The sequence below is a fragment of the Anas platyrhynchos genome, chromosome 25 (genome assembly GCF_047663525.1).
Source record: "Anas platyrhynchos isolate ZD024472 breed Pekin duck chromosome 25, IASCAAS_PekinDuck_T2T, whole genome shotgun sequence".
In the NCBI taxonomy this organism is placed as follows: domain Eukaryota; kingdom Metazoa; phylum Chordata; class Aves; order Anseriformes; family Anatidae; genus Anas; species Anas platyrhynchos.
In genome coordinates, this window is record NC_092611.1 from 2,933,156 (window position 1) to 3,501,467 (window position 568,312).

A 568,312-nucleotide genomic window follows, 5' to 3' on the forward strand; every position below is an offset into this window, starting at 1 on the left:
GGAGTGAGACCCCCAGGTGGCTGCTGCCAGGAAGGAGCAAAGAACGGCCCCAAAGCAGCGCTGGCTTTCTTGGGGCACTGGGACTGCACCCATGAGGAGCCTGGCCTTGCTGGGGGGGCAGACCTCACTGCATGCCCATGGCAGGCTCTGGGGATGCCAAAGGGTCTCTGCTGCCCCCAGGGCACACTCCTGCCCCATGCCCTGGAACCCGGGACTGGGCTGAGACTTGCAGTAGGAGATCTCCAAGCCTGATTCCTGGAGGGACCTCAGAAGGACACCGCAGGTGGGTTGTCTCCAGCCATGTCTCCTGGATGGACCTCAGGCCGGCGCTGCAGCTAGCTTCTTCCTGGTCACGTCTGCAGCTTCGTCATCTGGATGAGCCTCAGAGCGACGTGGGGAGCTCGTCTCCACTCCTGCTCCAAACCTTTGTTCCTGGGTGGACCTCAAACCTGGGCAGGTGGCTTGTTCCTGCTCCTGGTTTCAGCCCCATCCCTGCCTCATCATTCAGCCTCATTCCTCGGACTGACATTGCAGGTAGCTCATCTCCAACCCTGTCTCTAACCCCATGTCCTGGTTGGACCCCAGAACTGTGTTGTAGATACCTTGGCCCCAGCTCTGTCTTCAGCCTGGTCTCTCAGATAGACCTCAAGCCAACCATGTAGGTTGCTCATCTCCACCCCTATCTCCTTGACAGACCTCAGACTGATGTTGAAGGTATCTCCTCTCCATCTCCACCTCCTGAAGGACCTCAAATCAATGTTGCAGGTTGCTCTTCTCCACCCCTAGCTCCTGAAGAACTTCAGCCCAATGTTGGAGCCCATCTCCACGTCCTACAAGTTCCCCAGCCACCCCCCAGCCCCAGCCACCATCTCACCTTGCCCGCGGCGCCCGTCCCCGGCTCCAGGCGCCCCGTGAAGGGCTGTGCCGCAGGAGGGGCTGGAGACAGGCGGAGGGGAAGGAGCGCCTTCCAAATTGACAACATATGGCCGTGCCTTATCCCAGGGCCCAGTAAATAGGTCTTTCATGCTGGGCCGGTTGCCATAGGAGCAAACACGCAGGAAATATCCCAGATAACTCGAATAGTGGCGAAAACATATGTTTTGGATAAAACCCGGCAGAAAATCGCCCCATTTAACCCCTCCAAGGCGTTTTACCCACTCAGCTTTAACCCCTTCCCCCCCCTGCAGTGCATGTACAGGGTGGAGAAACTGAGGCAGACCCTGGGTTGCACTAGGATGGGCATTTTGATTGCAAAACCAAGCTGCAGCTGCTGGTTCCAAGGGGTGGTTTCACTGCCTCCTCCTCCTCCTCCTTCTCCTCCTCCCTGCAGCCGCATCGCCCCTTATCAAGACGGATGCTTCCATGCGAGGCTCTGTGCTCGCTCCGCATGCACTGCACTTTGATTTGCCAAGGAATTTGCTCTGCTTTTGCTTTTTTTTTTTTTTTTTTTTCCTTTTCAAGCCTCAGCCAAACCTTTTCTTATCACATCTGGTGAGCAGAGCAACCTCTCCAAGTGCTGCAAAGGCGAGAAAGGGAGGCTGAGCCCCATCACCCGCCAGGGAGATGTGGCCAGAGAGAACGGGCCCTGTGCCCTTTTTGCCACTTCACAAAACAAATTCCATCACACATCTCCCTGCTGCTGGCAGCCCTCACCTGCTGGCTGGGCTTTGCACCAACCTGCCTTGCAAAAAGGCATTTTTGGGGTGCTGGCAGGAGGATTGAGCGGGGGGATAAATGGCTGGAAAGCAATGGTGCAGCTGGCGCTGGTTCCTATGGCCCCAGTGCTCTGCTTGGTCTCGGGAAGGGGAAAGCTGAGGCACAGTGTGGGGGCAAGGCTGAAAAGCTGCTGACGGTGTCTCTGGGTTCTGCAAAGTGCTGTGAATGTGCCTGCATGCCTCAAACACCCCTGGATGATGCAAAGATTCCTGTGCACTGCAAACACCTCCATGCACTGCAAGCATCCCCACAGGTTGCAAGCACCAGGGTGAGCCACAAATATCCCCATGCACCACCAACATCCCTGTCTGCACGAATGTCCCCAGCATGCTGCAAATATCCTCCAGTACTGCAAGTATCTCCACGTGTTGCAAGCATCCCTGCATGGTGCAAACAACCTTGCAGGCTGTACACATTGCTGCACATTGCAAACATCTCTGTGCAGTGCAAACAGGCTGCAAACATCCCCGTGCACTGCAGACATCAAACAAAATAGGCTGTGGGGCAGTGGCCCAGTGAGCGGTAGCTGCACGCCTTCGCCTTGCTGCAGTCCACCCGACCTGGGATTTCTCCTGGTGCTGTCGTGTAAATACTGCTGACGGGAGGAATGTAAGAGCACGGAGAAGAAATCCCCTTCCCTGGCCAGAGCATTGCCCCACTGCTTCCTCCCTCACAGAAATCCCTCCAAAAATTCCTTATCCCCTCTCATTTGCCTCTGCATTTCTTTCCCACCTTTATTTCAGGACATCCCTGTATGCAGCTGCTCTGCAGATGCAATCCCAACCTCATTTTCCCTCTTCAGCTGGAGCTTTCTTTTTTTTTTTCCTTTTTCTTTCTTTCTTTCTTTCTTTTTTTTTTCTAAACGTTCAGTGCATCTCCCGCTGCCTCCTTCCCCCTCCCCAGCTCTATTATGGGTTTGTGAGGTTTAGCAAAATAAACACAGCCTAACCATAACCCTCCTAATGTGCTAAATCACTGGAAAAGCCAAAACAGCTTTGCAGGGTGGCTGAGGGCTCGCGGCAAGGCAGCGGCAAGCCCCAAGCTGCTCAGCTCTCCAAGCAGAGCACGGCAGATGCAATTATTTTAGTGGCTTTGTGCCCCTTCTGCTCTGCTGCCCTGTGCACCACAGCCCCAGGATGCTGTTGGGCTGTGGGTCCTTGGCTGCGGGTCCCCTCAGTAGGGGGGGACCAAAGGTATTTTTGAGCCCCACAGCCTGGTAAAACCAGCAAGAAAATGCTAGATTGAGGAGGGAGCAAAGGAAAGAGAGAAAACCCTGCAGGGCAATGGGGAAAAAAAAAAAAAAAAACATTTTCCCTGCCAAATCTTTGGCCTTGCTTTCCTCCCCATCCCCAGAAAATGCGCAGGCAGAGCATCCCAGCGGGGACCAAACACCCCTTGAAAGCCACTTCAAGCTTGAGCCCCGCCCCCCGGGGGGGCATTTTGCCTGTTTCTGTGCTGATTTTGTGCAATTTGTTGCTGTTTTGCCCCCAGTCTCAGCTTTCGTCATGATGCATTCGGGTACTGGCCAGGGGTTGCAAAGTGGCCGCAAGCACTGGATGTTTTCTGGGGGGGTGTTTCAGGCTGCTTTGGGGTGAGAGCACTTTCTCCCCACCCTGCCCAAGAATGTTTCTGCTGATATTAAACCAGACCTGGAGGCACTTCGAGCGAGTCGACTTCCTCGCCAAAAAATGACCTCAGCCTGCGTGTTTGGGAGGTTTTCACCTATTTCAAGTGTTTTCTCTTTCCTCCTTCTCCTGCCCCTGGATGTGGGGGTACCACAGCAGTGCTGACTCCCCCTGACACTGGGGGATTGCAGCTTTTATCCCACAAAACCCTCTCGGCTGCTTGCAGAAGATTGCAACCAGCAAAACTTGGAGGTTTGTGCAGGAGGCTCCTGAGCTGCTTTCCCCACACGGGCTCCCCTGCATTTTTGCTTTTATTAACATGGCTGGGGCTGTGTTGTAGAGCAGGACGCGATGCTGGGTGCTTTTTGACACCTGCAATGGTTTTGCAAGTGTGAAACCATAGCCTGAGCCTCAGTCCAATCCCTCGGGCACCTCTGTGGTGGGGAGCGCTGAAGAGAAAGCAAGGAGCGAGTGCTTTAAAAAGGAAAATGCTGGATTTGGGTGTTTTTGGGTGGAATTGCTTCATCTTTATTTTCACCTAGCTTAATACATGTATCTGCTGCCAAGGGGAGAGCAGCCTGTCTCCCCTGGGAGATGTTGCAGCTTTTTAGAGCCAGTGGTCCCCGAGACACACAGCTGGTGGGGGCAGCTCAGAAAATAGAAGCACGTCTGCAGGAAGCAAACCTGTTGGATTTCCAGTCCCCAAAAGGCTGATGTTAACAGGAAAATTCCAAATTTATCCCTAAAAACAGGAGAGGAACTACTTCTGGCATTCCCACCTGCCCAAACCTGTGCATCCTCATCTGCAGCTGCCTCCCACACCTCTGCCCTGCACCCCTCAGCTTGCACCCCCACGGAGCAATCTGCTCCACGCATCCTATTCTTGCATCCTGGATCTGCACCCTACACCCTACATTTGCACCTCTCACCCTGCATCCCATGTCTGCACCCTGTAAATATATCCCACATCAGGAGGCTGCACCCTGCCTCCTGAACTCACACCCCTCATCTTCATCCTGCATCCAAAATCCTACATCCGCACCCTGCATCCCATGTCCTGTGTCTGCCTCCCTGCCCTGCACCTGCTCCCATATCTACATCTCGTACCCAGCACCCCGCATCCTGCACCCCAAAATCCCGCATCCACCTCCTGCCCCCTGCCCTGTCTGGCCGCGCAGGGCAGCTCCCGTGGCCCCATCCCAGCCCTCGAGCAGGCGTGCAGCGGGAGTGCCGCGTTCCCAACCCAGCACGAGCGGGGTGTGGAGGTTTCCCTGTCCGCAGGGGCTCCGTCCCCCCCCCGTGAATCACGGCCCCGTCACATCTGGCAGACAGATGTGGCCGCACTGGCCAGGCTCTGCTGCCCAGATGGGGGACGAGCGGTGAAATCCCTGTACGGGCCAGGCACGTGGCCTGAAAGCAGTGATGTTTCCTTGGGAATTTACATCTGCCTTGCGAGGTCCCCATGCATGGCTGGGTCTGTGCTCTGGTGCTCTGGGGACAGAGCATCCCTGTCCTGCATCTACGTGCACATCTGAATCCTAAATCTTGCTTCTGCATCCCCTGTCCTAAGTCCTGCACCTGGCATCCTGCATCTGCATTCTGTTTTCCACTCCTGCATCCTGTGTCCTACACCCTGCTTCTGCACCCTAAATCCTGCTTCTGCATCCCATGTTCTGTGCCTTGTACATCCTCCATCCGCATCCTATTTCCCATGTCACCTGTCCTGCATCCCCTATCTGCATCCCAAATTCTGCTTCTGCATCCCATGACCTACATCTGTATCCTGAATTCCATGTCTCACACCTGCACCCTTAATCCTACATCCCATCTCCTCCAACCCGCATCTGCACCCAAAATCCGAATTCTGCAGGGTCCCCTATCCTATGTCCTGCACCTGCATCGTAAATCCTCCATGCTACATTCTAAATTCTGTATCTGCATGTAAACCTGACTTTCCACATCCTCTGTCCTGTCCGCATCCTAAATCCTGTATCCTGAACCCTCCATCCCACATCCGCATCCTAAATCCCACTTCTGCATTCCCCATCATGTATTCTGTTTCCACGTCCTGGATCCCACATCTGTGATCCTGTGCCCACAACCTAAATCCTGCATTCACATTCTAAATCCTACGTCCTGCATCTGGATCCTAAATCCTGCATCCTGAAGTCTCCATCTTGAATCTTCCAATGTCACCCTAAACCCCACCTCTGCATCCCCTAACCTGCATCTTGTAATATACCTCTAGGATCTTGCATCTCCCTTTTAAATCCTCCATCCCACGTCCTGCATCTACATCCTAAATCCTGCATCATCCATCCCACATCCTGTGTCCTGCATCTGCAACCTAAATCCTCCATCCTGTCCTAAATCCCGCATCTACATCCCAAATCCTGCAGCCTCCATCCCCCAGCCAGGACCCCGCAGGGAGGTCAGAGCAGCCCCGCCGCGGGATGCGCTGTGGCCGCCGTCTGCTTTACAGGCACTCGGGGCTCCTGACAGCAAAGTAAACTGTGGCAGCCGGCGCTTACCCAGCCCAAACAAGCAGCACTTCAGCCTGTTTAACATTTCCTTCCCCAGAATTAGTGGGGAGGTGCTGAACCGCAGCGAAGGGCCGCGGGAAAACCCCACCTTCCCACTTATCGCACGGAAAAGGTGCCTTCATCCAGCGTCTTTGTGCAAAATGAGGGACAGGAAAAAGCCAAGAAGGGACGGGCACGCGGCGCGTGCGCTGCCTCGGGGGCTGCGGTTGGGGTCTGCACCCCGGTGCGGGCTCCTGCGGGGAGAGGCGCTGGGGTGCCATGAATTTGTGATGAGCGGCCGCGGGAGCTGCCCCCGCTGAGCTGCGCCGCCCGCGCTGGCGCTAATGTTGGTTTAAGGCATTTTGCACGCTCCGGTGCCTCTCTGAGAGCGCCTTGTCCCCGGCCCCTCGCTCCCGAGCAAGCCACCGCCGCCGGCCCCGCACAATGGACGCTTTCAGGGGGCTTCTGGCACGGGGCAACCCGCCTGGCGCACCACCCTTGCCATGGCAGCCCCCAGGGTTTTGGGTTCGCAAATGGGGCGCTCGCCCCCTGCATCGCCCACCGCAATGCCCAGCGCGTGGGGCTCAAAGCCGTGGGATGCCCCCAAAACCATGCCAGTGCTGAGGAGCAGGGCGGGAGGATGGCACGAGGGGAACAGCACGGGGCTGGGCCCAAGGAGCAGGGCTCGCAGTGCCCTGGGCTGCACGAGGGTGACCCCGGTGAGGATGCCGCGGGTGGAGGCACCTGCCCGCAGCCCCCGCAGGGCTTCCTCGCCGCGCTTTGGCCGTGCTTCCCTTCCCGTGGCCTACTGGAGAAAGCAGAGGGATAACAGCAGGAAAATGAAGCCAAACACCCCAGGAGCGAGGGGACAATCGGCACCGAAAATAACCCTGGTGAGATGGAGGGAGCTGTGCACCGGGCAGGAGCAAGGTGGAGCGCGAGCCCTGCGCGCCCTCAGCCCCGCAGCCCCATGAGCCCCGCAGGTGAGAGGCGCCCTGTGACCCCCGAAACGACCTGTTTATAGCCAAATCAGCGGCATGTAATGGGTGAAAAATGCATGGGGGGGGGAGAAGGAAGAAGCCTAAACATTTTTCGCCCCCCCTCCCCCAAAAAAAAGAAGCCAAACTTCTTCCTTCAAAGGGGACAAACTTCCCACTTGTGCAATGAGTTGTGTCTGTCCCAGCCCCCCAAAAACCTTATTCCCAGGGCGCTCCCAAAGCTTCTTCCCCCCCCCCCCCCAAATACAAACCCCTGCCAAGCCCTCCAGGGAGCCCGGGGGGAGTGAACCAGAAAACCCTGTATTCAGCCTAATTATCCCCCCCGGCTGCAATCTGTGATCTCTGGGACAATTAAAAGTGCTTAATCCCAGCTGAAAAGCAAACAAGGTCGGAGGCGGCGTCTTCCTGCTTCCCCCTCGCCCGCTGCCGGGGTCTCGCTCCCGGCTGCAATATAAATATGCAATTAAAAATCCCCAAAAGTCCTCGCTAATTGCTCTGCCAAAGGGGGGGTTCCCACCGAAATAAATAAAAAGGTCTGGGGCCAGGACAGGGGGTACTAAAAAATAAGGGGGGGGGGGTTGAAATAAGTGAAGAGAGCTTTTTCCACCCCAGTAACTGAAGCCAAGGCAGCTGCTGGGTTTTGGGGATAAATTGTGGTGTGTGGAGACATCTTGGGATGCTTTTTTGGGGGAGGATGCTCTTTTTTTTTTTTTTTTTTTTTTTTTTTTTTTGAGTTCCCCAGGGGTTAATCTCCAGTCTTTCTCTCGCTCCAGCGCTAAGGACCCCTGGCAGCTCTCAGCTCGTTAACCCCGCTGAAAAGCAATTAGTGAGGCTGGAAAACAGGGCAGCTGCTGCCCTGAGAAAAGGTGGTGTTGGGGGGGGGGGGGGGGGGGAGGTGTCAGCCCTGAGCCCCCAGCCCCAAGATTTTTGGGGGTCCATTAACGGGCTGCTTTAGGGCGACTCAGCTCTGTGAAGATCCCTGAGCAGGCGTGCTGGCTGAGCACCGCTGCGCCGTCAGTAGGTTTCAGAGTGAACGAGCCTGTGCTCCGCCAGGAAGCCACTCGGTGCCAGATGAGGAGGGTGGGTGTACACAGACATCTTGAGCGCATTAATCGCTGATTTAAAGCAAAGCCCTGCGTCACAGGATGCTGAAAAAATGCTGATGGGGCAATGCTGTGAGCAGCTCGAGCCAGCCTGAGCACACATCCCCACCCCCGGCATTTTTTGGGGTGATTTTCAGCCAGATCGGTGCCTGGATGAGGAGAGCACATGGAGAGGGACCTGCAGGCCCCATGAGACCTTAGCCTGCAAGGGAAGGGCTTTTTCTGGAGGGTAGAAGACATGCAAAAGCAGCTTTTCTTACTACAGGGAAACATCTCCTTCCTCTACCTCCCTGCTGTTTGCGTGGGGCGGAGATTCCTCCAAACCATCCCCAAAAGGCAATGTTGCACCCCAACCACCCCCAAAAAGATGGAATATACTGCACCAAGAGCCAAGCTTGCAGAGTGGCGGTGCAAAACAGCCCCCGACCCCAGAGAGGATTTTGGCTGCAACTCTCAGGGACAGGGGTAACAAGTGATCCCATTGTTGGTTTTTATTGAACCCATTTCCCTGCACTCTGCCAGAGCCAGGGACCTGCATGGATTAAATGCGGGGCTGTACAGACAAGCCCCACCTTGCAATTTAGGGACTCCCCAGCACCCCATGCTAGTTGTGGCTGGGCAGGACCCATCGCAGCCACACGGATCCAGACCCCTTGGCAGGGTCTGGCTCCCCCTTGCACTCACCCAGCCAAGAGGAGCCGTTCTGGGTGCCCACCGCCTCGCAGCCCAAACGCAAAAGCACTGCGATTTTGGCCAATCTTTCCTAAATCCTTTCCAAGGAGCGCAGCCGCTCGCAGCCAGAGGAGTTGCTGTTTCATCCCCAGGCTTTATTGAACCTTTAAAAGCTGCGGCCGGCACAGAGCTGTGCTGTGTCCTGCGGGCACCGTCCCCAAGATGCTCGCAGCATGGGCCCTGGCGTGTGGGTGCTGGGGGGCCCTGCAGAAGCCCCCTGGGGCAAGGAGGAGGAGGAGGAGGAGAAGGAGGCAGATGGGGCTCAGGTCACAGGCGCCCACACTTTCTGGGTGCTGACAATGTCGCTGAGCTTGCCTTTGATTTTCAGGAAATGCCGCTTGAACTCCAGCCCGTCGCCCTGCACAGGGAGAGAGAGTGGCTCGGTGCCTTGCACCCACTGTGCACCACACTGCACCCCCCCGTGCACCACCTTGCACCCACCTTGCACTCTCTGTGCACCTCCTTGCACTGCTTTGCACTTCCCTTGCAACCTGCCACGCGCCCGCTGTGCACCCACCTCGCACCCACCACCAGCACCCACCTTGGAGAGGCGGAAATCCACCAGGATCTTGCTCTCCATTTCCACCAGGTTCACCTTGAAGATGAGCTTGTTGTTCCTCCTGTCCGTGGTGGAGATGGTGACCTGCAGGCGACAGTGAAGGGGGAGCCATCGGGGGGGGGGCTGGCAAAGGCCCCCGTCCCTCCATGGCCCCATCCCCACCTGGTTGGTGCAGCTCCTCTTCCAGCCGTAGCCCATCTTCTCGCAGACCTCCTTCAGGCTGCGGTAGGAGCCATCGGCGTCCAGCTTGGTGAAGAAGCGCGTCATCCTCTTCACCAACCGCTGCCACGGGCTCTGTGGGCACAGCACATCCCGGTGTTATGGGGGCTGCCAGGCAGCACCCCCAGCACCGCCGGGCTGCGTCCCGATGGGAACGCCACCAAGCTGCACTCCTGCGCTCACGGCTCCCCACTTCCACCCGCCCCAAACCCCGGCCTTGCTGCCTGGCTGCAAGCTGGTGCACCCCCCTCCCCGCATCCCCAAAAGTGCACAAACGCAGCAAAGTTGCATCTTTATATGGGAAATATTGGCAAGCTGCACCCCCTCATGGCAAACACGGCGAGTTGCAGCCTGGTACAGTAAATAGCACAAAGTGCAATCCTGAATACTGCTACGTTGCAGCCCGAATACTTTAAAGAATGCAAACCTGCACCCCCAGTGTTGAAAATTTGCTCCACAGTACTATAAATCCTGCAACGTCACATCCCAATTATTACAAATGCAGCAAACTGATATATAAATATGCTGCAAAGCTGTACCTCCCAGTACTACAACGCTGCATCCTGGCTATATAAATGTTGAAAAGCGACAGCCCCAGTATTGCAAAGCAGAATCTGATACTGTAAATACTGCAAAGGTGCACCCTGAGATAATAAACATGGAAAAGCTGCACCCCCAGAATTGCAAAGCAGCACCTTAGTACCAAATGCTGCAAAGCTGCACACCATATACTGCAAAGTTGCATCCCAATACCATAAACACTTCAAAGCTGCTCCTCAAAATACTGCAAAGGTGCATCCTGAAATGATAAATATTGCAAAGCAGCATCCCCAGTGCTGCAAAGTTGCACCTTAGTACTATAAATCCTGCAAAGCTGTATCCCAAAGATTGCAAACTTGCATCCCGATATTGTAAATACTGTGAAGACGTGTCCCAACAGCAGCACCTGCGAGGAGCCCGGGGTGCCGAGGAGCTGGCTGTTGACCAGCATGTGCTCGGGGCAGGCAGGCTGTGAGAAGCTGATGCCCTGCACAAGCTTGTCGATGCTGCCCGTCCCGCTGTCCCAGAGCGCCACGCCGGTGCCAGGCTCAGGCTGCGATGTGGAGTAGCTTGCCTTGTCCTCGCTGAAACACAAGCAGAGACGGCACGTTAGTGCCTGTAACTATCACAAACAGTGACGCCAAGATCGCAAAGGGGACAACACTCGACTATGGGAACGGCACCAATAGGTGCAATTTATACTGTAGGATTTTGCAGGACTGTCTCTGATTGTGCATGCACAAGCAGGGTAAGTAGGGGTTCACGCACGCACCAGGCTGGTTTCCTCCACAACACCTCCTGCTTAACAGAGTTACAAGGCACGCAAGAAAAGCTCCTGCTCGCACAAGGGTGCACGCGTTGCAAGGAGGTGACGTGTGGCAGCTCCACATGCATTTGCAAGCTCGCTCACCCGAGCACGCCCTTCACTGGTGAGAAGTCCATGTCGGAGCGGACGTGCTTGGAGAAGGCGCCAGGCGAGTCGGTGACACCGCCCGAGGACACGCGAGCACGCTTGACACCTGCCAGAGGAGAAATCCAATCACGTGTCCCGATTTGGGGTGGAAAGCACGTTTTCCCCATGCCCCTTACCCTTCTTCAGGGGCTTGCAGTACCACCGGTCCTTCTTGATGTCGGGGATGGTGATCCTTGCCGTTGGGCTCTCCGTCAGGATCTTGTGCAGCAAAGCTGAGGGAAATGGGGCAGAAATAGCAAAATGCTGCGTGGCACCGGGTGCTGGGCCCCGCTGCCTGCCGGCTGCCTACCTAAGGGTGCCGAGTCGATCTTCCTCCAGGGCGGGAGGTAGGTCTTCCTCTCCTTCCAGTCGCTGTACTCCTGGCAGCTGTCGCTGGGCTGATCCCAGGGCAGCTCTGCCGGCAGGGCAGACCCCGCTGCGTTAGGGCAGCATGGCCCTGGCCGGTGCGGGGCAGAATCCAAAGGGGAGAAGCGAGGGAAGGCCACGGCCAAGTGGGATTTGCAAAAAGGGCTTTTGCAAGGGAGCATTGATAAACGCTGTATTTCCAGGGTGTTTTTAAAAGGGCGTGATATGCAGAAGCGCACAGCGCGCAAAGAAAGGTGTTCCAGTGTGCAAAAGCCCGGTGGTGTGCAAAAGCCTGGTACAGCACCAGATAGGACACCACAGTGATCAGCTGCACAAGGCATCGCTGCTCTGCTCCACGCAGCGGGTGCTGCTGAGCAGCTTTTGCTTCTCACAAGAGTTTGGGGTGAGTGCACGGCCACCCATCAGCCAGGGATGGCTGCAGGTGCACCAAAAAGCCGAGAATTGCCCCATGCAGACGGCAGCGCTGGGCGGCAGCACTGGCATCGAGCAGTTCCCAGCTCTCCTCTGTGGCCACCTCTCTCCAGGCGCTTCGTCCCCTTCCCCTCTGCATTTCCTCCACCTTGTACGCCCCGCCACCTGCATCCCCACGCACATCTCCTGGTTCACCCTAAGCATCTCACGGATGCCCCTGTGCATTCCATGCCCCCCCTGACACGTCTCACACATCCCCCTCCTGCATCTCACACGTCCCTCAGTGCACTCCGTACGTCCCCTCTATGCACTGCGCACCCCTCCACGCGTCCCGTCCCCCCCCATGCATTTCGTTTGCCTCCATCTGCACTTCCCACGTCCCCACTGCCTCCCACCACTCCCTGCGCCCTCTGTGGGTCTCACGTGCCCACCTCCGGCCAGCATCGCTGTCAGCACCACGCCGCACGCCCACACGTCCACAGGCTCGGCCCTGAACTCGGGGCGACGCAGCAGCTCGGGGGCCACGTAGGGCAGGGTGCCGCACATCTTGTTCAGCAGCCGCTCGCGGCCGTTATGCTTGAAGACGGTGGCCAGGCCAAAATCGGAGATTTTCAGGTTGTCTGGGCAAAAAGAAAAAAATGGTTAAAGGCGGACAATCGGGGGGCACCAGGCTGCCCCTGGCACGCACCTCGATCGTCCAGGAGCAGGTTCTCTGGCTTCAGGTCCCGGTGGGTGATGCCCATGCTGTGCAGGTAGACCTGGGGAAGGGGAGCAGGGTCAGACGAGGCGGGGATGTCGCTGCTGCCACCGCCACCGCCACACTCACCACGCCGGCGATCAGCTGCTGGAAGAAGCGCTGCGCCTCCGGCTCTGGCATCCCAATATCTGGCTCTGCAGGAAAGCAACACCATGGGGACTGGAACCGCAATTCCCAGCTGCGCAAGGGACAGGTTTTTTAACACAAGGCTTTAAAAACATGCAGATGTGTTTCGGAGCACACAGCGTACCGATGCGGTCGAAGAGCTCGCCGCCACTGCAGTACTCGAGGAAGAGATACTGCGTGGCACCCTCCCGCCGGTGCCCGTAGAACTTGACAACGTTCTCGTGGTTGAGCATCTTGTTGATGCAGATCTCCTTCTTGATGTTCTCCGGGCAGTCAGCCGCCCGCTTCATGTCCACAATTTTGACAGCCACGGCTTCCTCCGTGCGGCGATTCACCGCCAGCTGCACCCTGAGGGGGGGAGTCAGGGGTGGGCGCACAGCAGCGTGCAGGGGGTACAAGGAGAGTGCACAATGGGTGTGCAGGGGGGGTGTGCAACGCAGCGGGCAGGTAACAGGCAATGCGCGCACAAGCAGCCAAGCAACAGGCACACGGTGAACGTGCAAAGGGCACGCAGCGATCTTGCAACGGGCAAGCAGTGGGCACACAGCGGGCATGCAGGAGGTGCGCAGGGGGCACGCAGCAGCCCTGCAGCAGGCCGGGGGCACGGAGGGCGAGCAGGGGGTGTGCGGGGGCCCCGCCGCGGTGTGCCACAACCCCCCCCCCAGCCCGGCCCGGCCGCACTCACTCCCCGTAGGCGCCTTCGCCCAGCGTCTGCACCAGGTCCCAGTCCTCCACGAACGGCACCGGCCCCGCCATGGGCCCCGGCCCGGCCCCGCCGCGCGCCCCGTTCCCGCCGGCGCCCCCGGCCCCGCCCCGCTCTGCGCGCGCAGCGCCCAAGCCCCGCCCCCGGCCCCGCCCCCTCCCCAATTTTCCCGCGAAATGCCCGGGGAACGGCAAAACCCCGCGACCCCCCCGGCCCCGCCCTCTGAACGGGAGCAGTGGGAAAAAAAAAAAAAAAAGGCAAAGACAACGTTTGGGTCGTTTTTCTGTAATTCCCCTTTAATCAGCCCTGGCGAAGCCGTTCCTCCTGATTCGGTGAGTATAAAAATCCCAGCCGGGCACGCGGGGCAGCGCCGGCCTGGCTCCTCCTGCGCGTATGAACGGTATAAAAAGAAACAAAAAAAAAAAGACAACCCCCAAAAAAACAGAAAATCAAAAGTATTTCTGCTTCACAGGCAAAGGCTGGGTCAGTGCGGTGGTTGGCTCGGGCAGCGGCGGCTCTACGTCCTGGACAAGCCGCGGTTATCCAAATCCTTCACCTGCAAGAAAGGAAAGGCTCAGCTGTGGGTGTGCTGGGGTGGAATTCCGCCTTGCCCCAAACCCGGGCTCGTTCCACCTCCATACTTTGTATATTCGGACCAGCCAGTGCTCTGTGGTGTACGCCTCCTCCAGCACGTCCAGCTCAAAGTCCTTGTTCCCGATCTCAGCGTTCCTCACCCGGTCGTAGCCCGGCGGCCGCTCTGCAAGGGACAAGAGGCAGAACTGTCCCACCACGTCCCTCAGGCCTTTGGGGCACGGCGGTGGCACCGGGAACTTACTGGCCTCGGTGTAGACCTGCCCAAAGCGGTAGTAGCACATCTTGTACATCAGGCAGTTGAGTAGCACCGGGGAGCCCTCTCGGTCAACCCGGAACTCCCCCGTGGGGGTGTAGTAGTCGTGCTCCTTGATGTGTCTGCCCGTGTCCGTGCTGCCGCCGATGCGCACCATCCACAGGAACTTGTTGATGTCTGCAAGGCAATGGGGGTGGGGGGGGACACCACATTGGGGGGTCAGAAGCCAACAAGGCACTGGGGAGGGGGAGGGCGCTGCGGGACCTTACCGTCGGAGGAGTACCCAGTGAGGCCACCAAATATCACCAGCACATAGCTGACATCCAGCTCCCTCATGATCTCGTAGGCTTTCTCCTCCGTCGATGCCATTGCCTGAAGAGGACACAGTGGCTGTCGCGCCATGTGGAGCCCGTGGGGCAGCGGGCACACCCAGGGCAAGCACCTACCTGACCAACGCGGGAGATGTGCGTGTTGTTCCAGGTGTTGTTGTCCACCAGGATGGTTCGGTTGGCCATGGCAGTGATCTGGTAGCCGTAGTCCCACCAGGACATCACCTTGGCGTCCTGCACCCAAACACCACGCGTGCCATCAGTGCCTCAGCAGGTGCTGCCACCCACCGAGGCTGACGCGTGGTTACCTCTGGCGTGTTGTGGCGCAGCCAGTAATAAGCCTCTCTGAAGTCGTCAAAGATGATCCTGCTGCCATCCCCGCCACGGGCAGACAGCACGATGGACGGCGAAGAATACGCCTCGCTGGTCACCCAGGTCGAGTGGAAGGTGTAGGTGATGAGGAAGAAAGCCATGACCAGGATCATGCCGCTGGCAACCTTGTAGAGCAAATTGGCATCAGCACCCCAGGAAAGAGGCCATCAGCCTCTGGTACTCATCCCCACCAGGATCAGTGGCCACTTTCCTCTTCCCCACAGTTCTCCCCGTCACGAGCTGGCCCAACACTCACTTCATTTTTGATGGGGTAAGTGGAGTCTTGCTGCTTTTTGCTCTTCTTGTCTGGTCGGCTGATGTCCAAGTTCTTCATGTATGTGGACAGCACCTGAGAAACCCCAATGCCGGAAAGGATGCACATCACTGGGGCCAGCACCAGCATCAGACGCACCTACGGGCAACAGCAGGACAGTCAACACCTGTCGGAGAGGAAAGCTGGGCAGAAAGCAGAGTAACGGGGAAATTACATGCAGTCCCTCATCCTGCACCTCAAATTCAGCAGTAACTGCAGCCCCGAGAGAAACCCATGGGTGATTTTTTTTAGAGGACACAGACTGGAGGACACGAACTTCTGCAAGGGAGGTTTTCTGAAGTCCTCAAAGTCAGCCAACATGCAGAAATGACCTAAATTTAACAGCCGTGGGCAATCTTTAGGATTATTATGTGGAGCCAGGAATTAACAGATGCCTCCACACACAGAAATCAACTTATATTAAGGACTTGGCAAGAGTGATAAAGGGCTCATAATCAGCCGTTTGTCTTCAGTCCTGCCTGGACACCTGGAGAATTTGTTTGGTTTTGCAAGTCAGCTATGGGAGACCAGGAAAAGCATTCATCCACTCCTCCCAAGAGCCAGTCGCAGACCGCAGTGCTCAAAAGGACACGCATTAATGCCCAAAACAATAAGTTTTGCAACGTCACGTTCTCTCACTGCACAGAGGAGTACATAAACCAGCTTTAGGGAAGGGAGAAAAGCCTCATGAAAGTTTCAGCTGGCTCATGGAGGAACAGACATTACCAACAAATTCAAAAAAAAAAAAAGCCAACTCCATTAAGACCATCTCATCATCCTGCTCTTGCCCTGGTCACACCCGTGACAGCAGGTACTGACAGTCCGCAGGCAGCAGCCCTCACCATTACAGCAGAGAAGTACATGCTGGTCACACCGTACATGATGATAAAAATGCGGGCATCTGAGAGGTTACTGAAGCAGTAATAGAGACCAACTGCAAAGAGAACAGAGAAATAGGTAAGATTCGCCTCAGCAATCTGCTGCCTGAAACAAAACCCAGCTGGCAGAGGCAGGCAGCACACCATGACCTGCTTCTGCTCCACACGGCTTTGTACAGCAATTTAATAAACCTGGGGTATGCCTGAGGGTCCGACCACGGCAGCACTGGGCTCACCTGGGAACATGAAAACGAGGAGTTGTAGGTCAAAGTAATAGGAGGACCAAGTGGTGGGCTGGTGCTCCGAGACAGAGGCGATGATGGGAATGTTGTTCTTTGCATAGGAAGGATCCAGCAGGGAGTAGAAACGTCCCGTCCACGGAGAGATTTTCCCTAGCAAAGAGGACAAAGTCACGATCGATCCCAGCGCAGCACAGCCAGCAATGCCCATACATTCCCTCCTAAGGGAAGCATGTGCAGAGCTGAATGAGCAATTCTCATTTAACACCTCTGTTAAAAAACTGTTCCTCTGTCAAAACTCTTCTTTTAAAAAGGAAATAAAGTGCAATTTTATCCTGAAAAGACTTCTCCCTCATCCAACCAACACCTTGTAGCATCCATTACTACAGATCAGCATTCAGCTTCTGAAGCATCAACTCAGCATCCCCAGTGAGGTCTGAGTCACGGCAGGTCTCTCTGCATCTCGCACTACCCAACGCCCAGATCTTACGGCTGTATTCTAAATAATTTCTTGCTAATGAACAAACTGGGGCAAGTCCCATCTTCCACATTAGAGAAGAGCTTGCAGGCACTGAAACCACAGTGCAAACAAACAATGCAAAATCATGACCAACAGATTGCACACTCATAAAAGAATCAAAAGGAGGCAAAGCCAGCAGTGAAATGTGTTCATCATCGCCACGAGCCGGGCCTTGCCGGGGATCTCAGGCTACCTGTCAGCATCAGCACAGCCCCGATGGTGAGGAGGACAAAGCCAACCAGGGAGATGACGCTCCTGAAGAGGATTTCAAACTGCTGCGGGTTCAGCTTGCTGCGAAGGTAGTCTACAAAGGCATGGATCTGACACAAGCCGAAGACGCCAAGGGCAGCCATGTGCTCCGAGGAGAGGACAGGCTGCAGGCAGGGGAGAGCACAATCAGATACTACGCAGAATGACAGCTGAGTTGCACCCGATACCAGCTTTCTTTTTTTTTTTCTTTTAATACTTAAACAAATCACTTCTCAGCAAAATCACTGCTTACGTCATAGGAAGCCACCCCCTTCCCATAGACAGTGAACGGCACATCTGGTGCAAGTCACTTTCTTATGTCAGCTTTAATTCCCACATAGGAATTCACAAGAAAAAATAACTGAAAGCCTAACCTCATGCTTGTGACCTCTCCTCATGTTTAATTTTTTAAGCCCCAAAAAACTGGATTCTACGTGCCAGGTTGGTAAAGGTGAACAACAGGCAGTACTTTAAACTGGTTTTCTTGAAAATGGAGACGACTGTTCAGAAAGAGCACGCATTTTTCCTGCTGTATTAAGATGCATGCTGGCGTGAGCAGTCCCTGCACTGAAATGGAAACTTTATCATGAACGACAGCCAGTGCCAGGAAGGTTATTAGCAGCTTATCACTTTGAAAGTCATCCAGCCTTACAACCTGCCTTAAGTCAACAATAGCAGTACAGCCATGTTCTCACTCTGAAGAAAGGCTGCGTTTCAAAGGCAGGGAGGCACCACCAAAAGCTGGTCACTGCCGATGTTGCTTTTTGTTACAACAAACCCGTGTAACAGCACCTAGACTTAGAAAGTCTGTCTTACCCACTTACAAACTCCATGACAAAGGCAAGAAGAGAAACCAGATGCCAATTCACAGTTGTTCTGCTACAACCCAACAGAACTACAACCATCCTTGTATCTCCAAATCCTTCTGTTCCCCACCTGAAAGCCAACAAAGGAGATCTGCATAGAGAGGATCGTTCCCAAGCAGTAGACAGTGCAGTAGGCTACGTATATCCTGTGGGAGAAGCGTCCGGTCAGCATCAGCACAAGAACGTGCAAGGGGATCAGGTTAATCAGAAAGACGTAGCCACCCCATGAGGAGACCTGGCAAGAGAAACAAAGAAAAAGCAAGTTCCAGGGCTGAACACACTGCATGGCAGGGCTCAAACAGAGCATGTTTGATTTTCCTGGGGTCACACGCAGGACTTTCACTCGGCAGTAACCCTGAGATCCACTCTCCCCAAGGAGGACACTGCTAACAGTCACGGCTGTCAGAAGCCCAGATTTTTCAATGCTATTAATAAAACCTTGCACAAAAAATGCTGTGGTATTCAGTTTTGGTGAGTGAAGTTAACGAAGACAGCGTTCGTTTCATTTTCACACTAAGTCCCATACAGAGGTTTAGTTCCCTGAATGCGCAGACACAAGAACTGCATGCTGCATACTTTCAGTCCCCATACCAAGAGCAGTCCCCCTAGAGTCAGAAATACCTCGGTGCCATGAAAAGGAACACTCACCATGTAGAAATAGGCAAGAGCACACATCGCTGCCCAATAGATAGAGCCAGTTTTGACAGCTTTGATCCACATGTAGTAAGTTAGCAGCATACAGAATATGGCGATACCTGGGTGGAAAGACGTGGCAAGGTCAAAGCAAGCTTACATCTGCCTTGAAATGTCATTTAATCGTCATTTAATCCCTGGGGCACACCAGAACACTCAATCACATTAAAAAAAATAAATAAATCTTTTTGCTGTTTCACCAGAAGGTGGAACAGCACCTTGCACAAAGAGCCAAGGAAAATGGTTTCAGTGTCTGGTTTCTAGATTGAAACACAGTGACATTTGTGTCTTAATCTAGGTAACAGCTTACGTGGCCTCTTCCATCTATAGCAGCTAGCCTGCCTGAACACACTGACTCCTTACGTGGTCCCTAATAGCTCAGCTAGTGGAGAGGGACCGGGATTTTCCTCTGCCCTAGGTGGCAGCAACAAGATTGCTGCCTCTGCCAGTCCCAAAATCATTGCCGGAACACAGACAAAAGCCTGGGGGAGCTGCTGAACAGCTCTAATGCTAAGCAGTTTGTGGAGGTGGCAAAACTCTTTTTGACTTGCAAACAAGGATATTTGGGGAACTGGGCGTGGAAACACTCTCCCTCCTCTCAACCAGAACAGCCACCCATCTCAGAGCAGTGCAGTTTGGTTAGCACATCACAGGTCTGGCACGGTTCCTTGTCACATGCTGCAGCACCTCTACCAGCAGCTCCCAGCACAGAACAGCCATTAAAGGTTTCCCTGCTCTGGTTGCCACAACCTCACCTTCATTATCGTAGGATCCAGCCACGGATCGAGAGATGTATCCAGGCACAACTGCGATCATGGCAGCAGCAAGGAGTCCTGCGCCGGCATCCTGGGAAACACACAGAGGGTAGAAAAGCCATCAGCCTTTAAGGTTCTGGTTATTTACACACAGACATGCCTCGAAGAAATGAAAGTTCAAAATAGATCTTCCATTTTCCAGGAGCTGTCAGCTCTGAGCAACAGTCTTCTCTACAACAGCTAGCAAAAAGGCACGCAGCATACCCAGATCTTCCCCATACCTTGAGTTCTTTGGTGAGGTGGTAAGTCACTATGGTGGTGAAGGAGGAGAAGAGGGGTGCCAGGAACACACAGACATTCCGGATGTCGATGGTGATGTGGAAGAAGTGCAGCACGTGGTAGATGGCCGCCGATGTGATCATCAGGCCTGTGGGACAGACACGACACCGTCAGCAGAGCTCTTCTGGCTGGCTGGCAGCACCAGGGGCTGTTCGGTTGCCATTCGAGCAGGGCCAACAGAAGTTGTGAAGGGACAGAGCAGAAAGGAGCTGCTGCCTGGTGCACCTTGACGAAGGGCAACCCCAAACTGCCCTCCTCTCCCAGCTGGTGCTCTGAATTAAACCCAGATGCGTTTAAGTGGAGCATGACACCGCCCAACTGCTTCTGAACCATGGAAGCTCTGCCTCGCTGCGACCAGAATTGCATTTTGCTGCTAGCGGGTGAGCGGAGCAGTCTGATGTGCTGCTCCCTGCACAGAGCAGCTCCAGGCACCGCTCTGCTCCACATACTCTAAACGCCGCTCCCAAATGCGCACCCTGACAACTTTGCATTGCACGAGGTATGTTTTAGCAGAAGCCTGCTGGCTTACCTGGATAAATGGTTCCACCAATAATCCTGCCCAAGGGGTACCATGCTCGGTCATCAAACCAGTTGTGGAATTTATAGAAGCCCTCCTCTGCCAGGAATCGCGTCGTGCGGTAGTTAAAATACCTGTAACAGCAAGAAGCACTGAGCACCTCCGCACCCAGACACCGGTGTGCTGACTGCCCACGGCGCCACACGTTAAAATCTCAGTTCTTAAGGAGCATTCAGGAAGCGGGGCAGCTTTGTGCCACACTGCACACCCAGCAGTTAGCGGGTTGTAAGAGAAACTCCTGATCAATTAATGTGGAGAGGAAACCGCTGTGCCTGCCGTTGGTGGTGAATGCTGCCCATGCACCTGGTGTTTCTGCAGCAAGCCACGTGTTTGGGCAGCATTCTCTGAAGTCTATGGGTAAGAGAGCGCTCTGAGGGCTGGCCACGCATTCTCTGGGCAGATGGAAGCCTCTTTGCCTCCAGGCAACTGCACTTTGCCACACGCCTTTGTTTTAGTCACACCGAGACACCATCAGAAAGAGCAGGGCCACAGGGGATCCTCCACCCATCAGTGTGGGCACAATAATTTTACTCCATTTCCCCTCTGCTGCAGGGTATCACCTTTGGTCCTAGCAAGTTTAAGAGTCATTTTGCAAAGGTCCCTGGCTTTTGATTTAATCAGCAACAACCCTGGGACAGCAATGCAGGTGGTACTAGGAGCCCTCCCTCCAGGTTCAGGTAGAGAACATCCCCAGCCCGGCATTAAAGCAGTGTTGGGCGATCACCCTGACTTAGATCCAGGCTCCAGAAAGAGTGCTGGGACCTGAGAAGTGAATTTGGGGACAGGAAAACTAAAACGTTTGTACTGAACAAATCCTCCATCCCCAAAGGGGAGCAAACTGACACCAGCAAGCAGCACTCAACATCCACGTGCTCTGTAAGAGAAAAACCCAGCAGGCCCCGTGGAACGAGAGAGAAGACACTTACGGGTCAAACTCATGGATGACACTTTCAAAGCGTAAGACAGAAAAAAGCCTTGTGGAAAAAGCTGCAAACACAAAAAAAAAGACAGAATGAATCTTCAGCATTTGCGGGGCCGGAGTTATGTTAGGTTTATCCACTTTGTCACTGGATGAAAATTGTTTCTGTCTTAAACTGGTCATTGGAAGGACGCGGTTTTCAAAGAACAGATACTAAAAGAATCACAACTTTCACTGAAGTCATGCTTTAAAGACAGACGGGAGCTTGATGACCTATGAAAGAACAGAAGGAGGAACGGAGGAACGGGGCAGTTCCACCCCAGAGTCCCAGCAGCCACCCCCTGTGCCCGGGTGCAGACTCACACAGCACCGCTGCCATCGACAGGATGAGGAGCTTCAGCAGAGTGTCCTGCTTCTCGTAGGAGAGCCGGAGAAACCCCAACTTGGTCATTGTCACATCAAAGGCAGAGAGAGGACGCGCGAACACCTGGACAAGAGCAAGGGAGGCGATTAAAGCCGAGCCAGCCTGCGGCCCCAGCACAACTCCAGGAGTTTCACAAAACCAGGCCCTGAACCAGCTCCTGCTGCGGGCGGCCAGCTCCCTGCAACCACACCGGGAAGTTGCACTGAGCCGCGTCCCCTGCCCCGATTCCTGCCCCGATTCCTGCCCTTGCACCCTGCACCCTCCCCAGAGCCATGTCCCCTGCAGCCCCCTGCCCTTCGTGCCCCCCTCCTGCCCCCTCAGCCCCAGCACAGCCGCTCCTCACCTGCCCCGACCCCCCTCCGAGGCCGGTTTCTCTTCTCCGGGCCCGGGCCGGGGCCTCCCCGTGTGCTCAGGCCGCGCTCCTTCACCTGCGGGCAGCGCAGCCCCGGGGTCAGCCCCCAGCAGCGCCCGGCCCGCCCCGGCTGAGCCGCACAGACCCCCCCGGGCACCCCGCGGCGCTTCCTGCTCGCTCTTTTCCCGTTTTTTTCCCGTTTTTTCCCGTTTTTGCTGCTCTTTCTCGCGGCTCCCGCTGGGGCCCTGCCCTCCCTGGGGGGGTCCCCGCGGCACCGGGCGCTGGGCACCGCGGAAGCGAAACCGCGGCGCGGCCCCAGGCCCCCGGCCGGGCTGTGCGGGGCGGGGGGGCCGCTCCCGGTACCGAGCCGGGAGCCCCCAGCCCCGGATCCACCCCCCGGCCCCCCCCGGTCCCCCCGCCCCCACCCGCGGCCCTCACCCTGGCGCCGCGCTGGGCCCCGCCGCCCCGGCCATCCGCCCCGCGCAGCCCTCCCCCGCCCGCGCCCCCCCCACCCCGCCGCCCCGCCATTGGCTCGCCCGGACGTCACTCAAGCAGCGCCGCCGCTTATTGGCCGGGAGGCGGGGCGCGCGGTGGAGGGCGAAGGGCGAGCCGCGGCCGGGGCGTTCCCATTGGCGGAGCGCGGGGCCGGCGGGGGCGGGAGAGCGCGAGCAGTGACGTGTCCGTCCCGGCTCGGGGAGCGCTAGGGCGGGGCGCGCCGGGTCACGTGGCCGGATGCGGAAGAGGGCGCCACGTGGGGGACGCCACGTGGGGGAGGCGTGGGGCGGGCGGGGCAGGGCCCGGTGGCACAGAGCTGGGGGGGGGGGGGGGCAGCACAGGGGGACAGGCACTGCCCCTGCCCTGCTGGTCACACCGCTTCTGACACAAGCCAGGATGCCGTTGGCCTTCTTGGCCACCTGAGCACACTGCTGGCTCATATTCAGCCGACTGTCCACCATCACTCCCAGGTCCTTCTCTGCCTGGCAGCTCTCCAACCATTCCTCTCCCAGCCTGTAGCTCTTCTTGGGGTTATTGCGCCCCAGGTGCAGGACCCGGCACTTGGCCTTGTTGAACTTCATACAGTTGGCCTCAGCCCATCGGTGCAGCCTATCCAGATCCTCCTGCAGAGCCTTCCTACCCTCGAGCAGATCGACACACGCACCTAAAACTTACTGAGGGTGCACTCAATGCCCTCGTCCAGATCATTGATGAAGATGTTGAAGAGGACCGGCCCCAGCACCGAGCCCTGGGAAATGCCACTAGTGACCGGCCTCCAACTGGACGTGACTCCATTCACCACAACTCTTTGGGCCCAGCTATCCAGCCAGTTTCTAACCCAACAAAGCCAAGAGCAGCCATTTTCTTGAAGAGAATGCTGTGGGAAATGGTGTCTAATGTCAGATTTCCCCTGAATTCACCCCAAAAACAGCCCCCAGAGCCCGCCCACAGCAGCCACCAGCCCCGCTGTGAACAAGTTGCTGCCCAGCCGGATTCCTCAAGTGACCCAGGGGAACGCAAACACTGGGGTTTGCAAATCGTCCATCAAGAGGAAGGGAGAGATGGCACTGGGAGAACACACACACAACTGCCCAGGGAAGGCAGTGACGCTAGAACACAAGCACAGGGAGCCCAGCTTTTCCAAACTCACAAAGGTGTTAAAAATCCAGACTTTTCCCACATTTCCCATCTGCATGCTCATGGGGGAACACTGTACCACCACGTGGGCAGGGCTTTGGGCAGCAGGGGACGTGCAGGCACCGCGGCAGGCTGCATCCTGCCACCCCTGGGGGCCTTCCTAGCAGCCGAGGTGAAGCCCGTGCCCTGTCACCCCACCGGCTGCGGCTCAGTGCCCCAGAGCAGGCTTGTGTTTGGCAGGAGATGGCTGGGGGGTCAGCAGCCGGTCCGCGGAGGCGCTGCTCAGGGTGGACTGAAGGTAAACGGTCTTGTGGAAGAGCCTGTTGCTGAGGAAAACCACCAGGGAGAAGAGACGGAGCTGGAAGTGGCTGAAAGGGAACGGAGCCGGTGAGCTTCCCGCCTGCCGACAGCCTGGGCTCTCCCTGATGCTACCCCCGCACTGAGAAGCCCCCTCCAGCCCTCGCACTGCTTGGGGCAGTGGCTGCCCAGCCTTCCCCTGGGGATAAGGGGAATTGACCCAGCTTTTAAGTGGGTACAGGAAGCCCAGCACTGCCATTCCTTCACGCTTCCACCCACCCACCAAGCATGGGTAGTCTCTGTTCTCCCTGCGCTGTTCCCTATTTACCATCCATTTGTCCTGGATCTAACACCAACACAGAGCTTCCCCAGGCCACTACTTACTAGGTTTTGCCAGGGGTCTTTGCTTCATTGGCGCTGATGATGAACAGAGGGAAAAGAATGGAAAAGAGGCAGCCACTGGAAGAAAAGAGAAAAGGCACCTCGGTTGCTTGTGGCCTCTGTGAGGACGTCTCTGGTGCTGTGGGTGAGGGTGAGGTTCTCTGATGCAGGAAAGGAGGCAAGAAGTGTATGGGCTCTGGGTTGGGAGCAGGCAGCTCCGCAACAGCAAACCGCCCTCCTAAAGACTCACCTGATGATGTAGGACGACTGCATCGCAGTGAGGAAAGCCAGTGGTAAGCCAAATCCAAAGTAATAGGGCCAGTTTCTCTCGATGTTGGATAACCGTTGGTGCATTTCAATTCCTGGTGAGAACAAAATCCCACAGAAATCAACCCACAGAGTTATCATGGTGGGACAAGTTCTTCGTTACACTTCAGCCCTTGTAAAAAAAATGAAGGAAAATGAAAAGAACGGCAAGCATTTCTTTTCAGTCTACTTCAAAGAACATGGAAATACTTATAACTGTTATCCAAAAGAGAAAATTGGCAGAGAGAAAACAAACCACGCAGTAGCAGCACGACAGAGAGCAGCAATAACCAGCAACAGTGCCTCCTCGCAGCTGGTGTGGGACTGCAAAGCAGCTTGCTCACTCCTTTGCCACACACAGGGCTCCTGTGGCTGCACACATCCTGCTGGCAGCCCACCCGGATGCTACTTGAGCAGGGAAACGGCCGCCTAGCAGCAAACATTTCAGCCCCGCCGGCCTTGCAGGCGGTGCCGAGAGCAGGGGCAGCACTCACCTTTGTTAAACCAGCGGTACTCAAAGCAGTAGAGAGAATATAGCAGCGACATGTGCAGGAGGCTGATCAGCTGGCCGATGATATCGATGGGGAAGAGGCTCACTATCATCCCCTGAGAAAGAAAAGGGCAGGTGAGCGAGGGGTGCTCAGGACCTCGGGGTGAGCAGTGTGCCTGCCACTGCCCCAGAGCACGGTGCGGGGTGGCCCAGGCAGGCGTTGGGTTGTTTTCTGGTTCGTTACTCTGGTCTCACCTGGATGAGGAACAGCGCCTGCAACAAGAGGTTAAACAACATGTCAGCAATGATTTTACTGACACTGGGAAAGGGATGAGGCTTTCTGCCAGAAACTTCAAAAGCTAGATCTGCAATGTCCTGCAAAAGAGAGAAGGGGACTTCAGTGAAAAGCAGTTAGGATGACAGACGATGCCGGTGAGCTGCAGTTGCCCAACTGAGAACACCCCCAGAGTCCCTTTTCAGGATGGGATTTCAGATTTTCTAAGATCCTTATGGCCAAACCAGGAATTTGCCCCCCTTCTGCACAGAGATGCCAAGATGGCAGATGCTCCACACAACTGGCTCATGCCATTTCTGGGCCTGACGTGCAATGTTTTATCTGCAGCCAAAACGCCATCAACATACCACCAGCAAAAGGGGCTGCAGGGTGCCCTGGGGATTTACTCCTGACTGATCAAGCTTTAACGAGGACGTTCCCATCATTCGCATGACACGCGGTCAATGTTCCCGTCACCTACCTGAAACCAGATGGCATTGACAACCTTACTGAGCACAAACAGGGGAAGGACCCAGAGGGCGCTGAAAATGGAGGTGAGAATGAACTCTAGCCAAGACCAGACATCACCGTGTAAGGAAGGGTCGCCTTTGAGAGATAGACAGGGAGAAAAGCACATTAGGAACCTCCTCATTTCAGATCACAAACCCAACAGGTCCATGTTAAAGTTTCCTGGCACAGCCATCTCTGCCATTGTGAAATACTCCTGACTGTAGCACTCAAGGAAAGGAAAAAAAAACAAAAAACATTTCTTCCTCCACCCACTTGCTTTTTATTTATTTGCAAAAATATTCTGCAACTACTGACAACTGTTGGGTACTGAGTGACAAAACCAACAGGCTAGATCCTAACACAAGAAGGGTTCAAAGACTGTCGTCAGCCCTTCCAGTCTGTTAGCAGAATTACCCATCTGTCTGATTTTCTATGGAACAATTAAGCACAGCCTTGCTTAGCACAGCCTGTGTGTGGTTTTCAAGCCTCATCCGTACATTTTTGCAGCTGATGACAGAAGAAAAATTTCCTTGTTGTTTCAAGAAAACCAAAGTGTCCAAGTCCCCTCAAGAAGGGTCCTTCCTAGAACCCATCCCACAAGTTGGCCCTGGTAAAACTTCAGGTTTCACCAAGATGTGAAACAGAACAGGGGAAGGCAAACGGAGGGCTGGGCCCAACCTTGAAACAAGCTGTGCTCTCACATCCTGCTGAACGAGGAGCGCGCCATCAGTAGGGTGCCCAGGAGGGAGAGAAACAATGCAAGGAGACAAGCGCAAGGAGCAGCTTACAGAACAAAGCCTCAGCAGTTTGGGATGAGTGCTGGGACTCCCACAGACTGCTGAGCACCCCTTAATGGACAAACTGGAAAAGGCACTTACCAATGATCTGTGCTGTGACTGACTGAAGTACGGGTATAAATACTCGGTAGAACAAGAAGAGACTAAGCTATGGGGAGAAAGAAACAACAAGAGTTCTTGGTGAGCCTTCGCACTTTCATTCTTGTGCTCTTTTCTGCCACCTGGTGCAGTGAAACCCCAAAACTTCCAGCTACACCCGTGGCAGAAATGCACCTAAAGGTACTACAGCCCCTTCCTGATGCCACCATGACTCCAAAGCCACACGGTCTGCCTAGCAGACAGCTTCCTGCTTGGCACCTAAATAGCTCAGCCTCAAATGAAAGCTTTATGTCCACATATCACGACAGCAAAGGCTGTAACTACTGATCTGAAGGCAGACCCTCTGCCTGCTCCACCTACGCCTTTATACAGGCAGTTATCCATTGGTACACAAGAATCTGTTTAAATACAGCCAAAATCTGTGATTGAGCACTTTCCTTTTAACATTTCCACAATGACTCCTCATACCCTGCCACAGTCTAATGGAAAAAGCAGCTGGTGATTTAGTAGGTTGCAAAATGTCTGCTCCATTAAGAATTTCCCTCTTGAAACATACTAACAGTCAGGGTAAGGCCAGAGCTGAGGAAATGACTGGAGATAACAATATTCAATTTGGTAAAGCAATATCCCAGGCTGCCACAGAGGAGGAGCTGAATGTTCAGGAGAAAAGCAGCCTCAAAGACCTGGAAAAGCAGGGTTTAATACGCAGGTTTCCCGAAAGAGTCCACCAATTCAGCCCTATACTGTGCCACTTTAAATACAGCATGGGGACCAGAGAGCATAACGGCTCCTCTTGGTTCAGCTTCTCCTACAGCCTTCCAGCTGCAGGGCACCACTGAAAGCTTACAAGCACTGGAGCAGAGCACTGGTTTCCACAGCATCTGAACACAGAAAATAGTAAAAATACCTACTTACCCAGAACACACCTCCGTTCCAGGCACAACACTGAAATATCCGGCTCACAATCCGGGGTTCACTGGAGAGCAATAGGATAGAGAGAAGCGAGAGACACACTTAGCTCCCGGGATCCGGACAAATGGCAACTGCTTCAGCCCCATATTTTGGGCACTGACGTAGCAGACACCTGAAAAAATTCCTCAGGTACGCAACTCAATGCCAGCAGCACACCTGATTTTATCTGAACGCTGGAATTCTGCAAGAAATCCCAGCGCAGACTTGCAGCAGGTTTCAGCCAGTGTGTGAGCTGCAGTTCTACAGATTTGCACCAGGGAGACTTTCAACCTTTAAGAATTCCCCAAATTAAATAAAATTTCCTAATTAAATTAAATAAAAGTAAAGGAGCCATGCTTTTATTTGGGGTTTCTTTAACATATCCTTGGAGCATCAAGTTAGAGAAACAGAATTTTAAGCATTTATTAAAGATCTCGAGCTTTGCTCTCCTCAAACTCTTACAAGAAGTTCTTGGAAGAGGCCACCAGCTGAGGGTGGTTTGCGTTTCTCTCCCTGCATATGACATATGTATATGGATACGCAAGAGAGAGAGCAGCTCCGTAGGACCCTATAGCGGACTTTTCCCATCAGTTTCTGCTACCAAAGGAATATTGTTACAAAGAAAAACAGCAAAAGAGGACTGCCCTGTCCCCCTAAAATAAACATCAATCCTCAAGGGCAGCACGTATGCAAAACTGCGGTCATAGGAGGGGTAAGCTAATCAGACATAGGAGACTTCTCCATCATCTTTAGACAAGGTCAAACTACCACTGAGCTAGGCAAAACAAGTTGTAAATAAGTTTTGAAAGGCACGTTACCATCCAAAAGTAACTGCAACAAATGCCAGCCCAACTGTAATCAGGCCAATTGAGAAACATCTCAGTGCAGTTTGGGAGTCAGACACAAGAATAGATGCTGGTTTGCTCCCACACGGATATAATTCTGGCATTTCCAGCCTTAGTGGATGCAACTGTTCTACATGGCTGCAGAACACAGCAAAGCTGGGAAAATGTGATACTTCATCTGCCCTGAACGCGTTACGTGGTTGAGAGACGTGCTCTGAGCAGGCTGTCTGCTGCTTCTTCCCAACTCCAAGTACCACCAACAGCAGCCATCTCTGAAAGGCAGCATGAGTGGTCAGTGTTCAGGACAAAGAGGAGACTTAGAAATCCACGTTCTTTTGGCTTGTACAGCTTCACACTGCAGAGCACGTACCTGCTACTGCAAACTGCCTGCATCCTCTCAGTTCTCCAACAGCATAAGGAGTCATCTTATCTCACGGTAAGAGCTCCAAAGTATTGTTACACAGAGTAGAAAAAAGGGCATTTCACATCATGGTTTTCCCACTTATTGGTTTTGCACTCAGTACAATTGGGTTTATGAATGGTGTTTCTACTGCAAGCCATCTGCAGATGTCAGCAGTTCAGCTTTTGCTGATGCTCAGGTTTCAGGTCTTTAAAGGTTCTGACACTTTCATGGAGATCTTCACAAGTGCGGGCAAAAATAATGGCTTTATTTCTTAAACCCCACTTACCTCAACTTCCCTTTTAGCCAGACTACTGTGATATGATGGGTATTTTGGAGAAAAAAAGCAGAAGCCCTGTCAAATCACTACAACTTGCAGAGGTTTTGCAATTCAGTGGGCTCTTCAAAGCTCTGGGCAGTTGCTCTCTCTCCCTGCCCTCAGTAGCCGGTAGATGAGGAGGAAACAAGCAAATTATCTGATTTGTGTCATCACGCCCCATACTCACTTCTCTTGCTTCCTCTCTTCCATGTGAAACCTCCGCTGGGCAAGCGCACTGTTTGCTCTCCTTCGCCTCTGCTCTTCCCTTTTCTGCTGGATCCGGGCATCCAGCTTGGAGATGGTGCATATGCCCCAGATGGAGTCCTTGATTCCCTGGGGACACAAGGAAAGTACGTCAGGCTTGCCATGCCCCAGAGGGGGGAGGAGCAGGACACGGCTGACCCAGGCCATCTGAGACCTCCTGGTTACGGAAAGGGACATAAACGCACGCTGAACTCATGTGCACAGCACTGCACGTGTGGCTGCTGCTTTACCAGCTCCTCTGTTGGGGAAGGGCTGGCAGCCCAGTACAGAAAACTAACAAAGAGATCTCACAGGGAGGGGGCTCACAGCACAAGGAAGGAAGCGAAAACACTCCCAGGACAGCAGCGCTGTGACGCATCCAGATAAAGCAATCTGGAAACAAAGCTTTGCTTTCAAAGAAATGCTAGGCGTGCTGAGCAACAGCCAGAGAGATAAAAGATAAATGGATCAAACTCCAGCTCAATCCAGCTGTGTTTTATGCCAGCCACTCCTCACAGAAGACTCTGGGCTTTCACTCTTGAGAAGAACGAATAAAACCTCCTCCCAGCTCCTCCTCAGGGTGGAGGTGGATTTGTATCAACACTGCCCTTACTCAGCCCATACTCCCAATCGAGGCTGGGGAACCCTCAAGCAAGCAGGAAAGGGATCTGGGGGGAGAGATGAGGGAGCAGCCCCTCGCTTACATCGCTTGTTGCCCTCAGATGGGAGAAGGGCGAAGGCCAATTACACTCTCCGGTGAGAGGAGGTAGCCAGCACCAAGGCTCAGACCAGCAGCTCTGTCTGTTTTCCACAGCCTGGTGACCTAAATCACCACACGTGCCAGCAGCTTTAGGAGCAACACTGGAAAGCCTTTTTTTTTTTTTTTTTTTTTTTGTCTAAAGGTGTGATTTCTCATCAATCTCCTCTATTTATAACCCTGGCAAAAAACAGAGTCAGAGCTTTCACAGCCCATTTTTTTTTCTGTCTGGCACAATGCACTTCTTCCCCTGCCAGCATTTCTAAGGCCAATAAAATATAATTATAGAATACTTCGGAAGTGCAAAGTCCCTGTGGCCTGACTGTACGAGCTTGATGCTTGTTCCTTTACAAATAAAAGCATCTGTCTTTGTCTCAGAAACATTCTCACATCAGCCACATCCGTGTAAGGCTCTGGGGAGCATCTGAAAAGATTTCCAGTGCAACTTCTTTTTCTTTTAATGACAAATTTGCCACAGCTGGCAGGGTGACTGGTGCAACTTCTACATGTGGGTGACGTTTACTGCTGCAGCAATGGCTGAGCCCTGTGCACATCACTGGTGGCTTGAGGTCGAGCTGCCTGGAAGGACGGAGAGGGCTGGGAAGGAGACGAGTCAGCAGGACTCCCACCCCAACAGACACCGCGGGCACCTTTCACAGCCTTGCTGCCACACAGCAAGCAAAACTGTTAGTAGAGAAGTGCCCCAAAGTAAGTCTCTGCCTCACTCATCTGAAAGGCTCCTCTCGCAACCTGCTAGTGCTCCACAGGCAGCTATTTCCAGCCCCAGCAGGTATCATGGCCACCATCACCAAAATCTCACATCAAAACCAAGACCATAAGGACCTCAGGGGTCCAGGACAGTGTTACTGCCCAGGTGGCTCACACACCAGTTCAGTCTGTGGAGTCCTTGATGTAACAGCGGAGACCTTGAAGCCATGTACACGTCTGACAAACCGCAGAGCAAGCTGCTGCTCGTGCCCGACGAGGTAGGAATTAATTACACGGGTTGCTCTCCCCACTGCCTACAGATGGTGCGAAAGCATCACAAAATGACACGGGTTCTTCCGCTTCGCACTGTGGCCAGGGCACCACAAGCCTTCGCTCATTTAACTGATGAGTGTCTGAAAGCTGGGTCTATCTCAGCATCACGTCACGAGGGTTTGAAACCCGCACTTACACCTGGGAGAGACAGCAGCACGGGGTAGGAGCGCTCGGCTCATGCGAAGCCTTGCTGCCATTAAACAACCGTCCTGTTCATAGGGGCTACAAAGGTAACTGCTGCCTGAAGAAAATCTGTCCCAGGCTCAGCTTGCCCTTTGTAACAGGCACACAGTAGTGGGAAGTAATTATTCTAGGAAACACAGCTCAGGGAGCATGTATCCTACAGCCCCTGCACCACACCACTTCTACCTGTCCTCAGCGAGCAGAAAGCTCACCTCCAGCACCCCTCCTTACAAAATACTAACCTTGTACGTTTTTCCTTATGAAATCAAGAACTGACCTATCGACCTGCACATATCGGGTAATTTTGGGTAGGACCCACTTATGACAGGGAAAAAAGAACATCAGGAGAGCACACAGCACACCAGTGCTGGCAAACAACAGTGGTCAGCCGTACAGTGCTCACCTATGTTTGGCAATAACTCCCCAAGCCCACGCTGCACTTCTTTAGGATGCTGGCACTGTCCTAAAGCTGGCATGAAATTAATCCTTCCTGGGATGTGGGACAGAGAACCACTTCCAAGAAGCTGGGCAGCCAAAATGACATCAGTTGGTTTCTTCTGACAGCATTTTCCAGGGTATTGAAACGATTATTGAAGATGTCTTCAATTAAAATACATCTGGAGCCCCCTTTCTTTCAAATTCTGTAACGTCCCCTCCAGTGTACGGGAAGGAAGGCACTCCCTGCAGCAGACCCACCATCCCCACAGCAAACAAGAACAGTCCCTGTGACGCAGGACGCGGAACGCAAACTTACCCTGACCAGGTCATGAAGGAAGGTTTTCACACTATCTGCCATCTTGACTCCAGCATCACCTCTGGTTCCAAAACTATCAACTACAGGGAGAGGGGAAAAGCCGAACCCAAGCCTCTCTCATCATGGAGAGGTGGAAAACGGATGGAGTCTGTGGAGAGAGCAAACACAGGACTGTGGCAGGCACAAACAACACATCTCGGTTGACGCATCAGTCTGAGCACGGTAATTACAAGCCAAATCACACCCCAGCAATCCTCAACAGACAGAAGTATTTGGCCACACCAGCAGGACGTTTCACCCTCTTGCTGGCATGTCGCCTGCTGTTTTCTGATTGAGAAAGCACCTGAGTTAGAAAACACAGCCAAAGAGCCACATGCTATGGCCACCGCACAAGCGCCAGCAGGAGGAAACGATGGGAAGGTCGAAAATGCTTCCCCAAGCTGAATGTCTCCTTCCAAAGGCTGGACAGTCCCACGACAACCCCAGCAGCTCTGCTTTACACTTCTACAGAAAGATCTTCACAACAAGCCTAAGCTAGAGCGCGTGGCCAGGACAGGCATCCAGTGCTGGAGTGCTGTGCAACTGAATGAAGCAGGAAGAAAATTCCCAACTCACACTCTGCAGCCTCCTGAACCAGCTCTCCAGCAGATTAGCAGCAGCCTCATCACCACCATTTCACCTCCATCAGCTCCCCTCGGCGTGCTGCAGGGCTCCAAAACCTCGGGCACGACACCTGCCCGAGCAGCCCTGTGCATGCCCAACCCCAACACCAGCTCCTGAGCACCCAGCTCCAGCTCTCAGCAGCATCCTACCAGGCAAGGACCCTCAGGCACACAGCGCAGGGGGGATCTGCCCTGTTAGATTTGCAGCATCTCACGCTAACAACTCATCCTGCAGAGCCTGTGCTCCTAAGCACCAGCACCTGTCTCAGAACAACACGATGTGCTGTGGGGTGCTGGAAGGGAAAGCTGGCACAATGGGGCAGGGATGAAGCCCAGCAGGGAACAACGTCCTGCACAGGGAGCAAGGGCCCAGAGCCAGTGACAGGCACCTCTCGGTGTCAAACATCAGGGCCTGGCAGGAAGATCCAGCAGCAGAGCAGCTATGCTGCAGGTGGTTCGGGTTGTCAGCTCAGCCTGGAAAAAGCGATCTCAGCAGGAAGGTGTAGGCTGAGAGGACAGTCATGAAACACGCACGGCACTGCTGGCTGCTCGAGGAATCAGGTAGGTTCACCAGGACAAGGGGCACGAGGATGCTTTCTGCCCAGTGCCACGAGGCTGCTGATCCAGGAGCGACACCCCCGCAGATACACCTCTTTTCCCTTAAACACATCCCCTGTGCACGGCTCCTTTAGCGATTCTATTTGGTTATTTTTAAAAGCACCCAGGCGGGGTACCAAGGCAATACTTTCTGTGCCCGTACCCTTACCCAGGCTGTTACTACGGATGTCTCTTTGGCCAGGTACAACAGCACCCTGGCTAAACACAACCCAACAAGCCTGAATTTAACGCCTCCGCGCCCCCTCCTCCTCGGGGGCCAGGTAAGAAACTCAACGAGCACCCGATAGCGGAGGGCTGCTCCTGCACTGCCTCTGCCCGTGCCTTGCGCTCCCCCCACAGCAAGCCCCGATCCCACCACCGCAGAGCGCAGAGCCCCCCCCAGTCAGAGCCAGCAGGCCCCAGGCTCGGCCTCCCCCCGTGAGGCAGCTCTGCGGGCAGGCCGCGAGCCCCGCAGCCCGGCCCAGCTCCCCCCGGGAGGCAGCGGGGCCGTGCCGGGGGGGGGGGCCGGTGCCTCAGCGCCGACCCCGCAGGGCCCGAGGGCGCCTCAGGGCCCCCCCCCCGGGGCTCGCGGCCGCCTCAGGGCCCCCCCGCCCCGCACTCACCGCCGGGCCGGGCCGGGCCGCGCCGAGCGGCTGCAGGGCCCAGCTCGCGCCGCCCCGGCCGGGAGGGGAGGGGAGGGAGGGGAGGGGGAGGTGCGCATGCGCCGCGGAGGGAGGGAGGAGGGAGGGGGGCGGAACATGGCGCATGCGCAGTTGTCAACGCGGCTGCGGCGGGCAGAGGGGTGGGGGGGGTAATGGGGGGGAATGGGGTAATGGGGGGTAATAGGGGGTAACGGGGGGAATAGGGTAACGGTGTAACGGGGGATAATGGGGATAACAGGGTAATGAGGGATAACGGGGGGTAATGGGGGGGTAACGGGGTAACAGGGTAATGGGGGGTAATGGGGTAACGGGGGGTAATGGGGGGGAGAGGGGATAATGGGGTAATGGGGGGTAACGGGGGATAACAGGGGGAATAGGGTAACAAGGTAACGGGATAATGGGGATAACAGGGTAATTAGGGATAACGGGGGGTAATGGGGTAATGGGAGGTAATGGGGGGTAACGGGGTAACAGGGTAATGGGGGGTAATGGGGTAATGGGAGGTAATGGGGGGTAATGGGGGGAGAGGGGATAATGGGGGGTAACGGGGGAAATAGGGTAACAAGGTAACGGGATAATGGGGATAACGGGGTAATGAGGGATAACGGGGGGTAATGGGGTAATGGGGGATACTGGGGGGAGTAATGGGGCATAATGGGGGGAATAGGGTATAGAAGGTAACGGGATAATGGGGGTAATGGGGGACAAAGGGGTAATGGGGTAATGGGGGACAAAGGGGAATAATGGGGGAATGGGGGCAGTGAGTGATGGGGTAACAAGATAATGGAGGGCAACGGGGGCAATAGGGGAATGGGGGTAATGGGGGGTAATGGGGACAGGGGGGCAAGGGGGAAATGGGGTTAAAGAGTGAATGGGGCAAAGGGGGAATGGGATAATGGGGTAGGGGGGTAATGGGCAATGGGGTAACAGGATAATGGGAATAATGGGGGGCAAATAGGGAATGGGAAGCAACTGGGTAATGGGAATAATGGGGGGTAAAGGGGCATTGGGGCAACATGGGCAAAAGGGGGATGCGGGTAATGGGGTAACGGAGCAATGAGATAAGGAAGGGCAAATAGTAATGGGAATGGGGAAATAAGGGTTACTGGGGACAATGGGGGAAGGAGGTAATGGGGATAATGGGGGGTAATGTATGGGGAATGGGGTGATGGAGGGGAATGGGGTCAGTGAGGGGAATTGGGGGCGCTGGGGGTAATGGGGCAGTGGGAGGCAATGCGCAGGAGCGGGACCAGGCCCTGGGGGCGATGTGGGGCAGTGGGGGGTGACGGGGGCAGCGGGGTGAGGGGAGGACTGGGAGCACTGGGAGCACTGGGCTGTAACCGGGAGCAGCGGGGAGGCCTCAGCAAGGGGAACACGGGGGGGGGGGGGACGCACAGCCCCCATCACCCCACGCAGCCACAGCACCTTTCTTTCTCTTTATTTCCCCCGCGGCACCCCTTGTCGAGGCGGGGGGCTCCCGCCACCCCTTTTCTGGCGGGGGGAGCCCCCGGCTCAGACGATGGCCGCCTCGCGCAGGGGCTCCCCGTGCAGCAGGCGGCCGGGCGCCAGCCTGCCCACGTCCATGGTGCTGCAGCGGCCGTGCAGGAGCAGCTCGGCGGCAGCGCGGCCGGCGGCGGGGGCCTGCTGCAGCCCGTGCCCGCTGAACCCCCCCACCACAAAAACGTTCTGCAGCTGGGGGTGCCGGCCCAGCACCCCGTTCTGGTCGAAGGTGTTGTAGTCGTAGTAGCCGGCCCAGGAGCTCCTCACCTGTATGAGAAATGGGGTGTGAATAGGGCTGTGCCCCCCCCTCCTCTGTATTTTTTTTTTTGGGGGGGGGTTGAGGGGGAGCGCCCTACCTTCAGCGTCTGGAAGGGGGGCACGCGGTGTGCCAGCCGCGGCCAGACCTGCTCCTGGAAGAAGTCGTGGTCCACCTCCAGGTCCCCTGTGTCCGGCTCGTCCCCCTGCACGGGCGACACATCAGAAGGGTGTCCTCCCGCCCCCCAAAAAAACCCTACACTACCCGCATCCTGGGACGCACCTCGGGGGGGCTCATGCCCCCTAGGAAGTTGCCAGCGATGCCCTCGCGCCGAAAATAGGCCCCCGAGGTGTCGATGAGGAAGGGGCACTCCAGGCCCGGCCCGTCGGGGCAGTGCCACATGTAGACGTACCTGCGGGCACAGTGCCGCGTCCCCTCTCCGTTTCGGGGCTAAAAAGCGCCCAAATAGGGACAGCGGGGGGGAAAATTCCCATGTTTGGGGTCGGCACCGACCTCTTCCTGGGCTGGATGGGGAGGGGGGCTAGGGACCCCCCCGGCAGACTGGCGGTGGCCGTGGCCAGCAGCTCCCCGCTCCAGGCGCCGGCGGCAATGACGACGATGGCACAGGCGACGGGCTGCTGCTCGGGGCTGTCAGGCAGGCGCACCTGGGGACAGAGGGGACAATGGCAGGGGGGGGGACACGGGGGTAGCCCCCAAACTGGGGACGGCAGTGGCACAGGGGGGGGGCACGCTCACGTTGACGCATTTCACGCGGTCCCGTGCCATCAGCGGCATCTCGTCCTCGGTGGGCATGATGAATGCTGGAAACGTGGTTTTTTTGTTGTTTTTTTTTTTCGGGGGGGGGGAGAGAAGGACAGTGCGGGTGTCCCGGTGCCCGGCGGCAGTGGCAGCAGCGGTGACTGCGGTGTCACCGCGCCGGGGGCTCACATTTTGCCTCCCCGATGCAGCTGAGGACGCCCAGGGACATGGCTTTCCTCCGGAAGGCGGTGAGGAGGGACCAGGGGTCGAACCAGCCCTCGTTCTCCAGCCCTGTGGGGGGGGGACACACACGGACACGGACACACAGCGCGTGGCACCGCCATCCCCCAGCCCCCCCGGCCTGACACCCAGCGCGTCTCCCCCTCACCGTAGGACGCCACAGCCACGTCCTCCGTGTTGAGCCAAGGGAACTTGGCCTTCAGCTGGCTGGGGGACAGCAGGGCCACCTTGGCACCTTCCTCCCTGGGGACAACGGGCATCAGGGGCGTGGGGGGGGTGACAACACCACGCGAGGGGGGGCGGGAAGGGGGGGCCAGGCCTCACCTCTGCAGCTTCATGCCGGCCTCCAGGGTGGCGGCGCCTCGCTGGGAGGCCAGGAAGAGGTACCCCGAGGGCTGGAACTGGACGTCAACGGGGGGCTCGTTGGGCACCCAGAGGTAGTCCTGGGGGGGTGGGGATGGACACACAGCCTGGTGAGCGAGGTGTGGGGGTGAGACCCCCCTCCGCTGTGTTCCCCCCCCCAGACTCACATTGATGTTGCGGAGGAAGGCGGCGGAGAAGAGGGACAGGCGGATGTTTTCGGGCAGGGAGAACTGCTGCCGGATGCCCCCCACGGACAGCACGGTGGAGGCCCGGGAATACTGCTCGGGAGGGGGGGGGCATAGAGGGACAGGGGGATGAGAGGGGGTGGCCGTGCCCCCCTCCCCACCCCCCCCCCACCCTCCCAAGAGCTGGGGTCTCACCGTGGGGTCCCGCTCCACCACCAGCACCCGCATGCCGTGCTGCTGGTTCTCCAGCGCCTTCAGCCAGTAGGCGACCGCCCAGCCCACGACGCCCCCCCCCACCACCACCACGTCTGCCTGCTCCGGGGGGGGGCAGCTCTGGGGGCTCCATTGCGGCTCCCAGCCCCCCGACCCGGGCAGCTGCTCCCGCAGCGTCTGACCCAGGCGGGACAGCGCCGGCCCCAGCTCTGCGGGGAATTGGGGCCATGGGGGCGGAGCGCACGGCCCCCTCCCCCGCCCCCAAGGCCGTTTGGAGCCCTCCTGCCCCCCCCCAGCCCCCTCTGCACCCCCCGGGACCCCCCCACCCTCCCCAGCACCCGACCCCCTCCCCCTTGGGGCCCCCCCAGCACCCCACACGCAGGACCCCAAGACCCCCCCAGCCCCCTCCCTGCACCCCTGCACCACCCCACACCCCCTAGAGCCCCCCCGCACCCCGAGGCCCCCCCCCAATTTGGGTCCCCTTCACCCCGCCCCCATCCCCATCCGCATCCCCTGCGACCCCCACCGCCCCCCCAGCCCCCCACGACCCCGAATCCCCAGCACTCCCCCCCTCCCCCCCCTCACCGCGGAACACGTCGGAGCTCCGCGGGGCCGCGACCCGCAGGGGCCTCCCGGGGGCCGCCCCCCCGCGCCCCCCGGCCACGACCCCAGCGCCCGGGCCCCGCAGCGCCCGCAGCGCGCGCCTCCCGCGCAGCATGCCGACAGGCCACGCCCCCTGATACAAGGCAACGCCCCCTTCCATCAGGCCACGCCCACTACCGCCAGGTCACGCCCCCTTGTCGCCAGGCCACGCCCACTGCCACCGGGCTAGCCCTGCCAGCAGGCCCCGCCCCCTGCCGTCAGACCACGCCCCCTGCCTCTAGGCCACGCCCTCATCCCCGCAGCCAATCCCCGCCCGCCCCGTCTCGCCCCGCCCCCGGCTCTCCGCGCGCGCCCCCCGCCTCCCGCCCGGCAGCCAATAGGCGGCCCCGCCGGCTGGGCGGCGACTTCCGGCGGAAGTGCCCCCGCGCGAGGCAGTGCGACGTGTGCGCGCAGCCGGGCCCGGCGCGCCGCCGCCGCCATGCTGGACTTCTTCACCATCTTCAGCAAGGGCGGGCTCGTGCTCTGGTGCTTCCAGGGTGTCCGCGGGCCCGCTGCCGCCGCCACCGCCCCCGTCAACGCCCTCATCCGCTCCGTGCTGCTGCAGGTCCGGGGGGCGCCGGGCGGGGCCGGGGCAGGCCGCAGAACGGGGGGGGGGAGGGGTGAGGGCCCCGGGCCGCCTCGTCTACCCAGCACCTCCCCCCCCAGCTGTTCCGCCCCCCCATTTCCCCGCTGTTCCATCCCAGCCCCCCCCCCCGTGTCTGTGGGTGCCCCTGGTTCTGGGGGCGCTGAGCGGGGCCGTGTGTGCGGTGGGGAGGGGGGGGGAATCCTCTGCCCGGGGGGCTCCTCCTTGGGAGGGGGGGGGGGGTTCGGGGACACCCCCAGCAGGGTGGTGCTGGGCTCGCTGGGAGGGCGGCTCCGCCTGGCAGCACCCCAGGGGGGTGGGGAGCCCCCCACTAAGGGGGGGACATGTCAAGGGGGGGGACATGTCAAGGGGGGTACCTCCCGTGTGTCGTCAGGCACCTGAGTGGTTGATTTCCTCCCGCAGGAGCGCGGCGGCAACAACTCCTTCACCCATGAGGCCCTCACGCTCAAGTACAAGCTGGACAACCAGTTTGAGCTGGTGTTTGTGGTAAGTGGCCCCCACCATGCTGCAGCACTGTGCTGCGATGTGTTCCCCCACCTGTGGGGCTGAGGAACCCCTGGGAAGGGGCGTGCTCAGGCTTGGAGGAGAAAGGGGACGCTCAGGAGAGGTTCGGGGCTCGCTCAGGAGCTCCAGGAGGGCTGAAATGCCGGCTGGTGCCTTCCTGCGGGGCTGAGGCTTGCAGCTGCCTGCCCCAAACCTCCTGAATCCTTCGCTTGGTGAGGAAGCTCGGTCAGCCTGGCACAGGCAGCAGCTTGTGCTTCGGAGTCGAAGCTTTCCCTGGGATGTCACATCCCTGGTGTTCCTCCTGCTCTGCTGGTGGCACAGCGATGTGGAGGAGGTGGTGCCCGTTGGGATATGCTGCAGCTGGGCCAGGTGTTGGAGGGAGCGCCCTGGGATAAGGTGTGAGCCCTGCTGGGCACCCAGAGGGACTGGGAGGGCATGGGAATGGCCACACGTGGGGCACGGGCAGCTCACACCTCCCTGCTGGGATAGCAGAGCTTGTGCATGTGGGGCTGGAGAATAATTATCTGCAGCAAGCTGGTGCTTTTCATACACACCGCCGTGGTTTGGCTCCCTGGGTGGGGCTCTGAGGTTTTTGGGACGAGGGAGGCCTTTCCCTGAGGTTGCTGTTAGTGCCCTGCCTGAGGGATGTGTGCTCTGTGCTCTCTTGGTGTGCTGTAGGGTTTGGTTTGCTGTGTGAGGACCGTGGGTGCAACAAGACTGCCTCTTCAGCCACGCACCACTCTGGTCCCTATCAGTTTATTTTAGTGTCTGTGGTAGGATTAAGACTTATGCACTGCAGCTGGGATGGAAGCCCCACAGAGTGCTACATGCTAATAAAACTTCAGCACAGAACAGTCACCTGAGAAGTCTGCTGTGACTGCAGCTCCTTAAGGAAAGCCAAATATGTGCATTCGTTCTTGTGCCTTAGCAAACATTCTGACTTTTCCCCTTTAAGCGCTCTCTGCCTGATTTCAGTGAAGCCCCACAACTTTCCTTGTGTGCCTATGTTCAGCACAGGGCTTCCTGTTTTTTTGGTACAAGTCTCTGTTGCTGTGGAACATCCAGCCCATTTTTATTGGTGTCATGCTTTAATGTGAAGCTCTGTGTTGTGCCACTTTTGTTTCTTTGAGAACACGCTAAAAGCTTCAGAGGTTATATTAGAAAACGTAGCCTGAAGCTTGTAGCAGCTGGTTGCTGAAATGAAAGAACTTCCCATCGGGTTTTCTTGCAGAGTTTATGCGTGTGCCATTTGCACAGAGCGACATCTCTTCACTGTGCTTTTTTGCAGGTGGGCTTTCAAAAGATCCTGACTCTAACCTACGTCGACAAGTTGATAGATGACGTGCACAAGGAGTTCAGAGACAAATACCGTAATGAGTTTCAGCAGAAAGGCACCTTGGGCCTCCTAAATGGCACCTTTGATTTTAAAGATGACTTTTTGCGTCTCCTCCGGTAATGAATTTTCCTGCCACTGCAAAGCTTCCCCATGCAGCAGGGCCTGTGTCCTTGTGGCTTTCACTCCTTCCCCTGCTGGAAGTGTGGCAATTATTCCCCAGCTTTGTGGGTGATAGCCAGTGGTGGGCAGCTCCGTTCTGCTTCTGTGCTGCCAGCTGGCAGCAGGTGTAGCTGTAGTGGCAGCGTGGGTTAAAGCGCAGGTTCTGTGCTGATAACTGGCAGAGGCTGAGCTCTTTGATGTTGCCATCTAGAGTAGAGGTGGTCGTAGGGATGGGGGCACAGATATGAAATTCAGGCTGATGCGTGCTGTCCCGCAGGGAGGCGGAGGAGAGCAGTAAAGTCCGAGCTCCCACCGTAATGAAGACATTTGAGCAGTCTGTGAAGTCGCAGAAGACTGTCAAGTGTATGATAGAGACCCGAGGGGAGAAACCAAAGGAGAAAGTCAAGACCAAGAAGAATAAAGGTTCCAAAAAGGAGGGTGAGTCGATGGGAAAAGTTAAAGTGGCTGTGCAGCTGTGGGGTGTGAATATTCCAGAGCTATGAAATATGGGTCACGTGTGTCCCAGCCCGTGCTTTCCTAGTCCTGCATCACTGGAGCACTCTCAGGGGCGTTTGCTCACAGCCACGATGGGTTCATGAGGGGAAAGTCCTGCTTAACAAATATGATTTCTTGTTCTGACTGAGCCTGCTGGAGTTCAAGAGGCATTTGGGCAGTGCTACCAGACATAGGGTCTGGGTTTTGGGTGGTGCTGTGCGGACCCAGGAGCTGGACTTGGGTACCTTCCAACTCGGGATGTTCTTTGGTGCTGTGACTCCGTGTGCCCTGCTCTGCGGGCGTGGTGCAGCAGGAGCCTTCCGTGGATGTGGCCTTGCTGAACTGCCCCATCGTGAGAGCAGACAGCTTGGTGCCCTTCGGAAAGCAAAGTGAAACTGCCAGCAAGACTTTAATTGGGTGTGCCTCAGCTCTGTCCTTGTGAAGGGAAGCTGGGAGCACACTGAGGAGGACTGGTGGTATGAGATGCAGCCCTTCAGCTGGGACAGCGATAGGCAAAGGTTGTTCTGGTGTAACGGCGCTGTCCTGTAGCGTGTGTTCTGGCTCTTACATGGGGAGTGACGTGTGCGTGTCATACATACAAAGACGTTTTGGGAGAGCTGGTTCATCAGCTGCCCGTCTTGGGAGGATCATATCCAATGCCTTTGGGCCAAAGCAAGGTGCTCCCATTTCTTGAGGCTTCCAAAATATTAGAGGTGAGGCTGGAGCAGTACTCTCTTCTGGCAGAGGAAAGCTTTCTGTGGAGTTGCTGCAATGCTGGGTGGTGGTGGTGGTGTTACCAGTTCTGCAAGGCTGAGCTTGTGCTGGGCTCTGTCCTGCAGGAGTGGAAACTGTTACAGCATCCAATAAAGCAGCCCCGGGTGAGAAGCAGCCCTCGTCAGCTGGGGACAAGGAGGAACTGACCAAGGATGAAATACTGCAGAAGAACCGGGAAGAATTCTTCAAGAGACACATGAAAGCAGGGGAGAAGTCCAGGTGGGTAAAGACGGTACGGACAGGTCATGGGGAGTCTGCCTGTGCTTCAGACCAGCTCCTTGCTGGTTGTGTGTAAAAGAAGCTCTGTGCCATCCTTCAGCCGTCTGAGCCTCTCCTTCCTTTAGTGACCCTGAAAGTCATCCTGCTAATCATCAGACTGTGCTCAAAGTACAGTTTAGAGTTCAAAGTATAGACCTCGCGTTCAGGTCCAGATCTCTTTTTGGGGAGGCATTCCGACTGTGAGTAAAGGGCACATTGATGCCTGGTTTGGGTTAAAGCAGCCCACATCAAGCATGATACGGGACTAAAGTTCAAGTAAATAATCTGTGGAAGCCTGGCATCAGCCAGTTTTAGCTTTGGTTTCTGCCTTTTTGACACCTGGGCTTTGAATTTTCATGTTTTCTAAGGAGCTGTTTGCTCATTCTTCACAATACCAAACAAAATGTGTTTCTGGTCTTTGTTTTAGCAAGTCTCCAAAGCCTGATACTCAGAAGGAGAAGGGGAAGAAACCCAGAGTGTGGGATCTGGGGAACTCTAATGCCAAAGTACTCGATTACAGTGACTCCACTACCAATGGGAACTCAGAGGCCTGTCCTGTGGAGGAATTTGACCCTGATGTGGTAAGAAGTCAGGTCACGGTGTCTGCTTCAGTGCATTGTTCTTGAGTCAGCTGGGCATCACGAACCCAGCTTGGTCTCTACAGCTGGCTGAGAGCTAGAAAAGGGGATCGCGGTGCCCCGCCTTCTGCGTGTAAAGCAGCTGTCTAGAGAATGCTTCCTCCTGCTGTGACCGCTGCAAGCAGCACCAGTTTCTGCACACTGGGTCAGACAGCTGAGCCCTTCTGACGAGGAGCTGTGTGGACTTGCTTCTGCTGCTGACTGTAATTGGCGTTGCTCCTGGTCACAGTGAAGGCAAGCCAAGAGGACAAAGTTAAGCAGTTGCCGCTTCTCAGTACACTGCCTTCCCCTTGCAGGCCCTAGGGGATCGAAATCGGGAGCCCGGCCGCCTCTATGACCTTGAATATGAGAGTGATGAAGAAGCTGAAGAGGAGAAGGTTATTCAGAACACTTCAAAACCCAGGTAGGAAGCTCCTACAGCCCCTGATTGCTACACGCTTCTTGATTTCCCTCCCATAACTCATCTTCCAGTCCAACCAGTAACAGTGGAGCATTTGTCAGCTGCGTGACAGGCTCGTGTGCCTCCCTGCTGCTGGCAGTTGTATGCACTGTGCCATTCACACCTGGAGGTAACTACTGTGCTTCTCTGCAGCACAAAGAAGGGTGGCCTCGGAGGCATGTTTGGCATGCTGAAAGGCCTGGTGGGCTCCAAGAGCTTGACAAGAGAGGACATGGACCCAGTTCTGGAAAAGATGAAAGACCATTTGATCGGTAAGTGTGGGTCTGCTGCATGTGGGTTCGACTGGATGGATCAGGCAGGCCAAGCTGGTTCCCGAGTGCTGTGTTTAGGGCGGGCTCCAGAGGATTGGGTAGGGCCCACGGTTTGGGGAGTTGTTGCTCACAGGAAGTGTCGCAGGTTCCTGCCTTGCCTCTGGGGGAGTTGTCAACAGCAGAAGAGGACAGCAGTCTAATCTGGAGGGGGGTTGATCCTGCCACTCAGCCTTCCCTTGGTCCACCAAACTGCCGAGGCTTGGTGGGATGCTGATGTCCAAGCATGTGCCACCTGTTCAGCCCCAATAACCCCGATCTCTTCTCTCTCCCAAAGCAAAAAACGTGGCAGCTGAGATTGCAGTCCAGCTCTGTGAATCAGTGGCTAAGAAACTGGAAGGGAAGGTGATGGGAACATTCACCAGTAAGTGGCTGCACTGCACTCATCTCTTTTGGTGTCTGAGACTTGCTGGCCTAAAACTCCTGCTTCTCTAACCTGGTGCTACACAGAATTGGGTCGTCCCAGCAGCTGCTGCAGTTTCCTCTCAAATAAGTGCAGGAGATCCAAGCTGCGCAAATAGGCTGGACCCCAGCTATTTTGGAAAAAGAGGGAGGCCTGTGACTCCTGCCATCTTTGTTAAACCAAGCAACCATACATGATACTTTGGAAGCCCCCAGGTGTCCTCCTGGCCTCCTAATGCTTGTGGGTTGGGGCTCAGAGCTTCCCTGGACTGCTTTCCAGGTGTGACAGGTTCTCTTTATATCTCCTTTTTCCCAGCGGTGACCTCAACAGTGAAGCAGGCCCTACAGGAGGCTCTAGTGCAGATCCTGCAGCCCCAGCGCCGTGTGGATGTCCTCCGCGATGTCATGGATGCGCAGCGTCATCGCCGGCCCTACGTGGTCACTTTCTGTGGTGTCAACGGTGTCGGGAAGTCCACCAACCTGGCCAAGGTAGGGCACAGTCCTGCTGGCTCCCTGGGATGGGGTTGCTGAGATCAGGCCACAGCTGCTAACAAGGCTTTTCTGTTGCTGGCTGCAGATCTCGTTCTGGCTCATCGAGAATGGTTTCAGCGTCCTCATCGCCGCGTGTGACACCTTCCGTGCGGGAGCAGTGGAGCAGCTCCGCACGCACACCCGCCGCCTCAATGCCCTGCACCCCCCGGAGAGCCACGGCGGGCGGACCATGGTGCAGCTCTATGAGAAGGGCTATGGGAAGGACGCGGCAGGGATCGCCATGGAGGCCATCTCTTACGGTAGGAGGAAGCTGGGAGCAGGAGGGGCTGTCCTGGGGGCCCTGGGCTTCCTCCTGCTCATGCTGCCTCCCTGTCTTCCCAGCTCGGAACCAGGGCTTTGATGTGGTGCTGGTGGACACGGCGGGCCGCATGCAGGACAATGCCCCACTGATGACTGCTCTGGCAAAGCTGATTGCGGTCAATGCTCCCGACCTGGTCCTGTTTGTTGGGGAAGCTCTGGTGGGAAATGAGGCTGTGGATCAGCTGGTGAGTGCCGAGAGTTTTCCTGAAGGGTGGATGGGAGCAGAAGGTGTCTGTGTGCAGGTTTTGTTGGAGGAGTTGTGGACAGCGTCAGCATCACAAGTGTATTTCTTGGGTATGTTCTCTTCCTCAGGTCAAGTTTAACAAGGCACTGGCTGATCACTCCATGGCCCAGACACCCCGGCTCATTGATGGAATCGTGCTCACCAAGTTCGACACCATTGATGACAAGGTAAGGAGACCGCTTCGTGCCCCAGGCGGGATTTCCTTTTTAAGTGTAACCTTGTACAGAGCTGGTGTGAGCACCCGTTGGTGACGGGAGGAAAGAGAGATGCAGTCAACAAACGGTGTTTCTGTGCTGTCCTGGATGCAGTTCTCTGCGTGTAGATGCACTGCAATCATCTGAACAAAATTAAGCATACTGACTTCTGTGCCTCTGGAAAAATGGCTGCGAGGTGTCTCAGTTCATTAGCATTCCTGCAGCAGGTCATACAGAGTTGGGACTGTATTTATCTGGAAAATAGGAGGCTGTTTGATGTGGTTCCCTGAGGAGGCAGCACTGGAATAGCTGCAGCAAGCAGAGGGATCTGCAGGGAAGGGCACCACAAATCGGGCCTTCAGACCCCGGATTAAATGCCATGCAGAGTCACAGCACTAAAACCTTGTGGCAGGGTGAACCTGCTTGTGCAGCATTAGGACTGAAATCCAGAAAAGGAGAAACCCTGGCGGGAGGCGAGTTGTGCCTGTAGGTGGTACCGGTACCTGGCTCTGCGGTATGTGACACCCCCTGCCCTCCCAGCCTCCTGCCGATGCAGCAGACCCCAGAGTGCAAGGGGCCTGCGCCACAGGGAGCAGCCAGTTAGCCAAGAACAAAGCAGGCTCAACTGGCTCTGCATCTGCCTGTTTTCTAAATTCCAGAGATCCAGGCTCAGCAATTCTGATCTTTGTTGCATTCTTGGGTCCTCATTTTCCTTCCATGTCATTGTGTTGGATGAACTAGAAATAGTTCTCTGGAGTAGCAGGCTCTGTACAAGCAGGAGGAGTGGTGCTTTTTTTTCTTTTTTGGAAATCCAGCCTCAGTTGGCCCTGGCTAAAGATGCTTGTCCTTGGCAGGTTGGCGCTGCGATCTCCATGACCTACATCACAAGCAAGCCCATCGTTTTTGTTGGTACTGGACAAACCTACTGTGATCTGCGTAGCCTTAACGCCAAGGCTGTGGTCGCAGCACTCATGAAGGCCTAAAAACAACGATTGCACCAAATTGCTGTTTGCAGATGTCTCAGAAGAACATGCTTTACCCCGTGACCGACTATAGTCTTTCCAGTGTAGTGCAAAACAGAATGAAGGGATGCGGGCGCGAGAGCTGTGCTTCCCCTGCCTGCCTGTGAATCCTTCCACTGGCTGCGTGATTGTAAACTAGGGTGGTGGTGTTTCTGGTCGTTGTGCTTACTCCAGTTAGCTCCGTGCTCTCCTGCCATATTTATTGACTACAGTTTATTTTTGGATAAAAGCTGTCTTCTCCAGCTGGAGCACTTGTACCTGGTCAATGCCGGGGCTTCACCCAGTGACAGCCTTTCCTCGGATCCCTTCATTCTGTTTAAGTCACTCAGCCTCCCTTACAGAGGCTGAAACCAGAGCTTTGTATTGTTCGTGCTGTACAAGTGGCAATGCAAGGACCTGCTGTGCTTTGGGGGCTGTCCAATTGTTAGCAGCATCTGGGGGCTGTCTGGGGGGTTGTTGATGCTGTTTCCTGAGCCTGTGAGCTCTGCTTCTGATTTCTAGACCAGCTTAGGGATGATGCAGGCTTGTTTGTCAGGCTGGAGGCAGGCAAGCAGGCCCGCAGGCTGCAGAAAGGGATGGCTGCTGTGGAGTGACAGCGTTAGAACATCTGACCATTCACAGTGCTGGCTTGATTGTGGCAGCTCACCAAAGTTGATAAACCAAAAATTGCAACGGCCTGCCCCTGTGCTGGGCAAGCAAGGGGCTAGAGGGGGAATGTTAAATTGCCTTAAGGTCCCTATTTCTGTTGTCAGTGGGATTCTGCTGCAGGGCACCCAGGTGCTGCATGTTGTGGCAGGAGCTGGGGAGCTGTGGCAGCTTGGTCTGATCATCTGACTTGTTCTCCTACCAGCCAGAGGACGACGTGCCCCTGTGTGTCTTCTGCCTGCTGGCCTCAGTGTTATTTGCTGCCTCAAATATGCTAGCAAAAGGAAAAAAAATACTGGAAGACAAGGGTGGCTGCTTGCTGCTTCCCTGCGCCCTTTCTCCCCCTTTAGAGTGCCTCTTGATCCTGGTCTAAAGTGCTACACTGAATAATACAAAACTCTCTTACAATGTCATGTAGCTCCGTCTTGCAGATGTGCTATAGTGCAATAAATTGAATGCTGTCTGCTAAGAGACATAATTTATAAATAAACTTCAGAATTTGTTTTCTGTGTATATATAACTTGCCTTCAGCAAGGACAACTTTCTCCTCACGGGGGAGACAACTCCTGCCTCTGGCTTCAGCCTGCAGGAGTCCAAGTCCTGGGCAGGCTGTGTGAAAGGTCTGAGCACAAACAAAACACCAGCCCGCAGGGGGTAGCTGAACAGGTCTTTAATACAAGCTTCAACATACAAAATACTGTACAGTATAAAGAAAGGACTAGAAAACTAGAGCTTCAAGTAAAAAAAAAAAAAGCTCAAGTTTCATTTTAAAGTGAAAGTACAGAATACAAAAGCACTAAGTATGAAATTACAGGAGGCTGCAGTTGAGGTGGGGAGAAAACAGTCCCCAGGCAAACGCACCCTTGATTAAAAAAACACAATTACTACATTAAATCAGGCAACGGTGTGAGGGAACTGCCCAGCCCTCTGTCTTGTGCCTGATGTGTGGGTAGTTAGGGGCTGGTGGCTGGAAGATGTCGCGCTGTACGGAAAGGTGGAGCCCCTCCCTTGATGGACAGTAGCGTGTGGCCTGTGATGGAAGCAAGCTGAAGTGACGCTCTGGGCCTCGGCTATATAACCCCATGGGACTCGACAATAAACGCCATTTGCCATCCACCACATTGGTGTCTGTGAGCTGGGGAGGTTCTGCAGCACTGCTCCTGGGGCAAGGCCAATGCTCAAGTGCTGCATCCTGTGCAGAAACAAAAGGCTCTGTGAAACCTGTGTGAGGCACACTGGCCTCCCCTGGCACCTAGGGAGGCTCCAGCTGGGCAGAGTGGTGAGAAAGGGAGAGGGAAATGCTGTAGGGCAGGCGGGACCTCTCTGAAAGCTGTGCACTGGGACTGGCTCTGGGGGCGCCATGCAGGACGAGCTACCTGTGGCTGCTGCGCTGGGAGGGCAGGCAGCAGTGCCCAGCTCTGTACCCCAACACGCAGCTCCCGTGCAGGAGCTCGCCCTGCTGCAGACAGGGCTGCTCGCTCTGAGCCTGGGGAAAAATCTTACCTTTTATCTCATCATGGGCAGCGGCGGAGCCATTCAGCTGCTGTCCCTCCTTAAGCACACCTAAAATGGAGCAGAGTGTAAGTACCAGGTGGAGGGGTGACAGCATCAGGTGTTGAGCCCGTATTTCTCTGGGAAGGCAGAGGTGCTGAGAGCACTTCAGAAGTGATCGGTGCTAGGGATCTGAATGCAGCACTGAGTAGTTTTGCGTGACAGGCTCTCCTGGCTGGGTTTTACTTTCAGAACACACACCAGCAAGGCCCTGGCTAGCAAACTTCCTTTTTTTTTTTTCTGATTTTTATGATTAGTGAGATCTCATATGTTAAAGCATTAACTTGGTCTGCACAGCATGCAAGTCACCGAGACCACGCTGTAAGACTGGAACGTTCTTTCCTTTCACTAGAAAGGGAGTAAACATGAGCTACACCTCAAAAATTAAGTCTGGATGTGTTGGAAGCAGTAGAGGTGGTTTCACTGTATGAACGTAACAGTGATTGTGTGAAAGTAAGCCCCAAATCCAACTACAGTTGCAGACAATTTGGAAAAAAAAAATATCTTAATGAGTAATACAGCACAGAGAAAAGGGGTTACACTGCCTGCACTCCAGACAGCACAATGACAGTCAAGAACTGTGCTGCTGTGACAGGATGTCACCCAGCACTGTCTGCAGCCCCTGTACCTGTCCGACCCCGCATGGCGATCTCAGTCGTCAGCCTCTCGAAGTATTCTGGCAAGTCTGCGTATTCATCTCCGTAGGAAATCACTTTAATCCCTTTGTCCAGCATGTTCTCACGGAGCTTCTTGAACTCATCCACGTCTCCTCGCCGCACGAGCATAAAGTGCTCCAGGTCTGACTTGTGCTTCACAGCTTCTAAAAACAGGGCTTGAAACGTGGTGTCATCAACAGTCCAACCACAGCCCAAGAACAGGAATGACTTATTTTCATACAGCTTCTGAATCTCTTGCTTTAAACAAAAAAAAAAAAAAAAAAAAGAGAGCGATGTTCTTAGTAAACGCAAGTTGTATCTTCACAAGGTAAAACATAGAGTACTTGGCTTCTAATTTATGAGACTCTTCAGGAGTGTCACCATTCCCTCAGCCCACATGGAAATATGGCGAGGTGTTTTTGCAGATTAACTGGCTAGAGCAAGTTGCTCAGGAATTTGTCTCCTTTGTTCTATTTAAGAAAATCCAGGATTCTGATTACTCTGCGTGAAGCCTGTCTCTAACCTCGTGTTTTAAGCTCAGCTGAATCTTTGCCCAGTCTATACACAGGCTTGCGAGGGGCTGGAATGGGAAATGGAAGATTTGTATATACAGAGTTCTTAAAATATGTAACCTCAAGTCAGTGAACACATGTTCTGAGGAGCTGCAACAATCACGAGGTTTAGCGAGAGGCAGGTGATTGCTCTGGCAAACAAAAGTTGGGGCAGGCTGGAAATTGTTCTTTGCTTTTTGACCCAGTGAAGCTAAAGGAACAAGCAAAACGAGCTGGTCCATCTCTGCCAGTGTGCCGCGCACAGAGCCAGCGAGGTGCCTCACCATGACCTCCGTGTTGCGCAGCACGTTCTGGTACCCAGCCGGGTGCAGCACTATGCCGCTCGGGTTTGTGTACACGCCGTGGATATGCAGGACGCTGAGCTTCCTCTTCTCTTGTGCCCACTCCAGCACCTGCACAAAATGAACCGTGCCAGAAACGTTAGTGAGAGCAGACAGTTCAGCCGCCAACAAGTTGCTACGGGGATATTCTTTACTAAGGTCTTCTGCGTCTCCTGTTCTATGACTTGCCTCCTACCTCTTCAAGCGTTGAATTATGTGCTGTCAAAAAGACAATTTTGGAGAAGCTTCTCAACGAGGCAGCTTCTTTTTCATGTTACATCTTATCTCCTCAAGGGGTCCCGAGTACAATAGCCTCTACATCACAGCCTGCAGCGGCAGCCTGTTGCACTTGTTTGATTTAACACTTCAGCTGAATGGCTGATGCCACAGGAAGAGACCTAATCAATACACTGGACTCAACAGAAAAACGGGAAAAACTCTGAACATTATGTCAGCATGTTTCACGAGACCACAGCATTCATTTCTTGGCCCCTCTAGGCTCTGGGAAGATCTGAGAAAGCTCAGCAGCTGACCTTCATTCCAGAAAGCCACTTCCTAGGCTCTCAGTTTACTCCTACAGACTGCCGTTCATTTAAGCTTGCAATAATTAGAATGCTTATTTGTATCGCTGGAAGTACTTCCAGCCATGTAGATTAAGAGGTCACAGAGGAAACGTGAAGCACAGAAATGAGTCAGAATGGAAAGAGACGAAGTACTTCACAGCACCCACACGGTGCATGTGCAACAAACAAAGACACCGTGCTCTCCACGAAGAAAGCCCGCGGTGTGAAGATGAGGTGGGCAGGCGGGGGGGAGCGCGGGCTGTGCTGTGCCACGCTCTGATTTTCTGCCTGACTGCAGGCCTGGGGCTGCTGGTAAGGAGGGAGGTTTGTCCGAGGCGAGCAGCTACAAATGCGGCAGCACAAGCTGCAGCACAGGGAGTTGTCCCACACGGAGCCACTTGGCCATTTTGGGAAGAGCAGGGAGAGTAGGAGGGACAGGGGAGGATGAAAGCACCCAGGAGCTGTCTCACTTGCTTAGAGCCCTGAGAATGCTACCACAACAAGCACTCATCAGAAAATGACCAAAATAGACAGGCCGGCTTTGTTTCTCGCTCAGGGTTCCTGGGTCAGTCAGAACTGTCAGTCCGAGCCTTATGTGGAAGCAAGGCTTGCGATACTTCAGCAAGGCCAAGCCACAAGTTTCAAGGACAGAGATCAAAGAAGGGCTCAAAGGCTCCTCCTGAGCAATGGATGTCAGCCAATAAGCGCAGCACTTCAGAAACAAGCCAGCATCTTCATGCCTCTGCTCGCTGCCCCCAGCTGTCAGAGTCTCTATATGGAGTTCGTCTAACATCATGTAAATTCCCACGAACAGCACAATCCCCTTACACGGGCATAACAGCACGCCCCGCAGCTGTGCTGTCCTGTGCTGTCCCAGCTCAGTCCTGACATCAGAAAGAATCATCATCTTTTACCTTCTTTTCATCCGTCAGGTCAAGAGACTCCAGATGCTTCCCCTGGTGCACCGCATACAGTTCCAGCAGGTTATCAAAGTTTGTGGTTAACACGAGTGCCCCATTTTCCATTAAGTGAAGCACAGACTGAAGCAGCTGTTTGCCAGAATCTTCCATTTTGGATTCCAGGTCATCAAACACCTCGTATAAACAGTCTTTGAAAAATGTTGAGCGAACATTGCTTGTGCGCTGAGAAGCAGAGAGAGATTAAGATCAGAGCCTGGTTTCTTTTAGTGTTTCATGCCAAATGAATACACAAAAACTCCCCACGTTTCTTGAAGAACTCTGCAAAGCTAGAGGGCCTTGCAAGGCAAACACAGGGCACTTCTATCAGATTTTTTTCTTCAGGTTGAAAAGCAAGACCATGGGAATGTTTGAAAAGAGACATTCATCAGGGCACTGCTCCATCCAGACTCATCAACACAGCTCAGCTGTGGAGGTCAGAAATACAGGAGCGTCACTCTCCACAGCTGAACAGTGGGATTTCCTCTTGCCCTCTGGAGGCTCCCTGGCATGCTCATCATCAAATATCCAGAAGCTGGTAAGCACAGAGCCGGACAACGAGACTTAAGCAGGCACAGGAGGGCACATGGCTATTTAAGGGGACACACAGATGCCTCTGTGCTCCTGTTTGCTCCTGACAGTGCATCGGCCATGCAAATGCAGATCTGGCTCAGAGTCATCAGGCCCAAAACACCGTCCCAGGAACCCAGTGCAGTAACTGCCCTTGCTCAGTTCCTTGCACATACGGTACTTGCCAGAGGACTGATGGATTTCCAAAAGCCAATTCCTATGACAGGCGTAGGAAAATGAGACATTTATGTACCCTGCTCTAAAGCACACTCACCGGAGACAGCTTTTGGATGAGGTCATGGGCAACGTGAACCAAGTTCTTGTCCTCATGGAGACACTTCTGAAACCTTTTGCTCTCTTCATCTTCCAGAAGATCAAAGTCAATAGCAGCATCCAGGAGGGCCTGGATTAACCCCTTCCAAGACTTCAGTGCTGGGACTTGGGGAGCGACCGCTGCGCTAATTCCTGTCCCAATCACCAGAACAAGCTCCCGAGGCTTCTTGGTTTTTAGGCTTGGCAGCAGCTTCCTGCAAGAGGGGAAAGCAGCACAGCTGGCAGCATCATACAAAAAAGGATGTCCTGGGTCACAGCACATGCAGACCAAGAACAAGACTGCCTAAATTTTGCATCAACATATCCACTAGGGTTCTCCAATAAACAGAAGAGAGGCAACTCGGTGTCCCCTAAAGGCAGAGCCCAGCTCCACAGGTCGGTATCAGATGCTCACGGACGGCTACGCAGTGTGGAAGTGCGACCTTACAGGGAAGGCCAAGGCTGCACAGCTGAGTTACTTGAATTTTGCAGGACAGGAGGGCCACAAGTCTTGTGAATGACAGTAACTGGAAGCTAACAGAAAAGATGGAGACACTGGAAAAGATGCAGTGAGCAACAGAGAAAGTTACTCGTCGATGTAGGGGCACTTTTAACACACGGGGCAGTTTAAGGCCTCGTCCTGCATCAGGAAAGCACACATCAGAGCCCTGTGAGAGGAGTGAACACAGCCGTGACTGTGCCTGGACCAAACAGGTGTCCGACACCACAAAGCTTGCTCTGCCTTTAAGTGACAGGGGCCAAGGGGGGGCTGAAGACAGCAGCCCTCTTTAGAGCAGCACAAAAAAGAAGGAAGTGGGGGCTTCCTCCCAGTGCTCTGCCCTGGAAAGGCCCTTCCCACACCCCAACCCTCTTTGCTGAGAAGGCTGCTAAGCCTGGGTGTCGCAGTGCCAGAAATCCCTTGCCTGTTATGTTTTCAATGTCAGCAGGACACTCAAGGCCAATCTTTTACAAGGCCACATCATAACAAGAGTCTAATCAAAGAGCTGTCTGGCTATATGCTCCTTATCTGCTCCTCTTCCCCTCTTCCTTGTTCCTGGCTTTACACCTGCACTGTGCTTTTAAATTTGATGTTATCAAACTTTCCTGAAGTGGATATACTTCTCCCCATGCTGCTGTGCCTAAAGGCAGCCTGGCGGCAAGCTGCTTTTGTGAAGCAGCGAGGGACTGCAGCTTCCCAGAGAACCTCAGCCTTGAGCAAAGCAGCAGCCTGGGGAGGCAGCTGGCTTGGAAGGACTGCTTTTATCTGCAAACATGTGATCCTCTGCAAGAATGGGAAAGGAAACAGACACCACACAGATGGAGCTTTGCCTTTTCTCCTCTACTGCCTAAGAAAACAAATGAGTTAACCTTTTCTTCAGAAGGACTTCACTGTTAGCTGCTGCAAACCAGTTCTAGATTTAGTGGGTTTGTTTGGGGACTGCAAGTCTCACCTCCGAACAGTATTAGTGCTAATGAGCTACTATAGAAACACAACTAGAAACTTAGGTGCTGAAAGCCAAACAAATACCCAAGAAGAGACATTCTTTTCCTGCACTGACAAATAGACTCGTGATGTCCTGAGCAAGGACAAAAATCCACCCAGCCTCTCCTGCTCATTTCATTCGCTGGGTCAAACTGGAGACGAAGGCCAGAAGAGACAGAAAGCGTATTCCAGCCCTCCAGAACCAATAAATACATCAGGTGAGTGGAAGACAACTCCCTAGATGAATCAGCTTCTCCTTTGCAAGTGTCCACGCAGGTATGCAATGATGCAGGTCTTAATTCCAGAGCTAAGCCCATCACAGCAGCCACAGTAACAACCTTGGCTGGAGAGAAGTGGAGGTATGCGCAGAGTTAGTGCCATGCTGAAAATGAAGCAGACCCCACGCAGAGGACTGCAAGATGACCTACTTAACAGCACAGGCAGCCTCGAGAGGGGAATTATTTAGCCCTCACGTGCAGCAAAGTCAAAGTAATTTCAATAACTGCCAGTCCTCCTCGGAGCCACCATCCAGGCGGAGTGCAGAAGCACAACTGCCACAACAGGCCTGGTGCTAGGGGTGGGCAGCACCTGAGTGAGGGTTAACACCAAACAAAACCACAGAGACAGTGCAGTAAAAGCAAGCTTTCTCTGCAACCATGCATCCTGACTTAGGGGTTAAGAAAACCAGCAGCAAAGCAATTCTTTGGTACATGCTTGGCATTAAGGCCTTTGTTCCACACAGGACAGGAAAACACTTGTCAGAGGGCAGGGCTAGAGACAGCACACAGCTCTCGGATCAGCAACTGGAACGACTGCTAAAGCTTTGTGCCAAATGTCATTCTCTTTCAAGAATGATGCAAGATTACAGAAAAAGCTCTTATGAGAAGAAATTCACTGGAGTGTAGTTAAATTTACCTGGGCTTTTTTGCAGGTGGCATTCCATCTTCCAATAATGTGTCTTTACCCAGGCTCACCGTAGAAGCCATCCAGTTTCTATAGTAGACAAATCACCACAAGCAAAGTCACCACATGCATACAACACAACGTGGAACACAGCACAGGTTTTTGTTCGGCCAGCTTGGAACGGGCAGGTAAACACCTAGCTTTGTTATCTTTATGACACCACCTTTGGGCCAAGAATCGCACTTCCTTGGTTTTGCACTTTGCACGATGGCTCTCGTCCGCCTCCTTGGCTTCTTTTATGACCAGGTTTGGTGAGACCGCCTGCCTGATCTGTCCGCAGGGTGCCAGAGCCGTCTCACGGGCAGCGTGCCACCGCCCCTCGGAGCATGGAGGGGCGACACCTCTGGCACACTGCAGGGCCCTGCCATCACGGGTACAAAGGAGGCTGACCGTGTGCCACAGCCTTTGTTTCGCCTCGGCCATTCTCCTCTGTCTGATGGCCTGCACCCTGCAGCGGCACTGGCCCCCTTCCGAGATGCTGTGTGCTGGAGAACTCGCTGCTTCAGAACCAGCAGGAGGGAAGGAGCACAGGATTTGTGTTGGCTACAAAAGGCTACTGAGAGGACTTCATTCTCCAGCGATGAGGGAAGGATTATCCAGCCCACCGTACAGCTAGACGTGGTGGGATCTGACCTTAAAGCCGACAGAAAGGAAGTTACATCCCCAAGAACTCTTTCAATAGCCCATTACATAAAATACAAAGGGCCTGCCAGCAAATGTTCCTCTCCCACTTGCTTCTCCAAAATAAGTCTATTAAAATGGAAAGAAAACAGAGAGATCTATTCACCCTTATCTATTGTTCTTGCCAATTGCAATGACGAGTCCAACAACAATTCTGGTTTCTGTTAAGCCAACGGCAGGCTTTTGCCAAATGTAAACATACAAAAGCAACTGGCCTGCAGTGCCAGCCTTGTCCAGGTACTGCAGCCTCTCGCTGTCGTGCAGCCACAGTGAGAATCGAGCGTTTGTTCTACACATGAGGCACCTGCAGTCTCTTCACCAGCTCCAGGGGCAAAGCTGCAGCACTCAGACGTAATGCACAGGAAAACTCTACACAGGTATGAAACCTCAGCTAGGCTGTAAGCGTGAGCAGGAATCATTTAGGAGATTGTCCCACTCACCTCGATAACTCATCTTTCCACACTGGATAACGAGAACGGGACACGCCGACGCTCACAGGAGCGGTGCTGGCAGCGTGCTCGCTGGCCTCCCGTTTCTCACCCCTTCTGAAAACCTGCACCGCACGGGAATGCCTGGCAGAGGGGAGCTGGAGAGCCAGGCGTGCCACTCTGCCTCTGAAACTGCACACGCTGCCGGCCACCTCAATAATCACTTGTATTTTACTTTAAAGCTCAGATTTAAGATCAAACTTTTAAAAAGCACTTAGCAAGTGAGGAGTCAGGCTCCAGCCAGCTGGGCTTACACACCCTACTCTTGCGAGCTCCTCCACCACACACCCTTTTGAACATTGTACCCTGCGTTAAACCTGTGGCAGAGCCTGACTGCACTTTTACGCTGTTCCAGAACTCCGATCAGAGGCTGTCTCCTCCTGTTCACCCCATGTGCCCCCCAGACACTACCTCGTGCAGCCATCAGGCCCTGCAGGGAACTATTTCGGGGTGCAGCTGCCAGGAAAGCCCACGCTCTGAGCGGTGCTGCCTGGTGGGCAGGAGGAAGGAAGCGGGGACCACGCACACTGGCACTGCTCAGTCAGATGGTCAGACAGGCAGTGACATCAAGCTCACCCCGAGCGGAGGCAGCCAGGGCAGGACACAAAACATTTAAGGGAAAAAGCCCCATCAGGAGGGAAAGGTCTCTGTTTTGCTTAGGAGATTCTTCCGGAAGGACAGATTGCTCCACAAAGCCAGACCGGTTTTAATTAACGGTGTAAAGAAAGAGCAAACATTTCAGATGAGCTAGGGGCTAAAGCACAGACCTGGCATTAGCTTGAATGTTTAAGGAAGTTTGTACAAAGCAGCACACAGAGCTCCCAGCGCTGCCTGGGTTTGCCCTCACTTCTCTCCTAGGCAGGATACGTAACAGCCAAGGGTAAAATCCTCCCCAAAATACCAGTTCCTCAACTGCTTTGGTTTACAGATGTAATTTACCTTTATATTGGCCTTACACTGCAAATTATCTGTTCTCAGAGACTCCAAAACCAAGCCTATCTATAAATCCCTACCCGGGCTGCCCCATGTTTTGCTTACTCACAAACTGGCTAACCCCTTGCCCCAACACCGCTTTCGTTTTGCTCCTCTTACACATATGCAGTATTTGGAACAGCACAAGGCAGCTTAATTTTTAAGTGTTTTAAGCTTAATTTTTAAGCATTAAGGGCATTTTAAAAGTCATTTTGAACTTAGGAAAAAACATCCCTTAGAGTTACCAAGAATTAGCTTCCTAATATGAACTTCAATTTTCGTCTCGACTTACTGCAAATAACCAAAAAGAAAAACAAACAAACAAAAAAAACCCTGCAAATAATGTCTGGGCTTCTCCTATCTCCAAAGAAGTGCAGTTTGTTCAGAGCTTTAACAACAGTAAAGCTCTTCCTAGCTACAGATTATTTCTCTCAAGATCAAGTCTTGGAAATTCAGCCAGGAAATATAAATCTCTGGATTTGCAGCCTGGGAAAAGGTCTGCTCTCCAGGGGGACAGATCACGCAAGCACAAACACGTTCTGGCCAAAGTAACTAAAATTAAATAGCATTATCTTAGAGCACGGCACCACTGCTGTGTGGAAAATCCTGCACAGAGCACTTGGCAGTGACCGACTGTGCCGTGAGCGTCCCACGAAGAAGACAGAGACAGGATCTTGCAAGACATGAAGCACTCCTCCAGCTTCCTCCTTGAAATGTGCAGAGCTCTCCAGGTACTTAGACTACAGTAAGCTGGAGAGAGCACGAACACCGCCCTCGGCTCTCCCTCCCCCTCCACACCTAGGAAATTTGTTAATTTACCTTAAAGCCTCGGAGGTACAGCTAGCTCCTGCTGACTGTAAGAATGAGTCTGCTGATTCATCGCTAAAAGCAAAATAGCGGAACAGAAGGCAAGGAAAAACAGTTAAGGGAAAAAGAGAGACGGTATGTCACTTCCTACTTTTAATTTGGAAACAAAGGACCATAATGAACACTGAATTGATGCTCTATGCTCCCAAAACAGATTTTCCCAAGGAACTGTTATCTTCAAATGATACGCAAGTTGCCAGCACTGAACAAACTTTCTTCCACAGAAGAAGCTTTAACGACAACAATTCCATGCTTAATACAAAGACACATCCAAGGAGGCAGCTGTGAAACACATGAAACACAAAGACCTAGCTAAGCTAAAACCAAACGCCTAAGCAGAGGATATGCCAAATGAATGCTGACATTCACAGGGCATGTATTCACAAAAAGCCTGCGATAACTCTATCAAACAAGTAGATCGGGAGAGACTACGTTGCTCGATGTCACTGCTCAGTGTCCGGCCCCTGGGCACAGAGCCACCCTGGAAGATTTATGAGGCACTTTCTCTCCGCACGCATCACCTACAGGATGGGCTGTGGATGCCCTCTGTTTGGCTGCACGCTCAGCAGCCAGTACACAAGTCAGGCTACACTTGCACACTAGAGCACCTGAATATTTAAAGTTTAAGGAAATACAAAAATAAAAAATTGTGCTTCCAACTCGGTGAGGAGCTGTTCCGTGACAGACTCACGCTGGGTGGCATCCCCTCCGGGTGCTGCTGTACACAGCTTACAAGATACAAACACACAGAGCCCTGCTGACTGCTGATTAACGGTATTTTAACACCATGAGGTATAACCAATCACTTCCTATCAATTTCTAGAGATTGAAAGGGTGAGTTTGTGGCAGCGAAGGTGCAGGGTAAAGCAGGATCCCTCCAATGTTTTTGGCTGAGCTCAGCCACCAGCAGCACAAGCAGAAGCATGGAGCACATCTGGCTCCTTCGATGGGCATGCCCCACATGCCTGCCAGCCCTGCATCTGTCATGGGCTCAAAACTCCAGCACTGCAACATCCACGTATTAATCCAGTGGAAACGCTCAAAGTACAGAGCTCATTAGATAGCGAAGCAAGTACAAATTCTCTGCTCATCTATTATTTTTAGCTCCTTTGAGAGCCACCAGCGGGGGCCCAATTCAGAACTGATTTTTAAATTAAGCTGCTTTAAGATGTTGGGAATAAGGCAAATATTAATAGTTTAAAACTTGCCAAATTTCAGGTAGGAGAACCCAGAAGGAAGTCAACAAGCTGTCCTTGGCTGATTCCTGAGCACTGCCCTTCCACACAAGAGCTGCAGCTGCAGCAGGCTCACGAAACCCTTCCTTTCCTTCTGACACCCATGGCAGGGTCAGACTGCAGGTTTAAGGGGGACCTGCCAAGCAAACAGAACAAACCCTGCTCTGCTTGCACCGATGCACGAACGCAGCCCTCTACCTCCACTGACACCACGTCAAAGCGTGGTATCAGAGGCTGATCCCATAGGCTGCTGGGCTCCAGACAAAGGTGTTCAGACACAGGCTCCCCATCTTGTGGCTGTGCCCAAGGCCAGGCTGGATGGGGCTGGGGGCACCCTGGGCTGAGAGGAGGTGTCCCTGTTGCTGCCTGTGGGACGGGGTGGGACTGGGTGGGCTTTGAGCTCCCTCCTAACCGGGCAGGACCCACCTCGGGGCTGGGGCTCACCCTGCCGCAGAGCCCCCCGGCAGCCGCCTCACCTTCCCTCCTGCGTCGCCCCCTCCTCGCCGCCAGCCGCCTCTGCTACACCTGCGGGGAAAGGAAAGGGAGAAGTTCTTTTCAGCAGGTGGCCACCCTGCAGCGTTTTCAGGGGGAAACACTGGAAGAAAAACAAATAAAAAAACAAAACACGCTGGGGGGGGGGAGGCTCCCAGAGCAGGGCGGCTGAGGTGCGGCACCAGGATCCCCCTGGCCCCTCAGGTCTCCTCATGTTCCCTCAGTTTCCCCCCCAGCCCCCTCAGATCCCCTCAGATCTCCCTCCCAGCCCCTCAGGACCCCCTGAGGTCGCCTCAGATCCTCTCAGATCCCCCCCCAGCCCCTCAGGTTGCCCCCCCCGGCCCCTTAGGATCCTTCTGGTCCCCTCAGATCCACCCCCCCCATCCCCTCAGGACCCCCCCATCCCCTCAGATCCCTTCAGATCTCCCTCCCAGCCCCTCAGGACCCCCTCTGGTCCCCTCAGGACCCCCCCATCCCCTCAGGACCCCCTCGGTCCCCTCAGGACCCCCTGAGGTCGCCTCAGATCTTCTCAGATCCACCCCCCCATCCCCTCAGGACCCCCCCATCCCCTCAGATCCCCTCCCGTCCCCCCCCCGCCATGGCGGCCCCGGGCTTCCCTCAGCGCCCCCTCCCCATCCTCGCGCGCGCCCCCTGCCCCATCAAGAGACGCCCGGCCCGGCCCGGCCGCCGCCAAGCCCCGCGCAGGCGCCCCGAGGCCCCGCCCCCGGCGGGCTGTGGGTGGGAGAACGGAAAGCGATTGGCCCGCCCCCTTCGCCAGCCGCCACGCCATTGGCTCGTTGGGAAAGAGGGCGGGGCTTTGCTCCTGGAGGGAGGGGGGGAAGGGGGCGCGTGCGTGAGAATTAGCTTTGTTCTCACGAGACTTCGAGAAGCTATAAAAGGCGCGTGCGCATGCGCACGGCATTTGGGCTCTGGGCACGGTGGGGGGAGGTTCGCTCCTGTGCCTGCCCGCATGAGGGAGCTGGGACCGGGTGGGGCGGGGGGAAAAATCTGCGGGGAGGCCCCCGGGGCTCTCCCTGGAGGCCGTGCCGGGGGAGGGAGCTGAAAGGGGCCGGTCTGCAGGCTGGCACCTGCCGGTTCCTGGGGACCTCGCTCGGCCCCAGGGCAGCCCCGCGGGTGCCGGTGCTCGGGGCGTGCCGGTGCTCGGGGCGTGCCGGTGGGGCCGGCTCACGGCAGCCCGTGACTCACCGTGCCCCGGGGCAGGGCCTCCCCTCCCCGCGATGGGGTGGCAGCTGCCGTGAAACCACCGCTCCCGTGAAACCACCGCTCCCAAGTCACGTTCGATTGAACGCGTTTTTAGTATCGTTATTTTTAACGTTTTGCTGAAAAGCGCTGTTTGGAATACTGGAAAATATTTTTCAAGATACTTCTGAGCTGAATAGCCTCTGACTTGGGTTATTCCATTAATAAAGGAATGGAAAATTCTCATTTTGAACTCGTGGTGGTGGTGGTTGTTGTTGGTCATTTTTTGAGGAAGAAAAAAAAAAAAAGATAGTGATGGATAAAGTGCTGTTTTACAACCTCTTTTCCTCTTTGAGGAATCCCAGCAGGCACCGACTCGATGTCAGAAGCCTGATGAGCGTTCAGCAGGAGCAGGGCTGAGCGCAGCGCTGTTACCCCAAGCCGCGGTGTGAGGGGCAGGGGGGTGCCCACGCGGCCTCCTGGGGCTGGTGGATGTGTGGTGGGGAAGCCCTTGGGGACAGGGAGATATTTCCTACTGCTCGGGGCTGCCCCCTCACCCGGTGGGCGTTGTGCCTGCTGATTGCACGCTCTTGCAGAAAGAGTAACTGGGAGGGTATGGGGGGGCAACGGGGGCTGGCCCTGACCACCCCCCTGCTCACCCACTCCTGGGTTGCTTTGCAAGTAGAAAGGCAAAAAATCCCCCAAGCACGGCTCCTCACCCCCCCCTTCCAGGCTCCACCAGAAGATCCCTGCTGACAGGTGCCTGAATTTGAGGTAGGGGCTGAGTGGTTGCTGCTGAGGGGGTGCAGCAGCCCCAGGGGATGGGGTGTGCTCAGTGTCCCTCATCCTGCTCCAGGAGGAACGGCATCAGAGCTGCTGAGCTCCTGCAGGGCTGTTGTGGTGATGCTGAGGGTGAAACCAGCACACGCTCACCCCAGAGGTGCTGGTGGCAGCGTGTGGGGTCCAGGGTGAAGATGGGGGTTTCCCCCCCCCCCCCAACAATTCATGTTCCTTGAGGCAAACGATTACAAAACCTGATGTCAGGCAAGGAAAAATATGCCTGAGCTCACGTCTGTCTGGCCACGCCATTTTTTGGCACTTGGAGCCAGGGACAGGAGAAGGGGGACTGGGGAAACTGGGGTCCCGGGGGGACGCGCAGGGGGACGGAGGCTGGCTGCCAGCCCCGAGGCACCGTCCTCGCCTGTGACTGTGCTGGCAGGGATGGCCCCGTGGCGGATGTGGGAGGGAGGGAGGCCCCGGGGAGGGCTGGCCTCCTGGCCAAGGATCGCTGCCGACTTCCCCTGCCTCCGCTTCCGCACCTGAGCCACCGGCTGCTCCGCTCGGCAGCGGCGCCCCAGCCCCACAGCGGGCCCCGGAGGGACGGGGCAGCTCATCCACGCTGCCCGTGGGTGCCCCCGTGCCCCCCTCGGGGCGGAGGGGACCACGGAGGGGCGAGGAGGAAGCTGCAGGGATCGCCCAGCCTCGCTGTTGGCGGTGGATCCCATTAGGCTCCAGAGTGAACGTGCCCTACCTGACTGCTCCTTTCCCACCTAGGTGATCCTGCTGCCTGCCGCAGGCCATGCTGCCGGCCTGGGGCTGATGTATCCCCCTTCCCTGTGCCGGTGTCTGTCTGCTGCATCCCAGGTGGGTGTCCCCAGCTGCTGGCCCCGCTGAGCCATTTGCAGGCTGCTCTCTGAAGCTGTGCTCACCCTTATCTTGCTATTACTAAGCAGGGGCTTGCCTGGGGAGTGTGGTTTCCGTGGGCGAGGTGGTGCGTGCTGCACCACTGCTGCTGGGTCGCTCGTGGGACCGTGGGCTTTGCCGGTGCTCACCCAATGCTGTACTCCTTTTTTTGGGGTGAAAGGCTCTGGCGTGACTCAGGGTGCTTTATTTCGGAAGAGGTGATGCAAGCATGGAAAACTGCAGAGGGGAGGTGTTGAAACAAGCAGGAGCACGCTGGCTCCTCGTGCTTGTCCACCTCTTCTGGCTGCTGCTCGCGTGCACAGCAGCGTGCCCCTTGCCTGGGTCGCTGCGGGTGAGCCCCGGAGCCCTCCCCTGGTTTTCATCCTCACCTTGTGCCCAATGGGCACAGGGAGCCGCCACATTCTTTTTTTTTTTTTTGGGGGGGGGAAGCACCCATCAGGCACGAGGAGCTGGGCTGAGCATCACTGAGGGTGCACAGATGCAGACCGCAGAGAGCAGCGCTGCTGTTCGAGGGGCATGTGGGGGCTGATCCCCTCTTCTCCTGTCCCTACAGGATCCTTTCCCATCCTCAGACTCTGTCTGGCCCCACTCCGGGAATGAGGGTCTCTGCCACCCCTCAGCTCTTGGCATCGCGCACTGCAGGTGAGGGTCTTGCCCAAGGAGGGTCCCAAAATGCGGTGCTCAGGAGCAAAGCACTGGGAGGGCAGAACTGGGGGGGGGGCAGTCACGAGAGCTCAAAGGGACACTGCTTAAAGGCATGTCTGGGGGTAAGGTCCAAAGTGTTGCTCTGTGGGAAATTTGGGGTGAGCGTGGGGTCTGTCCCTGCGGGGGCTCAGTGCCCACAGGGAGCGGTGCTTCTGTTTTCTAGGAAGGCTCGGCTTGAAGCTGCAGCCTGGCCAGGTCACACAGCGCAGGCGCGGAAGCATTGGGCAACGCCAACGCGTTGCTACGGCACACGTCAGTGGCAGGTGGGGAGCCAAAAACTGGGGCTCCCCTGCTCCTCGTCCTGCAGCAAGGAGTTTGGGGTGATAAATCCAGCTGACTGGCAGCTGCCCCGGCAATGTGCCCTTCCCCAAGCCCCCTTTCCCCACCCGATCCCCCAGGTTGTGGTGAGGCACCCGTGTGCAGCCTGTGCTGAGCACAAGGGGAAGTGAGTCTGTTCCTCTGTTCCTTTCGCTAAAGTGTGTTTAGGGGAATTGGCTCCCTGGGGCGGGTGCTGTGGCTCCATTCCAGCACGAGAGCAGCCCTGCGTGCTTGGGGGATGAGCCCCCCAACGGCTGCACCATTGTGGGGTGCCACCAAGCTGAGCATCCCTGGGTGCATTGTGCTTTTTCCCCCTGCCCCGTTTCTGCCTGCAGGAGAGGTTTCATGCGGGAGATCGGCGGCTGAGCGGCACGCTGCCTGTTATGGCTGGTGAGTGTGGGTTTTGGTCACTTTGCTGGGACGGGGGGAGCTGGGGGAGAAGCAGCCCTGTCTGTGTCTGCTGGCCTGGCGGAGGCTTCGCTGCTCTGCCGTGGGTGAGGAGAAGTGGGGAAGAAGCCCCATGGCTCTCCGGCAAAACGTGGGGATGCCTGGAGCCCGGCAGTCGGGTGGCTGATCAATGTGAGAGCATCCAGACTTCAACAAGAGCCGAGTGCTTAGGGGCTCAAGGCAAAGGGCTGCTCGGGGGATGCAGCTTGGGGTTCAGGGTGGCTTTTTTGTGACAGGCTTGAGGTCTGGCACAGCTCTGAGATTTCCCCCCCAAGAACCTTCCCACTGTCCCCCTGCCTCCACAGGGTGGTTTAGGCGGCTCCTGCAGAAGCCCAGGCAGAGCTCCAGCTGCACGGGGAGCAGTCAGAATGCCAGCACCGGGTGTTCGGCTTCCTCATCACCCTCCTCCTCCTCTTCAGCCAGGAGCTCCAGCTCCTCCGCCGGCACTGCCATGCCTCGGGCTGGCCGCCCGGCAGCAGTGGACATCAGCAGCTCGGGCAGTGCCCGCTGGGCCAAGAGCTACGACGTGTGCATCTGCCACAGTGAGGTGGACCTGGAGTTTGTGGAGGAGCTGGTGTCCTACTTGGAGAGCCAGCCCCAGAGCTTCCGCTGCTTCCTCCAGCTGCGGGACGCCATGGCAGGCAGTGCCATCATGACGGAGCTGTGCGACGCCGTGCAGAACAGCCACTGCTGGGTGATGCTCATCACCCCCAGCTTTCTCCAGGACCCCTGGTGCAAGTACCAGATGCACCAGGCGCTGGCTGAGGCCCCGATGGCCAATGGGCGCACCATCCCCGTGCTGAAGGACATCGACAGGAAGGACTACCCCAGGGAGCTGCGAAATCTTTACTACATCTCCACGGTGCTCAAGGAGAACAGCTTCAGGCAGATCAGAGACACTGTCCTGCACTGTGAGTACCCCTTGTACCATGGGATGGGACGCTGCCCGTCTCCCCAAATACCCCTTAGATGTGGAGTGGGGAGGGAAAGGCCATAGGAAAGAGCTCGGTACTTGTGCCCCGTTCTTGTAGTTTGTTTCCATAGTTTATCAGAGATCGATCAGCATGCTAACAAGGCCTGTGCACTGCCTCCGCAGACCTGGAAGAGCTGTGCCGGAGCTCTGCAAGCGGGACAGAGCAGTGACACTGAGGACATGGGCACCTGGGTGAAGATGGAGGCATCTCTGTGGGCACTTCAGAGCCGTGGAAGTTACTGGGCACAGAACCGCAGGAGCTACTGAAGCCTGGAGATGAAGCAGTGCTGCTCAGGGCAGACCTGGGACCTGAAGACGGGGAAGCCCACGGGCCAGCAGCAGCACAGCGTCTACCACGTCCCCATGACACTGCCAGGCTGCTATTGTGCCTGTACCCTGCCCTGCTGCCCCGCCACGGGGCTTGGTCTCAGTGGGGATGGGGATGGGGACAGCGCATTTCTTGAGGTCACACAAACACTAAGCTCCCACCTAGGGTGGGTTCAGCACACGAGGGGTCCTCAGCATCCTCCAGCGTCGTCCACCAGGGACAAGGATGCTCGGGGAGGTTGGGCACTCCTGTACCCTGCATGAGCTGACATCACTGGAGTGTGTTTGCACTGGTTGATTCAGGATGCGTGTGGAGAAATGCAGTTTTATGTTTTAATCCGTCTGATGTGTTTTTTATTTGTTTGTGTTTTTTTTTTTCTTCTTATGGGGGTCTATAAGGGTGGGTGGGTGGTCATTGTCTGGGTTGGGTAGGGAGGCCCTGCTACCTCCTTACGCCCCGTGGCAGGGAGGGTGCTGTGGGTGCTGGTGGCTCCTGGTGAACACCGGTTGCAGGCACCTGCAGGTACGTGGGGGTCTGGGGCCACAGCTATGGGGCTGTGAGGCCACGGGAGTACAAGCTAGGGGCTGTAAGGCCTGAGGCCACAGGGCCCTGGGGGCCATGGGGCTATGAGGCCTGGAGCTACAGGGCTGGTGCTGTAGGACTGGGCTGATGGGGCCTGGAGGCACAGAGCTGTGGGACTGTGGGGCCATAAGGGTCTACGAGGCTGGAGATGTAGGGCCAGGCTATGGGGTCTGTATGTGCCCACAGCCCCGTGAAGCTGGAGCTATAGGACTGGGATATGGCTGTATATGTGCCCAAGGAGCTGTGAGGCTGAATATGTGGGGCAGGGGCTATGAGGCGTGGAGGTGTAGGGCTGGTCTATGGGTATATATGTGCCTGTGGCCCTGTGAGGCTGGATCTATAGGGCAGGGATATGGCTGTATATGGTCCCATGGCCCCATGAAGCTGGATCTATAGGGCGGGAGCTGTGAGGTCCGCAGGTGCGGGGCTGGCCGATGTCCCCCCCTCACGGCTCCTGTGCCGCCCCGGGGCTGTGCGGGGAGCCCGCCGGCCCGGCAGGGGGCGCAGTCCCCAGGCACGGCCGCTCCTCTCGGCGGCGGCCATGGCGGAGGGCCCGGAGCCGAAGCGGCGGCGGGCGGAGGCCGGGGACGGGGACGGGGTCGCGGCCGGGAATGGGGCCGAGGCTGAGGCCGGGGCCGGGGCTGGGGCGGGCGCGGAGCCGGGCCCCGGCGCCCCGTTCCCGCTGAGCTCCGTGCGGCTGCGGCGGCTGCTGCGGGACTCGGCGCGGGAGAAGGCGGCCTTCGTGCACGGCCAGGTAGCGGGGGGAGGTGGGGAGAGCCGGGGCGGCGGCGTGAAGCGGGCAGGAGGGGGGGGTCGGGGCCGGTATCGGGGGGCTGCTCGCCGCCAGGCGGCCCCTCGGGGCTGTGGGGAGCTCCCCGTGCCGGTTCCCGCCCGCTGCAGGTGACCGGCCCCTCGGGGGAGGACACAGACGCCGTGCTGATCCTGGAGAAGACGCCCTTCCAGGAGGAGAAGATCGAGGAGCTGCTGAGGAAGCACACCAAGCTGGAGCTGCAGATGGCCAACGACATCTACAGCACCTACCGCCTCTACCCTCCCCCCGAGCTGAGCGGTGAGTGCTGGGCCCCCGAGCGCTTCCCTCCTGGCCTGTGGGGGCCCGGGGCTTGCTCTCACACGGCTGGTGGCCTGCAGCCATCACCCTGCACCTTGCCGTAAGGTGGAGGCAGCCTCCTGTGTCTGAAAGCTGCCTGTTCTGTTTGAGGTGTTGGGTAATGTTAGCTGTCATCCCTCCCCGTAAGGGTTGCTTCGAAAATGTTCTCTGCAGAACACGTGTGTTGGCCTCTGCTCGTTCCGAGGCGTCATCTCCTGTGCTGTGTTTTCATTGCCCGGTGTTGCCTTGCAAGGACAGGCAGCTAACGTGATGGGAATGGGAATTTAAATGCTGGTAGCCCTCGGGGTCTGATGCGTGCAGGCAGACACCTGGTGTGTCTCTGCCTTTCGGGCTGCTCCCTGGTGATTTCACACATCCCTGCGTTACAAATTCCTGATTAACAGCCGAGTATGGTGAGGTCAGATGAGCAGGTTGAAGACATCCTGGGAAGATGTTGGCCTGTGAGATGGATTTTCATTGCCATCAAAAGTCTTCTGTGGCTGTGGCACCCTTCAGCTGCTGATGGAGGGGTGTGCTTTCTTGGCTGTCCTGTTGCTTAGATTTAATGCTTATGTTTGTTTTAATTCTGGAAGTGCAGTGATTAATTATGCATCAATGCTGCTGTAAATGTGATGATAACCAGATAGGTTTAATGTAGTCAAAATTAATCAAAGTGCTAGTTTAAAGTAAGAAGTTGTTGTGGTCCCAAATTTTCAGGACAATGCACATGTCTTCCTCCAAATGCTGCTATTTTAGTGCAGCTCCTATTGTGTTAGGAGGAAGCACTGTCTGGCTTTGGAAGCTCGTGTTCTTCTGCAGGTAACTTGAAGTTGGAAATTTTGGCCTTAACCTTCCAGCGGCAGGAAAACACGGCGATGCAGTGGCTGCTGAGAGTGCCCTGGGCCGTTGACAGGATTGTGGAGTGAAAGCTGGCAGCAGTTCCCACGAGGTGGCATTGCAACACCGAAATGCCGGGACCTCGCTCCAGCCTACAGAGAGCACTGGGTGCTCTTGGCGTGCTTGCACTGTCTTGTTACAGGGCTACACAACTCCACTGCTGCTCTGACAGCAGAAATGCTATTACAGCTTGATGTCAGGCCAGCAGCCGTGCATTCGGGTGCTTAACAGTGTGTCTGGGGAGAGTTAACCTTCAGCCACCCTGGTAAAAGTCACTTTCTTCCTGTGTCTGACTTAATGGATGTCTCCTCCTGATCAGTGCTTCTGCGCTGTGACCCTTTCCTGCGTAGCTTTGGTATCTACTTTTCGTGCCAAACCTGCTGCTGTGCTTGCATGTGACCGTGCCGCTGCTCTTCTGGCTGTGAGAAGGAATAAGCCCACGGCATTCTTTGGCAGAAGTTTGTCTTTCAAATCACCTTTAAAATTGCCTTTCCAAGGCAGGATTTGCAGAAGCATTACCAGGGGTGCGCCTGCTGTGGTTTGGAAGCAGCATGCCCCCGGACAACGCGGAGCATCCTTGCTTCCTGCTCCCCAGCTGGCCCCGCAGGGCTCTGCGCTGGACTGTTCGGTCTCCCCAGTTTCCTACGCCAGCACATCAGTACCAGAGAAAATACAAGCAGGGTGAATGATAAGTAGGACTGGGAGATGTCTCCCTTGGCAGTCTGAGGCCTGTGCGCTGACGTTCAAAAAGGCTTAGCTCTTCCTTTGAAGAAATTTGGTGCTGAAGGAGCTGAGGTCTTTGATTTACAACCAACCCTGCGGCAGCTCAAACTGCTCCAGGCTTCCCTGTGCCTGGCTCCACGTATCTCTGACCATCCAGGAGCAGTGTGGAGTTCCTGGCCTGAGGAATGGGCAGGTGCAGCTGTCTGGCTCCTGACCCTGTGGTGAGGCTGGCCCTTCCTTGCAGGGTGTCGTGATGCTGTGTTGAGTTGCTTTTGCAGGTATCTCGCTTGAGAAGCTCTCAGGCCGCTGCGCTGGCACCCCAGGACACTTAGCATTGGAGGAAACAGGTTTGGTATAAGAAGGAAATTGTCCTTCTGAGCTGAGTCATGGCCCAGGAAAGGAGTTGATGCAAGGAGTAAAGCTAATAAACCTTAAAATGAAGGATGAGGAATTTCCTCTAAGGCTGTGTGCAGTGCCAGGGCTTGTGAGAAATCCCTGGACATCATGTGGAGACCTAGCAAGACCTAGCTTGGGGTCTAACTTGGTCTCTTGGCTGTGGTGTTAGGGTTTTACCACCTGGCATTTGCAGGTATGCACTTCCCCATGGTCCGAATGCAGTACCTTGCAGAAAAGGTCAAACTTTGTCCTCACCCAGTTCCACTGAAAAGCCCTGGGTCGCTGTGTCATGCAGAACAGGAATTTGCCCCGGGGATTTTTCAGCTTCCATGTCGAGGGCAGCGAAGCCCCCAGACTGAACTCCTTCCTTTCCGAAGGTGAGGCGAAGCCCCCCTTACAGCAAACTGCCTGGGCCGAGCACCACAGAGCTGCAGGTGGCTGGTAAAGTCTGCACTCAGCTGGGACCTGGGCACAGATGGCGCAGAGCAGCCTGTGGAGGAGCTGTCTGTGTCTCAGTTAGCTGCCTCCAGGTCTCCCACTTTGTCAGAGCACATTTCTCAATATCGCCTTTATGGCTGAGAGATTCCGGGAGGTTCCACGTTCAGCTTGGGCTTCTTGATAGCCGAAAGTGGATATTTTCTTCACCCTTTTCCCGCCTTGTTGTTTAAGCTGTTTAGATGCTGTTTCGTCCAGGGACTAAAGCTAATGCCAGCTCTGCGTGATGAAAGCTTGTTTTGTCTTGCTAGTAAAAGAGCCTGCAAGGCTGGGCAAGTCTCTTTGTTTGCATGGCCCAGCTTTGTGGGGCAGGTATGGAAGAGGCAGTTTAAAAGATGCACATCACCTCGAGCAAGTGGCTTCCCTCTGCCCTGGGAATAAGAATTGTGGTGTGTGGCAGCCACGGCTTGCGGACGAGCTTTCTGGGGCTGAGAGCGTGCCAGAGGGGGTCCTGGCTGGGGGGGCATGTGGAGACAGCAGGAACAGGACCTCATCCTCAGCGTGCTCTGCTCATCAGGCTTACTGGCTGCTGGGGCAGACTCTTAGGGGGCAAAATGGGAAATTTTGAAATCTGAAAACCAGTTTGATCACAGTGATCAATGAGTTTGCTGGCAGGGGTGGTGGGATGCCCTCTAATCATATCTGGTCTAATAATGAAAAAGGAAGTGTTTCAACTTTGATTTAGGCTAGCCAGTGGGTGCTGAGGGCAGCGGTTTGGAGATCAGCTGTGTGGGTCTGTGGAGCAGAGCTGTAAACGCTTCCCTGTGTTTGCCAAACAGCGTAACATTGACTGATAGGGAGGGCGAGGGAAGAATATCCCTCTTGCTTAAGCTCTTGCCGTGCTTAAGTATCAGTGCGATTCTTTTCCTGCCCCTTGCTCCTGCCTAGATTTATCAGGCAGCTGATGTCTGAAGGCGTGAAATGCTGGCAGAGGAAACCGCAGCCTTGTGACCAGCCAGCGAGGGCAAGGGCTGCTTTCATAGCAGGGGAAATAGGGCTTTCAGAGCAGTGCCAAAGGATCGATTGCAAAAGCTAGATGGTTTAAGCAAGACGTTCCCTAACAGCATCCAGCTCCTGGTGATGTTTGCCCATCTGTTTGGGAAGCAGTGGCTGTGTTTTCCAGCGCGGCGCAGCCCCGTTTTGCCTGGCTGCTGGGGGATGTTGGGTTTGGAGGCACCAAAGCCGTGCTAGCGTGGTTCAAGGGCTTTTGTCAGCCCTGCGCTGGAAGGAGTCTCCGTTTGCCACACACGGCAGTGGCTGGCAGGTTGCAGCTCCCTGTCACTTGCCGTTTCACAAGCACAGCCTGTCCCTGTGCTGCAGACCGAAGCTCACCAGCTCATAGTCTAAAAATGAGCGTACTGGGAGACACTCCGGCTCCAGCTCTCCAACACAGGGTGGAGAAACTGCGGGAGAAAGGGAAGAGCGTGGAAGGCAGTGGGGAAACTATTCAGTCATGCAGGAAGTGATCCATATTCCTGCATTCCTGAGCCCAGAAAGTGTCTGGTTTCAGGCAGCAGGAGCTGGAGACACTTGCATGAGCTGCACCGGGAAGGTCTGCGTTTCCTGGAGCCTGCAGCTCTGTGTTTGTCTGCTCTGCCTGCCCACGGGGCTCGCCCAGCAGAGCAAGCTGCCCACCTGAGCTGTAAATAACAGTCCGGAGGCTGGAGCAGTGCTTGGGCCGGAGAGGGGTGTTAGATGGTTGCAGAAAGGATAGAGAAGGGAGGGCTGGTTTGGGAGGTGGTGGGAGGTGTTACTGTGCTTTACCCCAGTTTTCAGGAGGTGGTGATTTGGAAATTGTCTCTTTTACGCTGTGACTGCTGCAGCCAGAGCCCACCACGTCCTCCTCCGTCCGTGGATGAGAAGCAGAGGCCAGACAACCTTGGCAGGAGTCCCCAGCAGCACGCTTGGCTTGTCCTGGCATGTGCTGGCCCTGGAGACTGCGTGAGCTCTTGAAAGCCTTCTCTGGCTGTGTGCGCCTTTGTTTTGTTCTGTAATGGAAACCCCACCCGGCTGTGACGAAGCATGGTGGTACCTGATCAGGGGTAGGTTCAAGTAGGTGTTCACCTGGAGTACTGCACAGCGGTCATCATAGCCAAAAATAAAGGGTGGTGATGCAGAGGGGAAAGGGGGAGGTTGCACGTTGTTTAGTTGGGTCTGAGTTAAAAGGAGAAGCTGGGGACAGCGCAGGAAGATGTGTGCAACAAGAAAGATGTTGCGGAGGAAAAATCTGCAAGACTGCAAATGTAACTTTCCCTTCAGCTGCCTGTGCAGGGCACTTACCTTGTGTAGATCATAAACCAAAGCACCACTTCAGCTTCCTTTTAGCAAAGGGAAGAAAAAAATGCCCCCACCCAGAAACAGAATCAGGTTGTTCCTGCCCCTCGTGCTTCTCTCAACTCCTCAGCACACTTAAATTAATTTAAAACAGCCAAAAAATAAATTACAGTGGCCCATTTGAACACTGCCTCTGAGTTTTTTGAGTGAGATGAGAGAAACGTGCACAAATTATCTCAGTGTGTCTCCCTGACCTCTTCCTCACTGTTTTCACTGGTGTGAAATCTCAGGACAGCTTGAGCCAAGCAGTTGGCTTAGCTGGTTCACTTTGAAAGCACAGAGATCCTGGGGCAACATGTTTTGTCCTCTGCTTCTGGCAACAGCTCTGTTCAGTCCCTTTTATCTATTAAGTTTCCCAAATTGAGCCGGCTGGCTCTTTTTTTTTTTGTTGTTGTTGTTGTTGTTGTTTGTGTGCTGGGTTGTGTTTTGCTCTCCTTTCTGGCAGGGGAGGGGAGAAGTTGTTTGGTTCTAGTCAGTCTGAGCTCCATTTTCTCGTGGGCAAGGAGCCAAAGGCACAGAGTATTCCCTCAAACACCCCCTTTGTAGGGTGAGCTGCCCAAACAGCTGTTCTGTACCACTGGAGTACCTCTGGCATGTGTTCATTCAGGTTCCTGCAATTACACCTATATTTTTTTTTTTTTTAGGTACCTCCAGCTAATTGCCAGGCAGTCCTGACTTCCAGAGTAAGCCACAGACATTTTGTGGAGTCCTGGGGCTGGCGTTCAGGAACATGCTGGCTGACGTGGCTCAGATGCAAGCAGAGACACTCGCTGACCCTTTAGCAACCTAAAAACCACAAGATGTGTCCAGTGATTTTTTTTGCCTTCTGTTTCCCGGCTAGTTTGTGCCCATATGGCATCGTACGTGGTATTTTAATGCATGTGGAGCCTGTCAGGAGCAGGGCAGCTTTTAAAATGAAGCATGAGTGTGGTTGGTTGCCCGCAAATGGAAAGATTTAGCAGCGAGTGAGCACGGTCTCGCTGGCATCTGTAGCGTGGATGCTTTCTGTGGCTGAGCGGGGCTGCAGCGTTCGCATCCTGAATGCGAGTGCTTGGGCTCCTAATGAAAGTCAGGCTCTGAACATCTTTCAGGCAGCTTCTCTGGCCTTAGTCATTTATGTTAATTAGCAGTGTTGGGGCGTTTGAGGGTTGATGAGACCTCTAGAAGGGAAATAATCATTAATGAACCGCAATCTCTTCCCTCTCTTCAAAACATCTGCTGCCCGACCACAGCTGTGCGTTAAGGGTTTCTCTGATCTTGCATTATGTTTTAAAGTACATTAAGTGGCTGTCTCCACCAAGAGTGGCCTCCCCCAGCCTGGGAGGCAGCAGGGCCAGTTTCCTGCAGGATGCTGGGGAGATGCTCTGCAATCCCTGCCCAGCAGCTCTGCGGCTCTGTGACAGCGCAGGCGCACGTGTTGCATTTGTCACCAGCCCCAGCGTGGGTTGGTTTGCTGGACTTCCGTGCTCTTGCCTTGTTTTGGGATATAAAGCTAGATTGTGGACGCTTCAGCTGAAGGCCGATCTTGGCATTTTATCTCTTGCCTTTCTGTTTTTCCCCAGTGCTTTTTGGTTTTTTTTTGTCTTTTTTAAGTGAGGAGTGGAGGAGCTGCAGCCTTGTCTTCTGCAATTACATCATCCCACTAGAAGTGCTAATCGAGTCCTGGAAAACAACCTTGTTTGAACATGTGTATGGTGGGAATCAGACCAGACTGCCCTTGTGGTTTGCATTTTCATATTTCATGTTACCAGCATTTTCCTGTGGATTTCATTAAGCTGGGCTTGGCATGAAATGAAAAGGCAGAGTCTCCCAGCTTGTGCAGCGCTGACCTTAAAAAAACAGAAACCAGAAAACAAAAAAGATTCCACCCTGATCCTGGCTTCAAGAGCAAATAGATATTTATATTCAGTGTCTGGCTAACATATATACGTGTTTAAAGCTCGAGGCACAACTGGTTGGTGAGTGGCTTGGTGGGTGGTGCGCAGCCCGGGGTCTTTCTGACAGCAGCAAAAGGCGTCACAGAGCTTGGGCACAAGCTGGGGGCTGGGGCCTGTTTGCTATAAATAGCAGGACTCCTGCCCCTTGCTTCACGCAGATCTGATTGCTGCCCTGGTTTTGTTTCGAGTTGTGAGGTGTTTTTTGCCTTCCAGCATTAAATTCGATGCCAGCTTTCCGCTGGCTGGGAAGGTGGAGGCCCCCGTTGGTGCTGTGGCAGGCTCTGTCGCGCATCCAATCTCGGGCAAAGAGGGAAATTTTCCTGGTGTTCTGCTGCCAAGGTGAGAGCTGCTGGGTCAGGATGCAAGAGTGCACCTCGCTGTGTAATGGCATGGAAAGCACACCTCCAAGTTTTAATCTCGAGGCAAACAGAAATTGTTTTCCTTTTGTTGAACAGCTAAACGCTTTTTGCTGGTCGGCTGGTGCAGGGGAACACAGTGAATCATCCAGCCCTCTTCCCTGAGCTCATCTGGCCGCGTTAATCAGACATTGTTGGCTCCAGATGTGTCCCTCTGTCCTCGGCCTTCTGTCCTCGGGGCTGGGCACCCTTATGGCCAGGAGCTCTGGGAAAGGAGCGGTGCCAGCCCTTATCTTGTCCGCGTGCTCCCGGGAAGTCATCAGGGACTCCTTCCTCCGGAGAGACGCTGCGAGCCAAGGTCTGTGCTGAATGAATGCTGCCAGTCACTGTGCACAAGGAGGTTTTGTTCCCGCAAGTCGCGTTTGGCATAGGGCAAGGGCTAGCGAAGAGCCTTGCCTGCGGGGCAGAGGGGATGGCCGGGAAATCATACATACGGCTGCTCACGAGAAGTACAAAGCTGTCCCTAGCTCCGCAGCTGAAAGAAGCTTTCAGAGGAGATGAATGATCCTTTCCACGTTACATTTTGCATTATGAATGGAGGAAGCTTTCAGGACACGGGAGCAGCAGGCTGCTGTGAGGCTTGTAGCCTAAGCTGGATGCGGTGGAGCAGGACAGGGTGCTGGGGGCTGGCTGGGGTCAGGGTGTGATCACCTCTCACTGCAGAGGTGTCTGTTTCTCCTACTTCTCTCTTCCTGCATCCCTTCTACTGCCTGTTGTGCACACCAAGGGTCGTGCTGCTGTCCCAGCTGCTCTGCTGCTTGAATTCACGAGGGGCTGATGAGGCGCCTGTCCTGTTTTTTCTGCTTCAGAGCTTTTTGTTCCTTACCCAAATGGAAGAAACTCTGTCCTAATCTTGTTCTCTAGAAGCAGACAGCCATGGTGTGCTCTCAAACACAGCATGCATGTGCTCAGAAGGACCCTCCAAGCTGTGTCAAATAGAGTTTTGGCTCTTCAACTCCTGCAAAATGAGGCTGCATCATCTTGGAGCTGGCTGGGGAGCTGAGCTGCTTCAAGTCTGCCTGTTTGCAATCAGAAAGCAGCTCTAGCAGCCTCCCTCTGCGGGAATTTGGACAGCTGGAATGAAGCTACACACAAACTAAAGAACAAAGCTTTTGGAAAGGTAGGAGTGGGTCTGCTCTGGGGCTGTGAGGCCCCGCTCCCCGACATTGCTGGGGCCTGTCCCTGTCTCTGTTAGGGGCTGATGTGGAATTGACTGCTGGCACCTCAGCCTCGGTGTTTTGGATCGGCGCTGCAGCCCTGAGACAAATCCTGCTCGAGGCAGTTGCGGCGGGATGGAAGTAGGGGAACAAAGTGGGATTGGGGCTCTCCCAGGAGAGCAGCTCTCCAGTGCTTGAGTAGCTCAACCACCTTCCAGTCTGCTCATGGCTACACTGCCATCTCCCCAAGTCTTGCTTTCAGCTGCCGCTTCCAAGCACGCTGGTGTGTCCCCAGGCAGTTCAGGAGTCTAGGTGAGCTGCTCTGCTCTCCTGGTGGCCTGCTCGCTGCGCCAGAGCTTCCCAAAGACCTCAGGAGGCTCCTGGCTTCATCTGGAAAGCCCCTGCGTCCCATGGTGTGGGTCCTCTCCTCCGCCAACACTTCTGGTTGCGTCCAGTTCCCTCTCCTCATTTTACAGCTGACTGCAATGTGCAGGGTGGGCTGGAAGCAGGTTTCTCTGGCGGCTGCTGAGCTGAGGCAGCGCAGGGAGGTGTGCTGGCGTTACGTGGGCTGCATCCAGAGCAGGCTCAGCTCCATCTTCCTGCAGCCTTGGCTCCCCTGTCCCTGCCTGCCAGCCCCGCTGGTGGCTTTCCCGAGGCGGTCCCTGGGGACGGCGGCTGTCCTGGTGTTCCCAAGCCTGGCAGCTCCTCGTGCCAGCCCCTGGCGGAGCCCTGCTGTGTGCAGCTCACGTGGTGTCTGCTTTGGTGGCTGGAGAAAGTTGCAGAGTGCTTGCCTGATAATATCCGATTAGATTCAGATTTAAGAATGAGGAAAATGCCCTGGGTAGTGTTGTTTTGCGCTGTTTCTGTCCTAGTTGACTGCACACAAACTCTTCCCTGGGAGCCCCAGATCTGTGCTGATGCTGCTGATACGTCTGAAAAGTGAGCGTGGGAAAAACCTTTCCTCACAGAGTACCCTTCCACCTGAACTGGAAATACAGGCTCTGGCTGTGCTGTCAGCTTCTGCTCCTCGTCTGCAGCTGTAGCAGCCTCCTCTCCTTTAGAGCAGAAGGAGCCCTGCAGGTTCAAGTACTTGTCTGCCTTCTGTGTCAGCTCCCCCCCTGCTATTTTAATGGTATCTTTCTGAAATGTGTTAGTGTGGCATTTATTAGAGGGGGAAAAAGAAAGGATTTATCAGGAACTAAAGGGAGTAACTTGGCTTTCATCTGTGATTATAACTCAGTAAAAATGTTTATTTCTAGAGATAAAAACCACAGTGGTGTACCCTGCCACAGAGAAACACCTTCAGAAGTATCTCCGCCAAGAAGTGCACCTCATCCGTGAAAGCTGGGAGGATTACAAGAACATAACGCTGCCCTTCATCCAGTCCCAGAGCTTCAGCATCCAGGTAGGGGCACTGCTGTTTCCGCAGGTTCCTGTGGCTCTGCATCCCTCTGCAGAGATGGAGGAGTCTGAAGGAAGAGGTGTTTCAGGCAGTGGTGTGTCAAACACCATTTGACAACTTTGACAAGCTGGGTTGCAGCTGTGCTGGTACTGGAATGGGTTTGGATGGTGGGAATTGGGGGCAGGAGAAAAAAAGCTCAGTTCTCAACCTATTTTATTCTTTTTTTTTTTTTTAGCAGTCTTGATTTTGATATTCTTGTCTGCAGCCTGATGGCTGCTTCCTGTCACCACAGCTGCCAGAGGCTGTGCCTGCAGGAGCACCAGCAGCTGCTCAAGGCCTCGTGCACTGCAGTTACAGCATGCTGCAGTCTCCAAATCCTCTGGCCAAACCAGAGCTGAAAATGTGCCTTGAAGTCAACAGACTCTGCAAAGCTTGACATTTGCAGGAGCCTTAGGGACAGGGGCAGGGCTCTGGCTGCCTTTGGTTTCCCTCTTTAACATACTGGGCTGCCAAATATCTCCTCAGAAGCCCATACAATCATAGAATGGTTTGGGTTGGAAGGGACCTTAAAGATCACCTAGTTCCAACCCCCCTGCCATGTGCAGGGACACCTACACCAGCCCAGGTTGCTCAAAGCCTCATCCAGCCTGGCCTTGAGCACTTCCAGGGATGGAGCATCCACAACTTCTCTGGGCAACCTGTTACAATACCTAACCTCTCTCTGAGTAAAGAATTTCCTAGAATTGTAGAATCATTAAGGTTGGAAAAGGCCTCCAAGATCACCTTCCTGTTCCTGCTGGCTGCACTGATCCTGACACAAACCAGGAGGCCGTTGGCCTTCTTGGCCACCTGGGCACACTGCTGGCTCATGTTCAGGCGAGCATCAATCATCACCCCCAGATCCTTTTCCTTTGCACAGCTTTCGAGTTACTCTGCCCCATCCTGTAGCACTGCATGGGGTTGTTGTGGCCAAAGTGCAGGACCGGGCACTTGGCCATGTTGAACCTCATCCCTTGGCCTCTGCCCATCGACCCATCCTGTCCAGGTCCCTCTGCAGGGCCTTCCTACCTTCCAGCAGGTTGACACTTCCCCCCAGCTTGGTGTCATCTGCAGAGTTACTGAGGGTGCCCTCAATTCCCTCATCCCTCATTCCCTCAATTGAGGGAATTCCCTCAATTCCCTCATCAATAAAGATATTAACGAGGATGGGCCCCAACACCCACCCCTGGGGAACACCCCTGGGGACCAGACACCAGCTGGATTTCACTCTGTTCACCACCACTCTCTGGGCCTGGCCATCCAGCCAGTTTTTAACCCAGCAGAAGAGTGTACCATTCATAGCCATGGGCTGCCAGCTGCTCCAGGGGGACACTGTGGGAGACTGTGTCAGAGGCCTTGCTGAAGTCTGGGTTGGCTACATCCACAGCCTTTCCCTCATCCCCCAGGAGGGTCACAGGTCATAGGAGATGAGGTTGGTCAGGCAGGATTTGCCTTTCATGAACCTGTGCTGACTGGGCGTGGGGGGTTTATTCTGCTCCACATCCCAGACTTCCAGATGAGGCTGAGTACCCCGAGGATAACTGGACTGACTATTAAAGATAAATGTGAAGAAGGCATTAAGATCCTCAGCCTTTTCCTTATCCTCAGTAGTCACATTCCCCACCACGTCCAGTAAAGGATGGAGATTCTCCTTGGTCCTCCTCTTACCGTTAATATATTTCTAAAAACATTTTTTGCCGTCTTTTACCACAGTGGCCGTGTTGAGCTCATGCTGGGCTATAGCCTTTCTGATTTTTTCCCTGCATATGCCAGCAGCTTGCTTGTCCCCTTGCTTGCCCCTTCTTCCACCAGGCATAAACTCTCTTTTTCTCCAGACACGCAGCAAAAGTCCCCCGTTCGGCCACACCAGTCTTCTTCCCCACCAGGTCATCTTATGGCACATGGGGTCAGCCTGCTCCTGCACCTTGAAGACTTTCTTCCTGAGGAGCATCCAGCTTTCCTGGTCCCCTCTGCCTTTCAGGCAGACTCCGAAGGGACCCTCCCTGCCAGCATCCTGAACAGTTCAGCCTGCCCTCTGGAAGTCCGAGGCAGCGGTTTTTACCAACATGGATCAGCAGTGCTCTGCCCCCATCTCCCTTTTGGTTGCACCTCCTGTGGATTGTCAGCTCCCCAGTACTTCACCCTCTTCTGGCTGGGGGCCTGTTGAGCAGACGTGGCCAGCTGCAGATGATTTGAGATGTCTGAGCTGTGAGGCTGCCTGTCCCATTGAAAACACCCGCTTAACTATCATACTTTCTTGAGGCAGTCTGACCTTTTGGGTAATCTCAGCAATGCTAAACCAGACTCTTTCCCCTAGGCTCCTCCAGTATAGCTCTCCTTCTGTTCTGTGGCATTTCTGCACCATTACAGAAAAACGTTTCCCTTGGAGGTGTATCCGGAGTGTGTTTCTCAGGGTTTCTGTAGGCTTTCTGTGTTGGGATGTTCCTTCTACAAGGATGGTTCCCTGGGTGTTGGTGCTATTTGCTGGGCCTTTCATGTGTCTCTTGGGTGTTGTGGAAATGCAAAGACTGGTTTCCTGCATCACAACTTGCTTGTAGTGCTTTGCATACAGATATGCCTTTCAGTTCTCTGGTCCATATTCCATGGGGAGAAGCTGAATTTCAGTCTGCTTCTCACCCCAGGCAGTGGAAATGGACTTGTTTCTTCTTTTATCTCCTTCTTGACCACTCCTCCCCCTACCTCATCTTTTGTCTTTAGAAGGAACACAAGTCTGTAGGGACCAATTCATGCCAGCCTGTGCAGCCTGTAATGCTAGGCTTACTGAGTAATTGATTACTGCTTTTTCAGTGCATTAAAATAAACTGATTGCTTATGTATCTAATCTGTGCAGCCACTGCCATGAAAGAGAAACCAGGAAGCAACATGAACAGCTTTTAAAGCCAGACAGTGGCCTCTGCGTCCTCTCCCCTGTGATGCTGCCTCTGCAACTCACTGATGAGGGAAGCGTGTGCCCTCTCCAGCTGACTGCAGGTGAGGGTCTGCTGAGGCCATCCATTAAAAATGAACTCCTTTATCTCAAACAAAAGCCAAACACCAGGTCTTGGGTATCCTCTCCTTACACCTTTGTTCTGCTCTCCTGAACAGCAGCAGAACAGTTAACGGGGTTTGCTGTTGTGATGTCTGTTCCCTAATCACTTGCAGATGAACATGAATCTTACTTTCTGCATCTAGTGCCAGGAGGCACCTTGCAAGCTGCAGTGTGCACTCAATTGCTCCTCACCGCTCACTTTTTTTCGCTCCATTGTTCAGGTTTCTTGCAGCAGTCAGACTGCAACACCAGTGATGTACAGGAGGCATTTATTAGCTGGAGAAACAGCAGAGTCCATTGGCACCCTATAGCAACATGCACAAATGTTTTCTCCATGCCTTTGCTCTGCAGGCAGTGAAGTTCCCTGCCGCAGCAGCAGCCTTTAGAAGTTGCTTGAGCTCTCTCTCTGCCCATTCCACCGGGTGCTTGTGAGCTGGTTTCTGTTTTAGGTAGGTGCATGGAAACATGTTCCTGGTTACCACTGGGAGCAGCTGCCTTAGCTGCGCTGAGAGATCTCGGTCAGCATGGTGTGACCGTCAGTCCTTGACCTCTGTCATTTGGTAGTGCAGTTTCTTGTCTTTAAGTGGTTTTGGAAAGAGGCAGAGGAAATATCAAGGGTAACAGAAGTACTGGAGGACTACAGAGGAGGCTCTGTTTTCTGCCTGGAGAACACAAAGCGTGGATACTTTCAGCATAATAGTTTTATTGTGGTCCCAGCTTCTGGACATGTGTTGTCCTCCCCAGGCTTGTGCTGGAAACAGCAAGAGCAGCCAGCTGATCCCTGCTGGTCACATGAGGAAGCACTGGTGTAAAATTCAGCTCATCTGATCAGTGAGCTTATTAAGGTACTGATAGCTTGGCACTTCTCAAAAGAGGAGGTGTAAAAAAGTAAATGGCAAACTTTCATTTCCTGCAGAGCTTCCTGCCCTGCTTTTCTCCTAGGGTCACAAAGCACAGCGATCTTGTGACACGCTTTCCAAAATCTCTTTGAGGATCTGAATTTCTCTAGGATATTACTGCTAGGGAGAAAAGACCAGAAATTTAAGCAGGAAAAAAAGGATCAAGGGAGGAGAGGTTCGTTTGTCCCTAAGGAGATGTATTCAGGTCAGTTCACCATGATCCTAAGTTTTGATTAGATTAATTAAACTCCTGACAGTTCCCAAAAGGGCTGTCTTTTATCTTGAGCATCTGGCGTGCACAACTGCCACTGACCCAGCTCGCTTGGTGTGTCTGCAGGACTGGCAACAGCTCCATTCTTCTGTACCCACCTGGGGTAACAGAAATGTTCTGTACCTAAGCTTGATGGGAAGATGAGCGTGGTGATGATGAGTATTGTGTCTGGTTTAGATGTCTGTCCATATCCTAAACACTCCCTAACACTAAAACAACTGGGGGTGCTCTTTCTACAACCTAGTTGTCTCAGGATTTCTTTCTTCAGAGACTGACTGGGGGAGGAACAATTGGTGTTTCAAACTAATTTCAGCTTTCAAAGCCTAGCCATTTTCTACCATCTTGCCCTATCATCTAGAAACCTGGTTAACGTTGGGAGCCTTCAATAAAACCCCAAGGCTGTTAGCAATTAGAGGAAACCAAGTGGCAGTTCTCTCTGTAAAACTTTTCATTTGGCAGGTGATGTTTAGAGCAGGTGGGCAGCTTGTTAGCAGGAAAAGAAATCTTGTAGATATAAAGATGCTTTCTGCAGATTTTACTTTGCCATTTATTCCTGTCCTCTTCCATTTCATAGGAGAAACTTGTCTCTGGATGGTGCTTTGCTCTGAAGGTCCTGCTGCAGGGGGGAAATATTTCTCTGTGGGGTCTGAGGTCCCACGTCCTTCTGTTCTCCTTCCCAGCAGCCCAACTGGAGCTGCTGAGGAATGTAGGGGGATAACCAGAGCAAGGATTACAAGCAACCTGGAGGTTGAAGCTTTAAACATAGAGAAAGAAGAGCAGCAAGCTGTTTTCTAATCAGTCAGGAAACCAAGAGACATGCATTGCCCAAGAAAACACAGGCCTTTCGTATTCACCCAGAGAGTGCTAGCTGCCAGCAGCAGGAGCTGTATCCAACCTCAGGCTTGCAAGCAATGCGCTGCTTCCTTTCCGAATGGAAAAATCAGCTGAGTTTCCTTTCCAGAGCTAGTTGTAAAGGTTTCAGCATAGCGTGGGAGGTAAAAGGTGTAAACAGGCCCAGAGCTGCATTCAGAGCCGTGAGAGACGTCTGCTGAGCCCCAGACGAGTTGACTTCAGCCTCTGTCGATCTTGCTAGGGCCTGGCGTGCTCCAGGAGTGCCATTGCTCATGCTGGTGAGGAGGCTGCTCTGTCTGGGTGCTCGTGCCTGTTTGCTGACAGATGGGGAGCGCGGAAGAGGAGAGCTGCTGCCCCTCAGGGGTTTTTGTGCTTGCAGTGGTCCGCAGCTGTCTCCCCAAACGGAGAAGCAAAAGTGTGGGCACTTGTCCCAGCGGTAAGGGAGAGACCTAGGCTCTGGGGTCTGCGCTGGGCTCTGCTCTCAGTTTGCTGGGGTTAAACCAGCCAGGTTGGAGCCCTTGGCTGCGTATTTCCTTCTGGGTGCTGAGTCAGGCTGCGCCCCGCTGCCCTGAGGTAAGGTTTCTTCGCCTTCATTGCTGGAAGGAGGAAGCTCGTGCTGCCTGAGCTTGCTCAATGCCCGCGCAAGCAGTGAGTCTGGCTTCCTTTTCAGAAGTCTGTTCTTGTTACAGACAACCCATTAATCAAAGGTGCGAATGACAAGCAAGACCATCAGACAGTAATTTGGCAAAACTTGCAGGAAGAGCTCATGAAGGTGGCGTTGCAGAAGTTCGTGTGGCAGGAAGGGCGGCAGCACAATGTGCTGGCTGGAGAGCTTAGCACTTAGCCAGCTGAGTCAGCCTGCGTGGCTGGAGTCAGGCTCACTTAAAACCATTTAAAACCATTTTTGGTTATAGAAGAAAATGGGCTGTCTGAGTAGTAGACAGTAAGTTCTGTGTGTGAGCGTTCCCATTTAATAAGAATTTGTTTAGTGCTAGAGCTTGGGGTCGGAGCCTGAGTGTTGGGCACCTCAGACTGAGGACCCGATCTGGGACCTTGCGCACACTCAGACTCTGGCCAAGCAGCCAGATCTGGCTGGAGGATACTGGACTCGATCCTGTCAGGAAGAATTGTCTCCAAATCCTCTTGCAGGCAAATGTAACGATTTTTATACTGGACTAAACCATCCCTGTTCAATACCTCATCTCCAGCTGTGGCCAATTCTTAATGCTTGAGAGGTAAACAAAAATCCCTGAATAATTTAGCTAGCCAGCAGTGCAGTGCCATGCAGTGGGGTCAGGGAGGTATCTTTTAACTGAAGTGCTCATAATTGCCTGGAGTTTGTTGGAGTTTTTTATGGATAATTAACTACAAATGTTGTTGGCCAGGAATTTATTTGGTCTTAAAATCAAGTTGTTGATTTTTTTTTTTTTTTATATTCTACTTGCAGTAAATACAAAGTAATCCATGAGCTTGGGTTAAATGTACCTGAGTTTACTTTATCTGCTGGTTTATAAATCACATTTCTCTTTCAGTGGGTATATAATATCCTGGAGAAGAAAGCTGAGGCTGATCGAATCATCCATGAAAACCAAGATCCCTCCAACGGCTTTGTTCTAGTTCCAGATTTTAAGTGGAATCAAAACCAGGTTTGTTAGCTACTCTTTTTGAGGGGATGTTGCTTGTTTAGAGGTAATACAGAGGAAGTGTCCCCTTTTGTATTACTAATAGCACGTTAATGAAAGTTTTAGTAGGGGAATGTATCCTTCCTGTTCACACTGTCATTAACCAGTGATGCTGCCAGTGATTCAGGGCCTTTTATCACATGTGGGCACTGCACAACACAGACTGTCCTCACTCTTGCTCAGTGATTTATTTATTAGCTTCACTTTCTCTTTCCTGTATTGGCCTGAGTATTGTCATGATGTGTTTGAACCTAAGTCCAGATGCCTGTTTGTTCCTGATGAATTTGTTTGTTTGGGTTTTTGTAAGCCTAAATGTTAGGCATAAATCAGTCAGATGTGTTGTTGTCCTTCGGTTGTTCCAATTAACTCTCCTGCACATGATATCAAACAGATGGTTGTTAGCTTATGAGCAGCTGCTTAACCCCTCGCTGGAGTGGTCACTTGTTGAGATTCAGAGGTTTTAGCCCAGGCTATAATCCTAAATTGAGAGGCTCATTATTTCCTTTGCCTCTGGCTCAGTTCCTGCGGTACCTCCGTGGCCTGTAGACATCAAGGCCCACAGCGTGCCTGCGGAGATGAAATACCCAAAGCTCAAAGAAGCAAGGCTCCAAGCCTGCACCCGTTGACTCGCTGGAGTCAAAAAGTCCTTCATGTTTCTAATCCTCAAAACATTTCTGCAGGTGGCAGCGAGGGAGATTTACCATTTGATGAAAACTTAGAAATGGGAACTAAAAATAGTCCTGCTTGTGAGCTGTTACCACAGTGCAATTCCGTGTTTCTGTGCTGAGCCAGGGGGAGGTCGGGAGGCAGGGGAATTGATTTCTGTCTGGTGCTAAATTACTTGGGGGAATGACCAGGTGAGGACACGTAAGTTACTGCAGGGTAGTCCATATACAGGGTGAATTCCCCACACATCAGCTATTCCAGAAATCCCTTGCCAAGTTCCTGCAAGTAATTGAGCCTGCATTTCCACTTGTTCCCCCAGAGGTGCGACCTTCAGTGTGCGAAGCGGGCGACACGCTGCAGGCTTGCAGCCTTGCTCGTGCCGTTCAGTGTCTTTACTTGCAGGATGGTGCAATACATAGTGATCCCAAAAAGTTAATTGGCAGCAATGTGCTGTCCTTTTCCTTGCTCTGAGCAAAGTCTTAGTGTAAATTCTCACTCACTGGAACCAAACTGAGTGGTTCGGATCAGCACTGGAGGCAGATGGGCTGGAAGATGTACTTCAGTTTTCTCTAGAGACCTGCTGTATCCAGGTTTCAGAGCTGGTACGGTTAGGGAGCACTTAGATGGTAGGATTTGTCTTCAGGGGAGGTTTATCCATGCTGCTGTGGCTTTTTTGTGTGTGTTTTTTTTTTTTTAATGTGTGTGTGTGAGCCGAACAGGATTTTCTTGATTTCTTCCCCACAGCTGCCCTTGCCGTTTGCCCTTGCTGCCTCTGGAGCAGCACAGCAGCTGGCCCTGGGGCAGAGCCTGCCCTCGAGCCCTGGCTCCTCCAGGCTCCGGGGAAGGACTGGGGAGGTGTCGGGGAGTTCAGTGCCTTACACGTGGGTACTTTCTTCTAGGTGATGGGAGTTGTTGATAGCTGGATGCTTTCTGTGTTTTAAAAAAACCAGAGGTGTGGACTCCTGGATGATTTTTGTGATTCTTTACCCTGAGACAAGGGCTTGGACTTTATTTTCTACATCTGTGGCCTTCAGGATTTATAGCCCCTTGAGCTGAATGTCTCTTTCCCAGGCAGATGAGAGAGCGTCCCAGCAAGGGGTGTTGACTTCTGTCTCTGAGCCAAGATATTTCTTCTTGGCTGCGGGCAGCGCCAAGCCACGGCTGAACCTGGTAGCCTCAGGGTTTGCTGTGAGCACTGGTTCCCTCCATCCTCCCGTTGGATCCTACCAAACAAGCAGGGCTTAATGTCAGTGCTCACAGGCGTGCTCAACATCCCACGCCTGGAAAATGCAAACGGACCAGTGAACTGCTGAGCTTGCTGCTAGCCGTGTACAAATGATTTTAATTTGAGAAAAATGTTTCTGCAGCAGGGGAGTTCCTTAAGGAGGAGAAGCTGCGGAGTAAGGGAAGTCTTATTTGTGAGCTCTTCGTACAGGCTTTTGTGTGCAGCTTGGCCTTTTGTGCTGAGCAGGGTATGTGCATGTCTCCTGTTTGTCATCAGGAGGACTGGGACTGTTTTTCCTGCCTTGCAGGAAGTTGGATGTGTGCTCAGCAGAGAGGGTACGTCTTTTAATTTAGTCATTGGCATAAATAAATTGTATTCTGACAGACACTGAATGTGTTTGGGTCCAATGTGTCTCAAGTCCTAATGTATTAGATTAAATGTGGGACCTGTCAGAACAGATCTCATCCCTGCAGCTGCTCTTCAAAGCCCTCAGATGTTCAGATTTCGACTCATCTCATCAGCACGCTCTGCCGGCAGCGGCTCACAGCCGTAGGCTACTAAATTAAATTAGGGAAGCGAGATGGGGCTCCCAGCAGGACTCTCCGAACCTCCCCAGAGCACGGGCTTAGAATTCTGTTTGACAGTGTCGCCTTGTGCTCTGCCTGCAAATCCTGCAAATTCACCTGTAGTTATTTCAGGCTGATGGATGGGAGGAAGGTTTCCTGTTTGTGTTTTGAAGTCTTCCCGCTTGCTGCTGACCTCCTGCAGGCTGGAATGGCTGCTGCTAGTCAACCTGACAGTCCTTGGTAGCACTTTGAGTTTTCTTGGATCTTTTTTTTGCCGCTTTGGAGCACAGGATTTGCCCTTGCCGATGCCTGCGAGTGCGGGTTCAGCCCCACCTGCAGGACCAGCCTTGCCTGGCGGGGTCCAGCAAGTGCTCCAAGCTGGAGCGTCCCTTCCTGCCCGGTTCCTGCCCACAGCAGTGGGCTGCAGGACAGGCTTGCTCGGCTGCCTTGACCTCCTCGTCCTTGGAGCCTTTCGGTGCCTCTGTCTACCATCAAGCTGCAGGCTAGCGGGCGGCTGGCCAGGATCAGCTGGCCATGCTTAGCATGGGTAAGCTGACACCTAAAAAAGACTGCAACAGCGGTTTGACAGCTTGGCCTGTGCAGAGGAATCAAGTTCTTGTTAAACATGCGGCTGGAAGGCCAGTTTTAGATCCCTCTAGCTTTTTTCCTCTTCTCAAACCCGCAGGAGCCCTGAGGCGTTGCCTGAAATGGTGCTGTGCATGACATCATTGAGGGCCTTTTTAGCAACAGGCTTATTTGTTTCAAACAGTAACATACAGATGTTGTTCTAAGGAGAGGGGATGTTTGCTTTTCTCCTGCGAGCCAGCTCTGGTTTGAAGAAGACAAACTTGATACACCATCTTTCTTGGAGCTGTGCACAGGGCTGCTTTGAGAATCAAATCAAACCATGAGAATTGCTTTGTTGGCTGGAGGCAAATAAAAGCTTTGTATTTCAAGAGTCCCAAGACAGGGTTCTGCAAGCATCTTTTGGCATAAACATCTGTTTCTGAATAGCCAGATGGGTTTCTTATAACCCTGAAAAGATCTGCTGGGTCTTGGATATCTAAACCCTTTGCTTTCGTGTTTATATCGTTAGAAAACCTCTAAGTAAACTGAAGGAGACAGGGATTAAATGCTGCAGAGAGGGGTTGTTTATCAGGAGGATTCGGTTTCGGAAATAGAGGCAGTTGAAGATGTAGCCTCGGGCAACTGCTTGCCAGAACACAGCGTAGCACAGAGAGCACAGGTAGATTCAGGTGTGGGTGACGTGCAACTGCGGGTATTGCTACAGATCATCTCTGTTAATGGTGTGTGAGCCTCTGTCGTGTCCTTCTGGCTGCCTCTGCCTCTCTGCACAGTCAGATCCCTATAAAAGGGACTTCATCTCCGTGTTTATTATCCCCTGTGCAGCAATGCCACACAATGATCTGACTGAGCATTTGATTTTTATTTATTTTTGACATACAGTGATCCACGACCCTGTGTTCTGTTAAACGTTTAATTCGGTAAGTGCTTCCGGAGGTGCCAAAGGTCTGGCTGAGAGCTGCTGAGCGGCCGTATTTCACTGCAGCGGGGCTGTCAGGTGGATGATTAGATCCTGAAAACGGTTATTTATAGAACGGGAGCGACTGGAAAGTGGCCCGCTGTTTGTGCAGTGGAAATATAGGAAGCTTTTCATTCGGAAAAATCTACAGTCGCAGTTGTGGCCGATGGAATGCGGTGTAAATCCTCGCCGGGGCACGGAGATAAGCCACCCGCCTGCTCTGCAGAAAGGCTGCGCTCAGCTCCGTGCCTCGGGCGGCTGCAGCCCTGCACAGACCTGGTGCCTCTCCTGCCCTGTGCAGGGGTCTTCAGGCTTGCTGCGTACTGGGAAAAGTGCTTCTGAAACGCTTGAGGAGATGTGAGAAGCGGGTTATTTCTGTGGAAGGTGGCAGTGCTTGTGAAGGCTGAAACATGGGGAAACAAGGGGTAGAGGAGGCTCGGGGACTGTTTTCATCTTGGAGCAGTGAAATAAAACCCAGTGACTACAAGCGCTGTTTACAGTAGAAAAAGTTTGCTTTATCTGCCTTTAAAAGTGAGAATAAATTTGTGATCATATGTTTATTGTCTGGGAGAAAGCTCTTGTCTTCTGTTTGTTACTGTTCCAACAGCTGAAAAAAAACAATTTGTCCAGAAAGGGTTATTAAAAACACACGGGGTTTGTAGGTGAACGCATCTCACACAGGGGTTCTCAGCTGGGATTCCACCCAGCTTAGACAATGGTTAAATAAGACAGCAGGTAGTGAGCACACGTGTGTGTCTGTGTTGTGACACAGCGTAGAAAGCTCATGTTGGTGTGTCGGGGCCAACGTGCTCAAGTCTCCGCTGCTCGTTCTGTTGTCAGCCTCATCAGCATCCTGTGTCTGTTTGTCCGCAGCTGTACGACCTCTACTTGATAGCCCTCGTTCAGCGCCGGGATGTAAAGTCTCTTCGGGACCTCACAGCGGAGCACCTGCCTCTGCTGAAGAACATCCTGCAGGAAGGCAAGGTGAGCGCAAGGGCAGCAGACGCCTGGGCTGCTGCGCTGCTCTGGTCCCTGCCTGAATTCCCCAGCAGTTGGGGTGGCTGCGAGCCCAGCTCTGGCAAAGAACCACCTGCTGTGTGCAGACCAGCAGCTGAGAAATGCTAGCGTTTCCCTCCCAAGGTCCTTCACGTTATTGTGCTGCAGTGCAAGCCCTGTGCCTACCAGGGGCCATCCGTTAATAGTTGACAGTGACTTTCCTTGCAGCTGCTGCCCTGTGCGGCGTTGCCACGTGCAGCAGCAGTGGGGAGCAGAGGGGTGCCTGGGGGTGCTGCTGCTGTGCCGTGCTGGGTGGCCCCCCAAGGTGGGGACACGCTGTGCTGCAGTGGCAGGCTGATGGGTCTCCCTGGGCAGTGCTGAGGGGGGAATGGAGCACTAATGAAAAGAGGGCGCTTTAAATCCTGCCTCGCGCTCTGACTTCTGTGCCCTTGAGGCCAGATACATTACAGGCGTCCTGGGCTGCTCCAGGCACTGACCAGGGCTCGGTGCCTAGCAAAGCAGCAAGTCTCCGTAGGGCCATGGGAAGCATTTTCTGGTTTCCTTTCCTCCTTGATTTAGCCCCTCTCATGGGAGATGGTGGGGGGGAGGTGTGAATGCCTCCCTTGCCTCTTTCCCTTCCTGAGACCAGAGCAGAGCCTGCCCTGTGGGCAGTGTGCTCTCTGTTTGCCTTACAAGGGTCTGTTGCTGTGGGAAACCCCTCCCAGCAATGCCCTGCCGAGCCTGGCCATGCTGCCCTCCCTGCATCTCTTTCTGGAGACCCTGGTGGCTTTTCTTTCCTCCTGCAGCCACCAGATGTCTGTTTGTACGTCACCGCGTGGTGCTGAGTCCTGATGTTGGGGCTGAGGCTCTCCTCCATAGCTTGAGAGCAGTGCTATCTGCATACTGCTGCCTCCAGCCTCATGCTGTTATGTCTCTGGGCTTGCGTGCTGGTGTGGCGTGTTCCAGGAGAAGGAAACATCTTTCTGGAAGGGGCTGGAGAGGTGGTGGACTTGTCTGGGAGACCGCCCGTCCCTTTGGAGCAAAGCCTTGCTCTTCTTTGAGAAGAAAACACCCTCTTCCTTTTGGCAGCCAGGCTGGGAACAAAGTCTGACCACTGCCTGCCTTGGAACTGGGACTGCTTACCACGGGCAGCGAGCACCTCACCTCTCTCCCCCGTCAGGGGTGCAGCACACGTCAAGAGCTGAGCTTATCCTCCTGTGCTAGCAGCCTCCTGTCTGACCTCGACCATTTTCTCTGGCTGGTGACTTTTCCAGCCCAACACCGGGGCATGCTCGGTAATGGGCCGTATAGATCGGTGTGTGATAGTTCCTCTTCCCTTCACTGCATTCATTTTTGGAAATTCATTCAATTTGGAAACTAATTACACTGGGGAAAACAGAGATCAATTAAGAGATTAGTCAGGGGATTGCAGTGTGCTGAGCAGCAAACCAAGCCGGTGTGTTGGAGTTTGCTGTTGCTGTTTATAGCTTTAATTACACTGGCTGGTAACGGGATCCTGTAACTTGCTGAGCGAGCTGAAGAGATAAGGGAGGAATGGAAAACAGCGAGAGCGGAGAGCACGTCCTGGTACGGAGAAGTGGGGCAGCCGGAGGATGAGGGCTCTGCCCTTCCAAATTTCCCCATCTCTCTTGCTGTGAGGATGGAGGAAGCAGAAATTGCTCCTTTTTGTCTTTCCTTTGCCTAACAGGAGACTCAGGCCCCCCTGCTCCTGGCTGTCAGACAGCAGGGCGTGTGAGCGGGGCTCCCCTCTTGGTGGGGTGTTTATTTAACAGCTTCCTTTGATGTTTTCACTGCCTGAAGCTTCTCCACCCATTTCAATCCTTCTGCAAACTCATTGCCAGCCAGAGTTAGGCTGGTCACTCTCTGCCTTTCTCTCCTTATTTATGGTACCTGGGGGCTCTCCTTTCCATCCGTCTGGGGTCTTTATTCCCACCTGCTCCCCATCACCCCTGCCTCTGCTGCACGTTACCCTTCCTGACCCGTTTTTCTCCTCAGGAAGCCATAGTAAAGCGCTTTGGTGTGCCTGGATCCCAGCTGCGAATCTACCTGCATTACCAGCCCTCCTACTACCACCTGCACGTGCATTTCACTGCTCTGGGCTATGATGCCCCGGGCACCTCTGTGGAGAGAGCCCATCTCCTGGCAGACGTGATCGACAACCTGGTGCTGGACTCATCCTACTACCAGAAACGGGCCCTGACCTTCGCCCTGCGGGCTGATGAACCTCTGCTTAAGAAGTTCCAGGAGGCAGGAAGAGTGTGAGCTGGCAGAGCCAGTGTGGGGTTGCTTTTATATCTTTCTATCTTAATAAATGTGTTGTGTCTGTTTTTTTTAAAGGGTTTTGTTGCTTTCTTTTTATACTTGGGTTTTGTACAAATTGGGGCCGACAGCCCATTGCTATGGAAACTGTTCCTTCTGCTCAAGTCAATTAAAACCTTGATTGAGTAACCCCGTTGGTGTGGTGTTTTTACCAGACACGTAGCAGTGGTCTGCGCTCCTCCGGGGCTGCGGGAGGGAGTGGAAGCATTTGGGCAGGAGGGTCTGCACACATCCATCTTCTCCACCCAGAAGCCTGGCCAGCAAATGTGGGGCTGGTGAAAAAACCAAAGATGGTTCCAAGGAAGGCCACTGTCCTTGGAAGGCTTCACTTCTCTCCCATGGGCTCACCCCTGGGAACAGGATTTCAGCTTTCCTGGGGCTGGAAGGGCTTTACTGCTCCAAGTGAATGACTAAATCGAGTCCTCGCCCCTGCCGGCCAGATGCCATGGGCTCCGTGGAAGGCAAAAGTGACTTGTCTGATCCCTGGCCTCCGAGCCATCACTTCTAAGCTGCTAATTAATCATACGTACAGCTTAAATGAGCTCACTTGAAAGGGCAGCCCCTCCCTGACACAGGCTGCTCAAGGGTTCGCTCAGATTCCTCAGCACGCTCAATTAAAAAATACTGCTACTCCTGTTCCTCCTCCCACCAGGGTGGTGAATCCCTCCTGTGGCCACGGGGTCCAGGGAAGGAGCCTCCAGAGCCGGCCATGTGGCCGAACAGAGAACCGGGCTGGTGTCCAAGCTGTGGTGTTCCCAGGGGGCTGCATCTCCCCGGGAAGTGCTCTGGGAGGAGCTCCTGCAGGTGAGGAACGTGGGGTGCGAGCTGCTTGTCCTGCCCGCCCAGCCACCAGCTCCTCAGCATCTTCCAGGCACAAACCTCGGACAGCCTCACGAGTTCTTGCTGCCCGAGAGGGCTCTGGTTTCTGGTCCGTGGCTAACTCGGGAGGTAATTACAGGAATTGTGTTGCTGTCTATCCTGGTTATTTACTCCTTGCAGCACACCACGGAGGTCTCGGGTTTGTTGTTGTTATTATTTTTCTCACCCCTTACCTCTGGGGGGAAAAATAGATGCAATTTGTTGTTTCCAGGGCTGCTCTGTGTGCCACACAGCACTGCCTTGCAATGGGGTGGTCCAGAGCCTGATTGCAAGTAGCATCACAAGAGATGCCCACGGCTTTGTTCTCATCTGATTAATAAAAATTCAGGTCAGGCAGTTCCCTGGTACCTTTTAGCAGCAGGGAGAAGCACAGCATCTGAATGCAGCCGGCTCTTGTCGGATTTGCTTATTTCTCTGCAAAAATGCGGCATGTGGCAAGAAAGCTGGAGTGACCTCTGAGTGGGGTTTCCTTCGTGTTACTCACAGACCCACCCATCTCCTGCAGCCTGGGCAAAGCAGAGCATGTCTCTGCTTGGGCCAGAGTTGATTTAGGAACCAAAGAGCTGCCACAGCAGCACATCTGGAGGTGGTTGTCGTGGTTGACTGTCCCCTAGTTCTTTGCATCCCTGCGTTTCAAGTTGTTGAGGAAAAGGGATGGTTTTTCCCCATGTGTTCCGGACACCAGAGCAGTTTCTGTTCCAAGGTTGGGCAGCTCTCAGTACCTGTGGGTCAAGGAACCCCGCAGGCCAGCGCAGGCACGGAGATGGTTAAACAACAGATGGGATGAGTCCGGCATCCAGGAAGCATCCCTGGGGTCCTGTTCTGCAGGTATTAAAAAAAGCTGCCTTGAAAATAGACTTGGAGGACTGCACCAGGCGACGGAGAAGCACATCTTCCACAGACCATCTGCCTGCTCCCGCTGGGGATGGAGGTGGCGGCGAGAAGCGGTGCCTGGTGCTCTGCTGGGCAGGAGCTCAGGGCAGAGCTCGCTCTGCGCCCCGCAGCCGAGCCGGGACGGTGGCGACGGGCGCCCGCGTTCCTCCTGCTGCCGCCCCCAGCTGCAGGGCCGCGAGGGGCAGGGGGCACGGGGACAGAGCTGGATTGTGCTGGGCATGAATCGCCCCATTCTTGTGCGTCTCGAGCAGATGCCGGGAGCCTGGTGGAGGGCATCTCCCTCCTGCTTTAATAGATCCGCGCTTGCTGGTGCGCCCGTCTCCCCAGATAGACTGCAGTCTCCTGCCTGCTTCCCAACCCCTCAGCTCCAAGCCGCCTCTAAGCCCACAGGCGTGCTGGGCCCAGAGCTGTGATTTCAGGGTCCAGGCTGGCACACCTGCACTTGCACGGCCTCAGCAGCGTGCACAGCCTCACACGTGCTTGGACTTTTTGGGGTGTTAAGGATGAGGTGGGGTTTTCCCCCCCTAGGGAGCAGCAAAGCTTTGGTTTGAGGGCACAAGGCACAGCTGCGTGGGATGGGGAGGTGTTGGTGGGGACGGGTGGGCAGCAGCTGCGGTGCCGGAGATGTCCCCCTACCATCCTCCAGCCCACACGTCTGCGGGGCAAGGAAAAGTCTGGTTATTCACAGCCTCAGCCTGGGCATTTTCTAAACCCTTTTAATGATGTGATTTCCTCTGGACCTTTGAACAGCTTTGAACTGGGCGATACGGAGCACATTACAAATTCACTTCTCCACCAGCCAGGATTTTATATTTTTTTGCCTTTCTCCTTTAAATCACTCAGCACTGATCATGCTGAATTAATCTAACTGGCAATTTATCCTTTCCGCTCTTTGTAAATTAAATATTAGGGCAGGGTGCAGTCATTAGCAATGACTAACTACCCAGCAAACACTTGTGGCATTCTGCTAACCCAGCAAATCCCTTTCCAAAAACGTGTATTTTCTAGTGGGAGAGCAGCATTGCGCGGTGCTCCCAAACGATGGTTCATGTTTTATTATGACAAGCTGGCTTTAAAACGCATCATCTGCTTGAGGCAATCGCTGCTCCCTCGGGTTGCTTTGGGTGGGTGCTGCTGCTAACACCCCGCTGCTCCCTGCCTCCTGTGGTGTCCGGGTGCGGATGCTTTGGCCAGACCTTGCTTTTGGCTGTCCCCAAGGGGCTCTCCATCAGGAGATGCAAGCGGGCAGCACGAGCAGAGCAGCCCCGCTGCCCTGCGGCATGCTCAGCGGTTGCCCCGAGGCCCCATGGATGTGGGTGGGGGAAAGATCCTCCTCCTTGCAGGGATACACCTTGGTCGTGCCAATGTCGTGCTACCAGACCAGAATATTCCAAGGAAAGGCATGAGATGATGGGACGAGAGCTCCAGATGAGCCCCTGAGGCCCTGTTGGACCGTGCTGGCAGTCCCCAGCACTGCATGGAGCCGTGCGTCCACTTGTGGCTTTCCCAGCACAGCTGTGCTTGTGCCACTCACGTCCCATTCCTGCTGGAAATATGAGGGCCCTTGTGACCCCATCCTTCACCTTCTGCCACTGTCTGGCCAAAACATCCGTGCTGGCTGCAAGGGACAAGGCAGCTTTTTCATCTCTAACATTTTGCAGCGACCTGGCTTCCCTTGGGGGCACATCATGCCGCTGTCATGCCCCTCGGCACAGGCAGGCTTGCCAGGAACCGGCGAGGGCTGGGAAGCGATGGAAAAAACCTGGAGCTCAGCATCAGCACAGCTTTTCTCCCAGCCTCAGAGAAGCCTCATGCAGGTCAAGATCTCAGCATGAGAGCACAGCAGCTGAATGGAACCACGTTGCCAGTGCCAAAATCAGAGGCTGTTGCTGTTTCTCCTCCCTGGACAAGGCAGTGCCTGCAGACAGAGGCCAGCACGCCGAGATGGACCCACAGCCACCAGCATCAGGGGGATGGAGCTGGGGACCAGCAGGCTCAAGACTATCCTGGGAAGCGAAGCTTTGCAGCCGTGATCCTCTTTTAATATTCTGTCTTGGGGGCATGGTAAAAATAGACATTTGGGATGCATTATTATTGCTGGAGTTTTATTGAACGCTGTTTATTGTTTTCAGATGCAATAAACCTAGCAGGGGAACCCAAGAGACTGATGGATCTAAATATTCTTCAAGCAAGTCCCAGCTCCCCTGCTGGGCTGCGGCCCCAATAATTACCCCCGGATCAGTTGCAAGCCGATGGTAATTAAGGCACAATTATGGATGGCTTGGCTGTTACCATTGGAAAAAGCCTCCCTGGGTGAATCCACCTTGTTGGATCAATTCTCACCATGAAGATAACCCCGTTGCCACATGTGCTGAGACACACAGCATGCGGGGAGTAAGTGGCTTAGGGCATAATGCACGTGTCCTACCAGAAGTTACCTGGGTGCTGCTGGGCTCAGTGGAAGCAAGCACTGCTGGTGATAATCAGCAGGGAATCAAGGCAGCCGTGGTGGCTGCAGCATTTGGCGGTCACATCTTCATGGTCTCTTAATTTATCCCCTTGCTCTTCCATTTTCCAAAATTGTATTTTTTTTTTCCCATTGGTGTTGGCTGTTTTCTGAGACAGCAGAGAAGGAGGTAAGGCTGCTCTTCAAATATTGATGCTGTTGCTCAGTTAGCCCTGGCAACATTAGTGCTGTCAGCTCAGCAGGTGAGCTTTTATCAGTGAGCGTGGTTGGCCCTAGACACATTGGTCTTCAGATGGAGACGTTGCCTCAAAGCTTTGGCCTCTTTCTGGACCTTGTGATAAAGAGGAATAAACTTTGCTGGGTTGCACCCTGCCTGCTGGCAGCCTGTGCTCCAGAGCCAACAGTCCGGGTTATTGTCCATTTGGAAATCAGCATTAATATTGCTGATTGTCTCAGGGATTACAGGCCTGGCAAAAACAGCCGGTGCTGAGCTCGGCGTGCTGCTGGGGACCCGGCAAGGCAGGGATGGACGGGACGGATCCCAGCGGGCGCAGTTTGCTGCTCATTGCGGGGCCTTCCCACAGGGGAACGAGTTTCTCTGCAGGATAACAAACGCTGCTGCTTCACCGGCGGCCCTTACACGTGTGATTTGGGGTGCGGGGGGTGACCAGGCTGGGTAGATCTGAGCATCCCACAGCCCCTTCGCTTCGCGTGCCAAACGCGTTTGGGCACCGCCGTAAATCCCGAGGGCGGGCAGCCCCGCCTGCTTAATTTTTGGGCTGCTGGGGGTGATGGGGTGGTGGTGGTGGTGGTGGGGTTGGGGGGGGGGGGATGAACACACCCTCCCCTTTTCAGGCCACCCCCAAAGCTCGTGGGGAGCCGCTCGGCGCCTCCAGGCGCGCACGGGGAGGGGACCGCGGGCAGCATCCCCGCACCGGCCTCTGCCGGCGGCCCCCCCCCCGCTTCCCCCCGCCTCTTCCCTCCCTCCGCCCCTCAGCCGAGACCAGCTCTGTGCGCAAGCGTGCCCGGGCCCCCCCCGCAGCCCAGCCCCGGCTTAACTCCGCTCCCCCCCCCCGCCCTGCCCGCTGCGGAGCCCGGCACCCCCCGGCCGCCCCATGGTGAGTCTGCAGCGGGGGGCTTGGGGTTGGAGGGGGGGACACACGCTGGGGCTGGGGGGGGGGCTGAGGTGTGGGGAGATCCCACCCGGTCCTACCGGCCCCCCCCTCCCCTTTTCTGTGTGAAAACACAGCGCTGAAGGCGCTGCGAAAGGCTGCGGCTGAGCTCTGCCCCATTGCGCCTGCTGTAGAGGTGAGGGGGGCCGGGGGGGCGGCTGGGGGGGCTTTGGGGTGCCGGGAGGGGGGGGGTTGCGATGCAGGAAGCCCCCACCGCTGCTGGGTGGGCGTGCGGGCAGCCGGCGATGCCAGCAGCAAAGCCCCAGCAGCCCCCTCAGTGCTGGAAGGCGAGAAGGCGGCTGCATTTGATTCGCTTTTAAATTTATTTTCGAAGTGTTTTCTCCTTATGGAAGTAGTGCCTGAGCGTGGCTTGGCGCCCAGGTGCGATGGAAGCCGGATCGCGTGCCCGATGCTGGCGGCAGGGAGAGCGAAGCGAAGCGATGCCTTGCGTTGTGCTCGCCATGCCCAGGGCAGCGGCCCCCGCCCCGGCCAAGCAGCGCCCCGCATGAAAAGCCCTGGGCCAGGCTCTGGATGGACATCCCGATGTGCTGCTTCCAAGGAAAACAAACAAACCAACCAACCAACCAGCCCTGGAAACCGCGAGATGTCTGTCTGACATCTCTCAGCGCTGGTTTCGGAGGGTACTTGCAGTAGTGATGCCAGGGCACTTTTGGCGCAGGTCCTTGGGGTTTCCGTGCGAGTGCACAGCCTGTGCCCTGCAGGTGAGGCAGCATTTGGGGGGCTCTGCTTCTCACCGCCCCCCGGCTGGGGTTTGGTGCTGCTCCAAAATGCTCCTGGCTGCCCCATGGAGGGGAGGACACAGCTGGCAGCCACCCAACACGCTGGGGATGGAGAGAGCTTGGTGCCGGCCCTGGGCTTTGCTCTGCCCATAATGCTAGCGCAGCAGCGTGGGCTGAATGTGATCTGTTTAGGCAGCTGAAGCCTTTTCCCACCCCTCAGCATCCTCCGTCCGTACAGCCTGGGATCTGCAGCTGGTGGCCGTGCTCCAGCAGTGCCTCCTGCCCAGTGACCCCAAAGTCACATCCCCATGCGCCCAGGGCTTGGATGCTGCGAAACCCCATCCTGCCCCATCGTGTGTGCCTGTTCTGCAGGGAGGGCTCGTTCCCGTCAGGACGTGGGGATGCTTGCTCCAAAAGCAGCAGAAAAACAACCAGTGGGACTTTTGGCCACCGAGCTTTCACCATCAGGTCTTTTGCTGCGTGAGCTGAAGCGGTTTCATTGTTCTCAGGAGCCTGGAGTGGAGAACAAAGGAAATCTTCCTCCGGGGGCTTTTGTTTGTGCTCCTTCGTAGGTTCCTTAGCTGGGATGTAATGCATCTGGCCCAGGAAGCCTCGTGGCGTTGCCTTGCTTTCGCTGCCCAGGTCGTGGAGCTGGCGAGGGGCTGATGCTCAGTGTGTGGCACCTGGCCCTCGGGCTGCTGGTGGCTCTGGTCCTCCCCTCATCATGGTAGATGGTGTGGGATGAGCTAATTAATGCCTGGTGGCGGAGCTTTAGGGAAAGCCCTGCTGAATTTACCTATCCTCTCAGATGGGTGGCTCTGCCAGGATCTCCCTCCTACAGCTCCCCAAGATAAAGAGGCTTTCAGCCGAGCAGACTGATTAAATCACAGACTGTCAGCCGCCTTCGCTGAGGCTTCACGTGGTGGCAAGTGGCTGTGCAGTGACACGGGATGCCCCATGCAAACCCCTGTCCAGATGCAAAACCGACGGATCTGATGGTTTAAGGACACGTCCAAGCTGTAACGAACTCCTGGCGTCATTACGAGCTGTAGCTTGGGAGCAGCGTGGCTTGCTGGACTCTTCCTAACCCTTGTGCTTAATTATCTACATCATTAGAGGCTGCTTTCTCCTCCAGCTCCGGGCAACAATTTAATAGCAACTGCTACAGCAATGTGCTGAATCCCACAAGGATAGAGGGTAATGGCTCTGTAAATGTAAATACGTGAGGAGGAACGCTGCTGGCACAGGCAGGGCTCTGTCAGTGTTAACATCGCCTGCAGGCTGCCACCGAGAGCTGTGCGCGGGGCAGGGACTGCCAGTGACTGCAGCATCCTTCCAGCCCTGCGTGCCTTCCGTCTGTCAAGGGAAAGCCCCTATTTAAGTCCTTTTACGACTTCGGAATGACCGTACTGATGTCATCAAGCCTGGATTTTTCCCGCTTGTGTCTTTCCTATGTTTACAACCCGCGTGTGCGGTGGTGGGAAGCCCGGCGGCTCCCATCGGGATGAGGAGCCCTTCCCATAGGAAGGGCTCCTCACGTCCCACACGTCCCTTTGGCACGTGTCCCCTGCCTGAGCCCAGTGATGCTCATTCACACGGTTCCACAGGGCCCGGCCCCGACGTTGCAGTGAGAAGAGGAAATGGTTTTACCGGTCACACCACTATCTGCAACTTCTCGTTCTCGTTTTCCTTTGAACTCAGCTCCCCACTTTACTCTTGCACTGCTTGGATGCTTTGCACAGTTTCTTTCCTTCGGCTGCAGCCCCCGGGGAAGCGTGTGTTTGTTGTGTGTTTTCTAGGAAAATCCTACGTCTTCTTGGAGGTGGGGGGGGAGGGCCAGTCCCTGCTAATCTCTTGTGTTTCCAGCTGCTGACCCCTTGCGTGTGACCGTGGATGGGGTTGGAAGTTTCCTCTGAGAAAGCAAGGGGCAGCTGGATGCGGCCGTGGCGGTGCTGCCGGGTGTGCTCGGTGCAGGAGCGAGCCCCTGGCTGCTCTCACTGACCTTACTTTGGACTCGCTGCCAGCTGGGGCTTTGCTGAGCAAAGCCAAGGGGCTCCGACCTGCTGTGGGTGAAGGAGGCGCAAGGAGGGAGGTGGAGCAGGGTGCAGGTGGGGTCAGCATCACTTCAGTGAGGTGCTTGGGGGTTTTCCAAATGCCCAAACCTTCGTTTGGGCATTCTCTTACATGCCACTTGCATGCCTCTTACACATCGTCTTCCATGCTGCTTCTTTCTGCAATGTGGGCGTGGGTGTCAGCACAGCTCCAGGCGTTGTGTTTATTTTATTTTTTACATTTTTTAAGGTGCAGATCTACATGCTAGCCATGTAGAAAGGCATGACTGAGGTGCCTTGGTTGGTTCATTGAGCATTGGCTGCTGCAGTGGGGCTGGGGCCCCTACTGAGGTGCGGGGACCTGTGCCGGGTCCTCTTGTACCCCGTGTCGGTCGATGCCCCGAAGTGGCCAGGGGATCTGGTGCTGCCCGGGGACGTGGGCTCGGAGGTCCAAGCACTGAGAGCAAGCTGGGGCCGGGGGAGCAGCCGGCAGGACTTCTGCAGGCAGTGCCATCGCCTTCGGCTATCCTAAGGGCTAGGAGCCGGCCACCTTGCAGGAATTGGGGCACCCTCGCTTCTGGTGCAGTCGTGGTTGTTTTAAGGGATGCCGAGCTGGGGGAGGACCCTCTGACACCATGCCTGCAAAGTTATATCAACAAATGTAGACTTCTTCCTTTTCTTTTCTTTCTTTTTTCTTGGCGGGCAAATCAGGGAGCACAGAACCACCCCAAATCACACCGCTGCGTCCAGGTAGGAGTGAGATGGGCGCCGGCTGCCTTTTGTAGTGGTTTGTTGCTGTTTGCAGGCTTAAAACTGCGCGAAGCCCTCTTGTTGCTGGCTCTCTGAAGGAGGCTTGAACCTGAGCTCACGCCGTTGGAATTCCCCGCTGTGCCGGGAGAGGCTCCTCGCCTCCAATCGCTTCCAGATGCCGTTTCCACTCCTTCAGCTGTTCCTCTTGCAAAATGTCTCCGGCCACCCCTCCCCAAGCTGCTGGTGGTGCTGGGGCCGGGCTCAGCGTCCCCGGTGTGCAGGGACACGTTGGCTGAGCCCAGCGCCAAGCTCCCTGCCCTTGGCTCATTGGGGTGCTGGGATGAGCCCCTCGGGCTGCGGAGCCCTGAGTCAGACCCTGCTCTGCGGCTTACGCCAGGGCTGGGGCTGTAAAGCTGCTTCCGAAATTTCTGTCTCCTGCTGGAAGTGAGTGCTGCTGAGGAGGGGGCTTTGCTCCGCTGGGAGGTGCGGGGTTGCCGCCGGCGTTGTGCTGGGTTTCACAGCCCCAGGACGATGCTGTCCCCTTCCCCGCGTGCCCACCGCCGCAGTGACACTCGATGGGCGGCGCGGTGCTGGCGGGGATGCAGCTGAGTGCAGGCGGAGGGAGAGAGCCAGGCACCCTCTGCTAAGTAAATGCACCGGGCATGTTCCCAAAGCACGGAAATGTGGGCAGGGGCTGTGATCCCAGGCTGGCCGAGCCCTCTCCCTGCCGGCCTGCCAGCTGGGCATAGTTTTAATTTCCTTTTAAAAACACGAGCTGGGCTGGAGGCCGGGGCTGGAGGAAGGCAGTGGTCTGCCTGCAGCCGAGGCGCCACGGCTGGGGCTGGCTGCGTCCCTGCTGGGGATTTGTCACCGCAGAGACGCCGGCACGGAGATGGGGACTGAGGTTCTGGTGGCACGCTGGGGCTGGGGGCAGCACCGTGGTGCCTGCCCCAGGGCATTTGTTGCGCTTTGGGGTACAAGGGGAGGGTGACCGGGGAGGATGAGCGTCTTCCCATCTTGCTGGGGGTGTTTGGGGCTCCCTGCCTCTCCTTCTTGCCGTCCTCAGCCCTGTTTCACCCCTGGCAGTTTTGGGGGAGGGAATGATAGTGAGGGAGAGGAACCAAGTCCACCCTGAGTTATTTTTATTTATTTATTTATTTTTGTGATGGCAAGCAGAGGGGGCACCGATTTGAGGTTTTGCTGGGGAACTGGAAGTTTTTGCAAAATGGAAAAATCCTCCTGGGGGTGGAACTGACCCCACAGCCCCTGCTTGTCCAGAAACCAGGCTGAGACCCCCTGCCCGCAGGGCGCACGTGCCAGCCGTGCCTCCAGCTCGCAGAGCTTCTCCAGCCCTGCAGCAGGGCAGGGAAATGCCAATGAATCATTGAGGATGCCTGATGTGGTTCCTCGTCCTGCTGCAAACTTGCATTTCTGGGATTTTGCTGATGGAAAACACGGCTCTTGGCCCTTTCCAGCTCTCTCCTGGATTTTCTTTGCTGCATGGTGCCCGAAAGCCTCGAGCCCTGTTTGTTTTGCTCTAAAACTGCAGGCGAGCCCTTTGCTTCTCGGAGGGCTGAAGCGCCACCAATTCCCCGTTTGCTTTGGGTTTTGTCCCACGGCACACTCTCCCGTTTCAAGAGCCAAGCTGAAGAGCCTGCAGTCCTGCCAGGGACAGTTAAGCTGCTAATAAAACAGTCTTTAATTGTGGTGATTGTAAGGAGATTATTTCCCTGGCCCGCGTTCAGCTCGGACAGTTGCTTTGTGTTGTCTCCCTTCCCTTGCAGCCAGGTTTTCCTCCCTGGGACATCGGGGCTGATTTTCCCTGGGGCATTCCTGTGCCGGGTTTATCTCTAGCTTTGGGGTGGCTGTGGTCCCTGGTTCCTCCATGGTGTTTGTGGCTTTTGGGGTGCTGGCTATCCGCAGCATCCGTGCTGACCGGTTTCTCCATCCTCTGCCCTGCCTGCACACCCTCCCCAGGCACGTGGAGCTGGTTGAGCAATGCCATTGTCACCCTCCCTCCCTGGGGCAAGCCCAGTGCGCCCTGAGCTGGGTTGGCCCTATTCTGCATCCCCTTGGGATGTTGTGACGCTGCTGGTCCAGGGTGTCCTCCATCTGCTCACCGAAAGGACCTGAGGGCCTCAGCATCCCTGTCCAGGAAGCACCTGAGGGTGCCAGTGGGGCTGCTTGTGTCCACCTGTGGCTTTTTGGAGGTGGCCAGGACCGTCCTGGCCACTTCCCTACCACTGGGTCACACCCAGGTGTATCAGAGGGCGTCCAGCTCCTCTCCACTTCCTTCCCTCTGTAGTGCAGGGGACATGGGGTCAGGCAACTCCCCATGCCAGGCTTGGGAAGCTGCAAGCTCAGATTTTGCACCTTCCATCCCTGAGCTGTGCCAGCGCCTCTTGATTTGTCCAGCCTGGGGTGTGCAGATGTGCGTGGAGCCACCCGCCCCCGGCGAGCACCAGGAGCTGGGCAGCTTCACACAGCGCAAAGACTGAGAGGGACTGGGGTGAGAGTGGTCGGGGGGACTGGGGGAGAACGGGAAGCAGGAAAAATGCCCTGAGAGAGGGGATGCGGGGGCATGTGACGCCACCATGGACTGTCAAAAAGTGGAGAAAGAGAGAGACGGAGAGCACGGGGGTCGGGTGGGCTGTGGGACGTGGAGGTGGTGCCAGAGCTCGGGAGAATGAAGGGAGGTGGGGGTTAAATGAAACGTTGCCTCCTCGCTGAATTAAGCTGGAGAACAAGGCGTCAGCACAGCCAGGAACTGCGCCAAGGGCTGGAAAGTCCTCGGGCCCATCCCTGTATGATAACCGCTGCGGCTTCCAAAAAAAAAAAAAGGAATGACAAAGAAAGGCCTGTCTCCATCCCCCGAACGTGTTGTGGCCTGGGCTGGTACCTGGGCTCTGGACCCCAGCCCATGTTCCCAGAGCAAGGCGCAGCTGCCGTGGAGCTGGGCTGCAGCTCTCCAGGCCTCATCGCTGTGTAATTAACAGTGTAGCTGCTTGATTCAATCTGCATTTACAAGTTAAATTGACAGATTATCTGTATTATGTAAATGCACATTTAAATCTTAATTATTTGCCTGGCTCTCCTCAATGCATTGGATGTCTGGAAATCAGCCGCTTTATGCTTGCTGGGTTGGGGATGTTCCTTGTGTGTAAGCACGGAGCTTTTCTAGGAAGCATCTGCGTAGAAAACAAAAATAGTCTTTTTTTTTTTTTTTTTTTTTTTTGATAGCAAAACTTAATTTTAACCCCGGTGCCATGCTCAGCTGCTGCTCTGAGAGGTGATTTTTGCCTGATGTGGGGCACTGCTGGCTGCTGGGGGATGTTACGCATTGCTAAACAGGACTGACTGCACCCTGACTGCAATTCCTTGTGCCTCTTCCTTCCCTGGCACTGCTTTTTTGGGATCCCCGGCTGTCATTACCCCTGCGGCCGGAAAGTGGCCAGATGCTATCCTTGTTAAATATCTGCTAAATGAATAATCTCCTGGCTATCTCATGCACCATCGTTGCTGTTGCCTCCATCGCGGGGCGATAGCGATCGGGATGACGTGACGGATGTGCCGGGCTTGGAAACGCTCCTGCCGTGCCAAGCAGAGGAGCGGTGTCTGGGTGAGGATGATCTCACCTGGATCGTGTTCCCCTCCCCGCGCGGCTCTTGCTCTCCCTGGGGAGGTAATTTTAAACGAGGGCAATGGCTCAGTGAAGGTCTCGCGCCGGAGCACGGACGGACAGACAGACTGAGTCGGTTCAGGTCTGGCCAATGTAAGGAGGAGACTCGCTGGTGCTCGGGCTCCTCTTCCTCAAGAGGTTGTTTTTTTGGGGGGGGGAAAGCAAAAACATTTGGAGTTTTTTTGGCAGGAGCTGTTGAGAAGGCAGCGTGAGCGCAAGGAAACGTGATCCTTCCTCCCTGCCCCTGGGAGACGGAGCCAAGCCTGGGGGCGGTGGGGGTGGCACCGGGGCTGGGTGCCCATGCAGCCCCCGGGGGGCCAGCACCACCGTGTGCCGTTTTCCTTCCAGCTTGGGAGCGCCATGGGGAAGAGCAGCTTCACAGGGCGTGCGCTTTATTGTTTTATTTTTGTTTTTGTTTTTTAAAGAAAGCTACTCGATTCGCAATGAAGAGGGAGCAGAGTTTCCAGGAGCAGCTTGTCCTGACGGAGCTGGGGAGGAACAAGCAGTCGATGAATTAAAGATGGGTGGAAAATGAACAAGGGAAAGTGCAACCATCAGCTGGACGGGTAGGAAAACACCGAGCCTGTTCAGGGCTAAACAAATCATTAAGTGTGTGTCTCCGGCCAGGGACAGTGAAGAAAGCTGGGGTTGGGTTTATTCTGTAGCATCACTGAGGGGTGCACTGAGCACTGCAGAGGGCAGAGATTGCTGATTTTAATCTTTAAAGCTGGGCTGTGCTGGGGAGGTTTTGGGGCAGTTGAGCTTTTGGCTCCCTGGGGAAGGCTTCTGCATGGTGGTGATGCCACGTCCTCCGGTGCTGGCGTTGGTGGGTTTTTAAAAGTTGTTGTGAAACTTGAAGGTGCAGGGAAGAGCAGATAATGCATTGAGAGCTGTGGTTTGAGTCAGTCAGAGAGGTTGTGGTGCTGCCTTGAGAAGGCAGGAGCTGGAAACCACCGGCCATATAAACCATCTGGAAAGGATTAAATACGTGTGGGGGGTAAGGATGAGCTGCCCCTCCACACCACCTTTGGAGGTTGTTGCCTGCACGCGGCATCGCTGGGAAGCACTCAGCACCCATGGGGAACAGGCACGTGGCACAGCCCCCTAGTGCGGAGCCCAGGGAGGAAGAGGAGCAAAGTTCAGCTCTTTTTTTTTTTTTTTTTAATATCCTTGCTGTTGTCCATGGGGATGCTCCTCCCTCCCCTGTGTGAGCTGTAAGAACGTTCATTTCCTGGCCAGGTTAGCTGTGATGCTGGGTCACAACGCCTGCGGCATCGTGCTGCTGGGGCCCCTTGTGGCACGGCACGCTGAGATGGTAGCCCTTGGCCGGGGAGGTGCCTGAACAGTGTGCTTTTGCCAGACCTCAGGCTGGGAACAACTAATTGCGCTGGTTAACGAGGGGGAGCCTTTGAGGAGAGGAGGATGCCAGGATGTTGATGCAGGGAGCCTCCTCTGGCCCTTTACACCTGGATTTCCATGTGGGAACCATCCCTGCTCCCTCCTGGGCTGCTCAGGAGGTGACACAAGGATATAGGACCTTGAGCAAGGCTGGAAAACGCCACGAAGTGGTGGTCCTGTGGGGAGAAACAATCGTCTGCAGCTTGCCAGGATCCACCAGTGATTGCTCCTGGCCCTTCTTGTTGAGCTGGAAATACCTGCTTTCGGCAGATCCTCCCGGAGCCCTGCTGCTCCTGAGCAGTTCTGGGAGGTTGATGAGCCTTAATGGGCTCCGATAGGAGCCTGCTTTGCTATGGGGTCTGCCGTCTGGACAGGACCCGCCAGGCCTGCTGCAGAGGAGGAGGCAGCCCCTTGGCCCCCCTTGCAGGTCCAAGCATCCCTGTCCTGGTGCCGTGCCACGCCGTTAAGTGCTTTAGCAGGAGCTCTCAGGGGGGAGTTTAGCCTCATTAACAAATCCTATAATTCATGGTTCTAAATAAAAAGGCTCTGGCTGCTCTGGTCCTGGCTCGCCTCCCTGCATTAGCTGCATTGCCCTGGGGCACTGGCTCAGCCTGCTGCTCTCCCTCTGGCCGGGACATCACCGTCTGGGTATCCCGTGCTGTTTCCCTGGGAAATGCAGGCGTGCCCACAAAGCTGGTAATCCCCCAAAACACAGGAAGCCAAATCTATGGCTGCTCAGGTGAATGCAGGGCTGGTTCAGCTGCTGGAAGGATGCTTGGGCAGGAGGGCTGCTTGTTAAACGGTTTGGCCACTTGCAGCGCGGCCCCAGGTGTGTCTGGTCTGGCTGTGGATTGTGGTGAGCTGTGCTTTATTTGCTCCCTGTGCAGAAATGCAGGGTTTGCAGCTGGCTGAGCCCCTGGCTTTTGCCAGCCCCCCCACCCCCTGGGGGCACCCCCAGGACATTTTCTGTCCCTTCTATCCATAGGAGAGTGCAGAAAAAGGCTCCTGCTCACCTGGAGGGGATAGCATCGTGGGGCACATCTCCTCTCCTCCCGTTTCACTCTGTCAGATGCTCTCGTAGGTGGGGAAAACCCCCTCAGAGGGGGCTGGGGAGGGAAGCTGCACGTCCTTGTGCTGGTCCAGCCTTGCTCCCAAGGGCATCTGTGGAAAGCCCAGACCTTGGATGCGCTGAGCACTGGGAGATAAGCACCGAACCCTGCTGATGGGAGAAGCTGGTGGTGATTTCCTTCCTTGCTTTAGTAAACACACTTTTGCTTTCCTCTAGCTGGGATCTAAAATTAGCTGAGAGTTGCGCAAGCGAGCAGCATGCGGTGCTGTGGGTGCTGTGCCGCCTCTCCCAGCCCGCGTGCCCCAGGGAAGGGTGGCAGCACCGGTGAGCAGCTGCAGGAAGCGGGAGATACAGGGCAGGAAGAGCAAAAAGGAGCGGGGAGAGGACGTGGTGCCCCCCTGGTTACCCCCACATGACCCATGGGTGCAGAAAACCCCACACTCGCTGCACCAGTGAGCAACAGCGGGGGCAATGTATGGGACGTGCTCCTGGCGTGATGTGTCACTTAACCCTGATGTTCGTGGCGTGTAGGAGCACAGATATGAGAGCAAGGAAGATGCTTTACAGAGTTCTGGGCACTGGGAGTTTTTCAGCCCCCGTAATCCCAGCACTCAGCATTTCCACTCCGAGCACGGGCTGGGGCATAGCGCGGTAGAAACCTTGGCTCCTTCGGCAGAGGGAAGACGTGGGACGGGCCCCACTCGCAAGCAGAGGGAAGAAAGGCCCTTTTGTTCGGTGCTGGTGAAATGGGATGTTTTGTCACCACTGGATTTTTTTTCTTTTTTCCTTTTTTTTTTTGTTGTTTTCTTTTTCCCCTCCAAAACTCAATTCTGCCAAAATCGCCTTGATTTTTGTGAAGTGTTTTGGTTTTGATGGAATGGCGTTTTCCAGTGGAAAACTCCGGCGTTGTGGCTTTGCCCCCTGGCACGGACAGCTTTCCTCTGCAACCTGGGCCAGCTTTGCCTTGCCCCGTGCGAGCAGCTGCAGTCTTGGCCCCCTCTGGGGCCACCCAAACCCCAGCCCATGCTCAGGAAAGCAAATCTGGCCCACATCCACCCCTAACCTAGAGCTGGGGGCAGCAATGGGCTCAGCCCACCCCTTGCTGCAGGATGCGGCTGGCTCCTTTTCCTGCTTCACCCCACCTGGCTCCTCATTAGCTGGGGTAATTAAGCTAGATGCAGAACAGCTGTCCCTGCCCTGCTGCAAGGAAAGCGGTTTCTCTTTCCAAAGCAGTGCAGCAGAAGGGGTTTTGTGCATGGAAACTTCTTGCTGGGGGTATTTTTTTCTTCCCCAAACTGTCTGTGGTGGTGAGATGCTGGTGTGGCGCCAACGAGGATGTGGAAATTAGAAAGTTTGGGAAAAGTGAAGCTGGCTGCAAAGCCACGGGGCTAGAGAGAGCTGGAGCAGGGCAGTGCGTGGGGAAGGCACCCGAGAATCCCAGGGGGCAGGCAGGGGCTGGAGTCCCCCCTTCTGCAGGAGGCATCACCAGGGACCTGCCAGGGTCTCTGTTGGCTTCCTAAAAGGCCGGGTGAGTCACCAGAGGGGATTTCAGCAGGAAGATTCAAGAGGGTAGGGGAAATCCAGCTGCCCCTTGGTGGGGGTTCCTTTGTAAAGCAGCCCAGAGCGTGGCCCCTGCCAGCGCTCGGGGACGTGGGTGGTTCTGTGGCCACGCTCTGCCACACACGGTGGCCTGCTGGGGCAGCTCGGAGCAGCCCTGGGTGGCTCCTGCACCCTTGTAGCTACAGAAGGGTGGGATGAACAGGACCCGATGCCTCTGGGTTGTCACTGGGATTTTTGGGGTGCATGCTCCTCTGAAGCCAAGCGCATCCTGAGCATCCTTTGCCCGCTGCCATTGCGCTGAGCCTCTCCCCGTTTTTCCTTTGCCAGGGGAAGAGAGGATGGACCCATAGACCCCCAGCCCTTGGAGACCCTGTCCCCTCTGCTCGCCTCGCAAGGACGGACCGTAAGTATCCACTGCCTCCTTCCTGCTCCGTGTGGTTCCCCCACAGCATCCCCGCACGGGGGGCACCCGATTCAGCCCCTCCTGCTGCAGGGGGGTGCCCATTGGGGTGGGCTGGGGCCGAGGGGCCGTGGAGCAAGGCTCTAGATGCAAATGGACGGGTGGGCTGCAAGTGCTGCCAGGAGGGTTATGGGGCACCCTCCGCTGCCATGAGCAGCTTGAGGGAAGGGAGAGTGTGTGGGGGATGCTCAAACTCCCCAGTGCGTGTGGTGGGGACACTCGCCCTCCAAGGGCACATCCCTCCTGCTTTCCGCAGCTCGATGCATCCCTTTTCCCTCCTTGTTGTGTTGCCACAGAGTGCGTTGGCTGGGAGCTGCCTTCACCTCGCTGGTGCTGTGGGGTCAGGATGAGGCAGAAGCCCTCCAGGCACCCTCTGCTATCCCCGTGTGGCTCCCTGTCTCCCCCAGCTGTCCCCAGCTGGCGGCTCACCAGTGAACATAGATGGGATGCTCACCCAAAGCATTCTATTTTTGTATAAAATAACAAAAGAGCAATGAAAGCCGACGATAAGACCTCCTTGCTGCACAAAGAACTGAGTTGCTGTGCTTGCCAGGCTCAGGTGTAATTGAACAAATCCGAAATGATCAGATGGGAGCTGCTGCTGTACTGCAGAGGCAGCTCTGTGTCCTGCGATGTGGAGGATGCTGGTGGCTGCAGGAGGGTCAGGGCATGGATTTGGGGTAGGGGGTACCCCAAAGGCTTGAGGTGCTGTGGTACTGCCGCTTGTTGCAACTGAGTTTGAGAGCTCCTGAGCTGAAATCTGTCTTAAAACAAGCAGCATGGAAGAGCGAGTGGGTGAAACTTGTGGGAGGAGCAGCCTGGGCTGCTTATTTTGGAGACCTGCAGCCATGTGAACACTCGTCCAACCCAAGCCTCTCCCCATGAGGCTATTTGCTCTTCTGGGAGAGGTCTCAGCGCTTTTTGTAGTAGTGTTGAAGAGACAATCTTACATTTTTTGACCCTGGATGTGCCATGGGCAGCCAGGGCAGCCCAGGGGTGACCTCTAGGTGCTGTTTGCCAGCTTCCAAATTGCTTTGGTCACAGGTAAATATTATGTTAACACTCACCTGCCTACAAGGGTTTTTTCGCTATCGTAAATCTTTGGTCAGTTTTTTGTATGGCTGAGATACCACGTGCTAAGGCTAAACACTGCTGTCCCCATTAGAAAGCTATTGAGATTGTCACAAAGAGCATTTAAAACGGTCTGGGGCTTTTAAAATGTGATGAGTGGTATCTGCCCCAGACTTGTGGGCTCGTGGTGGTGGGATCCCAAAAGGACCCCTGCGTTTCCTTCCCAGCTTGGAAAAAACCCGAAGGCCGCTGTGCTGCCAGTGTGTGATCGCAGCCTTTCGGCAGGGTTTTGCCAAGGTGTGCTCAGGATCCCACCAGCAGCTTTGACAAGCGAGCAGCCCCCGGGGTGCAGGGTGTTCCCGTGTGCCCCATCACCACCTCTGTATAATTTTCCTCCGTCCCTCCTAGGAGCTGAGGCTAAGGGGGTGGCTGTTGCTGTCCCAGCTGCGTTTTGGGGTGCTGGGGAGCTGACTGCAGCATGGAATCTCCCTATCCCTACTCCTCTGCCCGTGGCCAGGTTGGGGCAAGCAGTGCGAAACAGCCTAAAAAGCAAAATTGCCTGGAGGGGAGATGGCTTTTCTCAAACCTGTGGCTTCCTCCACCCGAGCATAGGGTGCAGAGGTCTCACCATGGCAAAATCCACCCTGCAGCTGGGTTATGTGGCTGGTTTGGTGCCATGCAGCTGTCCTGCACCTCTTTTTGGCAAACCAGCTTGTATTTCGTGCACATCCCCTCGTCCGTAGGAGGGATGGGCATCTCCTCCTGGGTGGGAGCTTCTTGGATGCAGAGCCAGGCGTCGTGGGGAAGCTGATGCAATGTGGGTTTAATTCAGCCTGGATTGAATCGGCAGCCAGCGGTGCTGGAGGTGCAGAGGAATTAGAAGAGCAACTCTTGAGCCGTTCCCTCTCTTGTTTCAAGCACCACAGGGGGAGAGGTCTTGGCAAGGAGGGTGCTGCCTGGATGCCAAATGCCCTGGCAAGCTGGAGAGCCAGGGGTGCCGCCTGTCGGGTGGCCCCGCCGGGATGGGAGGGCGCGGGGGGCTTCGGGGGTGGTGATGGAGAGGCTGGGACACGCAGAGGCAGTGTGCCCCCAGCCAGGCTGTGTGTGGGGGATCCGACATCTGACGGATTCCTCTGGTAATTGGGGCCGTAAATCCTGCCGAAAGCTGTTTGATTCCGTATCAGCACCTGAGTGCTCCCCTGCGCTGAAATGCACGCGCCTGCTGCTGCCAACACCTGGGGCTTGCGGGGTGGTTTCTCATTAGCTTGCCTCTCCTGGAGGTCCCTCAGCGCAGCTGAGGAGGGGGTGAAGAGCTGGGATCAAAGCCCCCCCACGTGGATTCCTCCCTCTGGGGAGGGTGCGGAGCTGTTCTGGGGCTCGTGGTGTTTCAGCGTGTGGGTGATGGATGGGGGAAGTGATGGTCCAGCTTGGGGCTAGGGGGGTTGTGCTGTCCTGTGCGTCTCCATCAGGTCTCTGTTGCTAAATGTGAGTCCCTGGGGGCTGCCAGCACATCCCTTCCTTGGTGTAATCCCCTCCAAATCCACCTCTGCTCCAGTTTCATAAAACCCCACGTGTTTCTGGGGTGACCTGCTGGGGATGCTCGTTCGTGTTTGGCAGCACAGGGAGGGGTATTTGGAGCAGGAGGTGCCCCTGCTCCCGCCGAGCCTGGGGCAGAGGGAAGTGTCCTCTCGCTGTGTCAGCCATCGTTTTCAGAATTTCTGGGTTACCATGGTAACACGAAGGTATGGTGTGTTTCTTGGGGTGGTCCTCGGCTGCTGGGTGGGATTGTGTGGTGCTGGGACAGGGTGAGGGCATCATACTCTCTCCAGTGCTTGAAATGTATTTTTATTTTTTTTATTTTTTTTCCAAAGATGGGCTGGGAACAGCGTGGCCAGTGCCTTCTGCCGCTTTGATATTTGCAAATTACAGAATTACAGAATTACAGAATTTCTAGGTTGGAAGAGACCTCAAGATCATCGAGTCCAACCTCTAAATCCAACACAGCAGAAAAACAGAACCCTGGAAAGCATCTGCTTTCCACCTCGCAGCTTGCTGTGATGCTGACCCCATAAATTAGATGCCTTGGGTGCATCCCAGCCCAGGCTCCAACAGCTGGGTGCCCCAAACGTGGCAGGGGAGCAGAAAATCGTGCCAGGCATCGCCCGGATGGGATGCATGGGGGCAACTGCTGCAGCCCTGAGCCCTCCTTGTTCTCTCGATGCTCTGAAATCATTAATGGTCTAATTGCGGTCCGGGCAGGCGAAACGGTGGGCAGTGAATCGCAGCGTGTTGTGACAGCAGCAAAAGCTGTTTTGTGCCCGGCTGCTGCAGCTTGAAGGGTGCAGAGGGAGCAGAGCCCCTTGGCTTTGTGTCCACAGGGGAGTTTGCGTGCAGCAGGGATCTGGCACTGTGCATCCAGCAGGTACAAGCCCCACGGGGCTTCCTGATCCTTGCAAACGTTTTGCGCTTCCCTTGTGCTCTCATCCGTTTGATCCACGCTGGTTGCTCTTTGTGCTGAGTTGGGGCAAGAAACCCTGCGTTGAGGTTTTAACCTGCGGCAAGGGCGATGCTCGCGTGGGGCTGGGGAAGGGGAGACCTGGCTGCGAACACAGGCGATGCATCTGGCAGCCGCAGCGCTTTCAAGTAATCCGAGGGCGATAACGTTCAGCCTGGGGGCGTTGTGGAAGTAAGATGTGCAGACATCAAAGAAAGGGGTTTTTCGGCTGTCTCTTTGAGGAGAAGCTCCAAATCTCACCCTGCCAGCCAGGGATGCGGCAGGGCCAGTGGGATGCTGGAGCTTCCAGCCATGGGATGGGGGAACTGGCTGGGTTCGCTCACACCTCCATGCTTTGGGGAGTTTGGGCGGCAGATCTGGCACTGCCAGGCTGGGGGAGGCTGAACTATTACCAGAGCCCCTCCTTTGTGGCCTTGGTGTGAGGGCAGCCTGGGTGTGCTCTGTTTTGCTCTGCATTCCCCAAACTGCTTCACTGAGCAGTGCTCGTTTTCCTCAGAACTATTTAGTTGTTTGTCTTAGATTAGCTTTACATAAGGCCCAGCTTGTGCTTACAAGCCTGAATAAAAGATCATAAAGCCTGGAAGGTGGTGGTGGTGGTGGGGGAGAAGTATTTTAAAGAAGCCACTATGTAAAAGCAAAGAGTGGGGGTGGGAGCTTGCTTTCCTGGTGTTGGAGCATCTCAGGCCGGTGGGAAGGAGAAGCCACTTGCTGCATAGCTCGATTGCCTGGGTTTGGTGCTGAGACAGAGCTCGGAAGCAGACGGAGTGTGTGTCTGTGATAAATTTGGGCCGTGATGCCCAGGCCTGGGCTATAGCATTGGTGCTGGGGCACCCGAGGGGCATCCTCAACCTCCAGCTGCACATTTTCCCTCTGGAATTTGGTGGCTGGTTTTTGCTTGGAAAAATAACCCCAAACAAAACTCTTGCAGGCTTTTTACTTTTCCTCTGATTTAAATCTGCTTATTTTTCGCAATCACGACGGGGGAAGTAGTGAAAGCTGGGGGTGCTTGGTGTCCCGATTGCTGCCCTGGGTCCCTGGGAGGCTGCAGCCCCCAGCAGGGTGCCGGCCCAGCTGGTATCTGCTTGGCCTCAGAGCCAGGGGATCCCTTTGCAGGGCACACGCAGGGACTTTGTCCCCGAGCAGAAGGCATATTTCAGGCTGGGACCTGCTGTCTCTTCCTCCCTGCTCGCTCTGGGCCTTTGGGATGCAGCCGTGTCCTTTTCCCTCTCCCTCCCTTCAGATTCCTCTTGCAAGGAGGGGTTTGCAGCCGTTGTGGGGTGGGATGGGTTTTCCAAGTGTGCGGGGGATGCTGGCACTGTGAGCTGGGGGCATCCTTGGCTTTCTCATCCCTCCTTTAATTTTTTTTTTTGGGGCTATTGACACCAGGTGTTACCCGACAGTTTGTTATCTGTGCTTTGTGAAGGAGATAAGATCCAGTGTGAGACAGGTAGTTTCCCAAAGTGCAACACCTTTTATTCTCATCCCTTATCACCAATATCAAATGTGCATGGTTTTCTGTGCTTTATATCCTGCCTTGTTGCTTGCAGCACCATTCCATTGTGCTCACTGCTCTTTCTTCTCCGGCGCTGCTGATAAGGAAGGTAAGAGCCTGGCACACCCCCGGCTCCTGCGGGGTCCGTCTTGGACCCTGCTGCCTCTCTTCCTTCCTTGATTTTGCTAGTGATGCCCCAAAAGCCCCAGCAAACACCAGTTTTGCTGTCACTGCTGCGCTGGGCGGGGGCCGGGTGATGGATGGCCACGCTGGCTCTTCCTGGGGCAGGGAGGCACGACGTGCCCCTGAGCGGCACTGGGTGCCCTCCCGTGTGACTAATCCCTGAAGCGCCTCCTCGTCCTCTTCCGAGAGGCAGCTGGGGACAGGCTGTGCTTGTTGCGGGGTGCCCGAGCTGAGCCGAGCTGCCGGGAGCCCATCTGCGTGTTGCGAGTAGAGAGGAGCCATCCCCGGGGAGCAATTTATTGGGGAGCGGGGCTTCCTCCGTGTCCCCTGCTTGGCAGGTGGTGCCCGAAGCTTCTCCCTCCTGGTAAGTTCATTCTACAGCCCCGCAGCCCTGGTGTTTGCATTGCAAAGTGGTGGCGCACCCGCTGTCTGGGAGGGGGGCTGGTCCCTCCTGCCTGCTGTCACACTTTGCATCCTTAGGGCACGAGTCTTTTACAAAGCCTCTGGGGTTTCTCCAACACTGGCTGTGATGCTGTGAGAGCCACTGGGATGTCCAGGGGCATTTGGGGAGGATGGCCAACACCTGCCAGCATCAGCAAGATGGAGATTTTGATGAAGTATGAGTTAATTAGGGGGCTGTGTTTGAGCAAGAGCCATCACTGAGCACCCAAGCTGGTGACTGGGGCTTGCTCCACTAGCAGGCACCCACCCCGTGGCAAGTGAGCATCACGCACCGCTGGGGAGGACCTTGTTAGTCACTTCAGTTAGCCACGGGAGGTGGCTAATTAGGGAAGCCTCCAGCTGAGATGCTCCCGCATGACCTGGGACTGGCTTTGACCACAGCCGTTTGCTGGCTTCTTCTAGGAGCAAGAGGGTTCGGAGGAAGAAAAATTCACCCTGTTTCCAGTGCTGGTGTGTGTGCTAAACTTACGGCCCCTCTGCTGTGGGGCTTCCCCAGGCTGGGATGCTTGAATCGAAGGCGTTGGAGGTTTCCCAAGTATGTGACGTGCTTTAATTTGGGGGCTGTTTTGCTGCTTCTGTGCTTTCCGCTTGGCTCAGCAGCGTCGGGCTGGTGCAGTGGTGGTGCTAGTTGAGTGCCCGAGCTCAAAATCCCCCCCACCCCCTTAAAATTCCCCCAAAGTCACGTGTTAGCAAAGGATGTGCTTAACCTCCCCCCAGGGTCATCACTATGGGCACTGAGGGTTAGAAACTGGGGCGGGCACGTTGTGGTTCTGTGATTTGAGCTGTAGGCACAAACTCACTTTTCCTCTTTAACTCATTTTTCTTTCTTAATCTCTGCGTTCATCTGTACGGTGGAGACTCCTCAGGAACCATTTTTTTAATCGCATTTATAAACTCCGGGTGAATCAGCTGTAGAAATGAAACCCTTGGTGGATGTGGGTCAGGGAAACCCGTATTTAAATGGGAATAAACCAGGGGGCAGCCGCCTGTGGGGAGGTGAGGATGGGTCCTGCTCCTCTTGGCTGGAGGTGGTAGCGCCTTGCAGCGTGGGATCCCCTGGGGCCACGGGGAGAGCCTTCCCCATGCTGTTTTCTGGGGAAAGGCCTGGTTTTGGCTGGCAGATCTGAGCTGATGCTTCTCTCCCTTCTTTCTCCAGGTGACCGGTGGCAGCCGCGATGAGAGCTCCGGCCCTCGGCTGATGCCTGCCCTGGCGATAAAGATGATCAACAAGTCCCGTGAGTTCCTGCTGCATCCCCCCCGCTGTGATGGGGTGCTCCCAGACCCCTCCTGTGCCCCCCTTCCCTCCTTCCCCAGCCTGCGTGTGGTGTCGAGCCCTTCTCCTTGGGGATCCCCAGCAGGGATGGAGTCAGGGGCCCCGGAGTTTGCACTTGAACCCAGGCCCATTGGGGGCAAGGTTGCTGTTGGTTGCAGCTCTCGCAGGGATTTTCTTCATTCGGGTGTAACGTGTGTCACCGGCACAGCCACAGGGGAGTGAGCACCTCAGGGTGGCCTCTGTGGTGATGCCTGCGTGGTTTGGGGACAGGCTCATGGGGCTTCACTGGGGGCTGCAGCCTCTCAGTCCAGCAGGGGTGCTGTTTGAGTGCTCCCTCCTCTTCCCCTGCAAACACAGCCCTGTCCCCATGCACACTTGGTTTTCTTTTCTCTCCCTCCTGCACCTGCCCTGCCACTGGCCCGCCAGAGCTCAGCACCCCTGCAGCACCTCTTGGCACTGCTCTGGGGCTGGGAGTGTGCACCTGTTTGTGTCAGGCTTTGCCCTTCTCTTGTTTGTCCTTTGCGTGCACCACGCCAGCATCCGCGTTGCTCCTCCGGGTGTCCCAGCCACCCTCGGGTCAGTGTTAGAAATATGGGGTGGAGTGCGGGTGTGGGCACCAGAAAGAACAACATGTTTGTGTCACTTTTGATGCAAATGGTGCCAGCCGGTATGAGGAAGAGAGGCGGTGAGCTCTCAGCCTGGCCCAACAAACCCTTGTGGTTTGGTCTCCTGGGCGCTGTGCCAGCAGGGCCCCCGCCGCTCCCTGGGGACGTGGCTGGGCATAGAGAGAGCGCAGCGTGGAGGGAGGCGTTTGCCAAGGTCAAACCACCTGGGTGATGGATCTGCCAGGACATCCTCAAAGCCTGGGGAGATGCCAACGCATCCTCAGGGCATGTTGGCCCTGGTCGTTTTGTCCCCCAGGGGCACGGAGCCGGCTGGCTCCAGAGTATGAATATTTGGGATTGCGGCACGCGAGGCCAGGAGCACCTTGTGCAGTGCCTGGCTGTGGCAGGGACTGCAGGCAGGCGCAGACACTGAAATGTTTCCTAATGCTGACATCCACTGGCCATGCTGAACATTTCTTTCAGGGGTGCTGGAAAGCCCACGTGCTCCATGCGTTCAAAGCTGGGCAGATTGTAGCTGCGCAAAAAATGTATTGAGGAGGAAAATCCCTTAGGAAGGGAAGAATGTCCTGCATATCCCAATTTTCCTTCTCGTTCACCCCTTTCCTTGCAGCCTTCCCTTGGTATTGCCACATCCTTCTTTCCCTGCTTCCCTCCCTGCTGGGGTGGCCCAGGGCCAGGCAGGGTCTTGCCCCCTTGCCTGTCTGCAGCAGCCTGACAAGATTTTCTGTTCCCCTCTCTCTTGGCACACAGGAGGGAAGATACTTGGAGTGCTGGCACTGTTTCTGGTGATGGTGTGGTACTCGATATACCGGGAAGACAGGTACATACAGCTGTGAGTGTATTTTTTAAAGTTTAAGGGCCTCCTGCCCTTTCCTTTGCTCTTGGGACCAGGAGCATCTTGGTCCCAGGCAGACCTGGAGCCCACCCCTTGCGGGGGACAGCTCCCCACATCTTGCCATGGAGACAACTGGGAGAGACCCGAGGTGGGGTGGCAGTGCCCTTGGCCCCTTCTGGAGGAGTGGGGCAGATGCCAGATCCCAAAGATGTTCAAACCCCTGTGGGTTGGACACTGCCAGCATACCGCCGGCAAGGACGTGGGGTGCGATGAGCCCCACGGATGGGGTCTGTAGCCAGTTCTGGTGTTTTCCGAGCTTCTGGAGATGGGTGACAAAGGGAACCCTTTTAACTGGCACTTCTTTTCACTACTTCCCTTGCAGCTTTTATTTCCCCATGCAAGAAAACAAGACGGTGTGCCCTGTTGGAGAGGTGGAGAGGAAAGCGGCACAGCTCATCGGGAAGTGAGTAACAGGGAGGGGGCCCGGGGGCTGCAGAGCTGGGCCCCCCATCTCTTGGTCTCACTGGCGCTTTGCTCCTTGGCAGCTACACGAGGGACCACCCGCTCTTCTTGCAGCTGAAGGACTACTTCTGGGTGAAGACGCCGTCACTCTATGAGCTGCCCTACGGCACGAAGGGCAGCGGTAAGAGCTGTGAGGCCACCTCAGTGCCCGGTGGGCTGGATGTCTGTCCGTCCGTCCTGCCTGCCTGTCTGTGGGCTTCAGCTGCATGACTTGCTTTGGGGTTGCATTCACATGCATATCTATCCTTAAAATCACCTCCAGGTTGATCTTTTTGGCTATTTTTTACTGTGAGCAAGCTCTGTCAGCTTGTGTTGAGACTTTAGGGTGTTTCTGCTTCCCCACGTGTGTGTTCCCTACAGAAGGAAGGGTACATATTTTATTGATCCCCGCTGAAGGATGGTCTGGGGGGCTGGGATTAATGCCCATATAGAGCCTGGCGGGTACGGGACAGGCACCAGGGCATTGAGGTGGCCATTGTCACCTTCCCCTTGCCATTGCTTTGCAGAAGATGTCCTCCTGCGCTTGCTGTCGGTCACCAGTTACTCGCTCCCCGAGAGCATCCAGAGGTAATGCTGGGGAAGGGTTGGGGTTTTTATGTCACTTTCCATGAGCGCTCCCCTTGAGGGAGCAAATTTGCATGCACCGTTGTGCAAAGGGTGAACTGTCCCCTTCTGGCTCTGCTTGCCTGGTGGCATCACCAGAGACCTGTCCAGCTCCGTGACATGGGGACCAGCAGGGACCTGGGGACCAGCTCAGTGACCTGGGGACCAGCAGGCATGCAGGGATGGTGAATGGAGCACGGGAAGCTTTGTAGTCTGTGCAGCACAGGGTCAAAAACCCCTGCAAGGGTTAAAAACCCCTCATGGAGCATATCTGGTTCAGAGGGTGCTTTTTGCTCACAGCCTGAAGTGCCGGAGGTGTGCGGTGGTGGGCAATGGGCACCGGCTCCGCAACAGCTCCATGGGGGAGACCATCAACACGTACGACGTTGTGATCAGGTACAGCCCTGGGCATCTGTGTGACGTTCACCCCTGCCCAGTGCCACCCACAGGTGCTGGACACGTGTCACTTGCTGCCCAATGTCCCCATGTCCCGTGTCATCTGTCCCCGTGCCCCAGGCTGAACAATGCCCCGGTCCACGGTTATGAGCAGGACGTGGGCTCCAAGACCACCATGCGCCTCTTCTACCCCGAGTCAGCCCACTTCAACCCCCGGACGGAGAACAACCCCGACACGCTGCTGGTCCTGGTGCCCTTCAAGCCCATGGACTTCCAGTGGATGGAGGCCATCCTCAACGACAAGAAGAGGGCAAGTGTGGTGGGGAACTGGGTCCACCATGCCCCCGACAGCACCAGGGCCCAGCTCTGCCTGGATCCCACCCACCGCAGGGGATTCAGCTCTTACTGGGAAGGCAATGGGCATCTCCATCCTCTTGCAGGTTCGAAAAGGGTTTTGGAAGCAGCCCCCACTGATCTGGGATGCCAACCCGGAGCAGGTGCGCATTCTCAACCCGTACTACATGGAAGTTACTGCTGCTAAGCTGCTCAACCTCCCCATGAAGCAACCGCGGAAGGTCAAGCAGGTGAGAGGGGTGGCCCTATCGAGCATCTTGAGTGGTGCCGAATGCAGGCTGCTTGGGTATGTGTGTGTGGGATCATTAACGGGCTCAAACCTGACAAAATGATGCTCTGTGGATGCTCCATCCCTGGAAGTGCTCAAGGCCATGCTGGATGGGGCTTTGGGCAACTTGGTCTGGTGGGTGGTGTCCCTGCCCATGGTGAGGGGCTGAACGAGAAGATTTCTAAGGTCCCTTCCAAGCCAAACCAGCCTGCGATTCTGTGCTGCACCCTGGGGGAGGATTGGGTTTTCCTAGAATCATAGACCAGTTTCTGGTTTTGGGGCTGTCCCCATGGCTTCTCCATCTCCCTCTAGAAACCAACCACGGGGCTGTTGGCTATCACCTTGGCTCTCCACTTCTGCGATCTCGTGCATATTGCGGGCTTTGGGTACCCCGACTCGGCCAACAAGAAGCAGACCATCCACTACTACGAGCAGATCACGCTGAAGTCCATGGCTGTAAGTGTCATCCCCCCCCTTTCCACTTCATGTCCGTGACCTCCCCCCCAGTTTTACAGCCCTGGGGAGCAGGAGGGTTCGGATGAAGGTGTGGGGTCAACTCAAAGCTGTCCTGCGCTGGGGGGGCCAACAAGGTGGGGGAGCTGGGAGGACAGGGCATGGCTCCCCTCTGGTCTCATCACTCTCCTGGTGTCCCCCAGGCTTCGGAGCACAACGTCTCGCACGAGGCCGTGGCCATCAAGCGGATGCTGGAGCTGGGCCTCGTCAAGAACCTCACCTACTTCTGATGGCGCTGGGGCTGCGCAGGGACACGTCCCCGTCTCCCCCACCTTGCAGCCCCCCAGCGGTGGCCCTGGAGGAGCTGGGGGGGGGGCAGAGCATCGTCACCACCACCCCTGGACGCTGGGAGCAGGGGGCAGGGGGCTGGGGCCGCGCTGGCTCGCGGGTCCCCGGGGGCGCAGGGAGCCCCTCAGCTCGTCCCCCAGCCAGGGAGGGGACGCACGTGGCACCACTGCCAATGACTTTTCTTACAGAAACACTGAAGATAACAAGGACCTGAGGGGGGCGGGATGTTGGGGGTGGGTGGGGGGTGGGGATGAGGGCACGGGACCTCCCTCCCAGCGGGACTGGGGGGCACACAGGAGCCCCTCTCTTTAATTCCCTCGTATTTGGACGAGGGCCCTGAGGAGGGGCTGATGTGGGGGTCCTAGGGGGGGAGGGTCCCCTATGTGCAGGAGCCTTTGGGGGCTGAGTTGCTGCCTCCTTCCTGCCCTGGGCACCCCAGTATTTAATTCCTTCCTCCCTTCCCCCTCCCATTTTTTTATTTTCTTTTTACATGTTGGCCCAGCCCCGTGCCTTAGCGCTGGCGCGGGGGCTCATCCCCGCAGCCCCCCACCCACGGTGCCTGGTGTCGGGGTCCAGGGTGGCCCGTGGTGGGGTGAGGGGACGGGACGGGACACGGAGGTGACTCGGGATGCATTAATTTAATTAATTTAAAAGATTATTTATCGTGGGGCCTCCCCAGGTGCACTTCTCCCAGTGGCCTTGGGTGGGGTGGGGGGGTCATTTGGCTCCAGGGGTGCCGGGATCAGTATTTGGGGGCTCCCCCCTCCTCTGGGGGTGCCTTTCCCCACCTTGCTTGCCGGGGTCCCCCTGTCCCTGGTGAGGCCGGGTCCTGCAAACCCCTGGTTGTGGGGGGGACACCCTGAGACCCATGGACCTGGGGGTGCTGGGGGGCTCCTCCTGGCTCCTAATAAAGGTCCTGGTGAGTCTGGGCTGGGTCTTCCTGTGCCAGGATGGGGATGGGGGCAATGGGGGGGGGGGGAGGTGTGTGAGTGGCACCCTGATTGTGTGCAGCCCTGCCGTGTGTCCCTGGGCCATGTCCTGGTGTCCCTGCGCTCATGTCCCCGTGTTCAGGTCCCTGTGTCCTGAAGTGTCACTGTGCCTGGGCTGCATCTGTGTCCTCATGTCCCCGAGTGCCCCCGCCCACGGCTCTTTGCCCACAGGCACCCCAGCTCCTTGCTCCAGGCTCTGTCCCCGTGTCCTCAAGTGTACCTGGGGGCTGTGTTCCTGGGCTCATGTCCCGGTGTGTGTGTCCCCAGGTGCCCCAGCACATGTCCCAGGCTCCCTGTCCCTCCCCGCCCTTACCTGCTGTGTCCCTGCTGTGGCTCCCCACGTCCTGGCTCCTGCAGGGATGGAGCTGTGGGGCCCTGCCAGCGGCTGCCCCTGTGCCTCAGTTTCCCCGTGTACCGAGCCCCCATGGTGGGGTCCTCACCCCTGCAGCCTCCCCACCCTGGGGACACCGCCGCACACCCCAAGCTCCCGGAGGAAGGAGGTGTCACAGCAGGAAGAAGGGCACGGGAAGCAGTAGCATCCTTGTCCTCGTCCCCTCCCGGCGCGGCCATCAGCCCAGGCGTGCCACGAGAAACACCTCTTGTATTGCCCGCGATACAGCGCGGCGAGGCCCTTCCCGGGGGTGCTTGGGGGGTCCCCGTCCCCGCTGGCGTGTGTCTCCCCATCCCACCCCCCATCCCACCACGACGGGACCCCCCCCGAAATGGACTCTATAATTATGGACACCAAACACCAAGAAGGAAGGAAAGGAGCCAGGGGCGAGCGGAGCGGGGAAGCGGAGGCGAGCGGATGGGTGGGTGCAGGGGGGGGGCGTTCGCTGGGACGGCGGTGGCCCCAAGCCCCCTCCCCCCCCACACCTTTTGGGGATGGCGCCGCATCCTCAGCAGGGTCGTGCTCAGTGTGCAGCGGTCCCGTTCCCCGCTGGCACAGCCCTGCTCGGGGGGCCAGGTCCTGGCTCTCCCACCACCGGCGTGACCGTCCCAGTGTGGAGAGCCCCCGGCCCGCGCCCCACGGGCATCCCCGGGGTTCAAACGTGTGTCTGCATCCGCCTCTGCAGGGGCCGGCTGGGGTCCGAATTTTGGGACGAGGACTGGGAATGGTGGGAGGAGGACGCGGAGGCTTTGCTGGCCTTGTCGAACTGCACGTAGCCGTCCTGCTTGCCGCTGCTGCTGATGCTGCTGTCGCACTGCGTGTCGAGGAAGGAGCTGCTGTCGCTCATGGAGCCGCGCTGGAACTCGCGCTCGCACAGCTCGATGGAGCTGCTGCCCATGCCCAGCACGAAGCGCTGGCTGTAGTCGTAGAGGCGGCTCTGCCCGCTCAGCGTGCTGTAGATGTTGGTGAAGGACATGCCCGTGGGCACCCGCTGCTTGCCAGCAGGGCGCAGGTCCGCCGGGCAGCCCGACAGCGAGATGGTGGGCGTTGAGTGGTGCTCCTTGAAGGTGTTCACGCTGTAGTAGCCGTTGGTGGGATCCTGCGGGGTGGTGGTGGTGTTGGTGGGGATTGGGGGCAGCCCAAACTCCCTCCAGCTCATTGGGGTGGGATAGGGATGCCCTCCACCACCCAACCTGGCTGCAGCATCTGAGCATCTCCCTGTGTGGCCAATTCCCCCTTCTTCTCCCCCCTACCCTGATCCTGGCACACACCTTGATTTATTTTTCTTGTCCCCAGAGGGTGCTGGGACCAGCAGATGGCACCGGGGGTACCACAGCATCCCTCCTGGCATGGGGACAGAGGTCACCACGGGAGCCAAGGGGTGGCATATGGCAAGGGAAGGGCTGATCGTGCCCCATGGCTGGCACAGGACCACGCCGGCACCCGAGGGACACAGGGGCACCTCCATCTGCAGGGCTGGGGACAGAGGGTGGCTCTGTCCTGGGGCCTGGCTCACCTTCAGGTTCTGGAACTCCTTCTCCTCCTCCTTGAGCACCTCGAGCTGCTTCAGCACCGAGTCCTGCTGGAACTCCCCCCGGTCCATCTAGGAAAGGAGGCAACTGGGCATGAGCACCCCCAGCCCTGCTCCTGGCGGTGACTCCAGGAAGGACTTGCCCAGGGCCACTCTAGCAGGGCATCATCACACCTCTGCACAGCTGATGCTCTGCTCACAAGTTGCTTTCTTCCCCTCTGGCCAGGACCAAAAAGGCTGAGCTGATGCAGAGGGTGAATTATTCACAGCTGTTGTGGCTGCGAATTGCTGACAGTGACACCCCTGTCCAAAACAACCCCCAGAATGTCTTTTTTATTTTTTTTCCTCCTCCTTTCTCATCCTTTCCTCCTAACCTGAATTTGGCTGCTAGACAACTTCTCAGTAAAAAAAATAAAATCCCAGATGGGTTTTGGCATGTCCTTAATGCCATAATTAATGTGAAATCCTTATTTTATTTTATTTTAAATTCTTGATTTTGGCTTCTCTCAAAATATTCGAGTCCTGGAGGCTTTACCCAGCCTTGCTGGGAGTGGTGCCGGCAGGGACCGGTCAGGAACTGACACCTTGGGGTTGATTTCTGTTCGCTGCTGCTCTGGATATGGATGCTGCCGCCCAGGCGCACCGGCCTCACCAGGGCAGCCCCCTCCTCCCCGCCTCATTATTTCTTCTTTTGAAGGCTAACCACAACTGGGGGCAAGGTGTGCGTTAATTAGAATACGACTTTAATTATCCGTACTTCAGAAAGGTGGGTCTGTGCAGACGCTGAATAATTATCGGCCAATTTCTCAGCTGCCTTTTATCTCTGCCTGCACGGATCGCGCAGCTCTGGCTCATAGAGGCGCCGAGCCCCGTCCCGCTTGCAGACCCAGGGCTGCACAGCCGGCCTGCCCGACTCCTCCGTGTGTGCCTGCTCTTTTTTTCCCTCTCTTTTCCCTTTTTAAAACGGTAAGTGGTTGTGGAAATTCACCCTGCAGCGCTTTCTGTTCATCTTCTGAAAGCCTTTGATATGGCTATTAAATGCAATAAATTAAAGTACCTGAGTTTTTCCAGGAAAAAAAAAAAAAAAAAAAAAAAAAAGAAAGCTTGTAAGAGCCATTGATTTAGTAGGATAAACACACGTGTCACCAAGCACGAAACTCAGGGCAGCTGAACCTGCAGCACGAGGGGCCCCTAAATCCCTGCAGGACGGCTGCAGGAGGCTGCACATGGCCGTACAGGCTGTGCCCAAAGGATTTCCAAGTCCCCGATGGAGAAACCCCTTCTCCTCTCGCATTTTGCTGGGGTTCGGTGGTGACTGGGGGCTGGAGCAGGGCAGGGCAGCACACCCGCCAAGGCAGGGTCCCACTGGTGCCTTGCAACACCAAAGTCGAGTGGTGGCATGGGTTTTCTGGGGGTCTTTTAAGGCATTTCATGGTGCCTCTTGCCATGGTGATTTGGGGCGCTCCTATTGCCCATTGGGGACCTGCCTGTGCCCAGGGCTGGGGGGGGCTGGGGGCTCCCCCGGGGGTGTGGTGCTGCAGTGAGCCCCTGCACCATCAGAGGGCACTGGGTTCCCGTGCAGCACGCGCAGCCGTTCATTTCTAATTCCCAAATTAAGCCATTCATTAACGTGACCTTTATTAAAGCCCGCGCCACGACTTAGCTCAGTGCAATCTCATGCTGTCAATTAGCGGGCAGCGGGGCGCTCGTTTGCGTTCCTTCCTCTCCTTTTGATCCCTGGGTAAACAGAGAGCTTGGGAGTCCCTGACCACGCTCAACCCCATCCCGGCATCCGATGGGCACCGGCCAGGCCCGTGCTGCTCCGGTTTGGCTGGGAAATCAGCCAGAGGGAGGCACGAGCCTTTCTCCATCCTCGGCTGGCAAAGCTCAAGCACGACCCTTTAACCCAGACCTGGGCAGGGGCAGGCAGCTCCTTCCCAGCTCGCCCAAAGTGAGTGGCTTTTGCTACATGTTTTTATTTTATTTTTTCCCCCGCTAAATGGCTTCCATATCTTCTCCATCCCTCTGAGCACAAAAGGGCATCTGCTGCGGAGTGGGCAGCGCTCGGAGTGCTGCGTGACTATCAAATGCCAGCCGAGCTGCTGTATATAAATAGCTTGTTAATGAGGAGGCTCCTCATTCAAACAGGTGGCTACATGTCAATATGCAGAGTGGGGACGAACGTTAACTCCATCAGCGCTATTAATAAGGATTATGAACGCACAGACAGCAGGGGAGGAGGAGGGTAGAGAAAAACGTTCAAAGCAGAGCAGGACATGGGGGCACCAGCTAGGTCCCCATTTCCCGGGGGCAGTGTGCCAGCTCCTAATGCCGCCTGGCAGCACCGGGTGGTGCCAGCTTTGGCATCCCAAGACCAGGGTGCTGCTCTTACTCTCTCCCCCTCCCCATGCCCAAGCCCCACTGCTCCCTCCTGACCCACATGGCTATGGGGTGCGATGCGTGGCATCCGTAATCATTTCGTGCCTCAGTTTCTCTTGCTGCAAAAGGCTCCCCACTGCAAAGCAACATACCAGGTTTGCTATGCTGTTTCCTACAGCCATCAAGGTGACTCCTCAAGGTCGTGCAAGACAGAGAAATGATTCTTAAATATTAAAATCCCAGGCTGCTCCCTTTGCTGGCAAGCCCGCCTTGCTCGCCAGGCTGGGTGTGCTCCAGCACCGCGCTGCCTAATCCTCCGCATGCTGAAGCACTCCCTCATTTAGCTCCGCAAAATGAAGCTGCTTTCATCTGGGATGGTGAATTCAACAGACCGGATATTAAATTCTTTGCTTTCATTACAGGAGACAATATGTTTTTAAAATGGGTCTCCCTGCGGAGTCCCCGGCAGGGTCCCAGCACAGAGGCAGGCGATGAACCCGTCCAGGCTGGCGAGAGCCCTGCCTGGGGGGCTGCCCCCCCCCTTGCTCTGGGTTTAATTATAATGTTTCCTGCTTGTCGGGTAATTGGATGACACTCAAATGTACTTTGAAACTTGCACAGGTCAAACCCTAACAGAGGTGAGGGACGCTGCTTATCAGATTCCTGATAATCCACGGGGTGCTTGAAACATTTCTTGGGAAGAAAGGCAGAAGCACGATGCCCTGGCAGCTGGGCTGCAGGTAGAAATGACTCTTGCCCTGAATTTCTGCTTTTTTTCTCTTTAACTTGGACCTGAGCTCACCTCCTGAGCCAAGGATGTGTGCAGTGGTGGCTGCAGGTGCGACCAAAGTGGGGCTTTGTCCCATGGAGCAGGAGGATGGGGACAAAAAGTGGAGTAAGAATGCCATCAGCCTGGTTTGTTGTTTTCACCATTCTACCCCAAAGTGATGCCAGGGCCCACCTGGCTGCACTGGACCCCGTTTGATTTGGGATGCTCTTGTGTGTTGGTCCCTTTGGGCTCATCGCTGTTAGGAGTATCCCTGGCAGCAGGGAAGTCTCATCCAGCACCTTCAGCCCCATTTCACAGGTGGGGAAACTGAGGCACAGACCCTAATCCACCAGAAGTAACAACCCCATCACCGAGCCGTGACAGCAGATGAGGATAAACCACATCCAAGCTGACGGTGCTTCGCTCCTCTGCTGTCCCTCACCACGGCCAGGCAGCGTCGGAGCCGAACTGGTGTGCTGCTGCCAGGAACCCTGGCATGTCAGGGCTGAACGGAACAAGAGACAAAGCTGTCATTGCAGAAGGCTTGCTTTTTTTTTTTTTTTTTTCTGGGATCACACGCTTTAACGGGAGCTCTTGCCTGCAGCTTCTGGTGGCTGTTTGCTTGCTGGCCTCTTTGGGCTGGCAGCCTTCCTCCGTCTAGAGGGGGGGCACTGTGCTGAGACAACGTGAACATATGCAAATCAGACAGCACGACGTGTCTCCTAAGGTGTTAATGAATTTACAGATGCATGAATAATTATTTGTGAAAAGCACAGAGCACCGTGGAGGTCACAGATGGCTGCAGAATAACAAATGCAATAATGATTTTCAGGAAAAACTAGGGGGAAAAAAAAAAAAAGAGTCGCTCTGCAGCCCAAAACACTTAAGCAGAGCAAAGCACTGTCCATGCCACGGCTGCACCTCCACTCCCGCAGGGCCTGGGACAGAGGGAAGGGGCTGATGTGGAGCTGCCTTTTGTTAACATCTGCATTAATGATCGCGCTGCTCCAGCGCCCAGTGTGTTAATGCAGTTCACAGTTGATATTAAATTGCAAGGTGTTAGGAACATTGTTGAGGGCAAGGAGATAATTTCAGGTTCCACCCTGGGCAGGAAATATCCCGGTGAGCTCAGGAGGTGCAAACGAAGGAGCAGCAGGGGCCACGGTGCTGGTGCAGGGAGGAGGGAGAGCAGGAGGGGATGGGGTGAACAAGCAGGGTGCTGCAGCGCGTTGCCAGAGGGGTCTCAGCACCCACTGCTCGTTAGTAGATGAGTTCTGCAACTTCATCTGCCGGTGACAAACACAGAGCCTGCTCAGGAAGCTGTGCAGCACCTGGGCCAAGGCAGCTCGCTGCCTGAGGAGGCTGCTCCCAGCAGCGAGCAGGGGGAGTGGGGTGAGCACCCGAGCAGGGAAGGGAATTTGGGGAGTGTTTGCTGGGGGTGCTCTTGCCAAGGGCAGATGAGGACAGGGAGGATCTGGTCCATGCAGTGGAGGGGCTATGATGTCTTCTCACCTCCGGGGATGTCCCAGTCAGTGCCAAACTCGCATGGAGACCCAGCATCAGGCTCAGAGACTTTAGGCCATCTCTTCCAGCCTGTTGGATGATGTTGCTCTGACAGGGTTATTTTCAGCTCATGTGTCTCCAGGAAAAGCTTGGCCATGAGAGTGGGGAAATCTCCTCCTCCCCCCAGTCCAGCAGCCAGGCACACTCACTGCTATGCTGTCATGTTGTACCTCACTGTGCTCGATTTTGCCTGCCTTGGTTGCGCTCAAATAGCTTGAATACAGCATGCTGCAACCAAATCACCTCTCAGAAATCTTTCTGATGAGCTAAAACACATGAGCTCTCTAAACCTCTCCCTGTAAGGCATTTTTTCCTGCTATCAAATCAATGTTGTCATTTTTTTCTGCACCATTTCCATCCTGCCAACATCCTTATTGAAACGTGCTCAGCGCCGTGCCGTGCTGCTCCGGTACCAACCTCATCAAGGGCACACGTGGCTGCAGAATCGCCGTCTGGCTCTGGTAAATGAGCCAAGCAAGCACTGCACCCTGCTCGCCCCCACAGTATCCTGCAGGCTCAGATCCTGTCCCTGGCCTCCCATCACCATCCTCATCCCCATTTACCGCTCGTCACTGGTAAGTGTCACTCATCTGTCTTCTCTGCTGAGGCTTCCAGCGTGTTGATGGAGCAGCAATTGGGCAAATTCGAGCAGCATTTGAGCATCTGAGCAGCATTTAGGCAAATCTCAGCCCTTCCTTTGGAAGCTCCCCGGCAGCGCTGTACAGATGGTGGCACAGGGTCCCACGCAGAGGAAACTCCATATTCCCCATCATCTCTGCAGCATGGTCCAAAACCAAAGCCCAGCCTGCTCTGCCCTTCTGCTGAGCAAAGCTGCTTGGCTGATCTAAAAAGAACCCCCCCACAAGTTTTCAGACCCCTTTCCTTCTTCCCTGCCTGGAAAGCAGAGATCCCACTTACAGAGGTCACCTCTGCCTTTGCTGGTCCCTCCTGGGCAAAGCCCCTCTGAGGATGAAGCTCCCAGCACTGAAACCTCTGTGCTTGGCTGGCAGGCTCCATCGCCTCCTGCATCCTCACTTGCTGTACACGTGCACTGCCCAGCAGGGTGTAGTGATGCTTTCAACTGCTGCCCCAAAATCCAGAGGGCGAAAACAACCCAGCAGCCTAGAAAGCAGCCCCTGCTTGCTTCAGCCCTTTCTCCCTCTCACATCTGCTCTTTTCTCCGACCTTTTACAGCTTCCTGGCTTTCTTTGGCTCGACTCACCTCATCATTTGTTCGGCTTGCATTTGTCACCTACAACACGACACCAGCAAGCAGCAGCGGCAGCAGGCTGGGCCTCAGATGTGGAGAAAAGAGGTGCTGGCAGTGAGAGGAGTAGCCCGTGCCCGTGGGGATGTGCCAGTCGTGGGCCGAAGCTGAACTCACCGTGGGGATGAATTTCCTGCTCATCAGCACCCTCCCCTTCCACAGCCCTCCCCAGCGGCAAATCCACTCCACGCTGGGCTGGCCACACACCGCCGGGTTAGCAGTCTGCAAACCACCGTCTGCACGTGCTGCTTTTGCACTTATTAATATCTCAAGCGTATCCAGGAGAGTGCCGTTCGTGCTGGCTAATTACTTTATTATTATCCCGTGTTCACCTACTGTGTGCCTGCTTGCAGTTTGCAGCACTTCCCCCCGCGCGAGGTGGCAAACTTGCTTTGCAATTAGCCCCATGGGCAGCTGGGCTGCTGCAATCAGCCTCAGCCCGTCCTTGCTCCTCATTAGCAAAGTTTCACTTGAGGAGCTTTTACTGCATGGTACCTCAAGAGGAAGGTTTTGGATGAGCACCTTTGCCCAGGGAGGGGATTATGGCACCGCACTGTGTGTGCCTGTGCTCGTTACCATCAAACCCGTTAATTGCTTACAGGGAAGGGAAGGAAACCCTTACCATCAGCTGCTTGATTGTGGGGTGCTCCTCCGTCTCCCTGCCTGAGGCTGGCTCCTTGTGCACAATCTCCACGCGGATATCGTTCTTGGCAGAGACCACACCTTTCAGATCTGGGCAGAGAGGGAGACGGAGAGGGAGAGCGGTTAATGAACGCAGCCGTGCTGAGCACCCTCAGGGACCGGTCTGAGCGCACCCCTAACCCCAGCTCAGTAAGTGCATCAAGACTGGGGAGAGCGATGCTGGGCTACCACAGGGTGCAGGCATGTGAAACCTTCCTCACCATGGAGCTCAGATTTCTAGTTTAACTCCCACGGGAGCTTGGTTAGTCTCTGCTGGACTGCATCAGGAGCCTGGGCTGCCCAAGCAGTCAGGGGATGTTTGTCCAGACTGATGGTCTACAGCTTGAGGAACACATGAAACACCACTCCCAAGGGACCCAACAGCTCTTCCCGTGCACTGGGAAGCCCCTGAGAAAAGTCTTGGGGAGCAGGCACCAAAGGGAAAGTCCAAGCAATTAACAAAGATGAAGCCAGGGCTCTGGGAGAGATGACAAAATCACCCCCGGCTGCTGCACCAAGCAGCCTGTTTCCATGCAGGGCAAGGGGAAGATAGAAATTGTATGGAGAGACTCTGTCTTCCCTGAAGGTGTCAGGCATGCTTTGAAGAAGTCATTTTAGAAAAATTAAACCAAAGACGGCGAGCAGCGGGAAAAGAAACGGCCGTGTGGATCTGAGATGAAATGCAGAGGTGGATGCAAACCCGTGCAGCAAGATGCCAACAGCTCGCGGCTCTGACGTGGGTGCTCAGGCTCCGTGTGCCACGCTGGGCTCCTGCTGCACCACCCCTTCTGGCCCCATGGGGCTTGGGGCTTTCGGATCCACGATGGCTTGGGGCTCCGTCCTTGGGCTCCATCTTCTCCCCTTGGCATCCCTCAGCCTCGGTGCCTGCAGCCCTGCTGCCACCCGCGGGCATCTCCAAGCTGCGTGGCTTTGCTGGCAGGTCTTTACTGCTCTTCGTTGTGGCTCGTTATTTCTTTCTTTATTTTGGCTGGGATGACATTCCTGGTACGGGAGCCTCCATATTTAATCACAAGGAAAAGCTAATTACTGTCTTACACGTCCTGCCCCAAGAGTGTTCCCCCTTAAATAACTCTGGGCTGTTATGCCACCGAAGATACAACAACAGATGTGCCATAAAGTCTTTTTTCCTTTCTTTTCCAGAAAACAAACGGCCTCCAGGCTCGGTCTGTCTGTGCTTGCTGCCGCTCTGCTCTCCCCAAAGCTGGGGTCGCCTCCCCTGTGCCAGGGGTGGTGCAGGAGGTGCCTTCCCCGAGTCACTGCTGGGTCACCTTGTCCCCTCCGTGGGGAGCCACAGGCTGCGGGCTTTGTTTGCAGGCTGCTGCTTTAAATGATGCCACCGCGCTCCCGTATTTGTCCTGGGAGACAAATCTGCAGTCATCCAGGTAGGAAATGAGTCCCTTGCCCTGCATCAAAGCGCTCTGCTGGGCCCATCAGTCCTCAGCTGGTCTCTGCGATACCTCTGCAGGTGTCACGTCGCTAAGTCCTCGCCTCCCCTTCTCAGCACGTGGCCAGACCTCCCCACGGGTACCGATCCCTTCAGTGCAAACACTCCGGCAGCATCTGCAAAAATTGCACACCCCGGCAGCCGAGTCCTGCCCTGCACGGTGAGGGGGGTGCAGGATGAGTTCCTCCAGGGCCAGCTGCTGCCCCTGGGGAGGTGGGAGCTGGGCAGCCCAGCACCCTCTGCTGCAGACCTCCCCAGGGGAGCTGCACTGGAACCATGGTGGAGGAAAGGGGCTTGGAGCGCTGCCACACCACCACGTCCCCGGTTCCCTCTTCCTCATGTTCATGCTCCCGTCGCCAGGGAGGAAAACGCCTTTTATTCCTGATTCTGCCTGGGAACCTCCCAGGGCTGCCTTCAAACAAGCTCGTGGAAGGACGAGCGCCGCTTTGTCCCCCAAAGCCCTTCCCTTCCTCTGCGTGCATCCAGCCTGTGAGTGACTGCTGCCTGAAACCGCCGGTGACGGCTCTGAAAGCTGGCATGTGCACCACATCTCTGATCTGTTGTCATGGCATTCACTTTATACCGTGTGTCCTGCAAAGAGCCCCGCACCATCTGGTTACAGCCAAAAAGGGGGATGTAACGAACCGCATGCTCTGAGCAAGGCAGGGTGTGCGTGTCTGCACCGCGGGGAGAGCACGGCCGATTGCAGCCAAGCACTGACGTGGTAACAGGGCTTGGCCTCCTCTTCCAGGCACTCGAATTGCCCATCATTGCTGAATGAGCTCAGCAAAATTGAATTGGCAAGGTCCTAGCATCACTCCTGCCCGTCAGCAACCCTTCCCAAAAAAGCAAGATTAATGATGGCCCTGGTTTTAATTTGTTACTACTTGCACAAGTTGCTAATGCAGTCTGCAAGAGTCCAAAACGTGGGGGATTGAACAGAGAGAGGCATCGTTACTGCTCTTAAAATTAAACACATCTGTGCTGTGGGAGGCCATGCATTTGTACCCAAACCCTGCTCTGCTTACCCCTCCTTCCCTCTGCCTGTGTCTCTAATGTCCCTTTAACTTGGACTCCCACTGCAGCTGGGCGTCAAATACCGAGTGTCCCATCACACTGCCTGTAATTCCCCACCCAGAAACACACGCTTTATGTCTGCAAATGCGCTTGAAATAGAAGCAGAACAAAGAGGGTGCAGCCTGAGGAGGTTTTTCAGCAGTGGCCTGGCACACCGGGGCGCAGGGAACTTCTCCCCCCCGGACAGCTGATGGCTCCGGGCTGCCCTGAGCAGGTCTGGCACCAGCCCTTTGCCTCTGATGGGTGGGCTTTGCATTCGCCCCACACTTACTTCGCTGAGAGCGGGCACAGCAGAAGGCGACGATGGTGGCCATCAGCACCAGGAATGCCACGCCGGCCCCCACGGCCACTCCGATGATCACCGCCATCGGCACCGACTCTGCAAGAGGAAGGAGAGCGCGGCTGAAGCTGTGCCGAAGGCAGCGGGGCGGCTCTCCCCCTCTGGCGAGCCCCCCCCCGGATATTGGCAAGTGGCTCAGTGGTGAACCTGGGGAGGGTTTTGGGTTCTTCCCCGCTCCCCCCGCAGCGCTTCATCCCTCATCCCTGCGTGGCACTGTCTGGGGAAAGAGACCGAGCCTGGCTCGCTCCCCCGGCCCCGACTTGCTGCTGCTGGCAATGGGATGGGGAGGCGAGACCCGGTGCTGCCACGCTCCCTGTGCCCAGGGAGCAAAGCTTGGAGCTCTGCCACTGCCGTGTGCTGCAGTTCGGACAGGCTCTGGCCTCTCTGTGCCTCAGTTTCCCCTATGTGGTGGGAGGAGGAGGGAGCCAGAAAAGCTAATTGCTTTCAGTAGCGCCACATGGCTCAGTGAATGAACAGCTATCTCTAAAGGGCTGCGGATGGAAAGTGCAAAAGAAGACAGCCTGTTAATATTATTAAGAAAGAGAAATGGCATCAGAGCCGGCTGGGAGAAAGGTTACAGAGCAGGGCTGGTGAAATACAGGGGGATGGAGACCAGGCACTGCGCCCGCCTGCCAGAGGTGACAGCTCAGCTCCACAGAGCGCTACTGGAAGGTGCTGGCCATAAAGCATCTGGGGATGGATTAACCCAAGCACCATCCGTCATGGCCTCTGCCTGCTTCACATCCCAGCCTCTTGCCTTTTTCCTCGGCTTAGCAAGTTTGGGAGGGAAGGAGGGAGAGAAGGCAGACCACGACGGGCGGGCAGGGCCCCCCATCCCACAGCCTGGGGGCAGGGGTCACTGCTCGCCGCCTCCTGCCTGTGGCAACTTCACAGCTGGGCTCCCAGCAGGGATTTCAGCTGCAGCCCAGCCAGCAAAGTGGATTTATTTGCACAGATCCAGGCTCGTGAGGTGTGCCGGGAGGGGAGGTATGAACTCACACTGATGGCAGGAGGGTCAGGTGCTCAGCCCACAAACTGTGCTCCCTCCCTGATCGGTGCCCCCAGGCGCTCTGCCTGCTCTCGGGGTGGCTGCCAGCACCAGCACCAGGTACCGCAGATTGCCTTCACCACCTGCCTCACTCAGAGACCTCCCCGAAAGCAGCAGATGCCTACAGGCCCCCTTTCCTGTTATTTCTAAACACCCCTTGGCCTCTTGTGAACCCGCTACTGCCCCAAAAGGAGGAACCCTTTCCATTGCAGCTGGGTGAGCCCCCAGGAGCCATTATCTACCTACTGGGGGGTTAAATTTGTGCCCTGAATCACACCCATGATGGCACATATGGTGTCTGGCAAAGCAAAGCCTTTCATCCATCCGCTGCCCTCGATCAGTGTGAGACCAGAGCATCCTCTCTGCTTTGGGGAGCTTTGGAGGCAGGAGAGGGGTCAGGAAGCACAGCGTGTCCTGCTCTGAGCTGCTACCTCTGATGGCAGCGAGCTGCTCCAGCCCACGATGGAGCATCCACATCTGAGCATGTTCTCGCCTCCAGCACAGGCTTCCTGCTTGCTTGGCCCCTCTGCCTTATGGAAGGATGGGGTGAATTTCGGGAATGGGGAGAGGTGGTCTGGCAAAGCAAAGCCCAGCGGCCTGATGGGTGACAGATGGGTGATAAGGAAAGCATTTCATACTGTCCTTTGGGGTGGAGCTGGTGCGGAGAAATGGGAAAAAAGAGGTCCTCTGGCCACCTGGAGGCACGGAGAGGACACCAGCCACCCTTCTGCTGAGACCACTGGGACTTTCTGGGCTGCAGGTAAGGTGTTCTCTCACTTTTTGACCACAGATTTCACCCAGGACCCGATCTCAGCACCCTGATGGCTCTGAGCCCTATCTTGAGAACTGCAGAGTGACAAAAAACCACGCTGCTTGAAGTGAGGCTTTTCTGCTCGCACTTGATCTAGAAAGAGCCTTTCATCTTCCCTGCAGAGCTAGTTTAAAGTGATGAAATTTGTGGTTTATACTGAGGCTTTTTGGTTTTTATCTCACTCATGAACTTTCTGCTGGGCCTGCCTATTTCTGGATTTGTCACTTGTCACCATGGCTGGACCAACAGTGACATGACTCCGGCAGCACTTGCTCTGTTCCCTGATCATCCTGCCCAGCCTGCTGACTGCTCACCACCACTGCACTGCAAGAGTTTCCCTGGGGCTCCTGAGTGCTCGGTGAACTCAGGCTCGAGCAGCAGAGCCCCAAGGCACTCATCCTCAAACCATCGTCCCACAAGACACCAGCTGACTCACGGCAAGAAGCCTTTGGGCCTTTCTTCTCCTGGTAGCCTGATGCCACCTGCCAGGTGGTGCTCCTGACAGAGGTGGTAACTTGCTCTTGCTGCAGGATTCTGGCAGATTTTTTATTTTTATTTTTATTTTTTTTTTTCGCCTTGGCTCTCCCAGGGAGATGTGGGGCAAAAGGGTGAGGGGGAAGGAGGTGAGCAGAGAGCTTACTGGCTCTCAGCTTCAGGGCACAGGATCTGCAATTCAGAGCTGAGCGAGCATGAGTAGTGATGGTGAATGATGCCACTTGAGGATGATGGAGAATCATGCAGGGGATGGGGTGGGGAAGGTGCCTGAGGCTCTGCTGGGCTGCAAAAAAATGTGACTGCAAAGGGCCAGAGACAGGGCTGGGACAGCAAACCAGAGCCCAGAGACAACAGCAGTGTGACCCTCCCGGCAAGCTGAGCAAAGCTGACATCTGCAGACAAGCCTGGAAACTTGCACTTCCCCCTCTGGCTTGCCCCATAAGAGCATGTGTGCAATCCCTTTAGGTGCAAAGCATGGCTGTGTAGCCTTATCCCCCTCTCGGCGGCTGGGGACTGGGGCACAGAGAGGCAGGGCGGCTCGCTGGGGAGCACGAAGCCGAGCGGAGACCGGAGCGCCCTGCTTGCCAGCCCCTGCCCGCACTGCTCTGCACCTTCCCTACACCCTGCCTGCCCTGCTGGGGGGAGGACGCGGGGTCCTCAGGCGTGGTAACGGCTGGGGACAATTCACATTCACCGTCAGCTCAGGATTTCCGTACCTGCTTGAATACCAGCTCCTGATTTCATTTCCGTACCTGTTTGAAAATAAAGCAAGTGTCCACAGCCGTGCACAGCCCAAGCGCCCATGCCAGCCTTGGGAGCGTTTCCTGCTCCCAGCGCAGGTCCCCCTGAAGGGGATGTCCTCTGCCACCCCACAGTGTCCCCTGCCTGGGGCAGGGACGTCCCCTCGCAGGAACACCCAGGTCTGGGGGCTCAGGCTCTGCCTGGGACCCCAGCTGGCGGCCGAGAGTTCCCGCCGGCTGGCAGCCGACCTGGAAAAACCACTGGCTCTGTTTGCATTGGAAGAAGCCCAAGGCTAATTTTAAGGGGTTCATTTAGCTCTGATTTAATCTGGACGGCAGCCTTGCCTATAAATCACAGCTTAATGAGAACAATCCACCTGCCTGCCCTGGCATTTAATAAAACAGAAGAGGACTGGAGTCCCTCCAGGAGCTAAGTGTTCCTCACCGTGGAGAGCCCCGAGCCTGGAAATCCCCTGGCCACCCCAGGAATCCCCCAAGGGCAGTGGGGTTCGGCAGGAGCAGCTGTTCCCATCTTCCTATGAATATAAATGATCCTGCAGGCTGCGGCAGGGGCATCACCTTGGGCTGTGGGGCAGGGAGCAAGGGGTGCAGGATTGGACCATGCTGTCCAGCTTCAGCAAGTGGGGCTACAGTGGGTGGCAGTGGCTTTGCAGGGCTTTTCCCACCTCCTGCCCCTCTGCCAGGAGCTGGTACCCTAAGGATGCAATCTGACACGGCTGGAGTGCTTTCTCCATCCTTCCTAGCTTCCTCTTTGACATCCCAAGGGCTTTTCAGAGCACATCCTGCCTCTCGTGGCATCTCCCAGCCCAGCCAGGTGCTAACCCCCAGCAGCCCCCCGGCAGTGATGCCCACCTTGCTCTTTGAGCCGGATGATCTCTGTGTCGGAGCCGAAGCTGTTCCAGGCAGTGCAGTTGTAAATGGTTTGGAAGTCGGCCCGGACGATGTTGCTGATGGTCAGCGTGGAGATGACGCCTTCGTCTGTGCTGACTGTCTCCACCGTGTAGCGCCCAGAGGTCCCAGACTCCAGGACGTTCTCCTTCCAGGACCAAGCCTGCCAAGCAAGAGCGGGGTCAGCCTGGGGCAGGTACTTTGCCCACCCGCCGGGCACCCTACGGCTTGGACAAGCCCCATGGGTCGCTGCGCAGAGGGTGCTACTCACAATCCGGTCTGGCGGAGGGGTGCTGCGGATGAAGCACTTGATCTGCCCTTTCTGGCCGTGCAGGGCGTGCTGTGTCTGTGTGCTGGAGATGATGGGTGGCCCTGCAAGAGAGGAGAGGAACACCGGCTTCACACACGGGCAGATGGAGATGCAGCGTGCTGGTGACAGCTGGAGGTGGCAGAAATGCCAAAGGGCAAAAGGGGACGGAGAGGGATGGAGGAGCAGCTCCCTCACCTCCCGTGATGCACTCAGGGCACAGCTCATGGCACAGAGGGGGCTTTGCTTTAAAGCACTGCTGTTGTTTTTTTTTTTTTGTTTGTTTGTTTGTTTGTTTGTTTTTTGGCAAAGTGCCCTAAAAGCAGTAGGGTGTCCCTATCTCTGCTGCATCCCTAGTGTTGGACCTGAGCACTCAGTGGAAATCTCCTTGGCAAACCCGGCTGCTTGCACCAGGAGCCAAGCAAGAGCCCAGCTCACATGGTAGTCCCCTCCTGTGAGTTTGTTAAGCAACAATTACACTAATTGCTCCCCAGGGGCTTAAGGAAGTGGTAGGGGAAGTGGTAGGAAGTGAAAATCACTACAATTACCCAAAAACCCCGACCTGCATTTTTTAATGCACTGCAGGTAGATGTGTGTTTTTACTCTGGGGTCCACAGATGGGTGTGATGCAAGGATGCTGAGAGCACAGGGGTGTGCTGGTGGGGCACGTCCCTGCTTGGTGGAAGAAGGTTAGGAGAAAAGAGGTGGGAGATGAGAGCGGGTTTGGAGGATATTACCCCGAGGGAGCAGCAGCAGAACGGCAATCCTAATTGCTCTTTATTAGCCTCCTTAATTACAGCAGATTTGCATTTCTATGAGTGGCTTTCTGCTGGCATCAAGGTGGGATGCAGGCAGGGAAAGCGAGGCGAGGTGGCGGGGCTGCCAGCTCTCCCCATGCCCCGGCTTGGCTGGTTGGATGCTGGTTCTGGGCTGTGGTCTCGTTTGTCAGCCTGTCCCTGGGGTTATCAGCAAACACCATCATCTCATCAAACCCGCCCAGACGCAGGTGTCTGGAGTGATGCTGGCCATGTGCAAACATGCTGCAAATGCTCTCAGGCTCTGTCTGAGCAATAATAAGTGGAAGAGCTGTGGCAGGAGCGGTGACAAGAGCCCACACAGGGAGGCCAGCGCAGTGCAGAATCAGGCAGAGCTTCGTCCCGAGCTCAGGTCTCTGTTCAGTCAGAGTGGGACAGCTCACAGTGCTTGTCCTCTCTCCCATCTATCGATCCTTTGTGGATTTGCAAAGCATTTCTCTCTTTTTTTTTTTTTTTTTGACCCTGTGGCTGATATTTTCTTCTAAGAAAGTCTCAGCACGTGGGGTAAAGTGGTGAGAAACAGATTTGTCCTGGGCATTCTCGACCGATCATCCTCCAAGTCACCAAGTTACGACTTTGCCCAATGACCAAAAATGTACTGAAGTGCTAAATTCAACTAATGCATCCAGTTGCTCATTGGCATTACCCCAGTGACACCTTTCTGCGCTCAAGTCTCACCCCCTAAACAATCCCCATGGCAATGCAGCCATATTCTTCTTCTTTTTTTTTTTTTTCTGTGATGCTATGAGGTAAGATACACAGGAAACCAGCTCTGTGTAGGGCACTTAACTAACCAGAGACCAGAAACACCACATTTCCTCTGCCCAGGGGAAAGCAGCACAATTACTGTCCCCAAAAGTCCCACGGTAGGCACACTGGCACAGAGACTGCCTTCACGCATCTTCAGCATGCTGCAGGTCCATGACTGCTGCTTGGGGATGGAGCTGGTGTAAAACACAATCTGGACACTCACTGCATGCTCTGCAAATCTGGAAGTGCTGTGCACGAGCAGCACACATGCCAGTGGCTCGGGAAATGGCTGCGGAGAGCAACTGCTAACAGCAGGGTGGGTCTAAAGCAGGCACTCAGGACTTGTTTTCCACTATTCAGATATAATGCTCATATCTGCATGTTATTGGGCACTTTTTTGCCCCTTTTTATCTGTAAAAAAAATTGTAAAATGTAAAAATTGTAAAAAACACAACATTTTGTTGCTGCTTTCTGCCCAAATGGGCTTCTCAAAGATGATCTTCTTGGCACGCGTTCTCCTTTATCCACCTCCGAAAACTTTAAAGGAGCTGGCCTGGGTCTCCGGAGAGTCTGCCTTACCCCTTGCTTTGCCAATATTATAACAAATCCCTTGGGGCTTTGGCTGCTTCTGCTGACACGCAGCAGGATCTCCCCATACACCAGGGGTGGCACAGGGTGCGTGGTGTAAGCATCCTGGTCCCTCACCTCGTGCTAGGTGATGCTGCTCGCCTACACTGATGGCTGATGAACCCACAGCCAGCAGTACCAAAAGCAGCGATAGGGTCTGTATGCCTAAATTAATAAAAAAGCTGTCTTCTTTCTATTTCAGTCATTGCATGTTACTTACAAATTCTGTGAGTGCACCAAGACTGGGTGACACTAGAGAAAAATGGCTTAATAATCATAAAAAGGATCATTTTCCCCAAGGAGAGTGGATTTTAAATGGCACAAATGCCAACGGCTCTGGGTTTTATTATTGCTTGAGGAGTTCAGAGTCAAAGGCTTATCATCATGATAATAGCAGATGACTAAAGACCATTTGTGAGATGAACATGCCCGGGAATAATAGCACAGAGCTGCAGCCTCGTTGCGTTCGAGGCCGGTGTTTGATTCTCCACCGGGCTCTGGCTCCCTGTGAAAGCTGCCAGTCCCTGGCTTGGCATGGAGCTGAGCTCAAGACAGCCCGCCGGCAAGGAAAGGCTTTAAACAATGTTGCTATGGATATAAATGACAGAGCTATTGGTTGCGGTTATTTTTAGCGTGCCGGTGCCAATTTATTTGCGCCATCCCGGAGGCTTGCACAAAGGAGAAGGCGGCTTGCTGGCTCAGGAGCATCACAGGATGGCTGCAACTTCTCCATCCTGCTCAAGGCCATGTGAACCAAGCCCTGCTGATGCTGAAAACGGCTTGATGGGAAGCGTGGTTTGGTCCTGCAAAGCCCTCATGGCCAGGAGAATGGAGCGGCTTTGGCTTGCGCAGGGCTGGAAATCAGGCTGCAGCCGATGTATTGCAGTGCCACAAGCTCCTTGCTGCCTTCTTGCCTCTGTTGCTCCAGCCCTGCCAAACACAGCCCATCTGCATAATCCTCCTGCCCACTAGTGAGGCTCTGAATCCTATCTGCATCCTTCCAGGCTCGTGGCCTTGTGCCCCGGTGCTGGGGGAAGGCAGCTCTGGGCTGCTGCAGCTGTTCTGGGAGTGGGTGCGGGTGCAGCCGGGCCAGGCTGGTGGGCTCAGGGCGAGTCGCTGGGTAGTGGGATCAAGCTGGGTGGGATGGAGCTCCTTCCATCGGTGTCCCTGTGCTTTGGGACAGACTGACCCGCCAGGCTGTGCCACCAGCCCAGACACTTCCAGGTCCCTAACCTGACCGTGATGAATCCCAGCCTATGGAGAGAGGCACCCGATGGTCTTGAGACAATTGTGTCACCCGCTGGATTTAAAATCACTTGAAAATAGGAGGCGTTCAACTTCCCCTCTCAAATTGCAGTGCAAAAGGCTTGCAGAAGAATTCATTAGCAGGATTAGATGTGCCGTGTTGTGAGATGCTCCATTAGATGCAATGTGCTGTGCTGACGGGGGCTGCAGATGCTCCAGCTGTGGCACTCAGCCCCAGGATGGGCACCACACCTGGGGACACAGCTCCAGGGCTCTGCTCCTTGCCTGAAGGGTCGGGAGCCCACAGCGGCCCTGAGACATGCGGCTGTCCCCTGGGGGTTGCAGCAGCCCCTGCCACCAGGAAGGGGTGCTCCCGAGGGGCTGCCCCACGCTGTGCACCATGAGCAGACCCCATCCCGCTGGGCGCCTCACTCCACGCTCACAGCAGGCAGCGACTAGTAGGTGCTGGGAAAGGAGCAGGTTCTTTGTTTGGGCTAATTTGTTGCTTTGTTTTCTGCAAGCTATTTTAATTGTAATTAAAACCCAGCAGCCGGCAGGGAAGGAGCATGCAGGCGTCGAGGAGCTGAGTGGAAGTCAAGGGAGTGGTTGGGTTTCAGCATCCCGCTGCGTTGCCCTTGGCTTCCCTCCCTAGCATTATCTGCATTCAGAACTAATGCTGTGCCACTTCCCTGCTTATTTTCCTCTCTTTGTGACAGTGAGCAGGGACTGAAGCCTGCCAGTTTGTCATGCAGGTGAGAGACGATGCAAAATTCCTCCTCTGTTTATACCATTTGCAGCCCGCCTAGCTCCATCCCTTCATGCAGGGCACATCCAGGCTGCAATTCATAACCGGCTGCTGCAGGGTCCTGGCCAGGGTGCCCTCAGCCTGCAGGGCTCTGGGGTGCTTCCCAATTCCCCAGCAGGGTGAGGGAAGGGCCTGCTCCTGGCACTGTGCCGGGGTAGCCCCATGCAGCCACAGGGGGTTCAAGGCACTGTTTGCTCCCTTGGGTGCTTCGAGCGAGTGATTATGCTGCCAGCCTCGGATCCAGGCTCAATTCCCAGCTCTCTAGCTGTACAACAGAGACAACAGCGCTCTCCGACCTTGCAAGGGTTTTGCAAGATAAATCTATTAAAGATTTAAAACGCCAGCTCCCAGCTACTCAATAACCCCCCGCTGATAATATGGAACCAAGTGGGTCTTAGCTAATCCCACAGGGCGGGAGCCTCTCTGATCCCACCCCTTGGGATTTGCTCCCGAAGAGACAACCCAAGGGGGTGATTCTAAATGCACTGCCACAAGCTGATGAGAACACCGGGAGGAATAGCAAGAGGGAAGCCAGAGGTACCGTTGACAGTGAGCGTCACCTCGCGTTCCCCTGCGCCGACCCGCGGTACCACGGCTCGGCACACGTACTTCCCGGCGTCTTCCTGGCGGACGGACTTGAGCGTCAGCTTGTTCTCATTGCTAAGGACCTGGAAGAGAGGAGGAGGCTGCTTTCAGGGTGAGCGATGGGAAGCTGAGCAGGAGATGTGGGTTACAAGCTCAAGGGCAGCTCAGGGAAAACAGGGATGAGGGTAAGTGCAGTTTTAAATGGCGTGGAAATAGCACTGCTGTTGACCAAGGAATAAGGAAACCACCAAGTCTGTGGGGAAATAAAAGTCCTGATCCATTCACCTGAATTCTTGCAAGCTCACTTTTGCAGGAAGTCCCACAAGAGCTCAAGACAAAAGAGAAAAGCTTTGGTGCTGTTTCCTGGGCAAGCTTTGGCACAGCTGCCTTGTAACCAGGAGCAGAAAAGCCTTCCAGAGAAGCGTGCTCCACACTCTCAGTTCCAAGTTTTCAGGGACCAAGCCTCGTTCAGGTGCAATTTCAACCCCAGAAGTGTGTGTGTGTGGGGGGGGGCAGCCTGGAGAGCTGGCAGCCGCCTGGATGGCCAGGAAATTTGGGCTGGGTTTGGTGAGCCCCAGCTGCATGGAGGAGACCGGCTGCAGCATGGTTATCAGCCACCCTGCCCTCCTGCCCTGGCCATGCAATCAGCATCGTGAAAATTCACAAAAAGCTTCGTGAAACCCTGGCAAGTGCTGAAGCAGAGGGATCTGGCTGAGGACATCAGCAGAATCCCTGTGCTGGTGGCATTTAAAAGATGTGGCTTTTGAGCAAGTGCTTCCAATTCCCATGCTGGAAATGCATGCCCCAGGGGCTAACTCCTCCTGTTTGCTCTCCTCTCCCAGGACTTTGCAGGCTTGCAGGCTGGGGCCAGCCCCTCACCTCCCCATCCTCCCAAAATGCTGCAAGGTGCTCATGGCCAAGGGCTGAGCTGGAGCTGCTCATCTTCAATGCGGGCAGAGCAGATGCAGCCTGCGAATGCAAATGTTCCTTGGGAAAGGGCTCTTCCTGTGCTCAGTGGGCGTGCAACAAGACAGCAAATAATCTCAGTGGCCCTGCAGCAAGGAGAAGGGGACCCACACCTGACAGCCAGAGCTGTGAGCCTGGGGGGGGTTACAAAGCAGCACCCCCTCCCCAGGGCTGATGGAAGCAGCTCTGCTGAAAAGCTCCAGCAGCTCTGCTGGGCTAAACCAGGTGGTCCTGAGCCCCGAGGCTTCAAGCCAGCATAGTTTGGCCACATGGAAGGGGAGAAGGCAGAGCTGCGTTATGATGGACAGGCCCTGGAGCACGGCTGGGGCTGGGCAGGGTCAGGATGCCCCTGTCCCCCTGTGCACGGCTCCTGCCACCACTCTGCAAGTTCCAGCAGCTTTGAGAAAATGAAATAGCAGCTTATGGTGTGAGAGCACTGCCTGCCTTCAAATAATGGTAACAACTGAGAGAAACAACAGCCACAGCCGAGGGATGGGAAACCACCCAGGGATTACGGACACAGTGGGATTCCTTAGCTAATTCAAGCTATCAGCTCTCCCAAGTCTGTGATTGCTTCCCAGGAGATATTTTTCTTGGAGGTCATGGTGGTTTGGGAAAAACGCCAGCAGTGAAGGCAGACGACTGCCTCATGCACGCGTGCAGCGTTGGCGATGCCCGCTCTGTGTGCCAGGAGCAGAGGCACAGAGGCACAGCCCGTGCACCTCACCTGGCACAGCCTCATTGCCTTCAGCACACATCTGCCTGGATGAAGCTGAGAGAAACTTTCAGACACAAGGCTGCGTGCCCCTCACAGGTGGGTTTCACTTCTCAGCCCTCCTTTAGCTTAACAGGCTCTGCTCAGCCCTCCTAATGGCAAAGGGGGGATCAGAGCCTCTCGCGCCTCCCTGAGCTGCAGTTAATATTTGCAAAGCTCCTTACACTTCTCAGGACAAAAAGGATGTGGAGAAGCCTTCCAGGCCAGACCCAAGTGAGCAGAGTTGAGCATGTTGGGATGGGATCTCCTGGTCTTGCCTCCTGAGCTCTGAGCAATGTCACGCTGGTCCTGCGTGGGTGAGTGATGCCCTCTGCTTAATCCCGTCTCAATCCAGCCTCTGCAAACCCACCCTGAGGGCGATGTCCCTAGGACTGGGTGGCAGTGATGGCACCCTGGCAGAGCTCTGGCTGCCCCTTTGCGCTTCCCACCCGGGTGCCCCACCAGCCTCGTGCCCCCAGCACCCTGGCAGCGACTCTCACCACGCCTGAGCCCCGCTTCATCCAGACGATGGTGAGGGAGGGGTTCCCCGTCCAGGCGCAGTTGAAGACGGCGTCCGAGCCCAGGTCAACGAGGAGGGACTGTGGTTCTGTCGCCATCCTGGGCCCGACTGTGCAGAGGAGACCAGCATTACCACTAGCGAGGGACTGTGCCACGCAGAAGCCCCCAAACCACAGAGGTCTCGGTGCCGCAAGAAGCAGGGGAAGGTCTCCACATACCCACGGCCCACAGCCACATAAAGCCCCCAAGTGCAGCGCACCCGAGACAGGAGCCTGCTGCAGTCCTGGCACGGCCAAGTGCCCGAGGAGCCCCCAGGGCTGTGGAAGGCAGGAGGAGAGCACGGCCCCACCAAAAGAGCCTTTACAAAGCCAGAGCTGCAACGGAGCCCAGCAAGTCCTGGTCATCCCGGGCTTTCTGGAGCTGCCCCAGGAAGCTCACGTCCCTTTCCCGTTTATTTTCAGCAGCTCTGCTGGCCCCGGGAAGGCAGCCTCAAGCTGGCAGACTACTTACAGTAGACGTCCACGGTCCTGCTGATGTTGGTGCTGCCCAGCGCATTGGTGACCTCGCAGGAGACGGGCTCAAAGAAGAAGGTGTGGTCTACGATGGTTTCATAGAAGTCACCGGACGCTTCTTTTATCACCTGGCCTTTCTTTGCCCACCTGTCAGACAAGAAAGAGCAAAGGGGGGTTGTGGTCTCGTGCTGCCTTCCACTTACATGTGAGTGATGATGGAGACCAGCACACAGCAGCCCATGGGGTGCCAAAGCTGCTCTAGACTGTAGGAGGGGTGTACCCACAGCCTCAACATCGTCCTCATCAAAGGACATGGGGATTACAACCACAGCTCCTGGAGAGGAGACACCAAAGTGGTGTGTACGTATATCCCTACTGGAAGCTTTCAAAAATCATCCAAAATCGCTATTTCCCTGTGAAAACCTGTTTCACTGAAAATCCACCTTATTCCTTAGGACTGTGGGCCATGAAGAGTTCAGTGACAGGAGGGGTGGGACAGGGACAGTCTCTGCTGATAGGGAACACGATGTCAGTGCCTTGCCAACCAGTGTTGCTGCTCTTCCCACACCAAAACCACAAAAAAACCTTTTCAGCTTCCCCCTGCTTTCACCTTCTTTCCCCTTTTCTTCTTCTTTATTTTTTTTTCTGTCAAAGAGAACTTTATCCCTTGAAGGCAGCTGAATTCACATCACCCTGGAAAGCCAAGCTGGCATTTGCAGCGCTGCAACTTGCAAATTGTCTTGGAGAACAAGCTGTCAACTCAGCACTTGAATTAAGCTGCTGTTTGCCAAACAATGAGCAAATGTGACCTAACGGGGCACCATCTGGCAACCTGCCACTGAGGCGCGGGTGGGGAAGGCAGGAGATGCTGTCAGGCAGCACCAAACTCCAGCCGCTCGTGGGAGGAAGGGAAAGCAAGCAGAGACACAGCCTGCGGAAAACATAACGAACCTCCCCCAACGACTGACAGGTAAGTTGGAGGGCGAGAGGATTTCCCCGAGGAATCTCTGATGCTCTTGTCTCAGGGCAGCTGTCCTCTGGTGGTGCTGGGTGACGTGGGTTGCTCGGGGAAGATGGGATGGGTTGGGGAAAGAGGCACAGACAGACTGTGCGGGGTGGGAGCCCAGCGCCAGCCCTTGGCATGCTCCAGCTGTGCTTCCAGAGCAAATTCCCTCTGCACCAGCCAGCGTGAACCTACTTGGAGCAGGAGAGCTGACCTGCAGCCATCACCCACCAGCTGACGACACAGGGTTTCAGGAGGGAGGCACCGGCGGCAGAGGTGTGGCTGATTTGTATGCACTTATCTGCTCTCTCTTTCCATTTGTTTTTGCACCTCTAACGGATGCTGACAGGCCACTGCAGCTTCCCTACCCTGCCTTCCTCCATGGATTCCCCCTTTATTAATGAATCAGGAGATGTTGCTTTGATTTCTGGGGCCTGTGCTTGATGCGGGAATCTCCCTGTATCAAAAAAAACCAACACAAAACAGCACAAGCGACACCTTCCAGGTGCTGCTCCAAAGGGCTGCACAGTCCACCACCTTCAGGTCATGCCATTCTCCTTCCAGAGGGACTGAAACCCAAGCCTCTGCAGTGGCCCAGGAAAACACACACGAAACGACCCTGCTTGATGCTTTATGTGTGTGTTTAAAACCCATCGCTTCTGCAAAACTGGCTTTCCCAAGCGCAGAGATGTGTCACAAACAGCAATTTTTCGTGCTTCAGCAGAGATCAAGGTTCTTGCACCGGTTTTCCAAGGCTTAGTACTGCTAAATCAATGTGGCTGAACAAGCGGTATGGATCTTTTATAATGTCAGATCGGTTTTTAATAACGATGGCTGATAACCCTCCTGTAAAGCTGCTCATGATGTGCTTGCAGACAGCCAGAAGGCAAGGTACTTCTGTTTTTAACAAGCCCATAACATGCCTTGCTCACCTATTAACCTCTCAGTAATTATTTATAAGCAGGATGTAAATAAAATGTACCCAAGAAGATGCAGAGGGTGTTCAGGTCCTGCCTGGAGCCAGCCACTCGGGGTTGCTGCACTGGCTTGCTGCCTTCTTCCCAGCACGCATCCCCCAAACGCACCCGGGGAATGCACAGGGGGGAACCCGGCTTCCCCCTGTCAGTTTTGTTCCTCTCGACCCCCTTGCACAGCTCATGGGCTTGCTAAGCCTTGAGGGCAGCGGTCCTCAGCTTTGATTTGGGGAAGGCAGCCTACAATTTCCACCTCTGCTACCTCTTCATCAAGCATGAGCAGTGCTGGTGAGCCTGGTTCAAAGCCTTGCAGGGGATTTTCTTGCTTGATCTTCACCTGCCATGAAACTTCTGGTTGCAGGTAGGTTGCTCCCTTTGTGGCCGTGCTGGGATGTTGCTTTGATGTCCAGCTTGGCTGAGCATTTCGGCCAGACCCTCGCCCACTCCCCTGGCCCCCTCCCCTGCTTCAGCTCTTCACAATCTCATCCCAACATCTCCCAGCCTTATTGCATCCAGACTGGTGCCCCCTGTCCCACCACCACTGGCAGCACAGCTTCCTCCATTTGCAGTGTTACCTCAAAGGCATTTACAGTTTGCCAAATGTGCCACCACGGCTCCGTTCCAGGCTATACAAATTTACCTCCTTTACTCTCCGCATATTATGTACCCACTAACTCAGCTGTCATTTCTGCTGCTACTTTTCCTCCACATTTAAATCCACGTTTCAGAGGGGTTATTACGGGCAGCAATAAAAACACAGTGGTTAAGGAATAAAGAAAAAAAAAAACACGCCCTACTGGGTCCTTTTAACATTTAAATATAAGGCGGGGGGACTTTCCTAAGGAGATGTTCTCCGGGGAAATTGTATTTTTCTTATTCCATTGATTGCTTCCCATCTAGGAGTGCAAGGAAGCAAATAGAAAAGCCAGTTTGGGACATGATAGCTCACAAACAATGCTGTGGCTTTGCTGTGGCTTCCATAGACCAACGTGCCTTTAGCAACCTCCCTGGTTTCTGAAGGAAACTGGCTGAAAGATGGGAGCCCAAGCTTCTTCCCAAGGGGCTTTTATCCAGCAGCTCCATCGATTCCCTGCCAGAAGCAAGGACTGTGTTTCTGCTGGGCTCACAGAACCTGTGATGAGCTAAATAAGAGCATTACATGCCCTGTGGCATGCCAGTATGTAGAGGAGCATCGCCAGCGAGCACTTCATCTGGCCGAGCTCGCTGTAGCAAAGAAATTCCTGTCTGCAGTGAAAGGACTTGTAATTCTTCAGTGAATGGCATGTGTGAACAAGCTGTTTAGGGGAATTTGTAGCCCTGTCATGTTGCAGCCCTCCCGAGTGAAACAATACTGGTTCAGTGCTGCCTGGATAAGTGAGGCTTTGCCGATGTGAACATGCAAGCCTGTCTTCTTGGTGTTTTACCTGCTGCCCTCCTCTGCCACTGAGACCTGGCCAGCTCCCTGACCCCTCTGGCCAGTGATGCTGCAGGGAAGTGAGCCCTGGCTGTGGCAGGATGGCATTTGCTCCTTCCAGAGTGCCGCCTCCATCAGCACTGTGCCGGCCGTCACATCAATTCCCCTGCTGCCAGTCTACAGCCGTCCACACCCATGCAGCAACACTTCCATCCCTCATCCTTCACATCCACCCTGGCAAGCAGCATCAGCAGCCTCCACCCTGTGAGCTGTCCCTCTCCAACATGCCACTTCCAGTCATAATCCAGCATGGACTCAACTCATCCTTGTGCAAGAAGATCTCCCCAAGCCCCAGCCAGCATCCAAGGTGACACCTTGGCCTTGCAGACAGCTGGGGGAGCAAGAGGTTGCAATGATGCAGCACAGAGCTGCAAGGAGAAGTCCTGGAGAGGCTGCAGGGCTCAAGCACACGCTTGTTACTGCAGGCTGTGAGCATCCTTGCAGGGAGGATTTGGCTTAACACTGCCCTCCAAGCACAGCCGCCAGCAGCACTCGCCCCTGGGCAGCTCTCCCTGCAGACGGGCTGCTCCCATCAGGTGAAGCCCAGGCAGGAGGACTGTTGTAATTTTTAACTAACAATGCAAAAACAAAACAAAACAAAACACCTGTTGCTTGCCATATAAATTGTGTTTACTAAGAGTGACTTAAAATAGATAAATATTTTCTTGGATGCATTTTAATTGCTTAATAAAAGTACTGAGAACACCCACAAATACCTTAAATAAATGCATGGCTCACGGAATGAATTAATTAACATTTCATTCCTGCGAATGGCTATTAATTGCTACAAATTGCTTGGAGAATGGGTTTTGTTGTTTGATTACCAGCAGTGCCGTCAATTGCTAGGCTGTAACTTGGCAGTCCCTGCTCATCCTCAGACAGGAGCTGTCCCCCTGGTTGATGGCTGCCCATGAGCATTGCCCTGCATCTTTCTGCAGCTCTCCAGAGCCCTGGAGGCCCCTGGGGAAGGACCTGTGATGGGGTGGTGGAGGTGGAGGCTTTTCCATGGGTGCATCTCCTGTGAGTGACAGCCTCGTGAGAAATGACTGAGTGAACAGCAGGGCTTGAGCAGCATCACGCTGCCCCCCCTCCCCAAATGACTGTGGCGTGATGCATCACACAAATTATTTCTTTATTAAGAGTAAATTTCCATAACGGTGATGTATGGGGTTATTCCCCTCCTCCTGCCTGCTCCCTTCCTAATGAAGACGTGTGGGACCGAGTCCCACTCAGCCGTGTACTGGCCGTGCTCTCCCTGTGCCGACGTGCGGGTCCATTTACCAGGCAGCAGACCAAGCCCTGGTGACAGGAAGAGGACGGGGGAGTCCTGGTGGCACTTGGAACAGCCCAGCATGGAGCCAAAGGTATGGCTGCTTGCACAAAACCCATCCTGCAACCCCTGGAGATCACCGTGCCAGTTATAGATGTAGATATATTATTCTACGGCACCAGGTTCCCTGCTATGCTTGGGTGAGCCCATTTTCTCCCAGGTGCAATTAGTAATTAACACCTCTGCTAAAGGGCTCCACAGGTCTCCTTCTGAGGTTTCACTAAGCAGCTGGCAGGCGCAGTTCCCCTTATTTCGGAGCTTGCTGCAGAAATGCTGCTGGAGTCATTAGCGGCAGCCCCGGGAATTCCTTGTCCTGGGTTCCATCCCCGAAGACTTCCCAGCTGGAGCTGCAAGCAGCGGCGTTGCTGCGCCCTGACGCTGAGCTGAGCTCGGTGCCAATGTTACTAATCTCCCTCTTCTTCAGAAACAAATAAACAGCGAGAAAAATTGCTGCCTTTACCCAAATTTCAGGAGTTCAGGATGTCAGGCTTCAATTCCAAACAAGGACATGTTTGGTGTCTGATTGCGCCTCCTACAATACAGGGGTTGCTGCTACCAGGGTCTGATTGTTTTTCAACACTCCAGGGTTTTGATGATAATAATAATACCTTGCTGTGCAGAAGAAACCTCTGTCTTGATTTCCTGTCTAATCTCAGCTTTGGTGTTCCCCCTCCTGCCCAGCTGGCGATAAGCCTGATTGCTCATCAGATGGCTTCAGTCTGTCTCCTCGTGGTCAGCGGGATCCCAGGGTGGGAAAAATCAGTGATCCTCCAAACGGGGCCCCTCCAAACCCCCCTACAGATGGGCACGTTGGGCTCAGCTCTGCAGAGAGCCCATGGTGCTGGTGGATGGGCTGAGCAGAGGCAGTCTCCAGAGGGCATCTTGGTACCAGACTGGAGATGGGCAGAAGCACCTCAGGACCCCAGGGCCCAGGGGCACAGGGGTGCAGAGGAACTGGGGCGAGGAGGGGGGAGGAACCTGTGTCACTGGAACAGCTCATACATGTTGCAACTCACTTTGGTGAGAAAACAGTCAAAATAGACACTTGCTTAGCCTGGCGATGAGGACAAATCATGGAGGGGAAGACATGGAAAGACATGTTGGGTAGACATGGAAAAATGACACCTGACATCGATGCCATCTTTATCCTCATGCTTAGCACAGAGTGAAGGTGCTCTGCTGTGAAGCTGTTCAAACCTCCATGGTCCTGTACCTGTTATTTTCCACCTCAAACCATCACCCATCATACCTTCACCCAGGCTCTCTTGCAATTCCTTGGGGGCTTGCAGGAGAAAACAGTGATAAATGGAGACAGAAAACCCCAACCCTTCATCAGTGTAAGAAATCTGCTGCTGGGGGCATCTCAGAGTCAGGGAAAGGACCATATTTCAGACTGATGAAGGTACTTAATCCACATGCTTTGGGGCAAATGTGACGATAGGGTGGGCAGGAATGGCCCCTGCTTTCTGGGCATAGGATACAAACACGGCCAGAGTACTGGTGGGTGGCTGGGGCTTTCCAAAGTGACCAAACCCTAAAGCTCCTCTGAAGGCTTTTCCCTGAGCTTTATTTTTTGGAGGTTTTCAAGGGCTTTGTGGTTTCATCTCTGTAGTGTGAGAGGGTTGCAGCAGCACACACCAGGTTTCACTCTTGCTGGCACTGAGAGAAAAAGGACCTCGGGACAGGTTTACATGAGGGCGAGCCCAGGAGGAGGGTGACCAGCCTCAGAGGTGTCCAGGAGCCAGGCAATGGCCCCCGACGGCACATGGTGTCTGCCAGCCCCTGTTGGCTCTCCAGCCCCAGCTCTGAGCAAAGTCGCTGAGCCCCCTAAAGCCCCACAGCAGCTGCTGTTGCCACTCCACTGATTGGGCTCATGTTAAATTTTGACATATCTTTAGGTTGGTGCAGGGCACAGCTCCTTGTCAGGTCCCCAGAGCCCTGCCAGAGCTGAACTGTGTCTAGATCCAATGGTGTGGGTTAAGATCACCAGCAGAGGTGAGTGTGCTAGGAGGTGTGCCCCAGGTGAGGATGGGGTCTCCTAATTACATGGGCATCTTCTTGCAGTGATTTCTGTGTAATCTGACATGGGCTCCCCCTGGCTGAACCCGGGGAGCTGGCAGCTCCTACGGAGGAATAATAAATGATATGCATTCCCTTTGTACTAATGCAAAAATATAGGCAACTTACAGGCAGAGAAGTAAAACAAAGTTGCAAATTTAACAAAATATCTGCTCATTTTTTCCACTATAAATTTTCCCTACTTTCCATCCATCCACCTCCAAACTTATTCCCAAGTCACTCTTCTCAATGCCTCTTGAGTCTCCTTAGAGCACCCTGGTACCAACACTGCTCACCTGAACCTTCCAAGTCATGAGAAAGTAATCCAATGTGGCAGCACACTGATAAAACAGACTGACCTGTAAGAGCTCCAGGATTACCTACTGACTTCTGTGTAAAGCTGCAAGAAACATTTCAAAGAGAAAAAAAAAAAAAAAAAAAAAAAAAAAAGAAACCTCAAAAAGCAAAAACCATTAAGTCCTTAATTACACACTCCAAAAGCAAAGCGGAGCTAAGCAGTAAGCGTTGCATGATGCTTTACAGACAAATGGCCTTATAATCCAGTGCCAACAGCTCGTGTTCTTCCTTTGCTTTCATATTTACCAACAGCTTCCAGAGAATTTGCAGAGGAATAGAAACCCAAGGATAACTCCAGGACCTGCAGTTAGCAGGGTTACTCCATGGCCTGACACTGGGTGAGATCAGAATCCCTTTCCAGTGGAATCCACTGGGTCTATTTTTGGGATGTCAGCATCCACTGGGGTTTCTCATCCTCAGCTCCAATCTTGGGCTGCATCTTGTATCCTGTCAGCTCATTTAAGCAGAAACAGCAGCCTCTAATGAGGCTGCTTGGGGAATTAGCCTAATGAATAACAACTGATGCCAAATGCAGTCACCAAAACACCTGCACCTTTAGCAAAGCCCCATCCCCATCCCTGGAAGGACCGGGATGCTTTCAGCACACCCTGCCTTGCCTGACCTGTGCCACGTTTCCTACCCCTTGCATGGAAGCAGAAAAACCTCAAACAGAGCTGAAGGCCTCTTAAATCAACATATTTTCCAGCTCGGAAGCTGTAAGAGGATTCATTATTTATATGGCAGAAACACAAAAGCTTAGCATATTTTAAGCTGTCTGAAATGACTTCAAGGCAACTCGTCCGCTCTCTCTTTTTTTTTTTTTTTTCCTCCTAACAAAGCACATTGAGATGTCTCCGAATTGAGCAGTGGGAGGAAACCCTTCAGAAAGGGAAAACGGAACGGAGGGATTGAGGGAGAGAAAGAAAAAAGCTGTGATCTAGCTGGGGATTGCCAAGGAATGCCCATCGGGGGTGTTCCCTGTGGGATGCTGGCATAACCCTTAGACAGACTCTGCCTGACACCACATGGAGATTATGGCAGGCAGGAAGGCATCCCTGGTACTTCATGCGTACAAGCACACGTGGCCATATCCTTCAGAGGCAGCAGGTGAGGAGGTGCTGAATGCTGGGTGTCCTTTTTTTTTTTTTTTTTCTCCCCATTTTTACATTTTCAGTTTAGTCACAGCATCTCTAATTTCCTTAGATCTGAAGCCACCTCGTGAGACTGGAAGGGAACGATATAGAAGAAAGATGAGGGGAAAAAAAATGCCAGTAATCTTGTAAAAGTCAGTTTTGAAAAATCAATTTTCTTGTGTGACAAGATTTGCTTAAGGCTTTTCGTTCTGTGAAATCAGCCCATCATCCTGCGGGAACACATGAAGGAAGTGGCAAGTGTGGTTTGGAATAACTCAGATTAAAGACTGCTAAATTAGGCTTGAGGAGCTCCCACCTCTCCTGCAAGGATGCGGCTGGCGCATCCAGCGATGCTCGCTTCCCAGTCATCTTCCCAGCAGCCTGTCTTGAAGGAGAGGAGACCAACGGGCCTGGGAGAACACAGCTCTGGGGTCATCCCCAACAATGTGGATGCTTAGAAGTGTTCACAGCTTGGCTTGCTAAAAAAACATATGGGCTTTGCTAATGCCCAGAGACCTGGGTGCAAAGCGTGCTGGAAATGAGATGCCTGGGACACCTCCTTGAGCAGGGCACCATCAGAAGTGACTGCCCTTTAAGCCTTGTGAGGCTCTTAGGGTTTCCTGGACCAACCAGCCCAGGACCCACTGGCCTGATCTTATCCATCGCTGTGCAGTGAAAGGCTACGGCCCTGCTCCTGCCACGTGCTCAGCCAGAGGAGCTTCTGCACATGCTGCTGAATGTCTCCTTTCAGCTGGAATGGACCAAACTGGTTTTTGTTTCTTTCCCCCTCCTTGATGTCATTCTCCCTCACTTCAGGAAAGCCATCGTGTTTCTCTGTCCTGTCCAGTTCTGCTGGTGGTCCTGGTTGGGATGGTCACAGCCATGGCTCACCCCACATCCCAAACCTCTCCACTCCAGCACAGCAAGCACCCAGACCACATCAGCAACACCCCTCTGCCAGCCCCCTCCATCACTGAGGCTCCATCCAACAGCAGTTTGGGCTGGCTGCTTCATCACTCATTTAATTTGGTTCCTTTAATCACCGCTGCATCAGGAAGTGATGCTCAGAAGTACAAAGCACTTTCTTTCCTCCCCCACCTCCCCCCCTTTTTTTTTTTGCTTTCCATCAGATTCTCCCTCCTCTATGCTCTCTCCTCATTAGTCTGAGCTGCCTCTGAGCGTCTCCCACACACTTGTTCCCATTACCCTGACAAGGCAGGGAAGGGGAAGACAAATCTCCCTGTCCCCACACCGTGTGAGCAGAGGGAAGCTCCACGATTCCCAGTGTCACCTGGAGTCACCACCACCACCGAGTCCCTGCAGCAGCCCAGCAGCGGAAAGATTTGTGCCTTTTATTTTACTTTATTTTTTTTTTTAAGCCTCTCTCTCCATGTCAGAGGGAGCTGGCAGATGGGGCTGACGCATCATGGAGGAGATCTGAAGAATTCATTTCCCGTTACTTTTTTATTTCCCCAGCTTTCATTTTCACTTCAGAGCAAAGGTCCAGTTGTCTGGGAGGAAGCTACAAAGACAAACCCGGGCAGGAAAACAGAGATAGCCAGGAAAAATGTTACTGTGCCGATAACTTGAGACCTCGGTGTGCTTTGCATTCATTTCAACTCCCACTTCAGCTGCATTTTCCTATGTCTATAAATTAGATTTACTCTGTCGCTGCTGTGAAATGCCTGAGGGCCCCTTCCCCACGCTGTCTTCTCCTCCCTCCCTTGCCATGTGTGGCTGCGGGAGGCAGCGGGAGAGGTGACAGCCCTGCCGAGGGACAGCGTGTGGCTTGCAGCATCCTGCGGGGGACCGCTGGTGGCTGTGCTCTTCGGAGGAGGAGGGAGCAGATGGGAGCATGGCAGCTGGGGGAAGGAAGGCTGCAAAAACGAGGGGCTTGGGGTGATAATCCTGTGTGCTGGTGTGAACGAGCAGTTTCCCCAAGCTGGTCTGAGAGAAGAGAGTCCTAGCATGCCACGAAATGGCTGCAAAGCCCGAGTGGCCCAAAAGGGCAGCTCTGGGATGCTTTCTGCCCCGATGGGTGCAGGGCAGCGAGCCCGTGCAGCTCACACCTTTCCTGCCACCACCGGCTGCTCTGCAGTGTGTTTTGAGCCCTTGGAAGCCCCTTTCAAGTATTAATAGAGATGTGACTGTCATTTGATATGAGCTTAATATTGCAGATCTCCCTTAACTGGGGGGGACAAAAACAGGTGCCAGTTATACAGTAGTCCCAGTAATAAGAAGCCCTGGGGAAGGCGGAGTATGGGGGGATTTCATGTTTGTGTTGGGCCCCTCATGGATGGTCAGTGGAAAGTAAGGAAACAGCAAGCACTCCAACTCCCAGGAGACATTTTTCAAAGCCACCTGAATCCACATTAAAATATAGTCAGGTCTTCCAGTGCCAGAACAGGGAGCACAGCCCCTCCTGCGGCTTGGCTGCAGGCAGCACCAGGCGTGCCCATTAACTGGGTTGTTTGCCATGTCTCCATCGGAAGCTGCCAATGAAATGCATCATCCCGAATCTTTGCATCAGTTTTCCATGATCCAATAATCCCTTCTGGCCTTCACAGCCTATGGATCTGCAAACACATTCTGCAGCAGCTAAATAGAAGAGGCAGCGACAACTTTGGTGTGATGGAGGAGCACTGAACTGAAATCTGCCTTCCCTTGGGCTTTCACCTGGGACCAGAGATGCTGCGCACACCCAGATGCCCAGCTGGCCATGTGAAGAATCACATGGACAAAGGATGGACAAAGGATGGAGAGCCAGCTGGAGTGAGATCTGTTCCTGGTGCCTGGGGTGATTTCTTCTTCTATTCACTGAGCCTAGCAGCAGAAAACCATTCCCAAGACTTTTCCTTAGGGTCTTTCTTTTCCTTAAGACCCTAATCCCCCATCCTTTGATAAGGCTCTCCCAGTCCTGATGTGCTCCTGGCTTTGCTCCTCAGCCACCCAGTGTCACCCAGCAGCATGTGCCCTCATGGACTGGCTCTCGGCTGTGCAGCCAAGCAATGCCAAGCCACAAACGAGCTGGTTCAAGCATCTCAGGCAACCTCCAGGCTGGGATGGTGCGATTTCCAGCAGGACAGGGGCTCCTGTTCTTGGAGAACTTGACTTCTCCATGGCAGCCTGGAGCACTTTGTGAATAGTCCTGGCAAGCTGCTCCTTCCCAGCAGGACCAAGGACTGAGGAGATAAGCCCCAAGCTGACAGGAGCAGCAGTGACCTGTGGAGGCTGAGCTTCTGCTCTGGGGTTGTTAAAACAAAATGTGGGAATGCAGACACAGTGTAAGACAGGCTGGCCAAAGTACAGCTTGTGTGTACATGTATCTTTGTCTTCTCCTCTTCTCAGAGCTCAACAATATCAGGTATAATTCTTCCGTATCTACCCGAACTCCAGCAGGCCTGCCCCTTTCTCCCCCAAGACCAGAAGCTAAAATGCTCACAGACCTGCAGGTAGGCACAATGCACAACACTCAGACCCCCAAGCGGTAACACGACAGACCTCCTTCCAAGCAGCCAGCTCCCTGTGCACCTCTCCAGCAGCAGGCAGTGGGGACTGGACTGCCCTGACCTCAGCAGAGCAGCCCTGCACGCCTGGCATTGGCACCCTCTGCAACAATTTCTGGCTGCAAAGCCTTCCCCCTGCTCCCTGCAGCTGCTGACTTCTCCCAAGGCAAAAAGTGAATGCCAGTGAGACCCGCAAAAATGGGGTGACTGCAAACATGCAGGCTATGGGGTGTCCCAAGCAGCTACAAACTGCTGCACAGCAAAATGCACGGCAAACATCTGAGCTCACGAGCAGGCTTGCCTGGGTTTGCAAGACTTGTTCTCATTCTTTAAATGAGCAATCAGAATTAAGACACTGTGTGTGTCCCTGCAGGAAGGGACCAGTCCAGATCTGCTGGAGGTGCTCAGACTCTTCATCCTTGCATTCTCTCCTGAGGCCTTGGTGGGAAATGCCCACCCAGCATCCCAGATAGAGCTGGAGGTGGGCTGCAGAAACTGGATGTTTTCCCTGCTTGCCCTTTTGCAAACGCAGCCAGCACGTCTTTTTGTTTTCCCTTGCGCAAGGCAGGACACCACCTCCCACCAGGTGTGTTGAAGCCCCACTGCCTTTAAAGAAAAGCTCTTAAGAAGCAGTTGAGTTCAGATTAATATTTGATGAGCGACAGCGTGCTGTTGGTTCAAAGATAAAGCAGTGTTTTCCAAACACGGAGGTCCTTTCTGCAGCGCGGAGCCCGCTGGGCGAGCAAACAAACATCGCTCCCTGCCCGCCCTCTTGTCACAAGCTGGGGCATGGGAAATGGAAACCCAGGCACTGGTGTTCACCAGGCTGCTGCTGCAGAAAGGTCTGTGCCCCTTTGGGTAGCTGGCACCTTTGGTTTCAGCCCAGCGTGTGCAGGTGGAGGTTGCTTGTACTGCACTGAATGTGGTCCTGGCTTCTGCTGGGGCGTGGGGAAGAGGAGCTGGTGGAGCATCCCTCGGGGGGCTCTTAAGTAAACGGCCCCTCCTGACTTCTGCTTCTGCTGCAGCATCACCTGGATCTTCTGCCATGCCCCATGCAATTATGGAGAGGCGTGTGCGTTTTTAAATGGCATATTTGATCTCTCTCTCTTTCTGCCCATGCTTGTCTGTCCGTCCCTCACCCCCATGCCTAGGTATTGCCCTGCAACCCAGCTCTGTAGCTGGTGCTGCAGGGTGGCTCGAAACGTCCCATCCCCCCCGTGACTGCAAAGATAACGTTATTTGCAAAGGTCTCTGCTAGCCTTGGGGATGAGAGCACTGTATCAATGCGCCAGAGTGAGGTATTTATTATTGCCCTGCCTGTAGCAGTTCCCCATCTCACTGCAAAAATAATCATCATCAGAGGAGCCCAAAAGGCTGAGGGACTCTGCCTCTTGCAATATTAAACTTTCCCATTTTCTTCTGCCACTTTAAAGATTCTCTTTCTTACTGCAAGTGATAAATAATAACAGCAAAAAAACACCCCACAGACACACAACAGACATCAAAAGCCAAGGGAAGATTGGCAAATAGAGAGATCTGAAGTGAGCAAAGAGGAGGCCTGGTTGTGAGTCGGTTCACGTCGCCCTGACTTCTGTTGCTTTCCATTAATTTCACCCGCCATCACAGGTGGCAGAACAACGGCGACAGCTAATTACTCTCTCTCGCCTTCCCTTTCTTGCCCGTTTGCTTGCAGCAAAAGAAAGTCAGTGAATTCCCTGATGGCCTTGGAGCTCGCTCCCCACAGGAGCAGATGGGGGCAGGTGCTGCCCAGGCTCCTCAGCCCTGCCACCATGCGGGTGCAGGATGCATAATCCCTGGGCCACAAAAAAACAACCTGAGGCTCAGCACGGCTTGTGCACCCATGCGATGCCTTGCCAGCCTTGCCCAGCTTGCTTTTGGTGACAGTGGCTGCGAGTGACAGCGCAGGTGACGCTGCGGGTGAAGGCACCTGCACCAAAACCCTCTGGGGGAAAGGATGCTCCTTGTCCAGGAGCTGCTGCTGTCCAAAGGCAGGGCTAAGAGGAGCTGAGGAGCCGTGCCTCTGGAAAGGAGAGTCCAGCCCTGCCTGCACAGAAGCACCCAACCCGCTGAGACGCCCACAGGTTTTATGGCAGAGGACTTCTGGCTTTTCCTCCTGTTGGACAATGCCATTGAGGCTAAATGGAAACGTTTCACGGAAACCTGTCAGTTTTGACAAAAGGGAATTAACCTGTCCCAGAACAGAATATTCTGTAACTTTCCACTGTGACTCTGGGAAAAGATCACTCATTTCTAAACAGGTTTTCCTTGTGTTAAAAAAAAAAAAAAAGCATGCGACGCATTCTATAACAGAAAGCACGAACAAAACCTGTGGACAGGGGGATGTGGCAGTGCCATTGCATGACAATGTCATGGGGTTGTGCAGATGCAGAGCAGGGGGACAGCTTGCTTGCGTATTCACAGCAGAGACAGCACCACAGAGCTGGCTGTGGGTTTACGTCCAGAAAAAGGGATTTATGGTGTTTAGACATTTTCCTTTGTGTTCAGAGCTGTTTACCGACAAACATATTGGGAGGTATTAAAAATAAATGTCGGCTGCCGACCATGATCTGATATTTCTGAGGCTGAAGGAAGCTGTAGGAAATATATCAGCATGTGTCTCTCCCTGGGGAGAAAAATACCACGCTTTCTGTTTCCAGTCTACTTTCTAATCTTTGTTTTTAAGGCAGTGTAAGTTCATCCTGGATCACGCTTTCCAGCCTTGCAGCTCCTGGTGCAGGCACAGTGGTCTTTCCTCTCTCTGTCCTCCCTGGGATGCCCTCACAGCTTCCTGCATCCCTGTGCCCACACGATGCTCCCTGAGGTGCACAACACCAGACTTTTACACCCAATGGTGCCGCTGAGGCTGCTTGCTTACTTGGGCCACCCTGTGTGCTTCAGAGACACGGCTTTGTTTAATTAAGGCATACTCTTGGCATTTACAGAGACCCTTTCTTGCTGCTTCAGCTCCAGACAACCTCTGTTCCTAAACTGAAGCTCAAAATCCTCCTCTCGCTTCCCAGCTGGGATATCCCACTCTGAGCTGCAGGGCTGAGATGTCTGCTGCCTTGACATAGCTACTGAAGAGCCAGCCCTGGGATCTTTGGGAAGCGAAATGAATCGCCCCGATCAATCAGAGCCATTAGATGGGAGGAAGCCCCGCCGCGTGCTGCTGAATCGTGTTTGCTTGTCACAGTGGTAGGGAAAAAGCCTTGTGTGATGTTAACATGTTAAGGGAACTTAAGAAATGAAAACCCCAAAGTGCTTGAATTTTTCATGCCTCTTTTTTTTTTTTTTTCTTTTTCCAAAAATAAAAAAAAAATCTCTTTCATGAGAAAACATAACTTGAAAAAAACATGCAATTTGCTTTGGTATAAAAGTCCACCACGAGAAGAATGACAAAGTGTTTTGCAGCAAGGCAGACGTCCCTGTGGCACCAGGGTCAGCACTGCCCAGGGAGGGTGAAAGGATGGGGCCGTGGGGTGGAAGGAAGGCACGGAGAAGGCTGAGGGCGGCATGAGCAGCTCCGGGGGGCTGCGACCCCTCTGTGCCCACGTGGGACACACGCCCAGCCTGCCACACTTATTTTCTTCTGAACTGTAAATATGGAAACGGGGCTATTTGTATCTTTGACATTAATTGACTTCTGAAATTAATAACTCTTCCGTGTAACTAGGAACGCAATTATGACTTTGTTGTGCTGATAGCAGATATCCAGCCGGAAGGAATCATTCCTACCAGCAAACTCGATTGTACTAATTAAGCTGTACAAGCCTAACAGGAGGTGGGTCGTGGTAACCTGTCCCCGGAGGTGCCTCCTCTGTTATTACAAACTGAGGCAGTTGCACAAACACCACCGACTGCCTGCATGTGTCTGCACCCAACTCTGGAGCCCGGAGGGGCTGTGGTGGGACCTGGTGTACTGCGAGATGTCTCCAGGAGTGCTCAGGCCTCCGAGGAGGGACAGCAGCCCCCCCGCTTCCCTCTCCAATGAGGCAGGTACTGGGACACCGCACACCGAGCCCCATGCTTACAGTCCTGCTCATCACGCCCTGTGCAACCTCGGTGGCTGCTGCTCGGGAGTGACCAGGTGCAGGCACAGAGCCTCTTCTGCCCCCACCTCCCATGAGTTCTCCTCCTCCTCTGCCCCCTTCTTGCCTCACCAGTGCCCGGCTGCTGCCCAGCCCCTGCAGCTCTGTGGTCCCCTTCTGAGCCCTGTGCCATGCTGCTGGGGCTGCATGTGGCTCCTTAAGGGTTACACAGCCATGGCACCAGAGTGGTATTGTTCAAACCATAAAAGAGCGTGCACAAAGAGAAGGAATTTTCCAATTTTCCCCATAAAAGACTTTTCACTCGGCACGTTTTGCTCATTATGTCCCCGAACAGATGGCTCCGCTAGCTCTGTGCCAGGCCTCCAAATCCAGCCCAAAGCACCCGTGCATCCCCGACCAAGGGCTTGCTGCATGCATCAACCTCACGTGGAGCACCCGGAGCCTCCTCACCTGTGAGCAGCAGCAAGGTGAGGACGGCTGGGGGGAGCTGGGCAGCGCTGGTGAGGCTGTGCTGTGTGCGGGGCTGGAGGGGGATGCACGGTGACAGTAAGAAGGGAGGATGCCTTACCTGTACTGCGTGACGGCCGGGTTGGCCTTGGCAGAGCAGTGGAACTTGACGGTGTTGTCCTCCAGGACTGGCTGAGGCTCCACAGACAGGTTCACCAAGGGGGGGTCTGCAAAGAGACAGCGACGAGGTCACACTGCCAGCCGAGGTGGGCACAGCAGCCCTGTGCTGCTGTGCTGCCCACGGCTCCTGAGCCTGGGAAGCAGAAGGCAGACGTGGGAGAGCATGGCAGAGGCTCTGAGGCTGCTTCGTGCTGTGATCGAATGCTCAGGGCTTTGTAAGGCTGGCTGCAGGCTGACGCTGTGCACAGAAAGCACAAGCCCTGGGTGCACAGCTGCAACATCTGGGTGCAGCCTGCAGGCCCCATGCTTGCCCCACAGGGGCTTGGACACTGCAGAGGCATGGGGAATAAAACCCTTTGGGCTAGAGAGCTGTCCTCCCACCAAGACAGCAGCCACAGCTGTTTTTTGGCTCCTCAGCAGCACCCGATCCCTCCTCCAACCCAGGATGCTCTCCCGCTCGCTGCAGCCCAGCGCCTTCCCTGCCGCCACGCCACGTGCACCGCTCGACGTAGCATCTCACTTCAGAGCCATTAGTGCAGGCTCTGATTCCCGTTTAAGGGAATAAACTCGCCTGCTTTGAAAAGTTCCCATTCAATATCTTGCTGCGTAATGACGATCTTTTGTCTACCCGCTAACTTGAAAGTGGCATTTCTGCTCTTTCATCAGCCTAATCATCTCTGCCAAGTCCTTATTGGTGTCACAGGCCTCGCGGTTCTCTTGGCTGCTGCTCTGCTTCTCTTCTACTTTTACATGATAAGCTTCTGTGTGCTTTAGCAGCAAACAAAATTTAGAAGAGAACGGATGAAAGCAAGTGAGAAGAGAAAAGGGTGCAGTGTTGTTCTGGATAATAAGAATATTCAGAGCGGTTTTAATTTTTCATGATGTCTCAGAGGAGGTGCTGGACATCCAGCTTTAGGTTTGAAGAATGAGACCTCATTTGAGGGAAGAAAAAAACTCCAGGTGGCATCTCGGAGCTCTCCTGTCTGCCAAGGCACCTGTTAAAGGCCACTGTTAGACACTGCAGTGCTAGAGGAACCACTCCAGCCTTGTCAAGAGGCTTTCCAGAAGGTGGAAATGGTGCTGAAGGACCAACCCCTTCAGGCTGTGTTGGGACTGTGAAGAGGAGCTGAGGGGCTCCCCTGTCCTTAAGGTATGAGTCCAATGCAGCAGATGCAAAAATGCATCCTAAACTATCTGCTACTTGCTGCCTCTCTCCTCTTCTTAAATATCTCAGCAACATCTCTCCCAGCTGGAGCATCCCTCCCATGCTGCAGCTTCACAGACACCTGTGCCCTGAGGCGAAAACAAAGGCAGTGAGGGGATGTTTTACTGGGAGCCAGGCCAAGCTGGGGTGGCACGATGATGGTCAGCGTGCTGCTTGGATGCTGTGAAGCCAAAGCTCTAACACAAGCCTGAGCAGTGCTGCTGTGTTAACCACATAAACACTCAGGTTGGAAAAGACCTCTAGGATCAAGCCCAGCCAGGGATGAAAGCTCCCCTGCCACTGCTCCCTCTGCCAGCATCCTCCCCCAAGCACAGGGACAGGGTCTTGCTGGGGAGATGGGGCTCTCTGGCACCAGCTCAGCACCTTTGCTTGAAGGCACAGGCTCTTTCTGGGCATCCAGAGGTGACAACAGCTTGACCGCCACCTCTCCTCTCTGTCCCCAACCCTTCTGATCCTGCCTGCAGCGCTGGGTACCACGCTGCAAAGTGCGGCCATCCCTCCTCTGCTGCGTCCCCACCTCTGTTGGCCCCGTGATATTTACACAGCCAGAGCCCTGCTTTGTCGCCAGCAGAGCCACCTGCCTTTTTGATGGGAAATTATGACGGGAAATTATAGGTATTTTCAATTTACCCTAATCTCATTTTAAAATGTGCAATTCAAATGACAATAAAGATGGGCGCAGTTGGGAATATAAATGAGCTTCACTAACATAACAGCCCAGAGATATATAGTGCGCTCCTAATTCATTTGCAGGCATCCTGACACTTCCCCATTGTTATACAACAACAGCTAATCACCTTCCTTTGTTAAGTATGAATCACACTTCTCTTTAGTAGCTTCCCCATTGTTTGATGGTTTAGTAGCTGTGCCTACGATTTACAGAGGAGCCTCTTTGTATTAAAATGAGCCCAGCTCCCTCCTTGCACTCAAAATAAAAAATGTAGATTAAAAAGAAAAAGAGCAAAGGAAATGAATTAAAGTCTTTGATCTTCCCTTTCGCAAATGGGATTGGGCTTCCGAACATTGCAGTAAGGCTGGTGAGCTTCCCCACGAGGCGGTCGGTGCTGCAAAGAGCGTGGGTTTGTGTGTGCGAGCGTGTTTGGGGGTATATTAGGGGAAAAAAAAAGACACAAATTGTAACTCATCAGGATGTAATTCCACGCGCTTACAATTATAATTCCTGCCTGGCTTCTTGTAATTAATTTGAGATGGAATCAGAGTTGGAGGAGAGCATGCATGCAAAGCGCTGGCTGGCGCAGGTACCGCGCATTGCCGTCAGCAAACCTCCTAACTCAGCACCTGCAAAATGAGGGCTGGCATCGCTGCCGGGCGGAAAAGCCTTTTTGGGGTGGGCTCCGGAAGCTGTGAATGAACAGGGATTAGGAGCTGAAAGCAGGCTCTGATGCCTCTTCAGATCTGGGTTTTCATGCTCCCCGATGAGAGGCATAAATAGGAACAAAACGCTGCAACGCTGCAAGGACCAGCACAGCACCTCCAGCGGAGCGAGGTGGCCTGCGGGTTGCTCGTCACCCTGGTCCCCAGACCTGCCACTTCTGTTCTCATACTGCCACCTCCTGCAAAAATATGGATGCGGTCAAATCCCTTCCTGCCATCAAACAAAGGTGTAAAAATGAGCAAATACACATGTGTGTGCAGAGGCTTGGAGCAAATGGCTTTGGATAAGCAACAGCCCTGCTCCTCCCCATCCCGGCACGCTGGATGTGAATTTCCATAGAGCCACTGGGCTCTGGCAATATAAATAGTTTATGGCATATCAAACTATTAAACATGATTTTAATCCCACTTGTGATGTTCGGCGCATAACTCACAGGAGGCTGACTTTGATGTGGCTGGTGGAACAGAAATCACATTGAACAGATGTTCCAGCTGGAGTCGCTTAGTGTTTCCATTACAGACTCCAGCTTTTTTTTTTTTTTCCTTGGTTTCTTTCCCCTTGCCTTTTTTTTTTTTTTTTTAAGGGGATAGTGTTTATGACTCAGCTATTTCACTGCTGCTGAGGCTAAGATTGGCAGGCAGGTCCTGTGCCCACATAAGACTGATGGGATCCAAACTCACGCTTTGCATCAGCTGAAGCAGGCTGTTCCTGCTGCCACGAGTGCAAGCACCTCATACACCTGCAGAGGACAAAAACCTTGCCTGGGTGCTTCTGCAGAGTACAGGCTGCTTAATCCATCGTGGCATTTTTCTATCCCTCCATCACCCATCCAGCCCTGGGAAACTGATATCCTCATTAGACCCCATTAAGAACAACATACTTTTAATAGCTGAATAGGATATTATTATTATTACTTTCACAGCATGGAGTATTTAATGGCTCGAAGTGGAAATTGGTGCTCTTTATTTGGTCTTCCTCTCTTCAGAGTAGATCCCATCAGGATCAAGGATGCAGCTCACGTCCCTTGCCCCGTACTGTACAGCACGGTGTAATGATGTCTCCGGCTTTGCGTTGTTTGTGAGAACGTGCGTACATCTCCAGCTATTGTAACTGTTTGCCGGCTGTGAAATAACCCATGCTATTATCTCATTTTATCTGGCTGGTTCTGTCAGGACATGCTATAGAGCGACCCAAGAGCCTGTTAATCTTCCGGCAGCAAAAGCTGGGAGTCTTAAATGGTGAATTTTCTGCTGTGCTTGAGTTTGTTCAGGCAGTTTTAATTGGACTCTGGAAAGCAGCTGGCATGCTAATATTGAACACCCTGCATTTGCAAATTGTTGGTAAATACAGCTGCAGGAATTGTGTGTGCAAATGAAGCCCGGCTGGAGAGAGGTCAGGATGTGCCTGAAAGCAACAGCTATTGCAGAGGAGGGGAGAGATCTGTGAAACGTGAATTTTTGAGGAAGGGAGGTTTTCCTTCATGGTTTTACAGAGAAGTGACATCGCTCCCCACACACCTCTCCCTGCTGGATGGTGACTGACACCAGCTGTATGTCACAGGAGGGAGGGCTTTCACAGAGCACTTTGGTGTGTCTAATGTGCTATCTAGATGAAGAACAAGACAAAAACTTAGCCCTGAACAACTTGCAAGCCTGGAAACATGTATTTGTCCAAGAAATGCTTGCCAGCCAGGCAGTGCATGGCTCAAAGAGATGGGCACAAGATGCAAAAGCTGGGAAGCAGCTGGGTGTTGTGTGCATCAGGTGCCCCAGGGAGCTCAGGGGAGATGAGCCCTCGTGCCTCTGCCCTCTCTGCACCAGGACACCCCAGCGATGGGGAATGCCCAGCTTGGCGGCCCTGGTGGAGGCAGCGGGGAGGCTGTGGTGACATGGGGCTGCGGTGACATGGGGCTGCAGTGGCTCAGGTACTCACGCTGGATGTCGATGGTGACCGAGGTCTCCTTCCCGCTGGGAATGGCTTTGTTGGTGGCGCGGCAGACGATGCTCTCCCCATTCTCAATGTCGGAGGGGGCGATGAAAAGGGTGCTCATGATGCTCTCTCTCTTGCCATCGCGGAGAAGTGTCTGTGAGGGGAGATAGGGAGATGGAAAAGGCAGCTTCCAACAGGAAAGTGGCCCCTTCCCCTGGTAAAGAGTCATGCACACAGCCAGGCCTTGCTGTTATGAGTTTGCCAGCCAAGCAGCAGTCTACAATCACAGCTCCTCTGGCTGGAATCTACCAAGAACCCTTAGGGGAATTGCACAGGCACATTTTGCTGTGCTTCCCTTGGAATTGGGCACTTAACTCACATCTGCTTCTCTCCAGCCCTGCTGTGCCTAGACCCAAGAGCTGCAGCTCCGGTGACATGCATGTCACCCCTGGCCTGGGAAAAAGGGAGCCAGGGGACAGATAAGGCAACCAGCTTCTCCAGCCTGCCATCACATGCAGCACCTACACCAGGCAGGTGCAGAAGCAGCCTGGGCTGATCAGGCTGCAGCTCCCAGCCACTTTGTGCAGGGATGTGTGAGTGGTGGCAGCCGCTGCCAGCAGCACAGGATGGATCCTGGGCAGCTTTGATCTGCTGGAGCAGGAGCCCTGCCTTATCCTCAGTGAAGTCCTAATCCTCATTTAAGTCCTTATAGACTGTGATCACGTCACCCTGTCACCTCGTCTGTGGTAAACCAGACTGACCAAGCCCTCTGAGCATCTCAAGATGCTGCACGGTTTTCAACCTTTTAATCACTCTCTGACCCCTCTCTGGTTTATCAGCATCCTCCAGGGACCAGAAATGCCAGAAACACAACTTCACCCAGCCATTGATAATAATGGCAAATGCCATGGACACACCCAGCCAATTCTGGGGATTTCCAAACAGTTTTTCTCTCTTAAGTCTGTATCCTCCAAGTTTTCTCTTCACCATGTAAGGCAAGTACTTTATTGAATTATAAATAGACACCAGTGAGACTGATGTTTTCATCATGTGGGCTCAGCTGGATGTAGCCCTCTTGCTATAGGCTTGCACATCCGTCAGGCAGTGGGCAAGGAGTAGTGCTGACAAATTGATACCATCAGCCCAGAAGCTGGACAGAAGCAGCACCAAGACCTATTAGAACGTGATCTTTGGGATCTGAGGGCCCCAACAGCTCTTAATTATCCTGACAAACCTCAACTGGGGCCTCTATCCCACCTACAGGTCTAGGAGTTGAATTTAAACTACGGCTCTAGCTCAAGCCATATTTTGGGGGTGCTGATATGGACTTCATCTCCTGGCTTGGCTACAGCCCTGCTTCATCTCTGTGGGCTTTCTGGTGACTGCTGCACTGTGGCTGACCCTATTACGGTCATAAAAACCCACCCTTCTTGTGCCTTTGGTGGTGAGGGCACTGCCTGCTTTGCTGTCACCCTGCCTGTCCTTTCCCTGCAGAACAACCCCACTTCTGCTGCTGAGGGTGCTGTGACCCCCAGGCTGAGCACTGCAGGTCCTGCCTGTGCAGAACTCACACCCACAGCACCCCAGAGCTCTGTTTAGCTGTCAAACCCTGCAGGATCCTACAATACCCCCTACAGCCATAGGGACCGTTTCCTGTCCTTTTCAAGACGGAGCAGGGTGAGGGTTTGGGGTTTTTAAGTCAGATCTGGCTAATCCTTGATGCCTGGCTGTGACTGCAGTGGGGCTGCATATTAATCAGCTGTTGGATTTGAAATTCAGAGAAACAAAGGAATTATCACTCAGTGCAAATGGTTTCAGGCAATCAGTAACCTGAGCAGTATGTCTTCTTGGTTGACTGGAATATCTGGATCAAATGAAGTCTGGGTTGGATTTTAATTTTATTAGAGAATAACAACAGAATAAAACTGAAGCCCAGTCTTAAAGGGAACTTCAAAAGGGAGAGGTTTCTTGTATGCCCCAAATCAAAACATCCCATTTCATAAATGGCTAAAACTGCCCATTAGCTTTTCTATGGGGTCTTTTTCTTTTTTAATGTGACAAGGTTGAAAAGGTCTCAGAAATGCTTGTGTGCTCAAGCTGGGATTTCTCGTGCATGCACGGGTGGATGTGGTGACGCTTGAGGCAATGAGCACTGATGCAGCCCACACTGGCTGACCACCTCCACGTGCCCTGCCCTACAGCTGCATTTTCCTGCTCATGGCAGGGAATTATTTGTGGAAGGTCCACCGGGAAATCTCCAGTGAGTCAGGAGAAACTTGGGTTCTACATCCCCAGATCAGCCACCACCACTTCTGCCCCTGGAGAAGGGGCCGACATCCTTGCAGAGCAGGGCTTGCCACTCAAACCACCCCGACAGCTGCTTTAGATGCCATGGAAGTGTCTGTGTGGCATGTGAGATAAGCTGCTGCCTGAAAGCTCAGCTCTAAAAGGCTTCCAAAAAAATATATATTTTGAAGAAAAACAAAGAGGAGACACCCTTCCTTCTCTGCTACCCACTGCTTGGGGGTCTGAAAGGGAAATGCTGGCTCCCCACAGCCAGGTCTGCACAGCCTGCAGTGCAGAGCAAGGCTTGGTGTGGATGGAATAAGTTACAAACAATCACATGTCAAAGGCCTGGATTTTAATTAATTTCACTTGAATTAAGAGAGGGCGAGGTCAGCTGTCTCTAGCTTTAATTAGCGCTGCCTCTTGCATAGTGCACAGGGTGATGGGGGCAATTCTGTTCATCCCCACCAGCTACGAGGGGGCAGCTCAGCTTCAGCTGAGGTGTCCGCGGGTGCTGTGGGGCAGCAGGGGGGAGGACAGGGATGCTTTGGCTCCTCTGCCCTTCCAAGCAAGCTGGGATAAGGCTTCCCAGTGGTAGCAGAGGGTGAGATGTTTATTAAAAAGATCTTCAGGAGCTCAAGAGGAATGCCTTTGACTCTGAACTTTGAAGTTGCTTGCATTACAAATGGCTGTAAACTGACCCATTTTGTGCCTTGAATTTTGTGCTTTAGAAATTTTCATTAGAAATGTCAAGTGTTACTGAATCTTTAGCACTTACTGAGCATCAGGCTTTGATAAACAGGAGAACATGTGGGTACCCATTCCGAGTACACTGCCGATTGCTCTTTGATGTTTTCCTTTATGACCCAATAAAGGCTTTCTATTTAAATTAAAAAATGCCAACAACCCTGACAATTTCTCATGGAAAACTGCAGTTAGAGGCAGGGACATATGTCACTGCAAAAAAACTTCTGCCTCAGAGCTTCTGCTGCAGCCAAGGGCAGTGCTGGCTCTGCTCCTTAAGCACTACGAGCACGACACCCAGGTGGGGTCCTGAGGGGAGATGCCAGGTAATTCAGAAGCTATGTGAGGGTACAGAAAGCCAGCCAAATTCCAAGCAGAGCTTATTTCAGTGACATCTTCCTGACTGTTGGAGGTTGCACGGGGTGATGTGGGGTGCGAGGCAGCTCTGGCACTGAAGGCACAGCCCCGGCTGTTTTGGGGCTGTGAGAAGGAGCCCAGGCCCTTCCCAAAGCAAGGAAGAGCACAGTGCACATCCCCACCCCGTCCTGCCTCACCTTGGAGTAGGTGGCTCCATTGATAACTTCTCCTTTCCGCATCCAGATGATGGAGGCAGCTGGCTTGGCGTTGTCTGCGTGGCAGGTCAGGTTGAGGGGGTCTCCTGCTCTCAGGCTGATGATGGGTCCCCCCATAATGATGGGGTCGTCTGGAGGAACTGCAAGGCAATGGCATGAAGGAGGCAAGGTCACTCGGTAGCATTAAACCTCCAGCACTGGACTGGGACCTCCCACACCTCCAGCGGGGTGTGATGGGGACAGGAGCAGCCCGCCACCCATCACATTGTGGGACGGCTTGCAGGTAAGGGCTCTGCCCCGGATTTGATCTACAGCAGCAGAAACTGGCTGATGTTTTAGGTCACGGAGGGATGGAGAGACCATTGAGCACTTCCTTGTCCAGCTTTCATCTTCCTTTTGCTTTCAGTCATCCTCTGTGCCACCCTCTGGCTGCGCAAAAGGTGAAATTCCTCTCATTTGGTCAGAGACTCCCTCTCACTGTTGCATGTCTTTCAAGCATCTCCCTCCACGAAAGCAGGTTTTGCCGGGGGTATTGAGGAGACATTTAATATCCCAACCTGCCTTTGAAACAGTCTCGGTCTGACAGCCTGTGTGAGGCTGCATCCTCATTACAGGACATGGCTTTACTGGCATTGCAGCCGTGGACATTCCTGCTTTGTGCCAGAGAGGGATGGAAATGGAGAAGCAAGAAATACTGAGCATGGTGATTTTTTGGTGTCTAGTCTGTGAAACCTGACATCTTTAAACACCACCAGCACGGTGGGAAATTGGGCTCTTGGGGGCTCACACAGCATTGGAAAACCAGCAGAAATGCAGAGGTGGAAAAGCATCCCCACTGCAGCCCTTTCTGTCCAAGCAGAGGAGCTCATGCTAGCCAAGGGTGGAGAAAAATTGCTGCTCCAGACCCAGCTCAGAGGAAGGTAAAGCACCTGCAAGAGCCTCCTGCCCTTTCCATCCTTGCAGAGGGGTTGCTGCTGGGTGAAAAATGCCCTTTTTCCACAAAAATGGGATGCCTGTCATGGGGCTGTGCTCTCCGAGCTGGCTGGCACTGGGCTGAGCTGCACAACGCCAAAGCCCTGAGATCCCCGAGCAGGGCTCTGCCGCTGTGCCTGAGCTGCTGCTATTAGCTGGCCAGGGAACAGTCTTCAAAACTCCTTGCTGGCTCCTCCAGCATGGGCCGAATTTGGGAGATGGAAGGGGATTATTTTCTCTGACAACTCAAAGGTGGCTGCCCGCGTCGGCACAAGATTTGCAGGCGAGGCAGATGTGCCGGTTGCACACAAGGCTGGTCACATACGCATCTGCCAAGCGCTTTGAGTAATGGGATTTTTCAGCTCAGTGGGTGGAACCCAAGAACTGGAGGAAAAAAAGCTTTTCTACATGGATCCAGAATGTACATTTTTCAGGCTACAAGAGTGAAAAATGTGAAAATCCATGTTTTGGGTTAGTCAAGATGCGTCAGCCCCTGGAATATGAGAATGTGGACAACTCTTCTTCATTCTGATGATGTTTAGCTGTTAAAGAAGCATTTTAACTTTAAAAAAACAGCTATTTGATTTAATTCATTTATATTGTTTTCAGAAAAAGAAATACATGTTTCTCAGTAGGTTTTTTTTCCCCTCACTGATGCTACTAATTGAATTTGACCTCAGCTTGTGAAATATTGGAAATTCATCTTGTGGAGCTGGGAAGAGGCCCAGCCCACAAGCCTTGCTCTGAAGAGCCTTTCAGAATTAAACGGAGGGACTTTCACGGGGGCTGTTTAATACTCCTGGCTGTTCCTACCATCTGGAGCCTGAAGTGTCCCTTTGCAGCCTCTGGCATCACAGTGCTCCCTCAAAGCAGTGCAGCTGCCTCTTAGCTGCCCAGTGAAACCTGGGGAGGGGGACAGGACAGGGGACAACCCCATGCAGGTATGTATGGGACCACCTGACTTCCCCATGCCAGAAAGCCTTTCCTAACCTGTGTTGCTCCTGTTTCACTCTATTGGATCAGCAGCAAGACCTGGGGAGCTGCTGAAGGAGATGAGAGGGAGAGAATAGGTCCTGATTATGTCTTCCCAAGCAAGTGGTTATCATCCCCCAGTTATTCATGTGGCCATGAATTATTGATTGTCTCCAGGCTCACTAACCAGGGGATCTGGCTGGGGAAGAGAGGGTCTGATGAATAGAAATCAGCAATATCTCTCAACAGCTCTAACTTCTGCAAAATGAAGGATGACGATGCCTTCCCCACTCAAACTCCAGCCTGGGAAAGGAGAAGGAAGAGAAGAATGGAAGATGAAAAGAGAGGAAGAAAGAAGGGGAAGCAAGAAGCCAGTAGCATAGAGCCATGATCCATTATTCATCCCCTGTGCTCCCAGGATTGGTTGTTATTATAAGGCACCACTACAGAATCCGGTCTCCTAATTTTTAATCACGTAGATGTAGAAGTGCTAGCCTTTCTGATTAACGCAGGGATATAAATAGGAAGGGTTGTTTGGGGTTGTGGGTTTTTCATTCCTGACAGCAAAGAAAAGGGAGTTAACCTTTACATGCCTGGAAAACTTAAAAAGGGAATAAAAGAAAAGGGCTGGGTGAGCAAAGCACAGGCTGTCATTGGTGGCTCAAGCCCATGAGACCTGAAACAAGCCAGAGAGGTGGATGAGGCATGGTGGATGAGCCCAGACTGGTCTCCAAAGGGACAACACACTGAGACCTCCTGGGGTGGGAGGAGACCCCAGCAGATCTCCTCCTCTTCACTGTGCACTCAGGGCTCGAGCTGGGGAGCTGTTCTTTGCCTGACCATGGACAAAGTTTTCTGGAAGCAACATGACAAGCTTCCCCTCCTCGAAACCATGGGTTTCTGTCAAAACATAGGGTTTGCTGAATATTCTGAAGCCCACAGGTAGGCATTCATCTGTTCTCCATAGCTGTGGGCTGCTTGGGTGTGTACAAACAGCTTGGGGTCTCCGCTCCTTACCCTTTGAAGTGCTTTGGGAGATGGGTGTTTTACAGCACATCAACGTAAAGAAATATGAATAAATGTGTGCTGCTCTTCGGCTGTGCACTCAGCAACTTCTTCAATTAGTTGGCTAGTTAGAGGCCTTCCTGCATACAGCCCTCCCCGGCAAGCTTTAATCGTATGATTAATCAATGAGACCATGCAGAATTATTCAGTGCTGAACTGATACCCTAGGCTAACACTGCAGCTTTGACTAAGAAATAACATAGATGTCTCTAAATACTCCTGGCCATCAGACAGCTGGACGGCATTGTGGCAAGCAAACAGAGCTCAATTATTAGCAATATTTATTGAGATAACAGGATCCTCCAGGCAGAAGTCTTCTTCTGCAAGCAGAGAAAGCAAAAAAAAAAAAGCCCTCTAGCTGCCAGCACCTCTTCCTAATTAACACTGGCTGCTTTTTTTGTTGTTGCTGGCACCTCCTTACTGCTGGGTTTGTGGATGCAAGAAGCCTCTTCTCCAGACAGTGTTAACATTCAACCCTGAATGCTCCCCGGTGGGGAACGGCCACCCAGCTGCCGGGATGGAGAGGCAGCTGCTGAACGGCCCCTGAGGACTGCTCTGAGCAATATATCAGAAGAAATGTTTGGCTGATGTGAGACGAGTGTCCCCCAAGGAGTGTGAACACCTCTCTCGGGTAAGAGATTGCTCATGTGTTGCTTATCTCCCCTAAGGGGGTTGCAGTATCCGACGCTCTGGGCTCATCTCCTGTGCTAGGCCAACAACAGTGGCCAGAAGATGCTCTTAGTAATCACAAACCACTGGGAGGTGGTTGCCAGCCCCAAAGCTGAGGGTCCAAGGACACAGTGGAGACCTAAAAGCACTCCCAGCCCCCTGCAGGGGTTTGCTCGCCCTCCATGCTGGGGGTGCCACCACCTTCCCGGGAGCCTGCCCACCTTTGGTGGCAGCTGGAGGGTTTGGGAGCTTTGCTCTGGCGCAGAAGCATTTGTGTATTCAGATGCTGCTTCACAGGCTTGTCAAAGAGGCATGTTTGCCTCTTGTAGACAAGTCAAGCTTATGAGGGCATCAGAATACACGTGCTCTGGGTGAGCATACTCAGGCACTGTCCTGATCTGCATACAGCTGCTTGCTGTGTGGAATATTTTGCAATACAAACCCCACAAAGAGTATTTTCCTTTGCAAATCCAACCTCTGCTCCTTGTTGGGGTGTTCTGAGACCAGGTTTGCTGGCTGGCGAGGAGCAGGATTTGGCCTCAGCCTCCCCTGGAAGGTGCTGTCTCTCTCCAAAACAGGGATGTAGCAAGGCTGCTGTGGCGACTCTGAAAATTGTCTTGGTGTTGATGATACATTCAGCAAACCAATGGGTTAATTAGCTGCTGTATCATTTCTGGTCTCTGTTTGGGACTGGCACGTCCAGGGCCTGCCTCCTCTTGGAGGATGATGCCTGTCCTCCAGAGCACCCGGGGCTGTTTTGCAGAGGCTGCTGGTGTTGCCCTGCAAGATGCTGGTAGGGTCGCAGAGGGGTTTGGCCACATTTGTGGATGTTGGGCTGAGGATGCAGAGAGAGGCTGGAGGGCTGCTCAGAGGAACAGAGTTGCTTTCCTACCAGGTGAGATCAGATGGGATCGGCTTGTTTCATTTGGCAAAGTGAAGGCTGGGAGAGACTACGCCTGGCTGCGGTGGATGAACTGTGGGAGGCTGGGAGAAAACAAGGGAATAAACAGGAAAATTTGGGCACTGGGAAAGAAAGATGGTTTCTTGCTTGATCAAATATCCAGAAGAGCTTCCCAAGAGGAGGAAAAGGGGCTAGAAAACTGCTTTTAGGATGGAGCTTGCTACAATGGATAAGAGAATCCCCTTATAGAGATTGTGTTTCTGGCAGTAGGTTTCCAGCAGACTGCCTGGGGTCTCACTGTATTATCAAGCCTGAAGAGTACAAATTGTGAAGACCTAAACCACTGCAGAGCAGCTTACAGCTACATGAATGTTCAGCTTTTCATTTATCAAGGCTTTACACATTTAGGATTCAGATTTCCAGCAGCTCTTCATGGCTAGGAAGGATATAAACAGCCTCTGAGGTTTTGTCCGATGCTTAAAGGCTGAGATTTTGCCGTGTCTGAGTGCTGCTGAGGGTTACATTTCTCAGGGCAGCACTGCCATGAGGCTTATGGCAAAACTGCAGGGCTTGGTGACCTGAGCTCTGGAGCAAACCTAATCCTGGACTGCAGCTGCATCCTCCCCTTAACCTTCATGATGTCTGTCTGCTCCACCTCTCCCCTTCCTAATGCACATAGGATTGCAATTCCTTTGCAGATGAGAAGCCTGGCAGGTGAGGAAAAAAAGGACACGACAGAGTAAGACTGCTCTGAGCCTGCAAACAGAGTCAATTGTAGGGCTGAGTCCTTTCTCGAAGCACAACCAGACAGATTTTCCTGTGAATCCTTACATCTGTGACCTGCAGACCATTTCTGTCTGCAAGCTGCTCAGCAGGATGAGGCTCAGCTCTTCTGCGAGGAAAACAACCTATGCCAAGCCGCCTGTGTCCTTTTTCCCTACGTGAGCTCTACTGAAAAAAAACCTCAGCCCATGTTGTGCACTGCCAATTTACAGGGGCCATGCTGGCTACAGTGCAAACCTTGGCATTGCTTCAAAGCGTTCAGCCCTGTCCATGTGCCACCAGCCTCTGGCCCTGCTGAGATGCGTGGGATGGATGGGCAGCGGCTCGGAGGGTTCCTGCACATCTGGCAGTCAGGCAGGAGCCCTCCATGCAACAGCTGGCACAAAATCCTCCCCCTGTGCTAAGTACCCCAATGACTCCGACCTTCCCCACTTCCCTCCTGTGCCGGGCTCTGGGACGGGTGCTGATGGGACGGGGCTCTGGACAGCCTGAAAAATGCAGGGCACTCGTGGGTGCCCTCTGAAAGCTGCCTGGCTGCTGCGGAGTGAAGGAGGAGAGGAAACAGATGCAGGCAACCAGCACAGCCTGGGGAAAACACGCTAAAAAATAAATCAAAAGCAACAAGGGGAGCAAGGGAGAAAAATAGTTATGAAAGTTTAAATAGCGCATCTCTTTCTCGGTCCTATTTGTCTTGTGGCACTTCGTGTGTGTGTGTCTGAGCCGGGAGAGCGTGGGCAGGCGCCAGCAGTGATGCCGCCTCTCCATCCCACGTAGGGGACAGGGACAGGGAGACCCCTGCCAGGAGGACAACAGCTCCGCACACCCTACACCCTACATCCCTCTTTCTCTCCTGCTGCACCTGTCTGTCCATCTGCCAGCAGCCGAATGCGATGCGCAGACCCCCCTCACATTAAAAACCTCACAGGAGGCAAATGGTGCAAATGCCATTTTTTACCGCTAATTATTTATCTCCGTTTTCATCTAGCCCTGCATTTCCCAGCTTGGTTTGGGCCAGCAGGCTGGGTTTGTGGGGTGGGACAGCACCCTGCTGGGGTGTGCGGGTCCATCCAGCCCTGGGGCACTTCGCAGCCCTGGTTTTGCCCAGGTTCTGAAGAGCGGTGCACGGGGAGGGCAGCCGCTGGGGGGCACTTGGCTATTTCAGCCCGAAGGGATCTTCAGTCCCAGATTCTTTTGATTTTTAAATACTGCATTTTTCCATCATGCTGGAATTAAACCAAATTTCAAAGTTCTGGAAGTGAGAGCAGGTTCTGGGCAGCATGAGCTATTGGAGGAAACACGAACAGATCTGACACAGGCTAAGTGGGCATTTGTATTCCACTGAAAAAGCTTTTATATGAGAAAGAATTAAAAGTTCTGGCAAACCCGTCTGAGCTCTAATAAACAGCCTGATGCCGTGCAGGCCGGCAGGTAGCTGGCCCAGTATTGATTGCATACTGGAAAGATTCTCTGCACGAAGAGCAAGAAACTTGAAATTTCCTCCTCCGGTTGAAAAGAAAACATAATCCCAGCACATGTGTCAGGGTTGCTGGTTCCTTGTGCAATTCCCCCTGACCAAGGCACTGCTTGGATGGCTCCTGCCCAGCCCAGCCCCAGCTCCCAGCATCTTTGCTGAGCCCTGCTGAGCCTCTCCACGGCACGGGGCTTCGTGCTGGGCTGTTTTGCTTTGCTTTTCCCTGAGAAGAGCTGTCCTGGCCCTCAGGCTGGCTGGCCGTAAGCCGCACGGTGTTCAGGAGGGAGGTGGCAGTGTGACCCGTGGTGACAGTGAGTAATGGCTCCAATTCTGCCTGCCAGGGAAGAAGGCAGGTCAGGGGAAAGCACGCCAGATGTGTCGGGGGAACGACAGAGGGAGGGAGAGAGGAAAAGTTATCTGCTGTGTCGTCCTCACCATCCTAACACACCCATTCACTGCTGGCATCCCCTGACGTGCGCCGGCACCAGCGTGGGGCCAGCACTCATCCCAATGAGGGGAAACTGAGGCACAGCCATGGGGCCTGCTTCAGTCACACTGCAGTCACCCCGGCTGGCTCAGCCCCGTGTCCCCACTGCTGTGCCACCCGCTGGGCAAGGCTGAGCTGTCTCGGAGACGGTGCCCTGTCCCCGGGCCCAGGGATGACCCCAGGGACACCAGAGGTGGGACACACGGGGGCTCCCTGAGCACGTTCCTCTGCCACAGACACCTTCCACCACCCCTCAGACAGAAACGCAGGAGGAAGCCCCCCAGGGACTGGTGGGACCCTCTGCTGCAGGATGTGCCTGAGCCTCCTCCTGGCAGGGAGGCACCACCACGTCCCCATCCACGTGGTGTAGGGCAGCACCCACTGCCTCCTCTGCATCCTCCTCCTCCTCCTCCTCCTCCTCCTCCCCAGCAGCACGGCTCCTGGGTGCAGACTGACAGATCAGAGAGAGCCGGCGAAAACCTGAATTCATTATTTTTCCCGCATGTCATCTGTTTTCAAACTGTTTAAAAAAGAAAGGGGGATTATTATTGTTTGTTATAAAACCCCCACCTCACCAGTCACCAGTTTTGCAGGGGGAATCCTGAAGCCCTGAGCTTCAGCCCAGCACCCGGGTGATGCTGCTCTGGCAAAACCAGGAGGTGCCATGGAATTACTGGGATATTATTGGGATACTATCCGGCCTGCAAATCTGCAAAGCAATGAGGCTGCAGGGGAAGGACCCATCCCAGTATCAAGAGAAAGGCACCTGTATTTACAGCTCTCCTGCTGATCTTCACCTCTGCTGCCCCTTTTGCAGCCCTGCAGCTGATGCCGTTGCTTGGTCTCTGACCTCTCCTTGCCCGGTGCCATTCCTCAGCCTGGCCCAGATGGGATTTGCAGCTTTGCATTCAGCTGGCCCAGGATGACAGAGAGGAGCCCTGCCTGCTCCTGCAGATGCCAGCCACTCTGTCATTTTTGGAGAAATCACAGGCATGCAATTTGAAGAGTTTTTTTTTTTTTTTTTTTTTGCTTTGGGTATGGGTATTTTTTTTTAAGGTGAAGGGATGCTTTGTCTTTTCCTCTCCGTGCTTTCCTAAAGGCCACAGTTTTATCACATGCTCTCCCTAAAATCATGTCCAACCTGCAAAGCAGCTAGTTATCACTGCTTTCCTGCACCACAGCCCCACACTGGGGAAGGGGGCAAAAGGCCTGGATCTGGCCACCGGGAAAGATGAAGATGATTCACTCCCCTTCGCTTCAGGATGAGGTGGCATGCAGGGTTTTAGGGTGCTGTGCAGGGTTTTAGGGTGCTGTGCACCTTGTTCCTAGGTGGGGATGGGCTGCACTTCTTCCTCATGCTCTTTGCATGGGAGGTTCCCACTTGGATCTGTGGCTGGGAGGAGGAACCCAGGGAAGCTCACAGCAGGGAGACCACCAGGAGGTGGAGATGTGCGGCTTTGTGGGGGTCTCAGGGTAGCACCTGGACAAGGACAATGTGTCACTGGTGGGGCTCAGGCATTTGCTGGGATTCTGGAGGTCTCATGGGGCAGGAATCTACCAGCCCTGTGGAATCTACTGGAAACTGCTCCAATCTGGAATCCACTCCGAAATCTCCCATCAGGGACCAATTTCAGCTTTGCCATGGATTAGCCAAGCTTGCACGCCAGCACAACGCTCGTTTGGCTCCAGCTCTGCTTCTGTCCTTCAGCCACAAGAGCAATAAGGGCAGAGCAAATCGTTATGGATGAAGCTGGGAAGCATCAGATGGGGCTGATCAATGCACGGCGGTGCCTTATCTCTGACGCTGGCCGGGGACAGATGTTTTGAAGGAAACCAGAACAGCCCTTCCACGATCAATCGCAATGTTCCCAGCACTGACACATGTCTCGCCCCCTCGGAAGCCGGTTATCAGCCGCAGCACAGCTCAGTCACATGCGGTTTGGGAAAGGTTTGGTCTCCCAGCCGCAAATTTCAAATGCCCTTGTCCGCCCTCCTGCCCTGAATCCCTTCCTGAGATCATTCAGCCCTGCATACACCATTAGCAGATCCCCTTTTTAAGATAAATTACCCAATCCAAACCTCTATTTGGAGGGCATTCCCCCTGGCTGCCGCTCGCTCTCAGCTGCCTCCTTTGAGCGTGTCCCCACAGCACCGAACCCCTTAATTCAGCTTGTGCTGGTAGCCTGCAAATTGGATGGGGGGAGGAAAATGGGGTTGCAATGGCAGGAACCGGTGTTTGCTCAGAGACACAGCAGAAGAACCCTGAGGACAATGGCTTTGACTGCTAGTTTGCTGCATCCTGGTGTTTTCCTGGAGAGGAGCACAAAGATACAGGTGTTCCCTTCCTGGGAGACTGGGGTGCATTTGGGCAGCACCTGGCAAGGCAGGGGGGAGCTTCCCTTGGCTTCAGCCCAGCAGAAACAGCAGCAGAAACGGTGGGGCAAACAAAGGAAGAAAGCCAAGAGAAAAGGGACTGGAAATGGCATGAAGGAAGAGATAACAAAGCCAGTTGAGCCAAAGCAATTGCAGCGGAGAGCAGAGCCAAGCTAATTGCACCCTCCCTGCAGCAGTCTCCTCCCAGCCCATCACGCCAGCTGGACCCCAAGGTTCACGGAAGAAAAGCGCACGTTACGGTTCCCTGCCACCCCCCGATAAACTGAACCTTGAGGATGCTCTCTTTATGAGCAGTTTACAGCTTGACAACTGTTAATAGTCAAATATCAAGATGTGAGAGGTGCTCCGAGGCTCACCGAGGTGAGAACATAATTTATTAGGTACTGGAGTTCTCCGCTTGCCGTGGGATGAGGAGTGTCCTCTGCTTGCCACTACCCTGGGGAGGCTTGGAGGAGGTTTGGGACCTGCCCCTCTCTCTCCCACCAACATACTACTCAGGGCTGGTCCAAAATCTGCTCATGATTTTTTTTTTTTTTTCCTAAATAGGTTATTGATTTTTTTTCTTTTTTTGACTGATGAAGTGTTTCAGGGAAAATGTGTGCTTTGGTGGAATTTTATTCCTTCTTAATTAAGAACTCAATAGCAAAAAAGCAACAACCTGTCAGCAGGGGACATACTGTGGCAGGGACTATCACAATCCTGTTCCTCTTTGGGAGCCAGGCTAGCGGAGCATGGGTGTGGGTTTGGCCTGAGCTGGGAAATGAGGCGAGGAAAGAGGAGTGAGCACAAGGGATCTCTGTGACAACTCCTGTGAGCTGCTGCGGCAGAGTGGAAACAGCTGCATTATTTCCTTCTTTTTTTTTTTTTTTCCTTTAATTCTAGATATTTTTCCTCCCTCTATCATCCCTGAAATGCCATGGGCTGGAGAGCAGCATGTCCCCGAAGCCTGTTCTCCTCCTTAGACAGCAGACGTGACTACTGCCAGGCGCAGCGCTAACTACGTCTCTGCTCCCCAGACAAGTTATCTATCTGCTCACCAAGCCTGAGCTCAGTTTTGTCACAGGTCCAAGCAAAAACGACCCCTGTCAGCCATGGCAGAGCAGTCTCAGAGGACACAGGACAAGCTGCGAGGCGATGCTATTTTTGTTGACGGCGTACCAGCTCTCCATCCCCTGGGGGACCCTTGCTTTGAGGGGCTCCATCAGAACTTTCACATCATTCCCACTCTCCAAACAGACTGAGCACAGCTCTCATTTAATTTGACCCACAAATAGCTCCCGGAGGTATTAATAAAAGCTGGTGAAAACAATAAATGCCAACGGAAAAAAATCAACAGAAGCAATGGAGCCCTGAGGCAAGGCTTGCGGGATGCTCCAGCATCTGAGACGATTTGGATGCCTTCTTGATAAGGCCAAAGACAACAACAGCTTTTGTAGGTGTGTCCCAGGACATGTGCGGAGGGCTGCAAGAGCCCCCATTACACTGCCATAGCTCTGGTGCAGCAGAAGATGGATTTCCCTGGCAGGGCACACAGATAGAGATGCTACCAGCATTACCAAAAGCATCCATCGAAGTCCCCCTTCTGCAGCCTACGGTTTTAATCACTTGGACCACTCACCCTCGGCTGTGGTCAGGCAATGAGGCGAAAGAAAGGGGAAAAGGAGATGGGGAAGAGTGAAGTCTGTGTATTGGAGTCAGCAGCTGGATGCGCTGGGACAGGTGTGCAGGAGCAATGGTTTTGTGCCTACTGATATTCAGCAGACAAAAGGAGAAGTTCAGGGTGTGCTGGATGGGGAAGGAACATGAGCAGAGAGGATTTTGTTGGGAGCAGAAAGGGGAAGATGTGCTTTGGGCAGGTTGGAGAGCTTTGCACCCGGCTGGAAGTGTCTTGCTTTCCATTCTGGTTATTTCTGAGCTTCTTAGAAATTTAGGTCAACTTTGTTAAACAAAAAGTGCTGATTTAGAACAAAAGGGGATGCCTGGCACATGTCAAAACAGATGTTTTGGGATTTCCCATGCCTAACCTTTCATCTCAGGAAAGCTCACATGAAATGTGTGAACTCCTTCTCGAATGTAAATTCCTCTGCTGTCCTCTTCCAGCCAAAGCTTTGTTTGCCAACTTTGACTCACCCAACAAATTACTCCAGGTGAACTTGCCGGTGATTGAAAGAAAAGTCACTAAGTTCCATGGATGTTCTGGAAAGCCGTGACTTTATGAACTCTCAATTTTCACAGAATCACAGGATCATCTAGGTTGGAAGAGGCCTCCGAGATCATCTAATCCAACCTCATTTTGAAGATAGCCTCTCTCGCCTCTCTCTTCTGAGCAGAGAATTTGGAGGCAGTGAGATGGGCAGGGTGGGTTGGCCTGGGGGCAGCACGTTGGGAGATGGAGGGTGGGCAAGAAGCTGCAGAAAGGTGGGAAAACAGGGACCCAAATGATGTCGGGGCATGAGTCGGCAGGGAGTCTAATAATTAACTGAAAAATTGATGAGGTTCTGAAGCAGAAAGGCAGCTCAGAGGTAGGTGAGAGATGGCTGGGGAGGGATGGGAGCAAAGTTCTACCTGCTGCCAGATGGGAGACCCCGGACTGGGCTTGCACAAAGGGCATGCTGTCCCCATGGGACACTGGTCCTGCCCATCCTCATGCCATCACCGGGGGATGCAGTGGCACAGCAGGACACCAGCGGCAGGGGACTGGGGACCATGGGTTTCTGTGAGTGGCAGGTGCATGTTACACATGTTTTCCAGCCTGGAGTGCCATTTCTTTTCCCAGCACACCAGAACGGTGTGAAAAGTCACCCAGGCAGAGACAAAAGGTAGTTTTGGGTCCGCAGGGCACGTGTCCATGTAATGCAGGAGAAAGGTTGGCCACCTTTAACTAAGGGACCAGAAAGTGGTGAAAAGCAGGAGACACAGCCGTGGTTTCCCCAGACACAGGGCTCCTGCTCTGAAGGTCTCTGAGTCTGTGTGGAGAGGAGCTGAGGTGGCCAAAATGCACAGGAGAGGAGAAAGTCCCGTCTTACCCAGCTGGCGACAAAAAAAACAGCTTGGCTTGTGAATATCTTCAACCCACTCCAGGCAGCAACAAAAGAGTTTGTTTGTTGTTTACTCACTCAGAGAGGAGATAAGGTCAGGAAATTGCAGTTGGCTCACTGCAATCCTAGAGGGGAAAGTGAAGCTAAATCTGGCAGATGAATTACTCACTATCGACTGCTCTCCTTCTCAATTATTATTCCATTTTGTGAGAACCTCCAAAATACATAAAAAAAAAAAAAGTCCCACCAGGCCAAAGTGATGCTCTCTTGCAGACAACAATGATGCCTTGAGGGGACTTTCAGTAGGGCCAGAGCAAGGCTGCTCCCAAGAGCTGGTGGGAAACCCTCTGGGAAAGCCCCAGGATGATTTTGGAAGCACGGAGCTGCCCTCAGCCCTGCGATGCAGGCGGGAAACCCACAAATGGAGATCCTGGGACTGCCACCAAGCTGCCTCGCTACAGCTGGATGCAAAAATGCCATTTGCTTTGGGTTCAAGTCTTGAGTACATTGAAATCAAAGGAACATCTGCTGCTGTTTCATTAGGCGCATGTTGCACCAGAGCAGGGGGACAGGAAGGGGCTGCAGAGGGAGATGGGGCTGGATGTAGCACAACCTGCCTTGTTCTTGCACTGCCTGGGGGCATGACCCCTGTGCTGCTTCCAGGATGGTGGTGCCTGGCAAGCGCTGGGCATTTTTGGGGAGAAACTACAGTTTGGGTGAAACAATCACTCCGTAGAGGGGGAAGGGAGTGTAGATGTCCACCTGCCTGCTTCTTCCCTCCCCAGAACAGGGTCCATCCACCCTCCAGGAGAGGTTTTGGGGGCTTTGATGTCTTTTGGGAGAAGACATATCTTCCTCGGCTTCTGCTGGGCAGAAGGGATGGGCAGCGAACATCTGCAGCTGCCTGAGTGCTACTGAACACATAGCAGCGGCACCGCGCCTGTCGCATCATTTCTCACTTTTCTTTCAGCCCAGCTCCTAAATCCATTTGAACAGTGGAGATGCAGAGCCTTTCATCAAAGGAAAGCCAACACATTTCTAGTCTGCAGCACAGCAAAGCTTCAGAACATGACCCTGGGACACTCCACCAATAACAGCAGCAAAGCATTTTTATTTTTGCTAGAAATTCTCTCACTTCTTCACACCATCTCAAGGCTTTGGGGACCTGACATGTGGCTCTGGAGTGCCTCTTGTGCAGCGCAACCGTTTCTAAGCCTCCCCGCGATGGCATTCATCCCACTGCCTCTAAGCAGCAGGTTCACAAACAAACCCTTGCCTCAAATAAAAAAGGTTATATACATCTGTAAACAGACAAACGTGCATCAGAGGCTGTTTGGGGATTGTTTGTGAAGAGAAAACACGGAGGAGGTTTTATTTTGGGCTGCCCAGCTCTGGGCTGGGGCATATGCTCTCTCTTAGCCCACCAAGGGCACATCCCCTCTGCTGCACCCTATCCAGGGCAACACCCCATGGCCCGTGCCAGGGTGCTGGCAACTTCACCTCACTTTCAGCCTTGCAAGTGAGAAAAGACCCGATCTGTGTAGGAAATTTTGGGCTGCCATGAACACTGCCTTTGGGCTTTTGGGAGCACGGACACTTGATGGAGATACAGACAGGACTGTGCTGGAGGCTCAGAGAGCTTCTGCAGCCAGAGCTGTCCTGCTGGAGCAGGGACACAAAGGGCTTGCTGTCCGAGTCCCAAGTCACCTACACACATGGACTGTGTGGACAGCTGCCACCTCAGCCCTGATATTGGTCACTAAACCACAGCCCTCCCTGGTCAAAACAAGCACTGTGACAGCCTGCAGTGTGGAGTCCAGCTTGCAAAGAGAATGGGCTTCCCTCCCTCCTTCCCTGTTGGCCCAGGGGCTTTGGGGACCTCAAAGCACAAAAGCATCCTTCCAAGTTCTGCATTGACTCTGCTGAGGAGTGGTCCAGCACAGGCACAGTGCAGCCTCCTTGTTGTCACCCTATTGTCACCCCCCAGGGACCCACACAAGCCCATCTGCCATCCCTACCCCACCCCAGCCAGTAATTAGCTTGTAATTACTTCTCCAGCTATTCATCTGCAACTAAAGCATGGTCTTGCACCCCAGACGGAACGGGGATGGCACAGCCTGACTGCTCTTCACCATCCCCTCTTTCCCAGAGCCATCCCCATGCATTGCAGAGGTGCGGCACTGAGCTCTGTGGGGTGCCCGGTGCTGTGAGCATCCTGAAAAGCCAGGGACTGATACAGCAATTCCTACAACCTCCTTTGCTCTGTTCTTGCAGCCTCGCTGACCTGTACATGCTACGGGCCTGAGCAGAAGGCAATTAGGGCTGACAATGCACTACAAAGGCTGGCTGGAGATCCGAACCAGGAACAGGGTGTTCAGCATCGCGGAGAGGTCAGGACAGCAGCAAAAGGAGCAGGGGTGTGTTAAGACAACATATGATTCATTACAATGGAAAAAAGGCTGCTGCTCCTGCCTTGGGCTTATTTCTACCAATTTGATTAACTCTCTGTTGAGCCATGTGAATACAAAGGTGGGCTGAGAAAAGGGGCAAGGAAAAATTGGCTTCTGTTGTGCCTGGAGTGGGGTTGGTTTCTCCTCTTTTAGACCCTCCATGGAGCCTTGGATGATCTGAATTGGTTTAGAAACCCAGCTTGAAATGGCTTCCTCTTCCCAACAACCCTTTGCGTGCTTTTTGCAATTAAAAAAAAATCATTCTTGCCAGATCCTGAAAATGATTTGCAAGGAGGCATGGTCTCTGAAGCAAGGAGCATTGTTAATTTTCCCCTTCAGTGTAAGAAGGCTGCTGAAGGGATGAGGAAGCGCTCAGGAAAGACATCCTGGCCCAGCCCATGGATGTAGCTGGCTGATTCCCAGCTCTTCTAGACATTCGGGTGTGATGTGAATTGGAAGCACTTCCTCTCCTTCTCTGGTTCTGGATTAGGATAATTAGAAATTAGGATAATTCAACTGCCTTTGTGGGAGAAGCAAATGTGACCCATCGCACACCACCGCCACTTCTCCTCATCGCTGACTGGCTGGACATCTATAAAGAGCATCAACATTCCCAGAAATCACGTTCGGTCACCAGGAGTTCAGTTTGAGCTGAAAAAAAAAAAGCCTCATATCATAGAGTCAGAGAACATCCTGAATCGGAAGGGACCCACATGGATCATTGAGTCCAACTTATCATCTGATGATTATTTTGTACGGCCCAGTGCTATTAAAAACCCACCACATTCCTCGTTGCGTTGCCACTTTGTAAGTCACTTTGGAGTTATTAAGGCGCCGTAAGTAGGAGTGAGTGCTGGGTTTAGCATCGCTGGGGGAAATCCACCCCCCTTGATATTGCGATGAGAAATCCTACGCCCCGAGCAGGAAGCCCGTGATGGGTGCTCTGAGCCAGCTTGCCACGCGGCAGAGGAGTGCAGGCAGAGCCTCCGTCATTAAAGGGGGCTGCAAATGCCAGAGCTTCAGTGCCCAGACAAAGATGTGGGGTGGGCCCTGCCCCATAGCAGAAGCACTGTGGGGCGGTGGGAGACAGGAGGAGCACAGGAGGGAAAGGCTGGTTTTACACAGGGGCAGACTGGAGCCGGGCGATGGTTTGTCACCACTTTCAGTATCTTTTTGTCCGTCAAGTGACACAATCAACACGGAGCATTAGGAGCGAACCCAGAGGCAAAAAAGAAAGGGAGACAGATGAAAAACCTGGTATTCTTAATTTACTCCAGTTAATTTTAGCCTAATTTGTTCTTTTGTAAATATCGGCCCTTCTTTAATAAGTCAGCGTTTGCCACAGAGGCTGCGATTGCAATGCAATCACCCAGTGCATCATAAAAGACTTTTCTCTGCTAATTGTTAGGAGGAAGCAGAGCTATTCTGCAGCAGGTATGGGATTGCAGAGAGAGATAATTATAACCAGATCTAATTAGTAATTATAGCAAACCTCTGCTAGAAATGGGTTTTAGTTAAATATGCCCCTGGTTCTCCCCGCAGCCTCCAGTGCTGCTGCCAGCAGCACAAGAGGTGGGTGCTGGCTCCCGGACCCCCATCCTCACCCTGTGCTTGGGACCCCAGAGTGTGACAGGGAGCCTCCACACCAGCTTCTAGAGAGGGAAGCAAGCTGGAAAAATGTAGTGCAGGCAGCTGAGACAGGAGAGGGTGCTCTCAGCGCAGTGATGGAGGCACGGAGAGGAGAGGGGGTCCTGCTGCCGGGGCTGGGGGGAGCCGCACCCTGCAGAGGTGCTGCATCCTCAGGGATATTTTCTCCCAGAGCTTGCAGCATTAGTGGGAATTGGGAAAGATGTAGAGGAAGGGAAGAATAGCAGACAGGTGACCCAGAAAGCTGGGAGACGGGTGCTAATGGCTGACTTAATTTCTCAGCTAACAGAAAACCCCCAAACCTCTCCTGCGGTGCAACACGCGCCCTGCCTGCAGCAAAGCCTTCAACAGAGCCTGGGACCGAGGCACTCCACAGCACACCACGGGACATGTCCAAGTCCATGGAGGCAAATGTCGACCTGCACACCCCGGGCAGCAATTTTCAAATCAGGTGTGCTGAAAATCAACGGCTCACTCTGGTGGAAGCCTTGCCCAAATCAGCTTGCTTCCGGCTCAACTGCAGCAAAACCCTCGGTTCCAAAAGGGAAACTTCAAACCTCTGAAGTTTTATTCCTCCAGCCCTCTTGCTTCCTTTGCACCAGTCAAAGGTACCTCTGAGCAGCGCTTTGACACAATGCACCTGGAAGCCCTGCCTGGGGAGAAAGCCACAGAGGAATGTGCAGTGAGAAAATGGAGCAGCCTGATCCAAGGAGGCTGTGCAGGGAAATCATCGCTGAGGATCTAAGGGGAGGCTTCCCAAGGATGTGAACCTCCCTCCAGTCCTCCCGGAGCAGTGGTTCCCTCCCACTCCACTGCTGGTCCATCTGCGAGGGCAGACCTGGCCTGGCTGACCCAAAGTGCTTCGGAACAAGGAAGGAGATGGGGGAGAAGAAAGACATGGGAGGATTTAAAAGAAGCACCTGGGAAAACTGCCTGCCTCCCAGGATGGACCATCACCTACCCATGTTAGCGGTGGAGGCCTGGGAGGAGATGTCCTAGCGCAGGCACTTCTGAAAGGCAGGGCTGCAAGCAGCAGAGTAATTAAACACAGCCAGTAGAAAGCCTGCCTGGATGGCCCAAAAGGATTTAATCTCCAATATCTAGGCTTTAATTACTGGGCTGCACCCGTTCTGGCCCATAGGAGCCTGAACTGCTGCATTATTTCTGAATCTAGTTATTTCCTCCCCAGCAGAGCCATGACAGGGGCTCACCAGGGCACTGCGCTCACTCACAGCTGGGGCCGGGATAACTAGGGCAGCTCCATGGGATGTCGGCAGGATTGTTCCTGCACATCTCAGCATCACTGCTGGCAGGGAACAGGCACAGACGCATGCGTCACACACGCGTGTGTTGAGGAGGGACAACCGTGCGAGGAGTGAGAGGGAGGTGGAGCGGGTGTGCTAATCCAGGAGATGGATGCTAATCCAGGAGGGAGATGCTAATCCAAGAGAGGGATGCTCATCCAAGATGGGGATGCTAATCCAAGAGGGGGATGGTCACCCAAGAGCAAGCTGCTGACCCAAGCAGCAGAGATGCCTCTTTCCTTCACCCAGATTGCTGTCTCTGTGCTGCAAGCCCCCCACAGCACATCGCCACAGCTCAGCTGCCAGCTCCTAACACGTGCAAAAGGACCCGATGTTTCAGGGCACACGTGGCCAGCAGCGAGCCGTGGTGTTGCTGCGGCTCCCACCTCTCTAATCAGGGCTCCTCGCCCCCTGACGGCACCGACCTTGATAGCTTCCCAGCCCAGGCTCTATGGCAAAGTGATTCAATTAAGCCCTGGTTCACAGAGAGTGCTAAAAAAATAATAATAAAAAAAAAGAGAGCGAAAGAGCCCAACAACAACAAAAAAAAATGCCCCCTTGAGAATAATTTTCTTCTATGGATTTTTAAGACCAGCGGCTGGAGAATCACTTTCTCGTTTTTGTGCTGTCTCTCCAGTCAATAAATAAGGGGGAAATAAAGGATTTCAGAGAAAATAGAATGCAGTCAAAAGGTAAATTGTGGTCTTAAAAGCCCCTAAGAGACTGTCACAGACTTTGAAATGTTTCCTAGTTTGAGACCATTTCTTCCTGACTACATGGTTTCCGCTCCTCAATTTGCATCTCTGGGAGGTAATCTTTAAAACTGATTTTCCCCTGGTTGCATTTCATTGGCAAAGAAACTAAACAGGCTGCTGCATTACAGTAATAACATCAACATTTCAGCCACCTTCGCCTTAATTATTTCTCTGTCTTGCCAACAGGACCAGTTAAAAAAGATTTATATTTTGGTGGGGAGGAGGGAAGGACAGGTTTTGTGTGTGTGTATGGGTAAGATAATGTGGAGAAAACAGTTTCTCCCTTGTTACGTGTCACTAGTAAAAAAAAAAAAAAAACACACACAAAAAAACAGGAGGTAAAAGGTTTGGGCCATTTAAGAAATAATAATGTCAGCATTTCACCTGTCTCTTGCTTAATTATTTCCCTCTCTCAGCTCCGCCACCTGAACCAGTTTAGATAAGATTTTGGCGTGGATAAGGAGGAGGAACCTGTACCCTCTGAAGCAGATAAGCCACTTTCCCAATGTAAAGAAAGAGAATACAGCATTAAAGCTTTCTTGCTGTCTACTCCAGATTTATCAACAGCTTCTTCACAAAAGTCTCAGGACTAAAAGCTTGTGAAGTTTTGTAAAATACTACTGGAAAATAGCACTTGAAAGGTAACAAGAGGAAAGGCAGGGCTTGCAAAGCACCTGGCCCTGCCCAAAATCCACTCAAGGTCACCCGAATTACTGCCGGGGGCCAAGAGGGGACTGTCCGGTTGCTGCAGGTATATGAGGATGAGCCCGAGTTTTGGAAGGGATGCTGCTCACCGAATGAGCAGCTGGGTGTCTCTTCTTGTCCCTGCGCACACTGCACAGTCTATATTTATTACACAATTTTCACCCTTCAGTGGCTCGGATGTTTTGCCTGCATTTTGTTGCTGACCCTCGGGCCAATCCTCAAAACAATATTTGCTCAGGGTTTTGTGTGTGCGTGTAGCTTTTAAAAAAAATAAATAAATTCCAGACAGGTGGAAACTTCCCTTCTTGATTTCTACCAGCACTCCCCTTTTTCATCTCAAGCTAATGGGATGCTCCTGCTTTAGACCTCTGCACCGGGGCTGGATTCAGCCCCACAGAATCTGCCTCCTTATGCCGATAAGCTCCTCCACCATCCCTCTGCCTGGCCGTGCCTCCCCACCCCGCCTGGCGCCTGATTATATTGGGTCTGCATGTGTAAGTACAGCCTCCTGCCATCCTAATCATCTAAAGTGGCTATTTGAATAACAGTTGTTGGTGCCTGTAGTTTCCTGTAATTTCCAAAAGGAAACAAATCCATGCAGACTGCAATTTTGTGCCTATGAATTTTGAATGAACGTCTCGGAGAGCCTTGTGCAGGGACTTGATTTCTCTCCCCCTTCCTGCCTCTGCCTCCTGGACCCAGCCCGCTGAGTCCGGGGGCTTGGTGGAGTGGCTCCTTGTAGGGCCAGGTGTGGGGCCAGTGATGCTTGATGTGGGAAAGAAGCATGGAACAAAACAGCCTGAGCTGGAAGGGACCCGCAGGCACCATCAAGCCCAACTCCTGGCTCCACAAATGATGATGAGATGCTGGTGCTCATCCAGCAATGCAAGGACGGTGGCAGGATTGTGCCCGGCACCCTCGTGCTCAGCAGGACCAACAGGGCACAGAGGCAGGAGCATCCCTCAAACCTCAGGAATTATCCCAGGTGCTACCTCCAACCTAAGCCTGGGAGGTCGCCCTGCACCCATAGCCTGGTGGCATCTGCCCTGCTGGAGATGCCACTGCCAGCCTGGCTGTCACTGGGGCAGGCTCTTCGGCCTCCAGACCTGAGCAGCTATCAGACATTTCTCCTCCAGAGCTGATTTTCACGACAGCGACAATCCCTATTTATAACCTTCTCCCTTCCGCCTTCCCCTCCTGTTCTGCTGTGTGCAACTTTATGACAGCGAGGGTTCTCCTTTTTATGACATTGTTGTTTTTAAAGTGTTTTTATCACCTGATTTTATTACAAAATTACCGTACAGCACCCCAAGTACCACAGCAGTGGGAAGGGAGAGCAGCGCTGGAGACGCAGCAACCCTCTCCTGAACAGCTTGCTGCCTCGCTGGGAAGTGCCTGTGATTTGGTGATGGATGGAGTGCTTGTTATCCAGTATATTTTTATCCATAGATATATAAAGCACTTTGTGATCCCAGTGGATACAAGGAACTATATAAATGTAAATCATTATCATTATCATTAAATACCTTCTGCATCTTTTAAACCTACCAGTTGGAATCAAACACGTATGGGGCAGCTGGTGTCTGAGCTTTAGCCGCTGAACCAAATGCAGGAGGGGTGATTTTTTTCCTTTGTTAGCAATTAAATGTGATATCATAAAAGACTTTATTTTCCCTTTGCAATTTTTCATGCTGCCTCTTGATTTGAAAGTCACTTCTCGCCCACTATGAGAAATCTGTGCAGGCTCCCCTAGCAACAACCTGAATAAGAAGCAGCTGCCTCGGCTCCGCTGATGCTCCCGCGTTACTGGGACCCAGCGCCAGCTGCATCCTGCAGCATCACCGGGGGGTGAGGGCCATGAGAGCATCCTCCCCGTGAGGCTGGGCCTCAGGGAGCAGTGCATGATTGCTGTGTGATTTATGACTGGAAGGAGAACAGAGACTCTCGTGTCCAAAAGTATGACTCGGCAGCATTTCTGCTTGGCTGCTGCCCAGCCCCAGAAATAACTGACCGCACGAAACCGCCTTCTCTTGGATGCCATCCATGTTGCAGCCGTAAGTGCAATGAATGTGGGGCACAAGGCAGATCATGTTTATAACCCAGAGTTTCCTGTTTTGCTTCCCCTCAGGCCTTTCTTCCTTTCCGTAGGATCCAAGCCTGAAGGACTTGCTCAAGGTCGCACGTGGAGGCCTTGGCAGCACAGAAGTGAACTCGTGTGCTTCTATCTGGGCTATAAATCATTGGATTCCCTTTCTGTCCACACCACCAGGACAACACACAGGGTTTTCCTACAAGTGCTGAGCCCGTATTTTGTCACCAAGCCTATCGTCCTTCCTGCATCTCCAGCCCAGCTACCTGTGTGCCTGGTCATCGGCTCCTGGCAGCTGCTGCTTCCCATGCCCACCTCAACAGGAGCTCAACCACCCACTTCTAGGGTTGCTTTCCACTCTCAGAGAGCCACACCAATGCCCAGGAGAGGGACAAACCCTACAGAAACAGCTGCTGAACTGCTGGGCAGCAAGGGATGGATGCTGCGGTGCTGGGGAGCCCGCATGTTTGGGAGACAAACGCCGAGCTGAAGCTTGTGGGCATCATGGTACTCCCCAGGGAAGGATGTTCTGCTGGCATGTCCCAAAGGGAGGTGGCTGGTGCAGGTCCAGGCTATGCTGGGGGCTGTGATGAAGCCCCCTGAGGACCAGCAACCCATAATATTTCATTGTCCCTGATCATGACAAGCAGGAGGGATGGAGTTGGAAAGCTCTGATGTGTCATGGGTTTGAGCCCCGGCCTTTAGCCCATGTCCTTATTAACCTGCAAGCAGTAGCTTGCAAAAGTTCTGAAATATTTAGTTAAAGGAAACAAGTTTTTTCCTACTTTTTGTTTTTCTTTTCCTTTTTTTTAATTTTATTTTTATTTTCCCCACTGCTCATAAGTTGCAGCTCCTGATGCCCAAGGGAGATCTTCCCTTTAGCTACCTTTTCCTTTTTCATTTCATGCTGCAATGGAGATTCATCATAGGTGTTAAATCCACAATTTGCCGCCAATCCCTTGTCTCACCCTGCGGAGGTCGGGGTATGGGAGCCCAGCAGTGCGGCTCTGCCAGCCACAAAACCGCGTGCTTACCGCAGCTCTTGCCTCCTCCGCACCGCTGCAGCTCAGCACCCACATCCTTGCCCCGCACAGCAAACCTCAGCCACCTGCTAACGAATTATCAAAGCACTTATCCCACCGCAGTTCTCAGCACCTTGGCAGGGACTGCGGGGAGCCTGGAGACAAAACTCTTTGCTCACCTCGGTGAGGAAGCATTCGGGCAAAGGCAGACTCTTGGGAAGCAGTGGGGAGGTTGCTGCTATCCCGGATGAACCTGAGGTATCTGCATGGTCAGCTCCTAATGAGAGCACCCTTTAATGTCAAAAAAGTACTAAAAACCCCTTCCAGAGGGCCATTTGTCCAACCTCTACTACAGCACAAGGTGAATATCCTGGGAGAGAGGTTATTTGCTCATCAGTTACAAAGGACATCCACAGATGAATCATTAAGAGACGGTTATCCAATTCTGAAGGCCAAGTCTGGCTAAAAGAGGCTGCTAAGGATGCCACAGCCCCAGAGCAATCCCTGTCCTAGTCTCGGATGGGAAGCTGACATCTGTCAGCCTCTCCGACAGGGGCTTCCAGAAGCAAACACTACTCAGGAACGCCAGGGCAGACAGCACTGCAGTGGATGCATAACAAGAACAGAAATTCATCCCTGGGCTCAACAACCCAGTTACCTGGGAGCTGGAACCACACCAGTATGCACGTGCCCTGGGCCAGTCGCAAGCAGTGGTGCGGGGCTGGCAGGCAGCAGGAATACCCAGGCTGCTGCTGTCCTGCACCCTCTCCCAAAGCCTTTTCTCTGCTTTCCTGGCTGTCCCTGTCTCTGCTGAGCCTTGGGCTCATTTTTCATCGAGGGGATCGATAGGAAAGCGGGGGCTGTCGCTCAGGTGATGTCATGCTCTGAGGGCCTCATTCTTCTCTGCCAGCTGCCAAGGGGAGAGGGAGACAGCGCAGGCAGCGCAGCAGTGGTCCAAAAGGGCATAGTCAAGGGGGAGCCCATCACTGTGTCCATGTACCTGGAGGGAGGGTACAAAGGAGGACCCAGGCTCCTCTTGGTGGCACCCAGGCCCAGGCCCAGAGGCTGTGGGCCCAGTCCGGAGCTCTGTTGGCTCCTCCTGCCCCTCGGGAAGCACTGCTGTGTGGGGCGGGTGCCGCAGCCCTGGCACCGGCTGCCCCCAGAGGTGCTGGGGCTCCTCCTTGGAGAGCTTCAAACCTGCCTGGTTGTGGGGCTGGGCACCCTGCTCCGCGTGGCCCTGCTGGGGCATGGTTGGACCAGAGGGACCCAGAAGTCCCCGTCCACCTTGACCCTTCTGTGACATTCTGTGACATAAAGCAGAGCAAGCTCCCCAGGCCCTGAGTAGGAGCCATGAGATCCTGTGCGATGCCAAGGGGGTAGCAGAGGGAGTGCTACAGACGGGGGAGGATTTGGGGTGAGATGCAGAGAGCAGGAGGAGGCACACTGCAGCAGTGCACGTGGTCAGCATGTCAGGATGGCGGGATTTTGACACACAGCAGGAGGCCTCTGCTTTTCAGCCTCTTGCTTTTCTGAGCCTGACAGCAAGCAAGAGCCCCCTGTTAAAATGATGTGAAATTGGTGGTTCTGGAGCCCTTAATTAGGCTTGCTGCCCATTGAGGCGCACACCTGGGGCTACAGCTGCTTGGTGCTGCAGGCTGCGCAGCCTCACCTGGCCCAGAGGCTCTGAAATGTCTGTGCTGGTCGTGGGCCTCATTAAGATCTGCCAGCCTGGCCAGCACGGAGCAGCGAAGTGAGTGGGTCCCCACCACCAGCTGCAGACACCTCAAAAGATGTTTGTCCCACAGGCAGCCCCGTGCCCACAACGTGGGCCGGCGTCATGCTCAGCCTCCCCAGAGTACAGACAGACCTGGCACTCCATGCAGAGAGGGGGGACACATTAAATGCTACTCCCTTCCCCCCTCAATTTCATGGCATCTTCAGAGCCACCAAGGCATCCAGAGAGACTCAGGATGGGCTTTTATCAGCCCTATGTGCTCTGCTTCCCTCAGTTCAGTACAGATCACAAGACTCACCATAGCAAAGCCAAACGCTTTGTGCTTGATAAAAGCACGGGTCAGCCCCCCCTGCGTCGAGACAAGAAATCGCAGATTGGCGCAAGACTCCTGACATTAATCATTGCTAAATGCCTCTCCTCCGATATACTCTTTGGTTGCTCGCTCTTCAGCATGTGGGTAGGAATGCTGTTGCAGTGCCAAGGACAGAGGCAAGGTGAAGGGTGACAGGGGAGGTGGCATTGCTGCTCGGCTGAGGGACGGAGTTCGGGGAACACACGAGCTTCCAGGTACACAAACCTCCCTTCCTCACCCAAGCCCAGCCCTGTGGCATCCAGGACTAGACCTGCAGACCATGATGGCTTCCACAGCATTGACTAACCCCGGGGCTCAGGGCTGGAAGAAAACCCAAATTTTGCAAGACTGCCCCTAAAATGTTGTGAACTGACCACACTGAGCCTGGGGCTGATCGAGCAGCGGCAGTGTCTGCTCAGTGCTCAGCTCCTCACTCCCAGTTTAACGGTGTGATTAAACACCAGCCACTGCTAATATGCAGTCCTGTCCTGCTGGGAAGGAATATATTCATCATTTTAAATGCATTTGATTTTATTTATTTTTTTTTCCAATTTCTGCTTACACAGTGGCAGATTACCCAGGCTTTTTCATCAGACTGGGACAGGCGTGTGCTCACCATGGTGTTGGCAAGAGCAGGGCACAAAATGGGCTACCAGTGAAAGCTCCAAATTTCCCAGTAGCTCCTGATAAGATCCCTCCAGCATCCTTTTGGCAGTGGCTTTTCACATTTTTGTGGTGACTGGAACCCCCAAACGTGCTGTGCTCTACATCCGCATAACAAACAGCAGAAGGGCAAGCGTCCCTTTGATGTGAAACCAAGCCCTTCATGTATGTGCCACACACATAATTAGTAAGACATTATTCTGTGCTAATGAAGGCAGCAGAGCCCAAGGCCAGTGGCTACGTCCCATGTGGTACATTGACCCAGCACCACAAGATGGGCTTCCCAGGGATGGAAGCCCTGAAGGTTTTCCTCATTCCCTTCCAAGCAAGGAGAGCAGAGCTGGTGCGGTTGCTTGCCATCTTCCTCCTCCTCCAGACAGGGTGCTCGGCACTCAAGCCTCTCCAAAAACTGCATGGACACCCATGCAAGGACACCTGTCCCCCCACCGCTAGCAAGAGGAGCCAGCTGAGTGCTGTAAACTTAAGCTGCTCAGACACGGCATCAAACATTTAAGTTATCTGGGATTTCCACTCGATTGTTTGATGTTGCTGCCTCATTCTCAGTAGACCTGGTTACTATTTCACCACTGAAAATATTCCCAGCAGAAAAGGTCTTCGTGAAGACCAAATGTGTTTCAAGGCTAAGAGACAATCTGGAAGAAAATGATTGCATTTTCATCACTTTTTTTTTTTTTTTTTTGTTCCACACTGACATTCTGACTCTGCATGCTGTTTCAGGCTGAGTTTTGCATTCAAAGAATTTAATTCTTTTAAAAAGTACAGAAAAATAGTTGAGATAGTTCCAGGCTGGACCGGTTCTGGCTTTGAAACATCCCCTATTCCACATTTTCTCATTGCAGCTTGGCATTACAAACTGATACTGAAAAATGGCCTTTCCCAGGCCATAACCTCTTCATTTTCTGATCAAACTCTGCTAAAGAGCAGGAAAGCTGGGAAACGCAGATGTCTCAAGCTGCCAACGATCATTTTGGTAATAGAAACAGCTTACTCTGCTCTGCAGGGGAGGGCTGGAAAGAGACATTAGAATAAAATAAAAAGGAAAAAAAAAAGAGGAAAAGGCTTGTGATTGAATGGGAATGCACTTGGCACCCAGGTGACCTTCCTCTTCTCCTGTCCCTGGCTTGTGCCATCTTATAAGACAGGAGCTCTCACTTCAAATTAACTTAATCTGTAGCATTAAATAATTTATGTTGATTTAAGAAAGCTTCATTTCTAATGGGACACACATGAAGGCAGAGTTAATATTGGAAGAGGCTGTGGAGGGGGGGTAGAATTAAACTATGAAAGGTGAATGTACAAGTTAATTGCACATCAGTTACTCACTCCTCAGTCTCCATCCTCACACCCGTGTGGTCCCTTTGTCCTGACTGTCACCAGGCTCCCACCAGCATCCCTCTGGGACTAACCCTTTCCCCACGCTAGGCTGTGGAGCCATACAACCCCTGAGTTTTGGTTCCTGCAGCCTTTTCCTGGCTCCCCAGCACTGCTGGATGGGCACAGCAAGCCAGGGCTCACCTCTTCCCCCTCTTTTCCCCGCTCCAACACTGCCTTCCAAGCTTCTCGCTTGGTTGCGTTTGAGAGCTGGGAACTCAACACTAATTAACGTGTCTGCAAATCCCAGCTCGGCTGGCAAGGCCTACAATTCGTTCACGGTCCCCCGAGTGCAGAAGGCTCCATGAGCTAGCCCTCTGGCACCTTCAGCTACACGGCTGGCAGATGCATATTTTAACAACACACATCTGTTGGCTATATAATCTCTTGTATTTGCCCTCCCTGCTCCCAGCTTTGATGGAAGACCGGAGGGAAGTCTCCGGTGGTTACAGCCAAAGTGTTTGCTTTGCAATTTCGCTCGATTGCTGTCTGATTTTATTTTCAAATTTCTCCAAGTCCTAATCAGGCTCTTACTTTATTTAATTAATGCCCCAGCTTGGTTAAATAGATCATAAATTAAGAAGCCCTGCCATTAAAGATGTGCCAGGTAACAGAGAGCCCTCCAGTGGCTTCTGGAATCAGCCAAACAGTCCCTGTCCTCCCAGTACATGGCCCTGCTGTGGGTCCAGGGACTCCCTGAAGCTCACAGTACATCCAAGGGGCTTGTCCAAGCAGCCTTGGCAGTACTGAACGACCTGCCAGAGGTCCCTTGGTCTTTTAGTGGGGCACGTGGATGCCTCCACATCTCCCAGATCCCATCTCCTCTCCTGTTACCAGTTGCTGCCTTCCTTGCCAGGGTAGGTGTCCCCTGGATGGAGAGCAGTGGCTTTATCCCCGGGGCAATGCAGGCAACGGGAGGATGGAGAACAAGCAGGGAATGAGGCTCTGCACCTGGAGAAAGCAGCTCCTTCTGCTTCAGGATGGGTTAGCCAGGTACCCCAGCAATATCTGTGCCTGAAACTCTACAAACACAAGACTTCTCCCGATGCTGATGACACTAATAGGCTCATCTGCTTGAGTGTTTGGACTTCTGAAGCTATGGAATGATCTGTTCCACTACATTTAACCATGTAGATTTGAAAACAATGTGACAAAATCTTTAATATTTAATTAAAATATGGTGTAGCTCTGCATCTGAGCAGGGGAGTAGGAGGCAGCAGACCCATAAAGCTGTTGTCAGACATGAATGACAGCAGTTGGAAACTGAATTTGGAGGCAATAGGGGATTTCTTGATACCAAGGAAGTGGAAAAGCTGGCAAGAACAGGCAAGGCAGCACCAACCCATGCAGAAAAACAGGTGAGCAAAGGTATTTGTCAGGGGACAAGGCTTGGGTGTGACAGAGGAGGATGGGGTGAAATGGCCCAGCACAGAGGGCCCTGAGCCAGCTCCACACTATGGGCTCTGAGTCATGAGGACCTCACAGCTCTGCAAAAGGCTCTCAAGGAAACTGTTTGCCATGTTGAGATGTGCATGGTTTGCATGCTGGGGAGGTCTCGGGGATCCCCTCCTGCCTATGCAGTGCCTAGGGTTTCACCAGCAACCCTGGGTGAAGCTGGGCAGAACACAGTGATTCGGGCTTTGTTTCCTGTCAAAGATGAAGTGTGAGAAGTCCCGGTGTGGACAGCCCAGGCACATGCAAGAGGACGCAGTGCAGAATGAGCTAGAAGGGCTCGTGGCTCAGCCTGAGGTCCTGTTCCTTTTTGCAGAGCTGTGCATAGCTTTGGACACAGAGCTGCCGATTATTTGCACAGCGGTGTAGCTTTACAGCGGCCACGTACACTGCTTTATTGCATAATAACCCTGGTAACAGCTGCAGCGCATCGCCTCCTTCTGTAAATGCTGCAAGAACCCAGGTGAATAAAGAGAAAGCATTGCCACCGCAGGGGTTATGAAATCATTGCCACTCCAGCACTGTGGGTGGGGGGCAGCCGGCTGCTTTGCTAGCAGAACCATGAAGCTCCACTTCCACATGGATCCTTCAGAAATTACAGTTTCCAGGAGGGGGGGTCTCCATCCCCTCCACCTGTCAGGATGCTGGAGGTGTGAGAAGCATCCTCCAAACGGGGGCTGCTGGAGGCCCAAGCCCAGCTCCCCTCCCCAGAGGCACAGAAGGGTGCTGAGGCTTCCAGGAGCATGGGCTTGAGTTGGGTTGGGTTTTGAGCAGAAGACTTTTACAATTCTAAGGAAAACCATCCCTCTGGATTTAAAAATCAGCCCTGACAACAATCAGAAGTGACAAGGAACACCCCACAGGTGACTTCTTCAAACGAGACAGATGAGGTCGCCTGCTGCATCTCTCACCTCCCAGGCAGCCAAAACTTTGGAGATACACATTGCTCCGGAGACACCTGCTTCACTCACAACCATCACGGGCTCCTTGAGCCTACACATCCTGATCGAAACTGGAGAAAAGGGTGCTGTGGTGCCATGACGACCCACAACATGCATCCGGGCAGGGTGCTGGAGGCATCTGCCTGTGACGTGCTACCCCTCACACCTCCCCAGCCAGCACCCAGCTTCCCCAGAACGTCTGCACAAGTGCAGCCGGAGCAAGAAATGGGCTACCAGTGGGTTGCAAACCCCATTTTCTCATTGATCGGGTTTAAATTGAATGTGCTGTAACTTTAATTTTCTTAAAAGGAGAGCATGCTGCAAACATAAGTTGCTGAACATCTTAGGTAAATGTACCAATTAGCAGCTACCATGTATATTCACATAAACATTAACTACCATCTATTCAACACATTCCATAACCCCAAAGATAATAACGATTTCCTTTTGATCCACAAAAACATCTCTCTGCTCAATCAATGCTCCGCAGCAGCTCAGAGCGCTGACGTACGCCTGTGCACCCTGGGACTAAATTAGTTTTGAAATCTTTAGCTCTAATTAAATAACATTATTTCTTTTGTCTGGCTCCAGCAACGTCTTCCGACTTCGCAGCAGAAGGAGGCAGCCCTGGTGAGGGAAGGGAAGGCGGCACAGCTTGCGGAGGTTGATGGCGAGTGAGGAAGCCTCACCAGCAGCCCTGTGCCACTCTCCCATTTATTTCCAGGCTTTGCTCACGTAGGGATGCATGTCAGAACTCGGAGCTGCTGAGAAGAGTTCACGGAGCAGAAGGCTGGATCGAACAGAAATCGTCATCGTCCGTGGGGGCAGGGAGGGAGGAGGCAGTGGCTGGGGGGGTTTGGGGACAGGGAGCTGTGCGGGGTGGCACAGGGAGAAGATCAAATGGAGGGGATACTACAAACCCAAAGTTACAGCTCGTTTTCTTGGCGGTGCACGGACTCCTGTGAGGTATGCCTGCATCCAACACTCCATCTTTAATTCGCTTCTTTGGCTGCTTAGCACTAATTAGCATTGAGCTGACTAAAGCCACTAAAACTCTTGGTTTGCATCCTACCAATATTTTCCCCCCAAAATTAACTAAGAAAATGACAACAGCACCAACAAAACAAACCCAAACTTTAATTTTAACAAACCTAAAAACAGTCAATACTTTCACTTTGGACTTCAATAATCAGGATATATATCTGGAAGCAATATAGACAGAAAACACTGTTTTACGTTCAGGATTTTCAAGAAAAACAACATTTGCATTCATTTCTCTGAAGCCACATCCATACTGGGAAGTTTCACTGGTCCAGCCTGCCTTTTCCCAGCACTCCTGAAAAGCACCCAACACACTTTTCCAACCTGTCAACAAAGCCCCTTTTCCAGCTCCCACCCAACAAGGGGCTTTGTAAGATGCTGGGAGCAGCCTCCTGTTTGCAGTCCCATGCTCCATCCTGTTGTGCTGCTCACGGGAAAGATTAATCACCAACAAGTGCACAATGATAAGAGATCCACTAGGAAAACCAACTTTTCATCCTGGTCCTGCACACAACAGCATCACAGCCAGGGCACAGCATAATGCGCTGATGCCACGGACACCCCTCATGGCCTTAAATTTGTGTATGTGCCCTCCTGAAGGGGCACCTGGATTTGGAGCTGCAGTACCAAACACCGTGCCCATCCCAGCAATGCTCTGCTCCCTGAACACCTTCCTTTGCTCCTGAAATCACAAAGCATTACTCTCACAATGGGCTCTTTTCCAGTCATCTTGATTTAACAACACAACATTTTGCATCCGTGAGGACAGAAAACCCTCAAGTAAGCTCCAAGTGATGGTGAGGCTGGACTTACCGAGAACAGTCAGCCGGGCAGGTCGGGATCGGATGGCTGCTTGGATGGCCTGACATTCATAGACAGCGTCATCTTGGAGATCAGCTCTCAGTATTTTCAAGTGATGCTCTCCAGACAGATGGTCTCCTACAACCAGATAGCGTGGGTAGCCTGTTGGATTCAAAGCATGAGTCAGAGGAGCCCAAAAATGGAGGGCAGACAATGTGGGGGTAGAGCCCCAGCCTTCCCATCACACCAGCAGCTTCATCCCCTCCATGGCAGCCAGCCCAAACAGACAGAGAGGCCTCCCAAAGCTCAGGAAGAGACTGCAGGTTTTGACCTAGCTCTTCAGAAAGGAAGCCCTGATGATGAGCATTAAGCTGAAATCCCTAGCAAAAGGATGGGATTTGCATAGCCCGGGGTTTGCCTCTATTTTCAGAGGGGCGACGTGCCCAGCTGCAGGTGGAGCAAGGCTTCTGCTGGGCTGCGAGATGGGCCAAACCTGACCTTGGGCCACCCTTACAAAGCCATGCGACAGCTAAAAGTCACCGTGCGAACATCAGCCTGCTACTGGGGCTGCTCACCAGGATGCAAGCACAGCCCATGCTTCGGGGCCAGCTCTTCTGCCACCTCCGGCTCCTGCAAGCCATGCCACAGCATATCTCGAATTCCTTACGCCAGATTTTTACACACATACTTGGGCTGAAACCCTGACATATTTCCACTATTAGGTCTGTGTAAAGGTTGGGCAGGGGTCTCCCTTCATGTGGGTCAGCGAGACACCTGACAGGGCTGGGAAGGATGCTGCCATCAGCGCATCCCTCCGCCTGCTGGTGATTAATGCGCTGGGGACTGTAGGCAGCCTGGCACACTCTCGTGTTTTTGTTGTTTCGCAAGCTATCAACAGCAGGATTTGCTCTCCTGAACCGCGAGAAATACAAATGATGGGTTTGTTTGTATTTAGCTAATTAGATGACTGGCTGAGCTGGTATCGTGCAAGCTGGCAGTTCCTCCTGCTAAAGCAGCCCCAGCTCTGTTAATTGTGGAAGTCATTCACATGAGCCACGTACTTCAGTGGAGCTGTTGTCACCCATCCATGTTGCAAGGTCTTGTAGGGAGAGATCAGCTCTCTAATGTATGGAAAAGTTGTGGCACTGAGCTTTGAAAAACATTTGAAGAGGGGACTGCTCACTCAGTCAAGTCTGAGAAATGAGTAATTATACATTCAAAAACAAAAAACAAAAATACAAAAAGCAAAAAAAACCACAAACAAACAAGCAAATAAAAAAAGGAAAAAGCAGGCATTGTACTTGAGAGAAGAGCAGGGTCCTTGGAGACCAAGAAACCTGATTCCTCCCCTGGTTTCTGGCTGCTGCTGCTTTACGTGCTGCAAACTCTTGGAGCTTCCCCAGGCTCTGCACAGTCCCTGCAAGGGCTTGGCACCCTCGCAGGCTTCTGACTCTCGAATGCCCATTTCCCCTTAGTTTTGGGGAATATTAAAAAAAAAAATCAGCAAAATATATGGACTAAACTGGATCCCTTCTCCACATTTGCTTCAGGCTTCTCCAGGTTCAGTAAAGCCACTCATCACAATGCACGCATAGGATTAAATAACAAGAAGTCTGGGGAATTTTGTGACCAAACTGTAATTTGCCAGAAGTACAGCTTAAGGAAGCCACAAGTGCTTGTGGGCTCAATTGGATCTTAATAAATACATTTATCCAAAGCAAAGGCTTTTGTTTTGAGAATGCCAAAAGAGGCACTTTCAATGTTTATGAAGCATTTCAGACAGCATTTTGGAAACAGGACATTTGTTTCGAAAAGCCAACCCAAACCAAAGCAAGGCTTTCCAAAGGTCACACCTGTGGGAGACCAACTGTTTAGCTTCGAGCGGGAATAAAAGTTTTTGTTTATTCCAAGTTTTGACACTTGTGTTTGGGCTAGCTGGAGGGTTTTGCAGTTCAAATGAAAAACACTCATTATTCTCAAAACAAATATTTGTTCTGAAGCTGTTAAAGAGAAACTGAAGCCAGCTTTCAATTACTCTAAGCATTTCTTTTCTTTTTCCTTAAAAAGAGGTCTTCTTTAAACAAAATATCTCTTACCCTTATAGTGTTTTTTAATTAATTATGACTTTGGGGTGGGGGGTAGCAATGATTTACTCTACACAGGCAGCTTCTGCTGCCCCAGGATGGCAGTGCCATGACTTACTTGAGAGATCCCGTCCAACTCCAAGGGCAAGTCCGTCTTTGATCCACAGCACGATGCCATTGTACTCGGGGATGGCGCACAGCAGTGTCACGGGCTGCCCAGCAATCACCACCTGGTCCTGGGGCTGCTGCGTGAAGGAAGATGCTTGACCTGGAGAGAGAGGCGAGAAAGAGGGACAAGGCTGTCAGTTTGCCAGGGGTGGGTTCCAAAAAATTTACAATGAATTAAAAAAGCCCTGGCAAAGAGGTGCCAGACATTTCCTCTAATCGTGTCATTCAGGATAGCAACCACTGTACTGGAGCTGTCATGATCTAAGGACAGAAGAGCAGCAGGCTCTCAGGAACCAGTGATATTTTGTATTACAAGGGGACACCGGTCCTCTGCTCTCCTCTTCCCCTCCATGCACTCCCTTAAACCAGGATGCACAGCTGAGAACCTGCTACAAACCACAGCAACTCAGACCTGCCTGCTGCTCTCCCCTCTGCTCCCAGGCCCCCAGTGCGACCCTCTGGTACATGTCAGGGGCTTCACGCACATCAGGGGATGAAAGGATGCAGCAGCCCTGCTTCAGCGCTGCCGTTTGCTGAAGTTTCAGCTTCAGTCTCACAAGACACACAAAGCTAAGCAGCCAAGCTCTTGGGGATGACAACCCCCAAATGCAGTGGTTTAGCACGGCTCTCTTCTCACTTCCACACCCTGAAGGAGGCAGTAATAGTTTGAAGCCCCCAGGACATCTCCTGCCATGGCTGAGATGTCTCACACCTCTGGAGGAGGTGAAACTTCTCATTTTCCACAAAAAGCATGCTGATTCATGGTAACCTATTTCACATCAGGGTGTGCTAAGTGCTGGCATTATGCTTTATTTTCTCTCTTTGAAATCCATCATAATTCCTTGGCTTTGTCATGACTGAAAACCATTCCAAGTGTCAAGTCCTTCTGTTTTTTTCCCCAGAACAAGTGCTTCACTTTCCAGCCAGATGAGGTGCAAACCCAGGTGCCCATATGCAGCCCACCTCTGGTGTTCGATGCAGGCTGGGCACGTGTCTTGCAAAGAAAATGGTGCAAAAGCAAGAACAAATGCTGGCAAAGCATCCCTAAACCAAATGTGGGCTATCTTAGAGAGACAGCTTGAGTGTTAGCACATGGATGTAGTGCTGCTGTCTGATGCTGGAAGGCCTTAAATGCAAAGGCAATTCAGTATGTATTCAATTATCAGTATACATCAATCCAATATCTGCTCATTGGGGTCTCCTTTGTGTTAGCTATTTGATGAGCATCTGAGAAGTGCTGCTGGCTTACCACTGCTTAAAGTCCCGCTCTTCCTCTGGATATGGAGAGATCTGAAAAGGGAGAAGTTGGGAGAGAGTGCACTGACTGGATTGCAACTCGCTGTATTGCCCTGGAGGTTTTAAAGATCAGGAGCCTTGCTGCGTGTGAATTATCGCCCTGAAACAGGCACAGAACAAGAAGCCCACACCCGCCAACTGAACGGCAGCTCAATACGCTGTGTCGCGCCGGGCTGCAGAAAAAGTTGCTCTTTAAAATCAATGTGTTAAAACCAGGACAGTCTCCACGCGAACCACCCTAAATCAATTCAATCCTAATTTACATTAACTCAATTTAATCATTGACTGATGATTAATCCTAAACCAAGGTTAAGTGTGACACAAGTTCTTGCAACTAAACTTGTTTTCAAATGAGTTGTTAGGCATTGCCTACAGGGCAAAACTGCAAAGCTCAATCATTTTCTAACTCGTGCAGTTAAACCAATGTAAGCCCCCATGTGAATGCTTATATTTCATTTAATTTATTGCAGCTTAACTTAAACGTGTTCCTAGCCAGCTGAAGATGTGCAGGAAGGAGCACAGGCATCCTTTCTGGATTTCTACCCACGTATATACAACTGGTTAAAAAGCTCCCCGAATATCTTGGCAAATCCAGGAACATGTCAAGCACCATATTCCCAGGGATTTCAGGAGCCCCATCCCCTCCAGCACCCACATACTTGCAGAGAAGTCTGATTTTCATCACCAGTGCTCCAGTAGGTCACAGTCATGCATGCTCAATAGGATGGGTCTGCTGCAGAGTGGTACCCCACACCAGCAGCCTTAGGAGATGCCACATGCTGCAAGGCACGTGGGCCTCCAACACTAGCAGAAACTCTTGCTCTTCTGAACTGGGATTTAGAAACTTCATAGGAAACATTAATCAGCTCTATATTCTATTCAGACTCACAAGGACAGCTGCTGCTGAAATAATAGGAAAAGCAGGGATGGGAGAGAGAAAATTAGGAAAGGAAGCAGAAAAAAGTGAGCATTTTGCCTTTTTTATATTTTTTTATTTTCCACCCGCTAACTATGTTTTCACGGCTCACTCCGTAATCTTGACAATTCTCAAGGCAAGCCGGGCAAGCAGGGACAGTGCCAGAACGCAGTAATAACCAAAAAAGATTGTTTTATCGGCAAGAATTATCAGGTTGTCAGCTGGGAGCTGCAAGAGTCGTAATGAGAAAGCAGAAACACAAAGTGGTGTCCATGCCCTCTGAAAATGTCCATTAAGCAGAGGTTTCATTTGGTAATTGCTGTTGGAAATGAAGCCTCCCCCCCTCCCGCTTTTTTTTTTCTTTTTCCTTTCTTGATCTGTCTTAGAGAGCAGCTGATGACCATGGAAAATTAGAGCGAGAACATGGCATATGTCTCCTGTCTTTTCCTTCCCTCTGTTTGTTCAGTGTGAAAAATTGTCACTTGAAACCCTTTTTAGTCCAAGGCTCCATCTTGGCTATAAATGTTACAGGCTCAGCCTTGGTCACAGGAGAGGAGAGAAGAGGGTAAGGACGTTAAGAGCATTACCTGGCCCAGTCCCTGCTCCACAGCAGGATCACTGCTCCCTAAATCAGAGATAAAAAAGCTAAAAAAAAAAAAAAAAAAGGTACCAAAAGGCAGAGCTCGACTCACTTTCAAATCAGCTTAAAGTCTGATTACTGGGTTTAACTGGGTTTGGAAGATCAGAGACCTGTTCACGTTACAGCTTTCAGCAGTCTTATATCTTAATGTCAAAGGAGCAAGTAATTTGCAGAAAAGTTTTAAGGGAGATAAGACACTTGACAGAAAATAGCTGAGAAGGGGGAAATTGGGAAAGGATGATTTACAAATGCAGGTTGAGTGGTTTCATCTACAAGAAGCACTGAGATACTTCAGTTTGTCGGTGCTTTGGCTTCAGAGCAGGGTTCTGTGACTCCAAGGACAAAACAAAACAAAACGAACATTTCATCATCACACAATGCTATGGGTCCACAAGAAGATGTATTTTCCAGGGGTTTTCCATACACTTCCTGGGCACCAAATAGGGCAGTAGCAAACAAACAAACAAACAAACAAACAAAAAAACAAACAACCGTCTTAAATTTAAACCAAATCCCAATTCAAATCCTTGCAGAGACTGGAATTAAGACCACAGCACGTGTGGGCAAGCCACCAAACACCGCTCTCACTGGAAGCACCCTGCTCCTCCACAATGCACGGCTCCCCATTTCCAGCCTCCAGGAGACATCTCCACCACCTTAGACCAGCCTAGAGAGCCAGTTTGCTTCCACACCTCGTTTTCCTTTTTTTCAAGAAGAATGGAAGACTTTCAAAGGCCGAAACAAGCCCATCGATGCTCAACTTCCCACAAGCACCATGGGTAGAAGCACGGCACCGGTTCTTCCCCCCGCCCCGAGCATCCACACATGTGTCTTCTGCTTTTCAGGGGAGATGCACTGAGCAAGTATTAGGACTCTGAGTTCATTGTAGATATTTTTTCCCCTTTAAAAAAAGCAAACAGATATGCAAATGTGATGCTAACCCTGCCTCTTGGCCATGTTCCAGTGTGATGGCAAAGCTGGAGCCTGCCGGGACAGGTTGTCAGCAGCAGGGCAGTCTGCTGCTGGGGGGCTTTGGTGCCAGAGAAGGTGCAGGGAATCGATCCCTGAGTCTCATCTTCTCCTGCCTGCTGGCTTTGCTTTGCACCCTGAGGAGCTGTTTACAGCCCCAGCCTACCGCATGAGCTGCTTTGGCTGGCCCTGTGGTCTCCTCCTGCCTTCCTGGAGGAAGTCTCTCTAAAACAAAAGCAGGGGACACTTCTGCAGCTATTGTAATCCTAAATGCCAGGAACAAAATGGAGAATAAAGGACCTACTGTGAACAGCGAGCAGGCAGTAATGCTAACCCTGCTTTCAAAAATCAAAAGCGGGGCCTTATGAAGTCACAAGCATGTCATAAAAGTGTAAGAAAGAAAGAGAGAGAGAAAAGAGAACCACTTTAGAACTCTTTATATTTCCTTAATGGATTTTGCACCTGTGGCTCCTGCTTTTCAGTGTTTCTCTCTAATGTTGCCTTGTTCTTTCAAACAAAAGCTGAGGCTATTATGTTTGTGATTTCCAAGGGAAATCACACCACCACTGACGCAGCATTTCCAGGAGTCCCAGTGCCCCGCGTCGTGAGAAAGACCCAAATCCCAAATCCCATTTTACAACCCAGAGGATTCAGGGAGGCACCTGCACAAGGACACCATCAAGGCCATCCATGACAGAGCAGGACCTTGAAGCTCCTTCACCACCAAGGCCCAGAGCAGTGATCGGCTTTCTAAGCCCTCTGAAGACTCCAATCTGTTTGCAAGAGTTCTTGCCTGAATTATTTCAACTTGTAGCCTCCTGTGTAAAAACCGGCCTGCCTGCCGACAACGTGCTGCAAGAAGAGAGGAGGCAAGTGGGAACAGCAGATAGTTAAATTTTCATTACCCAAGAGAAGAGAGTATTGTAATAAGAAGCAAGGGACTTAGAGCGGGAACAATGACTCATTAGAAACGGAGACACCATGGCTCCTTTTATGTAAGCGGAGCTTTGAATTTTCATTGTGTTTTGAAAAGAATTATCTCTTTTTGTTGAAGAGGGGATGGAAGTGGTGAAGGAGGCCTCTGAAGCGCCTGGTAAAGATGTAACTTTTTAGCAATGACTGGGGGTGACTGAGGGACGTTGCCCTCGTCCCACCAGGCTGGGAGCTGATCCTGCCCTTGGTGTGGAGCTGCAGGATGTGTGGCGAGCATGGGGCTGGCCTGCCTCAGTGCAGGGGAGCTGAAGGCCGAGCACTACACCAGGAGGCCCCTCTTTGGGACGTCAGGGCATCACGCCACCAAGCACCTGCCTGGAAGTCATGGCATTTCAGCCCATCACAGGGTTGGTTGCTCCGGGACAACAACATGATGCCTGAAGCTGGAGCTGTCTAGGAGCAGGGCTGGGAAGGCAGGATGGCTGACGGGGAACTGTCTCCACACCTGCCCCACGCAGCTCCTGGTATCGATCCTGGGACAAATGCGTTGGTTCTGCTCATGCAGATGGGTCCTCCTCTGGGAGCCAAGGACAACAGACTCCCTGCATAAGGCCCATCACGCTTTAAAACACATGCCTGTATTGATTTTTAGATGGCTAGGAAAGGCAAGCAGACAAAAGCGGTACATTATTTACAGTGCTCTCAGGAGTCGTCAGTCACGGGGAAGCACGAGCAGGGAGAGCTGCACGGACACCACAGTCCCTCATCACCACCTTGCCTGTCTCCAGGTCCCCCCCAGTGCAGTGCCCATGGAAAGCATCCCCAAGGATGCTCTGGGGCACAGCAAGGATTTCCCCAGCCAGGGACCAAGACAAGCTCTCCTTGCACCTCCAGAGGAGCTCCCCAGGCAGGAGCAGCTGAATCCCACCAGTGAAGCTGTGCGTGCAATCTGGGGCAAGGAGGCCTGGAGCAGCCCCCCAAGGGAGGGTCACTTGCTGGTGATGGCCAGAGCCATGTCTTGCACTTCTCTGCTGCTTCCTGGGAGGAAAATAAGCGTAGCTTGAGCTCCTCACTTGCATAATGCTTTCTGTTATTTTATTTTGTTTCCCTGGGGGGAGGGGAGGGGGAATGAAGGAGGATGGGGAAGAGGAATCTGCTTGAACAAAAATGTCAGTTTGGCCTTTTTTAGTTTGACTACGCAAGTCCAGCTCACGTGGCTTCAGTACTCCTGATGTTGCTGAATTATTCAATTTGAAGGAAAAAAAACACCCCCCAGTCAACGAATGAATCAGCTGTGCAGAAAGGCAAGTGTAGCCTACTTCTTGCAGGCCAGCCAGGACCTGGAGCTATTTATGCCCCCTCTCCTGTGGCCATGGGTGCCAGGCAGGGAGCTGGGCTTGGTCCCTGCTCACCCGCCAGAGAGGTGTCACCCGTCTTCCCCTTGGAGTGAGCACAGCAATGAAGGGGCTGCAAAGCCAAACCAAACCCATGCCGGGTGAGGGTGCCAGCGTGGAGTTTGGGGACAATGCTCAGCTTGTCAGCTTTGCCTCAGTGTAACCCTTTGCCTCCCAGATCCAAGCCAGCCTGAGCTCATCCTGCAGTGATGTCAGATATTTCCCTAATGCTGCTTAGAGAAGAAACATCAGCGTCCCACTGTGTCCACTAAGCAGCTTCAAACAGGAGACAAAGAAATTCTGAATAAGATATTAGACCTTTTAGAATCTTTTTGTCTATTAGTCACACAGGCGAGAGATCTGAACTATCGAGTATTGCACTTGCTTTGATACCCACACGAAATCCCAATACTGCTTTCAAAGTCACTGTGAGTAGTTTGATCAGCCATGCAGAAAGGGCTTAAATGTCATCGTCTGCTCTGTTATTAGCTACCAATTGGGAAAGGTGTAAGAGTATACTTACTGAGGGATATTTATTGGCAACCTCCTCCCAGCACCAGCTCTGAGAATTACCTCTTGTGAGATTAAATGCCTGTTCTTGGTAGCTGCGCTGATAGAAAACAAACTAATGGGCTGCATCGAGGAAGGAAAAATAAGCTGTTCCCAAAAAGCAATGTTCAGGTGACCTTAGGGACTAGATTGCACTGAATATTCAGGTGCAGGACATGTGGCTCCTGGCCCTTCTGCTCCGACAACCTGGCAAATAGCTGCTGCCCAGATAAAGCAGGGCCCGTAGGAAGAACTGTTATCTTCTGTTAGACAAGCTGACGGAGCTGGGAAAAAAAGAAAGAGATGAGCTTTGGGGTGCGAAGGACTTTTGCTGGCTTGGAGATAGAAGCAGCAAACTGAATTAGGTGGCGTTTTGCCACTGGGGCCAGCACGCTGCAGGATCCTTGTCGTGGCTGCCTCGGAGCTGGTTCGCTCCTGTGGCAGGGGATGCAGGGAGGCTTTGCAAGGGGCAGAGCTCACTGCACAACCAAAGCTAACAGCAGAAAGGAGAGGTGCATACACAGTGCAAAGCGCCCTGTCTTGCTCTTGTTAGCAGAGAGGAAGAGATTTCCTCCCATTGATCCACCTGGAGGCTCCAGCTCCGGCTGAAAATTGCCAGCGACTCCACGAAGTGTTTAGTTATCAGTGCTCCCGAGGGGAATAATAAATTACCATTTGCTCTTCTGTCAAGGTGTAGCTGTCCTGGCACGGCTCCACAGCAGCCGTACCAACACATGAGGGAGGGAGCTGTGAGAAGAAGAGGTGATGCCTCAGTACCCCCTGCCAAGCCAGCTTTCTCCTGGTACCTACGGATGCTTTCCTGATGCTCACCACGTGCAGCTGACCAGCGGGGCTTGCTGAGGGGTCAGCAGATGCTCAGCTGCAGGAGCCTTGCACAGATACAGAGTGAACTCCCTACAAGCACCGCTTTAATGCACAGAAGAGAAAAAGAGACTTTTCCATCTGAAATAACAGCTAACGCCCAAAGTGTCTGCACTCCCCAAATCTTCCTGATAAAATCCTTTAGGATTTTATAAAAAACTTTAGGATTTTGTCCCATGTGACCTGATATGTCTCAGCCCTGGCTTACACCCAGTCAAGGTGGGTGTACCTTACCTTAGCCTACCCTCTGCTCCCAGGTCGGGGCTGTTCTCTTGAAATACAGCCCCATAAATCTTGTCTCATCCTCTAGTTAGAGGGCATGCAGGACACTTGTCTGTAGGACAACCAGAAGGATGTATAATCCATTTCACAAATGATTTGGAGATTTCAAAGCCTGGCTCAGCTCCCACAAAGAGCAGAAGCGGGAAGTTGTACAGTCTACAGGGCGGAAAATCAGACCAAAGAGCTTGCCCTGGGTTGCACGATGTTTCACTTCCATCCTTGCCTTTCACAATCAGTTATCAAACGCTTTGAGTAGCAGAGTGAAATACGAAATGAAGAATCACTTCAGAACAGAAAATGCAGACTTTTAATACCAAAACTACTGCATGATTCTCCTCCCGTCTTCCACCTTCTATTCCAAACTGCAAGCCTCACAATGAAATATTGAGAAGCAACTCTCTACGAGAAACTTTGAGTGTGTTGCTTCTGGGGGCTCCTGGCCAGCCCAGCCAGCCCTGTGATATTACAAAGGCATCGAGGACTCTTTCCAGCTCCCTGCTGTTCAGCTGAGCTGAGAAGCAGGGCGAGATTGCTTCAGGTTGTGCTGCGTGAATTAGCAAGTCTAACGATGAAGTGGAGTGAGAATTAGCAGGTTTCTGCTGTAATTATTGTTTGTTTGGATTTCTCCGAGCGGAAATGATTGTAAATATGTGCACTTTCTTCTTCTTCTTTTTTTTAAAAAACAAAAAACAAAAACGCAGCATTCATATTCAGGCTGTTCTTTAGAATAATTTGTTTCAACTCTAAAATTAAGCACATGCAATACACACAAAAAATGTGGGGGAAAAGAGAAGATAGGAGATACTGTGATGAACAGATTTGAGCAGAGCATCAGCCGCGCAGGAAATGTTTTGTGCACATGGCTATCCTTGCTACCCAAGGAAGGTGCTTAAAACTCATGCACTTTTCTATCTATACATGAAGGCCTAAGAAAAATTGTTCCTTTCCCTGAAAACCATTGCTGCCACAGTACCCCTAGACCCAGGGAATGCCTAAAGAGTGCACTTATCCCCCAGCCTGGAGGGACGAATGGCATTTTCAGGGGAAAACCCGGTGTTATGGAGGAGAGCGGTGACTGGCACCAATGCCTACAACAGCCAAGTCCTGATTTTGACTGGGATTTACCCAATGCAACCAAGCTCCACAAAAAGAGAGCAGAAACATGAACTCAGTCAATATTTATAGCCCTGCAACTGCTCCATCATGTGCACCCCTGGCAGTGGCAAACGGACATGGCACTGAGCACTGCTGTCACTGTGACTGCCCTGCTTCACTGCCGCAGGAGCTGGGACTATGTTAGAAGGGACCTCAAATGTATTTATACACAAGGCTTCGCTTTTTTTTTTTTTTACCGGCTCCCTTTCAATGGTCCCCTCTGCAGAGTCAATGGCTTGCTTGTGCAAAACCCCAGTCCATGAGAAGACAAACACATTCTGGCCTGCTGAGTTAATTAGCAGGTAATGAGAGATGCTCATCAATAAACCCAGCTGCTTCTGAACCCCCTCCTGGGTTGAGCTCCATGCCTGCAGGACAGAGGAAGCTCTCCATCCCCTGCCAAGCTCCACGTGGCTCGCTCAGCTGATGATGTGCTCTCTCCCCAGCCGCCCTGCAGCGGACAAACCCCCTCCTGTATTCAGTGAGGCAAAGCTTGGCGAGAGCTCACACAACCAGCACGACAGCAGAACCGTTTTTCACTCAGGGATTTTCGGGGGGGGAGATGTTTTTCCATCTGGTTTACTGGTAGAGGATTCCCTGCCTGGAGTTGAGAGCAGGTAGTGTAAAGCTGGGAGTCGAAAAGAAGGGAAATTGATTAGTGTAATATTACGCTCCCTTACAATGGAAAATTATGTCCAAGAATCCCCCCTCTTGAAACCTCACAAGTCCACAGTTGTGGATAGAAACCTCCAGGAAAAAATAATAAAAAAGCCTCTTCTGCACGTCCATCCACAGCAAAACCCCAACACGGGTCTCTCCTCGGACTGAAATTCCAAGGAACAGGCACAGGAGAGTCCCCAAACGGGTAACAGCCGTGATTTTAGCCAGCACTGCCTCCCTTTCTGACTTGAGGGAAAGCTTCCTGCCTGCGACGAGGCAGGGACGTAACCTGGTTAAGGCCTCAGAGGCAGACACATAACCATCATAATAATTTTTAAGAAGCAACGTGCTACACAGCGCCTTACGGACTCCTATAAATTACTCGGCACCCGGCTGCCAGCTCAGCCCAAGCTCGATATTGCCTGCAGTAATTATTTGGATCAAATGCAGTTTATCTGCTTCATATTTGTGTTTCTGTGCTCTCCGGTAACTTATAAATGTCATTGCAGTGTTTATTTGTTATAATGAAACTTAATGACGTTTGAAACCAATGGCTGTGGTTGTGGGCTGCAGGTTTCAAGTAATCTCTTCATCTCAGGAGCAGGAGGCCCAAAGATAACATTAAATTACCCTATAGGAAAGGAAGATGCATGCAGACAGATATTCAGGCCGGTGTATTATTCATTGGAGAGATGACTAGCAATGAGCCACGGCGCCGAGGGCTACGGGCTTCCATCACTGTCACCCAGCAGAGGCGAGCGCTCCTGTCCGAGGGGAGCGTGCTGCCGAGCTGTAAGCCCAACCGCTTCCCCATCGGTCTGAACAAACCTTCCCTGGCATGGCTCGGGGCCAGATGCCTGCACAAACGGTTGGCGGGGAGGGAGCGAGGTTCTGCTGCTGCCACACAGCCGAGCTGGGCAGGGATAGCGGGATTCAGAAGGCTCTGAGGGGAGCGGAGCACAGCAGCAGTGACACCCCGTCCACACTGGCTGGCTGGCCCTGAACGCCTTTCTCCTTCCATGTAAGACGCAGAATAAACTTTTCTTGCCTCTGCTTGAGGCATAGCTCCCTGTCCTCCCTCCTTCTGAGGCCATGAATAATTTCCTCCCTTTGTTTCTAGTGCTGTGTGTATTTATAGACTCTGGTCGTGTCTCCCCTCGAGCTTCCTCTAGACTATATAAATTCACCTCCCCCAGCCTCTCCCCTTGTTCTCTGGTCCCTGGGCCACTCCTGTTGCCACCATCAGCATCCTCCCCAGCTTTGCTCCCTGGGCTGCAGAGGCTGGTGCTGGTCACACCACAGCCCACGTGGAGCTGCAATTACCAATGCCTTATTACCTCGGGATCTGCTGAAGCAAAATGCCTGTGGCAACAGCCGAGAACATCTTCCTCATCTCCCTCTTGCTGTCAGAAATGCCACCACACCCAGGACAGCTAGCACCAAAAGAGCTTTAACCCCTGCAGCACAACCCAGATCCAGAGCATCAGGTTTATGAGCTGCTTTCCACCAAGTGGGCACCAAGGGCTGATGCTTCAGCATCTGGCCAGCAGAGGCGCAGCCCCTTGCTGCTTCCCTGCTCCAGAGCAACGCAGCATTGTCAGCTGTCTGCACAAGGACAGAGAGGCAGGGGAGAGCGGGCCTTCAGGGAAACTGCACCTCAGCTGCTGGTTCAGTGAAATTTGGCTTTTTGTATTTGCCTGCTTCTCTTACACAAGGTCGGATAGGTCTGGACACACGCTGTGCCGCAGCCATCTGTCCTCAGCAGCACAGCCTCTTCCTTCTGCTCTGAAGCTAAGCTGAGAGATGTTTCTCCTGCACCACCGTGGTCCTCTCTGCCTGTCCTCTCCAAAGCTGTCATGCAACCCATTCCAAAACAGCCGCGGGATGACTGAGAGCTTCAGTCATCTCACATGGTTTTAGGGAAGGACTGTTCCCACCAAAATACTCCTTTGGAGGGATGGCAGACAGTGCCTATGCCACTTGGTGGTCTCTGCACCCTGCCACTGACTCAGGTCCCACCCTGCTCCAGCAGATGCTGCAGGGGGTTTGCAACACTGGGAGGTGATTCCCGGAGAGGTCAGGCACTGCATCCCAATGCCTGTCAATGCATTATTCAACCACCAACAGGAAGGAAAAAAAAAAAAAAAAAAAGCCTGGGTAACTTATTTGATTAACCTCGTTTGACCATCTGGATTAAAACCAGAAGGTATTATTGGCAGATGTGCTACCTGATGACAACTGACAAGAGAAATTAGTCTTCATTACTCACACTCCTTATGCAACCAGCTCTACAGCACCTCTGGAAGGATGTCACCACGACAGCTCACTTGAGACCTCATGTCCGAGCTCAGCAGGAGCAGAGAGGACCCCGGTGCCCCCCCAGCCTTTCCAGTGGGAGCACTGCAGATGCACGCACCCATACACAGCTCCTCACAGCACCCAGACTCCTTCCAGAGGCCTCCCGGCAGCACGCAGGCTGGATATAACCTTGCTCAGGAGCTCCGTGACATCGATTAATGGGGAGGAGAGGATGGTGCAAGGCCACCTGCAGTGACCTTGCCTGCACACCCTCACAAAGGGAGCTGGCTCTGGAATAATGCCACGACTCGGCACGGGGGGGGCTGCGGGCCCCGCGGCTCCTGAGCAGCTATCGAAACAAACAAGTTGACAAATGAGGCTGCTTCTTAATGAAGCTGAAGCCAAAGTCAATACTCGGCCCTTCTATCAGGGCACAGATCAAAGATGGTCTCAAGGGCAAGCGACCTTGGCGGGGGTGGGACAGCTGTCACTCGGGGAAAGGGATGGCACGGAAATGAGAAGGAGCAGCTCTGGAAGCTGCTGCTGGAGAGGAGACAAGGGCAACCTGCAGAAAAGGATTTAGAAGAGGAGAAATACAGAAGGCTGGGGGAAAGCCTTTCTTCCAGGCCTGCTGTGCTCTTTCAGCAATTAAATCAGGTTATTAGGATCCTGGTGATCTTGTCCTCCACCAACACTGCTGCAAATGTGGAGCAACATCCTTCTAACAAACCCACATTTCTGGTGGTTTCTCTGCAGAGGCTTTCCTTCTGCGCACCACATAATGAAGTGGTGAAGGATCAAGTTTCCCCCATCTATTTTCAAGTGTTGGGGGAGGTTTAAAATTTCTGCTTCAAGTTTGGTATACTTGTGGCGATTTTCTGCTTTAGGAAGGACAGGGAGGGAACCACAGGCAGGAAGGGAGAGGAAGGAAACAAACAATAGTACAGAGAAATATATTCCACAGAAGTATAACAGGTGTTCCTGGGGGTAACCCAACTAGAGCCAGCCCAGTTGCAGCAGGGAGGAACCCATCGGTGAACACTTGCAGCAGGAGCCGTTCGTTTGTGCTAGAGCCGGTCCTTGCTAGCCAGATCCGTCCTGCAGCACCTTTGGCTCTGTCACTGTCCACCGCATCCTCTGAGCCACTGCTTTAGGAGGGCCCCTTCCCAAGCAGGGCAGCCTTGCAGCAAGGAATGACTGCGAAGACAGCAGCTCTTCTGAGGACAGTGCATGAAAGGACTCACTTGGGACACCCCAGGTCTGCTCCCAGCCTCGGTGCTGGTGTGCTGGGGACAAACCCCATTGCTGCTCTTCCTTCCCTCCTCTGTAGTTGGCTCGAAGCAAAGATTCCCTGGGGCTGCCTCCCCGTTTGCAAGGCACTGAGCACAATGCTGCCTTCACCATCTCCAGAAACCTCCACCGGCTGCTCCGCTCCCCCTGCTTCTCTTTGAAAGCTCCTCAATTCAATGCTGGTCTAAGCTGATGGCAACAAAGACCTGGCATATTTATCTCCAGGTCAACCTAAATATTTCATTTAGCTTCTAAAGAAGTCAATTCCTTTCTCCCTTTCTTCCTTCCTTTATTTTAAATCTCGAAATGCATACCGTCTCTCATGAATATTGATGAGGATCATTAGTCACTGAACATTTCACTTCCCTTCTCTTTTCTCCGTCTATATAAAACCTTCATCTTTGTTAAAGGGAAAAAAAAGCCCATCTCACATTATATCTCTGGATGCGTGTTAAGATTAGACCCATTAATACATTTATAGATTGGGTAAATACCTATGGGAACAAATACTGGGCATAAAAGGATATGTACATACAGGCCCTGAGATTGCTACTGCACTGGAGGTAATTGTTAAGGTTGTGGTTTAAGCTCATTTCTTTGTGAAGGATCACAGTAACAGCCCCGGGTGCTAAATAACCATCTTGCTGCCTTCCTGGCCGAGGGGAATTTCTCTCATTCCCCAGCTTCACTCATGCTCTCTACCTCTCCTGCAGGTTTTTTTGACCATGCCTGTTCCTTCTGTCTTCATCAACCTCACCCTGAAGGCTGCTGATGGACTTCAGCTTTATTTACTGAATACAGATGGCAGGGTTTAGCTAGATACAGCAAATAGCTCGGGGTGAAAAAACAGGACTTGCAACATTCAGTGCAATGCTTTATAGCAATATTTCACTATTTCCTTATGATTAGGATGGATTTTCAGAAGGACTTAAAAGAAAAGCCAACCCCAACAACACAAGGTACTTCGTTGGGAGTTTTGCAGTACCTTTCAGTCAATGCCAACGAAGTCCCACTTCACTGTGAAATGGGAACAGGTTCATCGTGTGTTGGCCTGAAACCCACAGTTTACCCCAAATTCGTCACCACAGAGTGAAATATAGCTGTGTTGCCCTGATCCAGGAGCGCCACCTGGCAGCTCAGGCTGCGGAGCAGAGGTGATGCCATGGGACATAGCGACACACGGGAAACCAGCGGGTGTGACCAGTTTTGTCACAACTAGTTTTCTGGGTCTTTTCACGGCATGCCAAAGCAACAGACTCTTGTGCCTGCAACACCAGAGGGGTTTCATCTCCTCAGCAACCTCACTGAGCTCCCACCCTGCAGCCTGGAAGCACCCTGGCCACGGCCACAGCAAGTTTCTGTCCATAACTCCATGGTAGATTTACTTCTGCTGGCTTGAGAGCTATTTTAGTGGCAAGCCTAGCTGCTTATCAATACAGAGCACGTGTCTCAGAGTGGGACTTACAAGGCTGCAACAGTTTTAATTGATATTCTAAGCTACAGCAACTTGGTAGTGCTTTGTTGCTCCATGGTGTGAATCTCCAGCCCCAGCTGAGCCTGCAGAAGCACACAGGACCTGCCTCCAGGAGAGGACGGTTGGGGATCCAGACCAGGCAGACAGAGATGAACCCCACGTTTCCCTGCAGCTCTGGGAAGCCTCACAGTGCCTTGCAGAGAGCAGTACTGCATTGCAGTGCCTGTGCCCAAGGAGGACTCCTACGAGAGGCAGAACCAAGCTCTTCCTTTCTCCAGGTTTGGGTAGGGATATACTGACACCCTCCTGCCCTCATCATGCCATTGTGTCAATGCCAGGAGAGCTCACAGGAGGATTTATGGCATCATCAGAACTTTAGTTAATGGTATAGCCAGGCCCGCATGTTTAGGTTCAGGTCTGGTGGACACCATGTCAGTGGTGTGACCTGTACTGCTTATGAAATACAGCCTGCCAGCAACCTCTCTGGCAGGGTCCCCACAGACACCAAGGGAGGAAAGCTAAATAACAGACCCCCGGGCTGCAGCAACAGCTCTGCAGAGAGGGAGAAATTATCAACAAATACACACGCTCAAAGGTAAACTCTGCGGGTAGCCTGGAGGCAGCGCAGAGATGAGAAAGCCGGAGTCACTGCCTTCAGAGCGCTGCCTTGCATCTCCTTTAATTCATGCTCCCTCTGTCCCATCGACACTTTAAAAATAAACCACTCCAAAGCCAACAAAGAGAGCAAGCAACACAGATGGCCAGACTTCACCGGGTAAAGCAAAGCACAAACTTATCCCTGCCCTTTTCCACGTGAATCATACTGGATGAGACTTTTCCCATCAAGGACCTGCAGAGCAGCACAAGGACACTGGGTTATTCTTCACCACACCTTAGATATCAGTCTATAGTTACTACCAGCTAATATCCCTGGAACACCTTCAGCAGGGCCTCTATCTCTGCCGGGCACTGCTCCACGCACAACCCACAGGCTCTGCGGGATGGGAATCAGCTATGGAATTCCTTAAGCCAGCACGCAGGGCATGAGGAAGTCCTGCGTTCATTTATTTAAGATTGCACAGCAATAGCTTTCCACAGGGGACTGCTACTTGAATCAATAGATAAAATTACACCCTTAGCCTATTAGCTGCTACAACCTCACTGTTACCATACAACTCACAAGCTTGGTGCCAGGTCTATAACCAGCAGGGCTCTCAGCTGCGTAGGCATCAGAGGATGGTACCCAGCTCTCCTCCAACCCGCGAGCACTGCAGCAGCACGTGGAGGAACCTGAAGGCAGGAGTTTCCTACCCTGTCTGAGCAGAGCTGTGCAGGGCATGTGGATCCCTCTCACGGAGCATCCCTGCACATGTGCACGATGGATCTTACCAGAGAGGATTTGGTTCTCAGCAGTGCTGAGGTCCTGCATTTTACACAGTTCTCCAGCTGGCCCAACCAAGGCAAAGCCTCCCCTGACACCAAACAGAGACAGCTTGTTTGTTGTTTTTTCCTCAGGTTTAACTTACATCCCTGCCTTGTTTAGCTAACAGACACACAAAGCACCAGAGAGATGTCAATGAGACCTCTGCTGATAACAATGCATCTTTAACAACTTCTCCGGAGCTTGCTCCATGCACTCACCTCTTCCTTCTCAAATGCCTTTGTCAGATAAAGAACAAAAGGCTCAATGCAGCTTATATGGGAAGAAGCCTTCCCTAATCAATTGCGATTGTGTCTTCGCGGGCAGACACGAGTGACAACGCTCGGGGTAAGGCGAGCTTTCCTATCACAGAGCTGCCAAGCCCTGCAGGAGACAGCACCTTTACTGGCAATGACAGCAGAGTTAGCAGTGCAAAATGTGCACCAGGCTCCATGAGGAGCTTTGGAAATCAGCTGCAGTGGGTTCCAGTAGATTACATGCCATGGACCCCGTGGCTTTTAGCAAAACATTAGGGGAAGTCTTGTTGCCAGGCTGCAGACTGATGCCAAGAGGTCCTGCTCATTGCCCAAGCCTCAGAGGGTGAAGTGGGAGGAAATGCTGGGACCCCTCAAGTTGTTTAGGGCCTGCTGAGCCCCATTGTGTGCAACAGCAGGATGAGCCAACACCTTTTATTTGTTATTATTATTATTTTTTACAGGGGTGATGGGGGTTGGCTCCAATTTGTCTTCAAGACTGAGAAGGATTTGTGCTCAGCCTGTGCTGCTGTGGGTGTAAAGTCACTCGCAAGATCCCACTTCAGACTATGTGTCCCCATAAATCCAAGCAATTCTGAGGCAGCAACTGCCTCTCTGGGCTGCTAATGGGTGGCATGAATACGTCATTGCATCTCAGTGCCACTCTAATAGCACGTTTTCCTGGCAGGAAACGTTCACTGAACCCTCTTTGAACTACTGCAGGCAGCAGAAGTGGTGTTCAAGCAGAGACATTTGGAGCAGAGACACAGCAGCTTCTCTGAACAAGCCATTTTTTCCCAGAACAGCAGGGACTCCATCCCAGAGTCCCAGCTGGTTTCTCTCCAGGAAGCAATATGGGGCCTGACAGAGAAGAGCTTTGAATCAGACTGGCACTGAAAGGATGCTCAGCCTTTGGCAGAGAAAGGCACAGAGTTTCTCTGCTCTCCCCTGAAGGAGGGCACGGTGGTACAGCTGGAGCAGGGTGGGATTGAGCTGGCCACAGACCCGCACCCAAATGAGAATGACGCTTCCATCCTTTGTACCTACCAGTATGTGCCAGGCTTTGATATTTAGGACACATTTTAAAGCCTAAACCCTATTTTGGGTTTACAACCACCTTCTTTGCTCCTCTGCTCTCTATCCTTCTTGGTGTTGGACTCTCCCCATCTCCTGTCCCAGCACCCTGCCAACCGAAACGCACCCGCCCTCCCAGCACAGGGCTGCTACAGAAATACTCTCAGCCTTCATTCTTGCAAGAGCTGCAGATTCCCTCTGAGAAGCTATTAAGAAGCAGTCGAATAGAGCAACCTTTCATTGACAAGTCACTCGGCCCTTTAAACGATCTCCAAATAGTGTTTTCTTTTTATTGCTTTCTCTAGTTTAACAGCCTTGATTTCAAGTTACTTTGGCTTATGATAAACTCCAGATCTATAGCGCTTCTATTCTCTTCCTCTTTGGTCTCTCTCGCCCACTTCTTCTTTATGTTTTTATTAAAAAAAGATCCAGGAAAACAGATAGCAGATTAAAAGGGAAACAAATTGAAATGGGTCAAATGTATCTTGCTTAGATGACAGCCACCCCATTAGATACTTTTAAACAGGACAAATAATCTGTTCAGCAGCACAAGTGGGCTTTTACATTTATTCTAAATTACAAACCAAATGATTGCAGCCTCAAATGGAAGCAGTGGCTAATTGCACTAATATCTCACTAATTCCAGCACCAAGGAATGGGGAAAAACTAACGATTTTCACCATTTTACCAATTATTCAATTTAGACCAAGGTACATTATGCAAACCCTGGGTTGAGCTTCCTCTCCATTTTGTGATCTATGACAAGGACTGGAATTCCACTTATTAATAATGGAGGAGCTACAGTTATTCTAAGGATGGGTATGAGATAATTATAAGCCATAAAAAACAGCTTTCATATGCATACACAATTCTCTCCCTGTGCCTAGCAGAACTGAAACCTATCTGCAGGCTGGAGGTAGGCAGGAGCTGGGGACCATAAGCCCCATCCAGAGACACCGCTGGATGTTGCTGAGCACAAAGGCACAGCTGGTAAGGCAGCAGAAGTGGGCTGCATGGAGGGATGAGCTGCCACAGGTAACGGAGCATGGGGGTGGCTCTCCTTCATCCGAGCATCATCATCACTGCCTCGCTGGGCCAACCCTGACATGCATCCTGTACTGCATCTGAGCTACGGGGATGAGTGCCACCTTTTGGGACCTCTGTCTCTCTCCCCCCTCTCCCCAGCAAGAGACATCAGACAGAGCTTTGCTTAGTCCCAGCACCCTTAACTAAGACCCCAAACCTCCTCAACAAGGGGGCTGAGGGGAAGCTCACGGCGTGGAGTCCAAAGCTTTGAAACCATTTGTAATTCCCCAAAAACCTGAGGTTTGCCTTACGCTAACCACCAGCCCCACAACACCCATGTCATCCTTAGAGAAAAATCTCTGGCTGTGGATTCAGACAGCCCCTAGCTGGGCAGATTTCTGGAGCCATTACACCACGAATGGATTTGCTAAGCAGCACCCTCTCCCAGTTAAACACAGACCGGCTCTTGCTGCCACGCAGAGATGCAGCCCTGCAGCAACAGCTGCTGGCATCCCAGTGCTCTGCAAAGTGCACGGAGACACCTTGAATGCGGAAAGCTTCTGAGCCCTGGTTCTGCTCCCAGCCATGATGCAAACAGAGGGATGCTGCTGCCAGCGGTGGTTCCAGCACCGAACCTTCTCCTTGCGCAGCAGCCAGCCCTCCCAGCCACAGTGGCTGAGCCCAGGGAAGATGCCTGCAGGTTAAGGTACGGATTTCAGCCTCATGCCCATCCCTGATTGATGGCATGGATGCAAGCAAGGCAGAAAGTAGGGACATCAGCCAAGCAGGGAGGTGAAGAGGTGGCTTTGTCCTTCCTTGCACACAGACCATTATACAGAGCAGGAGGATGCTGCTGTGCCAAGCCCCGTTCTGTCCCCTTTTCTAGCCATGCCTGCTTTCACAGCCTCAGAAAAGGATGAAGCATGTCCTTCCCTCTATGCAGTGGCAAATCTGAGTGTGGGGCCACCCTGCGGAACCATACGGGAGGACTCCAAAGCCACCACCGTGCCCAGAAAGGGAGGTGAGAGGCAGGGAGAGGCTGCAGGCACCTCCAGCAGCCGACGGCTGGTGGGAACAGGTGGCGAAGGAGTAGGCTGACACCTCCAAGCACTTAATCGTTCCCGTTAGTAGCTTTATGAATGGCAGCCAAAAAGTGCCATAATTGCTGCAGCGATGCTTGCTAATGACTCGTGTTAGATCTGGCGAGAAGTCAAAGGCAGGAGAGAGGAAGAAAAATAACAGGAGCAGGATCAACATGTGAGCACCTGCCTCCGGCCACCCCAGAAGAGAGCAGAGAGCCCAGCTTGGAGTCTGCAGCGATGGATGGGCAGGGACTAAGCGCGATGGGAGAGCAGGGAGGGGTTTGCAGCACAGCCTCCATCTCCAGCTTTGGGAAGGGAAGATGGCTGAATGAGGTGGGGAACAAGGAACAAAAAAAAGAAGTCCCAATTTTCAGGTTAGTCAGAAATGCTTCTTTTCTTGGGTGACTACAGCATTGCCACCTTTCTGCTCCAAAAGTCACTGTGAGCCAGGGGAAATGACCAAACCCTGGGGAAGGCAGGGCAGCTCAGCTTGCCACCAGCTTCAGCAGGACCTCTGTTTTCTGCTTCGTGTTTTGGGACATCCTGCCCAAGCTACAGCTCCCACTAACCCACCACTATGGCCAGGGGTGGAATCCAGCCCCGTGTGCACTACCAGCATGCTCCTACCGATTATGTATCTGTTTCTGAATGTTAACAAACAGGCGGCAGCATCTGATTGAGTGGGTTATTAGCAGAATGAAGACAGATGGCAGAGGATTAACTCTAAAGCGTCTTTATTGCAAGGCCGTCACTGCAGACAGCTCTACCTCTCTCCCTCTGTCTACAACTGTCACCAGCTTAATTCCACCCTACAACTCACAGCCGGCACCAAGCAGCAGTCCCAGCACGCCAGTGAGGAACCGTCAATCACAGCAAAGGGATGGGCACGTTGCAGCCACACTGGAGCAACACCTTCCTACGCCTGCCCCTCAAATGCACCCGACTCCAGCCTGCTGTCCCAGCTCATGCTTTGCAGCAGCGATACAGCATGAGGCAACTGCAGCCGATGCAGTGCAGCAACACCAGCTGTGGGGGGACTGCTGAAATCGATTTTGCTTTGCATATCACCACCAGCAGCATCCGAGGCTGTGCTGTTGCTTTGCAGCTGCGAGAGATCCTGGCACCTCCTCCAGACCTGTTTTTTTTCAGGACCCAGGTTGATATATGGTGATATGAAGAGCTGATGTGAGTTAACTAACGCTAATGGAGGTGAGTTCTTGGACATTTATTTTTGCTTCACACCCTGGAAGACAGCTCAGCCAGAAGAGCCTGCACCTGCAATCATGCTAATGGATGTGCATCGCTTGCCAGCTGGGATGCAGACAACATAATGCTAGCAAAGCCCCTCTCTGGGCATGGCCACACAGCATCCATAAGACACAATATTTATTTTACCCTGCTGGGAGAGGTTGCCACAGTGGTCTGCAAGTGCCTAACCTGGATCTTGTCCATGGGGACAGCCAAGAGAAGCATTTGCTCAAGAGAAGGGCTTTGAGAGCAGCCACTCCCCTCTAGTTCCTAGCAGATGCAGCCCAGGATGGCTCCATACCAGGTCTGCAGCCGTACAGCGCCGTGCAGCTCCTCCACTCCGACAAGACCTCTGTCTAAGTCCTCTTCTGCTTTTCTACCTAGGAGCCCATTCTGTAGATGTCTCCATTAAATGACAGCAAGGTTCTAATGATCCCTGTAATTACCCATTTCCACTATGATGGAGACCCCACACCTCGTAATTATCCGATTGCCCCACTGCCTACCTTTGCTTTCAGCTCCTTCAGCTGCCCTGTCATTATTAATAGGGCTATTCATTAGCACCATAACACAATAAAAGAGGAAAAACTCTCACTTGGCAAAAACATGAAGGGGAAGCTGTCTCACTCCTTATTCCTGCAAGGTAACTGGCCCAAAGAACCTGGCTCAGGTACTTTTGGCAGGGAATACCTCTGGGATGACCAGACATCTGAAACCCCCCTCTGCTCCCACCAGTGCTCAGCCCATGTTTTACAGCTTGGATTCATGCCGAAATCTAAAACCCAGGAGGCTTGAGGTCTGCAATTGTCATCCAGAACCATCTCCAGCGAAAACACGAGTCCCAGGCGGTCTTTGTGGCTGTGGAAATCCCCCGACTTTGTGTTCATTTTTTTTTTTTCTTTTTTGGCAGATTGTACCTTTAAACATAATGGCCCTGCAGTCTGCGGGGGCCAGAAACTCATCTAGAGGCAGGCATGCTTTGTTCCCTTCCCCACACAAAGGCTTTAGTTTTGGCCTTTCATGTGTCTTTGTTCTGTCTCCACAAAGCCATGTCAGGGCTGAAAAGGGGGCTTGCTCCGTAGGTGGATGAAGGCTTTGAATCCCAAAGGATGGGATGGGATGCCCACGCGCAGCACCTGGGAGCATCCCAGGGGCAAGGCCAGGCAGCCTAAGAGAGGCTCGAGGAACACAAAAGCAGCAAGAGATTGTACCTTTCCACAGCTCTTGGATGAGGCTGTGCCGTCCTTTCTCCCAAGGGGCAGCCCCTTCCTATTAAAAATATTCTAATCAATGTTTAAAAAGCACGGGATAATTAACAAACATGAGGTGAAAGCTTGTGAAGTGCTTTCTCCATGTTATCAGCTCGGTATCAGGACTCCTGGGGAGCCGAGGGAACCTTTGATCTTCTAACTGATATTCAAGCCATAAGCCTGCCTCCACTGGAGCTTCACCCCACGCAAGCTAATGCACCTTTTGCTCTCACGAAGGCAAGGCTTCCTGCAGGAGCAAAGACCCCTATGGCCAGTCACTGGGCAATATGCCATCCTATGAAGGTACAGCGGGCAAGTCAGCCCACCTTCTGCCCAACCAATCCCCAAAACAAGGACTGAGCCCAGCTTGGATCTCTTTGGGTTGAGCTCGCCATCCCCAGCAGCAGCCCTGCTCTTGTACACATCCTCAGCACGCACCTTCCGACTGGCCCAGCCCCGGGACTTGCACCCTCCTCGGATCCAGCATTACCCAGAGGTGGGGCTGCACCAGGGTCTGCTTCAGAAAAAAGCAGCCAAGCAGTGAAGCTACGAGAAGCAAGGATGTTGATCCTTCTGAGCATAAATAGTTTTTGTTTAGTTATTACACTTCATAATTATTTATGGTATTTCTATGGATTAATCAATGCTCATAAAATACCTGGGGGATGACTAGAATATAAAACAGGGAAACTTTAGCAAGATCTCTGTCTCAGCACAGGGGTTTGACAAGTAAAGCAACTATGCTTTTGAGAAGGCACAGCAGCCCTGATCTCAGGTGAGAGATTTATCCAAGCAAACGCCGACACCTTTTGAACACGGCAAGGCTAAGCCTGACTCTAATTGACTTTTGTACCTCTGCCACCAATTAGCCAGACATTTGTTCGGCAAGGAAGTCCATATAAGCTCCAGGATGTTGCAGCTTTAATATTATGAGGGTAACCTGAGCATATCCCCACTCCTCTCCAGTGGGGACAGATGCACCAGCTGAAGACAAGTGCTTTGAAGGTGTCCTGGTGAGGCATCACCACCCAAGCAGAATAAAAGGACTAGAAGCAACGATTGCTGAAAGAGCTTTCTGTGTGACAAATCCCTTTCATGGGAAAAGACAGAGGATTTGGGATGATGGAAGCAATAAGCTCCTGCTCTTCTCTTGCTGCTTCATACAGGGGCTTCCCCCATCTGCTTGCCCAACAAGACATTTCAGAAATCAAAGAGGAAGCAGGGTTTTCCCCTCGGGGCGAACAAGAAGCTAGCGTGTTCCTAGCAATAGTGAATCCTTGTGATGAGACTGCTAAGGAGGAAGGATGAAGAGAAGGTGGGGAAACCGCTCACCTTCAGTCATCCTGCGGTACTTCTCCTTGTACATGAACCCCAGTACTAGGCAGCATCCTCTTCCTGGGAGCCCCAGTTCTGCAAGAGAAGAAAGAGCCATGTTAGAAGGCTGGGGACAAGAGCAAAATGGGGATGCTGCAGGGAAGGGGTTCTGCCAGATACTTTGCTCAGGGGAAGCACCAGCGATGTGCAAGCTGCTGGTCCCAACCCAACCACATCCAGCTGCCTGCTCTGCTCAGCCACACGCCAGAGCCAGGAGGGTCACCGTCCCCTCCCTGTTTCTTAAGCACTCCTTTCTCTTGTGCATAGGGAACAAGCTGCATCTTCCTATGCACCAGTGTGCTGCAACAACACGGGCTCTTAAATCCTGGTCTCCCTTGGCAGGCAGGGCAGCGGATGGGACGTGGCACTCCAAAGGGAAGACAAAGCTGGCTTGAGGCACCTCGCTCTTCGGAAACAAGCGGGTGACCCAGCAAGCGGCAAAGTGCCCGAGTCCAAGGAGGCCTCTGCCTTTGATGCCTTGATTCCTTAATGGGGCTTTCTGACTATTGACAACCAACAGAGAAAGATCTGAGCGTGGCTTCTCCAGAAGTAGGCTGCGTGCACGCGTGCTCTCCCCACGCGCATCTCAGTGCGGCAAAAAGCTCCCCTTCTTCAAACGCAATTCTGTGTCACAGCGGAGAAAATTAAGGTACCACGTCCCCGCCACTGCCTGCCTGCGGACCTGCTGTGCTCCTCAGGGGCTGCCGTGCTCCGCGGGGCCCCGCTGATCAAAGCCCCTTTGATGTTTACTTAATGCGGCTGTGGTCTCCTCGGAGCCTGCTATCCGAGGACGGGGCACTCGGGAGCGTTGTGGAGCCATGAGCAGGAGGGGAAGGCAGCGGAGCAGGAGCACAGCGAGGGCTGCCGGCAGTCTCTGCTCAAGCCAGGCAGCACCGCACAGGTTGGGCTTCGGGCTCCGTGCCGGAAGGGTTCGCGCTGCACAGCTGGGCTGCGTTGGAGCAGGAGGGTTGCTCACCACTGTGTGATGTGCAGGGAAGATGCCTGGAGTCATACGGCACTGCGTATGAAATATTCCTCCCTAGGGCTGCTAGCTACTGTGGCATTCTGGCAGAAGAGTCCTCCTCCTCCTCTCGCGTACAGCATCTCGGGGCAGAATCGGAGCCCAAATCCAGAAGGCCCCAAATGACTTGTGACCCCTACGGTGCTCAGGGTACAAGCAAGACAAGTTAAAAAAAGTTTCTCTAACATTAACGGGGATCCATCTTTCAAGAGCTTAAGGACCAACAGCTCTTGATCCTAAGGGTCCCATGACAGAGGTCATCAGCAGCTAGCCAAATAAATGCTATGTGCTGTCCCACTAAAGGAAATGGCCATACAAAATGTCTATCAAGATGTCTAAGGTAAGCCAAAATTTGGTTGTCCCTTAAATTCATACTGTCACTTAAAGTCAGACCCCAGAGGGAAATGGGCATCCGTGGGCAGTGACACACTTCATCTATCAGGATGACTTTGGAAGTGTCCATAATTCTCTCACTAACTCTAAAAGGTGGCGACCAACTCAGATGTAGATGCTTAAAGATTAGACCATTCAAGACAGGTGAACTGACCACCCACATTCTCAGCAGCTGCTTTGAGTCAGCGTCCTTGCCATCAGCACGAGGCAAACAGCAACCTCCTCCTGGCTGATGCAGAGGTGGCAGCCAGCCCTCCTGCTCCTCAGGCTGGGGGTGATGTGATCTGTGTCACCCTGCACAGCCTGCTCTACAACCGCAAACACACCCAGAAAGGTGTCAGCTTGCAGAGTGTTATGTGTCCAGTACTCCCCATTACTGCTAAACCTGCTGGTTTTAGGTGAAGGACATTCAGCGTGGACTGCCTCGGTTAGGGCTGGCCAACAGCTAGAATAGATAAGACCTCGCTGAACTTCAGGTGGGTTTCCATAGAGGACTGCACGATGCTGCGAGGACAAACACCCTGTGTACATCAGCTGCAGGCTGCCGATAGCCTCCCTCGCCTCTGGGGCTGTTGACACAGAGCCTGCAACGCATTTATGCCTTTATTGATGGAAAAGACAAATGGCATTGATTCCTATTGAGCTTTCAACAAGCACCAAGCTATCAAAGTGCAATTAAAACAACACAATTAGATTAGCGTCACACAAGGCAGCACAGTCCACAGCGGGGTTGAGCAAGCCAGCATTGCTGTCTTGCTAATTTCATCGTGCATCGTACAGACCTGCACATGCACAACTGTTTTTTTTTTTTTTTGCCCCCAGACTTGGAGCCCTGGCATGGCAAAAGCTGCCATACTCTGCAGCCAACAAACAGCTGCAAGAACATCCTGAGCCAAAACAGAGGGGAACGGAACTGGGACAGGGGCAGCAAAAGGTGCAGCTTACTTGGGGGGGAGAAGATTGTCAACCCGGTGCCCAAATTCAGATGTCCAGCTCTCATCTTCCTGTTGCTGGGAGAGAAATGCTCCCCAGAAAGAGCCTGTGCTTTAGAGGTGATGGCAAGGGGCTATGACTGAAGACAAGGGCTGTGGTACCCAGTGCCCCAAGCCCAACTTTGCCCTTGCAGGAGGGAAGGAGGGATCCGTGAGACTGGGGTTGTCACCCATCTGGAGCCTGGATGAGCCCCCAGCGGTATGGGTGTCGATGGGCCATTTGCCTCCCTGAAGGGTGCTATAATTAATGCTTATAAAACACTTTGATATCCCATGATGAAAGGAGCTATACAGGAGCACTACATTATAATAATTCATACCATAAATTTGTGAGAACATGCAAAAATCTTTATAGCTAAAGGCACCTTTAAATACTTGAGAGTGCCTTTAAAAGGTAAAATACTTCAAGATGACTCTGATGCCTACGGATGTCTCACCACTTCACAGCTTTTAATGGCTATCTAAAAGCTTAAATAGTGAAGCAGACACCCCAGCATTTTAAGTGTTCTGGCTTTAGGGGGCTGCTGAGATACAACTGAGAAAAAGAACATTTTAACCCATGGGTGTGTGGCACCTACCTCCTGAAACAAATCCCATCCACTTCCTTGCAATGACAACTGATTTTTTTTTTTCTAGCATAGTGGAATGAGTTACAGCTGAGGTTTGTCACCCTGGCCACTTATAAAAAGTGTGAGTTTAAGTATCATGTTTGGAAAATACACAGCAAAAGCACATTTTGCCTCAAAGAAGTCTATGCGTTGATTCATCCCCAGACCTGTAGAAGAGCCACTTAGACAAAGCAAAAGCAAGTCCAAGCCATGTGTTGGGGCATTAGGGGCAACAAGTGACAAAGAAGCAAAATTCAATGCAAAGAATAGTTCAGAGGATGAATCAAGCTTATGACTTCTAGGAAGTGACCTTTATGTACATCTTAGGCAACAGAGGAGGTCAAGCTGGCTTTGGGAGAGAGATATCTTTTCCCTGGCCCAAATTATGAAATCCTGCTTTTTCTGTATTTCCCCCCGTCATTTGGGATTTCCTTACTTACTCTTAAGGCAATTCTCCCAATGACAAATCAGAAAGGGATCCAAGTTTCTGATCAACCAGTGCATTAAAGGCTAACACTGCAAGGAAGTAATAAAGGTTTATTAACACAATTATAATGTGTACTATTGTGTAGCTGTATTCCACCAGGAATGGTAATAAATGTTTAATAGCTCAATAATACCTGTTTAATAATTTTTCAGCTTATCCTGTCTAATTGCAAGTTTATTAAAGAACGATAAACTTTATAATCACTGTAAAGGCATAATTGCAACTCCATTGCTTATTTAATATTGAGTTAATTATATTACAACTAGGTTATATTTTCCCATACATATTAAATATCAATTAGCTGTTTTAAACTATTGATTTGTATTTAATTAACTATGCTATTATATACCAATTAAGCTCTTATAAGAGAAGCAGAAACAGCTGGTCTCTTAAATTAAAATTTAAAAACATTGTATTAAAATAAATATCACGTTTCTATTTTCTCATGTTTTCCTTTTGCAGAGATGGCAATTTGCTATCTGTAAATATTTTTTCCAATCGTATGTTATATCTGTGAGCTTTGTTCTGACCTTTTCCTTTCCAGGATGGGAAGGGGCAACCTCCATGGCAAACGGCCACCACGTTTGGGACTGGCTAACACTGGGATGGGAAAGGCAGAGGGCTGGAAAAGCCCCCTCTCACCTTGGGATCTACGAAGTCAAGAACTTGGGTGTGAGCTCCTGAAAGAGCATGAAAGTCCTGGAGAAAAGGAGCTCCATACCTTCCTGGTGTCCCTAATTCAGCTACCAAGGGCAGTAGGAGAAGATCCTATCACCAAATCCAAGAGTTTGGTATTGCTTTTAAAAACAGTTGAGAAACCACGTGCTCTTGCTTAGAAGTATGCTGTCCTGACATGTCAAGTTGTCTGCTACTGAATACCTTGCTAAAAATAACAAAAACAAACAAGCAAAAAAAAAACTCATTACAAATGGAAAAATAAAAACAACACTAATTCTTTCCCTGGTCTTTTCTGGAAAGCCCTAAGTCTCCCAACGTTCTTGGCTTCACCACGGTAGCAATGATTCATCCCAGCAGCTAGAAGAAGTGTGTGAAGGAGCATTTTCTTCTTCACTTTTCAGCACACTGCCCTCCAGGTTCAGTAGCCATCCTGCTTTGCTCATGGTTTAGATTTCTTAGGTGTGCCTGTGACCTCTTCTTAAGCGGTCTTTGCTCTGGGCACCACTGAGGTGAGCTGCATCCTTCCCCTCCAAGTTCTCTTTCTGCCACAAGGATTGGCTTCGAGCTTCTTCCTTCACTGTCCTTTGCATCCACAAGCACTGCTGAGAAATCCAAGCCACTGCCTTGTTTCAGCAGAGAGCAAATGGATCCTCCGGCATCCAATTTGTATGTTATACCATTAAGTCTACAGAGCAATCCAAGGTCCTCAGAGATGAAAAAGCTATACAAATGCAAGTTGTTATTAAATCTGTGCCCGGTTAATTTATAAAAATGTATTAAAAAAACTAAGAGGCTTCCCAGATGAGAAAATGGGCACATTACTGTTTGAAATATGAATGAAGTAGAGATCAGTGTTAAATGCTGTGGTGATATTGTATTTTATTCTATAGTGCTCTGCAGAAAAGTTGCATTTATAAACCCATTTATTGTGTTATGTACTTGCAAACCACCTTGTCATCCATTTATTGCACAAATAAAATCTTAAAAGCAGAGGATTAGTTGAGTGTGTCCCCGTGGGACCACAATCTGACTTTAAAAGGATCCATCAATGAAGGAAAACAGATGGAGCAGAGGTGTTTGCCAGCTCATTGCTCCGAGATGTAAAACGCAACTGCGCAGAAGGGCTATCCTCTAATGGGCCACAGACCTGCAAGTCCTGCCCGTATTAACGAGGGAAAGCACGTACAGCAGAGCTTGCAGAAAGCATGGCCCCACTCAGGAGCCAGGTCTGGCCAAAGATTTGGAACAGCAAAGTCTCCTCTCTTGCCACCATGCAGGGGTGAAGACCACCTTGAGGGGGGACGGTTTGACTTTGCACAGCCACGGAAATTCCTCGAGACTGAAAACTGTAAAATCTCTCTATAAGACCTAAGATTCCTTTAAACAATACTAGAGAGAGGCATGTGTCTATACCAAGGACACAGCAGGAGCACCAAAACAAGCCAGCCCTAGTGATGTTTTACCTAAAGGGCATTTCTGGCAACTGTAATTCTTGAAGGCCCTCTAAGGCTTCTACCAACCATGCTTTTGGGTTAAAGAAACATAATAGAAAATGACAGGATACTTGTGCGTACACTTATTTTAACTGAGCAGATTTCAACCCGTTGAAAAAACAGAGCCACCCCCAACCCAGGAGCTTCTCTGGGACGAAGTTTTGGACAGGCACACACCTGACACATCACACTACGCTGGTATCCAGCTACCCAAGATGCCCTGGAAGACCCCAAAACCAAGAGGAAGACTCGCAAAATAACACAGTAGTTTCCAAGTAAGAAACCACTTATGCAGTGTGATCTCCAAGAAAGATCATCTGGAAGGAGCTCTGCCCTGGTATCAGGCAATTAAAAATTACTTCTTAGCAGGAAACAACTGGCAGAAGGGGAGAGAATAAAGAGGGACTCATGCTGCTAGGCAAAGAGACTTATTTCCCTCTGTTCCCTGGCTAACGAAGGGAAGAAAGGCAGCTCCAGGTTGCAACTCAGCGTTGAAGTGTTTTGAAGAGGTTTTTCTCCCTAGTGGCAATGTGGAACTTTTGGTAAACCAAAGTTCAGTAAGCTGAATTGGTTTGTATCCCCCACTCTCCCTGCTAGTCCCCCATGGTTGATGCCCTTTTTCCGAACCTCTTACAAACCTACTGTACGTGAGGGGGCACCAAGCAAGTGAAAAAAGATCCTCACAAACCTTGAATCCAGTGATTCTTAGGATTTTTTTTTTCCTCTCTGAAATAAAGAAGTCTGAAAGAGGAGTTGCTACAGGAAAAAAAAAAAAAAAGTTTACCCCAGAGTAAGAAAGCCTTCAGTACCTGAACTTTCTTGCATAAACAGGCTTTCATACCTTTGTATGCTCAGGTATGCATTTGCACTAGTCAAATCCTCTTAAATGCCTTGCTTTGATGAGGCCTTATGGCAGCAAATCCCACACCTTAACTACACCTAGAGTGCAGGAAAAGTACTGTGTTTCCCCTTGTCAAAATCATAACATTCATACAGTGTCTGTTTTGTTCAAAAGAAACAAATAAAAGGTTCTGTAAGAACAGAGGCTGTTCTCTTTACCAGTAACAATGTCAGATCGTCTCCTGTTTGCTCTTCCAAGAGCACTGCTGGTCAGAACACCAGTGCAGCCACATCATGCTGCCAACATCACACGTGGGCTTTGCATGAGGCTGGCGGGGTTGCCCACAGTCACAAACCCTCTGGCGGTACGAGCAAGAAACCACAACCTGCACCTTGAGCTTGCCACTTGCTGTCTGTATACCCTCCTGCTCAGAAGATCACCACGGGCATGCAGCCACGGCAATGCCCCCACCCCAAGCTGTGTTTTAGCATCTCACAGGCGTAGTTCAGATGGTTCCTCCCAATCTCCTTGGCTCACGCTGTATTTTGTGACAGCAAACCCGAGCCCTGTCCTGCTGCCTCCCCCATCCTTCTTGACTTTCATGCTCTGAGGCTCCTCTGCCAGGAGGAGACCCAGGACCCAGTTCCCTAGAAATATGTCTGTTTTTCAGTGGGGCTAGGCCAGCTCATCTTTATGACAGACTGCATCTGTACTTAAGAGCTTCCTGGGGGCTTAACCTGCTTTTCACCAAAATCCATTGCGTCTGCTGCTCTGTTCAAGCCACAAGGAGCTGCTCATGCTTGAAAGCAGCAGAAGGAAGGTCAGAAATAAGACTTCTGGAGAAGTTTGGACAATGCACAAACACCTCCCCACACATTCCCCAGTCTTTCCCAGATTAGCCCCCAAAACCATGACACCTCCCATCCATATCTTCCTTCCAGGAGGAGACATGCAGACCACGACTGCTGACCCCAGTGAGACTCTGCCTCTGTCGGGGCCACCAAGACCACTGAGGACAGCCAGGTGATGGGGACATCTGTCCTGGGTGTACCTGGAGACATGTACTGTACAGACCTTCTCACATCCACTGGGGCATGAACAGGGAGGGCAGAAGAGGAAAACAGAGAGTTTGAGCCTCGTTCCTTGCTGTCTGTCTGCTCTGTCTCCCCCAGGCATCTCCTCTCACAAGCCCAGGGCACGGATGGCCCCAGGCTGTCTGTCACCAGCCCCCACGCTCCACTTGGCATCAAAGACCCGAGCTGGCAGTCATCTCGGGACACGTCCGATGGAGCTGGTGGTGGAACTGATGCAGCATTACAGCCATCTTCCCCTTGTGCCCCCCCGTGAAGCCAAGAACTGCACATCCAGCTCCCCAGAGGGGCACAAAAACTGCCCTTCCAACGAGGAAAGGAGGGAGGATCGGTCTGAAACCTATCACAACCATCAGGACAGCAGAACACCTTTCTGCAATGCCTCTCCCATTGCACTCGATGAAAGAGGCTCCCCAGGGAATCCAAACATCCTTCTTATTCTGCCTCCAGCGGTTACATTGGCTCCTGGATGTGCTCCTGCTCTCCAGGAGGGCTCTCATAATCCCTGTCAGTCTGAAATCCGAATGAAAAAGCTCAGAACAAAACAGAGAGGAAGAAAGATGCAAAACCAGGGTATTTTGGTTCCTTGGGAACAGAGTGCTTTCTCTCAAGACCTGATTTCATCCCCCAGCACTCTGGTTTCTCATTTCATCAAAAGCCACTGCACTGTTCCTTGCCTCTGCTGTAGGACCCCTGCATGTCCCATGGCAACCCAAGGAACATTAGCTACACGCACAGCACAGCATCATCCTGAAGTCTGGTGAGAGGATCTCATACTGAAATAAACAACACACCCAGTGCTCTCCTGGCACAAAAAGAGCCTCGTTTACACGCAGGCCTGGAGATCTGCACAAAGCAGGAGGCACAGTAGCCTTACAGCCCACCCAGATCACCCGTAACATCTCTGCTCAGCTACAAGGAAAGCTTGGCACTGGAAACCCTTTGCAATGAGCCCTTAAGTCCCCACGTGGGTCTGACAGGTTGTAGGCACACTGGAGCAAAAAATAATAAAAATAAAATCACAGCACTGTAAAGGTCACATCTATTACAGCACTCTGGATCAACAAGGGCTCCTTGCACATCCCACCTTGAAGGCATTTCTGGCTGAGCCATCCATTTTAGAAGTCTAGAAAGACAGAGGAGAATATAGGAAAGCACAAACCTTGGGAATATCCAGCAAATGGAGCTATCCTCTGCCTGACCTAGAAAACCATCATCAAACCCACCTGGCCTGGATCCACCAGACCCTCCTACGAAGCCCACTGCCTCACATCCCCGAATCCTTCACATGCAATCCCCTGACACTCTGGACAACCACACCAGCTCCTCCAAGACCAAGTAGCTGTGGCCCTTTAAACCCCTCTAAAGGCAGGGAAAGCACTGAAGTGCAGTTGTGCTCTCATTTGAGGATGAGACGACAGAGCCAGGGAACCCTGCAGTCCTTCTATTACTGGGAAATCATGCTCCAACCTCGCAAATGCCATTACTCCTGTGTATCTTATAATTAAATTGTATTTGCCGGTTACCTCACAGCATGTCTGCAATTCTTGTGCATCCAAGGCTTTTTTTTTTTTTTTTGATCTTCAGCTTCTATTTTATTTTCCCCTCCTTGCCAAGCCTCAGCAATTTCAGAAAACTCCTTAACCTGCCTCCCCCTTGTGAGGTGGGAAGGCGGGCAGCAGGCACGCTGTGCAGCACTGATCTGCACTAAGCCACCTCCTCGTGGGCCACCCAGCTACACAAGAGCTATGGTGTGGCCCCAGTTACCTCCCTGCTCCCACCACCAGCAGGGCAGTCGAGTCAAAGGAGACCAGTGACGTGAACAAGCCACCCTGGGTCAGATCTGCACACGCAAGAGCTCCCATTTAAATCACTAGAAGGTCGAAGCACCTAAATACCTTGGGGAACCTCACTGATGGTGGTGTAACTGAACTTTTGGAGGTGAGTAACTTGGCCAAGGGAGCAGGAAATGGAGAGAAGAATCCCAGCTAGGGTGAGCTCTGCAGGGAGCACTGCATCAGCTGGCAGCACCTTGCTGCAGTCCCCACTCCTGCTCTTTGCCTTCTGCTAAAACTTGCTCAAAGAGCGCATGGTGCTAAGCTGCAACAGGCAGCAGGAAAACAGGTCCCTACCCACTGGCAAAAAAACAAGACGCCAATTACAGGGCAGGGGAGGAAGCTGCAAGACCGAAGGGATCAGCTACTCACTCTGCCTCTGTCCCTTCTTGCGGACGGCTGCTTTGATTGGGGTATTGAAGCTCTGCAGCGTGCTGGCGGGGAGGGCTTTGGTCACATTCAGCAGCAGGAGAAAAGAAAACAAGTGGGCAAATTTTGGGCTGTGGGAGGCTGATTGCTGCCCTGCCTTGGCCACATTCCTTCAATAACCCAGCAGTAGCAGATTCGGACCCGTCGGGAGAAACAAATCCATCACCAAGACTGCCAGGCCACGCAGGCATCCTGCTACAGCTGCGACTGCAGACAAACCTGCTCCTGCTGCTGTCTGCACCAGCCACCTCTCCTGGACCCTGGGAAGACACTGAGCATCCGCAGCTCCAGCTGGAGCATCCAGTCTTTTAAGCCTGCAACATTTACTTTCTCTCAAGACCATCCCAGCTTCATTTTCAGAGCATTATCAGTTTCCCTGATAATTGACCTGAAAGCTCGCCATTTCTGCAGCTGGCCCTACCGGGTGCATCCCTCCAGTTGCTGTGCTTTTACACTGCAGACACATTGATAGTGGCACTCACCAGCTTCAGCAAAAAGGATGGTAGTTCACAGAACATTAAAAACTTCCTCTGCTCCTGCAGGGGTGATTATTACAGGCAAGAAGAGGCAGGAAGGTAAGCCAGAGGAAATTGGTAGGGGAGGGATTAGCACCCTGCTTGTGCCCTTATACAACAGGAAGCACGCATGAGCAACAGGGATCTCATACACTGCAGTCCCCCCCCTCACTATGTGCCTTGTCTGAATCAAGCCCAAGCTCACAGCTGATGCCCTTTATGCCTTTACACACCTTCCTCCCTGTTACTACACCTCATACCCACTGCCAAGCCCCGTAACTTATTGTGAGCAGTTTGGCTTTCATTGCCAGGGGGGCATTTTCCTGGTGTTGGTCATAAGGCGAATGATATGTGAGAACAGCTCCCCTGCTTCCCCCGGTGTCAGCACGCTGCTCCCGAGTGCACACTCTCTCCATCCCATTAAAAGTAATGGGGTGAGATTGTCCAGCCCATTACTTTCAATGGCTTAGTTTCAGCCAGACAGCCTAAAGCTCCTGTATCCTCAAAACAGCAAGCAGAGTGGCTCAAAAACTCTGCTTCATTATCACGTTGTGTATTCCAGCTTGCCAGAGTTTAATTGGAAAGACAGCCAAGCCCACGTTTAGGTTTGTTAATTGCTGCAGGAGACACAGGAGTGTGCCGTGCACTGCTGGCAATTATTTCCTTGCTCAGCAAATTTTGGTTTTAAGGGGATGAGTTGCAAGGTGTGAGGTTTTACAGAAATACCCTAAGTTCTTTTAAAAGACGAAGAGAGAAACATATGCAAGCACAGCCACAGGAGAGGCACTTTATACAATGGTTATGTGCTCCAAGATTCAGCAGGTCCTGCTGCTGCTGCTGGAGGGAAAGTACATTTCCAGGAAAAGCTGGCTGGGGAGAAGCACAGCTCATGCAAAAAGCCAAGTGCAAATCGTATATTTAAGATGCATCACGGGAGCTGTAGTTTAGTTCTGAACTGTAAGTCCAATAACATGCTGAGGGCAGAGACAGGCCAAAAATCAAAGCACTCTGCTTCCAAGACAGTTGGATGCAACATGCTCAGAAAGCCACACGGCAAAACACCAGGGGAGCCTGAGAAATCCCATTTGTGGTCCCATTTTTGACCTTGCTTTTTGCTTCACTTTCATGAGAGCCTGGCAGAACCTGACCACACAAAGCCCTGTGCTTGCTTCTCACCTGGGGACGGGACCCGTTAGATACCCATCCGTCCATCAGGGCACTGAAATAACAACAGCCACCTCTATACCTAGAAAAATCTGGGAGGAATTGACCAGTCTGATGGTCAACAGAAAGCTCCTTCCAGCATTAGACACCAGGAAGCTGCTGAGGTGACACTTCTAGCCAGGTGGTAGAAGTTTTGAGCAGAACATGGCTTTTTGTCTTGCCTCTGACCATCCAAACGGAAGACTCCAAAGTGCATCTCTGCTGTACAAACTCGCACGAGCTCTTGGCATGGCCCCTGTGGATTTGAGGCCGTGCCCTGTTGCATCGCTGAGGCTATCAGCTGCTGCTTCAAAGATGTTAACGTCTTGATGCTCACAGCCCTGTCCAATCCAGGACAGATGGTAATAAATTTTTCAGTGGTTGGAGCAGAGTGCAGTAACTGTGTGATTAGCATCTTTTTCTCCACTGCACATTTCATCTGTAAACTAAGATTAAATACCTGGAGGAACAAAGCCGCAGGAAAAGGGAACTTTAATATGTTTTCACTGCAGAGCTCACACGAGTGAGCGAACAGCTCAGATCTGAGGTCAGGGGCAGCTTGTTGGGGACAGCTTTCCCCACTCGCTGATTTGAGAAATCCAGTTTTCAAAGAGATGCTCTTTTGGTCAGCACAGCGACACCTGGAAATACTTCTGACCCAGCAGCCGGCCTGCCAGGAGCAGCGAGGTCTGCAATCCCTCAGAACGAACAAGGGGAGGAGAACCGCTCCATTACCTGCCTAGATTTGAACTCTCAACTCATTTAAACCAAACAAAACCTATTGCAACTGCCTGTCAAGCCTCAAGAACCTCACTTTTCTCCAACCTCAGCCTGAGATAAAACAAGGGAATGAGTTTCGTGTATTGCACGGGAGATTAGGGATGGTGCCAGATGTTGAGAAAAGGAAGAAATCATCAGCTACAAGGGCAGCAACCATCAAAGCACCGTTCTTCATCACTGCAACACAAGTACAAGGCCAGCAATGCCAATAAGGGACCTCAGATGGAAGCAGTTTAGATCACCGTTAAAAAGCACACTTTGTTTTGGAGTGCAGAGTATTTAGAGCTAGAAGATTATTTTTACGGGTTGTAAGCCCTAAATCACCAAAACCCTCCTCAATCCCTACAGATCCAGCTCTCTAGAGAGTCAGCAAGCTGTTTTGTGTGCTTGTGCACCCTGCACATGCTGTGCTCACCTCTAGCACCACATTTTAGTTCTGCTCCCACATCCAGCGAGGGGATCCTGTGTACAAAATCCTCTTTTTGGTGCAGCCCAAGCACAAAGCAAGAGATTCACCTGTGCTGAGAGGGAAAGCCGATGCGATTTGAGCCCTCTGGCTCCACTTGTAGCAAAATCTTTTGAGCACAGAAAATCCAAAGGCGGTCAACAGGTTAGACTTGGGGTCAGGCAGAGAAATATCCTATATATCCTACTATCCTAGTGGGCCAGACAGAGCATGACACCATGCTGTAACTCGCACTTCCCCACAGGTGGGGCAGCCCCTGGTCCCCTGTGCTGAGCGCCTGCGCTGACGGATGGGCACACAACACCTGCTTTCCAAAGGACACCACACACTACTGTTGTGATCAATAATGTATTATCTCCTGGTTTGTATCTTCGTGTTTATTATGTGTAAATAGGGATTTACAGTGATCTGCATGCGTTCATTTAACGCAGCTGACACCCAGGGCGTGAGATCTGCCAGCCACCCTCTCAGGACCTTCGGGAAAATGAAACGATACTTCCCTGACAAAGCCACCTTTGTGAGTGAAATGGGGAAAGAAAGAAAAAAAATGAAATAAAACAAGGACAAAGTAGAGAGATCAAAGATGTAGCATGTGTATGGAACAGAAAACATAGCAAGAAAGCCAGTGCTGGGATTCAGAGTCATGCCAGCATTGTTGTGAAGGGAACATTAAACAGCGCTCTGATCTCGAGTCCGAGGTGCTACTTCTAGGAGGAAGAGGTTGGGGTGGGGGAAGAAACTTTTCCTTGAAAGGCATTGGCACACCTATGCGAAGTTCCTTCCTGTTTTATCTTCAGCACAGAAGAGCAGAACAGACACATATCACCCTTTGCAGTTAAAATGAAAAAAAATAATAAAGAAGTCTTTTATCCCAAATCCATTTATCTGAAGAAATAAATTCTGCTGCTGCCTGCAGCCAGTCACTATTTTCCAGGTGGATAGCTTTCTTGCTGGAAAAATGAGCAGAGCAATCAAGATAATTTGCTAATTCATTTCATACTTTTTTTTTTTTTTGAAGTCTAAATTGCAAGCTAAAACAAACCCAAGTAGCCTACTGTTTTGTGTCAACATTTTGTTCGACAAATATCAAAGTAACGCCGAAATTCTAAAGCAAGCCGTTCATAGCAGGATCTGAAAACACCCGCCTCCAGAAGCTCCACAGTGCTTCCCAGAGGAAAGCAGCAGCGTGGTTGCAGCTAGCAGCCCCCAGTGCCTGAAGGTCTCACAGCCCCGTCCCAGCAGCACCGCTCCGGTGCCTTTACCCGCCTCGACGCCAGACCACAGCACGCTCATCCTGGGACACATGGAGGAGGTGAGCCCAATCCCACCCTCCAGCTGAAGGCACCAGCCAAAATGCAACTGCTTGGCTCATCCAAGACATCATTCTTGGTCACAGAAACCTTCAGGTGCAGACCTGTAAGGTGCGAGCAGCTGCTGTGTGTGGGTTATCCCAGTACGCCCAACACCCATGCCTTTCCTAAGCATCCACTGCTATTTCCATTTCAAGGGAGGGAAATGCATACCTACACACCATAAATAAGCCTCCAAGCCAAACATAATTCCTCCCAGCTCTGCTGAAAACTCCTTGTGCCTCATGCATGGTTATTTACTCAGAGCCTAGCTGGGAAAGAGCAGCTGCAGCATTCCCCTGCCTCCGAGAGGAGGCAGGAACCTAAGGTTTTATCATGCACGAGGCATCCCGAAGCACTGCTGGGCTCCTGTGCACTGCAAAACAGCTGCCACGTTCCACCTCAGGACTTCTGCAACTCAGCAAAAAAGGAGCTCTTGCACAAAAATAGATAAATACCTAAATACTGTAGAAAACAGACCAGTACCCACTGGTCAACAGCTGCCTGCTGCTCTGGCATTGCCCCTTCCTAGAAGGGGCTGCATTAGAGGAAGCAATAATCATCATCATTAAATGCCTTGATGGAAGTCAGGCATCTGGTTTTTGGCATTTAGTTGATGAAATAAACAAGTGTGCTTCTGGCAAACACAGAGGGAACAACCACAATACTATCGGAGAAGCTGGAGAGGCTCCAGCTTCCCTAATAGCCCTCCTCCCCTCGGCCAGCTCTGGGGCTTCCCACGGGCGACTCCTGCAGCACATCAGGCCACCCATCACCCCCAGTGCCATTTTGCAGGAAGGCAAATCCCCTCTGGAAGGCAACTCGGCCCTCCTGGGGTGGGAGGAGATGTGCACCAGAGGACGACAAGCACACAGAGAGGAGCAGCCCTCTGGCCACGCACCCCCCCTGCAATCTGTTAAGATAAAATACGGCTGTCCAAGGCGCACTCGCTGCCTGAGGAACCTTCTCCAGCTGCAGGTGTCCCCTGGGGGACTCTGCTGTCACCTGCTGCAAGGACAGAAGGCAGAACACCTCCATCTAGACGTGAGGCACCTCACTGCTCCATTACCTGTCATCCCTCCCATCACTCACATCGCAGAGACACATCCCTACCCAGCGCAATCAGTTTGCATAAGCCACCAAACGGGGCCATTCCACCCATTTAAAGAGGCGTACAGCCTCCGAGGTGCTCATTTAACATATTTCTGCCTTCTAGATAGCTTTTACTTTTCACTAAACTGAAAGCACAGTACAATATATGTGACTGATTAGGCTGTGTAATACAGTTCCTGCACATTTAGATTAGGAATGATTATGACTTAAATAAAATAGCTGAGCACAATTCTTATTGCCATCTATTTCCTCCCCCCACCCTCTTCCAAACACAAGACAGCAAGTGCAGAGCAAGTCTAGAGGTAGGATAAAGACACCAGGATCCTGCTCTCACCCTACGTTTTGTATGAGAGCATCCGAGGCCCAGGAGCACCAAACAGGAGAAGCATTTTATTAGCATCAAGACAGCATCTTTCACCTAAACATTCCTTAAGCATCCTCCCAGAGAAGCGACTTCTGTGCAGCAAGGGGGTACCTGCAGACCCTACCGCCATCCTGGGTGTTCCAGCACAAGAACCATTTGGGCAAGGAGGAGGCAGATGGTTCCTAACAGCTGGCAGCTTCCCCAGCAAACATCCAGAAGCTCTGGGTGCTGCAACCCTGCATCGTACTGGGCTGGAGAAGACCTGCCCTAGGCTGCAGGATGCTACACCACAGCATCCCAAAGCCTACACCCTTAAAGTTGGTTTTCCCAGCTAGCTTCTAGGTCTGAACTTTTTATGCCTGACCCTAGTACCTCCCTGCCCTCCGACCCACTGACAAAAGGAAAGAAGAGGGCAGGCACTGCCTGCTGCAGACGGTGTGTTTCCTCCACATCCCCAGAGAGCCACCCACAGCCTCCCCCCAAGGAGGACATGGGGGCTTCAGACACCCGTACCCATCAGACTTTGAAGTGTTGGCAGCTGCCCCACATTGCAGCTATGCTAACCCTGAGGGAACAGCAAGGTCCTGAGCAAATTTAGGGCTAGATTATAGCCTGGCTGACTGCGACTAACCTGCTGAAATGAAGGTCGGCACTGGTACTTCGGGATGTGATTTTGTTCCATTTATTTCTTGATAGGAAAGTGATGGAGAGTGTAATTACTGCTGTACTACTGCTCACAAGTTGCAAATGTCCTAGCCAAGGAAACCAAAGACTTAGACAGAAGCGCTGTAGGAAGGAGGAAGAGAGGGTAAGAGGAAAAAAAAAGGAAAACCAAAGCCACCTCCTCTGAGCAGCAAAAAGAGGTCCAGGAACCTCCAGCAAAAGAAAGGTTGGTCGAGCAGCTCCCACTGGCATTGCCCCTTAGTGCCCCATGGTCCAGCTCTCAGTGCACACCTACACCATGCCACAAAAACCTGAATTACTGAGCAGGCACCGTCAGCGTGAGCCACAAAGAGAAAAGCCTGGCTGGAAAAGCCGCTTCCACTTTGGTTGCTCACAAGCAAACCCTGCAGCATGCACGCACCAAAATAACCACAGATATGTTGAATAACTCTACAGAGAAGAGGTTGTCATGCAATGCCTACCCTCCAGTGTGAGCCCATCACACAATGCAGGCCTTAGGCTCTCATCCCATCTCTGCACCTCACAGCACCAAAATACTGCCCCAAACGACAGCCCCAGTGTCCCCAGCACCAGGACACTGCAGGAGGAGCAGGAAGGAGGAGCTGTCTCCTTGCATCCTACCAGAACCTTCCACCATCATTTTGCGATGCAGCACCATCTGCCCAAAGGCACTGTGTCCTTGTGCCTTTCCCGTGCACCCAAACACCCCCTGCACTCCATCATCTGCTGGAAGTGTTGAATGGTGCTGGGGCAGCCCTGGGGACAATGCCCATGGCCCCAGGAGAGATCTCCCTAAATCTGGAATCTGGGACCACACACTGCCCCACGCAGCAGAGACGTGTTTGCTTCCAAGGAGGCTTCCCTTTCCTTCCCACTTTTATAAAAATAAAGGGACAGATAAACTGAGATTTATGGAATGCCAGAAGAGCTGTTTCTCCCCCCTCCTCAATTTTTTATTTTTTCCCCCTCCTGCAGCAATAGTTTGAAGGCTGCAGATGGAGCGCTGAGAGCAGCTGGGATCTCCTTGGAGAGATTCAGTAACAGCAGGCTGAAGGGGTGATGGGGTGTGTGTGTGTGTGTGTGTGTGTGTGTACAGCATCACCCTCACAGCAGGACACCGAGGCAGATGATTGCTAATTTTCCTGTTCTTTGTGTCCATCTTACCCAGCACGTTTACCATGATGTGATGCTGGATACGGCGGTGGCCTTTCTCATCCTTCTGCAGGTAACACCTGAGTGTGGTCCAACCCAGTTTTGGCCATTTGAGCAAGGAATACAGCTCTGTGCAAGTGGTTGTGGGATTTCCACAACATGGCTGTGTATTTCCAATACTGTGTACTGGAAATCTAAGGGACACCGGCAGTGCTGGTGCCCTCTTGATGGGGCCAACTCCCACAGGGTTTTCTGAGGATGCCAGGCACAAATGGTAGCCCCTTACTATGCTTCTGCCCTGCACGTATGGGGGATTCCCATTGACAGCTCTGCAACCTGTCACTACATCTACCTTCCTGGTCCTAATTCTGGAGCCAGTGTGCCCATGTGTCTGAGCACCCTTTCACAAAACCCTTTGTCCCATCGGTGTCAGTGGATGTGTGCCAGCAGCTCCCGTGGCATCGCCCATGGTTGCCCCAGCCCAGCATGGCATTGCTCTGGCTGTGAGCACAGGTTTGAGCAGTTGCACAATGGCAAAGTTGAGATCAGTTACCCCAAATCTCCTCCAGCAGGTCTCTGATCTTTGAGGGAGTAAATAAAACTCTCATTTTTCTCCACCTTAGCTGTTTCATCTTGTCTCGGTCTTTCTTCTTTCACTCGCTCTCATTTTTTAAGGATGGCAATTTTTTTCAGAAGGGTTTTTGCCTATTTTTTTTCTCCTATTTCCTCCCCCAGACTGTCTAAATTTAGCTGTCACTTTACACTTAGCTCAGTGTCATTTGCCCACAGCTCTACAGGTTCCAGAGTTTGCAAATAAAAGCCTTGCCAGTGCAGCCAGTGCTCCTTACACACTTCTGGGAGCAAGCACCCTTCTGCAAAGCAGAGCCCTGGGGCTCTTATGGGGCTGAGAGAGGGACCAACCTCCCCATGGTCTCCAAGCTAGCATTACCACAGCCACATAACTTCACATCCTCCAGCATCCCGCTGTGCAAACAGCCATACCCACTGCATGCAGCAAGAGCGCAGACTCACGCCCCGTGCCCATGCCAGGGATGCCTGCAGGGGACAGCATGGACACGACCACGTCCCTGTGCCTGGTTGCAGGCACACACGGGGGAATATGTCCGGCACATGCTCCTGGCTGCACATACATGACACTGCCTCTATGGGCAATACTACTGCCATTTCCTTGAAGCGTGTACCTATAGACAGACATGCACTGCCTACATGGCAGGCAGCCACAAACACAGGAATAAATGGATTTCGTGAACATGCCCCTTTTTCAGTCCCTGGTTTCTGCCTTTGCTGGGAATCACAAGCTCTTATTGCATTATCACACTGTATTTTCTATATTGCTTTTAAGCTCTTCTCCGGCTTCACTTTCCTGTGGTTGTCTTACACCCCCAAGCCCCATCTCTCTGTAGTTTCTCCTTTTTGTGTCAGCACTCAGTGATGGGAAGCAATGTTTAATATCACATTTTTCCTTCCAAACATGCAAATGCCCAGAACAGACCTGAAAACCAGTGACTTCTGACCAAAGCAACGTGATTAGGAAATGCAGATTTCCTTCTCCCTGAAGTAGCAGTGATTGGAGTCAGGTTTGTGTCACCTCCGCAGACTGGCTCTGTCAAGCAACTGCCTTCAACGCTTCTTTTGCAGAAGTCTTATTGATTGATTGCTCCCTGCCCTCGCGGTGATGCTGCTGTCACCCCAGCCCGCTCTTGCCAGCCTGAGGATTATGGCAGCAGGGTTCAGCCCACGCCAGCCCGAGGCTTGTCGCTCGGCTGAAATCTCCTACCTTGCGGTGCAGATCTGCAGCACGAGCAAAGTGACAAGTTTGAGCTGCCGTCAGCAGAGGAGCCGCCAGTCTCATCTGAATAACGGTGCCCAAGTTTAGTTTTTAATTAAGCCCTTGTGGGTTCCTTGAAAGGTTGGAGATGACACAGCCGCCTCTGAAGCTGGCCCGGGGAGACATCCAGAGCCAGCACCAAAGCGTGCCTCCTCCTCCTCCCAACGTGAAAGCGGGATCCTGAAAAAGGGATGAGTTCTGCAGAGGAGCAGAAAGGGGTTTCTGTGAGTCTGGGGGGTGCCAGGAGGAAGCCTGGCTTCTGCTGTGCCTTGGCTGTGGTGAGGAGCTCACGGCCCTGCCCGCAGAGACGTTGTGCTCGTCCCCACGCTGGCCGTCCCTTCAGGGTATCGCAGCTATGAGTGCCATGCTTCATCTCGGATTTATCGCTGCGGTCTCTGCAGATGCTGACAGGGGAGTGCTCTCCCTTGCATTTACGCCGCAGGATACACAGCTGTCAGCTATCCTAAATTAATAACCCACAGCTACTGTCCAGTAAGTCCTAATATGCCCCTATCCATGTAAATCCTAATGTATCCTATTTGCTTGCAGGACAGATAAATGTGCAGCTTCCCCTCCCCATCCTGCCCCACAATATTATATTTTAGTACTGACTGGAAGATTTCCATCAAACAATATAAACGCATTTGTCATAACTGTTCACAGTGGCTGGTCTTCTCCGAGGAAACAATCAAGAAGGAGCGATGTTTAATTCCCAGTTCAGTGGGATTCACAGCATCGTGTTACTCGAGCTTTGTTTCCTGCATGCCTCCTTATCTGTTTTCTCTTCTTTCTTTTTAGGTTGGAAAATCCCCCAAGCGCAAACATTTCTACCTGGATTGGACTCACCTCTAAATGAAATAAAAAACTCATAGTTTTGAACTGTTTGATTAAAAAAATCAAACCAAATGATGACAAAGGATTTTTTTTTCTTAATCTTATTTTTCTATTTGTTTTAAGGAGGGATTCTGCATAGGGAGAATGCTTTTTCACCACTGCAAACCAGATGAAGACTGCCCATTTTCCCTACCAGTACTATTGCCATTTTAACACGAGGGTAAATACATGGGGAAAGTGGGGAGAACCAGGTTTTTGGCCAGGAAAATGAGACATGAGGGCCCCCTGAGGGGAAGCATCACAGAATTAGCACAGGAAAGAGCCTGTAGGGTGCTGCTGCTCATAGAGAAAGTATCAAAAAACAGAACCCATTGCCTGGTGGCAGTTTGGGTGATGAAGACGGACAGAGGAGGAGGAAGACTTCTGCACTGCACTGACAAAAGACAGGTGAAGGGCTGCCTAAGCATCGTGTGTAAGCAATCTACAGCCGCCAGTGGCTGTGGCTGGTGTCCCTGCTGCGATACCCCGCACCTCTCACCCCAGCCCTGTGGCATGCCCCATCCTCCTCTGCTGACAAACCCACCTCGTGCAGCCTCAGCAAGCCTTGCAGGGACCACATGGGGTAGGAACTGACCCTCAGCACCACCTCTGGGGCTGCGGCTGCGTCACAAAGCCCAAGAGCACTCCTCCAGCATCTCACGCTTTGAAGAGCTCTCAGCGTGATGCCCGGGTTCGGGTCAAGCACCCTCACTTCCCACCTGTCCCTTCGCTCCTCGGAGAGGACTCTGGCTGGTCTCATCCTCCGGCAGATCTCTCAGTGCCTTTTTTCATTCCCTACTTCTCTTGTGCCTCCAGCCAACCATTTTAAGGGGCAGATTGGAGGATGCACAAAAAGGCCTAAATCCTGTTATTATTTACACACCACCACTACAAGAAGTTAAAAAAAATGAAGAGAGAGGCTCAGGTGTATTTTTTTAAAAAGAGACTACAATTTTTTTTTTTTTTTTTAGAAACAGAAATAAATAGCAAACTGCTTGTATGTCTTTTCTATTTGCTCCCCGGCTCTTCAGAACGCAAAGGTTATGTTTTCCAAATGTTCTCTGCCACATTAAAGACCAAGTAGTCAATAGGAAAGAAAGTGGAGCTCCTCGCTTCATGTCATGACTCCAGGAGCTGGGGCCTTTAGGAAAGCAATAAGTATCGTGGGACGCATGCTCTTGAGTATTGGCAAGATTTGTGAATAAGGACAGAACTTTATGGGCCTTGAGCTCCATTTTTCTTAGGATCCTTCAAAGGAGACTTTTTGTTATCCTAAATATCACTTCTTTTTTGGAGTACTTTTTCATCACGCAGGCTCAACTTGGCTTGTGCTATACCCTGAGCACAGGGCAGTGCTGTAAATACGCACTGACGGGGCAGATCTGGAGATCTGTCCCACTGCTTTCTGTGGCTGTAAATGGACACCCAGCGATGCCCAGACCCATGTGTCCTTGTGCGGGGCTCACAGCCACAGCTCTCGTCATGCCCCAGAGCTGTTTCTGTTCCCTTTCTCCTGCAGTGGGCCAAGTGCACAGAAGAAGGGCTCCAACCCCAGGGGATGCTGTTCTTGGGATCTTTCCAGGAGGGAGCAGATGGCGACTGCACATGAGCATTTCAGACATCACTGCGATTATAGATGGGCTCACCTTAAGAAAACAGAGAAACCCATTTGTCGTCCTCCTCAAACCTGTGTCTGTTTTCCCAGCTGACACAAATCAGCCTTCCCTCATCAGCACGCACAAACCCAAATCGCTTCTGCTCTTTGCAAGCCTGAAGGTGAGCACGCTGCAGGGAGGATCCCAAACATCACCCTATTACTGCCAGGAACCACGCTGGTGGCTCAGGCCATGCCTCTCTACAGGGATCCTGTGCCGTCCTGCCCAGCTCTGCAGTCCCACCAGACCCTCACCCCCATGAGGGCTGCTCCTGCAGGCAGCCCTCGACCACCTCGCCAGCCACCCCAGCCTTTCATTAGGAACTAAAGCCATTCCCTTTGCCCATTGCTTGCTCTTACTTCCACTGCCTTTCAGCAGGGAGAGATTTAGGATCCATTCCCTTGTTTAGTAACATCCATTTGTAACAGCGGGATCACTGGGGAGCAGTCAATAAGTGCTACGCCGGCCCATCCCTGCTAACTGTGCAGCAGTTTGTGCAGAATATGAAATATATATGCCTGCCTTCACCTAATCTAAAACTGTATCAAATGGCTCTTAACCTTGCCCGAATGAATTCAATTTGGCTACCGGATGCGGATCCAATTCCTTGGGCTAGAACAGAAAAATCACTTACTAAAGCAGTGCTCCCAAGGGACTGGCTTCTGAAAGAAAACTCTGAGAGATTTCCAGTTCGCTAATCCTGTGATAGCTCACGCAAGACAAATCTGGAATGATGAGGTCTTTTCGTCAAACACAAGCAAACTCCAGGAAACATGGGAAGAGCATTACAAGTACATCGGGGGGGGGTGGGAGTGGGGGTTGTTGGCAAAGCTCAGGGGAGAAGCGATGTGCTAGGAGAGAACATTGGATGGGCACAGGACAGCGAGGTGGCATGGGACGATCTTTGTGTCTTTCCTGTGGTTTTGCAAGAGAACTGGAGAGAACAGGGTGATGGAGAAGCAGACTTCTCACAAGCCAGGGGGACGAAGTGTGAGAGCCCCAGTGGGGTCGCTGACTGGGGTGGGCAGGACTGGAGAGCTGTCCTCAGCACGCCCAGCCAGCTGCCTTGGCTTGGGAGACAGCAAAAGCATCACATCCCTTCGTGCTTTCCCAACTCATCCCAACACACAGCTCTCTGTCTCTCTCTCCCAAAGAGTGTCACCCACCAGGTCCTGATGGCCATTCCAGCTCAGAAAGGACCTGCCCCAGGCCTGCTGTCCAGCAGCAAGGAGCTGCTGCTCCCCCAAATCCTGTGCCATGGTCCCTCCTACCCATCCTCATCACAAGTGTAGAAGTGTAGTTCTGCCCCTCCACGTGGCTCGCCAATAACCTCATTCAGATCTTCCCTTTTCCTTCCTTTTATCCCAGTGGGGTGCAGACAGTTATGGAAAACCCCATGACTAGCATCCCCCTGTGGGCACACCTGCCTCTTGCTGGAGAGGGGTGCTCCGGGCGATGCTTTCCTCTCCAGCATCCCTCTCTCCCACACCAGGGCCTTGGCTGGCAGGTGCCAGCACCGTGGTTTGATTTCCCCGGGCTCGGGAAGCATCGCACAAGCTGAGCCGCGCTATTGACTCTGCTCGCCGTTAATTGAATTGTCTTGTACTACACTTTGTTTAAGCCGATGAGTGATCGCTCTCACTCGAGTATCCGGCTCGTGGTGAAATAAGGTCAGAGACTACATGCTCAGTGTCAACCCCCTGGCCTTCCAAAAAGCTGGGGGAGCCCCACTGTCAGGTGCTGGCAGGAATCGATGACTGTCTTCTCCCTGAATCTCCCCATCCATGCAGCAATGCTCGGGTGCTAAGCTAGGATGGCTGCAGTGGGGATGTGATGGGGGTGAGGAGGAAGGGCAGAGGGAGCTGCTGCACGGCACGAGGAAGGGAGGAGGTGGCTGAGGGGAAAAGCAAGGAACAACTTCATTTCTCCAAGGCGGGCTGCCCCCTTGGCACAGCTGGGCTGTAGCTGGGCCGCTGCCGCGCGGCGCTGTGGCTAATGAGGCATCTGCTCCGTCTGACAGGCGGCATCTGCTGCCGCTCGCCTCCTCCTGCCAAGCTCCCAGCCGTCGCCACGCGGGGCTTGCCCTCCCTCCCGGCCAGGTGCTGCCATCCAAAGCCACCTGCGCTGCCCCGGGCATCCCCGCGGCCGGGCAGGCAGCGAGGCGGGATGCAAGCACAGCAGACCCTCCAGGGAGAGGCGGCGGGCGACTTTGCTCCCAAACATACCTGTGTCCCCCTCTAATTGTTAGTATTGAGCCACAAAATGTTATGTTTGCAGTCTCTCCTTTTATGTTTTCTCCCCGTTTACTGTCACTTTGAGTGGGCGGCTGGGGCTGCGGTTAAAATACAGCATTCAATTAATGCAGGAGCCCCGGGCGGCGTGGGGGCGATGCTCTCGCAGCCAGGGGAGGGAGCACCCACTGAGCGCTGGCTCCTCACCGAGCTCAGACTTGGCAGCTCAGCCATGGATGGAGCGAGAGCAAAACCCGAGAATGGAGCAATCTGGAGACGAGCAGAAAATCTGGATTCAGGTCTGGCTGCTGTAAACCAGAGCAAGGCACTGGGGAAAATGGGCTTTTCCTTGGCAAAAAGGGGTCTGTTTAGGAGCAGAGGCTCCTCCCTGCTGGGTTTGGGGGCTCTGTGGTGCACGGCAAGTGAAGAAGTTGCCAGGTTTTGTGAGCAAGACAGAGGTTAGCCATTATTTTTTTGATGGGAGCCTGTTTCAGTGCTGCCGGAACCTGCTGTCCTCTTCTGAGCCACAGAAACCCCTTGCTAAGGGATACTAAATTATAAAGGCAAAAAGCTTTAAATCAAAGTCTTGATCGCTCTTGGTCACCGAAGACCCCGCAAGTGCTTTTCTAATCACAGAAGTGGAAATTCAGTATCTAAATCAAATCCCAGTTAATTAAATTCCCAGTCGACACTCGATATTTTCGCCTCATTAATTTCCTGACCTGCACGGCTGTACAACCATGCTGTGGTGCACGGGGGCCAGAGGAAGCTGCAGCACAGGACACGGGCAGGGTGTTGGGGCCAGTGGCTGCACAGGGCTCCCTGTGCCTGCATCCAAAAGGGGGGTCCAAAATCCACTCATGAAGCTCATTAGGCACCGAGAGATTCATCAGAAGTAAGGCAAAATGGGCAACATAAATCCAACGGTGGTTTGAGCATCTTATCTGAACGGCAGTGCTCCTGCTTCATTTTTGCCGTCTTTAATGAAAAAATATGTGTTTCAGGGAGATACTGGCATGTCATTAAAAGTAATGGAGTGAATAGCACTGAGATAACTGGGTCAGACGAGTGGTGGGTGTAAAGCCAAAAGGACCAACTTGATTTCCATACGGGAGCACAAGAAACCTGGGCTTTGCTCCGGGTTCTGTGACTGAGGCTCTTGACTCTGGATGAGGAGTCACTGTCCCTGCCCTGCCTCAGTTTCCCCACTTACACAACAGCACTCTCTCCCATTGATACCATTTAATTTCGCAGCTCAGCCTTTCATAGGCAATGAGTAGGACCAAAGGGATGAAGTTTAGCACTCCCTGAGTGCTCCTCAGCTGGAGAAACCCCGTCACGTGCAGCATGAGCACTGGTTCCACTTCACACAAGGGGTGAGTACGGAACAGGTGAACATAACGCAGTGTCTGAGCAGAACAGGAGACAGAAAGCAGACCTGGATGCCCAGCCTGGCCTCTCATTGCTAGCCCTGCAGTGCAGCATTATCTGAGGACCTCATGCGGCTCAGCCCCCACCCCCCATGATGTGCTCTATACCTACGTGATGTCTAACATCACAGGTGATACTCAACACAAAAGCTGGCGGAACATATGGCTGGGCACAGGATGAAGCCTGGTTTTTACTGCATTTTAATCCAGCCCAACACTTCCTCTCCGCCAGGATCCCACGCAGCATCTCCTCGCTGACCGGGTCCCCATCTGGCTCGCCTCCTCCCTGGCTTTGCACCAGCAATGCGCCTGGCCATTAACAGAACCCACTAGTCTCTAAAATTGGGACTCCACCGAGTAATGCCTTAAATCTGAGGCCCTCCCTCAGTATTTCCATATTTTGGAGGTTTAATGCATTGTATTTAATGTACTCAATTTGGAAGCCAGCAGGCAATGCAATTTTCAGGTGCACGCAATGTGAATAATGAAAGCCTCTCAGGCCCCGGCTCTCAATCCACCTGAGTCCCTGGAACTGCATTAGACGAGGAAGAGAGGAGACCTGTCCAAATGAAACTCAGCCGCTGAGGGAGAACGGGCACAAATGAGTCGAGGGCTGATGGATGAATTTTGGGTGTCCCAGCCAAGCTGCAGAACATGCTGTGCCGAGCACACGCTGGGCACACCATCTCCGGGAGACATTTAACTGGCCTTAATAATGTCAGCATCCCTTAATGAAAATAGTCTGTTCCACTTAGTAAGTACAACGCACTCCCCAGCCATCAATCTGCCTGGCGTGGGGCTTTTCGGCAGGCAGCGCCGGGCAGCCTGGGATCTCCGGCTGCGCTGACCCCGTCGGCACCGCAGAAGCTCATTAGCGAGGCGGCAGCGAGGGGCAGAGGCATTGGCAGGCTGCAGGCAGCCTCTGAGCTAGGCAGAGGAGGGCATCCTTCCCTCCTGTACCTCTCCAAATTAACCCCAGCTTCCACAGATCACCCAGTCCGCTGGCAGTGTGATTACCTGTATTACTTACGAGCGTCCCCCCAGGAAGATGGGAGAAGCTGGTGCTGAAGGCTGGGCTCGTGCAAAGCCCTGCAGCAGGTGGGCTGCTGTGCTCACGTCCCATTAACTTCCAAACCTGCAGGAACCTGCTCTGAGGGTGAAAGTGAAGCCACTTTCCTTGCACAAAATGAAGATTAATTTCAGGCAGGTATTAAATCCATAGAGACAATTAACTCCATTGCAATGGAGTGGAGTAAACATCTCGGGGCATTATTATCTGCATGAGAACCTCATCCCCTGGTCCTCTGGGGAAAGAGCAAGAGGCAGAGGAAAGTACTCTCCTTGGGAACACGTGGGCTGAAGTGAGAGAGAAAATCTCGGGTGCAGAATGAGCCAAAGATAAAGGGTCTGCAAATGCTGGAGAGGAGCAATGTTGGAAACAAGTCACTTGCACAACGGGACCGCAGCCCATAATTGGGACTGCCAGGCACTAACTTAATAATGTCAGGAGCAATAGTGTTAATAATGGATTTGGTAGCGTGGGATCTGCCTTCGCTGTGCGACTGGGGTCCTTAGGAAAGCAACACCAAAGGGAAATTGAAACTATTGAGCAAAGCAATAGTTGAAACTCCCCCGTAACTTCCTCGGATATCATGATGTAACTTGAAATCTGCTTTAGCAATTACATTCCTCACAAGATCTGAAGTGGTGGAAAGAAGAATTATAATGATAATATTAATATACAGTATCTTCCTAGCGAGAGTAAGTCATTAGGCAGGGAGCAGAAAAGATGCATAGACAGAAACAGATGGAAAAAGAGCTACATCAAGAGTTTAAAGGGAGGCTTATAATAAAGAGAAAAGCTGCAAATTCTAAGTGGATTAGTGAAGGCAGGCTGCAAAGGGAAAGTGAGAATTGCTTCATGCCGCGCAGGACAAAGCTGCTCGTGCATGGCGTGGGAGAGGGGGTGGATGGTGGGAAGATAAGCGTTGGGTGGCCGGACACACATGCTGTGGATGGGCTTCACCCACGTTATTTCAGCTGCTGAAAAGCTGGCTAAGAGGTTCTGAGTTGTCCCAGCTCTTTCTGCTCAACACAGACCTCTGCAGGGCAAAGCATCCTGCCCGCAGCCTCCAATGGAACGAGCTGGGTGTGATGCATCTCAGCCTGGCAGCAAGACGCAGGAGGATGCACTGGGTTTGCTGAGGGGAGTCTAAAATCAGCGTGGCCAAGATGGTCAGTGTCATTTCCATGGCACCCTGAGAAGACACCTGATGGATTGTCATCCAGTACCAGCAGAAAGGGGGGGAATCCGAACACTGGAAGGACACGGGGCTTTCACTCCCTCCCTCCAAAGTACAGGCACATCTTACTGCTGGCCCGTGGCTACCAACCCACAGGTGAGCTCATTAAAAGCATTGCTCCTGTCTTTGTCTTCGTGCTGCTCTTTGCACCTCGCTGTGGCAATGAGCAGGCCAGGCACCTGCCAAGTGCCTGCTTTTCCTCCTCCTCCCAGCTGGCAGGAGCCTTGATCGCACACACAGACACACACACTGCAGTGAAAGATGGAGGCATTGGGTTGTCTGCGGTGCTTGCAGTGCTTCCCCTGTGCTTGGTGCATGGACAAACACAGCAGCAAAATGAAGCTGTCCCATCCCCTGTCCTCCAGCCTTTAGTGATGTGACCCGAGGTATGAAGCAATGAAATCTGGAGCTTGCCTTTGTATTTTGCAGAGAGTGTGATTTTAATGATTTTGGGACTCAGTCCTGGCCCTCTCCTCTTCCCTGGCTGCCCTTGAGCAGCTGTAAACCTGGCAGTTTCACCACCTACTCACAAGAGCTGGGTTCACACTGAGCCCCGTGCTCATAACAGGCTCAGCATGCTTTGGAAAAGCAGGCGAAAAACAATTGCAATAACTATTTGTTTCTTCCAGTCCTTACTAAAGCTGCTCAGATGATTCACTATGCATAATATACATTAATGACCACAGTCTGTACCTACCATGACCATCAAATCCTGAGCAGTGGCCAAAGAGTTCAGCCAAGGCGTCTCCAAGGGAGGCTCGCCATGGCTTTGGCTACTTTCTGCTCTCATATATCTAATAATCAGAGATGCTGAGCATCCCTGGGAACACAACTGCTAGAGGAAGACACGAAATACACAAAACACACAAAAATCCCGTCTTCTCTGCACCATTACCCCCCCAGCTCCTGAGCGGAGGGTGGCACGCTTGGGGACAATTATGCACGAAGATGCCACCGCTGCAATTAGGAGCTTCTCTGTGTCCCTCCAGGCCAGCCCCTGCTGATTCTGGAGGAGAAGATGCTGGCAGGATGCAGCGGGTGATGCTTCCCTGTATGAGCTGAAGGATGGAGACCCCCTCCGCCACGCAATCAGCTGTCTTCATTTTTCAACCCGTTCCGCAATCAGCCAATTGATATGCAATTATCTGCACAACACTTAGCTATACATTACTCCGTTATTGTTATCTTACTTGATGTTCCTCTGCTGTTCCATGCCAGATAACCTTAATTTTTCCCCATTTGTTCCAGCGTATAATTATTTGTTTGCAATCATTGCCTATTAGATAGACGAATACTGCAAAGAAACAAACATTTTCCCTCCATAATGCAGTCCTGAAAAGTTCTAATACGTTATTTGATCAAATAATCTTTGCCATATCAAAGCAATACTATTTTTCCCTTCAAAACTATGCATTTATTAAAATGTAAAGTAGTCTGATCATATTGGGAGTGAAAAAATAAAAATAATATGATGGTCTTTTGCAGGAAAATATTGCATATTTATTTTGGATGACTTCCCCAGAATTTTAATTCAAGCTTTTATTTATTTATTTCCCTTCCCTGCCAGCCAGGGACTAAACCTAGTGGGTTTGCTTTTTCTTTTTTAAAGCCCTGTATTCGGGACTTTAATTTCACTTTTACGAATTGCTTTCAGCTTTTGATTTACGGCGGAGAGCCTTTTTTTGCAGAATAAGATGCGCGTAGGAAACAGAGCGTGTCCTTCTGCTGGAAATGGAGGGGCTGACACCGGGGTGGGATGGGGGCAAGCTGCTCAGAGGAAAAAGAAAACTCTGGGCATTTAGGTGGCAGCTGGACTCCTGCCAGGGCTGCTCAGACCTGGACTCTCTGAGCAGCACTGTGTTAGATCAAGAAGTACATTTTAAGGGGCTTTACAAGCCTTAAGCATCCATTGCTCTCTGGCTCAGAAGAGATGGATTTCCCAATCCAAGTGCTCAAATAAAATGTGATTTATGCCCCCACCTCGTGGGACTGGCCTAAAACAAATAAATAAAAAATCATGAGCACTTTTAAAAAAAGTAAATTTTAGTGCTTTCTGTTTGTCTCCCTTCCAAGCTTTGAGCTTTTAAGTGGTCATATTTTATAGCCTTCCCTCTGCAACCGCAGGGGGAAGTGCGGGTTCCCCTCGGCTCCTGGGGGTGCGGACCTGGTGTCCCTTGGGGACAGCCCAAACACAGGGTGGGCAGAAGCAGGGGCATGGAGGGGATGAAGAAGCCCAGCAAGTTCCTGCCCCACTGCTGCCTGTGTGCCTGCTCCTGACCACAAAGTCACCCTGGGTCCCAGCACCCCACAAGATTAACAGCTGCCCGCAAGGAATTAATATTTCAGGAGGATGCCAAAACCACGAGACCTGGGGTATTCATAAATCTCCCTCTATCGTGCCAGTTCCAGGCAAACAGGCTCTTTTTCATCACAGAGATACTCACAAGCTGAAGCTCTGTGGCAAATGGGCTAAAGCCCTCTTTGCAGAGTGGCTGTTGTATTGCTTGAGCACCACGCCAGCACAGCCAGCTCTGGGGCAAGACGGAGGGGCACAGTGTGGCACAGAGCAACAGCAGAAAAAGGCGAGGGGTCCTCTGGCTAAACTGAACGCAAGGGAGGGGGTTAGGCATGGCCACACTCCGTGCTTTTGCAATTACACCTCTAGCCTGATGCACATTTCCCTGGGGCTGCATAGGAGCACTGCCACTCGGGTCTGACGCACATGTTCAGCCTCCCCTGGCACCAGTCTTACCAGAGCCTCATCCCAGTGCTCGTCAGCGCAGCAAAGCAGCTGCATATGTCTAAGTAAATGGGTACATTCAGCTCTGTGCTCCATGGTAAGTAAGAAGAGACGTTTGCAACAAAAAACTGCCTGGTTTATTTACCAAAAAGCCACTCTGCTTGCTGATTTCTCCATGTAAGCTCCCCCACTGCAACTCCTCTTCACCCTGCAGGAGCTGCTGTGCCCATCTCGACATTGCCTGGTAGATTCCAACCATGCAGGGTGCAAGGGCTGCTTGCTGCAAGATGCTAAATGGTAAGAGGGAGTAAAATGTGTGGTTGGTTTTCTGGATGAACACAGCTTTCAGTTTCTTACAGCAACGCCCCATCACTGTTTTAGTGCATTAATGGGTTGTTTAAAAAATGCAGCGGGGGGCTTTTGATCACAGCTTTCCTTGCACAGGCTGGAGTGCTGATGGCTGAGGAAATATTACAGGGGAATTAAAGAGACTCCAGCGTGAAGGTTAGCCTCGTAAGAGGTCAGCCCTGTGGGATGGGAAATGAGATGCTCAAAGGCAAAAGCTCTGCAGCGGCTCACGCAGGGGCACTGGGTAGGATACGTCACCGCAGAGCACAGATGTCCCCTGTGCCAGGCTGGGCTTCACATCAGGTCTCCATCTGAAGCAAAGTGGTTTTGAAGACGGGATAAAGGCACGTGAGACCACAAGCAAGGCACTTGCTGGCAGGAGCTGGTAATTACGGCCTGGCCCCAGGACGCTGGTGAAGGGGCAGGCAGCTCCTCCTTGCACTTACCCTACTTAACCTGCTCCTCAGAACCTGCACCGAGAGCCAGGTTCAACTCAGCTGCACAGGAGCAATTCAGAGAAAGTATATCAAATTAAGGTGGTCCGTTTTAATATAATGCACCATAACCTGGAGGAGAGTGGCCATTCTTTTGATTCCACCTACTTAACAGGTAAAGAGAAAGTCATGCAAAATATGCTTATATTTTCTAAACCACCCATATAATATCTTGCAATTAAGGTCCAAGTACATGAAAGATCATTTTTAGAACTGAGACCCTCCAGGAGTTTCCATAAGTGTTTGCTTTTTGCTGTGGTGGGGAAGATTGCTTGGAATAATATAATTCTGTGTGTTCAAAGACTCAAGAGTGAGCTGAGTGGGGAAAGGGAAAAAAAAAACACCAACTAATGGTAAATGATATCTTAAAAGCATGGGAGAGGTTGAAAAAGTGGATCCATGCAGAAAATAATATACTATTATTTAAAAAAGTAAATTGCTAGAATGACACTCTTCTGCAATTCAGTCTCCACAAAAATCATCCTGGCTGAATCCTTAATGTACAAAGGTTTAGGATTATTTTTTTTTTAGCGACATGCTAAAACCTGCAGAAGTATCTTAGTTATTTACCAAGTGATTAAACCACAGTAATTTATGATGGTTTTACTAGAACACTGTTTTCCTGGTTCTTCCAGGGTTTATTGCTTCCAATATAACACCTCCCCCCCCTTTAATAAACCCCATTGCTTTGACTCGATTGCCTTATATTTTTAGATTTCTTTTAGCGTTTTGCATAAAATTCCAACTCTAATGGGCTTTATAAAATGAGATGTATTGTCATGGATCCAAGCCCTTATGAAGATAATTATCTTGTCCATTTGTGTTTTCATTATGTTGAGAAATACTTTTCCTCTCCCCCCGCAACATTTTATTCCCTAGCCCAAATCACAAGGGTCTTTTATTTTTTTATTTTCAAATCTTTTTGCAGTGAAAGAAGGAAGCCCAGCCTCCCACCACCATCCATTTCTGTTTGATGGAAGATGGTCCCTGAATCCTGGGGGGAAAAAGCTTGGAACAGGGACATTTGGGGAATGTGGGAGAGGCCGTGGTTGGGCAAAGGATGAGGTGCGAAGTGGGAGGGAGGTGAGAGCTGGCCGATAAATCCGGCTGATAAATTTTTCATCCGTGACGGGCTCAAGCTTGCATGAGCACCAGAAGCTGTAAGCAACCCGGTGAGGTCCAGGAGGGTCCAAAGCATCTCCAGACTGATGGAGACAGACTTTTCCATACTGACCACTAGCTCTGTGAGGGTGAGTCTATATTTACATGTGCATGTGCACAGTGTCTGACCTAAAGCATGATGGTTGTCTATTTTGGGGTCTTTATTTCCATATGAAAAGGGTTGATACTGACAGCTAGGTGCCCCTCTCTTGTGTGCTTCCAGGGGTGACTTGCGGCCCTGGAGAGCCAGCATGAAACACGAGGCCATGCCAAGCACTGAACTTTGGAGAGATTTTCTCCTGGAGAAGCTTCACTGATCACCCATGACAATCTGGGTCTTTGTCTGGCTTTTTTCTTGAAGCCCATGCACGTTATGCAGAAATGAGAACATTTCTTCATGAGAAGCTCCCTTGGAGATGGAAAAAGCAATCACGTACATAGGAGCTGGGGATAGCAGCTGTACTCTTGTGTGGAAGTAGGCTTGGGTATGTATTTCTACGTTCCTGTAAAATAGGGATATTATTTCCACTTGAGATACATCCGAAACTCCTTGCAGAGCAATGACAATTATTGTACAACAACAACATGCAAGCCGTACCATTCACCTGTCTAAAAGGGCCCATGTGTACAGTCCAAGACGAACTGGGAAATAACTTCCATCGATTTAGAAGCACATTGCCAGCAGGAGTCACGGAGACAAATGCTGTGTCAGGACCAGACCCAGGGAATTTCCAGATTTTTCCCTGATTTACTTGGGTGCAGTTACACCAAAGGCAAAGATGTTTCTGGTCTTAAAACAAAGGAGCCCGATGTCAGGGGTGGAGGCATGATTTTTCCCCAAAGGTAAAGCACTGAAGATGTTACTTAAGTCACCCTAACAGCTCTTTTGGTCCCATTAGTGGTGCTGAAATTGTGAGGAACAACACAACCCACCCCAAACCAGGTAGCAGGGAACAGCCCTCACAGGTCTCACAGCTCCCTGTGCCCCATAGGGCAGTCGTGGGCTGCGTCGATGGCACAACCACCCCTCAGCACAGGTTCACACCAAAAAAAAAGCTGAAAGCGCTGCCTGGGTCAAGGCAGAGGAGGTGAGTGACACTGGGAGGAAAGTCAAGCCTCCCACCCCGGGGGATGCTCGGCTCCAACAGGACACCTGCACCTCCAGGTGACAGCCACCCCATAGGGGTGTCCTCCTTCAGGGAGGACAGCCAGCAGAGTCTGGGCTCTGGATTTGCTCACAGGCAGGGGACATCCCTCTGGACCAGCCCGGGGATAGCAGGCACAGACCTCGAACACGTCAGACGCTTGCAGGGGCGAGCGGGGCCCGGTGCTGTCAGCACACGCTTCCTGCTAATTAAAAGCCGTGGGAGTGCCCCCCCCCTTTCTGCTGTGACTGACAGTGCCAATTCGGCCGTGCTTTAGATGTGTCATATCGTGGTACATCACATCCTAATTAACACATCTTGTCAGGTCCGGCGGCTGGCTGCAGGAACACGCTTGCAGCAGCTGTCACTGGGACCCAGCGGAGGGACCCGGGCCGCCTGCTCCGGCAGCAAGGTGCTGCACCCGTGACTTTCTTTAAGGGAAAAAGGGCCAAGCAAAGGTCTAAAGGCAGGATTGAAGGGCGACGGTGGCTTCCACCCTGGTGGCCACCTGCACTCCTAGCATGAGGTCTGGGTAGGAAGAGGAAAGCAAGTGTTGCCACCCCATCCTCACCCTGCATTGAGACAAAGGCAGCATCCTGGAGCATCGGTCCCCTATAGCAGCCCTGCAGGAGGGATGGAGAAAGCATCTCAGGGATGGGAAGCAGCCACGTGGCCCAAGGTCACCGCCGCCTTGGAGGCGCTGAGTTTCCAAAGAAAACAGGCTTGACATATGCAGGATACGAACCTGTGCACCCTGACTCCTGCCGCTCCGCTAATTATTAGGCAAGACAGCTTGGCAAGCGTGAGCACTGAACCCAGGTGTCCCGGCCTCTCGGCTCTTCTCGGGATTAAACATTTAACGATGCTGGAGACGGTGGCTGCACGCAGCCTGAGTGCTGGCCCCTGTGCGAACTGCCACGTGCCCCTGCCTGGCACGGCATCACAGCCAAAAAGGGGGGGGGGGGGGAGGGAAACACAGAAAATGAGGCTTTTGTTGCCTGCTTTATGGGATCTCTTTTTATTCTGGATCTTCAAATACATCTGGTTTCCTTGGGGTGAAAACAGCATGTATGCAGCCCAATTTGGAAGGGATCATTAGCACTTTAATTGACATTAAGGCACGGACCGGTGGCTGTGAAAGGTCCCGTGGCACTTCTCAGAGGAGGGTTTGGGGACCCAGGCACTGCCCAAACCCCATCCTGCTGCAGTTTGTGGGGATCTGATCAGGCACGGAGCACCGGGAGCACAGAGCCAGGCGTTCACTGCAGGATGCTCGTGGGCTCAGCCAGGAGTCAGCAATCCTATAGCTCCAGTGACAACAGTGATGTGTGGTGGGAAATGCAACTCTGTATGCACCCCATGTGCCATCCCACCCAGCCAGGAGGGTTTGCTGCATTGGAAACCAAACTCACGGCCAAATGGGGACTGTTCAAGTGAATGCAGGCACCAAATTGCTGGAATTTGTAAATCTTTGATAACGAGTGTTTAAAGGGTGAAGCCTAATGAAGACATCCAGAAACCAGCCACAAATGAAGGCGGGATGTGGCTTTTTAATTAAAACTCTGATGCCTTTTTATCTCCTTCTCTCTCCCTCGCTCTCCTCCCTGCTGATGGAGGGGATTTCTCAATCTGAGGCCCATGCTGTACAAAAAGCTCAGCTTTAATATTCTCTTTGATTAAGTGGGATTTTTCTTCCTCCTCTTCTGGTGGGTGCTGCTGTCATACTCTTTGGTTAGGACTTAAAGGAAGACGGTCCCTGCCAGCAGTAAGGCAAGAACCTGCCGAGAGGAAAGGAAAGCACAGGGCCAGCCGAGCTCCTGAGAAAATTAAAGCTCGGGGGCGCCCACATGCCTTTCAAGTGCCAAATGCCACTTTTGGGTAACAGGCATGACCCAACGCCTGTCTCTTCAGCATCCTCTTCTACCACTGAACAGTATCTTGTCATTTAAGGGGTTAAACAGAGAGAAAATCAGGTCCATTTGAAGGGATGATGAGACGCTCTAATTTGATTGATTTTTACTGAATTCATGGCACTTCTAATTTGCAGTTTCCCTCCTTTTAATTAGCTGATGCTTGTAGCAATCATATTCGATTCTCATTACTTAATTAAATAAGGTCCTGCACCTTTAGGCAGTACTGGGAGATGGTGGAAGAGACTGGCCGGAGGGAGGGCTGGATGGGGAGGGGAGCAACCTTCAGGTCCTCCTCCTTGTTGGCATGTGGCTGCTGAAACAATGAGGACCTCAGTGTAATATTGACTGTCCAGTCCCCTACCCTGGCCACAACCTGCTCAGCAATACAGGTAACTGAAGATTAAAAGGGAACAGAGCCCGAGCTCTCTGTTCAGGCCCCAGAAGGTTTGCATCTGCTCCAGGAGCTAGGCTTGATCTTTGCATCAGCACCAGTGGAATTCAGATCACAACCAAACCACAGGGGCATCAATGTTTTTGCCATTCCTGTACTCAGCTAAATTGCCATCAGAAATAAAGCACACGTGGCTATGCCAGTCCCTGACACCATGGCAGCAATGTGTAGTTGCAGGAAGAGCTACTAAAAAAGTGATGAACTTAAAATACCTTTAAAACAAACGAACAAAACATACAGCAAACTGCCTGTAAACCAAAGTCCATTAACTGGTGCTGCAATTAAAGGATGGCATTGGCAACATGGTGTTGCTTCTCCTTGGTGGGAAGTAACCAGGACAGATGCATTGGCAATCATACCAGCTGCATTTCTCCTTCTCTGGTGTTATTTCCTTGCCACGTGGCTCCCTCTGCTTTATATAACCAGGCTTTGACATTTCTGTGTATGCATCCTATCCATGACGTAGGGTGCTCATTGGGTTCTGCCTTTGGGGTCACCTAAAGGAAGCTCAGCCCCATGCACTTGGATGCTGCTCCAGGGCTAGCCCAGAGAAGAGCCACTCCACAAACACGCACAAATGCCCTGATCCACACATTTGCAAGTTTTTAGCAGCAGATCCTGGAAATGCTCCCTGCATGACAAGTGCAGCCAGACACCTGGGCATCTTTAGCCCGTGTCCACGGTTGTGTTGGCACCAACTAAGCATCACTTGCTTGAATTTTGGTCTATGCACACAGACAGGAGGCGCATACATCACAGGCACTTGGGGTGCTGGTGATGCTCCGACAAGGGGACAGCCCTCAACATGCAACTCATGTCAAGTTTGCAATAAAGGTAAATTGTGTGTTAAAGACTCCCTGGTCTCACAGGAATTTCTGTGGGTCTTGGTTAATTGTCTTAAACGTGCTTTGAGATCTGGAGATAAAATGGGCTACAGAAGTACACTGGGTTATTATTATTACAGATTTCCATTTGAGTCACCAGGATTTTCCCTGTTGGAGCATAATATATGCCGTCAATTACAGGAGAGCAGCATGAAGCTGAATAGGACCCTGATAATGAGGGGCTCTTTCATTTCCCCTGCGCATGCACAGACCAGTTCAGAGGCTGATAAATGAAGGTCTCCCCCTCCACAGATGGCATTTGAGAATTCTTTCAGCAGAATAATTTTATGGTTCTTGACTCAGGAAGTCGGTTTGAACTTTGGTTTTGGAGATAAAAGGACTGACAAAGCATCCCCACAGGACGCCCGGACTCGTTTGCATTCATAAATGTACAGCCAGCACCACAGCCCTCTTCCGCACGCCAGGAATTACCTTCGCTCAAAGGTTTTTCTATATTCACTTATCATCTAATGAGCAGTGCAAGAAACTTCATTTCAAGAAGGAGAGAAGGGGAAGGAGGATTAAAAAAAAAAAAAAAAGTCCCCTCTTGGTGGATACCTCTAAATAGGATTCGATTTCTGTTGCTTTTTCACATCCTGCAAAAGTTAAAGAGGCGCAGAGATGATGGCAGCGCCAGCCCTGTTAGGTGGAGATAGGTTTGGAGGGAGCGCAGGCGTTACAGAGCATTTGGGAGGTGGGAACAGGCAGGAGGGACCTGTCCAAGCCGCCAAACTGAGGAGGAGCAAGGGGAGGAATTACAACAGGCAGGGAAAGGGCAGGGAGGCTCTGTCCCCTGTTCCTTAACCTCCCTGCAGAGCCCTTCCTGCTTTCTGCTGTGCCCGCAGGTCTTTCGCATGGCAATGCAGAGAAAAAAGGGGGTCCCAGCCAGTGTGAGCTCTGGGGGGACACCACAGTTGTTTCCACCGGCCATAAGCATGGACCCACCACCCAAAATTAACCCCAATTTGCACTGCCACAGAGACCTGTCCATCACCAAGGAACTCAGCCCCCCAAGGTAGCAACAGGCAAGGATTGTGCATCGGCATCCCGCTGCATGGACTCCGCTGACTTCAGGCTTGAGCTGATGACAACCATCAGCCCCCAGTATTTCAGGGAGAGAAAAGTGAGAAAAAAAAAAAAAGGCAAAAAGGTGGCATTTCATAAATGCTGAGCTTCCGTGCATGCCAGCTTTCTAGTAACTCAGACACCAGTAACCACGTCTTCAGACACTGGTCAGTGCTCAAATCTGGATGCAGTCAGAGGCAGACATTGCCCAAATGGGGCAAGAGATTTAGCACCAGTTTGAGCACTTGGCTCCACTGCCCTGCTTGTGAAAATCCCCCTCCATGTTCGTAGTTTTGCTGCTTCTTTTCTTTTAAGAAAAAAAAAAAAGGCATAAGCAGCCTCCTTATTTTGGGGGCCTGGGTGCATTTTGTCACCGCTACGCAGCATCGCGGGGCAACAAGCCTACGTTGCCAACTTTTAGCTCGGTGGGCTTTGTCCTACTGAGGGAGCTTGTGTAGGCGTTGCTCTTGGCAACTACCCATCTTCTAGCGATAGCTGTATAGAGACCTTTGTCACTTTATTCGAGGGAGACAGGCTATAGCCCTGAACTTACCCGCATGCATCCCAGGCTCTGAGCACTTTAGCTGGCAAAGCAACGAATTACAGTGATCTAACATAGCCTTCATACATTAAAACTCACCCAGAGTGCACCATTAATCTAATTATCCAGAAAATATAAAGGGAAAAGGCTCCTTTACACTGCTCCTCAAGGTGAAGAATCGCCAGCACTTAATTTTGGTCCTGCAGTAAAGCAACTAAACCATGATTTTGTCTGAGTTATTGCCACAGTTATGGAAAGCATGGGAGCGGTGAAAACATGGATTTTACCACTTATCCATCCCATGATTGCTATTTGCCTCTCTCCAGTCTCCAGGGGGGTTGCTGGAGCTGGCCCTTTTCATTTCTCTGATGTTTCCCAAGCCTGGTGCAGATGCAGGGACTTGATGTGGCAGCTCTAGGGGACTGTGGGGGGACTTGATGCACAGAGGCTTGGAGATGCAGCCACAGCCCTTTCTGAAACAGCTCCACATCCCATGGAAAACGTACTCCTGGAGTTTGTCTCACTGCCTTTTAAGCTTAGCAAAAGACTCCCTGACCGAGGCTGTTATTTTCCACAATTCTATCTAAATCCCTTAAGCTCACAGGCCCTGCTGCCTCCCGCTTCCCAACGTGCACTTAACTTTCCAGGTCTGCCTCCGACCTCATTTTGCACAGTCCTTGCTCATTCTTGACATTTTGGGGTGGATTATACCTCCTGAGATCAGCTGAATTACTTGCGAGCTTAAAGGTAAGCACACGCTGGAAAGCTTGGGGGCATCCAGACCTTGAGAGCAAACTGCAGCGTAGTCCCAACAAAACACAACCGACTTCGCAACTCCCGACCCTGCGCCACTTCACAAGGCATGAAAAAGCAGAAGCCCAGGGCTATATTTTGATTCAGTTGGGGGCTTGGACACCAGCAACCTGATCTACTTACCCAAGGTTTGCTTGAGCAGCAGGTCTGTGCACTCAACCAGGCAGGAAAATTAGTATTCTTGGCCAGGCTGATTGCGTTCAAATATATTGCTGACATCAATCACCTCTTCCCAAACTCATCTGTCTGGATCAGTCAATTACAAACTTATTTTCGAGCCGTGGATACTCTTATGAGATAGACTTAGGGAAGGAGCTAAACTCATTTAGGGGCTGACCTCGCTGGCGAGCTGTTTGGCAACACGGTTTAATAACTTCTCCGGTCTGCCCAGCGCACGACGGGCTGAGGCCATGTCCCGAACCACCGCCCCTGTGATACAGGTGCTCAGTGCATTGCAGCATGGACGGAGCACGCTGCAACGCCCGCATGAATACAAAATAAATTCATTATGGTCTGTTCTGTGTCCATGAATATGAAGTGAATTTATAATGCTAAGACAATTAACCTTCTACCTTTCTGAGCCTGTGGATGACTTGCAGCATCTTTTATTACCTCCACCACACAAAATGCAAGCACGAAGGATTGCTTTTCACCCAATAAAAATGTTCCCATCCTTCTTTTCTGCAACCCCCCAAGTCAAAAAATGCCATTAGTGAGGCTGGCCTTGGTTTGTCCGCCTTTTTCTTCCTAAGAGGTACATAAATAAAATAATAACAGATGATTAATAACACCAAGAGCTTTCCAAATATTAATGAATTGATCTTGTTGCTCGAGAAGAATGGGAGAGTTTTAGATTTAAAGCTTTGATAGATTTTCTCCTGAGAAAGCACTGTGATAAATACTGCGTTAAAATGCTATTGTATCTGTGTTGCTAATATTAAGTTCATGTGTTCATAGATTTGAAAGCACAGAGAGAGAATTATGTCACCTGCTCTGACTCATAATGAAGGCCATCGACGTTCTCCCAGCAAAACCAGCAGGATTTAGTAAAACTGAAAAGGTGCATTCCTGGGGAAGGACTCTCGAGGGTGGACAGCAACCCCATTCTCACACATCCTCCATTAGAGACAAGCCCACAAATGAGTGCAGCAGCTCCGAGGGAAAGCAAAAGCCCCAAAGCCCTCCTGTGCAAATCCCCAGTGTTGTCCCAGCAGGGCTGGGCTCTTGGGGGAAACAAACTCCACCTTTGGGGTTGCTTTGTGCAATTACTGCTCTGCAGAGCTGAGCACCTGGTAGTTGGGGAGTGCTATGAAAAGACCCTTAATGCACCCCCAAAATCCAGACCTCTGGGTTAACAGGGCACCAAGTAGCATGTTCCTGCAGCCCAGCAGACACCAAGTCCTCCTTCGGGGTGAAAAACAACTAAAAGAGGGACTCCGCAATTACACAAACAAGACAAGGGTCTAAACCTGCCTCTGGAAAAGAGCTTGCTGCATCCTTCCCTGGCCCAGCAGCGTGCAGAGATGATGCAAAGCAGGGTCCTGGCTAAATGCACCCAGACCTTTCGTGGCAGCATTAATGCCTGCGCACACAGTAATTAAGGCTGAATGTATGAAGGTTGAATATTGAACTCTCAAGTCCGTGAAGGTCAAGCTGTATGCTACCAGAGAGGCAATTCATCCTAGATCTGTAATAAGGTCTCACATCTGACCTATTAACTGAATGTTACATGATATTAATAATCTCCCTACAGATTGGGTAGAGACAAACAAAGGTAGAGTCTGCAGGCTGATTTGCTGGACATGAGTTAATCTGCAAAGATAGAGTCTAGTGCAAGCACTCTAAAACGCACAGTAAAACTGATCATTTTTTAACTGAATATGCTTTTCTTTGATGAAACTGTGTGTGCCTCACACTCCACACATGCCTTTCCATGTAATAAAGATCAATGAATTATTCATGCCAATATTATCAGTCCTGTATATAGGACATTCTCCTACAGATGGCCAAGTTCCTTCCAATCAGAAACCTCATCTGTTGAAAGCTGAAGAGTCAGGTAAAGCCCCCAGATTGTTGACACCTGGTTTAAAACACCTCTGACTAGAAACACTCATCCTTTTCTATGGGAAAATTAGGGAAATTTGGAAGGTTTTGTCTCTGCTTTCTCAAAGCAAAACGATAGGATGTTTTTTTCTTGTTTGAGATGCTAAATATATTTATATTTACTTAAATTTAATGTAACACTTTTTAAGCTTTTTAAAAGCTTTTTTAAATCTTTTTTTTTTTTTTCTTTTTTTCCTTTTTAAAGTATCACAAGGCAATCTTTAACATTCAGGCATTTCACTTTAGGTTCAGGAATTTGTTTCATTTTAGCCAGACCCTAAATGTTTCTTTTTCATGATATCAAAGGGCTTTGATTTGCTTTTATTGTTTTATCTTAATAATCATCATGCCATAAACCAGGAAGGAAACATGCAGAACCTATCAAAGCAATGGGTATACTGATACAGCAGTAAAAGAATTGTTTTTTCTTTCGTCTAACAAGCATTTCCTTTTGCAAGAAATGCCAACTCAGGCAAACAGCGCTGTGTTGGAGCATCCTACAAAAAAAATATATGCCATCGTTCAGTGTGCTCTGTTTAGGAGGAGAAATCTCCCTGGCAAGCAAAGTGCCCGGGCTGCAGCAGAGCTCTGTGGGCTACAAGGGACAATTGTCTTGTCTGTCCCTTGGATGACTCTTGGCTTCTGCAGGTTTCTCTCTTAAAACTGTGAAAGGCATTGCTTGCACCCAGCTCCTTGGGTTAAGAGCAAAGCCTTCCTCCCTGCTCCAGGGGAGGAGAGGATCTCTCATTTGTGCTGGGTCCCATTGCAAAAAAAAACAAACCAAAACATCAGAGATGCCAGAAGTGATGAGAAATGCTGCTGCCTCTGTTCTGGGTGGTCACCTGAGCTCCAGCACAGCACAGTGCTGTGCCCTACCAGCAGGAGGCTGGAGAAAGCCCAGTGGGGATGGAGCACTGCGCGGAGAGCCTGAACCCCACCAGTGCCACCAGCCTTGCAAGGGGCAAAAAAGCGTCAGCAATCACAGAGGTTTGTCAGCCAAGAGATTGGAGACCTTGCAAAGTGAAGTCGATGTTCTGGGCTGTCCCAGAAGCCCTCTGGGATTGCATGCAAGTTGAGCATCTTGAATCAGACCATGAGAAGGGGAAGCCCGACAGTTGCAGGGCTGAGACATGTCAGTGTTGGCATTCAGTCAGCTCGGCTCCAACAGACCCAACCTCTGCAGCAGGGCAGGTGTCCCAGCAATGCTCTCTTCTGCTTCAGCAACGCTACCGCTCCCTGCAAAGCCACCTCTGATATCTCTGCCCCTCAGTGCAATTACTGCAATGCAGATATGTGCTTCATTAGCCAAAGACACCATAAACTCACCCAACCTCTTTATGGCCAGCCACTGTGCCATACGAATGCTGCATGGACAGGGCAAGGCATGTGCCTTCCACACCTGCTTTATTTCCAGCTTATTTTCTTATCTCCCTCACCTCTTGCATTGGAGGAAAAGTGGCAAATCGATGGCTTGGGTCCACGGCAGCCTGAGCAGAAAAAAGTTCTTTTTTTAAGCGGTTTGATTTTCCAAAGAACCTGCCCTCAAAGAGCTTCAAAAACAGAAAGGAAGAAAGAAAGGAAAAAAAAAGCTCTCAGATGCCAGAGTAGAAAGAGGAGCTCAGCGCCTTGTACAACATGATGAGCTTCCCTCTGGCCATGGTATGCAATAATCACGCGTCAGAAAAACCTGGCGCTGACAACCTGCTTGAGCTCAGCAGCAAAGGGGAGGAAAGTCGGAGCCGCCGGGGACAACGCTGCTTGGGCAAAGGGGGACAGAGCGCGTGTGCTCACAGTGCTGGCTCCCAGCACTTCAGATGCCTGCAGCCCCCACCAGTTCTCACGCCCTTTCCTGAGCTGCCACTCAAAGGACTTGCACAGGAAAATGGAGACTTCCACAAAAGAGGGTTTTGTAGTCATTCTGCAGCTCCAGTCATAATCCTTTCCCTGAAACACCATTAAAACTGTTTTACAGCAACCAGAGATGTCTTCTGCTTCCTGCCAAGGTCGCTGAAGGGTATTTTCCATGCTGAGCATCTCGGGCTCCGCTCAGTATGACAAGGGCAAGGAGGGCAGTCTGCCCCCTTTAGCTCCAGGCTCGCTGGGCTGAAATGCTTTTCTAACAGTGGGGTTATCCTGGAGCCCACCGCCTCTTTGCAGACCCAGCCCATCTTCTACGCCCATTGATTCAATCCCACAAACAATCCTGATTTTCAGGGACAGCCAGACTTTCATGGGACAACCCAAACCCTCTCCTGACATGGCCACCTGCTCCAGCATGGGGTGTGGATGCCCTTCCACCAGTGAGAAACAACTCTGCACCCAGCTGCTCAGCATGCTCCTTGCTGGTCCCTCCGAACTGGGGCTCGTGGTCCACAGAGGAGGGATTTTTGCTAAGTCTGTGCTTGTGGGTGGGGGAGTTAGGTGTAAAAGCTGGCTTTAGGAAAGAGAAAAAAATTACAGGAAAAAAAAAAGAGAGCTGGCACACAGAGACAGCTGCAGCAGCGCACACACGCATGCCAAGAATGCCGCTTTTCCAGAAAATGAGGTTTTGATTCCTTTTCAATTTTGTTAAAAAATGACAAATAAATGTCTTAATATTAATAAAGAAAAAAAATAGATCTTCCGTCGGTGTGAATATATAATGCGATTTGACATACAGAATGGAATTAAATTAGCGAAATACAATGGGCTGGAAAGAAGATCTGCTTTCCCTTAGAAGATTGGCATCGGCGTGGAACCAAAGGAGGGCATTTCACGCTGGGATGCAGCAGACTATCGCTTGTCTCAGATCTCCATCAGCTCCGTGCAGCGGCCAAATCCTCAGGTGGAGTAATTTGGCATGGGCTCCTGGCTGCTGGTGCAGCAATGCTGGCTCCGGCCAGCTGAGGATCCGGCCAGCAAAGCAAATTGCTAATGGGGAGATGCAATCACATTCCCTCCGATGGAACAACACCGCCCTGCTTATCTGTTTGTCTCAGGTACAGACGTAGGAGGTACTGGGAGCCTTTTGGGTTGAAATCTCCAGGTGCAAAAGGTAAAAGGGACCTGAGTTCAGATGGCCTTGAAAAGTGGCACTTCCTCATCATTCCTGGAAGACATCGGGGTGGAAAACAGCCTTCAAGGCTTAATATGAGGGAACTGCTGGAGAAAAGATGACTTGCCCCATAACCTGGAAGGCCATCCAGGGCTGGGACTGACCTGAGTACTCCAAGTATCTTGCAGAAGTTTTGATCACGAAGGTTGACATTATACCTCACTGGGCAGTTCTGCATTCATCAGGGACAGTCCCTTCACTGTGTTTATACTGGTGCCATTTCCCCTATGGTACTCATGTCCAGAAAGTCTGATTTTAATGACAAAGCAATGAAAGGGTGAGAATAAAAAAACACAAAGGGAGTGGTGAAGGCATCTAATGGTCCTTCCTTCTGCAATTCCAAGCTGCTGGAGCTTGGTTCATTGCTGCTGCAACGAAAGCCGCTGAATGCCCGTGATGTTCTCCCAGCCAGCCCTGCCGCAGCAGGCAGCTGGGGACTGGAGCTCGCTGCCACTGCTGCCCCAAATCAGCACCTCACTGTCAGCCCTACGTACCCATTCCCTATAACCTCGCAGGCATGTTGCATTGTTGCAGTTTGTAATAGCGTATTGATTAGCCAATCACTCCAAATTTTAGTACTGTGCCTACCAGATAATTAAATTATCTGCCTTTGTTTAAATTGTAATTTTATTTACTCTTGATTCTACTATATAAAATTCTGCAGGCTTACGGAGTGTTATGCGTCTTATTAGTGCTTAACTCCGGTGCTAATTTTCAATACTCCATCACCATGAAGTATTAAGTAATTGCTACTGTTTATTCTTTGTGATTGCACCGCACTTTGGATCTGCACACAGCATCGCAAGTACCCAGCACAGTGCAGCAGGCACCAGCCCTGCTGCTTGGTGCATCCAGCAGCAAGCTCACGCTCTCGGCGTGCGCTGAATATGATTTCCCACTTTGTTTTTCTTCTCTTAGCCTGGATGGCACACAGTTAGGAAAGATTGCATTGTCACGCACTCGCCCCGGAAGGCGCAACCAAATCCCTCGATTTATGTAGCTGGGTCCTTGAATGTAGTTACACATTAACACAGGGATTACCAGAGGTACACAGCTCTGGTCCATCCCCCGGGGTTGAGCAGCCCCCAGCACTCCCAGCCACTCGCAGTGCCAAATCCAGCCCCACTCGGAGCAGCAGTGTGGGGCAGCTCTGCTGCACGGAGGGGAGGTGGTGCAGGTAAACGCTGGGTAAAGAAACAGGGAAGACTTCCTCAGGGTGAATTGCTGGCTGTGAAAGCAGCCGGTGCTCTCAGCATTGATGGTTACTGCAAGGGGAGGGTTGCACCATGTGGAGAGGTGAGCAGAGCTGCCTAGCCCGGCTGTGTGGAGAAAGTGTGGGAAGAACTGGGAAAAAGGCAGCCTGCTGGCCCCTAGCCCTGGGGCGAGTGCAGGAGTGACGCAGCTGCCTCCGGAACGAATGCAGAGATTTTTGTGGGTTTAGATCGGTGTGACATGAATTATTTTTCATAATTAACAAGAGTGTTGATTTTACATGGTAGGTGTTCAGGTACTCTGGTGATCCGTGGCTGTTAAACACCCAAAGGTAATTCTAAATGCTGTTGATCTATGTCTATTCTCAAGGGATGACTAATCTACATTTCTCTTCTCCCTCTACAATTAATCCCTGGATAATCTTATCTGCAAACACAAATTCAGTACCTGGAGGCAAATGATTCACAGATCTGCGGCAGAGGTTCAGTTCAGAGATGGAAAGCTACCTCCCGCTGAGATGTCTCACTGTCAGGTCGAGCCCACCCCAGCTGCTGCAGAGCTCGTTGTGACCATGCCTCCATCCCCACGGACATCAGCATCGTGCTGCAACCCCGTGTCAGCATCACCCTGGTCTCACAGAGCCCTTCTGCATCCCTTGCTGCCACTGCGTCCTCTTCTCTGACCTTTGCAAATGCAAACTCTCCTTGCCCACGTCCAGCCTGAATCCTACAGCAAAGGTCTCCATCGCAGCACGCTCTGCCCTCCCCTTGATGCCCTTCACCTACCCCCTTCTGCAGCCCACTGCGCCACCTCCACACACCCACTTACTGCTGTCCGCCACTCTCGTGCTGGTTGATGCTGCACCTCCCACCACCCTCTTGTTCACACCTTTGAGAGCCCACCTCGGGGCCTTTCTTCCATCCCTCCCACCCCCAAAAAGCAAAGCAAAGCCTTCTGCTCTCCCTCATGCTCAAATACCTCTCAAACCTGCTGGCTGGCTGTGACTCCACATAAAAACAATGACCCCCCGCATTGCTTCCTTCATCCCCCGTGTTTTCGATAGACCTGCACCCCCCTCCTCCCCCCCGCCTCCTCTCTCTGAAGCGCTTTGGCCAGCGGGCTGCTTTACCTAGGCACCAGCACCGTGCCTTGTTCTGCAGCACACTGAACAAGGAGGATGCTGTGCTGTGTGAGCCACCACGGTCACACAAAAAGAAATAATTATGGAAACTATTAATGCACTTGAGCTGCTGAGTGGTGAAAAATTAGTTATTCATAAGGGTAGCAATGGTACACCTTAATTCTGGAGGGGGCAGGCAGAGAAATCTCCCGGTGCAATCAGCCTTGCAAGCAGGGCAGGCTGTTATTGCCGAGGCCGGGCTGTGATAGCCCGTCAGCATCCCACCGTGCTGCGAGCGTGGATGCCCTCGTTTCTGATCTCCTTAAGCACAGCCATAAATCACAGCGGGCCTTGCCGAAGCCCTGTTTAACAGTGGCCGATTTTACAAGGCATACAATAGTGCTTCCCCGTGCCTCAGAGACCGTAATTGAGTCCTTAGGATAAAGCCAAGTAGTTTGGTCGCACTTTAAAATAAGTGTCAGTAGTTCATGCCTAATTACTCCCGAATTAGCTAGGTGATTCATCAGGTCTGATTATGAATGCATAATGAATTTACCAAATCTACATGTATTAGTGAGATATTAATTCCATATGAAATCCCACAATTCATTCATGTGCCATTTGTTTTCATTCCCTTCTTTTAATAAGCTAATTAGTTCAAATTATTTGTACTTCACTAAAGGCTTGAAACACATATAAGGAATGATTAGCTTAAAACTCAGTAAATGGGCAAGTATGGAGCCTACATTAATTATGACGGAAGGTTCATAAAGAATTATTATCTCTCAGCCATCTCTGTTTTCAGTAATAATAATAATGTCTAATCGTGACAAGTGGATAAAACATTGTGAAGCCCCTAACTAATGCAGCTCTACATGAATTACTAAAATGAATATCTTAAAGCTCGACATTTACCTTTGAAGTTGAGCTCAGCAGAAAGTTTTGTCTCTCACTGGTGGAAAACAAGACCAGAGCTTTGGGGTGGATCCACCCATTTCCCTTGCTGAGTCTCCCTTCTGTATCCAGCATGCAAAAAGCAAAGCAAAGGGGCTACAGCAGAGGAAAAACCCAAACCAACAACCTTGCCTACAAGACTCAGGTGCAAACACCCTGCTTGCATCCCCCTCCAGAGCCATACAGGTTTGCTAGGGATGAGGAAGGCTTTTGATAAAAGGGAGGAAGAAAAAAAAAAAAGAGAGAGAGAGGATTAATCCTGTTCAGGGGGAAATTTTTCTTCCCAGTGTCAAAGCTCCTTCACAGGAAGGTTTCCTCTTTCTTCTCTCTTTATTTTCCTTCTCCCATTTATTTTTCTTTGAAGGGAGAAAAAAACCTCCTGCCGGCTACTGCTCTCCGAAGTGGGTCACAGGGAGGCTTCCAAATGAGTCCTGCCAAAGTGTTAAATGCCTCGGTTCACTGGAGACTTGCGGCCTGGCAAACACTTTGTTTGTTTTCACGAAAACTTTGACTCGCTGAGAAATGCCACCCGGCCACCCCCCGGCCATCCTTCTTTCCCTCCCTCCTTTTCTTTTTGAAGCCAGGCAGTGCTGGCTGCTCTGCTTCCTCCCTTCTCTTGCTGCTTTCTCCTCTTGCTTTTTTGCAAAGGATCCTGCCAGAGCCTGGAGCTGCCAACACCTCTTGTGAAGGACGTGGGCAGGGACACCAGTGGGTGTGGGTGTGCATGGCTGTGTGCATGCAGATGACCTGGTATTTGGGGTTGTATATGAAAATGCATTTCAACCCCAAAGATCTGCTCTGCTGAGGGCTCCTGGGATGCACAGAGCCCACCGTGGCTACAGCACCAAGCCCCAGCTGCGTGCCCACATCACCAGGGGTTGTGCTGGGAAGTCTGGGGCCTGTAGAAGGGCTGGGTGTGCGCGGGAGCTGCAGGCAATGCTCAGGGAGCTGACAGAATGGGAACCAGATCTCCCGATCCTGTTTGCAGAGTTGGGATGAGAGCTACTCTGATGCTTGGGCTGAGTTATGTGCCCTTGAAGCAACCGACTCTACTACATGGCCGAGTCTGGGGGGATGCTGATATCCCCAAAACCTAAGCAGGGAGGCAATGCAAGGCCATCAAGGAATCCATAGCCATCACTAAAGTCACCCTTGCCTTGCACCAGACTGCAGAGGCTGGGAAAGTCCTCTCTGTTTTGAAGTGAAGATTACTTTCATGGCATTGCAGGCCCTTGGGCCTGATCCTGCCCCAGTCCTCCCTCTGCTCTTTTGCACTGGAAAATTGTAATGTACCTAGTGCTACCTGCTGAGGGACGCCTTCCTCCCGCCCTGTATCCTTTCAACATTATGCACAGAGAGTTTTGGAGATGAACATATATATTTTATTCATTCACGCTCTAAAATCCAAGCCTAATGCCTTGGAGGAGAAGAAAATGAAAGTGTACGGGGAAGGCAGGGGGGAAATGCAAGTAATTGATTGATCGACTTCCAGGTACTTTGCTCGGTAGCCCCCGGAGGTGAAAGCTTCCCTTTGACTCACAAGACTCAAAACCCATCGATCTCCTCTTAAAACTCTTTCTTCGCATGCACAGCATAGGTAAGCATTGCTGTGTGCGATGAAAGATGTACAACACGGTGATCAAAAAGAGTGCCCCTGTCTATGGCAGGAGAACCACAGGCTCGGCGGTGCGGGGCCAGTGACGTGTGCTTTGCACTGGGAGCCAGCCAGCACAGCACCGAGCAGGCATCAGGCAGGAACAAAGCTGCTCCAGCACCCAGGAGGCATAAAAATGAGTGAGACTTCAGGGGAGAGGGGAACAAAGGGAAATAGGAAGGTTTCTGCAGGACAGGCTGGTTCCTGGGTCATTTGCTTACTCTTTTGTGGGAACTTGTGCTTACTGTTTTCTGCAGAGCAGGAACCTGGGCTTCCAGCGACTTACAGCAAAAAAGTGATGGGGAGCCTTGACTTCTTAGAGCCTGGAGGTGACAGCATCCTAATCAGAAGGCAAACCCTACTGCAAGCTGCTCAGTGCAGTTCTACAGCATGCAACACAGAAACCCATACAAGCTGTGTGCATCCTACAAACACCATGCCAAGGATCTATATTTAGATCTTGAACCACTCTTCAAAAAAGGCTGCAGGTGAGGTGAACATGACTGCAGTACTTAAGCATCTAAAATCACCAGGATCGGGTGATTTGGGTAGATGTGGGCAACACATCCAGCCCCAGCATCCACCACCTCCAGTCTAAGTGGGTAAAACGACAGGATTTCTGCCGAAAGAAACCCTGCAAGTGCCACTTGGGGTGAGTGTGTGTGTGAGACAAGGTGATGGTGCTGGGTTAATGCTGAGGGCCCGCAGCAAACCCTAAAGCCAGCCTGCAGTGAAAACAGAGCTTTGTTTTATCGTTACGTTTCCCTTTAATGACCCAGTTGTTTAGGGCAATTCAGATCAGCATACTGCAGCCTTGGGAAGCTGCACCTTGCAGCTCTGCGCTCTCAGAAGTGCCTGCAACCTCCGTGCCATCTCATGCTCCTGTGACGGCCCTATGTGGCTGAGGCAAGAAGACTCAAGTTGGTCTAATTAATTCTTTTGGAGAGGTTTTTCTTAGGGCTTCCCCTCCTTTTGAAGAAGACCTAACTATCTCAGCAGCTGTGCAGGGTTAAAGGATTTTAGGAGCTGTCCGCCAGGCAAACCTACAGCGACACAAACCCAAGGCTGGCATTATGCGACTGCAAACCCATCCCCAAGAGGGGGGCCTGCTGCCCCCGGGAACCCCAACCTCACAAGGGTTGTTGTGGCCACACAGCTAACCACAGCAGCAAACTCATGCTTTGGTGGCCAGCCTCTTCCAGCTGCATCCCCGTGCATTTTGGGGATGCAGCAGTGCTTTGCACAGGGAGAAACTGCAATAAAACGGCAGCGTGCAGCAGCTTGCGCTTGTGCTGGGAGCTGGTGTTCCCTGTGATGGATTTCCCAGGGGAAAACAGCAGCAGAGTGACTGCTGGACATCCCAATTACCTCCAAACATTTTTGGGAAAACAGGGCTCCTGGCCCTTGCTTAGATGCAGGGCTATGTGGAAAGCCAAGAGGAATTATAGCTTTTTCTGCAAATGCTCAGACCAGCCCAAGCTGAGATAAACAAGATAATTTAATTTGTCAATATCTTCTCTCACTTCCACTCCTGGCTATTCAAACAAAAGCAGCATGTGGCATAAAAGGCACCCAGATGGATTACCCTCCGTTTTGGGCTGATTTCGTTGACGCCCCTTAAAATAGCAGTGCAGAATCTGGCCAGCGCAACACACCACCAAGGTGTATAAAATATTCCAAGCGAAGAAAAATGTACAATAGGAGGTTAAAAGGAATAAAAGCAATCAGGCAGTCTGCCATTAATGAATTCAATAGCAGTAAAGCCCATTTCCTTCTGCTGGTTTTCTATAAACAATTTACAGAATAAATGTATTTTTGAGGTATACAAATTGGTCTGTATTAAGATGCTTGATAAACAGTTTCTGGGTAAAGACAGGCTATGAAAGCCATCAAGTACTTCCTGAAATGCTAATATATTTGTGCGAGCCCTCACTTTTAACGGAGACAAACCACTTGTGCTGAGAGTGAGTTAAAATCCTGGGTGAGGTTTGCAGAAGAGAATTACGGTGGAGCTGGAACGAAACTGAAAAGACTGCATATAATTAGATGGAGACACACAGTGCCAGCTGGTTCAACACTACCTTGTATTTGGAACTTATATATATGTATTACAACGTATAAGAGAAGACATTAATAACAAAAGAGCATGGTATCCAGGCAAGAAGTTTTTCCAAGACAACCTGGCAAAGTTGCGCTGATTTCATCGCAGCTTTGGCATTTTTCTCCTGGTACAAAGTGGTGAAATGGTTTCACTATTGTTTTAATGAAAATTACACTTAATCTGCTTGAGGCTGCATTGCAGCTTCAGCCCCTAAATAGCAAACAGTGCTTTTCTTCTCCCACCTGGACTCCAGGAGCCCACTCTGCAAGAATTACTTCCCTATAAGAAATCGCTCTCTCTGATGCCTTTCCTTTCCCTCGGAGAGGTTTCGAGAAGTCTATAAAGCAGAAGATGGCAATGAAAGCAGCCCAGGAACACAACGAAATTCTAATATCGGAGCAGCTGTGGTGGAAAGAGCAAAGGACATTGCTTAATGTGAGAATCATGCGCTGAGCCTGCAAAATTCAGGCTGCCACCATCTCCGGGGGTGGCTGGTATTGGGGGGCATGGTGTTGGCAGCAGGACATTTACCAGGGACGGACTGGAGCAGGAGTACACCTTTGGCAACCTTTAACTCTTAAATCCATCATCTCTTGAAAATAAGATACAGCCTCATCGTGTTTTGATAACTCTGTGAGAGCCTGTAGACATTATGCTAATTCCTAGGGAGCGCTGTGAAGAATAAGGCCAGGACACTGAAGGCAGGGAGTTTATAATTGCTTTTTAATATATTTTCTGAATTCATTGTGCATGCGCTATCTGTCCCAGGGGCTGAGCTGGCAGAGGGGACAATGTCAGGTGGAATAAATAGGATCTCATAACTTTAGTCATTCTGTATTAAATAGCATTGAGCAGCACAATAAACAGAGAGACTGGGAAGCTCATGCAATAAGGAAATAATTCAAATACCGTGCATGCAAATCTTTCTCTCTCAGATCACCCTCATTAATCACCTCATGCTCATTTATACACTTAAAGAAGCTATAAACAAAGGCAGAGATGGTTCCTCTCATTATTAGTTTTTTTATTGAGTTAACTTCTAGAATATTTTATAATAATAGTCACGGCTGGTGATGGAGTTGCCTGCTCTAACCAGCTCATAAAGTTCCCCCTGCTCCTCCTGTCTTTTTGTGATATAGGTAGTTATACATGATTATGAAGCTTATTGAGTAAAAGAGGGAGACATGACGGCAGCTCTATCATTTCTCCTGCCCCTGGCATATTTGTGGCTCTAACAGGCACCAGGGGTTCAACATTTTGCTATAAAGACAAAGCAGATAGGGAGAAAGAAGGGGGGAAGATGGATGAAGCCCCAGGTTCAAAACCAAAGCCAAATCAGTTGTTCATTCATGGAAACTACCTGTAACCTCTGCACATCTCTAGCCCCCCTCAAAAATCAGAAGAAATATTTGGAACTGAGCAAGCCCCTTTATGCCTTTGCTGAAAGACCTTGAGCTGTTTTGTTCAACTAAACAAGAATTTAAGACCATGCCAGGACCACAGCACAGAGTGGCTATGATCAGACAGTGACATGGTGATGACTTTCTGCAGGCTACATCTTTAGAGGAAAGTATTTCTGATCTTTGGTGACACCACCAGTGTCACGCAACACACTCTGCTCCCTCTTCAAAGAGGCCGTGGCTCATGCTTTAATTATTACTTGCTGCTGTTATGTGTGTTAATCAAAACCCACCTGCATCTGAGGTAAAAACACAATAACAAACAAGAAAGAAGCTGCAGACGATTGCTATGTCCCTTTGGGGTATCAGCAGAAGTAAGGGGATGGCTGGGGCACGGGGAAGGAGGGCAGCCCCTTCCTGTGCCCTGACCCCCCCCTCGCACTCCCTTGGCATGGCTCACTCCCTTCACGGTCCCTAAATCCCAGCCAACACATCCTGGAGTGCCTTGTACATAACTCTGTCAAGTAAGAAGATTAAGTGATGTTAACTTTGTCTAATATGAGGCTCGGCAATAAATTTCATTAGAAGCTGCTGGAAGCGGGCGACTGCGCCGCTGCGGAGTGTCAGGTGGTTGGCAGCACTAACGTATATCTTGGGGAACTTATCATCTAATTATAAAGGATAAAGCATATTTTTTCAGTGTGGTTACATGCGGTAATGAAGCATGCAGAAAGCCACGCAAGATAGATGGGCACTTTCACTGCTGAAGCTGAAAACTTGCTTAACTTAATAGTCTATTTATTACGTTTATTCCCTGAGCATACATGGCCTGGCTAATGTCTTCCAGTTCATCCCATACTGTGCAATTAAAACTACAGCTATGTGTTTGTATGAGGGGGCCATGGAGTGGTAGGGAGTGGGGTTTAATGCACAGGGAATAAGTAGAATTTAAAGGCAGGTGCTGCAAACTGCCATGCAAGCCTGCAAGGGTTATTTTGGGTTATTTTTGTGGTGCCCAGCACTGATGGGAGCTCCTGCATGGGCATCCTCAGCTTTTGGTGCAGCAGTTCGCAGCCCCAAAGAGCAACCAATGCGGGTGGCATGGTCTTTCCCACCATCCCCTGCCCCACATGGGAAATTTCTGGGCAAGCTTGACTCTCCTGGGTAGAAAATCCTGCTGAAAAACAGTTTTGACGGACATTTTGCAACCAGACCTACTTATCCTCTCTTAATCCATTTGTCACAACAATTGCCGGAAAACTTTTCTCTCCAGCGCCTCCAGAGCTGAGAGAGAGGGATGAAAAGTAAACTTATGCAAGGACAGAGGTTTAAGCATCCCATTAAGATTAACTTATCTGCAGTAATTGATTTAACTAGGGGATTTTTAATGCTTTTCAAAGTTTTTCAGAAGACGGTTTTGCAGCAGCCAGCAGGAAAGATGCTCCTAAAAGAATATGTATAGCACGAGAAGTCCATAGCTAAGACTTTCTAAGGCACTGATTCCAAGGGATTTAATAAGAATGTAATTTGTATAATTAACCATTCATCACTGTCAATTTCATTAAATGAATGCCAGAAATATTACCTTCACCAGCACAACCTAAAAGGATTGGAATATATTATACAAAAAATGAACACTTAGTAGGTTTTTTCCTCTCCCTCGCTTTCCCTGCCTGGGCTCTGTCTGTCACAAGGAGATTTGCAAGGCTGTGAAATAATTTAAAACACTAGTAAATGAAACCGACTAAAGAAAATGTGTGCGTTTTGGTAACTAACCCTCATTATTATGTATGAAAGTTCAAGTCAAAATGTTTTCACTTGTTAAAAGAAAAAATATAAATGCCTGGAGGAGCAGCCGTCTGCAGGGCTGTGATGCTGGTGAGCCATCTGCTGAGGTCCTCCAGGCATCTCCTGCAGGCTGGAGGCAGCTGGCTCTATGCCACAAGGGCAAGAAAGGGCTTTTTAGGGAAAAAAAACACCTTCCAAAAACTTAGTTTTGGTCATTTCCATTTAGAGGGACAAATGACTAGTGGTTTGGGGAAGCAGAATTATAAGAACTTAGCTTGCATTTCTCATTCAGTTCTGCTGGGTAGGGAGCAAACCCCAACCTCCATCTCCAAAAGAGAGATTATTCTCTCCCAGGGAATAACGAAGGAAGATTTCCTGGGCAGGTCTCATGGTTTTCCCATTGATCAGCCATTAGAGGGCAACATCGCACAAATTCATCACATCAAACCAAAACCAAAAAACACACCAAAAGAGGATGGGGGGTTGCAAGCATCCAGGGGAAACGATTTCCATTGGAGGCATGTGGAGAAGGCTTGAGAGTTTTACCTTTGGACATGTTTAACGACCTCTTCAGATGTGAGAAACAGGGAGGAACTGGGAAAGCGAAGTTGGCCTTTTTTTTCTTTCCTGTGGGTTTCAGTGCCTTTGTCTTGTTTGAAATGCAAACGAAGACTTTGTGAAAATGTTCATTTAACAGGTCTTGGTGGCTGAGATCACAAGGAGAGGAAAGAAGCGGTGGAGGAACAGCTAGACAGACAGATGGGATGCGGGAGAGATGAAAGGATGTTTGCAGACCAAGAAAGTGAACGTTTCTAGACGCTTTTTGGGATAAATTCACCACTAGGGCACAGAGGAGACTTCAGCTTCATTACAATTAAGAACAAGTAATGAAAATAAATACCAGTGATATTTAAAGAAGGTGAAACCTCAACACATCTACAGTATCACCCTGCAAGCGGCACCAAAGAATGGTTGGTAACAAAAATTGATTCCTCCCCCTCCCAGCCTTGCAAAAATGTCTAGCTTTCTCATGAAAATTGATAAGTGACCTTTTTTTAGCTTTATTTATTTATTTTTAATAAGATGCAAAGTTAACTCCTCATTTGCAGAAGCCGAGTTCCTGTGTTTCCCAGCCCCTGGGACCGCCCAGAAGCAAGGTGTCCCGTCTTTGTCCCCACATGTCCTGAGAGGCCATGGCTATTTCTCATGAGAATTATACTTTTCCTTTCTTCCTTTTTTTTTCTTTCTTTCCATTCAAAACAACAGTGTGTTGCTGCTCTCTGGCTTAAAAATCCAGAACAAATCTACATTTCAAGTCAAAATGTCAATTCAAAACAAATGTTTTCATTTAATTTCCTGTTAAAATGTCATTGCTGCTGGGTTATTTTTGGTTGGGGAGAAGGCTTTGAAAAACAAGGTCTTGAAATTAAAAAATAAGTCCAGGTGAGAGGTCTATTTCCTATTGCATTTCTACACGTGGTCCTGAGACAAAACCACTTGTCCCAAATCCCCTTAGACTGCTCTCAGCAGGGGCCTGAGCCGATACATGGTGGCAGGGCGAGGAGTCTGGGGCTGGACATTGTGTCCCCAAGGAATGGGTCCTTACCAGGGCCGAAGGGATGAGGATTGGTGGGACAGCCCTGATGCTTCCATGCAGGCACATGCTTATGTGATTTGTTGAATGCTTAAATACCATATAGGCGATGCCAGTAACAACCCAACCTGACAAACGGCACTATTTATCCTGTACCCCCACGGGATGCAGCGTGACAGAAGAAGGGCGGGAGCTGTCAACCCAGCTCCTCTGAAAACAGCTTCACTGCCTCCCACCCTGCAGAAACTGGCAGCCTGTGGCTTGGGCAGGTACACGCATTGCTGGGTTAAAAACTGGCTGGATGGCCAGGCCCAGAGAGTGGTGGTGAACAGAGTGAAATCCAGCTGGTGTCTGGTCACCAGGGGTGTTCCCCAGGGGTTGGTGTTGGGGCCCATCCTCGTTAATATCTTTATTGATGACTTGGATGAGGGAATTGAGGGCACCCTCAGTAACTCTGCAGATGACACCAAGCTGGGGGGAAGTGTCGACCTGCTGGAAGGTAGGAAGGCCCTGCAGAGGGACCTGGACAGGATGGGTCGATGGGCAGAGGCCAAGGGATGAGGTTCAACATGGCCAAGTGCCGGGTCCTGCACTTCGGCCACAACAACCCCATGCAGCGCTACAGGCTGGGGCAGAGTAACTCGAAAGCTGTGCAGAGGAAAAGGAGATGGGGGTGTTGGTTGATGCTCACCTGCACATGAGCCAGCAGTGTGCCCAGGTGGCCAAGAAGGCCAACGGCCTCCTGGCTTGTGTCAGGAATAGTGCAGCCAGCAGGATCGGGGAGGTGATCATCCCCCTGTACTCTGCTCTGGTGAGGCCGCACCTCGAGTGCTGTGTTCAGTTTGGGCTCCTCACTACAAGGATATCGAGGGCCTGGAGCGTGTCCAGAGCAGGGCTGTGAGCTGGTGAAGGGCCTGGAGAACAAGTCCTGTGAGGAGTGGCTGAAAGAACTGGGGTTATTCAGTCTGGAGAAGAGGAGGATGAGGGGAGACCTTACTGCTCTCTACAAGTACCTGAAAGGAAGGTCTGGGGAGCTGGGGGTCGCCTCTTCTCACACGTAACTTGTGATAGCACTAGAAGGAATGGCCTCAAGTTGTGTCAGGGGAGGTTTAGCTTGGAAATTAGGAGACATTTCTTCTCAGCAAGAGCAGTCAGGCACCAGGACGGGTTGCCCAGGGAGGTGGTGGAGTCACCATCGCTGGGGGTGTTTAAGGAAAGGTTGGACGTGGTGCTTAGGGTCATGGATTAGTGGGTGACACTGGTGGTAGGTGGATGATTGAACCAGATGATCTTGGAGGTCTTTTCCAACCTTAATGATTCTATGATTCTATCAAGCAGCACCCCGGACCCCCCCCCCCCCCACACACACATATACCCCAGCACCCATGGCACTTCTGCCCACTCAACTTTCTCAGCTCCCCGCCACTTCGTTTGCCAGGACCGCTGCAGACCCAACCAAGGGTTCAACGGCCAAGCCTACGACGAGCACACTTGGCACCCGCCTGCAGCCCAAAGGTGGGCCCTGAGAGGAGAGGGCCCTGTCGCACACATAAAGTTTGGGTTTGGGTCATCTCAGCTCTCCCTGTGCTGCCCCATCAGGCCGCCCAGAAGACCCCAGGCTGCCCCCAAAGGCACAGCCTTTTTACAGGCACTGGACTTTGCCCCATCCCACACAGAGCCAAGCAGGAACACGCCCTGCCAGCTGCCTTCCCTGCTGCTGTGCTGACCACAGGCCCACCGGGCTCCTAACAGCCATAGTAATTCACAGCACTATGCAAGATAGACAGTAATATCGAGGTTGCTATTAAAATCTTTATGATTTTGCCATTGCGAGAATACACGTTGATTTGCAAGATGATTATTATTATCACTATTTTATTTCCGTTTTAAATCCAGGAGGGAAAGCGAAGTGAGGCAGAAGTTGATCATGTCAGATAAAGCGCTGAGGAGAGAAGAGCAGAAAGGCAGATTGGATGCAATGTTTATGAGGTCTGTCTCTTTTCGTTCACCACCTCCCATGCCTCTCCGCTGTCAGCTCCAGCAAGCCAACCTTTTGATTAAAGACGTCAGGCGAGAGAAAAGAGCTGACAGCAGAGCAGGAGCATCCAGAGCATCAGAAGGGTCCCCCCACCCCAGTCCGGGCATTGTGAGCCAGCAGCTGCCATCCCAGGCAGCAATTAGTACACAGCAGATGAAGTGACACGGCTGGGACACAGCACGCCGGGAAGCTCACAGCATCGGCTTGTGGGTGCTTGTGGGGCAAGGAAGGCTGGGTGCCAGGAATGGCCCTGAGTCATGCTGGTGTTGCTGCAGCAGCTCAACCCTTCCCCAAAGCTGACGTGTATGGGATGGGTTGGGGGAAGCTGGGGGTCCCCAGTGCCAGGGGACGAGGGAAACTGTGGCTTCATATTTACTGGTGAAGGATGGAGTGAGAAATAAATACATACAGGGACAGGAGAGAAGGATTTACTGCCTGCTAAAGGTGCAGAGCATTTAAATTTGAGAGATAAATAATTTTATTTATGTTGATGCCAAAGTAAAGAAGATACATGACTTTCTTAAGAATAACTCCCGTCTCCTCGGGCTGGTCAATGCTGAAAGGCATGTAATGATTTTTTTTTTCTTTATTATTTTGATCTTTTTTCCTTATACTTGAAGATGGATGTGCACTAACGGCTTCATATTGTCAGAGCTGTAAATTAGGGGAGCAGGCAGAGATCATTTTGTACCTATCTCTCCACCTCCCGAGCTGCCTCGTCAGACTTCTTCCAAACTCAAGCTGCAAGCTGCGCTTCTCCTTCCAGAGAAAATCCCTCTCTCCGTTAAAGACTTTCAATAAATTCTCCTTTTCCTACTCCTATTGTGACTGTAAGCACACCATGACACAAGGGGTATTGAATGCTAAAGGCTGACAGCTTGTAGGTCTAATAGATAGGGAAAATGGGGAAAAAGAGGATGGAGTGGAACCAGGGGCAAGGGGGAAAAATATATTCAGAAAAAGGAAAAGAAAAACATTTGTGGATTTAACTACCTGGAAGTAGAAATGTTGTGGGGATTTTTCCCTGCTGGGCTCGGCGATGCCAACAGCTCATTTATTGTGGAACTGGGAGAAATGACAGCAAACAAAGCGACCAGGATGAAAAAAAAAAAAAAAAAAAGAGAGAGAGGAAAAATGAACTGTGGTTGAAATGATCAGTGGGGTGAAAATACAACCTCGCCTGCCTCTCCAGCCTTATCTGGCAGCACCACTCATGCATCTAAATCACAATTAAATTACAGAGCGAGAGGTTGCAATGTGGTGCCGAAAGAAAGAAGTGAGAACTCAGGGAGCTGGGGGCAACTGCCACAGTGCTCAGGGCTGTGGCAGCTCTGGCACCAGGAGGCTGCAGCGTGGGGCGAGAGGAGGTTCCTGCTGGAGAACCACGGTGGGGAACCCCTACGAGGGCTCCCTGCTGCAAGAGGAAGGGTGGGAGAGCTGGAGAGCACTGCTAACCCCCCGGCAGCCTCCGCGTTTGTTTTGGTGAAGCACCACTTAAAGAGCAGCGGGTTTGTGCGCGAGTGCAGCAGCGGGCGCCACAGCTGCCATTTACAGCGCGAGGCGCAAATGAGTAAACACCCTCCCACGTTCCCTCTGCGCCTCTTGGATTGCAACGGGAGCCGAGTGGTGCCAGAGCACATCACGCCAAAATAAGCCTCGTCTGAGAAAAGATGGGGATAGCCGCTTCTCCGCCCGCTTTTCTCTTCGAGGGTTTCTCAAAGCCGCTTCTTATGCGGGGAGAGGAGACACGAAGGGCTTTGCAAGCTCTGCAAGCTGCCCATGTCCTCTCTGCCTTCCCCAAAATGGCAGATATGACCATGCATGCTTGTCGCAGCCTTAAAAAAATGTGAAGATACCCAACCAGCCTGCTGAGGAGGCAGGAGAGCCCCTAATGCTGGCCAGCCACCCAGCCCTTACATTTGCAACCCTGGGACCAGCAGCAAAGCACTGAGGGCATCATGTTGTATTTAGATTTCACACTGCCATGCTTCCCTCCTACCACTTTGGCAGGTAGGATGAGCAAATGAAGAAAGACAGCTGTTCACTGCAAACCGGAGCAGCACCTCCGAAAGCCAGCTGGGAGATGGGGTTGGTTAAACCCCCAGTGCTTCTTCTGCCCCACGTGTTTCTCCATGCCCCTGGTGAACACCACGGACCAATGCACAAGGCTCCCTGGTCTTGTGGGATGTTCCTCCTGACTCTTCTGGCTATTGCAGGCTTTATTTTAGGAAGCAGAAAGGTCAGGGGAATGCACCTGAGCATACAACAGAAATCTCAGCTTCTGCTACTGCTAAACTACCAGGCAGAGACACCCCAACCTCTGGGCGCCTCCAAGCAGCAAAACCTGCCCTGAGAAGCAGCATTTCAGCTCCTCTGCTCCACAAAGGCAGGAGCAAGAGGGAAATGAATGTCCCTTGTAGCAGCAGCAGCAGCAGCAAGCACAGGCTCCTTGTTATGAACACTGCAACTTCATCAAGCGATGTTTGTAAATGGTGAATTCCCTTCTCATGTCCTGGATTATTGGCTGCTCCCACTTTCCAGACTGTGCTTGCTGCCAGCATAATTTGATGTCAACTTAAACCATGCAGTTTACTGAATTCTTATTTTATTTATACATCTTCCTGCATATATGTATTTATGGGACAGAAAGAAGTCCTCAGACTTCAGTAGCCTCCTAAAGTCTGGGTGGGATTGTAGCAAAGGGTTTTGACAGGGCTTTTAAGATACAGCAGGAGGAGAAAAACATATACACGTACAACCCCAAACCCAGGCTTGCATGTCAAAATCAGCTTTCATTCAAAACATGCTGGCATTCCAGCTTGCTGTGTGTTTGGTAAAAAGCTGAGGGGAACAGAGCATGCAGTACGTTGCACGGAAGCAAAACTTGGTCCCAAAATATCAGGTTTTGGGTTCAGCCTGACTGATGCCCACCCTCCAGTGCCCTGCTGTGCTCCTGTGCACTGCAGCGGAGCAGGGGTGGACACCATTACTGCGGCAGCTGGGCAAAAGCTTTCATGCAATCCAGCCTCCCCTTTCCCTGGGAAAGAAAAGCTGACGCTGTGTTTTGTGAATCATCAGAGTACTCTGTTTTCAGATTTATTTATTTTTTCCTAATTCAGAAAATTCAACAAATGGCCGGTGGCAATGTTTTCAAAACGAAGCAACTATAACATGAAAAATAAACTGTTGAGAAATAACCCCTCAATGCTGACGTGAAATGTGCTAACTTGGTTTAAAAGAGAAAAAAAAAAAAAAGGTGTGAGCCATCCGACATAATTCCCATTTAACCCTTCAGCACACCAAATACTCAAAATAAAAACCCAATCATCACAAAAAAAATAAAAATGGTTTGGGCTGAAACTCAGTTGCAATTTGCCATTCCTTTTGCTGATGTCCTTGTGAGATGCCTGCCCCCTACAGCTACTGAACACACTTGAAGATGTCCCCAGTGACCTGTCAAAACCCAGAAATTGCCAGATCTCACCCCAAAGCAGGCTCCCAGGAGCTGATTCCCCAGGGACACCCCCACGCATCCCCAGGTCTCCCTGTCCCAGCAGCAGTTTGCCTTACAAGGGGAAGGCATTGGAGCGATGCCGGTAAGATCTGCACAGCCCCGAAGCCCAGCCCGGCCGTCATTTGGGCAAAACGGCACAGCTGAGGAAGGAAAACAGCATCACCAGCGTAAAAACTCCTCAACGGCGCGCAGATGGGAGGGAGAGGGTAATCTTCTGGAAAAGCCTCTAATTGTCTGCCCACACTAATAATTTCTGTGAGCGCTTCCCCCCTTCCCCCTCCCGCGTGTAATTACACCACTCCATCTGTCTATCAGCAGGTTTTTTACAGCTCCTTACGGCAGCCCGGCTCTCATCCTCGCAGCCAGACGAGGTTTTTCCAAAGATTTAAGGACGCTTCTGACACACGTCCCAAAGACAAGGCTCTGGGGAGTGCAAATCCCTCTCCCAGGCCAGCTAAGACTCTATTAAAAAAAGTCATATAATCGCTACAAGCTCCATTACGGTGTGAAAGCAGGAGGCTGGAGAGGTGGAGGGGGCTCTTTGCTTTCCAGCAGTTTGGTATTTTATTTTATTTTCCTCAGGAAGCCCACCTTTTTTCCCTTTATTCCCCTCACTATATCCAGGAAATCTGGCTGATGTACCACAGCTGCAAGCGCTGGTGCATTATTATAGGAGCAGAGAGTCCAGAAGGGTTGTTTTATGGGTAGAGCATGGTTAGGTTCATTTTCTCCCTTTCTTGTGCCCCTTTCCAAAGACAAGAGGCTGAGGATGCTGAGGTTGAGGAGATCTGTCTCCACTGGGTGGCCTCTGCATATGTGGGGCCCCCTTTGGCTACCGAGGAGCAAAGTGCGAGGCCTTTTGGCTCAGAAACTTCAGACAAATCCCAGCACCGAGGACTCAGCTCCACCCTGCTTAGAAATAACCCAGCAAAGGCCACGTCCAACCTGAAAGAGCCTTGGGAAGCGGCAGCCTGTGTCAGGACGTCTCTTAGTGAGAAAAATAAAAATACACGCTTATACACAAAACCACAGTGCACTGAGCATAAAAGGTCTGCTTGAACAAGGTATAGTTAAATTATCTCCACATATTTCAATCATTTTGAAACAGCAAGGCTCATTTTTCAATATCACGGTCCATTTTTAGGATAAACGAATTGCATGATTTGGTGGTGGTGGTTTTTATTTATTTTTTGACTTCCTTTCACGAGGAGTCTCTTGATGAAGCATGTCAAGAACTATCCATCCGCCCATCTACCATGCAGGCAAGCCCCTGGGAAGGGAAGGGAGGCAGCCAGATTTCACTAGAAATTAGGCTGTGCCCCCAAACTGCCATTAGTGGGGCGGAAAAGAGGGGTGCATCGCTTCAAATCCACCCGTCAGAAAGATGCTGAAGGAGGGAGCTGAGGGTGCTGCTGCCCCTGGAGAGGTCGGGGCTCTGCAACCAGCCCCCGGCAGAGCTGCACCAGTGATGGAAACCTGGTTTGGGTTTGTTCTTCTGTCCCAGACCGACCTAGCTGTACCAGCACAGTAATCACAGGCAGACAGGGGAGAACGCATGGCGATACGTCGGTTTAAGGGTGCCCAGGAAATATTTAATTTGAAAGAACTGGACTGGAAGAAAGTGCAATTGTTACCAAGTTTGCATCAACTCAGACTTTCCAGAATCCATTCGTTTTACCCCTGAAGGTGACTGCACTCCCACCAGGGCTGCATTGACACGATGACTTGACAGAGTCCCCTCTGACTGGGCTTTTTGAGGGCTTTCTTTTCATCCAAATCAGTTTATTCAAGCCTTCCCTCCCCACCCCCCCCTTATTTTTTTTCCAGGACAGCAAACTTCAGAAGGGATTCTCTTAATCCATACCACTAATTGGATGCAACAGCTCTCACTGACTGTCAATAACAATCCCAGCAGAGGCTAGCGATCTGATGGCAGCGTGATCTAACACTTTCTGGCAGCAACGCTGGGACAGCCCAGGAGCTCCCAAAGTTTCAGGGCTGTGCACGACTCTTTCTGGAGACATCAGCTTGTTCCTTCCCAGCCCTGTGAGGCTTGGTTAGACCCCAGCCCCTCTCCTCTTTTTGGAAACCCTCACCTGGCCTGTTTTTTATTTTATTATTTTATTTTATTTTATTTTATTTTATTTTATTTTATTTTATTTTATTTTATTTTATTTTATTTTTTTTTTTTCCTCCAGGTTGCTAGCACTGGTGATTAACCACAGCAGAGCAGGGCTGAGAGGAAAGGAGAGCTGGGGAAGGGAGGCTGGAGGCAGCACCGAGCAAGGCCAGACCAATGCTGGTGTCTCACAAGTTGGTGCCTCTCCTATGAGAACCGTGGGGACAGTGGGCTGAGGTCTTTGTGTGCGGGATGTGGGAGGGAGAACGGAGAAAGGCACCAGGCAGGGGGTCTTTGGGCAAAGATGTGGGCTCTTTCCTCGATCCCAGCAGGATTGCACATTCCCAGGCAGACACCCAGGCTGGCTCCGGGGCATGCATCCTGCCCAGCACCCTGACCCCAGCAGCAGACACTGGCAGAGCAGCCAGGCTCATGCTTCAGCTGCTCTGCCCTGCATTTCCTTGACGTGGCTCATCTCAGCTCCTTCCGTTATAAAAAAGAGCTTCCAGCCTGAACGCATCACCTGCCTCCCCGCATCCACCTCTCTCCCCAGGGGTGGCAGGGGCCCATTAACCTGCAGCAAAACAACCCTTAATAGATGAAAATTGCACCTGTGTGTTCTCAGCCTCCTGGAGAGGCCTTCCTGCAAACAGCAACACACCTATGTGCCCCCAAGGCTGCAGTGGTTTTCTTCCCTTTGCCAGCACCCCAAGAGCAACCCTGCCCTGCTCATTCTGCTCCCAGCACTTCTCAGAGGGAGCCTTGGAGCATGTCCCGATGATGCCAGCACCCCCCTGCGGGCTTGCACAATTACAAATGAGCCCAGGGAGATGGAGGAAATTGTTCACAGCCTCTGCCACCCTCCCAGGCAAGACACAGGGCAGCACGCTGTGGGGTGCGAGGCAGGAGCAGCCAGCGTTCAAACACCTGGATCCCCTCCAGTGCCACGTCCTGCAGCTCTGACACCATCAACTGCACTCACACACCTACCCATCTCCCCAGCTCACAAATATATATACATACATATATACACACACATTTATCCCTACAGTCGTCATGTTGTTGTTTTTTTCTTTCCTTCCCCCCCCTTGCTAATGTTTATCACATTTTCTCCTGGCAAATTGCAGCTCTGCATTGCTTTTGAAAGGAATAAAATGAGCCTGTGAAGTCAAGCATCGGAGAGTATCAAAAGTCTGAAATAAATAATATCAGAATAATGATCCTCTAATAGCACAGATTGTTTGTTGCTGTCGGTTACTTTTTTTTTTTTCTTTTTGGCTGTTGTTGTTTGTACTGAAAGAGCACCCAGTTGGGATCCTTGTTTCCTTTTTAAAAGCTGCATTAAAAGGGGAAGTAATTAAATTTCGATTACAGCCAGCAGTCACTCCCCTGCCTGGCCTCCCATTTCCTTGCAAGGCGAAAATGTACCCAACAACAACATTTTAAAAGATGACGCTGACCCTGGAGGAACCAAACTGTCTGGATAATGGAGAAGGGAGCCTTTTGCCTTCAGAGCAGCAGAACAAAACTTCAGCCAGAGCAATTGCTGTGGCTTTTTGCGAGCGGCACGGCCTCCGCCGGGAGAGTACTGCAGTCACGCAGATGCTTGGAGGGCTTTTCTTCCCTCCTGTGGATTTCCAGCACTGTGCTAACAACTTTTCCCAGCACTAAACATGATTTCCAATGAATAATCAAGTGAAAGGTGAGGCTGGTAATTCTCCTCCTAACTCAGGGGAGCAGGATGTTCAGTGGCAGCCCTGGGATGGAAACAGGGCTGGTACCAGCAGAATAGCTCGCCCAGCACGCCTGCTTTCCCAGTGAAAGGAGAACGAGCCCTTGCAGCTCCAGTTAGCATCAGTGTGGATAGGAGCTTAGGGAAAACGTTCCTTAAATGGCACTCTCGATGAATAACCATTACCTTTCATATTTATTAAGGCACAACCTCCTCCCCCGAAGGCTGGAGACGCGGGCTGGGAACTCCCAGCGCGACAAGGAAAGACGGGTGGAAAAAAAATAACCCACATGTAATTAAGTGTCTCAAGTAAAGAGTTGATTTAGGTTTAATAAGAATGTTATTCTAAGTCAAACAAATGCCAATTGATTATTAAGAACCTCATTACTGGAGTGTAACACCTGTCACCGCCAGGTTTTTTTCTCCTTTTTTAGCTGCAGACTTGTTAAATCTCAATAAATACCATTTTAATAATTAATTAGCCTCTAATTAATAGACAATAACCGTTGAGGAAGGTTGGTGTATTCTCCTGCACTGAGCATGAGCTGCTTGAGTGCTAAGGCATGATGCAGAGCAGGCATTCACCGCTTCGTTCTGCAAGGTGCTGAGCACCCGCTGCGCCTGCTCTGCTCGGGGTGAAGGACAGCTGAAGCATCCCTTAGGATCGACCCTGGGAGCCGGGATACTGCACCTCACAGAGGCACAGGCAGCTCTGGAGATGCTGGAAAGCCTCGTCAGAGGCTCACCAAATTTTCTAGAGCTTGAGGGACTACCACTAGAGCAGCCAAAAACAAACAAACCAAAACCCAAGGAATTATAGGGATTTGTTTTGACACTCCAAGAAAAAATAACAGGGGGGCTTTTTCCCCCTTTAGTTTACTTTTCATTTCAAAATATCCCTCACTGTTAGTGAAACCTGTACACAAACACTCGTTGCTAAGAGGGAACATTTCATTTGGGAGTTGAGCAAAACGCTGCATTTGATCTCAACCTTTTTTTTTTTTTTTTTTTTTTTTTTTGACTGGTTTGCTGAAAATCACAAAGAATTTTCCTTAGACTCAACGCATGGCAAATTCCTCCCTAGCCTCATCCCCGGTATTTTTACAACCTCCAGCAACCTGCAAAGCTGTTCCATCTTCCCCTACACCCTGGTATGTGCCTGCTAACGCCACGCCTTGGTTGGCTAAGGCTTCAGCCAGCTTTCACCCTGGTTTCAGTATCAGTGCCAAAAAATGGGTCTTCAGCTCTCTGGGTTTGGGCGAACATCCTGACCACAACAACAAAAGCTTTGTGGATCAACCCATATTTACAGGGCATGCAATGAGGCCCTACTCTCCTTTCTCTTCCCTGTGCTGTAAGCCATAGGAATGAAGCAGATCCCCAAAAGCCCAACATACCTATAACTATACCTATAAGCATACCTATAAACAATGACAGGGAGGGCAAAAGGCTCGTGCACACCAAGTGGAGCTCCTCATACACGTGAAATGCTCCTGCTGCCCAAGAAAAAGGACATCTGAGGCATTGCATGGCAGTCCCAAAATGCCCAAGGGGCTGGCTCCTTTGGGCTTACGGGGTCTTTCCATCCTTCCTGGGGTGATGCTCTGCTCAGTCCTTTATCCCCAGGCAGATAAAAGACCTGGTGTTGGATGGAGATGCCCTCAAGGCTCTGTTCCCCACCAGGTCCTGTCCAACAGGTACCTGCATGGATTTGGCCAGCTAAGGGTTACCTCGTTATTTCCTTCCTGATTTATGTAAACTCTTGCACTGCGTCCTAATAAGAAATCAGTTCCTGTCATCATCTTTATTTCTTATTCCAAGCTGCAACACTAAAACACTTCACGGTGATTACAAATAGCAAAGTTATTTTTTGCCAAGCCTTCGCATCGGAACTTAATAGCATGGTGTAATGCCACCCCGTGCTGATGTGTGGCATATTTAATATCCATCTTTCTTAGAAATAACAGTGTTCTGAAATTAGAAGGGACTTTAGCAGTGAAATAATTAATGTGGATAACTATCATAAATGCCACAAATGGAACAAATACAGATGGCAGTGAACCATGATTGCTAATACTCTAACCTGTTGTGACAGAACTTAAAATATTGAAACCTTTTTACCTGGAGGACAGTGAAAAAAAAAAAAAAGGAGGGGGGTGTCTCTAATCACCTTGTCCCTCCACATTATCAGCCACCCAGCCCATAAGGTACACACTTTACATGTCTCCCAAGCCTGCTGGACCCCATTAGCATCATGCCCTCGTTAGAGGCAAGTTTATCAGCACTGGGATATTTGTGGGTTAGCAGCAGATGTAGCAGCAGAGGTTCCACATGGTCCACTTTGCACCTGGACTTCCACACAGACATGGCCAGTATTAAATTGAACCCACCCCATACAGCCCTTTTTCTTGAGACAAACCCTTGCAGCGTGCCCTTGTCACCCCCCCTCTTTTTGGGAAACATCCCTTACTGCATCCGTTTGGTGGATGTTCTTTGGGCCAGGTAACTCCTGGCTCTGAGCAGGCAGTGGCCTGGCATTGGGGGTTTCAGTCCTTCCCCTGGCAGTATCTTCCTTTCTTCCTTCCAATTATCTCCAATAAATCAGTAGCAAGGGATTTGAGGGATTGTCTCCTGCGTAGCCCCATGCTGGGGCAAAAACAACCCTGACCCTGAGTCGGGATGAACTCCAGGACACACGGCAGCACAGTCCTCACCCCAGCACATCGTGGCGCACGGGGCAGCACATTAGCCGTGGTACAATGCTGCATCATGCACGCAGTGCTCCCGGGCAAGCGTTACTGCGACGCTTGGGTAAATCCTTCAGGTTCATTTCCCCCTCACCAGACTCACTGAGGAGAGGAGGGAGCTTGTGTAGGTGTGAGGTGATGGGGACACCAGCGATATGCCCTGTGCATTTGCATGGTGCTTCTGAGATGAAGATGTGAAATCCAAGTTGTTCTGAAATGTCATGCAAGGCTCAACTCCCCTGTGCCCCAGACACAGCCATTGAACAGCACTTTGTACTTCAGCAGCACCTGCGGAACCACAGAAATGCTTGACACAAAAGTGATGGACCCTGGACTAATGAAAAGTAAAAACATTGCAAATTCCTCACCACCCAAAGCCTCTTCAACCCCACAAAAACAGCAGATCGTATCCCCTGGGGTACATCTCCCAAAGCTTATATTCAAACATCTCCAAGACCAGGACTTCCACTGCTGCATGGACACAACCTCATGTCAGGCCTGAGAGCTGAGTCACCAAGAGCAGCAAGGCCACCACAGAGCACTTGGACGCTGCTCTGCATCCCAGGGACCCGCTGAGCATCCAACATTTCAAGCGTAAATGGTGCTCAGTGAACACGGGTATGTTCACCCCTAGAAACCCCTCATCTGGTGCATGCAATGCACCACTGGTAGGTTCCTTCAAAACTCCCTTCTTCCCCTGGGTGAGATGGGGGCCTTGCCCCCGCTAGCAGCCTACCGGGGCAGGGCAATGCAGAGGCTTTAGAGCCCCATCTGAAGCTTTAACAAAGGTCAGCCCCATCTGGGGTTTGTGGTAGCTGCTCCTCATGCAGTGGCATGGTTTGCCCATCTGCTGAACTCACCCTGCTAGAGAGCAGGGACGGTGCTTTCACACCCAGCCAGCCCCAAACAGACACTGCCTGCCCCTAGGAAAGCAGAGAAGCAAAGAAATACGCACCGACGTAAAAGCCAGAGCAGAAAGCAATTTTCCTAACTCGTTTGCCTCAGGGACTGGATATGAGCTGCGCTAGGCGGCAGGTGGGTACCCTGGGGGCACACCACTCTGCTGCGCCTGCTAAGGTGTCCTGGACAAACTCCCCACCCTGAGAGGGAAGAGGAATAACCCTTGCAAACCTTCCTCCGAGAGGGAAGCAGGGCTGTCTCCCGTGAATATCCCAACAGCCACAGAAAGCTCCCCTCCTCTTCACTTCCAGAGAGTTTCCTTGTTAAACTCTCCGCACACACCGAACAGGAGAGCAGAGCTGGCCAAGGGTTATTTATTGCGCCAGCGTGAAGTCACTGAGGCAGGAGGCGAGTGCGAAGCGTGACATCTTGTGATGTATGGGTTAGGACAGCTTGGTGCTGAGAATGCCATGAAGTATTAATCTCAAGGAGATGCTACTGAACTCGAGAGAGACTTAACATCAGCGCGGAGAGATCAAAGATATGATATCTCTGGCAGAGCGCGCTATCAGAAGTGATCATAAGAAAAACAAAGGGGTCATTTTAGTGCCTTGTGCATTAGCAGAGTGACTCGTAGCCTCCGGGCAGAGGCAAACAGCAATTTTTCCTGAACCAAACCAACGTGCACACGGGATTTTTTGACATTTCTTTACATCTCATTGTGGGCTGCCAATAAACAGAGGCATAATAACGTCAAATCAGTTTTCCTTTGTAACTCGTGAGCTGCCCTCGCTATTTTTTCCCTTTCAGAGCTTTCCAAACAGCCCATGGTTCAAACTCTTAAGACCTCTAAATGCAAAACTTCGGCAGTAAACGAATGCTTAAGCATTTGGGTCAAAACATCTGCATGCTGGGAAAACTCTGATAGGAGGCTTTCAGCCACAGAATTTGTGAGAGAGAGAAAAAGGAAATCCTGTCCTCACTAAACATACAATTACATTGAGAAAGGGCTTCGCATGGTATTGAATTTTCATCTAGGCACTAAAAAATTGATTATAGTTAGAGCTAGTTGTTTCCAAAAGAAAATTAAGTTTTTCCTTATGGAGGGGCAAGGAGTTTGGCTAAGAAAGAAGAAATTTGCTCTTTCACTTTCCTGACTGCTACAAAGCATCAATACTCCAAACGCCTGCGGGCTCAGCGTCAGTCTCTGCCCCTTCAGCTGAAGATGTTCACAGCAGCCGGGAGAAGGTGTCAGCGAGGGAGCAGGGCTGTGGCCCCCCTCCCAAATATCTGCACCAGCAATATTTTGGGACAGCTTACAAGCAGGTCACCTTACCAGTGGCCACCACAGCAGATCCCAGCCGTGTTTGAAATCCTCCTCTTGCAAGAGGACGGGGAGAGGTCTGTCCGTCTGGTGCTGGAGTCTGAGGTCTCCAGCTGCCAGCTGCTGTGGGAAGGAGCAGCAACGGGGACCTTTCACGGGTGAAGCTGTGACGAGGCTCACCCCAGCTGCCAGCACTGCTGCTGAGGGATTTCTTGCCTGCCTGGAAAGTTGCAGTACCCTGCCCAGCCTGACGTGGGGATGGGAGGAGGCATGGAGGTGTTCCTCCTGTGCCATGCCTCAGTTTCCCCATCTATAAAGCTGGGGCACTGTCATCCTCTGAGCAGCAGCGTGGGATCTGCAGGGCAGAAGGGTGCAAGTGAGTTTGCTATGAGACAACTGGAAAATCTGGAAACTCAAACTTCTGGAAAACTAAACCTTGTAGAAGTCAAACCTTCATGCTGTGAAGGGACCTCCCAACCTTGAAATATCCAAATACTGCCTTATGAAAATACACAATCCAGTGACAAACTAGCCCGCCTACAATTTTCTGCTCTTTCCCTCCTGCCTCATCCCCTGCCCGGTGCCCATAGGGCCTCCCCTCCTCTGACCACACGCACCCACTATTGCATGGGGTGAAGGCATCTGACCGTACCTGTACCTCTCCGCAGCCCGCCTTTTAATTCCCCAATTTTGTCTGTAGCTGCCTGAACTTTCAGGGGGTCATTTCCCAATGCTTTTTAATTGCTTCCATTAGGTAACACCATGCCCTGAAGGCTAGTCCAGGAAATCCTCTGTAAATCACAGCATTATCAGGACTAAGGAGAATTCGTCCTCCCCAAGGACAGAGCTATTGTAGTCCTTGTACAGGCGAGGGCAAATGGCACAGGGAATAATTAAGAGATTTGCTCTATAGCCCAAAGGTGTTCAGCACTGGAGTCGAGACAAATCTGACACTGATTTCTGGCCCTTAATTCAGGCCATGCTGCTCTGCTGACAGCGATCGGTGTGAGCAGAGCCGGGGCGGGGAGGTGCTGTGTCATCTCCTGTCTCAGGAAGGAGCGCAGCACCCACGACGCTGCTGCTCAGCTTGTTTCGTGTGGCCTGAGTCCTGACCTGAGCTTTCCAATTATGCGGTGGGTCTTTTGCTATATTCAGGCAGTAACACAGCGGTACACGTGGGGAATGAGCATGCTGTGGAGTAGAAATGGAGCAGCAGGCATCACCAGGAGCAACGGGGTGGCTGCAAGCTAAGGGGGGACCATGAAGGTGGCGCTGATGGTGATTTGTGCTGGGGACCCAACCTAGGTCATTTAAAACTTACTTGGGCAAAGCCGGGGGGAGCAGACAGCAAGGTACCACCTAGGATTGGTTTCAGGGAGCAAAATAATGGTAACCACTGCCACATAATTGATAGGGCTGCAGTCCCACCATGGGGATGAAGAACTGCGCACATCCCTCGAGAGAGGAGAGGCCCCATCCGTACTCACTTCAGCATTTCTCTCTCCAGAAAATCTTCCCAGAAAGAAACCTGCTTTTCTGGCACGATCCAAGCTCTCATCAGCTTCCTTATGCCAACAGCCAAGCACGAGTCTAGTGGCCTCCTGGATTGTCACATACCATAAAGACTGAATCACTGCTGTTCTGTTTCCATCATCATTAATATTCTTAAAAGGTTCTTGGAAACACATTTATACATGGCTACATGAGTTGTTTCTGCATTGACTTGCAATTTAAATGCGAGTTTTACCTAGGCTTTTGATGTGCTGTTTACTTTAATTATTGTTCTACCCCTGTCTGTGTCTTGCCACGATGTCATTTAATATTTTATACATCTCCCCAGTTCCTCTTTCTGTCCCCAATGAGCACGACTCCACATCTTCCTCCGCCTCCATCCCACCCCACAACTTGCTCTTCTAACTTTTCAGGGTCTGGCTGTAAACGAGATGTGGCATGTCGCTGAGATTATCCTCCCATGGCGACTGCAGAGGGGATAAATAAACCAGTAAACAGCTGCTTCCCAAGCTGGCACGGCGACCTGATGCCAGATAAATGCAGAGGCTGACTGGCAGGTGCATGCTCCTCATGCTGGCAGACAAAGGCACTCAACAGCCAAAGGGAGGGTCAGATGCAAAGGCAAGGGAAAAAAGTGTCCACCCCCCATGCATCTCTCAAGGATGCGTCAGAAATTGCAGGAAATCCACTTTTCTCATGCCTGGCAGCAGCTCTGCCCTACCAGCTCGCTCCAGCCACGCAGCTACACAACCAGTTCACATACAAGGTGCCAGAAGATGGCACTCAAGAATGCGCAGCTCTGTTCCTGGGTTTGCCAGCCCAATAAAGCCGACGATGTCTCCCTCTGGCTGCTTTTATATCAGCTCATTACGCTAGGAAAACTTCAGCCTGCGTTCTGCACGTTGCTAACATTAGGGCTGTTAATTAGATATTCTTCCTCGGTTCTTTAATGGCCAATCGAGGACACCTCTCCATGGGCAGGTGCGGGGGGATGCGAGTATTTCTGTCTCATTTCTGAGCTGCCCAGACACAGCTCCAGCTGCTCCAGCTGCCTTGGAGCAGGAGCTGCACAGAACCCCAAACTGTGCTAAGGCCAGGCACCAAGCCAATGTGGCAGAGGAGACCCCGGCATCCTGGAGCACAGACAGAAGTTTCCACATCCACCTGCCTCCCTCTGCTTGGGCATGCTGGAGACCCATCACTCCAAGGCCAAAGCAGATCTAGCATATTAGGATTGTATTTTCGGCAGTGGGACTGCAAACAGAGCAAGACAAGGGGATTTGTCCCCTAATTTGTCCCCTAATCCACGGGACAAAAAGGGAATCACACAGGGCCATGATACCACCTGGCCTCTTATAGCCCACGTGAATTTCCCCGGGAGGAGCAAGGTGCAGGAGGCACAGCGCAGGGAAGAGCTAAAAAAAGACTGATGGCAAAACTAACCTGAGAGCATCCTGCCCTGTACTGCGGGCCTGCTGGGACTGGCGCTTTGTTCACACCTAATATAGGCTCCAGGCCATGGCCGGGTGAGCAATCAATAACGCTGCAACGCAACGGAAGGCTAAAAAGTCTTGAGGGACAGAAAACCGATGCTGAACTCCAGGTAACATGTACTAAAGGGGGGTGGCGAGGCTCTGCCCAGGCAGCTGTCAAGCCAACAGAGCGAGAGGTGAGACTGAAATAACTCACTGCAAGACATCCTGGCTGGGTGCCGCACTCTCCCCCTTCTTTGCTTCTTCTGGGGGAAACTGCTGCCAGTGCAGTGGACTCTGGATTTGTGCCATCACTTCTCTGCTAGGCTCCTGGGCAAGGCATGCCTCCCCCAGGTTTTGGGAGCATGAAGTCCTTCTCCAGGCCCTGATAAATGTGCCCCTGGATTTATGCCTCTGCAGGAGCTTAGCGCTGTCAGGGCAGCAAACTGGGAGGAACACCAAAGCACCCCTGCCACAAGGCTGGGATGCGCCAAGCCTTGCCAGAGCCCATAATAAGCGTTAGGTGAAGGGCTTGCTCAAAGGCTGGGCTTGCTCGTTCTGCTTAGCACTTGATGGGAGGTGCACCTAGCATGCCCAGCACAAGTGCTGCGGCTGCTGTCAAACACAATGGCCAAAGGGAATCATTGGGCTGGAACAGCCTCACGGCAAAAACGAAGGAGGGAACAGAAAGAGGAGGAAGATCAGAGCAAGTCAGGGATGACATGCATCTGGCCCACCATCACCAGCATTATCTGCAGAAAAGTGTAGCATCATCCCCAGATGGAAGAGTGAAATGACCACCTTGACCCCACTGGTCTCATCCTGACCTCCACAATTTCTAGTGTTTTCTGGATGCAGCAGAGCATCGTTTTGGGTTTTCCCTCATTAATTATTAACCAATTTCCCTGCTTTCTCTTTACACATGGGCATGCCTTACCTTCCCCAGTGTGCCCCGCTCCTGCATTATTTGCTCTGCATGGGTGGGAGGAAGCTGGGCTCCCGCTCTGCCTTCAGCACACTTGCCCACGGTTCCGCTCAGTAATTCTTGGAGCGTTGGACGAATTAATTTATCACTCAATAAAATTGCATCGAGCATTAATGAAGCCATTTAGTATTCACGCAGAACTTCTCTCCATTTCCACAAGTGCTCCATTGTAGTTCAGCATTTGTTGGGCAGTAATTAATGGTACTTAATCCTTAAATCCTTAAATTGTTTCTAATTTGGTAAGCAGTAGAGTTGCGGCAATCCATTTCTTTGCTGCCTTCCTCCCATCCTCTTGCAGCACCTCCTGACTTCTGTGTGGTTGCTGCAGACCCTCCTCTGGGTTAACCAGAGCGTGGAGACCCTCGCCAGAGCCTGTGTCAGAGACTTGCTGAAAGATGACTTCCCTCTTTTATACCCATTTACCCATTCGTGCAATGAAGGAAAATGCTTATTTTCCCTTACAAGGGTTAGTTGATAGCACAAAGAGTTTGGAGCTCCTAAAGCAAAGTAATCGATGCCTGGGAGCGCAGAGATTTTCATCTTTCGACCTCAACTGTGTGTATAGAGGAAGCTGGGGGACACCGAGGCACGAGGCAGTAACCCTTTCAGTAAGAGAAGGGGAACCTTTCACTTCTTGCTTTCCGCGCAGAAAGTGCTGCCTGTTCAACGGGAGATGAAGCAAAACTCGCTGCTCTGCAAATTTTATGGAAGTTCAGAGCACATCTCCACGCAGCCACAGAAATAAATAAGTCCTCCTAGAGAGAGCAAACAAGCTTCCCTGATATGCAAGCATATGCAAAAGCCATATCCTTTTATTTCCCTGTGTTTTTCTTTGAAGACAAGCGGAGTTTCATGTCGAATGGCAAAGCAGAACTAATAGCGATAGAAGTAGCTCTTGCGTGCTCTTGCAAACGCAGCTTTCAGTAAATAAGAGGAATGTTAGGTCATTCTCTGTGCACACCTCCCCAGGGACTGCATAAAGAACAGGTAAGCAAACCCCAACAGATATTTGCTTAACCTGCTCCTAATGAAGCTGCCAGCAAAGGAGAGTGCCTAACACCCCGAGCTGCCTGTTCCTGTGCTCTGGCACCCCTTTTACTCCCCTTTGATAACCAAACATAAATCTTTCTTTCTGAAAAGAAGTTGCTTTCTTCTCATCTTTCCACTGCTCTGAGTGGAAAACAACTGTTCAGCAGCTAATCTATAACAACTTCTTTTCTCGAAGAAGACCATCACGTCTGCCCTTATTTCCTAGGCTTCGCAAAGCCCAACGCACTCAGCTCCCACTCATTGACAGCTTTTAAACATCTTTCTTTTCTCCTGCTCTTTCCCGGGTTTCTTTGCATTTTTCTTGCAGTGCAATGCTCCTGATCGCAACCTTCCTGAAGGGTCAAAAACACCCCGTGCCAGCTTCCTCCAACAACTGCCAAATATTTGGTGTTGCTGCTTTGTTAGGTTTTCTTGTCCTCCAGTGAAAGTAAGCAGGGGAAAGAAAAACAAGAAAGGAGGGGGAATACCAATAAACCAGCCATCATTTACTTAGAAAGCTGAACTAGAGAAGCTGAACCAGCCCTTTCCCACCGCCTTTTCTTGTCAGATCTACCCTAGTCCTGACCCCACCATTAGGCAGGAGGGAAAAGGCGACATTAGGACAGATTACGGACACATATACAGACAAAACTACAAAGCTGAGGACAACATATTTTAATTTTACGTGCCAAATCCACCGCCTTTGTGTAAGTCACCGCTATGGGAATTAGATGGAGAAACCCAGACTCATTTCTTGCACTGGCGCTTTCAGCAAAGGTAACCTCCAACCATCTCCAGAAAGGGATATGAAAAGGTCTCTGGTTTGCAGCTGCTAAGGGGATTGGATGAGAAGAAGCGCTTACAACATTTTTTGACACTGCACTTTGATCAATTTGACGGATTTAATATTACAGAAATATTTCATTTTTCAATGCGGAGGGGAGAAAAAAATCTAATCATCCATCCAGCAGGCCTCTATATTTGTCATAATTCACTGGAAAGAAAAGAAAAACTAAAATCCCCCCAAACCTCTGATTTAAAATCCAACTTAACCTGAGGTAATTTCCATCATTAGTTCAAACTGTGCGATTTTCACTCTCTCCTTATTTTTAAAGCCTTTGTTCTGTTTTTCAAGGTATTATTTAACCAAAGCAGCATCTAATTGTGTTTTCTCTCTGCATTCATTTTTAAGGAGGTAATGAACGCTACGGGGGAAACAACACAATTGATTAATGCCAGGGAAGGCAGATGGGGCAGAATCCAAGGCACACAATAAAATAGGTTTTCATAAATATGAGCGAAGAGGAAGAAAAAGAGCCACTGAGAGAACACCAGGCAGAGCTTTCCAAATGCCACCTCCACAAGGTGACACCGAGCTTTCCTGGAGGAGGCACCTCCTCAGTAACACCAGACAATTAAGGAATTAATGGGATGCTGCTCAATTCCTTGTGAGGCAAACCAGGTCGTGGAGACTTGGACAAAGCCGGCTCTAATGAACCTGATGCATTCATCAGTGGGATTTATACCAGGAGAGACTGGCTGAGCTGTGTAGCATTTATAGCACAAGTCACCTTATCTTTTGAAGGCACAAAAGCTGCTTCTCAGTATCCAAATCTTGTTACAGTAAAACATCTTAAGGAAAATAGACCTGATAATGCCTCGCTGGCCATGTCCTCCACCCCCATTAATCGGCTGGGATGCACTGGGTGCAAGATCCATCTTACAGATCCGTGTCTGAGATCTGCTTTGAGGTGCTTGCTCTGCCGAGACGGGACAATGCCAAGGTCGTGTCCTTATTCGCTTCCTTATGAGAAGGATGCTTGCCCTCACACCCAAAATTTTCCAAAATGTTGGCCTTTGGAAGGTCCCCTCTGCAGTGTTAGCTGCTGCCAGCACCACCCTGCTGGATGGGAGCAAGGAGAACGAGGCCAGCTTACGCTCAGCTCTGAAGGCAGTCAGAGCTGGGCAGCGAGGGAAAAAGCCTTCACTGCTTGCTTCTCGTCAGCTGTTGGTGGGATGGAGCAGAGGTCTGAGAGCTCTTCCAAAAACATCACACATCCCTTGGTGTCTCCTTTCTCCTCTCACTCCACCCCTCATTTCCTTGTGTCTGTAAAATGGAGGATGGCTGGGGAAGAAGAGCACGGCCATTCCTGGAAACAGGGCAGGCTCCTGAGGACAGGTAGAGCCAAGCATTGGCCATGACATGCATCGAATGGCTGGTTTCTGTTTATCTAGCTTCTGGTCTCTCTTGGCAAAAAAAAAAAAAAAAAAAAAAGCCAAAGTCTGCTTGAGAAATGAGGTCAACAGGAGAAACACCCAATTAGTGGTGTTTTGTGGCTGGATGTGGTGTGCCAGCTGGGATTTGGGGAGTTGCTGCACCTCAGGAAAAGAAGGGAAGCTTAAAATAATAACATCTCACACTTGGATAGCATTTTACATCTTCCTGGTGTGACATGAACTTTAATTAGTTTGTGAACTGAGACATTACTGGGCAAGCAGTGGATCTCCACGAGGTGCTGCTGGTGCCAGGAGCTGGGAGCATGCGCGCAGCTGCAGGGCCATGTACGGTTTGCAGGACGGGCACTGCCGAATTCCCAAGGTGGGGAGGGAAACTCCTGCCAGGGGGACAGCACAGTGGTTTGGGCTTTGCAAGGGTGAACGCAGCTCTGTGGCCAAATTCCAAGACAACACGGCTTTGGTGGATGGGAGCTCACTGCCTTGGAGGGTGTAAAACAGCCCGGGGCTGGCAGGCTGCAGCCATGGGAGGTGCTGGAAACTCGGGAGCTCAACCAAGAGAAGCAGCCAGGGATGTACTTTTGTCTTTCACTGGAAACCAGTCTGAAGGAAATTTCCAAAATCGAAGCAGGGGAGGGAAAGGGAGAATGGTGGTTTTCCCATTAGAAACATCTCTCTCCCAGAACTGTTTTGTGTCAGAAAATGTCATGCCTTGTGCAATTCCTGACCAGCTGTAATAGTAGCCAAGAGAAATTAGAAGGCTGGGCAGTTGATGAGGTCTCTCCTCATTAGCAATCCAATAATGCGGCTAAAGGCTTGTTTATTCCCTACATCTGCGCCACTACTGCATTTATCATGTTTTCTGCTTGTGGCTGGTGTTCAGAAGAGTGTAAGAACTCATCCTGATAGGATATGACATTGTTCCTCTTGGAGACCACGAAGCTATTGCTTGTGCTTTTAGTACTGATGGCCCGGGGTCGGCTCCATGCTGATAATTTAGGCCAAGGGGGCAGCTACATGGAACCAAAACAGAACCCTTCGGTGCAAAATCCAATTAGCAAAGCAAGTGAACAAACCCCTTCATGCCGGCAAAGCTGCTGGCGAGGCCGAGCTTGGAGCCGCTGCATCCCACGAGTGATAAGCAGCATACACAAAAAGACAGTGAAGGTCTTGGTGTGGAGCCTTATGGAAGGGTTGATGCCCACAATCTCAAATTCAATAATTAAATTGATGTAATCAATAATTAAAGCTGGTGGCAGTCTCTACATAGGCCAAGAGATGGGTAAATAAGAGTATTTATCCCCTCTCACTCCTACCTCCAACACCTCCAGCACTCGCAGGTACCCAGGCTGGAAGACACCAGCCTGACCAGTGAGCAACCAGCAGCAAGTGATCAGCTTGGTTTTGATGAGTATCAGATCAACCAAAACTGGAATTGCCATCCAGGGGGAGAGTCAACATCTGTTTTTAACCCGAGTTACTAAAACAATGATATGAAAAATTAACCGACGACAGCATTACTTGGGAAAGGGCTTCAGGTCATGGGGACATTAAAAGCAAAAGAAAAGGGAAGGACATGAGCTCTGCTTAGCTGTCCCAGCTCCTGCCTCCTGGATGCTCAACTCTGTCAAGCTTCTGCTCTCATCTGCTAATCTGCTCACTCCCCCAGTAACGACCTGGTTTTATTCTACTGGAGACAGCTTTAGCCTGGGGAAGTTGTGGGAAGCAATAAAAAACTAAACTGTTTCTGGGTCACCACCAGTTCCAGTCCCCGGGGGGTTATTTAAACAACAATTTCTCCCTCGCCTCTGTGAAAGACAAGCCTTGGTCCCCAAAGGTTATTCCATCAATAACTCCTAAACCATCTTAAGGGTTAGCAGCCTTATCCCCAAGGGGCTTTTGAAACCATGTTGAAATGGCCTTGTAGATCGCAGGTTTTAGCTGCGCTGATGTATGTAAGCAGCAAGAGCCGATGCTCCCCAGGTCAGGGCAATGGGACCCTGCTCTGCTTGGGGCAGGGTTTCACGCTGTCCTACTCAGCAGGCATGACCCCAAAGCCAGCTGAGCACAGCTCAACTACCTTTGAGGACGTGGGTGTGCACAATTGCCTTTCCTCTTGGCTTCACCTCACCCAAAGACGCACAGGAGAAATGCTCTTCGTCACCTTCAGCTGAAGGCTTTTCCTTGGGTGGTCAATTAACCTTGGTAGCAACAGCTCATTTTGAAGAAAAGCAGATAACTGCAGTAACACACAGCAAAATTCATCCCGAGAGTGAGGAGAGAAAGTCTGCGCGGAGCTACAATGGGACAAAAGGCACCGTCAGCTGCCTTGGCCATGGGGCCCGGCAACAACATCCATACCCAGCACCCGACACCTACTGCAGTCCCCCCCCAGATTGGGGGTGTGCATCCCTGGGAAGCCCAGTCCCATTCCCATTATTTTGGCTGCTGGAGGCCAGAATTCACCTTTTGCCGAGCCCTTGCCCTTCTGTTGAGACTGTGAATAATTGCTTGCGTTCGTACAGCTTTTCTGCAGGTGTTTATAGACATCAGCTATCTCCCCTTGCCTTGGGTCCGGACAGCATGCCTGTACAACCTTGAGAAAAACCTCCGGCAGCACACGACTCCATTCCCCTCTGTAAACCCCCAAACACACCTTCCTCATCTGTTCCTTTTTCTTACAAGCATTGGCTCTTCCAAGTGAGCACGGTGACCTGGGGAGGGCCCAGCCCCTCGCCCACACGCTGCTCATGGATGCTGCACAGGAGTAAAAAAAAAAACAGCCAGGAGCAGAACCAGGCTCAAGCAATCTCTTTCTGACACGATGAGTTTGCTGAGAGACATAACACTGCTGTAGAAATAAAATAAAATAGAATGAAATAAAAGTAGGGGCATTGTAGAGCATATTGTGTCCTGACCAACTTTTTGATGAGTGGCAAAAGAAAACGAACAGGCTGCAGGCTCGGGGTTGGCTGCGGAAGGGCATCTTCTTGCAGTTGCTTGCAGTTTTTAATTTCCAGCACGTTTTTTTCCGGCGCACAGCAGCAGAACAGGTGATGCACACATCTGCTCACAGCAGGAGTGCTGGAGAACAGGGACCTCTTGCAGCAATTACTTTCCAAAGGCCTGACCCTGCAAACATGGCCCGTGAGACCACGGGCCCACACAGAGCCTCATTGCCGGAAAGGGGGCTTGCAAGGAGGAGAAGTGAAGCCAAAATACAGCCAGCACTGCCGAGCAGCAAGGCTCCCATTGCTGCTTGCCCTGTCCCCCTGCACGCATTGTGCAGCGGGGCAGTGCTTTGCCTCCCAGTTTCACCTCCCGTTTCCAGGAACGAAGAGGTCCCGAGGGAGGGAAGATGGTTTGACAGGTCAACCCCCAGGCTGAGCTGAGGAGCAAACTGCTGGTTGTCATCTCCACAGCGGCAGCAAGATGCAACGGAGCACCAAGCACTGTAGCATGCTCTGTGCACTGTCACAGTCACGCCAACTTACTGGGGTTTGTTTCCCTGATTATGTCCAAAGGGCCACTTCAGTTCTAACAAGGTTTCTGCACTGAAACCACTGGAAGCACACAATCAAAACCAACGCACTGAAGCTTCAAGGTTAAGATTTCCTGGCTGCCTTCCTCGCTGCTGGTGAAGCACTGAGGAGGAAATTGCTTTCAAATGAAAAAAAAAAAAAAAGACGAGTTAAAAAAAAAAAAAAGAAAAAAAGAAAATCCTGATACAAAACCTTCAAAGTGCAGTCAGATGTGCCAGTGCACGAGGCTGCAGCCCAGGTGCCTCTTTCAAGGGCACAAGCCAGGGTCTGGAGACTGCGTGGCTCTTGCAGACAGGTGCTTGGTCCTTCTGCTGGCTCTGTTCTCCCACTGATGGAGATGAGCTGCAAACTGGAGGCAGGGGGCTCCAACTCCAACTGCAAACCCTGACCCCTAAATTGCCTGTGCATTCCTCCTTATGTGAAAACTCTTCAATCTAAGTGCTCTCCGGGATGGAGATGTTCCATCGTGCCTCCAACTGGCTGGGGAATGGCCATGGTTCAAAAGGCACAAGCTTGCAGCTCCAGCCTGGCTGCCTGGCTCCACTCCTTGCTGTAAGACCATGGGGGCATCTAAATCCCATGTTCCCTAAAATGCTTTAAGGCTGCGTGTTTTTCTGGAACAAGCCCTTGCTGTACCTGAAAAATGTTATGAAAAAAAAAAACAAACAAAACATACAAACAAAAACAAACCACAGTGCTCTTCTAGGGGAAAAGAAAAAAATATATACGTTTTGACAAATCTTCCCTTGCCCATGACAGACTACTTCAATGAAATGGTTTTGAATTGGCCCAAAACAGACATCTGTGAAGACATGTCATGCTGGGACTCCTGCCCCTAAATAGGAGGCAAATCCCAAACCTAGGAAGACAGCAAGGCTGTCTCTGACTCAGCACTCAGCCTTCCCCATCAGGACAGATCCTACATTCCTCATTTGTCTCCCATGCATTCGTTAGCAGACTCACAGCTCCATTCTATTTAGATGAAATTTATATTTCTCTAATCTACTGCTTGTGATGGATGAGAAAGAGATTTCTCCTTACAAAACCATTTACAATGGAAAAAAGCCACAAGCACAATATAGAAGTTTTGAGAGTGTCGCTTTAGACAAATAAACATATCTCCTTTTTCTAAAACATCTAAACATCTTGTATAGGAAATATTAGATCTCAGTTGACTGGAAAATGAAACTAGTTTTATGTTCTCTTCCAAAGCCTCTTGTGATATTACCAATATTTTTTTCCCCTGTCGAGAATAATGGCTTTTCTACAGGCCAGCAGATAGGAAAGTGCTTACATATATTTCTAGATGCAAACGCTTCCCTGAATTACCTTGTCTTAATGTACTTCAGAGTTTGGTGCAAGTTCCTTGATGACTCTGGGTAATAAGAGCCGGAGCAGAAAAGCCGTGTTAAATAAATCAGTCACTTCAAAAGCAGTATAAGATGATGATAAAGAAATCCCATGGGAGCCCATGCAGGTCTTGGGAAGCAGTTGTTTTGGAGCTGTTACAATATCAGTAACCCTATGCAACCTGGGCATGCCAGCAGAGGCAGAACCATTCAGGTTTGAGGGTTTTTATTTTAGCAAGTTCTTGCAGATTAAGGATGAAATGCAATGGGTCTGATCCAAATGCAACAGAACCACCTCAATTCTGCATGTGGCTAAAGCTGTATCTGCTTGGAAAGTGTGGAGATTTTCCTGAATACGCTTTTGGTAAAATTTGACTTTTTGACAGAAAACTGAGAATCCCAAGCCATTGGCATTAGCTGGCAAGCCAGCCTAGACTGTCCATGTTTCCTGATGTTTCTCCCTGTGCTATACAGCCTGGCATGTAAAAATCACAGTCCCAAGCAAAGCACCACTATTTTTCATCTGCAAACTGAAAAATTGCAGAAAAAGTAGGAGTTCTGTAAAAAGAAAACAAAACAAATCCACAACAAAAACTTCTCAAAGCAAGCACTCTATTTTCTTAAAATCATGTTTTGATGAACATCTAATTTTCAGCCAGAAAAGGTTTCAGTGGAAAAGCTGGACTAACTACACAGAGAAGCCTCTGCACAAGGAAATGTTTCAGTTCCCTTTAAGATGGCAATTGAAAAACAAAGGGCACAAAAAATCCTACATTGTCACTACTTATCATTCCTGGTTAACAATATAAGATATATGATAGGAGCAAAACAATTTGGTGGCAGAACATCATAAATGAAGTCTGTTTTCCCTGGAAACTGCATAACCATTTGAATTAATTTAATTTGAAATATCAAATTAAATTAAACTGTAGAATAATCCCCAAGGGAAAGCATATTTCATTTACAATGTCTTCTGATAGAGTATTCTCTGCCAAAAGTTTTGCTATGCATCTGGCTTTGGATCTAAATTTATTACATTAGCTCTGGGAAGACTTTTAATAGAAAGTGAGATTAAAAGGGAGAAAAAAAAAAAAAGAGGAACTTTGGATGGGAAAAAAAGACCCCAAGCCTGATAAAGACCAAAAGAAGTGCTGAACATGGATGAGTCTGGCTTGTTGTATCTCACCTGGCTTTGCTTGCATTGGTTTCAACCTCCCATCAAAAGGGTTTGAGATGTGTCATTAAACAACTTCAGTGCTGAAATTGTGTGTATTTATATGCACAAATATGATATCTTCAAAACTACCTGACTAGCTACAACATCTTCTTAAACTTGCCAGCCAAGCTAAAAGCAACCAGCAGGGGAAAAATACAAAAGGGTTAAAAGATGATGAATGGAGAAAGATTATGTACTTTCCAAATAAGCTTTGAAGGACAGAGACATGAAGGAAAGCACTTTCCTGGTCAGGTGGAGCCAGAGTAGGATTTTCATTTCTAAAGAGAGTAAAGGGGAGGAAAAAAATCTAAACCCAACAGAAGAACAGTGTCTTATTAGTAATAGCTACCTTGCTTTTTAAATAATCTCACAGATAAATACAATCTAGGACAAATCTCAAACACTCTTTGGTTCAACAGGTTGGGAGGAGGGAGGTGGTGACCCCATCAGTTTTCAAAATATAGGTCACACACAAAAGCAGCACTTACAAAATGAACGGTCTTGCTTTTCACGGCAAGAAATTGAAGAAAATTGCAGCCAGCAGCCGCCTGTAGGTTGATGCAGTGGGAATAATCTCTTTCTTTCTTTCTTTCTTTTTCTTTTCTTTTCTTTCTTTTTTTTTTTTTTTTTTTTTTTTTAAAGTTTCTCCTGTGAGCAAATAAAGAACAGCAGATGTCGGCGTGGAAGAAAGGATTTACTCTAAACAAACAACCCAGTCCCTCTAATAAAAAACCACCAGACCAAAATCAAGCACCTGTACCCCTGTCCTCTCACTCCTCCTGCCCCCCTCAGACAAGTACCTATGCTCAAAGGTATCTTAATCAAATCAAAAAGCATTAGGATGTTAATCTCCAGCACTTCAGTAACCTCCCAGTTTGTTTTAAATCTTGATTGGAAGAATTATCCTGACAAGAAAATTAGCAGTAAGTCAATAAACCTGTAGCCTGGAGATAGAGCTGTGAGTAACCAGCGAGAGAATTCATTTGATCACGCACTCAAACGCGCCTGAGACGATGGACTGACTTGGCTGGCAAAGTTCATTATGATTTTAACCATGAAACCATGAAGTGCAGGTAATCATATTTAAAGAGATAAGAAACACACAACCAGAGCTGGCCTTAGCTGTGACACAGAAATTCTCATTTACAGCAGTCATGGGTGGAAAATCAATACCCACTTTTGGATGCAAAAGGAATGTCAGACTTGACAAAGCTTCTTTGGATTTTATTCCCTCCCCACCCCCTGTTGCTTCCGAATTCAAAACCATGGTGAGATTTGCGTGCTCGCTGCATCCAAGGCTCCCCCCAGCTTGGCTCACAACTCCTCGAGATTTTCTCTGGCAACAACCTCATTCCATCTATCCTTGTCAGAGCACATCTTCCTCCCCATTCCAAGCAAATTGTCTTCATGCCACTTACTTGCAATTCTCCCCTGCCTCCCTTCTCCGTGCACATAACTATATCTTGCTCCATTGCCTAGAGGGGAGTTCATATTTGCACTCAAATTGAGGAAGCCTGCTCAAAATACACATTTTGGGAAGAGGACAGATTATTCCCCAGCTTAATACACTTAGAAGGTGATAGGGAGGAGATTTCTGTGGTGGTGTTTTCTTCCTTTGCCCTCCGTAAAACCCCACAATGGTGAATTATTTGCAGCAAACTGTTCAACAGGCTCTGATGTTTATGAACTTACCATGCTCAAGCCTAGTTATTTATGAACTGATTCCTTATGTAGCATTCTTTGAGAAATGGTTGATGCAAACATATTTCAGCCTTTGGGTTGCTGGCAAATGATTCACTGTGATATCGCTGAGGGCACACGCATTCCCTTCGCAAAATGGGTCTGCCTTTGATACATGGGCTCAGGGTGATTAAACATGAGTGGTTCATTAAGGAAAAGAGCTACAGCAGGAGACAGAGACAGAGAGAGGCTTCCACGCAGCTCAGGTGCCAGCTTACTAGAAAAACCTCACGACCTCGTACAACTCCCCCTCTTTGGCTGGTACCTGAGATGGAAAGGTGTCCTCCCGCCTTGTAAACCAGGCAGGGCTCCTACCACTGCTGACGTGGGTGGCTCCCATATCCCCAGGGACCTTCCAAGATGCCTTCACACGCCTTGCTGACATGAGCAACAGAGCCGGAGCGCATTGCAAGAACAACCAGGGAGCAAACGAAATGGTCACACGCAATTCACAGCCAGTCCACACTCCCCTTATTCGCCTGGGTGAAAATGGGCCTTGGCTGTTGGGGATTCAGTGCTGACTCCAGCAACAGCCAGTGACACCAGTGAACACCCAGACAGTGGAACGGCCGGGTCCAAAGGCTTGGTACAAGCCCAAGCATCCCAAGTGAGAGCCACGGGAGCTGGCTGTCACGGGGCCAGGCTGGCTTGGGGGCACCTCACCCTGTGCTCACAGCTGGGAAGCAGAGGGACAATGATGGGATGTCCTGCGGGCTTGAACCACAGCTTACAAAGGCAAGCAGGGTGGCAGAATTTCAGATGTAAACTCTCCGAGATGGCCGTCAAATTACCAGCAAGCAGAGCAGTGTGATCTATCTTTCAAGTACGATTCTCGTATTTTTGAATACCACATCGCACGCACCGCTTCTGACTCGAAGCCCTGCGCCTCTCTGAGCACCAGCAATCAAGCAGAAAGTTCTGGGGCAAGCTGTGAAATCTCTGAAATGAAAATCAATTCCATCTCCATTTCACAGGGACTAATGTGGCATTTACAACATAAACAATCGCTTCTGTTAGGGAGGGAAATTAAAAGCTGCGCTACATAAAAAGGAACAATGTTTAAAGTTCTGGTGGAAATGAGCAGTCAGACTGGAGATAATTACAAAAAGGGTGCCGGGCATGCAAGCACCGGAGGCGAGGAAGGCAGTGATTTTAACACACAGCTTTGCTGCCAGCTGAGCGAACTGCCTTGGGGTCAGAGCAAGGTGGTCCTAACACCAAGAAAAAGGAAAAGCTGGTGGGAGGTGTGCTGGGGGGAGACGGAGGATGGAGCTGAACTTCACAGGACAGCCAGGCTGCACGAGGAACCCTCATCTCAAATAATTAGCAGCAAGCTCCTCCTTCCCAGCTGGAGGTAAGCCTTGCAGAGTTTGAAAGGAGCCCAGGCTAGAGCGATGCCAGAGGCTGTGCCGAGCACTTCACGCTACGAGTCAATATTGCTTTTGCCCCTGCCAGAGGGACGATATGGCTAGAGGATGCAGGTGTCCTCATGCAAACTCCTTGTACTTGATTACCAAAGCATTTCTCTTTCTTTTCATCAAAGGAATGAGATGAGGGCCATGAGCTAGTCCTGGCTGGATCTGTGCTGCCATGTGAGCAGTTTTGGGCTGGAAACTGTGAGTGTTTGAACTGTGACAAGGATGAAGTGGCGGAAGAGCATCTCGAGAGTACCACTGTGTGATGCTAGCTAGGATTTTAATTAGCTTTAGTACAAACATCGGGAAGTGCGCAAACATGGTCATGAGAGGTGGCTGCCTGAGAGAGGAGAGGACTGAACATGCCCCAGGAGGTCTTTCCCAGTGCTACGTGTGCAGAGTCTCATGACTACCTTCAGTACATGCAGCGTTTTCCAGCGCAAGCTGCAGAAGGATTCAGGGTATCTTTTCCCCTCTGAAGACTTTGCTCTTTCTTTGCACACAGTCAGGTAGGACCTGTAAGAGCCTCGAAGCAATCCTTGCATTCTGCGCAGCTCTGATAAAGTAGCAGCCTGGTTTGCAACACCGCACATGAAAGGAGATGGGGATGAGTGTCCAGGTGACAGCAGTGACAAAGTGACAATGCCTAGAGGAGGAGGAAACAGCACCAGAGAGGACTGAGTGAGCAAACTGGGGCTGTTTTGTCTGCAGAAGAGACGGCTGAGGACAGCCACAGGAATAATCTTCCAACATAAAAAGCCGGTGTCAGGAGGGAGGAGAGCTAGTCTCCATGTCCACAGCAGATAGGATAAAGAATAATGAGCTTAAGTTGCAGCAAGAAAAAGTTAGGAAAGACATGAGAAAAAACTTTATATGGAAGAGAATGGTTCGGCACAGCCTCCAGCTTTACACAGCCCCCATCACTGCAGGCCATTAAGTATGGCTTAGACAAACCTCTCCCAGGGATGGCAAAAGTGCAAAAGTCTGGTAGCAGGCAGAGGTGCTTCCCGCTTGGCTGAACAACCTTTGGGTGCACCCACAAAAACTTGGCATAAAAGAGCACCCACTAGCTAGGCAGAATGGCAAGGAAAAGCAGAGGCTTCAAGGATTTTGGTTCCATACCCCACCTGTGCCGGGAGCAAAGCTTCTCTCTCAAGGATGATATTTAATCTGAGCACAGCAAAGACATTTTTTTTTTTCTCTTAACATGCCTAACATGCTTAACCCTAACATGCATTGAGATCTCCTGATGAAAGAGGCCAGATCCTATTCTCTCTGGTTGAGGATTACCTATTTTGTAGGAAAAAAGGTCTTCCTATGCAGAAGGGGAACAAAACAAAAAACAAACAAACAAAAAACACAACAACAACAAAAACACCAACCACACTGCCACCAACAAACAAAGCCACGAGGTCTTAATTTCCCTGGGAACGTGGAATAGCTTCGGGCATGATTGGCTCACAGATGACACCAGATCATTAGACTAGATGGCTTGATTTACCTTGATCAGAACAGCAATTTAGTAGACATTTCTTTGCAGAGAACGCTAATCACTTTTTTCCCCTTTCGTGTGCACAAAATAAGATTGAAATGCAATGTACAAATTGCTTGCCACAGTCCAAAAAATGCTAATAAGCTGCAAACATCTAAATCATGGCTCGAGACCTGGCATGATAAGGTAAGAAAACAGTGTCGGTGCATGCAGAACTATTATTTACCAGTGTCAGAAATAACTATCGCATTTACATAACTGTGAGCCTGCGTGACAGCTTCTTCCGGGAAACTGCTTTAGCTGCAGAAAAAGCTGTGACTTGAATGAATTGGGGATTTTTTAAACAGCGAGAAAATATGAGCCAGGACGCAAGCTCTTAACCTTTCAAGGTCTCTGCTCAGCTATTAATCCATGTAAAAATGGGGAGAAATGGTTCTTTACCAAACAAACAAACATACTTTTCAATGCCCTCCTAGGCTGTGCTAATTTCTGCCGTATTATTAACTCCAAATACAGATGGCAGCACGAGCTAATTGGGCTGATCAGAGCTATTATGGCTTTTATGATAGCAAGAGTTCACTGGGAAGACCACCGATGGGAACCTTTACTGTCAATGGTCTCCTCCCTCTCTTTGCTCCGCGTAGGTCATAAGCTCCCTAGCACACATCGCCCCTTATTTTACGGCATCCTGCTTTCTGCACCAGGACCTCCAGCCAGAGTGGCAAATTACTATTGACCCGACTGATGCAAAGCCACAGATCAGAGACCAGCAAGGCCTGAGATTAGGAAGCCATGTTCAGTTCATAGTCCCTGTAAGCCCTCAGTGCCTTGCCCCAGGATGGAGGAAATCCCACCCTGAGCCCATCTGTAAATTAAGGTCACCGAAACACTGCTGGAGCAAAATGCACAGGACGCACCGCTCAGCCTGCCCATGGGGTTTAGGGATGTTTGGTTCAGAGCAACTCCTGGAGTGAGGGCAAATGGTGATGTGCCATGGTGCCCACTTGGGTGGAGAAGTGTAAAAAGCAATGGGAGGTCTGAATATAATCAGATCCCCGGGACACTGGCTTTTAGCAGATGTGCAAGAAATGCACAGCTCTGCTCAGCCCCAGCTGCTGGGGGCATGATTGCTGAAAGAACCCAGACACCAACCTCTCCCTCATGCCATGGGGAGTTTTCTATTTCAATGGAGCTGGCAGACCAGGAGAGAAGGGGAAACCGAGGCATGAGGGACAGGAGAGGTTTGCTCCCGTGCATCGCTCCTCAGCTGGGAGCAGCACCCAGTCACTGGGAGGGAGCTGGTCCGGGCCATGCCTCGCGCTGGTTAAATCAGTGTTTGGACAAAACCTCCTCTGTGGGCCCAGCAAAACCTCCTCTGTGGGTCCAGCAGCAGTAGGAGCACCCGGCTCCACAGAGCCTCAGCACTGCTGCCAGCTGCTTTCCTTTCCTCCTCCCCAGCATCCTCTGATCTTTCGGGGAACTCTCCTGGCTCCCAGGGCACGCTGCAGCCGCTCTTCCAGCCTTTATGACACCCTCCGGGCCAGCAGCTCCAGTTAATGCTTAGATTTATATTTTCCTGCGACAGTTCTGGAGAGAAAGAGAGAGGTTGGAGGGGGGGGGGGGGGAATGCCATAATGATTTGCATTACCCTAGGGAAACAGTGGTCAAGTTCATGTATAGATTTACAAGGCTGGGAGTATATATTGACTCAGGCTCTCCAAGGGTTTGGGCTCGGGCTGAAGGAAGGGACGGCAGAGGACTCTTATCTCGCTCACACGACTGTAAAGCCTGGATCGGCTCTGCTGAAGCCAAGCGAGGATTTACACCCCTCCAACCAAGATCAAAATCTGGCCCTGACTCCAGTAAAACCAAGTGAGCTACAGCGGATCGGGGCGCTGCCACTAACTGCAGCCCAGTGGCAATACCAAGGCATGGTGCAGAGCTGGTGGGAAACGCTCGCTGGGTCAGGGGAAACAAGTGGTGCCACCCCATCCACAGCAAAGGGAATGGGGAGAAACATCAGCTCCAGCCATGGGAACTGTTTCTTTTCAGCAAGGAGGAGGAGCAGGGTTTGTAAGAAGGATGCAATGGGAGGAACCAGGATCTTCCTTCCCTCCCAGCAGACAAAGCAATAAAGCCTTGGCAGGAGCTGGAATAAAAGGGTTTTTACAAGAAGGTGAGGTAAGGGTAAGACAGACCCTGGTTCCCCTCTTGGAAATGAGCTCCTTAACTCTGCAGATGAGTTTCTCGAGCAGAGACACCACCTGAGCTGTGGTTTTGCTCCCCGTTCCCTGGAGAAGACAGCGAGACCTCCCGCTCACCTGCCTCACCAGACCTGTGGACCCCGGAGTGAAGGGCGACTTCCCAGGGAAGCTTGCCGGGGAGCCAGGGCTGGCAGAGAGATGTGGAGGAGGCTGAGGGCATCGCTGCCTGCACCTCCTGGACCGGGCACCGCTCCACAGCGTGCCCCTGGCTGCAGCTGAGCTCGCAGCATCTCCGGCCACCCCCCTCTCCGCTCCCCCGTCTGCTCTGCCTCAACCCTCTGCCATGGGCAAAACGAGGTAAGGCTGTGCGTATGCTCACTGATATTTCAAATCCCCCAATTAACGGGAAGATAATTCGTGCGTTTAAGCATTAAAAAGGTACTTAAATCAGAATGAATTCTGCTTCGTTATTTTCCAAGATTCAGCTCCTGCTCCCATGGCCAAAGGAGGTTTAGCAGGCAGCCACCGCCCATAAACCTGCTCCTCGCCCACCTCTCCTGGCCACCAGAAGCTACGGCCACCCTGCGCTTGTCCATCAGTGACTGGCTTTGTAAAATCAAACGATATCACCCCATTCTGTGTATTCCGAGCTGATATCGCAGCACAAGGTTTTTAAGCTAATGGCATGGGTATGTCCCTCCGCAGATCAAGCATCCCTTTCCCTCCACCTTGGCTAGGCACGATACTACAGAAGGGAGAGTTAAAAGCAGCAGAAAGGAACAACAAACAATTCTGCATGCATTACCTTTTTAAAAAAATATTTCAAAGGCTAGCTGTTTTTAATCTCCCTTATAGCAGGTTTCTATGTTTCTACAGTTTAACAGGTTTGTGGCTTCTGCATTTAGCACTGGAATAAACAATGATCCAGAAATTGCCAGGTCACTGTTATTTACTTCTGCCTTTAAAAAAAACCCTTTCCATACAGCTGCCTTGAGTGGGCTATACTATAATTTTCCTTACTGTCTCACACTAATGAAGGCAAGAGGGCAGGACCATCGAGTCAGATGGTGGGAAAAGAAGCCCAACAGCCCAGTAGACTTTTGTCACAATATTAAAACTAAATCCCACCTGTAACATATTAATTTGCCTGGTCTTTTTCAGCCTGACAGGGAATAAAGACAAATGCTAGAAATACAATGCATCACTGTTTTTAATTACAGCTGTTTTTCTCAGCTGGCCTGGTGAAAGGATTATTTCCCTAACTGTATGTTTTCCATGCAATTTATGAGGAGCACATAACAGGGACAGGACCAGTGCAAGAGATGAGGAGGGGAAAGAAACCCAGGCGTGTTTGTTGCTCCTCACAGCTAGCGAGCTCCCCAGAGCTGGGATTTATTATCTATTGCCTTCTGTGCGATGGGTCACTGGTGTCATGAAGCCGCCCCCAAGAAAAAGCAATGTGCATCCTCGCGGGACAGCTGTGAGCAGCGGGAACCGCAGCAGCCGATGCATTAGCAGCTCCCGACAGCTCCAGTGCCACAGCACTGACCTGGCAAGGCTGCACTGGTAATGACAGCTCGTGTCAAATGAGCACACGCTGGGATGAGGGGAGGAGGCGACAGCCACATCTGGTAATCCTAATAAAGGGGGGGAAATCCCACCCGATGAAATAAAGCCAGACACAAAATGTTCGAAATCCCCAAGACAGACAGACTTCTTCACGTGGCTTCGACAACATGCCGGAGCTTCCTGCTGCCAAAATCAGCACTGAAATGAGTTTATTGGGGCTGGATAGACCACTGCAGCCCTCTAGCCAGGGGCTGAGTGGGGCACCTGGCATGCGCCCCACGCGCTCGTCACACTGTGAGTACTGGGGCAGCAGCGAAGCCGCAGGAGGGGCTGTGGTGGGTGCAGGTCAGGATGTCTTTGACAAAATGGGGCTGCATCAGATTAGCCCCAGGGAGCCTTCCCTAACCTTAGCCCTTCCCCAGATTTTGGGCTAAACTGTTTCCCATATGGAGAGCCTCCAAGACAAATGGCTGCACCATATTCCCTGACGCTCCTAAACTTGTGCCCTGGAAACATCGCACTGCCTGTCTGCTCCTCTCATGAAACACTTATTTTTCTTGAGTTAGAAGAAATCCTCGCTATTTTCTTGCTGTGAGCTCACACAAAGGTTTATCCAGACCCTGCCCAGGAAGAGGAGCAGAGCTGCACATCCCGGGTCACCCCGCAGACGCAGCAGAGAACGAAGCCCACGCTCCAGGCTGAGCTTCTGAAGAGTGCACAAGAGTTCGCAGCTCTAAATTTAAGCTCTTTCTGCAGGTTGAGCTATTAATTACACTTCTGGAGTGCTTCATGACAGTGCCTATTCACTGACTGATCTCTGCCACGAGGCGCTGGAATAGCACTGGATAATTCATGAACAGGGGAAAGGAATGAACATTTACAGCTAGTTGGGAAATTTGCTTCTATGAGAAAGCTCAGCAAAAAGAAATGGAGGCGCTGAAGATTTTACTACATCAACACTTTTTCTGCAAGTGTTTTGCGGAAAGATGGTAGGTCTCAAGAGCAAAGAAACCTTGGTTTAAACACGGCATCAAATTTTGGCCAGAATTAGCAATGTTCTTTCCCTGATATGCTCAAAGGGTTGATTGAAAGCAGGCAGTTCCTGCTGAAAGCCTGTGCTAAAAAATATATGTATTTTCTGTGGGAAAGGAAAAAAAAAGAAAGACAAAATCTGCTATCAACTCAACTGATATTATGGGGGGAAAATCCTAATTCCATACGTGCAAGTGTACTCAAACATCTATACTACACATGCACAGGGTGGTTACAGGAGAGAGATGTGAAAACATCTCCAAAAACTTGTCAGCCCCCCCCCCCCAGGGGAACAAGGCAGAGCAGATGGGTGCTGGGACCCCAGAGCTCTCCTCATCAGCTTCTGCATTCGCTCTGTTTTCTGCCCTCTCTGCTTAGCCTTGCCCTTGTTCCTGGCTAAGAATGGTTTCAAAAGCCCCTGGAAAAATCTGCTGCTGTTGTTGCTCCACGTGGCTCCAGGGCTTTTCAAGGATGGCGCCACAGGTGTCTCTTTCGGGTGAGAGTCCTGACACCCGCTGCAAGTATCAAGGAGTCTGCACAGAAGCTACATTCTGACAGATGCAATCAAAGAGGTCTTAAACCCCCAGACCATTAAAAGTAAGGGAGCGTGTGCCCAAAAGAGAGAGGGGAAAAGAGAAAAAAAAACACGTCACGCCTCGCACTCATTGCAGGAAACAGCGGGGGTGTTTCATTACAGGCAGTTTTGCACAAGTTGATGCCTTAAATTTTTTACGGCAGCCACGGGCATGGCAGGATCTGGCAATATGCCACCTGTGATCAATTTGCTACCTGCAAAGAAGGCACCTTTCTGAAAGGAAAAAGAAGGAAATAAGAAAAAAAAAAAAAAAGTGATGTGTTTAAATGGATAAGCTTAAAACACGCCTTCGGGTGTTAGCACGCAGTCCTGGGTTCTCCGGCTAGCTACACACCGTGTCGTCTCGCACCCAGCCAGGAGATGCCAAAAGCAGGGCGTGATGAAATAATGCTTCATTAAGGCCCTTGGCCCACTCCAGAGCACTGGCACAGCAGCGTGCCCACCGTGCTGCTGCCGGAGCTCTGCATCAGCTGAGATACGAGCCGGCACCTTGAACATTTGGGTTATTAGAGTCAGGAGAGCAACTCCACGGTTATTGCCGTGCTTCAGACCGTCTCTGCTGCTCTGCATATTTCCAAGTGGCTGCAGGCTTTGCTGCCTCGCATTCCCCTTCCTGTGCAGGCGGTCGTCCCTGCCGAGTCCCTGAAGTGGCTGTGTTTGGTCATGACAAAAAGCTTGCGTTTTAGCTCCAGTTTGTTCCATCATGTCATAAAGTTTACAGCCTGCTTGAGGGCCCTTTTCACATGAAGAACGAGCGCAGGAATGCCGGATCAGCGCTGCCACGCGGCAATGCACACAATGGAGAGCACAAACTCCAGTTGAGATTTGCCAGAGATGATGGGGAATTTAGCCTCGCAGCTCCCATTAATTTCAATCACAGCTGCAGTGATGTCAAGCACATGATTTATCATGACTTTCACAGTGTTTTGTATTACTTTTCAGGGTAAAATATTGCCGTTCTTTTATCTAAAAACAGCCCCCTCTCCCCATCCTAGCCCTATCACTGGCACATTAAGAGCATTAATAAAAGTGATCTGAGCATTAATAAATTAACAAGTACCTCACATGCTTCATTATATTAAAAGAGATGAGAAATTACAGGGTTGTTCAAGATGTTTGACCGAGTGGAGTAATAAAGACCTGAAGTCAGCTTTGGGAACACAAACTGCCAAAGGGGAGGGCAGGGACAGGTCCCATAACTGCAACTTTCCTTCGGTCAGTAAATGCACCCCGTGTGTGGCTGTTCCTCACACCGTACCGCCAGGCTGTCCCTTCTGCTGGGTGTGGATGGATGCTGAACACCGACATTTCTGGCATTCAGCTGTAATGCCACAACCTGATTCCGGGTTGTGCTGACACAGAGGAAGAAGAAAGGAGATCTTCAGGAACTTGCTTCTGGAATAGCTTTTGTAATTAAAGCAAGCATCGGGTGGAAGCTTTTCAATAGCAGTAACTATCCATACCTATTGGGTCCCTATAAAGAGCCCATTCATCTCACCAGTTAAATGACAAGATAACTGCTTGCACTTATATAACTTCTTTACACTCAGAAGGGTCCCAAAGTGCTGCTAATCGCCTGTCTATGGGATTCATTTACCTAGTCGTGAGCTGCACTGATTCTGGTGCAGAGCACAGCGGCTCTTTAACCACGAGAATTCAAGGTGGGAGGTCAAGAATGACTCAGCCACATGAAACTGCAAAATAGGGGGAAAAAGAAAGGAATTTAGGAAAAAGTGATGCAGTTAAAATAATCTAAAATTTGACTGGATTCCATGGCCACCATCTCCAATCTTCTACCAGAGGTTCCTTAGACCATGCAGTGGCAGGTGATTAATTTTTCCAATTTTTAGTTAAAAAAAAACACACACATACATCCAAAAATTCCCATTATTTGTTAGGTACAACAGGAACGGAGAACTACCACCCCTGTTTGTCAGCATCTTGAATTTTCTGAGTGATTTCCCAGCCAAGCTGCTGAGCAGGGAGGACCCAGGGGAACTGATGAGGACAGCAGCCCCGGCTCACGGAGCTCCCACCCCAGAAGACTGAAAGGAAGCAGTGTCCATGTGTGATGACAGATCAAGGGGTGGCACAGTTTCTCTGGTGGCATAGGAGCAAAGAGCCCTGATTTTAGTGCCAGGCCATTAATTCAGCACTGGGGAACAACTGCAGACCGCGTTTAATATTAAGAGTCCAATGTGTTGGCCGTGACCTCCCCAAATCCCAGACCTCTTCATGATTCAACATTACAAGCAGAAAAGAGAGAAGTCATCCCTTGTCACCCCTTACTACCCCCCCCCCCCCCTTGAAATTTCGGCCAGAAATGCTTGCAGTCACCCCTGGAGGTGACTCCCTGAAGGGCTCGGAGGAGCGCATCGCAGGTGCCAGCCAGAACACCCTGCTTCCAGGAACTTCCAGGTGCCACACACGGCACCTTTCCCAGTGCTACCCAAGGTTTCTCTAAAGCCAACAGAGATCTGCTGGTGGATGGTGAGCCCTGGGGACGAATGTCCCCAGCTGAAGGCAAAAAATCAACAGAGATGACAGAGGGAGCCAGTGTGAAAATTCACAGCAAACTGGAGCAGGTAGGAAAGGAAAGCTGACGGATGGACTTGGGAGACTGTGCAGGAGAGAGGGTCAGGGTTGCGTGTGTGCTTTATTTATTTATTTTTATTTTTTATTTCTTTAAGTCAACGCTTTTAATTACTGCCATGGCTCAAAATAAACGTCAGCCCTAGGTGGGGAAGCCTGACAGAGCTCCTTTGTATTTTGTGTTCGCTGAGCAACCCTTCCTATGCCGCTCACCTGGTGGGGAAGGTTTGCTCGGACCAGAGTGACAGCAGATAAATCACCAGCCTTGCTTGCCATCTTTGAAAAATGAATTTTGGGGTCCTGCATTTCTCATCAGTGCATCTCTCTTCCTGGCTGCCTCCTTGCCAGCACAGGAGGGCTGTAGGCTATTTTAAATGGAAAGCCATAACAAATCTGTGGCTGCATCCATCCAGGCAGCGCTGGAGAGAACTGGGCAGCTTCTGGGGTTAAGGCAATAGCTCCTTCCACGTGGGATGATGCACAAGGGAGCGAGCGATGTAACCAGGCTCACTGGAAAAAGCCTGGGCATATTGACAGGAGCCGCTGTGGCCAGCAAGGTGCTGTCACCCAAGACGAACCGAGCTCGATGGGACTGACCAGAAGCCAAAAGTCACCACCAGCAATACGGTCACCGACTGCCACATGTGTGCCACGTACCTGTCCGACTCTGCGAGGCGTGCATGCCACTGTACTAAAGAAAGCTTCTCGTGGGGTTCCCAGAAGCGAAGCCAGCAGGTGTGGGATCTGCTCAGCTGTGTGCATTCAGTCCGACAGCCAGGCTGCAGGCACGGGCACTGCCTGTCTCCTCCCCGTCCCCACCACACCAAACCAGCCGCCCTACAACAGCTAGATCCGCTGGCGAGGCTGCAGCCAGGTGTTTGAAACAAAGGCTAGGCAGACCAAAATTAGGTCAAATCTGCTGATGAGAGAGGAGTAAATAACAGCTGCTATTCCGGGGAGCTTTTGTTCTCTCTAAAAGCAGAGCAGGTATCTTTGCATTCCTGCCGAAGCCGTGGGTTAGGCATTTTCGTGGGAGCAAGGAGGCTGTGGGGATTAGGGGATTTCAACGCACACACTCGTGGAAATATGTAGCTGAGGCTATGAACAACTGATTAATGGAGCCAATCAACAAACAATAGTGAGAATTTTATTGAAAGTCTTTCCTTGCAAGTGTCTGGACACGAACTGACAGTATGGAAGTGTACTGCTCCATAACTGGATTTCTTTCTTTGCTAGTTTAATAAGAAAGTGGCTAATAATAGGAGGGAGAATATTTTCAAGGTGTGTTTTATTATCCACTTATCTCTGACGCTTGCCAAAAGAGGTCTGAATATTCCTCAGCACATTTGAGACTTTCTGGCAGGGGAAAAAGACTGATGAGTGCTATAAAGTAGGCAACTAATGAAAGCAGCTACATCTAAATGCAATATCTGGGTCCCACAGTAGAAATTTTCTGCAGGCTGGCATCGTATCCCTTTGTGGCTTGGTGACTCCAGCTAAGTGGAATACTGGTCTCGGCCACCAGCTGAGAAAGGCCACAGGAGGTGGGTTTAGCTGAGTATCACTGGCAGCATTGATCTAACTTTCTGTTAAAAACAAGTTCCCTAAAGCTCCTCTTTTCCAGGGGGATGCAGGGGCTGGGAAGGCAGCAGCCTTCAACAGCAGTTGAAGCATTTTTTTTTTTGCCTTTTTTTTTTTCATAGGAAGGAAAATAAGGTACCATAAATGCTCAGTTACACTTATTCTCTCCCAAAACACCCAGGAATTACCTGAAATCCCACAGATACCAGCAGCATCCCACATTCATTCAAGCAGTAATGAATATGTAACAGTGCCCTAAGAGTCCCCCGCACAAAGGGGAAATGGTGTTTTTTGGCTCATGTCTGTTCTCACAAAGCTGCCTGCTACGTGATCCCAGCTGAGCTGAACATACAGAAGCCAGAGATTTGCTTTATACGCTTTGTAATACCAGCCGACAATTGATAGAGATAGATATGTATAAATAAATAAACAAATAAATCTCTATAAAAATCTATCTATCTATACACAAGGCATCCAGAAGAATTACTTTACTGAAAAACATGGGAGATGTTGATGGTAGCAGAAGCTGTCATTATAAAGGCACAGAGATTTAGCACTGCTGGGCCTTAAGAAATGCTTTTCCACAGTTGCAGCCTCCCCGTGCTCAGCTCCATCTCTTCCCCTCGTCTGTGCAGCCTTAGAGCAGATACAAGCCCCGGTATCTCTTAACCCTCCTCGCACATCATTCAAATTCAAGTAGTTCCTCTGTAACATGCTGAGCAAAAGCTTACCACCTCTTATCCAAAGCTTTCAATCTCATAAGAAATATTAAAAGGCAAACATGAAAATTACAGGAAAAGTAACCAGAGGATCGTAACCTGCTGCAGTAATGGAAAATCCAATTGGTCTTGAGTACAGCTGGGCTGGTGCAAAATAAAGAGGAAAATAATTGTTGCTTAGCCCTGTCTCTGTTAAATGCTGCTGTGCTGGGCAAGAAGTGGAAGGCAAAATCAAAAGATGGATGAAGCCTTTTGTCTGCAAAGTTGCTGGATGCACCATGCGCTACAAGGGGAAGGTGCTGGGTCCTTTTATCCCTGGAAAGAGCAGGAGGATCTCAGGAAATTGCACAGGTAACTGGCAGGGAAAGAAATGAAGGTGCCTGAGGGGCACTGGCAGCACCGCTATACGAACACCCACTCCAGGTGCACGTCCCGAGGGACCACCCCCAGATGGAGCCCAAGGTCCCGCCGACAGCCTTACCCCAGGGCGGCTGCATCAACCTCTTGTGCCTCAGTTTCCCTCTCAGCCAAATCATTTAAATGCTGCCTCTTTCTCATGCAGCATTTCAGATACCCCCCAGTTCTGACCCGAAGCTCTCCTCGCACTGATACCACCCCAGCCGGTCCCAGACCCACCAAACCTCCTGCCTCAGTTTCTGCCTTACAGAGCTAAACCAACAAACCCCGTTTCCAAACACCGCTGCTCCCTTTGCCACGCACGGGAAAACGACTTGCCCGTCAAGCTGTGCAGTTGCCGTTATCAATTCAGCACTCCGATACACTGCACCACTTAGACGCGTGCAAGGTCTATTAGTGATAATGAAACTAGGGAGCCTAATTCCCCACACAAATGAACTTGGGGAAAAGGGGATTACATCTCCTGATATGCACAAAGTTGAGGATCTGGCATCAACAGCTCTGTTTAAGAGGCTGACCTCATTCCTGCCTTGTAAACAAGTTTCCAAATATGAATAATAATATAAAAGAAACTCATTTTTCTTGCAGAATGATTATATTGTTTTATTATTTTTCTATTCATGCTGCCAATAATAAATCACATTACCCAAGATGTTCACATTTATTATACTATTTAGAGCTCAGTGTAGCTGGCGTGGTTTTGTATTAGCACTGTGTTACCAGAGCGCAGATTTTTGCTAATAACTTTGGATCCCCAGCACGTACCTTTCATAAACCAACACATAATGGAGAAAACTGAATTAATAACACCATCCAAAGTCCTGCAAAGGTCATCAGGGTGGCTTTGGGCTACAGAGCTACTGCAGACCTTGTTTTAAGGAGAAGGAAAGACCTGGAAGGGAGATGTGACATAAAGGGGCACACACTGCCTCAATGCATGCTTGCCTGCTTCTCCTGCAACACCGAGCTAAGCCAAGAAGCAGCAGAGAAAGCTGAATTCCTCCAATGGTTCCTCTGCCCACTTAAACTGCCCCTTTGCTCTGAGCAACGTATGTACCTGTAACAGTATTACCCCACGACCCAAAGAGCCACTTACAGTTGTGAATCCTGAGAAAGGGTGACACTAAGTGAGCTAGAGCAGATGACACAAGAAACCAGATGAGCTTCTACCAAAGCCTACATTCCCTTTCTGATAAAGAGGCTGCCCCCTGGGCCACAAACAGCTTTAAGAGTGACGCACAACATCTCACCCATCTGTCTGAACTCACACAGCCTCCTCAGAGGATTACCAAGAGCATTAAGAGGTGAACATGGGCTTGTTGAGGAGTTCAGTCCTCAGCAGGAAGACTTTCTCCAGAGGGCAGTGGAAAATAAGTTGAGGTACCAAGAAGGAACTTACCCAGTAGTTAGCAGGTATAAACAAAACATGTATACACAAATCCAGTGTCTTGACCAGAGTATCAACATCCCTTGGTGCTAGTGCAATGGGATTTGGGGATGTACCTTCTCTGCTTTATTACAGTGCAGTTTAGCACTTCGAGTTTGTTTCTGCACGCTCAACCCCAGGGCTCGCTGCACGATAAGGGCAAGCAAACCTCACAGGGCAGCGGTGCACTGCAGCGAGCAAAACAAAACCGGGACCTGGCTGGTGCATGCGAGAAAAAGGGAATCATATGGTTGAAGAGAAGAGTAATTGTAGTGGAAATTCAAAATCACTTCACTGAGCCCATTTCATGCCATCATTCCTGCCCTTGTAAATCAGCAGCAGCAGCAGCAGCAATTTATTCCTAAACAACAACAATCCTGAACGGAGAGGAAAATGAAATAATTGTGTTTTGACCAGCTTGAGACAATTCCTCTGCATGTAGATACATATTTATAAACATGGGTGTCAAGTGTAAAGCACTCCATCATGCTCATTATCTACTTCAGCGTGCCCATCACCAGTGAGAGCTGTGCAGCACTGTAAGGGCAGCAGGAGCTCCTCCTGCAAAACTTTGCCAAGAATTTGGTATTCACATCCAGCGCTCACAGAAACCAGAATAATTAACCAGGGGAGCAGCAATGTCAGGAGAGCCTGGGCAGAGCCTTGCCCATGCACCAGAGCCCCATGCCAGGGCTCTCCTGGTTTTGGCATTTTCCTGCGCCGTCCCCAGCAACTCCAGGCTCAGTCCTATACATTTCCCTTAGCTCTGCCAGGTCACCTCTGTCTCTGCTTACAGCAGTCCTTACTTCACACCCCTTGGGCCATGCACCATATGCTGTGCTTCTTTTAACCTCTAATATCCACAAGGCAGATGCAGCCTTTGACTATTTGTCCATCTGTAGCAGGAGAGGCTCAGCCAGTCCAGAAAGAAATTTGCTGGAAGAGGCATTGCTCAGACCCGCCCCAGGCTCCCGAGGTCTTTACAAACCTCAGATTCATCCAGCTTGCAGGGGACGTAACAACCTGCATTGCCTTTGGCTATCTCATACTCCATCCCTTGATCAGAACACAATCAATTGGCGGAAGAAATCTGACATGAAATCACTTTTACCATCCCCAGGAAGTATCCCCATCAGTCCTTCTCACATGTCACTCTGCAAGTCCCCGGGTGATCTGGGGGCCCCTTTGCCTCCACATTACCTCAGTAGCAGCGCTGACAGCCTGCGTATCGCAGAAGAGAGAAGCCAGCAGCGAAGACTGGCTTACAGAGGAAAGCAAAGGTATAGTACATTTGAATGACAACTCTCAAGGTACATAAATCAAAGCCTTTTCCAGGGGAATATTCTGCTTTTTTTCCCCCCAAGTATTTGGCATATGATGAAAACAATGTCAAACTTTGTCTGTCTCAAAGTTTTCTGCAGCAGATCTCAGCTCCCTTCGTAACAGTCTCTACTCCAGGTGCTGGATTGCCTTTATGATCCCCACTAGGTCTAGCAGCCGGAAAGCCTTCAAGCCTTTTTCCTTCTTATTGATTTCACTAATTATTATCTTCAGTTTCAGCATTGTTTTCTTAATCTATTTTGACAGCCTCATTGGTCCATCAATCAGCATCTCCTAAGTACTTTTGAATTTCTTGGCGAATCTCAACCGAACTTGACAAGAGATGATGAGATTCACTGCTGGGGGGGCGGAGGGGAGAGAGGAAAAAAAAAAGGAAAAAGGGGCTGGGTGAAGGGAAGCAAGCCCTCCTTCTGCAACCGAAGAAATAAAACATACCCTACCTCTGCCCCCCCCGGCACAAGTTTCTTATTCCTGCACCCTGTTAGAAGGGGGAGCACGATACTCTTCCCAAAACAACAAAACAGCATTGGCAACAAGACGGCAAGCAGGAAAATTCAACTGAAATAAATGGAAAGATTTCATTAGGATGTTTGTTTGAAAAATATTATACAGATAGGAAAGAGCTGCTGGGGGGAACAAACATCATCTCGATTAACATTCAGCTGTGGTGGAATATCACAAACATGCCTCCTATGAGAAGTTTGCCCTCTGAGCCTGCTGTGCCCAGAATCTCAAAATAGACGAAAGACAATTCCATTTTTTTTTTCTTCTTCTTTTCTTTCTTCAGCTTGGAAACATCATGCAATGCCACTCTGACCTTCAAGTTTTACTTCCACTATAATGAGCCCCAGGCATCCTTTTAGCAGGGTCCATTAGCAGATCTTTGACGTGACGCTTGTTCCTCTGGCCAAGGAACTGGGGCATTTCCTTGCTTTTTGCAGGCACTGTCCGTGGAGCTCCTCTTTCCAACCTTCAGCGCCTGGCTGCGTGTGCTTGATCGTGCCCAGGTTTAATGAAGCAATGGACTCCGGAGGACCAGGGAGGTCTTCTAATTCCACCGAGGATGATGGACTGCTGGAAGAAAATGTCTCAGCCCACAGTTCGCTGGTGCATGCACTGGGAAATTCAAGTAGCTGTCATTTGGGCTTAGATGGACAAATCAAGTCAGGGCACTGATGATATAGGAAATGTTAAGAATAAAAATTAATGCCAGTTTCTGCTTCACCAGGTCCCAGTTCAAGTAGTTGGTGCAGGACAAGAGGAACACTCAGCAAAGACCTGAGGACTGGGGTGATGAGAAGCAGCACTGAGTCAAGCGAGCAGGACAAGCAGGCTGCTCTCTCCCATGGCAGACATGAATTGCTGGACCACTGGAAGCAAGATCCTCCTCCCTAATTAATACGGTAACACACATACTCCTGTTAAAACCTGGCCCTCTGCTGCCATCCTGACCTCGTCAGATTACATCTGAGAGGCTGCTTCTGAGCACTCTCATCACCCTCTTGTCTTTGCCTTATGGCTCCTGGGGCTGTTTCAGTCTCTTTTCCAAGGTGTTGAACATCCCTGCTCCGGACGAAGGGATGCAGCTAGCTGTGATTTCTGTATTGCATTTGGGGGCCAGATGCAAACCACGATTATCTGAGATGGTTTCACTTCACGTACTGCAAACAAAACCTGTGCTCCTATCTCCTGCTGCCCGCCTTCAATAAAGGTGAGAACACTAACAAACAAACACATCGTTGTATTATTGCTGTTGCTGTTATTCAATTATTAAGATAATTACTTTGCCAGCTCGGTCACAACAGTGGCTTTTACCAGCTAGTAATGCTGCTTGCTTTACAGTTGCAAGGACAGATAAGTGGGTGAGATTTACACACAGGATGACAGTCAGCTACATTACCTGACCTGATAATTTGCACTTTTGGAGCCCGACTGGAGCAAAAAAGGCCACTGCCTCTTTTCCATCCTGCTTGTTTCACGTTCACTTTGGTTTCGCTATCAACTAAATGCACTCATGGGTAAAGACTCCTCAGGGACCTGTGAAACGTTGTTACTGCAAACACAACATCTATATTTGTTGCCACAGTGATGGCTAATGGCACTGGAAGGGAACACGGGCGCTTTGCAGCAGGACACGGCAGGCCGATGCATCTGCAAAGGGGGCACAGTGGGGGCAGTGGGAAATGCAGTCCCAGGTCTGCTGCACCCAAGTCAGGGGCTTTAGTGTTGAGGAATTCCTACTCTAATAAGGAGACACCAAGGAGAAGTCTGCATCCCATCCAGGCTACAGTGATGATGGAGACACTTGGCGAGCCTGCACGTGGCCGTGCCAAGGTCCCTGCACATGGAAGAAATTTTGGCTTGGGACCATGCGATTCCCATTCTAGACATCAAGACTAAGTTCTGCAGAGTGCAGAAGTCTCCAGGATGACCTTTCTTAGACAGACACTAGAAACCTATTACTGAGCATAAGCCAATTTGCTCTGCAATTGTAAGTGGCAATTTTCTTCCTTAAATACATTACAGCCGAAGGTAAATGGCTATAAACAGAAAGTTACTTCTCACTCCCTCCTCAGAGAGCTCTCCCCATGGTTATGAGCTATGATCTTAAAAAATGCTGTTGTGAGACACCGGCAGCACGGGAGATGGCTGTTTTCAGGTAGCGACTTTCATGCCTACTTTTTATTAAGATGAAAAAAGAGATTAAGTGATCATATCTGCAGGGGGCAACGACTTCTTAAAATATCCTTATGCAGCAGTTTTCACAGGGAGTGAAAAATTAGGAGCAAGGTACAGGTCTCTTGCATTTTATTCTGAGTAGGTGCACTAGCTGAGGAACAGCAGCTTGCAAAGGATCTCATGAAATTCAGTGAGATTGGGTCATGATCTGAAGATGAAGATGACGGTACCACGAGCTGGGGCAGCGGCAGGAGACACAGAGACTGCCAAGCACTGCTCTGCAGAAGGCAGGGAGAGAAGGGACACTGATGGCATGGAAAGGAGAGGTGGGTGGCATGGTAGGAGACCAGCCCTGCCGTCCCACCACCTTGTCCAGTCCCAGGAGAGCAGCTTCTCCCCATCCCCACCTGGGAACCACGGTGCCCAAACTAAGCCATTCCCAGTGCTTCCTCAGGATGCTTAGCAAACAAACCTGGATTAACCCTCTTAATTAGAAGCTCTTAAAAGCAGTGTGGGATTCCCTTCCTTTCACTGAGCTCATTGGTCTTTCCCCCCCAGCACCTCCAGCTATAGCACGTATCTCCAGACAACCTAACAAAAAGGCAGGGTAATAACACAATACACCTCAGAGAACATAATCCTTCTCATCTATTATTTTGGCCTGACATTTCTGTTCATTAGGAGCACACTGTGTACAGGTACCGTACATCTTCATTGGGAACCCACCGTTTCTATTAAATGTAATTATTTCTCCCTGCGGCTTGCATGCTAAAGGCGGTTACTAAAAAGCAAGTGGCTGCTACAGAAAGGTAGCGCGAGGCTCTCTCATTACAGACGTATGCTGCAGCAGTGTCTACAAGTTACCTGAGACCAGATTCACAGATTTTCTAGGTTTGCAAGACTACTGGGATCGGCTATTTTGGCCCCCAGCCTCCACAGCACATCAGGGCTTCCTCATGTTCCCGCCCGCTTGAACTACAGCACCTGGACGCTAGCAAAACATCTGGTTTGCACTGAAAGTTTGCCAATAACAAAGAATCTACCATAACCCCTGACACACTGTGCTGAGTGCTAATTAGCCTCCCTGTTAAACAGTGCAGTGTTTACTTTCCAGTCTGAATTTGTCTGGAAGCTTCGACTTCCAGCTACTGGGTTTTATTACACCTTTGATGGCCAGACCAAAACATCTTCCTAATCATGCTCTTCTGCGACAACAAGGAAAGGTGTCCCTATCTTTCAGCCTCTGCTGTGTATTATTCAAGCCCAGAAGCAGAAAGAAAATATGGGTAAGCCAAGTTCTAACCAGATCTTTTCCCTTTTTTTTTTTTTTTTTTTAACGTCCAAATGACTTCCCACCATGTAACATTATTTTGTCTGAAGCACTTATTTCATTTATAAAACCAATTCCAGCTTGACCAAAACAGGAAACATTTACAAAGACATCTTCAAAGTGGTAGCACATCCTCTTCTGGCAATTCCGTATCAGAAACTTATGCTGTCTTCCTTTGAAATGAAATGCTGAAATGAAAGACTGCAACCACTCAGATTTTTATTTTTTTATTTTTATATTTTCACAACATTTCAAAACACTGGCATTTTGTCGTGTTTGGGGATGTAATTGCTGTTCTTGAATAAAGAGGGGAGCCCGTACAAAGTGTTTCAACAGGAATTTAAGATGGCCAGGGTTAGATGAAATAAATTTCACCCATGGTACCAGCGATGGTCAAGTGAGTAAGAAAACAGCATCCATTAGTAGCTCTCTGGCACTGGGACTTGTCTGAGCCTTTTCAGTTCCCAGAGCCTCAAAGCTGGAAAAGCAGTTCTGCACTTATTTGGTAGAATATCTTTATTCAATCCTAAATGTACGCAATCAGCATTAGCTTGATGTATTCCAGCCAGCAGCTACTTGGGGGACCGACTTGAACAGGAGACTTCATGAATATTCCACAGACTGACATTTGTTTTCAGTATTTGAATATTTCCTAATAACCGGGGAAAAAAAAATGCATACCAGGAGGCCAAGCTCATGAATGCTTTATAAAGTCAGGTCTCCCCAGAAATATCATAAATGGCAAACATTACTCGGTACATACAGATATGCAAAAACTTTCAGGTTTTTTGCTACTTTCCCTCCACTGGGAGACCCCTATTTGAGCTGTGTCTGACAGGCAGCATCACCCACCCCAGCTCCCCTGGGTAGGATGGAGAGGTGGCTGCAACTTCCTGACACTTCTGACATCCTTACAGGTTGCGTTTTAGTGGAAACATAAAATATATGACTTGTAGTGGCTTGGTATCCCACTGGTAGCAGCTTTGCCATGGTTCGAGAAATCCCTTCATTAAGGGGAACTCTTATCACAGATTATTAATATTCTTTATGAGCCTTGCCATAGCATCTCTGAACGTCAGCCCTGATGCAGCACTGACAGAGCATTTTATTCTCTGGCTTCTCTGTCTCTGTTCTGTGTTCGTAAGTTTTGCCCCACAAAATACAACTTTTTGTCCATAACATCCTGAGTACTTGACCACAAGGAAAAAATACATGCAAGGTAACTGCAGTCATTAAGGCTATATATATATATACCCTCTAGCTCTTCCTCAGTGACCCATATTTAAAAAGGATTAATACTTCATCGCTTTTCCAACCCTGGCCTGTACTTGTAGAGGCCAACTACATAGATTTTCATTTACTACATAGTTCTCTCCAACCAGTCAATCTTTCTGGCCTTATTTATTCTTTTACAAAGTCAAGTGATCGCTATCTAATGCTAATACTTCTTTGTGCTGAAGAAGTACAGGGATTACTCATAAAATCTCTGCTACTGCATATTCTGAAGAATAAAGAGTGGGATTTTCAAATCCTATTTGGCATCAGCCTAAATGTGCCTTTCAGAACTCTTTCGTGACCAAACTGGTCCTCCAAAACACTTCTTGTTGCCTCAGCAGCTTCATAGTTATGATTGTGCTGCCCTGTTTGAATGAGATCGTGTCCAGCTCCATGATTAATCTAGTGACATACAGTGAAGTCAGGAAATTCAAGACCTCTTAAAGTATTAAAAAAAGCACTGAAAAGCTTCAAAGTTGTTTGAAGAAAACGGGACAAGAAAGATTCATTCACCTGTAGATATCTCAAGTCAGACACTGAAGAATGAATCTGTCACCTGAGATTTCCTTTGCGGTCAAAAAAGAGAAATGAGCGCTGTTAGTAGGAAGTCTCCTCAAATGCCTATTTTCAGATGAGACAAATCATCCTCTGAGGTTGCCTGTTTCTATCCATTGTCTAGAAAAAAGAAAACCAACAACCCCTGGACTACAAGCTTCCTAGCTCACATGTAGCTTCCCGACTTTCAGATCCCACCCAAAACATGAAACCATCTTCAGCAACACCAGCATGAAACACACTCAAACCGTGGGGGATGCCTGGCATCAGCGCTCTGTTCGTATGTTTTCCCTGCATTCAAGTGATTCCCCAGTCCAGTCAAGGGCTTATTAACTGCCCCGAGCTGTTATCAGTGCCTCTGTACCAAACTAATGCAACAAGTCAAGGATTAAGTCACTCCTGGCATGCAAGCTTCAAGCCATAAAATGTTCATGCATCCTGGTAAGGACGCACCAATGGACTCTGCTGCCATCGGGTGCTGGGAAGCAGAGGAGGACCAGCATGTATTTTACTGCTGTTGCTGCTGCTCACTCTGATTTTGGGTCTGACATTTTCCACTCTCTTCCACTTGAAAAAAATTGGCTAATTAGAAGCTCAACCCTGAAAACTTATTCAGCAAAACTCCTCCAGCATCTCCAGTAGGAGATTTGAACTCAGTGACCCCAAGTACTGCGCTCTGCAGGTTGACAATATGCTGAATAAACAGGTATTTTGGATTTCTTCTCCATTACTTTTAAATCAATTTTAATTACGATGACGACAACATCAGCAACAAAACTGAGCCAAACTGCCGGGCCCATTCTTCTCGCACACTAACTATCACAAATTAAACGGTGAATTGTATTGCGCTCAGGGTATTGTCATGCAAACGAAGAAAAACAACTTGCTTTCCAATTTCCTCATGCAAATATAGACTGAATTGTTGAGACAGAGAATATATTTTGCCATCTCAGTGGTTCTGCAGAAGATAAGAGGAACAGCAAAAGTTTTGCAATTTGTAAGCTGGCAGCTTATTAAATAAATAAAGAAGAATACCGCCCTGCAAAACCAAATGTTTAAATAACATTACAAGTAAACTGTCAAGGTCAGCAAATAATACATTTAAACAATCTTGTCTTCCTTTTGCCTTTCTGCAAAGACTATGCTATAATTTATGGGTTTATTTCCTTTTCAAAGAAATTTCTTGATACAATCTCAAACTCTATTGGAATATTAACAAAAATAAATAAATAAATAAATAAGAGTTGGTAAAACTTTCCAGCCTAATCTAGCGCGAATAGTATTGCATGTGTGGAATGGTGCTCTGCACTCACAAAGCCAGTGCCCGTACCTCCGTACCATGATGTAGGTGGCACTGGAACAGCACTTTCTGTGAAGCTATACTCCTCCTCAATAATTGCATTAATCTGGAAAAGGCATGCAGACCAGGCCTGCACGTGCAACACCCACCATAAGAAGAAACAAACGTCTGTAGATATTCTGAAGAGCCAAAGGCAGAAAAAATGAAAAAAAAAAAAAAAAAAAAAAAAAGAAGCAACTCTCATTCTGCAGTGAAAGCCCAGAACCAGCCGTTATTTTTACCTTTTCAGGACTAAATGAAAGCTTGGGAACAATTGTACAAAAGCCTGGGCTCTCCTCCCAGTCTCCTTACATGTTTCATCTCCATGGCTCCAATTCTCAGTCTTTCCCTTTTGTTCCACATCCAAGAGCAGCTCTTGCTTTTACAGGACTTATCTCTGTGCTCACACAACCTGTGTAATTGCTGCACTGCAGGATACCCCTTGGTGGGTGCATTTTCGTGGTGTCACCCACGGCTATGGACAATGACACTGTGTAATACCACCCACGGCCATAAGTCTTCCAGAACTAGGTGTTTTCCACCCTGAAGTCATCCCACACCTATAAACCCAAATCCCCAGTGCCACGGACAGCAAAAGGTGCCAAACCCTCAGAAAAGAGGCCCAAGGGGCAAGGACAGGAAATGCTTCCCCCTCCCCTAATTGCATGTTCGCTTGCTCCAGCACGCCGTGCCACTAGGAATAAATTCACGTCTTTCTTAATAACAGCCCCATCAGGTTTGGTAGGAGGGAGCTAGCACCGAGCTGCTGACCGTACACGGCGAGCGGAGAGAAGGAGCAGAAGGAAGGTTTCTGCAGAGCAGCTGTCAACCTCGTTTGTTTGCCGGGGACTAAAAGCATGTAATTCACAACTTCTGCACGCTGGTGAAGTTATCATTTGAAAGTTGTTGCTCTGCAGTGGCTTGACAGCCTAACAATACAAAATAAATCTATTCACGCTGCTTTGGCGAGACCAAATCCTGGGAATGTGCCGCAACAGCAGAGAGCAGTGATAAGTTCTCGTAACTTACAGCAACTCGGTGCTGTCCTCATTACCATATATTATCTTACTGCACACACAAGAAACCTTTCCCATGGACTTCACTGTTGCTGAGCTTTTATTCCTTCCTCTGCACTAAAGCTGAAACTACTTTGTGCAAGCCCAAAGCCCTCCTGATATCGCTGGGTTTGAAGTGATGGAAAGCTGCGGTGCTTTTGCCGGTTCTCTGGCCAGTGCATTGGTGTTAGCAGCAGTTTCTGGAGTCTTGTGAAGAGGATTCACAACTGGATGTTGTGCTCTGTGAAGCACCAGCTCTTAGTGCATCGCCTCCTGTTGGTCTCACCATGTCAGGCCAGCCCAGATGGGCTTTGAAGCAGAACAGTGGCTAAAAAGAGGGGGAGAAACTCCTGCATCAAGGGGAAGAGCAAAACCAAGACAGATGCACAGACTTCAGAGACAAGGCACCAAATTAATCAAAGTGGACAGGGAAGGGAAGAGTTCTCCTTGTATCAGTGGGATCCTGGATGCACCACTGTTGATGAGAAAGGACAGCAAGACATCTTCATTTCACCTGCTCATCGAGACAGATGTAGCACGTGCCAGCGTGTATGATATAGACTTGCACTGAGATAACACTGATGCCAGTACGGATGCATCCAGCCTGTTAGCAAAGCCTGCCTGATGTCATTTGGTGCATAATTTCCTGCAGCTTGTGCAGGATGGGGCTCTGGAAGCGTGTGTCCATGCCCACTGCTCTGCCCAGAACATAAACCCTCATCTGTTGGCTAAAGCTGATCTGGATCTCAACTTAAAGATATCAGCAGGCAATCATGTTAGACAAATTTAGCTCTGGGGCCTTTACAGAAATAAACATACTGTCTTTTAAAAACTGACTCTGGTTTTCCAACTCAGGAAAGCTCCTCTTCAAGGATGCTGAGCCCCTGCACAAACTAAAGCACCTAATCTCGCCCCCAAAAATGAATTGAGTTGCTATGGGAGCTGCACACATCCTCCTTGTGCTACTCAGCAGAGATGGCAACTAGCATGAAGGGTACGCAAGTGATTTCCTTCCAACTAAAGGACATAAATGTGAAAGGCTCAAAGCGTTAGACTCAGCTGCTTAATGAAAAAATTCTGCATCTCCCCCATGCAGCCTGTTTTATGATCCTGCTTCCTCCCCCTCAAGGTGAATTTTGGTTCTAGAAAGACATTCCTGGGAGCCAGGATCATCCACTGTTGAGCGGAGCAAGGATAGCACAGGCAGGACAGCACAGGCTTCCCACTGCCCCACTCACATGCCTCAACTTCAGAGCTGCAGCACTCATCCAGTCCTTCAGGCCAATTTTAAGTGAAAGGCCTTTTGAGGCTTTCTATTTGGGATTTGGGATTTTCTTTGGTTTTTCCTTCACACAAACACTGATTGAACCGGCACACGGTGCGTGCAGAACTTGCTGCCTTCCTCAGGGGATGGATGAGCAGCTTCAGGGAGCAGGAGGCACCATCCCCATGGCCAGCTTAGCAGGTGGCATACCTGCAGGACAGCTACATGCTAGATGTGGTTTTGTAACACAAGTTTTTATCCACCTGGAACCGAAGACTTTCAGCCTGTTCCTTTGCCCCTAAACCAATTGTATGACTCCAGCAACTCTCAGTAAATCAGCATTTAAACTTGATGTTTAAGTGCCTTTCCCAAACCAGAGTTCAGGACTGAGAGGTTAGATTAAGTTCGCTTTTCCTCCTCGTTCCAACAAGGCTAGAAAACACCCTGACAAAATCCAGTGCTCCATCTCTCACAAAAAAGCTGGAGGAATCTCACCTGAATTCCCTCACCCTCCAAAACCACACTCTAAATACTTGTTTCTTTTCACATCTTCCGCATGAGCAAACTTTTGCAGCTCTTGGAGAACCCCTGTTTCCAGAGATTCTGGCCAACACAGACCAAGACGTTTGTGTTTGGTTTGCATTTAATTGTATGGAGTTTTCTGTCTCTTGATTAGGGGATCAGCACACGGGTAGTGATTCCCAATTTATTCCTATTGCTGGATGTTCAGTAAGCAGGCGACAGCCGTAAGCGTTTCTTGACAGGCGCTTGGAAATACAATGCTCCACAGGTTCTGTTTCCCTCCTCTTAATGGGATGCAAAGCTCTGTTTTCAAAGGAATATGCTAACATTTTAAGCTCTTTTTGTTAGTATAAATGATAATGTAGTCAACACAAGGGCCTCATCTCTCCTTGAAGTGAATATAATTCATATTCACCTTAACACACGTGCATCAGACTCAGGAATAAACCTGAGACCATGGAAGATCTTGCGCCCAGAGAGGAGCTGAGGAAGAAGCACCTAAAGCTGTCCTCCACTGGATAATGACAGACTTGAGGCATCTTAAGGAAATCATACTAGTGAAAGCAGCTCCTCCTCTGGTGCGTTGCAAAATGAAATCTTTTTGTTTCAGTAGATTTTTTTTTAAGATGAAGTATACAATAAATGATCTTAGTGAGGCAGAGTGGTCAGGGTGCTGTCCTGGAGGTGGAGAGACCTTTGTTATGGGCAAACTATGAAGAAAATTCAGAGTAAAGTCATGAAAGACAAAACCTTTGGGTCATTAGGAGCATGGACCTCTCCAGGTCCCTTTGTTATCATTATTTAGGCTTCCAGTGCTTACCCAAGCTTAAGGAGCTGAATTACCTGGCTATGTTGGCCCCTCTCACAAGGAATTCCTTCTGCTGTCTCTAAAAGACATTCACAGAAAATAAATGAGAGATGCTCGGATACAAGAAAGAGTGGAGGCGTAAAAACCCTACAGGTTTTTCTCCTTGTGAGGTTTATGAAACCGCTGTTCTCCTTGTTTTCAGCGCACGGGTTCCTTATCGCACCTGGTTTACATACAACCCACTGACAGATTCAGAAACAAACACGTCTCACTGCTCTGGGATTACAAAGGAAGGATCAATTCCATGCTGTCAATTCCTCCGTTTCATTAGCGACTGATTGGGAGGCATCAAATCCTGTCTTCCAAGAGTCAAACCCGTAAACAAGACAACATTGTTAAAAACAACTGCCAGATGCCAGCGATTGCTATGAGACTGCAGTGCGAATAACAATTTTGGAAATAATTGAGCTATTTCTGTTGGCGGTGCATGGTATGCCCACAAGCAGGCTGAAACCTCCACCCTGGCGGGATAGGCAAAAAAGATTTCTGAAAGTTATTAACAACCTGGAAAGATGTTTTTCTTTACTGGGTAACAAGGGAAAATGGTGCTGGAAGGAGAAGAGGGGAATCACTGGGAAAAGATGTTCTTCCGTCCTAAGCTTTTGATATGGCCTTGCCATTTCCCAAGCTGGGGAGGTGCTGGCTAGGTTCCTTATGAAGGAGTAAATTTGCCCATGTTTTTCCCAAATGCACCAACTGTCACGACTGTCGATTCAGCTTGCCTTCATGGAGATTAAAATTCATTTGTAAAAGAAGAGAAAAGCAAAAAAAAGCAAAAAAAAAAAAAAAAGCAAAAAGAAGAAAGTAAAAGAAAAGGTATTTAATTGGCAACTGAATTCCTCATGAAACAAAGAGATGGATTCATGCAAAGAAGAATAGGGAGAGCTGTTTTGATATCTGAATTTTAATGACTCCATGGCATCCCTATTTGTTATGTATCTGCTTTCGAAATGTCACGGCTGGCTCTAGTGGTAATTACTGAATTTCAACATTTATAGAAAAGCAGCACATACAGTATGGAGATAATTGCCCAGTTGGATAGTTATGAAGGATCCTTTTCTTTTTCTTTCTCCTCTTTCTTCTGTGACTACAGAATTTTGGTAATTATCACTAGAGCCACTTGTTAAAAAATCAGAAAGCAGGTAAACAACAAACACCAATGTAGTTTATTCATTAACATTCAAACAACACATCATCATATTGATCCTGAAATTACAAACTACTGCATCCTGCAGAAAGCACAGCTATACCAACATTTAGTATTGCTGTACATCATACAATAAGACATTTTCTTGATGGGAATTGTTATGTAATAAACACTATTGTGTGCCATTTGCAGGTAAAAATCAATACATAACCAGGTTATAACATCAGCAATGATCAGACCACAAATCATAAGACTTGGTGTGGATCAGATGTTAGCATAAAGCATGGGCTCACAAGAAACACACCATGGCTGCAGCTCTCCAAGGAGCAAGACCCTCTAAAACAGTTTGGGGGGTTTCCTATTCATGTTCTGGCTTAAACTATGCATGCTCTATAGGTGTAGTCTCTCTCCAAAATGTTCCTGCATCCCTATTGTGCCAAACCATAATAGAAAAGGCAGCTCAGTTCCTACTGCCACTGGTTGTCCTCTGCCATAGCTATCACCTGAGTAAATTTTTCCTCTTTTCTTTGTAGGAAATATTATCTTCATCTAACAGACAGGAAAATCAAGACATGCAGCCTTAACAAAATGCCCTTTATTTCATTCAGTGCATCACGATGAGGGCTGCGGTGGCATTATATTCTACATCTTGCATGTGCACCACCTGAAGAGTCACAGTAGCATTTCAAAGCAGAGACAGAAATGTTGGCTCAATGCAGAAATCAGGCTCAGCTTCAAAAAGCCAAAGGTTTTGAGTTTTCAAAATGCGGGATTTTGGCGTGTCCCCATCTTTAATCAGAGCGGCGCACAAAGAAAACCTACCTGCTTACAAATAGAGACATGTTAGAGGTAAGGGGTATGGGTTCAGGAAGGTAAACATACACGTATATAATTAAAGGAGTAAAGAAAGCTAATGATGAGATTTTCATGGCTTTTACAAAAACAGAAAAGGATCGACCATTATATATACACAAGAGATAAGTGGATACAGCACAGATAAGAGTGACAGAGGGAAATTGGAGGCAGAGGAGGATAAGAAGCTGACACTGACACTTACAATATTTACTTTTGCATCTCTGTTCGCAAATGAAGAGGATGAGGATTTGCCTAAGTCAGGGATCTGATCCCCAGGGAAAGGAGAAGAGGAATTAGGGGGTGTGCAGATAACACACGAAATGGTCAATAACAGCTTAGGGGAACTTAAAACTGTCACAAAGCATTACAGACCGGATGGTAACATACGCACGTGGGATTTAACAAATAGGGGAAGCCATGACAAAGCAGGACTTCAGCCTTATGGATTTCCCTTAAAATGGGTAAGACAGGGAACACAGAGTGCAAGCATTTGGACATTTATACAAGAACCAGTGATCTCTCAAAGACCCCATTACTCTGACATCTCTTTCTTGGCGTTGCTACAGACAGTACGATGGATTGTCTAAGTCACTAACAGCAATGTTTTTTTGTGGGAAAAGTCACTAATTTCACTGCTCTGAGCGCTCATCTTGAAATGTTCATCTTATTTTTTGCAGTATTTGAGCCTCTCCAGAAGAAAACCAAAATCCATACGTTTTCAGATGGGTAGCAAACAACTAAGTTTTATATATCTTTCAGAAAAATGAGTTCTGAACCTGCTTTCTCAAGCCATCACTCAATGAGACAGTCATAATCAGATCCATCTTTGTTTAGGACAAAATGTAAGCTATTGCTTAAATTAAAAAAAATAAAAAATTAAACAAACAACACCAAAACCAACACACGACCATCACTCAAGCTGGAGAAGTGCCTCCTTCAATCAAAATCTTAATGCATACTGGGGATATATAGACAGTGAAAGAATCATCTGCCCATCGACTGGGAGAAGAGTACTTATTTGGAAACTGATTTTTAAGGGGAAGGAAAGGCTTGAAAATGCCCAGGTTCATTAAGAACAGTCAACATGATCTCATGAAAATCAGATCAATCCTTATTAACTCGTTAGAAGTCTCTGAAGAGATTACTTGACTCAGTGGGCAAGTGAGCATGCAATTGGCATGCATCTCTCAGATGGACTGGGAGCATCTGATAAAGTCCAGCCCGTGAGGCTAATACTAATGGTGAGCGTCTGAAGTGCCTGATGATGAAGAAAATGAGAAAGTCAGGTGTAATGTGCAGGAAAGAAGATCCACAAGGACATCTCACAGGGTCACACACAGACTGGCCCTGAGATGCTTCATGAGGCACACTAGGAGGTAGGTGAGAAGGAGCAAGTTTTATAGCCCCTACTGCCCACAACCTATAGGATAATTTAACCACTTTATCATCTGGCCTAGACACACATTTGTACTGTAACACCAAGCCCTGTCCATTTTATTATGCCTTCCGGCTTTCTGTCTAGCCCACAACTCATCTATATGACTCTTTGGAAGGACTAAGCATCCTTCTCCTGCTGGTATCAAAGCTAAAACTTCTCCTGGAGCTGAGAAGACAAAGGTCTGGCCAGAAATGCTGACAAAAAGGCCGGATTTGAAATATTACGCATACGAGGCAGGACCCTAAGTGTGGACATCATTCTTCCTCATCTTGTACCAGCCCAGGTCTAGCAACGCATGATATTTTGGAAATACACCCTGTTGTTATTCCAGAAGGAACTGGGGGTGGCTAGATAATAATCAAATAACACTGCAGAAACTTAATATCACTCAGCCATCATTAAGGATGAACACTATCCAGATGAAGCAGTCAAAGGGGATAATGAGGTGTGCAGTGGAGGAGGCTGGGAGCCTGCCAGACAGTGGGAGTACGCCGTTTCCTATCATTTTTCATTGGTAGAATTGATAGATTGTGCCTCCAGCCTCTCCCCCAATTACACATTAACCTCAATTAAGGAAACCTCAACCAATCTCCTCAATGAACGGAAGAGTTGTTGGGTTTAGCTAGGATGGAGGAACTTTGCCTCTGTTCCTCGCCCCACCCGATGCCCTGTTTCCCCAGGGCAATGAGGACAGACCATTTCTCATGTCACCACAGTGCTTTCATGGGCACACAAGAAGCTGAGCTTATGCCTTGCCCCCTTCCCACTATGCAGCCACGTCCCCATCCCTGCAGGGAGACATCCACACCCTGCAGAAAGGGCGATGGTCCAGCCAACCCCCCCCTTCCAACGGCTGCTAAAATCCCAGGCAATGCCTAGATCGTGCCTGCCTGTATGGGTCATGCACAGACCCCTGTGAGACAATGGCAATGCCAGTGATGGGCACGTGGTGGGACAGAAGAAAACAGAGATCTCATGTGTGCAGCTCATTAGCTTGACTTCATAAGGCACGTCCCTATAAACACCCCGTGGAGATGCACTGCGCTGCCAACTCCAATCGTACTAGACAACAGAGACTCCCCCCTCTCACACCTGAATAAATACCCTAATCACAGAAAAAGCTTCAATCAGAGCTTACAACAATCCTGCAACACAAATCCATATAACACCAGCTACATTAATGCTCGCAGTATGACTTGTTATCCACAAAGGAAACACTGCTGTGTGATAATGAAGGCATTCGATTGGGATTTCTAGATGAGCAACAAGAACTGCCTGGTTACTAGAGCATGACACTCCAAGGCGGGATGAATAAGCTGTTGATTGCTTAGATCTAAGTCACCTGTGGCTCCATGTAGGAGTCCCCCCTTGCCCACCACCACCGTCTACTGGCTGGGATGACCACAAAGCCAGAGCAGTGGTGACTTCCTCATGTTTTTCAGCCAAGACCTGGGTTTCCAGGCACAGGAATCATGACTGCATTAGCGCCACTGCCATGAAATTCAAAGAGGTCACAGGATGTAGCAAAGCAGAAGTGCTCGCTGAAGAGGACCATTATCTTGATTAATTGAGGTGGGATAAGAGCTGTATGGGGCAATTTTTACCCATTCTTCTATCAAGAGGAACAGCTCACCTCCATGGGCTTGTGAGCAAGCATTAATGCTTTTTTTTCCCCCTGCTTAGGATTCTTCATTAAACCACAGTGGCATTTCTGCCAGCACAGGGTCAGAATTGCACTGCACAGACTCATTGTCTTTGCGAGAACAGTGTGATCTCTGCAACAAAGGCACTTTTCTCACTTGGAGTAAAATTATGGAAATTCATGGTTTTGCCTGACGTGAGGCTGCCAGAGAAGACGACATTGTTTGACTTGACCTCTTCGCTGCTGGCTGCAGCTGCACGTTAAGAGACAGGCCTGCCTGTGCACCATCAAGCATCGGTGTTTCATCTCACCTTCCTGGCTTGGGATGTAAAAAAGCCCTCAGTGAGAGTAGGCTGAAAAAAGCCTAATAATTCTCTTGGCAGCTGGAGTCCGGGCTGCAAGCCTTATTTCATTGTTTTCCTACTACCTTTCACTCGAAGAAATGGAAAACGTCAGAGAAGTTTGAAAACCCTCTTGTTTTCATGTTCTCTAGCATAGAAAGAAAAAATGAACTTTCATCTTCCTTCAAAGTTGATTTTAGGTTAGCTTTGCTGGGGCAGTTCAGAGCACCAAAAATACATACGTAGGTAACTATATATATGACCATCATATATATGTGACCATCATTAACAGGGAAGAATTTGGGGTTGAGTGAAAGCAGATGAAGGAAGCAGTGTTTCTCCAGGCAACAGTCTGCCACCCACGGGTTTTTCTTACTTTCTCAGCACAGATGTAAAACATTTCAAAAACCCAAGGGACGTGTTTGGAGATGGTCTCCATTCACTGCCTATGAAAATGGGATGCATTTTCCCAAAACACCAGCTCACTTCCACCAATGTATGTCAGCAAGAACATGGCCTCACTTCCTTTTTGGAAAGAATTAAAAGTTTATACAGGTAAGGAGGGTGCGGGCAGTCAGTGCTAAAAGGGAGCATTTTGGGAAGGTCAACAAAAACTTCAGGCATTGGCTCTTAGAGCAATTTCTAATAATTAAGAGTTAGGACTAGACCTGTCTGGAGGGTAGATGACCCTCATCTCCACCTGCTGCAGGATTTACTTTGGTCTTTCTTATAAATATCTAACACAGGCCACTGGCAGCAATAGGACATGGTGCAGGGGCAGCTCCCGGGGAGCACCATACCTGCCTCTAATTACCTACCTGGCTCTAATTGCTGTCCTCCCTAGCACTTTGGCACAGAGAGGCGAGGGCTGGAGGGGCCGTCACCTGTGCCCACCCCACCATCAGCAGCAAACCCAGTCCAAGAGCCCTGGTGTGGTGGGGTCACTCTCCTCAGGTTTCTTTCCTCAAAGCATAAAATGATACCCCCCAAAAGTTACAAACCAGAATGCTGGTAATGCATTTGGCATGCATGGCTACATGGGGTAAAATGCACCTGCAACTCCATACTGTACATTTCTCATGCAATTAGCCAAAATGCTTCCTAAAAGCACTGAGCTTTTTAGGAAGGTCCAGCTGAAGAGCCGATAGGGGCTCTGTACCAGATACCTGTAGGTGCTTTACTCCCGCTGCCCCACCCCTGCCTTTTAGTATCATCACTTCTTTAAAAATAAAATCAACTTGACACTGATTAAAGCTGAAAAACCCCACCAGGCCAGTCCTCCATGTGCCTGACTCCAGGGTCCCTTGATCAAATTGTTTTCCCTTTCCCCGCCATTCCCGTGAACTCCTCCACGCGGCTCTCTGTGCCCACGAGGGACAGGGCTGGAAATGGAGGCACAGGTTTCCCCCCGGCCCCCAGCTGTCAGCGGCGGCTCCGCGAACACCAGTTCCGCGCGCCTGTCCTTTAGGAGCCAAAATGCAGCTTCAGAAATGGAAATGAAAGATTTCCTTCCTCTTCCCCTTGCTCTCCCCGCATCTTTCCCCTGCCAAGCCTGTTACAAGGCAGGGGCTGAAAGCGTTAGGACTAGCTGAAAATAGGAGAAAAATAGGCGATGCTATTTCAGCTGAACCAGTCTGAGAACGAGGAGGGGAGCCTCTCCAACAGGATGCCTGGCCCTGACCCCAGCAATAATGCCTCGAAAACAGGGAGGCTATTTCTCCCACAGGAAATGAGTCCTGCCTCAATTAGTAGATTTTCCAGCCCAGATGGAGGAGGATTATTATCTACCATAACCATCAACGCTGCCTTCACCTGCAAAAATCTGTCTGGTTTTAACCCTTACCTCTCCTTCCTCACCATGTCCCAGCTCTTTGGGCTGGTTCCCAAAGCGGTAGCGAGCAATCGTGCTGCTTGCATGAGCATCCCCTTTGCAGGGGCTGTGTCCACCAGGACAGTACTTCAGCTACCCATTTCCCCCCCAGGTCAAAGTCTGTCCCTTCCAAACTGGGCACCGTTTTGCCTGCAATCCTACTGCCCTCTGCAGGAGGGCACAGAAGAAGTGACTTTGGGAAGGTCAGTGCAGCTGTGCAGACAGCACGATGGCTCCAAAATGAGATTCAGCCCAGTACTTTAACTACCAGACCACCAGCACCATGCAGGAGTTATGCATCTTCTCTGCTTTCTGCTTTTTTACCCACCAAAACTCCCTGAACCCCTCATCAGATCAGTAACACTCCAGGAGGGACGTGTTAGTTTTCACTGTGCCCTTTGTAATTTGGAAACTCTCCATCCAATACTTCACCAGGTCCTTCTCTTTTCCAAGCTGATCAGCCCTGGCTTGTAAATATGGTGAGTAGCTGCAACAGTTGCTGCTTTATGAGCTCAAGCCTACAGCTCCTTTAGGAGGCTGGGGGAGAGAGGGAAAAATAATACATTCTGCTGCCACTGGAAACCAAATTATTCCCCAGTCAACATGAAAAACCCGCTCATGAATTAACCACCTCTTGCTAATCACTCCCACTCGATATTTATCATGGGTATGTTTTCATGAGATGAATCCTGTCACCAGCCTTTGCAGGCAGTTGCCAAGCCCCAGGAGCAGCTGCAAATTTTCATTAATAAAATTTTTGGGTTCGCTTTGTTTGGGCTGGAGACTGCCACTTCCCATCCTGCCACCCAGTAAGTACGAAGACAGCATCGTTACCGAAAGCCGCGTGCGAAGAGGCTTGGAAATTTTAAATGAAAGCAGATGTTGAGAAATGCCATTATCCAGCACATGCTACAGTAAATAGCATTAACATTTCTAAGCAATGGGCCCTGGAAATTGGATGTTGCGAGCACCACGTTTGCAATTAATATAAGGGACTTATCCTGCAGCCCTTGTACCGGTGGTGAGGTGGTGAGGTCTTGCCTGCCACCGTTAGCACGGAGGTAACTAGGTGTGAGGGATGGAGGCTAAATGCTGGTTGGGCCTCTGGAAGAGCAGATTGAAGAAAGGGGGGAAGAAAAAAAACAACACAGCAAAACCCAAACCTGCTGTGCTTCAGCGGCTGGGAGAGGGGAGTGAGAAACGCGAGAGAAAGAACCCTGCAGCCACCAAGGGCAGTGCAGCAGGAGGTGCTCCAGGCGCTGGGGCAGAAAGTCCCCCGCAGACCTGCAGAGGCCCCTGGTGCAGCAGGCTGCCCCCCTGCAGCCCACGGGCACCACGGAGCAGATCCCCACGCTGCAGCCCACCCAAGAGCAGGGGATCTGGGGGGGCTGCTGCCTGTGGGGGACCTGCACCGGAGCAGTTTGCTCCTGACGGATGGACCCCACGGTACAGACCCATACTGGAGCAGTTCTTGAAGGGCTGCTGCCTGTGGGCAGCCCCTGCAGGCTCGGTTTGGGAAGGACAGCATCCCGTGGGAGGGAGCCCGCGTGGAGCAGGGGCAGAGTGACCAGGAAGGAGAGGCAGATGACAAAAGTGCTGTGGAAAGACGTGTTCCCCATTTCTCGTTCCCCTGAGCTGCTCGGGGAGAGGATGTAGAAGAGGGTGGATGGAGGGAAGCCGTTTATAGTTTGCTTTTAGTTCTCACTGCTCTAGTCTGTTAGTAATAGGCAATAAATTACATTAATCTTCCTTACACTGAGCCTGCATTGTCCGCGACGGTAACTGGTGAACGATCTCCCTGCACTTATCTCAATCCACTTTTTTTTTTTTTTCCGTCCTATTTTCTCCAACTGTTCTGTTGAGGAGGGGGAGTGGAGTGCACGGTGGTGCTGAGCTACTTATTGGTGTGAAGCCATCATAGGCAAAAAAGCTCATGAGTGCAGAATATGCTCCTTTTGCCAGTCCCAATGCTCCCTTTGCCATACCCAAAACCCAACATGAGGGCAGGGAGCCAGTACCAAAGTTGGCTGTCTCAAGCAATGCCCCAGGGCTTTGCTCTGCACATGGTTCACTTCAACCAGGCTGAAATCCTGGCACTGAATCCTCCCAGGTGCTGGGTGTGGATGCTGAGCCATTAGCAGAGTGGTAAGGGAAGAGTGCGGAAGCTCGGGTAAAGGTTTCAGTCTGGATGAGCGCTTTGTAAGTCGTGCTCATGGTCACCCTTTCAGGAAGCCCTGCTGTTTACAGCAAGAGCGTCCTCATGCAATAGATCAGCTCCTTGGAGACGTTGGCTCTCACTTGTTGGGTCAGATCTCTATTCTCCTCCTGGCACTCAGGATGTCCATGCTTTCAACAAGCTGATTCCTTTACAACATGCTTTATTAAGCCTACTAGTGCATTTCATTGTGCCCATGTGCGTGGAGCAGCATTGCTTTTAACAGGGATCTGGGTGAATAGCATCCTCTTGCAATACACCAAGCACGCTTTGTTAGGGTCTGAATTAAGCCAAGGGAATTCAGTTTAAAGTCACAAACGCTGCCTTTAAATCAAGGTAATGCCTGTACGTGCAGCCAGGAACCATCTCTTCCCACCGCAGCTACCCCGATAATAGGATTATTCGAGTGCTCTTATCAAGCCTCCTCGACGCTTTGTTCTGACCGCTTCCACACAGCAACCGTTTGTCACAGCACACTGCTCCCTCCTACGCAGCAGCAGCACTGCTCCTGCAGAGCTTTGCCTCTTCCCTTCCCCACCAGGAGCCTGCTTTGAAGGCCCATATGATGAGTAAGACCTGGCCTATATGATGCAAAGGCAAAGGAGAAGAGGCACGAAACGAGGGGGCAGCATGAGCAACTGCTGGAAGCAAGCACAGAAATCACAGCTCAAGCACGGCTCGAGTTGCCTCACCAAAGCACGCTTCCCGTTGCTGTCTGCCAAACACTAGCAGGTTTTCTCTTCCTACTTACAAGTCAAAATGCTGGGAAATTGAGGAACAGAGGAAAAATATTTGCTCGTTATCCAACCAATTAGTTGGTGGTAAAGACAGTAAGCAGAAGCTAAGTCTCCTAAGCACCACATTTTTCCTTTAAGTGCTGTAAGCAAGCTAATGATTCTGCAAAGTGCTAGAAAAAAATATTGTAAGCTACGGTATTTTTGAAACTGTGAAAATAATCTGGAATGCTCTCTTGTTTGTGGTGTTTGGTTTTTTGTTTTTTAATCTGAAAAGAAGTGATAGAAATCTCTGGATTCTTGGCTACCGAGCTTTGGGAAAGACATCCCAAAATGCTGTCCTCTGTGTTTCCTGCTAGTTGTAGCAGGCAGACCTTTATGGAGAGTGCCCTATAACGCCTAGCAATCTCCACAGGCATTGCATATTTCACACCATCCCTGCTATTTAAGGCGCATATTAATATTCCTCGTGTATTAGAGGGATGAGATTACCAACTGCCCTGCAAACATGCGTGGGGTCTCTGTACTCCCCAAGTGCTATCTCACATTGGGAGGCAACTGAAATACCCTTTATGTTCACCAAACTCCTGATGTGGCAGCGGTCACATGCAAAAATACTGTGCACACACTGCACCACCGATTACCCAAGAGAGAATTTGGTTTGGGGTCATTATCTGTTGCACAGGGTGGGAAAGCGCTTCATTACCAGGTCCAGATTTGATACCACAAACCTCCTCACTTTTCCCACAGGTTCTGACCGAAATGCATACCTAGCACTAACACATCATAATCCTGATGGCTTTATATCATGGGTGTCACATAGAATTCAAATTATTTATTTCACTATTCCCACATCCCTCCCAAGCTGCTTCTGTCCCAAAATTGCCTCTTATATTTTCTGTATACAGATAGTAATAACTAAAATAACCATGTGGATGGATATCATGAGCCTGGAAGGTAATAAGAGGCAATGACTCCAGTGACTGAAATGAAGGAGAAAGACAGTTAATGAAATAGAGATGCCTACCAACATGTTTTAAATCAATTCACAGAGGCAATTTAAACAGCCGATCCTGTCATCATGTTTAAAATACGTCAATTCTGCTACTTTTTCCCCATTTCCCTTTTGGTGTAGTTTCTTTCATTTTTCCCTCATGATTTTAAAAAAAAAAAAAAAAAAGAAAAACTCACCTCCTTGGGTTCACAGCTTCAACTTGCAGAAAGACAAAATCTACTGGGACACAAGAGAAGTAACTCCAATGACAGAGTGCCCTGGTTAGAAAATTCCTAATAAATCACCAAAAACAATTGCTGCTCCAATGCCACGTTTGACAAATTGAAAATAAATTGCATCAATTGCATGGGAGCCAGGAGAGCCCAGTTCAATATTTTCTCCCTAATACATCTACAGGTGGTAGGGAGGGAGACTTTTTTATTTATTTTCAACTCCAATCAATAGTTTATTCTTCTCCAATACACCGTGCTCAGTGATATTTAGTAAATACTCAGCTTTCCTTGTTATTAACGTGTCCATGCATACCGAAACATAGCATTTCCCCTGTTCTGTGTGGTGCAACCATTGTGCCATTCACACACACGATTATGAGCTTTTAAGTGAAATAATTTGAAACCTGAGGTTTTTATTCAAAGATTCTCCTCCACAGGAGCTCACCTCAGAAAAGAGCAAAGTCAACTTCTTCTCCAGAACCCACTCTTGAGGTGTGCTGTTTTTTCGTCAATCCAGCACTGCCGATAGCCTACCACCACTGATGTTATTTCTTTACATTTCTGTAGCTCCAACAGGCCCCAGCTGTTGGGGTCAATGTATATATTGGCCGTGATTTCAAACAGACCAAAAAAAAAAGCACAAAACAAAACACAAAACTCTTTTGGACCCTGCTGATACATCGCCATATTCCCACCTAAGCACACTGTCATACAGGAATATCAGGTGAGGTCCAGGTGCAAAAAGGCAGCAGAGTGATCAATCCTACATAAAGAATATCATACCCAAACCTCTACGCAGACACGGATATATAAATTGAAAGGTCATGGTCAGACAACGTAATCATTCATGCTAAATTAATGGTTGTTGAAGTTAAGACTAGTAAAACACTCCTTATGCATACTTGTTAGACCATTTCATTTCAGGACCTACAGCTTGCACACAACAGGCTGTTCTTCCTTAATAAGGAGACGTTGGATATTGTGATTTCTCTTTGCTGCTCTGTGGGTGGCTCCAGGCCTTATTTTACTGCATGTTATTCATAGATGGGATAATAATTTTCTCCTGGTTTTCTCCTGTGGTGCTCATCACTGCAGCACCTGAGTGCAAGCAACTCGTTAAGCAAATACTGCCCAATCCTGTGCAGGGAGCAAGGGCACAGTCCTGTGGAAAAAAAAAGCAAATAGGCTTTGATCACGTAATTAAGCTTCTGTAATTAGAGTCTCTTATAATGCAAATATAGACTGCTTTCAGACATAGACACCTCCTTTCCTGCTGCATGACCCTGCAGGTAGCACGGAGAAAAGGCAGACCCTGCTCCAGTCTACCTGGCAGCCTTAAGGCTGAGAGGACGAGGGACACATGGGATATCGCCAGAACAAACTGCCTCCCCTGCAGGTTTTCTCAGGCAAATCCAGCCAGTTTTGATTCTTCTGACCAACACATTCACGTTGAATGTGACCAACGCATGTGATTCTTTTGAGTATCGCACTCCCAACACCAGACCCAATGCATGGAAGAGATTTTTCTGATATGCAAGGACTTTTCCAAGGTTAGAAAAGTATTTTTGTGACCCCAGAAAAAGCACCAGTTCCTCCCCCAAATTGCTCAGTTTCCAGAGCTATGCATATGTCTTTTTTGAAAAGCCAGGGAAGATGTATTTTCCCCCATTAGTTTCAGTCTTGGAAACTATCAAAAATATTGGCTATGATTTTAAACAGGAAAAAAAACCCAAAGCATGGAACAGCTCTGCTGGCCCCATCTCTCCTCTTCTACCCCTCCCTGCAGAACAAACAAAGCCTGTGAGCCTGAGGAGGACATCTGGCCATGGAAATTTCAGCCCAAACAGTTACAGCTTGGCATGGTTACAAGCAGTGGAAAGCAGAATCTTATGTGAAGTGGCAGGCAATCTTAATAACAGGTTGTGCGGTAACACAGCCGTACACAGAGAGATTTGCATAATGTGCAAGTCCTTGAGATATCTGCTACTACAGGTTTCATACCCTAGATTTCATACATACAATTGCAAACATTTACTTCCTGACTGGGACCTGCTAGAAACAATTTTTGACAGTGCTAGAAGTCCTCGCAGTGCTATGTTAGTGCATCTTGCCCAGCTGCCAAATGCACAACCCCCCCAAAAAAACATGGTGTCTCCAGCCCTGAGCCCTGTTCCATACAGTGCCATCGTTCTTAGGGCATGTCATGGTCCCAGGTCTGCGGGGAAGCCAAACCCAGTCCATCAGAGCCTGGCCCTATCTTGTGCAGTTGGTATCTAGAAAACAGGTGGCCCTAAGGAGAGGGTTCAGTGCCCACATCGCTGACAGGGATGCAGGGATCAGTTGGGACAAGCAACCCCGTGAAGGAGGTGGATGGAGATCTTGCACTGCCTGATTGATGGTGTGGAGCAGGGAGGGCTGCTCACCCCATCTGTCCCCCAGGAGCTGGTAAGCTGCCCCACTACAAATCCCACCCATGGCAATGAGCTCTGACTTGTTCAGAGACCTCAGTGAACCAGACCAGGGCCCCTCAAGGAGAGAATGGTGAAAAGACTCTCAGTGACGAGCTCCAGTACCGCTACGGTTCCTGCTCCAAGAAAAGTGGGCTCCACCACGGCCCTGCTGAAAAGCTGTGCCTCTTCCATTAAGGGAAGCATAATTCTGAGTCGCTGAATCCCCGGCAACAAGCCCATGCAATTGTGTTTGTGTCTCTACTCAGGGTAAGAAATTAGTTATCTGCCTAAAACAAGCAGGCAGTTTCAAATGCTGTATTTGTGTAATTTGCATGCCTCAATAATGTTTTATGTATTATGCTGCTTATAAGCTAAAATGTACATGCACGCTCCTGCAAATTTAGGTAAATTATGAATAAATTAAATCTTATCTAAATAAACAAGTGTCTTTTTGAACAGAAATGCAAGCTGTCATGAATATTTAAGTGGACAAGGATAAATCCTCTTCATACAGTGTTACTTCAAAGAGGATTTTAAAGCTTCCTGATTTTTAGTTAGGGGAAAGTAAGGAAAAGAAAAGAGGAGGGGAAGGAAACCTCAGGCCCAGCTCTTCTCTGGGGAAATCACTATTGAGAGATCTGGCCCTGTGGAGACAGGCAGCAAAAGCTCTTTTCAGGAGGCCTGTGAGGGCTTTGCTGCTGCTGTTGTTTCGTGTCAGGGTTTGGTTGGATTTTTGGTAATTTCCCCCTAAAAGAAGACTTGGAGATTGTGTTCGCAGAGAAGAAAGCGTGGTGGAAAGCAGCATGGAGGCTGGCAGAGAAGCAAGGCCAGGACAGGAGGAGCGGGGAGCGGCCTGGGCAGGGGCAGCAGGGCCGCGGCCAGCAGGGCCTGCAGGCTCTGCGCGAGGGCAGCAACCCCTGGTGTGGCTTTCCCCGGCCACCCATTGGAGATCAACATGTGAATAAAGTATCAGGGAAGAGCCAGATCATCTGTCTTATCTCCCCGCCAGAGCCGATCCCTCCTAATTGCTAGTCTGCCCATGCTTAGCCCTGGTCTCACCCACGACACCAGGGGGCAATGTGAGGCTTAATTAACTGAAGTCTGTAAAGAGCTCGAGATCCTCAGATAAAAGGTGTTATGGAAGGGCAGAGTGTTATCAGCTGGAAATAAACCCTGGATAATCTTCTTTCATCCAGAACTAGATGTCTCTTAATAATGCCCCGTCGGCACTGCGGCGGCCCTGATTAAACCCCATCTGGCGCTCCAACAGGAGGTGTGCAGGACACCAGGGGGCTGCAGCTTTCAATTCATAGTACTTTCCAGCACTCATATACATCCCCGAGCTTTGACCTGGGAGCCTTCAGACAGCTCACAAAAGGATGGACACGGGGACACTGAGGACAAAAGCTTGCAGTGTTCAGCCGGTAAGAGAAAGACCACCAGAGCACCATTGGCCTGCCGCTGGCACAGAGGAGCAGGACAGGACGCCTGCTACAGGGGAATATTATTCACATGTTCTCAGGAATGACAAAGGGAAAATTGCTCTGGGGTTTTAGCTGGTACCTTGGAGAAACGCAGTCAATTTTATTCAGAGAGGAAAAAAAAAAAAAAAAGAGGAATAAAGGACCTGGTTAGCTAGATACTGCTTTAGGATGTGGAGGTTTGCCTGTGTTCATGTTGGCTTTAAAGCACTGAGGACTGCAGGACCCTCGGGCACATGCAAAATAGCTCTGGCTTAGCACCCACCAAATGCCCAGCTCCATCTCTCAGCACTAAGCACCTCCTGGCGAGCCTGGCCAGAGAGCTCCTCGCCAAGCCAGAGGTGGCCATGCAAAAAGACCGGCTGGTGCTGAGGGCTGGGGCATAGCAGGGACCCCATGGGAGCTCCCCCGTCAGCCTCCCATGGCTGTCCCTAAGCTGCCAGCCCAGCTCTGCGGGGTCCCTTCACTCTGTACCTGCACAGGGGCTGCTGGCCACCTCTCTCCCTAGCAGCAAAGCCACCTTTCCCACTAGCACCTGAGCCTCCAACATTATTTTGCATGTGAGATGCCGCCTGTCACTGTGGTAGTTTAAGAAACAATAGTCAATAGGGACAAGCTAAAAACACCCCTAATGAGCCATTTCAAAGCACACTGGGGTTGCATATATTAAGCGAGTGTGTATGGCAGGGTTATCATTTAAAGGTGTAGAATAAGCAAGCTGGCTTAATAATTAATGCATGTGTTATTAGGAGATAATGGCAGTGGCACTGGAACGTGCAAAGCAACTAATGCCATTTCAGGCTGAGCAACAGTAACACAGAGACACTTAATGAACTGCTAAAAGACACTGCTCACAGTGTACCCCAGCACCAGAGTGGGGTAAATCATCACAACAAATGACCACAGTCCCAGCACCCGCACTCCCAAGACCACTTCAAATGCTGCGCTGTCCTTTCCTCGTGCTCCCCTTCCTTGTGCCATCCATCCTTGACACATGGGGTCACTCATTCCTCCCTTCCCAACACGCAGCGATTTTGCTGTGCGACCGAGCACAGCAGGGAACCAAGTCCTTGTCCAAGCACCGAGTCCTTCAACAGCGGCAGAGGGGCAGCAGAAAGCACATCCCTGAATGAATTCCTTTCTCCCCCCAACCCTTAGAGATGTTCTCATCTTTCAAGTTTTGAACAAACTGGGAGGAAAAGATGAGGGAAAGGAATAGATCTTTCTTTAAGGTCTGTTGGCTTGTCAGATCTTAGCCTTTAAATCAAAGCAATTTTTGGAGTCATACGAAAGCAAAAAGGCTTATGAAATTGGTACAATTGGATTTTTTTTTGTTCATTTCAGTGCGTTCTGCATTCTCACAAGTTACACGGATAGGTTTTGTTTCGAGACACTGGATAACAAAACCAGAGGCCACTGTCTCAGCTCAGCTTCCCAGGGAAGTCGTCAGTTTTGTCCTTCCTGAAGGATCTCCAAGACTCATTTACAGAAGGTACTTGGTGGCCTCCCACCTGCGCTATTTCAATTCCACGCTAATGAATTAGTCCCAGTCCTCGTTCAGCCCCTAGGGAAACAATCTCATCCTTGTTCCAGCTCAGCTCTTTATGAAAGGCGTAATTACAGTTCTAGCTGGGGATTTTAGTCCAGAGTACCTCTCCGCAATACCCATTTGCTGCCACCCCTGCAAGGAGACAACAGCACATGACTAGAAACAGCAGCTCAGTGGAAGCACTGCAAATCCCCTGCCCTTCAAAACCGAGCGGCTGTGACACCCTAGGAGAGGCTCCTGCATGCAAGCAGACAGGATTTGAGCTCAGTCTGGCCCATCCTCCAGTAGGAAGGCAAATTGTTGTGGTTAGCAGATATACAACCATGCCTCTGAATGCAGGGCCATTGCTTTCCTGCGTGTCGCTCCTCACAATGCATGCAATGCTTGCTATTCCCATTAACTCTCAGCAACCTTACACAGGAGGTAGCAGCAGCAGTAGCAGCATCTGCTCTCTTTGGAGAAGTCGGGGCTCTGCCAGGCACTTCTCCATGCTGCTCTGCTATATCCAGCCATAAGCCCCGAGGAAGAGAAGTTTGATAGCAAAAATGCTGATGCAGTTGTAGCGACAGAGCAGCATGTGGAATGGGTCTCTCTGGAAAGCTGTTGAGATAGCTTCTGCTTATCCGGTTTTGTCCCCCCATGACATTTAATCAATCAAGCTAACGTGGGAGCAGGCTTGGGGGGGAAATCATAAAGATGTGTCCCATTTGCCTTCCTCCCAGCTTCCAACAACAACAAATTTACAGCAGAGGGAGGGCAGAGGAAGATGAATGAAATCACCTAAGAGAGGGAAATGAGCAAACCCAAAAAGGCAATGCCTTTATTTAAAAATATATAGTTGAGAAGTCTAATCACAGAGCACTCAGCTGTGAGGTCTATCCATTATCAAGAGACTGACAACACATACTAGTAGCCAGTCTGGGAACTTTACTTAATAAATCAAAGCTGACAAGCACTCCCAAACTGATATAAAAAGGCTCTTTAATGTCTGTGACCTGCATAAGTTTTATTCATTTTACTTTCTAAAATAATAGATGAATAGCAATCGAAAACAATCTATTCTCCTCAAGCAGAAGCCATACGTCTTTATTTTTCAAGTGGGTAGGGAGGCTGGTTATGAACAAAGAAAAGCCCCTGGGAGGGGATGCTCATGATGGAAAGGTGCACACGCACCATAGGTGCTCGCGATGAGGACAGTAGGCAAATTATCTCGCAGCCTAATGAGCACAGGGGCATTTCTAGCTTTTTAGGGAGGAAGGAAGAAGTGGAGCCACAGCAGGAGCCCGCAGGAGGGGTGGTTTAGCAAACTCCCTAAATGTGTTAGGGACCAGCCCTCAGCCTTACTGAGCCGCCCATCAAAACACAGTGAGCACTGCTGAATTTGATCCTGCAGTAAGGAAGCATTTACACAAACCATGAAAGTTTGATATGTAAGAAGCACTGTCAAAGGGAGGCTCCTGGGATGGAAAAAAAATTGAGGTCTCCCCATCCTGCTGCCTCGAGGTGAGATGAGCACTGCACACCCTCCCAATGCTCAATCAATGCTTGTTTGCATTGAGGAGCTCAATTAACAGCAGCTCCCAAAATCTGTCTCCCAAAACGCTGTCCTGTGCTTTCTGGAAAAGTGAGATCCTATTTTCACTTGTGTCTTAAACACCTCTCTAACCGGCTCATGTCCTCCTCCAAATGCAGCACTCCAGTGGCATTTCCAGTTCAGCGTCAGCGAGGGTTTCGTCACACGCAGATCAATAAAGTCACCAGCCGAGGACAGTTTATTGCCTTAGGAAAGAGCCGTCTGTCCCTTCCTCAAACAACCCATTACGTTCAGCTTTTCCTCCCCACAACACAGATCTCTACATAACCTAACCCTCACTGAAATGTCAGCTTTCTCCCTCGCACAACAATTCTCATCTCTCACCTTCCCACTCCTATGTACATGTTCAAGTCAAAATTGAAACTGGTTTTAATTCTATCACATGAACCATCAGCTAAGCATTTCCCAGGCTGGTCTACAGGGTCCCTATAACATGAGGAGAAGCCAAGCCCTCAGCTCGGTAATGAAAAAGGCACAGGGCAGAGCTCAGCTCCTGGTTTCTCCCCATATGTGGATGCTCCGAGGACTCATTTTCCTTCAGACCACCTCTCTGACCCAGTACATTTATTTCCCCCTTTCTGAGCGAGTTAGCAGCTACCAGTAAACTAATCCAAGTAATTGTTATTGACATGTTTCAGGGGCTGGTCAGATGCTCAGCTCCACATATTCCACAGCTGGGCTAAAATAGCTCCAGATGCAAACAGCATCTCTGACGCCTGTCTGAGCACCCAGCTGGGGACCAAACGATGTGACTATCAACAGGCTTGACATTTTGGGTTCCCATCCAAGCCTGCAGCTCCCCCCTTTTCTGCCAAGCAGGTCTTAATGATTTCATGTTGCAGTGCTCCTGCCAGCATGCTTCTCTGCCACACGTAAAGGATGCTTTTATATCCTACGTTTCCAGTGTCAACAAAGTTTGTAGGAAAGAGTAAAGAGCTTAGACAGAAGTAATGAGCATCCCCAAGGGTGCAGATGACCATCACGCCTCCAGAAGACAGATGCTACAAATGAAGGCACCCTGCTTAGCTAGAAATGTTGCTTCAAAGAATAGCTACTACTGCTTTGGAGTTAGTAAAAACTCCCTGACAACTTAGACCATCAGCTTCCTTGCATTGTTGTTGTTCAAAAAAAAAAAAAAAAAAAAAGTTTCTCAACTGCTATCAATTTCGATCGCATTATGTATATTGCAGCATGGCAAAAAGGAGATTTGAATTGCTGCGTGTACGTCTCTTCCCCCACCACAACTCTCAGCTTTCAGAAGAAATAAGGTTTGATCTTTTCAAATGTAAATTAAGCAATTTGCAAAATATGTATTTTGGCATATCGGCAACTTGGCTTTCAAAACAAACTGGGGGTTTATTGATTCCATGAACCACCACCAGAGTTATCTGCGGACCATAATTTTCAGCTTTAATGAGAAGAGATGCTTTTCATTTAGAATAATAACTGCCGTGCTCCTATGTTTTGGCCCATGCCCTCCTCTGCCATCACTGTCTAGCTCCAGGGACACGGTGGAGCAGAAGCATGGAGGGATGCTCCTGATAGCCTGATCCAGAAACCTAGGCAGAAGGGAGCCTTCCCTCGATGTTAATAATCCTTAATTCACATCATGGCTACAAAGTGGTTGGGAGGATTGGTTTGGAATAAATCTCTATCTTTCCCTGAAAGTTTGATCAACTTCCAACCAAACCAACTTTCCGGTGATGAAAGGGACCATAAAACAGCAGCGCTACTCGGCGTGTTATTTTTTCCATGGACTTGTGCTCTGCTTAGCTCAGGGAGCAGCACTGCCGTAACGCTGACTACTGCATCTTTCATCATCTCTGCGCCTATAAACTTTAATTAGTCCCCTTTCTCTACATCGGGATGGGGAGAGCAGATGATTGCCCATTTAACAGGCGGTAGAGCTCTACAGGGAGGGTGGCTATGTGATGTGCCCCAGGTTCCCCTTCCACTCCTACCTCTCAGTGTGCCTTTGCAGGACCAGTGGGACAACGCTCCCAAGCCCTGTGCTACAAATGTGACCCGCTTCGTGACACTACAGGAAATGCCTGGCACAGGGCAGCCATGGAAAGCAGCGCAAAAAAGAAAACCAAGTGCCCTGACCTCAGTTCCCCCAACATAACAAACACGAAACAAGCATTTTCAAACAATTTTTTTTTTTTTGCCAGAAGTTTCCATTGTGCTGGGTGACAGACCCCCAATCCTTGCCAGAAGCCTTGCTAAGAGAGAATACCTGCTCCTAAAGCACAGCTTTAACGGGAACGAGGAAAGCTGATTGACAGGAGGGGTCACCAGGGAAAATTTTCTCTACCTATGAAGCGAGAAGAGCGATTCTGCTTTTATATCCCAGGAACAACAAGGATAAGCTTCTTAACAACCATGGGATGCCCAATGCTCCATTAAGACAACATCCCAGCAGACAAAAGGATCAGACTGAATGCAGGAGACCAAGGAACATATTGCGCTGAAAATAAAATCCAAAAGGAGCAGTTCACAGTTCAGCAAGGAGTCTTGGGTCAAACTCAGACTTTTGGGATGTTACATCCTGCCCTTCCATAACGTTGCAGTGATCAAACACTCCCGATGCACAAGAACACAGGTGGGAGCAGCAATGCAAACAAGAAGAAGCCAAACCCCCTGAAAATCAGGGGATTATGCAGGGTGGGCATCTGAGATGGATGCACTGCACCGACAGCGTTTCGGCAATCACCTGCCTCCCTGCTGATCTGCAGCCCGGGAAATTAGGCTGCGTGATGACAGCTGAGATTCAGAGCTTTATTAAACATGATACTGGGAGATGTTTTCTCTTCTAAACTATCTCAATTATTGAGTTATTTCAGGTTTGCTCTGGCCAAGCATGGCACAGAGGCAGAGTGGAACTGGCTTTCGCTCCAGTGAAGCTCCCACATGAATTCACTGTTAGGTGAGGCACGAAGCTTTTTGCAAAGCCGGGGCAAACTGGCAAGGGCTTGGGAAGCAGTTTCAGCAGCCTCGCTTAGAGCCTTGGCATCAAGCATCTCAGAGCTGGGAGAGGCACTGCGGCTCCTGCTTCAGTGCCAAGGTAAACTGAGGCAGGACGAGCGTCATCCTAAAGGAGAGGCAACGCACCCAAACATGCGTGAGTTCCTGCATTTCTCATCCCTAACACAAAGGGCGCCCCAAAAACACTGTGAGAGAAGAGATGTGGGGTGAGCTCCAAGCACAGCACATTGGATTTCCAGAGAGCCCCAGGAGTTGCAGCTGTGCTGGGAATTGCTTGACTTGGGCTCTTTCCCTGAGGAGCTGCAGCACCCAGCCTAATTCCAACTGAAAAAGTGGGCAAGATATAGAAAAATGCACAAGCTAAGGAGTTGGAGACATGAAAAATATTTGTGAACGTAAACAATGCCAAGCAACTAATGGAGTTTGCTTTGTTTTTTAAATCCAAACATTTTAGTGTCAGCACTTCCGAATTAAAGTAATTTGACATTTTAGAAATAAATTCCTTTTGAAAGAGCATTTTAAATTCAAATTATTCTAAAAACAGAATGCTAAAGCAAACATGAGGGTTAAATAGTCCCAAAACCCAAAGCAGAACATTTTGCATAGTTTTACAACAATCTGCTTTAAAATTTATTTTGTGAAAAAAGAGGACTGGAATGCTCCTGACGCAGTTTGACCCATGTTATTAGTTTTTTCCTCCAAAGCTTTTGGCTCAGCCACAGAACCGATCTATCCTCTATTTAGAGAGACTGACATAGTCAAACCTCCCGTGGTCAGTGTGTACCCTTTGCCCAGGCATAAAAGAGCCTATTTTCAGCTTGGCCCCATTAACATGGGCACAGACCCCCCCACCTCCCCACCCCAGACTTCTTCAATAGTAACATGAATATCAATAAAGCATTAATGAGCAATTTTCCCAGCTTCACCGGCTCTTACTGGAAATAAAACCTGACATCCCTTATGTCATTGACTACCTCTCATTTACCGGCTCGCCTGCACTGACAGATAACCAATAGCCTCTTGCATTCATTCGCCTCCCAAAATAGCAGGTTTTCACCATGGACCTTAAGCTGTGTCTGGGCTTCAGCTCACACTTTGGCCAATCTCGGATGATCTGAATCCCAGCCAAGGAATATTCAAGCGCTTTCCTTTTTCTAAGGCAGCAGCTAAAGGCTTGCTGATCAGTGCCCTGGAATGCAGGCAGTGGCCAACTCACCACTGGTCCCTGCTGGAAGAAGGACAGAGCCAAAAAAAAAGGATGGGAGATAACAGCCTGATGCAGCAACCAGTTGTATGCTCTCAAACCAAGGATGCCAGCACTCAGAATGAGCAGTTTGTAGCATCATCCACCTCAATTTTGGTTTGCAATTCGCTGCTAAGCCCGCATCTTCCTATGCTGATCTTAACCGTTGAGCTTACAGCAGCTGGGGCTCAGGTGAGAAGTAACAGCACCTGCCTGGCGAGATGGTCATGTCCCCAGACAGCATCTTCCCCTGTCAGAGACCTTCCCCTCCAGAGGCGAGACCTGTGGTGGTCTCTGATCCCCAGTGAAGCCAGCCCAGTGCTGCCTAGCTCAGGACTTCAAGCAAGACAGATGGGTTAGATGATGCCTCCAGGTCCCCTTGAGCCAGTTTTCTTATTCTGCATTTCTCCAGGTCCAGGAGGAACTCTGCTTCCAATAAAAACAGCTGATGTGTGTCTAAGCTTCCCTAAAGCCCTCCAGGGATGGAGGGCTCACATCCTCCCCACATAATCTGTCCCAGGGCTTCTCTTTCCTTACTGCGAAAAGGATTTTCCAGATGCTCGAGCTAAATCTCCCTGACTGCAATTTAAATACATGCCTACTGCTCTCCCCTCCATGGTCACTCACAATTCCCCTCTGTTTTGCAGCAGCCTTTGGCTGCTCCGTGCTCAGCTGCTTGCAGACTACCCCAGAAAGAAGCAGGAGAGAAGATGTTTTGTTGGCATGGGAGCTTCACAACCTTAAAAAAAAAAAAAGAGGTTTTTTTTTTGGCTTTTAAAACGTTATACAGGAGTCTCATCAGCAGGGGCAATGGGGTAGTCTGGCAGGGTGAAAGCACTGGTTGTGGCTGAAAGGTTTGGCTGCCCCCAGTTGCTGGGTCTGGGGAGGACCTGGGAACGCATGAAGAAGGCAGTTCCCAGGGAAATAAGATATTAACAAGAAAACAACATCAAAAAATGGGAGCTGGGGACCTGTTCTTCTCCTTTTTGAGTCAAAGGTTTCTGGCTGAAGAGTTTCTCCTGCTCTGTCATTACAAGAAACGTCTGTGAGAAATCTCCCCCAACGCAGAACCATTTCCTGCATCGAGACGGGATTTTTTCCCTTCCATACATCATTTACAACATACTGCAGCGATTTACCAACGTCAATTTAACTCCCTAACACGCAGCAAAAGAAACAGCTACAGATGCGTTTATTCTTCATTTCTCCGAGAGGCAAGCGAGCATCTCAGCCTGCATCCCCCAGCCCTGCCACGAGCGACCTTCCCTGCTACAGGCAAAGGGAGCAGCAGCCCCGCTGCAGCCCCGCTAACCTGGCACCACAGGTCCCATCGGGGTCCCCCGCTGCTGCCACAGAGCTCTACCCTCCTGGTTGTGCCCATGCTTGGACTCAGCCCTTCCCTGAGCTGTGCAGCGTGCCAGGATGCATACGTTTAGATCTGCTTTACTCAGCACGGCACGCCACTTCCACTGAAGGCAGGTGTCACACCGGCTGATTTAAAACTGGAAATCCTACGGGTACAGCTCTGTGTGCTGTCCACCTTCAGCCCGGCAAGTGGGGGAATGCAAGCCAAACGTGCACCCACCGGTGTCCCAGCCCTGCTCCTGGAAGCAAAACTAAGCAAGCCAGGGGTGAGACTGGCTTTGAGCTCCGATGCTGCCCTTTGTCCTCATCTATCCTGCTCTACAAGGGAAAACCAAATGGCATGGCCCCCCGAGGATGCAGCTGGCTCCTCAAGCCGACAAGAGCCCAAGGGCGAGCCGCGGCTCTTTGTCTTGTAAGAAGAAATCCACAGAAGTCAAAATTTCTCAGAGAAAGAAGGCAGTTTTGACACAGTTTTCATTTAGAGAACTTCTTTCCTTTTGCAAGGGAAAACTGCTTTAAAAATGTCAAAACACTTGATTTATTTATTTATTTATTTGGAGCAAAATGACATTTCACTTTGAAATGTCAGTTAATTTTTAGCTTTGAAAGTTTTACAAGATGAAACAGTTGAACTGATTATTTTTATTTTTTTTTGACAATATCAAGGCTCTCAATGAGCCTGGCTGGAAACCTGTTTTTGGAGGGAAGTGCACGGTTTGAAGAAAAAATAAATAAAATCAGTGCTATTCCAAACCTTTAAAACAACATTAGAGAACAACAACAACAAAAAAATCATTTGGATTCTCAGAAGGCAGAGGAGAAAATTGCCTGCTAGACCGTGCTTTATGCCACATCGGTATTTACAAGTTTTACTTGCAGCAATTAAACTTTCTGAATGGATTTCGGTGATTGCTAGCTCAGAATAGAAAACCTAATGCTGCTTCTCCGATTCTCTTCGCCTTCTTAATCCGAGGAGAGGCGGGAATCATTGATGCTGCTGCAGGAAGAAAACAGGCGCTGGAGGCGGGGGCTCACAGAAAAACATCCCCAGCTCACTTTGGAGCTGTCGAGAGCCCCCCGCCAGCTCTGGCAAGAAGACACGGGCAGGCAGATGTGTCCCTTGCCTTGCTGCCAGCACAGCCAGCGGCCCCCCGCCTCCTGGAGCCCATCAGCCAGGATGTTGATGGCAGCGCAATGAGTGCTCGAATCACGGCCGATCCATCCCTCTTTCGCTGTTAAATAGGAGGAAAAAGACCCAAAAAGATTCTTCTGGCACCAGCCCTGGCACTAAACCTGGCTGTCAGCACCGTGATGAGGGGCTTGTCGCTGGCCCAGCTCTCAGCAGACAGCAGGGAGGAAAGGAGCCCTTCCACACCCACAGGCTGCATGGCTTCCCTTTTCAAATTCCCTCCTTCAGATTCCCACCGGGCAGATGAACGAGCTCTCCCAAAGCCTCCACCAAACCCGAGGCGATTGTTCCTGCTAACTCTCAGCTCCACCAGCCCAGCTTGGCTTGTTTGGGTCTGTGTTTCACAGCAAAACTCTGCGTGACACAGCCAGAGTACTGTGGCCCCCTCCGGATGCCCAGCCCTCAGGACATCCAAAAGAACAGCTCCACTTGTGATTCACCGAATCGTAACAGTTGGGAAAGGCCTCCAAGATCATCTGCTCCAACCATCCCTCAACCACCGATGTCACCCACCAAACCACATCCCTAAGCACCACGTCCAACCTTTCCTTGAACACTCCCAGGGACGGTGACACCACCACCTCCCTGGGAAACCGTCCCGATGCCCAACCAAATTCCAGCTAACAGGACCCACTTCTGCGAGCGAAATCACTCTCACAAATCAGGTTTGTGATTCAGCAAAGCACTTAACTTGCATGTTCTTAACTCCCATTGATTTCGAGAGCCAAATGGCTTTGCTTAAGTACTTGCTGAAGATGTTTTGGCCAGAGCAGGTCCTCCTAAAGCACTGGCAATGACCCTAAGTGGATTGCAAGGTGGACACACGCGCAGGAATGAGATAATGCTGTAAACTATGACCCTGGGTAAAAGCCAAGCAAAGTCTGCAGAGCTCGCTGCCTCCTGCCTGCAGCTGCTCTCTGGTACTCTCAATTACAATCCCATCAGCCCTGAAAGCCACGTAAACGCTGCACATAATAATCGCCATAGAAATTTAAAGCCGGCAAGCTTTGTCAATGAATAAGTGTTCCAAAACAGTAAATTAATAAATTCCCCTGAATCCATAATAGATACATCTTTGTTCAGCCAAGGAGCTTTGATACAAATTGTAGCTTTTTAGGACTGCACTGTCAGACGTGTAATGTATCACCCAAGAGTGGATCCGAGTTCAAAAGTACATATAATAATATAATTAAGATAGCTTGACAAGAATGTATTTTAAAAGTATAAAATACCTGCAGGTATAATGGCTTCATAAAGTCTGTCAGATTTACTTCTGCTGTGAAGAAATTTAAAATGGTTTACTCTAATGCAATGCAAATTAAGCCAAGGATATTCATATAAAGCAGTCCCTAAAAAAAATCTGGTGGAGAGAGAAAAGAATCAGAAGTCAAGAGCAGCCCAAACAAGGCATTTAGCTTTGGAGGCAACGCGGTTGCTCAGTATATCAGGCAGGACCAGGCAGGACAATATCTAATGCATCACTTTCCCACTGGCTGCAGGTAGGCACAGCAAACTGATGATCCTCCTTACAGGTTTTTCTTATTATCCCAGATTCCTCACCTAGCATTACAGCACTGAAGTGTTTTATATAATCATTTGCAGGTGGAAAGTGATTTTTTTTTTTTTCATTTTTCCTTGCTGCACTGAAAGCTTGAAATAATAGAAATGTGCAAGTGAGAAAGAGTGTGCAGAGGATGGAAACTGAACCCAACCTTGGAAAAGTTTCAATACTTTCATCTTTGGGCATCTCCTTTGCAGTGGCAGGCTGGGGCTCACTGTCAGACACACTTCATGGCATTGCATACCAGACCCCTGCTGCCCTACAGACAGCCTCTGCACCCAGCAACTTAAAGCAGAGTAAATATTTTCCTGATTTCCAGGAAGAAAAGCCATTAAGAAATCAATAGCAGAATACTAATAAAATACTTTTCACTTCTCAATTTACTTCTCTCCAATGGTTGCGTTCAGGATTTAACTCTGAAGCACTCCTGCCATGCACAAATATCTCAGATATCACAGCCAGGGAATGACTTCTCCCACCTCCTCACTTTTCATCATGTTGATTTCTCAGCACTTCACTTAGTACAGACAACATGAACCAGTCTAATCGACTTTCTCACTAGAAGATAATGTGCACAAATGCTGCCATGCACAGCACATGAGACTTGGCTTCTCTCCTCCTTGATCAAAATGCTTTTGTGCCTCAGTTTCTCCCATCATACAACAGAGACAACCACCTCCCAGGCCCTGATGAGATCTGCTCAATAGAGCAGCTAGCAGCTTTGTAGGAGTCTTTCTTCACATGCAACAGAACTGCTTTGCTGGGGTTTCCAGTCATTTTCCCATCTCAAAGAAAACATTTTCAAGCTTTAACATAATGCTTTAGGGTGTCTTTATTTTATTTTATTTTATTTTATTTTATTTTATTTTATTTTATTTTATTTTATTTTATTTATTTTTCGCTTCCATTTTCTTGGTGAAAACAGATTTACATTCAGTAACCAACTACAAGAGGTGGGCTTCAAGAACATGAGACGTTAAATATTAAGAAACTCGCAAGCACCAACAGCATCTCCAAGAGTAGAACAGCCCCACTTCTGCCACTTTCTGGAATGAAGTTGAGCCTCCTTATCTCTGTTCACTCTCACCTGAAGCTCTGCCTGCCCCCACGCCTCTCAGCGTGCCATAACCAGCACAGTTTTTTAGCCAGAACAGCTGAAGAACAGGGAACCTAAACATTCTGCTAATGCTGGGAAGAAAGCAGAGAAGCGTGGCAAAGAACCAGGCACCCAACAGAAAAAGCCAACAGCCTCAGCACCCACCCAGCCCTCTTTGCTCTCCTCTTTTGTCCCCAGCTCTCTGTGGCGATGCCGGGTGGCTGAGGCACAAACCTTGCCTCGCCGTGCTCCCGACCGTCCAGCAGAGCCTGAGATGCCAAGCAGTTCGCAACAGACAGGGAGGGAACGGGCTTGTCCCTGTGACAGGTGGCAAAGTGCTTCGCTGCAATCGCTGCTGTTAAGTCGCAAAAAAACAAAGATGTCAAGAGTCTATGGGGAGAGCTGGGAGGACGCAAATCAAGATACATTTCCCAGAGTCTATGCCAGGTGGAAAAGGGAAGTGTGAGCTGATTAAATCTGTGCTCGCGTCAGATGGGGAGAGGGCTCCTTCCATCTGTTAGCTCACCAGCGAATCCCCTGGCTGGTATCACCGAGTTATCGCGCTTTGGCAGCCACAGGTTAGCGAAGACTGTGTTTGAGGAGGTGCACGTGTGTCTGGACATGCACGTTTGTGCACGCCTTCCTCTGCATAAGCAGCTCTTATCTAGTAAATTCAGGAACGGAGGGAGAGAAAAGCACACCGATCCCAGCTTGAGTGCTGAGCTTCCTGGCTCCCTCTCCTGCAGCTGGCCACAGGATGATTTCTCACCTGTGCTGGGCAAGCCCCATCTAGGCAAACCCTTTCACAGCTCGAAATCTCCAAGTCCCTCCTTTAACACAGTGATGTTTTCCATTTCCATCCGCAGAGCAGGAGCATGGATGCTTCCCTCCCCATGGCTTGATGGTCCAATAAAGGTCTGAGTGCCACTGAAACCCTCACAAAACACTGCCATGGGATAAGCAGCATTGCATTTCCCCTCTCCATGGCTTTGGGATGGCAAAATACCTCCTGGCGCCACAGTGGGAGTCCCATAAAGGCAGCAGCAGTGACACAGCAAGCAAGAGGCATGACTGCGACTGATTGTCCCCCGTCTGTGCCTACCTTAGAAAGCATTAGCAGTAAGAAGAGACACAGCAGCCCTGGCAGAAGGCGGCAGGACCACACTGCTGACCCTTCAGGCTTGCTGGTGTCACGCACACCACCATGACCCCACCGGTCCCCTTCAGGCAGCCCGGTGAGGGCAGCCTGCAGTCGGCTGCTCTCCGGCTCTCTCCCAACGCTTCCCACCCCATGGGCTACAGGGACCGGTCCAGCTGCACACTGTGTGCACACCGTGCGATGCTTCATTCCTCTAGCAGCTGCCTCAGTCTTACCCAGAGAACTAGCTCTTTATTTTTTTTTATTTTAAATTTTTATCAGATAATTATCATGCTCCGGAAGTCAATGCTTTATCAACAGACTAAAAATACTCTCTTTGCATTTGAGGATTGCTGAGCGCTCAGTCTGACATCGCTTTCTACGAGGGTTAACGCTAAAAAAATGCTTCCCTCTATTTCAGCTTTTATTGGCAATCCATTCTCATTAAGCCAAACACATTTGTCTTCATAACGTGTACTTCACAATTACAATATCAAAGGGTTCGTATCTACATAATAAAAATGATCTATAGAATAATACAAGGGGAAAACATCATAACATAATGTTGTTATTAATGAATCCAATGGGACGTAGGAAAGTGATATTCCCATGGGGCAACTCCACGCCCTTCACTACAAGTTATTATGAACTGTGGTAGGCTTCCAGATTGGCACCAAGGGGTAAGGAACGGAAGATGGAAAATAAATTAAACCAATAATTCCCCCAGTGACAGATGGAGAGCAGCGCCTGCAGGAGCAGCATCTACAGAGGGCTGTCTTCAGTGATACTCTGCCCACAGCACCCGAGGTGCAGAAATAGGTGCGCTCGCCCAGAAGCAGCGCCAGCCCTCTCTCAGGTCTTGTGCACAAACCAGGGTGCAGTGAGGCTCCTCTATGCCATGAGAAGGGCTCGGTGGTCTGCAGGAGCTCCTGTTTGCTGTGGGCCACTGCTTGCTGGGCACATTTTGGGAGCTACCAATCTGAAAATACAAGAGCAGGGACTGGCAGAGCCCCCAGCGCAGGCTGCTGCCATTACCCAGCAGCTCCGTCCTGACAACACTCGGCGCTACAAGGGATGCTTCTACGGAGCCAACGGCAGAGGCAGGGCAAGGCTTTTCAACACCCAACTGCTTTAATTCCTTTGTGTCTCCCAGACAGAACTGAGCAGAGCACCGCTGGGTTGATTAAGCTATATTGTATGAGCTCACAAAGAACAAGGATAAATAGAAGGGGGAGGTTCCTCCAGCCAGTGAGGGCATTTTGGTCCACAAAAGTGGGGGAGGAGGAAATAACCCTAAGCAAAAAATCCAGTAAGGCGGAGATCTGTCTGCAGTAAATAGGGAGACACCGGAGAGATTCAGAGCAAGAAAGGGGGATTAAACTCCAGAGGCATGTAGCAAGCAGAAATAATAATAATTAACACTAACAATAGCAAGGAAATGAGAAAAACAAAACAAAACACAATAACGTAACAAGTCAGAGATTTAAGTCAGAAGTAAAACAAGACTGAAATGGGCTTCTTGTTGTACCCTGTCCACCCAGACCTCCACCCAGAACAGACTGCACCGTGCTGTCTACCCAAACCTCTGCAATCGTGTCCCCAAGGGTCCGAGCAAGACGGTCCTCCCTCCCTGACCAAGGCTTGGTAGTCCCTTGGCTCAGATTTTACAGAGCCAAAATAGTAATAACAAAAGAGCTAACCCTCTGAGCCAAAGTTTGTCACTCAGTATATGTGGCCCCATTTGTTTTCCAGCAAACCGAGAAGGCAGATTTTATATAAAAGGGCATATTATTGACTATCATTGGCAGCTTCATGCAAACTCAAAGAGCTTAACCAAGATGCATGGTTGTCAACATCGAAATACAGCTGGAGAAAGGTTTCCTGTTCTATAATATTTTTGGAGGTATCAAAAATAGTCGTGCACACAAATGCAAAAAAAAAAATCAACACCAAACCTATCAACATTTCAGAAATAGAACCTAACTGGAAGAAAAAATTCTGTGAGATTAGACAATCAAGTCAGTGACAGCAATTCTTCTAAATAATTCTGACACACTGCATGTCTTCTGCCTTCTTTTTTCCCCTCCCCTCTTCAAAAAGACCAAACACAAACAGCATTTGAGAGCAGCCATTTCAAACTGAGAATTGGAATTTTGGACGTCAACAATGTCAAACCGCAGCGATTCAGCGCTTACCAAAAGTCTTGCAGCGTGACAAGACAAAACTGATTTTTCCTGCAAGCCACTTGTGCTGGGAAGAGGCAGGTGATTCCGCGCTCCCTCCTTGCCAGCTCTCATGTGTGGGCAAAGCGAAGCACGTTGCCCATCACCAGGAGCCCAGGCAAGGGAGAATTCAGCCACCGAACCCTGTGCCTGGGAGCCACTCACTGTGAGCTACTGCTTTTTCACAATATTCATTTTATTGAAAAAGGAAATTTATATAAATATCCCTCCCTCACAAATTCTGTTTATAATCTAGGTGAATAACTATTGCTTTAGGAGGGTAGAACTGCTGACTCCTTTATTTCTGAAAAATGTATTAGAAAACCTTCTCTTTATAAGAAAAAATGAGAAAAACAAAATCGATAGAGTATGAAAGAGCATGAAAAATGCATTTTAAACCACTTTTTTTTTTTTTTTGGTCCAATGTTGCTTTCCTGTAAAGCTTCTGCAGAAACACATATTTAAATGTAAATGTCCTGAAAGTAAATGGGTGAGGGCTGAAAAGATGAATAGGAATCACGAGTCACTTGTAATGGCTCCTTGGGATAAGTAACATGATAAACTGTGATGGGGAGGCTGGTGCATGGGACTCCCCTGGCTCTGGTGTTAATGTCTTTTAATGGTATCTGCACCCACACCCTTGGAAGACCACCGAGGGGCTGCTACTGCCTGAGTTTCTCAGTTCCTCATGTGTATGAAGCTGCGGGGCACTGGGAAGACACCCTGAAGCTTCTGGACAGAGCAGCTTGGCCTGAAAGCTGCGCTTTACTCACAGCATCCACAGAGATGGAAACAATTAAACCCCAGGGAGCTGCGCCCCACAAAAGGGGGAAAGCAGAAGGTTGAACGCAATGCCAGAAAGACCACTCTGTGTTGTAATCACAATGTCACCTGTCCAGATAGCGCTGGGGGGTGACAGCCATGGGTCTGCACACGTTGTTTCCCTCGCAGTCACTGCAGAAGCCAGGGACTGATCCAGTGCTGCCCTGTGCCACGATGTGGAGACCCTCAGCACAGCCTGGGATTGCTCCTCCAGCCGTTTGACTTGGCGTTGGCAGCAGGGTGGGGGAATTAACCTATCCAGGCTGCACTAAAGGTGTAATAGCAGATCTCATTTCATAGATACTGTATGTAGGCCACAAGCCTATAATCATAATAATACAGATGTTGGATACAGATGTTCCAGGCACAAGCCGGGGTGCATCCTGTTAGCGTATTTATTCAGTCTAGTGCTAAAGCTGAGCTAATACCAATCTCCTTAGAGGATTAATAGACACTAACATCGCATTATCAAACCATTAAACACACTTGGAAATGCGCGCCATTCTGTCCGCCTTTAATGCTTCTTACAAAATCCCTCCTCCCAGCAAGGCCAGTTATGCCAATCGCTCCAGCCAGCGCCTGGAGCTGTGGCTCCTGAAGCAGCAATGGGTGGCGAGCTCCTGGAGCTGCTCCAGGACCCCTCGGACCTCTTGCTATCCACCGCTCACTGGCAGCTCCTGCAGAGAGGCTCCCCAAGGGGCACAGCTTTCGCAGCTCCCAGTCCCAGCAGGTGCTGGCTTGCAGCGGTATGGTCTGGCACCGCTGGCTGAGATGGCACCAGTCCCAGGTAACAAGCTGGCTTTGGGGGAAAGTTGATGTGCTTGGGTGGTGGCAGCTATAAGGTGGTGCAGCTCCTGTCCTGCACACAGTGACGGGTTCAGAGCCGCTTCGAGGCAGGCTAGTCAAGGAGAAAATGCTTCCACACATCACTCCCCTTACGTCAAGCTGAAGAAAGGAGAGAAAATTTGCTCCTGGAGAGGGAAGGGGGTGTTTTCATTTGAAGTAGAAGCCACGATGAAAGGCAGAAGACAGAGAAGACAGAAGATGGGAAGAAATGACTGCTAAAGCCATTCCTCACTCTTTTTCCTTACTGCTATATACCAAGAGAACAGGCATCTCAGAGGGTTTGGCCACAAACCTCCTCTCATGAGCAACCCTGAGAATTCTACTCTCCAGCTGAGGCATTAGAAGCACTCCCTGCCTGTAGGGAGGACTGGGGTTAGGTACATTATCCCACCAGAATTGGGGACATAACCGAAAATTTGTCATTCTAGAGTCCAGACAAGTGCTATTTGAGTAAAAGGAATAATCCCATCAGTTACCAGTAGATACAGGCTCATATTATCTGGACTTCCCAGCAAGGAGGAAAGCTGACTTGGCCAGCACACTGTATCTGAAATAACCTGAAAATGCAACACGGCTAGCAATTGTCTGATTGACCAATTTCACCTGTTTTATTGTCATACGCGTGGTTTTTTCTTCTACCTTTCATTCAGGACTTTCAGTGTCTATCTCGCAAGATTTATTGACTGAACATCAATGAGACTCTCTTCCTTACTTGGCTCCTAGGAAAGGAAGAAAAAACCTTTGGAATTATTTGTATTCTTCCATATAATACCTCTTTCAGAGACACATCAGAAAAGTCCTTTACAAGTGAGGAAATAGCCAATATTTTAGAATCTAGAGCGAGGCGCTTCAGCTAGGCTCACTTTATTGTAAAATTAGATGTCATTGTGAGAAGTACTGATATAAATATAAGTGCAAAAGGACCCTTCTGCTAATGCAAAAGCCAATGTAACAATGTGCTATTTCTCCCAGTCGTCAAAAACTTACCTTGATAGCTTAGCCCATATAATACACAACATATTTACATCAAGCATTAAATAACTATTATGCAAAAAGTACTGCACTCTAATATCCAAGCATATTTATGGAAAGCTAAATTATATTGCCAGGTTTATTTTAGACCAAGAAAGCCCCATGGGGAAAGGATATTGTGCATCTTAAAAGGTAAATGTAAACTCTTCAACAGAAAGGAGCTTTTGCTGGAAGCTGTACGTTGTACCTGGGTAAATCTTGGAGCAATTACACAGCAAAGTTTTCTTTGATGAGGCAGAGATGTGATGACATGTAATTACTTTTTCAATGCTGCACTGTGTGTTTATCAAAATGTTAATGCAAGCATAATAACAGGCTGTATGTTTGTGCCGAGAATGTCAGAGCCTCCAGATGTCAATCACATCTGAAAATAAAATTGCAAATAAGCAGGAAGGCTTGATGGCACAACTGACAGCCCAATACTCAGGCGGCTGACAAGCACGCAGCCTCCCGCTCCCTTGGTGCTTTGTCACTGTAATGCACCTAATAGAACGGATATTTCTTTTATTAACCCAAATGGAATAGGCTGGCACTAAAATGAAATAAACCATGCATATCCATGTACAGAGGGAGTCTGTTAATAAGCACTTCTGTAGGCAAAGTTTGATGGACTTCTAATTTCCCCTTGGCCCTCTCATTCTGTTCAGGCCACGAGAGATGCTACCAGGCTTCTGCGGCTGCAGAAACAACCTGGAGCACCTGCTTCCCATGGAGAGGAGCGGAGTCTCGGTGAAACCTACAGCCACACCAAGAAGTGGTTGCCTTTTGAGAGCCACTGCCAGCAGTGACCCCCAGCCACAACACAGCCACAGATTTCCTTTTCTTTCTTTCTTTGCCTCCCCACACCCTGCTCCATCTTTCCTCCTACCAAAATACCTTTTTTTTTTTTTTCTCTCTCTGTAAGAAGAAAAGAATACAACACAAGTAGAATGCTGGCTACAAGGGGCAATGCTTGGATTTCCACAGCTCCCATACGCCCAGTGTCAAAGTGTGTGCTGTAAGGACAAATTGTGAGAGCCAGGTGCTCCCAAGGAGCCTAACCAGCACAATAATCAGCGGGGTAAGAAGGCGGAGAGCTTTGCGAAAACACACTAATAAAGCAAGCAGAGATAAGGGTAGATCGGGAAGAATGCTCCCTGGCCTTCACAAAGCCCTCTGCCTGGGGAAGCAGTAATCTTGCAGAATGTAGCGGCAGCAGTTGGGCCCCAACATCTTGAAGGTGGAAAGCATCTTCGAAATACAGCTGACAGTTGCTTGGCAACTGCGGTTACAAAAAGATTTTCAAAGTAAGCAGTAGGCTGAGGCCAGCGTATGGAAAGTTTAGCATCACAAGCAGTCAATAATCCCAGGTTTGCTTCTGATAAGAGGTGCAGGAGAAGAATTTCAAACAACTCCCCTAAACACAACGAACTCCTAAGAGCTTCATGCGAGGCTGTTCAGTTGGAAGCAACCAACGAGAGTCATTGGGACAAGGCAGTAATGGGCAAAACATCTCTATCTTTCCAAGAGGTCACTAGCAAAAGCATTGTGCTCAGGACCAGGTGTCAATAGGACTCTGAAGAAGAGGCTGTTTGCAGCCCCACTCTGCAAGCAAACAGCTGTGCAAAACAAATGCACCCTGCCAACCTGCTCACCTACCTGGCTCTGGCTCAATACATTCAAGAGTTACGGATCTCAAGGCTTTGTGCATCACAGCAGCGGTGACTAAAAGCGCCACTTCAAGAGCCGGAGGTTTCACGTGAGCTCCTGCCTTTCAGGAGGGATGGAGCAGTTAGCTGTGAACAGCAAAGTATGCAACCAGATCTGTAACCAGCCTAAACAATGCTACTTGAAACCATCAAAGGAACCAACACGTCTTACGACACTTGAGCAAATAGGATACTCAAAAAAAAAAAAAAAAAAAAAAAAAAGATATGAAATAGCAAAGCTCAAGTATTTTCCATGGTAAGTGGCTTAATCCTCAAAGGAAAAAAAGTGAATAGCCACTTGTTGAGGGAGGGAGATGGTGAACTGTGCCATGTGCTGATTCCAGGTTGGACAAAGCACTGAAATGTTGGTTTCATTTTTCTTCCAGCACAGTGACAAAATTGCTTAGCAGAAAATTATTGCCTTCAGAGGGCTGATGGTGATGGCTGATTGAGCTGATGATGTGGAAATCGCACCTTAGATCGGTATTAAAAAAAATAAAACAGCAGAATGGAATAAGGGAGAAAAAAGCAGCTTTTCCTCTCTCAGCCATTTCCCTTTTCCCCTCCCTATACCAAGAATGATTGGCAACAGACCTTCAGCAGACCACTACACTAATACCTGGGACATTTAACCTTTTATCTGTGGCTGTGGCAGCTGAAAAATGAATCCTAATTTCTATTTATTTATTTATTTTCCTCCAAGAGGCTTCAGAGCTGACAGCAAATTGTGTCATTTGGACACTGACACAAAACTTGCAGCACCAGAAGAATTCACCAGGGCCTTGCAAAGTCCATCATCATCATCATCACCACCACCACTGCCGCCACCACCTCAGGAGCATCTGATTTAATGTTTGGAATACTGCTTAATTGGCTCCTTGCAGGTTGAGCCTGCAACATGACAGCTGCAATACCCTGACTAAAAATAAAGGATAGAGGTTTGTCAAATGAGGTCTTGCAGACGCTTCTAGGAAGCTGCAGACACTAAAAGGGATCTAAGCACCGTCTGACAAGGCACTTCATCTCTTGCTCGCACATCTTGCATTCCTTATAGCAAGGGCCTTACAATGCAAAATGTATTTATATTTTGGTGCCGCTCTCAAAAGCAGGTGTTAGATAATTCAGTAATTAGTATGCACATCTAACTTCATCGCAGCCTCTGTTGATCTCTCAATTATAGTTAGCTGGGTCCTCTGAAGTTTGCAGTAGTTAATTAGAGCATTATTGAACAGGCAGGCTCTGCAGGCGAGCTTCACAAGTAGCTGACAGCTCAGTCCCACGTAGTCCTTGACCCACACGCATCCGGATGGAGATGCGCAGGGACCAGTCCTGCCCCTACAGCTGGGCATCCCCCGTTGCAGTGAGCCAGATCCAAACCAGCAATAAGCAGGCCAGCCTGAAAAGCTCTGTGTACTGGTTTGCTGCTGTTAAATTTAGAGCATTGAAAGAAAAAAAGAATATGTAAAACCCACCAGCACCAGTGAGACAAATTAGGGATGAAAAACATCAATCATACATCATTCTGTACAAAACCTATTGCCAGGTCCCATACATGGGAAGAACATGGTGCAGGGGAGTGTGAGGAGGGAGAGTTGAACAGCGGGACACAACGCAAAGAAAGTTCAAAAGACGGACATCACATCTGAATCGCTTTGTGTTCTCCTCAATACCTTAACACCGACAAATTGTTGCTGGCAGGTTGAAAACAGTTACTGGTAAATAATTGAAGGTGTCATGTTATCTCCAACATCAGAAATCTGTTTTTCAGAAACTCATGATAATCACTGAAGTACAGCTTAGCATTTATCCTATAAATATTAGAGAAGGTGCGTGTACATCACCTTAAATTCAGACAGCAAGCCTGTTAGCTGAAGTTTAGGGAAATTCACGTGAAGAATACATGAAGTGTGGGGAGGGTACTCTGCAATATGATCAAAACCAAGTTTTTCAAACACTTCTCTTTGCTCTAACACCAGCTGATGATTTTTACAAGAGCTTCCTGCAGAAGCACAGGTCTCTTGGGACTGTGCAGAAAGTATTGTCCAGGTACAAGGTAAATAAACAGCCTAAAAGGCAGTGCCTGCGGGAATCTTCAGGAAACTCCAGAAATTTCATTACAGAGGATTATGGTCTTTGATACCGATACACAACAGACCGTGAGGATGTACAAACACTTCCAAGCGAGGAAGTGCAGAAACCAGCAAAAGTGAGGTTTTGAGGCAGTAAAACCCCTGCAAACCTCAAGAAAACAGTCGATGTGAATGTTAAAGAAGCTACCAGCCACGCTCCCAGGGCTGCCTCCCAAATTACCAGCGTGGTCCTGCCTTCTCCACCGTCACATGGAGGATGCCTTCAAAGCGCATTTCTATGGAGAAGCACCATTACAGCGGACAAAAGGCCCACATGGCACATTAGGAGCTCTGACACCTGCTATCAAGAGAAAGTACATTTCCAGGTGGCTTTATCACTGACCTCCATATGGAGGTGAGCTCCACGGCAGCCTCTAAGCAGGGCTGAGGGAAAGGCATAAACAAAAAGCCATGTTTTGAAAAATTAAGAAAGCAATTTAGAAGTGGATAATTAGATCTCCGTTTCGTGCTGCACTGGGAAAATTAAATTACTTTTTTATGAAGGTGTGTGTATCAGCTCTGAGAGTGTTGTGGGGAAAGATTATTTTTCTAATATTCTTTTTCCCTCCCCCCACCCCAGTCCCCCAGCTCTCCGCTCCTTGCACATCCGAGGAAGTGGCACTTCTAGCCTTCAGCTGTGGCAGGCGTTCATCTCCAATAATTGCATTTGCTGCATAAATTGCCAGCGACATGGAGAATAAAATTAGTTTAAAATGAACCCAAATGGCGAATCTCAAACAAGTATCAGATGGAAGAACTCATTAATCCTCATTTCAGAAGGGGCAGGCACTGGGCCCGAGTAGGCCTCACACCCAGCAGAAGGGCAGGCCCTCTGCAGATGGTGGTGGTGGACCTGCCCCCCGCAGGGCTCCTTCTGCCCAAATTCTGCATCCAAAAACCCCTCGGGGAAAAGACAACCCACGGGCACTCTGGTGCACCTTGCTCTGTCCCCAGTTTCCCTTGCAGCACGCCTGTTTGTTTTTTCCTTGTCCTGGGCTTGTCCTGCCTTCCTTGTCCTGGGCTGAGGAAGCCCAGTATCGGTCCCCCCATGTCCGTTCTCCACATTGGATTTCTGTGCTGCTTTTGCTGACTTTATTTAATGAGGTTTATTGTTTGCGCTGCATAATTTTCAAAGGCACGTCACCCACTTCGAGATCGCCTTCAGATCTCCAGCTTGGGAAAGGGGGGAGGGTCCTTTGAAGGCATATTCATTAATTCAGTAGCTGGTTTCTGCATTTAACAGCACACGTGTTTGAAGCACACAGAAGCCACTGTGGAGACATCTAAGAGGTGTCCCATGGTACTGCACATTAGAAAGAGCGATTATAAAACTGCTAGGCCTGCCATCCTTCCCTGCTTTGTAACTGCAATCCAGATATCAAAAAAAGAGTGTGGAATATCAAAATATCACAGTCTGGCTCTGATGATGACTTCCTAGGACTAGAGAGCACATGGAACAAAGATTTCATTTTAATTATTTGCAGTTCAATGTTTCCTAACCTGGTTATTGCTACAAACAAACAAGCAAGCCAAAAATCTCCACCAGGACAGCTGGGAAGCAGAGGTGGCACTGAGCTGAGAAACAAAAAAGTGTTCCAGAAGCAGCAGTTCAGGTATGCATGACCATTTCCAACAGGAAGATTTTGTCTGCAGCTGTTCTTGCTTGCTGTTCTGAACATGTTTACAGTTGATTCTCTCACTGTTAACCCACCATCTCCCCCTTTAGATGTACTTACAGTGAGAACAGAAGTAGTGGTGGAGACACCATCCTGGTCACACCAAACCTGTATGTGCTCCTTTCCTGTAGCGTCTGCCCACTTTCTCCAGCTTCCCTTACACTACATGTACTGTTCACCAGCAAGGCAGGTTGAAGAGAACATAGTTCTCTTTCATTCATCCAGTCATTAATTACCTGGATATATGAAAAAACAGCCATTCCACACAGTGAGCACAGCCTCCTGCAGAAACTATTCCTTGGTCAAGCCATCACTTTCTTAACTTATTTGTAGAGAATTCATACTAAGATCTCTATCCCCAAGAACAAACTTCTAGGTTTGGAGAGAGGACATAGGGTGATATGGGGCTAAAAACCTCAGCACTTGTTTTTACTTTTTATTGACAGCACAGGAGACCACTCGAATCCCAAATCCACAGCTGTGCCAGGCACTTGGATCAGCCAATTGGCAAACCCACCACCAACTACTACTTTTACTTCCCCATTCGGTTTCTCTGATGTTCCTACCCACGGGAGGGATCCAGTCATCTGATTCCACCTTATGAAGGGCCCTGGTGAACCCTACAGTCACAACCCACGTACAAAAAACTTTGCCACATTCAGGCATAAAACAACAGCTGCATTAAAAAGGTGCCAACAAAGGTAACTAAATTACTGTAACTTATTATCCCGATGCTATTGTCTTCCTGTTTAAAAATGGGGGCTAGCATAAGCGTTGGTGGGACCTGCCATCAATCATGCATTTATTTTATATACCTCAGCAATATGTAGCAATTAGTAGAGGTAACACTAATTAGATTATACATTGTAATGCAAGTCCCTCTAAACTTAAGTCATAACATATCTAGATTCTAATGACTGCAAGGTCATTTTGATATTCTGCATAATAGCTTTGATGCTAATGAATACATTTGCTATGCATGGGAACATCACGTTTTCCCTGGGTAGTTTTTACCATTTACCAGTGGACACTTGGTTTAAATTGCTGCTGAGCACAACATGGTCCAGAAGAAGCCACCTAAACACCTAGACTAATTGCAGCGCTACATAGCTCCCAAGAAAGCAAGACCCCACAACAAACCTGCTCCAAGGGCAGACATATGCTTGTTTGAAGGGATTAGCTTTAGATTAGAATGGCATGAGACTCCAGGAGGCAGAAAACTTAAATTTGCTTTGTGCTTCATAATGGAAAAAGCTGGAAGACAACAGGCTTACAGTCAGATTAGTGCTGTTCCTGTGTCTTTCCCATCGTATATGACAATCTCCTTACAAGACAGCACAGCATCATGCCACGTCAAGAACCAATGGCTCATTTCCCTCAGATTCCCAACCTACCACTGCTGGAGCCAAATAAATCAAAAAAAGGTGGCATTCAGCAAAAGTAAATTCATCTAAAGATTTGAAAACAATGTTCATAGGCTTTATAATTAGCTTTTTAATTAATTTCCTTTTCTCCCCTAATTACCATGCAAGCAAAGACAAATTCTGCCAGCTATAATTGTTTTACTGAAAGCAACTGGATTATTCCAAGACTGATACCACTCATGGTTAAGGGCTGGGGATTTCTGGGAGTTCCAGGCTTGAACCTGTTGGTTAGGGAAAAATCACGATGGTCCCCACACAGCTGGGCTCGGAGTGGGCCCTGTTACATCTCGTGTACTGGAGCATCAAGCATCACCACTCAACCATTCAACCAGCTGTGCAACACCGTTTGACCTGGGACAGACCTCGATTTCAGGGAGTTTCTTCAAAAAAAACAGTAAAAATCTGCACCCTGTCTTCAACACACCATGGAAATACAATGGGAAGCTCTGCACCAAACCAAGAGAGCAGGGGAGCACAAGGAAGTTTTGAATTGCTGGCTGGAAGCTGAGTATGGCGGGCCCTAAAATCAGAGCAAACAAATACACCCTTGTTATATCTACTGAACTTAGGTCAACAACAAACAAACAACAACAACAAAAAACAGCCACTCTGTGACTCATTTTACAAGCCCTAAGAATCAATGTCTGCAGTAACTAAAGGACTTTACAGGTAGTTGCTACAGAGTTCGAGACTACACAGTGTTCAGTCTTTAAGCTCTGAGCTTTGCTTTCTGACAGCACGGGCAGATGGATCACGCCTGGCTGCTGGCCACATGGGTCAGAAAGTCCACATTCTGCAAAAGCTGGAGGTATCTCCTTGCATAAGTCAATGGGCTTGAACTTGCTATGAGAAATGTGCCAACAAGAGAAAGGAAAATACATCGAGGGAAAAAAAAAAAAAAAAAAAAAAAAAAGGAAGAAATTCTTCTCTATCCTTCCCCACCCCGACTGCAAGCTCCCTGGGGCAACGATTGGGCTTTCTGATTTTAAAAGCAATTTAGGCAGATTTCCCTACCCATCTTGATAGAAGATCAAGGGCAGGTAGACAGCTAAATCCTTCAGGCTGCTTTGTGAATCTCAACCCATGTCTTTCAGCGTGACTTAAGCCAACACTCTGCGTACATTGCAAGCACCAAAATAATCACGCCAGCAGGATTTTGAAATTCAAAGGAAACCTTTTTGCAAGCCGCAGACCTGAGGAAGTTCAGAGGCTGCTCTGCCGCCTGCCTCTTGGGTTTGACGCATTGGGGAGAGGGTGCTGCAGTGGATTTGTTGGCTGAGCGAACAGTCTATTCTCATGCTCAGATAATGCAGAAATAAAGTGCATTTGTAACAGACAACAAAAGGATTATCCCCCATTCATTTCAAAGCACCCTTCATTCCACTCAGGGATTACATTTTCCTTTACTTATCTTGCAAATGGTTTTTCATAAGAGCGCGTGGCTTATGGCAAATACCAAAATGTGGTTGGGACAATGGAAGTGTGTACTGCAGGAGAGATATCCCATTCAGCAGTACACACTTACGGCTGTAATCTACTGCCTCAGAAGGGCCTCTCTGCTCAAGAGCAGAGGCACTGAATGGATCAGCTTCGAAACCCCCAGCACACTTCATATTTGGGGAAAGTTTGTTACAAGTGCATCTTCAGCTTTCACATCTCGTCATAGGATGAGAACAACAGCACTTTGCACTTGTCTAGTCCATCTGCCCAGAACGTCAAAGCACTTCTGCAAACATCAATCCCATCCAGTAGCAAACAAAATAACAAAAGCATGCTTTTGGGCTTGCTGAAAAGTAATAGCTTCATCACTTTTCCACATCTCAGAAACCTGTGCACCATGGCAAAACTCAAGGGCCTACCACACACGAGGGAACACAGAGAAATGGAGGCAAAGACACCTGAGAACCTGGTGTAACCACCATACATCTCCTTTCTGCAGCTGAATTAAGCAGCAAGAGGATTCAACAGGAGCTGTGTCCAAGGGAGAGCCACACTTGAATGACCATCAGGCTAGAGACCACTGGCAAGAGTTTGGCCCACATAAGTTGCACCAGATAGGTGCAACTCACCCAGCTCAGCCTCTGGTTACAGCCAGCTTCTTGCTACACTAACACAATAAATCCAGAATTTCTAGCAAAAAAATAACAAAAAGTAATAATAAAAAAAAAAACAACCATGGAGCAGGGAGCAGGTGGTGTCATGCTGTCTGTAAATCAATGAGTCTAAGAGAGTTATGATTGATTTGGAAGTAGGGAGGAGACACCTTTCATGGCTCTGAACAGGATAAAAAACACAGCTTCTGCTTATTCCATCTTGGCTTACCAAGCAAAAAGGGAGAAAAACAAAACACTTGCCTTTACACTGCCATTCAGCCAAAGCCCCTTTTCTGTTGGTTCCCCCAGTGTAACAGAGAGCATTCAGTTATCTCTCCTGTCCTGCTGTTCCTGATAGGGTAAATTACAGCATCATCGAGGTGCTGTACGAGCAACCCTGCTCCTCCCTGCTGCTCCCTGATGATTTATTCCCTGCGGTTATGTGCAGTACCCCCCCAAAAAAACAGTCTGTATTGCCACGTCCTAAGAGAGATAATAGGGGCATAGATGTGTAAATAATACTGCTTTCTGTTGGAAGAATTTACCTCTCCCTACAGCGCGTGAGTTGCTTCCTTTAATAACTAAGGGCAACTGGAGGCAGCACAGAGTGGCACACGGCACATGGAAATAAGGAAAAGTGGGAAAATGTCATTCTGCAGTGCACACCTGGTGAGCTGCAAGCAGCGCGAGCACCGCAAGCTTGTCACCGCGCTCCCGCACCGCAGCACTGATCCTAACAAGCCCTGGCTCTCCGGTGCGGTCCGTGAGAACCATAATTCCAGGCTGCAGCTGATATGCAATTGGCCCCATTTGCCTTATCATTGATTAGACATTTTGTGCTCTTTGTTTATGCAACTGTTTGGTCTGGTATAAGAGCTACGGGTCCCCCCCCCTTTAATGGATTGAAATTTTTTCAAGGAAAAAAGAAATCCAGACAATATGACCACAATCTGCAAATCAATGCATCTTGTGGATAATAACACTTGAGATTTATGTAACACTTAATGTTTGCTAAGTGCTTCACAAAAAATAAATTAACCTTCAGAACTGCATCGAAATAGGTAAGCAACATTAATACAGCTTTACCGCAGGGAGAAACTGAGTCAAAGGGATTCAAATAGCAGAAGAAGAAGTGCCTGATACTGCTTTAACCACTGGACTGTATTGTCATGAGGACTAGACATCACTCTGTACAACCTTACAAGTTGCACAAATTAAAGGTTATGCTACAGATGCCCAGTGAAACTATTTTAAGACAAGAGACCTAAGTTTAAGGCATGCTTAGGACTAAAGCCATGAGAAAACATCAGAAAAAGTAGAAGCCTTGAATGACTCAAGACACCCCCGGGTCATGGCCCTGTTTATAACTATCCAGGCATAGCAGGAGCAAAATGACAAGCTCAGCTTGGTTGATTTAGCCTTAGAGAAAGACGGAACCACAGAGGAATACCAACACAAAAGGTGCTCAGACCATCCCTCCTGGGAGGCAGGCTCCTGCACTCAGCACACAGTGCTTTAGAGAAACAAGGTCTTGCACCTTCAGCACAGCTGGCACCTCACTACAGGTCGGGGAAGGAGCAGCTGGAGCATCCACACGCAGCCGGGGAGACACTCCACGGCCCTGCTGCCTCCGTGCTCCCCACTAACGGAGCTAGAGGAAATGTGCTTACACCAGGCAGGGCCCTTCAGAAACCAGTGGTATCCTGCATTCTCGCATGCAGAGCTCAGTGCCCCAGGAGAGACAACAGAAGAGCACTCCCTTATGCAAACACGAGATCAACTGTGCTTTCCACGAGACGGATTATTTGTGCAGATGTTGGCGTTCTTCAGAGCAGTTTCTACTTGAAGGTGAACAGAAGCACAGCTCACTTCGGCAAAAGCTCATCATTTAATTCTCATCGTTACCAGATCTCTAATGTATAATTGATCCTTAGCTCACGATAACTCGGGCACCAACAACTATAGCTCTAAGGGACAGAGTCCTGCTTCCACCCCAGAGAGCAGAAACCAATTCAGGTGAAATGGGAAAGCCACAGCCCAGGGTGGAGGACATCTGGAGTCAAATCACTTCCCACAGCCCTGGGGCAAAGCCTCTGCTCTTCTCTGCTCCAGTGCCCCCCACATTTCACAGTTAAGTACACTAACATCCCAGTGCTCTAGGGAACCACATGTTGCTCTGAACTGAAAAGCTTTCCTCAGTTTTGCTCATCAGTCCTGCAAAAGAAAACAAGCAAACAAAAAACCTGCTGCTGCTGCAAGCTGACTTTGGGTTATGTTTCTGTCCTTACTCAAGGAGCTGTGCGTGATTTAATTCAAGGAAAGACCTATCCGCAGGGGGGATTTAACCCAAGGTAAGACTGATTTTTGAAGCACAAGCATGAGCACAATGCAGGCGTCAGTGACATACCCAAAAATTCAAGGTTGGCTGAGGATTAAGAGGAAGTTTAGAGGCTCCCGGGTCTGGTGGTACATCATGATACCCTGCATTTAAATGCACCAATGGACAAGTATCCACCCCAGTCTGGTTTTGTTGTTGTTGTTGTTTGTTTGTTTGTTTTGTTGTTTGCTTTTCAGCTAACAAGAACTCTGCAAAGCAGAACTGGTCTGTGATAAGGATGATTTTCAGATGGAGGCTCCCATCCTGTAGTCATTGGCTAATGTTGAGAAAACAGCTGAAACGTGAAAAAAGATTTTCCTATCCAATCTTCTGGCTTAGCCAGCATACACCCATATCAAAGCACAGCACTGCATAACATGAATGACTCTAGTCTTTTGCAGAAAAGATGAGCCCACAACTTGCTGATCCTGGAGCAAAGCAGGCCAAGAGAAGGAGGGGTTGGAATGCACGCCAGCCACAGCACTATCCACACAGCAACGCGAGACATGACACCTCACCTCCCCAGCCTCTTCTTCCTCCGAAGGGTTAAACAAGTCAGTAATTAAACAATGATTTTGCCATAAGTACTGGACTTCAGAGGCCTACTTTTTCCTTTTTCCTTTTTGTAAGGGTAAAAAAAAAAAAAAAGTGGAAAAAGATTTAAGATAATGGCCTTTTTCTCTTCAGAATAAATTAAGCTCAAAGATAGAGAATCCCATTACTAATGCCTTTTAGCAAAGCCCAGGCATTCTTTTAAAGTCAAACTTTAAAGTATAATGTGCAGTGATCTCGTTGAAATCTTTCCTGTAATGATATTTAAGTGATGGCCAAGTATATCAGTGGGTTCAGGAGAAGTATTGATTGCATATCTTCAAGGGGATGAGCCACTGCAGAGAGCTGTGGCAAAGGGAACGCACGCTGATGATTTAAAAGATGCCTTTAAAACCACACACACACAGTTGCTAGTAACTAATTATTCCAGGAGTCATGACAGAAAAAAAAGAAAAAAGGTAAAGAAGTGAAATCAAGGCAAAGGATCCGCCTCAAGGAGGGGAATGTGGGACACGGAGCTCTGATGTGATAGGAAAACTTGCCCCCATCCCTTCTGTGCACCCTTCCCGAATGCAATTTAATATTCTTTTCAAATTCTTCTTCCTTCTTTTGAGGTGGAGGAAAGCTGACAAAAGCACGATCTTCACATCTGCTTGAAAAATGAAAAAAAAAAAAGTGCTGGGGGGAAGCTTTCAATACCTCCTGTATATGCTTGCTTAAAAAAAAAAAAAAAAAGAAAAAAAAAAAGCCCATCCTTCACGAAACCCCAAACCCAAGAGGTATCACACTGTGCACAAACAGGCAGGGTGGTCTCACCTTGCACACACCTAGATTTGGGGGGTTCAGGCTCAGAGCAGTCCCTAAAGCTCCGTATGGGGCAGGCAGATATCAGCACTTCCACCCAGCACACTGGGGACCTGGGCTGCAAAACCAGACCCCCTCCGTGCCCCATCCAGGTTTCTAAGAGCAGGTGCCACGATTCACCGTGGCGGAGAACAGCCCGAGCCTGAGGCCGGTGCCCCCACTGCACAGCGCTGGGAAGAGCCGCCTGCCACGTGGCAGCAGCCTCTGAGGGCAAGGGAATTTATAGCGATGCCTCCCCATCTGCTGCTGCCTCCGCAGCTGAACCACCACCCCGGGGATGCAATGCAAGATGAGCCCCCTGCGACTTTAAAGGAGCAGGCTTGTTGTAAATCTGGGGGAAAAAAAAACACTCTGCCTGTTTGCTCTGTGGTTCCAGTTCCCTGTTCATCCCCTCGTCCCGAGGGATTCGGGGGATCTGCTCCTAACCCCTGCCCAACTTTGCAAATTATCCAAAGGGAAAAAAAGCAGATAAATAAGACATAGAGCTAAAAAAATGAGGTAAATGGCCCAAGCAGATAGGCAGGTACACACTGTAGAGCTTTTTGGCGTGTGCTGTTTTATGGGGATGCAATCTTGACCCACAGGTGTATCCTCAGGCTTAAATGTTTTAGCCAAAAGCTTTCTAACCAATCCCAGATTTTGTAAACTAAAGTGTAGCACTGGTTTAGTCCTGCATCACATGTACACATCAATGCATCAGCCATAAACCTTTGCTCCCTTAATGCTTTTGGCCTTCTCTAAAGCAGTTGTTACTACTTCAGGTAGAACTCTAGAAGAGGTTAAAGAAAATGCGCATCCACAAGTAGGGGTGAGGTGTAATCAGCTGTGCTTCTGCAATCAAATTTGAGTAATTTAGGCATTACTGCCCTTCCAGAGGCGGTGTGATCCTGTCTCAAGCAGTTTGCTGCTCAACCAGCAGTCCCTAAAAGACGCAGCAGAATAACATACCTTATAATAGCTGCTCCACCCTAAACATATTCCCCATGCCCCGAATCACTTTCCTTCGTAGAACTCCTGAGCACAGACACGACTCAAAAAATGTAAGAGAAATTCCAATGGCTTTAGCTCACTATCAAGATAAACCCGCTCATGCAATGGGGAATTAGCACCCACCCCAGCACCGTTGTCCCCACAGGAAGAGGATACCAAGCTGTCCTGAGAGCTGAAAACAAAAGACAGCACCTCTCCAGGCATTAATTACCACCCTGCTGGCACAGAGAGGCCTCCCCTCCCTTCTTCTGAATGTGCTTTTGATTTAAGAAATTGCCATTCTAGAGATACTGAAAGCCTAACGGTCATCTACTGTGCATTTAAAGGGGGGGAAAAAAAGTGAAAGTCTCTTTGGCAATTACCATTCCCTGAGAACTTCAGGCTCTCACATTTTTCTGGTTAGCAGTACAGAGATCAGAGTTACGCATTTATTAAGAAGAGGCCACTTATGTTCAGCTTGGCACAAACACGCTGTCTGTGGTGGTGTTTAATTAGAGATTAAAGCCAAGGAACTGGATAATCAAGCCTGCTAATGAATCAGGAAGCTCAGTAAGGCAAAGAGATGAAGATTCTGCGGCTTTGCTTTACCCATCTTTACTTCCTGCTCCTTCAGCCTAGAATTGCAGGCTGGGATGCCTCTGAGCAGAGCGACACCAAAGCTTTACTCTGCCATATGGTCCAGGTGAAGGCAGAAAGCCTCCATGGCATCAGGGAATATCCACAGCATGCTCTGAGACACCAAAACAAACAAACAAAAATATATCAGTTATTGCGTTGCTTCCAGGGAGCCCTAACAAAGAGGGAGAAGTTTAGCTTCCGTAGCATGCTGCCGGCAGGAAGGTACAATATTTAATGTAATTTTTATTGGTTGGACACTGTACGTCGGATGATGCATTTCAAGCCTCATTTGGCACAAAATTGAAATGGTTTAAGTCAACATTCAAGGTAAATGTCTGAATTTTTATGGCCAAAGGCCTCAACTTATTATTATTTGCTTCTGTGCTGTTGGTTAAATTGAGCTTTCGTATATTTACTGCATCAACCTAAACTCTAATCAGACTGATTGCTGGCAGGGATATTATTGCTGGGAAAATAGGTCTTTTGCTGAGGCAATAACAGGGTAACAGACTTTCGCTTGCAAAGTCTTTCATAAATAAGAGGTCATATCTAATAATATTTGCTTAAAACTTCTTAGCAGAGCTTCTGTTCTCAGATGCTACTGGCTTTTTCGTTTCAGCTTTAAATAAATACGTGGGTATGTATTTGCCAGGAAGAACAGAAATAATCCCCCTCTCCTAAGCCATCATCTGTTCTACCACTGAGCATACACAGGAAGATTGGGGGTATTGAAAGAATAACGAGACAAGAAGTCAAAGTTTATTAAAGGAGGCAACACAGAAAAAGTTCATCACCCAAAGCCTCCTGGAACTGGCAGCAACCACCTCTCACTGCCCATCCCCAGACACAGCCCCACCTAGCAAGCTCATGCACGTACACACAGGACATCTCTGATCCCAGGTCCCTGTCCTCCACCATCCTTCTGCAGAGGTAAAACCACTGCTACTGTCCAAATTGGTTTGGACACACGGGAGCATGGTCTCAAGGGAACACCACTCTCCCTCTCAAGGGAACGGAGCCAGATGAGCAATTCTGGGCACTACAACTGCCTATTCAAATCAAAGCCTGAATGCTGTGATCGTGCAGATGTTGATGAAGAACTATCATTTCCAAGAAGAGGCCAGGTGGGTTTTCCAGACCATTATCTGGCCTCTGGATTCAACAGTGACACAAGTAATCAGTCCAGCTAAGTGCAAGAGATGCATGACTTCTGCACGAGCCAGGAGATAGTGCAGGAAATAGCAAGGATACACAGCCAGATAGACCTATCAAATGAAATATTTCCAGAAAACTGAGAGAGGACCTTGGATTTAGTGAAACACGTACAACAGACTGAAATGGAAGCAGACGGCAAGGGCCAGCACCCAAAGCTTTTGTCATCCAGAAGAATATATCACTAGAGCGACATCTGTGAATTACTCTTGGACATCACAGAAACAGAACTAACTTGACTCAAAGACCTGTGGCAAGCTCCTGTCCCCCAGAGAAGGAAGGAAGGAAGGAGTACTTCGTGCTTCAGGCCAGATCCAGCAACCAGGCCATTCCCCCAGCAAGCAACTGCTAGAACAGCAAGCCAAAAAAGATGGCAAAAGCCTTTAAAGAGGTCGTGGCCAGGAGCCTGCAGTTGAATACATGCACCAAGTCAAGACACACAAGGACAGATGCTGCCTGACTTCTGGGGAGAGGGAGGGAAAGGGGCACTGAAGCAGAGTTTCCTGATGCAAACACGTAAATGTCAGTAAGCAGCATGGAGATGAAACAGGCCTGACAGATGGAGCCATCCTGGTTTTTGTTTGTCTCCAAAGTTGTCAGTTCAGGTCTCCAGGTCAGAAATCATTTTATCTGTTAAACCATATGCTTTGTAGAACAAAACGCCTGGCAGACTTCAAGGCATATGTATTTTAAGGAGCACAGTAACATGCTGAACATCTCTACACTCTTGCTTCCTATTTATTATTACTGTGCTACAGAAGAGGTTTTCTCCTCTTGCCCTGACTGTAGTCTGCAAATCACTGCGAGAAAGAAAACCACCAGTTCATCCCACTTTAACTTCACCATTTATAAATATCCTGTTCTAAAAATCCAATATATAAAAAACCCTGCAGCATTCACTACGAAAGCCTGTTACATGAGCAGCAGCCACTTGGAAGCAGCAGCAGAATAAATCCAGCACATGCCCATCCCAGGATGCCACCCCTCCTCATGACCACCAGGCATTTTTGCAGTTGAGGGTTGTTTGCTTGCAGCAGAAACCTTGGTTTCACTCAAGGTGGTGCAACCTCATATAAACCCCAAATCAGGAGAGTGATTTCCAGTCCTCAGCTCATAGGGGATAAGAAGCAAGGTCTTTGTGTTTGGCTGCAGAACACTTTTCCAGAAACCCCACTAAACACAGTGGAATTTTCCAGCTCAGCGTGACCCTTATTGAACACACAGCAGTATCTGAATGGGACAGAAAGATGCTTCATTCTTCTTGCTTTGGTTCATGCCAACCCCTTTGTACAAAACACCCCTTGGTTTATTTTAGGCTGCTGCAATCCTGTAAGGTCCGAGCCAGATACTGCTTTCTGACACTGCACATACCTGCCCGCAGAGTCCAGGCAACACATTTTCCCTCTCCTAAATACAAAAAAATGATGGACAGCCTATCAAACTGATTAGCCAGACACACATAAAGCATCCCCAGGAGTCAGGTTCATGGCCATCAACTTGGGTGCTCAGAACAGATGCCCAAGACAAATCTACAAGTACTAACTCACTGCCACGCTTCAGGGCCAGGGGTTCAAAATGCACAAGGGATTTGGGGCAGTGTAACAGATGCTGCTGAAGGTTGCTTGATGAAGTCACATTAAACCATCTTTATTTTTCTTCAGCCAATAACGCAAAGTCTTTAATCCCAGGTTCTCGACAGCCTAATTAAGTAAGTAGAGAGGGATGGATTTTCACCAGACAGATCAGTAGGGCTCCTCACCCCACCCAGCCCAAATTTATCCCCCTCCTGATGGAGGAAAAACACTCTGAGCAACACCCAAGGTTATTGTGGCAGGGCAGTGGAGGGATTTATCACCCTCTGCTGCAAAGACATGGCTTATGCTTGCTGATGTGCCTGCCTGGAGTTGGCAGGGGCTCACTGGAGGGGCTGAGGTAGTACAGAAGGGCAACTGCTACTTCGCACACACTTGGGTCTTGGTGACAGAAAAATGCAATGGCAGGTTTTCAATAAAGATAATCGACTTCCTACAATTTCCTGCTGAAAAGTGGGATTTGACTGACAAGCAGACTTGTGCTAAAGAAATTGGGTTTTCTCCCTGTCTTCACCCCTCCCCTTCCAAAAAAAAAAAAAAAAAAAAAAAGAATCATCAGAATGAAAACATTGACAAGTTGGACTTTCTTTTGTCAAGAAGGAAGCAAAATCCTGAACTATTTAGCTGAGAAGAAAGAGACTTTGATATGCTGCCATGCTTTATCCCCAGGACTCCTAAAAGGCTTATCTCCTATCTGCTACCTCTTACCTTTAGGCTGGCTGAGACACTTGCCAAGTATTGTGCCTGGGCAGGAAAAGGCTCAGGGAATGGGGTACTCAATATCACAGTAAAACACCAAGAAAAAAAAAAAAGAAAGAAAACACCAAAATGGCTCAGACTGTCTATCTTTTGCTTGAGCTGCCTGTAGGTGAACAAAAGCATCTCTCAGAACTGAAGAGCAAATTAGACAGCAAAGGAAATTTTGGAGACCATCACAATCTGACCCAAAAATAGAGACTGACATGGGGTTGGCCTGCACTCCAAAACCACATAAAGCTTTCTCCACATACAATACAAGATGTGTGGAAGACGTGCAGCCCCAAAACCACATAACGTTCCTGGAGAACAGAAGCATTTGGGGCTTTGGCTGAAGTATTTCAGTGCCTTGCTATTATTAAATGTGTAGATTTCTGTGGAGATGAAAAACAAACAGTACATTTCCTCACTCCTTATTTCATCAGTTTCGAAAACACACTACGAATAAAATTCTATTTCTAGCAGTCTCTGTACTTACCTTGGACTCTGTGACATCTCGTTGCATACATACGTAAGGTGACGCACCTCACACAGCAAGGTGACATGCTCAGTGGATGAGGGAAAGGCTGTGGATGTGATCTACTTAAACTTCAGTAAGGCTTTGGACTGTTTCCCACAGCATTTTCCTGAAAAAGCTGGCTGCTCAGGGCCTGGATGGGTGTACACACCTTTGGGTTTGAAACTTGCTGGGTGGCTGGGCCCAAAGAGTTGTGGTGAATGGAGTCAAACCCAGCTGGAGGCCGGTCACAAGTGGCATCCCCCAAGGCTCAGTACTTGGGCCAGTTCTCTTGAATTTCTTTATCGATGATCTGGACGAGGGGATCGAGGGCACCCTCAGTATTCTAATCCTTACTCAACTCCTGGAGATCTCCTGGAGTCCTAAGACTCTTCTTTCTTCCCTAACTGAACTTATTTTTTAGTATTAGAAAAAATACAGAAAAAATGATTATTTCAAACTCTACAGTAGAAGTGAGATACTATCTCCCTTACAAACGATTTCCTGCAATCATCAAGAGCTCCCCAGACAAAAAGCCGATGCACACATACAGCCAGCCCTTGAAGGATCTGCTAGCACCCAGCCTGCGGAGTACGACATCAGATCCAACATGAACCACATTTGCTTTGCACCCACCTAGCCACGCAAAGTCTGTTAAAAGCTGTTTGCAGATTTGAGCCCAAAGCAACAGCACGCTCCCTGGAGTTGCCAGCCTTCAGGCAACCCTGCCTTCACAGCCGGCATCCTACAGCAAGCTGCAGAGTGGCCACACAGCCACATGAATGCCACAAGCTCATCCTCATTGCAAAGACCTTAGCAGTCTTGCCAGCTATTTTTTGGGCTCCTTTTTGCTGACATAACTTTAACTAATTACCAGATTGCCTTTCACAGGGCACTGTAATACCCTCTGAATGGATAGCCTGTTAGGACCAGAAATACTTATTATTGTAATAAAACTGCAAGCCATCCATCTCGCAGGTGGTCTATCTGCACCTTACAGAACATCTATGGTGGCACGGATCTGCATTTAATGTGGCATTTTATCGTGGTGTCATCCAAATCTCCTTCCTGCTGAGTTTTCAGATACCAAAGCGAACAAAGTGAGGAACATCCATTTTTAAAGCAGCAGAGATGTTGCTCCTAGCCCCAGAGGCAGAAGCACCCAGAAAGCATGCCAACGCTTGAGAACAAACCTGGGGTGGAGGTTTCAATGCCATCGCAAGCCTTACACCAAAATCACACCTTTCAATAGAGCTTAAACCCACGTTACATCTCAGATCCCAAATCAGCTTAATTTTTAGGGCAGAAGGCTGGTCTTGCAGTTAAAACTCAGGGCTCGAACACAGCTGCTGTGAATTGAAGTCCTGAGTCAGATTCACTGTGACCTCAGACAAATTATTTTCCATTTTCCATCATTAAAAAAAGATAACACTACCTTATATCAAGAGAACGCAGAGATATTTGCCAGATCCACATGCATAGCAGCGATAAAAAGGATATCAGGACCCTGATAGAGACATTCACATGGAGATTTTGAATTCATTCCAGTCTGAAATTCAAAGCACAGCTGCCCCAACCTGACATTTTCACAGAGCTCAGGTTTTTGAGGGTTTTTTGCAAATAAAGAGTTAGACGGGGGTAGACAAGTAATTTTGCAAATCCAAGCTATGTTTCGAGAACATCTTCAGCATTTTTACATTTCATTGCAAGAAGAAAAAAAGAAGTCCACATTTTTGGGTTTCTTTATGATTTCAAAAGTAAATATTTTGTTTATACTAAATGCAAGAGATCAACGTGAAACTTCATTTTGCTTTGGTGAAAATAAACCAAAATATTTGCTATCCATCCAAAATAGATTTCAATTCCCCCAGGGCTCTCATCCAACTACCAAAACAGAAAATGCCCCGATTTCAAAAAGCTATGCATTTTACCTCAAAAGCTTTACTGTTAACATTTAGTACTCCAGGAAAACAAACCAAAAACAATAAAAACAAAAAAACAACTACCGGTGGGATACAGAAACAGTCCTAGTCTTCTTACTGTAAAGGAAAGGATAAGAAAAAAAAAAAAAACAAAAAACTTCACTCTTCTGAATACCCAGAACTGCACTGCAAGTCTAAACCTGCATGCTGGCACATCCAGACAAGAAAAGCCCTGAAGCACGGATTAACTCCAGGGAACATGAAATCCCAAAGCTGGAGACTGATGAGTAAAGTCTGGACACGGACATCGATTCCTCTGTTTCTGAGGTGCTTAGGAAGACGCACATTCATAAACAAGACATTTTTTCCAGCCACAGTGCTGAGAAAAGGAGGAACACGTTTCCCATTGATTGTCCTGCTCTGTTTTTACAGTGGTGTACAGAATCTCCCTCTTCTGTAAGGAAAGTGGTGTTGATGTTTTCACGTCTCATTCGTCTTACTAAGCCATCAATCAACAAGTCAATAATTGGTAAACATGCTTCAACTTTCAACTTTGGCTTCCTTGAAGGAATAGTTTCACTAGCAGCTACTTCAAAATCCGTTGGGCAACTACTTCACTGTTTCTTTCACATGTTCATCACTGTCAGTAAGCAGCTTCTAAAGCATTTTTGCTGTGCCTTGAATTCAGTTTCTTCAAATTGGTCTCTCAAGTATTGCATGTATGAGTTCAAAGGCTTGAGATGTTAACAGCAGCAACACATCTTGGCATCTTTCTGTACAGTCTTACTTGAAATTTTTTTTCCAAAGAACAGAAACTATTTCTTCACAAGTCTTCCTTTTCTACTGACATGAAGCTTTATGCTTTGTGTCTCTTTGCTGATCTTGATCACCGGTCAAAGAATCAAAGCCTGGTTCAGGCACTTCCCAGCCCTCGCACTGCTGACCACAGAGCTGTTAACAAATTTAATCCTAAGGAAGGAGAAACACTTTCCAGCTGTCAGCAGCCATAACAAGAACGTGCACCGCTTGCAACAAGCCATAACAAAAAAACAGTTTGTGTATTGTGTGCAGAAAGCCAAAAGCCAACTTGGGTTAATGAGAGTCCCACAAAAAAAGAAAAAAAAAGGAAAATCTAGAAACACAAAATTTTCAGCCACCCTGCAAAACTGCACAGGGTCCTGCTACTGTGTGTACGTGTTTACACACCTGACCTGCAAGCAGCTGATAAACAGACACCTTTGCTTCGCAAACACCTTATCTCAGGATGTGCAACTCCAGAGCTGCAAACTATGAATAACTGCCAGGATTGTTCTGCCTGGAGCTCCATCGTTGCTATAACTCAGGGTAAGATTAAGCTAATCATCACGGCTTGCCGCAGGTTTGCAGCCCAGCCTCAATAAGTAACGTGTTACTTCAACTGTTTCAAATAAACACAGACAGGACTCTTCCCTCATCAGCGTTGTCAAGCACTTACAGATAAATAGGAATCCCTCCACCAGCATTTTCCTGTTTCCTCCTGTACTCCTCACAAAATGACTCAGGCGGGCTAAATAACTCTGGAGCTCCAAGGTAATTTTCATTGTACTGTGATCTGACCGTCTCCTCAGAGCAATGAGACCTCTCAGTGCCAAAATTTAACAACTGCAACAATTCTCCTTAACACCTCCTGCCAGCATTATTGTTCATCGCTGAATTGCTTCATTAATTCCAAGTCGATACAACCAGCTTCCTTTTGTCAATCTCTGTATATTAACATATAATTTCAATGTTTGGGACCATTTTCAGGCTTGGAAATGAGATTAGCTTGCAGTGATTAAAATAAGTTCTCCAGGCTGGGCAAAATAACTAGTTCAACAAAAGCTATTGATTGATCTTTGCAATGGTAAATATAACCACCATTCCCAAATTACAAGTTTAACGTTACACCACTCATTTTTGAAAGCTGTTTGCTTTCAATATCTTGCTTTTGTTTTCTCACCAAATAAACATAGGCAGACTTCATAAAAATTGCAGTCCTGTTTCCAGAGGGTTGCAAAGCCTTTACTGTATCAGTAGGAATGCAATTCACTGCTAATGGGATGTCAAAACTGGCTACGTTGAAGGACATGAAGTGCACGGCAGCTGAGAAATCCTCGCAACGTTTGCTGTTAACATTCCCTTCACCACTTGCTGTTGCAATCACACGTGACATCATCAACCACAATTAATGAATTAGACTTGTCAGAAGGAATATTTTTCAGCAATAGGACTGGTAAGTGACGCTCCCGATGGAGCCAGTTCTAACAGCAAAGGATTGATTCAGCTGGGGGAGATTTATGAGCTTACCCTTTCCTTCAGAGGCTCTCCTGTGCTGCTTCACTGCAAAGAATGGCTTCCAGCGGGCACACGGCAGATACAAAATAAAACACGAGAGTGACCTGGTGGGACAGCGGCTGTAGATTGAAGACTGCTTCCCATGTGGAGGTTCAAGTCCAAAATGATCCAGTTTATCAACACTTGCTAGGCAATTAGAGGCAAGCGCACGCTGCCATTGAGCATACATGGAGCTTCCTAAAGTGGATTGTTTGGTTTTTGATAGTCATACAACCAGAACTCAGTGATCTTAATTGTGCACGTTGTCCCTTCAACATCACCTAAGGGCCTTCAGAGTCTCACACGGCCAAACTGTGAGGTGGCTTCATCTCTGGGACCTCACTGATCAACAGCATCAGCAAGAGGAGTTGTAAAACTCCAAGGTCTGCAAAGGGGCAACTGCACTGGGGACTAACACCAAAAGCCTCCTCAAGGGGTGGGAGAGATCCAAAGACAAACTTCAGGAATCACCCACTTGTCTCAGGGATAAGTAAAAATCAGAGGTATCAACTGACAGGGAACCAAAAGTCAGAGCTTTTTGGAGAGAGAGGAAACTACTAGTAAAGTGGAGATCAAAGATGTGCAACTGACAGAGCTGCTAAGGCTCATTACGTCTGGAGTGAAATCAATGCCACTGAGCTTACTGGGCGTTTTGCTAGGATCTCTTGAAGTTTTACCCAAAGCCCCAGCTCCATGGGTCAGGCGAGCCCAGTCCTCTTGGCTGTCATTTTAAAGTTTTTAATTCTCATGAGTGAGAAGTATAGAGATGTGACCAGTCCCGCCAAAACAACATCAGGAGGAAAAAAGACTGAGAGCACCCTCAGTATGGACCAACAGAAGAGCTGCACATAAACCTCAGCTGCAGTGTGGTTCTGCACCCTCTGTACCATGGGGAAATAGCTCATGCTCCCTCCCTACAGATGTATTTATACACACGCATTTGTTGTTCTAGTGCTTAGGTCTTAGGCAGTTCCACACAATCTATTTCTCCTTTTGTTTATAAAAACAAAAAGAGCATCAAAAGAACAAACCAAATCAATAAAATCATGAGTTTTTGTTCCCTGCGGAGCTCCTCTGACAGGCATTTCTTCCACCCCAAATCAACCTCTATTTTTCAACCTCCAAATAAAATGACAGTGCTCTGCAGTATGCTCTCCCCTCTTCATCAGAGCCTCCCCCTTCGCCCACCCTGCTGTGCTTCCCAGCACCATCTCCAGTGCCCCCACGTCAACAGGTCCTGGAGGTCCAAATCACAGCAGCGTTACTGCTGGGGCATCACCATAGCAGGCTCAGCAGGCATCACAAGCAAGCCCCAAGCTCCTCTCCTGGCTTTCCCCGTGAGCAGATTCACACAAGCAACTTCTTAGGACAGACACAGCAAGGAGGCAGGGGTGTGCTCTCCTTGCTCTCCCCTACGAAGCTGCAGGCACACGCAGTAATTAAAGATAGCTGCTGCCTGGTGATTTGCTCCACCACCACCCCAAGGACAGGACTGAACAGCACCCTACAAAGCGCAGCAAGTTGTATCAGCACCAGATTAAACAGTGAGGTGAGAGAGAAGGTCTGAACATTTGGCAAACGTGAACCTTCACTCCTTCTGTCCACAGCGATGCTGACCATTCAGAGTTACCTCCATCCACTGACACAGAAGAGAGCACGGAGAAGGAGATCCCCCAGGAACAGGTGCCCTGAGCCCAGTGATACAGTCACAGATCACTCTGCCCCACAGACAACAGGGTTGAGCAAGAGCCATACAATAGCAGGCTCTGATTCTATATCCAAAGCCCAGTGCTTTCCAAATCCCGAATGCAGAGTTATATTTGCACAATGTTGCTTATCACCGTAGAAGTGTCCTCCCCAGTTTCCAACCCAAAGCCAGCACCTGGGCAGCGCCAGCGACTCCTCTGTAGCACATCAACTCGGCTCAGCAAGAGAGATGAGCCAGAGCTGAGGGAGCTGGAGAGATCTGAAATTGCTATAAGGACAAATGGAAAGACAGACAAAAAGATGTACAGCCACCCCGAAATATTTTCCTCCCATGGACAATGCTGTGGCCAGCAAGGCTGCTTTGAGATTCCTCTTGGTCCCGGCACGGCCGTAAGCTGCTGCCTTCTCTCTTTTGTGCCTGAGGCAGTTATGGCTCGGAGTCTTTCCCTTTCATGTTGGAATGAAAATATCATGATGTACAAATTATTATTTTTATAATTAATTATGCAGAATAACTAAAGTGAACATGACTTCAGCATTATGACAGCTTTGAAATTTACCACTTTGTAAATTAATAAGTAATGAAACCTGCTTGCTGGGTATATATTTAAACTAAGTGAAGGTTACCTAAACAAAAAGAGAGTCTTAAGCTAATTTGGCTATAATAGAGTGAGAAGGAGCCTCATAATTTTTGTTGGCAGGGAGGAGAGAGGAAAAGGCACCTCTTGTCTTTTTCCCTTTTCAAGTGAATGAGAAACACTGGCGGGTATGAGATAATCCCACTCCACACAACTCCTCTTAACCAAGACTGACTCAAATTCCCCCAGACTTGGCAAGAACCTACGGCCTTGCTGCTACACAGCCAAAGCTGAGAACAGCAGACAAGGTAATGCCTGTAAACATGATTTATTTAAACAAGGCAGCCAGATTCAGGAAAGATTCCCATGTCAGTGATTTCCACCCCTCTCTCTGCCTGGCTGAGCAGAGCCGGACGCTCGCTGCTTTCCCATCTGCAATCCAGACTTTGACACCGCAGCCTTGGGCTTGACCAATGCTCTCAGCAGATGAGGTGCAGGGTTATAAAGGTAAACATCTATCTCCAGCACTTAATGCAATGTTTGTCGCTGAGCTCCTGCCACCCACCGCAGAGACACCCTTCCTTCAGCTCTCATGGCCCTGCAATATGTGGGCTGGGGGGCATGGCCCAGCCACCTCAACAGCAAGCCAGAGAGCGGTCCATCAGCCCTGAACTCTCTCTAATTCCTTCCCACTAAAGCTGTTAGAGGCCAAAGGAGTATCATTGTGCAAGTGCCAAGTTTTAACATTGCAATAGCACAGTTCTGCAATGCACAGACCATATTTTTTTTTATCCCCCTCCCCATCCCATCTGACTGAGTGTCATTTAAATCACTCCTGCTAAACTGGCAGGGCTGTGCCTGAACAGCAAAGCCTGGAACTACAACTGAGAGATGACCTTGGCAGTCCGGGCAACAGTAATTAGAGTAATTAGCAACACATCCCTAGATGTCAGCCTGTGAGCCAAGTATCTACGGGACACCTGTGGTGCAGGATGGCGTAAGTTAATGACCAGCCGCTCTGGGGGGGCATTTTTCCCAGGCTCTTGCTGCAGCTATAAATCATAGTGTGCATGCAAGAGAAGGCAAGAAACAGCTAGTGCATGGCCCCACAAACAGCAAACTCTTCCTTTTTCCACCTGACAAGCCCCTGCAATTCAGGATTACTTTGCTTGCAGCACTAGACGGGTCCGCTATAACTCCCAGGGCACACGAAGGTTTCCATTGGTGCCAGAATACACCATTAGAGGGACAAGACAAGCTACATCTACCTGCTTCCCCAACAGCAAAACTGCCAGCCTAAAAAAACGTAAACACAGCCCTGAGCAATGGAAGCAAACGTTAGTTTCACTCCCAGAGATGCCAGAGCTCTCTCTTCAGCAGGGCAAGGTGATTCCAGGAGTCAGAGAGGTTCAGAAGAGGCTGCCTGGTGCAATATCTTTCCAGTCATTTTTTTGTGCCAAGCACTGCAAAGTCAGCTAATCTGGGGATGACAAAAGGGGAGAGAATCTCTAGAAAAATCACACTCAAGAAACCTGGATATTATGCTAAAAAAGTGCTGGTAAGATATTTTGCAGTAGCCAACTGAGTTGGTTATGCAGACTCAGTTATTGACAACGTGCTAAAGAGACGACAGGTGGCATCTCGGCACGTGGCACATGCCAGCGGGTTTCAATGGAAAGACTGTTAGCTGAGTTCTTCCTCCTCCCTAAGGACCTCTCATTTCCTTAAGAGGGACCGGGAAATAACTAATATAATCTGCCTGTCTCTGAACACTGCTGCATCGCTCCGTGATTTGCCTGGTGGCTTCTGAGTACTGGCTCAAGGAACCCAAGCAAGTCCCAAGAATTGGCACACGTGTGTCTGAAAATGCTTATAACCTTATCATAAGCTGCATCTGTGTGTTCCTTGGGATGCAAACAGCCTTGCAGCAACCATAGCTATGTTTCTTTTCTCCAAGTAATGGCACTCGTAGGATGCACAAAACCTGTTATTTTCCTGCTCAGCCCGATGCAGGATGCACAGCCAAGTCTCTATCATCCCCACAGCATCATCCCTCTGCTGAAGGACAACAAAGGCTGCCTGCAAATCCTTTGTCTCCAAGTAAAGTTTGGATTTCAGGAGACTGACATTTCCAAGAGGAGAAAGCAGCCTTGCCCACTAAGGAAGGCCCATCAGCAACTCTCATTTTGTAATGGAGAAGGCAAAGATGAAGCGACATAAAACCGGGTCAAGAACTGCAGCTGTGGAGCTGCGAAAGAGCACAGGTCAAGCCCCAGCACAGCGTTTGGACAACCAGCCCCAAGGGGAGAAGGCTCCCCCTTATTTTGACTAACGTGCTTTGCCATCACCAGACAGGGACCGCAGCAGCCAAGGCAGAAGGCTGGCTCTGCAGGCTGCTTGCCACCCTACAAACCAGCTGAACCCCACTGCCTCTCAGGCAGCAGTTGAGAGCTGTTCATCCCCACTCCTCTCAGCATCCGATGCTTGTTTGATTAATTCACATCTGTGCCAGTATCAGCCGGGTGAGGAAAGTCATCAGCATTCGACAACAAGGCCAAAGTCTCATTTGGGCTGCATCATGCAAAGCAGCTGCCTCCCTCGCCCTGCCACAGAGACAAGTCAGCAGCCGGCAGAGCTGGGCAGGCAGGCAGATTGCACAGAGATGAAGTTTAAGGGTGGGTGGCTGCAGCAGATCGGTGGGATTTAAGGATTAGGGGGAGCGGATTGTCAGCTTCGAGGAGGGATCAGCGTGAAGGCTGAGCGCACGAGCAGATGTCAGTGATTTCCCCCACGCTGCTGCTCCCCACCCCAACGCTCTCCCCTGCACACGTTATCCCCTCTCAGCATCACAGATCTCCCCTCATCCTTTTTTCCATTCGCCAGCCTGGCTCTACAGAAGCCAGCTGCACTCCCCAAATCCACTGGCAAAAAGACTTAATGTGAAAGATTAAAGGTGTCTATCTGGTTGCCCTCCTCTGGTTCTTTTGCTTTCTCTGTAACACAGGTGCCCCCGTCACCCCACCAAGACTTCTTTATCCCCACAGTCTTGGTGGCAATCTCACCTGCACAGTCATCCTCCTCCTTGCCCAGGGAACAGCAGGTCCTTAAAATGGGAATGAAAGGAGGTTCCTCTTTTCTTGCTCTTAACCTTTCCCACCCAAACCCCACGAGTTCTGTGGGGCTGCCCACCCTCCTGCTCCCAGAGCATCCCACGGTCTCAGTGAGTTGCAGCAGGCACAGCGAGACCCGTGACACCAGACTTGTGGGTCTGTTTACGTTTAAAAGCAGATCCACAGACAATTCACTCCCTGCAACATTGGCAGCAGATAATGAGTCCCCAAGGCCCCTTTTTTTCCAACAGTTTCCTACAAAACCCCCATGTTAGCGGCTTTCACAGTTTGACCTCTCTCCCTCCTTGCTGAGCAAGCTGGAGCAAACATGGTTAATGAGCCAGCCTTCTGCAAGGGCGCTCGGCCTGGAGCTGAAAGCATTTCTGCTGCAATCCAGAGGACAGGGTGCATTCATCACTAGGCCAGGTAGCCCCAAGGCTGGGATAAGAAAAGGCATGGAAGATGTGGAAATAACACCAAAACGCCTGCGATGGAGCAGCAGCACCGTGAAAATCAGGGAGCGGGTACCGGGTCAGCACAAGACGTTCAAAATGGAGAAAGGCAGGGGGAAGGGGAAGGAGCTTCGCAACTGGGCAACCTTGCCCCAAAAGTCTTTGGGCAGGGGTGAAGTACCAGCTGCACGCTGCAGCAGTTCCCCAAAGGAGCCAAAGGGGATCCAGCACTCACCTCACACCCTGGCAGCGGGGAAGCCGGAATGGCTCAGTGCTGCGTGAGGAAGGGCCCTGGAGCTAATTCACAGCACATAAAGCAACCAAGCACAAGTTGCCACTGCCATGAAGAGTTGGAAAAAAAATAAAATAATACTTAAAAAAAAAAAAAAATAGGATGGCTACCACCCATTCCTATGGCCGAACCAGGTTCCCCCCTGATTGAGAATTATAATTTAAGGGGAAAGAAGGCAGGACAAATAAACAACTCTGAGCCTGTGTTGCTTATACAGTAGACAAGATTTAATAGACAGAGTGTACGGAGTCTTATCAGCACAACTCACGCTCAATAGTGCAAGGGAGGGCATCATACATTAGCTTGCTTTGACCTGCAGGGCCCTCAGTGGGAATTTTCTCTACCACACTGACATTATGTTGTTTAGATGCTATGCACATCTCGCCTGCATGGAAACATGCTGACACTTTGGAGGCTTTTGAATACAGAGAAAGAACAGAAATAAAAAAAAATGTCTGGGTCGCAAATGTTTCTCTAATAGTTATAGATTTAATTCTATGGTCTGGAGGGAAGAGTAGGAGAAGCGATTATTCCCCCCCCTCCTTCCTTTTCAAAACATGGGAAAAAAAAAAAAAAAGAAAAAAAAGAAATTACTGCCCTGGCCTGCTTTTCTTTAATTCTCTGGTTTTGCTGTAGTTTTCCTTCTTTCTTACCTCCATCAATATATAAGGACCCTGTGAAGATCTAGCCAGAACTGTGGACAGTTTAGCTTGGATACAACATTCCTGGGCACCCCTAAAAAATAATAAATTAACATTGGATCTTTCAGTGTAAAGAGCTGAAAAAACAGGCAAATTATTTGCCCAGCTGCCCTTGTATTTTACATCCTACAGAACTGGGTTATATCCAGACAGGAGGAGAGGTTTACATATTCTTCCATCAGAAACTGCTTGTAGTCCCTCAGATTGCATACTTCCCAGTTGCTTTCATCTTAAACTCCAGCATCCAAATTGAGGTGAGAAGAAAGAAAACGATAACTAGCAGGACATCTGTGTGTTTCCTCTCATCATGCAAAACTGACAAAAACAAAATCCCCTACTGTCCCCAAATGCCATCAGAGATGGAGGGAAAGAAAAATTGGGAGTCACAAGTTGGGCCGTCTAGATAGGGGGTTCATATTTTTCAAGAAAACCAAGCCTCATGCTGCTCCCACAAGGCTGATAAGGGAAGAAACACGACCAAGTGGAACTGAGCTGAGAAATTCATGGGATGACGACTGGAATGCCTGTGTGGGTTCAAGAAGGACCCTTTAAGCCAGAGAAACACCTGCATAAGAAGAGCATGAGAAAAACCCAATGCTCCCCAGCCCACAAGCCGGCAGTAACGAGGAGCTCAATGTCTATGAGAAGTGAAACCATCACTGCTGCAAGTCTGCTGGGCTGGGGGAAGCCCTTTGAGTCGGTGAGCAGCACAGTGCCAAGGCAGCGTGAGGAGGAGGAGGAGGGTTTACAGAGATACCCAGACTGCTACCACCACATTTGTCAAGCAGGAGGATGCCAGGCACAGCGCAGCCACACCAGCCCTGCAAATGGAGGTAGCAGCAGGCAGGTGTCTGGCACTGCTGGGGCTCTGCAGCAAGCCTGTAATTGCAAGCAGCCACCTGGGAGCAGGAGAAGAGCGCCAGGATTCCCTGTGCCCAGAGGTAGCCTCGTTCATCTCCATCAGGCACAAACGGGCTGCTCAATCTTTAAGCGATTAATTAGTTTCCTTTTCGTTTTTAAAAGGCAACATTTGGGTGCTGCACTCCCCTGGACCTGGGCATGATGGATGGGCTGTTTGCGTGGGCACAGCAGCCCAATTCTTCAGCCTCAAGCAGCCGGCATGGTCCCACACACGAGCATTTCTGATGCCAGAGATCCTCGCTGGTGGCAACTGCCCAAGTGGCTGGACTTCACCCCCACAGCTCCCCAGGGCAAGCAACTGGTCCCAACCATCCCCAGCACCCCTCTGCTCACATTCAGTCCCCTGCACAGGGCATGCGGCACTTGGCTTTCACACAAAGCAGGAGACTTCTGCTTCCCTCCTCAGCTGCCCAAACCTCAGGTCCTGGTTCACTGCTCCCTGCAAGCTCCCTGCTCCAGCCCTCAGGACCCACCTTTTGAAGAGAAATGTGCCTGTGCCAGAAAGGTGGATGGGAGCTGAGGAACAAATCCACTTCAGCTTGGGTCACAGCAGGTCAAAGTGATAAAAAATACATGTTTGAGAAGCCACCAACTGGAGATTGAATTGATCTTCTCTGCTAGCTCGAACACCCGGGGAACCCAGGGTAGGCATGCTGAATGCCCACAGATCGATGCAGAGAGAAGCGCTCACACAAGCCCTCAAGTAGCTGCATTGCTACCCCGCAGTCCTCAGCACTCAGAGTTGTTTTCTTTCCTGTTTAATTCCTCATAACTCATTTCCAAGACCTCCCTTCCCCCCCACACACACCTCCTTCCCCATGCTTTTCCTCTTAGATAAAAACAATGTGGCTTTTTTTTTTTATTCCAGCGGGGTTCCAGCTAATAAAAAGATTTATAATTAAGCCAGTAGATTTCCTTTTGCTATGCTGTCCTGGATTATGAGAAAGTATATTTATATGCAATTATGAAATGAACAGTATTTCTTACCCAAGTGAAGCTTTAAAAGTCATTATGAATCCATTAACTCAGCAGACCTTACAAAAGGCCTTCTCTGCTCTGGATTTATTTTAATTTAAAGCAGATAGGAAACTTTTCTCCTCCCTATTTTTTAACCCAGCTTTTCTGCAATAGAATTGTACCAAAATGAAAAAGATGCATCAAATTCAGCAGTAAGGGGCCAAACTCTTGACAGGCACAGATCCGTTGGGCTCGACACCACTTCAGCTACTTCCAGACTCTCTGCTCTGTATTCAGTTGCGCTGCGGCCCCGAACACACAACCTTATTTTAAAACCTGGGAAACGTGTAGGAATTGGAACCTTTCTTTACTGACCCTTCATTTGCTTAAATGCTGCCTCAGCATCATTGCTTGCATCTTTTTGAACCTCCTCTCCATGGTATCAAAAGGGAAAGAGCATGCTGCTGCACACAGAAGCTAGCTGTGATTTTTATTTATTTATTTTTGCTTGCACTGCAAAACTTCACCAAAAACATTGCCAATTAAGTATTTTGTGCCCAGCAGTCTGGGACACTTTAGAAGAGCCCATCTCAGAGCTGGAAGACCAGAAAATCCCATTGGAAAAAAACAGAGAGGGAAAACTGCTGCAGGAACAGGTCAGGGAGCTGCCCCAGCACCTAGACTTGGGTGGAAAGAGGCAAGAGAGATTTAATTCGCACGTGTGATCACAGCCAGGGCTTTATAGCAGCTGTGACTGGCAGCAACCCATTGCTCCCCAGCACCATGCTGGGGCACAAACTCATCCGGTCCTGGCGTGTCCTCGGCTCTATTCACATCCCTGGCAAAGCACTGGGAAAGGAAGCAGATGCCTGCCCTCCTGCTGCTTGCAGCCCTCCTCCACCTGCAAACTTCAGTGACAAAACTGGCCACAGCTGGGGGTGGGTGTAGCAGCACTGCCCACATGAGGACAGGTTTCAGCAGCTGTGGCATTAATTATAGGGAGGCCTTCTTTTGGCTCCCCAGCATGGAGAGAGTTTTATCATCCCCATCTCTAATGAGTTCCTTAGTGACCAGGCTCTCAGAAAGCCCTACCTGTACCATCCGTACCGCTGCTCGACAAGACGGGGCTGTCTTTGGGATTTGAAACAACAAGTCATCAGGCAGAAGAATGGCAGGCGCCCAGCAAAATATGTTCGAGCCCCAGCCATCCTTCACCATTTCTTATCTACACACAGGATGAGGATGGCTCATTTTACTCACCTTAAGAGGAAATCCATCTTCAAGTCACAAAAAAGAGGCTCAGTTACTATCGCCTTTTCATTAACATGGTGGCAATAAAGCACAGCAGCATCCCCTGGCTGTCATATTAAAAGGATCTGGGAGGAATATTAAAAGGGAATTTGCCTGCAAGCAGAGGCAGTGAGGAGGGCAACCCCACAGTGAGGCACCGCTCCCTGCTCCACCACCTGCTCACACTCCACATGGGCACTGCCAACAGCTTCTCACACACCAGCAATTTCCCCCCAGATCCTATCAGTCCAATAGAAGATGTGTTGGGACCTCATAATGTAAGAATTGCGTTTACACATCTACCCAGCTCCTTATTGCCCTGTCTTCCTTTCACTTGTAAAATACAAATCGTTGCTGGCACATGGGAAACTGTTATGGAAGGAAAGTATTTGGTCATGGGTGTGTTGGTAGAAGTCAGAGACACCCCAGAGAAGACAACATAAGCATGACAGGGTCCAACTGAATTTGAAGGCTCCTTCAAAGAGGGTTTGCAGAGACGGCATAGGATTCATCCAACATAGCTCTGGAAGCAAGATCCATTGGTTATCAGTAACTTTAGAGTTTATGGACCAAACTGTGTGCTTTTTCATGCCATTCCAAAACAGGTCTCCAAGCAAGGTTAGATAAGCCACGGGACACAAGTGTTCCTTCCCACTCTGTTTGCATGCTTCCTTGGGGTCTCTCTCACTGGAGCAAAAACCCACCTGCTGCCATGAAGCCCTGGCTGTGATCACACATGCAAATTCAGGGCTCAGGACCCGCAGCCACACCGCTGGATGACTGGAGGAAACCCCATGTTAGTCTCAACCACCAGAAGACCCTTGAGCTACCTGGAGGGCACAACCCTTCACAGGGGACACCAACAGTTCCCTTGGACATTGTGGTTGGCCACTGGTGGGGCTCATTACCCCAAGTCATACAAGATCCTCCCAAGCTGGGCACTTCATCGGCACCTCCAACCTCTCCAGGCACTCACCTCCCTGCTGTCCGCTCCAATCACAACAAGGCCGTGAGTGCTTTCAGTCCTCAGACAAATTAAATCTCCCTGACAGCCTCGATCTGCCTCTAGTTCTCCATGACGCTTTCACTTCCAGTTGGCTCCGATAGCGACAAACCTGCTTTGACACCTCCACTGTTTCTCAGTCTCATCTTCCCCGTGTGATCTGCTTCTCCCTGTCTTTGTCATGCACTATGTGATTTTTTGCACTGACAAAAACGTTCTGATCTCCTCCTCCTGCACCACCCGCCAGCAATTCTCCATCTATGCTGTTCTCTGGCCTTTCAGATATTTAATAAAGCAGTCATGTGGTAAGAATAAAAAAGTAACCAGGGCCAGGGAGTTCTCTGCAAACTGCTCTGGATTTATTATTGATGAAAGATTTATTTATAAATATCAATATCAATCTGGATTTGGGGAACATGATCACAGTTTCATTTGGCTTGCCCCTTTACCACATAACACTTGTTTTCTTAGTGGTTTGTTTGTTACCCCCGTAATTCAGCTCGAGCAAAATTCTCCATGTGCTTTGCAACATGAGGTACAGGGCCCTTTTACTCTTGCTACCATTTTAATCCCTGTCTGCAATTTACAGAAGCTTTGGCTAAGGGTGAAAGGTTCTGCGTTTCATTACGATGGCACACAGGGACCTCTGCTAACCTGTGCTGTGCAGCACTATCTTGACACAGCACGGCAGCTGCACTTAAAAAAAAAAAAAGTTCACTATCTCAGATATTACTAGTCCAGCAGCTATTCCCCTATGTTAGCAACAAGGAATAGCAATAAGTCCATAATGAACTTTAAAGAGCAGCCATGTTTACAGGTATTCCGGCCACAGGTACTCTTACCATACTCCATACCCAGCTCCTGCTCACCTCTTGGGTCTCAGGGTCTTGTTTGTTTCCCTCCGTGATGTATTTCCAGACACGCCAAGTAACGATCCACAGGAAGAGATTTTTGCACCTCCTTTTTTTTTTGCGTGTGTGTGGTGTTTTTTTGTTTTTTTGTCCTGCAGCTCTCTGAGCACTTCAGAGGGAAACAAGCTTTGCTATGTCCATGCTGCAAAAGGGAGAGCTCAATGCAGAACGCAACGTCTGGTGGAAAACCACAGGCCCCAGGCAGGTAGGTGGCCAGCCAGACCCGACTGCTTCCAACAATCAATGTGTCTGTGCTCTCACGCCCACCTGAGGAAAATCTTTTTTTACCTTCTACATATGTCTCTGCCTACAGACGTATGCAACCTTCTTCTAATAAAAAAAAATACAATATGCTCAGAGCACAAGTTCATATTTAACAACACAACCCACACCTTTTTATAAATCTACTTCATTGTGCTGAAGTCTCAATACAATCAGAGATGACTTAGTCACCTGTTAAACAACAACCACCAATACTGCTGTGACTATGAATCTTTCTGAGGCATCCGTGGCGCAGGCACACGCTCCTGTGCGCCGCCTCCTAACACTCTTCCTTGCAGTTGCCCACTAACAATGTGAAAACAGTTTGTCTAAAAGAAAAGGAGGAGGTCAAGTAGCTAAAAGCTCTGAATTTGACCCCTCCTGTCCCATTCATAGGATTTTAAAAGAACACCGGCTTGGAAATTATGCTATTAGCAAGAGCTACCGGCTGTTAGCCCTGGAAAAAAAAAAAACAACATTTGCTTTCTCTTGACAAATCTGATGGCGTGCCAAGCAGCGTCCCTTCTGCTGCTGCAGGGCATTAAACAAGTTCAGGCGCCACGCACAAGTCAGGGTCAGGATGCTGGAGCTGCAGCCGCCAAAGGAAGGGCTTCAGAAGCAGCAGCAGTTGTTCACCCGCCGCTTCCTACCTCGGGTCGTTGGCAGGAGCAGAGTCCAAAAGCTCTGGCTCAGAGGCATGAGCCCTTGTGACTGCTGGGGACTGACAGAGTCCAAAGCAGGTCCCCAGAGCTCAGAGGCTGGAGCACGGTGCCTTCCCAAACTGACCACAGCCTCTCCCGACTCTGGGGGCATTCGTTTAACAGCCTCAGTGGTCCACCCCTTCTCCAGCTCACACGTGCACAAAAGAGGAATTTGAGCTTCTCTGTCTGAAGTTCGGTTTTAAAATGCAGTTGGCACTCCTGTGGATGCTTCCAGAGGAAGAGATTTACAAATCTTGGCATGTGTTACCTAAGCACTCCCTGCTGCACCCAGCCAGGTTTTCTTCCATAGATTTTCCTAGGTAGGCAATACTGAGAACACTGGAGGCAGAAAACACATCTTTAAATTTCCCCAAGCTGTCTCCAGGACAGACAATCCCTTTAAGTGAAGCACAGGGACCTGAAGCTGTAGAAAAGCAACAAGGCGAACCTCCTTAGCACAGGAGCCTGACAGATGAGTGCAAAAGGCTAGGATTTAACTCCAGGTAATACAACAGACTGACGTGTTACTGGAGGGTGAAATGCAACCTCTTTTAGCAACCTGTTGCACACAACCAGGTGATCTCCCAACAGCTAACAGAAAATGCATTTAGACTTTGCTCTCTAAATGGTAGGACTTCCTTACTATGCAGTACAACAAACGAGATAGATATGAAACAACATGCACAAGGTCACCTAAGGAATTAATTGCAGAACAAGTAGCAAACCTGAATCCAACCATGAAGCCTACTTAGCCCCAAAGCCACAAGACATATCATTTATCAACTTCTATCAAATTAGGCAATCAGAACACCATAAAGTCATGCTTGTGGAGCATTTTATAAAATGGCAGGAGAGGAAATGTAGCTTCTGAGTTCCTAAGAGCATCTCACAGAAAAGGCAAAATAGTGGTATAATAAAACAAACTATTTAAAAAAAACCATCTCATCTAGTATTTATCTACAACTCGACAGTCTTCCTAAATCTAAGTGCAACACGGTGGTAATGGGTATCTTAGACATAATTTAAAGTGTTGCTGAAATTTCTTACATGCAGAAAATCAGCTGCTGAGATCAAAGGCTGATGCATCTAGCGACTCTGTCTGTGACAAAAGAGAGATTTCTAACAGTGAATTACAGTGTTAAACAAATTGGGCTCATCTCCCCTAAGAATGCTTCCCTTCGTACTTAAGAGTACAAAGTTTGTTCTATATAGGCTACTCACAAAAAATAATGGGTTGTCTGTGCAGTGACTCATACCTAAGGAAATACCTTAGAAGACTGCTGAAAAACAAGGAGGAGAAATACACCAAGAAAACAGGTGGGAAAAAACAGCCTTCCTCGCTACTGCAGTCTGTTGCAAGGCTGTGGCTGCCAGACAAGAAATTAGGGAAACCCTATGGAGTCCTGGAAAACTTCCATAAACATGCCTAGGTACCAGAAAAAGCCATACGAGTCATCTCCACCCAGCCTCTATACAAACATCTCCTACCCTCAAGGAAATATCCGCCCTTACATCTAAAGATGGATCACTGTGTCCCTCAAGCGATGCAGTAAAACCTCAAGAGAATTAGGAGACTAGTGCACCATCCAGGAATGGCCATGAGGGAAAATGTCCCATCTTCAGACATGCTACTACATCCCCTACTATCTGCCCTGGCTTGCGGATGACTTCTGCTACCTGAAGGCAGATCCTTTGTTCCCTTCCAGGCTGCAGATAGCATTTACTCCTCCTGGCATTTCCTGGCCAAGTCTGCTTAAACAACAGGAGCTGTGGCTTTTGTTGCAGGATGCACGTATCTGGGGAATTGATCCCCCTCCTCCCCCCCTCCCCCAGCTCTGAGTGTTTGTTTCTCTGAACCACAGGCATATTTGTATTAACAATATAAGGAATTCTTCGCTGGGTTTTCCCCACCGGCTTCTTACCCTGAATATCAAATAAACAGGGTGAAACATCCACGCCTGCCACCTACACGGATGCTCCAATTCCTCCTATCAATAGGAGCAGAGTAGGCTTGGTTTCATTTATTTTCTTTACAGAATAACAAAGCAATTCTGAGGTGTTCTCTGCAGGCAAAAGCTACCTTCAAAGCACAATAAGCAGTGAAACAGTGCCGTCTTGGCTCTTTGAGGAGGGCCCATGCAAACAGCAGATGGCAGTGGGAAATCCTACACCCTATCACTGCTGTGGGCAAAATGCAGCAGGTGACAGGAGGAGAGAGGTAGGAGCTGCTCATCCAGGAGAAAACGAAGGTAGAAATCTTCCTCCATCCTTGAGATGCTCACAGGGTTATTTTTATACCCTACCAGACATGGGGGAGGCTTGAGTTAGCTAACAGCTTTCCTCACTGGGTTGTAGAAGCAGGGAAGGAAGGCTCCTGAACGACCTTACAAAACCCTCCTGGGATGCCCAGGGGCAGGAATTAAAAAACAAACAAACAAAACAAACCAACAAACACTGCTTTGCTGCTCCCAAACTTTAGGCAAAATCACAGACTGCTCTGCACTGCCCACAAGACTGAGCAAAGTCCAGGTCACCCATTCTCACCACTGCTTCTCACTCCATTCACTGCTGGAAAACTGCTCCTGTTTTTCCTCTGCCTCTCCACCGCCTCAGCCTCCCTCACCCCTGATGCCTGCCTCCATGCCTCTGTCAATTCACATCCCCCGACCCGTTCAACCTCCTCCTATAGCTATATCTTTCTCGTTGGGTTAGCGCTGCTAACGTCAGAATCATTCCATCTGACAAAGTCTCCGCTCGTCCGCGTCTCCCTTGTCTCCTTGAATCTCTGTCAAGGCCTTTTCCACATGTCTAAGCATTTTAATGACATATGGTGCTGGAACTTGGGGGAGGGGGAGAGGGAGCATCACTCAAACAGGAGGAAGAAAATTTCTCTTAGAAAGCAGACAAAATGCTAGGGCTGAGGGGAACATCCTGGAAGACCAGCCAGCAAAGGAAGCACCTGAAAAAAATTCTCTTACAGAAAGTTGGTCCACCACATTATTTGATTTGTCTAACAGCTCGCCCACAGTAGCTAATTGTTAGCCCAGAGAAAATTGCACCTTTTGAGGGTCTCTCTAACCGTAAAGGCTAATCTTGCTTTGCTCCTCTGCTCCAGCCCCCCACTCTGCAGGCTATGCGCTCACACTTGTCCTCTACAGCATTCACCTGGCATACAAAGCCACCAAAAGCTGAATCTCTGCAAGAGCTGCTACCCCAGGTTTCAGGGCCTGATCTCCAAGCCCAAGCGAAGAACAGTCCTGATGTTGCCTCCCCTCCGGCGAACTTCTCCTGGTGCTGTGCCCTCCAGATGATTTTTCTCAAAGCCCAGTCTTAACAGATCCCAAAGATTTCAGATGGCTAAGAAGCCCCACAAGTCCCCTTAAGATATGGTATTTAGCAAAATCCTAGAGGATTTGTCCCTAAGTAATTGCATTTTGCCTTCTTATAATCCTCATGGGTTTTAATTCTTCTCCACTTGTCATAAACCAGCAAGACCCATGGCAGTTTACTAAGATTGCAGCCTCCGTGCTCCACGCGAGCACTGACCACTCTTATAGCAAACAAAGTGATCTTGTCTTAAGGGTGGTTCAGTACAAAAGACACCAAAAGACCAAAAAAAGGCAAGAAAATGCACCTAAATCCAGACTGCTACAACAGACACCCAGACTCTTGCTCCAAGACAGAGGTGACAGTAACACCAGCTTTTGAAAATCCTTGCCTATTTAGGAGCCCTAATCCTATTGCAAGCCAGCTGAACTTCAGCTCTTAAGTGTTTTGGCAAATCCCATCTATGGCAGATTAGTGAGCAAGCCAGCAGGAGTCCTTCACGGAATCTCATTTTGGGAGGAAGGACCAAGAACTCGGAAACACAGCTGCACTGCCCAGAACACTCCTGCTAACCAACACAATGCATGGAAGCAAGATGCATCTCACAGGTATGGATGGATTATGCCTTTCCACTTTTGTTCGGTGACACTGCAGCATCTGTTGTTTGTTCTCCATTCCTGGCATATCCTTGGGGTTTTGGGAAGCTTCACAAGACTTTCTATGTACAACAACTGTGAACATGGCCCACATGGTCCCAGTCTGGCTTTCACACCTGTAGAACATTGGAATAGGAGGAAAGCAAAGGTAAACAGGTGCAGGTGCACAAGTCAGGGTCCAGAAATGTGATAGTAGGCACCAAGAGTTGACTTGGGAGAAAAAAAAAATTGTTGGTTAATTGAGTTTCTAAACTGCAACAAAGCATCCAATGAAACCAGCATTATTAAAAACCCCAAGAAAGCACCTTAGTTCCTAGACTCAAAACATGACCCCCAAAATTCTAAGCAAGGTGCTCCTGCTGCCTGGGTAACTGTGACACAGTTACATTAAAAGCAAGTAAGTCAATAAGAAACACTAGACAAAACCCTCATTTGTCAGATGACAAGAGGGAAGGATAAGGATATTCTCCAGGAATTTATCAAGGAAATGTGTTGAGCTGTGCAACTTTTTTGAGGAGGATGCTGAAGATAAAGCAGCATTCCACTTGAACGTGTACACTGATCACTGAAATATGAAGCAGAAATAACCCCTCTCTTTAACACCCAATATCTCCTAGCACCTGATTTACCATGTCTGCCAAGGCCAGGAAGCAGGGATCATGGCCAATACTTTGTCCTGCACAGCTCCAGTAGTCACAGGGAAAATTGCTCCAACCTTCCGCATTATAAAGCAAAACCCAGAGCTCCCAAATACTTCTCTACTTTTCTAATACAGCTATCTGCCCGCCTTCCTCTTGGGGGGAGAGAGGGGGGATATTTTCAGAGTGCTCAGTGTCGAACAAAGTTTGTTTGAACTAGACTTAAATCAACAGCAACAAGAGCAGCGCTAAGCCAACCTCAAGCACTTGTGAAAACACTCTGCTTTAAATAGTGACTCTTCAAGCTTTAACATCATGTAAAGCTCAAGAAGATTTTATGGGCCACTGAGAGCATCTAAAACCTTGGCATCCCATTTGCAATCCAAACAGCTTTGCACTAGCAGGACTAAAGTAGTTTTTAAATGTGAGTGTGATGCCTCAGAAGCAGAGCTGGAGCTGGCAGGGTTTTCTGCGAGGAGCCCTGCAACAGCCCCAGTCCATACAACTTTCCTGCAAGCCAAGCTGGAAATCACCTGCATGTTACCCTAAACAGGGGTACCCTATGCTTTGTCAGCTTGGATGCAAGCCTACAGGTTTCTGGCCATATGGCAAATTCTAAGCTGGGTGCAGAGGTGCTCCGGATGGTATTGCAGCTCAGCAGTCCACCTGGATGCTGTTCCCATCCGTCACTGACACAGGCAGGCTCAAGATGCAGCACTGTGCTGGGCTAAGCAGGCGCTTTGCATGCTCCAAATTCATTAAAGTCAAATACTCCTAAGACTTTTACACATGAAAAAGCAGATGAACGTGAGACAGAGTGGTTCAATGCAGTACAGCCAGAGGTTTTTTTAATGAAGGTATATTTACTCAGCAGAGCTGAAGGGCTGCTTCTTCACAGCAGGTCAGAGGCTGCTATGCAAATAATAATAAATACTTTGCACTTTTCAAGCACGCTTTACCTAAGAAGCGCTCTGCAAGCACGAACTGCACTAAGCCTCACTGTATCTGGAAGGCACAAGAAAAAACAAGAACAGCCACTTTACCCAAGACAGAAATAGAGAAGCCTCTTGGGTGGAAAGCACAGACCTTTGATAGTACCAACAGCTTTCCTGGCTCCCCTACGAAAGTGCTCTTCCACTGCTAACCTCACATTCGTGTGGTTGGCAGCTTTCTAGAAACAGCAGCTCAATATCGATTCAGAAAACAGTCTTGTGTGGTTCATTACTCCCAACAGATTTCATAAGGGTTCCTGCCTGATGCCTCAGCTGCTTGTAAGCCAGCTAAGCCTGGAAGATCTGATGCTGGTATAAAATAGTAAAGCTTCTTACGAAGCATCTCATAAGAGACAAAAGCCATCACAGGGGCAAGTTCCTCAAGCCTAGAGAGATTCATGACTTAACTGGCTCTTTCCAGGGGCCCTCCCCATGAGGGAAAGCAGGGCACTGGGGAGCAAAGCACATGAGTGGATGAGGACAGCCCCAACAACTCTGAGGAAGCAGAGGCAGCTGAGAACAACTCCACACACTGCAGCTCCACAGACGTAAGAGAAGAAAAGCAGTAGCTAGGGAAGGCTGTGGGCAGGGTAGTGTTACAGAAAGATGTCTAATGCCTCCAAAAGACTCCCACATCGGGAGCCCTGTGCCTTTGTAACGTGGCAAGAAAATCTTACAGGAGACAGAAGGAGCAGTTTTCCTTCTTTGCCCCAAAGACAGCCAGGAGGGTCGGGACCTAGCACAGGCAGGATGGAAAAGGAGGGAGATGGGCAATGCCACACTGCAGGGGTTACCTCTGCTGGGCACTGAGCAGCGATGGCCAGGTGGGGTTGCACCACAGGACACAAGCACTGCAGGGCAGTGAGAGTCCTTGATGTGAGACGGCAAAACGCAGCCATACAAGAAGAAGGTTCCTTTTCACTAAAGTGCCTTCCAATTCTCTCACTGGAGAGAGAGGTTGAGTTTGAGATACAGACAAAATCCTACAGCTGACTATGGAAGTGGCAACCCACAGATATAACCTGCAGGGAACTGAGATTTGTATCTCAACAGCAGAGCCCTGAGCTGCATGCTGGAGCCAGAATCACCGTACTTCTAAGATACAGACTTATTTTGAGATCAATACCAAGATTTATTGATCCAAGAAAGAAATACTGACTGGCGAGAGAGCCTCGTCAATAACAATCCCAATGGGTAATAACTTTTAACAGACCGAAACAAAATCTAGTCCGAATTTTGTTCTAGGGCCAAAACCCAGTTCTCTGTGCATGCTGATTATTGTAGCCCAGGAGCAAGCCAGGGACTCCGTTATCATGTCAAAATTCACACTGACCATTTCAGATGCCAAGGTCTGGGACAGCACATCACTGCTGAGTGAACGAAGAGAGAAACCCTATTAGCTGTTAACACTGATCTGTCTGGCACAGGACAAGCTGCTAATATAGACTACCTTGAAAAACATAGCAAGAAATTCAACCTGCACAGTCAAGGCCAGATTCAGGTGTGTAACTTGGTGATGGCAAAAGTTCAAGTACTTGAAATGTCTTTTCAAACCACACAGCAAAATTGTGCTGCCCCATTCCTCTTGGAAATGGACTCTACTGAAAACTCAAGGCCCTGAAAGGCAAGAAAAAACCCTCAGCTTTGCTTAGCTGAGGCTGGGAGAGTTGGTTACAACAATTTCCCTTCATTTGTCAGCAAAATCATCAGTTGTTTAGAAACACAAAAGGGAGTTTAATTACCAAAAAGGCATCTCCAATATTGGGATAGGGACTGTGGAGAGATTCAATACCACACTTTAAGAGCTAAGAGGCTAATACATTAAATCCAATATTTTGGAGGCAGCAAAATCTCACCTTCAATGGCACTTCGCTGCTTCAGGGAGGAAGCAAAGATTTCTAAGGTGCTGCACATCCATAAAAAGCGCCGAACCCTGCTGGGACCAACTTAAATATATATATGTATTTTTATTGTGCAGGGTGAATGGCTTGCTTCGACTGGGCAAGAAAAAACAATCAAAACAACACTGCTTCAGTCAACAACCTCTCAGATCCAAAGCACCAAACTGCAGAAGTGCCATCCTGTAGCTTCAGGGAACAAGGAACAGCTTCTGCACTCAGCAGTACAGCAGGTCTGACCTGTGTTTACAGGCTTCTGGGGAGCCATCATCTAAATTCTCCCTTTATTCCCTTGTCAATACCTGTAAAACAGTTTTAGAAGAACAAACAGCTCTTTCTGGCCCCACAATACTTTGAAGAGACCCAGGCAGTCCAATACTGCCTTGGGATATCTCATGCTGAGGTAACCCCAAGGTACTGAGGAGCTGCAGAAGGAGGTGGGAGGAGAGGTTTGGAGAACAGGGGGTTTCCTCACAGCTACCACTGGCATCCAGGCTCAACACTGCCAGCACCCAGGGAAGCAACTGGCACAATATGAGAGCCCTGAAAGAAGGTAATTGGGCAGACAGCACTGCACAGACAAACTAAGTGTTTACTGGCTTTAATATTTAATTGTGCAAAAATGAAGAGAGAGGAGCTGGGGACCAGCGCTTCAGATAGAGACGTACACACGTCAGGTGCTCTGAGCCCTCTGTGCCAAGCTGTGCACCTCAATGAGCCAAAGCACCTCGAGGGCACGGGCTTGGATGTGCTCAGGGTGTTTACCACCGCCAGGCACAGCACAGAGGGAGCTGCAACACCAGCCCTGGGGGGACCATTGCTGCCTCTCCCAAGCAGGTGCTGCTGACAGCCAGGTCCCAGCACACAAACAAGTGTAAGTGCCAGCTGCCTTGCCCTCTGCACCAACCCAAAAGTTCAGTTTGTAAAGCAGACAGAGCACTGCTTATTTGCAGGATGGCTTTGCTCGTTCAGAAGACACTCCTTTGTTCAGAGGCCTGGATTGAAGGATTACATGCAAGTGGGTTTCCTCCATCCTACAAATCCCAGCGGCTGAACCATTGGACCTGTTAACTCTGCGTAAAGTCATTCACCTGTTCCCAACAAAAGGCTTTCCACTAATATCTGCCTTTGGAGACAGCCTGGAAGAGCACAATCACCGTCAACAGACACTCAAAACCTTTCTTTCCCCTTTCCAAAAGGGAACCCAAACAGCTCCAAGTAAGTCCCTGAACAGCCCTACAAGCGCCGCGAGGGAAAAGCCTGAACTATTGTGTGACTAAAGCTGCTGTTTGCATTATATCTCTGCATATGGTCAAACTCTGCATGGAAATTAAAAGGAAGGCTGGCTCCATAAATATTACAGTGTGAACAACACAGAGGTCTTTGCTGGATTATCACCACTAAAAGGAACTGCAAAGCATCCAACTACACAAATGAAAGATGTTAATAGAGCAGTCCCAGCGGAGAGGAAGGCTGTATATTATGTGGAGCTGCTTTCACATCCTGCAAAATGTGCAGATTTAAATAACGTTCCCCTTTCACACAGAATAAATCTCAGCGCTTTCCATGAAGAAGCACAGTGCTTGCCTACCCCAGCCTACTTCAGTGGGCAGATGGCTTACAGGAGACAAGGGTGATGGATCGAATACCTGACATGGGTGTCTCATTTGATGCAACAGCACTGAATAGCTCCTCTAGACAAGGCTGGGCTACAGCATGCCTTCATATGTTATCTTCCTACCAGCAGTACTCTTTAAATGCAAAAACGAGGGGTTAAGACGGATTTTTCTCTCCAATCTTTTAATTAAGCCATTAGTCTCTTCCCCCTTAACCCACACAATGAAAGGAATGAGAGGCCTGTCTTCAGAGGAGCAAATGATTTCCCTGGAGTAATGAAGATGCATTATCATACAGAAAAAATCATTAGTTGCTATGTCCAGGGCAACGTTACTGCTCAATTACTCCACTAAAACAGAGCACCCTTCCCAGCACCCCAAACACAAACTTGGAAGTGATGCATCCAAATGTACGTGTCCAGAGAAACATCACCTGCTGGGAGAAGACCTGAACCACTACAGCAGTACAACTCGAATTATTTTTACAAGCCTTCGCTCACTTCACCTATCAGGCACCACAGCAGCAGATCATGGGAAGATTTTCCCTATGTGCATTATAGCAGTGACAGAGGGCCTGGGGGACTTTTCCCAATAACATTGGGAAAGTCTCAGATATTCTAGTAAGGATTCCCCAGAAATTGCTCCCAAATCAGGGAGCCAAACGCAATGGGAAGCGCCAGAGTGCCTCTTGCAGCAGGAGACATTTAATAACACCAGGAAGGAAGCGCTGATGAAAGATGATCAACAGCAGTGACCCGGCATGTCACTGAGTCGCACCATCAAGGAGGCCTCTCCTGATGAGAACAGACCATGTTAGACTTGGGTTCAATGCCAGGGCTGACCCAGCTGGATTTGTTGCAATGCATGCAGCAGGGGTTGTCAGCTTGGAGCGTTCTTTTTTCCCCTTTCCCTTCCCCCTCAAAGCTCTAGGCTAGCTACAAAATACCATTCACCCACAACTTAGCAAATCAGGATGATCCAACTCAGAATTTCCACTCTTCATCGCCCCCAGGATGATTAATAATAAGATTTAGTCATCTAACTAGGGCCCCATTATTCCTTCAAATATATAATTTCAGTCCTTCTCTCACCTACCGAGATACCCATTAGAAAAATGACTCATTAGCTCTTCCCCCTGCATCTTCGGCATACTACTCCCAGCATACAGATGTGGGTCAACTAATGCTATTCACAAACTCCCATCAAATCCATTCAGTCGTGCCGACTGAAAAGGGGTGGTGGGGGTGTCAAAAGTGAAAGTGTTTTATTTAGACATTTTCCCCTCTACATGAAACTCTTGGAGTTTTTTCCCCCCCAAGACATTTCCCAAGTAAATTTACTTTAAAAAGGTTTTTTAAAGTCTGAACAAAGAACATATCATATCAGATGAAATGTTTTATTTGACCTGAAACAAATATTTTCAGTCTTGTTTTCAGCTAATCTAATATAGCATTTCTTCACTTTTTCAGTTCAGACTGAAAAAAAAAAAAAAAAAATCAATTTCAGAGCTCTATACACAGCCCATTCTGTAACAGTTGTCAAAAAGACTATAGCTTATGTTAATATTAAAATACTGCTTTAGTAATTTATGAACATTATCTGGAAAGCTAAGGCACAAATTAGCTGAGATGAAGCAAGTTACCCAAGATAATGCATTTTGACATTAATGCCTTTCTATTGTTCAACTAATTTTAAATAGATATAGGTTTACACTGGGAAAAAAAAAAAAAAAAGTGAAAGAAAGCGTGATGGCTTATACAGGTTAGAGATGATTCCCAGAAGTGTTTCCACCCCTTGGTGGGCAAAGCACACGTCTGTGCTAAAGGTGCTGCCTAGGTAATTTAACACAGCATTTTTCAAACCAAGGCGACCACAAGCAGGTGTCTAAGGCAGAAACACTGCTCCTGCTAAAAATATCATCAGCTTTAGAAAAAGCAGGTTTGATATTACCTCCTGACCAGGGGACGAAGCTGCGGCTGATAAGTATTGCCATGGTCTCATAAGGTACCATTGTAATCTCACTTCACTCGGTGTGCAAACCACCGAGAGCAATATTCAGAGGAGCCGGTGGCTTGCAGAGGTTTGGAAAACATCTGAAATGTGCACTGGTGCAGGATAGCTCAAAGGTCACTGCTTCAGCTGACCTCTGGACCAACTGCATTCAGATGCTCTGTACAACATCCTACATGTCACACCAAAGGTCATCCCAGGAGTTTTGAACGCCCTTAACCTGTGGAAGTCAAGCAAAAATTGGGTTCCCAGACTTGACTACTGCATGAGTCAATTCTTTGCACGGCAAGACTGTGACACTCCACTACTTGGAGAATACACAACACAAGGCTGGTGACCTCCTGGCGATAGCTGCCAAGGGTTCACACACACGGGATGGGTGCTGAGCTGCACAAGGAGCATCCCCCACTGCAGCAGCAACGCAGCGAGCAGGTAGCACGGCTTAATTTCAGGCACTGATGCTGCATACGGCAGTTGCTTTAGTTAAATGCAAACTAGCAATCTCTGCCTTCACATATGACAATTGCCATGTGATTTCTGTCTCATTAAGCTCTGAAATGTAAAACAAATGGGATTTATGTGGCTGCTGCTTGGTGTTCACTTGCACAATGTCAAGTCTTGCCTCTAATGACTCTTCGGTCTCATCTGTCTTGAGATCATTTCTGTTTGGCTTGTGAGCACACAATACCTAATGATTTTCCATCCCAGGCTGAAATACAACATGGGGAAAGATGGAGATGGGGCAGTTCTGTCAAGGAAGCTCCCTGTTCGCTCCCCTCCTTCCCCCCTTTTCTGTGATACAAACTAGCACGATCTCTGCTGAAGAATTCTGTGCCTCAGTTTACCTTATCTGCCACTGTCAGATGCACAGAGCTTGTTCAGCTGTCAGCCCTCAGCCCATCAATCTTGCATACCTCCATACAGCACGCTGTATCCTGCATATATCATCCTGCATATAATAAGTTCTGAAAAGCATTTTTTCATAAGGCTGGGATGAGAAGGGCTATGGACAGCATTTTGGAGTGGTGCCATAGGAGCAGAACACTATCCCACACACAAAATAAAAAGAAAGTTAAGGGTTGGTTACTGTGCATCCAATTCCAGCAATCATTCACTGGGGTATGGAGAATACACCCAGCACAGCCCATTGCAAACCCATTATTTCTGGTAAATTTAACAAGTGGCACAGGTAATACAGGCTGACCGATGCTTAAGACACGAGGATTCATGACCACAGGACTCTAGAGACTTGGCTCTGATCCTTTTCTTCCAATTACAAAGGCCAAACACCCTCTGACACTCCACGGGCTGGCAGCACCAGCAAAGTCTGCTGTTAGACCCCGAGCATCCGCAGCAACACAAGGAACCAGCACTTGTCCCGGAGCTAGGCTAAGGGGATTCATTAAACCTCAAGATTTAGGTTTATGTCTATTAAAATGTTAGAGAGCACCAGCCTCCACTTACAGAGGAAATGCAGCAGCATGGAATTAATGCTGAATTTTGCCAAAAGCAGCTAATATCTTGGATGCCCAACCTCAGCCACCTTAACATGCATCACATTTAAGTGTTGGTGGATTTAAAGGTGGCTCGAAGCACCCTGGGTCAGGCACCCAGGGAAAGAAGCATCCCCAAGCTGTTGTGGCTCTGGTGGCTGCTGGGTCCTCCAGCCGAGCACCCAGATCCTCCTAGCCCTGCCACAAGGCCACCTCTACCCACCAAACATCGTCATCTCAGGCACAAAACACCTTCCCAGGCACGCAGAGAACGCATGAGAAATTGTGATGCAGGTGGCACAGCACGGCACAGAAGGAACCGTAATATGGAGAGCCTGCAAAAGCAGGGAGAAACAACAACAAAATGAGGTTTCTAGGGGAAGCACAAAGCTGGACATTGTTTGGCACAGCCCCGCTCCGCAAGCCGAGACAGAAAACCTCATACAAAAGCAAGAGCTCCCACTGATGCCATTGTTAAGCTCTCAGAGCAGAGATTTCTCTGGAAGAAAAGCAGACCCTGTGACAATTATTTATCACCACGCAAACATCTTCCTCCTCGTCTTTTGTTGGTGCAACACAAGCCACATGTGTCTCGAGCCAGGGGAAAAAAGCTACCAGCAGGATCAAGGAAGGCTGAGATTAATCTGGTTTCACGTAGATAAACTCGAGCAATCGGTTTTAAAATTAATATTAAAGTTGTAAGTCACCTTTGACTATATTAAAATATAAACTGGAACATACAATAAGCCCCAAATAAGCCCCACTGGCAGTAAGAACAGCTCCCTTATCAACCTCTAACATCCCCCGTACAATAATAACTGGATGCCAGACTGCTCGGAGAGAAGCTCGCTCTCCTGGGGCAGCGCAATGTGACCCAATTCCTCCTGCCACTTCTGATGCCCTCGCTTGGCCGTTTTTCAGCACGCCAGCAGTAAACTCAGCTGCAGGAGAAGTCAGCTGGGGAGGGAGAGCTGGCACAGGAAGGCTGAGCACTCAGTTCTACAGTGGGTGCATCTGCTGCAGAGCGGGGCATGGAGGGGGAACGCAGAGGAACGTGGGGCTGTGATTCAATAAAACAGCTGGGCTTCGGTGTGGGCTTTTCCTCCCCAGTAATGGCACGTAGTTTTCCCCTTGCCCTCTGCTTCCCCTTCTCTACCTGGAGGTTTCTCAAGATTTCTAAACTTTATCCTCTACTGCTGCCTTTGAAAGAGGCCAAAATGTTCCCACTGAGGGAGAAGAGCATGGGTGAAGCAGAGCAGCACCGCATGGCAGGAGAGCAAGACTGATGCACATCACCAGCAAAGCCCACGAGCAGCACCCCGAGGGCAGCAGGTAGCTGAGGCCAGCAGTAATCCCCCCGACCCCGAGCACTACTGCAGGATCAAGGAGAGGAGTGGGGCAAGCTCTGATCATTCTGCCCACGGAGCCACAGCCAGCATCAAGCGGCTGCTGCTGCCTACGAACAGCTCCGACACAGCTTCACCACGTGGCACATCGGTGCCTGCTCCCAGCTGGCACCAGCATGCTCTTAGAGGCACCTCTGGCTAGTTACGGTGACACCTTACAGCCTTTGGTCTCGATGGGCAGCACAAGGGTTCACAAGGGCTGAGCCAAGTGCTGCTGGAGCAGGGACCAGCACGGAAAAAAATGGGCTTTGGGAAAAGTGAGGGTCTTCGTGCTGCTGTCATTGATGGAGCTGCACAAGTTGCTTCCCAGCACACTGCTGCCTGCCTGAGAGGGCTCCAAATAAATAAATAAAAGCCAGCGCCTCATTAGCATGCAAATCTATTCAAGCCCCCATTTCAATTTGAATTCTATGCATATGATTAGAGTGCAGAATGCAAATTATACAAATGCACCCATATGAAGAAACGAGCGGAAGCTCTGCATGAAGGGATTAGGTCCAGACTGCTTCCCTCCGAAGATTACAGTGCTGGGGAGGGCTTTTGTCAGGGCCCATCCTTTAATGGCCACTGGTCATGCAGCGCTGAACTTTGCCTATGGACGGCTTTAAAAAGCAGTGCTTCTCTGGCTTCAGCTGGTGGAGCAATGCCTTACTAGAGACTAGCTGCAGGGGACAGGAGGTGCATGAACAAAAAGAGCCCAAGAAACAAGGGATGCTCCAGCAGGGCACTCCCAGCCAAGTGTCCACCCAAGGGACCAAGGCCCATTCATGCTGGCCTGAGGGGCCTGGAGATCCACCTCACCCTGCTCCAGCAGCACCCAAAAAGGCAGCAGCACCTCCCCAGCACCAGCCACCTCTCCTACCAAGGGTGGGCTACAAGCCAGGGGAGGGAGGTGGGTCTGAAGCAGCACAGACCATTGGGAAGGTCATCACCACTGCCCATCCCCATGATGCTAGCGATAAGATGATGCATCCCCAGTCTTAAAATCTCCTTCCCCAGGAACTTCGCATAGAAAAAATCTGCAAAGCGTAGGAGAATGAACAGCAGTGCAGCTTGGAAGGTCCTCTGCAGTCCGAGGTCAGACAGGAGAACCCAAATGCACCCCAATTTTAGCAGGATAAGGCTCTGAACTCTGCTCTAACACAAGCCTCGGGTTCCTTCTCTGGGCTTCCTGACCCACTGACCCCATGGTGTGGGAATTGTGCTCCTCATTGGCCCCACAGCTTGGGCAGAGCAGATGGGAGTCTGCTTGCACTCGCTTCTCCCTCCTACATGCGCGAAATTCTCAACCCACCATTTATCGTATTACATTTTCATTTTAAAGTAAATATCTGTTTTCAATTAGTACTTACTGTGAGGAGCATGCATCACTGAGAACACTTATTTCTCTTCCTTTCATTATTAGATTAGAAGTCGCTCAAGTTTAACTACATTTAACAGCAGCGGGGACGTAACTGTTCTGCAGACGCTAATCCACCTCCCACCTCCGCCCCCCGAAGGGCCAGATCCAGCCAACGCAAGCTGCAGCACCGAGCCCCTGCACCAAGGTGCTGGTGTGCCAGCCCACCGCAGCCCTGCTGAGCCTTGGAGCCCGCCTGCCAGCTCCCAGTACCCTGCCTCGTTGCGTTCCCTTCCTGCCACAAAACCTGAACCCCTCGTGATTTGATCTGTGTAGCCACGATGCCCACATGGATGTCCGCAGGGTTGCATAAAGCGACTAAAACCCAGAGCAGTAGAGACTTGCCCAAAGCCACACAAAAAAGGGTCAAACCCCACATAGCCCAGACTGGCATCTACCTGCTCATTCATCCCCACTTCCACTGGTAAGCAGGTGGGGTTGTGGCTAGCCAACATTTTTTTTCCAAGTCTCCCAAACGTTCCCAGCCTCATCTTCATCCAGCCAAAGCCTTTCCTGCCCAAAAGAGCATCCCTGCTGCCTTCTCAGCTCTCAGCCAGAGCACTCCCAAGCATAATAATACTATTAGACTTTGCTCATTATGCCTCATTTTTATTACATGGCCTCATTAAGTTAAGCCTCTGTAATTTAACTGCATCTCTTGGTCTCCACACGGGGGCTCCAGCTGCGTTTGTCGTCAATCACTATTAAAAACACAGGACAAAAATTACTATTACGCCCATTACTGCCCATCAATCTCTTCAATTGCCTCTTAAGGTCTTCTCTTTACCTGCTCAATGCACCAGGGCCAGACAAATATCATTGGCGCCTTTTTAATATTTCCATATTTTCTAACAATTACAAGCAGATTTTAAGGGGCTTTCGGTAAGGACCAAGTAGGGCCCATGCAGGCACAGAGCACAGGTAGAAAAGTACACGAACAAACCAAGGGAAATCAGCTGTGTCAAGCCAACACCTCACTGCACTGAGCCTACACGAGATGCTTTACAGATCCGGTTAACACTGTCCCAGCATTACGCATCCTGTGACAAATCAACATGCCGTGCAAGCTGTCACGGTGGTTTCATTGGGCAGATCCAAAGGCAAGAAGAGATTTGCATCCATCCCATTTCCAAACCCCAGAGAAGGGTGGCCAAACAGCTTCTACAACAGCTTCCCAGTTCCCTTCACCCATCAGACAAATGGCACTCGCAACAGTCAGTGCACTGAAAAGCACCTTGCCAAGCTCAGTGTTAAGACTGCAAATATCAAAGCGCAATATTTTGACACGTCCACCTTAAAGTTTCCAATCCACCATTCTTGGATGTTTCCTGTTCGACAGCAAGTTTCAGCTGAAAAGAAGAAAAACTTCAGCTTTTCTTCCTGATTTCAAATGAGATGCTTCCACTGGGACAGCAACTCTGATCCACTCAAGTCAGCAGCAGCTTGCACAGGTTACAAGCACTACATGGATTTCTGTGAATGCTTGGGAGAAAGCCAGAGGGAAACCTACCTGCTACAGAGTAATTAGGATGGTGTATGAAGAGTTCCCTACAAGCACCACTGTATAGACCTCATCAGAGAGCATCCAGGCACGTGGCATATGCACAGGGCACTTCTTTCTTTCTTGAGCAAACAGATGTGTTTTACACTCTTCTTCTACTCCTCTACTTGCTTCCAGAAAAAAAAAAAACAAAAAAAAAAACCTGCTTCACCTGGTCATCATGTCCCCCTTCTGGTTTGTTTCCACCATAGAAAACAGGGGAAAAAAGGCAGATTTGGGAGATCACAGATACTACACAAGAAGCTGCGTGGAGATGCTGAGCGAGCGTAGCAGACACCACCTTGATGCAGTCAGCAACTCCCAGAGAAGAAGGGGAAGGTGAGAGGTGTCTGCTGTTCAAAAGGAAACACAACCTCAGGAGGAAGCTTGCATCCAAAGCGTGGCAATGCAAGTGCCCTGCCATTTGCTTCTCTACCCAGCCCATTTGATGGAAGGGGGCTTTGAAGACTTCAAAGGACACCGTGTTCCCTAGCTTATCAAAAGTGTCAATCTTAAACCAATATTATCATTTTAAGTATGACCGGAGCAAAAAGAATCTTCAGAAACCATTCCTGCTGCAAGAGATAGGCACACACAAGATAGAAAAAAATAATAATAAATCCCTCAAACTTACAACACCAAGCAAGACCCCAACTCACATTCAGCCCAGCAGTGCTGCTGCTGCTGCTATCATCACAGATCTGTCAGCAGGTGACATTTACACTGCGCTGGGCTTGACAGAAAAAGGCACTTCTGCTCTCCCATGAAGCTTCCCCCTCCTGCCCTTTCTGAAGCATACATCTCAGCACCATTGACACTAAGCCCCTACACTGCAACCCAAGTGAAGGGGAAGGAACATTTTCCAAGGGGCAGCAGGCAACACAGACAGCCATCATCGCTTTCAAAAACAAAGAAAAAGACTCTGATGTTCACCTTCTGGAGAAGCCCACCCAAGAAACCACGTGGGGTAGGCACCCACCTCAATGACCAACTTACAAACTCAACCTCTGTGTGCTACCCAACAAAAGCATGTGGTAAATCCTCCACCTCTCCAAGGCAGGAGCTGAGTACGGTGTCCTCGATGCGGTGCTCACTCAGGACAGCTTTGGGCACCTGCAGCCTGAGATGGGCTGCTGCAGTTATCTCAGCTGCACTCAGGAACTGAGTCTGTGCAAGTCAAGGCTGAGGGACAGCAGGGCTGAAGATACTTCCCCTGGGGAAGCTTGTGAGCAAGGGAAAACCTTGTCAGTACTGCCTCTCAAGTACTGACAGAATATGTCTATCTTGAGGTTACCAGGCAATTTCCATTATTATGAGTACAAATAAAGGAAATCACAAGAAATCTACCCTCTGCCAGTAAGGCAGGCTTCAGCTTAGGCACAAGGAGTTAATTTACAGCCACTCAAAGCTTTGATATCTTAAACCTTTCCAGTCTCTGGACAAGACGAGGAATAAGCATAGACAGTGTCAGACTGTGATCAGGAGGACAAAACACTGCAAACAGCTGTGCCTAATTTTAGCATCTGTTGGTGCTGTTTCTTCAGCACTTGGGAAGGGGCGGGGGGGGCAGCCCTGTCACTCCCAGCTTATTAAAGACACAGCCAGAAGAAGAGAGGAGTGTTAAACCTCACCCTGAGATTAGCTCATGGGAAAGAGCAAAAGAGTAAAAAGCCACCCAGCAAGGCACCACCAACCAGCGATGGCATCCGCTTGCTGCGGGTCACCCCATACCCCCTCACTCCCCAGTGCACAGGCTGTTTGTCACCTCTGCCTGCTGTGCCACCGGGCTTGGGCACAATTATCACCAGTGGGTCTGGTACGGCCCCTCGTACCCTTCCTATACCCTCACCCCTGCTGCTTTTTGAGCAACGTGATGGCATCTGCACCACTGCTACATGCTGCTCCCTGGCAGTGTCACCCCACAATCTGCCCTATTCCTTAGGGGTTGATAGGAGACGTGTCCAACCATGCTAGAGGGTGACCAGTGCTCTTCTCCCACCACACCCTCAGCAGCATCCCTGCAGCCCAGGACGGGGAAGGGACTGGGGTGCCAGACACAGGCTTGTTGGACCCACCAGGTCTCCTTGTGCCTCTCTCCAAAGGCGCCTGGTGCTGGCAGCTTGGAGCTGGCTGCATGGCTCCATGCAAGCGCTGCTGCTGCCACCGCCAGGCTGAACTGAAAAAGTGAGGATACAAACGGCATCAGCTCTGCCAGGTGACCTGCTTTGGTATTCTAGATACTTGGGCACTCCTACCCCTACGGACCCCCAGTGCTCCCTGCCCGTGGTCTGAATTTAAGACACCCCACAGGTCCTCGAGCTGCTTCTTCAGCACTATAAATGCGCAGCCTAACGAGGCGAAAGCCGCAGTTATATGCAGCTCCATGGACCAGAAGCAAAGCCTCCGACTGCTCACAGGGGCTCCTAGGACGTGACTGCGATCTCTGCTCAAGTCACCTGGAACAACAACGGCCAGTCATTAAAATACACACTCCACAGGGCAGCAAGCCCACACGGACCGGAGGCAGAGAGAGGCACCAGAGGAGCTGATAAGGCTCATCTGACTGCTAACGATTTTGTCTACAGTTATTCTCATGCAGCTGGGAACAAGCGACTGTAGTCAGCTACTTGCCAGCTGGGGAGAAAGCAGCAGTTCTGCACTGCTGGGGATGGAGATTTGTCCAGCTCAGCCCCCCACTGTGCTCCCACATTTTCTCTCCCTGCTGGCAGAAGGCACAAAGCTTGCCACAGACCTACCAAGTCAGCACCAAGTGACATCTCCGGGTGACTGGTGGGGATGCAAAGGGAGGGCTGGTAAAGAGCAGGGCTTCTTGCACAAGCAGCTTGAGAAAAGGATTTGAGCTTCTGCTGACAACGAAGCAGCGCCTTAACGTGCTGGCTGGATTTAGTTCCCTTTAAAGCAGCTAGGTCCCCTTGCCTGCTTGGCAGAGAGAAACTATTGCAGCTGAAGGTAGAGCAGCCAGAGGTTACCATCTCCCCTCATCTATCTTCACATGCCTAAGCCTTGCCAGCATGGACTAACGATGGCCTGCACCACAGCAGCTTTGGGAAACCTTCAGCCATAGGCAAGCGTGGAGCTTACAGACACGTTGCCCACTGCAGAGCAGGCAGCAGCCAAGCCTCAGCTCTCAGCCCCACTTCCTAGGGACAGCAAATGGCAGCCAAGCGGCTCCCAGTTTGCACTGGAAATGACAGAGGCAGATCCATCTGCGAGCTGGTGCCTGGACACACATGCACCGGTGTCCAGGTATCTCCACCTGCCCGAGCCAACACTGCCCAAACCAAATTTTCTGCTGCGGACTGCCAGCCAGCATTAATGATGCCCATCTCTACCCCCTGGGCATCCAGGTACCGTCACACAACGCGGCTCCTTCCAGCCCACGCTCGCAGCAGAGACGTGAATTCCCTCCTGTTGTCACTGCCACACCGGCCATTATGCAAGTTCGGCTGTCTTAACTTGTTGCAGAGCACACAAGTGGGGCTGACATTTATTTAATCCTCATAGTAATGTTGACTGTGTACTTACTGAAACACCTCATGCTTATGGAAGACATTTGTTTCCAAGCAGCTTATGCTAAATTGCAGTGATATAAAGGAAACACTTATCCAATATTGACATTTACTGACTGGCAGCATACAGCTTGAATACTCATTTATGCTAGTGGAGGGGGGGCAGGGTAAAGTCTGAGAAGTCCCTTCTTTCTCATCTTTTAACGAGTTAGGCAATATCAACACATGAATACCTACCCAAAACGTAAGGTGGGACTACAAACCCAGCAGCTTCTCCCACTCACTCCTTGCCTGGGGGAAAATAAAGTAATACTGGACCTATAGCACAGAGCTTTGATCCTTCATCCAACAGTAAGTTTAAGAAACTTTATCCCTTCCACCTTCAGTGCACATTTAATCTATAATTAGCAAGGTTCCTGTAGCTCACCACATGTGTCCTGCTCAGCGGCACACATTCAAAAAAATAAAAAAAAAAACTGAACTTTTTGTGTATTTCCCTTCTCACAAAGACAGGGTTGTTCACCCAAAGAGCACCTGACATTTTCAATCCTTAGGTGCTGTAGCATCCAGCCAGACCCTGGCATACCCAGAGAAGGCACACACCACATGGCAGTGCCACTTGCCACACTGAAAATGACAACAAGAGGCCCAAGAACATGAACTCATGAGTACCCAAAGGTGAGTTATCCATGAGCTGACCACATACATACCCAGCCTGTGCAGCAATTCCACCAAGCACAATGTAATTGGAAACAAAAGACAGCATCTATTATCCTAGCTGAAAGTCTGATGTGCTTGCACCAATGGATAACGAACAGCAGTTATGGCAGAGCCCTCAAAAACAATTATATCCTGCTCCACTGCGAGAGCCCCAAATGGTACAGACCAAAAGCTTGCTGTAGCTTCCATTGCAAGTGGGGGCGTTGAATGAACACACTAAGACAAGATCTCATCCTGAAGTTAGCATCTGAATTTAACAATGCAAGTGTTCCACCTCCTACTTGCATAGCATGTGACAAAAAGAGGCAGGAGCTGAGAACCCACTGCCAGAGGTACAGCTCAAAGATTATTTCAGTAATCAGCTGCTTAATACAGCACAGTAAAAGGAAGAGCCGTGTAAAAGCCCAGTGACCTGCAGCTCCTCCTGGTCCACTTTGGAGGCTGCTACTGCTGCCAGGGAGAGGCGAAAACAAGCTGGTTGTTTGTTGCATTGCTGGTGGGACCCAGTCTGACCATACTCAAAGGCATATCCAGCCAGGACAGCAGGCAGGCCACCATTTCCAAGACCAGAACCCAGTGCTTGCTCTGTCCCACCACAACCCACAGATCAGAAGTGGATTTTCTCCTCTTCCCTCTCCCAATAGCCTGGAGCAGAGGCATGCCCTAGGGTGCAGTGAAGCAGGGACCAGAAATGCTTGAGTTCTGGGTGCATGTCAGAATCCCACTGTTCAAACCTTGCCTGGGAAGAGCAGCTCAGGCTTTAAGCTTAGGTTCTTCGCAGCCAAAAGAAGTCCTGTGCTTTTCCTGGCATGTTTGAAGGTAATACCACAGGCCATGGACTCACACCCCCCTGCAGGAACCGGGACCCCTGCCAGCCCCAAGGCAGGGTAGACCACCTTAAAAGCTTACAGCTTCCCCAACTGCCTCAAATCCCAGAAAAGAAAAAATAAAAAAAAAGCTGGAGACTGATTTACAACCAATTTGTTTCACTACCTATTGATTTATAAAATAAGCTTGCACACAGTCACTGCTGTTCCGTGTCTCTCCGTCCACAAGCAGCACCCAATGAAGTCATGGGAAGACTGGCGTTGCTCCTGAACAGAAGCTAAATTAGGGCCTTCATCAATTGTTGTTATAAAATCGCTGGTCTTAAAATAAATTAATAAAAATAAAGGAGAGAGAAAAGCTGTTAAATCCTACTGGAAAGAGCTGGGAAGTGATGTAAAGCCAGTTCTCCAGCCGCTATTTCATCCAGTCCCTCCACCCAGCATGCTGAGGAGCTGAATGCCAGGAGCACGGTACAAACTTACAGAACTGATCATTAAATCAGAGGTTTGAAGTGAGCCACGCTCTCCCTCACAGTCTGCTTGTAAGAAAACAGTTTATTCAAAGACCTTGATCCTCAGCCAACTCACAACCTAAGGAGCACGTCAGCCTCTCCCCTTTATTTACGGCTACAAAAGAAGAAGAGCATTAAGCCTTTCTATTCTAACATATGCAGCCCGAGTACAGAGAGCCTGGAAGCTGGTGACACGCAGCGCTGGTAACCTGTCAGGCCTTTCAGCACATGCTCCTGCTCCGACTGGTGTCCCTGTAAAAGGACAGGAAAGCCCCGAACCAGCCATCACCTGCCCGAAATGTGCTGTGCAAGGTGTGCAAGCTGCCCGAGACCTCCGCGCCACCTTGGAAGGGGAAGGCGGTCGGGTATGCAGCGTTAGCATCAGGGCAGGTGTTTCTCCTCGCTTTCCTCCCTCTGGCAAAGGGCACCTGAACAAAGGCACGGCTCCTCCCTTGTGGGCTTTTCAAATCTCTGAAACCTTGCGAGAAAGCCAGCCTGAGCAAAGTTGGCTGCGGTCTGCCTGTGAATCTCGCTGCAGGAGGTACAGAAGGAAAATGGGGAAGCGTGCACGAATTAAATTGTGTTAAGATAGACATTGGAGGAGGCAATCCTGCACTGTTCCCCCAGGACAGAACCACCTGGATGGCACTTCAGGACCACCCGTATACTTCCCTACCAGCCTCCCAGAGCAGAGAGTCACCTGCTGGGTTTAGGAAATGGGCTGAGGCATTTCCCTTGCACAGCTGCCCTGCTCTCTGCAGGGCAGGGGAACCAACTTTAAGGAGGGATTGCCACACCACAGACTTCCTAGCTTCTCATTAGCAGGCTCTGCTTTGGCCCGTGGTTGCTGAAGGCAGGACAGCTCTGAGTGCCCCTTGCACTCTCCAGGCTCAGTGCGGAGCAGTCACCAGCCCTCGTGCATGCACCTACCTCCCCGCAGGCTGGCATTTTTGTTCCCTGAAACCTTCCTCAGGCTCCCCTGGCCACAGGTAATGGTGGTGGGTGGGATTGGTCTGGTTTCACTCATCAGCTTAATTCTACCTTTCTCACCTGGGGCCTGATGACAAGCCACTAAAGCCACTAGGAAGCTGAGCTACTGCTGCAAATAATGGGTCCCTCTGACAGAAGATCCTGGTTTGATTGCCAGGAATTTACTTTATGAAGGAACCCAGCAATCTGCGATGGAGGAAATCATACCCTGAAACACCCAGAGAACTTGGTATTCATCACCCTGAGGGAAAGCAAACATGTCTTTGGAAAGAGTTTCCTAGACAGGCAGGAGTCTTCCCATCCAAGATAAATTTCAGATCCTGCCAAATTCATATAGGTTATTACAATGCAGGGCACCAAGAGGAGGCGGCGGCTGTGTGTGTGTCTTCAGGGCTGCTCCTTCCCCCAGCCTGGCCACTTTCCCCAGTTGCTTCCAGTCTCACTCAGTTCAGATGAGGCCAGAGCACTGGGAGGGCAAGCAATTCACCAGCCAGAGGTAAGGGCAGCTGGTTTCATGGCAGCAGCGATTGCTTCTCACAGAGGGGCACTACACGGCTCGTCTCAGCAGGAGGCAAGTCCTGCCGTGACTTCATCTCGCCTTGCAGCAGAGCCGTGCTCCAGGAACAGGTCCTGGGGGCCAGACAGAAGAGCGGGTAGAAGCGGGGGAAAGACAGCCTTGTAGGAAAACACCGAGCCGGCAACTTTCGGAGAAAGAAATCAGGCTGCTTCGGACCATGTGCACGGATGAAAGTCCAGGAAAGGCACTTTGTTCTTCCTGCGTCACCTCAAGAGAGGCACAGAAGCCAGCTGCAGGAGTTCCTCCTCCCTGACCGGTGCTCGTGCTCAGAGCCCGGCTGCCACAGCACCAGGCAGGGAGCCCCCAGCACCTTTCCTGCGAGCTCAGCACCAGCCCAAGTCCCAGCCTGCAGGGCTGAAACAGCAGGAAGCTGGCGTGCCACAAGGAGGCACAGGGCCCGTCAAGTACGAACCCAAGGGCACAGATTTGGTGAGGGAAAATGCCCTTTTCACAGAGGGGCTTTGGTGTAAGGGAGGTTGTTGGTTTTTTAAGCTAGTATCTGGACCATAGATCCTGAGAGAGGTTTTCTGCAGAGATCATCCTCCCATGCAGGCTGCCCTTGGCTCAGAGGATTGTAAGTCCTGCCTGCCTTATTGTGGCAAATCCCTGCAAGCCACTTTGCTTTTCCAGGCAAGCAAACGCAGCCCTGCCTTCCCCTTGCTCACAGAAAGGAGCCACTGAAACTCCTTATTGGCAGGGTCAAGCCATTTTAATTATTCCTTCAAGTGAGTTTTGGCCCACCAGCTCCCTCCAAAGTAGAGCACAGCCACCCTCTGGATGCACACATCGCATCCCCTCCTGCAGCCCCTGCTGCTACAAGCCCTGTTGCCCCCCAGGAGCAAGTGCCACATCAGGACATACCAGGGGAAGCAAATACAACATATGCTAGAAAATAAGCTTCCGTTCCTACATCCAGGCCACTCTTTCCCCAGACCACCATGTGGTTTAAGGAATCTTTTGCATTAAAGCCTGTTAGGGATCTTTTACATGGCTTCACCCCAAAGGGAAAAAACACAAGGCTGCTGACAGCCCCCTTCCCACGTACTGCAAGCAGCAACTCCACAGAGATGCATTTGGTTCTTCCTGCAGGAGCAAACAGCCTGAAATGCTCGCCAAGGCACCGTCTCCCTGCCTCGTAAGCCGGCATGAATAAGCAAGGTACCAGATGCATGCTCCTGACGGTGCAGACGGGGAGACAAATCAACTGAGCTCCAGCTATGCACAGCAGAGCCGAGGCAGCTTTCGAACACAAGCACTATTAAAAAGTGCATTAGCCCTTATTAAAAATAATGGCTGCAGAAGGGAAGAGGAGGGGGAGAAAAACAGAAACAAATCCCCGCTGGATCTGAGACAAACTTCTTCGGCTGTGCTAGCAAACTGCCATTTGACCTGCAGGGAGTTGAGTTATTCAGGGGAGCAGGGAGAGAAACAAGAAGGCCAGGATAAGCTTCCAAATTGCTTCTATCCCCGGACCTGCTGCTGCCCTGCTGTACCAGGGAGAGTTCAAATTTGTTCAGCCAGAAATCTACATGGAAGACACAGTGGGTTTCTTTTGTGCAGAAGCAAAGGCGAATGCAAACACAGCTTTCTCCCTGAAGGAATATTAGTACAAGCAGAGAGAGGGAAAGAGAAAAGGGGAAGGGAGGGCAGAGCAAGAGCTCAGCATCGCATCCAAGCCAAGGAAGAGAAGCAGTAAGGACAAGCAGAAGTGCAACCACCTCTAAACACGGCTTCCCTGCCCAGTGAACAGGGGGAACGCAGTGTATGGTGGGGGATGTTCAGCAGCAGTGTCTGGCTGAGCAAAAAACCAGCTGCCCACTGAGAAGCTCCACTCTCTCCAAAAGTTTTATCCTTCATTTAATCAACAGATGGACTAGCTGCGTGGGTTTTTTCTTTCCTTTTTTTTTTTAAAGCAACCCCAAGCCATACCCTGACAAAAGCAGCCCTGGCTTGGGGACCACGGCAGCGTGCCACAGATGGCATTTGGCTCCAGCACGGCGAAGGGATGAGCAGCAGACAGAAAGAGGCTCGGCTCTGGCTCTAGCTCTAGCTCCGCGTCCTCCACAGGTGACGGATAGCCCAGGGACCAGGCACGCAGCAGCACGGTGGATGCATCTTCCCAAACCGCCCCCAAAACCCTTCTGTTTGGGCTGAGGACAAGCCAGCAGCAAAGTTACCGAGGAAATTCCTGCAGATTCCCGAGCTCCTTTCCCCGCTCCTGTGCTGCCAGGGAGGTGGGAGCTGGATGTACCCCCCCCAACGCCCCCCAAAACTAAAATCGCAGGGGTTCCCCCTTCTCGGCTGGCTGCTTTCACAGCAACTGTCCGTGTCCCCCCCCCGAGCAAAGCGCTCCCCAGCCCTGCAGCCAGCGGCAATCCCGGGCTGCAGCCAGCCCCTGCTGCCCCCAAAGCACCCAGCATCGCCCCCCCACCACCCCACCCCAGCACCATCACCGGGGGGGCTGTTGCTGAGCAATGCCATGTTTACACACAACCACGATCTAATTAGCGGAGCCGGAGCAGAAAGAACTCATTTGCATGCTAAAGATACATTTTTTTAAGGCAGGGATGCGTGCAAAAAAAATTTTTTTTTTTAAAGAAAAAACACAAAAGAACTCCGCAACCCCCCAACCCCCCCCTTCTCCGTCCTCCCCTGTGCGCCGAGCACCAAACACACCCGGGGGTCGCACGGGGGGACCGAGGAGGGGGCTCTGGAAACTAAAGTGCGGCGCCGGCTCCTACCGTGGCTGAGGAGGAAGCAGGCGAGCAGGAGGAGGAGGAGGTCTGCCTGGAAAGCGCTCATTCCTCAGGGTGGGCTCGGCGCCGGGGGTAGGGGGGCCCCGCTGCTGCCGCTGCCGCCGCCGGCGGGGGGCTCAGGCCGCCGCCGCCGCCCGCCGGCTCCGCTCGCCCGGCTCCATCGCTGCCGCCGCCCCCCAGCTCCTCCCCCGGCAGCGCTGCCTTGAGTGGCCCGGCTCGGGGAGGGAGGGAGGGAGGGATGGGGCGAGGGGGAGTAACTTGCGCGCAGCCCAGGCTCGCCCACTCCCCCCCCAGACTCCGGCTTTGGGGAGGGAAGGGGGTGGGAGGGCTAAATCCCCCCCCCCCGCTTTCCATCCAATAAAATTAAATTCATTCAATTAAATCGTGGTGGCTGCAAAGTTGGGGTGTGGGGGGGATTATGCGGAGGCGGGCGCAGGTATTTCTGCAGCACAGTAAGGGAGCAGCGATGCACGCAGCTCTATGTGTATCCCCCCCCCCCAACCTTTAACTTTAGGGGGGCCGCCCCTCAGCGCCCCTACACCCCCCTGTAGGGCAGCCCGGGCTCTTCCAGGTGTGTTTGGGGGGACTACACTGAGCTGCCCCCCTCAAATCGTGCCATGGGGGAGGCCAAAAATCCCTTATCCCCCCCCCGGGGACCTCCTCTGCCCGTCCTCGCATATATGCTTGAGGGGAGGGATGGATCTTCCAAGAGGGGCACACGGGACTGCTGCCTTGTCCTTTCAATGACTGCCGCTTTTCATCTTTCAGGCCTTTCTTTTTTTTTTTTTTTTTTTTAATCACTAAATTTTTACCCAGCGAGAGTTTAGGGACAGAAAATCAAAATAAATAAAAGCGTTTCTTACCACCACGCTTCGCCCGGCTGGGGCACCCCATGCCTCCATCTCCAAGTCCGAGAGGGGCATGTGGGCAGCTGAGCGCAATTAGAAAAATGAGCGTTAGAAAGTAATTACAGCTGTGGACTCTAATTACTTACTGCTGTGCTGAAAGGTGAACTTCAAAGGGGGCTGGCACAGCTCTTCATGCTGCGTCTGGAGCTTCTGTGAGTGCCTGTCTCAGATAGAGCCTGGCTTTGTGGCTACCTGCGCTAAATGGGGATAACTTTCCAAAACGTGCCTGTGTTAACAAGCTAAACTGGGTTAAAACTGCTCTGGGAGCACTACAGACCTGGGATTTAGTGATTGAAGCTGTGGGGTCTCAGCCTCACGTTTGCGTGCTTTGCTCGCTGGGGGGGGAGGCAGTCACCCTGGAAATGATGGTGGTTTTGTTTCTTTTATAATAAATAATTTAAAATAAAATCTAAGAAGTAAAGCCTATTTGATTTTTGTACGTGCATGCTGCTTTTCCCATCCTTCCCTGCCTGCGTACCTGCCAACTGCTTTGAGAAAGATACAGAATGGGGGATAGGGGCTTGCAGCTATTGTGTGTCTGCATCTTCCCATGGGGCTAACAGGGCTGGTGGCACCCTGGGCTGTATTTTCACTATTTCTGAACTTGCCTGGGACAGGTCCCTTTAGCTCCAATCCTTGCAGGGGTTCTGGCAGTGGTTGTGGCCACCAAGACGTTTCTGTGCGTGCCACATGAGGTGTCAGGCAGGGCTGGGGAGCAGCAGCGGTGCAGTATTTTTCTGGTAGCAGTGCTGATTTAAATGCACATTGAATTACAGGCTAAAATGCTCAATGCCTGATTTCAGTGGGAATTAGATTTCTAAATAATTCTTGGGCTTTCCTGTTGTGTTTTAGTTTAATCTGCAAAATGCTGTTTGCTTGCAGACTATGGGTACTAATGCATATTAAGGCTGCTACACATGTAGGACTTTTCTGCGAAGCTTCAGAACTCCATTAACATTTTCATGGCAATTTCTTTTTCTTTCCCTATCCACAAAGAATATTATTTCTTGCCTGCATTAAAAACAGTTGATTTTTTAACTTCTAGGAAAAGAGAATAGTTTTCTTTTTATTTCCTTCCCAGTGAAAACATTTCAGCTGGAAAATTCTCATCATTGTAATACTGACCTTTGCAAAGGGCTTTAAATCCTTGAATGAAAGTAGCATGTAAGTGCGAAGTTTTATTAACTGATTATCTCTGCGGTTTTGACTACATTGGTAGTCAAATTTGATTTAGAGGACTAGGCAGTTGTACTGTGCATGTAAAAATCAAGCTTCTGACATAATTTTGGTTTGCTGGAGCAGAAAAAGGGCTGAGGCCCTCCGGCCGCACCTTGGAGCGGATGACTGAGGGGGGGTGGTTGCCTCAGTGTGTGGCTGCTGGAGACAAAATCACATGCAGACGGATCATTTCAGTGCTCTTCCTGGGTGCCTCATTTAGATCTGCTGTGTTTTCCATGAGGAAATGAACTGTGGAGGGGTGAAGGCCTTTGGGTGAGCTGGTAAGCTGGAGATGAACAAACCCAACCTCATCTGTGGGAGAGGTTCCTGGTCCCTTCGTATCACCCTTCTTCCAGACCTCGCTGTGGTGGGGCCACGTGGACGTCCTCCCTCTGCCCCTGCAACCTGCCCTGTGCAATGTCTGACTTCAAAAAGCAATCCTAGCAACCGGGAAAAGCAGCTGATCTGCCTTCTTTTGACTTCTGAAAGTCAAAGGGGACAAACCAGGTGCGTTTCCCCCCCCCCCCCCCATTTTTGTTTTAATTTTCTCTCCCTCTCTATTTTTTTTTTTTCCCCGCCTGGTATTCCACATTGACAAGTGCAGTAGATATGAAACATCACAACAATGAAAGCGAATACTTTTCACATGCCTTTGACTCTTACTTCCAGGCTATTTACCGAGAAGTGCAAGAAACAAAATGTTCTGAAATACTGCAGCAAAATGGAGAAAAAAAAAAAAGAGAGAGAGAGAATAATATAAAACACGCAAGCAACTTGATAAAAATGAAGCAATATTGACAGAAAATGGAGTTTTAAACAGCAGGACAACAGCAACTCAGATGGATTTCATTCTTGGGTATTACAACGCTAAGCCAGGCACCTGGAAGAGGGTGGGGGGAGGGAAATAATCACACATTTCCCTGCTTCATACAATCTTTTCCTTGCCTTTTAAACACACATATGGTAAGTGAAGTCTGTGCATGGTCCTGCTGTTAAAACACTGACCAGGACTCGGAGGCTTTCCCTGCCAGCTTTTCCTGTGGCCACCTCACGCTGCCTCAGTGTCCCCCCCGCACAGTGCTGCTCACGTTTCTTGCTCGTTTGCAGGGGAAAGGCTTTGATGCATGCGCTGGCAAATAGTTATCAAGCAAACTTATTTGGGTGGTGGGATGGAGAAGGGAGCAGTCAGCCCTCCAGATAACAGCTCCTGGAGCAATGCACAGCCTTTGTCACGTCCTGGGAGGCCTCACAGCTCCTTCACCGCATGTTTTGGGACCGAGGGGTGCTGTAGGGATGCATCGGTGGGCAGCCACCTTCACAAAGCCCCTGGCTCTGCAATCCCCGAGGCTCGAGGGGTGTTTGCAGCACTCCAGCACCGCACGCAGCTCTGGTTTTATGGGTGACCCTGTCCAGAAGGTGCCAGTTTCTTCCCACAGACCTCCATGGACCCTCCTTGAAACCAACCCAGTGAGAGGCTGGGGACGCAGATAAGGGGCAATGCCCGGGCCCTTTTTGCCGCCTACTTCTTTCTCTCTCTGCCGTGTGGATGGCTGCCAAAAGTCTCTGCTTGTGGCACTTGATAAAGCTCTTGTACAGCAGGTCCAGGAACAGTACGGGGAGAGGAAGGCAGGCCCTGCCAACAGCCAGGGGGGAAAGGTGCTGAGGCTTCGGGGGTTAAATGCAAAAAATAAAAGCACTTGGATGACATTTTTGTTTCACGGGGAAAAGCAAGGTGGCTTGGGTTACAGCTGCAAACGTGGCCAGATACCCTGGCTGGTGGGTGCCTTGTTAGGTTTGCCTACCATAATCAAGTTTGGTCTCCCAACCATCCTCGCAATACTTTGATGCAGACTTTCATGCAGGTTGTTTAATGCTAAGTTATTTTAATGTCATGCTTTGCATTCAGCCGGCTGTCTGCTTTTATGTCAACGGTCCCTGCAATGCAAGGTTAAAATAGCTGAGTTGAGCCACTGCAATTTTGTGCATGGGTAGTCTGAATGCATCTCAGCCTGTTTCTGGAAGCAGGGGGCTGTGGGGCTCTGCAAAGGGGTTTATATTTAATAAATAGGCATTGCTCCCAAGCTCTGGGGTGAAACTGCACATCCTGGGCCCCCACCGTGATTGGCACCATGTGCACACCCTGTGATCTGAACAGGCACAGCAAGCACCAGAAATCCGTTCAGCAAACCTGCTCCCGTGAAATTTTCAGCTCCTCTGTCCAGATGTGTCCATTTTTTATTTTTTTTTATTTTTTTTTATTTTTTTTGGAATCAGCTCTGTGTGAGGCTGTGGGCTGCTGTAAGAGGAATGGGGCCAGGTTTCGCCCTGGGCAGTTGGGCCTCGGAGGTCCCCATCCGATCCCGACCTTTCCCAGGCCCCATAAAAATTCCCAGCTCAGCAGGTCCTTGGGGCCAGCAGGGAGCTCCACAGCTCCTCCCGTGGTCTGCAGGAGAGGAGCTGCCTGCTGCAGAATGCCAAGGAAACTATTTGGTGGAGCGCTGGACACAGGCAGACCCCGTCCTCTGTGCCAGTTATGGCTTTTAACATCCTTTTGTGCTGTTTTCATCCCACAAGCTCTTTCAGAAACCTGGCCTGGACTTAGTGGCTATAGAGAAGACGGGCGGATGTACAAAAAATCCCCTGGAAATGAATGAGTTGCAAAGAGTTAAATGGAACATTTGTATAAAAACAATGAATCCCATTTTTGCTTGATTGGCACTTAATTAGGCCCATGTCCTTTTGCTGCCACTGCAATCAGATTGGAGAAGAATGGGAAGCTTCCACACTGTTATATTTATCTCAAGATTACAAGATTTCAATTTTTTTTCAATGCAAATGGAGAAAAAAAAAATAAAAAAAGAACACAGCACCTTATAAACGTGGCAAGGGAATGATATTATTTAGAGCTTGGAGGAAGTGTGGCTTCCTGGCTGCAGCACAAGGATTAATCTTTTTATGTTAACAAGGGATTGTTTTGCTAAAAAGAATAGGAAAGAAAAGTTCTGTCTTTCAAGTCTGCCAGGAACAAAACCAGGACTGGGGCTCTAAAGCCAGCCTTGAATTTAAGAGCTCCAGCAAAAGAAGAAAGCCGAAGTCCTTGCAGCCTTTACAAGGCAATTTTCCTCTTTGCCGTCACTGTTTTACTGCGGCCGGCAGCGGGGAGGCTGCAGCTGCAGCTCCCAGCCCTGCTGAATCTCCTGGGACCTGCCTCAGATAAGCGCTGCCGGTAAATAACGTGCCCGGATTGCAGCGCCGGTACCTGGGTCCGGCTGCATCCTGAAATTCAAAACGAGACGAGCAGAGAGATCAGCCTGAGCAGGGTTTTACGCCTAGGCATAAATGACAACACGAGGCGTGCAAAGGAGAGGAAAATGGGCCCGTGGGGCTTTCTGGCTCCTCACTTTCTGGGCAAATTATTTCTTTGTTTGAAATGAGGTCCATAACACATATTACTGAAAAAATTGTTGTTCCGCAATGCTTTCAGATGCAAAAAGAGAACCTCTAGGTAACCCTTGCACCTCCTTCCCTGTCTCATCCCGTGCCAAAAAACCCTCAAAGAACAGGATAGGGGAAAAAACATTCACCCCAACAGCCTCAAATTCTTCCCTCCCACCCCTCCACAGGGGCTGCTGTCACAGGGGGATGAGCCCTGTTTAGAGCAAGAGTCCTGAGGCAATATTCAGCCCCAGCTTTTTTTCCAGGTGGCTTTCAAACCCTGTGAAAGAAGTTGGCTGTGGAGAGCAAGTGAAAATTCAGCCCGTCCCTGGGATTTGCTCGAGTCAAGGAAAGGCGTCTGTTTTGCAGTGGAACAGTTATTCTTTGAGCAAAGATAGAAATGATGCTATTTGATTGAGGTGGCTAATTACACAGCTTGAAGAGTAAATTACAGCTATCAAATATCCCAGTGAATATTCACTTACAAATAGAGATAGAAGAAAATGAATTTTTTGGTTTGCTGGCAATTTTGAAATAAAAACATTGTCTCTTATGGGGAATGTTAACCAATCCTTTTCAAAATTCTTCTGCAACTGCTAAATTCAAAATACACTTTGTTGGAGGCCAACCAAGCAGCTCACTCTGATAGCCCAGACCCACTTCTTCTCTATTTTCAGTTTTTGTGTTTTCTTGTGACTTTGGAAAATAATTTGCTCCCACTTTGATATTTTATTTTTTTTCTTTAGGTGAAAAGCATCAACAGTCTTTTGTTTCCTCTTAAACATGAAGGTTTTGGGGCCACACTGCCAAGGTTTGCTTCCCCTAAAGGTCACCTCCACTTGTTGTGCTGTAGGGCTGCCAGCCAACCTATGCCGTGCCTCAGTTTCCCTGGGAGCACTGCAGGATCCTCGCTGGGCAATATAGCTAACATTTGCTGGGTCCTTTTGCTGCAAAAATCCTGCAGCAATCACTCCAGTTGTGCTCTGAGTATGTTCCCCTTCACCTCCCCGCTGTGCCTTCAGCCTCCTTCCTTGTGTAATGAAAGGTAAGCGGTGCTTGGTATGTCTCTGCGTGCCTGCAAATTGCTGGGGCCTATTAGGAAAAAAAAAAAAAAAAGCCCATTTTATCATCTTTTCCTCCTGTCTGGCCCTTAGGAAGAAAGCCAAAGCCCACAGAACCCCCGCTTCCTGGATGTCTCATTATCAGCAGCACCGCATGTCCCAAGGCTTCTTGCAGCAAGGGCATCCCAGCACTCTGGGGGCACTTGGGCTTCTCTTAATTTGCCCTGTGCCAGCCCTCCTCTCTGGAGAGGGGATGTTTTGTTACATGTCAGGAGCACGTGCACTGCACAGGGGGACTTGTTATCCCATCCCTGCTGGTCACTCCCGGGGGCTCAGTGCACACTGGGGATGGATGCGTGTAGTTTGCAGCCCCCAGGAGCCCGTCTCCCTTTGGGGTGTGAACAGGAGGAGAAACAAGAAACAAAACAGTGAGCTGTGTGTAAAATGAATTGCATCTGGGCTCTGATTGTGCTCAATTTGGAGGGCAGCAGCATGGGCTGGCTGGGCACAGCCAAAGCGCACCCCTTGGAAATTAAACCTCTAGGGTCTGGTTCTGAGCATCCTGCAAGGTGCTCCCAAAATCAGGTGGTGCACCCTGGCCCCACCAGCTCTCTGCTGCCTTCCACCCCGCTGCAGACGTGGGGAAAATGCTGCAAGTGTGCTGTGCCGAAAACAAGCACCGGGTGCGCCTGCTGAGCGCACTGACGGAGTTACACGGGCTTCGTCGTGCCGGGCATGTCCCAGGAGGTGTAATTTTTCCCTGATGTATGATAGATTTTGTCCTAGCATGGGTCACAGAAAGCCCAACATTGATGGGTTTCATCTAATTTCAATTACAGTCATTAAAACTTTTGCTCGCACGAGCTGAGCCTTTCCAAAAGCCATCAAATGACAGCCCATTAGAGAGCAGTTATTTATAGCGGGGCATGTTAATTTTACAGGATCACAGACCAGTGATTCAGTGCCTGGCATTGCTGAAAGGAATCACTCACAGGAATGAGTGTTCGCTGACATAAAAGCACCCAAATCCACAACCTCCCAGCAGCAAAAGCCCCGTCGTGAATCGTGAATCCGCCGAAACCCAGCGGCAGCAGCCTCAGGATGGGCAGGGATGCTCCGTGGGCTGGAGCACACAGTGTGGAGAGGGGATGTAGTGCTGGGTGATGTTAAAGGGGAGGGGTCTTCTTTCCCGGGGTGCCCACAGGCTTTTTCAGCCCTGGTTTGGGATCTGCGGGGAGCCCACACGCTGTTCCAGATGCTTTCCTTGTGTGTTTGCTGCTTTGTGGTGATCCTCTGAGGTGCCAGGATGCCTGGCTCTGCAAAAGGGCTTTGCTCTGCCTTCCTCTCCCCCAGCAAAGTGTTTGGAGACACTGTATGAAAGATGCCAGAGGTGAGGGAGGAGGAAAATACAAGGAAATAGCAAAACCTGGGTTTAATTGAGTCCCCCTGACTTTTAAGGTGCTCCGAGCTTGTAGCTATCTGGGTGGAAGAATAGGAGGAGTGGTGAGAGGGGGAGAAGATGCAGGACAGGAGGAGGATTTGGCAGACAGTGAGGAGCACGCACTGATTGCACTGGTTGTGGGTAGGGCCTGATGCAGCCCCTGCTGGTGCTGGGGGACTTGTCCCATAGCCTTTGCCCAGAGACCTGCTGAGGGCAGCCCCAAGCTGCCGCTGAGCTCCTCTCCCAGTGCCAGTCTGCCATCGTCCCCAAAAGCAGGGATGCAGCAGCTGATGTGGAATCCTAGGTGAACTGTGGAGGCTTGGGCCCAAAATCCAGCAGGAGAAGGGTCACACCTTCGAGAGTCCATTAGGAAAGGGGGATTTTCTACCCTGAGGATCCTTTTTTGCTGGGCTGGCAACATCTTCCCTCCCTGGTTGCCCTGTGATGCCATGCAACAGCCCAGTGGCTCCTCTTTGCTACCTGTGATGCCTGGGGGGAGGGGAGTGGGGGAATGGAGGGAGGGCAGAAAAAGGGGGGATCATTGGGGCTGGTTGCACCCAAGCAGCCCCCAGGGCCCCATTGTGACACCCCCATGGCACCACAGCTCCTCTGCCCCTGCAGCCAGCTGTGTGCAGCCAAGCGCACACCTTGCAAACAGCACAGGGGCAGGCTGCAGCACAGGCTGAGGGGGGATTACCACTTCCCAAGAATGAATGTGGCAAAAAGACCATAACTGCCCTTAAATATGAACCCCGGGATCCTCCGCACCAAGTCCTTGAGCCACCAACAACTTCTCCACTTGCAGAAAGCGCTGGCATGTCTGCAGAGCCACTTTTCCTTGCAAATCTCCTGGGTCCTGCCTGCCTTCAGGTGACGTCTGCCTCCGACAGAGTTTGGCACAACACAATTCAAGCTGAGCTGCTGCTCCCCTTCACCTGCCCAGCTATGGCAGCTTGTCCCTGCCAGCCTGCCCAGCTGCCTACTTTCAGCCCCCTCCCATCACAGGTCCCCCTTTTCCACAATTTCAACAGCACCTCCCGCAGCTCTGACCTTGGCTGAGCCATCTAGGCAATATAAAATAATATGATAATCATAGCAAGGATAGCAATAATCATCATAATAAGCCATGTTATGGCTAGGGCACCTGTCACCTAGGCGTGTGAGTGCCAGTGACAACCAGCTATTACGTACCTAGGCTAAGTGTAGTGGTGCCACGACTGGGTGCTAATGGGGGAGCAAGGGAATAGAAAAACAAACCCTGGCTCTCCGATAGCATTGCTCAGGTCTGGAGGTCAGCCCTGCTCAACAAACAGCCCGCTGGGCCTGAATAGCTACGAATCGGTGACAAGGAGTGACATTTTCAAGTGGGTAAGTGTCTGCAGAGAGCCAGGATACTTGTGCAGAAGTCCCCGCGTCCTGCGGGTCATGCAAGATGTTACTGCAGGATCAGTAACGGCAGGGGCATCAGCTCAATTCACTCCAGCAAAGTTCTATGAGAGGAGCAAGGCCGGGGCTTCCTGACTGAGCACAAATAACAGTTCAAACAACGTGTCGGGGATAGTGGTGGGCTCTCCCTTGGTGCGAGGCTGTAAATCAGCCTGGAGTGATTTGCCCATAGGCACTATTTGTCCCTCTTCATCAAGGAGAGAGATCATGGGATGTCTCTGCTGGAGAAATGATGCTCTGAGTGTGGGGGAAAAGCAGCTGGAGACGCGATGCTCATGGTTGGTTTGCACCACTGCAGGTTTTTGTGGGGATGGCTCATGGTGCATCAAGCAGCTTTGTGGATGGGGAGTTTTTCTGAGCGGGGATGGAGAGAGAAGAGGGAAGGACTCACCTCGTATTCAGGTGCATAAAGCTCCTTCACAGGATTTCCCAATGCCCCAAAACCCAGCACGGCATTTTTTAATGAACAATAAGTACCCAAACTTCTGAAAATCCTCCTTGCCTGCTACCCAGGTACTGCACAGCACATTTCTTCTTTAACCCGACCAACAGAAATGCAGCAAGACCGAACTCCCCTGGGAACTCCTGCTGCCCCAGCCCACCCGCCGCCTTCCCTCTCGCTCTTGTACACGCTTTGCCACATTAAGCTGCTGGAATAACTCCATTGCATGGGCCACTTCACCTCTTCCCCTGTACCTGCAACTAAACCCATCTCCTGCTATTCCCTTTGATGACTTCTCTTCAGCTGCTGCAGAGGAGAAATGCTCGTATCAGCAAACAGATGGCGGCTGAGGCATGTAGCATAAAATATATTTATCAAGGCAAACAGCTGTAGCCCATTTCATTCCGAAGATTTCTATTAAAAGTTCTCTGGAGCTACAAGCTGCTCCGACTCTGCAGCCGGAATAAAGCTGAGGGGACAAATGGCATTTTCTGAACATTTCTTTCCCCTTCCTTAGCTCTTTTCTTCGCAGCCTGAAGAAAGCCTGGCCCAGCTCTGCTGGCAGTGCTGGCTTTGAGGAAGCTGGGCAGGGCGAGCAGTCCCGATGGGGCTGTGATGTGCAAATTTGGGGAGCAGTGCAGTGTCTGTTCACGTGCTCAGGGCTGGGCAAACCGTGCATGGACCTGCAGGTTGGATGAACTTTGCAGCCATGGATGCCTCTGCCTGGATCTCTCCCAGACCCCAGAGCCAGCTTCCAGCCCCTCTTTGGTAACTTCTATTTTGCTGTTGTCTTTGTTTTCATTCTGAAGTGATGTTACCACTGCATTTACAAAAAAAGAGCCAAGTTTGGAGTAAATGCAAAATTTTCCTCAACTGTAAATGGATATATATATATATATTTTTTTTTTGGCAGACACTCCTTTCACAGTGTTGTAAAATTCCCAGCTTCTGCTTCTGAAACATTGACAAAACCATGAAATCCCCAATGCAATGGGAATTTCCATATTCCATATGAAACAGATGATCAAAATGCCCAGCTGATGTGTTGTTGACCTGCCCATAACGTGCCCCAGCACATCCCCAGCTTGCCAAAGATGCCCCCAAAGGGTGGCTTGGAGCTGCCAGAGCCATCATGGGCATGGGAGCCAGGGCAAAAAATGTGTCTGGGACCAGAGAGGGGCTGAACACTGAGAGACAGAAAAACCATGGAGAATCCCCTGCTTAGTCCATTTCACTCTGTGGATATATCTCTTTACATCACCAACCGCTATCCCAAATTCTCCCTGTTCCCCATATCTGCCTGCGTTTCTCTGCAGAGCATTGGCTTGGGCTCCTTACCTGGGCTCAGGGGAAGCTGCAGCTGGAGATGCGTGCTGCACCCAACTCCCACCCAGTGGCCAGCAGCAGCATTTCGGCTTGTCCAAAGTGGTTCTAGCAAGTCAGACTATGAACAACTTTTTCTCTTCTCTCTCTCTCTCTCAAAGAAACCTTTTTTTCCTTTTCTTTTGTGCACGTCCAAGATCACAAACAGCATATGCGCAGTGTAAAATATTCCTGGCAGCTCCTCCTTTTTAATTGCACGCCGCTTCTCCAGCCAACAGCTATCCATTTCATCCCAAATTCAGCTTTCTATTTTGAGTTGAGTGAGCAGTGGGATGAGAATTTTGCCCTAAAAATGTGCTCGGTGGAGTCGGGGTACCATATGTGCATGGAGGTGCTGAGAGCTTGGTGCCTCCCCACTGAACAGGGAAACTGCGTGGGAATGAAATGAAATGCTGGTGGGGGCTGTGGGTGTTAGCGGGGGTAGAGGGGCTTGCCTGGCTCTTGGGAATCCGTGTGACTTCTGAGGTTATCTCATTCCTTCTGCAGAAAACAGCTCAGCTCCTCAAAGGATACCCTGCACACCAGGGCTCTGCTGGTGGTCGATGCAAACCCAGTTGCCGTGCACTGGGAGGATGCTCTTTTAGTGCTGTATTAGCACTGGGGTGGGGCCTCATGTTAAACTATTTCCCACATCCCCCCTTGGGCATAACTGGGTGTAAGAGGTGGGAAAAGGGGGGTGTGAATTCCCCAGACACCCCACATTCACATTTATTACCCTATGAAACCCTGTCCTGGAACCTTTGAATGGAAAAATGAACTTGGGCTTGCCAAATAGACCAACCAACCAAAACGCTTCTGCCCCTACTCTGAGCAGAACTGTGATGGGGAGGCAAAGGGATTTGGAACAGCACACCTTTTTGGATTTATCTCTTGGGGTTCATTTCTAGATCCCAATATTATTGTAACCCAATAACACCCCATCAATCCAACTCTGCAACACTATTTCAACCCAATAAATACAAATTTTGCAACCAGATTTTTATTTTTTATTTTATACATATATATATTTTTACTGCAATACTATTGCAACCCAGCGATATCCAATTTCTGTGCACCTGCAATTGCTTTTGAAGGCTTCAAGAGCTTGGCTGCCAGTAAACCACGCTAATGTTGGAATAATTCATGTCAGTGCACTGAGCAATGAGTTGGCCAAGGCTTGGCCACTGTTTTGCAGCCCTCCTGCAGGCAACCCTGTAAATAATTATGCCAAAAGAGTTTGTAGCTGGGTGAATGGATTCAGAGGGTGCTTGGGTGCACTGAATATGTGTCCTTCTTGCTTCAGGCATCCCAGTGCTTTTGTGGTTTGCAGAGCTCTGGGGAGGACCCCGAGCTACGAAGCGTATCCTTGATTTTTGCACCAGGATGCGCACACAGAGGGAGGGGAAGAGAATCACATCTCACCTCCGAAGCAGAGACATGAAGGAAGAGGGAGAGCAGAGAGATCAAAACCATGAAGCAGCAGCAGGAGGCAGGGAGAAGAAAGGAGCCAGGAGAACAAGACCGCTCCCAAAATATCCCTCCCGTTTGCTGCGCTGAAGACCAAAAACTCACACTTGGAAGGCTTTTTCAAGGGGGAGAGGCTGACAGCTTTGCTCCAAGCACTGCCTCGGGGTCCCTGGGGAGCTCGCACTGCATGCCCAGAGTGCTCCCTGTGCTTGATGGGAAACGGTGCTGAATTTCTGTGAGATGGAGTTTGGTGAGGCACAGCCTCTTCCGTGGCCCCCGTCTTTTCTCATTTTTGTCTTTTTCTTCCTTCCCAGCTGGTCTGGGTGAATAGCAAACCTACTCCTAGGGCTGAGGGAACTTATTTTTGAAAAGAGTTTGTAGCAAATGCCAGCTGAAGCCATTGCTAAGTCTGAGGCAAATTAGGTGAGCAGCTACTGGGCTGAAAAGTGAAAAGAAAGGAAAGTCAAAATGTTTCATTTCTGTGTTTTTCCAAATGAAATGTTTGGACTTTTCATTTCAAGTGCAGCTTTTACATAGAGAAGTGTCCAGCAGGAACATGAAAAGGGCTAGAAGGTCATTTAACAATGTTTACCTGCCCTTGCTGAATCTTAGCCCAGAGTTTCATTTTGGCTTGTGCAAGACATTTCCGTCTGCACAAAAGAGGCTTTTTTCCCACCTTTCTGACTCATTGACTAAAAGGGAGAAAAATAGCAGAAAAATGCAGAATTAACTCCATACTCTTCCAGGTGAAATCTTCATGGAGCCTGGCTTGCCTCTAGGAAACATTTCAGCATCACTAACCAAAATAACACATAAACTCCCATTTTTTATCCAAATCAAAACGTATCAGATGTATCCTGGCCAGCAACAATTTGAGTCCCACTCCCACAGCTTTAAACCTGTATCTCTTGCTTCTTCTGTACTTTTGCCTGCCAATACCAATGCTAGAGTGCTTTGATTTCTTTCCTAGCAGCTTTCCCCCATTGCAACCCCTTCCACTCTTGCATTAATGTCCAGCAGCTGTGTGAAGTGGAAACCCGGTGGCTACAGCCCCACTTTCTGCAAGCAGCTTTGGTGGACGGAGCTGAAAACATCCACTTCACAGCCACCTGCCTGAAGTTTCCCCCGATTATTTGCTGGCTGCAGCCATGCCAAGCTCCTACCGGATCCTTCCAGCCCACCAGTAGATCATGCCTTTTCTCCATGTTGCCCTTTAATTAATTATGGAGCAGAGATTTGGCTTATAAAGGGGCTCCAAGAGATGGTGCAGCCCCAGAGAAACATCATTTCTTTGAAAACCTTGGGGAGGACTTGAGATCTCAGAGAGAGAACATTTCCACCATGTCTCCTTTCCCATCCACAAATGTGTTTTTTGGGATACTTCTCTATCGGCCAACTGCTCTTCATGACAAATGTGTTCCCTTGGAGAAACCACCTGGAAATACATTTGAGGGTGAGCTTTCGTCTTGCAAGCAGCAGCAAGAGGGTGGTTTATTGAGGTGAGAAGGAAAAGCAGCCCTGAGTAAGCCAAATAAATGAATGATTGGTCTTCTCATCAAAATGAAGCCCTGAGAAGAAGCATTTGAGTAAAGTGAGCTGTTTCAGTCTGCATTTGGAGGGGAGGGGATTTCTCTGAGGATTTATTTTTATAACATTAAAAAAAATAAAAAAATCAGTGACTCAATTTGGACTGAAACTGTCATCTTGATATGAAAACTCCAAATGTTCCACTTAAAGTATTTGAAACAAAAAATTCCACTTGTCCGAACTCAGAGTCCATTCTCCTCAGCGCTGTTTTTTCCCAATTCACCTTCCCTCCCGAGCTCTTTCAGACACCGGAGGCTGTGCCTTCCCCCTGCTCCATGTAGAGAGGACAGCCTCCCTGCAGTTTTCCACTCCCAACCCATGAGCTTTTCACCATCTCGCACGCTCAACATCTGCTGCAGGAGCATCTCTGTGGGTCATGACCTGCCCGCGTCACTTAGTCCCAATGTGTTGTGAGTATGTGTTTTTGGGAAGGGGAGCAACAAACCCCAAATTTCCACAGTGGCACCCCTATTTTGGCCCAGCCAGTCATAATAACAATGCTAATTTCTTCAGTGAGGCAACAGCCTCTGAATTAGGGCAAGATGCTGGCCACTTGGGAGCATCCTGTTCCCTGCCTTTCAGCATTTGTCATCAGCAGGCTGTGGGATGCTGGGCTGGTCTTGCTCATGTTTGGGTACATAATGGTGTAGGTAAGGGTACTATCTAGCACTGAACAGGGGTTTCCCAGCCCTTCTCTTTGCCTTGCTTTAGGCACTTGCTGGTTTGAATCCCCTTCTTCTCTCCGTAGCGCTTCAGCAGAGGCAACCTGCAGCTGGAAGCCTGCCCGGTCCTCCCCCCGTGGCCCCACGATTGAAATGGCACCTGGATAATCAGGATGCTTTGCAGATAATTTAAGCTGGAAGTCATTAGGCAGAAATAGCAACCCTCCTGCCACCCCTGCCCCGTGACACTGTCCCCCCCTGGCTGCCCTAAAAGGGAGCTCTGAGCGCCCTGGGGTGGCTGACAGCATGAGGCAGAAATAGAGGTGTGAATGCAACAGAGCCCACGGACTGGGAATAAGATTAAAGGCAACGGGCTTGGAAGAGAAGCAAAATTAAAAAAAAAAATAAAAATCCAGGTTTCATTGCCAGAAGAAAGCTGACACCATCTTCCACCTTCTTTCTTAAAAGAAGAGCCATCATCTCAGTGCTGGACCGACAGCAAATTTGGCAGTGTCTTTAATTTGGCTTGAGCATTTAAATCCGCTTTTACTGCTGGGGCAAAAGCTCCGGCTGGCACGTGTCAATTCACAGAATCACAGAATTTCTAGGTTGGAAGAGACCTCAAGATCATCGAGTCCAACCTCTGACCTAACGCTAACAGCCCCCACTAAACCATATCCCTAAAATTCCATTGTGTCCCATGGCCATTCCTGCTGAAGCAGGCTTTGTCATTTCCCAGAGCAGAGGTGAGCAATAATTTTATACGGACTAACAAATTTTACAGGGACCTGCAGTGGTGCCACTTCTTGGACCCGGTGGGAGCATCAGCCGGCTTCTTGGTCAGAGGCATCCCCAAGGGGAGCCCAGTGCTGTGTGCTTGGTGAAAGGCTGCTCCCAAAGGGCACCCAGGCTTTATCCACAAGCGTAAGAGTTGGAGCATTTCTTGATTATTTGTTCCTGTGGTCGATCATCCTCCCTGTCAGAAATGAAAGCCTTATTCTGATATGAATTTGTCTGGCACTGAGGTCCTGCAGAAGAGTTTTCCTTGCCTTCCCTGGCCTAGTATTTTCTTATTTTCTCCTTATGAAACTACCTGTCGTTATGGGTTCCTTTTTTTTTTTTTTTTTTTTTTTTCCCAGGCTCCTCAAATGATTTTTCTCCAGCAGCTGCAATTTTGCAAGTCTTTTCTTTGCCTACCCAGATTTCTATCACAACACCAGTCAGAACAACATCCCACCTCAGGTTATATCTCAAAGCACCTAAATGATGTGCCCCAAACCCCGGGCCCTTCTGCAGCATCACTTGTTCCCAGGGGCTAAATAAAAAAAACATTTTCCTTTCTTCTCTGTTTCCCTGTGCACAAGGCACTTGCAAAACAAATGCAAGCGGCTGCCCCTTCCTCAAGCAGCCGTGTCGGGGCTGAAGGGATTAGCAGGGTGCTGAGCCAGTGTCCGCGCCTCGCAGCAGCCACGCTTCCCTTTTATCTCGGGGAAGCAGGCGTCTTGGCCGCCAGCCCTGCAGGGATTTATCGGGGTGCCCTGGAGCTGCCTCTTGCTCTTGTGTCGGCTCCTTTGTCCCCACCCCCTTGGAAGGGGACAGGGACATGGAAATGCAAATGGTTCCTCTGAGGATTTGGACTCAGAGATGTTGCACGAGGCTGCTTGACCTTGGTGCAAGGCTAAGGAGATGGGGAAGATCCCTAAATGCTCTTAGTGGTGTTTTGGCTCTTCCTGTGCCTCCCCAGCTACCAGCCAGGACACACAACTCCCATCCCTATATTGCATCTACACCATACATCTCCTCCTTGCTTCTGGCTGCTCACTAGTGATGAACCTGCAGCACCTGCAGAGTCCTATCCTGTTCCCTGGGACATGAGGTCCCTTTTTGACTTTCTCCTGTTTTCTGCTATTCCTGGCACCTGGGGATCTCCCCCATCTTTGCTATTGCATCTGGATGAAGTGGGGAAAAACGGTCCCATTGAAAGGGCTTGTGCCACTTTTACAGGCAGGTAGCATGACAGCTGCAGTGTGTGCAGAATATTGTCCCAGGAAGCTATGCTATCCCCATTTTACAGATGGGAAAACTGTAGGCAGAGAGCAAGATAGTCCAAAATTTCTATTTGTAGATGCTTGGCTGCACTGAGCACCCTGTTTTCCAGCAAGAACAGGCTGCTCTGTGTGCTCAGTAAACCAGATCCCTGTAAATGCTCCCTGAGAAGCATTACAAATCACTTGGTGCTTTTAAAGATTATGTCCTGTGATTTGTCTGCAACCACCTAGCAATGATGCTGCATTGCCCCATATCCCACACAGCGACCCCATCTGCTAGCCTGACATTGAAGCCTGGTGCTTACCAGGAGATCCCAAAGTGTCCTGCAAAGAAGAACAGCACCATTAACTCCAGTTTACTAATGGGGAAACCAAGGCATGGTGTGCATTAGTCGTGAATTCATGTTGTTTGGTCTGGTTTCCCTCTGGGTCAGGCTGTGATGTCCCAGTCTGAGATGCAGACCAACTGGAGGGCTGCCTCTGAAAGCTTACAGCTGCAGGCACTGAGCTGCTGTGCTGCTTGGTAAGGCTGGTACATGCCCCTGCTGGGCTAATGCTGTCAAGGGACACACATTTCCTGGCTTCTTGGGGCTTCTGGGGAAAAATGCCTTTTTCCTTAAGTTTTCTGTAAGTGTCCACGCCGCATGGGGAGGATAGAGCGAATACTGCAGATTGTCCTCCTACATGGGAATATCAAAACCCGCTTCCCATGTTTATTTTATTCCTCTCCTCCCCCTTTCCCACCTCCATGCTGGGAGAAGCTCCTGCCTCCTTGGCAGGGAAAGAAGAGGCTGGGGGTTGCAGGGTGCAACACAGGTACAGTATTTCACAGCTGGTTGCTTCGTAATGGGATTCTCTTATTGAAAGTTGCTTTCCCGGATCTGGCTCTGATTAGCAGACGCAAATCCTGCCCTGCATGCTGATGGAGCTGTGCCGCTTTTGCCTTGCTCCTCCGTGCCGGAGCAAAGGCGTTGAGGATGGAGGATTTCACAGCAACATGATTTGAGCAGTTCTGCACCCATCTGGGCCCCAAGGTCCGTGTGACCCCTCAGCTGTTCTGGCCCCTCAGTCCTAGAAACTCCTGACTTCATGCTCAGAGTGAGCAGGATGTGGCCCCGGCTGCTGATGCGGAGGAAAAGCGGCTGGCAGGTTGAATTAATGCTGGGAGAGCAGATGCACACTTAAACAAACCATCCGCTCGCGAAAGGAAAACAATGACTTAGTACTTTCTAATTACCATCCCAAGTAAAGCAATTACTCCTTATTCACACGTGATTACTAAGAATAGCATAAAATGAATAAACATTTTTTTAAAAAGCTACTTAGTAAATTTTCATTATCCAACAAAGTAAGATATTTATACTCCAGCACAGCCCCCATAAATACAGAAAAGACATTGCTCAGTAAATGAGTGAATTAGTATGGTGCTTAATTACTAGAAATTATTATCAGGTTACTACAATTACTATAAATTACCAGCAGGATGAACCCTTTTATTATTTTTTCAAAAAAAGAGAAATCTTGTTGATATGCTTTATGAAGTCACAAATAATTTTGAGGACTTGGGGAATTAATACACAAGAAAAGGAGAGGAGAAAATAAAGGCTGAATTGTGCATTATTTTTGACGCTGCAGTCAAGTTCCTTTGCACATGGAGGTGCATCAGGGCAGGGCTTGGGCTTTGCATTCCACAGGGGTTGGGGGAGGAATAGGAGTGGGTGGGTGGAAGGGTTGAGCGTGGAAGACGTGTGGAAGCAGTGGCCGAGACTCATCCTGCAGCACACGCACAATGAGGGATTGCAGCAGGGAGCTCTGCAGGTTTGCATGGCTTTAGGGGCAGGTTTTGAAAGTTTGGTAGGAGAACAAGACTTCAGCTTTCTGCACGTCCCTTCATTGCTTTCTGCTTGTCCCTCAGAGCCAGGTGGGTATCCAGGGGGACATGGGACCTGTGCATGTGGTGGGTGTCACCTCCAGCAGTGCTGAGCTGGGCAGGTGGAGCACCACAAACAGTCTCTGCTCTGCCATAATTACTTCCCTCATCATTTCCCTCCACTTCTGTTGCCTCTGGCTCCGGTTCCCCAACTGAATTCTCTCTTTGCCTCCTGCCCTTCAGCATCCTTTTCTGGAGGGAGCCATGCCCCTGGTGTTAGTCCATGGCCTGCATCTCTGGGGTTCAGGGAGGTAGAGAAAGGCTGAGGAAGATGTCGCATGAGGTCCTAAGCTATTTGCAGGCAGACCTGAGACCTGCAAACAGGTCTAAGCACCTAAAACCTGTCTGCCTATTCCAGCTAGATCAGTGGGTCTAATAAAAGATTTTATCTGTCCCTATAAAGTCTCTCCTCTCCCAGCCTTAGACCAGCACAGCTGCAGCCTTCCTGGAGCAGACACAGCCGGGTATTTCACTTTGGGCAACACTTCTACAAAATTGGGTGCTATAAATCCTTCCCGCTTCCCCTTGTGTGAAGCAAGGATAATGAGCAGGACGTGTGAAGTCTTGATCAGCTGCTGCTGGTGCAGCACGCCAGTGTTTTCAGATGAAAAGCGATGAGGGAAAAAAGCGGTTATTAGAGCAGAAGCACATTAGAAAAAAAGTCTGAATTTCCATTACGCCCCTGGAGCTCGACATCTCTGCAAGCCATGGTATTTCCATTATTGCTCTTCTTATTATTACATGTTTTGATTTCAGATACCCCACACATGAGCAGCTCAGGTCCCAGGGTGCGAGTCTGGGGCCGGGCGGGGATGGGGATCACTTGCCCGATGACACTAATTCGGGTCTCGGGGGCGTCTCACCCGTGCAAGCCTGAGCTGTGTTTGTGGGCAGGTGTCAGAAGCCGATGACTTTGTACAGCTCTGCTGTCAGCTCCCCATCACTCAGGGAGAGACACTTGTGCACGAAATCAGAGACACCCTGCAGGTGTTTATGCCTTCATACTTGATAACAAAGAGGCAGAGCGATTCTGCAAAGGGCAGGAGGGAGAATGCACACCCACGGTTCTAGCGTCTCAGGCTCGGGTGTGCACCCAGAAACAGGCAATTTGCTAACTGCAGAAATTTGCTAACTCCTGCTAACATTTGGAGATGTGTCAGGTCACACTGATGCAGCCTGATACGGACCTTTCTGCCCCCTCAAAGGACAGGCATGGGACAACGTCTTGGGAAACCAGGTCTAAACGGCCACGGTTGACAGCCTGCTCTTGAAGATAATAGCAGAGATTTAAAACCAAAAAGCAATGCACAAATACCCAGTGATTTTGCTCATGCCCTTTGCATGCTTGGCACATTTGTGGCACCATAGTGTCAGCATCGCACTCTCATCTTTGCCTCTGTGGGATTGCAAAACTTATTGACCTCAAAGGAAGGGAGCTGCACATCCTCCTTGGTGTTCTCCTTTTGTCTTCCTTCCTGCCCTTGTCCTTCACCTTTCTGTAAAAACACAGGCCAGGGTCCCACTCCTTCCATCATGCAAATGTGAAGGCCAGGATCAGCTGTTAAAAGGAAATAGCACGAGACCCCGCAGACACGAGCTATCTGCCTGCTTGGATCCCTGTGCCGGGTACAGGCTCAACCCTCATGGACCTGAAACAGGCTGAAAGGATGCAGAAAGAACAGGAGGAGCAAAGGGGAAGGGAAAATAAAGATGTTGCTGATGAAAAAGGGTGAGAAAGGGATTTAAAGAGCTGGCCCCCAAATCCACTTGATGCTTGAGCTGTGTGAAGCTTAAATCTGTGCTGCCCCATTGCTAAATCCTCACCCATGCCGACATCGTGCTGACCCTGCCTTGTTGGAAGGGCAGCTGATGACTTTGCCAAGCAAATATTGGCTTGGCTTTAGGTCCTGTCCCCACTGACACCATTTTGTCCTTGTAGTGCACTGTGCTTTGGGGTTTATATGTGCATCCCCAGGATGAGGCAGGAGGGAAAAGGAGGATAGGGCACAAAAGCAGCTCTCTCCCCAGTTTCTAAACATGAGTCAGCACGATCCCTGTTTTCAAAGCTGGATGCTCTCAAAGAGGCATTTGCATTTCAGAGAGATCCTGCTTTGCTCTCCCACTGACAGTGTTTAGCTTTTGTTTAAAAGCAGGGCTCCTCTACCGCATTGCAAAAGGGGCCGAGCAGAGGAGACAAGAGGTACGAGCCTCTGGGTTTGATCATTTCTTCCTTCATCTCTGCCAGCACAGCCCCTTGCCAAGAGGAGCCTCTTTAAAAACCTAATGCTCATCACAAAATGGCAAAGTAGGGGATGCGGCTGGGATGGGCACACGCACCCACATGTGCACACACCAAAGCCTTCACAGACAAATGCATGTTTGGGAGAATTCATCCCCAGGGTTAGAAACTTACAGCCACACTTGGGGTTAATCACCCCAAATGTCTTGTCCTACTGCCAGATACCTCAAAAACAGCATCTGTGGGGACATGGCTTATATATCCCTCTTACTTTTGTGTAGGAGCTGTTGAGCAGCAGTGGGCTAAAATACGTCAACCTTCCTATACTGGGCATCCCTTGCCTCGTGTCCTAAATGTCCAGGTCCTGCAAGCTCCCAGCCTGTCCGTGGTGGTGGCTGCACCAGCCCCACTCATGTTGCAGCATTTGCGTTTTTTATTCCCTCTTTGTACACATTTGCATTGTTGGGCAGCAAGTGCCCCGTGCTGCATTTTTTTCCATGCTCCAGCTTCATTCCCAACCAGCGGGGAATTCACACCTATGACTGAATCACCACTTCTCTGAGATTTTGGGGGTTTTGCATGTTTGCAGCGCACAGCTTCTGTCAGCCAATTTCCCCCCTTGCTGGCGTTTGCAAGCTGCTAATTTTCTCCAGCGTGCCCAGCTTGCTTCAGAGCCTCCCAAAATGTCACGTGCAGAGGACAGCAGCTCGTGTGCTCCTGCTCTAGCGGAGCTGAACTACACAGACACAATGGCATGAGTCCTGTCCCTGCCATAGCCCCTCTGATCTGCCTACTGTCTGTAATAGGAAAACAAAACTTTTTCTGCAGAGAAAAAAAAAAAAATGGGTGAAAAACGGCATGGAGAATCAAGATTACATTTGGAATTGTGCAGCTAATAATAAAGATGCAGAAATTGGGGGAATTTGGGAAAATTTTGAGGTCATGGGTATCGACAGCAAATAATGTCATCGTAAGAAGAGCAGCACCATGGTTTCCTTTCGCCTTGTTCCAGCTGCACTCATGATGGTAGGATTTTTACCTTTATCTTTCCCTTCCTAAAGGTCACAAAGCAGCAAGTCATAATATATTTCCATGAAGGCTGAATTTAGGGCTGCAGGGGAGTTTCCATAATGGAGCAGTCTGAGGACACAGTGCAGGGCTGGGATGCGTTTTGCTATTGCAAAGATGTCAAGGTTTGGGATTTTGGTTTATATCCCAGGAGGTTTAACCTGAGAGCTCAGAAAGGGATGTTTAAGATCCAGAGACCCGAACCTAGCAGTTTTTATTGCAGAAGTTTATCAAGTTGTGCTGGTTCCCAGAAATGCCCTATGTGTGTTCTGGAAAGCAAACTAGGCAAAAAGTTGTGCGTTAGGTTTGTTTGCAACTTTTCACCATTTTAAATCAACAAGTTTTGAACTGAATGTTTTCCTTCTATTTGTATTATTTTTCAAATAAAAACTAATTTCTCTGATGCTTGCTTCCTCTGCTCCCTTGTTTCTTAAAGAAAAAGCATAAAAATATAAGTATCCGGGAAAAGATCCCCCACCACCTTGAAGGAAATCTGTGCAACACAAAATTGATTGCTTTTCCTCCTGTTATTTTTGCAAAAAGTTTCTTGGACAGTGAGATGTTTGTTTGTTTTGTGTTGTTGTTTGTTTTTTTGTTTTTTGTTTTTTTTCCTTATTTCCAATACCAATTCCAACCAAACAATTCCCAACACTCCTGCTTCAGATGACCACAGCCTGACGTTGCTCCTGGCATTAACATTCACTGCAAGTCCAGCCCCAAAATCAAACACGGCTGTTCTGTTCTAGTATCTTTTTTACCCTCTCTGCATTCATTGTATTGCTGTAAATCAATCCTATCAGCTCTTGAGTAAATAGAATTGGTTCAAAACATTCAAATAGTCCTACTCACATCTTTTTCTTTTCTCTCTCTTTTTTTTTTTCCCTGAAAAAGAAGAAAAGTAGAACCAATAAAGGTGCCAAGTAGTGAATAAGTAAATACAAAAAAAAAAGTACTTAGTTTTCTGATTTTCTTTTACTCTTGCTGGCCTTTTCCTCATCCAGTTGTTGGTGATGTAACAGAGTCCCCACATTTTGCTGCCCACAGTGAGGTTTCGCTGGGTTTTGCCTGCAATTCCTTGGGTGGCCAAATTGGGAACAGGAGTAGATGGCATGTGGGACCAATTCCATCTGTATGGTGCCACCGGGGAAGTTTTGCTTCCCAGGAGATGGTGGTAAAATCTGCATTTGCAAGTATGCCTTTTTTTTTTTTTTTTTGCAAATTTTGCAAAAATGCATTTGCGAATCTCATGTCTCATGGCATCTCTCAGCTCAGCCCATGTGCCTCCGGGCTGGCATTGTGCTTCTTGGCTCCTGCAGGGAGACAAAGCCTAAAATCTGTCCCAAGGTCTTTGCCTCTAAGCCCAGCCCTGCTCAAAAAGACGCTGATGCTCAGGGCCCCCTTGCAGTGGGCTGTGTCGAGTCTCCCTTTTACCAAGGGAGCCAGCAACCCCCCATGCTGGCCCTGGGGCACCCCATCCTCTTTGCAGGAAGGCACTGGAGCTCGCTGAGATCCAGACTGGCAGGGGGAGATGCATTACAGTGTGGGAAGGAGTCAGGAAATACATACATTTAAAAATCCAGACAGCAAAGGCCTTATAGCTGAGTATTATTAATGACAATATATTATGGCAACAGTGGAGGCACAGGAGAGGCTTGGAGTATTTATAGACCTAACTAACCTGCGGATGCAGGTGCTGCGTTTTGACTCCATACCACTTTCTCGGCTGGATTTTGTTTCTGCCTGAGGATTATTTTGGAAAGAGTTATTATTATCTCTGATTTATCGCTCCGCACTAGGGGGAACTCTTACTTCTTGCCGAGACAATTACTGAGCCCTCGTGGAGAGCCACTTCAAGGAGCCACAGCCTCTGCTCCGCCGCTGATTGCAGCCAGGGTGACGGTGCCTTACCGAGGGGATGGCTGATTAGGCATCACGGTTCATCCCCGCCTTACCTGCAGATGGTATTTTCATCTGTATTAAATGGGTAGTTGAAAGCCTCTTAATTATTAAAACAGTAGCTTGTGATTTGTTTTGGTGAAGGTTTCTTTTTTCTTTCTTTCTTTTTTTTTTTTTTTTCCTCTTCTGGGAAGTTTCAACTTTTTCCTCCTTTTGTTTGCCGTTAGGAAAAGCAGGCACACATGCTCACAGAAACACTTTTTGGCTGCTTCGCTATGTTTTGCTCTTCTCCATAGCATCTACAGCACTCATTACCCACCCCATCTTCCCAGGCTGATGCAGGCTTTTAGTCTATCTAGAATATAATCAGAATAAAGTCAATTAAGGACAGGATTAGACGGAGAGGAGGTTAATAGGACTGTGACAACAAGACATTTATTCACAAGTCTTTCCCTTTCACCCTTCACTGTCCAAGACTATTTTCCTGAGGCCCATCAGCAATGAGCTGCATGCTAATGTTTCTGCAGGCACACTATGATCTCTGCAAGGGAAAAAAGAAAAACACCCCAGAAAAGGTTTTTTTTTTTTCACCCAGCAACACTTGTGCCAAAATTGTCCCAGCCTTGATGCTGGCTAATTGATAACCCCCTGGGAAATCAGTTTTTGCTCTGTGCAAATATGAGTTTCATCTCTTTGCTCTTCATTTTGCATTGCCCTCTGCCCTTCCTCTCCACAAGAGTTTCAGAAGAAGCCAAAACCCATCATTCTGAGCTCTGGCAGAGGTGGTGAACAACACCAGCAAGTGAAGCCTTGGTTTTGGGTGGCTGCCAGCCCAGCAGCATGTGTGGGGCTGCACTCCAAGGGAGCATGGCTGGAAATTTTAACCCCCTGCCGAAGGCTGAGCATTGGGTTTTATTTTTTGAGTGATTTTGCCCCGCGGTTGCCTGGAGACAGGGATTCAATGGCCAGGAGTGCTTTTGCAGTTTAATGTCCCGATGGTCCTTGGGAAGCGTGCAGGCAGTGATTGCGGCGTGAGCATCTCTCCTCCATGAGCTGCTTGACCAAGCACTTTGGGGTGGTTGAGCAGGGCATATCTGCAGCTGCCAAAAGCACTTGTTGTTTCCTCTTTCTGCAAAAGAATGGCTGAAACACCACAAAACAAACAAACAAAACAACAACAACAACAACAACAAAGAAGTGTTTGGAGGTCAAGAGGAGCTCAGTGTTTGGAGAACCATTGCTGAAGTTGTTTGCATGGATAAAGAGCCCACCTGAAAACAAGAATAAATTCTGATTTTTACTAAAGCCTGTCTATAGCTGGAAGTGGAGAGGAGGGTGTTTACATGAAAATTTCTGTCTAGATTTATTTTTTCCACCACGATTTTCCAAGCTTGCTAGTGAGAATTGCACTGGGAGCCAATGGCCCCAGCTGCCTCCTCCAGCTGTGCACATCTGGGAATCCCACTGGGCACCAGCTGCTTTTTTCAGCTGCTCAAGCAGGTATCCCAGCACTCAGTCTCACCACGGTGGGCACTGTAGAAGCCACAGAAGCAAAAATATGGTGCCAAAATCCCAAAGATTTCACATAAGCGGCATACCCAATGCAATGTCTGGGAGGTGTCCCAAACCAGCCAGAAGATACCTATTTTATGCAGAGAGAGACATCAGGATTGTGACACTCTTAAGAGTCCAGAACAATTGCAGACAACCTGGTTTCTGCTTTTGGCAGCTTTGCCTTTAATCATCCAAATATAAGATTATTATTTTTGTTGATATTGGGCTACTGATACGTACAAAATCTTTGGGTTTGTTGGCACTGGCAGATCTGGCTTTAGGGATCACAAGTGATGGCAGAATAAATGGAGAGTGTACATACAATGCTATTCTGAATAAAGTTCTCCTATAAGTACCCCTGAATAAGTACTCCTTGTGCCAAGGTTGCAATTGTACCTGTGTATTTAATACTGAAATGGATCATTTTCTGTCTTTTTGTCTAACTTTGTCTCCATACCAACCACAACATACAAACCTCCATCAGATCCTCCTTTGGTCGCCTCTTTGCCAAGGCAAGCAGCCCGAGTTATTTAATCTCCCTCGGTATGAATGCCTTTGTAACTTTCCTAGTTGTATGCATGAGGAATTGATTTCATTAAGCAGCACAAACTTGTTTGCCTGGTTTAGCTTAATTTGCTCCCTGAGACACAGGAATATGTGTACCCAGGGCTGGTGAGAGCCATAGTAACTTCTTAGTGATCCCAAATTGCCTCATTTCTCCCCCAAAACTGAGAGCATCTGATATATAGGATTGATAACCTAAGATCTCCGGTCTTCATGCCTAATTTTGGCAGAGCAAATTCACAAGATTTGATGACCCCCTGTGGTTTTTGCATGAACTGTGCTGCAGCAACAACCAAAGCAAGCTGAGGTGTACACATGGTCTTGGGTGAGGAGATGCTACCTGTAGGTTAAACACAGAAACACTTGGATGAAAGGACATACATCTTAAAGAAATCATGCCAGGAGATGGAGAGGCTGGGAGAACCTCTGTACAAACATGCAGGTTATTTTCAGTGTCATGGTTGAAGAGCATTTCATCCTGCTTCTGTGCTCAAGTTCATGGTTGAGAGAAAGTTGCCCACAGGGAGCAAACACTGAAAACAAAACAAAAAGAAAAAAAAAAAAACCACAAAACAAAATAAATTATAGCAACTTTCTTGAAAGCTTTTGAGGATTTATTTTTTGGGGCAAGATAATCCTACTCTTTTCACATTTCATTTATACTTCAGGTATGTGGGCTCAAAATGAGGATGGTTTTACCGTTGTACACCTTTGCTCCACCAGCTTGGCCATGCAGAGGGCTGGCATTTCCTGGGTTTTGGGGCTGGACTCTAGCTACCTCGGTGCACTATACTGCTGGGAAAAAAAGAGCAACAAAATCCATCAAATTCCCCTTGTGAACTTTCTGAAGCCTCAATTCCTCCATTCCCACACTCTTCCCAGGAGCCATCTAATCCACCGGCAGCTGATAGCTTGCTGCTGGCTTCACCTCTCAGGGGAGAGACTCACCCTCTCCCGGACCTTTAGTGCGAAGTGGCACCGTTATCCAATTTCCTCCTAATTGCGCTAACAAGGATGAATTAGGGCTTTCATCAATGGGGGCGAGCGATCGGTTTGGAGTCAGCCATGGGCGACGGAGCCAGAGATTAAACAAAACTATCATGTTAATGTCTAATAATACAACAGCAAGTGGAAATTAAGCACAAGACAAATATGCTGTGCCGGCGACATTGGAGAGTTTGTTCTTTAAACACAACGTTATTTTAAAGGCAATGCTATTATTAGGGCCATCTAACTTAATTTCGTAGGCATAATAGAAAAGTAAATGTGCCGCAGTTGCACTTTATGTGCAATTTCGAAAACAAACCCAAACTAGGGGAGAGTGCTGCGTGTTAGCGAAGTAGCCGCTCCAGTTAAATTCCACTTTGATATACGTTAATTACCTCCCAGTGAAGGGACCATTTCCTTCAGAGCTGTAGCTCTGCGGCAGACAGCTATGTGCTCCCCAGAACAGGAGGAAACCCCACGAGAGCTGAACCCCACGAGAGCGGCCACAGGTCCCCTATAGGTTGAGCTGATGCAAAATCCCAAGGGGTAATTTAACTCCTGGTGTGTTGTCACCTTGGTGGGAGGGCAGAGGATTTATTCCTTGCTGTGGGTGCATATTTATCACCTGGCTCCTGATAAATGCATCACAGATGATTTTCTTACAGTTTTACTGGGCAAATCTGACCCTTGTATTGTTTTCTGGTTTGTCTAGGGGAAAAATACTTCCATCTGGGGTGATGAAGTTTGTCCCCAAAATATGGCCAAGCAAAGCTTTCCTATAGTGTGCCAGCACAGGCACTGATAACCCCTTTTCCTTGCGCAATGCAATCTTAGGATTGATCTAAGCGTAAAGCAATACAATCAAATTCCTCTGTATGCATATTTTTTTTTCCAGTGGTGATATCATTTTCTCCTTTATTAAGTTGCATAAAAATTGTGTCTTAGTGCTCTAATGTCTTGTCCTGCACTTAAGGGAACATTTTAGATGAGCAGCAGCATTGAAAGCCCTCTTTCTTTATTAATATCCAGCTCCTCCATCCCTACTGTCACTCCTGTGACATTACCCTCTGTTTTATGACGGGCGGGGGGGTGGAGTGGGGTGTAATGGCCATGCAGCGGCACCAGTAGATCTTGAGCGTTTTGGGTTATGTCCCTTTTGCTGCATGTCGTCTCCCCTGGACCACAAGGGCATAGATACACAGAGGCATAGATCTGACCTCACGGCGGGCTTCTGGCTGCCTAGTGAGAGTCAGGGGAGCTTCCAGCAAATCCCATTGGGAGCCAGCTCTTCCTCGGTCCTTCCTCAGCCCAGCTCATGAGGGCCTCAGAGCCTAAAATAGAAAAGGAGAAAGGCTGCAAAACGTTTCCCATCCCATCCTTTATGTCTCATCGACACTGAAATGCTTTCTCCCCTGGCCAGTGCATTCAGCACATATTAAACGCAATATGAAATTCCGTCTCAGAAAACCCCAGAGATGGCTCTATCGACTGTCCTTTAAATAGAATTAAAATTGACCTGAGACAGATCTGCAAACCTATTGAATTACACAGTCCACCACCGAGATCAGGCTGGCCTTGCAGGAAGAAATAACGCAGCCCAGGGCAGAGACGAGGTGGCCCCGATGACATTAGGGTGGGAGCCTCTCAAGACGGACTTGCACAAATACACAGCATAAACCATGCAGGGAAGAAAAACTTAACCCTACAGTGGTGACTGCACGAGGTTTGGGCTGCGGGGTGTGTGTGTGTGTAAGTGGATGTGCTACGGCAGGGCGATGACACGAATCAACGCACAGAGCCCGTCTGTCCCCATCATTCCTCTCCCCAGGTCATGCTTGGAGCTCCGTGCTTAAATATTTAACGTGGCATGAAGAAAAATAAAAAAAAAGCAAGAGCTAATCTGCTGCTGTTTTCAGAAACCTGTCCCCCCCCCCGCCCCATGTCCTTGTTGTCAGAAGTGGGAAACGCACGCTCTTGCTTAGTAATGCTTTTCAGCTCCTGACTGGCGTGTGTGCATATTGTGCCTGTGCATCCAGCTGCCTATCTATAGGCCATCTAATGGGCTCCAGTGGGAGCCTGGCCCATGGTCCGCAAATCAGCAAACCTGGAAACTCATCAGTGCTTCAGGCATCAGTGGCATTTTAAAAGACCTTTATCATGAGTAGAATTAGCAGGATGCATCCCTCTGGAACCTGTTAGCTATTTTATTCACACCCCCTCTCCCCCCATGGACAAAAAAAATAATATGCATCTATTTTGTTTGAAAAAAAAAAAAAATTGTCCTGAGGGCATTTGTACTATTCAGGGCTGTGTGATGCCAGGGGACAACGGGAGGTGTTTCATCAGCCTGGCTGGCTGGTTGAGGCCGGAGATATATAGGTCGCTTGGCAGGGTAAAAATGAATCACTGTAAGCATGGATAGCCTCCCTCTGCTGGGTAGCTGGCCCTGGTGCTGGCAGGGAGAGCAATATCAGCCTGCAAGCTGATGGGGAGTAGGTCCTGGTGACCCCACTGGGATGGGCATGGGCAGTGGGGCTGTGGCATGCTGGTTCAGAGGGTCTGGGGCTGGATGTCCTGGCAGGGAAAGGCAGGGGGGGCAGCGGGGTATGGATAAGATATTAGGCTGTGGTAACCCAGCTAGAATGTCTTCCCGTCCTTCTCTCTTGGGTGCAAGCATTGGCACATGATGTTGTCTACTTGTTCTCCAAATGGGAGAAAATGATGGTGTGGCCTGAGCGCACAGCCCTGATTTATACCTGCGTGCAAGCCCAGCACAACCCAGCCTCAGCCACGGCTATTATTAGCTGACAGATCTTAAAGAAAAACTATATAAATCTCCCCGTGTGCCATAAATACATTTCTGCCTTGGGAGACCACGAAGAAGCTCATTAAGCCACATCCTGAGAGAGAGGCATGTGTCATCTGCAGTGACAAGCGATCCAGCCTCCAGTTACCTTGCTGAACAGGCCTGGGGAGCATTTGCTGAAGTTAAAGGGGGTTTAACGCTCGCTCAGGGCAGAAGAGGTGAAGATGCTCTATTTTGGCAAGGCAGCAGCCTGGGAAACTCTATTCCTGGGCTTCATTCCCCTTGCATGTCCAGCAGGGAAATAGAAACTATAAACGAGAGGAGCAAGTGTGAGGGACTGGATCTGATGTCTACTACAAACTCTTTGGTTAGGTGGGTCACTTTTCTGCAGGTCAGCTTGCTCCTGGGGCTTTTCTGCAGGTGAATGCAATGTCCATATATGAAAAATATATAAATGAATGAATGAATGAATGAATAAATAAATAAATAAATCAAGAGAGAGAGAGAAAGAGAGGAAGAAGTTTGTCCCCTCGTGTAGGCCCAGCGCAGGAGCCTCCTAATGATGCTTCTGTTGCTGGAGGGTGCCTGGGACCAGAGGCCATCCCTGAGGAATTTTGCTCCTCTCTGATGCACTTCCTTCTTCCCTTTCTTGCTGGGTGGAAGCAGTGTGATGAAGAGGAGTTATTCAGCTCAATAACTGCAGCTAGAGCAACGTGTCTAACACAGGTCTTCCAATTCAAAAAGACCAAAAACCTGCACAAAGTTTTGCTGTTTGCTTTTACACCACCAGCCGGCTTAAAACCTTCTTCCCCGGTCCCCCTATACGTACCAGGCGCAGCTATAGATCTCTATTAGCATGCAATGCGGAGCAGCAATCTCTGTAGTACAAACCAGTTCTCCAGATTGAGAACTTGCCAAGTGTTGGATAAGCTGTAATAAAGTCTCTTGTTGTAAGAGCACCCCGCTGACACAGGCTCTGATCTGAAAGGAGTGGGAGCAGAATTAAATTCCCTCCGCTGAAGCCTGTCCATTATTCTCGGGCATTGGATTGCAGGAGCTGAGAAAGCTGCTCTGGAAGCAATAAGTGCTTGCTGCGGAGAGCCCTGGAGTGTCATGTGTGCTTTGCAGGGGGAGGAATCACAGAAGGCAGCTGCAAAACCTCAGAGCCTTGCTCAGCTGCTCAGCCACACGGGGCTTGCAAGAAAGGAGGATTTTTGTGGGGGAAAGGAATGGACAATCCCACTTTGGCTAAAAGGGATGGGAGCTGGAGGGCAGGGAGGATGCACTGCACCTTGCCCCGTGCCCACCCAGCCCCCAGGTTTTCTGAGTAGCGACAGTCCCACAGTGTCTGGTGAGTCACTTCAGGCCACATTTTTAATATCGTTCAAAGCCTAAAGACTCAGCCAGGTACATCATGGGATTTGCAATAAGTGCCGCAAGTCTTTGAAATCCTGCAAAGTGGGTGAGGAATGAGCTCAAGTCAAGGGAGCAGAGCAGCACAGACCTTCCACACAGAGCATGGGTGTTGCATGTTTTACACAGGAAACAAAAATCAAAAGGATTTGTCCCAAAGTATCTTGGAGTTTCTGCCTTTTCATACCAAAAAGCCTGAAAAGAAGCTTTGCAGCCGAAAAGACATTTTATCCTCTAAATCTTGTCCTCCAGCCTATCAGCGCCATCTCCCATCCCTGCTGCCGAGGGAAGAGCCCTCCCTCTCTGGTGCTGGCCATACTCCTTTATTAAGATGCATCCTGTATCGATGCCCTTTCCTCTTCCTTCTGTGCCATTCCCCTGATCTTTGTGTCAGCTGCAAACTTTATCAGGGGTGATGTGATGTTTTCTTCCAGGTCATTGATAAAAATGTCAAGTAGCAGCAAGCCGCTATCAGGCATGCACCCCGTGGACTCCCTCCTCAAGAGGTGCCTTTTGAAACTTGTCACCTGGCCAGCTTTGAATCGTCTGATGCGTGCTGTGGTGATTTCCTACCCATCCCAGTTTCTTAATCAAGATGTCATGCAGGACCTGGCCTCGCAGGAGCCTGAGTACATCATGCTGACAGCATCACCTTTATCAGCCAAATTTATAACCTCATCAAAAAAAGATATCAACTTAGTTGGGCAAGATTTATTTTCCATAAATCCCTCTTGATTGGCACCCTTTATGTTATTCCATTTAATTCCTTATTAAACAAGTCCCATACCAGGCATCCCATTATTTTGCCCAGAATCAATGGCGGGCCAACGGGGTGGTAATTACACAGGTCATCTCGTTTATCCTTCCTGCGCATTGGCACAATGTTCATTTTTTTTTCAGCTTTCTGAATCTCCTCTAGTGCTGGAGGGTTTATTGGAGATCAGTATCTCAGGCTGACCTATATCTGATTTGGTGGCACTGCCATGGATTGGATCATTATGCATCCCATATGAAGATCACATTATTAATCAACATTTAAAGATATTACAGCCTTCCCCTCCCCTCCCCCCACTCTTAGGGGGGTTGAACCAATTTCTTAGAGACATCGGAGAAAATTGGCAGAAAAAAAGCTAAAACCAGAAACACTCTCATCGTATATGTACAAACAGCCAAAAATAAGTGCGGTTGCTGCTTTGAAATCCTAAGAGTTTTGACAAAAAGTTGTGCATATGTATATGGATGTGCATAGTGAGGGCTTTCTGTAAACATTTTCATTTTTACTGCAAACCCAGTTTTCTGGCATAGGAATATTTAGTGGTTTGTGTCGAACGCTTTGAGGAGCACACAAGTGCGCGAGCGCTTGCTACTTATGCTGATGGGGCTTTGACGTCGCAATCTTTATTTCTCATTTTAGTTATAGACATTTTCCAGCATCCACTGCCTTTGAACCTATAAATTAAAACTTCCACGTACCATATCATCGCTCCCAGCTCAGTGGAGGACAGAATATCTATCCGGGCATGTTTTCTCCTGCCGCTGCCACAGGTGGAAGCTGTGATATCAGCTCGACACCTAACGCTGTTTGGACAGGAGCGTCAAAGGCAAAGGAAGGCATTTTTCATCAAAGCTGCTAGATTTCTTGGCCAATTTTACGGTGGCTCAGCCAGAGCACCCTGTTTTGGCCCCTCTCCTTTGCCCTGGGGATTTTCAAAGCAGCCTCTGGCTCTGATGTACGTGCAGAGCATCCCCTGCCCTTTCAGAGCTGCTCCTTCAGCAGCGCTTGACAACAGCAGGAAGCTCAGCCCATGCAGGGGAGAGCAATACAGGGAAAGGGGGAGGTATGAAAGGCTTAAAAAAAATTCAAGACCAGAAATTGCATCCAAGCTGATAGAACTGCAAAATAATGACAAAGTAATATTATACTTTTGTACTTTTTTATAGGGATGCTTTTTCCCCCGTGAAACCATTGCACCTGCATAATGCTGGGAGGGTTGTTTTTTTTTTTTTTTCTTTTTTTAGCTGATGCTGGACTTTGCCTCCCTTTTCTCCTCCCGAAATGCAACTTCTCCCACTTTGTGACCATGAGATGTGGGAACAATTTTTTGCTTGGGGTGGGAGGGAAGCAGAGGCAGTGATGGGAGTGCAGTGTCTGCGCTATGTTCTCACCATATTGCAGCCTCCTGCTGCTCCCCTGGGGCTGAGCATCATCCCTCCCCTAACCTGCCAGAATCTCCTGTCTCTCTCCAGGTCTAGAAGTGCTTAACATCTCCATGGCTCCTTGGAGAAGCCTTTGAATTTTGGGCCGCTCATGGGTCAAGATCAACGTCCTTTCCTGTAGCAAACCCAGCTGAAATCATGACCTGGTTCCCCATCCATCCCTTGCAGCCCCAGAGAAGCAACGATTCAGGCTGACCAGGTATCGACAGGCTCCCTGGCGTCATCAGCCTTGCAGGAAAATCCTTTTCCCAATTCCCCCACTCCTTGTTAGAGGAGTTTCATGTCTGCAAGCATCACGCTGGGTGCTTGTCTCTCCAGCTCCAGGCCTCCCCGAGGATATGACAAGCCAGAACACATTGAAGAGGGAGTTCAAAATTATCTATCGCCAACATCCACTTAATCCATCGTGAGGAGAAGCGAAAAGCTCTCCAGGCCTGCAGGAGCTCTGAGCAAGCCGCCGTTTCTTATGCTGAGCCTGTGTTCCCACTTGTCAGTTTGATTTCTCAATGCTTTACAATCTCTGGTATTCTCGGTGAGGATACGGCATCACGTCCATCACCCGTTATCACTAGGTCCCTGTGTTTCCCTTTCTTCTCTCTCAGCCTCTTTGCAATCTTGAACCAATGAAAAAAAAAAAAAAAAAAAAAACGAAAAGAAAAGAAAAAGGAAAAGAAGCAGCAGCGGCGGCTTTTCAGTTCCTTATCCGCTGCAGGCTGGATTACATCCAGGCCTCTTGCTATGATCCTTCAGGTTCCTCCTAAACATGCCCTGCATCTCCCGATAACATTAAATCTGCATCTCAGTTGGGTTTATCAGTGCTTCTGAGGACAAGCGAGGCTGGTGTGTGAGGAAGGAGCAGCCTTGCAACAGGTTATGGTGTTCAAAGAGATGGGATGGAGCGGCGTGGGTCTGATTTGCTCCCAGCTGCATCCAGTACAGGTGAGAAGCAGGACCACTGCACTGGGTGTCCCTCATGCTGGACTGGGTGACCCAGAACATGACAAATCTGCATGCCCAACAACACTGCACAAGGCTGAAGACTTGGTCAAAGCTTCTAGGGATAAATAGTTTGATTTTCCTATCCCAGTACTCAGGATGTGATTAACAAACCAGTATCCCATCATAGCACCGCAACCACTGGTAAGTGAGGATTGGTGGTGCAACGAAATTAAACCCAAAATGCACATGGAAAGTTAATGAAGAGAATGAAAGTCTTGTTTTAGATTTATTACAGTCAGCAATGATGTCCAATTAAGAAACATCCACTGCATAACCCCAGAAGTGATTTAAAAATAGCAGATATGTGCTTCAAGTCATCTTGGGCTCAAAATGAAGGGGACTTTTAACACTTTGCATTTTCTGCTTTGTGAGCACAAGGCGTGACTTGAAATCTGCCTCTGTGAGTAGTAAGGAAGAGCATCCCTTGGCAAAGATGCAAACCATGGCCTGTAGGCCACCAGGCCTCTTGGCCATCAGGGCTATTGACCACCAAGCCTATTGGTCATCAGGGCTGGTGGCCACAAAGGGTATTGCCCACCAGGGCTGTTGGTCATCGGCACTATCGGTCATCGGGGCTGTTGGCGATCAGGACTGTTGGCCCTGAGGGTGACTGGTCATTGGGGCTGTTGGTGATCGGGGCAGTTGGAGCAGGTTTATGGTTGTAGGCAGCTTCTCCTAACCTGGTCTTTGCAACACATCAGGGTCAGAGTCCTGTCTGAGCTTCTTAACTGTTGTAGAGAGAGGCTGAGTTTCTCCTTTATTATTTCATGAAATCACCGTGGAGGTGTGGGTGTAGTAAGATGCCTGGACCTAACACAGATGATTTCTGAGGTGCATCGGAACTGAGCTTTCACAGGACGTATAGCTTGTTTTGGTCATAACCCCACTGCAGCAGGTCTTGTGCACTGATGTTATTGGTACAGCCAGTAATTACATTTTCACATAGGCATTTTTTCTGTGTGTCTGCACTGTGTTTATTACAGACTCTCAATTATTCATTTTTTCTCCTCTCTTGTCATCCCTCCCTCTTCTTCTCTGCCTATTTATTTTTTCCCTCCTGGTCTTATTTTTCATCTGTCCTTTGTTTATTTCTCCATCTCTATTTCCTGTGTTTCCAGACCATCTCTCTGACCAGGACAAAGGCTCCAGATATGCTGAAGACCAGACCTTGTCCCCGTCCCCAGAGGATTTTGGCCAGCAGTGGAATATCTTCACTCCGTTCAATTTTCTCCCCACCTTTGCCCCAGCCGATTTTTCCGCACTGCCGAGCTCCTGCCACAAACCTCCCCAGTGCCTTTTCTGTTACAGAATGAGAAATAAAAATGTGGTACCGTTGTTACTGCTCATCTATCTGCTGTGCCTAGGTGAATAATGCAAGGAAACATGTATGTATTTATACAGCAAATGGGAAAATACATTTCTTAAGATGAATGAGGTTGTTTTCAGCCTTGATGCACCCAATAAAATAACCCGGTATCAAGAGGGAGGTTTATTTTGAAGTCTGGACGTGTCATAATATCAGCTCCCAACCAGGACTTCAAATTACATAAATCAGAGAGTGGAAGAGAGGGGAAAGTCCGTGAGAACAGCAAGAACAGGGTGAATATGGGCATATAAAAAGCCATGTGTGAGGAAGCAGACATGGGATATACAAACACAGGGGCACATCAGTGGGGTCTGCTGGATGAAATACATGAGATGAGATGGGCTTTGACACCAGGCTTTGTCTTCTCTTTCTTTTTTCTTGTGTATTTTCTCCTCTGTGCTCAGCTCCAGAGCAAATTCCCCTGCAAAACCTCATGGTCTGGGAAACGACAGTGGTGGGCCCGCTTGGTGATGCCTGTGGCTGCATGGACCATGAGCTCATCCCCAAGCCTCCAAGGACAGTAGGCCATACAGAAGGGGATGTTGCTGTCCCCCACTACATCAGCTTCAATTACAGATTCAAATCTCACCTCAAATCCTGTGAATTTTGACATTTCCACCACTAACAACCCCAAGAACCCTATGCTAGCCTGACACTGCTGCCTGGGGCTTATGAGCAAGAAATAAGTAGAGTTTTGGTAGGAAAATGGAATATTTTCTCCATGGAAGCCATTGACTTTTTAATATCTCCCCCCACAAAACTGAGATACCAATGTGTAGTGTGTTGGTGTGTATATTTCTGCTTTTCTGCTGGAAATCTGGAGGTGTGTTTGGCATGGCACACTCTCTTCCCAGCTGAAAACTTAATTTCTTGCCAAAGCAAAGTGGGGGAGATGTGGAAAAACCCCATAACGAGCTGTAAGCTTTATGTCACAGCTTTGCCTGGCACAAAAAAAAAAAAAAAAAAAAAAAAAAAAAAAAAAAAAAAAAAAAATCCTGTGCTGCCTTCCTACAGCCTGGGGAGAGCTTTCCTTGCTTGCGATGCAGTACAGAAGTGTAAAGCATGTTGTGATCTCAGTTTAAGGATTACCGTTGCTATTTATCTGCATGGTGTCATCGAGATAAGGAGCAAGAAAAGAGCTCAAGAAAAAGGTAAAAATGCTGCCAGTCTTCAGGAGTCCCAGGGTTGAATAGATGCCCCACCACAGCACTTGCTTCATGGTACTCTATTGCTCCCTCCATGGAGGACTTAATGGCTCTGGAGGTAGTTTAGCAACTAGGTTTTTTCTTGGGAAGATGCAATATTTTGGCTAAAAACCTGTGCCATAAAAATAAAATAAAATAAAATAAAATAAAATAAAATAAAATAAAATAAAATAAAATAAAATAAAATAAAATAAAATAAAATAAAATAAAATAAGGGCTGGCTCCATTTGTGAAGCTGAAACAGCTTTGAACTCCTAGTGTGCATGGATAAACCATTTCTTGGATGTGGAAAGCCTGTTCGGAGAGAAACAGATCTCCCCACCAAATTTGCCTGCCCAGCTCTGGCTTTGTCCTTGTCATTGCAGCAGTATTTGTTGCCTGCAGCAGATCTGTCTTGCCGTGAATGTCTCACTTACTGGGAAGGCTTCATTCCCAATAATTTTCAGACATTGCTGCCCTCATGATTTATCCCCCTTCGGTTTAGATCTCATTTTTCCCAATTTTACCTTTATCTCCAGGAAACCTCGTCTATTTTAGTGCAATTTCCTCTCCCTCTCTGGCTCACCCGCTCCCTGTAGCCCAAATTTGTCTTCTTTTCATATTTATTTCAGTATTTGTCTTCCTCTCCCTGTGCAGGCTGTGTTCTCAGGATTTATCTCTTCCATTCCCACAATCTGTCTCCAAGTCCGGTGACTTTGCTTTTCCCTCTTCAGCCTTTGCTTTGGGTAATATTGAGCAGTGCCATGAACTGAGGCATTTCCTGAGGGTCGGGGAAAGAGAGAGGGAAGAAGTGGTGGAAGGGGGATGATTTTTCCCTTCTGTTCAACATAGGCAGAGAGAGCTCTTTCTAGATAATCTAGCTGCTTGTAAACGTGCTTTATGCAGAAAGAGTAGGTCAAAGCATTTCTACTAAAACTTCTTCTAGCAGAGGACTTGTGTGCAGCAAAGAAAGAAGAAAAACCTGAGAGGTAAATGATTTCAGCTTTTAAAAAAAAAAAAATTTTTTTTCCATTTTGAGATAACAAAAGGAAAAACCAAAACTCAAACAAGCAGTTTCAAGAAGTTCTGGTTGAAACAATTAATTTTTCCTCTCTATATATGGCCCAGGGTGACTTTGAGTGGAAACCTATCCACTTTGGGCTGTGATCGAAAGTTTCAACAACCAGCAACGAAGGAAGATGAAGCCCTGGGAGAGAGTGTGTCTGGGGAAAATCTGCCCAGGGCTACCTCTTCCAGCAGTCTGGGCTTTTTATTGATGGGGAGAGCCTGGCTGCTGCCATTCCCATGCTCCCAGCCCTGGCTGCTGCCATGTGACGGATGGTGCAATTTCCAAAAAGGTGCTTATTGTTTTCTCCCCCTGGCAAACACACAGGGGGCTGGGAGAAAAAGTGAGACAGGGAGCAAACCAAATCATCTCTGTGCTTAATACGCAGAGCTCTGCTCTGCCAGGAGACATGTGTACGTTGTTTTCTTCTCTCTCTTTTACCATCAGCATCACTTGCTTCCTCTGCAGTGCTCCTCAGAATTGCCCTCCCCAGTATTAGCAACGAGGCTGTAACTGCAAGTCCCAGTACACTCCTTGCACCTAGCAAGATGCTCAATGTTTCCCTTGACCCTCAGCCACCCCAGCTCCCCATCAAGGTCTCCATTTTATTTCCATCCTTAAGCTTTTCACCTTCACTCTATTAAAATCCATCTTGCCTCTATATCCACAGACATTGAGAGTGTGGGTGATCAGTTGTATTAGTTCTTCCACGTGTTCCTCTTCAGGATGTCTCTTCCTGAAATCCTGTGCCTATGTATTTACCCATCTGCTTGGGACTGCATTTCCCCAGCCTGGCTGGAGCAACCGTGTCTCCTTCCAGTACTCTGCTAACAACCAGACATCCCCAGAAAAGGCTCTGCCTTGGATTTGCCCCAGGAACATCTTCCAGGGATGTGACAATTGAAATCTTTAAATGAAAACTAACTAACCAAAGCTTTCCAGTATCACAGCATCACTTTCCTCTGATGCAAAAACCTTGTAATGCATGCATTTATGTGGATCAGAACAGAGAAACCATAATAATAATAATAATAAATAAACTCAATTCGAGATTTCCTTTATCCCTTTATCAAAGCTTCCTTCCTTGAAGGAGGCTTACATGCAGATGCTGCCTGCCCAATTTATTACTACAACACCAGTAGTAACGAAATGGCAGTTTGCGGAAACACAATGGACTATTTACAACCATGCTGCCACCCTCACCATGTGGTGTGTGGGCGAAATGGGTCTTCATGTTTCCAACCTTGTGGAACCTTGTGGTTATTAAACAGGAGGCAAATGGAGGAGTTAGGAAAGCTTTTAATTTTGCAGAGGGCTAGAAAAGGGCTCACAAAGGAAATATAGGAAAAAGATCTCCCCAAGTCTACAAGTATGGGGTGAGAGGAATTTTTTGAGCAATTTTTTGAGCATCATGAAATAATGGGGAGGAGCTTCTTCTAAAGCCTCAAGAGCAGATGGAGCTTGGAGAACTGATGGGTGGCTCTCCAGGCTCAGAGCACAGCTTTTGGCTTATCCAGGATATCTTTCTGTTGGTTTGGAGGGACAAGGAGCCCCAGTCATGCAGGGTGATGTTCTCTGCGAGCACTTCCCACGGTCAAAGTAGTGATAATCCTGGCACAAATGCTGCCTTCATATGGGCTGCTGAGCAGTCAGTAACTATTATTCCTCCTTCTGAGCTGCTGCTTTTCAATTACATCCACTGAAAGTGGTTATCATCATAATCAGTCACAAATGCAACCAGCAATGCTCACAGAGAGGTGGTTCTTCAATGAAGGAGGCATGGAGACTTTGTACAAACCCTGGGGCACCCGTCTGAGACCAGCTTCCATGTGGCTTTTGGCTTATCAAACCCATTCTGTGCTTTTTGGCTTTAGGGAATCAGTCTCCAAAAGCATCCAGTCCCTTGTAAAGCCCAAGAGCCTCCAAGCATCTTCACTCACCTTCATCTATTTCCCGTCTCCTCTAACAGAGCAGGATTTCTCCTCCAAACCTCTGATGTGTGAGCGTAGGTGAGGAGAACATCTCATCCCTCTTCCTCAGTGTCTTCTGCAGGAGCAATCCCAGCTCAGACGTGGGATTTATTGGGCAGAGAGCATATGTCTATGTTTCAATCACATATGATCCACGAGATGCTTTACGGATCTAATTGTCACATATGTTTGTTGTGAATCTATAATGAAGGGCCAGAGCAGATGGCAAAGGCTGGCTGCCAGTCATGCTTTGGGAATGGTGAATTTCTCTGAAGTGGAGGTGATGGAACGGGATTGGACCAGTGTAATGAAGGATGAAAACCCTGCAGATCAGCTTTTTGCTGTAGGAATCCTTGTTCTCCCTCGTGAAATAGCCCCTCAACTATGACAGGGAATGAAATAAAAATAAAACCAAAACCTGACACTTAAAGCTGATGGTTTCTCCACTGAGCAGCAATTTGGATGCCAGATTTTCAGAGTAAAGCTGGTACAAAAACTCCATACCCCATCTCTGCACTCCTGCATCCAAAATCCCCCCCATTGAAGCATCATGTGGGAGGTTTAGTACACAGATCCATTGCCAGCCTGGGGGAAAGTGGGAAAATCCATCCCGAAGGGCACAGTGGCGTATTTTCTGCCTCCATGAACTAAATTTGTATTACCATGCTACCTGAACTTTATGCAAGGTTCACACTGGCACTATGCTATAAATACGGCTGAGAAGACACTTCTATTATAACTCACCAATTTCTGAGTCTTGGAACCAGAATTGGTCAAATTAAAAAAAGAAAAGATAATAAAGCAGAGAGGAGCAGCAGGAGGAGAGATCTCAGGGGGAGAAGATTGCAAAGATTTAGTTTTCCCTGCTCTGGAGATAATCCCAGGGACAGCTCGGGACCAACGCCGACATGAAGAGAGAGCACTTGCACCCGGCAGTAACAGCAAACCCAGCAGCAGAGCAGAAAGCATATTGAGTAGCCACGTTTTGAAGTTAATTAGCAATGGGCAGATCATTAACTACATGGCCCTTTTAATTAGGGCTGCAGGGCTGTTTTCCTGTGTATTGGCACTGATGCTCTCCTTGTGCCAGCAAGGCTTTCATGGGCTGTGGCTCCCTCTTGCAAGCCATCTCTGCAACCAACAGGGCTTTAGCCTTGCGCCTGCTCTCCTGAATGGCTTAGGATGAAGAGACCTCTCCCTTGGTCTTGTAGCTTTAGTTGCCAAAATTGGAGCGTGGTACTGCTTTTTTGATAAGCGAAGCTTAATGTTACATTGCTCTGCTTTGCCTTGTTTAACCTCATTCAGGCTCTGCCTGAACTCTCCTGTAACTGAAATTCCCAGCCCTTACTCACTTAAAAAAAGCAGACATAATTGATAGCTGTTTTACCACATTGCTGCTTTGAAATTCTACAAAAACCTCAAAGTGAGTAAGAGGTCCTCCTCTACCCTCCCCCAGCTCCAGGTAGTTGCTGCTTCTGGGTTCAGCTATTTCTCAGCCTCCTAAAACCCTCAACCTATATTTTTGTAGAGCCAGGAATGAACAGGGAGGGACATCTCCTTTCCACCCTGCTGGAGGGCTCGCAAAGGAGTCGGTCACCCTGTTTGCCCCTTACCATTATCCCCCTCGTCCTCCATGCAATTCCTTTTCACCTTTCCTTAAGGCCTGGTTTATCTGACTGAGCAATTACTGTTTCAGTTCCCCTGAGTGGTTGCTTAGGACCCATCACTGAAAGGGAAAAAATGGGAAGAATAAGGCTGTTCTTGGCTCGTGATGGGAATACTGCAGTGAATTTATTAAAAATAAAGAAGATCTGATAAGAGAAGGGTTTCTCTCCTCCTTTCTGCCTTACCTTGAAAGCACCGTCTCCCTCCATCACGTGCGACCTTGGAAGCGCTTACTGGGCTGGACAAGAAAAATCTCCCATTTTCTTGCAATGTCATCCATTACTCAGCTGAACACACAGCCGACAGCAGAAGATGAACAACAACAACAACAACAAAAAATAGGAGAAGCCTCAAAGAGAGCACAAATTAAAATGACTGAGATCAGATAACGAGGAAATGCAGTTAAATTGTCTCCTTCCTTCCTTCCCCCCTCAGCCAAAGCCCTGGGGAAAATCCACCCAATTTACCACTCTGAGCCATGCAATGCCATTTCTTCTGTACACCTGGGGGGAGTGGGGATGGAGCTGGAGCTGGCTGAAACTTTTTTCCCCACTCTCTTCTCTTTCCCCTATCCATTCCTTGACCTCTGCAGTTATCTCCGGATTTATCAATGACACAAGATGGCTTTTTTCACATCAGTAAACACCATCCCAAATATAACAATCAGAACGAATCAGAGAAAAATAAGTCGATGCCCACAAGCAATGTGTGTGTGTGGGGGGAAGAGAACAGTTTTGGTGAGCAGAATTTATGCATAATTTATGCATTAAAAAGCCCCCAAAAAACAACAACAAAAAAAGCCCTCCAATGTCAGAGCTGCGTGGTAAGCCCTGCTCCTGTCTTATCCTAAATACCCATGGTTTGAGCTCCAGGTGCCCACTGCTACGCTGGCTCCCCACCCTCCTGGTTCTCTTTCCCTCTAATCTCAGACAGGGCTTTTTAATTGTGGAAGACGACTTTCAAGAGATCGCTATCCTAATTAATTTCAGATAGCGATTAAAAAGGAGCTCGTCAATACAGAGAAGGAGGACTCCTCAAATTTTCACACATCCCCCTACCGGTCCCTCCATCACAGCTTCTCCAAGGTCGCAATTGTGCCGGAGCATCAGCCAAGGACCTCGACGGCGCCGCTGTGAATCTGCCTGGTATTAATTGCTTATTTTCCCCTTGGGGAGAATACACTTCACATCCTGAACCAGCCATGGCTTATTTTGGCATCTTGCTTTGTTTTCTGTGTTCCTCTCCTGTTTTAAATTAGCTTCCATTTTCATTAGCAAGGTTGATTTCTTTCCTTGGGATACTGAGCTCGCATCCAAGGGTGCAGATCCAGCCACAAAGAGGTTTCACTGCTCTGTCTGTCTGTCTGTCCATCTGTCAAGATGTAAGGAATGCTCCTCTTTGGCAATGGAATAATTTAGCTAAAATATGACCCAGCTTTCAGTCAGGTAGGGTGGGACATGGATCAGGCCATTTCTACCAGTTTACCTCATTTTTAAGGATGGAAAGAAATGGAGCTGGGCTGGAGACAGAGGCACATATGGAGCCCAAGCCTGGTGGTGGCTCTGCCCCATGCAGCCACCGTGGCTCTGCCCACCATGCAGCCTTGCAAGTCAGAGAATGAGTTTGCTGGAAGCAATCATTAAAAATAACATTAAGAAATAAAAATAATTTTATTTCTTAATTTCTGCAGGCAAGAATGGAGAAAAGGAGGGATGCTGTGGGTGAAAGCAGCTCCTGATTATCATTGTGTTAAAATGGCCAGAAGTTTTCTTGCTGTATGGGACGGGAGCCACAAACATCCCTGCATGTGGCTTGGCCAAAATTGCTCCATCCTCTCCCTACCACGGCTGCTGCCCTCACCCAGCCCTGTCCTCCAGCCTCTCCTCCCGCCTCCATTTGAAACTGCATCAGGTCTGGAGTTTGGCTTAACCCGACCGCTAGATGTATTATTCATTTTTACGCTTTAATGATGTGATAAAGTTGCTGGAAATAGGGAAAGGCTCATTAAACTGCTATTTGAATATTGAAGTTTGAAATTTTAAGGGAGAGGGAAGCAGCTGTACACCTTCTCCCATCTTTTCTCTGCAGCATGAGAGACCCAAAATCAGCACCATCGACGCATTTATCACTGCTGGATGGGCTGGTGGGCAGGAGGGAGTAACAGTGAGTCCAGTATAGAGACCCTGTGGGTTTGGGATTGTGTCTCTGGTGTCCTGATGAGCCCTTCTGAAAGCACCAAAATCAAAGGAGCAGGGAGGTGCTGGAGTTTGCTTCGGCTTTTCCACTGGAGGCAACAGGATCCATAAAAGATGATCTGGGTCCTCTCAGCTCTTTACACTTCCAAAAAAAAAAGCCCTCGGAGCATCCATCACCCCACCAGCAAAGCTGAGCTGAGATGCAGGGGGCGGCTGAGCACAGCAGGGTATGGCGAGCCCCCACCCAAAGCCGTCAGCATAAACTGGCTGTGAAGGCAAGGATTGCCTGGTCGTGGCATGATGAAGGAGTTATTAGAGATGAGACATCAACCACAGAGGGCTTTATTTAGGGTTTATCCATCTCCTGCAGCCCCTATGATGGAAAACCTCCCCTTGCTCCTAGCCACCCCCTTTTTCTTCATATTTTTTCCTCTCCTCACTGTTCTCCCGCATCTGTGCTCAGCTCTGATCATCAGAGCTTGGCCTCCGCTACTTTGATCTTCCCCAGAGAAGCCAGCTCGGTGGAGAATCGCAGCAACCCCCGCCCAATAATTGCACCTTGACGAGGGCAGAGCCACCCCCGTCCTCTTCGGTGCCGGCGGGGCTGTGTTTAATGCATGGGCTGGGATGCTGAGCAGGGATGCTCACCTGGCACCGTCAATCACATCCCACGGCTGGGCACTTACAATCACAGCCTGCTTTTTAGTCTTCTGCTGTGCATATATAAGGTGCTCTGGGGGGACCTCATGGTGTGAAGTGCTGTACACATATGTATCAGTGATGTGCATGGGGAAAACGTGGTGACTGATAAATTTGCCGGTGCTGAAAATAACTTTTCCTCCCCCGAGTTGGTGTTTCACCCATAAAGCAGGTGCCAGGTGGCTGCTGGTGGGCCCCGAGACACCTACCAGAGCAGGCTGAGCCCTGGGTGAGCAGTGCTGTGGGATACTTGGGGCAGCAGCAGCATGGAGATGCAGGGATTTAGCAACACTGCTGCTGTTTCACCTGCAAATTTCCCCAGATCTGTGGCATGGCTTCATTAGGATGCACAATTATTCTGCAGAGCAGTGGGGGCTCTCAGTCCCTTTGCCATTTGATGTGCCTCTGACCTCACCCCGTGCCTTGATTTCAGGATGCAAATTGTTGTGGGAACTAGGAAAGAAACAGCAATACCCAGTGGCCTTGTGGAGGAGGATGAATCCTCCAAGGCCATGAATCCCAAAGCTCTAATGGCCCTAAAATGCTGTGGCTTGTCTGGTAAAACCCACCACTGCTGTGGGCCAGGAAACCTCCCTGAAACCACAATAAGAGGTGGGAAGGGTGAAAAACCCACTGCATCGTCAGTTTGGGTATTGCTTGCTTCAAAACCTAGACTTTGCTCTTGCTGGTTCATCTGCTTGGCTTGTTCATGCTGGTTTGGGTTCTGGAGACCCACTTCTGTATTCTTAAACCTAACACAGTGCTGCGTGGAGAAAGTTCATTAGGAGTCCTGCTGTGCTGACCATCCCCAGCTAATTACATGCTGCCTCCTTAAATTTCCCTTTGCTTGTTTCTATTGGATACGGGATGTGTCTCCAGTTAAGTCTGTCATTGCATTTCAATTCTCATCTCTGCATACACTGGGGTTTGTGCGGCAGTTTACATTTCTTTTTTCTTTTTTTTTCCAAGTGCTTTGAGATAAAAGCATCATGAAAATATGGTGTCATTGTTATGATGATGAGGAGACTATTTGTGATGTGCCAGCACCCTTCCCGCTGGTGTCGAACCACTTGGGAGCATCTCGACATCCCCCAGGTGGCATTTTGCTTCCACAAAGCCATCCACTTATGTTAATATATATACATAGAAAGTGCCATGTGTGTGCGTGCGTGCGTGTGTGTGGATACATATATCATGTGGGCGTGATTGGAAAGCAAATTCTATAAATAAATCCCATTATCCTATTACACTGTAATTTTCTGTCATTATCCCCAGTGTGGATCAGATGCATCTGCGGGCTGTGATGCGAGTGAGGGGCTGGGAAGAGGCAAACTTCGCCTTTTAGCAGAGGGCTCCCGGGAAGGAGAAATGGGGCAGAAGTAGGAAACACCTGCAGGCTTGCAAATCAGTGCAAGTCCCAGCCTCTGGGTCACAGCACCCCCAAAACTGGTGTATTAAGCCCCAGTGTTCAGCCTTTGCTCATCCCCACTGAGCCTAAACCTGCAGCTGCGGCACTGGAGTGGGCTACAGCCTTGCACTGCTGGTTTGCTATAATGGTTAATCGTTCATGAATGGAAAAATAAAAGAGAAAAAGTGCCTAATTTTTAATTTGAATAGATCCGGCTTTCTGCTTCCAGCTTTTGCTTCTTGTCCTGCCTTTTGCTGATGGATTAAAGACATTTTGCCATGCCTGGTGTTTTCTCCCAGAGAAGGTGCTTGTGTGCTGTAATCAAGTCACTCTCATTCTTCTTGTTGATAAGATAAAGAGGCAAAGCTCTTTAAGTCGTCCACTGGAAGGCATTTTCCCTGGCCTTCGGGTCATTTCTGGGCCTTTCTTTGCACTCCTGACAATTTTTCAGTTTTTTTTCTTTTTTCAGTTTTTTTTTTTTTTCCCCAAAAAACTACATCCCCTGGGACTGATGGGAGCAGCTCAGTACTGACACCAGCACTGCAGCCTGCACTAAAACTTCCTCCCCAGCCCATGAAATGCTTTCCCTGCAGCCCTGGGTTCCGAGATTGAAAAGCAGTGCTTTTTTGACCTCTAAACCCTAGTTTTTCCAAGCAATTGGTCTCAGAGCTGCCTCCAGGCCCCATAGAGGTTTGGGACTCAGCCTCAGAGTCCACTCCCAGTGGAGAGATCAAAAAAAGCCACACCAGAAAGGCTCAGCCTCATTTAAAAAACAACAACAGGCTGTAGGATTTTGATTTAAAACATTTTTGAATAATCCTATTAGCAGGGAGAAGAAACAGGGCTCCTCAAATGACAGACTTATTTTTTTCCCCTTAACCTCAAGTCGGCAGCAGATTAAACACACCAGATGAAGCAGATCCATTTCACGATGCCTGTTGTGAATGCAGTATTTTACAGGGATGTATGGGAGGTGGGATCCTACCACCCCCTCAACTGGATGTAGTTTGAATACAACAACCACCTCCCACATGCCCTGTGCTGGGATGGTGCTTTGACCCAGTACCAAAAGCCTGTGAAAAGAGAAAATGTCTTCTCCTATAACCAGAAAGATGCTGAGATCAGGGGTCTTGGGATGCAGATCCTGAGATCCATGACTTACGCATTACTTGGTTCATATTTCATTGACTTACTAATATTTTGGAGATGTAGCCATGTGGGAAAAGTGTACCCAGAGATTTCTTCCGCTTCTTTTTGGAATGAAATCAGTGAAAACCTGCTGGACATTTCCCACTAAATGAGCTTTGAGGATGAGAGACCAAACGCCTTGACGGCATTAAAAACATTTTGCATTCAGAAGATCAACGCTTTGTTCCACGACTCCTGAAAATGAACATTTGAACAGCATCAAATGCTTCGCTTCAAATGGCTGAAGTTCAGCCCTGGGTCAATGGGCACATTTTCTTTCCACCAAGTGGTCATTAATTTCAAGCTTACGGTTTATTGCTGTAAAGGACTAAAGAAGGGAGCGTGCTGCCTGTTGGGCTGGGGCATGTGCTGGCTCCTCGTCTGCAGAAGCTGCTTGCTCCTGGCCCTGGGGAAGTCTGAGCATCCACTTTGTAAAGCTAGGAGTTTCTGAGGTCTGGAAAAGCTACTCCAGGTCAGCCGAAAAGATATTCTTTTTATGACTACCTCCAAGTTTATTGCATTTGGACTCTGATGATGGAAGTACCTGGTTTTACAGGTGACGGGATACAAGAAAATAGCCCCAATAAAACTGTTTAAAGTGCTCTTAAATATGCTTAAAATACTTCCCTGCCGCAGCATGTGTGGCATTTAAACTTCCAGGCAAGCAGCCGTGCTGCTGGAAAGCTTGTTTGGGGCTGCAGCAGGGATCTGAGCCGGCTCGGGCATTGCTCCCAGCAGCATGCGGGGTCTCATTTTCCTAACATACATGATTCCTATCTGGCAGAAACAACCTTATTTTTTTTTTTAACACTGAGCGACGTACAATAAAAAATGGACAAAACTGGTGGAATACGGGAATTACGCTGCCTGCCAGCCTGGACAAGTCAACCTTAGAAATGAAGGTGAGAGATCATTTTGAAGCTATTTTGAGTAAGTTCAAGGTGTGTCATATAGAGATGCAGCCAAAGAAGCACTCAACACATCATCTCACCCACAGCTGTGTGCACCACATATTTTTTGTGTGTACCACATAAAAGCTGTATCTAAGGGTGGGGTGGGAGATGACCAATGGCTCTGTGCTACTCAGCCCTTTGGGCTTGATGAACTGCATGAATTGGGCAGTGCCAGCCCCAAGATACCTGGATAACCCAATAAAGCCTTTTCCTTCTTCCCTTTCCCATGTCCTTGCAAGCAGAAATATGTCTGCAGAGCCCCAGGAGGCAACAGTGTGGGGAGGCAGCAAGCTAGGTTTGTTTGGGGTGAAACCTCCCCCAACATATCAAAGAAAACCAGCAATTCTTCTGCAGTGACCTGACCAATGGCCCTAAACCAGCAGCTCTTCTCTTCCTAGTGGGGTGATGATGGGTGGTGAAGATGCGCCTTAGCATCAATCACCCTCCCCATCCATCCACGCTGCCAACCACTATGAACCACACCTGATAGAAAAGGTTTCCAAATTTGGCAGAGCCTGTAGCTGTTATCGGAAAGTGGGTCGTAAATTAAAACCTCTTTTTAAATTTAATTTTATTTTTTCTCCAGAAGAAATCCATGTATAATAATGACCTGCCCCAAACCATCGGTCCCCTTGACATCGCCAAAGGAAAGAAGCCAAGGGGCAGCAATGTCTGATAACACTGGATGTGATGCTTTGGCAGTGAATTTTTACAGCAGACCCAAACTCTTTCTGATTCCCCTCAATTCCAGCCCCCAATCATTACCTGCCACTCAGGAATCTGCTCTAGTTAAGCTAAAAGGGGAAAAAGCCATAAAACCAAGCCACAGCCCAGAATATTTGTTGTTTCCATTTTAGTACAAAGCAGCGAAAGATGCAGTGTCAGAAGATCCTACAAACTGCAAGTTGTTACCTGGATGTATTGATTTAAAGTACCTGTCGCTCTTGATTTTTAAAAGTGTGTTTGATTGCTGGCAGCTTTATAGGATTATGGGTTTAATTGGATGCCTGTTTTTTACTGGATATAAGTGAAATTTATGGTCGTGCTATCTACGCTGTGAAAAGCAGCCCTGTGTCATCCTCTCCTACTCAAGTGAGCATGGGGAGAGGCAAAATAAAGCATGGGGCAGAGCCTGTCAGGGATATCCATCTCCAAATGGCTCACACGGAGTTAAAGGGACGTTACTGAGGCTGCGGAGCCAGGCGGTGCAAAATTAAGAATTGCAGGAATTCAGACTACCTGTGAGTTCGAGACAAGGCGGTTGTTAATTTCATGATTGCATATTATTTTCGGAAGTGCTGATCTGCATATGGCACATTTGCATAATGCAAATGTTGTCGGTGTTTTTGCAAGGGTTGTGATGGGACCCAGGATGGGTGAGATGCTGGTGCCCTGAACTGATTCAAAGAGAGGAAGCCCACAATAAAATAGGATAGCAGTGAATAGGCTGGGTGAAATATCTCATTGTCCTTGTAGGGCAGATCCTTTCCTTCAAATTCAGCCTCACTCCATCAACTTTTCTATGGTTTCTTGGCTTGCAACAAATTCTGCCCAGTCTCCTCTGGGATCCCAGGATAAATCTGCCTTTCCGTCTCCTCTGGGCTGTGTCGGGGCCTTGCAGTGGTTTCTGACATGCCACAGCTTTTCTAACCCTGAAAAAGGGATTTTTCAAAAAAAGCGTGTCTGGGGTCACCCCTTTTTAGGGCATTAACATGCTGCCAGGCAGCCAACTGCCAGTCCCCAGCCTTGAGCTAACACTGGGATATTTCCATTGCAATCCCCAAACTGCTTCATCCTGGTCCCAGAGCAGACCCACAGAGCCCGCAGCATCATTTTCAAAGCTGTTAGTGACCAGAAAAGAGCCACTTCAAAGAGCCACTGAGCAAAGCATATGCCCCCATTCACAGCCCGATGTGTCAACGATATCCCCACATGAAGAACAGCTCTGTTCCCAAAACACTCAGGGGCTGTGTGTCTTTTTTCCCCACTTTTCTCACCCATTTCATTTCTTTTTATAAAGCTTCATTTCCCATTGTTTTCCTTGCCCAGGTCACTGCTCCAGCCATGCACATGCTCCTTTGCCAATAATATACAGTGGGGTTTGCTGACCTCCAAGGAGACTTTGCAGGCAGGCAGATGCTCTGCTGCAGAGCCAGGCTGCTCTCCTTGCCGTCTTCTTGCTTTTTCTCGGCCTCTATTTTTCTTGCTCACTTTTTGATGGGAAGTCTTTTCCTGATGGATAGTGCTAAGTCAATCCTTCCCTGGTTCCTGCTGTCTTCAGCAGGGGGGAAGAAAAAAAACCTTTTCCTTTCTCTCTCCCTCTTCCATCACCAGAGTTTCCTAATCACTCATGTCAGGATCTCTCCCACCACTGTACAGGCAGGATCTTTAACGAGCAAAGCCAATAAAGACAAACCCATCACTTCTGAGCAGATGCAAACTGCCCTTTTTTCATTGCTGCTTGCTGCTTTTTTTTTTTTTTTTTTTTTTTGTTAAATAAGTCACCAGAACCGTTCAAAAAGGGTGAAAGAAAGCATTGTGCAGCTTCTGCCCGTGCAAGGGCTTTGCCGGCGGCTGTGCCATGCAGGTGCCCGTACTCATCACCTCCCACGCTGCTGCTGTAAGAGAAACCAGAATGGCCACCGTGGTGGCTGGGGTGCTTCTCTGGACTCATCACCTACATTTTCTCTTCATTTGTCTTCATTCACCTTCTGTGAAATGAGCCCAGCAGCCTGCCTTGGGCTTCATCTCTTCTCTCCAGGAAAGGGGTTCTTTATTCTGGTTATTCAGGCTGTTTCTGCCTGCAGCACTGGGAAGCTGAGAGGGTCCCAGAGCCTTCCCAAGCCCAAGATGGGCTGACATAGCAATCTCCATCCCTGGAGAGGGCCAAGCTCATGGCCTGAATCCCTGCCATGACTTCTCTGGCTCCAGGGCCCCTCTGAGCATTCATTAGCTCCTCGTTAATTAAAAGTGAAACATGCACAGTGCACAAGCAAAGTGCCACCTTGCAGAAACACAGCTCCTCTCCGCCTGCATGCAGAGCAGCTGTGTCCTGCACCTGGGCATGATCCCTGCCTGAGGCAGTGGTGAGCATCTCCAGTCCCTGCCCTCTGGCATCAGCATGGAGACACCGTTCTTACTCCACACCATGCAGTTTGGCAATTGCAAAACCCAGAGAGGACCTTAGGAAGGTGGTGAGAAGACAGCTGGAGCAGCCACCTCCTGCTTGGGGCACTGCCTCCCTGCTCCACCAGCACCCCTCTGTCCCAGTGGAGCCCCAAGTCCCAGCCCAGATGCTGCAGCACCCACTGCATGCACATAAAAAGAAAAGAGGAGCTTTACATCAATTTCTGCTGGAGGTAAGGGCAAAGCAATGTGTAACTGATGGAGTAAGCATCTGTGAAAAGGTGGGAACAATATTTAGGGCTGGCTGGGAGCTAGTAGGGCTGGTCAGGATAGCTCCAATAAGGCTCAGCGTTTCTCTGAAATCATTTATTGCTGGCAAAGGAGTTGTGCTGTAGTAGTAGTGGTAGGGCAGTCGGCCACTGGGCTGACAACTCTCACAGCTCTTTGGTCCCTTCTGAAGCAAACCTGCTTCATCAAACCTGCCCCATCTTCATCAGAAAACCTGTTGGTCTGTGGTTTAAATACCTCTCCCCATTCCTCCGGGGATTTGCTTTTCTTTTAAAAAGAGACTACAAAAATATTCAGCAAATACCCATTGAAAGGCATTGCAAATCAGGTCATTCACACTCAGCAGCATTTTATAACTTGTGTGGGTCTTTTTGTCGTTGCTGTTTTAAAATAATAATTAGTAATAAAATCCTGTGGACAAAAGAGATGATTAAACCCAGCACAGGCCAAACCAGCAGCTGGCAAAGCTCTGCAGGGAGCTAACCCAAATTCACCCCAGGTCTGCTGTGCCGTCGCTGCCAGGAGGAAAGCACAGCAGAGAGAGGGACGAAGCATCAGAAGGGCTGCAGCTCTCCACTCGCTGGGAATAAACCAGTGGGCACCTAGGAGTTTAAAATGGTCTCAAATGAGGTGGATTCCTTCGAACTGCTGCTTGCCTGAAAGTTAGCTGAGTTCTGAGCTTTCTCTTAGAGCTGATATATCGATTTACTGATAGAATCACAGGGAGAGGTGCTGGTTTGGGTCCTGGGAGAGGTGGATGCAAACCTGGGGTGGGAAAATGTGTCTGCAACTGACCTGCATCCAGCTGCTCCATCGCTGCCCCTCAGCCTGTCCCAGTCTGGTGGCATGCTTGGAGGGCTGCGTCCCTGCCGTATTCTGGGCAATTGAGAAGCGATTACGGGAACACGCTCCTGCACGCAAGCAGAGCTCGTTAAGCAGAATTAAATTCAGAGCGGGATTGCAGCAGCTCCATAATTATTGCACGGAGAGCTGAGACTCGGCAGCCGCTGAGGCCTGTAAAGCTGCCGTTTCTCAGTGCTTCGTGAGCACCACGGTCAATATTCAGGTCGCTTTCAGCTTTCACATCCAGACTGCATTGGTAAACTGGCCTCCTGCTTCTCTGCTATTGATCTCCTCCATGACCCAGCTGGGAAGGGGAGGACGCAGCCTCCCAGCTGGCCACGGGTGCTGCTCCCGACCTGTGGCTTCTGCTGCTGCTAACACTGCCTGGCTTCGTGCTCCACTTCTCCCAGCCTCGCCTGCTTTGCTGCAATGGGAGGGGAGGATGAGTGGCTGCTGCCCTCTTCCCTCAGAAAATCAGTGTCCCCTCCAGCCTGGGCATGTCTTCAGGTTGCAGATGTCATCAGGGAGCGGGGAATCAGGACTGGAGCAGGCACAGAGGAATAAGGATGGGATTGGATGCTGGAGGGCATCAGGAGGGATTTTCCCACCTGAAAACTGGCTTCAAGGGAGCTGTCAAGGATGCTGTACAGAAGTAGCTTCATTTTCCATGAGTTTTTCCCTCCCTTCAAAACGCTCTTCCAGCAGCTCCTTGCCACCAAGCCTTGCTGCCCTTGGGCTCCCACTTGCTCATGGGCACCCCGAGGATATAAACCCCAAGCAAAACCCATCATGGGCTCAAATACCAACTGTGCTAGGGAGGCGTAGCATCAGCACATGCAAAATGAAGCAGAGAAAAGGCAGCAGTTTATTCTTTTGTAAAGGTCAAGTGACAGCAGGTGACACCCAAAGGGTGATCTACGCATCTTTGAATTTATCAGTTGGCAAGGAGGATGTTCCAGAGATTATAAATATATATTTATGTTTGCAATATAAACCAAATGTGTAGCAGCAATTAAGATCAAGAGGAAGCTGGCAGGGTATTTTAAAACAGGGAAAGGGAACCGTATACAGGCGCGGGTTCTCATATGTATTTATGTGTGTACATTCACGCTGATCTTCCCAAGATATAACAAATTGATCCCCGTGGTTTAAGGAAGACGGTATCCAAATTGCAGACACAAATTTAAATCTTTTCAATCTCCTGTATTTGTTCTTAGCTCGGGGAGGTGGAGGGAGTCTCGCTGACTCCATAAAGTTGCAGGAGCTGATGTGGCACATTGGGGCCGGTTCTGAGCCACCTCATCTGTCTAAGCAGCAGCAAGGAGCCCACAGGGGTTCAGATTTATCCTCTTTTATTTGGTGAGCACTGAGTCTACCTGCATTAGGCAGCCCCACCTCAACACCATGGGGCAGAATCCTCCAGAGATGAACAGGGAAAGAGCCAAACCTCCCAGATTTGCCCAGCTGACCACTATCATAGCATTTAAACTTTCCACCCCTGTATTAAAATGACCTAGTGACTTCTTTCTGCTTGGTTAGCAGCAGATCCTTCCAGCAAGATGCCTGGGCATTTTTCTGCAAGGCTACAATTAATTCAGGATCCACTGCAGTGCATGAGTAGTTGAAGTGATCTTCCTGCATCATGTTACCTTGTGCTTCTCTTTGCTGAATCACATCTCCTAGCGTATCGCCCAGAGATGATGCCCATCTGGGTTGGTTCCCTTGGATGTCTCTCAAACCCCTTTTCACTTGTATTATGTAAATATTTGGATCAAGCCAGAAGAATGCATCTTGTCCTGCTTGCATGAAGCACACTGAGCAAACACCATTTCTCTTGTTTCACCGCTCCTGTAATCGACCTGTGACTTCTCTCACTTAATGTTTACAAGAAATATAGGAACTGGTTGGTGGGTACTGAATTCAGGAGGGCATCAGGTGACCCTATAAGACCCTGTAGGTCATGATCCCAAAGGGAATTCAGCTTTGTAAGTATGCAGAAAGCCTGAAATGAAAAGAGGGGCTGCTTGAGGCTGTGGAGAGAAACTGGAGCCAAGGTTCTTTTTTGGAGGCTGAAATCCCTCCTAACGCCAAGCATTCCTGCACCCAATGAAAATCATGTTGAGCAAAGTTTTCCAAGCTGTTCAACTCAAGAGGCTTCTTTAAAGATGTGAGCAGTGCTCAAATTACAGCGCTGCCATCCTTGATTTGCTGTTTTGCATGACACTTCAAACCTTGTTTCAGGATATGTACGCAGCTCTGATAGTTTCTGTCAAAATTAAATAGACGTAGTGGTGTGGTCCTCAAACAGTCAGTGGATCCATCTCCACATCCCCTGGAGAGGTGGGCTGTGGAGGCACATACACCCACATCTGGGATTTGGGGGGATGCAGCTCATGCATCAGACCCTGCTCAGCACCTCCCTGGGGCATGGCTGTGACCAAGTCATGGGTCTGGAAAATCAACTGGACCTGGGGGCGGGAGCTTCAGCAGAGTCCCCAGAGGCTGGCAAACATGGGTTGAAGCAGGCAGCATTATTAGCACTGCTTCAAAGCCTCCTCTACCACGTAGACACTATGGTTTGGCTGAGCAAAGTGGAAAGGAGCAAAGTGCTGGAAAAGCTCAGCTGCACCCCTCTGATGTCTAGCCCAGGCTCTGCTGCCTGCGTTCCCACCCCGCTCAGCCTCTCCATCCCTGCTCCCAAAGGCCCCGAGTGATCAACACGAGATAGGCACCTTCGTGCCGCTCGGATATGCGCCTAAGTGTTTTAAGTGATGATTTGCCAGCGGACCAGGAGTGGGACCCGACTTGCTCATGCTGTTAAAACAACTCTCTCAACGTGCTGAGTTGCACACACAAAGGCAACCCGCAGCAGGCATCGCGGGAGCTGTCTGCCAGAGCGTCTGGAAGCTCTTACTAATCAAAGCAACATTGATTACACAGAGTTTTGCAAAGGTTTCTTTGCAGGGATGATGCAGGGAGCCTTTCAAAGAGGCAGGCTGTCAGTCAGCGTATGGGGGATGTTAAACCGAGGCCAGAGATCCTGCAATATTTTCCTAGATTAGAGATTAACGCGCTCCTAATTAATTTTGATGCCGCATAATACGATAAAGTTGTGGCTTTTTTTGTGATGCTGGGCTAGCTCATAATCCAATCTTTAATTATTATCTTTCTCTTTTAGGAAAAAAAAAAATAGAAAAAGGCCTATTATGGTATAATGCCAGTTGGACAGCGGCCGTCAGGAAGCCGAGGGCTTTATACATCGATGGAGGCAGTAAATTTCAAGTCTTTCTTTTCGTTTAATGAGCTGGATGGTCTGAAGCAGCCAAATGGCTGGAGGTTTGAAGCCATAAAACCTCACGGAGGCTGATCACAGCTCTCCTGCCCTGGTGCCCTGCATGGGTACCAGCAATGAGGGGATGGGAGAGGCAGTGGCTGTGCCCCCTGGGCTCTGCCAGGTGGAAAGTCAGGGCTGGGGAAGAGCCACCAAACCCCATCCAAGGGCTGGCAGAGAAAAGTGCTTTAAAGTGCTCCATCTGCTTAATTTATTAAAAAGGAGACAGAGAGGTGACTTGATTACCATGTCTGAGTACCTTCACAGGGAGAAAATACCAGATACTAAAGGGCTCTTTAAGCCATCAGAGAAAGGCAGAATGGGAACAAATGGTTCGAAGGCAGAGACAAACCAAAGTTAAGCGACAAATAGCTTTTATCTTTTCTAATTATTATTATTATTATTTTTTCCAAAATACTGAGAATACGAACCCATTTGGATAAACTGCTAGTGAATTAGGGGACTTCGAGGCTGTCAGTGTCTTTGGAGCAAATGACTCCAGCGAGGACACACAATTTTGCCCAGCCCAAAAGGCTGAGAGCTGCAGCTTGCATCAGGTGCCCCTGGGATTTGGGGTGCAAGAGCCTATCTTTGGCAAATAAGCCTGAGGACCCCAAAAGCATCACTCAGACACTTTCCAAAATGATTCGACAAGTGGTTTTCCCATTCTGGCAATCTCAGTGGCCGGGAGATATTTGTCTTCATTTAATACCAAAGGCATCAGCAATGCTTTGGCTTTGTTTTCTCCTTGCAAACAAACAAACAACAAAAAAAAAGCACATTTGCTTTGCGGGAAACTTTTTAACAGTCATGAGCTGTCCGAGCTGCTTCAGATGGTGGCTGAATAGTCTATCACCCTCCTTTCAGTGCTCGGTCTTCTGGGTATGCATTTGTTTGCTTTTGTTTTGCTCTCAAATAAAGTTGTAGCTTTGTTCTCGCCTTTCCAAACGCCCTTAGTATTCTCTGTGAAAAGCCTGGAAATAATGCTGCCAGCTCCTGCAAGCCTGATGGGAGCGGACACCGATCAGACAGGCGATTCCCCAGCATTTTTTATTTACTAACAACAGGCTCTTATCTCGAGCTCTGCCCAGCTCTGGAAAAACTCCCCTCCACCCTGACGTCCCCCCGAGTCAAAGCTGTGATTTGTGTAACCAGCTCTGCCGTAATCGCCTGCCTTGATCAGAGCTTCATCCCGGTTAGCTCCCACCCGGCTGAATTTTTGACTTGATAAATTGGATGGGGATTTCAGCAGGATCTCAGGGCCTTCCAGGCTGCTCGTTGCTTGGCTGAACTTTGTCAAACATGAGCCGCTGTGCGATCGGCAAGGGAGATGGGGAAGCTGTGAGTTGGAGGGAGTTGGAGAGGCGTAACGTGGTTCTGGTGTGGGGTTTCGTCCAGGGACAGTGGGGTGGGACACGGCATCAGGGCTCCTCAACCAGAAAAAAAAAGACTTCTCTGACCTTCGCTTCTTTACTTATGTCCCTGCTAAAAGCTGCTTTTGGAAACACAGCTCTGGCTTTGATGGACCATGGGTCTGATCTGATAGTGTTGCTCAGATGCTCTTATGTTACTGAGTTATGGGTGTGCTGCTAATGGTGCAGCTATACTTTGCCTTGCCTTCTATAAAAGTGCTCCATATAAATTCTAATCTTTATCGCCCCCCTATAGCCTTCATATACTTACGTGCATTTGTTGTTTCTAAATATTTATTTGTAACACACCAGCAAAGGTCTTTTACCTGCCTATTTACTGTGCTTTGAAGTATTGATCTATAATTACCCGTGAGTATCTTGCCTGTAAACATTTTCCTGCATATGTACTTATAAATACCACTTACCTCTAAATATCACTCTGCATTTTCACCTGTAAATATTACTTGCCAGGAAGGGCCATAGCAAACTTCTTAAATCAGAGAAATGAGGAGCCTTACGCCAGAACATTTTGTGCGAGGTGGAGCAGAGCTGCAGAGCTCTGCTACAAGCACAGCACAGAAAGGTCGGGCTCCGCTCTAAGACCTGTTTTGTGGTTTCCATCCAACCCCTTGAAAGGCAGAAACCAATGCTAATTTTTTCCATGACTGACCTTAAACTTCACTTCTGTCATTCAGCATGTTGTCAGGCATAATTAGTAAGTGCAGCAATATCTGAGACCTATTGATAACAATATTAATATACAGCAGCTTTTGTCCTGCAAAACAATACAGGCTTTAGAAACCGGACACGTGTGTATGTATATTAAAGTAGTACATGGATGAGATTGCATCTCTGAAATGCAGGCTGCTGAGGGTTGGAAGAAACATCCCACACGTGCTATGGAAGGGAATTTTGTGTATGTATATTAAAATAGGACATAGATGAGATTGTATCTCTGAAATGCAGTCTGCTGAAGGTTGGAGAAAACATCCTGCATGTGCTATGGAAGGGAATTTCTAGCTGAGTGTGACTAATAAAACACAGGGCACTGGGGCATCCTTAACGACAACCTGGAGGCTATGCAGAAATGATAAACTCCAGTTTTCACCAAAGAGGCTAATTCATCAGGTAGGTATTCACTACTAACCCCTTAATTTTCATCTCCAGATAAAAATCTGGTAGCCTTTTTCCAGCAGGTAGCCAGTGACAAGCGCTCCAAAGCCACAGCTTACTTTCAGCACCTCACTCCAGCATGTGACATGGAGTGGATGTGAAGTTTGGATTTTGTCCTTTGGGCAGACATTTAGCTCTGAAAAATAAAAATATCTGGGGAGGCAGAAGCTTGTCTTCGTTACCATAGGCATGCTATTTTCAGATCTGCCCAAGTCCGTGGCAAGACTGGCCTTAAGAGCAGCCCCAAGATATATCCCATACAAACTGCTCCTCTCCAGAAAAACAAAATGCATCCCTCCTGCAACTCTGGTGCCTTATAATGGGTGCTCTTACCTCACCCCTTGCATTGCTCCATGCCTTGGTACTCTAGTTTCTGAACTGAGAAAAAAAAAATAAAAAAGAAGAGAAAAGGGGAAAATGCGGGTTTCCATGGAGACAACTATTCTGCTCTAAAATCGGAAGGCAGGAAAGCTCTGTATCTTGTATTTTGATGCAGATGCTTGGGTTTAACTTCGGGGTAAAGGTTGACTGAGGCTGGTGGCTTGGACCAGAGCAGTCTGGAGGGTTTTTTGTTGGTGTGGGGGTGTGTTTTGCAGGATTATGGGGTTTCCAGTCAAAGATGAGGAAAAAAAATACTTTTTTTTTTTTTCCAAGTGATCGAGTGATCAATACATCAAGTGATTTTCCAAGGGAAAAAAATAAAACACACAGGGATGATATAATCATCTGGGGAATTACCCGCATCACCTCAACTCTCAGGGTGCATATAATGTGGGTCCACGTGGAAGATCCAGCCTAGACCCAGCATCTCAATTTGCCAGGAGGGAAAAGAAATGTTTCTGGTCCTAAAAGCACTCAAGAATTTAGAGATGCCTTGTCGCAGCCTGGAGCACTTAGACGAAGGTAAAGGTGAGGAAAAGGGACCCTGCATGTTTTTGCTTTCCACACATCTGCTCTTTAGGCAGAAATTTCACAAGCTTGGTAATGATGTGTTGGGTTCTTCACAGTGGCTCATGAGCTCTTGATACATTGGGGCCTAATTGATTAGCTTTTCATGGTCTTGATTGCAGCAGCTTTAAGGAATTGCAGGGAGTGAGGAGCAGGAGGTGACAGGAAATGTTAGCACTTCATTTGGAGAGCCAGGCTAATGATTTGTGTGCGGGCAAAAATTAGAATTAATTCTCAGGGATGAAATCCCACTTTGACGAAAGTGAGATATCAAATCTGGTAATGACATGTCAGACCAGGTGGCAGGAAGCTGCTGCTGGAGGCTTAACCCCTTGCAGGGTTTAAAGCAGCGTGGAGAGAGATACAGTGCTGACTCTTGAAGCTCCTTCCCAAATATCTCCTTGGGGCTTTCTAAGAAACTTGCTTCAGGAAACATGGGCAGGTTGCCACCAAAAAATCAATAGAGGAGTGAAATACCAGCAGAGCCATGGATGACTTCATTTATTTTAGAATTTGATCCTATATTAGATAGGGAGACAGTGAAGAGAGAAGGTGGAGAGAATACCTGGCGGGAGAGCTGGGTGAAGAAAGCTTTTCTTGGTTCACCAAGAGATGGATAAGGACAGCAAAAGAGCTGCAACTCCAATCTACATCTATAGAGCTACAGCACATACTAACCCAGGGTGACAGCCGGGTGTATGAATGCATATCCCCTAACATGCACAGCCCCAGCGTATGGGGCTGTCACTTTTCCCCAGCATACTTTTCTGCTTCTAAATGGAAATCCAGGTGGAGAAGTCCTCAAAGTCCTCCCTGGTGAAGAGAGCAAAGGCTCCTGCAAAAAGTGGTGTTGAAACCCCGATTAGCTGAGGACCTTTCCTTCCCCTCCACGAGGAGAAGTCCTATCAGGAAGATTTATCCACGGCACCAATCCTGAGCACCGACTGGAGACAGGCAGCTCCTCTAAACTACCCCCACTCTGGGAATACGAATGCTTTGTTTCAATAACATTTAACAGCGATTGCCTCGGCAACCTCTGGCCTGCTGTGATTAAATATTAATATTCTTCTAGTCCGCGCTCTCGCTCTGTTTTTCTCTCTGCTTTCTAAATGAAGCTGCCCACTTTTGGCCTTTCTTCAGAGCACGAGGCTGGTGGGGATGGGGCACGGGAAGAAACACCGCATTAAATCTCCCATCAGGGCCAGAGGTGGGAGTCAGGAGATGGTGAGATTATCATGGAAAACAGCAGAGAGAGGCACTGCGGGGGAGGAATTTTGGTTCCCTTGGTTTTATCTTTTTTGGGGGCTCTGCCAGGTTGTGTTTAGCTTGGAAATGGGTCAGATGTCACTATAGATGGGTGTCTTGGGCATGCCAGGGTCAGGTGGGCAAGGCTGCCCTTGCACCAGCTATGCTCCTGCTCCTTGAGCCTTCCCTGGAGGAAAAAACAGGGCAAAATGCTGCCCAGCTGCAGGGCAGGACTCTGCCTGAAGTTACCTGGGCTTTCAGCTTGGTATTTTACGGCTCTACAGGAGCTTGGAACGGGGAACCTCCTGAGGGCAACTTATCTCGTCCTGAGCTAAGTTTAATAAGGGTTCGATGAATCACATTTTGGAGATATCTCCATCTAAAGGCAGGCGAGTGGAATTCCACCCCAAGCACTCACCAGTTGCTGCAGGACTGAGCTCTTTCAGTCCCGTGGTGAACCCAGCTCCTCCATCTACCCACTTTGACTACCAAGATAAAGTGAGACTGATGGCATTAAAGGAAAAACACTCCTTGGATGCCGTTACCGACCCCAGCTCACCCGGGCTCCCCAGGTGCTCTGAGCATTGCTCTGAGCCTCACAGGAAAAACAAACAAACAAAGAACAACAAAAAAAACGAGCTGGGCTACAAAGTTGCTGAACTTGGGGGAATTTAATAACACGTGGGAAAGTGATTAAGCGCCAGGCACTAATTCTATAAGTGCCTTGCTGATGGTTTTGCTGGGAGCCTCACAGCACAATATAACTAATCTGCTGCGCAGCTGCAAGTGGTAACGGGCCATGCGTGCTGTCAGAGGTCTGCCTGTTACAAACAGTGATGCCAGAGTGAATTGCTGTAGGTTTTTTAATGCTGGTAGAGGGGATAAGGGAGGCAGGTTGGTGGCCAGCTTCCTGTGTGTTTTGGGGGGGGTCTGCCTGATAAGCAGGTAGTGGATGTGGGGAGAAGGGATGTGGGGCTGAGGAGGAGGAGGAGAAGGATGGAGGAAGGGCTGTCTGGCTGGAGCAGGTCTGTCTTTCTACTCCTGTTCTACCAGATGGCTTCATCTTCAGGTTTTTGCTTTTGGACTAAAATTACCTCTTTTTCCCCTAAATTTTCATATATTAGATAAATAGAAAAGAAATTCCCCTAAGCCAAGGCTTTTGCTCTGTTCAGCGCAAGGTTCCTGTTGCTCAGCTCCTGTCACTCCTGTTCCTGTTCCTCATTTTTGGAGATATATCTTTTTCTTGAGAAAACTCTGAATTGGGTTGCTTTGGGGTTGCCTCAGGGCTTTGCGTGCTCCTTTTGTTCCCTGGGCTCGGCCAGCATCAGGAAACAGCTCCCAGCACAGAGAGCCTGGGAGGAGCCACAGCCGGTTGCAACGCTTCCCTGCTGCCCTTCTCTGCACCTCCACAGCAGATGATCTGCTTGACCTTTAGATGGGAGATCTTCAAAAATCAGCCAGGCTGATCGGGAATTTAATGCTGATTGAGGAGGTGACTTGGCAGGCTGGGGCAGTTTGGAGCTCATGCTGGCGATAGCTTTCAAATGAACTTCCCAATCACAGCCTTATTTAATCCAAGGGGATCATCTATTGTAGACTTAATGGACTGAAGTGTCTGAACACCGGTGTCTCGCTGCTGAAGCAGCTTTGACTAAAACCTGAGCTGCTCAGCAGCACTTAGGCACTGGGTGCTGCATCCCAAAGGAGGTGCACCCAAGCATGGTGCCTCTTGCTCCAGGCTGCATTTTTCCAGCCTCCAGCATCCCTACATCTATACTTTACAGAGATTAATCAAACTAACAGTGGGTTGAGAGTGAGACCTACAATTTCTTAGGGGAAATTGGGGCACAGAAGCAAACCATCCCATGGAAATCTTGCCTGAATTGCCAGGAGGCAGCTAATCCTTTTGGAACGAGCTCGGGGTATTTTGTAAAAGAAGTAGTGCAGAAAAACAATGTCATATAAAAGGCTCTGCTCCTCTCAGTCCTGCTTAGCAGGAGGATGTGAACCACTTCTGTAGTTCTGGGGTCTCCCCTTGAAAACATCTGCTTTTGCAACCAGTTTGCAACAACCAAGTTGTTCATGTTCCAAAGAAATATTAAAATACAAAAAAAAAAATAAAAGGACAACAAAATACATTCACTCCAAACAAACATGTTGATTAATGTAATCAGTTCTAATGAGGAAAGGGAAGCCAAATTCAACACTTCATGGTGCTGTTTGGGTTGGCTCATGGGAGGCTCATCCACCCCCTGTATGCCCCCACATGTTGGATAGCAGCAGGGCCAGGGTGGGGCAGGAGAACCTGGCCCTCCAGCCCCACTGGTTTGGGGTCACTACTGGGTTCTTCTGCACCTTGCCCCCTTTATGGGAAGGCAACGGACGGTAATTCCCTGACTTTCAGTTTTCAATCTGAAACAAAAAGCAATGATTTATAATTTGCTGCTATTGTGCTGCTTCACAGCGCTCTGTCACTGCGAGCCAGCCATGGCAATTGGGCCTTTGGACCAGGAGAAAGAAATGTTTTTCCATCTATTAGCCCAGTAAATAATAATAATAATTACAATAATAGCAATAATAAAATCCACCCTTCTCCCACCTCCCCTCCCTTGTGCACTGTGTTGAGCCCAACTTTTGCTGTTGGTTTATTTATCAGTGGGATTCAGGACGGTTGATTTTAACGCGAGCTGTTGCCAAACAAATCTCCCTGCAGCGTGCTGGGTATTAAAACCATCTTTCATGGATTCAAATCTTGCAAGAGGGACCATCAGAACAGTGAAGACCAGGACTGGAGGCTCAGCATTACTTTTCCCTACCTCCAATGATTTTCTATGGATTTAGCACCCTTGTTTGGTCTCCAGACCCTGGCCGGGAATATTAGGAATGGGCCAAGCCCTGGACCAGAGAGATAAAAGTGCTGCAGCCACCTGTACAGCAGAAAGATCCATCACAATTAACTGCTCTCCTTTGCACACCCCTGGACATAAGGGTTTTCTTCATTTATTAGCTGTGCTGAGTCAGTTATTACAGGCTGGGCAATAATTACTGTGTCTGCGCAGGGTAATGGATACTGGCTGGGGATAATCAGATACCTGAGTGTTGGCAGCAGGTCTGCAAAGGTAGCTCGATCTGCTCTGGGACTTGCTGCTTTTTGTTTTTCTTTCCTGGGCCACGGAGTTAAGGAAAGAGGGGAAAATGGGGGATACCTGGTGGCACAACAGCCTGAACCACGCAGATGAGAGGAGTAAAACCTCGTGGTAGGACTTGTGGGAGGTACTAGCTGTGTGTACTGTGCAGGAAAGCAGGGTAGTGGGGAGGACAAGCTGCTGTCCTAGAGGCCAGAATGTGGTGGGCTTTTCTGTCTCTGATGTTGATCCCCAGCCTGGCCTTGGCACAGCCTTTTGCCATTTGGAGCCTCCTGAATCACACCAACAAATGTCTGCCCTGGGCAAGGAATCAGCCTGTATAACTGAGCTGGGGGCTGAAGGTGACTCCACAATGCCAAAGACGTATCTCAAAGCATTCAACCCCAGCAAAGAGTCCCCCTCTGTATTTAGTTAAGCAGAACCCAACCAAACACCAGAGGCGTGGCTATCCCCATCCCTTGGCATCCCAAGCCTTAGCAGAGCCTGGACATGTCAGAGTCAGGTTCCCTTACAGTGAGTGTGAATAATGCATAAAGAGAGCTTCAAACGAAAACAAAACAAATCTCCTCCTTAAAATGGAAAGGAAAGGAAAGGAAAGGAAAGGAAAGGAAAGGAAAGGAAAGGAAAGGAAAGGAAAGGAAAGGAAAGGAAAGGAAAGGAAAGGAAAGGAAAGGAAAGGAAAGGAAAGGAAAGGAAAGGAAAGGAAAGGAAAGGAAAGGAAAGGAAAGGAAAGGAAAGGAAAGGAAAGGAAAGGAAAGGAAAATACAAAACAAATCAAAACAAACAAACAAATTTGGCTCTCTTGACTCCTCCACTGCAGCTTTTCTTTTTATAATTATTGTTATTTTGCTCTCTTTTAATTCCCCCTGGAGAAATGATTTGAGGGACAGCTGATGCCTCTCCCACTGCTCCTGCAGACAGCCAGGTAGCTATCACACAGCTCCTTTAATGGCCCAGCAACACGTTGAGTGAGTAAACCTAACACGGAGCAGCAGCAGCAGCTTCCTGGCTGATACCGTGCTCCCTAAAAGAGCCCTGCTAACATTATGAGATGGTTTCTTTAATACAGATCCAGCTGCCTGGGGGAATGATGGCCAGCAGTCACCACTGCAGATCATTTATGATGGGAGATGAATATATGTACTTGTGTGTAGTGAAGCATGCCCTGTCCCCATGCAGTCCCCATGGGGATGTTGGAGGGATGGATATTTTGAGGCTGGACAGTGCTGGAACTCTGCAGAGAAGGAGAAGGGGAGAAGATGGATGCACACGTGAAGTTGTTTGGAATCCTGGTGGGACTTTACTGCAAGCAGAGTTTAATCAGAGCCTGGCAAGCAGTTTTCCTAAGGGTTGGTGGGACAAGCTGCAGGGAAAAAGGCCAGAATGGTGTCATTTCAAAGCAAGTGGGCAAAATGTAATCATACGCTGTAAGGACTAATCCCGGATTATCATCAGGGGTTGGAAGGGATAAACCATATCTAAGCACACAGCTTTCATCCCCCAGGGCTGTGCAGAGCAATCACACGTGGCCCCACAGAAATGCAGCCAGCTCGGGGGTGCACAGCCCGCAGTGAGTGCACGAGGGGAACACGGCTGCCAAGGGCAGGGGAAAGCTGGACTTCATCTGGAGACTTTCAGCAGGGGGAAATGCTTTTTTTTTTTTTTTTTTTTTTTTTTTTGTAGGGTCTTGTGATGGTCCTTCACCATTTCAGGTCCTTTGCAAGGGTTAGCATTTTTCTGCTCTAAGCTCATCCCAGAGGATGTGCATTTCAGGTACCCTGTGCAGGTGAATCCGCCCTGGTCTCGTGGCTGGCACTGTGACCACAGGCTGGTCAATGTCGTTCTCCTCCTCCAAGTTTTTCCTCCTTATCTCTTTGGTTCCTTTCCTGAAGTACAAATTGACCTCTCAGAATTTTCTCCTTTAATGCCCTTGTTCTAAAATGTTAATAACTGGTCAGTGACAGGCTGATTAAGCCTTCCTTCCTCCCTTATTTAGATTGGTGTCACTGCACCAGCTCTAACGGAGCCGTAAAGAACATTAACACCCAGTCGGCAGTGACAGGGCAAACTATTCCCTGGAAATTGATAAGGGCTTTTTCTGGAAACGAATTTGGCGCTGGCAAAACAAACGGACATCTCAAGCTCCATCCATCTCCCTTCCTTTAATAACTTTCATTTGTTTGGCTCTATCTCCAGTGCCGATTAATGTAATAAATGTTTTTTGTCCCAGAAGGGGCTTTTGCAGGGGGTTTCAAGTCGGCTGGTTCTTTCTTCTCTATCTCTTGGTGTGAGGGTGAGATTTTCCTCCCCGCCTAATACTGGATGGGGTCTGAGTGGTCCAAATTCTGTATTAATGCCCCCAGACAGCTTGCTTCTCTTGTAGCATGATGTTTTTACATCCACATCTATATCTACTTCTACATCTACATTTATATCTATGTAACTATATCTACATCCATATCTATATCATCTATATTTAAATTTATTTCTATATCTAATCCAGATCTGTCTATGTCTATGTCTATGTCTATATCAAAATATATATTTTTGTATTCATATCAACATCTATATCAATATGCATATGCATATCCATATGCATTTCATCTGCATCTACATCCTTATCATCTCTATGCAGATCAACCACAGCCATGTAATCTATATCTATATCCTAATCATTCTTAGCCATATCCATCTAACATTCCTACAGCTACACCTGCAACTACACCTACACCTACACCCACACTTATACCATGCATATCCATGTCATCCATATCCACACCATCTATATAGTGCTGCTTTCCAAAGTCAAGCTGGCAATAGCTGGTGTCTGGCCACATCTATGACAGAGGTGGAAGGAGCCAAAGCTGCTAAACCTGGCATTTTGGAGGAGATACACTCTAAAACAGAATAAAACCCTCTCAATTGTTTTTTCCCCTGGGAAGCAGAGTGCATCGAGGAGTTCAGTTTGGGAAACTGGCAGCCCAGAAGCTCTTTGGAGGCTGCTGTAAGGGGATGCAAGGGCAGAAGCACCCCCAGGACACCATTCTGGGGCTAGCGGACATCTATCTCTGCTTCTGCATTTCTTGCTTGAATTATGGGTCTGACAGTCAGAAAAGGCTTTTTCTTTCCCCCCCTCATGCAGGTAGAAAGTTTGTACTTCAAAAGATGCTGTCAAAATAAACTCAAAGCTCCTACTGAGCTATACTTTTCAGTCTCTCCAGGGAGGCAAAAGGCACTTTCATGGGTTTACCTTATTCCATGAAGGGCTTTGCACAAAATCTCAGGAATGAGAATACCCCCATGATGGCAAACCAGGGTTTGGGGGTGGCCTGGTACATGCATGGCTGCTTCTGCTGCACCATGGCTCTCCCAGTTGGGGGTCACAGGCAGCAACCTGGTGTGCACTGAGCTTTGTCTCATTGCAATGCACCAGGTTGCTGGAAAGCAGGGGGGATCTGGTGGTTGGAATACCTAATTCAGATAATGCACTCTAGTTTTTGCAACTTAATAGGATTTAAAACCACTCTTACTCCCCCTCTATGGGTAAAGGGAAGAGGCTGGAGAATGGATAAAACCACTAGGGCTTTAGCCTGGGATAAGCCAAAGGCATGTGAAACATCACTCCAACGTTAAAGCACGAAAAATTCAACATTGCCCCGATGCCCCACAGGGCACAGCCTGAGCCTTCCCTGGGACAGGCTTTGAGACATGAACCTGGTGATTTTAATTACCACCAGAGAAGAAAGGAGAGGGATTTCTTTTACAGCTGGGTGAGTACTGCATGGGGCAGCCAAGAGTTTTCCCTTTTAATGGCTGTATCCTACTGCTCAGATATAATCTCTTATCTAGCGAGAAATACATGTCACCTGAAAGTACATGCAGTGATGTGTTTGTATTCAACTTCAGGGTGGCTGCACCCTGACCCTTGCAGTGCCTGGAATTGTGAAATCCTCCTCCTGCAAAGCTCTGGGCTAAATCCAGATGGGATGCCTGCCTCCTTCTTTTGGCAAAGGTGAGTTTTTCTCCTGCTAATGCAGTGGCAACCCCACTGCAGGGCTTTAAAACGTGTGTTACCCTCATCAGCCAGCTTCTGAAGCACAGAAAGCTGGAAGAACGAGAAGTGCAAACAGCAGAGGATAAACTTGGTGCTACAGCAGCTGGCAGAAAGGAGGTATATGCATGTATACGTGGTTTTTCAAAAGTGAGAGGTAACGAGCCCTAGGCTTCGGTCAGCTGCTCTGTGATAAGGATGGGGGAGTTCAAATCCCATTTGGGCAAAATCTTCCAGGAAGCGGCCAGGTGGGAGCATGAGAGGTGGGTGGACCTTGAGGATGGAAATCTTTCCTGAGGAGAGAGAAAAAAAAACAAGCATGAGTGCTTCTGGTTCTCCAGGATGAAAAAACTGTGAGCTGGATCTCTCATCACCACTTCTGAGTTACTGGTTTACTTTGTTGGCTTTGGTGGAGGGATTTTTCTCATCCTTGCTGATGCTTTGGCACTCAGTCACGTAGAGACACAAATGCAAAATCAAGGCCAGGGTGGAGGGACAGCTTGCAGCTTGTTTGGATTTTGCTATGTGTCAGGAGGCATCCAATTCCTTCCTTGTTGTTTTATTAAAATGGTATATAAAGAAATCCATCCTCCCGTTTGCTTTCTCCAGAGCTGGCTGCCTTTTGGAGCAGCATGAAGGTTGGGACTGAAAGCCCAGGCAGCGTCAGCCTTTCTGCCAAAAAAAGCACCAGGGAAATGGGACAAACCATGGCAGAAATAAATAAATAAATAAATAAATAAATAAATAAATAAATAAAAATTCACTGTATGAAATAATGCCTTAAATTTGCACCTGCAAATGAAGGAAACCCCATTTCTTGATGTAACTGAATAATTATAAAGGGGTTCCAAGAGTGCCACAAGCACTGTCCTTTCTCCATCCCCATCCTCTGCAACATCACCTGATTGCTCCAAATAGGGAAACGGGGTTGATTTTTAGCCAAAAATCCTAGGAGAAGCAGAAAGTATAGTTTTGAGCCTGTGGCTTTGCTTGTCTCTGAGTCCAATTACAAGAGACAGGGGCTTGGTGTTGAATCCATCACAGAGTAGTGAAGGACTCAGTACTGCTGTGCTCCCCTGGGTCCTCATCCTTAGCACTGTGGCCATGATGGGCAGAGGGGTCTGCATACAGGGAAACCTCAGCTTTTATTAAAAGATACGGGCAAGAGGACCTGCATCTAAGGGAAAACAAAAATCAGTGAAGAAATGTGGAGCTCTGAATCACAGGGCTTCCTTGAACTGTTCTGTCTTGACAACTGAGGGCGTATTTTCACTTTTGGTGACCCGAACAAAATGACAAATTGGGTATGCCATACCAGATAAACTTTGCAGACCGCTGAAGATGTTTATGTAAGAATTAGACTCCAAACAGTTTTTGGCCAGGTTCAGGAGGAACATAAGGTGCTGCCATTCTTCTCCATTCCGCTCCATCCCACTGTCCTGCCTGCCCTGCTCGACCCTTATGCTCCCAGCTTCCCTATTTTGTGTCGGTAACTGGAGAAACCCTTTGTCCCAAGGTCTGGTTGCTTCACTTCCACAGATATCAGACGTAAAGTCTGCCATGACCCAGACTTCAATATCCAGAAACAGAAGAGTAAATGCCATTGGCTAAATAATGTATATATAAGAACTTCAGGTCTTTCTAGTTCAAACCTAACCAGAAATCTTTCCTACTGCTTGTTTCCTCCTGACATGCAGACTGCAGAGATTCTTGTGTTTTCCTTCAACACTTTCTGATACTAATAACTCACAGAAAGTAGCAGGAGATGGGATCTGGATTTGATTACTGATCTGATTTAGTCTGTCAACCCATGTGTCTCTGTGCAGAGATTGCAAGTGTTTCATGGACAATTTACAACGAAAGAGAGAAGCTTAAGGAATGATTTATTCCCTAACAGCAGCAATAGTAATAACCGAGCTGCTGGATGTGGGCAGCATCCAGCACACAGGGTGCCAGCCGCACTGTTCTCTGCGAGCTGCCCTAACACCAGCAGTAGCAGCAGATGCAACACCAAGGGGAGGAACCTGAATTTCAGCTGGCCAAGTTCCTCCAGCTTCTTCTTTTGGCATGAAGGAAGAATGTGGAGGTCACATTTCCTCTGCGATGGTTTAGTCCAGTAAATGGGGTGATTTATGTTGGGAAAGGAGAGTTTGAGGCCATGCTCTGTTATGGCTTTCCATCGCAAACCCTGCCAAGTCACCTAACGCCTCCTGTTGCAGCCCTGGCAGTGAGAACAACCCTGCTTCACCTGGCAAAAACCATTGCTCGAGACTGGAGGCTGCTCAGGCTTGAGAGAAATGTGAACAGTGAAGAGACAGCAAATAGGCTGTGCACCAAAGCAGGCGTCACCTCTCTGGGTATCAGTAACAGGAACAGGCTGCAAACAGATGGTAAAAATCTTATCCTTCTTCCACCTCTACATTGGCTAGTTTTATTATTCAGGGAAGGATGTTTCTCACCTGAGAAGTCCTTAAGATGACACATACAAGCTCCTCTCTGATTAAGTGCTGAAGGCAGCTCCTAAGAGGGTTGTTTGACACTGCCAGCAGTGAGCACATCACACCCTGTTGCTCCACCACCGTGAGGTGCCAGCACTGGGGGTGTCAGGGGCAGGTTCTGCCGGTGTCCCCAGCCCTGGAGCACATCACTGAGGGGTTGTGCCAGGCTGTGGGTGACAGCATCAGGAGCAGCCAGCATGGGGTGCTGGGGATATCACTGGGAGGGGATCAGGCACCCACCATGATAGGGAGTGTTCTCATCAAGGTCTTCAGTGGCATCAGGGCCAAATAATTTCTGAAGATGCTGGAGGTCTTGGCAGCCCCATCCCCAAAGTCCTCATTCTCAAGCATCAACACTTCCTCATCACTTCATCTGAACACATTCCAGCCCCAAATATTATCACATCGCATTTGTTACAGCCTCACTACCCACTCAGTAGAAGATGAGCATCTTTTTGTGTATCGCAGCCAAATCGCTCTTCCCTCCCCCGCTGTGTGGCACTAATACAGCCCCCGTGTGGCTCTGCTTTTCATGGGCCCAGCTCCTTTCCACCATCACAGCTCTTAGAAACATTTGCATCCCCCCCAGCAGGAGATGTAGCCTCTGCAGCCACCAGTGCACCCAGATTTAACTCTCTATGCTCAAAATACTGTATACTCTGTTAGAGCAATGGAGCACAAAATTCTGGAGGATCTCTGCAGCAAAGCACACAGTGTACTGGGCATTTCTTTGCAATCCTTTTTGTCTGGGAGTGAAGTCAAGAAGAGTTCCTTGACCTTGGTTGTTGCCTGCATGTCTACTCCTTGGAGGAAACCTCTGCTCAGAGGGGAACTGGGAAAACCTTTTGCTCAAATACTGGCAAGAAGAGGAGTGTGGCTGTTATCTGTCTATGATAGCTGCCATGCCTTGATTTGCAAATCACTCTTATGTCAGAAAGGAGTTTAAATATTTCCCCTCTCAAGTGAAGGAAAGCCATCAACCACCTTGGTCGAGGAGATTTAACTCAACCCCAGACAATCTCGACCCACTTCACTCCCTGTAGTCAAGGAGATTTTTCTCTCTGGGAGAGAAGGAACGGCACTGGAGGGGCTGCTCCTGCATTACACTTGAGCTGCTCGCAGCGCGGGGCTGTGGGAGCTGTGCTCACACCCTTCTCTGTGCAGCCTGGTGGGCTCAGCTAGCAAGGTGCCTTATTCCATAATGAGCGCTCAGTTTTTACATCCCATCTGCCCTAAAGCTTCGGGTGCCTGCACCTGGTGGGTGACACCAAAGGACCCAGGTGACACCATTGCCATTTACCATTGCAAGAGTCACACTGGACACAAACCCATACCCTGAAAGCCCCCCAGGTGCCCTGTCACCCCTATGTCAAAGCTCCCCACTGCCCAGCAGTGACGGGCATTGTCCCATGCCATTCCCAATGCCCCATCACCATGCCAGAGGCACCCAGCTTACATTAGCCCCTTGCACGGCAAGGCAATGAGAATACATGCCTGGAGGGCTTCTTGAGCACATTTCTGATGAAATTCAGGGGATTATTCTGACAGTGGAGTGGCTTTGACCAACTGAGGAGGAGGAGGGGAAAGTCCCCCAGATCTTCCCTGCCTGCAGCATTTTATCGCTGTTATTAAGCTCCTGTATTTGAGGGTGGGCATGCAGAAACACAGCTTTCCATGCACCTCACTGTATTCAGGGGGCTAGAAATGGAGATTTATGGAGACCCACACGTTTACCTAGCCAGTCTAATCTTCCACAGGCACATCCAAATGCAAAGGGATGTGAGCATGCACAGATGAAGGACTGTGCGCAGCTGTGGGTATAGACACTCATCTGGGGCATAAGCACATTTGAGGCAGGCTCGATTTATAGGAATGCATCCATAGCAATGAGGATGTGCCCAAACTGAGATGGACCATATCTATATATATTTATATCAGGGACAGATAGAAGCAAACACACATTGACTGCGTGTTATATAATGCTGGCAAAACACCTTTCGAATTTATCTCAATAAACCAAGCCCCATGCATCTCTACTTATATTTATAGCATTGTGCATGCGTTCCCACCTCAGCCCCATCCTTTCCAGGGCTCCTACAGACTCTCCCAGGCATCCCATGAACCCCAGGAGAAGATGCCCTGGCTCTCCTTCTCACAGGGCTGCATCATTTGCCACCAGCTGATAGCTGTGCTTAGTGATCAGAGCATTAGGAATTGGGAATAAGCTGCAAATATTGGTAAAATCACGGCTTTAAGTCAATACACCCCAAAGGGTTTTTTGATCAGTCCATGCATCTACTGGAAATGATATTTGAGGAGGACCATAGTGGTGTGGATTCAGGATTATGTTAATTAGATGAATAATTTCAGGTTAAAAAAAGAATTAAAGAGCAGAAAACCTTTGAAAATTGCTGAGATGTTTCATCCCGATACCTCTGAAGTGAAAAGCTTTGTTTCAGAAGTGCCAAAACATTTTCCTGTGGTATTTCTGAAAGCTCCTAAAAAGCTAATTTTTTTCCTTTTCCTTCTTTTTTAAAGGGCAAACCAGAAGTTTAATTAATTGACAAGACCAAACCAAAACACTTGGTTTCTCCAATCATGAAACAAAGTAGCTTGGCTGGCTCTTTCAGCCACTTTAGGTGAAGACATGAGGGTTTTTGTCTCATTGCTTGCAGCGATGCTGATTTTCTCTCATCCAGAGCTTGCACCTCGCTTCCATCCTGCTGGGCTCCCCTCCTGCTGCTCCAGCCGCTGAGCATACCACAGCCTCAGCTGCAAATCCTTCAGCTGTTCCCTGTCTCAACATGAATTATATATTTTTCTTGCTGGGTTGCAGAAAAAAAAAAAAAGGAAGAAAAAAAGAAAGAAAGAAAAAAAAAAAGTGATGTGAGATTTATTTTCCAAAAAGACGCATTTTCTCTTTTGTCTCCATCTGAATAGTAATCGTTATATTAACAAAGGCTATTTTAATGCCCTATTGTATACAGCAACCACGATCTTGTTTTCGTGTTTAATTGTCGCACCTGTATTTAAAGCCTGTTACTGGGCTGGTGTTTGGGTAGGGCACTGCGGGACTGTCACAAGCAACAAATCTGCCACAGAGGCTTTCACCTCTCCGCTGCTTTAGCTGAATCCAGCCTGAGTGAAAACACAACCTTTCGCAAATGACTTCCAGCTAATTCCACTCCAGGAGAATAAATTGGAGACAGGGACAGGCTCCATTCCTGGGAGAGGTGATTATTCTGGCATGCCACCTTAATTATGGGGGGCAAAATGTGGAGCACACCCTGATCCCCGGCTGGGGAAAGGCCCTCACAGCCACATCCCTGACACATGTGCTATGCGGCGCTCACTGGCAGATCCACACTGCTATCACCTGCCCTGAGCATGGGCTGGGCTTGCTAGGATGGAGAATGGGCTTGTTAGGTCCTCCTGTTGCTCTCTTGCTCTTTTGGAGGACTTTGTGTGTCTATAAAATGGCCAAGGAACACTGGGGTCCTGGCACATTCCCAGCTGGTATTTCCATGCAATTAATTGCACTGCATCTTTGGGTTTGCTCTAAGCTTCACCCATTCCCAGAGCTGAAACACCCCACTAGAAGAGCAGCTGAGGTACTCTGGCTTGTGCTTGGTAAAGATTTGCCTTGCTTTTCCTAATGAAAAAAAAAAAAAAAAAAAAAAAAAAGAGAGAGAGAGGAAAAAAAACAACAACAACAACAACAACCATGCTTTCCTCTAACCGAAATAAAACCACTTTCTGTATCTTTATATATCATAAAGGTGCAGGGAAGGGCACAAACACCATTTTTATGTTTTAGGTGTACAATTCACATTTAACCTGCAGCCATCTGTTTCACCAGCAGCTTGGCAGGCAGAGGGGGCCCGAGATGCTCCTCTGCGTCCGTGTTGAGCTCGCTCCATTCTCACGCTGCTCCGAGGCAGGCAGCTCCTGCCCTGCAGCTCCTGGGTGGGATTTCCTCCCTCTCAGCTGCATCCAGCCCCAAAAGGCTCCCTGGGAGCAGCCAGTAATGAGCCTTTGGTCATTGATGCTCTCGGAGCCCCCAGGTTTGGGGTTGATTTGGGGCTGTAGCTGTTTAAGGATGTTTGAGTCCCTCTGGGGCCAAGATGCTTGTGCCTCCCTCCAGATGGGAGTCCTTGGTGTCTCACAGAGGTTGGGCTTGTGATGCAGCTTTCCTCTGAATGTGGGTACCATATGACCTTCTCCCTTCATTTCATAATGAACCAAATTTTTGAGACTGATCCATGCCTTTAGAAATTGGATCATTTAGCCACCAGAAGCCCTGAGCAGAGAGGTACACCCCATGGTATGGCACATCTCGTTTCCCACCCATTTGAGATATCCCACACCCATGTTCATCACCTGCTAACGAGGCGATGTGCTGCCTCACACCAAGGTACAAAGCCACCACCACGATTCCACCCCCTTGTAATACGGTGCTGACTATGGTCCAAAATTTCTTGGCTGTGCAGAGGGGGAGACCTGGACAGAAGCAGCACCCTGTCCCATGCAGTGACCACACAGACATGTGAGTCACTTCCTTGCCACTTTATTTCTTCATTGGGGGCATGTTTGGCGTGGCACAAGGCAGAGGAAGATGTGGTCCCTGCTGTTAATTTACACGGCTTGTTATTAACTAATAATGAATGGATTAGTCAGCATCTGGGAAGCTGCCTAGCAGGCAGGAAAGGGAGGGCTGGGAAGCGACCCTGGAGGTGGCTCTTTCCACAGGGCTCAGCCTGATAGTTTATTTTTCCAAGGGCAGCCAGAGCTGAGAGGACACAGAGCTGATGGAGGGGGTTTGAGGGGATCTTTTCTGTAATATCCACATGAACTGGAGCATCACTTCTAGCTCCTGGCCCCTCCTCGCTGCCATTCTCCCTACAAAAATCCCTGCCTGTTCTTGCTGCCACAAATGTAAACCCAGGCTCGGGATTGTTTCGAAGCAAGGAAAGTCTTTAGCGACCCTTAATTAAAGGGCATTTGGGGAGTAAGGGCTGACGAGAGGTGACAGGAGAAGCGGGTGGCTCTGCTGCCTGGATGTGACCTTATTACACCGCTCGGGCGGCTGCAGGTTGTTAGTGCTGTGATTAATGCCGGGGAGGTTTCCTCATCCGCTGGCGGTCCTGTAATTGGGGTGACGGGTAAAGAGGCAGAAAGCCGAGCAACTGGTGACTTTTGTCTTGGGATGGGAGAGACAAGGATGCTCCATTCCCAGTCCTGGGCTTTGAGCACTTCCCCAAGCGTCTGGCCCAACAGCCTGGTACTGGCACTCTGGGAGCCCAGGCCAGGAGATTTTGAACACGAAGCATCCTTTTTCATTTTCTTCTTTTTTTTTTTTTTTTTTTTTTTTTTTTTTTTTTTTTCTCTCTAGATTCAGGAATGAAGCATTAGCCTTGAGAAATATTTCACAAGAACAGCTTGATGTTGACAATTTTCTTTGTACATGCATATATTTCACACCACACATAGGCATTTCTCTCCACATTATATATATGTGTATATATATATATATATATATATATTGTTTTCAAGATGTTGCACTCCACCTTGGTCTTCAGTGCCAAAGGATTTGGGGGGGGTTCCTTTTCTCCCCCATTTTGTTTCTGTTCCTCGTTCCTCAGCCTGCCCTCCTGCAGCAATCTTATGGGGGCATATATGTGCTTCCCACACCTGGCTCCTACAGCCCTTGAGAAATCCTCTTTCCCTCTGTAGTTGCAGCAATACATGCCATTATATGTTATATGTTGTGCGTTATATTATTTTGCTCAATAGAGTCAGGCTGGAGATACAACGGAGAGAGCAGTGGTGCTGGTGGTGGGACCCATTCCTGCTCCTGGTCCAGTGGGCACAGGCAGATGTTGGATGCAGGGCTTGGGGCAGCTCGAGCCCTCATTAGAATTCAGAGCACTGGGGGAGCGGGAACCTCCAGCCGCATCATTCTCTGTCTGCGGGTTTAATCCATAGTATGGATTAACAGGCAGTGAGTTTTCATTTTAATAAAGCAAAACCAGGTTTTGAATTACGGGTGCTCACCACAAAGCCATCGCTCACAGTGGGGTGACTTCACACCTTGTCCCTCACCCCAGTGATGCTGGGGCAGATCCCACCCATTTTTCCCTCCCACGGTGCCTGGCCCCACTGAGCTCCCCCCAGCTCCTCCATCCCTGGTCCCTGATGGCCCGTGGAGGTCATGGGGTCAGATGCAGAAACAAATCTCAGGGTATCTCACATGCTCTGCCCCTTCCTGCAGGGCTCTGGGTCCCTTGTGGTCTTTGCTTTTAGGTGTCTGGGCTCAAGGGGTTGGGGCAGATCTCTGCTGCTGAGCCTGAGGGTGCCTTCCACAGCAGGGGCAGAACACAGCACCAGGAGTGAGATGCAGGCACCAGGAACAAGATACAAGCACCAGGGGTAAGCTGCAAGCACCAGGGGTGAGAAGCAAACAGCAGGGGGGAAATGCAAGCACCAAGAGGGAGATGCAAGTGTCAGGAGGGAGATGCAAGCACCGGGAGCCTTCCAGTCCTTGGCAAAGCACACCTCCAGGCCTGCCTGCCCTTTTGAAAGCTGTACAAAACAAACAGACAAAAAAAAACCTGTGCAGGAGGAAAGGCTTGACCCCATCCCCAGAGATGTGTGCTGCTGCTTTAACCACAGCACCAGTCTCCTTCATGCACCCTGAGGGAGGCTTTGGGGATGCAGCTTCATCCTGTGGCTGAAATGGAGAGATGTCCAGGCTCCAGCTATTCAGAGATGAGGCAGTGAGATAAAAACATCTCTTGCTTTCCTTTCACACTTTGCTGACATCTGCGCATGTTGAGGGCTGCGATATGGTAGGAGCGATATCACGTGCATCCTGGATGTGCTAGAATATGTCCAGCAAAATAAATTAAAAAAAAATTAACAACTAAAAAAGGAGAAATGCCAGACTGGAGCTCCAAACACTTAGTGGAAGGCTGTGGTGGGGGGAAGAGGTGGGTATATAAGAGCCCTTCCCAAATGGGAAACCTCAACCCTTCGAGAGCAGACAAAGCTCAGAAACATGCCAGATCAATTGCACTACATTTATTTTTTGTTTGTTTAATACTAATAACAGAAAGGAGGGGAATGGTAAAGGATAAAGCTGTCACACGCCAAGCACAATCTGACAATGCTAAAGAGATTATCGAAGCCTCAGGAATTCAGTTATGGCTGGAATTGGCCAAATAAATCATTACAAACCGTTTATTCGATTATTTTAGCCCTATGATTTTGGTTTATGAATTCCTTAATGGCACTGGGATCTTTACAAACTGTTATGTAAAATTCTGCATTAAGAACGGGATTCGTCTCATGTAACGAGACATTTAAAAGTTCAGCGTCTAATCCGAACGAGACATTTAGGCTTTTTTTTTTTTTTTTTTTTTTTCACAGGGGGACCTTTACATAGTTCTTTAACAAAAGCTTGAACTGATATATTTTTATTGATTTTCTTGTTCCTGAAAAACAGATTTTCAATAAAAACCTCTTTTACTCGTAAGCCATTAAAAAAAAAAAAAAAAAAAAAAAAAGCAGCCAAAATGCTTCAGGTGAAAATGTTATGAAATATCAAGAAAAACAACTTTCCGTCATGTTTCTGATATTTTTTGAAATGTTTCTCTTGTGCTAAGAAGCAAAAAGAGGCAATTCTGGGATCAAACCAATCCTAGCTCTTATTCATCCATTGTTTCATTTGGGTTTGGGTGTAAAGCTCCGCACTATTCCTGCGGTGCCACGGGCAGAGGATCGAGCCCTTTGGCACCCAGCTGCAACGTGCTCCATCCTTTCACAGCCTGTGGAAAACTGTGTTCTTTCTTTTCTAGAAGACTTCACTGTCAATATAACCATTTTTGGGGTCATTTAGATGGGGTTGCAAGCAGAGGGAAAGCTGGCCAGTGGCACTGAGGAGGAAAATTATGATCTTTAAGGTCCCTTTCAACCCCAACCATTCAATGACTCTATGAAAAGCACAAGCAAAGCCCCCACACCAGCTGCATCGACTGAGAAGGGCCATAAGCCCCGCAGGTCTAATTAAAGAGTGTTATTATTTCTCTGCAGTGAGCAGGCTGGGAATAGAGCTGTGCCTCTCCTTCTTTTTCATGTTAAGGCATGGTATCAGCTGATTTTATTTTGGAATAGCTTAATTTTCTAGTTCCAGCTCGATATACCTTCCTTGGTGGAGGACATTGGGTTGAGATGCTCCTGTTTTTGGGGAACAGGGTGAAAAACTGTGGTCTTGAGCTCTTGTGGCCTGCCTTTGCCTGCTTTTTCAAAATCTCAACCAAAATTATTTTTTTGCAATCACAAATGTGCTTTCCAAATTATAAGCAACTTTTGCAGTCAATGGGCAGCCAGAGGCTCAGCGTGAGCCTACTGAGGAACATGGTAGAGATGCTGCTCATGACGCCTTGTCTCCATATCAGCCTCTGGAAAGAATATTCAGATATTTTCTTTAGGGCTGCCCTTGCAGCACCCTGGCAGTTGTGCTGAAACGCTCATTAGCAGGAGGAAACGGAGAGCAGTACGAGCAGCACCAATTTCCCATATAGTGGTCCAGATTAGGCACACACATGTAGACCAATGAAAAGCATTTAAAGGTCAGAAAATGCAGATAAGCACCAAGTAATCTGGGGAAAACCTCTGCTTGTGCACTGACCCTGCAGTTTGGAGGTTTGGGGCCTTTTTCCCCCAGAATGAGCTGACTTTTCCCGCAGTGTGGCATAACGACGACGGCACCACGAGTTATTAAAACAAATGCCACCGCAGTGGCTCCTCTTCGCCGCGGTGCTGGCTTTGAATGATCTGGTTGCTCAGCCCACCGGCGGCTTGAAAGGAAACCTTTGGCAGGCGGTCACCCTCCAGCGCACCCGGGATGGGGTCGCTGGGCCTGCACCGCGCGCTCTGAATTGAAGCAGCCGACTGTGAAATAGGAATTACTGACAGCTCTTAAGTATATCAAGAGAACAGCCCTATTCCTTAATACAGAGCCACTAATAGACATCTAAAGACCTATAAACCAGACAATTCCTCTATATCATCCTAGTTAAATCAATGTAGTTATATTACCCTCATCATTTTCCCTTTAACGTTTATTACATTTTGCCACTGTAATTTATTTTTTCATATCCATCAGCCGATTAAAGACTTTATTCTGAAGATACACACATCCTTGTGACCTACTTGAAGCTGACCTAAACTGTTAAGTAAAAGCAATTTGGTGGAGGAGGTTAGGTTTTTTTTTGCCCTTCCTCTCTCCCTGTTATTTTTCCTCTTCCTGGCACTGGGAGCATTGGGACGTCCCATCCATGTCCTTGGAAAGTCTTTAGCAATTTTTTGTCTTATTTTTAAAGCAGTGACAGTGAAATACCAGTGCAGTGAGGAGGAGAACAGGACTGGGAGATGTTTGAGCACATGGCTTTGCCTTTCCCAGCACTGCAAGGAGAGCTGTGAGGCTGCTCCAGCACCAAGCTGCTCAAAAAGTTGCCCCGCTCTCATGCCATTGCCACTCCAGCACCTGCAATTATCTGCAATGGGAAAAAGGAGCAGTTCTTGAGTGCCATCTATTGATACCATCCCTACAAGGTGGAGGAAAGCAGCCGGAGGGGCAGGATCCAGATGACATCCCAATGACGTCTGGGTCAGTGCTGCTCCCTCCACTCTGGCCATGGCCAGATCTGCTGTGTCCACAGCCACCTCCTTTTGGCCAAGTTATTTTGTTTTATTCATTCCTCTGCTTGAATTATTTAAGCATCCCCACTTAGACATTTATGTGTCCGGAGCCACTGCTCTTCCTCTATTTCCAAAGAGCATCATTTTTCACCCTTTATGCTGATGTACACCAATGCTCCCATTTTATTAGCTTCCCCCCCTGGCCCCCCCCCTTTTTTTTTTGTTTTGTTTTGTTTTGTTTTGCTTTGTTTTAGGAGGGATTATGGCAGCAGGTAGAGGATACTCCAGGTTTGCAGGTGATGTCCCCAGCTGGTAACAGGTGGCATGGTAACAGGTGGCACTGTAATGGGATGTAGGGAGGTTCAGGTCATCCCAGTACCTGGGTGTGCATTGCTTAGCTTGAAGAAATGGGAGTAATTATACTACAGAAATGAGGATCAAAACTGCCTAAGATCAAGGAAAAGCTTGCCGTGAAGAGTGACAAGAAACAAACCCCAAGGGAGGCACTGAAGGGAAAACCCAACTTTCTTAGAGCTGGGGTTGCTGGATGCAGCTTTCCATTGGGAAGCAGCAGAGGCTGGGACAGAGCAAGACCATGCTCTGGGACCTTTTTTTATTTTATTCATTATTTATGATGGGCTTTTTGCTACTTTGTATTTATTACTGTAAGTAATGGGCAAATCCATCATATTCCTTCCCTCTGCTTTGCCCTCTGTGAAACGGAGCCATGCAGATGCAGGGTAGAGAGCGTTGCTGAGTGAGGGAAGGCGGATAATTTCCAAATATCCACACAGAGAGGAAATCATACAAAAGTGCTGGCACACAATCAGCCAGAGATTGCAGCAAGGCAATTTAGCTCCCCTGACTCCTTCTCGCACAGCTCAGGGCACCGCAGCCACGACGAAGCCACCCTCGCTCACCCCAGATGCGGCCAGCACTGCAGCCTGGAAGAGCTGAGTAGTTTTTCATCTTATTCTCTCAAATATTTTATTCTGCTGTGGGCACTCGGGTCGTGAGGCTCTCCCGACAAAACAAATCCCCCTTTCCATTAAGCACGATGCAATTAAGAGCAATCCCCCGACGGACCTGTTTCTCTCCATCATCTCGCAGGCTGGGTCCTCGGTACTGCGTGGGCATTTAGCAGGGCAAGAATGGCTGCTCTGAGAGGTGCTTTGCTCTGGGATTTTTTTTTTATTTTTTTTTTCCTTAATTGTTTCCATTTTCTTTAGCTCAGTGAAGCTCTTTGTGCCTCATCGACAGGCCATTGAGAGAAATGACTGTCGGTCTATTCAAGCTCTGCAAAAATGATGCCCTGGATGCCAGCAGATCCAGCCTTCAGCTTCTTTTTGAATATAAGATGATAACTGCACTCCCATGGCCATTTGAGAGTCCATGAGGCTGCAGAGGCTTTTGTGGAGGTTATACAGAGATGCTGCTCTGTTCTACACCAAAATCCTACTTTCTGACCCTTAAATTGGCCAAAACAACAAGTTTTTGACCATATGGAGGAGTAAGAAAAGTTTTACCCACGGTCTGAAATTAGGAGTTAGTTACCTTGGGAACTAGATTTATCTCTTTTCTCGTACATACTTAATACAGCCCATCACAGGGAAAGCACTTTTAATAACCAATTGATGGGGAATTGCAGGATAAATTATGCATCCCATGCCTAGCTGCGGCACAGTGCTGAGTTATGGACTTCTCCCTCCTGCTCTGGCACCCGAGAACCCTGCATCAAACCCACCCGTACTCTCTGGGAATGTTACATCCGTTAGGAATAACGTTTTTGCTGGGAAAATATTTTTTTTTACTTGCCCAGAGCAGATCACCAAATTCCTAGAATGCAGTCTGGCTGGCGTTGGCCTCAAAGTGGAGCAAAGGGTGAAACTTAAAGTTAAGAAAATGTGATGAAGATGAAGAGGGGGAAGAAAGTGATATATTTAACATCTGTGAAATATACAGAGTCCTCCCGCAACGAATAAAGGGAGGTTCTCCCCATGATGTTACAATCCCAATGAAAAACTTTCAATGTGGCTTGTAAATTACATTTTTAAAATTCATCCTGTTTGAAATATTAATCCCACATGTTATTAATAACATGAGGAAGAAATATATGTATGAAGTGAGGGTTTTTATCATCTGACTATTACTTTAATTCACAGTTTGTCCTTTTCAAGAAGAAATCCATTCTCTGGACATCGTTATAAGATAAAAACTTAAATCACATTTGCTGTTAAATTTTTCATCTGAGCCTGATTCTCTTTTAATATCCCAATTTTATAAAATAGTAATGTGTCCAGCTTGGGGTGTGTATGTGTGAAAAACAAGTCTCGCACAGATTTTAAACGCTCTCATCCACCCTCACCTTCATTTTCAACCATGTGCTGTGAAGCTGGAAAAGTTACCGGGGACTTTTGTCACCTCAGTGCAACTTCTGCCTCCGGCTCTGCAGCTCGGCAGGGCTGTGCTGCAGCATGGGGAGTGCTGTGCGGGGAGCTGCTCCCTCCAGCATCCCACATTTGCCAACCATAGCCTGGCGCTGAGCTGTGTAGCTGGGATGACATTCATCTCTGCCTCCCTGAGGTGCCGATGAGGCACGTTGGAAATTCAGCCGAAGCATCAGGCGAGGGCAATGTTAAGCCGAAGAAATAAAAAATAATCGAGCAGCGCTTTCCCCTTGACTTATCTGCCTTGGCAGAATTCCGGTCCTGCTGTTCAGGAAACATCTTCCATCTCCCCTGCTCTCCTGAGGGATGCTGCCAGCCTGGGCTGGCATTAATTTTCCTCTCCCCTCTTTCCAGTTTGCTCCCGAAGGTGCCGCTCTCCCTCCTGTGCTCCATTAGTTGCCGTTGTGGATAATGCACTTGCCACTGAACCTGCGGATATGTCCATACTCAATTTTGCCTGAGGAAAGTTGGGCCCCTGACACATAAATGAAACAATAATTTTTAATTAAACTCACAGCAATGGGGCTTTTATTGTTGGCATCAGGTAAGCAGAGCCCAGCAGTTGCAGGCTCCCCACTGCCTGCAAATGCTGGTGTTTTGTTGAACCGCTTTGCCAAGAAAAGTGTTATCAGAAGCCTTGTTCCCCCATATTCCTCTCTCTATTTCTCCCTGCTACCCTATGGGCAATGCCTGACTTTTGGGGCAGTTTCTTGGTGCACTGTGAGACTTGGGGAGCGTAGCTTTGATGCCTGAATGGCCACACCACGCCTTCGTTTTGGGCTCCTGGTGAGACACAACACAATTTGCAAGTTGTGAAATCCCAGGAAAAGGCTAAAATATTTGCCTGTGTAAGAGAAAAATTGGGAGAGATAGCAGAACTGGCAATGCCCCAGCATCAGGAGTCTCCAGCTTTTAATTAAGTAAGTTCACAGCAAAATTGGCAGGGTCTTATCTATAGCATGCACTTCCCTGCTGCTAACTCGTTGCAGCACCCCGTCCCGCTCCACTGCTGCAAGCTGCACTGGAAAGGGAGCTCAAGGTGGCAGTGGGGACACAGATCGAGGGACACCCAGCAGCGTTCCTAGCCCAGATGGGCTCACCGCCTCCTATTTCATGATAAAAGCTCAAAAACAGGGCGGTTTGGGCTTTATTTCCCCCTCCTTTAAAGAAAATAATAAATAAATCACATTGAAAGCTGTTTCTTTTTTTTTTTTTTTTTTTTTTCCAGCTGCCCCAATTATCCCATTTGTTCAAAGCAAAATCTTGCAATTCGAGGCATTTTATTTATTCTGCCCAAGCCGTGTTTACAACGCCGCATCGGAGCAGCAGGGTTGAGTTAAGCGGTGCTGGTGGTTAGGGAGGGAGGGAAGGGGGGGGGGGGCTTGTTGGAAAAAAAAATGAAAAGGAGAAAATTAAAAAGAGCGATTTTAAAAACTCAGACATCAAAGGCATCATTTATATTTCAAATCATGGGGAAATAACTTTATAATGAGGAATCATAACGGGAAACTGAAGACTCCGGCATTATTACAGCTCCAGCTTCAAAACCCTCCCATTGTTCCAGATGAGATGAGAGAAGAAAAAAAAAAAAAAAAAAAAGGAACAAGTCAGGAAATTAGAGGGAAAACTGGAATAAGTTATTAATCCTTAAAGGAACAGCTCTCTGGTGGGAAGGGACCCTGCCAAAAACATGGGTGCTATGCTGGCTCCTGCATCACACATCTGGCTCTAAGCACCCTTCTCCCCTTTGCTGGGGGGGGGGAGGGTGTTGAGCTTTTATTTCTGGCATGGCCAACCCCCATCACAAGTGATGCTGATGTCCCTGGGGTGCTGCTGAGTATCTCCTGTAGCACCCAAACCCAAATTGGATTTTGGGGGGTTATAACAAAGGGTTTTATCCCAGGGACTTGGCCCTGCTCGTTGCAATTGGCTCAGAAAGACACGATAAAAAGCACCTTTTGTTGCTCCATGCAGCCATGAGTAAAAGACAGAGGAGTGTAGCGAGGATTAATTAGTTAATGTCTGTAAAGCATGATATAGCTCGCCAAGTATTACTAATATTGTCCCATTCAAAAGAGAGCGCTCTGCTTATGATTAATTATTATTATTACAACCACTTTGGCAGCGGCAGGGAAAATAATCCAAAGGGTTTATTTGGAAATGAAATGCCCAGTTTCCCCTCTGGAGCACTTGGGGAAAAAAAGCATCGTGCTATTTGCAACGCCCGAGGAAGCAGCTATGAGGAGATAAGGGCTTCTTGGGAAGCAGGGGCTACAAAGACAGCAGCAGGAGGAGCTGAGTGCCCTGCTGAAGCCTGAGCCTCTGCACTGAGTTGGGCATCATGCCATGAAGACAGCACAAGGATCCTGAGCATCCCCTGAGCCCCCAGAAAGACCAAATCCCCTGTGAAAGGTTCAAACAAGTGCCAGGACGGAGGGACTACGTCAGAGCACGGCCAGAGCTCATTTCTCCCACCTCTTCCGTCTATTGCTGAGCTTTGAAGGTTTTGGGAACTCAGCCCCAGTTTCACCTAATTCCTCTTGTTCTTTATAATTGGACTCATGCACCTAAACCCCTTTGGCAAATCTCAGCTTTAATCACCTGGCACCCTGGTTCAACATCAGTTCAGTTATTAGCATCTCTAATTACTATTAAAACATCTCTCTCCTCCCAACTTGCCAGCTGTTGGCTTCAAAAATGAAACACAGGTTCCAGTGAGCTTGTCGCTTGCACCTGTCTGGATGTCTATAGTCTTTGGGAGCAGGGAGCTGCCAGACCCCTGAACAGGGCCAAGGGTGGATTCATCCCATCCAGAATAAGTGGTGGTGTGGGCTGGAGGAGAACAAGATTTGCTTTCTGCAGGTTTTGTTCTCTTTTGGTCAGCAGTGGTCATTTCCAAGGCATTTTTTGCTGCTCATTTGTAGGGAGGCAGAAGTGAAGGGGCTCCTCACTGCCAGCAGTGAAATGGAAATGTTGCTGTCCCTCTAAGGGTTGGGGCCCTCCAAAATGAGAGGGATGGAGCTCTGTGCACTGCTCCATATGGATGCACATCTGCAGTTAAAACTATGCCAAACTTGCTACGAGACCTGCCCTTCCTGTGCCTCAGTTTCTCCACAAAACATGGAGCTGTGGTGCTCAGCTTGTGAAAAACACCTCTGAAAAACACACCATATCATCATCGGGTTTCAGCCTTACTTTACTACAACTTCTCCCTGTGATTTCAGGTTTCATCTGGTACTGAGGACAGATCAACACCGTTCTGCCACGTACATTTGAGTGCTTTTCTTTCTCTGTTACAGTCACAAACTCCAATGGAAAACTGAACACCACTTCTCCCTCTCCCCTTTGCACCAGCCTCTTCTTGGAAGGAGCAAACAGTTTGTCATGAACAGGCAGGCAGATACATTTTTGTCTGATTTGCGTCCATGCATATATCCCGCAGCTGAGGGATGTGTTTGTTATGCAGAATTGCTTGTGCCACTCTCCTGGGGACAACATTTGGCTGGCAGATAAATCCTTACCTAGGCTGCTCCGTGTCAGCTCCGTACAGCAGCCGAGCATTAATATGCTGCCCTACCGCTGGATGATTTATGTCACTAAGCAACACAGCATGAACTGCAATTTTTACAATCAAATATACAATTTACGCTACGTTTTTGGGTGCATATTTTAGCAGATGAGCTTAAAATCACTTGCCAGCAGTTCTTGAGCCACTAAGGATTTGGGAAAGTCCCAGCCAGTACCACAACCCCTGCGTGGGGGTGAGTTAAAACCCACTGCTGCACCAGGCAAACATTTGAAGTCAATGAACACCAATGCAGCACTGCAGTCAGTGAAGAGGGGGGCTCCTTTTTCATTTTTTTTCACCCCAAATCATGGGATCACTGGAAAAGACCTTCAAGATCATCTGGTCCAACTATAAATCCTCCAAGTGCTTCTGATTTTGCTGTCTTGCTTTGCCCCTTGCATCCCTGGGGTGCATCTCTAGGGATGCTCAGGGATGCTTGGGGATGCTCAGGGATACTGGCATTAGGGAGCCTTCTCCGAAAGGAGCTGCTCAATGACACCATGCTCACAGCCTCCCCGTGGGCTTGGGGAGGATTTCCCCCCGCAGCTGATGGCAGGCGTGAGGCAGCTCAACACTTACTGGAATGGCAGCTATGAATTTTTCATAGGAGCGAGGAAATTTGAGACCTGGTTTGGTTGTTTTATTAAACATACAAGCAGGCATCCTTCAGGGAAGACATTGCGGGCAATTACGGTGCTGTGATTGGCATGGTGGATAACAGAGCTGTACAGATGTTAATACCTAATTTGCTGCAGCGTTTCGCCCCAGGGAGATCTAACTAGGAAAAGAGGCAATTTGTTTCGGTTCAAAACCCCGGGAGAAGTCCACCCCAGTGGAAAGAGAAGAAGAGTTTGGATAACTCAATTAAGCATCACGGGCTTTAACCCAAAGGTGCAGTGAGGTCTCCAGACCCAGCAATGTAAGGCAGAGGGGCTAGGGAAGTCGCCTACGCTCCCATTAGGGCTGCTTCCTAGTTTTTGTCTAAAAGAGACGTGCAGCAGTTTGGGCCTCAAATGTAGGCTGTTATTTTGTGTGAATTGGTTATAACAGTGCCTTTCCAATTACAGAAATTGCATTTTAATTTAAGGAAAGGATTACAGAGGCAGAAGATGAGAAAGAGCAATCTTGACCACTAATTAAAATTAAATATCTTTCCTACAGAAAACCTTTGCCTTTATATAAAAAGCAAATGGTTACACTGTGCTCAGTGCAAATATTCCCAAATGACAGCATTGCACTGCAGAGCAAGGGGCTGCCATGGCCACAAGAAGGTTTCTTGTAACCCAAATGGCACGAGATCGTGTTCACAACATGTAGAAAACCAAAAAATCCCACTGCATAGAAGAAACCATGAGACCAAAGCCTGCTGAGAGCCTCAATGCTTAACAGGAGGCACAAATCTGTATTTGGTGCTGTGGATAAATTTTGGAGGGACTCAGAGATGCAGAGCTTGGTGTATGCATGTTGAGAGCATCACTGCAGGATTCAGTCTCCTTTCACAAATTCCTATAGCCCTGGTAAGGGGATTATGGTCAGGGAAGCAGGAGCAATGATGCCTGTGTTGCCCAATAGCATCCCACTAAACCAAGAGAAAAACAGAGGAGCCACCCAAAGCCTGAAGCAATGCCGAGGCTTTCAGAAAGGCAGTCTGTGCATAAAGCTAAAGCCACTCTTTTCCACCTGGGAACATATAATGGTCCATATATCCACCTCCCTGTCCACAACGACGTGAAAATGGACTCCTGGCTGACTGTATATGAATGTACAACTACGCTCGGCAGCGTGTTCAGGGACCACGCGATGCGCAAAACAGCAATTCATCGCCACTTTCTCCTCTTACTCCCGCTAAAAGTTCGTGCTGGCATTTCTTGCAGCTCGTTTCAGCTCTTGAGTTTTTTCTTTAATCAATTTCAGGTGGGAAAAGCCTCGAGCTGAAGCACTGTTCATTCTTGGGGTTGAAGTAATGTGAAAATTGGTGGGTTTTGCCTTAAATCCCTTGATCCTGGAGTTGTATGGGAGTCCCAGCTTTTATTAAAAAGCAAGGTTGGTGGCTTTGGCAGGACTAAGCCTGGAAACAGGAACTATAAGGGGCCTGGGGAGAAGAAGGTGAATAAAAACATCCTCCAAAGTAGTTAGAGATATTTATTACGATGGGGACTTTTTAAAACAGCTTTATGATTCGAGAAATCAGCCTTTGAATCATACCTGATGTCTTCCAGACAGCTCGGACACAAAAGTAGAAATTCACAGGAAGGAGAGGATCTGGGCGGTGAAGCCAGCTCCCAGCACACAGCCATCTGTAGGGCACTGTCTTTTCCCTGGGGTCCCCAGCACTGCTTTGTGTTTCCCTAGGCCCAGTGAAGGATCTCACCCTAAAGAGCTCAGCTCGTTTATGACCCCAAACAAAGTGAAACCCCAGCCAGAAAGTGCACAGTCCAACTCCAGAAAGGCGAGTTTGCCCCATAGGGCAGCAGCAAACTGTCAGCTGCCTCGACAGCTGTCAATCACATCCATCATCAGAGATGTGCTGCGCTTGGAGAATTAACTCTGCTGGTATTTATCACATTCCCAGCTGAAGCCCAGCTCACTTGAGAGCACAAATGCAGATTGCAATCACTCCATTGCCTGGGAGTCTCGCGCAATTTGTTTCCCATTATGGCTCTGCTGAAGTCTGAAGGCATCAGCACGGACTATTTTCCCTGCCGGGTGCTGACAGGGCATGTTGAGGTGTAATGAGGCTATTTGGGGATGTAGTTCCAGTAAACGCTGCTAATTCCATTCCCTGTCAAAGGCAGATTTGTCCCTAGTGTTCCCATGCTGGATGTGAGAGCTCAATCCAACACTGAGGTGTGAGAGCTCGGATTGTAGCTGATAGAAAACCTATTTTTTAAAAACCTTCATTTTCTACAACCTGTTTTTGAGTCCTGCATGCATCCTGCTTTTCCTGGGCCCATCTGGCTGTGAGGCTGCCTGGGGGCTGCTGAACAAGCCAAGCACCCCCATCCTCCTCCTCTCATCTCAGCATCTCCACCACGTGATATCTGTCACACCTCGACTTCCACGGTGACCAAATTCTGACCTGAGTCAGGTCAGGGACAAATTCCCATCGCACCCTCCCACTTCCATGGGTGGGACGTGCCTGTGCCCTCTCCTCCCAAATAATCTGGGGTTCCATCCCCTCCATCCATTGTGGCAGACAGAGGATGTGGCTGTGTTGCTCACTTGCCCTTAGCGCCAGTGGGATGAGATTTGCAGCTGTGTTCTTCAAGGCTGTATTGCTGAACAAGAATATTTTTTTTCTTTTCCGTTCCCTTTTTTTTCCCTCTCTCTAAATTAGAGTCCCTGGTAAGAGATTTATCAGCACACAGACCCAGACTTTTATTTATTTACTTTGCTATCGTTACCAAGCTGTTGGTCTCCTTTGTCTGCAAACTCAGTTACATTGCCATGCAGGTGACACAGCCGTCAATCCAGAGGCTAGAAAGTTCCCTTCAGTGGCAAAAAAAAAAGCAGAGAAACAAAATAAACACCAACTTACTCTGCAGATTTGGGTCCCAAATCTTTGCCACCTCACTGACAGCACCTAAAGAATCAATATAAATAAATAAGGAATTTATTTTATTCTTGGAGGCATGGAAAGCTTTGAGAGCTTTTGTAGACTGATAAAATGCTGGGAACAAAATTATTTAGTGAGAAATGATCCCAGCAATGGTACTTGGTGAACTTTGCTGCACCTCACAGCCGGGTGAGATGCACACAACCTATGTATGACATTTGGGGCATCGGAGGTTAAATCAAGGTGCAAAGAAACCTGTATTCATCCCCAAAGAAAAGGCTGGTCCCTCACCAAGATAACCTGATGGAGGCTTCAGATGAAGGCTTCCATTCCTTCTTCTCCTTCCCATATCCGGATGCTATGACCTGCAGGGGCTCACTCGCAGCCGGCTGTGAGCCTCCGCACATTGGGTAATGTTCCAGCCACACCGGCTGTTGCTTTTTCTCCAGTGTAAAACATATGCTGAAACCAAGATGTTTCACAGAAATGTTTTGTGAGCTTCATATGCTACCTGTCCATGGACACCTGCTTCCAGGTTTCCAGGACGTGTTCTCAGCTGGGATCAGAAACTTGCTGATTTTCTGATTTTTTTCCTCAGCACAATGGGGTGGGGATGCTGCTGGAGCCTACCCTCTGCTACTGAGCACAAACACAAAGTATGTGAATACTGGAGGAAGAACTAAATGTCTCCTAGGGAAGAAGCTGGGGAAAAGGAGTTTTTGGACTTTGCACCAGCAGACCTGCATCCTCAGCAAGCCTGTCTGTTATTTCTGTCACCCAGAGTGGAGACTTTAATAACTCGAGAGGACAAAAAGCTGGGCTTGTTGTCAGAGGCGTGCACAGAAAGGCTGATGCTGTATCAATTAAGATAAGAGTGCGGTCTGTAGGCAGCGCACAAAACCAAGGAAATGCGTTAACCTCTCATTTCCTTGCTTTTGAGGCATACGATATGTACTGCGGTGCCTAACCAGCTGTGACACACAGTAGATTATGGCTGTTAATGAATGACCCAATTTTTATTTATTTCTTTTTTTCTTCCTGGACATTAGTAGATCCTGAGAGCTACTAGGATGTGGAACAAAATCTTTGCTGAAGATTCCTCCCTGGTGAACTTCTTTCACTGCAGTTAGCCTTACGGTGGCAGCAAGCATGCTTTTGTCACGGTTGTCTTTTCAGGGATGATCCAGAATCTCACTTCATACCCACTTTAGAGCACTGTCCCAATGTCTCACCTGATGGCACTCTGGAAGTGAATTGCCCAGAGATATGGTGGAGGAGAATTTGCCCTGCTCACTCATACAGCTCCTTAGGGCTGCTGTAGTGTGCATGCATCCTTCTCCTCCTCGTGAGGAAAAGTGGAGATGTTCACTGAATTATGTTTTAACAGCAAAAATAAATCTTCAAATTGCAAAAGGCACTTGACAGAAAGGTTTTCTGACCATTAACCCCCTTGGGGCTGATACGACTGCCACGGGCTCAGCTGATTCAAGTGCAAAATGGAACCTTCCAAAACCAAATCAGAAAAAAACCCTGTCCCAATTTCAGCCCAAGACTTTGCCAATGCCACTCTGGTCTCTGACACAGTAAGGGAAGAAGATAGCCCATCTGTTAACACCTTCTCTGTCCAGGAGTCCTCAGCTATGAGCAGTGCGAGGTATTTCAATTATTCATTACTGCATATGATGAAATATCTCACTGGTGCAGCATGCTCTCATTTTGCAGTTGGGATTTTAATTGCGAAAGAATGGGTGGAATGGCTGTCATGCACAGTTGCAGGTATACTGGGCAGTGTGCAGGAGTGTGTCAGTGAAGAGTCTGAGCTCATTCTGGCCCAACACTACTACAGATCTCTCCTGGAGTCAAAATCCCAACCGAAAATGAGCTCAAAAAGTTTAATACATAATTGAAATAAAATTTCTATTTCCCCTTTGGATTATCTTACAAAATTTTAATTTCACAGAAAAGTCATTACTTCATTTGTTTTGCTAATCCTTCAGATCAGCTCTGTACGGAGGATGATCTGGAACACTATTAGAGTCCCTAATAAGATATCATTTTCTCCTCAAGCACAGTCAGTAAGGTCTGAACAAACAACTTGAAGCTGCTTGTTCAGCTCTGCTTTGGACAGGCTGCCTCCTGAACTCAGCTGTGTTTCTTCTCCTCTGGCTCCTCGGGTGAACAGACATGACCAGATGTGTCTGGGGCTGCCTTCCTGTGCTGCAGTGGCTGCAGAGGAAGATGTACATGTATGTTGGGGTAACAACATGAACCCAAAATACGCCCATGAAAATCAGTCCATTCATGCAATGAGACACTTCCCCGGGTGGAGATGCAATAGGCGGGATGTGTTTTAGCTGCAAGAGGAGCTAAATGGCTGTGAAGAAGGTGGTTTTACCTCAATCCTAGAAATGAACGGAGATATGCTCCCAGTCCTGGCTGGACCTTGCACCTCCCTCCATCTCCCAAACCACCACACTGGAGGAAAAATCTTCATGTTTATGCCAGTGCTCCCCACTGGTGCCATGGGTGTCTCCATCATAGTGGGAAGGGCAGAGGGGACCTCTCCATCCACCCAACATCCCCATGCTCCTCACTTTCCCAGCAAAGCCCAGCTTTGCAGGCAAGAAGACAGCTGCCAGCAGTGGTGCGGAAGGAGCTGACAAACCTTAAAGGTTGGATGACTGCTCCAACAGAGCCCCCGGGGACGCAGGACCCTTTCTGATTTGGGCTGGGGGACACTGAGCCAAGATCTGCTCAGGGTTGTGTGAGACCACGGCTCCCACTAGTGGCTTGTCCTAGAAGCAATCACCTGTCAGTTGGTCTGACTGCTTCCCCTGGGGGAATTTTTTATTTCAGTTATTTTGGGAGCCACAGGACTCCCCGAGAGCACACATGGATGCTGCACGTGGCTGCATCTCTGCAATAACACAACAGTCTGTTGCACCGTGTCCAAGATCTGCAAACTGCTCCAAAAAAAGGCATTTTCTGTGCTGTGTTCCCCGCCAAAGTGATGCCCAAAGCTGTGAGGGCACGAGGTGGTCCGTAAGGACCTGGGCTGGCTACAGGTCAGGCAGAACAAACGGCCCTGGGGCAATGTTTGCTGTCCCTGGAGGGCTCTGTTTCCAAGGGAAACAAAATATGAAATCAATGGGGGACACCTTTGCTCCTCCATGAAGGTGTAACTGGCATCTGGTAATAGGAGGCATGAGCAGAAAACTCCCAGTGTTTCGTTGATCAGCTTTGGAATAGCTGCTCCTGCTTTGTACAGTGCACCTCAGCACTTAGCCAACAGAATCCACCCAAATCCATCACTTCTTAGGTAATTACTGCTCCATTACACCGAGTTTACGGTGATCCATTTGCAATCATGTAATGAATTATCCCTTACAAGAGGAAAAAAAAAAAAAAAGTTGGGGGGGAGGTGGAAAAAGTGAATAAAACCAGAAATAAAAATCAATTCGCAGCTCCATTAACACACAGCCGCAAGCTTGCTCGCCACAGTCCGTCTCGGGGATGCTGAACAGGGATATGAGTCTCATGGGTGGCCGACAGCGAAACAAAAGAACGATTACAGAAGAGAATTAAAATCACCTTTTTAAGTGAAAGTTCTTGAGACGACTTCCTGCAAAGATTTAATAAGGTGAGTATTGACTGCCAATGCAATAATTGATTATTAAATCAGTATAAATACACGTACAGACAAAACTGCAGTTCAATTTCCCCACTGTAATAAATATTTTTCTTGGCATTTATTTAATACATGCTTGCCCACGTGAATTTAAATGATGTATCTTTAGAAGCCTTGATGCAAAACAGAGCCTCAGCAACACAGCCATCCATCAGACACTAAGTTGCTGCTAATAACCTTCCCTTGGGGGAAATTGCAGGCAAGTAGTTATGAATTTAGTGATAGGGAGCCTCAAACTCCTTTTTTTTTTTTTTTCTTTTTTTTTTTCTTTTTTTTAGGAGAAGAGGTGATAAGGAGTGTTAGGAGAAGGCACAGAGCTGGGTATCCCCAGGGCATGGATGGAGGGGAAGGGAAGCCGGTGACTGAATGTGGGAAGGGAGCAAAGAGCATCCAAATGGCAAAGAGCAGCCTGGAGGGGAAGAAGGATCAAAGGGTGATGGGGATAATAGTAAATGTAAATAATAATAATAATAAAAATCTCCATAAAAATCCTCTGCAAGTATTTTAATGAACAGAGGCACTGGGCTATGGCCTGGAAATGCTGCTTTCATGCGGTGACATGACAGCCATGTCCTGGCTTTCCAAACTGCTAAAACCACCTCCACTCCCCATTTGGTCTGTTCTTTCATGGAGCTTTTCCTTGCATTTAGCAAAGGCTAAGGTGGAGGAGGAGCAGAGAACACCTGAAAGGTGGTCACGGGATGCTTCATAACAGGAAAAATAAGCCTGCAAGAAGGGGATTTCTCAAAGCCAGGAGTGGGATGGAGACAGCCAGCATGGTGACTTGTGATCAAGAAAACCTGCCCACAAGTGGGTCCAGTCCATCCTACCATCCTACCAAACAAAATAGCTTTCACACTGCTTTTCAAAAAAAACAAAAAAAAAAACAGTGGTTTGACACCCAAAAACCCTATTACCCACACGGATGGGCTGAGGGGGGAATTTGCATGGCATCAGCTCCTGAGATTTTTTCCATTGCTCATTCGCGTGCCTCTGTGTAGGGTTTAATGCCATTATCCTCCTCCTTTAGCTCAGATAAAAAATTAACGAGGACAAAATAAGCCCTGAATGAGGATATTTTCAAGGCTGTTTGAAGGTCTCTAATGAGAGCAGAGAACGATGCATAATTGAACGTACAGCGAATACACGGCAGGATGCTAGGGCCAGGGAGGAGGAGGCTGGCCACCGGCTGAGCCCTGAGCCGTACCCCTCATACCCCTCATACCCTGCCTGTGCCATCCACCCGTCTGCTTTCCACCCCTCCACGTTCACTGGTCCTTAAAAAAATAGCATTTTGTTTTAAATCTAACAAAATGTGCATTTTGAAAGAGGGAAACTGGACCACAGAAGACTGAAGCAATGTTTCCAGGGTCACTGATGTCCGTCAGTGTCATGGCTCCAAAAAGGAGATGGTGCATTATTGGGAATTTTTTTTTTCCAAGTTATTTCTCAGGATTGTCTAACCTCCATCCTAGCTGTTGGGGCTCAGCACCCAGGCAGGGAGTAAATCACAGGTCTGGTGTATTTTTCTGAAAGGATAATAGTTTTCTCTTAGAATATTTATTCCCTTTCTCTCTTATTTGACAGACAAATCACAACATCCCAGGATCTCCCCTGTGAACTTCCGAGCAACTAACATGCCCCAGGGGATTTATTTGGCCATCAAACTAGTTTTATTTTGGGGGATGCAGAATTTTGGGTCTGCCTGTTGTTTTTTTTTTTGTGCTGGGCTGAGATTCATCACAGGGATTTGCATTCCCTAGATTGCCTGATTTCTGTTACACTTTCAATAAAAGTAGGACAGTGTTGGGGGTGGGGACATGCCTGCAGCTTCTCAGGCTGTAAAATGAAACTGGAGATGCCTTTCTACCTTGGATGTCCCATTGAAAGCCAAATGGCATAGGTGACCTCGCAGGAGAGGACCCCATGAGCCGGTCTGCAGCTACAGAGACCATTGCCCCTTAGAAAACTCAGGAACTAAGCAATTTGTGATGGTCTCCTGAAAAGACTGCTGCAGAATGAAGGATTTCCAGAATATAATGTAAAATTATGTCATGCCGATCAGCATACGTTGGCTTGGCTGTGCCAGCTGCTCTCAGCGGCTGCACATCTTATCAGTTTTCAGTTAAATACAACAGGCACTTTGGAGACAACACCATTTGCTGTGCTGTACGTAGCTGGATTTTTTCCGGTGGTAGAAAAGCAAAATACTCTAATGGCTCTCAGGTGCTTTACAGACCTTAATAACTTCAGGCTCACAACAACTCTGCAAGAAATAAGAACTATAATTGTCTCCATTTTAAGGTAGAAGAAGAATGGATACACATGCATTAAATGACTGGCTAAGTAAAGTCTTATCAGGAGATGTGGTAGGCTCTTGATTACTTGATGTCTCAATAGCAAGACTGGATCTCTTTCTGTCAATCATACACCATCTCCTCCAGGAAGAAGAAGTGGCCAGGAAAAAAAAAATTGCAAAAAAACTTGCAGTATCTGCCACTCAAAGGTGTTGAGTGAGTTTATCCACTGTAGCGCTGAAAGTCCCACTGGGAGACAAGCTGTCCCCTCTGCCCATACCCATCATGAAAGCAAACCGGCCACCCTTTTTATTTCCCCATGGATAAAGAAGATGTCCTTTTGACACATGGCTATCTTTAACCACAGGATTAGATGGAGCAGTACCAGCAAAATGAAGCATGAGGCAAACAAGTCGTTCCTCTCCCAAATCATTCAGCGTGGAGTAGAGAGGCTGGGAGAAATTACAGCGGGGCACATAAATCACGGCATTAATTACGTATTCAGCCAATGTTGCCAAGGTTTTCTGTTTGCAAATTGCCTGCAAACAGATTGAAAAAGTCCCCACCATATTCCTCGTTTGAAAATATTTGCAAATTTCTTCACGGTCTGAGGATCAATTCGAGTTGAAAATGTGATTATGGAATCTACAATTCACATCCGCGCCATTCCCGCTGACCCAGCCGTGGCCTTTTGATGTTTCTGCACCATAAATATGCAACGAAGAAGTCAGAAAGTCACAATTTTAAGGCTATAAGGAAACAAAATCATCTAGTTTGACTTCCAAAAGGTTTTCCTCTGCTAAGTGCTGCTACGAGCCTAACAAACTACCCACTAGAGCAACTTTCAGAAAAACTCAGTGCCTTGATCCAGCACCTTGAAGTAGTGAAGAATTTACCGCCTTCTTCAGTTAGCTGAGCCAGGGCTTAATTACCCTCGCTGTTTAATTTGTATCTGAACATTTCTAATTTACATTCAGCTCTTGTTGCGCCTTTGCTAAAGATCCCTTGGCTCTCTGAAGCTTCTCCTGGCGTGTCTGCTGATAGACCAACAATTACCGCAGCTGCCTCATCCGCGGCTCCAAGTGCGGCACTTGGAGCCTGCAGAGCCGGACCCTTCGCTCACGCTTTGGGCTGCGGCCGGTTCTGAAGCAGCCAAGCCTGGATTCAAAGCAACGGGGCATGTCTGCAAAAACTGGGAATTTTGCAATCAGGGAGATGTTTTGAAATGTTCTCGGTGGGGAAGATTTGAAGGAAAAGTTTGCTTTCCAGGAGAATTCATGCTAGCGAAGCTCGACTGGCTGTTCAAGGTGAGTGCACACAAAAGGGTCAGGCTGAAACTGTCTTTTGAATTAGAATAAATTATCCTCTTTCATATGCCTCCTTAATGGCTCTCCTCTGCTGTGCTCCATACCGAATGCCTTGCTCAGACCACATGCAGCTAGGAGGTGAGCTGAGACTTCTCCTAATGATCAGCTTATTACATCTATGAATTATGCACACAGCTAGTTTATGCAAAACAAGCCGGTTATTATTATTAAAATCCTGACAACAGCTAAGCAGCTGGTGTCTCACTGTCTATCATGCCTTGACTCCTGTTTAACATGCTGACCAATATTGCCTCCTTGTTACTTGGGCTCTTCCATCTGTCTCCTTATACCTACCTATTGGGTTTGTCTCGGGCACCCTTCATTCTGTGCTTGTCCAATATCTAGCAGAAGACAGTCTTGCCCAACTAACGGGACTCCAAGTGGGAAAAAAAGTATGCATTAAAAGCTTTTGTAGACTTTGGATTTAAGGCAGTTAAAGATCATTGCTGAGCTCACAGTGCAGAAGTGGCAGGTGTTGCACAAACCCATGTATCTGGTCCTTACACCAATGAATCTGCAGTCCAAATTGTTGCCTTTTCTGCTAGGCGTCAGCTGGTTTATCTCATCTGTCTTTCTCATCTTGCCTGGGAGACAGTGAACATGCTCAAAGCACACAGTGTGCTTGCACCGTGCTCTCCCAGCACTTAGCATGAGGCCCAAGCCTAGCAGGAACTTCGAAATGATGGTGTTTTCCAAATATTATTAAATATGGATATCCAAGGGAATTTGTTTGTCACTGTTTGCTTGGTTCCGCTTACTGCACACTCAGGTTTTAAATAAGAGCTGAAAGTGTGCAAGACAGAGAGAGATGAGAAGAAGGTGGAGGGAGACAAACATCTGGTCCTAAGAGAAACTTGTTTCTTCAAAGCTTTGGTCTTCTTGCCCTCAACTTCTCACATGGTTGCATATGAGCAGCCCATCAAGGAACCTATGGATGGACTGTATGTGGGGGCCTCTGACACTTTGGTAACCATGTGTTTCATTTATCTGTCACTTTTGTTTACTCTCATTTGTATACTTTACTAATTTGACTTGACACAATAAGGGCATGACCATAAGAAGCAAAAGACATTGCTTAAATATTTCATATAATTCTTAAAAAAAAAAAAAAAAAAAAAAAAGCATGTGACAGTAAAGTAGTAGATCCTTCATCCTACTCATTTTTATTAGGAAGAAAGGAGTTCAGGGGAAAATAGCCATCATTATATCAGATTATGCATGAATGCATAATAAAACTCCTAAAGATATGTGAAATATTGGTGCATTCACTAATGGGAATTGATTCAGAATTTTATTCATTTTTAACAAGATTTAATGAAGTTTCCTTGTATGTTTCTCCCTGTGGTTCATTATTCCATTAAGTGCCATTTAATCTGGATGATGTGTGTAGAAGATAACAGCTTCCGATGGGTTTTGTTTAACAAACTCCTCGCCGGCTCTCCCATGGGCTGAGAAGAAGTGACAGGTCCCATCCCAGCACGGAGGCCACCACGGCTGCCTCCAGTGGCACTGCATGAAAGATAGATGGGATCAGCTGGGAGTCAACTGGTTTTGGCAGATGCACTCCCTGCTGATGGGTTTGGAGCAGGATTAACAATTTAAAGCACAGCTTTCCCCTGCATTTATCATCTTTGGCTCTCATTAGCAGCATGCACTCATGCTGCTGAAAATCTAGTTAAAAAAAAAAAAAAAGTCAATCTGGACTGAAAGATTTGCCATTGTATTTTGGGTTGTTCCCCAGCTTTGCTCCTTGGGGGGCTTTGCAGTCCATGTTGCAGACTCCTATGGCTCGTGGTCATCCTCCATGTGGCTGCCCTTGACCAAGCGCTGCCTGCAGCTGCCGCTGTCCTGGCTGCAGGGTTAGGTCTGTCCTCACCTCATTTTTCTACTGGCTAATCAAGTTTAATCTTCAGAGGAGTTCGGCTTGTTCTGAACCAAATTGCTTTGCCGGTTAAGATCTTTCTTTTGTCTCCCAGCCTAAATTTAGCTGTTGCTCAATGATGGCCTTTAACTTAAGCCATTATTTCCTCCCCTAGTGTTTTCTTCTCTGACATATTTATAGAGAGCAGCCAGGTCCCCTCTCTGTCTTTGCTTAGGTAGGCTAAAGGAGCCCCGCTCAGCTCCTTCCCTCTCCTGAGATTGCTCTCCATTTTCAAGGACAATGTAGTTGCTCTTTTTAGCAGCTGTTCCAGGGCCAGTTCACCCTTTTTCAATAGTGGTTATTAAAATTGTACGGTGCATTTCTGAGGCAATCTCACCTGAGTCTAGCACGCTAACAGGAGTACCTCCTCATCTCAGCCAGAAATATCTTCCATTCAAGGTATACATGGAAGAAAATACTTCAAGCACTTAAGGACAGCAAGTGGATTTTTGTGTGTCTGGCTATGCCATACTAAGGCCATTCAAAATTCAAGCTGTACTCAAGGCGTGCAGGCCTACCAGGCAGGTCTATGCCTCACCTGACACTCAGAATAAGCAGATATCATGGTCCAAGCTGTTTCCTCAGTTCAGCTTCCCTGAACCATGTTTAATTTGACCATTTTATTTCCCTGTATAACCCTTCGTCTATAAGTACAAAGAGTTCAGCACACACCTTGCACAAATCTGCTCAGAAAGATGCTACCGGTGCTGACGGTTCCCAGCATCGCCAGAATAAAACTAGTAGGGACGGCCGCCTGTTGTGTGTTGAATACGAATTCAGCAGAATGCAGGCCATTTAAATGCAAAAGTTAATTGGAAATGCTGAATGACTGCAGCCATGGGGGTGCTAGAAAACCTGCCACCAAATTGCTTTAGGTGAGTCGGACCCAGCCACGCGCTCTGTGGCAGAGCCAGCAACTGAATCAAGACATCCAGAGGACTGCATTAGGCTCTGTGCCACCATCACCCACTCACCGAAACTTAAAAGCAACATTTAAGAGCACTTTTATCCCTACAGAGAATCCTGGCTCCATGTAACGTTAGGGCTGGTGACACATATTGCATTCAGCAACCTCACGTCACCCTGACCAAAAATGACCTGCCACATCCCCACCATGGCAGGTGCTTGTTTTGCATTGCGGTGGGCTGCTGGAATAAAGGAAAATCAATATAATGCAAAATAATGGCCTTTGGAAAAAAAAGAAGGTGAGCCATGATTCACTTTATTTTAAAGCCTTTGCCCACACCCCTTCTGTCTAACCTGCTGGCATGCACGAGCCAGAGAGCAGCGCTGGATCCCATCCAGTAATTACAGTGATCAGGAGAATTGAAATGTTTTGCAAAGCTTGCTTGGCTTTTATAGGTGAGCTGCAGAACAAGACAACTTGGAAGCCTCCTTGCCTTTAACAAAGATGCCGTTTCATTATTCAAATGAGCAGGTACCATATAGCACTGATTGCACAGCTGGTACCTGCTTTTCTCTGCAACTTCAATTCTTTAGGGGGGTCTTGCTGTCTGATATCGAGGGAAATGGGAATAACAAGGCAGGTGATTGCTCCTCAGGTGGGCTATGCTTTGTAGATGTGATGTCCCCCTCCTGATTGCTTTCACATCCCGTGCTATAAGCATTTGGGTTGCACTGATGGCTGAACTCTCCTTTCAGATCTCTCTAAAATGCCTTGTAGAAGGTTGGTAGTGTCAAGCAAATGGGGAAACTGAGGCAGGGACCAATATTTGGAGCTGATCCTACCAAGAGGTTGGACAAGGGATTGTCAGATAGGTTGGTCTTGGCTTGCAAGGTCTGTCTAGCACAGTAGCAGTGTGGGGGCATTTGCACCTTTGTGCTTGCCCTCACCTGTTTTTTGAGCAGTGCCATACCAGCATCATGAAAAGAAAAGAAAAAAGAAAAAAAAAGGAAAAGGGAAAAAAACAAAAAGAAAAAGAAATGTTATTTAGAGGAAAAAGCATTTTAAAAGGATCACTTCTTCTCCTTAAGTAACGACTGTGGAGTCTGAATCCTGCTCATCATTTCAAACTGCTGACTCATTTACCACTTGAAATGAATTGAGGGCTGTTAAAGGTTTTATAGAAGATTTCATTAAATATGTATTGAGCCAGCTTAAGATGGAAATTGTTATAAAAGCTGGCATCGGCTCAAAGAGCCAAATGTTTCAGTTTATTACGGAGATATTTTACTCCTGCCTCTGGCCTGCACCCCATTTCGGCTGTCAAAATGCTGTGGCTCCCACTGAGCACCCAGCGGGGCCCTTGGCAGCACGGGGATTTCACCATCCAAACAGAGGGGAGTTGGCAGATGTGCAGCAGGATGCGGGCAGCGATGGGGCACCCCCCTGTGTCACTCAAGAGGGAGAGGGGAGAGCCCAGCAGCGTGTGTGAGCTTCCAGCCTGGCACAAACACTCTGACAGGCACCCTTTAGACGCTGTTTCTGTACTCAGTGTTACATACTACACCAGCTCTGAGCATCTCCCTGGGTTTTGGGACCCTCCCTCAATTTATGGACGGGCCAGGGGCATGCAGTGGTGTCCAGCTCTCAATTTCAGCTTCTGTTTTGCAGACCTGGGGACCTAACATACAGATGCCCTCACCCGTGGCTGGTTCCAGCCCACGCTCCCTGCTCCTGTCTCTGCGGCTGAAGGAGGGAAGGGGAAGGCTCAATCAAGCAGCGGCTCACTGTCGAGGAAGGCAGCCGAATAGCCTCGTGCGAATGGACTGGTTTGTCAAGATCAGGGCAGCATTAATGTTCCCCCAGGCTAAGCACAGATGTGTTTTCACTATAACATGATCTCGACAATTAAAACAACTGTACCTGCATTTATCATATTGATGGGATGAAACATGCTCGGTTGCACTGAGGCATTCTGCAAGTGCATTATTCATGGGGCCTAATACATCACACAACTATTTTCATCTTGCTTTGTAAATGTGTATGGAAGGAGAGGAGTTGCTGGAAGACGAGGAGAAAGCCTGGCGAGGCGTCCCTAACACAACTGGCAGCAATACGGTGCCTATCCATCTGCTGGTGGTGGAGTGGCTGTGGCATTTATCAGAGCCAGAATGTTTTATCTCATGTCAAAGTGAGAAATTCAGCTAGATGGAAATCGTTTTTCCCCATAGCCCACCATTAGCAAGAAGCTTTAAGGACCATTCAGCACAGCAATGGATGTAATGAAGCTGCACATCTACCAGGCACAGATACATCCCCTAAACCTACGTGTTTAGGGGGTGTATCTACGTACCTCTGTCCTACCTAGCCATTCCATCTCTTGTGCTGCTTTGTACACACACGGTCCTGTGCTCATTTTGGTCCACAGCTGCTTCGAACAGTCTGATAGTCTGAAGGCTTCCATTGCCACGAGCACCAACCCTGTGAGACACTGCAGGGAGGCCCCATCAATAACATCGTGTTTTAGTCTGGGTCTTAGTGACTTTGCTGTGCAAGCTATGTTTCCACTTGAGCTCTGCTCTGGGATCTTTCCATGGTTAAATCCAGACATGGACCAGAGGCAAATGTATGACCTTGTCCCCCTCTGAGGGGTATGAGACTTGTGCAAGCCATTGGGTATCACTTGGCTCCACAGGTGTTGGGACACATTGCTCAGAAAGAGCTAGAACCAATGCAGCTCTTAAGAGGTGAGGGTGAAGGTGCCACTGACAGATCTCACGGGTCTCTTTAGTGTCTGAGCCTTGAAATGTTGCATCTGGAAATGCACCAGGATGGCAACATACTGATTTCCTTCTCATGTCTGCTTCTCAAGAAAGAATGAACGAAAGAAAGAAAGAAAGAAAGAAAGAAAGAAAGAAAGAAAGAAAGAAAGAAAGAAAGAAAGAAAGAAAGAAAGAAAGAAAGAAGCCACACACAGATTGGTGAGAAAGAAGCTGGGAGAAGATTCCCTGCTGGAAGCAACAGGCAGGGTCATGCCAGGGCAGCAGACAGGTGTGAGAGCCTCCTCTCTGGGAGAAGACTGTGGGAAGTGGGTGCCAGCCATAGCCAATATACTTCATGCTGAGATTCTGCAGAGGGCTGACATCTCCCCAGGGCTGCCTTAACACCTCTCTTCCCCACACCATATTCTGCATCCTTTCTAAGACCCAGTTGCTGAAGATCCAGCTGTTTAAATCCTCCTCGAATCCCTCTTTTTGGCTGGTGAAAAGACGCCCAGGCTCTTAGCAAGCTGGTGGCACTCATTGATGATTGCCAAGCCAGTGCCTGCTCATCAGCTGCTCTAAATAAACCCATCTCTCCTAAATAAAAATGAACCAAAGCAGGCAGAATTACACCAGAAAGGGGAATATTGCACAAACTCCCCCCAATATATTTGTTTTCTCCCTGCTGGCAATGACCCATGCACCACAGCCCGGTTCATTACCGACAGCACTTGAAGCAGCTGGCGATTAGGGATGCTTGCGGCTGCTTCGCTCAGATGGAGACAGTTGTTTTTAAAAGAGGAACAAAATAAGTTGCTTCACCTTTGCTGAACTTGATTGTTTTGCAGTGGAAAGAGGCAAGCTGAGCTGTTTGAGTTTCTATTTATTGAACTCTTTTGATTTTCTTGGACATCTACCTGGAACATTAAGTATACTTTCTCCTTTCCCTATAGTCCAGTTAATGCAACAAAACATGAGAAGCCTTCAACTTCTATTATAGGAGGAAAACCTTCAGCTTGTGATAAGAAAAGAAAATGTTCCTCTTCCCAGGAAAGGTAGAAGAATTTACCAGCAGCACATTCAAAGACAAAACATAGCTGTGGCTCACTGAATGAAAAGAGCAGGGTTTGAGGGTGATTGCTGGGATTTTTTGGAGCAAAATGCTCAAATGTCAGCCACTCTAGATAAAAGAAAATGATGATTTTGGCTTCTTTCACTTTCCTAGTTCATAAAGAAGGAATAAGGATGGGAGATGAGATTTCACTGTGTGCTGGGATTTGTTGCAGTTGTTACCTCTCAGATAGGAAACACTGACCGTGGCAAATCAAGTCTGCTTGCTGTCCCCTCCATGGTGACTGGAGCATTTGCCAGGTGACACCAACCCCTTCCCACGTGTGACCCTCTCCAACCTTCAAGGATCATCCTGGGGGCACATGGGGACTCCCGTATCCTTTGAGCCTCAAACCACTGCAGGAACATCCACACCAGCATTGGATGTGACAGATTCTGCAGCCAGGAAGAGGGTCTGAGGTTGTTAAAGGGCACTGGGAATCTGCATGAGGCTTTGGTGAAATACATAATGGCTACAGAAGCAGTGAGAAAAGGTCTTTGGTGGCTGCCAAATGTGCAGTGGCATTACTGGGTGGTGGCAGGAGCAAGGTGTGAGGACCATAAAGAAATACAAGGGCAGAGAGTAGCCAAGGGGCTTGGACAGCAAGCCTTGCATGACAGGAAAGATGAATATCCCAAGAGTTGGTCAACTTGTATCTCCGAGGTTGTAAAGAGATCCTGGGACCTTTCCTTAGAAATCCTTTTAAAATCTGAGTACCCAAGCAAGTGTGTGGGGTCTAATAGCAGCTGTCCCCACCATGGAAGCCATTAGGCCTTTCTAATGCCACTTCAGGAGGGACTTGAAAGCACCAAGGCAGCAGCCAGCTCCTGGGATCTAACAAAATGTGGCACTAAAACGCATTTGCCTTAATATCTTCCCATTTCATCTGATTAATGCCCGGCCAGCAGCAGGCTGCTCTGCCCCTGGATTCGGTGATGGCTCATTACAGATGCTGGAGTCTGCCATGGCTGGGGCTGTACCTGAGCTCTTCTTCCTTCGCACACTCCTTTCTCTGCATCCTTGTGGTACAGCTGTACTCAAGCCCAGCAGCTCTCCCTGGAAATGGGCATAAGAGGGGAGCGAACATTTGGGCAGAAAGCAGTTTTATCCCTTTGTTTTGACATGCTCAAATGACACAGTGGGCTCAGGTGTAAAAGCAAGGTGGAGCAGATCACGGTACCCCCATCAGCCGATCCATGGCTGCCCGCTGATCTCACAGCTTGGTGTTCAGTTCAGCCTTAATTTCTAGGAAATGGGGCTTGTTATTTTCAGTTTCACTCTTGTGTCGCTTTAAGGCTGTCTTCTCTCATTGACGAAGGAGAATAAACCCTTCTTTTTTTTTCTTAGATCCCAGTCTATATTTATAGCCACAGCCCTGAGCAGGAATGAGCAATCTCCAGCTTGGGGCTGTCCCTGCTCACTTCCCTTAACCTCATCCCACATGGGTCAGCTTGCAAAGCTTTTCTCATGGCAGCAGCTCTTCTCTGGAGCCCTTCCAGTCTCCCCAGAGACATGTCTTTTCACTTTTCACTTTTCACGTGGCAAACAAGCCACGGTTTTGCAAAACTGAACCAATGCAGCCAGCTAGAGGCAAAGGAGAGGGCAAATCCTTCTCACTTGCTCCAGAGCTGTGCATCTCTCTGCTTCTCACCGGGCGACTTGGAAATACCCAGAGAAATTCAAACATTTTCTAATTGAGTTGAGTTTCCTTTTGAACAGCAATTGGATGCTTGCTCAGTCTCGTTATTTGTTTCTGTGGGCAGTGAATCTGGGAAGTGCCCTGGTGCTGGGTGTCAGGGGATGGATGCCATGAATGCATTTTGCCCATGCATGAGGTGCTGCATGCTGATGCTTTGTCTCAGCCTCAGGCCGTATCATGCCTTCACTCAGCCTGGCAAACTCTAGCAGCTTTCTTAAGGAATTGCAAAGAATATCCCCCAAAATGGGGATGCTCTGGCTCTTGCTAGGGACCAAAAGACTTTTGTGGGTGGTTGCAATAAGTCTTATGGCACTAAAACTAAACAGAAGTGTACAGGATTGAGTTAATTTGCATTTTGAGGATTTAGGAACCAGGTAAGCCATTGGACTTTTTTTTTTTTTTTTTTTTTTAAATTTCCTGTTTTTCAGCCATGAGGCCTAAAAATGGATTTCTTTCTTAGCAAAAGCTGAGAGGGTGAGTCTTTGTCCTTGCCATGTGCCTGGGGGAGAGGGGGCCTTGCAGAACAGCCCAGTCTCCCAGGGCTCCTGGCAAAGCCACACAAGCTGACTTGAGACCCACCTGCAACATTTGGGACTCCTTCGTAATGAAGATTAAATGTGAACAAACTTTTAGCAATGTTGTATAATTTCCTCCAGGGCACATTAGAAGGGGAGCACCAGCACTGTTCGGCTTTGATGAGGCAGCAGTTACCTGGGGAGGCTGCTGTCTCTCCAGCTATGAATAGTTCAGACAAGCAGCTGTCAGGAATAGTTTAGGCAGAGCTGATGGCCTGGGGACAAGAGTTGTGACCACAAGACATCCCCAGCCCCTTGCTAGCTTGTATAGCTTAAAGAAGCATCCAAAAAGTGGGGTCTGGGGTAGGTTTCTGCAAATAAAAGCAGCCAAGCACGTACTACCTTAAAAACCCACTGCAGATGCCCACTGTGACTTTCCTGCAGTGCTAATAGGGAACAAGCTCAGATCATGTACTAGGTCTTGAATTTGGGGAGTGTTAGGAAGGATGGGGCACAAGGACCCCCCCAGAGAGGTTACAGAAAGAGGTTTCCTGCCTGTGGCCAACAGCACCTGGCTGGGAGAACAGGCTGCTGGAAAAAAAAAAAAAAAAATCCGAAAGAAAATGAAGTGCATGGGAATTAATCTGAGAAAATCCAGTTTGTGGCTTATTAGCCAATTGATATGCAAAAGCAAGAGGATGTTTTTTAAAGTGCATTTAGCCCTGCAAGTAGATTTTTACTTCCTTGAAAGTGCCAGAACACACCACCAAGGAAACTCTGCAAATATTTCCCAAAATCTTGCCCCAAAGGCTTGACCCTGGGCAGCCTGGAGCCCCCCAGGGCAGGGTAGATGCTCAATCCCTCCAGCCCACTGCTCCTGTTAGGATGCTGAAATGCCAGAGATGACAATTAATGCCAATTGCCTCATTTAACTTCCTCAGTGGACTCTGATTTAGACTGATCCACAGGCTCAATTTTGATGTTGAGGATAGCATTTCTCATTTTAGGACATAAATCTCTTCCTTAGTTATCAATGCAAAGATTTGTCTGGTTAGCAGGCACTGGCAGTATCTGTAATTCCACATGCTGAGGCAGGGCAGCTATCTCAGGGCTAGCGAGCGGCCTCTCCAACGAGAAAAATCTTATTTGATTAGAAAACGCAAGACCAACAACATTTCTCTAGTTTATTGCGAGGATGAATTGAAGTCCTGGCCCTATTAAGCTGATAACAAAACCGCCTTCAGCGGGGCCAGGTTTTGCATCAAAATGTTGGCAGAGGGAGCCCATGATGGTTTGGGATGCTGTTTTTTGGGGGAGGTAAAAGCCACGACCTCTGGGGATGAGCAGACTCAAGCTGGGGGAAAGCTGCAAGGTGACTAAACAGTCAGAGCTGACAAATTCTCCCTGGAGCAAATAAAGGGAGACTCGAACACCGGGGGGGTACTCTGTAATGCCTCGATGCTATACCTGCTCCTTTGCTGGGGTTTCCACTAGTTCAATGGAGGGGTTTTAGATTTAGGTCTCCCTCCAAGCCTCAAAGCCTTGTGTCCCCTAGCATCACCCCCAGGCGCCCCCAAAATCTGTCTCAGTCACGTCGGCGTCCTGACAAGCAGCCAGCCCGCCAGCTCCTTCTGCTTTCAAGAGCACTTGGAAAGCGCCGCGGCGCGGGAAGAAGCTCATTTGGCAGGTGCAGGCAGACAGAACAACTGCTGTCCATCTGCTCCGCTGCTCGCGCTTGTGTTTCTAATTGCGTCTTCAGGACAAAAGCTCCACTCGGAGCCCCGCTAGCCACGAATAATTTAAATAAAAGTTGTCTCCTCTGTGATTTCCTTCTCTGGTCTGTTCTTGCTGGGGTTTCTCCTTTGGTTCTCAGGTGTCCATCAGTCTGGCAGCTTCCCACCTGTCTTGGGAGCTGGGTTAGGCAATTTCAGGCAAAATCTTGCCATGGCCTTGAGGGTCCTTTAGGTTTTGTGGCCAGAGTCCCTGCCTGAGATGCTGCCATGGGGATCCAGTCTTTAAATATCAGTCACATAAATATCACTACGGTGCAGAAAACTATGAATTTTTGGTGCCTGTTGGAGACACATCTCCAAATCTCTGATCTCAAGGGCTGTGTTTCATATCAGCAAACTAAAAGGAATGAAACCTGCTGGAAGAACCTCCCAGGTCTGCCTTTCTCAATGCTGCAAAGCAGTGGCTGTTGACACAGATGTCCCAGCAAGACACATCTTCCTAATTCTCTCTCTGACAAACTGGAGATGACAAGAAGGATGGTCAGTGTGTGCAGGTCCCCTGCATTGCCTATGGAGGTAATGAAAGTCATCTCAAACAAAACATACTTTCCTTTTTTTCACATTGAAATAGGTAAAAATACGTTCCCATTAGAAAGAAGTGATGTGGACACTGTATCACCAGGGAAAACACCACTGAGCCCAGTGCAGAAGGGAGATTAAATACACCAAATTCACTGAAACCCTTGTTGCAGATGCAAATTTCACAGGTAGAAGCATAAATCCCCAGCATGATGTGACTGGCAGATTGCCTTTGCCTGATAGCATTGTTCAAAGCACACGAAACCAAGATGTTCCTCTCCCCAGTCCTTGGAGAGGAGCAGCAATTCAGTGTGGGGGGGAGGGTCCTCAGGGAGCGTGGTCCCCAAATTCTTGGTACCATGCCCAAGCACATATGCAGACAGACAAGGACATGGGACAGGCTTCTTTCTGCCATGTAGGCTGCTGCTTTGATTTGAGTTTTGAAACCCCACCGTAAGGCACAGGGAGGAAAACCAGAAAGCAAACATTTCTGATAAGCTGGGTTCAAAGGCAAAGCATGAAATTTGGATGAATGTGGTTCCAAACTCGTCCAGTCTTGGCTCTGAAATGGAAAATGAATGCAATAGAGATTTAATTTAGATTTAAGGAGTTGTTTAGTGTGCATATTAGAAAACACTGTGGTTATTAATTCTTTTCCTTTTGGGAATTTTTCCTGTTTGTCTGTTGTGCTTTTTTGAAGTGTACACTTTCAAAGTCAATTTAATCCTGGGGGAAGGTGTTGGCTTGACAGGTTTTAAGCTCAAATTTCTTCATTTACATGCAGAGATAGCACTAGAGTGGGAAGGGTAAACTTTCCATCTGGTCTAGAAGACAGGGGCTGGGAATATGAGGAAGGAAAAGCACATCTGTAGGTCTGCAGATTCTGGTAGGGATGCAAGCTGTAGATACAGAAGTATCACCGAGTTCGCAATACTTGGAGTTTTCATAAAGAAAAAAAAAGCAAAACAAAACAACAACAACAAAAAAATAACAGCACCTGTATTCAGGTGAGTGGGAATGAATATCTTGTATATTTTTTGATTTCTGTTTTGTGTCTCACCTTTGCAAAGCTCAGCCTGAAATTTGGTGGAATTACAATATAGGGACCAAAAAAGTGCCTCTTGTGCATGTCATGATGGGATTTTACATTGCTCAGTCTTAGCAATGTTTCTTTGCTTTTAGAATGGGGCAATGTACCCACTCCAGGAGCAGGACAGAGACCAGCACATCTCTTTGCTTCTCATGTAGGTCACCGAACCAGCAGCAGATGGTCATGTCATGGAGATGGACGTTAATTCCATCATCACATGCGAGGTGATGTTGTGGGTCTGGTGGTGGCTTGGGCAAGAGGCGTGTAAAATAAACTCCTTCTTCCATTAATATTTAAAATTCTCCAGAACTTTGAGTGAGGTTCACTTAGGTCTGACCCTAGATAATTCTGATGTTTTCAGCAAGTTGGAAAAGAGACTGACTAAACTGTGATTGTTCAGCAATTTTTATCTAAAAAATGGAATTTTTAATGTTGAATTATGAAGGTATTTCAGAAGATGCAGAGGTGAAATATCTACAGATAATTACACTTAGCCTTTCCCCCAACTCCACCCAAATAGCCAAAGGAAGCTGAAAGCTGGTGATGTTTAGAAATGCACCTGAGCTCATGTCTCTCTTATGCCCTGTTCTTTGGGGTCCCTTGGGGTCCCTGTGACCTAGCAGCAGCACTGAGCAGGGACCTGGCCCCCTGCTGTATTCAACAAACTCCAGAAAAGAGTTTCAGAGAGAGACCCTGAGAAGCAAAAATCCCCGTTAAAGCTACTGCCAGGTCTTTCTGCTGACTTTTGACCACACGCTGGCCTTCTGTTGGCCTTCTGTGCAAGAACAGACCATTAAGCTCACAGTAGCCTTTGGGTTTAAAAGAGGAAAGAAAGGACAGAGACACTTTCCTTGCCCCCCCCCCCTCCCCTCCTTCCCCCTGTTCTCCGTAGCCTCTGCAGGTTACACAGCAAGGAGCACTTCTGATATAAATAAATACAAATCCCCCGAGTGTGCAGCACCAACAGTTTCAGTGCAGCGAAGCTCCCAAAGTTCAGAGTTTAATGCGAAAGTCTGAAGCGGCCACAATTTATTCTAAATTGCTTCGCTTGATCCGGCGACCTCAGAGAATTATCGCTGGAGAAGACCTGGATCAGTGGCAGAGGCAGGCGAGGGCACTGATGGGAGCCAGTTCTCGCTGGTGAAGGTGCCTTGTTTGCAGGGATGGGGAAAGAGTGAAGTCTGGTATTTAATAAAACCTTGTGAGGCATCTCCTTTGGGGCAGCAAAGGGAATGCCCATGGGAGCAATCAAAGCCAAGCATCCCATGGGAGGGAATTGGTGGTGGTTCATCTCTGGATGCTTGCCCCTTTTGGCAGTGCATTGGTGCCATGGGGTATGGATGAATTTGGACCTCAGCCTTCTTCTCCCCATGGGGTTAGCTCCCTGGCTCCCTGCCCAGGACATTTTGCTGTTGAACTCCCATCTGGCTGCTGCTGGAGCAGGAAAACAGCTGCATCGAGCACTGGGAATAGCTGCAAGTGTCCAACTAATTCACAGCTAAATTGAAGCCCCCAAGGAGGCTTTGTGAGCATTGCCTGGGCTAAAAATCATACTAATAATTAAGTCAAGTAGAAGCCTTTGGAGGCAGAGTAAAACGGCTTCTGAGTAATGTGTGCTGGCATGCTTGCACCCTTGGAAATCACCTTGCACCTCCGCTAACCCATGCTGTGGTGCTGGAAGCAGGGTTAGGGCTTTTGTTACGTCTTGTTTTATTCTCTATCTCTCTCTCCCCCCCTTCATTTCAGTTCTAGAGGGGGTAAAGGTTGCTTTGACCTCAGCTGTGTCTCTGAGGAGAAATCCTAACTCTGCCTGGGGTAGCCTCTGTTATCTGTGTCTGGTTCTTTTGCCTGCACTTGGGGCAGCCCTTTTGCTTCTGCTAAATAATCAAAATGGACTCAGAGACCCCCAGATCCTTCCAGCAGAAAACTTCAAGTTTTCTCCATGTGCTGTGGAACACTGGAAATTGCTGCTGCTTTGAGGCTGAAGCTATTTGCAGAAAAGCAATGATTTCATCAGCAGAATTCCCAAAACCCAGGTGGACCCTCTGGGTCAATACTGGAAAATGAGATACTCAGATGAAAGCGCTGAATGCATTTGCGCTGAGCCTACAAGTCCTGGTGAAGCTGAGCTTTGTGACAATGGATTGAAAACAGGAGTCACATGTTTTCAAGAAATCTGACTCTCATTCTAGGTCATTTCTCATAACTAACCCTTCCTTTCTCTGCCCCCCCTAATTACATTGACAAGACAATGGTCGTCACTGCCAAGAGCTGCATGTGTGTGGGGGATGAGCACCACATCCCTCCAGTCCTCACCTTGCACAGAGATACATTTGGGGACACCTGAGTCTCCACAAGACACAATCAGATTGGTCAAGGAGCTGCAATTAAAATCTTGGTGCAAATCTTAGCCCGGGAGCTTCAGTTTGTTCTGGCATTCACAAGAGCTGTCAATTAAAGAATCACAAAAGAGTCAAGGTGGACGGGGACTTCTGGGTCCCTCTGGTCCAACCATGCCCCAGCAGGGCCACATGGAGCAGGGTGCCCAGCCCCACAACCAGGCAGGTTTGAAGCTCTCCAAGGAGGAGCCCCAGCACCTCTGGGGGCAGCCGGTGCCAGGGCTGCGGCACCCGCCCCACACAGCAGTGCTTCCCGAGGGGCAGGGGGAGCCAACAGAGCTCCGGACTGGGCCCACAGCCTCTGGGCCTGGGCCTGGGTGCCACCAAGAGGAGCCTGGGTCCTCCTTTGCACCCTCCTCCAGATACATGGACACCTTGGTGGGCTCTGCCTGAGGCTGTTCTTCTCTAGGCTGAGCAGGCCCAGCTCTCCCAGCCCCTCCTCACAGAAGTGCTCCAGTCCCACAATTATCCTGGTCGGGCTCTTTCCTTGATGTCCAGGTCTCTCTTGTAGCAGGGAGCCCAGAACTGGACACAGGTGGGGACTCACCAGTGCTGAGCAGATGAGTGCCATCCTCAAGGTAACCAAAAACCAGGCAGCCGTAACCTGCAGCGGGCAAGGGCAAGGTGCTAGCCTCCCTTTGCTGGGGACACACAGCCCCATCTCTGCATGCTGACGGCAAGGAGAGCTTATAGCCTCTGACGCGTGTCAGACAGTGAATAAAATCCTGTTCTTTAGGAAGACACTCCACTTAAGCATGGTCAACCTCTCACACCTTGAGAGGGCAACGAGAGTCCTTCAAGTCTAGCAAAAATCCTGCTCTAAATTTCTCCCTTTTCTCCATTGCTTTTGTGCAGATCGGGATCTTGGATCTCTAGTAGGAGGCAGATGCTGATACCATTACTTGGAGCCGTATCTCGCTCAACGGGAAGCCCATCATGACTCCAGTGCTGTTCCTCCTGGTACCCAATGCTCCCCATCAGCACAGAGATTGCATTTAACGCAGAAGGATGCACGAACAAACTGACTTTTTCTCTGTGGGAGCTGATTTTTTTCCTGCTGGAAGGCTTCCTCAAGCACATGTCCTGGGGTATTTAGGGTAGCACCGACAGAGGGGAGGATATTAGACTGATTCACCTGTGGGTCATTATCTAATTAGACTTAAATGAAGCTGTTTGATATGGAAACGTATTTCCCCAGCTTTAGGAATAAGGGCTATGGAGAATAACAACAGATGCAGAATAACACCCCGTCTCAGACCAGAAAAGATTAGTGTTATGGCTAAATTATATCCTGGCCCAGTAATAGGGTTATTTCTGTTCCCAGTGCAGTATTTAGATGAGGAAATCAACAGCAGGAAGTGTATCTTAATTTGCTAATAACAGGAAAGCGAGCAGCAGCTCAACCAATCTCAGTGACATTGGCGGGGTTCGGCAGGATTTGGGCAGATTAGAAAGCGCAGCCGTTGGGTAGCAGATGGCATTTCCCCGTCTACCATCAAAATGCAAAGTTAGTTAATGAATTTCTGACATGGAGAGGCACGGCGGGAAAGACTCAGGCTGAAAGCAAGTGGAAAAAACACGAATAACAGGAGCTGGGAGGGACTGGGGGCTGCTCATCCCTCGCTGATGCCTGCAGATGCATGGCTGGGATGCAGCAAGGATGTGGGCACCGTCAAGGACAAACCTGCTGGCTGCTCGTTCCAATGCAATTCTCTTTATTACCCATTCGCTTAGAAAGCATCTCCCGTATCTGGGGCAAGTGGCCGTCTCAGACGGGCGATAACAGGAGCTTTTGAGAACAGTGCAAAGAATAATTCTCCATTTGCCAGCTGACCTGGAATATCAAGGGAGAGGGGAAAAAAAGATTATTGATCTAAAATAGCTCTCTTTTCGTCTATTTTATAACAGTTGGAAGGAGAAAAAAAAAATAAAAGTGTTCCTGGTTCAATGAATGGCGAGGGGGTACCATTTATTACCCTGATTCATTCCTTTTTAAATGAGTGCAGGTGTTTTTCAAATGAGACACCTTCCCCAGATGAGCAGAACAAAAAGTTTTTTTAAAAAATAAAGAAGCTCTGGCTTTTTCCAGCTGACGAGTGTTTGTTTTAAGCAACTCCTAGTACTTTTTTAGAGGGTAGAATAATGTTGAGGGACCTTTTTCTGAATGTCGCCAGTTGGAGTCGAGTATTTAAAGAGTTAATTTCCACTTTTCCTCATTCAGACTTCAGCTCATTTAATTCAATACAGAAAAAGAAAGAGGAAGACATGTCATTGGGTTTACATAACAGTCTGAAGACACTGCAATTACTGTATTATGAATAGTGGAGTATCCTTATCATACAAACTCCCACACACAGGCAGGAGTATAACAAATTCTTCACTTGGTCTTTAGTGCTGCTTGTCATAATGAGGATAGTTAATTAACCTGACCTTTTTTGCTTTAAAGGAAAAACCCAGAAGATCCCATCTCTCATACGTCTGTTTTTAAAGAAATGAAGTGAAACCCAAAATACACCAATCAATGAAGAAGCCACAAAAGAAAATTCAAGAGCCCTCTTTTTCTCCCCACTCTGACGACCAGAAGAAAACAAATGTGAAAAGAAAATCTATGGTAAATAGAGCATCTCTACACTAAACAACAGGGAAATAGTGAGTGTGGACTCAAGTCCTACAGTCTTAGCCATAGACATAAAGTTTCTGCAAACAAGAAGCCTTGAGGGGGACCTTCAGAAAGTGTGATCTCAGCTTTAATGAAGGGCTGGAAAAAAGGAGCTGAGAGCAGCCTGATCAATAAAACACAAGCTCAACCAGAAAGCTTCAAAATGTATGCTAAAAAAGGGCAAACAAGCAGGTAAACAAGGCCCTGGAGAATGATGCAGAAGCAGTAGCTTATGGGCCATCTTGCTCCAATGGAGAGACTCTGAGCTCTGAGTTTCTCAAGTGGGAAAAGAAAGGGGAATTTTTAACCTTCATTTAAATGCATTCATCCCTGACCCCCGAATCTTTCCTGACTGTCCCCACTTCACAAGATTACCCTATAGACTCTTTATTTCCAAAGAAGAAAGCTGATATTCAAAGCTGCAGACTCCAGGGTTGAGTTGGGAAGCAGCAATATCCACCACCTCTCCAGGGAGGCTTTACACGAATCACTTCATTAGACATGGGCAGAGTGCAGATACTGCATTTCTAAGACACAGCAGTTTATCTTTCTTTTATGTTTAATCTCTTATTCGACTCCCACAACTTGAAAATATTTCCTACAGGACGCTTTATTCTGCAAAGAAAGTTCCTCAATGTCAAAACTGGAGGAGGTTCGGGCTGTTGTGAGTTATTCCATCCAAACAGAGTGTTGGATGAGACGCCTAGATGTCTGGAGACCAAACACGGAGCAAAGACACCTCCATGCGTTTTCTACACATCTTCATGCAAAGGGTGGGGGGGATGGTGGTCTCTGCGAGTCCACGTGTGTGATTGCAAGCAGCTCTTGGAGCTGCTGCTCCCATCCCAGGTGGCTGAACGCTCTATTTAACTCATTTCTAAATATACCTCGCCCAGCCATCGTCTGGCAGCGTATCTGCTGTATGACCACAGGCAAGTTATATAAAATTCTCACCTCGGTTTCTCTCCCTCAGCTCGACCAGAGCCCGTGCAGCGACTATTGTCCTCCAGCTCTTAGCTGTACTCATAAAACCAAATAAAATCATTGAGAATGAGACACAGGCATATATATATATATTATTTTTTTTACTTCCAGACAGTAGTAGATTTACTATGAAATGCCCTCTTGGGTAGACCCAAATAAACACTCATTCTGAATGCAAGCCACCACAGAAGCCTTATAGACAAAAACAATGCAAGGAAGACATCAACTACTTCAAAATGTTTTATTTTTATACCATTAAAATGTGGCTTCTGGCTTTTTGCTTTGCAGCACTATTGTTCCACTTCAGAATGGATGAGAACAGAATGGAAGAAGAAGCAGAGGAAGATTTTTTTAAAAGACTCACCTTTTCCACCCCAAATTAACTGGGAATTCAGGAAAAGACAACATCTTTTTGTTGTCTTTGAGTTGAACTATTTTTTTTTCATTCCTTTTTTCATTCCAGAAAATGAACTCTGGACTCTGTGTCTCTCTCACCCATAGTAAGAGTGGTAAAAAGCTGTTGTAGCCTTGTCAGGTCTCTTCAATGAGAACGGCTAAGAAACTCCACTCAAAATGCGTCTGGGTGTAGTTCACACCTGTGTTTTGTGCAGTGTATCTTGAATAAACACATTATACACTCACACAGGTTTATAAATGGAGTATACTGCTTGAATCCTTTCTTATATTGTCATTTACTTTCATCATTCCCATAACAACCAGAACCATATAATCAGATGCCCAGGAAATTAATCCTTCTGTTAGGGGAAATATAGCCACTTCAGTGTATGCAAAGCCTTGACCAAAGCATCTCTTGTGAAAAGATGCTGACGTTCACACGCTCTCGAAGCATATGTGTGCCGACACTTCAAATCGGTAGCAATTGTCTAACCGGAGCACAAGAACCTCATAGGATCTATGTGTGCATGCTTTGCCTTAGTGTTTTTGTCTGATTAAAGGAGATGAAAGCTTCTATAAAAAGCAATCCTGCAAGTGCAATTGCATTATTCAGGAATGAGGAGTTCCTGACAGCAACTTCCCTTAACCCCCACAGTGCCAAGGTCAAGCACTGGAGCTCAAGCTCAACTCTAACCCCAATTTTCTCTGTCTTTGCAGGCAGGTGGACTTAGGCAGTGCACAAACCATTTAAATAGTGCTCCAGAATGAAAATAGCTTACTTGACAGATTGGATCCAATTTTAAGGTGCTGGCTTCATTACATTCCAGTGTAATGTTCCAGCATATCTGCTCATTGACCTCCCCACCCAGTGCTCAAATGGATGGCATTGAGGAGCTGCAGAAGAAAAGTTGCTCAGGGTACATCTCTTCAGGAGAAGCAGACACGATGACCTTTTGCACACATGTGGTGCTGACACCAGTGTCAATCTCTCCCATTGGAGGCAGCCAAGCAGACGAGTTGAAGGTCTGGTTACATGGGGCACAAGCTGCAGCCTCAGCCTTTGACTGCAGGGAAAACAGGGCATGAAAGGCAATGGTTAGTTTATGTACTACCAAGGGAGAAGGAGGCAAGGAGAAGAGGGCATGGAGGAGGTTACCGAGGAGCCAGGGCAGAGGAAAAGACGTGTGGTGGATTTTAATACATCCTGAGAGAGTTCAGCACATAGGGGTCAGCAGGCTTTGAAAGGCAAGAGAGGAGGAAGGTCGCTGGCCGCATTCCAGATTGCTCTGAAGTTTAGACTTTTCTGGTCTTTCTGAGAGTTTAACTGAGAAGGACCCATTCATTATCCCTCCCTCTCCTCCTCAGACTGATGTAGCATCGAGCTGGTGCCCAGACTGTATGTTACATGAAGCTAGATCTTGCATGTGCTGTCTTGTCCCCTGGTGCATCCTGATTTGAAAAAGCACTTCCAAGCCTTTTCAGAAGAGATCTGGCAAGAATAGTCTTAATTTAGCCTTTGGCATCAGTCAGAAAAGAGCACTTGGGTATGCAGGAGAAGAGATCCTTTATTTTTCATTATTTATTTTCTGTGACACAGAACAGTCTTCTTTCTGCAGGAAAGCTGCTCAGCCAAATTCATTGCAATAAATAAACAAAAAAAAGTTTCTGGGGAATGTCCTGATTTGATTAATTTTGCCACAAGGATCTTCTCACGAGGAAATAAATAAATAAATAGGTAAAAATCAAATCTGCAACCACCAACTTAATTTTTATTTTCAGCTTGTCATTCATTGCATTTGGCACAGACCTGTTACTGCCCTGCAAGCAAGGGATGCTCTTGCATGGATCACTTGCACCACCAAGATCCTTTGCAGCCTTTTTAGACCCCAGAAAAACTCTCCTCTGCCCATGCTTTGCAAAGCACTTGTGTATCCTCATAGCTCAGACCCTTGGAGCAGTTTGGACATGTGAAAGATATGGATGTACTCACAAAGTCTACCCCAGCAAAGCCTGACGGGGACTGATGGTGAGCATTAACTGGAGGGAGGAATGAACATTTCTCCCTACAGGTCCCAAAAGATATTCTGAGGATGACAGCTCTCTATTTTTTAATTTACAGCTTTTCCCTGTTGGAATACTCATATCTGGTGCAAGCTGTCATTGCTTTGAGACCACAGTTCCTGATTAAGCTTTGCAACATGTGGGATCTTCTGGGCTGGGTACAATTGGGTCCTTGGGCCAGATGTGCCCCAAGCAGGACTTATTCTTGTGCTGTCCCCAGGCAGTATCCAGCTTCCTGCTCTTCTTGCTGCCTGCAGATCTTTGGGAATTACTTTACAACATCCCCCCCATCTGCTAACCCGCTCCAGATGCTCTCTGGCGAGTATGTGCTGACAGCTGGCTTCGTTGGGTGGTGATTGAAGAGCCCTCTGAGCTGGTACTTGCAACTATAATGGATGCATCTTTCATGTGCCATGTTGAGCTGGAAACAAAACAAAGAGGAGTCCTACAAGAGTGGAAGGCAGAGCTGCATCTGTCCTGAGCTGCTAATGCCAACGCAGACTGCAGGGCTCACATCAGACAGAGCCAGGTGTTAGGGTCATCCTAAAATACATAGGAAGAGCCATGTGAAAACACTGGGAAACATTTCAGACATATCTAGCTTGTCACTTTTACTTTTCTGGAAAGCAGGAAACGCAGAAGTTTTCCAAGGGAAAGCATGTTTTAGAATACCATCAATTCCTTGGGTTTCATATAGCTGACAGAAATGCAGTGGAGCTTTGACCACTATGTCTGGAGGGCTTCAGGGAATAAAAACACCCCTTTGGTGCCATGCAAAACATTTGCAGTTCACTGCATTATTGCTAGAGAATCATTTAAACTGCATTGGTTCAAATTTAAATCACATTTAGAATCCACCTGCATTTGAAGCAGCAGGTTGAAGCAACAGCCTGTGTTTGAGCCTGCCTAAGAGCATCATGGTGCCTGCGGAGGTGGCAGAGCTGATGTCCCCTGGGTCTTTGCAATGAGCAGTACCAGTGCCACCACAGGGCTGTCCTTGCCACACAAACCCCAACACAGAGAAATAGAAGTGACCTACTCCAGAGGTTTTAAATCACAAAGTTAAGGCTCTGGAAGTGCACCAGTATTTCTCCAAAGCAGGGTTTTGTCATTGATTCTTTCTTTCCCCAACAGCTCCCACACACACAATCAGCTGCCACACAGAGAAAAAAAAATGGAAATGACAGCAGAGCAACAGAAAAACTAAAACATTTTCACAGCCTTGTCTGCTGGTTTTAAGTGCATTTCACCACAGCTCAAAATTACATTATTTAGTATCAATTATCCTTCGATTGAAGCTCAGAGAGGTGGCAAGGCTAGCGTTTTTATCTCATTAGCATGTCTTGCCTGCTAACCATTTGCTATATTCCCTCCCTTTGATCCTGCCTTTGATTATATTGTGTGACAAAAGCCCATGTAATCTACTATTATTTCCATTAATAGCAAATCTGCCCTACTCTTTGACAAGCTAATTTATTATCATTGCAGCGTCTTTGTGCATCTCAACCAGGTTGACATCCTCTTCTCCGCCCTGGAGGTGCAGAATTGGCAGGTGTTGATCCAGCCCTGGTGGCATGGGGACCTTCAAAGAGTCACAGAAGAGGGCTATAAATATTGACACTTTAATGGCTAGCAGAAAGGGATGAGACAGTGTGAAGTAGTGATGCAGTTCAAGTAGTTTTGCTCTTCGCCCCAGGAGGATGCAATGGATGAAGATGCAGGAAGAGTTCTTTAAGGAGGTGAGATCCATTTGGTGGCCTTTGAGCATGACCAACTTGTTTCTGTGCCCTGGGTAAGCTGTACCTGCCCCTTGTCAGCCATTTCTGCTGTCCTTCTGCATCCAGACACAAAGCTGGAGGGCAATAAAAATAAAATAAAAATCTCAATTCATCATCCCAAAGTCAGTTTGAGAAATGTAGTGGACATATATGTACATACTTGGACCTGTTATTGGCACTGGCTTTTTTGAATGAAGTTTTGTAACCAGAAGTGGGATCTGAAGCCAGAGCAGGTCTTTCTGTGTCCAAATATTTGATGAACCAAACCATGTGGGTATTGCAAAATGTGCCCAAATTGCTTTTGCCATGCTTTGGCTAACCCTGCTGTGATGGCAACGTTCTCCATTTGGGGCTTTAATAATGATGCTCCTTTTGTAGACTCAATGAATTTAAGTTGGATGTTCCCACACAGATACAACCCCTCGCTTCCCCATGACCGTTGCCCAGCCCTGACTGCTCACTTCCATCTACTCCAAGTGTAAGCACTCGTTTTCAACCTCAAAAGAGACACACTTAAAATAAACTGCTGGTGTCATGAAAATACCAACTCCAACAACACAAAAGGATAATCACGGTTCTTAACTTGAACACATGGTGCAGTGCTTAGCTTTCCGTGCCTTTCTGGTCTAAAAAGGTAGTGAGAAACAAGGTCCTTTTGAAGAATCAAAACGTTTTTGGTTTGATTCAGTTATCTGCTGTAGCAGGGAAGAGAATAAAGCCATTAAGAAGGGGAAGCCTTATCGATGTGTAGGTTAAACCTCAGCAAAATCTCCTGTTGGAAATATAAAAGATTCAGGTCCAGGTAACAATGGTGCCTCTCATCCTCCCCTTTCATTAAAATTTCCTCCTCTACCTTTAAGTCAAAAGCAAACGAGTAGCCCAAGGTGCTGAGCTCCCCTTGGAAGCATGTTGGGCTCTCTTGCACTGCCATTGCCGCAGTTTCTTCTTAATTAACTCTGGGTCTCAGTGACCCTGGGAAAGAATTGAGAGACATAGTTTCCAAGCTGGCTGCATTGTAGGAACCTCATCTGAGGTTTTGTAATGTTCACTTGGAGAAGTATCAGGTTCTCGGGCTCAGCATAGAGGAGAGGGTGTGTGCAAAGGCACTTCCAAGGCCAGACCAATAAAGCATCCCATGGAAAGAACATCCAAACATGCATCAGGGAAAGTGCAAACAGCCCTGTCATTGCATATAACAGAAATACTATCCTGGAAAAAGAAAATATCACAGATATGTCTGTTATAAATGAGGTCTCAACTCAGTCTGAATTTTGTAATATTTATAAAACAAATATTTCTAAAAGGTATAAAAGGCAAGTAAACAGCACTGGGTGTGCGGGGAGTCTATGCTCCACCAACACGCACACACAATCATCAAACTTTCTAAATATACAGAACATTGCTTCACATACTAAACCCGAGTATGCCTATACATACGTACAATCAGGAAAGGTAACAAACAATCCTTTAAGTTCCATAACTTACTAAAATCGAGTACGCCTATACATATGTAAAATCAGAAAAGGTAAAAAAAAAAAAAAAAACAACTCATCAGTCTCCATTTTCCACTCCTTTTCTTGATTACTCGCAAGTCTCCATTTTCCATTCCCTTTGAACAATATGTCTTGCTTTAAGTTGTCAAGCAACTCGGTCTTCAGGCCTTATGTATCCCGTTCTTCCCAGATCGAAGAAAAGCAGATCCAGCTCCTTTTCAAGGCCAATGGGCCTGGGTCAAAAGGCACGTCCAGGTCAGCAGGGGGCGGAACAGCAAAAGCCTTCGATGGCTGCAGCAGCAGAGGGGCCCATGGTGTAGCAGTCGGATCAGTAAAGGAGCCCGCAGCTCCCTCACTATCTGGCAAACCACACGTTTCTGACTGTGGTCCCACATGGCTCTTTAAGGCCTCAGAGCTGCTTGCCAGGTGCCGAGCAAGCCCACTGCAACCTTGTCGTTTTTAGTTGCAGAGTCCCACACCTTGACCTCAGTTTGGTTCCATGTTTCAGGCTCATAAACTGTCCGATTGTTAATAAGGAGAATAAGCTGTAAGGTTACCAGGACAGTGTTTGTTCCTAAGGATGTATGATTCCCCATAATGCGCAGCTGCTGACCAGCGAGAGGCAGTTGTGTGCACGGCTCCGCTTCTCTCAGCTCGAGCTTCTCAGCAGCTCCAGTGCACCCATTTCCAGTGACTTTCTGTACGAGCTTCTCTGAGCAGTCTGCTGGGTCTGGCTGAACCTATCTTCATGAGGCAATCAAAATGCCTGTTCCTCTTCACTTCTTTTTCCTGCTTCTTTATTGATGTAACTTCGTCGTGTTGCCTTTTTTATCTTGAGGGCAGGCTCCCCTCTTATACCCTTCTCTCCACAGCAGTTCTTTTCAAAATAACTTTTCATTGGTCAAACAACTTTGAATGTAACAACAACAGCAAACACCCAGAAACATCCATGCCTTAACAGCTGGAGAACAAGAAACCAGCTGGAGAACAAGAAACCGGAGACTGCATGGGGTCTCCTGAATCACCCTTCTTTGTTCCCTCTAAACTCTTTTATATTCCTGATGGCCTCGTTGTTAAGAGTCTAATGTTATCTCAACCACGGGGCTTTCCAACCCCCAGGGCCACATTCCCAAATCTCCCCCTTCTTTATTAATATCAACCATTTTCTCGACACGAATTACCACTCCATATATAACATGTCTTATTTCACCATCTCTACAGCAATTAAAACTGAAGAATCCAGGTGTTCCTGAGATTTTGAGTTGTTTTTCTGGAAAAGGAAGGAAGAAAATATGGCAGAAATTATGGTGTTTTGCTGAAGATATATGTCCATCTGTTTTGTTTTTATATTTTTTTTCAAAGTTTTTTTCTTTTTTCTTTTTTCTTTTTTTTTTTTTTTTACTTTATTTTTATTTTTAAATTTCACCCAGAAGCAGTGAGACCCATGGATAAGTTGTGCTCCGTAAATTCCAGATCCGATTTATTTTAGGACACAAACTAAGTGCAAACATGCCATTTATTTGCAGCAATTCCTCGTCTTTCACAGTGACTCCCAGCGTCGTAAAATAATTTGAAAGAAGTGTTATGAATTACCTTTGAACTGCGAAATCTAGCTGTAAGGGACAAGCATGGGAAAGAGAACTTAATGCAGGTCAGAAACCTTGTGTCCTGCTCACAATATAGATAGCACCAATTTCCTCCAAGACTCCCACTGAGAAAGGGATGCGCCTGTTGCAAGAGATGCTGCAGGCATATAGGGAAACCTTCAACTGCTGTTCTGCAGATCAGCATGAGGGGAGGTTTTTACTGTCTGAACATGGAGGTTTAATAAATATTAAAGTGGAGAGTGAATTTAAAGCACAAGAGAAAATTGTGGAAGTGTTTTTGAAGCAAAATACAAAATTTGTATTTTGAGTTCTAGTTTAGATAAAACTTTAAAAAGAGGTAAAAAAATATATATATGTTTTTTTTGTGTGGGGCTGAGAAGTGTCCACACGTGAGTTTTCTAGCCCATATGTGTAGACAAACTCTTTGGAGGGCAGTTGGGTTGCAGCCCCAGGGCTCGCTGACAGAGGCAGAGGTGTTCCTTGCTGGCAGGCAGGAGGTCAAACTACATTATCCCCCAAATCTCCCCAGGTTTTGAAATCTATGCATGTTAACTGCTTATTTCTCTTTTGCCTTTATTAATTCATAAATAAATGAATGGAGTGGGTTGATTCTTCTTCTCCTTTTTTTTTTTTTTTTAAATCTTTGAAGTATTTTTGAAGAAAAATAATTGGCAAAGAACCTATCTCTTTTCCCACCAGTTGTAGCGATTCATTTAAGTTTTATAAGTGTTATTTCTATTAGAATAAAGGTTTTATTAAAATTACTGTAACAACACTCTTCTGTACAACATACTCATAGTCTCTAAATACCACTCTTAATATTAAGAACATTACCCTTTAAAACACAGAGATGTGCTCCCAGGTGGTCCCACATAGCTAGAAATCACCCAGGAAAGAAAGCACCAGATGACAGACCTTTAGGGATACCACAGTGTGCCCCTAAGCTCTGAAAACACCCTCCATTTTCTTATTTAATGAAAGGAGATGCAAAAAGGTAAGTGGTAAAGACTCAAGCGAGAGGTATGCTTGCAGCTTCAGCCAAGCTTCAAGGAAACCTTGAAGGTGTTTGGATCCTTTCTGAGACCCTGGGGTATTTTTTGTTTGTTTGCTGTTTTTTTGTTGTTGTTGTTTGTTTGTTTTTGAGAAGGAAAGGAAGGAAACATGGCAGAAATGGTAATATTAACTGAAAAGATATGCCTGGATGATGGAGCCTAAGTGATGGCTGCTTCGGTCCTGGGTTGTTGAGATTTGCTCATAAGACATGGATAAACAAAATAACTTCACCTGGACCATTTCTGTTTCTATGTCAAAAAACTCAGCTGCTGACTCTCTAGAAAACTCACATTGACAGAGGAGAGCTCTTACATGCCACGTGGCTACCTCTGACTGCTTGTTCTTGCAAGACAGTTCAGCTGGAGATTCAGCGTTATCAAAGCCTGTGAATTGCTTTGCTCCACTTCCATGCTATGTTTCAGCTTGGTCAAAAGCCTGGCTGTAAAAATGTGTACGTGGGGGAAAACCTACACGTAGGGAAAACCCCATTTTGCATTTGTGAAGAAAGAGCTTGGTAATTATTCCATTATCTCTGCATTAGCTTTATCACCAAGTTAAAACTCTAAGGTCTATTATCCAGTGTTGTACAAGCATGTAGAGTAGGTGTCTTCACAAACAGGGAGGGAAACCTACATATTTCAGAGTGAATTAAAAAGGAAACCCAGGTGAACTGATCTGGCTTTATCATCTTTTGAAGGCAGCTTTCTGGGTTTTCACAGAAAATTAACTACTCCAGTGCAATACAGAAGCAAATTCTCTGAAAATAAAATTGCAAAGCTTTCCAAGTTATCTTGAATAATAGATTGTAACTTAGTTGACCAATTTCATCTTCTCCTGTGTGCAAAAGGGATGGGTTTGGCACTATTTCCAAATCCACACTGTGTTCATGCTGCAAAGTTGCTGCAGGACCAGCTCTGTTGGAAAGCCAGGGAGAGCAGAGTTCGATTTTTCCACATATGCTCTAGCAGTGAGCCCATGTTTCCTTCTATGGGGGGGCATATGCCACCTTTTTTGGCTTTTGCTATTCCAGAAAACCATTGCCATCTGCACAAAGGGGCTGTGCAAGAGCACCAAGTGATAAGTGGAGTCCTAAAAAGAGTAGAGTGACCCCAGCAAGAAATCAAAGGGAAAATATGCACAGAAAAAAAAGAACAGGCAAAAACTGAAGACTCTTTTCCCCTATTTTGGATAGATCAAAAGCTCATTCATAAAAAATAAAAAAATTTAAAACATGAATAGGTTATATTTTCTTCGGATCTTTGTTTTTTTTTTTTTTTTTCCTAGACAACTCTTGCAGGTGAGGGAGTTTACTGCAAGCTCTCTGTTCTTTGCTGAGCTTGCTTCCAGCCCAAATCACCCCCAGACTCACCTGGGAAATGTGGCATCTCCAGAGCCCATCACCAGCCACAAGGCAAAGCAGTGGCACCTCGAAAATATGCATTCCTGTACCCCCGAGTCATGGGGGGAGTTATCAGAGTGAATTGCCAGCAAACAAACAGGGAAGAGAAATTAATCAGAGCATCCCATTTTAGCATGGCTGGGAGCAGTGGGGCTGCAGCAACTCTGCAGAATTGATTAACTACTTATTAAATGAGAGCAGTGGCGACAGCACTTAAGGAAAAAAAAAAAAATCAAATTAAGGCAAGCGAAGCTCCAAACAAAAAAAAGAAAAAAGAAAAAGAAAAAAAAGAAAAATGGGAAAAAAATAAAAAGGGAAATGCAAGTTAATGGAAGCTTCAATCACAATGCGGCACAAGCCACAGGAGGCTGTTACAGTGACAACTTGTGCTTATTGCTGGAAAACTGCTGGAGGGGGCATATGCAGGGATGGTGGGATGAGTTTAGGGTTCATGGGGATGGTAGGATGGGTTTGGGATTTATAGGAATGGTGGGATGCATTTGAGGATCATTTCAGCCTCCTGCCCAAGCCGTGCTCTGGGTATGCAATTTTCCTGGCCTGATTCATTGCAATATCCCTGGCAAAGGAGCAAACACAACCATGCAAAGGCAGTGCCGGGTCTTTAGGACCTTTCAGTCGTGACTGCGGATGTTTTTCCCCTTTATAGAAGAGATTTGAAAGCAGCCAGATTCTCACCCTCATTCTGGTGGAGTTCAATGGGCTGAGTTATACGGGTGGGCAGGAGGCTCTATGGATCCCTTATGACACTAAAAACTATTGAAAAGCCTTTTTGCCATGACCCATTTAGATCCTCTTGCCGTTTCATTTCCTCTCCCATCTGTCACACCTTTAAAAGCGGAGCTTTTGCATCTCATCTTATTCAAGTGTTTCCAAGGCAGCTCCAAGTAACTGTCTCTTCCACTTCTCAAAAACCTTTCCAGGCTCTTGTCCTCTCTTCCCCCAAATTAAAAATAGCTGATGTCAGTCATAACAGAATTGTGGGCTGACCCAGAGCATCCTTTTCAGGAGCTTGGCCACATCCTCATAGGTGGAAAAGCCAAAATCCCTCCCAAGCCAGGTACAGCACTCAGGCTCCTGGCATCTAAGTGCAGCCTGAGCCGTTTGCATCTCCAATTGCCCTACACTGCAGCTCTCCTCTCCAGCTAATTGGCACAAGCTTGGGTGTAACTCCTTTTTACTATCCACTGATGGCTGTCTGCTATGAAGATGAATTAGTTATTTAGGTAGCAATCAGCTTCTCTGGTTTAGCCAAAATGCATCCATTCCTCTTCAAGCCTATTAAGGACTGGATAAACTTTCGAGTTAATACACACTGCAAATCCACTACCACTCGAGATGTCAAGCACCTAAATAATTTTTGTTATTCACTAATGAAAAAATTCTTTAGGATGGAAAAAGAGAGAGAGAGAGAGAGAGAACGGCGCCAATAGCAATTCTGAGCTCCAATTAACCGGGTTTCGTTGTCTGCCTGTGTTTGTCTTCAGCTCGGAGTTGCTCAGTTAAGGTCAGCAGCTGGCTGGGTGGGAGCTGTGCACCACGCCAAGGGTTCAGCACCGTCTGCTCTCTGAGGATCAGTGAGACCCAGAGGATGCTGATGGTGAGGGTGGCACAAAGCCTGGATTCAGGGAGAAGAAGCAGCTCCACATGTGCCTGCCCAGGTACCCTCCAGACACCTTTTGGGACCAACAGATTAAGGCAAATAAAAGAGCTCAGATTTAGCCCCAGAAGAAAATGTCATATTGAAAACTCCCAAAAGCCTGGAGACAGGGACCCCTGTGCTGATAATGTGTGATTTACAGCTGGGGATGCTCAGTCCATGCTTACAGTGATGGTGTTGCATCGTGGCCTGGCGGTGCTTACAGGGTGCCCCATTAGAGAGACAGCCCTGTAGCTCCTTCCCCCAACCCAAGCCTCTTTTTCCTCAAATCTCATGTTATTCTTCCCATATAACTGAGAGGAACATCTGGGAAATAAAACCCCTAAAAGCTTTGTGCGATAAACAGAAGCTCAAGCAGAGGGTGTATCCCAAAACTTCCCCTTTCTGCTCAACCCATTATTTCACACTTTTGCAGGTGTTAACCCACCATGGGGATGAAAACCAGCACTGCAATGCTGGAGCCCTCCCCTGCCATTAGGATGAGAGCTGATACGGTCAAGATTGGCTGCTGGTTGCAGGGGAGGTGTGGTGGGGAGGGCTGAATGCCAAACAGCCCTGTGAAAGCAATCCTGATATGAGCAGTGAACAGACACTACCTGAACATTTTTACCTGAATTTTTCTAGTTTTGCAGCTGGGACCTGAACTCTTCCTGGTTTAATTAAATTTTAAAATGCCCAAATTCTACCGTTTTTTTCCTTTCCCTTATCAGGACCCTCCTCCATGAGTGCTGTTGATATTTCTGGAAATGACATCGTGGAGGGGGAATGCACTGGTGTAAGACACGTTACTGAATTAGCTTTGGCCTTTAAATGGGCTGAAAGGAAAGTGGCATTTATCTGTGAAGCCAGCCCAGCAGAACAAAAGAATCATAAAATTACAAAAAAAAGTCATCCATTTCCTATCAAGAGCAGAAGGCTTGGAAAAATATCATCAAGGCAGCCCCCCAAAGCCAATTCTTCACAACTATCCTTCCCCTCACTGTGTGTTTATTTTAGGTTAAATATTGCAGAAACGGTAACGTTGCCATTTGGGAACATTGTTAAGCTGAAATCGATATGTTATTATTTTTAAAAGCAGGGGGGGAGCTTGTGGGGCTCAGCCCTGCCCTTAATGATTCAAGCTGAGGGCTGAGCACAGCAGCAGGAGTGATATGCCGAGGAGCTTCAGAGGAGCCTTGTGTGATCCAAACGCTAGCAATGGAAGCTGGAAGAGAGCTGATGAAGTATTGGAAGGGGCACAAAAGCTTGCAGTAGGAGCTTTTTGCGGGCAGGGGAGCTTTGCAACCCACTTTGCAAGCTGCCGTTGTGCCCAAGCCTGCTAACATGGGGGGAATTTGCTTCCCTTCCTGCTCAGCTGCAGATGCAACAGCTCTAATAAGCTGTAACTTTCCTTTCCATTTGGAAGTAATGAGATATAATCTGTTTAATTCTAGTCTTTGAGCTCTTTTGGCGGCCCTTTTCTATTCCCTTTTTCTGATTTTTTTTTCTTCTTTAAAGGAAAACTCCATCATGAAGCAAAAGATTCACTAATCACCGGCTCTAATTACAAAGCAGAGTAAATTGCCATAAACTTTTTTTTTTTTTTTTTCAAAATTGCCTTAAATATAATGAAGAATAATTAAAAATCAAACAAGCAGCTGCAGACTGGAGTGGCTGGTGGAGGTTAGGCTGGGGGGAGAGGGGAGTAAGGATATGAGGCATGGAGGGGGTTTTTGTGTAAATCCGGATTTGGAGAAATATCAACTGGGGTAGCCACAATGGCAGATCCCCACCATCACCAACATGGCAAAACAGGATGTTTCTTGAGACTAATTTATATCTAAATAGGTATTTATTGAATTGCATCATTTTTTCTTACTAAGATGGTCCCCAGACTAGCCAGAATTTGCCCCAACACAGATCCAAGATCCTGCTGGAAAATTGCCCACCATATCCAACCTGCACCCTCTCAGGCAGCCAAAGCAGCTGAGGAGGATGGGGAGGTTTTGTTAGTGGCAGTCAATGGTTTCCATAGCTACAAATGTAAGCACGGTCTCCATCACACACTATTTTGGGGTGAAAAAAGGGAGAGAAGGTACTTGGACAGCTCCAGGGCAGGTGGAGATTTTGTCCAGGAGGGGTGATGGGGATGTAAGGAAGCAGGGATGAGTGCAGGACCAGCAGACAATAACAGTAAGTGTGTGCCTGATCCGGGCGTGTGCTGGACTTATTGCATGTCTCCATCAGAACCAGAGCATCACAGACCCAGCAGGTTGGGTACAGGAGCTGTGTGGGCAACGGATGCCACTTGGGCTGCAGCACTTCTTCACCCTTGGTACAGCCTCCATGGGGTGACTTTTTAGGAGTCATTCAACCTGGAAAATAAGTCCTGGTTTCGTTTATCTCTACCCGGAAAAGGGGGAAACTTCAAGGACCAGCTCGTGCCTATTCTTACCAAGAAAATTTGATACTCTACTTCGCTCTGAATGCCAGCAAGTTGCTAAAATACAGCAAAATAAAGTTCAAGACAGGATTGTATAGGGTTTATTACATGCAGTGATAGTTTCATAAGGTTCATAAATCACCCTATTTCACAAGTGTCAAGGTCTCCTCCAGTGTAGGTCCGTGCTGGAGCTTGTGTCCTTGCATTCAGCCTGACTACCCAATTAATTCCCCCATCCTTCCTGCCACTGCTGTGATCCTGCAATTCATTTGCTTAGTAAGGCCCAAAAGGGAGCTTGAATAAAATTCAGATATGGGCATTGCCTATACAACTCTTTCCATGAACAGAGGGGGGATTTCTTCCTAGCAGAAAGATGCTGAGCACATTGAGAAATGAGTGGGGAGGCAGATGCACAACCTGGTGAGGTGCCAGCCATCCCTCACACCTAGCTTTTTTCTCTCCTCCCCACCCCCCCAAAGTCAGAAGGTCAGAGCCTTCTGCTTGTTTTTTGGCAATTTGGTGTTTAGCTATAGAAAAAAAAAAGTTCTGGCATTTGGCCAAGCTGCTTTAATTTTCTTGCTTTTCCATGGAGCTAGCTGAAATCTTAAATGATTTCCTACAGGTGTCTTGAGACTCTTGCCACTCCCTGTGGATAAACCTGTTGAAAATATTTAGCGTGGGTGGCTGGATGAATTATCTCCTGGAAATCAGCAGCTGTATTCCAAGGCAGGGTACACACCTCCCTCCAGATCCCCCATACCACATGTCCTGCACCTTGAGGAAATAAAAACAAAAAGCATAATGAGCAAAGCGCCTGCTTAAATTTCACTGAAAGCCACAGGATTTCATCAGGTGCTGATCTGCTCTGGTGGGTAGGGGATATATTTCTCACAAAACCCACATTTCCAGAGTTAGTGCAGTGCAGCCCCGCTGTCTGGCCAATACTAAATATCCTTTCCTCCAGTTTTGGCAAAAATATAGCAATCCTGTTCATTTCAGGAAAAAAAAAAAAAAAAAAAAGCTGAATTTTGAGCTCATTGATGAGATCAAAAGGAAGAGGAAGGCTTATGAAATGTGGGAAAAGTGGGAAAAGGGCCTGTCCTCTTGGCAGGAGTATAGGAGTGTTGTCAGGGCCTGCAGGGACACGACAAGGAAGGCTAAAGCCCACCTAGAGATGAGGCTTGCAAAAGAGATAAAAGATAACAAGTTTTTTTTTTTTTTTTTTTTTTTAAGTATACAAACAGTAAAAGGAAGATAGGGATAATGTGGGTCCCTTGCTGAATGAGGGGATGTCCTGGTTGGTAATGGGAGACGCTGAGAAGGCAGAGATACTGAATGCTTTCTTTGCTTCAGTCTTTGATTCAAGGACTCGCCCCCAGGACTCCTTGATCCTGGAGGGAAGAGAAAGAGTCTGGGAAGTGGAGATCTCCCCCCTTGTTGACAAGGGAGTGGTTTGGGAGTGTCTGAGTGGGCTCAATGCACACAAATCCATGGGTCCCGATGGGATGTATCCATGTGTGCTAAGGGAGTTGTCAGAGGTGATTGCCGAACCGCTCTCTATCATCTTTGAAAGGTCCTGGAGAACAGGAGAGGTGCCTGAAGATTGGAGGATAGCCAATGTCACTCGGGTCTTCAAGAAGGGCAAGAAGGAGGATCCAGAAAACTACAGGCCAGTCAGTCTCACCTCTGTCCCTTGGAAGGTGTTGGAATAGCTTGTTCTGGATGCCATCTCCAAGCAATTGGAAGAGAAGAAGGTTATGAGGAGTAGTCAGCATGGATTCACCAAGGGGAAATCGTGCTCGACCAACCTCATTGCCTTCTACAAAGGAGCATGGCCAGCAGGTCAAGGGAGGGGATCCTCCCCCTCTACTCTGCCCTGGTCAGGCCTCACCTGGAGTCCTGTGTCCAGTTCTGGGCTCCCTGGTACAAAAAAGACAGGGATCTCCTGGAAAGAGTCCAGCAGAGGGCCACAAAGATGATACGGGGCCTGGAGCATCTTCCTTATGATGAAAAGCTGAGAGACCTGGGTCTGTTCAGCCTGGAGAAAAGAAGACTGAGAGGGGATGTCATCAGTGTGTATAAATACCTGAAGTGTGGGAGACAGAGGGATTTGGCCAACCTCTTTTCAGTGGTTTGCGGGGACAGGACAAGGAATAATGGTCACAAGATAGAGCACAGGAAGTTCTGCACCAACATGAGAAAGAACTTCTTCACGGTGAGGGTGACAGGGCACTGGAACAGGCTGCTCAGGGAGGTTGTGGAGGCTCCTTCTCTGGAGATACTTAAGGCCCGTCTGGACACCAACCTGGGCGACTTGCTCTAGGGAACCTGCTTTGGCAGAGGGATTGGACCCGATGATCTTTCAAGGTCCCTTCCCCTTCAATTCTGTGATTCTGTGATTAACAGACTATCAGGAGGGCAGCTGTAGCGTGAGCTCAGCCCTCATCAGGCACCAGAGAACCTACATCCACATGCACACGTGGGCTGTGATGTGACCACTGTCCCCACCCATGGGACACCATGGGCTACAGTGATGGATATATCAGATTTGGGGGAGGGGGGGTGATGAATTTTGGGCAGCTGCACAGTCTCCCTGGGCAAATCCTGATGTTTCCCTTGACTCTGAGTGCTAACAATGTGTCAGAGCCCCATTCAGGACAAATTGCTGAAATGACCCATGCACCCTTCATATGCTAATAGATGACAGCTCTGGGTTGAAAAGAAGATTTATGACCATTTTTGCCCCATACCTGGTTGCATCTCCCTTGCCCAATCCTATGCTACCCTATCTAACTCTCCTAAAAACATGCCTTTGCAATGAATTGCACCCTCTCCCTTCCAAAAATAACATTGACTGATGGCTGGGAGAATAACAATACTTAATTTTCCCCTTCCCGTGTCCTAAGGAAAGCCCAGCGGTGAGGAAAGGTGAGCACTGAGCCCTTTGAGTAGTATTTTTTCTCTGGGGGTGGAAATCATGGGGAATTTGTCATCACGTTGGTCCCTCTGAGCATCCCTGGGGGAGCCGCTAGCTCGGTTCTGATTAATACAGATGCCAGGGGCAGTGGGGAAACACAACACTGCCGTCGATACAGCCCACGCTATTAAGGAAAGTCATTTGGAAAATAAGGTTTTTAAGTGGTGTGATCCACTTGGAGATTTTTCAATACCTAATCACTGATGGAGCCGCTCAGTGCGATGCCGAAGGTAATTCTGCGGCAGTTTAAATAAATAGCATTTGGAGAGCATTATTTCATTTCATTAATCAATTGAAAATTTCAGCCTCCTTGGTTGGTGGTTTGGGGTTTGTTTTTTTTTTCTTTTTTCCTTTTTTTTTTTTTTTTTTTTCCCTGAACTTAGCAAATCCTGTTTTTCTTAGTCAGCAAGTTAAAAAGTTCCACTGCAAAAAGTTCTGAAATTTTCCATATATCAAGGTTTTGCTCAAAATTACAAATGCAAAGTGTTCTTGGCATACTCTGGGTATGAGACCTTTGGTCAGAACTTAAACTGCATTTCTGCAGCAGACACAATTACATGACATGAAAGCAGGCTGAGGCCAGCCCCCAGACCTTCCCTCCCTCAAAATAAATCTCCCCTAGTTGCATTTGCTCTCAAATGTTGAGACTCAGATGTCTCCATGATGATTGTGACATTCATTTAATGTGTGTGGCTATAATTAGGT

The 568,312-nt window shown here is 49.7% G+C and overlaps 10 protein-coding genes and 1 long non-coding RNA gene across 30 annotated transcripts; 5 read left to right on the plus strand and 6 right to left on the minus strand.

Moving 5' to 3' along the window:
- Nucleotides 1-8,770: 8,770 nt before the first annotated feature.
- Nucleotides 8,771-13,477, minus strand: CHEK1 (checkpoint kinase 1). Its single transcript, XM_027444326.3, has 12 exons — nt 13,333-13,477; nt 12,772-12,995; nt 12,591-12,655; nt 12,453-12,522; nt 12,196-12,384; nt 11,277-11,381; nt 11,104-11,199; nt 10,925-11,033; nt 10,421-10,598; nt 9,418-9,549; nt 9,238-9,339; nt 8,771-9,054 (listed from the first exon to the last, which is right to left on the minus strand). Exons 1-12 carry the CDS (start codon nt 13,401-13,403, stop codon nt 8,959-8,961), a joined length of 1,437 nt encoding a protein of 478 aa, XP_027300127.1. The 5' UTR covers nt 13,404-13,477; the 3' UTR covers nt 8,771-8,958.
- Nucleotides 13,478-13,625: 148 nt separating this feature from the next.
- Nucleotides 13,626-22,579, minus strand: STT3A (STT3 oligosaccharyltransferase complex catalytic subunit A). Of its 2 annotated transcripts, XM_038167662.2 has the most exons (19): nt 22,461-22,538; nt 22,014-22,098; nt 21,610-21,733; nt 21,254-21,314; nt 20,280-20,401; nt 19,693-19,838; nt 19,412-19,502; nt 18,612-18,718; nt 18,034-18,198; nt 17,042-17,222; nt 16,326-16,481; nt 16,054-16,145; nt 15,155-15,310; nt 14,835-15,023; nt 14,644-14,760; nt 14,467-14,569; nt 14,186-14,374; nt 13,992-14,107; nt 13,626-13,906 (listed from the first exon to the last, which is right to left on the minus strand). In XM_038167662.2, the coding sequence occupies exons 3-19, from the start codon at nt 21,695-21,697 to the stop codon at nt 13,868-13,870; spliced, it is 2,118 nt and encodes a 705-aa protein (XP_038023590.1). In that variant the 5' UTR covers nt 21,698-21,733; nt 22,014-22,098; nt 22,461-22,538; the 3' UTR covers nt 13,626-13,867. The 2 variants fall into 2 exon arrangements, with proteins under 2 accessions (XP_038023590.1, XP_038023589.1); XM_038167661.2 differs by lacking the exon at nt 22,014-22,098 and having other exon boundaries at nt 22,461-22,579.
- Nucleotides 22,580-23,653: 1,074 nt separating this feature from the next.
- Nucleotides 23,654-34,315, minus strand: EI24 (EI24 autophagy associated transmembrane protein). The gene is made up of 11 exons (XM_027444423.3): nt 34,184-34,315; nt 32,302-32,449; nt 29,511-29,656; nt 27,724-27,784; nt 26,791-26,857; nt 25,884-26,008; nt 25,384-25,503; nt 25,133-25,244; nt 24,583-24,694; nt 24,336-24,410; nt 23,654-24,022 (listed from the first exon to the last, which is right to left on the minus strand). Exons 2-11 carry the CDS (start codon nt 32,341-32,343, stop codon nt 23,863-23,865), a joined length of 1,020 nt encoding a protein of 339 aa, XP_027300224.1. The 5' UTR covers nt 32,344-32,449; nt 34,184-34,315; the 3' UTR covers nt 23,654-23,862.
- A 1,330-nt stretch (nt 34,316-35,645) lies between these two features.
- FOXRED1 (FAD dependent oxidoreductase domain containing 1) lies at nt 35,646-38,485 on the minus strand. Of its 2 annotated transcripts, XM_038167543.2 has the most exons (11): nt 38,324-38,484; nt 37,721-37,947; nt 37,508-37,618; nt 37,302-37,420; nt 37,126-37,220; nt 36,927-37,028; nt 36,735-36,799; nt 36,492-36,643; nt 36,261-36,390; nt 36,079-36,183; nt 35,646-35,989 (listed from the first exon to the last, which is right to left on the minus strand). In XM_038167543.2, exons 1-11 carry the CDS (start codon nt 38,454-38,456, stop codon nt 35,735-35,737), a joined length of 1,494 nt encoding a protein of 497 aa, XP_038023471.1. In that variant the 5' UTR covers nt 38,457-38,484; the 3' UTR covers nt 35,646-35,734. The 2 variants fall into 2 exon arrangements, with proteins under 2 accessions (XP_038023471.1, XP_071883836.1); XM_072027735.1 differs by having other exon boundaries at nt 37,302-37,618; nt 38,324-38,485.
- A 258-nt stretch (nt 38,486-38,743) lies between these two features.
- Nucleotides 38,744-47,778, plus strand: SRPRA (SRP receptor subunit alpha). The gene is made up of 14 exons (XM_027444421.3): nt 38,744-38,945; nt 39,387-39,470; nt 40,777-40,940; nt 41,261-41,421; nt 42,318-42,471; nt 42,938-43,091; nt 43,445-43,551; nt 43,741-43,859; nt 44,194-44,280; nt 44,635-44,807; nt 44,896-45,109; nt 45,192-45,355; nt 45,483-45,581; nt 46,463-47,778. Exons 1-14 carry the CDS (start codon nt 38,820-38,822, stop codon nt 46,589-46,591), a joined length of 1,935 nt encoding a protein of 644 aa, XP_027300222.1. The 5' UTR covers nt 38,744-38,819; the 3' UTR covers nt 46,592-47,778.
- A 152-nt stretch (nt 47,779-47,930) lies between these two features.
- On the minus strand, nt 47,931-60,670 carry FAM118B (family with sequence similarity 118 member B). Of its 5 annotated transcripts, none has more exons than XM_072027738.1 (9): nt 60,573-60,670; nt 59,941-59,988; nt 55,174-55,251; nt 52,738-52,990; nt 51,852-52,079; nt 50,318-50,446; nt 49,455-49,740; nt 48,779-48,838; nt 47,931-48,467 (listed from the first exon to the last, which is right to left on the minus strand). In XM_072027738.1, the coding sequence occupies exons 3-9, from the start codon at nt 55,242-55,244 to the stop codon at nt 48,454-48,456; spliced, it is 1,041 nt and encodes a 346-aa protein (XP_071883839.1). In that variant the 5' UTR covers nt 55,245-55,251; nt 59,941-59,988; nt 60,573-60,670; the 3' UTR covers nt 47,931-48,453. The 5 variants fall into 5 exon arrangements, with proteins under 5 accessions (XP_071883839.1, XP_071883837.1, XP_038023473.2 ...); XM_072027736.1 differs by lacking the exon at nt 60,573-60,670 and adding an exon at nt 58,182-58,244 and having other exon boundaries at nt 59,941-60,274; XM_038167545.2 differs by lacking the exon at nt 60,573-60,670 and having other exon boundaries at nt 59,941-60,272.
- Nucleotides 60,671-62,383: 1,713 nt separating this feature from the next.
- Nucleotides 62,384-65,967, plus strand: TIRAP (TIR domain containing adaptor protein). 2 transcript variants are annotated; one of them, XM_013099618.5, is made up of 5 exons: nt 62,384-62,800; nt 63,414-63,502; nt 64,219-64,273; nt 64,750-65,241; nt 65,427-65,967. In XM_013099618.5, exons 3-5 carry the CDS (start codon nt 64,267-64,269, stop codon nt 65,471-65,473), a joined length of 546 nt encoding a protein of 181 aa, XP_012955072.4. In that variant the 5' UTR covers nt 62,384-62,800; nt 63,414-63,502; nt 64,219-64,266; the 3' UTR covers nt 65,474-65,967. The 2 variants fall into 2 exon arrangements, with proteins under 2 accessions (XP_012955072.4, XP_012955071.4); XM_013099617.5 differs by having other exon boundaries at nt 62,390-62,800; nt 64,636-65,241.
- A 756-nt stretch (nt 65,968-66,723) lies between these two features.
- On the plus strand, nt 66,724-91,335 carry DCPS (decapping enzyme, scavenger). 2 transcript variants are annotated; one of them, XM_027444267.3, is made up of 6 exons: nt 66,726-66,967; nt 67,114-67,282; nt 76,936-77,081; nt 83,721-83,834; nt 88,744-88,854; nt 90,883-91,335. In XM_027444267.3, the coding sequence occupies exons 1-6, from the start codon at nt 66,755-66,757 to the stop codon at nt 91,147-91,149; spliced, it is 1,020 nt and encodes a 339-aa protein (XP_027300068.3). In that variant the 5' UTR covers nt 66,726-66,754; the 3' UTR covers nt 91,150-91,335. The 2 variants fall into 2 exon arrangements, with proteins under 2 accessions (XP_071883840.1, XP_027300068.3); XM_072027739.1 differs by lacking the exon at nt 88,744-88,854 and having other exon boundaries at nt 66,724-66,967.
- A 5,101-nt stretch (nt 91,336-96,436) lies between these two features.
- ST3GAL4 (ST3 beta-galactoside alpha-2,3-sialyltransferase 4) lies at nt 96,437-120,655 on the plus strand. Of its 10 annotated transcripts, none has more exons than XM_027444100.3 (13): nt 96,437-96,564; nt 104,264-104,404; nt 108,193-108,268; nt 115,205-115,283; nt 116,698-116,779; nt 117,165-117,245; nt 117,328-117,425; nt 117,811-117,871; nt 118,208-118,303; nt 118,424-118,613; nt 118,744-118,887; nt 119,238-119,381; nt 119,582-120,655. In XM_027444100.3, exons 2-13 carry the CDS (start codon nt 104,370-104,372, stop codon nt 119,666-119,668), a joined length of 1,173 nt encoding a protein of 390 aa, XP_027299901.2. In that variant the 5' UTR covers nt 96,437-96,564; nt 104,264-104,369; the 3' UTR covers nt 119,669-120,655. The 10 variants fall into 10 exon arrangements, with proteins under 10 accessions (XP_027299901.2, XP_027299899.1, XP_027299900.1 ...); XM_027444102.3 differs by lacking the exon at nt 104,264-104,404 and adding an exon at nt 114,451-114,583 and having other exon boundaries at nt 96,525-96,564; XM_027444101.3 differs by lacking the exon at nt 96,437-96,564 and adding an exon at nt 96,627-96,754.
- A 64-nt stretch (nt 120,656-120,719) lies between these two features.
- On the minus strand, nt 120,720-435,443 carry KIRREL3 (kirre like nephrin family adhesion molecule 3). Of its 3 annotated transcripts, XM_027444095.3 has the most exons (17): nt 435,243-435,443; nt 225,528-225,605; nt 202,054-202,203; nt 199,864-200,013; nt 168,733-168,890; nt 165,152-165,302; nt 160,540-160,645; nt 144,065-144,213; nt 143,536-143,663; nt 141,272-141,398; nt 136,453-136,553; nt 136,146-136,344; nt 135,249-135,284; nt 132,110-132,217; nt 129,238-129,347; nt 122,623-122,709; nt 120,720-122,205 (listed from the first exon to the last, which is right to left on the minus strand). In XM_027444095.3, the coding sequence occupies exons 1-17, from the start codon at nt 435,301-435,303 to the stop codon at nt 121,762-121,764; spliced, it is 2,343 nt and encodes a 780-aa protein (XP_027299896.1). In that variant the 5' UTR covers nt 435,304-435,443; the 3' UTR covers nt 120,720-121,761. The 3 variants fall into 3 exon arrangements, with proteins under 3 accessions (XP_027299896.1, XP_027299898.1, XP_027299897.1); XM_027444097.3 differs by lacking the exon at nt 225,528-225,605; XM_027444096.3 differs by lacking the exon at nt 135,249-135,284.
- Nucleotides 151,800-154,686, plus strand: LOC106017130 (uncharacterized). The gene is made up of 3 exons (XR_001190376.5): nt 151,800-151,978; nt 152,102-152,369; nt 152,466-154,686. It is a non-coding gene; the product is annotated as an uncharacterized lncRNA (long non-coding RNA).
- Nucleotides 435,444-568,312: the final 132,869 nt, after the last annotated feature.

Excerpts from the sequence above, each read along its gene's own strand:
- CHEK1 (XM_027444326.3), bottom strand. The coding sequence starts at position 13,403 with ATGGCGGGGCCGGTGCCGTTCGTGGAGGACTGGGACCTGGTGCAGACG. Across the intron at positions 12,523-12,590 it reads AGCAGCTGATCGCCGGCGTG|GTCTACCTGCACAGCATGGG; the intron begins GTGAGTGTGGCG and ends CCCCTTCCCCAG. Across the intron at positions 11,200-11,276 it reads GATCGACTCGGCACCCTTAG|CTTTGCTGCACAAGATCCTG; the intron begins GTAGGCAGCCGG and ends CATTTCCCTCAG.
- STT3A (XM_038167661.2), bottom strand. The coding sequence starts at position 22,550 with ATGGCGGGGCGGCGGGGTGGGGGGGGCGCGGGCGGGGGAGGGCTGCGC. Across the intron at positions 21,734-22,460 it reads GGGCCCAGCGCGGCGCCAGG|GTGTTCGCGCGTCCTCTCTC; the intron begins GTGAGGGCCGCG and ends GCTCTTGTCCAG. Across the intron at positions 14,375-14,466 it reads CACTGGGTACTCCTCCGACG|ACATCAACAAGTTCCTGTGG; the intron begins GTAAGGTCCCGC and ends ATTGCCTTGCAG.
- EI24 (XM_027444423.3), bottom strand. The coding sequence starts at position 32,343 with ATGGCAGATAGTGTGAAAACCTTCCTTCATGACCTGGTCAGG. Across the intron at positions 26,009-26,790 it reads AGTCACAGCACAGATCATTG|GCGACCCTTCCTTACACGGT; the intron begins GTAAGTGCCTTT and ends TATCTCTCAAAG. Across the intron at positions 24,695-25,132 it reads GTACCGCTGGTTTAACAAAG|GAATTGAAATGCACCAACGG; the intron begins GTGAGTGCTGCC and ends TGTTCTCACCAG.
- FOXRED1 (XM_072027735.1), bottom strand. The coding sequence starts at position 38,456 with ATGCTGCGCGGGAGGCGCGCGCTGCGGGCGCTGCGGGGCCCGGGCGCT. Across the intron at positions 37,619-37,720 it reads TGGTGGAGCGGGACCCCACG|TATTCCCGGGCCTCCACCGT; the intron begins GTGAGACCCCAG and ends CCTCCCGAGCAG. Across the intron at positions 37,221-37,301 it reads GCCGGCATGAAGCTGCAGAG|GGAGGAAGGTGCCAAGGTGG; the intron begins GTGAGGCCTGGC and ends CGTTGTCCCCAG.
- SRPRA (XM_027444421.3), top strand. The coding sequence starts at position 38,820 with ATGCTGGACTTCTTCACCATCTTCAGCAAGGGCGGGCTCGTGCTCTGG. Across the intron at positions 43,092-43,444 it reads AGGAATTTGACCCTGATGTG|GCCCTAGGGGATCGAAATCG; the intron begins GTAAGAAGTCAG and ends TTCCCCTTGCAG. Across the intron at positions 43,860-44,193 it reads GATGAAAGACCATTTGATCG|CAAAAAACGTGGCAGCTGAG; the intron begins GTAAGTGTGGGT and ends TCTCTCCCAAAG.
- FAM118B (XM_072027736.1), bottom strand. The coding sequence starts at position 60,170 with ATGAGGAGACCTGAGGGGCCAGGGGGATCCTGGTGCCGCACCTCAGCC. Across the intron at positions 58,245-59,940 it reads GGGGCGACGCAGGAGGGAAG|CGATGAATCAGCAGACTCAT; the intron begins GTGAGGCGGCTG and ends TTTTGCTTTTAG. Across the intron at positions 49,741-50,317 it reads TGCGCAACACGGAGGTCATG|CAAGAGATTCAGAAGCTGTA; the intron begins GTGAGGCACCTC and ends TTTTGTTTAAAG.
- TIRAP (XM_013099617.5), top strand. Across the intron at positions 65,242-65,426 it reads CAGAGACACTGTCCTGCACT|ACCTGGAAGAGCTGTGCCGG; the intron begins GTGAGTACCCCT and ends CTGCCTCCGCAG.
- DCPS (XM_027444267.3), top strand. The coding sequence starts at position 66,755 with ATGGCGGAGGGCCCGGAGCCGAAGCGGCGGCGGGCGGAGGCCGGGGAC. Across the intron at positions 66,968-67,113 it reads CGGCCTTCGTGCACGGCCAG|GTGACCGGCCCCTCGGGGGA; the intron begins GTAGCGGGGGGA and ends CGCCCGCTGCAG. Across the intron at positions 88,855-90,882 it reads ACATCCTGCAGGAAGGCAAG|GAAGCCATAGTAAAGCGCTT; the intron begins GTGAGCGCAAGG and ends TTTTCTCCTCAG.
- ST3GAL4 (XM_027444100.3), top strand. The coding sequence starts at position 104,370 with ATGAACAAGGGAAAGTGCAACCATCAGCTGGACGG. Across the intron at positions 117,246-117,327 it reads GCGGCACAGCTCATCGGGAA|CTACACGAGGGACCACCCGC; the intron begins GTGAGTAACAGG and ends GCTCCTTGGCAG. Across the intron at positions 118,304-118,423 it reads ACGTACGACGTTGTGATCAG|GCTGAACAATGCCCCGGTCC; the intron begins GTACAGCCCTGG and ends CCCGTGCCCCAG.
- KIRREL3 (XM_027444095.3), bottom strand. The coding sequence starts at position 435,303 with ATGAGCGCTTTCCAGGCAGACCTCCTCCTCCTCCTGCTCGCCTGCTTC. Across the intron at positions 135,285-136,145 it reads CATCCGGCTCAAAGAGCAAG|GTACGGAAATGAAATCAGGA; the intron begins GTGGGCATCACT and ends ATTTTCAAACAG. Across the intron at positions 132,218-135,248 it reads AGGAGCTGGTATTCAAGCAG|AGTCGGTGCCGATGGCGGTG; the intron begins GTACGGAAATCC and ends TTCCTCTTGCAG.